General features: G+C 42.1%; 3 protein-coding genes, 1 long non-coding RNA gene and 1 pseudogene across 14 annotated transcripts; 2 read left to right on the forward strand and 3 right to left on the reverse strand.

Annotated features, from left to right (window-relative positions):
• Positions 1 to 203483: 203483 nt before the first annotated feature.
• Positions 203484 to 204357, reverse strand: LOC103160116. The gene is made up of 3 exons (XR_003481102.2): positions 204292 to 204357; positions 204058 to 204168; positions 203484 to 203859 (listed from the first exon to the last, which is right to left on the reverse strand). It is a non-coding gene; the product is annotated as an uncharacterized LOC103160116 (long non-coding RNA).
• Positions 204358 to 204498: 141 nt separating this feature from the next.
• Positions 204499 to 223043, forward strand: Nrbf2 (nuclear receptor binding factor 2). The gene is made up of 4 exons (XM_027395125.2): positions 204499 to 204711; positions 214138 to 214222; positions 219916 to 219956; positions 221821 to 223043. Exons 1-4 carry the CDS (start codon positions 204682 to 204684, stop codon positions 222241 to 222243), a joined length of 579 nt encoding a protein of 192 aa, XP_027250926.1. The 5' UTR covers positions 204499 to 204681; the 3' UTR covers positions 222244 to 223043.
• Positions 223044 to 227758: 4715 nt separating this feature from the next.
• Jmjd1c (jumonji domain containing 1C) lies at positions 227759 to 393497 on the reverse strand. 10 transcript variants are annotated; one of them, XM_027395050.2, is made up of 26 exons: positions 393352 to 393497; positions 330324 to 330488; positions 303258 to 303371; positions 274793 to 274898; positions 272931 to 273055; positions 272156 to 272299; positions 271871 to 272063; positions 269954 to 271626; positions 266083 to 266255; positions 263534 to 265713; positions 258574 to 258775; positions 256185 to 256399; positions 255127 to 255279; positions 252860 to 252949; positions 252129 to 252256; positions 251610 to 251820; positions 250982 to 251196; positions 250136 to 250414; positions 246653 to 246821; positions 245102 to 245192; positions 244160 to 244290; positions 240175 to 240297; positions 236804 to 236943; positions 234236 to 234412; positions 229091 to 229222; positions 227759 to 228642 (listed from the first exon to the last, which is right to left on the reverse strand). In XM_027395050.2, exons 4-26 carry the CDS (start codon positions 274797 to 274799, stop codon positions 228553 to 228555), a joined length of 7041 nt encoding a protein of 2346 aa, XP_027250851.1. In that variant the 5' UTR covers positions 274800 to 274898; positions 303258 to 303371; positions 330324 to 330488; positions 393352 to 393497; the 3' UTR covers positions 227759 to 228552. The 10 variants fall into 10 exon arrangements, with proteins under 10 accessions (XP_027250851.1, XP_027250848.1, XP_027250847.1 ...); XM_027395047.1 differs by lacking the exon at positions 393352 to 393497 and adding an exon at positions 359216 to 359395 and having other exon boundaries at positions 272152 to 272220; XM_027395046.1 differs by lacking the exon at positions 393352 to 393497 and adding an exon at positions 359216 to 359395.
• Reep3 (receptor accessory protein 3) lies at positions 393046 to 471767 on the forward strand. Of its 2 annotated transcripts, none has more exons than XM_027395053.2 (8): positions 393046 to 393398; positions 420489 to 420561; positions 443762 to 443838; positions 446377 to 446497; positions 447079 to 447192; positions 459315 to 459459; positions 466100 to 466245; positions 467636 to 471767. In XM_027395053.2, the coding sequence occupies exons 1-8, from the start codon at positions 393073 to 393075 to the stop codon at positions 467690 to 467692; spliced, it is 1059 nt and encodes a 352-aa protein (XP_027250854.1). In that variant the 5' UTR covers positions 393046 to 393072; the 3' UTR covers positions 467693 to 471767. The 2 variants fall into 2 exon arrangements, with proteins under 2 accessions (XP_027250854.1, XP_027250855.1); XM_027395054.2 differs by lacking the exon at positions 393046 to 393398 and adding an exon at positions 393502 to 393664.
• LOC100750557 lies at positions 408224 to 408827 on the reverse strand (annotated as a pseudogene).
• Positions 471768 to 547404: the final 75637 nt, after the last annotated feature.

Consider the following 547404-nt stretch of genomic DNA (forward strand, 5'->3'; position numbering starts at 1 on the left):
TTTTATTCTCGATTCAAAATGATCACCAAGTTCGGAAGTCAGCCAGAAAGATCAAAAATACTTAATGAGGTTTACAAGAAAATTATTCAAATTAAGTGTCAGTCCCAAAGTCGAAGTTTGTTTCTTATTCCGTTGCTGCATGAGATAAGAGAGGCCAAGTCTGTTCTTTTTCACAATTTCAACTCAAGGAAGCAGCTTCTGTTGTTCAGAGCTGGAGTTTCCATGATTCAATGATGAAATAGTTCAGACGAGAGGCAGTCATTCTATGTAACACCACAGAACCCAGTCCTGGCTTCAGATCTTTGCAGGAGCTGGGTTCCATGCACTTGAATTTTTATTTCCATTAGCACAAGGCAAAGAAACAGTGAAATGAGAACAAGATTTTTTTTCCTGAAAGCTATCATAGCGTCACAAAAAAAATTTAGTAAAAATTGATCAAAACCTGTATATCTCACCGATAGGAAAGCTAACCACACTCTTCAAAAACCTCCCTCTATGTTAGTAAGCTATTTCAACGGAATTCCTGAACCAACAGAAAAAGCTCTTGAACTTGGTGTCCTGCCAGGTGTGACAAGTGACCAATTTGATGACTATCCTTTCTCTGCTCTGAGGATGGCAAACGATTAATATCTCAGCTGACAATTTTAAAGAGGTTTTTAATTTTTTCTCTGTCTTTTTTTTTTTTTTTGCTGGTTTTAAGCTTTTTTTTTTTTCTTTTAAGAAATCGATGACTAATTCCATCAAAGTATTGAAGAGGAGCAATCCCAAGAGTTTGTTCATATCCGCACTGTGAGTGACACATCTGGAAACTTTCAGCTATATGAAAGCTGCTGCTCTTCTAACAATGTTTTTCTATGTAGCTGGCGTGAGAAGGCTTCCACAGTAGTTGGGTGAGAGAGTCAACAGTATCACACGAGAGAGCCAAGGTGGCTGATATTCACATCTGCTTATGAAATCAGCTAAGAAGTGTTTCAAATACCTCATGAACTTAAAAAAAAAAATTGGAAGCTTCTAATTTGGGTTATTTCTAGTCTTAAACTGCTTCCACAGTTTTACATGATGCCCTTACTAACTGAAGGTGTGTGTGGGGGGGTTGTTTTTCTAACTGTGTGCAGAAGTTAGAAACAATTTTCACTTTCATTTCTAACCATGAAAACCGAAAGAATGTCACAGCCATATCCACTCTTATCAAGATCTTTATCAGCATGGTTATGTTTTTTTAGGTGAGTCAAAATTAGACCCATCACTGATACTGGATTCAGGTGAAAAGTTATCAATAAAAGTAAGCAGGGGCTAGAGAGATGCTATGACCAGCGAAGTGCCTGCCGAACAAGTGTGCTCACCTGAGTTCAAAGCCAACACCTATGTTTAAAAAAGACGGGGCCAGGTATAGTGGTGCATGACCCCAAAACTCAGGAGGCAGAAGGTGACATAAATCTATGAGTTGGAGGCCAGCCTGGTCTTCAGAGTGAGTTCCAGGACAGCCTGGTCTACAGAGTGAATTCCAGGACAACAAGGGCTACAAAGAGGGGCCCTATCTCAAACAAACAAAAACAACAAAAAAGCTGGGCTCTGAGGCTGGAGAGATGACTCAGCAGTTTAGAACCCCAGCTGCTCTTGCAGAGGACTTGGGTTCCATTCCCAGCACCCACATGGCAGCTCACAACCATCTGGAACTCCAGTTTCAGGGACTCTGTCTCCTGAACCCTGCAGTAACCAAGATCACATGCAGTACCCACATATACATGTAGGCAAAACACTCACGCATATAAAGGAAATGTTTTTAAAAAATGTGAAGCTTGGCATTGCAGTCATGAGCACCTGTTATGTAGTGAGAAGCAGAGAATAAGCTAAGGACCTAGGTCTTGGTCTAGCCAGTATAGCCAACGTGGGAAGCTCCTGATTTAGTGAGAGAGCTTGTCTCAAAACACAAGGCAGGCCTGGCAAGATGGCTGATCTCGTAAAGGAGCTTGTCACCAAGCCTGAGGACCTGATTTGATCCCCAAGACGCACATGATAGAGGGAAGAAGCAATCCCCCCCTCAAGTTGTCCTCTGACCACCATGTAACACTTTTGCACCTCCCATACATACATATAAACAAATAAATAAATGTAACAAACAGTTTTCATTAAAAAATAAGATGGAAAGCGATTTCGGACCATGCCTGTTCTTGACCTCTGACCTCTACATTCACGCTTTCAAACCTGCACACACACACAAAGAACAACCAAGCTTTTTCAACATTGCAGTTCTTTCATTTTTGTGCAATGATGTTTTTAAAGTAAACACCATGTCCTTAAATCCTAGTTAAAGTGGAACTTACTAGCCTAGTGGGCACGGAGAATGGGTTTCCAAATTAAAACCAAAGAGCACGCTCTGAAGTGGTTTTGCCCTTTGTATATCGGGATTGCAGTCTTCCTTTAACAGTGTGAAGTCACCCTGCTCTGAGCTCACCATGACAGACAGGCAAATGTCAGCAGGTGTAATTCCAGAAACCCTGAAATACCTCTGGTTCAGTTACTGCAGGACATTTAAACTCTCGGTAGGTATTCAAATTAAGTACTCCGGAGTCTCAGTAATGGATATTTGAGAAAAGATTATTGAACCAGACACGGGAACACATCAGACCTTACAAGTTAGAACTCACAAGCTGGCACACACTTGTGCTTTGCAGAATCTAAACCTCATGATGGGGAGGTTAATCTAGGAGACAAAGGGGTGTCACAAGCACTTAGAAGATAGAATTCCAAATTATCAGACCAAAGAATTCCAGATTATCAGGCCAAGGACCAGATTTTCTTCTGTGTACCTTTGTTTACCTCTGCATTTCCAAAGGTGTCTAGTATTTCACAGACACTGGGTAAGGATTTGTCCAACAAAGTAACGACTCAGCAGACTCGCCACTCATAGCTTAGCTTCTCATAATTTCACTGTTTTTCGTCTACCTCTTAATCTGTGGTTCTTGGTCTTTCCCTGTGCCGTCTTGGGCCTCTTCCACCTAGGCTTCCTGGATGACTCAAGACTGACCTCCTGACATTTTGAATCTGACATTTACTTTTCCTTCGAAGTAATGATTCATGACCACTCTGCCTTGAGCTTTGTTTGTGCTCTGTGTTTCCCTGGGCAAACGGGAAGAGCTTGAGGATGAGCCTTTTCACTACTAGCCCTGACACAGAACAAGTCATGTGATCTCCTTGGATGAAGAGGGATTGGATAACCCAAGTTTTGGATCATGAGTGTGTTATCTTTTTACTATTTAGGAATGTTCAAAGTCCTGGGGAATCTCAGAGAATGGAAAACACTTTCCATAGTGCTTAAATATAGCATGTCTCAAAATCCTTTTGACTAAGGAGCTTCACCTTGCCCCTTCCCCTAACATAAAACTGTCTGTTGATACCTTGTGGAATTAGGAAAACAAGCAATCAAGATGTTTTATGGATTTTCAGAGACTGGAGCCTGACTCAGAACTTAGGTTCTCAGATCTGTACTAAGGGACAGGGCAAGGCCTGTTCATCAACAAGTCAATGATAGAAGATGAAGAGAAAGATGGTTCTAGGTCATTCTCTAAAAGAATACTACTAGCACACCCTTTGTCAGCTTCATCTTGTCAGTTCTATTTTATGGTCCGGACGCTTATTAAGTCAGCAATTAATAAGAAGACTAAATGAAGTCAAAGCCTCCACCTTCCTTGTATAGGGGACTGAAAGTTATTTGGGGGGAGGGGTGGAGAGCCATCGGAAAGCTTTTTATCTTTTAATGACAACAAGTAGTTGTGTTCCTTCTTGGGCCGGTCTCCACCGGGTTCATGAATAGTGGCACCACCTCTTAAAGGGAAGATTGATCTTTTGATCTACAACTTCATAGACTCCACCAGGGGCAAGTCCTGCTCTCCTTGCCACCCCTCCCCCACCCTGTATTTGTCTGTCATTGCAAAGGCTCAGAAGCCCAGCCTAGAGAGCAAGGCTGCTGTCTAATTCGAAGAAATGAAAGGGAGATGTAGCCCCCCCCACCTGGATGGTAAATTACTGTGAGGGAGGTGGAATAAACTCACAACAAATGAAACTAACTCTTAATTAAGCAGGAGGAGAAGATCTAAAGCTGTTCTTCAAGACGTGTGCAGGTTCCACATGGTCGGGGGCTGTCGGGCTGCCATGGAGATGGGATTTAAGTATAGAACTTGAAGGGCTTCAGCCTGTGTGAGTCTCCTCCTCCCAGCCCCACCTTGCAGTTTGGTGTAAGAAAGCAAGCAAGGAAGCTATAAACCAAATGCGATCTGTGATGCAAGCATTCAGAGAACACGGGTACATTTTTAGAGTCATTTAGGAGAACTTATTTTTATTTTAGAATCTATACATGTTGAGTAATTCTGCTATGAATCAGCTTGGAGAAGGCTGCTAGGAAGACCCAGGCCTTCTGCCAGCCTCCATGGCACAGGTGGGAGGGGAAGCTCCATCATGGGACTGATTCCACTAAAGGGAAAAGTGCTCTGGGCTTCTCAGCAGGAAACCCTTTCTGGGCCCAGACTTTCACTCTGTTCTTGGCAAAGCAAGCCCCACCCAAAAAGTAAATCAGCTAACCCATCGTCTAAATTTCCATTTTAGGACCACTATAGGATTCAGAAATTATCTCCAGAAGATAGTTGAGAAGGCACTGCCTAGGAAGGACCTCTCCATCCAATGCTTTCCTGTCCTGTGACATCTCTCCTTCTGCTGCATCCCCACTGGCCTAGTTATTACTGTTCAAACATTCCTGGCATGGATCCAACTTAGCATTCCCCCTCCCCACACTGGAATATTCTTCCTTGGATTTGCCCATGGCTTTCTTCTTTCTCGGATGTCTTTTGCTCAGAGAAGAAGTCCTTCCCATCCTGTTTCAACAGCAACATCTTTACATGGCAGCCTTTGCCTCCATTTTGGCCTTTTCTCTATAATGTTGCTGTCCACCAAAACTTTTGCTCATCTGTTTTACTTGGGTTCTTCTTCTGCCTGTGGTGTGTTGGTCCAAGGTGGTCGAGCTTTTGTATTTCTTACTTTCTGCTATAATGTCAGTATTAAAGTATGCTTAGCATGGTGCATAGCCATGGTAAGCATGCTGGAAGTTTTCTTTAAGGGAAGGACAGGGGAGGGAAGAGGCTTGGATGGAGAGATGGGTTGGGCTAGACGGAGGGGATGGATAAATTAATGGCAGGATGGATAGCCTAGCTACCTACCATCTCCCAGAGAACAGGGACCTGAGACAAGAGGTTTGATGAGTTTTGACTCTGGTCTTAGTGAGGATTCTAGGGAGCTGATCTGAAATCAGAGAATTCTGATCGCAGACTTGGCAAGCAGTGAAATTCAAGTGCTAGGAACACTCATTTCTCAAGCCTCCACAATGACAGTGTCTTTAAAGCACTCTCCACAGCCCTTCTTCCCAAGGTCTGTTGGCTTCCTTTCAAAACCGGAACGTCATTATCTGTCATGTATGCCGTTACCATAACACTCTTGTTCCTCAAGATACATTTAAGGAGGGAGAGTCTATAAAAACAAATGTACATCCTTTTTTTTTTCTTAAATTCTCCAACTCCTTCCCCAAGTCAGTGATTCAACATTGGCTATGGCGCATCCACCCTCCTCTAACGTCACAAAATTCATCGTCACAAGATGAGTTTCGTCTTGGGATTCTCTCTCTGACCTCCTATACCATCGTGGTTGTCAGGCCCTGGCAATGTTCCTCCCCATGCCTCTCACATGGTTTCTCTCTTCTGTCCTGATGGCCACAGCCCTGAGCAGGTCTTCATTAGCTCTCACCCAGCTATTGCAATAGTTGCCCGACAAGTTTCCTATCTCCAGTTTCTTCATCCTCCAACTCATTCACTGAACACCTGCCACAGTAAGGTCCCCCAAAGAAGACAGAGAGATCACTCTCACTAATCCCATTGGAATGCCAATGGCTTCTTGGTACTGGCAAGTTGGGTCATTTAATCCTCTTTCCAGGCTTGTCACCCATCTGTTGGTTCCCTGAAGCACCTTGCACCACAGCTTGGTCTACCACATGCACCCAAAGCCTGCTTGCCTTGGGAATGAAGCATGTGGTCTGTCCTCCTCACATCCTCCCCACTCTATTAGGCTTTTCCAGTCTAACTGTGTCCTGCCTCCCACACAAGACTACTGAAATTCCACAGAGGGACCTCCAGTCTCCTGTGCTGACTGAACCATTCATCAGATGTGGCTCCAGACTGGGAGAGCTCAACCCTTACTTCTCCCCATGGGCCCTAAGTCAGAAATGCCCTTTTCCTATGCTTATCTTCTGCTCGCTGGACTAGAGCAAATGTTCTCATATCCGTGGTTTCAGGGAAAGAGACTCTGCTTTATCCCCAGAGCCCTTTATGTGACAGCTTTCATGGCAGATGCCCACCCCTCTTCAGAGATGTTGATAACAGTACAACTCCCGGTCCTCTGGGGATCGCTATCATCCTTTCAAGGTCACTTTGTTGGCTGCAGCTGCTGAGCCATCCCGATGCACTCTTGCCCCTCCTCTCCCCCATGGTCAGAAGGCCTCCCTGTCCTCAAGAGGACCACTTGTTACTCAGAGCTGAGTGAGCCCGAGTAACCCTAGCCGGAATGGAAAACAAATGTTGCACAACTTCCTCCAAGATGAATTTTAAAGAGGAAATCACCAGGGTGAGAAGAACAGACTTGATTTACCAGTTAAGGCTGTTGTCCTGGGCAATAACGCATTCCTCAATCTCTCCAGTGCCCTGTGGCACACACCTGGACAGCCTAGGAGTCTCATACTGTGGGCAGGTAATTTGTAAAACATACGATGTGAGAGTAAGGCAGGCAGGAAGGGAGGGGGGAGAGAAGGGAGGGAAGGATGGACGGAGGGAGAGAGGAGGGAGACAGGGACTCAGTTTGATCTTGCGTGGACACTGACATAAGCAGGAAGCCATCTACATTGTGCTGCTGTGGCACTTGTGAGAGGTGTCATTCATACTGCTCTCACTGAGATCGTCTAGCTGTTCTGAACACACCTGTTTCCCACTGATACAGATGCCGGCTTTCCACCAGTTCATTGCCTTTTTCCCTCAGGGCTTCTTTGAGCAGTGGTTCAACTTTCTTGATGTTGTGACCCTTTAATACAATTCCTCACGTTATGAGGACCCCAACCATAAAATTACTTTTTGTGGCTACTTCATAACTGTGTTTTTTTTTCTGCTGCTATGAATTGTAGTGTAAACATCTGATACTCCTGATGGTCTTAGGCAACCCCTGTGAAAGGGTCCTTTAAACCCCAAAGGGGTCATGACCCATAGGTTGAGAAACATTGTCTTTGAGAAAGCCAAACACGCTCTATCTGTATCCTTGGTACTAGGCTAAGTATTTAACATGTGGTAGATACACAAGACCTTGGTGTTGGTAATAGGTATGTAAAGTTATGTTTCCCAAAGTTAGCACTTCACCTGTCACCTTTGTGCTTTTCATTCTAGCCAAGTTCTCAGCCACCGAATGGGTATTTTCTGCTGCTTTCATTTGATCTATACTTTTTTTTTAATGCTATTCTTTGTGGTAATGCCTGTGATGTCACAGAGATAGAAACAGCTTATGCTTTTCCTGGTGCATATTAAAACAAGAGGTGTTCATCTAGGTACCACCCGTGGTGAGCAGAGTCCTCTTGGAATCATTCTTTATACTTTGTTCTCCAAATTGCCACAGTGAAGCACGTGGATTCTGCAATGAAGGTCTTCTAGTGGGATTTCCCTATGCTCTCACCTAGAGTTCTCCTAGAGAAAAATATCTATCTTCTTCTCTAAAAGTATCCATTTAGCACCTGTCTGATTAGTGGAATACTCATTTGTATGTGAGAAAAGGGAAGATGGTGTATGGTCATCCCAGATATCACAGTAAAGTGGATTCTAAATGGGGGATGAATTTGGATCCTGTTGGTCATTGATGGTAGATTTCTTCAAGCCCTACTTTGCTCTCCTTCCTCATGTGTCCATGCCCCGTGTCTGCCCCAGATCTGGGTAGTCAGTCTGGGAAATGACTCACAGAGCTCTGCAGAAAGATAATGAAGTGAGCAAGCAATCAGTCACTAAGTGAAAATATTCATACATTTATTCAGTAAGGGTACAGGAAAAGACACTGCCTCGCAAATGTATGTGAAACTACGTATTGTTGGTCATTAACCCTTTTAAATAAGAGCAATTGATAAGAGCAGTTAATAAGACAGTAATGCCTAGGAAGGGCCAGGGTTCACTGAAACTGGTAACCTCATTCTCTGATTGTGACTCTGAATGGGCAAAAAAAAAAAAAAAAAAAAAAAAAAAAAAAAAAAAAAAAAAAAAAAAAATCTTCTAAATTTTGCACAAGTTAGCAAAGCAAATTAAGGTTCAAATATGTAGCATGGCTTTCATCCAGTAGTCAGTCTGCCTTCAGAGATCCAATCCATGGAAATAACCCTGGGCTTAGCAAATATTCCATTCCTGAAAATGTTTGCTATAGTCTTACTTACAGTGATGAAAATCCAGGACCAATGAGGACATTTGGTAAACACAATCCACTAATGTCCTTTCCAACAGAGACTTCCCTGATCTGCAGCAGGTACTGGAGTTAGAGACATAAGGAAGAGAGGCCAATTAGGGCTTGAAGGATTCTACCACCCATTGCCAGCATGACCAAAATAATTCCCCATTCCACAGGAAGACATCATATGATATAGCAAAATGCTTCAAGTAGAGTAGGGCGTAAAACTTTGTAATTACAGTAAGGATGTAAAACTCTGTGCATACATTAACGAGAGGATTTTCAAGGAAGCCATTGACTCTCTGGCAAGACCATACAGCTTCCAGACAGAGAGCATGAACTCTCAGATCAGATCATCCAATTTGCAACTCCATTGTGCTGTGCGCTTCCTATCTTAAGGCAAGTTGCTTCATTTATTTGAGACTCCGTTTTCCTCATCTGTAAGATGTACCAGCAATCTCACGGCGCTGTTGTGAGGCATACAAAGAAAGATTTATGAAAAACATTCAGCGCTGGGCTGGCACACAGTAGTGCTGACTACATCTTTACTCATCCTGTGCGGATCTGTCAGTCATTGACTGCGTGCAGCCGCCTCCCAGGAGGGGAAATCATGGGACTGCATCATCTCTTCAGTTTTCTCTAGCAGGTATATTAGATCCTTGGGAGGAGGGCCGTCCATACTTCTGCCTGGCTGGCCATGCTGTCATTTCTCATCCACGCTATCCTCAGCACCTACTAATTAATCACTTGCCCTAGCTCTTCTCCTCCTTTCCATTCCAAACGAAGGAGTTGGTCATGTCCTGCAAACTATTTTCAGCACCTTCATCAGATCCCACAACTTATAAGATCACGCCCAAGGTCTTTGTTTAAGAGTTTTGAAAATCTAGCCTCAGATGCACAAGATGACTCAGTGGGTAAACCTCTTGCCACCAACCCTGGCAACCTGAGTGGCATTTCTGGGACCTACGTGATGGGCAGAGAAAAGCAACAACTGCAAGCTGTCCTCCAACCTCCTCTACACCCGCTGTAGCATGTGCTCATCTGCACATGTACGCACATTCACAAATGAATAAATATAATAAAAAAAATCCCTGCAAAAAAAAAATATCTAGGCTGGACTTGCCTTCCGGTATCATGAAATGCCATTTTCCATCTTTGCTCTTGCTGTTCCTAGTGCTCTGCGATCTCAAATCCCAACAGAACAGTCTGTCAAAACCCTGGCTTCCATCCAGCATAACACAATACTGTTTTCTAACTCCAGCCTCCTCTGTCGTGGTGACTGATGGATGCCACAGCTGGGGATGCCTCCATCAGTGGTCGAGTAGGCTTCATTTTCTTGCTTCTTTGGGAAAAGGTCATCTCCCATCTCCAAGTCTTACTTTTGTGGTGTTTTACCTCCTTTTTTTTTTTTTTTTTAGACAGGGTTTCTCTGTGTAGCTTTGGAGCCTATCCTGGCACTCCCTCTGGAGACAAGGCTGGCCTCGAACTCACAGAGATCAGCCTGCCTCTGCCTCCCAAGTGCTGGAATTAAAGGCGTGTGCCACCAACGCCCGGCCAGCTGTTTTACCTCCTTTTAAGGTGGTTACTTTCTTACGCTTTCTCTTCCTCCTGTGGTCACCACACCTTGAGTTGAACTGCTAGATTTCAGGATCTGTGTCTCAGTCACCACCATAGTCTATTGCCCGGCATAATAGCAAACAAATAGGAGATGCTTACAGATGTCTGTGAAGCATGTTTGAGTGTTTATTCATCAACCTTGATCCTAATGACTCCCCTAGCCAACCTGAGTTGCATTTATTTGTACAGAGTGAGTCTGGTCTGATCCATGCTGACTCCTTGTTCTTCTTGAAGATTTCCAAGGTTATCATGGTAGTTTAAATGAAAATGGCCCCATGGGCTCATAGGGAGTGGCCATTAGGAGATGTGGCTTTGTTGGAATAGGTATGGCCTTATTGGAGGAATTAAGTCACTGTAGAGGTGGGCTTTGAGGTCTCACATATGCTCAAGCCACACCCAGTGTCTCAGACCACTTCCTGTTTCCTGCATGATCAAGAAGTAGCTCCTTCTCCATTCTCAGCTCCTTCTCCAGCACCCATGTCTGCCTTTATGCTGGCATGTCCTGCCATGATGATGACGAACTAAACTGCACGCCAGCTCCAATGAAATGTTTTCCTGTATAAGACTTTCTGTGGTTTTGTTGTCTCTTCATAACAATAGAAACCCTAACTAATTTAAACCTTAACTAATATAAACCCAGTCATGTAAACCCTACACATTTTCTCACAGGAGGGAACTGAATGCTTGGGGGAAAGAACTTGAAGGATCCTATCAGGTTGAATGTGTGAACAGTATATCGACTTGAGTTTGAGGAGGATGGATAGCCTTGGAGAGTCCCACTATAGACGGGTAAATGGGAAGAGACCCGAAAGACTCATGAGTTTTGGTTTAAATGATAGACTATCCAGAAGACTTGGAAGTTGACATGCCTTAGCTATAATTTCAACTCTACTGGGACATCTCAAAAGCTCTCTATGTTTGGGTTCCCTCATCTACAATGCGAGGATAGTAACTGCATCTAACTCAAGGAGTTGCTATGAAGAGCAAATGAATGAAAATGCATGCAGTCTTTACCATAGTGCCTGGTGCATAGTAACTGGAAAGTAAGTGGTACCCTTAAGATACGAGGCAGAATCAATGTACAGTGTGGTTTGAAGCTTTTCTTCTGGCCTTTCTGACCCACGATGAAATAGGTTTATAGGAATCTTCACCCTTGCATTAACCATAGCCTCAGGTTATGACCCATCAAGCTAGCTTCAACACCACACTGTGAGATTAAAACTAAAGTAAGCAGACAAAGTCCAGCACTTCATAAAGCCAGGCTAGGTGGTGTACTCAGGAAGTGGGGGCAGAAATTCAAGGGCATCCTCAGCTACTTTGCAAACTCAAGGACAGCCTGAGCTAGGAAACTGTCTCAGGTTGGGGGTGGGGGAGGAAGGGAGAGAGGAAAAGAAAGTAGAATCATCCTTTGGGGATAAGTTGTAAACTGGAAAACTATGGCCAGAAGGCTAGAGAGATGGCTCAGTCAGTAAAATGCTTGGCTCCAAAGCATGAGGACCTGAGTTCAATTCCTAGCCTCCATGTAAAAGCTTGCTGTGATATGTCTGCTTGTAATCCCAGCACTGGGGAGGCAGAGACAGATGGAGATATAGGTACAAAGCTCAGCAGTTGGCAAAAACGGGATCATTTTTTGTGTTGCCTGTTCGATATAGGAACTCACCATGTAGCTAAGGCTCATCTCCTATTCCCATTAGCCCTGGCTGGTACTGCCACACCTAGCTAAACTGCCTCTTTTAACTCTTACTCACAGCATTATTATTGTCTTGCAGAGGAGAAACTAAACAATGACATGACTAACAATGACACAGCTGACTGTCCCCCATTCTGAGGCAACCACAGAGCTCTCGAACTTCCCATTTTACCACTAGGTCTCTTTGCTGCTACTAGTGAGGCCTCAAGTCAGCAGAATCCTAGGTGGTGCTTCATAGCCTAGGGGTAAGCACCAAATACTTATTGAAGAACAGTCTCCAGTTGTAGACCTAGCCCCCAAACTTTATGAAGCAAAGGCCACACGTGGCTGCTGGCTGAGGGCCTGACCACAATACCAAGGAATGTAACCCTATTCAAAAACAGGGTCATCACTCACTTACACAATCAGTTGAGTTTAGACCAGGATGACTGGTGTTCTTGTGGGAAGAGGAGAACAGATGTCGTTCAGATACCTGGGAGAAGACAAGAATGCCATATGATGGAAATGTTGTCAGTAGAAGCCAAGGACTGCTGAAGATCGCTGGCAACTTCCAGAAGCAAGGAACAAGAAAGGGAGGTGTGCTACTTTTCACACTGATGTAACAAAATACTTGGCAGAGCAAGTGGAGGAAGGAAGGGTTTGTGTTGGCTCAGTGTAAGAGACTGAGTCTGTCAGGATGGGGAAGGTACAGCAGCGGGACTGTGACATGCCTGTTCACATTGCACCCAGTCGGGAAACGAAGGAACATTGGCATTCGGCCTGCTTGCTCTTTTGCAGTTGGAAACCTCAGTCTATAGGATTTCTTTCTTCCATTAAAACCCTCTAGAAACACCATGGCAGGCACCCCAGAGGTGTGTCTCCTAGGTGGTTCTAAATCCCAACAAGTTGACAATCCAAGTTGACCACTGCAGAAGGAATTCTGCCCCACATCTTTCAGGGCAAGCACAGCTCAGGCAGTAACTTGGTATTCAAGTCTAGCCTTCAGAAACCAGTGAGACAAAAATAAGTAAGTAAATGCTAAGCCACACTGTTCTGTCCCCTGTGAGAGCAGCCCTTTGGAGAGGAATCACGGTTGGAGCTGAGAATGGGCAATGACCTACAAAAAGAACCCCCCTTCTGTGGGTTCACCACTTCAGTTCTCTGTGGTCCCTGTGATATTTGACCACAGCTATGACATTACCACAGCAGGTGTCCACCCATAGCAAGGGCTGCCCTTCCATGTCGTGGCTCTCAGACTTACACCATTGCTCAGTTACTGACCCCTCAGCCTTCAGGGGCCCCTCTGGATCTGTAACCACATGGCCTTCCTGCACTGCATGAGGAATGATGATGTCACGAGACTGGACTAGTATAGCCAGCCCACCTTGTCAGTGGCAGCATTTTGAAGCTTGGGGATCTGCTGGGCCCACATGCTAAGCCCAAATGGACTTCTGCGTGCTGTCTTGTCAGCCTGTGAGGAAGGAGTAAATGAATCATCCAGTGACTCAAAAAAAATTAATAGGTTTGGTGACTTGTGCTAGCACAATTACCACCATGTCCTAACTTTCCAGCAATAGCATCTTGGTGACTCTGCAAATACATGGCAGTCAGGCTTTCTATTTCTTGTCCCCTCTTCCTTAGACACACTGCTGGATGGCTGAGTTTCCATTTTTTTTTTTTTTTGGTCCAGTTTGTAGTTTGTAATTTCATGTCTTCATGAAAAAAAAAAAAAACCATACAGGATCCATTTAACCATTTATAAAAGGTTCAGAATAGGCAAGCTTCTGTGTTCATTGAGTGGAGAGAAAGGTCATCTGTTGAGGGTATAAAGGTTCAGGGAGGGTGGGAGAGGGTAGCTGAGGGGGAAGGCTGCTCACACAGATGCAGCTCTTCTGTATGGTTTGAGACTGGTCCACTTCTCAGGATCTATGTCAGAGTCCATGACTTGTTTTTAAAGATCACACTTAACTCTCAAGAATTCCCGTACCAGAGAATCCTGTTTCCTTCACCTGCACTTCATCCTAACACAGCTCCTTCAAGGATCTCATTTGGTGATGAATAAAACTTCCACGGAGCACAGGTGTAGGGAATCCCCATACGCTAGAGGGCTGAGGTAAGGGGTGCACGTATCTAGCTTGAGGCTATCCTAAGCTGCGCAGGGAACCCCAGTCTTCAAAAAACAATTCATTTTTTTTCCTGAAAAACTATTCTAACAAAATAGATCTTCTATGTCACAGGAGAAGACTCGAGGCCTATCTGACCACAAGCTGGACTTTTTGAATATTCATAATTTGTATCTTACATAATGTGCTCTCTCCCCCAATGCACCTGCTCGCTTTGAGTGAATTTATTAAGCGGATCCCTTGCGTGAGCAAAGGCACGGGCTCTGAAAGCCAAGCAGCAAGCAAATGCCTGTCTTCCCATCTGCTCCCATTCTGCTGCTGACTGCCAGAGCTGTTTACCTCCAGAGTGTCTGAAGAAGCTGTGAACAAACAGAAGGCAAGACAGTTTCCGAGGTACCGATCAGAGTGGATTACATCACATGGAAAAACAACCCAGACTCAAAGAATTGCATCTGTGGGAGAATCCTGCTTGTTCCAAGTGTCACTTTGCACACACTTGGCAGCTAGGATCTATATGATTATTGTGGTTCATCTGAGGCTTCCCATTCTCTCTGAGATGCCGGTGTTTGTGAAATAGCTTCTCTACTTGGGTAAACATTTTCTTATCACTACACAACTGAGACTCCTTATCAGGTTTTAAGACACACTATACTTTCAGGGTTTAAAAACTAGTAATGGAGACATGACAGTGTAAATCATTCTAGGACAAAGAAGATGGTGGAAAGTAGGTAGAGGGTCTGAGGTCAAGGCCCAGACCTGAAGGAGGGAGGGAGGGCAGGAGGGAGGGAGGACTTATTCTTGGAGAATGGATGAAGCTGGGCATGGTGGCATACACCAGTAATCCTTGCACTCATGGTGCTGAAGGGTCACCATGAGTTCCAGGCCAGCCTGGGCTACATAACAAGACCTGTCTCAACAACAAGAGAGAGACAGAGACAGATAGACAGAGAGAAACCAATGAAAGCCCAATGAAAGATGGATTTTCAAAAGCAGAGATGAGGAAGAGAGAAGGTGCCATCCTTTAGAAATAAGGAAGGGTGAGGAGAAGGGCAGAACAGAGAGATGTTGGATGAATACAGCATTGAACACTGCAGCCAGAGTTTCAGGTAGGAGACAGCAGGAGGTGTTAAGATGGGGAGAATAACTCAGACATTGAAAGGTTAGTAGGAATGAAGGGATATTGTTACAGCTCTCTCTCTCTCTCTCTCTCTCTCTCTCTCTCTCTCTCTCTCTCTGTGTGTGTGTGTGTGTGTGTGTGTGTGTGTGTGTGTGTCACAATGCACATGTGTCACAAACAGAGGACAATTTGTGAGAGTCAGCTCTCTCCTTCCACTATGTGGGATCCGGTGATCAAACTCGGGTTATCAGGTTTATTCTCTGTGAGGGGGAAAGGGAGCTGGAAATAGTCTGATGGTTCCCTGTTAGTGCCATTGAACTGCACACATAAAAAAAAGATTAAAATGGCAAACTTAGAGTCATGTACATTTTATAAATGCCCATGCTTTGTTTTTAGGAAGGTCTTGACTACTAGAAGAACACAGGCCACTCAAGCACTCTAGCTCGGCAAGTGACATGCTCACGACCATGGGAATGAATACACTATTATAGAAATATAAAACAGACATGGATCAAAGAACACTGCAGCTGGAAGAGAGGTTAGAGAGAATGAGAAACCGGAGACAGGGTCACTAGATGAGAGGCCATGCTGGCGGTCCCAGAACAGCCTGAATGGTGCAGTGCCTGGCCGAAGGCTGCTGAGGACTGGAAGACCATTGTCAGAACTGAGACTTAACTTTAACTAGTCTTTTTCAGAACTGAGACTTAACTTTAACTAGTCTTTTTCTGTACTGCCAGCTCCCAAATAATGACTCCGAGACTTATTAATTATGAAAGCTTGGCCTTAGCTTAGGCTTCTTCTCACCTAGCTCTTATAACTTAAATTAACCCATTTATATGAATCTATGTTTTGCTGCATGGTGTTACGTCATCTTTGTACTTCCCATCCTGCTTCCTCCACATCTGGCTAGCAATTCTGCCTTTCTTCTTCCCTGAGTTCACTCTCTGCCCGGAAGTTCCGCCTATCCTCTCCTGCCTAGCTTTTGGCCATTCAGCTTTTTATTATACTAATCACAACAACACATCTTCACACAGTTCATGACTATCCCACAACACTTAGGCATTGTTTAGAGATACCTGGAATACACAGGGGCCCGGAGAGTCAAGGTGAGGATGCATTCACTCCTGAGACCTTTCACACTGCCCATAGAGCCACCTCTTTCATGCTCACTGTGGTTCTACACCCAATTACATAACCTTAAGATGGTTCAGCCACACTCAGGAAACAAACTAGAGAGAGATACTTTAAGTCCCAGCCTCTGCAAGCCTCACTTCCCTGGGAAACAAACCAGAGAGAGATTCTGCAAGTCCCAGCATCTGTAAGACTCACTTCCCTGATCTCTCCCCCAACAAAGCCCCAGTCTGGAGTTCTCACCTCACTCTTGTTCAGTCTCTTTTGCCTGGAAGACATTTTGTGGGGAATTTTGATTCATCCCATGAGGCCCACCCACAATGTTGTCGCATTGCCCACTTCTACAGTTGCCTGGAAAAGGGTTCCCTGCCTCTCCCGGGCTCCCCCTGAACCCGGATCTCTGCAATGAGTACTGTGTCTGATAGTCATTTGCTATCGTCTCTCTCCCCAGTTGGAACTGAACCCTGCCACCAGGCTCCCACCCTGCCTCCTGGCCCACCTCACACCTGTTGACTTGATTCTCTTTTCTCAAACCCATTCCAAACATGATCCTTCCTGATTTATGCACAGAATTAGAGATTCATCCCTGATTTATGCACAGAGGTTTATGCACAGAGATTCATCCCCGAGCAAAGTTGTCGATTGATACAAAGGAGAGAGAAGCTGAGGGGACTGTTTCCAAGACCCAAAATACCTGGATATTAATTTGATGGATACACCTAGGTCTCCATGTAACTGCTTCTCAAAGAGTGGGGTATGGGGATAGGCCCCATAGACTTGAGGCAAAGTGGAATGTGGAGCTAGGGGCTGAACTCTGGTCCTATTTATATGTTTGTCATCTAACTTATGATGACAATAGCTTCATCTTTTCTCCTTTTTCCCAGGGTGTCTCTCTTTCTCTCTCTCTCTCTCTCTCTCTCTCTCTCTCTCTCTCTCTCTCTCTCTCTCTCTCTCTCTCTCTCTCTCACACACACACACACACACACCTGCATCCTGATGGTGACCTCATGGGAACCCTGGCTTCAGAAGTATCTGCCCCCTGTCCCCAGGAATGGCTGCCAACTGCTTCCTGGAAATGAATTTTCTGTAGGCCCTACCACCCCAGTATAAAGGATGAAAACCTCCAGGCCCCACTGTCCGAGCTAAGGTTGTGTCCTCAGGCATGCCATCAGGACACCATGACAGCTGTGTACCCTTTCAGAAGGCTTGTGAGATAAGGTAAGAGGCTATTGAGGACTTTCATTGAACATTCCTACCCCCCCACCCAGGGGACCCAGGGGTGTCTTTTCTGCAATATTAACCTTAACCTGGAAGATACTCAATGTCCCTTGTCTGAGGCTGTCTTGGATCAGGGTGGAGTTCTAATACCACAAAGAGCCCAGCTTCAGTCCTGTTTGCTCTTGGGGACCTAGCTAATCCTGGAGGCAACCTGGAACTATCTCCAAAGGCCTCATGGGAAAAGAAAACAAGAGGAGGGAGGGATGAAGAGAGCAAGAGGAAACATCAAAGTAAGCGTGCCAGCCAGCAAGTATGAGGTGCTAACTCTCCATCATGTCTACTTCCTACTCTAAGGGGCTCCCTCCCTCCATGTGCAGAAGAGCAATTCTTACTGCTTCCCTCTTAAGAAAGAGAGCAGGCCCGTTTCTAGGCACCAAATGGACAGGACCTTGGCACCTAGACAGCTGTCACCTCTGAATTTATGCATTAACACACACACAGAGCATCCTTTCAAACCATGATGATAGATTAGCTCCACATACAGCTGTCGCAAAATGTATGCATTAATGCATAGATTGATCATCCATTTTACGCAGGGCCTGTGCTGGAGGAAACAAGTCATTAAAAAATGCATAGAATTCTCCACCCCTGCTTCTCACCGTTTTGAAGGTCTTGTGACACATGTGCACAGTGTTCTCTAACATGTTGTTGACAACAACAACAACAACAACAACAACAACAAAAACTGGAAATGGCTTAGGTATCCCTCTCAAGAGGAAAAGCCAATAAAATGGAGCACACTCATCCCAGGGGAAGTAACAGGAATTCAACAGGACTAACTAGAATTTATGTATGCTTTCCCCTGCAGATCCCAAACATTTATTGAGCAAAGAAGTCAAAATACAGAACGATACATGTAGTGACATAAAATTTATGCAAAAGCATACCTCATGGAAACTGCTGTATGGGCTAGCAGGACGGCTCAATGGGTATAGGCACTTGCTGCTAGACCTGATGGCCCGTGTTCAGTCTCCAGAAACCACACAGTAGAAGGAGAGAACTACCTTCTGAAATTTGTTCCCTAGCTCCCACATGTATGCATTCACGTGCATACAATAACATGTACATTCTCTCTCTCTCTCTCTCTCTCTCTCTCTCCTCTCTCTCTCTCTCACACACACACACAATAAATAAATAAATAGTAATAAACATTTAGAAGAAAGCAATGTGCAATGTGTAGTGCAAATACATATTGTATCAGCATGTAAAAGCATGTTTTGTGCAGGTGTATGTGTGATTGTGTGTGTACATGTTACTGTTTGTGTAGATGTACATGTGTGAATGCCCATGTGGGTGAGGTTCTGTGTGTGTAGAGGCCACTGGACAACCCAAGGGTGCCCTTCCCAGGTTCCATCTGCCTTGTTTATTGAGACCATTTCACTGGCCTAGAACTCACCATGTTGCTAATCTGGCCAACCAATGAGATCCAGGAATCTACTTGTCTTGAATAGCCAGCCCATCTTCATGCTTGTGCAGCCAGCAATTTACAGACTGACTTCCACTTTCCATCTCCCCAAGGCCCCCAAAGCACATTTTCTGAATGCTGCTCACCAGGCCTCTCTGGGAGATGAGAAGGAACAGAGATAGATCTATCAAAGATAGCTTCATTATTATTTTTTTATATAATTGATCTGGTTCTTTTTTAAACATTTGTGTACTGCTGGCACAATGAAGCTTCAGTAAAAACACTTGTTATTAGGAAGGCATGCTCAAAATACACGAGAAGGTCAGTCATGAGTGACTGGCAATCAAGAAGACCATAGAGACATTCCTGCAAGGTAGACAAGACTGATTGCTCAACAAACAGCATCTTCACCAGTGGCTGGGAGCGCAGACCAGGAAGAGCTCTCTGGGCAGCAGGATCTCTGAGGAGATAAGAATTTAGGACTTCCTTGAAAAACTTTGGGGAGAGGAGCGTGGGAAAAAGTGGAGTCTCCGAAAGATGATCAATATGGCTGCAGGTGTGCAATGCAAGAATTCATATTATGAGTGTGAGGGGGGTTTCTCTTTATTCCTCATGCTTGTTGAGCTCTGGGACATGGAAGAAAATTCTGCTATTCAAAGTAAGCTTAAGGAAGATGAGGTTAGGAAAGGGGAGGGAGAGGTGCCTAGGTCTGGACCTCGAGCCAGATGAACAAATGATCAGGAACTCAAGGAATGTCTGGGGATCCCCAGACTTGTTTGTTTCCTCTAGTGGACTGTGAATTCTCAGGGCTGGGATGCATGCCTCCCAAGGAAACCAATTTGTAGACTAGGGCATGGCTATCTAATAGTTACTTGGCGAATACTTGTCAAGGGAAGTTTGAATGAATGAATGTCATCACACGAAGTTCAAAGAGCAAAGACTTTAGAGAAGTCTAGTGCTGGGCTGAGGGTAAGACTCAGTTGTAGAGTGCTCGCCTAGCACTCAGGGGATGCAGATGTATTCCCTAGAACGACAAAAATAAAATAAATAAATAAATAAATAAATACATACATGTTACTTGGATGTCTTAGCTTTGATGAACATTTGCTCCATCCTCACTTTCTCCTGGTGGGGATAACTCCAAAGTGTGTGCTTTACCTGTCTTGTGCCCCATCAGTCTCCTCCTCTCTACTTCCCTATCTCTAAACCCCAGTGTCTTTTTTCAGGCTGGACTTGGAGAAAGGATAGCACTTTACTAACGAAGCCATTTCCCTAGCCCAAGAGGGAACTGTCAGTCCCCGAGTCAATGTTGAGAGTGAAGCCAGTGAAACATTTCAGTCACTGAAAGCATGGCATCCTTGTAGTCTGTGTTTCCTGTAAAAGGAGCTCTGACATGACAGAGGCCTATAATTCTGTCGGCAGCAGCCACATGGTTCACTCTATTAGTACAAGTCAGAATAAATCGCTTCTCCATTTGGAAGACAATCCTCAACAGGAGAGAACTGCCTGCTTGATTAGGAAGATCCGTCAAGTGCCTGCAACAGGAAAATCCTTTTCTCTTGAGCCCCACAACCTGGGCAGTTATGAGTCTGATTTAATGGGCCCCCTGTTCTGCAATATTAATTACAACCCCATCAAAGAAGGCAACTGACGCAAGACAAAGTAGGTAAACTTTACACACAGGAATCTGGAGCTAGCTGGACTCTTTCCCCAAGAAACAAAAAGCCCAGAAGTCACACACGGGGGTCTCTAGACAGTGGAGAGGCTGTTTAGAAAAAATGCTACACACAGGACCTGCTTCTATCCTCCAAGGTTACCTCTAAGAACAGTCCTCCTTCATTTACGTCTGGCCAGCCTCATCTGGACGACACACAGTGCATGGCCCATCAGTTTCCAGTCTTGGTTCTAAAGAAGACCCAGCATGTACACACTTCCTAGATTCCTAGCTTGAGGTGTGCTTTCAGGCTCTGTGACCAAGGAAAGCTGGAGTCCAAGAGCTTGCCTCACTTGTCCAGGATATCACAAGCAGGCAAGATCAATCTTCGAACCCCATCCTGCTCCTATATCACTTTGTCCCAGGATCCTACTTCCTTCTGCCTTTGTTTACCTCAGGGACCAAATACCAAGCTCTCTCCCCTGGAAGGTGAGCTGTCTGAGGCCAGACTCTACATGACTAACTGTAGCTGAAAGCAAAAAGTACATAGAACTGTTTTTACTGTTACACAGACTGAGAATGGCCTCTCTCGGTGTCCTGGACACAGCTGCCAATAAGCAATAAGCTGTGTGTTTCTGGACCTTGGAAGTCTCTGTAAACTGAGAGGGTAGGGTGCCAATCTTCTTGCAAAAGGTGTGTCTGTGGCCCAGAGTTACTAGAACTCTGTTGGCAATGCAGGATCTCAGACTCTGGCTCATGCCTGCTCCATCAGAACCTGCATTTTAACATCTCCTGGGAGCACTGTATGTAATGGAAGTTTAGGGGCCATGGGACTAGTTCTCAGGTTTCAGTATGTATCAGAATCACCCGAGATGCTGTAGGATGTAGTAGGATGCAACTTTTCTAGGCCAGGCTTTGGGTCACCCAAAGCAGAACTCTCTGGAAGCAGGAGTTGGGACTCAGAGGTTTTAATGAACTCCCCAGTGTCTCACTTTGAGAAAGAAAACCTCTAAAGTCCTGGAACACTCTCAACATTCCCTCCCACACTGAGTATTTGTTCCCAGGGCCTAGATGCTTGCTAGAACTCCGGTGAATCCACTCTCAGAGAGCAAAAAGGGAGGGAGGTGTGATTTATGGCTTTCAGGTGTGAGTTCTCCTACCACAGTCCATGCCAATCAGCAAGTGTGGTGTCATGTTGGAACTAAGATCTACACAGAGTGAGGATGACTCTCTATATAAACCTCAGCCTGCCAACCTTGCTTATTCTCTGTGTCCTAAATCTCAGTGTTCCAACCTTGGCTCCTTTTTTTTAAAGATTTATTTATTTTATGTGCATTGGTGTTTTGCCTGCATGTTTGTCTGTGTGAGGGTTTTTGTGTGTGCCAGATCCCCTGGAACTGGACTTACAGACAGTTGTGAGCTGCCATGTGGGTAATGGGAATTGAACCTAGGTCCTCTGGGAGAGCAGCCAATGCTGTTAACTGCTAAGACATCTCTCCAGGCCGGCCCTCTACTTTGGCTGTTGTGGCCTGCCAGTCATGTACTTAGAAACTGTATGTGCTTAGTCAAACTGCCTAACATCTTTAAGCAATTTTACTTTATGTGTACAAGTAAATATATAGAAGCATGAGACACTATACATACACATATCTATGATATATAGTATGTGGTCAATACTAAAAACAGTAAATACACATATAAATATATCATAACATATTGCATTTATGTGTCCTATACATATCCCCATCAAGGAACAGGGAGTCTAGGCCTGCATTCAGTGATACTGACATAATTTAATGACAGGTGATAGGTACATGAGTGTTCAATTCATTATTTGCTTTGCTTTTTCACTGGCCATTGGCTTTTGTGGTATTGATTTTGAACATGCCCTTGACTGTGCTAGACAAGTACTCTACCATTAAGCTACATCCCCAGGCCCTATTTGTCTTTTAATTATACCTCTATGGCATAGTACCCTTTGAATGTAATATTTATCTCACTCTAAAAGTGGATAACCAAACCCAAATGAAACTAATTAATATAAAATGTGTCATTTCATGATTTTCCCAGTCGACCCCATGATACAACCTTGAAAAAGGAGGTCATAGGCCACTAGGAACTTAGCCAAGAAGGTAGGTCTATTAGGATGTCAACTGGATATTTTATTTTACTAAGATTTCTAGCCTTGAAGAGATGTGAAGAGATCCCACTCAACCAAGGAGAACATTGGCTTCTCCTTCCCGAAGACCCAACTCTAGCATGGGTACATCCATGCTAATTGAACTAGTCCTATAAATCTTTGGGCAAGCTTGGAAATGGGATGGAAGGAAGCTCAATGCAGCTCAGAAAAGACCCAGGCAATTCCCCTCCTTCCTTTTGAATGCTTTAACTTAGGGGCTTTCCAACAACTAATAAGGTATTCATCTTTCTACCTGGAACCTGCTCAATATGGCAGTACCTCTCTGACTTTTCCAAGAGATGCCTGGCTTTATAAAGCTTTTAGGGCACAGTGGGGACAGAAGATCCACCTAGGGCCAGTGACATCATAGGCCCCTCTGTGCTTCAGGTTCATCAGGAACCAGCAGATGAGCCCAGTGACCTCCACCAAGCCCCCTGGGGCTTTGGCACTCACTGTTTTGGGCTGTAGGATGGTACCCTGCCACTTCAGTAGGAACAAAGAAACCCACCCAATCAAATCGTATTACTTTTGGTTTCTCGTGCTGTTCCTGCTTTGTTCTTTGCAAAGTATTATGTAGAAAATAACTCTGGGGAATGGTGATAGTATTTAGCCAGATAAATAAAATGATTAAGTCTTGCTTGCTGTGTGCCAGGTATGACACTAAGTACTTCACAATATATTGATTCAGCTGAAGAAGATACTGTCGTTGTCGTAATCACAGATGGGTAAACTAAGGCGTGGAGCAATTAAACAAAGAGGTTTGCCCAAGGTGATAAAACTTTGTAGCAAAGATGGGCTCATGAACTCAAGATTTTTGGCTTTAGAATCCATGTTCTGAACACTTTGTGGTGCCGCTGTTTGGACCAAGTGCTGTGCATTTCCGTACCCTTTCTTTGAAGACAGGATACAGCTGCGCATCCTGTTCTAAAAAATTTGGAAGCGTCTCAGAACCCAACCTGCTGAATGAAGTCTCCATTTAGAATCTGTCATGCTTCAGATTGTAGGATGGACTCTGGTTTTGGCCCAAACAGTACCTACAGCTTTGACTTTAAATTTATTTTTCTATTGATTCTTAACAGATGAGCAGTGGGAAGGTTTTAAAACCCAGGACAGATCAATGTGGTGGAGAAAAATCTCACTTCCCAGAAGTAGGAACCCAAGCTTCTGGTCATTCCACCTCTGACCTAGTAAGCCATTCGTCTCCCCTACAGGTGTAATTATCCCTGGACCTCAGACTCCTCCCCTGTAGATAAACACAGCTGACTATGGTGGTCCTTCATCTCTCTATAGCAGTCTTTGAGGCGCTGTGCATGTCTCGAGTATACGTGTTGTTGGTGATGATGAGATAAGACAAATGACAAGCAAGTTTCGACTGTGCTCTGAAGGCAGACACCAGACATGTAAATTCCCATCCCAGGAATGTAAGAGGAAGCTCAGGGACAGCCCTCCTGTTGCAAGGAACACTAATCAATGCAGAAAAAGATGAGAAGCCACCTTTCTATCTGCCACTGCCTGTCAAAGGCTCATCCTTCTGTGTAGTGTTGCCAAACTTCACCCTCAAACTAGAAGACACAGACAACGGGGTACCCCTGACACACGTCATCCTTCTTAGCCTCTGCTTTTTGTATGCGATGATAGAAATAAACCTTTAAAATAGTCAACACAAAATGTGGAAGACCTCCAAAGTTTGTGACTCACAGATTATCAATCTGTCCGAAAACGTGACAAGCTCCTTTGCTCTACCACAGTGTCAGGCTCCTGATAGATTTTTTTTGGCTGATTAATAATAAGCTTGATAATGCAAAGTGCTTACTGCTACTGATAAAGACTCAGAAGGTTGGGTTTATTCTCTGGGTTTAGCTGCACTTTTTATTCATCATCAGACAAGACATTTAGGGCTCCTCTGAGATTAGCACAGAACCTCATAACATCCACATTCCAAACCTCCCTTTCTCTAAGAAACCCGTGAGAGGGATCCTACACACAACTACCAACACATTTAGGAAAGCCTGAACCAAAGTCTTGGTTTTTGGTCAATGTTTTGGTTTTTGTTTGTTTGCTTGCTTGTTTGCCTGATTGGTTGGTGGATTATCCCCCAGCCCTCTCACGCAGGCAGCTTTATAACCTCAAGAGGTCAGTGTCAATAGAATAGATAAGTAAATTAAGTTTTTAAAATGTGTTTAATTAAATTAAGGGGCAAGTCCTGGCCGTGTTCAAACCACTGATCACTGTAACTCATGAAGATTTCCAAAGGATGGTGTTGACAGCACCTATCTGCTTCCTACTCCAGACACCCTATGTCTTCTCAAATCAACACGAGGCTGCCTAAAGGCTTTCAGAAAGACTAACAGAGCACACTCCAGGGGCGGGGCAGAGGTGGGGGTGCTTGCAGGTCTTGTGAGTCCGGTAAACTGAAGCTTTCTTTATGCTAACTGGGGTGTTGGGAGATGGACTTGTTATTGACTCAGGAAGTCACAGCACAGTGGTCACAGCAGACAACTCAAAAGAACCCAGTGTTCTAACTTTCAGAGACACTAGATCTTTGGCATTGCACTCAGCTGGGCAGACCTGCCTCGTGCAAGTTTGTGTCTCTGTAATCATGACACTGGGTTAGAATGGCCAATTCCTTTTCAGTACGGCTGTTCCTTGAACAGTGGCAAAGTTACATATCAGATCTGAAGCATGAGTTAGTTTTGGAATGAGGTATGGTAGGATCTACTTAATTATTACGGAGGAAAATTACTGGTGCAGGGGTGTCTCAACCTAAGGCTTATAGGAGGTATGTGCTCCACGATAGCTATCAATGCTACCCAACACAAAATGGTAAATTTACCTTAACATATTATAAGGGTTTCAGGTGGAAGCGTGGTTGTAATTTTTGTTGTTGTTACTCAATTGTGCAGTTCTTGAATGTGGACTTTGTAAATGACAATCTCAGGTTACAATGTTGAAACGGTGTACACACTTGTAAGAGACCTACCAAAATCTTGAAGGAGGCGACCCTTAAATTCAGTTTTGATATGTAGAAGATTTACCTGACCACTGTATTCACCACAATGGGCTTTTTTTTTTTTTTTTGCATTTGTTTTCAACCCATTTCCCAAATCACATAAATTCTACATTGGTTTATTCTTCCTTTATGTGTTTTTCTTCCTTTACAAGCTGTTCTGAGATCTGTCTTTATACCTAGGAACACATCAAAAGCCCCCCCCCCCAGCTACCTGGCTTAAAGACATAAAGGGTAAGGAGCAGGGACATGATAGATTGTCCTACATGAGCACTGTCCCTGAAGTGACCACCATCTCTCTATGGCTATGGGGCATCTGCAACATGGTTAATATGATTGAGGGATCAAATATCAAATTTTACCTCCTGCTCATGAATGCCAATGAAAAATGGCAATGAAGGACTTACACAGTGAATGGCGCCATTTTGAAAAGCATTACTCGATTACAGTGAAATGCTCAGTTGTTGTTATTTAATCCCTTTTCAGTTCCAAAATGAACTTACATTCCCAAATGATTTCTATACACGGAGACTTCAAACTTCAAATCCAGTTTCCATGTAGCTCGTGTGGTTTAAGGTGGGATTGCGTGAGCTCCCCCCCCCATGCAAATTTGGCCAATCACAATGTGCTAGCAATAGCAAATTTATTCTTCAGTTGGGGTCTAGAGATCGTCATATCCCTGCTGGGAAGGCTTAGTTCTCTCAGGCTTGTGAACTCCCCACCCAGCACCCACACAGCTCCAGACTTCTAAAAGAACAGTCCTTTGTCTCCATGCCTTGAGTGTCAAGGAGGCAAAAGATTTGGCTACACGGCAATTAATCAAGTGGCCCACTTCCACCTTTGATCTGGAAGAAAACAGTCAAGACACCATTGGAGAGGAGAAAGTGGACACTGTGACAGCCCTGGAGGTGGATGGACACAGGGACACACTGCTGGAGAGGAGTCAAGAAAAGAGGAGAGACACAGCAGTCACATCTGCCACATGTATTTCAAAGAGAGACTCCGGCTGGCACTCTTCAGCCCCTCTCCTGTGAAAACAAGGATGCCTTGTGGCACCGGGGCAAGTCCTGGCCATGTTCAAGCCACCGATCGTCATAATTCGTGAAGACTTCTGAAGGATGGTGTTGACAGCACCTCTCTGCTTCCCACTGCAGACACCCCATGTCTGATTTCTTCTCAAATCAACACGAGGCTGCCTAAAGGGGTTCAGAAAGATCCCGACTAACAGAGCACAGTCCTGGTGAGGGTGGGGGTGGGAGTAGGGGAGTCTGCAGGTCCTGTGGAGTCCCGGCAAACTGAAGCTTTCCTTATGCCAGCTGGAAAACAGGACAGACTAACACAGAGGCAGGGTCTGGGGGTCACTGTGACTAAATACAGTAACTTGACAGCAAAATGCTTGCGAGGTCTTTAAATTCAGCTGAGAAGACCCGAGAGAGGAATGAAAAGAAATGGTGTCATTCCATTCAACTAAAGAGAAATGAAGTATTTTTTTTTGTCTCTACTTCTTTTTCTGTAATACTTTCATATACCTTTTCCTTGCCTACTTCTAAGTCTGTGGCCTCTTTTTCATTAATTGTTGTTACAAACATGAGTGTGTGTGTGTGTGTGTGCTCGCGCACATGTGCACTCGAGAATACCACGTTATAGTCGGCAGACTCTGACATCTGGGCTAAGAAAAACTGGACTTGTTTTGTATAGAACCCAAGAGGGTCATTCTCATTAAAAACATAACAAGCTGGGGACAGGGAGCACATTTTAATTCCAGCACCTGAGAGACCTCTAAAGGCAGGTAGATCTCTGTGAGTTCAAGTCTAGCCTGGTCTATCTATCTAGTGAGTTCCAGGCCAGCTGGGGCTGCACAATGAGACCCATTCTCAAAAAAACATAAATACCTAAATACACGAATGCCACCTGCTCAGTCTGTATGACGTTACTGGTATGTATGTTTTCAGTGCTGACCATTTGGTATGGACAACCAATCAGTGTGCTTTTCCCCGGGGAGGACTGGAGAATGGAAAAATTCTCAAACAAGGGTTACGTTGGCACTTGTTTTATCTTCCTTTCCCAAAAGAAAAGAGCTATAATGTGTTCCCATCTTACATTTTAAAAACATGTCAGGGACACACTGAGCTGATCGATATGCAAAATTATGAATATTCTACTCAATAATTAAGCATGCCTTCTTTTCTTGGGCCTTTTAATAACAGCATTTCCTGCACAATACATTTCAATCCAGTTCTTTGATATTTAAAAAAAAAAGTGGAGATTCGAGATTCCTCTAATTGATTCATAGAAAAAGTTTCTTTACCCAAAGGAACTGAGGAAAGTTAAACTGGGAGTCATTTGATTTTACTGATTGTTTTTCTTTAAATGAGGTTAAGAGGGAAATGATCTGAAGACTCAACAAATTGATCTGTGGTTTCTATAGCAAACAAATGTACTGATTTCACTGTACTATACACACACATAGTCCAGCACACTTACTCTTCACAGTTCTCACTTTGGCTGGATCAGAGGCCAGACTATCATGTTATAGTTTTGGTTTCAGTTTTGAGTTTGTTTTTTTGTGATCCAGGGTCTCACTGTGCAGCCCTGGCTGGCCTGGAACTCACTAGGTAGACCAGTCTGGTCTTGATCTACCAGCTTCTGTCTCTCAAGTGCTGGAATTAAAAGGCATGCGCCCTGCTCCCAGCTCGGTATGTTTTCAATGAGGAGACTGACCCTCCTGGATTCTGTACAGAGCATGCCCAGTCTTCCTTTGCCCTGATGCAGAGTCTACCTATAACCGTGATGGGTGATTAGGTTTGGTCTCAGTCAGTCCATCCACCCCAAACCCTCCAGGAAGCTCTTTGAAAACCACAGGACCCGATTCCATGCTTGATTTTGCACTAAGATCTTTCAATGGTCTAAACCAGAAAGCACTTAAGAGCTAGTGTTCCCAGCTCCCGGCGCAGTGCCACGCCTGAGGAGGCTTCAGAGAGCATGCCATGCTCATTAACACTGTGCCAGCTTGCCATCTCTTCCTCCAAGGGATCACCTTGCTTCAGACAGCAGAATGCAGACAAAAGCAGCAGTGCCCTGACCACTCAGTATCCTAGGAGAATGAATGCTTGCTTGCAAATGGAGAAGACATCGGTGAGCCCTAACAGAGCCCATGTTCCAGAAACTTGCAAGGTCCCCTGGCATCTTGAAGAGAAAACCTTGGCCTCATGCCAGAATTGATCATGCCTATGTGGGTGCAAGCATGGAAGAAAATCCAAGATCTCTCTAGTTACCCCAAATTACCCACGAATCAATATATAACTCGTTGTGTGACTAACTAGATTGGTCGGGAAAGGCTTCCAGTTCAGAAGACTCAAGGATTCATTCATTCTCCCTCCGTAATTTACGAGTGAAGTGCCCTTTTAGCTTCACTGGTAACTTGTATACACTGAGGAAAAGATGCTGTCCCTCTCTGAATAGCTGTCAGTGCCATACACCTACTGAAGTGCCAAGAAACAAAGGAACTTTAAAAGAAAAAAGTCACGAAGACTCACTGTGTCCGCTTGACCAGGATGTCACACACAGCACCAAGAAAGAATGCCTCCCATCAGAGGCCCGCCCACGGCCTTCACAGCAGACATGAGTGTGTGTTTGTAGGTAGGGAGAGGGTAGAGAGTGGGGGATGTGCCCTCTACTCTCTACACCTATGAGCCTCTCTTTACAGCATCCTGGCTTGCTGGCTCCAGGCTTTCAAACTGGGGCAGTAGGGGGCTAATAAGGGGATGTATCTCTGTGGCATAACTGTAGCTCCTTGTAGATGCTTATCCATTTTGTGCTTCGGGGTTATTGTGACATAGAAAAGGAGGCAAGGCAGCTCTACCACGTATGGGAGAAGATGAAGGGAACCCTGTGAGAAGCAGAAATGGGGAGGCATAGAAATCTTTACAGTTGATGAATACAATTTGCATTAGAAACATAACTTTTCTCGTACGTGTGCCCTAACAACTGTAAACATGTATCCCTCCCTGGTACTTGCCTCCCGTGAGGTAAACCTGTCCCCCCTTTTCAGCTGAGGAAGGGTAAGCTTTCTTCTCAGTTGAACAGGTGGCAATAGAGAATGGCAACTTTGACTACAGCCCCACTTTTCACCCACTCATGCCATCACCAGGGAAAGGCCCATGCAGACACCATCTAACCCAATGGATGTCTACAGAAAAGGGGGAAATCTCTTCCGTGTTAATCTCATAATTACTCACTGTCTTACCTTAGGTACCCATGTCCCTTTTCACTGGAGCAGAGATAGAGACCTCCTCAAGGGACCTGTATCTCTCAGAAAGTCAAATAATCAACAGTGATCACCACAGATCAAAAGGACAAGCCAAGCTAGACTAAGACTAATCATGTCTTCTTTTTAATAAGGTTATTGGTCTGCTCATACTTGAGGCATGGTGTATCTGATTTTCAATAGCATACTGTCTTTGCTGGTTAGTTTGTTTTTGGTCAATTTGACACAAGCTAAGGTTATCTGGGAAGAGGGAATGTCATTCGAGGGACTGTCTCCATCAGACTGACCTGTGAGTGAGCTTGTGGTGCCTTTTCTTGATTAATGATTGATGATAAAGGACCCAGACCACTGTGAGGATGCCATCTGTAGGTGCTATTAGAATGGAGGCTGTGCAAGCCATGAGGAGTAAGTTAGTAAGCAGCACCCCTCCATGACCTTTATTTTTGTCCCTACCTACAGGTTCTTTCCTTGAGTTCCTACCCTGAATTCCCTCAATGACGGACCATAAGGTGTAATGTGAAATAAACCCCCTCCTCCCCAAGTTGCTCTTGGCCGTGGTGTTTATCATAGCAGTAGAAAGCAAACTGAGACACCATATTTAGTCAGATCTCTCAGGATATTCTGGTAAATCAAGTGGAGAGACATAAGGATGGGTTAGGCAGGATACTGTTGAGTGTGCTGGATGGCGTCAGTCTCATTTGCTGGCCAGCATTTTTACCAATGATCCAGGTCATCTGAAATCCAAGGCCTAGATCATCTAGACTCCAGGACCCATCCTAGAGCCTGTGAGTGGGAACCAGGAGTATTTGTTTTTTTATGAAATTGCCGACAACATACTTAAGATACTGAAAGGCTTGAAAGAATATGCACCCTTGAAATCAGAGCAAACAATAAGCAGAATTCAGGCAAAGAAAGATTAACTCAGTTGTTCACAGCTCACAGTAAAATCGGAATTATCTCTCAAAGAAAATAACCAAGTTATTTCTTACTCCCCTCAAGAATAAGACTGTAATGAGGTGGGTGGAGAACTAGAATAGTCTCCACGTGTAGTGGGACTGGAGACGACCACAACCCATCAGTGAGGAGGGGAGCAGAGTTTACAACAGTAGGCCATCATGCATGCAAGTCTGGAAAATGCAGGGACTCCGCCCAGGCACCAGGCTCCAAAGAGGCCTGCAGCATGAGGGTGCCACCACACGGTCTCACTGACATTGTTTATCCCTCAAGAGCAACACAAGCCAAGGGTTGAAAACCCAAGAAAGGGGCTGGGAAGAAGGCTGAGAGGGTACAAAGAAATTGAGTTAGATTCTAAGAACCCATGTTTAAAAGCCAGGTGTCAGGTGTTGGATACAAGCCAATTGAGAGCGTGTACTGCCCTAGCAAAGGAGCCAAGTTCAATTCCTAAAACCCACATTACACAAGTCACAACTTCCCATAACTCCAGCTACAGGGAAATCTGATGGGGGAGGTCCTTCTATGTATGTTTGTCTTACTGTTGGCCAATAGGAGAACAAGATAGGTGGGACTAGGAGTAGAGGAGAATTGTGGGAAATGTAGTAAAGAGAAGTCTTGTGATCCAGGTAGGAAGTGACATAGCAGGCAGACTCAGAATATAAGCAGGGACAAGCAGGAAATCGCTCTCTTCCTCCTCCTCCACCTCTCTTTCCTGGGGGGTTGCCATGTGATCCCGGGAAGAGGACACATTCCGCCTGTATCCTGGATAAGATAAGTCTTTATAAAATATATAGATTAATGATAATGGTCGATACTTAAGACAGAGCTAGCACATAAGAAATCCTAGGCATTGGCCAGAAGCATTGTACCTAATATTAATCTCTGTGTGTTATTTTGGGTGCCCACGTAGCAGCAGGGCTTGGGCAGCTTGGCAGAAAGATTTATCATTACAGAGATCCAACTCCTCTGGTCTCTGTAGATACCTGCACTCATGAGAGTATACTCACACATGTGGAGGCAGACACACAGACACACACACAGACACACACACACAGACACACACACACACACACACACACACACACACACACACACACACACACCATTAGAAATAAAATACATCTTTAAAAAAGTCAGCCAGGCATGACAGCTCATGTTATAATCCCACTGATGAGGAGATATGACAGGAGGATACCTAGGTTTATTGACCAGCTAGCACAGACTAATCAGCAGGCTCTAGACCAGTGAGAGACCCCATCTCAAATCAAGGCAGTTGGGGCCAGAGAGATGGTTCAATGGTTAAGGGTACTTACTGATCTTCAAGAAGACCCAGGTTCAAGTACCAGCACCCACTTGGTGTCTCACAAAAATTTATAACTCTAGTCCCAGGAGATTTGATGCCCTCTTCTGGTCTCCAATGGTACATACATGATACAGAGACATACATACCACTAAAACACCCATATACATAAAATAATAATAATAAAATGGAAAAAATGGACAATGACTGAAGCATGTACCCAAGTTTATCTCTGGTATGTACATGGGCACATTCTCTCTCTCTCTCTCTCTCTCTCTCTCTCTCTCTCTCTCTCTCTCTCTCTCTCTCTCTCAGACCCACATACAGGAATATGAACATATAGGGTCACTCAAAAAATGGGAACTCTTAAATATACTGTGGGAGTATGCTCAGTGAGTACATTTTTGTGCCCTTTGGATTTTGTCTCACTTACGTCTATAAAACATTTAAAATAAAAATAAACAGATTGAAAGAAAAAATGGGAACACTTTTTATATTTTTTATTTTTTTATATATTTGAATTACAAACAAGATTGAATTACATGACAATCCCAGTTATAAATGGAAACTCTTGATAGACACTTTAAATGAATTGAAACTGTGACATCAGGCCTAGGAAAGTATGCCCTTCTGATTGCTTTTATTTTCTTCCCCAGTCTCAAGGTCCTGAAGAGCAGTTTATCCTAAATTCCCATGATGCTTTGAGTACTAAGAAGAAGCATAGATTTAATTTTTTGATGGCCAAAGAATTTGTTCTCAAAAGGCCTGTAGACTGCAGCCCCCACATAGATATAAGGCTATGGGCACTACTCCGTTTTCTCGAATGTTTTTATTGAGATTTAACACTGAAGATCATTAGAGAAAGATTGTCCCTCCTAATGCTTGAAAAATATATGATATCACTGATTGTGAAGCCTCTGGTTTCATCTTATAGCTTATGATCCAGGTAAGTGCCCTACAATTATATTTTCACTAACCCAGCTGCTGGCCTAAAGCTCACTGTCTGACATGTTAGCTGAAAAAAAAAAAAAAAAAAAAAAAACCAGATGTGGGTACATTCACTGTCTATGTATTTACTAATATTACTAATGTTACTAATATTCACTATCTCAAACCCCACCCAAGCCATCCCCCAACCCCAGCACAAATCCTAAGTGTAAATATTGCTTAACGTAAGGGCTGCCAGCTGCATAGATGAGGCATGCTAAAAGAGTTCTAAGACCACAGATATACTTACAAGCATGTCCAGCTTTTGGGCCCTGGACAAACCAAAACAACTCCTGATGGCCTTCTTCCCTCAAAACTTACAGAATGGCTTTCTTGATAAGTGGTGACACTTGTCAGTCATAGTTGTAACAAAGCCAAAACATCTGGAGACATCTCCTAAACTGACACCTTCCACTGGGCAACTCTGAAGTCACTTAAATTATTGTCATAAAAAGCAGCCACAAATACAAATAGAGGAGATGAAGACATCTCAACCTGACACAGATACGGCTAATGCAGAGAAGGCAGAATAAATGAGCCTATGAAGGAAGCTAATTTCAGACCCCTATCAAAGCATCACCCAGTAACACTGCTGCAAAAAAAAAAAAAAAAAAAATAAGTACCTAACCCAGAAACAGTGGAATTCAGCAGATGGATTTTGACAGGACCTGCATAATTAAAGTTTCCATTGCAGACCTCCTGTTCTGAAACCCGTTTTGTCAGCCAATGCTAAAGAATGTTTTTTTGGCTTGGGAACAGAAAATCCAAATAGTCCCAGAGAAGCTGCTTGTCTGCCTGGCTGCCCTTAAGACTGTAGCTTTCACAGAACAGCTCTTTCCCTTGGAGATGGATCTTGACATTGTCATTGTCGTGTTAATTGGCTGCTTCAAACACTACTCACCTTTGGGGAGACTGGTATAAAACTTTTTCTGAGATGCAAAGTAAAAAAGTTAACCTTGGCAGGTGAGCTTCTGGTAACTTAAAAAAAAAAAAAAAAAAAAAAAAAAAAAAAAAACAAGATCAAAATGCCTTCCATCCCCACTGAACGCTGACTGCCACGCCCCTCTCCTAGCATGCTTTCTCTGCTAGGCGTAAGATCACATCACACACACAGGCTTGAACACTTGATACAATAATAAGAGGGAAGGAGTATACTGAATAATCTAAAACATCTTCAGAAACATATAGCACTAAGCTGATTTGTGGAACGTCCCTTGGTATATAATTCCAGAAAACTGCTTTCTGTGCAATCTATCTCTCTGACAGGAACTGGGGACACATGCAAAAATGCAAAGCCCTTATGGATGGATGAAAGATGCAACTCCCTAACTAATCTCCTGCCTACAAAAAAAAAAAAAAAAAAAAGCAAACAACATTCTTGCAGTGGGATTTTGATCTCTAGGCCTGAAGGTAAGGTGTCAGGCTGCCAATTCTGAGTCATTGCTAGGTCTGGATATGACCCTGGCAGAGCCCAGAGAGGGAGAGACTGGTTTCTGGTTTCTGTAGCTTCCAATCGTACGATCCTGTCTCACCAACTATTAGGCTCGAAGATATTTTTTGGCAGACAGGCCTGCTTGGTTCAAATCTACTATCTAGAACCTAGCCTTTGTTTTGTTTAAAAGAAGTCAACAGCAAAATTGCAAAGAATTAACAAAGGAAGGAAAGATTTTTATAACTACCTGAATATTGACTGTACTGCAGTCTCTTGTTGGTGTGAAGCCCTCCGAGCATTTGTTCGGAGGAGTCACCAACATGTTCTAGCTGCTTGCAAGGACCTAGTACAGGCAAGCTTTCAGTGTGTCTCTTTGGTTTAGAAATCAGGCTGTGTTGGGCCACTAGTGTTGTGAAACAATGTTGTACCTTAGAAAGGAGCTGTGTGTGCCTGATCTGTAAAAGACTCGAAAATGGGTTCCTTACCAGGAACAAAGAAATTGGCAAAATCAAGATTGCCTCAAGTGGCCATAGAAGCTTACCTTGGGAGCCATGCAACGAAGGTGCCTTGGATGGTTCTAAGATGGCTGCCACTGGGACACCTCAGAGCTGAGTGTGCTTTGTAGCACATTGGCCACTGGAAGAACTCAGGAGAGCAGCAACAGAGGAGTCTGAGTGGAATCGGAAAAACAACAACCCACAAATGTCTGGCATATTGGCTACTTTGAAGGCAGTTAAGGAACAGTAGGCATGGGAATGACAGTCTTCCTCCTTTCTACTCTAAAGGTTACAAATTCCCCATGAGCACAATGTCTGCCCAGAACCAGGTAGGAAAGAGGATTCTGATCATCAGAACTCTGTGTTGAGAGAGCAACACAGAGAAGAATGTGTGCAAACAAACCCTACTGAAATAAAACTTTTAACTTTCACTAGTTCCCGGATTGCTTTCCTACAGCTAATGGCGCCTTCATCCTTCCGTGTTGCCTCACTTACACAACTGGCAATCTTTGTTTAAATGATAAGCTCTCAGATTTCTTTTTTAAAATTATGTGTGTGTGTGTGTGTGCGTGCGCGCGCGTGCGTGCATGCGTGAGTGAGTGTAAGTGTCTGCAAAGGCCAGAATCGTGTGTTGGATCTCCTGGAGCTGGAGTTACAGGAGGTTATGAATAGCTTGTCAAGGGTGTTGGGAACTGAACTCTCATCTTCTGCAAAAGTAGTACACAGTCCTAACTGGGGAGCTCTCCAGCACTCTCAGACTTCTTTGATTCATTTTTTCCTATATATTAAAACCTTCACATCCATTTACAAACATTCCCATCAAGGAATGTTCACATCCTTTACGCAGGTCGTCGGCCTTTTGCCCATTTGGTTCTCAGACACAGACACTACTAAGAGAGCAGGAAACGTGTTCCCTCTTTATAAGAGCCTCAGAATTTGGGAAAGATACAGAAGCCTGTTGATCCAGACCGCAGCTGGTGGGGAGGATATATCACACACTGGATGGAGAACAGCATAACTGATGTGGAAACAGAAGTACAGAGCCCTTCCCTGACACTGCTTCGCTATATAGCTACAAGAAGCCAGTAGTTTTTAAGAGTTGGTTCAGTTTTTAAAGAAGATGCTACTACACACATGCACATTGTGCATATCTAACATATGTGCTCACAGATGTCAAACACACATGTGAAGTCGGGTAAAACAACTGTAGATATAGCCCTATTCTGAAGCTAACCCTATCTCCTTGGGTGACCAAGGAGAGCACAGAGGTTAGAGTCGCACTGACTGGAGGAACTAAAGGCGTCCAGGAGAGGCTGTACTCCTGACAGTCAGTCTCCTGCTCCAGTGGTCTCCCCACAGCATTGGCAAAATGCCAAGATACCCAACCACAATAACAGGAGCCCCATGTTCATAGCTCCTTTGCTTACCAACCAGGCATGTCAGCCTCCCAGATGTGGCTTCCACCCCAACTCCACACTGCTCCTAACTGAAAAGCAAGGGCCTTTCAAGCCTCTTCAGCCACACCACAGCGATTTACCATGGAGTAGCCAAGGAAGGGCTGTCAGAGTCCAGGTGGTGACATGCTGTGCGTGTAAGACATAGCAGGGACTGTTGGAAGCCATTGGGGATGGAAAATATATTAAGAAGGAAGTGCAATGGGTCTTGACAACCCTGATAGAAGGTATGGACTGGCTCAGCCTTCTAAAAAATGATGGATGCATTATGACAACTGAAGGTTTTGTCTTTCTCTATGTAGTGTATATGATCTCACTACAGGGGACACTCCTTGAAGGCAGGGGTAATGACTGCCATGCTCAACATAACATTGCCAGTGGAGAGCAGAGTACCCAGCATGCAGAAGTCCCCTAAAATATGTGCTGATTGGAGGAACACCGAGATACAACAGCTGTTACGCATGCCATGTGTGTGTACACTCTCGGTCAGTGGCCAACACTTCCATTTGGGGAAGGGATGACAGCCCCACCAGGCTCAGCCCTTTTCGGTTTTCCCCACTAGTTCTAACATAGTATGAGGGGGTTGGCAGGATCAAGACACAACAATGGACTGAGAATGAAGATGCTTCTCTGGCTGGCCCAGCCTCTGACTCACACATGACCAAGGACAAATCATTTAACCTGCCCTGGCCTTGTTTGTACTGTATGCAAAATAGTCATAGAACAATGCAAGCCTCCACCCTCCCTCCCAGCAGTATTCTGAGAATGGGAGAGATGCTATCTTGCAAGTGATTAGAGCACCTAAGAACTGGGCTCCCGGCACAGAAGTGGTGTTGTTCTCAGGCTGAGGGACAGCTGCAGTTTTCCAGTATAAAAGGTGATATTGTGAGGCCCTGTTGGCAAGGAGAGGAAGCTGTTGTTACCTGTTGACACATGGTGATGCAACATGCAAGTGGGCAGGTCTCTTAAAAGATGAATGGACTCCTCTCCCTCACATCTCCATGATCCCCAGTGGACAGGGTGATTCCCACCCCACCCCCTTTCTTGCCAACTTTCCCCCAGCTGCCAGGACATCTGGAGAAAAAAGAAAACTGATCCAAGACATATTTTTTCCAAATTGAATCACAGAAGCCCGGAGCCTGCTGCTCTTTAAGGAGTCACCCAGTTCACTTACCTCAATGGTGAAGCTGTTTCTGAGCCCTAAATATATATCATGAGGTTTACAAAGACGAGTCAAAGCTATGACCATGTTTTCTGAGTAGACCTTTGCTGGACATGAGCAACAAGACAGAATGAAAAGGTCACTTCCCTGGAGGAGTCATGCTCAGGCAGGGCAGTTGTAGACATAAAAATTTAAAATGCCTTTGCAGAGCTCATATGCAGGCTGAGAAATGCCAACTAGTCGCTATAGAAAAAGGTGATGGCAGTGACTTAATGCACCCACCACCTTACCTGGGAGAGCAGAGGAGAGAATGCCACCTTACCTGGGAGAGCAGAGGAGAGACTGCCTATGTAATTCTGGCTGGGGATTTGGGGAGAGATTTTCACAACAGGGAACACCTAAAGTTCGGAGGGCAAGTTTCACAGGGGTGAGAACAGAACAGAGCGTGCATAGTATTTGCTCCTTTTCCTGTTGTTATGACAAAATACCCAGCAAAAGCTACTTAAGGATGGAATGGTTTATTTTGGCTCATGATTCTAGGGCGTAGTCCATCATGATGTGGATTGGATGGTGGCAGGAGCCGGAGGCAGCGGACCACATTGCATCCACTGTTGAAACGTAGAGACATGAACACTGGTGCTCTGCAGTCCTTGACTCTGATGGTGCCCCCCAGGTTTAGGATGGGTGCTCCCACCTCTGTTAACCTAATTTAGGAAATCCCTCCTGGACATGCCCAGTGGTTTATCTCTCCAGTGATTCTAAATCCTGTCAGGTTGACAGTGTCGATCAACCAATGCATATCCAGAGAAACCTAAAACAGGGAGACAGGATCACAAAGAAGGCATCTGAGAGACAACTTGGAAAGAAAAATTGAAGGCTTGATGAGAGGTTGGGGCTTCATAGAGCAATAGACACAACATTGGGTTGCCAGGAAGACACAACCTATTCTTTGAGATCTGAGAGATGTGCGGGACAAATGGGATAGGCCTCCATCTCAAGACAGAGACGGTGAGGGCCTGGACCAGCTCCTGTAAATTGTTATAATGGTCTGGGGGAGGGAAGGCAGGGCCAAATCAACCATATATACTGACGAGAATCTTGATTCAGTCCCCAAGAGGACTGTAGTTGAACTAGCCTCAAGCTACATGCTCAGTCCTTCTGGAACTCTCCAGCAACAGGACCTGTGGCCTATTTTTTGAACCAAATGGTGAGGGCTTTTTTATGCATATATGTATTTGAATATATGTATATATTTACTTTCTTAAATATAACACCTCCAGTCCATCTAATATTACTTGTATGTACGTCTTTCAGGGCTGACCATTTGGTACTGGACAACCAATTGGAGTGCTCTTCCCTGGGGAGGACCACCCTGAATTATAAGTTTCAACACAACTTCCTCCAAAGCAAAAACTGCTTTCTTTTCAGACTGTGACATTATAAAGAAACTGTGATCATGGGGACGGTGGGGACCAGCAGCAGGAATGGAAGAAGACATAGGGAAAAGATGGATCCAATGAAGATAGAAGAAAATCTTTAAAAAGAAAAGATGGGATCAGAATGAACGTGTGTCAATCATGGCACCTCATTCTGGGCCTTCCCCAGTTCTGAGGCTTAGAAAGAAAAGCCCTCATCTCCATCCCACAGACACACAGCTGTGAGTGGCAGCTCTGTAGACCTTTTGAGAGCAGAGACCTCTGAAAGCATCATCACAATCTCTCTAGCCTAGAATTGCCAATGATTTCAGTTTCCACGCTGTTTAAAATGTCTTAGAAACCAATAGTCCTACACAAGCCATATAATAAGATTTCCAGATATATCGATTCATTCAATATACAACCGAGTTTATTATGTACCTACCATGAATAGAGCTAATAAAAATCCCTTACTTCATGGAGTTTGTAATCCAGTAGAGGAAGGTAGACAGTAGCAAGTACTTCAACTTTTGAGAAACATAATTTCTGATTCTGCCATGACGGTATAGTGTAAGCTCCATGAGAGAACCAGGCTTTGTCCATCAATCCTCAAGGAATTGAAAGGTGGGAAGGAATTTTCCAAGCAAAGAGTTGAGGAAAGCGTCTTCTAGATAGAACAAAAGCTATGGGAAGATCTCCAATGGCCTTGCTAGACGGACAGAGATCTCAAAGACAGATGTGGTTCCTGGATCCTAAAGAGCAGAAGGGAAGAGAACACAGGTGAGTCTTCCATCTACCAGAGCAAGGGTCCAGAATATGGGAACAAAAGCACCTTTGAGTGACAGATGTTGGCAATAAGATACCCCTTCCAGTGCCAAAATCATCTTTGCCTACTGGGACACATCTTGATTAGATGGCTTACACCAAGAACAAACAGCTTTGTAGAACCAGATGCTTGGGGGGAAAGGGGAGTTGGGTTTCTGTTGCTGGCTTTGTAATTCACCTCTCAGGTCAGGACACTCTGACATAGACTCTAACTCCACCCCTACACCCCCAAAAAATCAGTGGAAGGTCAGACTGACTCTGTAGTCAGCTCCTCAGAAGGTAAGAACTGTATGTTCACCCGCCTCCTTATTTGTGGAAATGAAATGAAGTTTCCAAGATCCCCCTCCTTCTGGAAATGAGCCAGATATAAGTAAAAAGTGGTCCTGACTGTTGTGTGTATGACACCAATATTTGTGGGTGACATCAGTTCTAAGCACCAAACTCTTTCTCTTCCTATAAAACACAGGTTAAGTGTTACCTTTCCTGTGAAACCTGTCATCTGCGCCACGATATGCTATGCCCCACAACGCTCTCTTTCCTCAGGCGGGCACATGTCTTATAGTCATTTCTCCTAATGAAATGTTTCTCTTCCTGATGTTTATCATGAATGGAGAGAAATGAATGAAGGTAAACACATTATTTAAAATGTAGCCAAACCAGGTGTGGTTGCAAAGACCTGTCATCCAGGTACTTACTTGGAAGGCTAAACAAGAGCTGATAAATTCAAGGTATAGCAGCAAGACTCAGCCTCCAAAAAGCGACTACAGTAAAACAAAGTATAAAATAAGAAACTAAAATGTACCTGAAAGGATGGGTCTCTCTATGAGTACCCACTCATACACTATAATGCTGTTCTATTTTGGACATCATGGTTTTTTTAGCATAAGAATTCATGTCAGGTTTGTAGCCTTTCTTTCTGGAAGAGAGGAGGGCAGGGCTGGGCAAAGAGTTCTTTGTTCTTAAAGTAGACATGCCAATGTCTAGATTCAAATGGAATCAAACATGAGGTAACTAGCCAGCATTGAGGCTTAGTTGGTCTAGTGCATGCCTGGCAAGCACAAGGTTCTGGGTTCGGTACCCAACATTGCATAAAACCTGTAATTTCAGAACTGGGGAAATGGAAGCAGGAAGAACAGAAAGTTAAGGCCAGCTTTGGCTATACATAAAGTTCAAGATCAGCCTGGGTTATACAAGATTCTAAAAAAAACATAAAGCAAAAGACACAGATGACACAGAAGTGTGCAAACGAATGTCAAGCCTCCACTTTCCTTCTGTTAATTATTCAGCAAGGAGCCCAGGACTCAACCCAGGGCAGAGAACCTCACAGCCACAGAAACATCATCACACGTGGTCACTAGAGAAGGAGGTGCCTGGTACTCTAATGTCACTTGAGGCCATCAGTCCGTAGGGAGGTCCTAATCTATAGAGGGGCCATAACCAACTGTGCTTCCAACCTGCTGATGTCAAAGAGGGCTCTTAATCTCCCTTTTCACATGCATAAGCAGGCAGACACTGCATGTCCATGAGTTTGTTCCTAAGCAGCAGGGTCTCGGAAGGTGCTGGGTTTGTGTTTTAACGGCTCCAGTCTAAAGGTCAGGCAACACAAAAGGAAGCCAGTCAGCCACTGCTGCAGGTAATGGAGCGTGTAAAAAGCTCTTGTGGGCCACAGAGACAAGCCCCATCTCTGTGTCTCCACAGCGCATGTGTGGAAAGAGCGTTCTTCTATTTTCTCTTCTCTGTTTATTTTAGAAATCAGCCATGGAGATAAGGACCATCCTTCTAGAAATAATATTACTGTTGGCGATAGTCTATGGGCAAAAGTGGAGCTTTTGCTCCAGAAAAGAGTCAGGGAGAGTCATGTGTCGATTCTCAGAATGACTTTGACAATCATAGGAAAGATCAGAACAGACCTGTGAGGAGAGGCAGGGCTTCAGAACCCTGGAAATCCCCAACTGATGATTCCAGTTTGGAGACTTGGCAGATCCTAAAGTGGGGACAATGCTTTTCTAATTCATTGTGACAACTTGCTGCAGCTATATGAATGTCCTTCTTCCATCTGTCTATCCATCCAACCTATAAGCATAAAGGTAAAATGGGAATAATAGAGCTAATTAAAAGTAGCCAAATTTGTATTCATTTATCATTTGTTTTCCAGGAACTTAACACATTGACTCATGGTTTTTTTCCCCTTTAGGGCAGGGGAGATGGCTTAGTAGATCAAGTGCTTGATACCTATGCCTGAGTTTGAATTCCATCACCCACATAAAGCCTGGCATCTCCCTGGGCAACTTTAACCCCAACACTGGGAGCAGAGACTGGTAGATCACAGGAGCTCCGTCCCCAGAGCCAGTATAGCCAAATGTCGAACTCCAGCTCAGTGATACCCTATCTCAATAATAATGTAGAAAACTACAGAGGATCATATGGTGGCACTGACCTCTGACCGCTGCAGATACACACACACACACACACACACACACACACACACACACACCTGTGTACACAGACATATGCATATAATGCACACATAAACAAACAAATGACCAATTGTTCCTTGAATGCTCATAACAATCCTATTTCAATATTTTGGCCCAACGGGCAAAAACTTGAGAATTTAAAGTGGTTCGGGAAGGCTTCCTGGGAAGTTAGAAAGCAATAAGGGTGGAGGTTGGTTCCTCAAAAAATCTAAACCTAGCTCTAGTACAGGACCTAGCTCAGCCACTTTTGGGTGTTCCCCCTAAGGACTCTAAGTGAACACATCACAGTGACCTTACACACCAGTGCTTACCGCAGCTCTGTTCACAGAGGCCAGGTTAGAGAAATAACCTAGGTGTCCCATAAATGAAGAATGGAAGGGAATGTAGAATATGGGGTCTAAGGAAACGCCTTAATTAGTAAAGTGTTGCTTTGAAAGCATAATGACCTGAGCTAGAGTCAGCACCCATGGGAAATAGCCCAGTGCTGTAACCAGTGCAGCAGAAATGCACCTATTTTAGACAGACTCTGGCTGTCAAACTAGTAGAACAATGGGCTCAAGAAACTTCTCTCAGAAACTCTGCTATTGGGAATGAGACATAACTAACCTTACAGAGACAATAGTGAGTCAATGGGTCAATGACACACCTTGACAGGGAATGCTTGAGGACCCCAAAGATGGACTAGAGGGGTCATTGGGTCTCTTTGTCTCTCCTCCCAGTGGGTCCACAGTGAATAAATCTTTTTCTGCTTTTTATTACTAACTTAACTGTTTTAATTGGCTTTTCAAGGATGGTTAGACACAACTGGCTTCTTGAGGCACAGGCTGTGACTCTAAATTCTGTAACAGTGTGGTGACACACACGTGTAATACCAGTGCTGGGAGAGTGGAGACAGGTAGATTGCTGGGAATCTCTGGCCATCCAGCCTACTATAATCAGTGAACTTCAGGTCCCAGTAAGAAATTCTGCCCCACCTCCCCCCTCAAACAAAGGAGGATGGTTCCAGAGAAATGACCCCCAAGGTTGAACTCTGACCTCCACACACATGTACATATGTACACCCTCCACACATGAACATGCTCACATACATACACCAAAAGAAGAAAAATGTGATATGTGTGCATACCATGTATAATGTATATATTAGAAAAAAAGCAGTGTTTCATCAACTGGGCTTGTTAAACTGTCTTCTAAATATTTGTGTTTAAACACATAGGTTAGTGCTTCTCCCAAAATTGTTCAATTTTGCCCAGTTGTAGTGGGCAGCAGTCAATGCAGAGACTCATAACTTGTCAAAGTGCTGAGACTAAGTGACTGTGGGAGCTCTGTCTCAAATGGGAAATCTATATCAACTTCTCTAAGACACAGGGGACATCATAAAAGAAGGCACAGAATGGATGGAAGATCTGAGGGGGTGGGAACAATGCTATGAAATGCAGTTTTCTGGGCATGACATGGGCATTGTATTCATGTGCTCACAAGAGCTACAGGTACCAACACATGCCCTGTACAAGATCAAGCCAGTGTGTGTGTGTGTGTGTGTGTGTGTGTGTGTGTGTGTGTGTGATTGTGCACAGGTGCCACGATGCAGCTGTGAAGACCAGAAGACAACGTTCAGGAGCTGATTGGCACCTTCCACTCTGCAGGTTCCAGGAATTAAATTCAGGTTGTCAGACTAGACAGAATTCACCCTTACCCATTAATCCAAGAAAAAGAATTTTAAAGACCTGAAATTAATCTCCAGTATTGTGGCACTTCACTTTGAAGATAAGCAGAAATGATATTTCTATGAAAATGTTACTTAAGTCCTTTTCATAATGATTTTGCATTCCTTCTAATTAAGTTAGTTCAGTGTGTATTGGGGGTGGGATCGAAAGTATGCTAGAGGACCAGGGAAGAATGTTCAAGAGTTTATTATAATCCCATAAAGAGTCTTTTTTTTATTTGAATTAGAAACAAGATTGATTTACATGACAATCCCAATTCCCTTCTCCCTCCCTTCCTCCCCTACCACCACCCCCCAGCTAAAACCCTACCTATCACATACCCCTTGGAGAATCTTAAAAGTGATCTGCCCTATTGGAACATAGAGTACCACTGACCACATGTTTACAGTATCAGGCGGTGTGCTGCCCACACTACTCACTTTCCTTTAACTCTATGAAGCATGTTCTTATTTTCCAGGTAATTCTGAAAAAAAAAAAAAAAACAAAAACATAGTATTGAGAAGATCACTGACTTCCCCAAGTTTATGTAGCCATAGGCATCATATTAGGATCTGAACTTAATCCTCTTCAGTGAAGAATACCTCTAAGCGAACTGTATTGTGTGATCGGGTCCAGAACACCAATCCAAGTTACAGAGAAGCTGGTAGCTCAGCCTTCAAATGAGCATGAAAGATTACCATGTGTCCTAGTTTCCTTTCTGTTGCTGTAACAAAACACTGCAGCCAAAAGCAATGTAGGGGACAAAGGGTTTGGCATACACTACCAGGTCACTGTCCGTCATTGAGAGAAGTCAGGACAGGGATTCAAGCAAGAACTTGAAACAGAAACCATAGAGGAATCCTACTTGCCGGCTCACTCTCAGACTCACGCTTAGCTAACGTTCTTATAAAGTCCAGGACCACCTGCCCTGGGAATGGTGTTACCCACAGTGGGCCCTCCTATATCAATTAACAACTAAGACAATACCCAACAGTCATCCCTACAGGCTAGTTTGATTTGGGCAGTCCCTCAATTGAGATTCCCATCTCAGGTGACTCGAGGTTGTGTTAAGTTGATAATTAAAGCTGATTAGAACACCACATTAGTTACTTTTCTGCTGCTGTGGTAAAATGCCAGGGCTAAAAACAACTTGCAAAAGAAAGACTTTATTCTGCTTTATAATTCTGGAAGAAGATTCCACTCACAGCAAGGAATGCACGGCATGGTGCCAGCAGAAGGAAGGTGGCTGATCAAATCTTCATCCAGACAGGAAACAGAGACAGAACATGAAGTGGGGTCAGGTTATAAGCCTGCCCCCAGTGATGTACTTCCTCCAGCAAGGCTCCACCTCCTATGGATTCTATAATCTTCCCAAACAGTGCCACCTACAGGGAACCAAGTGTTCAAACACATAAGCCTATGTGGGACATTCCTCGTTCAAACCACAACAGACACCATAGAACAGTTTTCTAAACTATTCCTTTTCTTCTCAAGGGGCAGATGAAGCGAAGAAGAAAGAGAAGACAGAGGAGGAGGATGACAAGGGGTGGTGGTGACAAGGATGATGATGAGGGTGACATGTAATATGAGGAGCAAGGAGAGGAGAAAGAAGAGAGACAAATGAGTAGAAACAATAGAAAAGATAAATTAAAACGGGCCAAGATGTTTTCTGTGAATGCATAGCATCTGAGTTGGAATCCTCAGAAAAAAGAAAAACATGACCATATGCACCTCTGTGATCCTCACCTTGTGGGCTGGTGGCTACAGGAGAATTCTTGGGTTTGCTGGGAGCCAGCTTTACCTCAGATTCAGTGAGAGAGCCTGTTTTGAGGGACTAGGGCAGATATTACTGGAAGTGACTGCTTCCTCTGACTATACTACTCTGGTACTGCCAGAACCAACTACAAAAAGAAGAAAGAGATACAGGAGACAAGGGACAACCTGGTAGACAGGATGTGTCTCCAGTGCAGCCTCTTCTCTGCACGTTGGTCTACCTTCAAGCTCAGGACCTGCCCCTGCCTCCTTCACTCACTCTACCAACAACCAGAAAACTAAGCAAAGTAAAAATGCATGTTATCCTGAGACAGATGTCAACACTTTGTTCCTGTCTCATCAAACTTCATCTGAGGATGATATTATAACCATCCTGGAAGGAAATGAAAAAATTCTAAGAGGACGTTGTACCCTCCTTTGGTCTTCCAGCTATTGGAGACAATAGATCCCAAGAAATTGGAATTCCCCTAGTTGCCTCATTCTGGGGAAAGAAAGGTCTAGGGCCCTGGTACCAGCCAGTGGATACCTTGTCTCCTGGAAAGTTTTCACACAGCTCTGACAACTTTCCAGACCACCTTGCATGAGACACTGGAGTTGAGACAATAATGAGTCAATGATGAGTTCGAGTATACCCCGACCAGGATGGCTTAGATATGCATCCCTCATGCCTTCTGTTTAAATAAAAGCCTCATACCATGGTCCTGAACAAGGACTTGGGGAGGGATTGCTCCTTTCCCCAATATGGCCACATTGAATAAATCTCCTTTTCTTCATCTTCACTACTTTTGTCTATTTAATTGTCTGTTTAATTGTAATTACTTAATATTGTAATATTGTTTATTTAATTGGTAAGTGGCCCTAATAGCTCCAATAACAAGGAAAGACCTAGGTGCTACACAAGCATCAGAGAAGCACCTTGCATGAAGCCTGAGTGTTAACATGGGGTTGGTTCCTAAATTCTAGACAACATTTGGAGATAAAGAAGAATGATATTCATAAATGGAGAGCTAAAGATGAATTCATCCACATAGGCTTTTAGTTATTGATGAATATTTATGCCTCGCTTATCAGTGATTGTTGGCTATGAAGGCGTCAGATAAGGGCAGGTGGCCACCTGAGTGCCTGGGGCCTTGGATCACTAACAAGACTATCAGAAGACCCCATGTCTGATGGATCTGCAAAGATAAAGGTGCTTTGTGAACTCCATGCCAGAGCAAGGGGTAGGAGATGGAATGTTGCAAACTGGAAGAGAGAGAGGAAAGAGGGGACGATCTTTGCTACTCCCAGCAGATCCTATCAGTGAGAACAAGGAACTTTTCAAGGAGAGAGTTACGGGGGAGTGGTCAGGCCCAGGGTATGTTTGAATGTCCATTTTATAGATTTCCCTCTGAGACTGTCCACACTGCTTTGTCCTAGAGGAAGCCCTGCCAGGGCTCCATTATAAAGGGGCAGAGCTGGGAATGCATTCTCAGGGGGTCCAAGGTGTACTTCTGGTGTAGGCCCCTGACTCTTCTCCCAGATCTAGAGAGTAGGAAAACGTGTGTGTGTGTGTGTGTGTGTGTGTGTGTGTGTGTGTGTGTGTGTGAATCTTTTGGATGAAGGTTGAGTAGAGGACATGTAGAGAAACTTGGAGGAGGAGGTGTTCAGAATAAACCAAGAAATATGATGGTCCGTTGTCTTCATTGTCGTCATCGTGAGATAACTATTCTTCTATAGAAGGTGCACCATTTAAACAGGTTTCCCCATGGGGAGACTCTAAAACAAAGTAGACTATGTGTCACACCCAGGTTCTCCTCTCTCTCCCCCTCCCTTTTGTCTCTCTCTCACGTCTTTCTCTGTCTCCATCTTTTCCTCTTCGTGTCCATGTGTATCTTTCTCTCTTTCTTTACTTCACTCTCCCTCTCTCTCTTTCTCCTTTCCCTGATTATTTTCCCAACCCTTCCCTACACACTCTGTCTGAATTTCTTGACTGAGTGGAACATTTGGTGTCAAAATGGACCAATCCAGTCCAGGCCAAAGATTTAACAAGGAATGAATAAGAGGATTAGGAACCAGAAGCCTGGGTCCTACAGGCAAGTTCTCTGCAAGATGAATTTGATTTTATCACTTTTTTGTAGCTATTGTTATTGGTGCTTTGCTATCAAACATTAACAGGAAGTATCCCATTAGTAATTTGCCATAAGGTAAAATGAAGAGGGTTTAGAATGACTTTCTTTGGGGTCTTCAATGGTGTGAGGATTGGAAACATGGCCTCCCATATGACTCCTAGGCCCAGACAACGGGAAAAACACAAATGGCAGACTAACCCTAAATAAATAAAAAATAGAAGGACCTGAACAGGCCAAGTTTAGGGAACAGTGGGAAGGTGGAAAAAAGAGGGAGAGTATGGTAACTTGGCTAAACAGCTTTCTGTATTTAACACAACACAAATGTGGTAGTTTGACTGAGAAATGTCTCCATGAGCCCAGTTATTTGGACACTTGGTTCCTAGTTGGTGTCTGGGAGAGGTTATAGAGCCTTTAGGTGGTAGAGTTTTGCTGGAGGAAGTACACCCCTAGGGGTGAGATTTGAGAGCACTTCCGGTTCCCTCTGTCTGCTTCCTCTGTGTGGTTGAACATGTGATCTCTCAACTTCCTGCTCCAGCTGCCAACTGCAATGCCTCCCCAGCTATTATGGACTTCCCCGAAGGAACCATTCATTAGTCAAACTCTTTGTTCCATAAGTTGTTTCTGGTAATGGCATTTTATCTCGGCAACGGGAAAGCAATGAATAAACCATCTTTCTCTCATCATCTCCAGAGAGCAATACTGTAACACTGTCATTCTCTCACTGTCTACAAAGAGCGATCATAACACTGTTAAATAGTCAGCAATTTCTATTCACAATACGACTACGTAAATATCACGCACCACAACTCTGGGTTGAGCCAATGTCTCTTTCTTTACACACCATCAGATCTCCGGTGGTTTGTGCTAGGACTTTTTTCTAAGCTCCATACGAGTCTCTAAGTTCCCTTACAGACATGACTGCTCATCTGTGGGTTGACATCCATGTCTCTCTCTCTCCCATCCTTCCAAACCCCAGACTAACAACCCCTCAAATATATGGCTTCCTCCAGAGAGACTCATCCTTGCTTTCTTGCTCATGAGTGCCTCTGTAGTTTGCAATCTGGACCACACAACCGTGCCATTCTTTGTCTTATTTCTTCATAGTGGTTAATATTATTTCCTTGTTATTCTTGCCCCCCTAGATGATTAGGGTTGACTTTCAACTTGATGGGGTCTAGAATCAGCTAGAAAACAAAACTTTGGGCATCTTTGTGAGGGATTATCTAAAATAAATTAACCTCTAGGCATGCCCTGGGGTGGGGGTGGGGGGTTGTTACCTAGACCAAGTTAACTCTATGCACACCTGTGGGGGATTACATAGACCAGGTTAACCTCTAAGCATGCCTGTGGGGCTTTATATAGACTAGGTTAACTGAGATGAGCAGACTCACCCTGAAGGAAGCTTCTGCTGTTCCCTGAGTTTGGGCCCTGGACTTCATCGAAAGGAGGAAGCTGAGCTGAACAGAAACATTCAATCCCTTCCAGCCTCCTGAATAGAAATGGCAGGTGAGCAGCTGCCTCAAGCTCATGACACCATGAGTTCCCTGCTGTGAGGGACAATGCCCTTGAACTGTGAGCACAAATGAGTCCCTTCTCTCTGAAGTTGCTTTGGTCAAGGTATTTTATCACAGTGACAGGAAACATAACTGACATGCCCCCAAACTATAACTTCCCTCATAGCAGATCTCTGCCTCACACAGCCTCCACACCTGTCACCCTCAAAAAGCCTTTTCACAGATAGGTTCTGTTTTTCTCAGACTGCTTTAGGGATCATTAATTTTCCAGGGGTCAACTCTGGAGAAATTCTTCATGACAATGAGTCTTCTCTTAAACCTTCCTCCTCAACAGAATGGTTGTGAACACAAACTGTGCTGCCTGACCAACCCCACATCTAACCATTTCCATCTGGAAGTCTCCTGTATCTGCATCTCATCCAGGATATGCCTTTTTCTTTCTCTTTCACCCTTCCAGGTTCTTGTTTTCCTGTGGCCCAGACTGATGCAATAGTTTCCTAAATGCCTTCCTCCTTCTTACATTCCTGAACCTGTCTGAGTGACAGACTTTTCTACTGCAGTTAATTTTCATGTGGTGAAATTGGCAGTGATTCTCCATTCCTGCTTAGACCACAGTCTTTGGTGTTTCAAACCTTCTACTCTGCTTTACTTCCTCATTACATCAGCTCATTGTTTCCATTGCCCACGACTGGTAGACCCCCCATTTTCCAAGTGTGCCTCCATGCTTTGAGGCTTAATGCCTTTGCACATGCTGTCCTGTGTGCCTAGAATGCTCACTGTCACCTTTCCTTCACCACTTCCCAGGTGGAGCCCTCTCTGCTCTCACCACCTCAGCCAACTCCTTTCCGGATCTATGTTCCCGCAGCCTTCTACTCCTGTCTTTCTTGGGGGAGCTGGTGATAGCCCAACTTTTCTATTGTTATTTTTTCAGTCTGTCGTGTATCTCTGACGGTTATGAAACTCATGAAGGAGCCAAACATAATTATACATATTATATTCCACACAAGCATAGCAAAATGCACAGGTTAGGAGAAGCAAGAGTTAAATATGTATTTATTGAAAACATGAGAGAATGATATAAGGTCTTCCCCCTCACCGCCTCTCTCTCTCTCTCTCTCTCTCTCTCTCTCTCTCTCTCTCTCTCTCTCTCTGCAGACTACTCAGAATCCCATTCTGATACACTCTTGTGTGATGAGCCAAAGCTATGAATTCCATTCCCCTGTCTCCAGAGGTGCAGGGACAGAGTCCAGCAAAGTTCTAGCATTAAGCCTAGTACTCTCTTTCTGATGTGTGTGTGGCCTTGGCTATCACGCCATTTCCCAGACCAAAGCCTCTTCTACAGATGGGTTTGCATTGAGAAGACTGTACCTTGGAGTCACCAGCCCTGCCAGGGCTCCCCTCAACCTCACAATTCCCTGCCAGCTGCCTGGCAGCTCTGTCCATCTATAAGTGGAAAAGGAAGCCTGACTATTTTTACAGGACTGAGGGGGAGGCAGGAGGAAGCATCTCATTTCTATTTCTTCCCTTAGCCTCTAACTTTCTGACCAGAGTTTTCTATTTTCAAGACTTTGTATTACATAAACATAGGAGGACTTTTCAAAAACAAGAGACACCTCTGGTAACTTCCAGTGTCCCTTCCGGCACTCTCCACAGTCCTGTTAAACATTATGATGCCAGAGAAATGTGTCTGACTCCAATATACTTGGGGTGGCCAACTTTGGGTTAAAAGATTCATTTGACTCTGGGTACCCAAGGTGTCTTCAGTAGTCATTAGTTGAGAACGTCACTGTCATTGTCATCTTAGGCTATCTCCAACAGAACCAGATGTGTTTTCATTGAACAAAGCCAGGAATAACTCATTGGGAAGTTCTTATATGTGTCTCATCCCACAATAACTTGAATAATTCAGACAAAAGTGGACTGTAGGACCCAGCAAGATGGCTCAGTGGGTAAGAGAACATACTGCTTTTTGCAGAGGACCTGAGTTTGGTTACCAGCACCCATGTCAGGCAGCTCACTGGGATCTGTAACTCCAGCTCTTATAGGCTGATGTCTCTGGCCTCCAGGGGCACCAGCACACTCACACACACACACACACACACACACACACACACACACACACACACACACACTTACAAATAATCAAATAAACCCTAGATTTTAAAAAGTGAATTATGAACATGATCAATGTCTTGATGTATAGACTATGTAGTCTGAACTCATTGTGAATAGCTGATTAAGACCTGCCTCCCCTATTAAGGAGATGTGGCAGAAGGCAGATAGACACACAGGTGCAAGCACCAGTGGGGACTATGTCATTTTCAAATGGTCCAACATAAACATACCTTTCAGATTGTTACAAAGCTGGACAGTATTCATAGTGCAGTATCCAACAGTTGGGCTGGGCCTACACCCTGGAGGTCTGAGATCTGAGATTAGAGAGTTTATCTTAATGCAATGATGAATCAGAAGAAATTATAAGAAAACAATGATTATTTTTCTTTTTCCCACCTTTGTCCCACATGCCTGTATCCCCAGGGAGAGAATTTCTGGACCTAGTATGATAATAATATCCATCAGTTGCACTAGATGGCTTGGAACTGTTCTAGATTCTAGTCTATCAAGAGTGGGAGCAGATGGCACAAGACCCAATCTGCCTTCAGACATTGCATCCATGAGCAGAAGCAAGCACTTTGGCCGAATTCCAATTGGTGGATTCAATGAAGAACAGCACGAGCCTCAGATTCTCCATTGTTTGAACAAAGACAATGGCATGAGATGTTTTCTAATCCCCTATCCAGCTCTGATATTTAATGATCCTCGGTGTAAGACTGCATTCAGTTCAACTGATCAGCCTCATTTCTCCCATTTAGTATGGGTGAACCAAGGGCCAGTGTTACATTGCATCATCCCGGGTACAGTAATAAGTGAATGACATTACACAATGCCTGCTTTTATTAATGAGAGCACTCTTCCAGCAATAATGCAATACTCTTGAGCTCATTCTGGCCTTCACTGTTAGTGCCCAGCCCAGTTGCATTGTCGGGATCTACAAAACATGATATAGACTTTGGAAGTTGTAGCAGTTGAGGAGGGCACTTCAGAGAATGACACAAGCTAACAGCCTTGTTGATGCCCACAGTGGAAGCTTAGTGAGTGCTGAGTGACTAAGAGTGAGTAATGCAGAGAGACTAGGAGACTTATTGACTGCCTGGAGCAGGCACCTTTGAACTTCACTGTTTTCCTGAGGACCAAGTCTCAGTGTGGGTGACAAGGAAGGAGTTCAAGTTTAGGAACACTTTGGGAGTTCCCAGAAGTCAAGGGCTCTCAAACAGGGACATTCCATCTGCTAATTACATGGCATGTGTTTTCCTTCATTAATCAGATACAAACTCTACCCTAAGAGGTTTGTCACAGGGAAAATCTTGATCCAGATTTATACACCTAATCTTTTGCTTTGCCGGCTAAGACACTAGTTCCCTCGTGCTGGATGCAGTAAAAAGAGAAACAAGTCCTAAAGTATCTCAGCACTTTTCTCCTTGAGTCTTCCCAGCTCTCCTTGCATCCCTCTCTTGGAAATACTGGTCCTGAGAACACACTGTGAATACCACCCTGGCAGAGAGCGCCTACTTGTAGCTCTGAAAAGAGAGAAGAGCCAACAGAATAATATTCTTTGAAGATGCAAAAGTCCCATCTCCTTCAACCTGACCTCGGAAGGGGTTGAGCTTGGTATTTTTTCCTAGCAGTTTATGCCACAGGTCTTTGGAAGACATATGTCACCAACAACCATCCTGCGCTTGCTACTTTCATCACATAGACAATTACCCCGATTCACCTGCATAAGAGACTTCTCTGACCTACTTCACTGGGACTGGCACACTATCGCTTGCTGGGAGCACCCATTCTTTCCTTTAGTCCCTGAGTTCCAGTGTAAGAGCCCTGGATGAGGCCAGGGGACAGAAGCAAAACCACTGACCATACAGACATGGTTTGAGAGAAAGAAACTTTGATAATAAGCCACTTGGTAAATGGAGGAGACTTCAGGCTAGCATAGATCGCCTGTTCCTTTTGCCCTACCAAGCTTTGAATCACCACCTTTGTGGTGTCAGAGGACCAGCTAGTTAGCATTGATGAAGTGTGACAACCAGCACAGCTCCATCCTCTGAGGGCCTCACTGATGTCTCCCTGCTCATTTCCATCTTTTGTGGCTGTTCCTCAGTTCTTGTCACCTCTGCTTCACTGCTTTCTTTCTCGGCACACTGAAGGGGATGATGGCCTTCGCACTGTAGGAGTGAGCGGGCACTTAGTCTCAGACAAGCCTGGAAGACTTTTACCGCGGAGGCAGCTCAGAGCTGCCGTCTCCCACGGAGTCAGCCCTTTGTCTGTGAAGTGTCTCACATCATTTGCAATTTGGAAAGTCATTAACACTGAAACTTCTGCTTCAAGGTCTTCATGGACTACAGGAAGAGATAGTTGAGGGCTGGTGTGATGGATGGGTTGGCGGATAGAGGCACTTGCCACCAAGCCCGATGACACCAGAGCTCTTTAACTGACACCCACACAGCAGAAGAGAAATGATTCTCACCGAACTGCTCTTTGACCTCTATAGTGCACCATGGCACATTTGCAACACACATATACACACAAACTAAATAAATATAAAAAAGAAACAAAACAAAAAAATAACAATAAAAGAGATACTTCTTGGGCCAGTGAGTTGGCTCAGTGGGTAAGTCTTTGCCATTTGCTGCAAACCACAAAGCTAGAAGGGCCTTAGCCTTTGACATTAAAGTCCCAAGCAAGTGACACAGACCTACAGGAGTTAAGAGTTTGCCCGGCTGGGTTCGTCTTGCTTTGATTCGGTATTTCCTCACTGTTCCCCTATTCCTCCATTATGGAATGGAAATGCATAATCTGTGCCATTGTATGCTGGAAATATATAATTTGCTTTTTTTTTTAAACAAGGGATTACAACTACAACTAAGAGATTGCCTTGAGTCTCAGAAAAGATTTGAACTTTGGGCTTTAAAACGTGGTGAGACTATATAAGATTCAGGATTTTTAAAGTTGGAGTAAGGAGCCTGCAGGGGCCAGGGAGTAGAATGTGGTGGCTTGAATGAGAAATGTCCCCCATAGGATCAGGTATTTGACAACCTGGTCCCCAGTTGGTGATGCTGTTTGGAGAGGTATTGGGGAGGTTCAGTCTTGCTGGAGAAAGCACATCACTAGGGGTCATATATGTATCATTGGAATGTTATCCCAGTCAGCTAATTAACCTTCTCATTTCTTTTTTTTTGCTGTTCTTGATTTTTAAAAACTTTACTTACTATTTTTGTGTGTGTCTCTTATTACTGCTCTAAAATGATTTTTTTTTTGTTGGTTTGTGTTTGTTTGTTTGTTTGTTTGACCAGTGTCTATGTGTACCCTGTACATACCTAGCACTCATGGAGGACAGGCATAAGTTGTCCTGGAACTGGAATTACAGACAGTTGTGAGCCACCATGTGGGAGCTGGGGCCTGAACGTGAACCTTCAGCAAGAGCATCAGTGCTCTTAACCTCAGGCCCATCCCTCCACCCTCCCCCCCATCATTTAAATTTAACCTGAGAAATCTCAGCCTTGTGAGCATGGTGTAAGAATGCATCTACTTAACTGAGTCAGTTGTAGACATAAGCTTAAATCAGGAAGGAGCATCCTATCCCCATGGAATCAGACACTACCTGATCTACCTGTTTCTCACACAACCTCTGCCCCCACAGGCAGTCAGAGCCTTCTTTGTCTAATGAATATGAAGGCCCCTAAGCTTGATTGGAGAATTGTCGAGGGAACTTTCCCAGATTTCTGGGGAAATACAGGTTTCCCCAGAAGCCTCTCCTGGACGGAATACTGACTCTGAGGAGGAAGAATCCACTCTTTGTAGAGCTTTCCTGGAGTTTCTCAGCCAGCAGCTGGTTTGGAGTCTACTGAGCAGTGGCATGAAAGGATCAGAGAGAAGAGCCCTGGTGAAACAAGATGGCAGAGAATTGTAGATGTATGCAATTCACATTTTATCTCAAAAGCAGTTTTCCAAGATGCAAGGGAGAGAGTCTCAAAGGTGGGAAGGCATCATAGTGTATTTTAAGATGATATTCAACAAATGCTACGATAGATTTTTTTAAGCATGCAAATTGTCACGCCTTGGAATGACAATGGTCTTTAAACTTTGAACTACTCACTAAAGGCCTACTTCACATACAGAAGTACTCTTTTGGGTGGTAATGGAGACCATGGAGTAGTCTGTATTGTCCATTCTCGGACACACTTTAAAAAACACCTGTTCAAAAATGGGAATCAGTCTACCACAAGATCCAGCAATTCCACTCCTAGGCATATACCCAAAAGAAGCACATTCATATAACAAAGACATCTGTTCAACGATGTTCATAGCAGCACTATTTGTAATAGCCAGAAACTGGAAGCAGCCTAGATGCCCCTCAACCGAAGAATGGATAGAGAAAATGTGGTACATTTACACAATGGAGTACTACTCAGCAGAAAAAAAAAAAATGGAATCTTGAAATTTGCAGGAAAATGGATGGAACTTGAAGAAACCATTCTGAGCGAGGTAACAAAAAGACAAACATGATATGTACTCACTCATATGTGGATTTTAGACATAGAGTAAGGGATTACCAGCCCACAATCCACACTGTCATAGAAACTAGTAAACAAGGAGAACCCTAAAAGAGACAAACATTGTCCCCTGGAGAAGGGGAAAGGGTCAAGATCCCCTGAGCAAATTGAGAGCATGGGAATAGTGGGTAGGGAGCTATGAGAATGAGAAGGGAAGAAGAGGAAGGATGCAGAGGTCATGAGGGAGCAGAAAGGTTGAGTCAGGGGAAGATTAGAAGAAAGGATATGCGATAGGTAGGGTTTTAGTTGGGGGGGTGGTAGTGGAGGACAGGAGGGAGAAGGGAACTGTGATCGTCATGTAATTCAATCTTGTTTGTAATTCAAAGAAAAAAAACACTGGTTTAAAAATGAAACATGGCAGGAATCTGGAGAGACAGTTTAGCAGTTAAAAAGGCATATGTCTCTTACAGGGGACCTGAATTTGGTTCCTAACACTCATGTCAGGCAGCTCACAACTGCCTGTAGCTCCAGCTCCAAAGGATCTGGTGCTCTCTTTGACTTCCAGGGACATAAATATGTGCTCATGCATGCGCGCGCGCACGCGCACACACACACACACACACACACACACACACACACACACACACACACACACACGTACAATTTAAAAATAAAACTAAAGCACACAGACAAAATAAAGCAATTTAGTATTTATTTTTTTAAATTGCGTGTGTGAGAGACAAAGAGAAAATGCCACACATGTACAGGGTGTCAGTAACCCAGAAGCTAAGTTTCAGATGTTTCGAATCATCTGATGATGTCAATGCTAAGAACTAAACCCAGGTCCTCTGGAAGAGCAGCAAACTTGCTTAACCACACTGAGCATCTGTCCAGCGAGAGGGGACACCGTCACCATAGCAACTAACATCCCAAGAGCTGAACCTGAGTGATTCTGGAGACAGCAAGGCTGCCTTTCTTGTGGCTCAGCAGAAAGACTTGCTTCTCTCATTAGACATGGCAGCCCTTCCATGGCCACCTCCCATGTCTCTTGTTTACTGAAGACTGCCCTGCCCCGTGGATTGTGCATACTGACTTCCCATCTCTCCAGCCCTGGTGAGATTTGAATGGATAGAATACCTGTCAAATGAATAGTAGCTAGAAGATAGCAGTCCCTCCTCATTTATTTCTTTCTACTCTGTCCTCTATTAGGAAAACCTAACTCTCGTTGAAATGGACAAAGAATGCCAAATGCATATGAAATATGAGCAATCCTGGGACTTGCTGACCACCTCAGTGATTATGAAAACTGTGAACTATTTTAAAAAGCAGATTTTTCACTGTTCTTCATTAAGATCTGATTACCTGGCCCATTAGCATTTGGCTCTTTTATTCTGATGACTGTGGAATGCTGTCAATGTGACCATTAGTGGGTAAAGAAAGTTGACGTGGTTATCTTGATTAACTCATCAATAATCATTTGGAATAATTTTTCTTCATTGCAGCAGTGGATCATCTGCATGCCCTGTAATAATTGTGTACAGCGAGGTGCAGGAAATTAGCATAAACGCTGTCTACCCTGGAGAGAGAGTTTCTGCTTCGACCACCGCTGAAAGTTTTCGAAGATGCGTTTGACGGCTTTATCAAACTCCCAATAATGCTGTTACACAAGCATCCATTCACGTCTGAGGTCCACACTTACCCATAAGAGCAGACAGTAACGTGACAGTATTCCTGAACCCTCCCTCCTTACCACTTTAGTTTCTGATAAGAGAGAAACACAACAGCAACTCCCTGTACATAACAAAGGGCACACCTGTATTCTGCTCTTCTTCCTCGGGCAAGAGGAAATGAAATAACACTTTCCAATCCCATTCCCCTAGCTGAGGAGCTATGTGCAATTGGTGGCTGCTGGGAGGGTCTGTTTTCTTCAAGAATGCGGCCCCTGAGGAGCTACCTCTGCTCCAGGAGATGGCCCCATGTCATGCCATGCACATTCAGATAGCACTAAAAAGACTTGGTGCTCTTAAAAAACGACCACAAAAGAATGAAATTGGGAGGAAAAGTGGTGAGGAGATAGGGGAGGAATTGGAGAAGAGGATCTGAAGAGTTGATCCAAGCTTACTAATAATATGCATTATGAAATTCTCAGTAATAAAAAGAATGGGGTTGGGATTTTCCAGTGTATTTCCCAAAGTTTAGAATTTGAGTCTCCGGTGATGCTAGGACAACATAGAGATGCGGAGCCTTAGTTCTTAAAGGATCTTTAGATCTAACTCACACTGTAGAACTGGAAGACCATTGTGTGCTTTAGCAAAGTCTTATCCCCCAGATTTCTCTGTGAAGATATCACAGATGTAAGGAGTATAAAAGGAAGGTGACTGGGGAGACAAACTTCCAAATTATTCTTTCCTCTGAACTGTAGGCAGTGACAATCTCTCCTTTGACACACTAGGGGACAGTTTGGTCCTAGTTGGGCTATAAATCCATCTGGACAATAAATCCAGCTTTGGTCTTATCCCATCAAGACTTCTGGGTCTGAATCAATAACAACAAGTGAAATCCATTTGCATCTGCTTCCTACTTGTCCTCTCAGTCAGAGTTTACCTGAGTTAGTTGAAGTAAACGGTCCCACACCACCAGTTCAGATCCTGTATTGACAGACTAAGTTCTGTGACCAGACTAAACCCTGGAGCTTCAACTGGGCATTTCACTGATTGCTGTCCCATCTTAAAACAGCAAGATGATGCAAGTGATTGACAGAAAATTCGACATCCCATAGCAATTGGTGTTGATTCAGAAAATTTCATTTGTACCTAGGAACTCAGGTCCAACAACAGACATATAATGAGCTACACATATGACTTAAGCTTTCCTGGTTTTCATACCTTAAAAGTTTCAAAAAGAAGTAGGGGAAATTAACTTTAATATATTTCATTTACCTCAGTGTGTCCAAAATATAACTTCAACACATAATCAGCATTTTTTGAAATTACAAATTCCTTTGCATGTCAAATTAAAATTTAGTTTAAAAATTACCATGATAACTTATACTCTTTAAATTACACCCTCAAAATCTAGCACGGATAGATAAATACCTCGATTTTATATCCTCAGAATTATTTTCTGATTTCTTTTCTCTGATTTAAATTCCATAAAATGTATAGTTAAAAATCAATTTGGGGGGACTGAAGAGACGGCTTAGCAGGCAAAGTGTTCATTGAGCAAGTGTGAGGACTTGAGTTCAAACCCCCACCCCCAAACTACCTAAAAGTGGGTGTGGTATCTCGCCATGGGAACCCCAGGGCTCCTACAGAGAGATTAAAGGTGGGACAGGAGAATGCACAGAAGCTTATGGAGCAATCAGCTTGACAAACAGCAAACAACAGAGACTTTGCCTCAGAGTGGAAGGTGGAGACTGACTCCTAAAGTTGTCATCTGATCTCCACATGCATGGCATGGCATGCTCGGACCCACACACACCAACCTGTGCACACCACACATCACACACATCCATGCACATGGAAACATAACAGAATCTTATACCCAAGCTATTTCCAACACACAAAGTTTCCCCCACAATGAATTACACAAGCCTTAAATATTTTCACCCACCTTCACAAATAAGTTCTCTATAGAAACAAAATCTGCTTTGGCTTTAAAGCAAACCAATGCCAACTTCAAAACCACTCCAGATTAGATAAACTCATTTTCTCCTATACTCATTCAAGACCATTAGCACCAAATTTAAGGTATTTAATGAAATGAAAAACAATGCTAAATTTATCAACATCAGAAGACTTTAAATTTTTCCTTGTATTTTTGGTGGCAACATTCTGACAACATTCTGTATATTTATTTGTATTGTAAAAATGTTTAAATATCATTATTTTTTGTATCATCAAAGTTGTTCTACCTGTCTAACCAAACCACAAATAAGCTATTTCCTGAAGCTTCAAATTTGGCTCATTTATATGCATTGTGATATTATCAAGAGAAAGTAAATCACACTTCCATTATTTGTCTCTAATACTAAATATGCAACATGCATTCTTTTTGTTCTCGGAAAAAAAAATCAAGGTTAACAGTACAGCACAGCAAGTCTGCAAATCTCCTCCCCAATGTGACCAGTGAGTCTTCCCAAAGGACACACCATCAATAAATTCACTGTCTTAAATTTCTTTCAACAGTTGTGTAAATTGCCTCAGACTCACAGCATTAGAACACATATATCAAAAGGTTTTTAACAACTCCATCATAACTTTACTGCAGAATATGTACCAGCAAATTGAGCAAAAGCATTTTTAACACATATCATGTAAGGGAGACTATGTCGTTTACCTCTAAATTCCAATAAATTCAGATCTCAGCTTGGCACCACTGAATCATCTGGTTTTAATGAAATTCAGTCTGTGTTTTTGAAAAACATAAAAGATGCAAAAAAATGCACACATTGATTTTAACTTTAAGCCATAAGTCTACATTTCTTTATAAATATGGAAGTCCTTTGGGAGAAAAACATAATGAAAGTAATTAAGATTTTTTTTAATTTACATGTTTGTGTGTGTGTTGTATGCTTGTGTGTGTGTGTGTGTGTGTGTGTGTGTGTTTGTGTGTGTCTCGTGTTGTGTACATGCACATGTAAGAGGCTAGAAGGCGTTGGATCCCTGGAGCCAGAGTTACAGGTGGTTGTGAGCAGCCCAATGTGGGTGCTGGCTATAAAGCCTGACTCTTTGCAAGAGCATCGAGTATTCTTTTGATAGTGTCTCATATGATGCAAGGCATGTAAGCTAAAAGAAATTCTTGAGTGTTGAGTTTTCAAGGGTTCATTCAATTGTTTGCTTTTTGTGTTATTGAAAATTCACACCTGGGCAATTTTTGGTGAATTGATTTCTTGCATTTAATTGTGATTTGTCAAATCTATAACTGTGATATAATTTTTCTTCTATCGTCTACTTGAACGGTGTACGTGTGTGTATAAGAAACCAAGCAGCTTTATAACGAGCCAAAATTATAGCTCTGCTCTTCTCTAAAATTGTTTAAAATAGTTTATTAGGTATTTAGCCATGCATGGTGGTGCTTCCCTGTGAACCCAAGCACCCGGATTACAGATGAGCATGATGAGGAATTTGAGACCGCTGCAGCTACATAGTGAAAGCATGTCTTAGAAAACAAACAAGCAAATAAGTAAATCATAAATAAAACACTCTATTGAACATTCAATTGAATTGTCAGGTGACTCTCCATCAATTCGTTTTTTTGCTCTTATTTATTTGTTTGTTTATCTATTTGCTGTTAGAAAGAAATATTTACGGAGCTAGAGAGATGACTCTGCAGTTAAGAGCACTGGCTGCTCTTGCGGAGGATCCTGGTTCAATTCCCAGCACCCCCAAGGTGACTCACAAGCAGTTGTAATTCCAGTCCCAGGAAACCCGATGCTCTCTTCTGACCTCCACAGGCACCAGGCATGCATGTGATACACAGATACACATACATCACATCGATGCACATAAAATAATACAGTGCTTTGCTTTTTGTTTTTTAAGAACCCTTTCAAATTGTACTTGGTGGCTCATACCTGCAGTCCCAGCACTTTAGAACCTGATGTAAGAGAATTGCCACAAGTCACATCCCAGCCTGGGCCACAGATTGAGGTTTCAAGAAAAGGAGTAAGAGAAAAAAAAACCTTAAAGATTATTACACACACACATACACACACACACACACACACACACACACAGAGAGAGAGAGAGAGAGAGAGAGAGCCAACTATTATTGCCATGCACTGTGAAATGGCAGCACAGATCCGCAGTCTCTTCTTTTTCCCTTCTTGCTAATTCTATATTTTCATTCATGTTTTTTGTCAGTAGGGTTTGTCCAAAATCGTGACAAGTATGCTTTGTGACAGAGAATTACAGTATCAGGTGTAGTTCCCAATATTTTGTCCTCTTCTAAGCTCATTTTGCCCAGTCAAAGCAAAACGTGAAAAAAAAAAAAAGGTGGGGGAAAAAATGTGAAAGCCAAATATGGTAGTACACCCCTTAATCCCAGCACTGGAGAAGACTGAGGTAGGGGGATTGAGTGTTTGAGACCAGCCTCAGCTACACAGACAGCTCCAGGATAGCCTCAGCTACCTAAAAGACCCTGTCTCAATAAATAAATAAATAAATAAATAAGTAAAATAAAATAAAAGCCCAAAGACATTATGAAAAGTAGCCATAACTCCATGTAAGTGTCTGTTCCCTTTCTGGTGTGACTTCTGTCTTGGGAAGACACCTCTTGCTGGTCACTGGGGTGCTAGGTATTGGAGAAGCTGTCTGTCTCATGGAAGATCTTTTTCTGTTTGTCTTCATTGTCTGCTTGCCTTTTGGGAGACAGTCTCACTTTGTAGCCTAGAACTCAGTTTGTGTACAAAACTGGCCTCAAAGTTGTAGCAATCCACCTGCCCCCTACATCCCAAGGACCAGGATTAAAGGAACTTGTAGACCAGGCTGGCTCTGTAGACCAGAACTCACAGAGATCCACCTGCCTCTACTTCCCAAATGCTGGGATTAAAGGCGTGCAACACCGCCACCACCACCACACCTCAGCTTTCTTAGACAAAGAGGGTTGCCTCTGTGAAGAAAGGAAGGATCACATGGCTTGAAAACATGACGCCATCCCTCAGGAGGTCCCAGGCCAGTCAGGAAGGACAAAGAACACATATGTGACCTTTAAAAAAAACATAACCTGTAAAGATACACAGAATACCACAGAGGAGACTGGATTCTCACATGCTAGGAGATGAGCTAAAGGTGGGGTCAGATCCATACCAAGATCATGTACTAAGCCTTACTCATGTGAGTTTTTATATAGAGGAGCATTCAGGAAACCAAATGGAATAAATAATTCCTGAAGTCCCTCCCTCCCAGAGGCCCGATAAGCGATTCTACCAAGTAAAGACCTTGACTGCCACTGTTAAAAAAAGGTGTTCACAGAGAGGGTTTGTGTATTTGGCTGTCAGGTTACCACCAATTTTATTATTGGGTTGTTAATGAGTTAATTAGTCACTACACTGGTTCTGAGGTCACAGAACCCAGCAGCCATGTAGAAACCCCTTGTCAGACACGAGGGTGGCTGAGAAGATGGAAAACTGTGCCATAGGGAGTTGGGGATGGAGCTGAAAAAGGAGGAAGGATGGTCCCGGAGCTGGAGCACATGGAAGAGGCAAGCAGCCAACAATGCCTGTTGAAAGCCCTGGAGAACATGGCCATCAGCTGGTGGCCAAGCAGGCAGGAAGGGCAAAGCATGTCCCAGCCTGTTGGAGGCATCTAGAGTTCACAGGGCCACCGGTTCTCCACCCCAATTAAAGGCTTCTACTGCTTGCCTTGCTCTTGTGGTTTCTCCAGACAGAAGTGGCTTTGTTATGGGGGAGCACAGGGGGCGGAAGCAGCTGTGAGTGTGTGGACTTCCTGGTTGCAGCCGGTCTCCTCTGAATGCCTCGCTGGGACCCCTCTGTCTGCAGCCTTTTATCTGCCGTGTTTCATCTGATTCTCACTGAGTATATTCTGTAATTCGCTTTGTCAACTGCTGCCCCCCAGGAACTGTTCCCTTGATCTCTCCCTCTTCAATCCCCCTTTTTGTTCTGTCCCAAACATAGTTTGAAATTAATGTTTTTTGGCTCACAAGTTTATCAAAGCTCAAAAGTCAAACGGCCTAAGATGCTTAGCACTAAAGAGAACAGTCTCTGACTCGCCGTCCACCCACCCAGACATAACCATCTCATCTCTGAGGGAATTTGTTCTTTTCTAACTCAACTTAAAACCTTACATAATTTAAATAACACATGATTACCTCTTGATTCATCAATTTTAGACATTACAGATGGATGATAATCATCATAGATTTGTAAAATGAACTTTCAGTTCATGGACACAACACGCAGCAATCAAATTCAGCATGCCCATTAAACTTAAATACTTTACCTTTTCTCTGTATTGGGAGCATTCAAAATCCTTTTCCTAGCTATTCTGAAATAATATACAGAAGGCAGCTAACTACAGTCACTCTATTGTACTATATAAAATATTAAAATCTGTCCCTCTTGTCTAGCTGTAGGTATGTACCCCCAAACCAGACTCTCTTTACCCAACATGCCAAGTTTCCAGAAGCTAAATCGTGTATGTTTACATCTATACAATGATATCTCTGATATCACATGACTGAGACCACATGAGTTTCATAACTCTGTCCCTGACTTACTTCACTCAATGTCCTAACTAGCTCATCTGTGTTGTTACTGACTTCTTATGGCCCAGAAAGACTTGTTCAAATATCCTTTACCTTCAATCAGCTATTCACAGCATAAAGTTGGAGTTAATCTGCTTTTAGTGTTTTTGTTACTTGGGTGTGTTCTAGTGGTTTAGTATGCAAATGAAGTATAGTCATGCTTGACATGTCCTAGAGTAAATAATGTCTGTCTCTCCATTTTATTAATATGAAAATATGAATGATTTCATAGGTTTGTGGGCAGGGACCATGCTGGCTTCCCTTTACCTTTCAGTGACATATAGTCAAAGTCAGTACTTCCTGGATGAAGCTTGAGGGTTGAGTCCTTTTCATTCAGAACCCCAGAAAACTACAGGTTCTTGTATTTTTGGTTATGAGCCTAGCCTTTGACTGAGCCATCTCTCCAGCCTGAAAACTACAGGTCCTATGAAGCACAAAAATTAGCCCAGATACAGGACCAACACTGAGCCATACCTACCCTTAACTGGTGTTGTATAATATTCCCAGCTTGGTTTATCTTCCTTGATCTTGTGCTGCCACTTATCCAGGGCCCTCGCCCAAAGCTTATTGTATTATATTTTACTCACAATTTGAAAAAAATACAGTTGTCTTCTAGTCTCAGGTTAGAAGTAGCAGCAAAATATAAAGAGGTGTTCCTACTGACAAACATCAGAGCGTCAGGAAAAGGAATGTTCAACTTGACCTCAAGGCAAGAACAACTCAATCATAACTGCTTTTTTATCCACCGTGGAAACTAAGGCACAGGGGTTGCAGATACAGCTCGGGAGTTGAGAGCTTACTGCTTTTGCAAAAGACCAGAGTTCCATTCCCAGCACCAAGGTAGGGAAATTCCCAGCAGCCTGTAACTCCAACTGCACGGGAACTGATGCCCTCTTCTGGCCTGCAAGGGCACTTGCACATAGACATACACAAACAAAAATAGAAATCAATCTTTAAGAAAACAAGTGCACTATTTTTTTTTTGTTTGTTTGTTTTACTCACTCAACAAGACATGGTAGGCACGTTTCTTCAAATCTATAACTTAGAGTGAAGTCTTAATACTTGAGAGAGTTGACCGGGGTTATCTAGTATGTGTATGACAGTTCACTTTCTTGTTATTTGTTGCTGAGGTTTTGAGACATGATCTGTGTAGCTAGGGCTGATCTTGAAATCAGGATCCTCCTGCCTCCACCTCCTGAGAGCCGAGAGTTACATCACAAGCCCAGCTTGCAATACTTCAGTCTTGATGTCAGATTAATAAGGGAAAGCAAATTCCACTAGGTGTTAACTCAGGTGGAGTTTCGAAGCTCTCTGGCCTAGGAAAGCCCTTATTTCTTTTAGAATATGTTCTCAAGAACTGTATCAGAAAGCGTATGAAAAATAAACTTGATTTACAGCGAAAGGATTTGTCTCACTTCGCTTTAGCAAACCCAGTCATACAACTCATTGAGAAAGGTTTCTCCAGAGTTTTATTTTCTTCCGGATCTCGAACTGCAACACTCAATGTGAGGTAGTCAGAACAGAGTTCCAGTTACGGAAGCTCTGATCTTATCCAAACAAACAACCAACAAGAAAACACCGAGAACCTGAATGTAAAAAAGGAGGTGGTTCCATTGACCTAAGAGCTGCAGCCTCTTGGTCCTTGAGAAAGATTTCATGTGTGGTCCCAGAGAAAGATTTCATGTGAGAAATGTCATCCAGGGTCATATGCCAAAAACAAAAGCAAATCTCTTTATGTTTTTTTCCTTCTTGTTGTTCACATAAAAAGCAAGCAAACAAACAAATAAAAACCTATGTGCACATGATTATTTAATTGTGCTTTTTCTGTCTAGGTCAGTGGTCCTCAACCTTCTTAACCCTGCGACCCTTTAATACAGTTCCTCATGCTGTGGTGACACCAACCATACAATTATTTCATTGCTACTTCATAACTGTCATTTTTCTACTGTTATGAATAATAATGTAAATATCTGTGTTTTCTGATAATGGTAGGCGACGCCTGTAAAAGAGTCATTTGACCCCCAAAGGGGCCATGACCCACAGATTGAGAACCACAGGTCTAAACTAAGTCCATGCTACAGACAACATGGCTGCTTTTCTGAGCTTTGCCCCTCTGTGTAGTACTTTAGCACACAGCTAATAATAAGCTACCATAATGCTCCTTCTTCACTGTGACCACTGAGATCTCTCCACCATGTTTATATTTTACCTCCGTCTGAGACTGGTCCATGAGGTGATTAGACTGGTACTTGTGATGATCCATCTTCAGAGACAACTTGATGGGACTTAGAGTTACCATGGAAATGCACTTCTTGGTGTGCCTATGAGGATGTCTCCTAAGAGATTGAAAGAAAGAGCAAAGATCCAGCCTGAATGGGGGCTGCGCCATCTCATCCCAACATAAAGGAGAAAGTGAGATGGGTATAAACACCTCCCTCTGCTTCCTCATTGCAGATGCACTGTGATGAGCTGCCTCACACTCCCTCTGTCACAAGCTCCCATTATGGTGGACTGTGCTCTCAAACTGTGAGCCAAAAAGAGACGAGAGAGGCCCTGAGTCCCAGCACTCAGGAGGCAGAGGCGGGCAGATCTCTGTGGGCCAGCCTGGTTTACATAGTGAGATCCAGGACCACCAGTACTGCATAGAGAGATCCTGTCTCAAAAATCAAATTAAATAGATGATAAAATAAAATGTTGGGTCAGGTATTTTTATCACAGTATTGTCAGGTATTTTGTCATAGTAAGAAAAAAGTATTTAACACAATACTCTTTCTTTTTTAATTGAAAATGGATTTTTACAGGATATATTCTGAATATGACTTCCCTTCCTCCAATTGCTTCTATATCTTGCCTAACTCTCCACTCACACAAATCTACAGCCTTCCCCCACCCCCTCTTCTTCTCCCCCTCCCTCCCTCTCCCCCTCCTCTCTTTCTCTAGTAAGGATACAAACAGGAATCCACAATGCCTGGCTTCACGTTTTATTATTATTTGATTATTATACTGTGTATTTTTGAGCAGTAAGCCATTTTAAATCAATATTAGGGCAAAATAGAGTGTAAAATAATTAAATTAACATTTCAAATAGGTTACATGCTACTAACACCAGAAGCTTCTTCACAAGTCTAATAGTTATCTGATATTTTTTGGATGAAAACATTGAGAAGTGAGATTTTCCTGAGATCTATATTCCATTCCTCTAAAGATAGCTGACACACAGAGAGAATATCTGTGCATTCCAAACACCTCACTCCCTCTAACCCTCAAACTGTCCTCTGATATCCTGGGTATGAAACATCTATCACAGAGACAAAGTGCTACGAAAACTGCTTCACTCCCTGATCTATCGATCAAGAATTTGTCAGGAATGAATAGATTTGGCTTTGTAGCATGATACATAGCAAATAATGGACTCAACGAGTAGAATTCACTCTGCTTCTTAAGGCAGCAAATCCACTGGATGTCATCTCTATGTTGGCACAGAAAGCCCAACACTGTCAGCCCTCTCCATGTTCCCATCTTTCTTCACAGTCTTGTGCTTGTTGTCTAGTGGTCCAAAGCAACTGCATATATGCAACCTGGTCAGGAAGAAAGGGAAGGGCAGTGATTTAAAAAATGTCTGCTGGTCGAGTGTGCCTCCTTGAACAATAAAACAATAGTATTCCCTATGTGTCTCACTGAGTATTCCCTCTCCCTCCACTTCTTTGGGGAGAAGGAGGTTGTTTACTTTGTCTTTAGGTCAGACACATTACCACCCAGAATATAACCAGTCCAAATTAGGGGAGACGGGGTTAATTAAGCTCACAGCTCCCATCACTTTGAGGAAATCCCTGCAATGGGATCTTCAGATAGCTGGTCACATTGCATCCACAAGAACAGAGAGAAATGAGTGTGTAAATGCTTGCTTCCTTTCTTGGGCTCCATTTCTCTACTTTTACACAGTCCAGGATCTCCTTTCTAGGGAATAGTGCCACCAACAGTAGGCTGGGTCTTCTCAAATCAATTAATTCAACTAAGCCAATCACTTGAAGACAAGCTCATAAACCAAACCAGTGTAGACAATCCCTAACTGAAACTCTCTTGCCAGGGTATTCTTGGTTGGGCCAAGTTGACAGTTAAAGGTACCCATCACGTTGCATGAGTAAAGAAAACCAATACATCAGGAAAATTCAAAGAAAATTAGCCTTGGTAGACATGATAGAAAGAATCCTATTTTATGTTCCATTCAAACAATACCTCTTAAAAGATGTTAGGTCTCCATTTTACGTTAGGTCTAGATCTGGTTTCTCATGTATAATTGTATTTGTTGTATTGACTTTTTGTGTGGTGACATATCTCCAGATGTTTCACTAACTGGATCTCTGATGGTGGTCTTGACATTTCTGTTGTCTAAAAAAATTCAGGATTTATGATTGTATCTAAGCCTTCTTATACACAAAGTCAAATATAATTAAAAGTTGTATCAAATGATGGGAATCAAATAGGTAAAGAATATTTAGCGACAAGCAGGATTATTTTTGAGGAACATGAAACTACAGGGACTTGTGGAAGGATAAATAACTGACATAATAAAATATTTGCAGTTGTTTATTTTATCCCATGCAAGGGGAATTGTTTTCCCAACAAGATGTGAATATCTGTTACACACATATTAAATATAATCCTTGCAATTACAGTGGGGGAGGAAACCTTCTGACACTCTGTGGATTAAATTAAACCCATTACCTCTATTGAAACCCCCATTTAGCTGGCAGAGAGGCTGTAACTCTCAGAACTGGAATCGGGGAATGGTCTGGAGCAGTCATTGTACTGTTGTCATGTATAAGTACGACTGCCCAATAACAGAAAATAAATTAACAGAATGTGCAAAAAATTGACTAACATCTTCAAAAAACGGCCAGAACTGGACAGGTAAAAGTAAGTCTGACAGAAGATGATTGCAATTCATGACTGGACTTAACATCTTACGTGTTGGTGGTGTGTAGTTTAGGGGAGAACTCAACATCCTTTTCTGTGAAGTAAGCACCAATTTTGTGCTTTTTCTATGTCATGCCAGTCATCAACATTATGGGAGTCTCTCCATTCTGCAAGGTCAACCAGAGATCCTTCATAAAACCCTATGCCCACACATCTCTCTTTCCCCATAATTGGATCAATCGTGCCTTGGGTCATATCTTTGTTTCATTTCTGTTGCCTCAAGAGAATACCATGACACAAGAAACTTAAGGGAGAAAGGTTCTGTTTTCACTTACAGTTCCAGAGGGATACAGTCCATCATGATGGGGGAAGCATGGCGGCTGGAGCATGAGGCTAGCCCATCACATTGCATCAGCAATCCTAAAGAACACCAGAAACAGGAAGTGGAGCCAGGCTATGCCATCCCAGGCTTATCCCCAGTGATGTCCTTCCTTCCATGAGGCTCCACCTTCTGAAGGTCCCTTAACTTTCCCAAACAGTGCTACCAGCTAGGGATCAAATGCTCAAACACATGAGCCCGTGGGAGACATTTCACATTCAATCCACAACACCTAGTAGTTTGAAGAGATCTAGGAACCCCAGGATACATAGCCGCCCTCCTTATTTTACCATGAAGCTTCAGATGTCTGTGAAAGTTACATTCCTATCTCTTCTTCGAGGTCAGAATTACAGAGCCAGTCCTTGGCTACTTCCTAAATTTCATTTCTGTTCCAATATCTGTCTGAACACCAGCCATATGCAAGAAAGCTGCCACTCTAGTGTCCTCTTGATGACCATTTTTTCCCCACTGAGAAAGAACCCTTTTCTATTATCCTTAATAGAAATCTTTTTTCTATCATCAAATGTTCTAGTAGATATTACAGATGTCAAGTAAATAAACACAGACAAGGTTTCCCATTTTTCATTTCCTATTTGTGTGCTAGTCTTCCTTTTGGCAGAGAATAGCATCGTAAAGACAGGAGCTTCTCTCTTCCACCCTTGCTACCTCACTCACTAGGGCTATGACTGTGCCCCGTGCAGACAGCTCCATAAATAGATTTTGGTTTCTGGGCATGTAGCTGAGCAGTAGAATACTTGCCTAGCATGTACAAAGTCCTGAGTTCAACTCCTGGCGCGCACACACACACACACACACACACACACACACACACACAAGTTTATGGTTAAGAGTATCAAAGCCAGTTAATAGCTTTGACAAAATAGAAACCTTAAAGTCTGATTCTCATATTTTTAAAAAAAATAATTTTGAAGTTGAGCTTAATTGTATTCATAAATCTTATGGCCAAACACAAAACTCATAAAATGATGTTCAATCTCAGCACTTGAAAAGCAGAAAGAGATGGATCCTTAGGGCTAGCTGGCCAACCACACTGGTGAGTTCCAGGCCCTGTGAGGGAATGCTGTCCCCAGGTTGATGGTATGTGAGGAGTGATGCCTGAAGTTGACCTCGGGCCCCCACGTATATGAGCACACATGACACATAGCCTAGGCTATACAGTTTTGATAATCTTTCAGGCAAGGTAGTATTGAAAACATTCTGGAAGATTGTAATAAGGGGGAAAAAGACACAGGGCTGGGCATAGGGGGTTACAATGAGTGGTAAGGACCTGTAGTTACCAGAAGCAACAGGTGGAGATGGAGACAAATAAGCTATCCAGAGACCTGGATTTATTTCATCGGTATCCCTGAGCAAATGTATACAGTCATAATTATGTTCTAGAGTTTAAAGCATTTGCTCCTTGGGACTAATGACTCAGTGGTTAAGAGCACATACTGCTGTTCTAGAGGCCTGAGTTCAGATCCCAGCATCCAGGACAGGAATCACAGCCACTTGAACTCTAGCTCCAAGACATCTGATACAGCTGGTCTCCATGAGGACCTGTCTGTACACATGTCCACATACCTGCATATGTACACGTAACTGAAAATAAAGTAAGTCTGTTTCTAAAGGCCATTTGGTCTAGCTGGTTAATTTTCCATGTTTAATTCATACGAGAATTTGGATCTGTGAAGAGCAAATAATGGCCATCTTCAGAGATAGGCATTTTTGCTCTCTACAACATTTTAATATATGGAGTTTCCTCAGCCAGGTCCTTAACTACAGTACAAATCTGCCTGCGTATAAACTCACAATCTGAAGCTCGTGAATTCATTTTCATTGTAGTCCACTGTTATTTTCTCATCCACTGAATTACTTGTGTACAGCAAATGTGGACTGCTGCTAGATATTTCAACAAGCTTGGCTTGGATAGAGAAGGTAGTGGATGCTGATGAGTGTAAGAATCCTTCTGGGCCAGCCTCAGGGCTGCTGAAGCTTCAACTCATCTGAGTCAACTCCAGCTGCTTAGCGTTTTAGGGCAGGAAACTGGGTTGGCCATACCAAACCAGCAGAGACTTCATTTGGAAGCTGAAAGCAAAAATACACCTGAACACAAAGAACTGGGGAAGATGAATACAGCCCATCTTCTTTCTTGTTGTGACTCTTTGATGTCTGACAGTCCGTTCAATTTAATATAACCCCTCGGGAGGCACACTCTCTTCCTAAGCAAGAAATCACAAACTCCATAAAAGATAGCTTAGGTCTGGAAGGGAAAGGACAGGTGTGCCTCAGACTAGAACAAGACCCTGCACCGATCACCCATGAATGTTATACACTGCCACTGCAAAGGAGGAAGCTGTGGAGCATTTCTGGGAAGTCCACACTTAACTGTTCCAAGATGTTCCAGGGCTGAGGATCAAACCCGAGGGGCATAGAAGGGCATGCTAGCCAGGGCTGACTAAAACCCAGGAAGCAGGATCCTGATTGTCTCATTCCTGGCTTTTGTTTCTAGCCCTTAGCACAATGGTTCTCAGCCTTCCTCATGCTGCGACCCTTTAACACAGTTCCTCATGTTGTGGTGACCACCTCTCCCCATCGATAAAGTTATTTTCATTGCTACTTCATAACTGAAACTTTGCTACTGTCGTGAATTGCAATGTAAATATCTGATATGCAGAATGTCTTTAGTGGCCCCTGTGAAAGGGTTGTTGAACTCCCCAAAGGTGTCTCGACAGTGGTTGAGAACCACTGTCCTAGCATCTCATGTCTGACTTCTCCTGCACCACTCTGTTCTCTTTTTCTTGCTCCTTCCTTACGTCAGTTCACCTTGCAATGAGCTGCTCACTGTCCACTACCCAGAGTCCTCAAACTTCATACTTCCTTCCTCTCCAGCTCATGACTTCCTTCCTCTCCGGTTCATGACTTCCTTCCTCTCCAGTTCTTGACTTCCTTCCTCTCCGGTTCTTGACTTCCTTCCTCTCCAGCTCATGGCTTCCTTCCTCTCCGGTTCATGGCTTCCTTCCTCACCAGCTCATGACTTCCTTCCTCTCCAGTTCATGGCTTCCTTCCTCTCCAGCTCATGACTTCCTTCCTCTCTGGTTCATGGCTTCCTTCCTCTCTGGCTCATGACTTCCTTCCTCTCCGGTTCATGGCTTCCTTCCTCTCCAGCTCATGGCTTCCTTCCTCTCCGGTTCATGGCTTCCTTCCTCGCCAGCTCATGACTTCCTTCCTCTCCGGTTCATGGCTTCCTTCCTCTCCAGCTCATGGCTTCCTTCCTCTCCGGTTCATGGCTTCCTTCCTCGCCAGCTCATGACTTCCTTCCTCTCCGGTTCATGGCTTCCTTCCTCTCCAGCTCATGACTTCCTTCCTCTCCGGTTCATGGCTTCCTTCCTCGCCAGCTCATGACTTCCTTCCTCTCCGGTTCATGGCTTCCTTCCTCTCCAGCTCATGGGTTCATGGCTTCCTTCCTCTCTGGTTCATGGCTTCCTTCCTCTCTGGTTCATGACTTCCTTCCTCTCCGGTTCATGGCTTCCTTCCTCTCTGGTTCATGGCTTCCTTCCTCTCCGGTTCATGGCTTCCTTCCTCGCCAGCTCATGACTTCCTTCCTCTCCAGTTCTTGACTTCCTTCCTCTCCAGCTCATGGCTTCCTTCCTCTCCAGCTCATGGCTTCCTTCCTCTCTGGTTCATGGCTTCCTTCCTCTCTGGTTCATGACTTCCTTCCTCTCCGGTTCATGGCTTCCTTCCTCTCTGGTTCATGGCTTCCTTCCTCTCCGGTTCATGGCTTCCTTCCTCGCCAGCTCATGACTTCCTTCCTCTCCGGTTCATGGCTTCCTTCCTCGCCAGCTCATGACTTCCTTCCTCTCCGGTTCATGGCTTCCTTCCTCGCCAGCTCATGACTTCCTTCCTCTCCGGTTCATGGCTTCCTTCCTTGCCAGCTCATGGCCTCCCACCTCCCTGGCTTCCCATGCAGATTCCCGCCTGTGGTTGTGGACTGGCCTCAGGGTGTGTGGTGAGCATGGAAGCAGAGACACACATCCTCATCTCTCTTCTAACTTCACCCAGAACTAAGCGGCTCTGTTGCTTCTTTTGCTGCACTTTTGTTTACAGTTTCCAGGATGGGGCAGGGAGCGGGGTAGAAAAGAAAAGTTCTTGCCCTGTAAAAGCCTGAAAACCACTGTGTTCCCTCACGGAGAGCCCAGCTTCATGTTTATCATCTGGCCAAGGGCTGGGCCAATCTTGTTCCAGAACTACTCCTTGTACCCACAGGTTCTCAGTGCATTTCTTTTCTGTTCCAGGTGGTACAACCAATTCTTCCTTCTCCCACCTCCTTTTTACAACATTCTTTACTCATGCATGTGCCTTGCCTTCTAGTAGCTTTCATCTCTACGCGTCTTGTCTGCCCAGATAGAGCAGAGGCTTAGGAGAGGGGGTCCCAGCTTTGTCCCACAGAGGCATTCAGCACTTGGACCTGAGACTCCTCCCTCTCTCCCTTGCCAGTGCACTCCTCCACCCTAGTGCCACACTCACCCTGGAGCCTGTCTTCTCCCTTTGTAGCTAGTTCCCTTCTTCTGCCACTTTCCACCACTCCTAACAGCTCAGGTCTGCTCCAGGGCTCTCCTCTCATCTGCCACATATCTAGCCAGCACCAGGTGAAGCAGCATGTGATTAGCCCTGTCTGGCTTGTTCTCCAGCCATCTTGGGGGCTACTGTTTTCCTCCCCTGACCAAGCCACAGCTCATGGAAATGACAGGCTGAGCCACAGCCCTTCTGGACAAAAGCAGGAGGCTGGGTTTCTTTTTGCTCAGTTACATGCATAGGTCATTGGGTGAATGTCTTCCAAGAGCATTTCCTCTTTGTATTTTGCCAACTCCGCCCTCATATTCATCTGCTCCAAATAATGGTTATTAATGTCGTGGGTCTGTTTCAAACAGTATGGCTTTACAAAGGAAGCTGAAGCTCTATTGACCCCACTTCCATCTTGACCAGACTGTTGTAGCCGTGAATAATAGAAAGAGCTTCATCCCAGGCAAGCCCACAGTGTGAGTGTTTATGAGAACACGGAGAGCCACACCAAAAACCAGGACGGCACCAAATGCTTGTGAAACCTCTCAAACTGGAAGTGTAGTCAGAGACCAAGATGCCAGCATTTGAGAACCTCAGAAGTGAGTCAGGTCTTCAAGCCAGGTCAAAGATCAGCCCCGTTCCCTCCTCCCCCTCTCTGCATCTGCCTTTCCGTGTTTCCTCTTGCTTTCCTGGCTCTTGCTGCATCTGGTGGTCTGGCCTGTCAATTTGATTGGATTGGAAAGCTCCTGGGAGATTAGAAATGCACACTGCTGGGTGTGTCTGTAAGGTTCTACTAAGGGGCAGAAGACCTGCCTGAGTTGAAGGATGGCTAGCAGGGGGCAGCAGGAGCAAGCACAGGCTCACAAACTCTCTCTCTCTCTCTCTCTCTCTCTCTCTCTCTCTCTCTCTCTCTCTGTGTGTGTGTGTGTGTGTGTGTGTGCGTGCGTGTGCTCGTCTGTCTCTGTCTCTCTTTCTCCCCCACCCACCCATCCCTTCCTCTCTGTTTCTATCTCTCCAATCAGTGGTCCTTGCTCCCTCTCCTCTGTGCTGGGAGCTGCTCTGCTTTATTTTGCCATCTCATCCCATCACCCCCGGGCGATGAGCTGACAGACACCTCTGAAACCGTGAGTCAAAACTGAACCCTTCCTTCCTTCCTTAAACTATTTGCACCAGGTATTTTGTCACAGCACTGAAAATGTCTGCTCAACATGGCCATCATTGCAGGATGCCCCGTCTTTCTACAGCTTGCATCCTTCAGAACCTCTCACATCAGTACCGGCAGCAATCCACATCACGGTCTTGCACTCTTAGCTTAAGGGGGCCTAGGGGAGCTGGTCAGAGGTAGGGTTCTTGCCTGGCATTCTTGAGGCCCTGGGTTTCATCCCCAACAAGGTGGGGCAAGGAAGGAAAGAAGGGAGGGAGGAAGTGCTGTAAACAGGCTTCAGCAGGAGGTTTGCTATGAGTTTAAGGCCAATCTGTCTGCCCAGTGAGTACTAGGGATACTTAGGAGAACTCTGTCTCAAAAAAAGAGAAAAGAAAAAGAAAAAAGGGAAGGGAGGGAAGGAGAGGAGAAGGGAGGAGGGGAGAGAGGAGGAGAGGAGAACAGAGGTGAGGAGAGGAGAGGGGAGGAGAGGGGAGGAGAGGAGAGGAGAGGTGAGGAGAGAGAGGAGAGGAGAGGAGGAGAGGGGGGAGGGTAGGAGAGGGGAGGAGAGGGGAGGGGGAGAGGAGGAGAGGGGAGAGGAGGGGAGGGGAGGGGAGGGAGGGAGGGGGGGAGGGGAGGGGAGGGGAGGGGAGAGACCTAAATCTTCAGAGAAACCATCTGGCTCAGCTTTCCCTTCCATTGAGGTGTCCAATACGGAATAAGGAGGACCAAAGTACAAACAGAACAAGGTAGGGGACACTGTGGGGGACCCAAGGAAAGACTCTAACTAAGGGAGTGTGACAGAAGCCCAAGGACTGGTCTCTATAGTGATATTGATTACCATTTACAGCACATTTAAAACGAGCCATTAGCTCTGTCTGATTTAACATCTGCTTTGCCAATATGTTGTTCTCACAAAAATTGCCCCTGATTTCAAAGTTCACTAACAAAGAGAAATCTGCAATCCGGAGCCTACCTAGTTGAGTACATGCTGTTAGTCTCTACCCTGGGCTGGGTAGATGGTTCAGCAGTTACAGGCATGCATTGGTTTCCCAGAACACCTAAGGCAGCTCACTATAGCCCATCACTACAGATACAGGGCTCCCCTTGCAGACTCCATGGGCCTCTGCATACATGCACACAATACCACATACAGATACAGACACAGATAAATAAATAACAAAATAAACCTTTTTTAAAAAAATCTTCCACATTTAAACAAATTCAAAGTATTTGTCCAAGTTGGACTACTCTCTTAAACTAATGAGGGCGTATTCTCTTTGTATTTCAAGCCCATTAAAAAAAATGCAATTTCCCCCAGGTTCTCTCAAAGGAACTTCCTGCTTCTATGGTCTTCAAACCTTCCCCAGTGAGTACCCTTACATCGTGGGATTTCTCACTGTTGGACAGGATAATGTCTGTTCTTACATAAAGAATATGTTTAGAAATAAGATCCATGTCTTAAAATTAGCACAACTATTTTTTTAAGTTGAAAACTTCCAGGAAACAGATTTTAAAAAAAAAGTCTGCCAGGTTTCAATGTTGTCAGTCTTGTTTTCATTAAAATGAGTAAGTTAGTAAAAAATTATTACTGAATTATAACATTACTGGCATATGAGTCTCCATTTTGTAATTTTTAAACATAGATTGCGCCCATAAAGTGAAGACTAAAAATAATGAGAATTCCCACCAGACCTCTAGCAAAATCATAGTCAAGTTGTAAATGCAGAAACTTGAAACTTAATTAACTCTGCAGCAAGGAATTATGAGGGCATGACTAGCATTTTATGGACTAAAAGTGAACAGCACCGAAACTAAGCTAAATATTTCTAAGACTACTTTTACCTTCAGTGATAATAAATTATTGAATTTTCTGCCAAAGGAGAGAGTTATAGAACCCACAAGACTCAGATTTAACACAAAACTAATCAGTATTATTGGACGTTAATGATTTTTGAGTCTTTGAGATGGATTTTATAGTCACCGACAATGATTCTGTCTCACTCACACTGAATCACATAGAAAGGAGGAATTTTGAAAATTGGCATTTCCCACACGATTTATTACCTATGACTACAGGCAAACACTGGTCCCTCTGGTATCTCTCAACTTCTCCTTCACCATTTCTTCTTGAGAGCAGCACTCCCTTGACAAGACTGTGTGTGAACACAAAACTCTGCTGGAGGGAATATGTTCTTCAGATCCACTCTGCTAGCGCTCTCTTCCTGGACCTGTAGGTAGGCTTTGATATTTATAGTATTGCCTTTGCTTGCGTTCTCCCTAATGACCAGCCTGATGCAATGGTACATGGCTGCATCACTATTTTTAGCAGGCAGGCAAATCTTTTCTTCTGAGTCTGAATATAGAGATAACACATCACCCAAGAATTAATTGCTCCCTCTTCCCTGCCACAGACAATGGGTACCTCTGATCTAACATAAGTCACATTAGTTGGCTCATTCTATGGTATTATGATTTGATTGTGAAATGTCTCCCCCACCAACTCCTGTGTGTGCACACTTTGTCCCTACCTGCTGGTATTGCTTTTGGAGACTGTAGAAACTTCAGAGTGGGAGGCATGACTGTTGAAAGGCCATCTATCCATCGAGAGTTATAGCCTGGCTGTGCTTCAGCCTGATTTCTCTCCAAGATCCCGAAAGATGCCTGTTCCACAAACTCCTGGCACTGTGAAGCCCCACTGAATCTTCCACAAACATGGTGGACTGAAACTCACCTAAGTATTCTAGGTATATTGTTGCAGTGACAAACAGAAAGGAAGAAAGGAAGGAAGGAAGGAAGAAAGGAAGGAAGGAAGGAAGGAAGGAAGAAAGAAAGAAAGAAAGAAAGAAAGAAAGAAAGAAAGAAAGAAAGAAAGAAAGAAAGAAAGGGATACAGAGAATTGTTACCAGGAGTGGGGTCTTTGATGCCATACACTTGGCCATGCAATTCTTAGACTTTGGAAATGGTTGTGGAGTCAGTTTGGAAGGATTTGGAGCTGCAAAATAGAGAAACCCTAGAATGTGTTGAGCAGAATTTCATGGGTCATTTGTCTGGGCATTCTCAAGTTCAAAATGCTGACAGGGCAGAGTGGTGCACAATAGAGATGGTTCTCATGAGGTTTCAGGCAAAAAAAAAAAAAAAAAAAGCAGCGATTGTGTCGGATAACTGTCATCTTTGTTATATTCTGGAAAACAATCAGGTTGTATTCTTCTTGTCTCTTAACAATATTGAGTGAGGCTGAATTCAAAATAAATTAACAAATTTGTTTAGCAGTGGAAATTTCTAAACAGCACAAGTGGGCTGTGGTTCACTTACTGATCACTTCCTTTAGCCAGATTTATAGAGTGAAGAGAAGAAAGTGGAGCAAAAGATGTCAGAAACTGTGTTCACCATGCATTGAAGCTGTGGACAGAGCAGGTGCAGATACCACTGATAACTATTGTTAATGAGGTAAATGGTACCACAGAGAAAAATGGCACTTTGCAAAGGTACCTCGAGGCTGAGAGGCTGGACTTTTTAGCATCTGTTAAAACAATGAGGACTCTTGCAGTTGGGCTGTTGTATTTTGTGTTGTGGACATGAGCCTACCGAGACCAGGAACAGACATCATGTTTTGAATGTGAACACAGCCCCCTCAGGCTCATGCATTTGAACAGTTGGTTCCCTGGATAGTGGTGCTGTTTTGGGAAGCTGTAGACATTTTAGGACAGTGACCCAGTTCGCAGAAATGGGACTTGAGGTAGACCTCCAACGTGATACCTACTTCTGGTTCCAGTCGGAGCTCTCTGTACACTGTCCACAAAGATGGATGGAGTTTCCACTACCACAGACTCTGCCACTATGGAGTCTGCCTTGTCTTTCCCACCATGACGGGCTGTTCTATTTGAAACCACAGTTTAAAGAAACCCACCCTCCCTCTCTTAGGCTATTCTGTTAGGTGTTTCATCACAGTGTAAAGTAACTAATACAGACAAACAATCAAACCATAAATTCCAACTAGACATCACTCCTTGGGCAAAGAGAGATTCCCAGCGTCTTCTCTCTCCAAACATCTTCACACAGTATCTTACTGTGTCAAGGGATGTCCCGTGGGTGTCACAATACCCCATCCTCCAAAATCCCAAGAAACATGTGGCCAAGAGAAGATGACATAACTAACTTGGCCTTAAGAGGGTTACATAACTCATTCCTCTTTACTTATGAATCTGATCGTGTGATCTAAGTCTCCTTCCTAAATATAAATTACACAGCTTGCCTGTCACTGGAGAGAAGGGGTCAGGAAGTGAGGAGAAGAGGACCCAGGAGAAATGAAGACAGAGACGTGAAAGGAGAAAGCTGGTTTTGGTCCATCTATGACAGGAAGCACATTAAATAGTTTATACGCTTTATCTAATTTAGTCCTATCAACAGCCCTAAAAGGAAAAAAAAACTTAGTGGGTTATATATCAGCTGGGAAAATAGCAACTGTTAAGTAACTGCTCATAGTTACCCTGGGAAGCAAAGGTAAATACTCAGAAACTGTTAGATTAAATAAGTGACGCTTATCAGTGACCAAGGTGCAGCCCATGGTACTTCAGTGGGAGGGAGTCAAGGACTAGAGAAAGATATAAGCAGTTTTGGTCTCATCCACAGCATTACACACACTTACACACACTCACACATATACTCACACACACATTTACATACTCACACTTACACACACTCACACACACTTACCCACACTCACACACATACACACTCACTCACACATACACTCACACACACTTACACACACTCACACATACACACCCCCACACACACACTCACACACTTACCCACACTCACACACACACTTACCCACACTCACACACATACACACTCACTCACACATACACTCGCACACTCAAACACACTCTTACCCACATTCACACACACTTACACACACACACACACACACACACACACACACACACACACACACCAGCCTCTACATGTTCCATATACTGAGACAAGGGCAAGAAAATTACTGGAATTCTAATGGGAGCTGTGCAGACAAAGGCAGCACAACACATCTCAGTGAAATTTCTTAGAGCTTTGAATCTGCCCAAGAGGAGATGCGGCCTGTTCATGGAGACACCATGTATAGAAAACAAGATCCAACAAAGACTGAATCCATCCTTCTGTTGCATACAGAAGCACCTCAAATTCAAAGACAGACATTATCTTATTTTTTTTTGTTTGAAACAGAAACAAGATTGTTTTGCATGTCAATCCCAGTTCCCACTCCCTCCCCTCCTCCCCTACCACCCCCCCCCAATAAAACCCTAACTATCATATGTCCTTTCTGCTCCTCAGGGAGAGTGAGGCCTTCCATAGGGACAGACATTACCTTAGAGTAAAAGGTCGGGATAAGATTTTCCAATCGAATGGACTCAAGAAACAAACTGTTCTAGCTATTCTAGTATCTAACAAATTAGACTTCGATCTAAAATCAATCAAAAGAGATGAAGAGGGTCATTTCATATTAATCAAAGGAAAAATACATCAGGAAGAAATCTCAATTCTGAACTTCAATGCCCCAAATTCATAGGCACCCACATTCATAAAAGAAACATTATTAAAGCTGAAATCACACATAAGACCTCACACATTTATGGTGGGAGACTTCAACAATCTACTCTCACCACTGGACAGTACCGCCAGACAGAAACTTAACAAAGAGAAAAAGGAACTAACAGAAGTTTTGACCCTATTGAGATTAGCAGACATCTATAGAACATTCCATCCAACCACAAAAGAATAAACCTTCTTTTCAGCACCTCATGGAACCTTCTCCAAAATCAACCACATACTTGCCAATATAGCAAGCATCAACAGGTACAAAGAATTGTGTGGGGTAACATCAGGGAATTTAGTTCAATTTCATTGGTCTATCAGTCTGTTTTCTGCCAATACCAAGCTGGTTTCATTACTATATCTCTACAATACAGGTTGAAGTCAGTGATGCTGAAGCCTCCTCAAGTTCCTTTATTGTATAGGGTTGTTTTGGCTATCCAGGGTCTTTCGTTTTTCCATATAAAGTTGAGTATTGTTCTTCAAGGTCTGTGAAGAATTGTGCTGGGATATTGATAGAGATTGCATTGAATCTGTAGATTGCTTTTGGTAGGATTGCCATTTTTACTATGTTTATCCTTACTTTCACTATCCTTATTCCCCCTTACTTGCTTTCATTCTTTCCCTCCTTCCTTTCTTCTTTCTGTTGACACATATAATTTAACAGATTTATGGAATACAGTATGATATTTCAAAGCATGTATACACTTGGATTTGAATCTCTATTGTAATTAAACAACATAACCAAAATAAATAGATATATAGATAGATTAAAAAGAAAAAGAAAAAGAAGATCCAGAAAGCTTAGAGACCTCAGTTTTGCTACAACATTCCAGACCCAAGGTTCCTGACAAACTTTCACTAACATGCTCTGCATGCCTGCAGTTAGGGAAGCTCTACAAATTCAGATTCTCCTGATTATTTTTTTTTTAATTTGTGTCTGTGTGGTGTATGCACATGAAGGGTACAGTGGCATTTATGTCCAGCGCACATGAGAACAGGAATGCTTCTACATGCAGATACCTTTCCTCTTCGAATTCTCCTCCTTGTTTGTCTGTTTATTTGAGGCAGGGTCTCTCACCAAACCAGATACTTACCATCTCAGTCATCTGGGTTGACCAATGAGACCCCAGGGCCCTCTTAGCTCCAGTCCCCACCTCAGTCCTCTGTGCTGGAATGGACAGGTGCATGTTATTGTGTCCAGCTCAAATGAGGATGCTGGGGATTCAAACTCAGGTTCTCATGCTTACACAGCAAGCTCTATCCACTGAGCCATCTCCCCAGGCCCAGCTCAGTTGCTTACACACTCAGGAAACATCAAAAAATGGTTTTCAACCAACAGATTTTGAAACCATGAACTAGAAACCTCTTTGTCACAATTGTTGCAAGACCTCATATCTCAGCTACCCTGGACCTACGAGACCAAATGACCCAAGATCAGAAGCCAGAACTTAGAACTGTCAGCACGCTCAGCATCTCATAGTTGCTATTTAAAGGCAGCGTGCTCCCAGATTGCACAAAGAATCTCATTTGTGCAACGATAACCTTCCATTCAAAACCCATTATTGGTTCAAACTTTTTATTCCATTGTCTGACTTTGTAGAAGAAGCCAGGGACCTGAAATTTCAAGCTTCCTTAAAAATTGTACTCATTAAACAGTATGTTAATCGTGGATCAGGGATTGAACATTATACAGCCCATTAAGCCATTTGTATGTTCCTGGAAGACCATAGATAATATAAAAATACAAATGATCCAGTGGTTTAAATAATTGGCTATAATGGACTGCAAAATTAATTAGGAATGACCATATTGCTTACCCAGTTGACCTAAGTCATTAGCCGATGTAACATGTAGGGTAAAAATAAAATGTAATCTGGTTTCCACCATGTTCCAAGAGCACCCATGGTGGTCTCTGGCTCTGGTTGCCAGCATAGAGGATGCTGATGGAAGGATACAGGAGACCATTGAGGCTGTCTGGAGAAGAGCTCATGATAAATCCATCATAAGAACATAATTTGTTGGATTTGTTACAGAGCAGGGAGAAAACCTTTCACCTTTTTTAGTTAAATGAATCATTCTGTTCCATCATGGTATTCCTTGACTAAACTAAACCAGCGTTCTTCCTGTGCTTCTGTAGATTAACCATAAGAGATCTGGAGCAAAATAAAGGAGCGTTGGACAAGAGGAGAGTGGAAGTAAATTTCTGGTTCAAAATTCTGGAAATGGCTACCTTTGGGGAGAACCACAGCACAAAATAGCATATTAAGAGGGACCCATTGCACTTCTGCAACTGTTCATGTCCAGCACTATGGACAACAGGATATCTACCATGTCACCTAAGGAGACAGAAAGCAGAGAGGGTGTGGGAACATGCTAGTGGGAAAGACAGAAAACAAGGGTGTTGTGGAAACATGGGAGCGCGCGCGCGCGCGCGCGCACACACACACACACACACACACACACACACACACACACACACACACACACACCTACCTGACTAGAGCACAGCCAGAGCCATAGGGAATCCTTGTATCATCTTGTCTCTTGCTCTGGGCCATCCCAGCAACAGGCAAAGCATTTGAAGAGACAAGCTTGGGACGGAGGCAGAATTATCTCCCATTGTGTGGACTTTTTATAGGGGAACCAAAAGGACCCCCAGCCAAGGCACTCACCCCTGGGCAGCTTCCTGCTCAGAGGTTCACACACTCCACAACATTTTTACAGCCTTATCACCTCCTGCCTGTCGGTACAGACCTCCAGACCTCTATGGTTAACTAGTGGCTAATTCCACCCTCTGATCTCCAGGAAAGCTTTATTTGTTAGAGCACAAACAAAATATCACCACAGTGCCATGATCAACTGTGTTGTTCCCTGATCTTCCTCACTGTGGAATCCAGTGCTTCCACACTCAAAGTGATCTCCAGGGGCAAATGGGCTCCCTGAAGTGGACACAAAGACCTGGGCAGCTGCTAGGAGAGGGCAGAGCTGAGATTCCCAGCCAGCATTGAGGGCCATTGAATGGCTTACAGAGAAGCCCAAAAGGAGCATAGGACAACACAGGTGTTCTGCCTTAACAGTGTTGTTCTTTGAATGAGAAATATACACCCTAAATCGCATGTACTTGAGCACTTGGTCCCATGCTGGTGCTGTTTTGGAAGCTTATGGAACTTTCAGGAAGCAAAGCTTCCTTGGAGGAAGTGAATTGCTGGGGGTAGGCCTTATGGGTATTAGCCTGCCCCTATCCCCATGCTTTGTCTAACTATTGCCCCTGCTGTCATGCCTTTCCTGACATGATGGCTGAATCCCCTCATGAGCTGAAATAAATCCACCCTCCTTGGGTTAGTTTCTGTCAGGAATTCTGTGACAGTAACAAGAATGTAACTCATAAAAGATCTAAGACATTGTGTTAGCCTAGACTGGCCCATCTCTGACCATGTCTAACCCATGCCTGTCACTAAGGCCTGACATGGGCAGACCAGATGTGCCTGCCATGATGAGCTTATGGTTCGTTAGCATGGCAGCTGCCCTTTCCCCACCAGGGACTGGGGCCCAGGTGACCTGCATCTATGTGTTGGGCCTGCCAGGGCCCTCCTTCCTCCTTTTGTTCCAGTATCTCAACTGTGATAGGTGCAGGCCCTACCCATGAGTTCTCTGGCGTGGAGTAGTGTTTCTCTTGTACTTTCTTTTTGAGTCTGGAGAGCCCCTTTATCAGTTCAGATGACATTTTGTGGAACCCAATAGAAAACCAAGAATAAAGTGGCTTAAATGCCAAAAGATTGGTCTCTTCATGTTATGGAAGTCAAAAAGCAAGTTGTCTGATACTGGCAAGTCAAGTTGGGTTTTTTACTTTTTAAGATTTATTTTATCATGTATTTTGGTATATGAGTGCCCTGTCTTCATGCACAACAGAAGGAATCTGATCCCATTGCATATGGTTGTGAGCCACCATGTGGTTGCTAGGAATTGATCTTAGCACCTCTAGAAAAACAGTCAAGTGCTCTTAACCACTGAGCCATCTCTCCAACCCCACAAGTTGGCTTCTTAACATCTTGAGGAACTCATGTTCTTCCCATCTTTTCTGTCCTGAAGAGATAAGGATATGTGTTTTGTTCCAAAATATTATGCTTCTGAGGTCTACCTATCACATATTCTAGACAGCAGGAAGAAAGAAGTGTCTCCAGAATTCCTGCACGGATTCCATTCATTTCAATGTCTGGCATGAAAGTACGTTTCATATATAGTTACAAAGAAGATGAGAGCATACAGTCATAATATTGGCTACCTCATCACTGCCAATAGAATAGAGACTGTGTAGAATATAAGCAAGGTTTAACTTTATGTTTATATAGGCAGACCAGGGCTGACTTAGCAGACTGTATGGGACTTCCACATCATGAGTGTTAGTGGCTACTTCTGTTCTGATTCAACTACAGTCCAATTAGCCAGAAGAGGAGTACTTCCTGAAAGCCCCATGTGCCACCCTGTCTGCAACCATTCTGTGACTCCTAGCTGCAAGGGAGGCTGAGAAATAAACTCTAAGTGATCATGTGCTCAGACAAACTTAGAACTCCCATTCTAAATGAGGAACAAATTCACCCTGGAAAGAAGATATCAATTTCTGTCGACAGTTATAAGAGATGGAGAGAATAAAGATTGGGTAAGACCTGAATAGTACTTACTATGACCCCCTTTGCCATTGGGCCAGCTACTAGATGTGAAAATTGGTCTTGTCTAAGATATGCCCTCACTGACCCTGATTCCTGAGTTAGATCTCCTGAATTTAATGCATTTGGATTGGACCACACTTTGCAAGTCCCTTGGGATAGGATTGTAGCATCAGTCTAAAGCTGCCTAATCAGTGAACTACCTAACCTTCCCTAACCTTGTCTGAGAAGTCCAAAATATTTTGTGTTCTAGGATTAGCCAGTTTTAACAAAGAAGTGAAGAAACAACCCTACTCATTTCTGTTAAGGAAACGGGTTTGGTCCCATGGAAATGCCTCCTTAGTCTTTCCATGGAACCAGACAGACAGATATGCATTTAGAAACAGAAGCATGTAGTTGTAGGAAGTCAGTGTTGACTGAAGTGAAGCTGTGGCTTTTGCCCAAGCGTTGAGCATTTCTTATGTGTCTTCTACATGATAACTTAGGAAAGAACCAATTAAAATGGTTTTTATTAGGAGTCTACTGTCATTAAATGAAATAGTAGCCAATAAATATTTTCAAAAAGAGTGCTGTGGTAATTGTTATTTTGTAAAGTTTAAAAACACTTTATAGATGCGTAGGGGCTCTAGACATGTCTGTCTGCTCATCCTGAGTGAGGTCAGCCAATCTCAGCACACCAGTATGGAGAAAGATTATGCCTAATGCCACATTCATCCCATGGAAGACGGTCACTAAATATCCTCCAAATCCGGATTTATAAAAAGGAAAAAGTTCAGTGCAATGTTCATTAAGTACAATGTCCAAGTGTCTTCTTTGTAGACTTAAAAGGCCTCATTTAAATTTCCCACTTTAAGAAAATAAACTGAATATTTTTCAAAGTTCTGTAGCTAGTATAGTATCTAGTACCTTGAGCAATGTCAGTTATTTTTCTTTAAAATATAGAAAGCCTATATTGGAAACTTTACCTACATAGTCCATTTAGTTTTACAACTTAATTGTGTGTAGTAAAACTTTACTGCCACATTTAACAGGTATTAACCTAATTCTTTTTAAACAAAAGCAATATTTGACTGGAAATGAACCCTAAGTCAAGAAAACAACAAGGAACTCCCTTAAAATATTTCCTTAGTATTTACTTTTCAAGAATGGTCAACTAGCTAATGTGTGAGCTTCCTTAATGTCTTATTTGTGTTATCTCAATATTTTTAGTAAAACAAATTTGTTACTATGGTGTTCAATTTTAGCATCACCACGATACATTTGTATCAGAGAGGTTAAACCAACTGTGAGCTTTCCCATAATAAATTTTATTCTACTGAATTTACACATTGGTAAAAATAATGTTTAAACTCAGGAAATAGCTGGAAAACATGAGTATTTTAGATTTATCTCTTACTATTCTCTAAACTATTTGTCACTTTCCTGGATAATAAAATGGAACAACAAACAAATCCATCCAATGCTGGAAATACATCATGACTTTTTATTTTAATATTCTTTGGAATAAAATCTTTCAGAATCTACACCTTATGTGATGTGTTTCTGTACCAAATAAAATATCTTTAAAGTTCTTCATAAAAAATTCACAAGATACCATTATATCCTTAAAATATGTTTCACATGGTCTATTTACAACTCATAGCTTCAGAAGGTGCTAGCATACATATGCATGAGCAATAATAAAGACTTCTTGGGTGATTATCTGAAATTCAATTTGACTCCACAACTATTTATTGACTAGTGTATAATCAGATAACAAGTTTATAATGAATGAGATCCATACTTCGCAAGACACCACAGCAGCCTCATCATCATTGGAGCCCACTCTAACATATACAGATACACACACGCTGAGCTTTACGATGCAAAGCCATAAAACATACCCCTCTGCCTCAAGAAATTTATGTTATTAATACTTTAAATAACACCAATGCACCCTATATTTTCAATCCATAAAATACACTAGTGTCTATCATTTCGTTTAACACCCTCACTAGCCTCATACTGGTGTCTGAGAACAGGTGAGACCATTTCCATTTCATAGACAAAGTATAGCCAGCCTGGAAACTTGGATACTTAACAGGTTTATGAGACTACACTGGATGCCAAGAATACATCTAAGGATTTTTTCAATTCTAATAAACTTCCCCAAAACACTTATTTAGGAAGTCTAGACATGTTTATAAGTTCTATAATATAGCCATACAGTGTGGTAGAAGCAAAGGGTTAATCCAAAGCCAATGATCAATACACAGAACATTAACGAAGCTATAGGGAGAGAGTTCTGTCTGGACCTCATAGGCTAAACTTGGGAAGGATGGGTAAGATACAGAAAGCAGGAAAGAGCCAGGAATCCATGGCTGACAGGGTGCTATTCGAACTACCATCCACCCTGGAACATAAGCTGAGGGAAATTTATGTTTTGCTTCTTTTTCAATGTTTACTTCGTAGTAACCAACACAGCTCCTGAACCTTGAAAGGGGATTAATCAATACCCCAGCCTCTTCCTATACAGCCCCTCAAAGAATGTTTAGTAAATGGAGAGATGGATGAATGAAGCAGAGTAACAGAATGGGCAGATTGTCTTCTGTAACATTCAAAGATTTGTAAGTCCTACTGAGTTTTTGAATGAGTCTTCTCATTAATTGGCTCAAGCACGCATGTATTCTTTTGCATCAGTGGGTCTCCACTAGGGATTATTTTGCCCTCCCCCCCCCACCGCAAGAAACATCTAGAGACATGTTGTCGTTACCTCATTGGGGAGTCCTAAAGGTATCAGTTAGAAGACCCTAAAAGGATGCCAGGTGTCCTTCAGTGCAGATGAATGCATTGCTGACAACTCACAAGAGTTAACCGAAATGTAACCAGTGTGGGGTAGAGAAACTGTGCTTCATAAGTTTGTAGTTCATTTTGTTTTGGTCTTGATTCTTTGGAACAGGCTCTCAAGTGGGCCAGGACAGCTTAGATTCACCACGTAGTGATCTTAGAGGTCTTAAACTCCTCAGCCCCCTGCCTGCCTCCAGCTCCCAAATGCTAGGATTACAGGTGTGCACCACCATGCCTGGCTGTGCTTTGCAAGTTCCTGTAAATATTTTGGTTCAGTGATGGGGATAAATATGTCAAAGGAGTAAGCAAAAGGTGAATTATTGCAGATAGCAATAAATAATAATTATCAATTTTGGCAAGTCCCGTGAAAGAACAAACGGCATGCTGTTGGGAAATCCTGAGTGCTTCGTTCCTTCTAGACAGGAAAGGACAATTCATCTTGTCCAGAAGACAACATTTTGGAAAATCTCAGGCAAGTTCATTAGATATACCAGATACCCAAGATTAATGAGTGCCTTTCCAGGTTGAAAATAATTCAGGGCCTGGGGCAATTGTTCTGCTGTTTACCATCTAAAATATGGCATCTCCCCTTCCACATTGTCAACACAGAGAACTAACAAATAGTCCGTCAGTGCCTGACACTCAATAGGCTCCCGCTAGCTTCAAAACATAAAACCAAATTTCTTTATTAAACGTAGAGCCATTTGGTCTCCACATGAGGGCTGGTGTACAGTTTCTTTCACAGGAAAGTCAGCCATGCTTCTTGCAATTGTGAGAGGCTGCAAATTGGAGGTCTTCGCATCTCTACTGGAATAGCCACATGATACAGACTAGACCAATGAAGCTCCCTCTTCTGGGCCCTCAGAAAGTTCGAGCAACAGTTCCCTTCACTGAAGGACCCTGAAGCCCTTGCTTTGTCTTCCTGTTGCTGCAGTCTCAGGCTGCTGAGATAGTTGTTCTCAATTAACCTCATCATTCATCTGTCCTCACCTCCTGCGAGGAAGCCCGGTGTGCTTTTTTAATGACTCATTTTCCCCTCTTGAGTTGGCCAGACTTACCATATGTGTTCACAACCAAAGAATTACACCTGATATCATTTGATGCTTTGCTTGAGAAATGGACGCAAGCTCATAGAAGGAAATAAAAAAGGACCCGCGCTCCCTCTTCCCCACCCTCCTCCTGCCTAGCGTTTCTTCTTGCTTCTCACATTGACAAGTGAGTATTCATTAGGAGTTATTAAGTGGGTAACTTCTGACTCAGCCTCTGGAGTACACTTCAACACTCACACCTCATAGTGTTCGGGGGCTGGCAGACACCTCTCCCACACTGAATAGCACTGCATCTAACCAGTATCCCAGGAGGGGAGGTATATAACTCCCATGGCTTGCATGGTAAGGGACCTGACGCCTCCACCTCACTTTGCTTTTGATGTCCGTATGTGAGAGAAGTCAGCTGCTGTGTCATGAGGACCTTATGGGGAGTCGGTCTCCTAAGTGAAGAATCCAGCCCCTTGTCAACTGTCTGGGCTTGCCATCTTGGAATAGGATCCTCACATCAGTCTCACCGATGACTGTCAATGTGGCAACATCTTCACTATAATGTCGTCAGAAGCTCTGCTGCAGCCACGAAGCTCAGCTAACCTCCAAATCCCCAACCCACACCATGTGCGATGATACAAACTTGTTTGTAGTCACTTAAGATTTTGGTAATCTGTCAGACAGCAAGAGATCACTAATACAATAATCAATTCCATCCTGGATAAACACAAACCCCATGTTTACTTGAGCTGTCAAAATGAAAGAGGAGAAGAGGATTTTATTTGGTTTTTTTTTTTGAAGAAACCGTTTCTGTAAACAAAACTACTTTAAGATATAATGACTCAATTTCACTGAAGACAACCGCAAAGCCCCGCTGAAATAAACACATGTATAATGTACCTGTTGCAACTCTTTTCATTCCCAGTTTTAAACTGTGTGTGTACAATTAAAGAATGCCAGTACCCATATACATTGTGAAATAGTCACCACAACCAGTTAATCCAATACATCCGTCAACTCACAAAGCTGCCATCTTGTGTAGGAGTCTGTGGGAAGCAAGGGGGAGGTGTTGGGAGAAAGAAGGAGTCAGGAGAGGCATCTACTCTCTCCAGGCTGAGGACATATCTCAGTGGGTAAAATCAGTAGTCCTGCAAGTCTAACCTCAGAACCCACATTAAAAAACCAAATTTATTAGCATGCTCTATAAACCCACTCCTTCTACACAGAGACTGCAAGCTCTCGGGCTACCTACCTAAAGTATGCTACACAGTACAAAAACAAGAGAGACTCTGCTCCAACAAATTGGAAGGTGAGAATAGACTCCTGAAAATTGTTCTTTCTCCACCACATTCATACTAGGACATACGCACACATGTGAATGAATGCATGCCATGTATACACACAACAAAGAAATATACATCTACCCTCTCAAGTATAGGATGGAGTGTTAACAGTAACTTTTAGAGCTTGCTCTCTTTGTATAACTGAAACTTGGTACCTTTGACCAGCATCTTTTCTTCCCCTATCCCCCAAAAGATGTTCAGGTAGAGTTATGTGAGAAACGGAAGAACATTCAAGGCCAAAAGATGACAGTGTTTAAAAAGCGCCCAGAGGCATCAAAGGTCTCTCGACCTAGAGTCATCTGTGCGTCTCCTGAATGTGTGGTTGTATTCCTTTCATTAGATCGGCTTCTGGGACACCTGTCAAGCAACTGAACTTGATAAACAAGTTGTTTAAATTTATCCTTAGTTTTATTTTCCCCCATCTTTATCCCCCCCCCCGTGCCCTTTTCCCTATTTATTTTTGTTACATTTCCTTATATAACTTTAAAACCTGAGGTTAAACAAACATCTAGCATCTAGAAGACTCCAAGCTCCTACCACAGTGAGTTCTACTACTTATCTTGTCCACAGCCTGGCTCTCTCTTTGTTCTTTTCTGTTTCTACCTCTAGGCATGGAATCTGAGACTTCAACATAGGCCATCACTCACTCAGTCCCATTCCTGCTCTAAGTCGACAAATCCTTATGCCTTTAGTGTTCAAGCTCATGAATTGAGACACAGGGTAGGATCTAATTATTGACTAGTGAGAGGAGCAGTTGTTTATATTAAATCTCACCTTAGAAACAAAAGCAACAGTGGAGATGCACAACCCTTGAGAAGAGGGGAGCCGGGCCTAGAAAGCACCCCAGCGGAAACTACCCCAGATCTCCTGAAGCTGTATGTGAGGTCCAGAATTTGCACGTGGTCAGTGGGATTTAATGCCAAATGAATTAGTCCCAGCATTAGACCCTAAGGTTCAAAGCAAATACTGGGAGGTTCTGCATCCGGGGACTGGTGTTCTGTTATTAACTGGTATTCTGTAGCATTCTGTTCATGTTTTTAGGGTGTGCATTACCATAACGACTGAGTGCTTTCCAGGGAGAATTTTTAGGGAAAGGTGAACAGAAGCAGGGAGGTCACCACAAGAGCTGAAAGGGGGTTTCCTTCCACACTCACAACCTTTTCCTTCTCCTACGCCTCCCTCCTTCACCAATAAAATAATGAGACCTTGTCAAGCATTTGTTTCAAGGCCTCCCCCCCAGAATCCTTAGCAACATTCAATCTGGTTCTCCAGAGTGTTGCCACATGTCCTGTTGGGTTCTCCTGTGAAAACACACACACACACACACACACACACACACACACCAACATGCAATAGAATGACTCTCTTGAGACCTGGTTCTGCCTTTCAGTAGGCTTTGTCCTCCAAAAGGAAACGGTGTACCATGAATCCAAGCCAAACCTTGACTTCATCCTGCTGTCCATTGAATTCTGGCCCTTCCCACTCCCTAATGGGAAGGTTGGAAGGTTATTTTTATCTGACTGTCACTGTCCTCTTCTACAACAGAGAGAGATTGAGTTTCTACTTCATGCAAATGACACAAGAATCCAACAAGTTGAATCAGAGTGAGCATATTAAAGAATTCCTGGAATATAGTAAATGCTCAATAAATACTAGCCATTATTTCAACATAACACACTTCCCCAGTCTTCTTGGCTCCAGGAATAGAAAATAAGATTCCTCTGAAACCAGATCCCTCTTAGATACCACAAGGAGGAGAGAGGGCAGAAGGTGACATGTCTGGCCAGACATGCAACGCCTAATGGAAATTCACATGGAGAGGGAGGGGTACGTTCTCTCAGTAGATTGAACTTTCATGACTGCACGGAGCATGCGTCAGTCATTTGTCACCAAATGCAGAGACAAATTCTTTCTCACATCCCAGTGACACTTGGGGGTAAGCTAATAACACCAAGTGAACCGTCAAAGAGTTGGTGAGTCTGTTGTTTTAGTCTCTCTGACAATCACCAAGGCTATGGAAGTATGTTCTTTGCCTTCTTGAAAGCTTAATCTACTACAGAAAATATTTGCAAATGAAATGCTATACCAAAGAGATGCAATCATGATCAAATGTGCATTGCACATGTATGTGTGTGAGTGAAGCTAGGCTGCCTGGGCAAGAAGCCCCACCGAGCCACCTGTCTCTACCTCCTCAGCACTGGGATCACAAGCATGATAAACCACATGTGATATTCAAAAACGTTTTACATTAAGTAATTGTTTGCTTTGTACACCTCTGTGTTTGTGCCTGAGTGCATGTATTCGTGTATTTGCGAACGTGTGTGTGTGTGTGTGTGTGTGTGTGTGTGTGTACTCTGTGTACCTTTGGCAGTTAGCCCTATCCTGTCCCAGAGAGCAAACTAAGGTTGTCATGCTTGGTAGCAAGTGCCTTTACTACCTGAGCCATCTCACCGGCCCAGTCATCCAACTCTATGTTGCTGATTCTGGGGGATTTAATCCAGGTGCTCACGCTCACAAAGCAAGTGTTTTACAGACTGAGTCTCCACAGCCCAGAAGTGAGTTTCTAATGGCAGAAGTTTACTCATTGATTCCAAAACAATGTGATGGGGGGTCTTTGAGAACTCCTCAAACCACGCTACAGAGGTGAGCAGGTGTGGCCCACAATCAGATGAGACTGCCACCTGAAGTTTCTTCTGCGGTGTGGCGTGGCCCTGCTGATCAATGCCACTGACTCATGTTTGCACAACTGACAGAGACTATCTCAGACTCGGAAGCATCAACACCCAAAACCCAAAAGTCAAGATTTCAGATAAGCAGTCTTGAAACTTGGAAGAGGTCATGCTGGCATAATTAAAAGCCTGAATTCTTTCAGACTCTGGGTAGCTAATGAATTGCCTCATCTGGAACTCGTCACTACAAGAACCTATATAAAGCAAACATAGAATTGGGTTCAAGAAGGTTGAAGAGTGGTGTTATTTGGGACAACATTGGTATGGTTTTGTTTTTCTTTTGTGAGTTACTGTTTATAAGTGGATTAAGGCAACAGGAACTAAGGGAAATAGGTCTGTTAAGTCCTAGCCCTCTCACCACCATTTAGAACTAAAGTAGACCAATCATTGAACCCTAAGAAAAGGACTTGCTATTTAACCCAGGGTTCCCTCAAACTCAGCATTGTCCTGCTTCAGCTCCCCACCCACCCTGAGTGCAGAGAGTTTGAATCGGAGAGTTTAAATTCCATAGGAATCTACCAAGCATCGGCTGCTAAGATATGATCCCTCCTTGGTACACAGCCCTACTTTCTGCAGGTCTTGCTCTCTTACATCAAGTGTCCTTGGTAACATTGGAGAAGGCCTAAGGTAGAGAAATCCCTATGTCCTTACACTCTCTCTTAGCACAATTCACATGCCAAGCCTCAAAATAATAAAGACCTCTTTCTTCCTCCTGCAGACACAGCAGCAGGATGACTAGAGAGTTGTGGGGAAAGGCCAGGTATGGCTATCACCTGTACCTAGGAGGTAGAGGCATGAGCTGCTGGAGTACAAGGTCATTCTCAGCTCAAGATAGAGGAAAGGAGGAAGGGGGAGAGAGAGCGAGGGAGAGAGAGAGAGAGAGAGAGAGAGAGAGAGAGAGAGAGAGAGAGGGAGAGAGGGAGGGAGGGAGAGAGAGAAAAGGGAAAGGGAGAGAGGGAGAGAGGGAGGGAGGGTGAAATTGCCCCTAGCAACTCTTTTCACCCTTGCATTCAGCAACTCAGCAGTCTTGGCTGGATAACTTCAGTTCCAAGTGAGGTGGGTGCCTCCTGCAGGTGTTTCCTGGGTAGTGAAAGGGACAGGGTTAAAGAGGCCCTGTTTGCCTTAGTCCATTTGCCCCAATCCACTGATAAATGGCTCCGAATGAGGTGGACATGTTGGCCAGCACAGGAATGGGTGGAGAAAGATTGCCATGAGTTTGAGACCCTTATGGGTTTTATATATAGTAAGTCCCAGGCTAATCTTAGCCAACAATAGCAAGATTTTGTCCCAGACAGACAAACAAAACAAAACTATTCTTGTTCATCTCTTCTCCAAACCTCCAGGTTTAGGTATGTGGTTATAAGCTGTATAGACAGACTTACCCAGAAAGCTTGTTAAGAGTTGGCTCACACACACACACACACACACACACACACACACACACACCCTGCCCCTGCCCACACAACAAAAACACGCCAAGATTTCCTTTGGTTAGGTCTATGGGAGCCTAAGGATGAACATTTTTAATAAGCTATCAGGCAATGCCAGCACTGCTGCTCCAGGAACCACATTTAAGGACATGTGGCAATGAGTAGAGATGCCCTTCACAGGCAATGCAGCACCTGAGACAGACTATATCTATGCTGTCTTCAGGTAGCCTCTCACACACAGGAGTGGGGAGAATCCCCAAAATGGTTTACATTGTGTGGGGCAGGATTGAGGCCTGGGTTCAGGGTCTTCATGTTTTCCTAGAGGAGGACTTTGGGATGCTCACCACCTCCACCCCTCTCCTGCCTCCCTTCCTCTTGATCATCCTCTCCAGGACCCCTTCCTCCACCTCCAGGCTGCCAGCTTCACTGTCACTCTTGCTCGGGTCCCTGTCAGGCAGCAGCTGCTTCTAGTCCCAGTCAAACTGTCCATCAAGGAGTGACGAGGCCTGTCAGTTTCCCTTTGCAGACCACCCCAGTAAGGTTCAAGCCTTGTTCTGGGGAAAGGATCTCCCTACTTTGGGTTCTCTCTCCCCCTCCCTCTCCCTCCCTCCCTCCTCCCCCCCCCCCCATACACACACACACCCTGAGCATCCTTCAAAGAGGGCATCTGGACTTCAAAGACCAAGCCCAGACCAAAAGAGCGCAAAGACACAAGGGAGCCCCAAGACTCAGGCAAAGCTGGGTTAAAAAAAAAAAAAAGAGTCATCACAGGACAAGGAGTCAGTTTGCTTTTCAAACTAGACACAATTCCCCTCATGGGTTTTTCATTGACTCATTGAAACTCACATTCCGGGTAGGATGAAAATGAGTAAGTATGCAGAACCTGTTTGGGATCCCAGCTATCCCTGAAAGGAGGAATTCTCTGGGAGACCACCCCCCCACCACCACACTGATCAAGAGAGAAGTAAAAGAAGCATGAAGCTCGCACATACACTCACACACAGAATCTTTTTCACTTTCCCCAAATGAGTCACTCGCCCTGTTCTGGAAACCCACCTTCTTACTTAGAAGTCACCTGCATGATAATCTAGGCAGGCTCGGCCAGCTGCAGGAGGCTGGGTGACATTTCCTAGCTCCTCCTGGTCCCTTCCCCACCCAGACAACCTCATTTCCTCATCTGGCAACACTAAGTTACCCTAACTTCTATTCCGGGAGCCCTTTAGGAAAATTTGCTGGTTGCCCATCTTTCTATACATTTCCATGGAAACCATTATCTTTAAATTTCAGAACCAAAGCCTTTGTTGCCAGGTTCTTTTTTCTAAATAATTAACAACAATAGTAGAGGTATCATAACAACTTAAAGACCCATATTATCCTTCCCCATCCTTGTGGCTATTGCAGGAGAAAAAAAAAAAAAAAAAACCTCCGGTATTTTACTTAGATAAGAAGCAATTGATGGTAAAATATCAGCTGCCCCATCCTCCTTAGAGTTATTTTTAGGCAGTTATGTTGACAGAAATATGCATGTGAATACCCTGAATTAAAAAAAAAAAAAAAAACACCTTAAAGGCAATATTGTGAGCAAGTTGTAACTCTGCGTGTGCTTTAACTGTAAACAACACCTCTAGGGGACACTTTGAAAAGACTTGTTCTAAATGTGGGTTTATTTTATATTTATTTATTTATTTATTTATTTATTTATTTTATTGTATGACTGCGTTGATTTCCCAGGTTTATAAAACTCAATTACATTCCCACAAAAGAAACCGAGGTGACATCCTTGCCTCTCCCCACAAAGCCTCAGCAGCAAGCCATTACCATTTTTGACTAATCCGAGGGAAGCCGCCCGCTGGAACTGCCTCCTTTCTGTGGGCTCCAGGCAGAACCTTCCAAATGATGATTAATCACTGAATACATGGCAGAATTGACAATGGCACAATGACAAAGAGAACTCGGAGACCAGGGGCTCAACCGTGGGTGCTTGCAGCCTAGCCCCGTGGGTGGAGAGACACTGAAGATGGATGGGCCTGACACTTGAGTGTCTTGTCTTTTACAAGGGTGGTCACTTCGACCCAACTCAACCAACCAGGCTGTGCTCCTGCATGGCAAGGACAGACTTCCTGTGGCTGTCAGGAGCAAGGAGAAAAAGTCTCAAAAAACAACAACAACAAAAAAAAAATTAAGCAAAGGGGTTCCAATTGGCACTTTAACCTAAATGGCAGCGGGGATAAGAGACCCTGCAGATGGCAGCTTCCTCCATTGTTGTGGAAGGCCTTGGGAAGGAAGTTTTCACTGATTATCGCTTCAGATTACCCTAATGCTGTCCTTACTAATTTGAAAAATGATGAATCACTGAGTTCAAACAGGGCTCCGAAGAGTCAATTACACTCCGCAGCAATATCGAAAGCTCATATCTTCGACACTAAGGAATAAAACACGTTCTGCCTAATAACAAAACAGAAATGAGGTCTAATGCCCCATCTCAGTTGACCAAGTCATTAGCAATAAGAATGTTTCACTAATTTTTCAATATTTCTTTCTGGGAATGTGTACTCCCTTGCCCCCAAGGAATTCCACTAGCCAAAGTTTATTAACACAAGAAAAGATTTATAAGAAATGAAAAACCTGGTACGCATCGGCTGAATGCCCTTCGGATACCATCAGTTTCCCGGACCTTTTATGAATAAATGAAAAGGGCAGTTAGTGGTCAGACTCGTTATCTCCCCGACACCCTCAGCATCCTCAGCATCTCTCTTCACCCTCAGCACATTCATCATCGCCCTCTCGTCCTTCACCCTCTACCTCACCACGCCGAACCCTCTCGTCTTCACCCTCACCACGCCGAACCCTCTCGTCTTCACCCTCAAGACGCCGAATCCTCTCGTCTTCACCCTCACCACGCCGAACCCTCTCGTCTTCACCCTCACCACGACGAACCCACTCGTCTTCACCCTCTACCTCACCAGGCCGAATCTCCCTTTCCACTTACTTCTCTGCACAGCAGCCTGACCCGAGTCTACTCCATCCTTCTCCTCTGGATCTTCTTGTCTTCCATCTTAGCATCTTCTAGCAGCCCCCTCCAGAGGCTGTGACCACCCTTCTTGTCCATCAGAGAGAGGGAATCTGGCCTCGTGACGCCATTCCATCTCATCCTAACATGACCTGAGATGAGTTACCTCAGGGGAACGAGAGGGTGAATCTGTACTTTGGGTGCTGTCAGAGAAAAAACAAATTAATGAGATAATGTATGGGAGATGCCTGCCCTAGAAACTGTGCAACCCTTGGCTAATGTTATAACTGTTGTTATGTATTTTGACTGCAGTGCATTTTTGGATCAGGGGGACCAGTTTTCTTCCTGATGGGCGTTTTGCACAACCACTCAAACAACGTTGAATGTGCAGTGAAGCATGTATATAGAAATAATTCAACACATGTGGTCTTGATCCCTCCCCTGTCTCTATCCCCACATTTCATCTCCCTTCAGGGCTTTGTGGTCCCACCAGCCCTGCTTTGGACAGTGACTCAGAAGCCAAGAGCTACCGCCATCGACTACATCCCTGTCTGTGTATATACATCTAGCTCTGGATGCCTCTGTAAGGAGAGTGAGGAGAGTGGACCCCTGTGAGAGTGCTGGATTGGTTTCCGGGGCAAAAAGCAACTGCTCAACAAGACATTCCACCCCCTGAGGCAAGAGAACAGTGGGCTGTTCCTTTCTCCCCATGAACCATTTGGTGGCTTTTAAAGTTTTCATTGCATAAACATTCCGGCATTAATAGTGAAAATTGCTGTCTTAAGTCGATTTGTTTGTTTGTTTTTCAGCTGCCTGTAATCCATGAGGGCAGCCCGTTGTGCTCTCCTTTTGTGTAGATGTTCCCGGATCACATGCAGACGTGCTATTACACTGTTGAATAGCAGCGGCCTCGCAATTGCAATTCTGTGTTCTGCCTCCCCCACCCCACCCCGCCTCTTTCTACTTATTATAGCATATGCGTCTCCATGTTGCCACACTTTGCTATTTGAAAGGCTGCCAACAGCTTTCTTACAAGGAATAAAACCTGGAAAAGCCAAAATGTTGGTGGTACCACTTGCCATCCTCTACAGTGGGATCCTCCAGCTCCCTCCTCCACTCTCCCTGCAATCTTCCCTCTTTGCTTCAGGAGCCAGCTGAGAATCTTAGGCAGAAGAGATAAGTGAAATCTGGGACAATATGGACAAATCTCAAAGATGCCCGGGACAGCACACTAGTGCTTTTGGAAGGTGGAGAAGGTGGCCAAATGAGATCCCTGGGCCTGCTCTGTAGAGAGTCAGATTCCACCATTCTAGGGTGGTGGTGAGAAATTAGCATCCTTACCAAAGACCACAGGGGACTAGGCTAGGGCAAAGTTCTGGGAGGAATTCGTGGTTAAAACCATAGGCTCGCCAGGCAGTGGTGGCGCATGCCTTTAATCCCAGCACTGGGGAGGCAGAAGCAGGCGGATCTCTGTGAGTTCGAGACCAGCCTGGTCTACAGAGCGAGTGCCAGGATGTCCAGCCTCCAAAGCCACAGAGAAACCCTGTCTCAAAAAAACAAAACAAAACAAACAAACAAAAAAAAAACATAGGCTCTTGGCAGATGACTCTGTGATTAAGAAGGGATACTTCTTGCAGAGGACTCCGGCTCAATTCTCAGCACAGGCATGGTGCCTCACAATCATTCATAACTCAAATTTCAGGGGACCCAGTGCCCTCTTCTGGCTTCCTTGAGCATCAGACACACATGTGGTGCACAAGCATATTTGGAGACAAAACACTCATACATATAAAAATAATCTTAAAACAACACGTTAGGCTCTCGGGGGCTGGGGAGATGGCTTGGTTGGTAAAGTGCTGGCTGCAGAAGCAGGGAGACCTGTGTTCAGGCCCTCGGTATTCTAGTCAAGGAGGCAGGCATGACTCCTGCACTGGAGATGAAGGTTGGCTGGAGGAAGCAGAGTAGATGTACCCTGATCCCTGGAGCTTGCTGGCTAGCCAATTTAGCCAATCAGTGAAGGTTTGAGTGGAGACTTTGTCACGAAACTTAAGATGAAAAGTGATGGAGGTCAACAGCTGGTCTCCACGAACTCTGTACACACACGCATGTACAAATGCACCCAACCATGTATATATACCCTTCTCTCCCTCTCCCTCTCCCTCTCCCTCTCCCTCTCCCTCTCCCTCTCCCTCTCCCTCTCGCCCTCTCCCTCTCCTCTCCCTCTCCTCTCCCTCTCCCTCTCCCTCTCCCTCTCCCTCTCCCTCTCCCTCTCCCTCTCCCTCTCTCTCTCAGGGTTCCTGTTTCTACCACTTCCTCATTTTGTGGACCTTGGATTTGGACACATTGTGTTCTTTACGCCTCAGCTTCTAGCCTGCAAGATGGCTCCTCTGATACTTGTGGGGATCCAGTCAAAGAGTCCATGGAGCACCGATTAACATTCTTACTTGCCAAGTGTTGTTGCGCACACCTTTAATCCCAGCACTCGGGAGGCAGAGGCAGGCAGATCTACAAGGCAATTTTCAGCACAGTCAGGGCTACACAGAGAACCCCCATCTAAAATTAAATGAATAATAAACAAACATTCTTCCTGGAAAAAAAAAAAGCATCATTATCCTCCCTATTGCTGTTCTTGCTTTAAACATGAATAATCTTTCAGGTGCTGTGGGGACCATGTTTCTGCTTCTCTTCCCTAAATGTGAGCAAAGATTGTCTCATTCAGTCTCGAGTTCAGTCAGAGCTCTGGGTCTGACGCATAATCGGGGTTCAGACAATGTTTACTCAGTCCTGAAGGAAAGTATGCACAGGATTGACACGAAGGTTTTGTTAATCGAGTTTCTTTTTCTCTCTCTCATGGTATACATCTAGCCACGTGAAGTGATTTGCGTGAAGCGGCCGCACTCAGAGGATGATTTGCGACTGGCTGTTCCGTCCACCATGTGGGTCCCAGGACTCAAACACATCTGGCCAAGTTGTTGGCAAGTGTCTTTATCTGCTGATCCTCTCACCCTCTTCTTATCTCTGGAAAAGTGTTTATCTACCCAACAGACAAGTTGAGCACAGCAGACAAGCATTCATTTCAGGAGCCCTAATGTGGACTTCGGGTTTTCTTCTTTCTTCCTCCCACACATTTATTTCCATAGCCTCAGAAAGAAACTCAAAACACGTTCTTTTGAGTGAAAAGTATAAATCTACCCAAGAAACTGAAGCCTGAGCTCATAAATGAAGGACTTCTTATGGGAAAAAAGGAGACTCAATGCCAGCAAGGGAGGGGTTGGGGTAGATTGAGTATAGCACTTGCCTTGCTTGGTGGGAGGGCCTGGGTTTGAGCCTATAGAACATGAGAAAACAAAGCAGGGACCACAGACAGCCCCCTGAAGGCAACTAAGGAAAACACAAACATGGGTTCTTGGAGCCAAAAAAGAAGCTGATTTATTAGGTGGAAAAAACACCATAGAAACTCCTAAGTCATTAGATAAATAATAATTAAATGAAGAGAAATAAGTCTGAAATGGCGGAAGAGGAACAATTGTCTGAGGCGGTTTGGGGAGAGGGGAGTTTAATTTGGGGTAGAAGAATTTATGTAAAACTTTGCCAGTTTGAGAGTTCTTTGTTGTTTTGTTTTGCTGTTTTCCTTTGGAGGGATGGAGTTTCTGTCTTGCTTTCCTGAGCTTTTCTTCTAGCCAGCAACTGTAGGCCTACTCATATCAACCTTGTTCCAGTTCATTAGTAACTACAGAAAAAGAATAAATTATAAAGAGGAGGACATTTATTTCTGAAGAATTTTCTGGAATGAGCTATGTCTCACATCCTGCTGGAAGTTTTGTTTGTTTTGCTTTGCTTTTAGAGCTCAATATGCAAGTACTCACAAAATATGACTTTGTATAAACAAACCAAAAAAAATTGAACTTCATACTATTAGGTCAACTGAATTGAGATTTATTTACAAATGGTACCTTTAATGAGTGAGTGGTGACTATTTTCTGTGACACTTTCACTTGCTTCTCTTTGTCTTCAAAAACTATATTTCTATTCTTACTGACATTAAACTAAGTGAGTTTTTGCATTTTTCACTAGAAGGTTCAGCACGCAGAGCTCTGCATAACTCTTTAGGTCTCTTCGCATCCCTGCACAGAGATATTCTCAATAAATCCACTCTGCTCAGAGAAATAAAGCACTAGGGAAATATCTGGAGATCTACAAAGATGACAACAGCTAACAGTCTAATGCCCTCCCCGGATAATGAGATTGATGGCTGACTTATATGCCACCCGATAGCCCTCATCCAGCAGCTGGTGGAAGTAGAAGCAGACACCCACAACTAAGCACTGAACTGAACTGGAATCCAGTTGCCAAGAAGGACGAGTGATGAGCAAAGGGGTCCATACCAGGCTGGTGAAACACACAGAAACATCTGACCTGAACATCGGGGAGCTCTTGGTCCCCAGACTGATAGCTGAGATACCAGCATGGGACTGATCCAAACACCAGGAACATGGGTTTCAGTGAGGAAACCTCGGAAATCTATGGGACCTCCTGTAGTAGTTCAGTACTTATCCCTAGCATAGGTGTGGACTTTGGGAGCCCATTCCACATAGAGGGATACTCCCTGAGCCAAGACACATGGGGGTGGGCCTAGGCCCTATCCCAAAGGATACAATAGACTCTGATGACACCCTATGGAAGGCCTCACCCTCCAGGGGGAGCAGAAAGGATATGTGATAGGTAGGGTTTTAGTTGGGGGGGGAGGGGAGGGGAGGGAAAGGGAACTGGGGTTGACATGTAAAACAATCTTGTTTCTAATTCAAATTTTAAAAATCTGCAAAAAAAAAAAAATCCGCTCTGTTATATTTAAGTGTCCCCCAATGAGAGAAATGTCCCTTCGTCACCCTCTATGGAGTCTAGTGGCCCCAAGCTCACTTACAGCAAAGTTGTGACTCTAGACTGTCTGTGTGTGTGTGATCCAGGAACTGAGAGAGCCTTCTTCTAGGGTGCCCACGCTTCCGGAAGGTTCTTCTCCTCCCAATGGACAAGGAGCTGTCTGATCAATCAGGCATTTTCTTGAGGCCTGTGGGTGGACTGGGCTCAGCGATTAAAGTGGTGGCAAGTCTTTATTGATCATAACCACTAAGCAGTCTCTGCAAGATGTCCACTTACAGGCCGGGAGATCCTTCTGGAACAGCCAAGGACATAATTAGCATTTCATTTCCTCTCCCAACTGCCTGTCTATGGTGATCACAGTTGCTGAGATCCAATCAGAGCACAGAAGTGGTTTCCTGGCCGAAGGGATGAAATGGGAGGTGGTTCAACTCCTGGGCCAGCTTGGGTGCCCAGAGACAGCATGGTCCAATGACCTAAGCAACGGGCTGGAAATTCTAGACTAATTATGTCCTTTTCAGATCAGCCTTTTTGTGTACAAGGTGAAGTGCCCGCCTCCTCTGGACCTAGACCTGAGCTTGTTAGCTATATGATAGAAGAGGTAGCTACAAGGAGACAGACAGGCAATTAACACCTTTCTGAGCCTGGGTTTCCTCATCTGTGAAACACACGGGCCCTTGATAAATGCATTCCTTGCCTTCCAGGATCACTGTGAAGCTAAAATACATATTAAAAACTCCAGGAATATGTATAGTATTAAACAAATCAGTTGCTCCGGTGTTATTGTTGCTACCAGGGTAAAGTTGGGACCCAAACCCAGGTTTTCTGACCCTTATTCCAGCATGTGTGCACAGCCAGACAGCTGACTTCCTTTTGCTTTCCATGAATAGACAGCAAAGCTCATACTCCATGCAGCATGGATTCACAGCAGACACTCCTACAAGGGTTCTTCAAGCATGCCAGAGCACTGGCTTAGTCCAGAAAGGCCCTCAAGCTAGCACTTCTTGGGGACATTTTGTTCATTCTTAGATTGAACTCAAGAAAATGTGGTACAATCTTTTTATTTAAAGCAAATGTGGAAATTAGCCATCTCCCAAGTTCTAGAATGTATAGAAAGTTTCCGTTGGCGGGTGAGACACAGAATGGCAAGCCTGCTTCTCCCCGCACTGAATTACACTTAACCCTCCCTCATTATATCCCTAGTTAATTCTTCAGTAATTGGGGGAGCTATGGTCTTTTCGAATGTCACAGTTTTACCGCAGTGTATTTACTTCTGGGTGGATTAGCATGAATACGTCGATTGTATTGGATTGCCAATTTTGTGGGAGTGATTTGAAAGCCTGCAGAATAAACTGTTATTTCACTCAGGGAAATGGGAAGGGGGAAGTGCAGCATTTCATGTTTCACTCCCTTTGGTTCATATTTGCATGAAGCCTTCATAACCAAAGGCAGCTGGAATCCTGGGTATAATGATAACGTTAGGAGTGAGGGGTTTGGACCTGGCTGGAATGTGGAGCTTGTGTGGGAGGTGATTTTTCCATGTAGATGTGAAGGTGAAGAAATATTTATTAGTAGAAATTACATATGGAGATTAGAAAAATAGGCTTTTTTTTTTTAAGGCACCTGTTCACAGTGTAAGCCAAAAGTCCTCAACTGGCTCAGTATCCATTGTAAGGACAGCTTCGACCACACCCATTTGCAAATGTCATTCATTCTGTGGGATACATGCTTATCACTCATTATCCAAGAAGAAACTCCTGGTTGATACTCCTGGTTGGGGTAATGATGCAATTATATTGGCTATATTAGCTAAGTGTAAACTAGCAAAATGAGTCTCTCTCTCTCTCTCTCTCTCTCTCTCTCTCTCTCTCTCTCTCTCTCTCTTCTCTCTCTCTCTCCTAAAGTCACCAGAATCTGGAGAGATAGTGACTGAAGCCAGTAAAGAGCTGGGCTTTCCCACACAGGTCTGCCAGTCACCTGCCAGTGACACTGATGGAGCCACCCAAAGATTGCTCCCATCTCACAGTTCTCCAGCCCTCACCCATTATATTCTCTGCTTATTTTGCTTCTGAACAAATTTCTAATGAAACCGGGGACAACTGTGAAAGGTTTTATGTTAAACACTCCTACTATGTACAACTGTATAGACAAAGGGACACAGGCACCAAACTGGTGTCCCTGCAAAATGGAAATGTCCCAGTGCCAAAATGGAGGCCACACTCACCATACAGCACAGCAGGTGAAATTCGACCATCTGCTGGTAAGGCCTAGCTTTTAATCAATCACCCCAAAAGGCTTGATGCCACTGCTAGGTGGGCCATGGACTGACAAGGTCTTGAGTAAAGCAATGCAATTAACAAGATGCCCAGCTGCTTTCTGTTCTGTTTTGTTTTGTTGTCTGCTAGTGTCTCAGGCAGTCCACACTGGCCTGCAACTCCCTGTATAGAAACGAACTTCTGGTTCTCCTGCTTCCACCATCCAAGCATGAGGATTATAAATTTGATGGGTTAGTTTAATGTGATAGTAAATATGGGTTAGTTTAAGTGATAAGAGCTAGTTAGGAGCAAGCCTAAACTATCAGCTAAGCTTTCCTGGTTTACGCTGCCTGGTTTACACAGCGCTGGGGCTCAAACCCACAGCTTTCTCAACAACAAGCAAACACTCTATCAAATGAACTACATCCTCAACCCTAAGAGAAGAAAAGAAAAGATAAGAAGGCATAATTCAGTGTTGTGGAATGATTTTTCTGTACACTGTGAGTATGTGTCACTCTGATTGCTTTAATAAAAGGCTGAATGGCCAATACTAGGCAGGATTTTTAGGACAGAGAGAATTCTGGGAAGAAGAAGGGCGAAGAGGGCAGCTAGACTCGGAACAAGTAGGACACCAAAATGGGATAGAGATTAAAGCCACGTGGTAGAATATATACCAATAAAAATATGGGTTAGAAGCCAGGCGTTGGTGGCACACGCCTTTAATCCCAGCACTCAGGAGGCAGAGGCAGGTGGATCTTTGTGAGTTCGAGACCAGCCTGGTCTACAAAAGCTAGTTCCAGGACAGCCTCCAAAGCCACAGAGAAACCCTGTCTTGAAAAAGAAAAAAAAATATGGGTTAGTTTAAGTGATAAGAGCTAGTTAGGAACAAGCCTAAGCTATCGGCTAAGCTTTCCTAATTAATAAGAAATCTCCATGTAGTTATTTGGAAGCTGGCAGGCAGTACAGAAAGATAATTCAGTGTTAGAGCAATTGACTGACAGGCTCTTGTGAAGAAGGGATGGATGAGGGGGAGGGGAAGAGGAAGAGGATGGACGAGGCAGAGGAAAGAGAAGGAAGGAGTAGGCAAGGGAGAAAGCACATAATACAAGTGTACTAGGGTGAAAGAAACACCCGAATGAGGAGCAATTCCAGAGGTGGATCGGAGGCTAAGAGCGCTAGCTGCTATTCCAGAGGACCCAGGTTTGATTCCCAGCACCCCCACAGTGGCTATAACCATCTATAACTCCAGTTCCAAGGATTTGACATTCTGCTTCAGGCCTTTTCAGGCACTAGGTACACATGTGATCCACAGACATACATGCAGATAAAACACCCATACACATAAAATAAAGTGTGTGTGTCTGTCTCTCTGTCTCTGTCTCTGTCTCTGTCTCTGTGTGTGTGTGTGTGTGTGTGTGTATGTATGTGTGTGTGTTGGACTAGAAAACTACAAACTTAGTTTAAAGTCTCAAAGCTTCAAAGGGGTTTAGAGAGCTGGAGTTGCATGTCACTTATCTCTCTGTTCCTCAGTGTTCCAATCCGAAAACTGGGTAGATCAGACAAGACCTATGAACCTCATCACACAGAGACAACAATAAACTATGAAGGGCAAAATCAAAATCACCTAGTGCCTTATTACTTTGAGGTGACTGAATTTATAGTCACCTATATTTACATATAAAGTCACATCTATTATATATATAATATATATACATATATATAATATATATACATATATATATATATATGTTTATGGTTTATTTGTTTGTTTCAAGACAGGGTTTCTTTGTGTAGCCCTGGCTGTCTTGGAACTCACTCTGTAGAACAGGCTGACCTCAAACTCACAGAGGTTCACCTGCCTCTGCCTCCTGAGTTCTGGGATTAAAGGTGTGTGCTACCACCACCCAGTGATTTAATATACATTTATTTGCAAATATATCTAAATGAACCCATGTCAAATAGGTTGAAATTAAATACTGAAAGTATTAATAAGAAAATATGAAAACTTTCCCCAAAAAATCTAACTCTAAATTATTTTTCTTGTTACCAGAGTGTGTGTGTGCTGTATGTGTATTTTGTGTGGTGTGTGTGTGTGTTGTATGTGTATTTTGTGTGGTGTGTGTGGTGTGGTGTGTGTGTGTGTGTGTGTGTGTGTGTGTGTAGTATGTATATTTTGTGTGGTGTGTGTGTGTGTGTGTGTGTGTGTGTCTGTCTGTCTGTCTGTCTGTCTGTCTGTCTGTGTGTAGGAAGGCACATGTGAATGACTGGATACCCTGGACCTGGAGTTACAGACAACTATATGCTTCTCAGCTTGGGTACTGGGAACCAAACTCAGGTCCACTGCAAGCAGTAGGTTCACTTAGCTGAGGAGCCATCTCTCCAGGCCCTGAGCCCTGTTTCTTCCACTACTGCTATAACTCTAAATACTAATAATGCTAAGATGACATCCCTGGCCATCAGAAAGCAAGCACATGGCCTCAAAGGAGTCACAAAATCCACTTTAAACCACCCCTTCATGTCCAGATGAGAAAGCTGAGGCCAGAAAGTGACTGGTCCTACATTATAAAATCACCGGAAGGTATGGCTCGTACAGAGGTCTCTTGACCCTATTTCAACACTATTTGCACCCTTCCATTGCTGCTAGGGTTTTCAGCAAACAAACAAAACAAGCTTGGAACAAATTTTGTTCCCGAGTTTCATTAACAAGAAAACAATTTAACCAACTTCGCCTGTTGAATAGAGTCCTTGCCTTCCTATTCTAACTAACCCCACAGCCGATTCCTGGTAGGCTACATGGAGAGCTGCCATGAAGGGTACGGATGAGTCATGAGTGATAAACTGCACGTAGAGGAGAGGTACCTGCCCGCACATTTGTGTTCTTCTCCTCCCCCCAACAGTAGACAAGCCACACAATCCAGTTTTCCCTTAACTCACTAAGTCTGCTTGATTTCACCAAATGAAGGACCCCACACAGATCTTTAAGAAACCGACTGCCAGGAAAGAATGTCAGATACTTCATAAATATTTGTTGACTGGCTGAGCTTGCTCTGATCGAAGGCACCAGCTTTCCCGGCGTTCTCACTTATGAGGAGATGGGGAAATAGCACCCACCCACGCCTATCTCACGGAGAGGCCCAGAAAATAAAAGACACAATGGAGATCAGCTCCTTGGAGGGAAGTACAGTGTGTCTCATTAATATTAACCATGAAGACGCAGCACCTGATCCCTAAGAAGCCACTCTTGGCCATTGAGAAATGCACTGAGCTGATTTTTTAATCTAAATATGGCTTCATCCCCCAAGTCACTCCACCTAAACTTTACAACTCTACCAAAACTCCCCACCCAGTCGATTTCCTGAGGTCAGACCTGGCCCCAGTTAAGGTCGCTTCTGGAGTGGCTAGTCTGTTTACTTTTTGTTTTCTGGTTATATTTTCCTTCCCTCAGAGGATACAGCACATTCCCTAAGACATAGTGGGGAAAGAATCTTTCTTGTCTTTGACTGAGAAAAAAAAATAAACCTTCTAGAAGATTCTGATATGCAACTGACCTCTGGATGACAATGCACGGCTTTGGTTCAGCAGAAGACACTGAATAGAACTGTCTAGACTTCCTTCTGTAGTTAAAGAGGAACAACAGAAATCTCTCTCTCTCTCTCTCTCTCTCTCTCTCTCTCTCTCTCTCTCTCTCTCTCTCTCTCTCAGGTTTTAACTCTTTTCAATCCTCGCCTCCAACCCACTCGGCTCCCATACTTTCAACCCTGAATTTATTTCGTATTTCATAATGTATCTTGTTGGGAGAGATGTTGGGAGATGTTGGGCCTCAGCCCCCACAGGGTCTCCATGAGTTGCTTGTCAGCCAATAACCACTGGTGCATCCTGTTTTCTAGTCCTGGATTACAGCCCTGGCCATACCCCACTGGCATAAAAAAAATGAGCTCTTACACCTGGGGTTTTTCCACTGTGCTGTAAGTCTGTATATAAGGCTGTTCCCTCCCTGCAAAAAAAGACAGACGTGCACACATTCTCCTAGCACAAATGACTGGACGTCTCTGCTTTTAACTAAATCTCCAGACTTTCACCTAATACTCAGACTTAGTTGTGGCAAGGGCGTCACAAATGGAGGTTCCATTAGAGTTAGTCATGGTGCGGGAGCCACAGTATCTTTTGTGTGTGTGTGTGTGTGTGTGTGTGATGGGGGCTGACAGGGTTTCTCTACGTAGTCCTGGAATTTGCTCTGGAGACCAGACTGGCCTTGAACTCAGAGATCCACCTGCCTCTGCCTTCCAGTGCTGGGATTAAAAGCGTATGTCACCATGCCAGGCACTGATGGTTTCTTTTCTAGTTAATTTTTTGGTTTATGTTTTATGTATGTGTGTGAGCATGTATCCCACAGTGCACACTAGTGGAAGGCAGAGAACAGCTTTCCAGGACTCAGCTTTCTCCTTCCACAAGGTGGGTGGGCTTCAGCATCTTCACCTACTGAGCAATCTCACCGGGCCTCTGGGTATATCTTAGTACCATTTTATAAATCAGGCAAAGTACTTCTCACTTAATCAATACATGATAATAATAAATACCTGAACAATCTAATGAACAAATGTGGAATTTGGTTTTGTTAATTTTTTTGATTGTCCTTTACTATGCTAATCACTTGTTAGGACAGGGTCAATTTTGGTGGTTCTCAGTCTTGACCAAGCGTCACAAACACAAGGGGGAGTTCAAATACTGCTGCCCCCCCCCCCGGGGAGCCTCTTACTCAGTATGCCTGGAGTATGGCCCAGTAATTTACATTTCTAACAAGTTCCCAGGTGATGCTGGTCCAAAAACTACCCTTGAGAACCTCAAATGTATCCTGCCAATGGCTGCAAAGAATCCAGCCTGCTTTCTAAAGGCCACTCAGCACGAACCTCCCACTTTTCTCAAGCATGTCCTTAGTCAATGGTCTGGTTAGCTCATAAGTTTCTTAAGCCACACCGCAGTCACCTATGACACTGATGGATATCTCTGTCTGCGCAGACGAGTCTTTCTATCAAGGAGTCAGTCTAGTCTAGAACTTTATTGTTATACTATTATTCTCTGCCTGTACAGATCCTTGATGGCATAGGCTCATGTCTTACTTCCAACCTAAAAGATAAGCACCACCAACTATATTTTACTCGCCATCACGGTTCCTTGCTTCAGATAAATAAATAAAATCAAGTTTGGAATGGGAATGTGTCCCAAATGTAAGTACAGCCACCAGCTCACTTTATTGATAAAGAAGTTAAAATGCATCCAGTTTTGACTTTTCCAATGTCCCACAGGCAAGCCGAGAAAGATGACCAGTACTCAAACCCTGTCCCTTTTGTTTCTACCCTTTCCATAATGATTCTTTGACAATGTAAAGCTATTGAAGCATCTAATTCATCTCTCCCCCACCCCAAGCCTGTCTCTATGGAAATCTGCCTGTACTTAACAATTACTCCATGATTAACTGTGCAGATTTAGTTGGTTTTGTTTGCTTTGGTTTTGGTGCATTCCCATCAACTATCACCATAATAGTCTGATTGTCCTTAATATACTAAATACCTTAATATACTAAATACCTTCGGTGCACCTCCTTCATCTTCCCGCCTTCATCCTCAGGGTAAGTGTAGTGCTTAACTCTAGAATTACAAACTGAGACATAGAATTTATTTCCCTCTACCACTAGATTAGAATTTCCGAGACCTGTTTTTGTTTGTTGGTTGGTTTGTTTGTTTTGTTTTTCTGAATCCCCAGTGAGCTTCATGAGAGAAAAATCTATGCACCTCACTGTGTGTATGTTGCTACAACTGAACCCAGAGCCTGGCACTTGCATCTTAGTGACTGTCTCCAATCCAGTGTGAGGTAAGAACTCAGGAAATGTATGTTGAGAGAGTAGAAGGATGAAAACCCCTTTCAGTGTTCTTGCTCCTATCACTGCTACTGAACTCCTTGCTCCACTGCAGTTTCCTTCCACAACAATTTGCAATTGTCCTGGAATTCTGAGCATGCTTCCTTACACATCCAAACCTATATTGTTCCTGCCTCGAGATGTGTTACGTGTCCACATTCCCCAACTGTGTTCACACAAAGGCCCCCATAGAAGCAAGCCCTTGTTGAAAAAGTGCTTTCCAGTTATTCACAGGGACTTGTCCCAGCCATAATTGTGACTCATCATCTCACCGTTCCCATACAACCAACGGAGGGGAAGCACACAGCCAAGTCACATCCAAGGTCAGAGCTAAACGAAGACAGGAGTCGGGCATGAAACTGGTGACCCTGGCTAGCTAGCTATGCCCGAGGCTCCCGGTCTCTTCCAAGATTTCTACACTGCTCTAAACACAGACCTCTTTGCCAGATGTTTACTCCATCTTTCAAGTGGAAGCAAGTCCCTTCAATTAAGCTCATCAGGGGAAACCCACTCCAGTTCTCTGAAGAAGGAACAGCCCAACCAGTTTGCCTAAAATAAAAATTGACGTGGTGATTGTCTGGATTCTGAAGCCGTTCTGACAGCATCTGCTAGTTGGCTAAAGTCCTACCAGTAATGACCTGGAATATAAAAACAAAGGCCCTTCTCATTCTGTTTCCCAACCACAGAGAGCTGTCTAAGGCCTCGGTGAGAAAGGCCATGTCAGGATATTTATCTCAGTCTTGAGTTGACTTTTTCCCACTTAAGTATGTTATCAAGTTCTTACCAGTACATGGTAGAGAACTGTCCCACGCACGAGCATACGCTTGCACAAACACACACACACACACACACACACACACCGTATTTCCATGTCTCCATAAGAGCCCCAGGAAACAAGCCAGTATTTGCACCACTGAACAAGTCGCCCTGATATCTCACCGTTTTCACTCAGTGGAAGAAATGAGCCACCGAAGAAGACAAAATAGATTTTTAAATTGTGCTTGGAATTTAGGTGCTAACTTGTCTTTGCTCCCAATTTCATAATCAGATTTCAAGTCTATACTAGCACTGTAATGGCGCCACATCTGTGTAGTTCCTTTGAAATTTTCATAGTCTCATTAATTAAAGGACTGAGGAACACAACAGGTGAGAGGGGAAAAAAAAGGTCATTCGAGAACAAAACTGTTGGGGAACGGGTTGCTTAATTGGCTCTACCTTCCAGGTATTCCTCCAGTGTGGAAAGGCATTCCAGACTGGCTGGTATGGATCTGATCTTAAAGGCTGCCGTAACACCCTTTCCAAGTTCTCTAGAATGTGAGACAGAAAACCTCAAACCCCAGAGTCTATCTCTAAGACAGATTTCCTGGTTCAACTGGGAACCACTAATGAGTAATCAGGACAAGCCAACTTGTAGACAGTAGCTGTTCTGTCAAACTCACCACAAGGGAACCCAGGGCATATGAAGTGAGTTGCCTGGCAGGCAAGAGAGGATAACAGAAAAATCTCAGTTCTTTGCCGGTCTCCTGCTTGTATTTCTGCCCCCAAACCACACCCGCCACACACACTTCCAAAATAGGAGAGGAATGTTGAAATTGCAGCCCGGGTCACTCCAAGTTAGTTTTTAAAAATTACAATCAAGGTCTGAAGAGATGGCTCAGAAATTAAGAGCACTTCCTGCTTGGGTCAGAGTTCAATTCCCAGCACCTATGTCAGGTGGCCAACTCCTATAACTCCTACTACAGGAGATCTGATGCCCTCTTCAGGCCTCCAAGAGTACCCATGCAAATGTGGAATACTTCCCGCCCCTTCTCTCTCTCTCCCTCTCTCTCTCTCTCTCTCTCTCTCTCTCTCTCTCTCTCACACACACACACACACACACACACTTTTTTAACCTAAAAAAGAATTACAACCAAACCAACATCTTACAGGGTGGTATGATGATGAATCTTGATTATCAGTCTGACAGAAATTATAATCACCATGGAAACAAATCTCCAGGGCATGTCTGTGAAAGGGTTTTTTTTTTTGTTTGTTTGTTTGTTTGTGTTGCTTTGTTTTGTTTTTAGATTGAGTTAGGAAGACCAACCCTAAATATAGACAGCACCATCCCATGGACTGGGATTCCTGACAGAACAAAAAGGACGGTGGGAGCTGGGTAGCAGCTCTACCTCCTGACTGTGGATGCCACTTAATGCTCCTACTGCTGTGACTTCCCCACAACCGGTAAGCTGAAGTAAACTCTTAGTTCCTTAAGTTGCTTCTTGTCAGGTGCCTGTCACAGAAGTGACAAAAATCACTGGTGTGACAGGTGGAGAGTGGATCAGGACACATCTTTAGTTCAATTTCCCCCCTCCCCTCTGAAGTCAAGGACAGGGCTTAAACTGAGGAGACTAAGACATTTTCAAAAGAAAGGCATACAATGCTAGCATGTTTGTAATACAGTCCAACTTTGCTTTCCTACTTTTGGAGACATTGTGGTAATGGGACAGAGATTGTTGTCACCTTAAGTCAGTATTAAAACCTCAGAACACAATGGCACATGGTAAATGACACCAAGGCCTCTGTGGTGGCAGTCGGGTGTGCCAGGAACTATGGAAAATGGAAACATAAGGAACCTTGGCATAACGGGGATTACCAAGCCACAGTCTAAGATTCAGGGGTGCCAAAACCAAGATCCTTCAAAAGAAGCTGAACTCTGTACTGTCCTCATGCTGGCATGTCATTCCGGGTTCTATCTGTTTGTCTGCTTAAGAAACACTGATCCTATGAACACAATGTGGACCAAGATACAAACAAGCAAGTCAGCCGAAACAATAATGAACCAGGGCTGGGCCTGAAGCTGAAGCCGGAGCTCTGTTGATAGACACCGCCCCCCAACATGCTGAAAGTCCTGGGTTCAGTCACCACAGTGGAATAAACTAGGTGTAGAGGTGAACTAATACAATCTCAGCATTCTGGAGGTGGAAGGAAGAGAGTCAGAAGTTCAAGGTCACCATCAGCTATATAGAAAATTCGAGACCAACCTGGTATACATGAGACCCCCCCATCTCAAAGAACCAAATCAATAAACCAAAGATGCTTTGCGTAGCTAGGTGTGGTGGCAGATGCCTTTAATCCTAGTGCTCTGGAGGCAGAGGCAGGCAGATTTCTGTGAGTTTGAGGCCAGCTTGGTCTACAAAGAGGGTTCTACGACAGCCAGGGCTGCATAGAGAGACCCTGTCTCCAGCAAATAATAAATGAGTAAAAATAAAAAAATTAAAGGTGTGTGACACTATCAGCACTTAAAATACTGTGTACAAGCTCTGCCCTCCTCCCTGAGGTGATTCTCTTTGCCTCCTCCTTCCCTGCAGCTCCCTGACTCAACCTTCAGCCTCATGCCCCCACCCAGCTCCCACCCTGCAACTAGTAAAGGTGCTTCCTGCCAAAGCTGATGACCTGAGTGTGAGCCTCAGAACACACAGAGTGGAATGGGACAGTCAGCTCCTGCAAGTTTTCTTCTGCCCTCCATGCATGGGCCATAGCATACGTTTTCATGCTTCCCCCAACCCACATGCAATAAATAAATAAATAATAAATAAATAAATAGGTGTAATTTTTAAGGAAAATCTCCTTAGACATATATTCACTTCATTCTTTGTGTATCTGAAGATATTGAGACCTCAAAAGTTTCAGTGTTCTGGGATAGTCAGAAATCTCCCACCAGACAGAAATTGGGTCTCATCCCCAAGCCTCTAGTTTCACCATGGATTCATTTGCCAATCTAACAATGTTGTTTGAATGACTGGAGCCTCACAGAATCTCCTCTTGGATGGCACATCACCATAGCTCCCTCCAGGTCACTTAGAAGGTAAAGGGACCCCACTGTTCCTCTGTGACTGGCAGTCTGCTGTGGCATATAAATTAGCATCTGTATAGCACGATTCAGCACCAAGTACCCTCGCCCTTGAAATTCATCCAGAAGGTGATGTCATCTCACTCTCAGGAAGGAACAGCTCCATGGACAGACTCTTACAAGGAAGACTTGTGTAGCTCGTCGAAGTCACTGGCTCTCATGGTCTGAGGTAGACTCCATCCCAGATACCAGCCTAAAGAAACAAGTTATACCCCAACTGCCCTCACAATGCCCACATCAGAGCATGGTGTTGTAGAAAAAGCAAGGCACAGAGACCACAGTATGCTCGCTCTAGTTTTCATTTTCTTATCTCTGAGAATTTGTCTTAGAGTTTTAGCTTCTCCTACCTTTACCACAGGTGGTGGAATCTGATTTGAGATGTTGTGATCTCTCTCTCTCTCTCTCTCTCTCTCTCTCTCTCTCTCTCTCTCTGTCTCTGCATCTTTACAGATTTTCATATCCTATTGACTTAAATGGGTAAACAGTCAAGAATACATCCTATCCTGATAAAAGCTAATTGCTTTCCGTTGTCCCTGCTGCTGCTCTTTTGTGTTTATATTGTTTTACATTCTAAAATATAAGATATATTTCTAATTTTTTAGAAATTCTTTTGCTATCTACCTCTCTCCTTTGACAATTTGGTAAACACATACATCTAAGATTGTTTTCGACAATCTATTAAACAACAATAGCCAAAGGGAAGGAAGCACTTGCAATTCCTTAGCTTTTGTCTCCACAGGAAACCCTTTAGACTTCTTTTTTTTTTTTTTAAGTCTTTGGCTTTCTCTCCCCTCAAAGCAAACATCCTAGGAAAAGGAAGAGATTATAGCAGACGCCAGAAAGTCCACACACGGCACCTCTGCCCATCTCTCTATATTGCCACATCTTGTGACGGTTCTGTGACAATGAGTTGAAGATTGATGCTTTTCATGGATAATGAAGCCCGGGGCCACCTTTAAGGCATACAGATCAGTTGCCGCTCCTTCTCTGCATGGGCTGAGAGATGGGAGAAAAATCAGCAGATTTCTGGGTGTTAATGTTCAACCAGTACAGTGTCGGGTAGAAAGCACAGGGCCGACAAGAGTGTCTTGACAGGCTCGCCCTTCCAGCCTATTGAAGTAGGCCTGTACTTGCCGTGTAAGTCCCCTTGTCTAATTAGCTACTGAGCTGGTCCCTGACAGAGACTTCCTCGGGAAAAGTCTTGTCACCAGGCATGATGAAGTGGGGCTTGATTGTGCTACAAGATGTCCTGTAGATGCAGGCCAGGCTGCTGGGACTAATCATCCACTCTGCAGATTCCAGCACGGGACCTTTGCAGACGTCAGCATCAGTGAGCTCCAGCTGCTGGAAGAATACAAGGACCGGCTTTGTTTACATTTATTTTTAAGGACTGGGCACCATAGCCAGCACTCTGGACATGCTTGAGAATGGGGAACTGTCTTCAAGTTAAGACTCCTTATGGCATCCTCCTAAGGGGGAGAACACCAGGATTCACCATCTGCCCATGACCAGATAGATCTGTGGCCATATGACAACTTGTTATATGATTGGTTTCTCTCTACTCAACTAATTCTTCCCTCTGCCTAGTCACATCACTAGCTGTGTCTCTGGAAAACTTACTGAGGCTGAGTTGGTTTCCTTGTGTATAGTGTTGTGAGTGAGAGACTTACAAAGTGCCCAGAATATATATATAGTATGTGTCCATTTGTGTTAGCTATAGCTAACATTACTGGCTATGATAACATCATGGTGTTCAAATCCATCTTTCTCAAAGTCACTGTGATACAAAAATACAAGAATAGGGTTTGTATGCTCTGTTAATTGGGTGGCTAGCCAGGGGTTCAGAGACAGTACATCAGCAATAGAAGGTTCTAGGAGCAAGGGTTCCAATACAGTGTTGCTAGGTGGGTCCAAGAGTTGCTAGTGTCTTTCCTCAACCCATCGATGAGCATCATCATACTTCTGGGGTGACAAAAGTTGTGCCAAGCAGTACTTTCAAAGAGGAAGGTGTATGTCCATTACCTGTAGAATAAATATTATGTCACCAGCATGCAATTGTAATTAACCCCGGAAAGTATTATTGCCTGTCAAAATGAAGTTGGTTTTTTTTTTTTTTTTTTTAGTTCAGAAAACACAAGCTAATAAGAATACTTGACGGTTGGAAAAATGGTTTAGTTGATGAATGTACTGGCTGTACAAACATGAGGGCTTGATTTCAAACCCAAGAACACACTGAAAGCCAGAGCATCTCAAATCATTGTATCACTGTGAGGGCAAGAGAAGTAGACACAGAAGATGCCTAGGAGTTTGAGGGCCATTCGAACTGGCCTGGCATGCAGAATGGGAAAACAATACAGTCTACCTCCATCATATTATGACATGTACACACCTGTTTCACATGCAAGAGTACATATAAGTATATAGAGAAGGGGAGTGTTAAAAACAGTTAAGTGTCAGAGATACAGTAGAGCACTCCTATGATCCTAGCTCTCGGGAGACTGAGGCGGGAGGATCTCGAATATTAGCATTTGCGTGGGGACAAGATCAAACACTGCCCAGTCCACCTGCACTTTCATTTCATGCAAGGAACCTGAAACACAGAGCTGATCTGGAGGCAGAACCTGCGCAGGTCCCCTGCACCCCAGATGTGCGCCTTTTGTCGCCTTTTGTCACCAAGATGACTGTCTTTCAATATTGCAAAGTGCTCAGCCACCCATGGAACTTGTCAGGGTTCCACTTAATGTCTTCCTCCACTTGGCCCTGTCTGATGAAAGCTTCCTGAACTTGAGGCCATAGGGGAGACTACACTTCGTTTCATAGATTAATTTAACGATTTAAATAGATGTGCGTGTTCTAAAAGAATTATGTAAACATTGTGGAGGGAAGGAATCAAATTTTATGTGAGAAAAACAAGGTACAGAATGGTATATATAATGTATATGTGTGTGTGCACTGCACCGTACATGGAATAAAGCTCTGGGATTATATGTTCCAACCAATGAAAGTACTCTAAACAGCCTTATTTAGAAGGGAGAAGGATAGAGGACCCCCGGGGCCAATGAAAGTGAAAGAACGCTGTAAACTTTGTTTTACTTAGCTTTGATGCTGTTTGAATTTTTTTTTTCTTTTTCGAGACAGGGTTTCTCTGTGTAGCTTTGGAGCCTATCCTGGCACTCACTCGCTCTAAGACCAGGCTGGCCTCGAACTCACAGAAATCTGCCTGCCTCTGCCTCCCAAGTGCTGGGATTAAAGGCGTGTGCCACCAACACCTGGCGCCGTTTGGATTTTTTTAGTGACAATGTTTTAATATATTTGCTGTGTGTGTACACCCCATGATGTGTTCTGGGGCACACATGCAGTATGGAGGGCAGATGATAACTTTCAGAGTCAGCTCTCCTCTCCGACCTGTGTGCGGGTTCCAGGCTTACCCAGCATACCTCTAGGAACCTCTGCCCATCTCACTGGCCCAGCAAGCACTGCTTTACAGTGATGTTACTTCATTAAATATAAGCCTCTCATCTACTTCAATTTATTAGCCATGGTCCTTGGTCACCCTAAGTATCTCCTTTTTGCAAAACCTGTTGAAACCAGGATGGCTGGGTCTTTTAGCATGCCTGTGCAGCCCTAACTCCAGGGAGGCTGAAGTAGGAAGAGCTGTGGAGTCCAGGAGTTTGAGACCAGCCTGAGCAGCACACACCAGGAGGCCTCTCAAAACAAATGAACAAACAAACAGCAACAAAGAAACTTTAGGCATCTAAAGTTACCAAATTCAATCGAGGTAGGCCCAAGCTGCATTATGGCTCAATACCAATATATAAATCTTTATCATCCCTCATGTCATCGATACAGATGCTATTGTAGACTAATGACTAAAACAGTCTACACAAGATACAAAACTAGACATATATCAGTACACTAGGGGCTGTCACAAAGTTTATATATGAGCATACATAAAATAAAAACTCATTTCTGTGTAGATCAATTCTACACTTAAAAGTAGTTATAGAATTTTGATCTTCAAGAGCACTGGCTGCTCTTACAGAGGGCCCAGGTCTGGTTCCCCATATCCACGTGGCAGCTCCCTCTGTAACTCCAGTTTCAGGACATCTGACACCTTCTTCTTGCCTCCATGAGTACTGAGCATGTACATGGTGCACCTATGTACATGCAGGCAAATACTCATACGCAGAATAATATACATATAATTTTATCATGCTGGGCGTTGGTGGCGCACGCCTTTAATCCCAGCACTTGGGAGGCAGAGGCAGGCGAATCTCTGTAAGTTCAAGGCCAGCCTGGTCTCCAGAGCCAGTGCCAGGATAGGCTTCAAAGCTACACAGAGAAACCCTTTCTCGAAAACCCAAAATAATAATAATAATAAGAATAAGAATAATAAGAATAATAAGAATTTTATCACTTTAATTCTTGGCAACTTTAGTCTCCCAACCATGTATGATTGCCAATGGGAGAAAGAAGAATCAGGGCATGTGAGCACCTCCTACTGATCTTGTCTTCTACTATTCCTATTCCTTAGAGAATGGTCATTATTTCCCATTAAGAAACTCTTAGCTGAGCACTGTGGTACAAGCCCTTATCCCAGCACTTGGAAGGAAGAAGATCGGGAGTCATCTTTGGCTACATGAGTAGCCTGGGCTACACGAGATATTCTCTTAAAAGAAAAAAAAAATAAATGCAAGGGTTTAGTGGGTCAAAGCACATTCCACCCAGCCTGACAACCTGAGCTCAATTCCAGGAACCTTCATAGTGGAAGGAGAGAACAGACTCCTTCGAAGTATCCTCTGACCTAAAAACACACATATGCACATGCACACACATGCACACATGCACAGGCACACACATGTACCACACATACACACACACAATCCCGTGCACACATACACAAACATGTACCTACCCACACAAAATAAAGATACATGAGAAAATATTAAATCTCAAATAATAAATACGTTTATTAGGCCTTACGTTAGACAATTGAAAATGTAAAGTTCTCCAATTTTAGTTCCAACTTTTCTCAAAACAAAGAGGCAATAAAGACAAGTCCAAACTGCTGTGGTACTTACATAGGGAAATCATCAGAGAACATGGCTGAGCCGTCGCTTGCACTAACAATGACTAGGTAGCCGTCATTTTTAAAAACAATGTCACAAAAGCTATTTCGAGACTGTCATGCTCAAGAATAATTAGTTTCCATCACAGCAACAGATTATCTGTTCGTGTTGTCCAGCGGGTCATTACGATGAACAACCAATACAGATAAATGATATCTAATCTCTCCCGCTCTTCTAGCAAGCTGATGGATGCTTATAAGATCTCCGATATTATAAGGTAGAAAAATTATGCTGACATTTAGAAGCAAACGCACAGAAAGATAAAACTAAGTACAACACATGCCCCACACTACTGGGGAAGAAAAGAACTATCTAAAGACAAATAGAACTGAGAACAGAATGGCAATTAGACTAAGGGAGAATTATAGGCAGGCAACAGCCAATATACCTCGTGGGTGGCAGGCAGGTCAATTAATTATTTGAGAAGAAGGGGGGACCCAGGCATTTCCGTAAGACACATTAGTAAAAGGAATATTGACTTAAGCATCTTTGAAATTCTATGACCTAAAAGAAGACAAAAGGGTTTCCCTGGCATTGATCGGCTCCCGAAATCAGGCTGACTTTAATGAGAAATGACTGGGCCACAAATGATACCAAGGACGTGCAATTACTTACAGCTCACATGTACTGGGACCAGTGGATTACAGATCTCCCATGTGGCTCCATGTTGTGTTTATCAGCGAGTACCGAAAGCACCCATGTGACCTGTCCTAAATCTGAAGCAGTGATCTGAGTTCATCCCACTAGTATCCATCACTTAGAGAAAAATCTGTGACCAAGGACAAATCACTGCAAGGAAAACAAGGGTGCCTGGAGGTTTCTGTTTCTGCCATCTGGAGAATGGTGCTGTTCAAGCTCTTTGTGACTCACAGTCAGCTTCAGGTGAGGCTTTCCACTCTCAGCAGAAATGAGGGATATTTTAGATCTCACTGAGTTCCGCAGGCAATAGACCTCTTCCTAGAAAAATCCACTCACCATTCTAGTTTCCTGGGCTGCAAAGATGGCTCAGCAGTTAAGAGCACTTGTTTATCTTGTAGAGGACTCAAGTTCCGTTCCCAGCACCCACACAGGAGGCTTACAACGCCCCTAACTCCGTCTGCCTGGGATCTGATGTCCTCTGCTAGCCTCCATGCACACATGTCCATAACCACTCACAGACTCAGAAAAAGAAAATCTTTAAAAAAAAAAAAAAGGGGGGGGGAGGAGGCTGAAGAGATGGCTCAGAGGTTAAGAGCACCGACTGCTCTTCCAGAGGTCCTGAGTTCAATTCCCAGCAACCACATGGTGGCTCACAACCATCTGTTATGAGATCTGGTGCCCTCTTCTGGTGTGCAGATATACATGGAAGCAGAATGTTGTATACATAATAAATAAATAAAATCTTTTTTAAAAAAAAGTAGAGAAATTTCCACTCACCACCATTTTTTCCTACCAACTTCAATAATGCTGAAATCCTTCTAATGTCCAGAAATAAATTTTAGACTCCTTCCATTAACTAGCAAACACTCCAAGAATATGAATGGTTCCTCTGCAAATGAAATGATGATCAGGGGGATAAGAAGGAACTTTTATAAGAAAGCAAGGGAATCCAAATAATGAATGCAGTTTCATTATTATGAATGCAGTTTAGGTATTATGAGAGTCATTGCTAAGATGTTAGTTTTGATAACTGGGTCATGGCTGCATAAGAGGCAATCATTCCAAAGAGAAAACAGTGATATTGGGAATGGACTATTTCAGCTTTACAACCATTGTATAAATCAAAAAATTATTTCAAAATAAAAAGTTAGTTAAAAAAAAAGAAGAACTCCCAGGAATCAGTCCCCTCCACCCTATTCACAATTAGGGATTAATGGTATCCAGATGTAGTGAGACATACTTGGTCCCAGCATTTGAGACACCGAGGCAGGAGGACCAGAGGTCCACTGCCAGCTTGAGCTGCACAGTACAACTCTGTCACAAAACTAATTAAACTAATGGTTAAACAGTAGAGTCGTTCCTTAGTTTCCTTTCTGCTGATGTAATAAAACATCTAAAAACAACTAAAAGCAGCTTGGGTTGGGGGAGGGGTGTTTATTTTTGTTTACAATTCCTAGTCACAGTCTGTCAATGTCACGATAAATCTTTCCGCCAAAAGCCGCCTGAGCCCCACCGCCACGTGTGAGCTTTACGCCAGCCGCCCGCCTGAGTTAGGCCCAAATGAATACACAGAAACTTGTATTAGGTTCAAAGCTGCTTGGCCAATGACTAGGATTCCTCATCTGTTAGCTCAGTCTTAATTATCATAAATCTATATATTTTATAAGACTTATCAGACCCCTTATTGGCGTCCCTCCTTGCCGGTGGATCACATCCTGCTGCTGGAGGAGGCGAAGGGGAAAGAGGACACATCCTGTTTCTCCTTCTTTAAATATGAGTCTCCTTGCTATGTCACTTCCTGCCTGGATCAGCACTTCTCTATTACGTTTCCCAGAATCCTCTTTGACTCCTAGTCCCGTCTAACTTGCTGTCTCATTGACCAAACAGTATTTTATTTAACAATCAATAAGATAAACATACACAGTACATTCCACATCAGAGAGGAATGGTCACATCACACCCACAGTAGAGTAGAGAGAAACAAATCCCTGCATGTGTAGAGCTAGGCTGGCTTCCTCTACTTTTATACAGGCCACTATTCAAGCCAGGGAATAGTACCACTCACTTTCAAGCTGGGTCTTCTCATAGCCATTAAAGCAATCAAGGCAATCCCTACAGACATGCCCAATGACCAACCAGGTGCAGACAATCATTTATTAAGACATTTCCTGCAGGGGATTCTATAGTGTGTCAAGGTAACAATCAAAACTAACCATCCCAACAACTTATTTCTTTGTTCACTCCAGCACCAAGAAGAGTACTATTACCCCAGGGTTGGTATTAGTGAAAGAGTGGCAATAGTATTTCGTTGCACTATCCCCAACTGCCATGAGCTTTTAGCCTCTGAAGAACTCAATGAGGTAGTACTCTTTAATATACTCCCAGCTAGAGAGTAGCCAGGCAAGCAAGGGTAACAGGTGCTCAGGGGAACCTCCGTGGTTGACAAAACAGATTATGAAATCCAGTTATTTCCATTTCACAGCCTTCTTTTTGGTCCTGCTTTGGAAACATGGGGGAATTCTAAGAACTAATTTAGGATAGAAGGGGTTGATCATTGGTGCTTTTTACACTCACCATGTGTGCTTTTATTTAATGCTACCGTTATCTCTAAAAGCAGAGGCTTTAGGGGAAGCAACAAAAGTTGTCTGTTTACAATTTTAAGCCACTAGAGGGCAAATATTAATTTTCAACCATAAACTGAGGACATCCATGCAAGACTCTTTGAATGTCCTGTTTGTATGTGCACATGTGTGTGCATTGTGTATATGCACCTGTAGAGTGGGTGTGGATGTCTGTGCACATGTGTGGAGCCAGAAGAAGACATCCAATGTCTTTCTATCACTCTCTACCTTATTCCCTTGATACAGGGTCTCTCAGTGAACATGGCGCCAGACTGAGAGCCAGTATGCCCCAGTGCTTTCTCTTTCTCCTCCCATGATGCTCCCTTTGAGTGTGGCCTTTTTACCCGGTGTGGTGTGGATTTGAACTCCTGTCCTCATGTTTGCACAGCAAGCACAAAACTTGTCCCCAGACTCTGAAAATGCCTTTATTAACACTAAGGAAAATATTTCCCTTTTTCTCTCTCGCTCTCATGATCTCAGAGCAATTTTAGAATTCACATTAAAAATAAATTTCTTTTAAAGTTTGCCACAAGAAAAACACATAATTTTATGGGCATTCTTTGTAAGAATGTTATGAGACCTTGATTTAAAAGTGATTCAACTCACAGATAGCTAGGTCCTAAGCCCTATGGAAGAAGCAGGCACTATTATTAATGTGCTAAACGGACCCAGTATAAAGTTCTCTTCTTTATACTCATAGATTAGGGCATCCTTCAACCTTAACCCAGGGAAGCTTCTTTTTGCAGTGGGTAGTAATTAATACAGCAGCCAACAACTGGTCAACAAGCAGAGAACAAGAAACTGGAATGCTTGGCTCTACATCGTCACCACCACCACCTCAGCACTCTGGAGCCATCTTGAAAGAAGGGTGCAAAAGATTACAAGAGCCAGAGAAAGTGGGTGCCGTTAGTGAAACAATATTTGTCAAAAATGGCAGCGCTTTTGCACACATGAACTCTCGGTGGTTGTGAGTGAATGCTTAAGACTTGCACAACATCCAGGCAGTCAGAATCCCAACATGGGTGGAGGAGGGACTCATTAAGTCCCGCCCCTAACTGAAGAGACAATGGTAGTTGATGGCCACGGGAAGATGGAGACTAAATTTTCTTCAGGGATTCGGGCCCTGGGAAGCTACCTATGTTCTAATACAGTGGTTCTCAACATTGGATTGTGACCCCTTTGGGAAGCCAAATGGCCCTTTTACAGGGGTTGCATATCAGATATCCTGCATAACAGATATTTACATTAAGATTCAGAACAGTAGCCATTACATTATGAAATAGCAATGAAAATAAATTTATGGTTGGGGGTCAGCACAGCATAAGGAACTGAATTAAAGGGTCGTGGCATTAGGAAGGTTGAGAACTACTGCAATTATCCCACAGTCATGCACATATATGAAACACTAAATGGACTTGGTAAACATTAAATGAAAAAGAGTGAGAGGGTAAATGGGATCCAAATATATTATATGCATGTATGAAGATAAATAAAATATTTGATAAGAAGTACTTGACAAAATACCATCAATATTAATGAGGGTTTCAACAAATGATTGAATTCTATTTTCCTAGTCCTTGTCTGAAATTCTGACATCACTGCCCATTTCCTTAAGTGAATTCATTTCACATAGTTGTGTACACAGATCAGTTTATAGCTGCTTTCTCACACAAACTGCCTTTTGTATCTTCCCATCTTCCTCTGTTAACCTCCATAATTAGCAGCATTGTTTCCTCAGGCCTGTGGTTATTAAGCAGTATTCTAATGCTAAATATTTATTTCTCCTGTGTTTGCTATGACACTGAATGAAGCTTCCTCTCTAGTGTAAGTAACTCTACAATGACGGACCGACCCTTTTACTCCTGCAGGCTTACTTCATTTAGGATTCCTCCCCGAATGTTTGAGTATTTTGTTTTCCAGAGAATGGGCATTGCTGGAGTAAGGTTTCTCGATAGTTCAATATTGTGAAAGAGATCCCCACACTGAGCTGTTGAGCCTGGAAAAGAGTGAGGCTGAACACAGATTAACAACACCTGCTTCCCAGGACTTACACTTTCAACATGCTTTTGCAAACTGCAAATCAAAACTACCTGGAGATTTCATCTTATACCAATCAGAATGGCCAAGATAAATAAATGACAGTTCATACTGTCGAGGATGTGGTGTAAGGGGAACATCCATCCCATGGTGGCAGCACAAACTGGTAGAGCCACTATGGAAATCAGTGTGGCAGTTCCTTGGGAAGATGGGAATCGATCAACCTCAAGATCCAGCTCGACCACTCTTGGGCATCTACCTAAAGGACTCTGCATCCTAGTACAGACGTACTCACTCATTCATGTTCAACCGCTGCTCCATTCCTAATAGCCAAAAATTGCAAACAGCCTAGGTATCCATCAACTGATTAGGAAAATGAATGGTATGGTATGAAATGGTATGAAAATATGGTATGTTTACACAATTAACTGTTATTCAGCTGTTAAAACATTATGAAATACTGGGCAACAGTGGCACACACCTTGAATCCCTGCCCTTGGGAGGAAGAGGCAGGCGAATCTCTGTAAGCTCAAGGCTGGCCTGGTTTACAGAGCGGATTCCAGAACAGCCAGGGCTACACAGGGAAACCCTGTCTCGGAAAAAAAAGAAAGGAAGGAAGGATGAAATTTGTAGGTGAATAGGTGGAGCTAGAAAATAGATTCCGAGTGAGATAACCCAGACCCAAGAAATCTACAAATATTATATGTTTTCTTTTCTGTGTGGATGTTAGCTTTTAAGCCTTAGACATTCTACAATCTACATAACCACAGAGGGTAGAGGAATTGAGGAAGGGATTAGACAGGAGGGGAGAAAATTAAAATGAGTGAGATGTGAGTTCTTCAGGCTGTAACCTATGACATCCTCGGGGACACTGGTCCTGGCAGAAGTATCAACAATTTCAGTACATTCAAGAGCAACCCATGAGCTCCACTAATGTGTTACTTTTCTTACACGTATGTGTATATGGTGTGTGGGTGTGTGTGTATGTGTGTTTGTGTGTGTGTGTGTGTGTGTGTGTGTGTGTGTGTATGCGTGTGTACATTGCATGTGAATGAGGGGGCACATGTATGTTTGTTGCTGCTGCCGATGCTGCAGCTGCTGCTGGATGTGTGTGAAGAGGCCCAAGAACACTGACATGGCTTCTGAGAACCCAAACTCCAATTCTCACAGCGGCACTGAGATGCGCTATCCACTGAGCCATCTCTCAGCACCAGCGCATGTTACTTTAACCGATGAAATAAAATCTGTCAAGTGGGGAAAGAGCTGCCTGCCATTCCATCCTTTACATGAAATATCGACCTGACTGGTCGCAGACCCATGGATGGCATCGTGATATCTGCAAACCCCACTGAGTTCATCAAGCATTGAATGGGGGCAATAATGGCTCTCCTGTAATGAGGCTGTGGACTCTGTTCTTGGCGTGACTCACTCTGAGTTTATTTAGAAATTGAGGGTGGCTCCCCGTGTTCAGACAAATTGGACAGTTTGCCACATCACCGCCATTACCACCTCCGACATCGGGCTTCCTTCCAAAACATGCAGTGAAGCGCTTCCAAAAGCACAAGCCACACCATTCTGAGTCATGAGGAGCAAACAGCGCTCAAGCCCACAGCCTGGGTTCTCTCCCCAACCCTCAGAGTAACATTCATGACTTAAATTTACCCCAGAAAAAAACTTCTTGTTTGTTCTACATTTATTTATTATGGTGCACGCCTGCATGAACACGTGTGCACACTCAAGTGGGTACCACAGTATGCGTGTTGTCTCTTTCCACCATCTGGGTCCCGGGGACCAAACTCAAGTCATCATCAAGATCAAGCTTAGCAGCAAGCTCCCACTGAGACATCTCATTAGCCCATTTCACAAGTGCTCACACGTGCACGAGAGAGAGAGAGAGAGAATCAGCTTTTTCTTATATCTGTTTCCAAACACAATAGTAAATAGCAGAGATACCACTGTCATGGGATAAACACTGTGGTTTGGGGATGATCCCCTAAATGAAATGAGCCTTCTCTGTTACAGGTTCCTCCATATACACATCCTATACGTTAAATATCAATGTTCAAGCCTTGACCCCATCTCTCTGTGTCTTTATAAGGCCCTCTTTACCTACTTAGCTAGCCAGCTTTCTCAAAACTTGGAAGGATCCATGATGTCCTGCAGTAGATGAATGGATAATAAACTATAGCACATCCACACTAGAATGCTATTCCGTATTTTTGAAAAGCAAAAATTGCCAGGTTTGGTAGTACATATTGCAGTCTAAGCACTAAAGGAGCTAAGGCAAAAAGATCATGAGTTTGAGGCCAGACTGGTGCCCTATCTCATCACCACCACCCTCCAAAACAAGAGCTACCAAATAACGAAAAGATATGAAAAGCAGTGAGTACATTGCTAAGTGAAAAAAAAAAAAAGCCCATCAGAAAAGGCTACAGGGCACATGATTCTAGCTACATGACATGCTGGACAGGTCAGAGCTCTAGAGGAGAAACAGGGCCTATCAAAGGTGACGGGGAAAGGATGATCCAGTGGGTACAGAGGATTTCAGGGCAGTTGGACTACTAAGAATGATACTCCAATGATGGGCTTGTGACTCTGAACACTGGTCCAAGCCACCGAGCATATGACAGCAAGGGGAATCTGAGGTATACTAGACACCAGGTGACGAGATCGTGCCTGTGTAGATTCATTAATGGTAACAAATACCATCACTCTGATATGGAATATGAATAATGGGTGTACTGGTTGGGTTTGTGTCAACTTGACACAAGCTAGAGTCATCAGAGAGGAAGGAGCCTCAGTTGAGGAAATGCTTCCATGAGATCCAGCTATAAGGCATCTTCTCAATTAGTGATCTATGGGGGGAGGGGCCTCTCCATAGTAGATGATGTCATCCCTGGGCAGCTGGTTCTGGATTCTGTAGGAAAATAGGCTGAGTTAGCTAGGGAAAGCAAACCAGTAAGCAGCACTCCTCCATGGACTCTGCATCAGCTCCTGCCTCCAGGATCCTGCCCTGTTTGAGTTCCTGACTTCCTTCAATGAACAGTCCTGAGGAAGTGTAAGCCAAATAAACTCTTTCCTCCCCAATGTGCTTTTTTGTCATAGTGTTTTTTCAGAGCAATAGAAACCCTAACTAAGACAACTGGGGAGGCTGTGGGCTGGAAGAAGATACAGAGGAAACCCCTTTACCCAATATTGCCATGACCTAAAACTTCTTTAAAAACCTAAGTTTGGGCTGGAGAGATGGCTTAGAGGTTAAGAGCACTGACTGCTCTTCCAGAGGTTCTGAGTTCAATTCCCAGCAACCACATGGTGGCTCACAACCATCTGTTATGAGATCTGGTGCCCTCTTCTGGTGTGCAGATATACATGGAAGCAGAATGTTGTATACATAATAAATAAATAAAATTTAAAAAAGATTTTTTAAAAAACCTAAGTTTATTAGGGTTTGTTGCACAAATGGCTCTGTCAGTAAAGTGCTTGTCTTATAAACATGAAGACTTGAGTTTGATCTCTACAACTCAGGCAAAAACATCCAAGTGTGGTGATGTATGTTTGTAATCCCAAAGTAGGGGAGGTAGAGACAGAGGGATCCCTACGGCTTACTAGCCTGGCATGACAGTGAGCTGCAGGCCGGAGAAAGACCCTGCCTCAAAAAGCAAGTGGACTTCATCTGAGAAATGACACCTGAGGTTGACTTCTGGCCTGTATATGCAAGCATGCACGTGTGCATATGCACCTGCCTGCACAAGTCTCTCTCTCTCTCTTTCTCTCTCTCTCTCTCTCTCTCTCTCTCTCTCTCTCTCTCTCTCTCTCTCACACACACACACACACACACACACAAACACACACAAAAAAAAACCACATACACACTTATCCAAAAAAACAGCAACATCACATCCCCACTGTCTTCATCGGGTTGGTTCATTTCCATCAAGATGTAGTCAGCATCACCTCTTAAGTAAATTGTCTCTGTCTACTTTGCTGCCTCATCTTAACCTTGGGCCACTTGAGAACAAGGATCTAATGTCATTTCTCCTCGGAGCCTTATCTCCAAGTACAAGCACATAGCAGAGGCTCCAAAAAATGTTGAGATGGCTCAGTTGGTAAAGGCAAGGATCGGCAAGCCAGTCTTTGGTCCCCATGACCCTCATTGTGGTAGAGAAGTTTGTTCTATGACCTCCACTTGCATGTTATAGTATGATAGATACACCACACACACACACACACACAGAGAGAGAGAGAGAGAGAGAGAGAGAGAGAGAGATGTAAAAAGACTTCAAAAGTGTTGGTAACATGAATGTGTGAGCAAGGAAGTCCTTTCCAATCCACCCTGGTTTGGTGAAGAGACTATTTAGTTGGCTTCTACACTTAACCAATATGGAGAGGTGCATTCAAAATGAACAGAAAGCCATCTGGTACCATTCTACCATATTCCAGAAGTCTGCAGGATTGTTTCAGCGATAAACTAAGTGTTAAAAAGCCAGGCATTCTATAACTCCAAACAGAGTTTGAAGGAAAATAGCCCCTCTGCAAATCCTGCTTTCAACTCACACCCCATAATGATTAAAGACAAGGACAAAAAAATAAAAAAATAAAAAAAAGCTCTTGTTCAGACCAGGTGAACAGCTCTGTCAAGAGCTCCTTCCTCCCTGCTCTCTGCCCACACACACACAAGGGCACAAAGTACCAGGTTATAGAGAAAGCCTCACTGTGGTTGCAGTCATAGAGAAAAAAGAAACTCCCCTGGCTCCAATTTACAGTCACAAAACAAAACCCGACTTTATGGGCATAAAGAGCATATACATAGAGGAGAATAAAAACCCAAGAGTTCCTTTGGCAAGCAGGCACCCGCCTAATGCAGGGTTTGAAATGAGTAATTTGTAGCAAGGAGGCGGTGCTACCATGCAAGGCATGGGCTACAGCTTGCCTCCCTCCCCTCTAGGTAAGAGTTCTGGAAATGCCTCCTATTTAAACCTGTCTAGCACACACGGGGACTCCTGAGACAGACCTACAAGGATGAATCTAGTCCTGCTAGATAGAGAAGAGGCTAGCCATGTGCAGTGGAGAATCAGGAGGCTCATTCCTGGTCACTCCTTTGCTATGTATTGTCCTTTTCTGACTAAAATCTCCCATCACCTCAAACCCTTAAGGACACAGTCGGTGAAAAGGTTTGGGGGTAACACTAGAGGTCATCTTTTCACCCTGTAACAATGGTAGCTTTCTTAAGGCTTCAAACTAATGCAAAGTGTGTAACAGAGAGCCCCACACACAGAAGGCTCCTCTTTGCACCAAGTCCTAACATGGTCTTATAGTGTACTACATTGCAATGCATTTTATATCAGAAAGAGTTACCTGGCAGTGGTGGCACACGCCTTTAATCCCAGCACTCAGGAGGCAGAGGCAGGCAGATCTCCAAGATGGAGGCCAGCCAGGTCTACAGAGTGAGTTCTAGGACAGAGTAAGAAACCCTGTCACAAAAGCCAAAAAAAACCAAAAAGTTCATTTCTTACATATAAATGCTTCAATATAAAAATATAAAGCAGGGCTGGAAGGATGTTTTGGTAGGTAAAATGCTTGACACACAAGCCTGATGGCCTGAGTTCGGTCCCAGAACCTATATAAAGTTGAAAGGAGAGAACTAATACCTGGACTTCCTCATCTGAACTCCACAGGCATAGTGAGAGTGGTTCTAGGGACTGGGGGAAAGCTGCAAGAGTCAAGATGTTGTACCACTATGACAGCCTCCAAAATGGCTTGTAAGTTTTGATAGAGGGGACTGTGATATAAACACACAGAAATATGAATGTGGAAGAAGGCACCATTCTGAAGAAAAGAAGGTGTTCTAGTTCCATTCCTGTTGCCATGACAAATACCCTGACTAAAAGCAGTAGAAGAGAAGGAAGGACATATGGACAATGGTCAGGTTACTGTCTATCGTCTCAGGGACACGAGGCAGGAACTTCAACAGCTTTCACATTACATCCACAATCCAGAGCAAAGAGAATAAACCTCAATCTCTACTTAATTGCCCCTTATGCCTCCTTCACTCTCATTCAGTTCAGAGCCCTGCCTAGAGAATGGTGCCACCCACAGTGGAATGGGTCAATCGATAATCTAGACAGTGCCCCACATACATACCCACAAGTTAACCTGCTATAGTCATTCCCCATTGAGATCGTCTTCCCAGGTGATTCTAGGTTGCATCAAGTTGACTGTCAAAACCAACCAACATAGGGGGCTGGTAAGATGGCTTAGGGGCTAAGAGCACTCACTGCTCTGAGGACCCAGATTCAATTCCCAATACCCACATGACAGCTCACGCCTATCTGTAACTCCACTTCCAAGGTATCCACTGCCTTCTCTGGCCTTTGTGAACACTATACATAAGCATACATACAAGTAAAGTGCCCACACACATTAAAATGAATTCTTAAAAACTTAAAAAGAAAAATCCTAACTCACTTGTAAGGTTTTCTTCTATAACCAGTTAAGCAGCTGGATTGACTGAGTATGAAGAGGCGGAAGTGGGGTAGGGCATTGAAAATATAGAACCCAGACCTGGAGGCCGGTTGATCTCAATATGCTAGCTTCTGGTCATCCAACAGAAATAAGAGGCCCTAGAGGTATGATACGTAGGGTCTTCTAGAACAACTTCTAGATAAACTAACATTCCTTTCTTCTTGGGACTTTGTTATCAAACTATCTAATCTGTTTTAAAGGGTGGGGATAGCCACTGTTTCTCAGAGCTGTCAGCTCTAAGCCAAGCCTTCATAATTCCATACAAAATTATTCATATTTTTTTCAAAAGAAAAGGCGATGAGAAATGAGACAATATATTAGAGGAAATCAAATAAATTTACAATAAAAGATCATTAGGAAATGAAATCTTGTCAGCCTAGATAAATGGGCCTGATTATTACATTTAAGTCAAACTAAATTACTGTCCATGTATCTATTAGAGCATTTATAAGTGTCGAAAATGGAGATGTTAGGGTACCAACTGTAGGTGTAAAAACCAAAGTGATTTTGATGAGTTTAAGCAGCCTTCTACCGTGAAGGAAAAGGAACTTTAAAAACCAAAGAAAAGTATGGAATTCCTTTTCATAAATAGTTTAGAAGGTTAAAAATCAGTGGCATTTACATAATTAAACATGACAATCAGATGACTTTAGCTTCAAATAACCAATTATGATATTTTAAAATATGGTGATATCTTAGATTCCTTTCTGGAGAGTTAGAAGGAAACTATTGAAATAAAAAATCAATTTATATAGGTAAACTCACTGCTTCCCCCTCCTTCTTTCTTTCCATCTATCGTCTGATTTCCAGCGTGGGGTACACAAAGATAAAAAGAGATAGGGTTGTAGCCCAGTGGTAGAGTGCTTGCCTCACATCTGCAAGGTCCTAGGTTCAGTGCCCAAACATGCAATTGACATGATTCCATAAGGTCAAACTTGATAATAATTTTTTTAATGATTCCTTAGAAAGGAAAGGGAAAATGGGTTACCCATACAACGGAATACTTCACACTTATTTCAAATGATACGTGTGTGTGTGTGTGTGTGTGTGTGTGTGTGTGTGTGTGTGTGTTTACAAAAATAGTATATCCAACTTTATGCAGTTAGGGCCTGAAAATGTGATTCAACCACCAATATAATCTGGTGGACAATAAGCTGTGTAAGTCTGTGAATGGTATCTTCTCTAATAAGATACAAAGAAAGAGAGAGAAAAATCTCTTTCTCTCTTCTTATACGGATGCTAGAATGTGAGGTGCAAGCCTTGGATCTATGGCAGCTATACTGTCCACACGAGAGCCAAGATCAGCACAGAGACAGGATGGACAGAATGAGCCTAGGTCTTAAACAGCATCACAGAACCACACAAACAACTCCACAACCAGACATAGTTCACCATGTTTTTCTGGGTTTCCAGACACCCAGAGAAAATTGAGTACTTTCTGTACTTTCTTGATGCCTTAACAAGTACACGGATCTCTTGCACACTAAACAGGAAAGCAGGCTTCTCAAGTAATCTGTGAGTATGAAAGAAAGATTGATGGACATTGAATGCTCCCTTCATGGGAAGATGTAAGATGTTGTCCTGTAGGCACTGGGTCACATTCTAGAAAAGTCCCTGAGGTGAAGGATCTTACACCATCTCTAGAGTCTTTGCCAAAGCCTTGTCACTACTCTTGATACTGGTCACTGGATAAGTCTGCCATCTCTCTTAAAAACTGTTGAGTTTTTTTTTTTTTTTGTCACCTGTTTGATAAAGACCAGTGGAATAGGAGGGGGACAAGAAAGACTGTTGAGGCATGGGTACCATCAAAACACACCATATACATGCATGAAAATGCCTAAATGAAGCCCATTATTATGTATGATTAATGTCTTATATGATAATACATCATAAAAGTATTTCTAAAGGCTACACAGAAACCGAATGATGGTAACCAAGACTGTAGGACAGCTTTTTGCTTAGGGTTTTTGTTTTCTCTTATAATGACAGATTTTAAGTACCAAACCTTTCGACCTACAAATACTATGGGAAGATCATCACTTCTGGCTCCCAGTGGCTCTGGGTCTCCCTGATGAGCTTTGCCTTCCATGTGGAACATCAGCAGCAGCATTGCCAAATTTCCTTCCCACCCTTCACCACAGTTGTTGCTTTTTTCCTTTCCTTTGTGGTGTTACTTGTCCCCCAGAGCACCCAGTAACACAGGGTTACTGTCTATAGCACTGTTTCAATAAAATGCTTGGAAGTAAACACTTTAACACTTCATGTTAGGCATCCTTGTTTCAAAATTGCCCTGGCAATCTCTGTCATTAATCATCCTTTCTCTTTGGACCCTGACCTTCCAATAGGCCCTCTTTCTCCCCAAGAGCACTCCATGGTTCCCCACGGAGTTCCACCAGGTCCCCTCAGGCCCCCATTTCCTTGGAAACTCAAGAATCCTCCTCGCCTATTGAGCACAACAAATCACCCTGCTTTGTTTCAACCTCTTCCTATAGAACAGAGGGAACCATTTTTTCAAACCAAAGATACCCATGAGGCTATTTTCTTATGAGAGTGAGAATCTTATGTTCTCTGAGATGATATGATACCCACTGGTGTCATAGCAGGTAGAATAGATGCAACCCATTCTTATTTTTCATCAGCAAATGTTTTCCTTTGCAGTGCTGCAGTCAATGCGACAGAATGTCAAAATGAGTCAGTGCCTGCCTCTGTCCAATGAGGCTTAATGGCCAAAGTGCCGTTCCAAATTGAGCACTAGACCATGGAAGCAGGATTCACCAAAGGCACAGTGGAAAGGTTGTGGAGCCCTGCCACTTTGCCTCACCCTAGGGTACAGAAGGGTTTCTGGTGTGAGGAGCATGGAGGGCTCATGCAGAAAGCTGCTGGTGTGCTGTTCATTCTCTTCCCAGTAAGGGAAAGGATGGAATGGGCAGTGCTTCTGCCAAGCCAGGTGAGAAAGGAGACAGGGAGAACAGAGATGGAGCTGAAGAACCATGGCTACAGGGCAGAAGTGTGGCAGCCACTGGGATGCATAGGGCAGAGGGATTCATCCTGCTGCTGAGCCCAGTCCTGCAAGCTGGTGCTGAACCCAGTATTGCATCTTTCTCCTGAGCCCAGTCCTGCATCCTGCTCCTGAGCCCAGTCCTGCACCCTGGTGCTGAGCCCAGTCCTGCATCCTAGAGTCTGCTCTCAGTTGTCAAAATCTAACAGCATTACTGAATTCACAAAGGCCTTCCAATAAGAAGGGGAAAGGAGTTCCCCGAATTCTACCCCACACCACTGAGAAGCAGAGAGCCCATGGAGAACTTTCTTCCAGTGCATTTAGGATGTTTGAAATGAAACAGACCATTTAAGTGCCACAACTCACAACTTTCCGGATGTTATGTAATGTGTAAGACGATAATCAATCTTATGGGCTAAGTATATAGGTCAGTGATAGAGCACATGCTTAACATTCATAAGACACTGAGTTCAATGCCTAGAACTGAAGATAGGCAGACACAGAAAGAAGGAAAGAAAGAAAGAAAGAAAGAAAGAAAGAAAGAAAGAAAGAAAGAGAAAGAAAGGAGGAGGAGAGGAGGGAGGGAGGAGAGAGGGAGAGGAGGGGGGAGGAGGGAAGAAAGAGAAAGAGGGGAGAGAAAGGGAGAGAAGAATGGAGGAGGGAGTAAGGAAGGAGGGAAGCAGGAAGAAGAGAGGGGAAGGAAGGACAGAGGGAAGGAGGGAGAGACAAGGAAGGGAAATAAAAACAGAAGAAGAGTGGAGAACGGAAAGAGGAAGGAGAGAGGGAAAGAAGGAAGAGGAAAGGAGTGGGGGTCCAGATGCAGAAGCTGCATTGTCATCTGCAATCTTGTGTGCCCTCAAGAGAAATCTTTTAAAGAATTGTCACTCTTCTCAAAAACATAATAAGAAACAGAAGCACAAGAAAGATTTCCTGATTCATTCTGTAAGGACAGTACCAAAGAGAGAAATCTTAAAAGAAAAAAACTAAAGGCCCCAAATAACTTACAATTATAGATGTGAAAACTTTAACAAAATGCTCAGAAATGGGATCCAGCAATGCACTATAGTCAAGGAATGCAAGGATGGTTCAACACAAGAAAATCAATCAATTAACATACCATGTTAACAGAAACAGGAAGAACAAAATGTGATCATCCCAGTAGCCAGAAAAAGCATTCATTGAGATTATAGTGCACTTTCATGAATTTGGGGTAGTGGGGTGAGCTCTGTGGGATACAACATAATCAGGGATAAAGAATAATAAAGGGGATTTTCTAAGCAAAAAAAAAAATAGCTTAGTGAAAATCCATAGCTACCATCATACTTAAAGATAAGAGACAAACATGTCTCTTGGAGATCAGATAAGACAATGATGTCATTCTTAATCTTTCATATGTTATACTGGAAACTGGTGATATGTCTCAGTGGTAGAGCCTTGGTCTAGAATGCAGAAAGACTTGGGTTCAAACCCTAGAGTCACCAAAAAGAAAAAAATAGTTGTTGGAAGTTTTTAGACAAGGATAAGCTGATTAAACAAACAAACAAATGACAGCAGTATTATAGAGGGAAAGTGTCTATATTTGTCCGAGATGTATTATTTGTAGAAAAAAATCTCAAGAAATGTAAAACACTGCTAATAAATAAAATCAACAAAGTTGAAGAACACAAGATAAAAGCAGAATTGTTGTATTTTATATGTAACAAGAACAATCTCAATATAAAATTAGTGAAACTGTTTCGCTTACAACAGAATCCGAAAGAATGTTTACTTAAGAATAAACTTGACTTGCAAGAGAATATCATGAAAAGAAATTTAAGTGATCTGATAGTGTGAAGACATAAAGACTCATAAAAATGGCCTACTTTAAAAAAAAATGGCCTACAAGTTCAATGCAGGGCCCAATGCAGAAAACAAGCAGCTGCCAGGCTCCAATACAGAAAAACAGGCAGCTGCCTTTTCCCAAAACCAGATATGTTTATCATAAAAAGTGTGGAGATGTAAGGATTTCCAGTGACTAGAACAACCTTGGGAAAACATTAAGAAAATTGTCAGTGCTGCACTCCCAGTGTCAACACTTGCTGCAGATATGTAGCAAGGGGAGCAGCAGGCTGCGACAGTCCTGATCACTTAGATCACTGTTGTCTCACTGAGAGCAGATATAAACAGATACATCTGCACTCACCAAATGTCCATGCAGACACTAACTCAAGGCAGGAAGAATGTTCCTTGCAAAGGCTAGTGTTGAGAGTCTTAACCTCATTACATGTAAAATTAACTTCAAATGTGTCATAGACTCAAATATAAGGGCCAAAACACAGGTGGAAAATCACAGTGTAAGTCTGGGATTTTGGATTAAGAGAAATTTCTTAAACATTACACACACACACACACACACACACACACACACACACACACACACACACAGATTCCTGATTTGATCAAAATCTTAAGTTGTGTGTCAAAAGGCATCACCAAGAAAACAAAAAAGGCAATTTAAATCACCTCTCTGACAAGGGTTTGGTACACAGTGTGTTACAGCTCTGAGGGGCGAGGTATCCTGGCAGTTGGAGCCAAGGAATACCACAAAGCCACACCACACAACAAACCTCACCCAAGAAACTTATTGGGAAAGACACAAGAGAGTGGCTGCCTCTGCTGGAATGAGAAACATCAGTGAACTGAGCAGGAGACAGTCTGGTATAGGATTTCCTGAGGGAGGAGATTTCCAGAGTGGGGATTGGTAAAATTTCAAGCTAAGCCCAGGGATTGGTGGGATTTTATGTTCAAAGATTAGTGGGTTTTGATAGGTTTTCAAACCCAAAAGTGGGATGGAACCTTTAATCCTACACACAAACATATGAAGAACTCTGAGAACTCAATGACAAAAGAAAAGTTGAATCAAATCCAAAGAACAGACTTTCTGAGTCAGTTGTCTGTTGACATATGAGGAAAGCATGGACTGGGTGATTAATTTATAAAGAATAAAGGTTGACTCAGTTCATGGCTCTGGGGTAGGTCCCAGGGCTGCATGTGGTGATGGTCCTCTTAACAGCAATAACTCTTGCAGATGGTGCAGGGTAGGACATCACCATGCACACAAGAAGGGTGCTTGGAAGACATGGAACCCACACTGGCTTTCAAAACTGGTCTGTTCTAGAGATAATCTATTAGTTCATTAATCCAGGAATAAATCCATGACATCATGCGTTTTCATGACCCAACCACCTCAAGGGTCCTTCTCAATGCCTCCCAGTGGGGATTACATTTCATCACACATTTTGGTAACATTCAAACCTCAGAAGCCTGGAATAGGCATTCTTCCAAGGAAGAGATACAAATGGCCACAAGGCACATGGAGAGGTATTCAATGGCATTAGTCATTAGGGAAATGCAACTGAAAACCACAGTGAGATCCTACTGTGGATCCTACACCCACCAGGAAGGCTGTAATTCCAAACACAGCACAATATTACTAACATTGGGTTCCAAATGGAGAAGCAGGGGCTCTTGTCCATTGCAAAGGAAATGTAAGTAGTTCAGTTAATATATGCAATTACTATCTGACCCAGTAACTCTATCTCTATCATGTACCTGAGAGAACTAAAGCAGATGCTCAATGTTAATGGCAACACTATTTATAGTAGCCAAGAGACAGAAAATTCTACAATGATCCATCAGTTGATGACTGAATAAGCAAAATGTGGTGTGTCCACATGATGAAATATTTCTTGGCTATGAAAAAGAAATGGAGAACTGGGTGGGCCTGGCAAGATGGTTCAGTAGTTAAAGGTGCTTTCTCTGCAAGCCTGACTAACCTGAAATCAATTCCTACACCTACAAAAAGGTAGAAAAAAGCCAATCCACAAAGTGGTCCTGTGACCTCCACACATGAACTATTACAAGTCTGTTTTCATATGTATATCATGCATACAAATGACAATCATTGGCACAATAATAATAATAACAATTGTAGGGGAAGCTGTAGCCACGCCTACTTAGGGGCTGGCTACAGGTGTGCCTGACCTAGCTTTCGAGTGCGTGGTCAGGGTGACGTAGTGTGATTGCATTTTCTCTTGCGGTTTCAATTTTGGGCTTGCCGGCTGGCTAGGTCGCTCTGTAAGTAAGGCTTTTCCCTATTAAATACCCTTATATTTCTACCTGACTCCATATTGGTAATTTCCCACTATAAACAATATTTTAAAAAGAAATGAACATGCTAAACATGAATGAACCTTGAAAACATGAGTGACAGAACCCAGAGGCAAGAAGATAAGTACCATATGCCTCTAATTAAATTGAATATTTGGAATGGGCACACTACCATGAATATAGCATGAGAATTGGGATTCTTCTGGGGAAGTAGAAAATAAAATTGGAAGTCATGTTCACAGGTACAAGATTTCCTTTGGGAAGACAGAAATTGTTTGTAATTACTGTTATTGGTTCCACAGTCTTGGGAAGATACTAAAGACTATTGGACATATTCAAATAATAAATTTTCTGTTGCATGAATTATGTGTCTGTAAAAAGAAAAACTTCAAAATCCACACGTGGTGCACACTTGTCAACACAGCACTCAGGAGATGAGGCAGGAAGATCATGAGTTCAAAGCCAATCGGAGCTAAATATTAAGGCCTTGTTTCAAACAACAACAACAAAACAAAACAAAAATCAGAAGAGCAGTTTTCATTTATTTTTCTGTTTCCCTAGTCAAAACTTCACAAACTTTGTGTAAATAAACAAAAGTAACTCCTGATGGTTATGTTGCAGTCCTGGACATTGTCTTCTAGATTTTCTTCCTCCACAGATTAAAATCTCATATAGTCTCATAGGGGTGGATGTACAAATAAATATTATTAGATGTCTGTATGTCTTTGAATGTCTGAGTTCCCACTGTTCTATTGTGTCTTCCTAACTGTGATCTTAATATCAAATTTTCCAGTGAACCCAATTCCATGAATACTGACTTCATTGTGGTAAAGAAGGTAGAAGTCGTTGCATGCCTTCCTCAGGAACGATGCAGACTTCCCACACCAATTCCCTCAGGAAAAGAGATACAACCTGCAGCAAGCGGGTATAATCCAGACTCGGCAATCCACAGTTGCATCCTCTAATTCTACAATTCAGTCTGCAACCATTTCATTCATTCTATTTCTATTTCTTCCCACTCTCCACTCTTTTTTCCCTCCCACCCAACTTGTCCCCTGCCCCCACCACACAGCTCCCTTTCCCACATTCATGCTTTTTTGGTTTGTGGCTCTCTGGTCCCCCCACTACATGAGCCCATGAAGATCCAACAGTCTTAAAGATTTGTTTTATTTTTAATTACATGGATTTGTGTGTGAAAGAGAGATTGTGTGGGTATGTTCACCTGAGTGCAGGTGCCTGCAGAAGCCCAAAGAAAGCTTGGATATTCTAAAGCTGGAGTTACCAGTGGTTTGTTAGCCACCTGGCATGGGCGGAACCAAACTCAGGTCCTTGACAAAAGAACCACTGAGTGAGCAACTTTGTCTCCAGCCCCAAGCTCCAAGTGAATTTTAGTACACTTGGCCATGGCTGACTTCTTTCTGCACTGGTCAGTCCCATCATGGCCTAACCTATGGCCTTATTCTTAGTGCCCACCCCCACTCCTGTCTCAGACATTGCAGAAGCAACATCATTATCTGTAGTGTGCTAACAGCACTTAGAAGCCGAATGACATTCAATTAAAATGATATTAGCAGCTCAGGAGTGATTTTGTTTAATTTACTCCTACTCAGATGTAAAAACATTAGCGACTTTTTTAATTGGACCTCATAATGTCTACCTCCTACTCAAACTCGATGGAATTAAAGACTTTGGTGCCTAAATACCGCTTAATTTACTCCAACCCGCCTGTAATGACATTAAAGATGCTTTAGGGTGGATATAGTTTCCAATCAATTTTATTCAAAAGAAATCTGAGCTCACAGGTACTATTATTAAGCATATAATAAAATCACACAAGAAATATATCTTTACAGCTGGGGATCGGGTTGTTTCCAGCAATATTAAAAAGTGATCATTTTCATTTTAATGCAAAGATATTAAAAAGTAATATCTTAAATACAAGATTTTGTAAAGTTTCCCATTGTTTAAGCAAATATGTGATTCCCAGCCTGTTAAAGTGTACTGTTACATATACATCCAAAGTGAATTTTATTCAATTACAATATAGGCTTGACTTATGCTTGATATATAATTAGAACTTAAATATGGATTAGAGAAAAGCACTTTTTCTTGTAATCCTAATTTTAATTTTTTTCCCTAAATTGCATGAAAGGATGGCATATTTTAAGTCTATTTTTAAACATGGCAGAATTTGGGGTCCCTCTACGTTTAGGATAAAGTAGTTATTCAAAAAAGAGTTCATGAGAGGTAGACCCCAAATCATCATCAATAATAGCATCAAAGGGGCTGGAAAGATGATCCAGTGATTAAGAGCACACATTGCTCTTCTAGAGGACCTGAATTCAATTCCTAGTACCCATATAGTGGCTCACAACCATCTGTAACTCCACTTCCCAAGATTTGACACTGTCTTCTGGCCACTGCACACATAAGATGTACAAACATGCCTGCAGCCAAAACATCCATACACATAAATTTTAAATTTAAAAAATTACAGTTGGTAATGTTACAATGCTCTACTGTATTTCAGACAACTCTGAATTCTTGGAATATATTAACTCATTTAATATTTTAATTAACGAATATTAAGTAATCATCCTCCTTTATAGATGACAAAAAAGATGAATGGATGGGAGAATGGTATAGGGATGGATGGATGGGTGGATTCATGGGTGGATGGATGATACGCAGATGTGTACTACTATGATAGTTCTTTGAGTTTTCTTGATACCCAGAATTCACATGTGGTGGTATGCATCTGTAATCCCTGCCTTCCTGTGATGAGATGGGAGGCAGAAACAAGTGAATCATCCAGAAGCTCACAGGCCAGCTAGCGAGGGTATGCAGTGTGGTAGAAAGACGAAACTCACTCTCGAAAGCTGTCCTCTGACCTCAACACATGCATTGTAACATTTGTACAAACCTACTCTCTATCTCACACACACCATAATAATAAAGTAATTGTCATTTATTTAAAAAAACAAACAAAAAAAGAAAAAACGTATGAGTAAAACAAAAAAACAGTGCAGTGAGCACACCCTTAGGAGTATTTATTTGTCTGTAGGATATTTCAGACTGGAAATACAGTTTCCTGCCCTGGGACATTTCTAATTTTCTAAAGACATTTTTTAAGGGACAGTGGGGCTGGCAAGATGATTCAGAGAGTAAAAGCAATTTCCTGATGCCAAACTGGGTAACCTGGGCTTTATCTTTGGATCCTGTGGTGGAAGAAGAGAAAAAATGACTCCTGAAAGTTGTCTTCAGACTGTCACATGGACGTCATGGCATGTGCTTCATACTTAGACACACAAAAAATAATAAAAATTTCTTTAACATCTTCAATGGGGCTGTAAAGAGTTGGGGGAGAGGGGCCCCTCTGGAACTCAGTGGTGGGGAATTTGCCTAGCATGTGAAACACACTAAGTTTGATTCCCAGCACAGAAAGGGAGGGAGGGAAGGAGGAGCAGAGAGGGGGAGGAAAAAATAAACAAAGAAAAAAAGAAGAAATGTTACTTAGTGTCCCCAAGAGTGCAGCCTCAGCTGTTGGGCAGATACCAATACTTGTCAAGACAGTGACAAAGCCGCCCCAACACTTGCTCTTACACCTGGTGGTTTGATCTTGGGCAAGATTTTGTTTCTCTCGGTCTTATTTTCTTTATCTCAGAGAGAACAATAAAGCCCATTGTCTTCCCAAGTGTACTGCTTCCTTAGTATTTCCTGGCTGGGGAATGCCATTCAGCTTCTCTGTAACTGTTTGGTCCAGACCCCAGGGCCTCACCCTGGATCTCTTTCCCTCTTCTATTCTCCCTGCATCCAATGAGTCATCACAGGTCTGTCTGTTGCATCTCCTAAATATTCCTCAAAGCACATTGGCAGCAGTGAGGCACTGCAGAGTATATCTGATCAGAGGCAGCTGCCCACGCCCTCATGCTCCCAGGGTTTACACAGTCCCAGCTTTTGCCAGAGCTGTTCAGGACATCAGGGATGCAAGGATGACAGCTAGCTCTCAAGGAGCTTCCTAGGAAGGAGAAAGGGGCAATAAAATCCTAAGTCATAGCAGGGTGTGGAAGTTGCAGCACAACTTGACTATGACTATGTGTTGTGGTTTAAATGACAGACGTCCCCCCATATTCTAAAACATTTGAATGCTTGGTCCCCAGTCCTGTTTGGGTAGATTTAGGTGGATGGGTTGTCTGGAGGAAGAAAGTCACTGGGAGTAGGCTCCCATGTTTCAAAAGTTTCATGCTATTTCTATTTCATTCTCTGCTTCCTGCTTATGGTTTAAGACGGGAGCTCATTTGAAGCAGAAACAGACACCCATAGCTAAGCACTGAACTACACTACTGGAATTCAGTTGTGGAGAGGGAGAAGGGTTGAGCAAACGAGCTGAGACAGGAACGGAGAGACCTGCAGAAACAGTGGACCTGACCTACTGATAGAATGGAGACCCTAGTCATAAAGCTGGGAAAACAGCATTGGACCAAACCAAACCCTCTGAATGTGAGTACCAGCTAGGAGCCCAAGACACTCTATGGCTCCTCTAACAGCAGAGCCAGTCTATCCCTAGAGCACAAATGGACTTTGGGAGCCCATTTCCTATGGAGAGATACTATTGCAGCCCAGATACAGCAAGGAGGGTCTAGACCCTCCCTCAAACAATATGACAGACTTTGTAGGTCCTTGGTAGAGGGCCTCACTATCCCTGGAGAGGAGACCGGGGCGGGGGGGGGGGAAGGGGAGTTGGGTTGGGTTGGGTGGGGATCATGGGAGGAGGGGAGGGTGAGGGAATGGGGGGATGGATATGTAAATATGAGTAATTAAAAATAATAATAGTAAAAAAAAAAAGAGGAGCTAGCAGCTTGCTGCTTCAGCTGCCGTGGCTGCCCACTGCCACACTTCTGTGCCACGAGGGTGATGAGCTCTTATCACTCTAGAATGGTGAGCCCAAGATAACCCCTTCTGTACGCCATTGCCTTGCTCATGGTGTTTTTATCACAGCAATAGAAAAAAAACCACACACCATACCTTAGACAATACCAATTACCTCCAACTGCAGAGACTGCACTGTATATGGCTGTATTTATTTAGTTTATTGTTATTGTTGGTTGTTGTCAAATAACAAGATGTCCAGGTGTAAGCAGTCCAATTCTGCTAGTACCGCTCAAGCTTCTAAAATCATCCTTACTTCTTTCTTGCCTCACCAGAGACTTTAGTCCTGTGGTCAAAAGAAGAGCTGCAGTGGCCGGGCATTGGTGGCGCATGCCTTTAATCCCAGCACTCGGGAGGCAGAGGCAGGTGGATCTCTGTGAGTTCGAGGACAGCCTGGTCTCCAGAGCGAGTGCCAGGATAGGCTCCAAAGCTACACAGAGAAATCCTGTCTCGAAAAAAAACCAAAAAAAAAAAAAAAAAAGCTGCAGTGCCTCCAAGGACAACATCCACAATCCCGGCAGGGGGAAGGTTGGAATAAAAACCTCCCAAATGCCTTTTCTATAACTTCCCCATATCTTCCTTTTCTAACAAAATAATAGACTTGCCAGCTGTGGTGGCACACGCCTTTAATCCCAGTACCTGGTAGGCAGATCTCTGAGTCCACATCCAGATTGGTCTACACAGCAATTTCCAGGCCGGCCAGCCAATATTTCATAGCAAGACTCTGTCTCAAAAAAAAAAAAAAATAGCTGTAGAACTGTTTCAGATGCTTATAGTTTAAACAAGCCTGAACTAGCCCTTCCCCAGGTTTTATTTATTGCTTACTAAATTATCAGCCGGGCCCTTGGGTGAGTCAATATAATCACAGTAAAAAAATAATAATAATAACTCTAGAATTTCAACAATTTTATGAAATTATGATATTTCTGCAACGTTTAACTTTATATGTTTGTTTGGCTGGTTTTTAAGCGTTATGTGTGTGTTTGGATGAGTTTATGGGCACCATGTGGGTGAAGGAGCCCTAGGAGTCCAGAAGGTGGTTCAAATCACGGAGTTACAGGGAGCTATGAGTCATCGTGTGGGTGCTGGGAACTGAACCCGGGACCTCTTCAAGAGCTACAAACGCTCCTAACCACTGAGTCATCTCACTAGCCGTCCCCCCTCCACAGTCTTTCAAACACTATTTCTTTCCATACCGAGGTTGTCTTCTTCGTACTATCTGGGTCTCTTTTAAATAAACAGCTCATTTTATTTCAACACCAGACACTAGATACAGAGTTCCTTAATAAGAAGGACGGAGGAAGCAAGCAAAAGCCTACATAGAATGCTGGTAGTCTTGACTATCGTGACGGAAGCAGTGATGATTAATATCATCTTGATGGCATCTGGAGTCACCTAATGAAAAGCCTTGGGGCATGTCCATGAAAGGGTTCCTAGACTGGGTTAACTGAAATAGGAAGACACACTCTAAGTGTGGAAGATAGTAATCCGTAAGCAGAGGCTCGGGACTGATAGAAAGGAGACGGTGAGATGACCACCAGCAACCTGTCTACAGACACATCTGACCATGTCTCCCATCCCCTGCCACCATGGCTTACTTATATCCTTGCACTGTGGGCCTTAACTCCTTAAGTGGCTTTTGTCAAGCATTTTGTGGCAGCAGTGAGACAAGTCACCAATACAGGTGCTCGCTGGGTGGTGCACATCTGTAATTCCAGAGCTTGGAAGGTAGAAACAGGAGAATCAGAAGTTCAAGGTTCATAGAATATTGGAGGCCAGACCCCGGGATCTGTGAGCTCCTGTAGAGAAGGGGTAGGGGCATGGAGAGAAAGGAGATTGAGAGAGAAAGGAGGAAGGAAGAAAAAGATGATATTCTCTTGCGAACAAGAAGTACCGTCAACCAGGACATGAATTTGATCTTAGACTTCTGGCTTCAGAAATGTGGAAAAGCAATGCCTGCTAGACAAGCCACGTGGTCTCTGGTACTTCATTATGCAACCCAAACCAACCTGGCTTCCAGACTTCAGGTGAGACCCATGCTTGTGAAGGCTGTGATGGTACCATTGACAGCCACTGTTCCTACCGTGAGTGTACAAATCTTCATCAGCCAAGGGTTCACCTTGTCGGAGGAACCCTAAGCAAGCTCTGTCTCCCAGACACACTCCAGCACAGGAATCCTGAAGGCCTAGGCTCCCAAAGGACCTCACAAAGTTTTCAGACACTGACAGTCACATTTCACCTTTAACACCCTCCCTAGAAACCAGACCAAGTGGCCAGAGGACCATGTACCCTGCTTTGTGTTTGCTCTGATAGGGCTTTGGACCTCCTCATCATACACTGCCATACAGAGAGCTCTTCCATAGTAAGTCCCCAGGAGTAAGCAAACACAAAGCAAGGAATGGGGTGTTTTTCTTCTTAGAAGAGTCCTTGAGACTTATGAAAAGAATCTTCCAGCAGGAAGTTCTTCAGCTCATCTTACTTGAGTCAAGTCTCTCGTCCTATTTTCCTTAAAGATCTTTTAAGCTCAGTATTTATTTGGGGAAATGTGAAGAGGAGGCAGTAATACGCAAGAGATGAACAAGTTCATAGCCCAAAAACAGTTCTGTTTTTGAAAAGTCCATGACCAGATTCACCCAAAGACTGCCCAAGGGCCCTGATGAGGCTGACCCCCCTTCAGAATCAGAAGAGAGTGACTGCCTTGTCAAATTTCCCCCACAGCCTGACCCACAGGCTTTCACAGAGAGAAGAGAGCTCTAGGAGCTCTGGACCACCCTCTGAATGTTCAATTGTTCCTGTACTATCAATGGAAGACTGTGCTGCATCAGAGACCTGGTTTGGGCGAGGACCTGCTTTATTATGAGAGACTCAATTCCAACTCAAACTGTAGACTTTGGATCTTTTCTAGTGCTTTATGGAAATAGAAATTTTGCTTTCCCTAATCTGTTTTCATTTAAAATGCTTAAAGACGAAGTGTTTTGTTACACGGCTGGTAAATAAATTTTCCTCATGTCATACAAAAACAACTATATTTTATGATTAGCCTTGGCAATAAGTTAGTAATTTATTTCTCTACAAATAATGCCAGTTCTGGTGGTGAAACACTTGTCATCATCTGGTTAAGAATTCCCTGATAAATTGGAAGCAGCCACTCTAGGGGGAATCCTGCTGCCCTCCCACCTCCCAGATTTTCATATGACCCTATAGGATCTGGAACTGAAAGCCAAAGTCTCAGTGAGAGAATTTAAAGAGCCAGAGTGTACGGTCCTTCTCACCTGCGCCCAAAGGATGTAATAGCGGCCACCAATGGATGGGAGAGCTGAAGTCACCCACAATGGGGCATGTCAAGCCGGAAGTAAGGTCTCCTGACTTCTTGACCTTTGCTATGGCTACCCACTTCAGTTGCTTTTCCGATGAGCAAAGCTGTCGTGTTGATCTATGTGATAAACTTAGTATGTGTCTTATAGGTCTTCGGCTTCTGTGAGGGGCCATGAAAAGCGGTATTTTCATAGTTCCCCATTGAAGTTAGGGCAGTTCTGTGGCCTTTGGCCTCCCACTGTGGGTCTTTAGGGTCCTCCCACGACTGCCTTCCTTTCTTTTCATCTCCTTCCCTCTTGAAAGAGGAGGGCCCATCTTTGAAGACCACACTGGCACTGTCCTCCAGAGGGCCTCCCCAAGCCGCCGAGGGCTGGAGAGAGCAGCTGAGGACGGAAGACTCTCTCCATGACATCCAGCGGCGTGGCTGGGGAGGCAATCATACACATTTGCCTATTTATAATTCCTGAGATAAAGCAGTCCACCAGCGGGTCCTTTCTGGACTGTTCCACTGGTCATCATGGAAATGGGTATGGCATAAAGTATGAGGCAAACCGTCTGCATAGGGATGAATATTTTTAACATAGCTAAAAGTTTTTCTGGTGAAAATCCTGCTTACTTTCCATCTATTCCTGACCCTAGCTAGCTGGCTTCTCTGCCTTTCTCTCAGTTCCCTGTAGGCTTGTGTTCCTCTCTTCACACTCATTTGCTATTATAGCTGCCTTGGTACCTCTTATTAGACTCTTAAGGAAACATTTATAATCCCAGCACTCAAGAGGGTCAGATGGCAGGAAAATGAGTTCCAGGCTATCCTGGGCTACATAGTGATACATTAGTGGTTTTGTTTGGTTTTGTTTAGGACTCTTTGCCAGTTTGCTTATAAAGCCTGTTAACTGTACTTACTGCTAGAGTGGCTAATGTCTTCCTGGAGGGATTGTAGTAAGTGCTGGGAACAAACTAGTGACCCAGAACTTTGAAACTGGTTAACCATGGAAGATGTTGCCTATTTTAAGATAAATATTTGAAAATTGACTTATAATTCAGAGAAACGGTCAATTTTCTAAAATAAAGTATTATTTGAATTATTCCTTTTGAGGGAAAAAGTTTATTTAAAAAGCAGAAGCAAAGGAAGAGCTAACTTTAACTTAAGTCCTTTGTCAGAACAGGCTGCAAAGCCAGGCATGCTAGCTCCAACCTGTAATCCCCAACCCCAAAAGGCCAGCATGGGCTACATACAATTGGGACAGTCTCAAAGAAACACAAACAAAATAAAACAAAAAACAAGTTACATAAGTAGATTCTGGGCTTGATCCTAAGCTCAAAGAACCAAATCAATAAGCAGAGATAGGGTTGGGAGTGTGGCTTTGTTGGTAGACAGCTTGCCTAACACGCACAAAGCTGAGTTAGATTGTGCTAGCACATACATGGGGCATAATGCCATATACCGTTCATCCCAACACTTGGGAAGATAGAGGCGGGAAGATCAGAAGCCCAAGGTTATTCTTGGCTACCTAATGAATTTGAGTTGAGGCCAGCCTGAGCTGAGACAGGCCAGACTCTGTCTCAAAAAAAAAGGAAAGAAGAAAGAAAGAAAAAAAGAAAGAAAGAAAGAAAGAAAGAAAGAAAGAAAGAAAGAAAGAAAGAAAATGTAGTATTGTTATACAATCCACTCTGCATCCACAGGTTCCGTACCATAAACTGCAAGTATTCAGAAAAACAGTTACACCTACTCGAACACACACGGACATTTTGTCTGTGTCAGTATCCCATAAGCAATAAAGTGTGGCAACTACATGGCATTTATGCTGTGTGAGGAATTTTAGGTAATTTAGAGGGGATTTGAGCATGGGGGCATGTGTGGGTTGTATACAAATAGCATACCATTTTATGCAAGGGACTTGAGCAGTCTCAGATTTGGGTATGCCTAGGGAAGAGGATTCTAAAGCCAACTCCCAGCAGATCCTGAGGTCTGACTGCGTTTGTGTTCGTGTGTGTGTGTGTGTGTGTGTGTGTGTGTGTGTGTGTGTTTTATCATTGATCTTCAACAAGCTCACCCAGTCTGTTCATGCAAAGTGGAATCCACTGTCCAAGCACAGAGAGACTCCAGTTTCTATGGGAAATGAGATGCTTAGGGGGAAGAGAAGAACTCTGAGAGGCTTGTCTGCTTCCTAATTCTGAGGAAGGGGGATGAGACAGATTTCCATGTCAAACTTAACCATAATACAAGTTTATTTTACTTTCAACTGCGAATATTTTGGAACCTCTCCATGAAATTTAACTTCCAAGGCAGGAAGCCTACACTCCTGCCCTCTCACCCTGGTTGTGCTAGTGTACTTGGGCCACTGGTGAGGCAGGTGATGGCAGTGCCAGGTCAGGATCACTTTTGAGGCCTGAAGCCGGAACCACTAACCTTCAGTGACTTTCTGTGCTGATGGATCTTGATAGACCAGGTGAAAATAATTCTGAAGCTTCAAGGGCATTGGTGGAGGGTCAACAGAGTCACTGGACAGGCAGTGTTCTTTCTCAGTTCCCTGCTGTGCACCACACTGAATCCCCAGCACGGCCTGGAAGGAAGTTTTGTATTCTCAAAGCTATGACCATTCAGCAGCCAGGGATATAAACACTGCTGCACTGGGGTTCCATGAGGGATCTAAATGGGCTCATGTCCATCAAGGGCAGGTTTGGCTGCCAAGTGAGTTCACGTCAAGTCAGGTTTGGTTACGAAATGAGTTACAAAAGAAATTTTGTGGGCTGTGGAGACAGTTCAGCAAGTAAAGTGCTTGCCATGCAAACTTGGGTACCTGAGTCTGAGCTCCCAAGAAGCCACGTCAAAACGGCTGGGTGTGGTGGCTCACACTGGCAATTCCAGGGCTAGGGAGGGAGGTAAAGATGGGTGGATCCCTGGCCCCAGGACCAGGGAGAGACTCTGCCTCCAAAAACAAATGTGGACAGCTCCTAAGGGATAATGACACCAAAGTTTACTCTTTGGTCTCTATACACAGGCAAACACACACACACACACACACACACACACACACACACACTTACTTAAAGAAAAAGAAAGGAATACTTTGGGTATTTTGAAATTACAATTTAAGGAGAAGGAGCATCTTTTCCAACATCTGTCTCCTGTTGAGAAAGTTCTTTAGACAGACAATGCTTACACATTTTCAAAAAAAAAAAAAAAAAAAAACCTTTCTCATACTTTCAAATATGTGGATCTGTGTAGATATGTGCACATGAATGTAGGTGCCTGGAAAGACCACAGGCCTTTAAGCTGGAATTACGGGTGGTGGTGAGCTGCTCGGTCTTCTAGAAGAATACTGCTGGCTCTTCACTACTGTGCATCCCTGTGGCGCTCACATGTCTTTGCTCTTAAACGAATTCCTTTTTCATTACACTAAGATGTAAATGGCTAATACCTAATTCATATATATTTACATTTCACCCATGATAACAACATTCTCAGGTGGAAATTAGGCATTAGCTAATAATTAATTTGATCTCAGAATTTGGCAGGAAGTTGTATGCTAATTAAGTGGGAAAAATTAAGCCTTTCAATTAAAGTGAACAATTTTCACCCAATGAGTTGTTCCTTGCTTTGCAGCTTTGTCGTTGTTCATTTGTTCTGAGACGGGGCTTCATTCATGCAGCCCAGGATGGCCTCAGACCCAAGATCCTCCAGCTTCAGCCTCCTGAGTATGAGATAATAAGCCTGCACCACCACACCTGACTTTTGCCATCATATTCCTTGTACGCTAATTATTCTGTTCCTCCTTCTCCTTTATTCCCTCATCATCCCATCCCTCCCCATCGTGCCCCTTCCCTCCCTTCCCCAAGATGAAGAAAATGACTTGCCAGAGATGGTGGAGATGAGAAGCAGCAGGCCTGAATCATCCAGAACTTCATTCTGTTAGACCCTGTCTTTAAAACACCATTGAAAATAAGAGAGAGTGAGCCAGTGACATGGCTCAGCCAGTAAAGGTGCTTGCTGCCAAACCTGACAACCTGAGAACTGGAACTCCTGAGGTAGAATCCGAAAATTGTCCTCAGACCTCCACATGTGCACGCGCATGCGCACGCTCGTGCACACACACACACACACACACACAACATGAACAAGCAAATTATTCTTTTCAAAAAAGAAGGAAGGAGGGAGGGAAGGAAAGAATGAAGGAAAATAAATGAGGGAGGGAGGGAGAGAAGGAGAGAGGGAGGGAGTGAGGGAGGGAGGGAAAAGGAAGTGAGAGCCTTTGCTTTCTCCAAGTTAGTAAGACACAAGTATGCAATGAGAGGAAAGAACCCGTGGGAACAGAAAACAATGTACACATTCTTTTATTTTATTTTATTAGTTCAAATTAGGAACAAGCTTGCTTCAGATGTCAATCCCTTCTCCCTCTCCCTCCCCTCCCCCCAACATCCCACCTGCCCCTAGCCATCCCCCCTCCACTCCCCAGGCAGGGTAAGGCCCTCAAAGGGGGCTCCCCAAAGTCTACCACATCATCCTGGGCCAGGCCTAGGCCCTTCCTCATCAATGTACACATTCTTTACCAGAATGATCTCATCTTGTCTGATGACAGCCAACAGCTCCTTGTACTGAGAGATGGCCTAGTCTGTAGAGAGATTGCCTGGTAACCACAAGGACCCAAGTTCAAGCCTCAAAACCCATGTCAAAAAGCTGGGCGTGGTGGTACACAGATGCAGAGCCAGCCCTGGGGAGGTGGAGATAAGTGGATCCCTGAGGCTCATTGGCCAGCCAGTCTAGCCTAATCCAGATCAAAACCAAGGTAGATCCAAGGAGATGACTCAGTGGATGAAGGCGCTTGCTGTGAAAGACGGATGCCCTGAGTTCGATCCCCCAAAGCCCATGTAAAATGCTTGAGTATGCTTGAGACCTGCTATAAGGAGACGAGAGCTGTCCTCCAACCTCCACACATGCGCCATGGCGTTCAAGCCTGCATGTCTGAGCACACACATGCATGCACACACACATACACACACAAAATAAGTAAATACTGTGGGCCATGAGGTCTTATTATTGTCCCTCTACCTTTCAATGGTCTCCATGAGGTCCTGCCCTCTGAGTCCCCAGACCGAAGCTGCTTAAATCAACTTTGTTTTAACATTCCTGAGGTGAAAGTTTGAAGAGCTGTGAAAGTGATAAGAAATCAAGTCTGGGAACGGTCATTGCACCCACCACCTAGCTAACAGTGGGCACTCAGTAACTGTTAATGAACGAATTCTCCTGTCATTTTGTCCAAGTCCGTGACTCCAGTCTCACTCTTGCTCCAGTATACACGGAATTCCTTAAAACAAATGTCTGCATCCAAGGGTGGGAGGAAGGTTAATTTACTTTTAAGAATGAATCGGAGAGTTGTTCCAAAAAAAAAAAAAAAAAAAAAAAAAAAAAAAAAAAGCCACAGCTTTGAGAGAGATACAGCGTGTACACAGCACACTGGAAGTCGACACCTGTTGTCTGTTCTCACTGCTAGGAATTCCTTACTACTTTTGCTATAGTTTACATGCCGTACAGTACCCTCATCTCTCTTTGATGCCCAGGGAAGAATGCTGCAGTATCGCTTTGCTGGGGTACCTACCTCCCTCTTGGCAAGCACACCCCTCTTTATGTTATGCTTAACAAAAGGTGTTCACGAAATCTCAGTTGGCGCTGAGATGACGCATCTTTTTCAGCTAAACAACATCCCAGTTACGGATGCCAAACAGGAAGGGCACATCTGTGCAAAACAAGTCTTAAGCTGGAAGGATGAATAATGGTGCTGTGTGGGTCGTGTGCTTTCTATATGGCAAGCTCCGGCCAGGCCTCTCTCCGTGAGCAGCTATCTGATAACAATGGAGGAGGGTTTGTGTTCTCACTGCCTCCCACACACCTTTGTACTGGGAGCTCCACAGGGGAAGGGAGGTCGGTGGTAAAGATTCCTCTGTCATTAGAACTCCGGTATCGATTCAGAATCGAGACTCTTTCGATGAGAGATTTCTTGTTTCAAAGCCTGTAGTGTTCAGCATGGGGTAAACTGCAGAAATGAGAGTTCTCTTCAGGGATGCCAGTGTGATTTTTGCTTTCACTTTCAAATCCCCAATAGAAAGTATTAGATAATAAGATAGATATTTAAAGACTGGCTTGATTTGGGTTTAATTAAAGTTTTTTATAATTATAAAACAATTCCATTTTATTTATACAAATCACTCCTGTGAGTTTTCTCACCTTTATTTGGCAATGCCAGTCATTTAAAAATATGAAGGTTTGTGTCTGGTTCCATTGGTGTGTGTGTGTGTGTGTGTGTGTGTGTGTGTGTGTGAGAGAGAGAGAGAGAGAGAGAGAGAGAGAGAGAGAAGAAAAGAGAGAGAGGAGAGAGTTTACTCCTCTGTAAAATAATAAAATTTGAGTAGCTGAGAAGCCAGCAAATTAGCATACCTCCTTACAGTTTTTGATTCATGGTCACATTTATAAGTGACTTTCTTTAGTTTACAGATTCTTCTATGCTACTGTCATAAAGATCGCTGGGATAATCGCCCTCCTCCTCCCCATACGGAATCCCATTAACAGTTTGGCTGCTGTGATTATGGTTCCTGCTTCATCCATCATGAGAAGTGTTTGCAACTGAGGAAGACGCTAACAGTATTAGCCCTGGAACCTCCCACCTCCTCCCCCCAGCCCCAAACTCAATTAAACCCCAAGACACATACAAAAAAGATGCCGCCTATTTCCATAACGCAATGATGGAATGATAAATCAACATGAATCATGAGTGTTGCAACACGTCACTGAAATGATGTTTGACCTCTCCACAGGCTGGACCCATCCACCCGCGAACAGCAATGATTTCAAACTGGGAGCCACTTCCCACCCTGAGGACAGGGTCAAGCCCGTCAGCTACAAGTGACAGGTAGGGCTAATCTTCCCTTCCGGATGCAGATACCACTTTCCTTTCTTCTTGGATCTGGTGCCTCCTACTTTTAAAATAATCTCGCCTTCAAGAAGACTTCCTTTCCCAAGAACCCAAGAGTCAAATCGCTGATTTTCCTTCAGCCATTTTTTTTAATATGATGGAAACATCTATTGAATATTTTCTGGGTATGTTATCTCAGACCCTGATAATGTAGCTAGTTTCAATCCCTTTCAGCTCACATTTCCATTGAAATAGCAGTTTCCAAAGAAAGGTAAAGTGAGCCCCATGTGTAGTTTGTTCTTAAGACAGGGTCTTGATATATAACAGTAGCTGGTTTATAACACATAGCAGTCCTCCTGCCTAAGCTTTCTGGGTGCCAGGATAACAGCATATGATCATGTCCAGCTTTCAAAGATATTCTTTTTTTAAATAATTTATTTATTTTTATTTTATGAGCATTGATCAGTGCTTTGCCTGCATGTATGTCTGTATAAGAGTTTCCGTTCCTTTGGAATTGGAGTTACAGACAGTTGTTAGCTGCCATGTGGGTGCTGGGAATTGAACCCCAGTCCTCTGGAAGAACAGCCAATGTTTGTAACCACTGAAAAATCTCTCCAGCCCCCTCAAAGCCATTCTCAACCCCTGTGGGAAGCATTCCCCCATTAACACAGGACATAGCCATAAAGTGTATTACCAGGTTCAGCTTCCTAGTTCTGCCTATGTTGCTCTGTTTGAACATTTCAAGTTGTTAATCTGGGGAGATATTTTATGAATGACACTTCTGCAGGGCATTGTCCCTGCTGTGGTTGCAGACTGTGCATTTGGGTGTCACTCCTACACACCTCCCCCTATCTTTGTCTTTTCTCAAAGGTCCTCTGTTACCAAACCCCTCTAAGTAGTTTGAGCACAGGCTTATTATATCAGCCTTCCGGAGGTGGAGACAGCAAGGTTACAAGTTCAAAATCAGCCTTGGCTATAGAGTGAGTCCTGGACAAGGCAGGACTACATAGGAATACTGTCTCAGAAACAAACACAAAACCCAAGTAGTTTCAATGCAGCTGCTTTGGCCCTGGGCTTCAAATGAAGTCTTCTCAGGAGGCAGCATCCAGAAAAAAAAGCTTGACATTTGTATCACCCTTTTTCAGTGCATAGTCATCAAACAGGGGAGTGTATTTCTCTTCCTCCAAGAACATTCTTTAGCATGCCTTGGAGCTTGTACACACTGTTCATTCTCTCTAAATAACTCCGATCCCCACTGCATGTGTCTGACCGGGAGACCTTTTCACACCTGAGGTCTCTACTCAACAGATGAGCTCCTGGGACGTCTTCCCGGATACTCCCAGATTTGTACTGTGCCTCCACATCACTTTTTCAGGCTCCCTTCTAGAGCCCACCCCTGCTAACACTTGTTTGTACTTCCATCCATTAGTAGGTTGTCAGTGTGTGGAAACCAGGAACGTGTCACTGTATCCTGTACCCCATGACCCAACATGTACCTGTCATGAGACAAGGCCTATTCAAAATAAATAAAGTGATGACGGATGAGGGAATAATGAACGTCTCAATACAATCTAAGAGACAAGCAACTAGGAGGATAATTGTGTTTAGATAATCAATGTTCCTCCATCAAGTCACAATTAAACTGTCTTGTATTGAACTTATTACTCTGCTCAATTGCTTCCCCAAACGCACACCCCCCCCCTTCAACCATTCCAATGACCAGGACAGATAGGTGATTGAACTCCAATTGGTCCCTTCTGAGTTAGCTGATTAAATTAGCAATAGTAAAAAAGAACAAGTGATGACCAATTCCCTGTTTAAGTAGGACAAAGGGAGATACTTACACATGAAAGCCAGCCCGTGGTGAGCTTCAATTATACATTGTCGTGTTGGTCATCTGTGACGCTCAATGACATGGAAGTTGGAGATGATAGAAATATGATGTGCTATTTAAATTAGGATCTTACTCAGCCTTATGCTAACTGTACATTGTTTCCCCCACGACTAGCTGATTAAATAACTTAGCTAATGTTTTAACACACATCATTATACCCAAAAATATTAGAATAAACTATGAATCATTCTGTCAACTTGTATTTCAATAGGATAATGTATATCTTTCATGGTTATTAATACTTATTGTCTTTTGGTAAATTAAAAAATCAAGCTTAACAAAGGTTAAAAATATCTGATGATACATAGATGATTATAGAAGTAATATATATTAATGAGTTTTTGTAAGACTGACTCTTATTTTTAGTTAATCACTCACAGAATTATGTCAAACATACATCAAGATTTCAGCTCCTTTTTCATCCAACCTTCCGGTATTTCATTATGATCGTTACCTGATTAATGGATGCAATAATATATATGGCATAGTATGATATGTTCACATTAAATTTTAATCAAATATTACTAAATTCAGAAAACATTAAGTAAATCATGACAGATGAGGCAATATCGCCCGCCTGTCATACTGATGGCGCTGAAACTTCAGTGCGGAGAGTAACGGATGAAGCCCAAGAAGTGGATTTTATGAGGAAATCTAAGGATCTTAACTTCCACAGTTGTGTTTTTTAATTGCTTCAAAGCCACCAAGAGCAGAGATCCATCAAGTGGAGCTCACAATGCCCTCCTGTCTCAAGAGCTGGCGAGAAGCAAGAGTCTGTTCATCTGCTGGGATTGCTTCTTACATGCTTCTCAGATAAAAGTTCTTAATTATTCCACTTGTGTGAGGCAGTTAAAATAATCAAGTCATAGAAGTAGAACAGTAGCTACCAGGGAAGCGGGCCATTGATCTATGGGCACAGTTTCCATTCCGTACAGCGGAAAAGCTCTCAAAAGTGCACTGCTGAATTACAGACCTGCACACTTAAGGAAGGCTACCATAGCCAGGAAGGCAAGGCACACCTGTTATCCCAGCAGTTTGGAGACTACAGCAGGAAAAAGTTCTCAAGTCTGAAGCTATCTGGGCTGCCTAGTAACTTTTGTCTCAAAATAAAAAGGGGTGAGGGGAGGGATGTTGGCAAAATGGCTCAACTGGTAAGATTCTGGCCACCATGCCTGACAATCGGAGTTCAGCCCTCAGGTCCCACATGGTAGAAGAGAAGCCATTCCTGCAAGTTGTCCTCTGACCTCCCCACACACATGCTGTGGCATGTCCCCATACACTACACAAAATAAATAAATGGATGAATAGATAGATAGATAGATAGATAGATAGATAGATAGATAGATAGATAGATAGATAGACAGACAGAAGTTATAATAATGTTAAGTTATGTGCATTTCAACAAATTCTTTTCCAAAATAGCTTTTGTATTTTAAATAGAACTTAGCACCAAATACAGGTTCTTTCCATTTTGCCAAGGAAAGAAGAATTGAGCTATCATTTGCTGATTGATGAGCACAAGTGACAGACCTCCTGTGCATGTAGAGCACAGGACTAATGGCAGAAGCCTCAGCCTTGGATGTGGAATGAGATCCTACTTGAGTTCACAGAAGCTTGAAGCAACCTTGAGCTGTCCATTGCATCACGTTCTATGGACACAGTAAAGCAGGAGGCATGAGGATGCTCACTCAGCCTCATAACAAAATCGCAAGCAAGGCATCCTTCCTCTGGGCTGGTGGGGTATAGGAAGAGACCGATCGTTGGTGTGTGGAAAACGTAGTATCGACTTCTATAAAAGCTGCACTTCTCTTACTTATGGCAAAGACATTCTCTCTCCCCATGTCTCATTCTCCACATTTTCCTGGACTCCCAGAGGAAAACACTCCTACCCCCCCCCTTGCTACCAAACAGGACTATATGACCCACGCCTGTGGGTCTCAGGCAATGAAAAGCTATTCTTCCTGAAGGGAGAGCTCTGGCAAGCTCATATGGAGGCAGTGAGGCCATGAACATGAGTCTGTGAGTCACGCTTGGAAGGGGCCTTCTAGAGACCACTCAGCCCACAGCAGGCTTTGTGCAGGTCAGAAGTGAGCTACTGAGTGTTAAGCCATGGGGACTTGGAAGGTTTCTGTCGCTTCATGATTGCCCACCTGGCTTATCTAATACACTGGCTGGTGGTTGGCTGGGATTCAGCAATACTGGTGCTGAAATGCTAGTCTATAAGATAATTTACAGGCTCTCTTCCCTCCCCCTCCCCCCACCTCTCATAGCCCAGACTGGCTTGAAACCCACTAGGCATCCAAGGATGAACTTGAGCTTGAGCTTCTGACCCTCAAGCCTCTACCTCCCAGGTGCTGGGGTTTAGATGTGGGCCATTACACCTGGCCATTTGTTTTTCTTGCCTCCAGGTAAATGGGAAAGAACCTTGTGGTAGAAAAAAAAAAAACTAAAATAATTGGCTCATTCTCACATTGACACAGGGTGATGTTCTCAAGCAAGTGTGTTTCATCCTACAACATCAAGATGCTCTATAGCAGATTTCCTCTCTCCAGCCCCCCCCCTCTCTCTCTGTGTGTGTGTGTGTGTGTGTGTGTGTGTGTGTGTGTATAGGCCCAAGGTTGATGTCAAGAATCTTCTTCTACTCTTATTGGCAGAGTCTTTCAATTAAACTCAGAGCTCACTGAATTATAGGCCGGAATTACAGAAGAGCTAGCACACTATCTGACATTTTCATGGGTTCTGGGAATCTGACATCTGACCCTCTTTGCTTACACAGTGAGCACTCTAGCCACTGAGCCATCTCTACAGCCCACTGCAGATTTCCTAAAACATAGTACTCAAAAAAATCTTAGGCATTTCATGAATAGGATTTTTTTTTCATTGCCCTGTTATTTGAGAGTGAATGATATTTTAAGTGGGTTCATGTTTATTGGAGAACATGTTGGAATCATATCAAACCTCTGATCTCATGGATACTATTTCTTAGAGCAATGCTAAAGGAAACATTGATTTTTTTAAAATGGGCATTTTTTTTGGAAACTAGCAAATATCCCACAGGCTAGTCTATGGGTGGGTATGGCAGAAATCAGGAAGCTAAGCAAAAGTTTAGCACACAAGGTCCTCGACCATGGCAGGGAGCCTCTATAGAGCTAGTATCGATGCTGCAAGGTTGCAGCCTCCCTCTCTGAAGCCCAGGGAAAGGTCTCCTGGCCCTGGCCTGACTTTTCCCATACCACAAAGCCAAGTAGTCACACTGTACTTGCCTAGGGCTTCCTCCAGAGACCAAGCAGCTATCAGTGAGACTACAGAAGTTGCCAGACGGCACTAGGAACAGTGCCTGATAATCCATCTCATCTCTGTCTTCTCTTCTTAGATCCCCAGGTCCCATCATCATGAGCTGACCTGATTGTTTGATCCATCCCATAAGGGAAACTTCTGCTTTGGGCTGACAGGAGGAAGAGGTGGAGGCCCAGAACCCTGGGCAAGGGCTGAGTCTCTCCTGCCCAGACATTGCTGTTATGTTTAGCCTGGTCCCCTGCCAGAGTTTCGGGTGCAGTCTGAGCACCTGGGTTCTCTGGTGAAATGTGGTAAAAATGCAAAGATAGGTAGATTGATCTGGCCTCCCACATGTTTAGGTGTTAACACAAACTGAAATGTGTGAGTAACTTGCCCTGGTCAGACCTCCAAAGACTGCTTTAGTGTTGGTATCACTGACACTGTATTCTGCTGTGTTTAGCTAAAGGTGTCATCTTGTTTGTCTCATTGTTTTCCCCAGCTTCTACCTTAGTTTGACCCATGAGAAGTCATAATGCATTCTGGTACTTATCTTCTATAAAAAGGAGTTGCAGCTCACTCACCATCACGGCCATATCGCCTTGTCCCTTAACAAAAAATTTGTCCTGTGGCAGTGGCTGAGGCTCAGCTCTGTCCCCCTTCTGCCCATAGCAATTCCAGGGCTCTTCATTCTATAGACTTCTTCTAGGAAACGAGCAGAAGAAGGAGAAGGAGGAAGGAATTCTGAGAATACAGCATTGCCCTCCCTTCCAGACCAGAGCATGGAAGACTGGCCCAGTCACCTGGGTATCCAGGGTAGGATGTGGGGAAGTAAAAGAGAATGTCCAGCATGAGTGCAGGGAACAATTGGCTGATATTACACATAGAGAGCATCTATGAACCCATGAGTCTACCAGGAAGAGGAGGAGGAAGAGGAAAAGGAAGGGGAGAGACGGGAGGAGGGGAAAGACAGGACCATGGAGGAGGGGTAGGAAGACAGGAAGAAGAGTAGAAAGAAATGAGGGACAAGGGGAGGAAGTGGGAGGGGGGGACAGAAGGAACTAGAATAGTTCTCTTAAAGGGATTTTTTTTCAAAGAATGAGCAAACACTACTGATTTGTCGTTCTACTTGGGAGCACAGAATCCTTACAATTAGAGCTCTATGAGCAAGGCAATTTTGAATTTTCAAGTGAGTTGAACACAAAGGTGGAGAATATGCAGGCCACATTGTTGGGGGTGGAGGGGCATAAGAAGTAAGATAAAAGAACAAGTGGAGGCAGTTTTGTCTAGTGATGAAATGCCCCCTGCCCCGGGATTGGCCTAGCCTCTCCTAAGTTAGTGTTAGGGCCTGCCAGGGCAGCAAAAATTTCCAACCAGGCCCTGGGGGACTCTCCCAGCACCTTGAGAGGTTAGTGGGGGCTGTTGGGCATGTGGGTTGGACATCCCATTGTGTCAGCCTGTGTGGCAGAGGCTCTCAAGAGAGGGGAGCCAGAAGGACATGGCTTGCCAGAATGCCTCAAGAGCCCCAGCTTCTCCCTTTGAATCTCACCTCCCAGGAGAACTGGCTCCTACCTGGACTAGGGGATCACAGGCCACCTGACAGTCTGTCTTAATAAGGACCATAACATCTAACCCAGGTCACAGAGGCCCTGGCAGACCTACCATGGGCTTCCCTAGCCTGAGAGGCCCTCTGAAAATAGACTAATTCTGACTGAGCTTTGCCAATTCAGGTCTGTCTGCCAGAAGACATCATCAGCTCCATTCCTAGGGGACGAAGGTCTCCTGACTGACACATACGTGCTGCCTGTGTGAAGCGGGCACCCGCACTGACTTCTGCTTTGACTGTTATGTTTCAGAGACTGGGTGTTTTGACCCACGGGGTTATCTGAGTGATGGATGATAATGGAAGGGCTACTGTCATTGTAGCAAGCTCCATCTCCTTTGGTTCGAAAACACAATGTGCTTGTAGATAGTGCATCCTTGCAACCCGAACTTTGGCATGCACTGAAACCAGAGGCTAGAGATTCAGGGCCGCACTCCCTTATTTATTGCCCAGTGCACGGTCTGAGACCCTGCAAAGAGACATTTGTCTGTGAGTTTGGTAAGGAGTGGTGGGAAAGGAAGAACGTGCAGGCACACAAGCACATAGGGGAATCCCTTTTGTTTCCCCACAGCTTCTTCAAAGGAATCAGCATCTCTGACTCCCTTTGAGGACGTCCCTGTGTGGGTGGCTCTGTGGGTCTCCCTGCAATAACAAAAAAAAAAAAAAAAAAAAAAAGCAAAAAACCGAGGAACCTTGGATTGGTTCTTCCCTCAAAATGCAGAGTCTGGGTTTTAAAAAAAGATACAGATACAAAGCATGCCCAGAGAGACGTCAGCACAGAGTGGAGTGTGGGCTGAGGAATGCTGCCTCCTCGGGAGGTGACAGTCAAAAGCGCTGGCTCATCGTGGGTGTCAAAGGCCGTGTGCTGCAGGTAAATAGCGATGAGACGCTTCCCTCCCACTCAGATTCCACACTGGGAGCTTGGGTACTGCGGGAGCCTCATCCACTACCGGCTCCATTCATACACAGCCCTGGCTCTTTTCAAGGAAGCCCACAGGCTTCTTAGAGTGTCAGGCATCAGCCCAGAGCAGTTCCAGGGACAGACACAGGAAAACTGTCACTTCTCACTCCTGGTGCTGGCATTTATGTCTTCTTTTGTTCTTGGTGAAATGTCAGTTTTCCAACAGCCATTGCTGTTTCAAGCTACTGTGACTACATATTTATTATAAGCAAACTTGGTAGAAACCAACCCCACCTGCACAGATGCCAGCCCCTCCCCCCCCAAAAAAAAACCTTGCATAAAAGAGGATCTTTCCGCACAACTAAAGTGATCTCATGTGGACAAAGAATGAAACCACCTAAAATTCCATGAATAAATAGACCATAGGAACCTACCAACTATGTTAGGACAATGAATGTCAAAAGTGACGTTTATAGCAAACAGTGTAGGATGGTATAGCTAAAGCTATGATGAACGTTCAAAGGCTGTGGGCTTCAGAGGAGCAAGAAGGCACGGAGGGAGTTGTGAGAAAGCCTGGTCAGAGAAGGGATGAATGACACACAGACACACTACGGTTTGTAAGAGGCTATTGCCTTGTAACTTACCTTTTAAACACACTGCGGGGGTCTGAGGAGATGTCTCCACATATAAAGCGCTTGCTCCGAAAGTGTGAGGGTCTGGGATCGGAACCCAGCATCCCCACAAAGATCCTGCATTGAAGGCACATGTCTCTGACCCCAGCTCTGCACATGGTGAATAGTAGGGGCAGGTGGGCCCCAGGGGATTGTTGGGCAGCTGGTCTAACAGAAATGTTGAACTCCAGTTCAGTGAGAGACTATCCTCATAAGTTAAGGCCACCAAGATGGCTCAGTGGTAAAGGTGCCAGCCACTAAGGCTGATAAACTGCTTTCAATCCCCCAGACACTATGGGGTGGAAGAGGAGGACTGAGACCCCAAAAGCCATCCTTTGGCTCCCAGATACACGTGTGAATGGGCCCACGCAATGCATCCACTAATCCACACACACAAATAAATAAATAAAACTTCCATTAAAAAATTTTTAAAAAATACACATGGCAGGGATTGGTGAGACAGTTCAGTGGTTTAGAGCACTTGCTGCTTGTGCAGAGGAACAGGGTTTGGTTCCCATCACCCACAGACAGATCGCAGCTGTCTCTAACTCCAGTTCCAGGGGATCCAATACCCTCTCTGGCCTCCAAGGGCCCTGAACACACACACGGTGAACATACAAACAAACAGACACATGTGCACACACATGAATAAACTTGCAACAGAATGAATAAATGAGCTAGGTGACAAGTGACAGAGGGAGACATGCAGCGTGAGCCTCTGATTTCCAGGTTGCCCGTGCTCAGGTAAGCACACCTGCACACACACCTACACACACCTGCACACAGGCACATACGCATACAAAATAAAGATATGTTCTAGCCACATAGTGCAAAGGATGCTTCCACAAAGCAAAACCTGCCTTGGCTCTGAGAAGTGGTTCATCCCCCCAGAGCCATTTAGGATAGATACTACCTTTGCAATCGTGGGTGTTGGTCTCAGCCAGTGGCACCTGTGTAGCCTTGCCTGGAAGACTTCTTTTCTAGTTACTTTTTGTAGTGAGGTACAATAGCCCTTATCCCACTTCCACAAGAGCATTTTAACACAACGTAAGTTTATGACATGGCAGAGAGGCGGGTTCCCTGCAAAGGAGAGGCAGAAGAAGCAGTGCACACTCAGGCACTGCAATCTCATAAAACTAGCTGTGGTTTGCAGGTATTGGTCTACCACCAGCCAGAGTGCAAGCGGAGTAAAAATCTCTGGCAGGAGCTAGCTGCATTCTGGATGAAGCTTTTTGCAGGCTGGTGAATTCAGCGCAGTGCCAGACTTCTGTGTAGGAAGACCAGCAAACACCTACGTGGCATAATTTGAGGTGTATAACAAGGCCCTACTGGCCATAAAATTGCTCTTTGCAAAACCTACAGCAGTCGGGCATCCTCAGCTGCTGCTCTTAGTCCAACGATGGCTACACACCAAAGCAAACACACACCAGGGCCCCTGCCTTCAAGACCTGGCAAAGTAATTAGAGGCAGAAGTAAGAAAGCCTTGTCAGTGGTGAGACCGTGGAAAATAAGGGCTTTGAGGACGGCATGGCTTGGAAGGGAGGAAGCATGGGTTAGAAGGGAGAAGGGGGAGTCACAAAGCCCAGTGACAGCCTTAAGAGTGGCTTGGTCCCTGAAAGTGCCTGCTACACAAGCATGAGAACCTGAGTGTCGGCCCCTCAAGCCCTCCTCCTGACCTGCCTCCTGATGAGAAAATACCAAAGGCTGCTGAATCACGAGGGACGGAAACTACCATGCTCCCCTGTGCTCCTTAGCTCCGGCAATGTGTCACCTGCTATTATATCAAAAGTTCTTGTCCCACCAAACCCACATCCAGTTGTTGTGAAATCATGCAAGAACTGCTCCAGATAAATAAAGCCCTTCATGCAGAAAGAACATTGTCCTGGAAATGGTCGATAATTTGCAGTTTTGTTAAGTGGGTGGGAGACGGTGTCGGCACTATTTGGTCTAGGATGCCAAGCAAGCTCTTTTAGGAGGAGCTGCCTGAGCTGGGTCTGTTTCCATACACCCATAGTTCTAGCACTAGGGAGACTGAGGCAGGAGAGTTATGAATTACAGGGTAGCCTGGGATATATAGAAAGACTCCATTTAAAAAAAGAAATAAAGCGCCAGGAGCACGCCTTTAATCCCAGCACTTGGGAGGCAGAGGCAGGTGGATCTCTGTGAGTTCGAGGCCAGCCTGGTCTACAGAGCTAGTTCCAGGACAACCTCCAAAGCTACACAGAGAAACCCTGTCTCGAAAAACCAAAAAGGAAAAAAAAAGAAAAATAAATAAATAAAGATGCCGTTTATAAAGCAAACCCCAAAACTGTTGCCTGTCTGGGAAACCAAAAACAAAGTCCTTTGAAGATGTGTACCTTCGCTTACATTTGCTTCTGAAAGCCATGATGCCATCACGGGAGATGGCTCACACAAATATGGAATGAGGAGAGCAAGAAAGAACGCTTCAGGTGTGTGCTGGGTTTGGAGGTGGAAAGTGGGTTCTCTGAATATGTATGCTGTGGATATGTGGATATCTTTGCATGCATGTATATTGTAAGTACTCTTGTGCACCTGTGTGTATGTGACATATACGTTTATGAATAAATATGTATGCAGGTGTCTCCTAGCTCAATACAGTCAAAGGGCTAGAAAACAAAAACAAAGACAAAAACAAAAAACAACCCAGTAACACCCAGATCCTGGATTCTCCACAGATGGGGTAGGACAGGTGTAGACCTGGCTGTACCTGAAAGTGAGGAACATGTTCAAGACAACAAGGAGGACACTGAGCCAACTCAAATAGGCTGTTCTTGGCCAAAGCAACTGAAATAGAGAATTTCACATACTAACCATGAATCCTAAACACTGAAAGCTAGGTGTGGTGAACAGAAAGGTGGCTTTCTGTTAGTTTGAAGGAATCTTGGGCTACACAGTGAGTTCTAGGCCAGTCTAGGCTACAAAATAAGAGCCTCTCTCAAAACAACATAAAATACAAAACTAGATAAATGATGATGAAAAGGACAGACTAGAAGTTTTGCCCATAGTTGAAGGCAGAGGGCCAAACAGCAGTGTTTTGTTCAGAGTGAACACCACTTCCAAATAAAGAACTTCAAAAAGAAAGGCTTTCGGCTTAGATAGTGAGCACTTGTAATTCTTGCAACTTGGAAGCCTGGGTCTAGAGGATCATCAGTTCCAAGCCAGCCCAAGACCCTGCCTTAAAAACCAAAAAGAATGGAAGGCAGAGGCGGGAGGATCACTGCAAGTTCCAGTCCAGCCTAGTGAGACCCTGATTCTAAGAAATGGGATGGGAAAGCCGGACGCTGGTGGTGCACGCCTTTAATCCCAGCACTTGAGAGTCAGAGGCAGGCGGATCTCTGTGAGTTCGAGGCCAGCCTGGTCTCCTGAGCGAGTGCCAGGATAGGCTCCAAAGCTACACAGAGAAAACCTGTCTTGAAAAAAAAAAAAAAGAAAAAGAAAAAGAAAAAGAAAAAAGAAAAAGAAAAAGAAAAAGAAATGGGATGGGAACAAGGGGAGAAAACTAGCACTTCACAGCCCCAGGAAATAATTCATTCCATGCTTTGTCCTTCAATTACAGCTGGAGATTATTTGTCTCACTCACTTACTTGAGTGTAAATCTCAAGCTATTGAAAGTGACATTTTCCAATGTGAAAACTTCTTCCGGGTCAATGGAATCTTCCACAGGGTTGTGGAGCTTGGTAGAAGAGTTCAATAGATCATCTTGTCAAAAGCCAAAACTCTGCTAGCTTGATAGACACTAACCCTGTCCACATCCATCACAGTGTCAATCTTCGATGCTATCTTTTATGTAATTGTCACAACAAAACCAGATTCAGTTTTCAATAATATCAAGGTTTCTCTCATTGGCTCCTAATGCTCTTTTCTTTCTTCTTAATTTAACCCCAACCACTTACAAAACGTTTCCTGGAGCTGTGTTTGTGGCCCAGCTGTTAAGTGCATCTCTAGCAAGAATAAAGCCCTGGATTTGATCCCCAGCACCAAGTAAAACCAGGTGTGGTAGTGTGTACTTGTCATTTTAGCACTCTGGAGGTGGAGTCAGGAGAGTCCAGAGTTCAAGGTCACCCTTGACCACATATTCAACGTTATCTTGGGACATAAGAGACCTAGGAGAGGACAGAGGGAGAGAGGGGGGAGGAAGGGACAGAGAAGAAAGGAAGGGAGGGAAGAGAAGGGAGATCAAACCTAAGATGAATGTTTTTACATTTGTCTGTACATAGTTCAACAGATCATCCCAAGGCTAAAGGAGTGTATACAGCTGTTCTTACAAACCTAATGTCTACTTTGCCTGCTGGCCAGAGAACAGAGCTCTCCATGAATGATGGTCACTGGAGACACCTAGAGGACATATTGAGGAACTGCTTGGGAACCGGACTTGAAGGCACTCCGTTGATACAGGATTCAGGATACACATATAAGGTGTGTTGGTTCAGAACACCTGGTGGGAGGCGAGGCAGGCCATTACCTACCCCAAAATCACTTGCTCGGCAAACATTAACCCTGGGAGAGTGTACTTTGTGGCTGGCCTGTTATAAGAGGAGGCATGTTGTTGGCTAATCAAAGACACCAGGAAAACCTGCTCTGGAGCTGATGCTAATCAAAGCAGCCAAGAAAAACCAAAACGTCCCTTGTTGAGTGTGAAGCTATTTCCTCTGCTCTTTGATGATTTTCTACGTGCTCAGTACTCCTTGCATTTAGAAATTAAGTGGAGTTTGTTTTTTTTTCCAAGTATTTTGTTTTTTGACAATTTCACATGTGATCTTTTTATACAATTTCACCCCTCCCAGTTCTTCCCATGTCTCCTCCCTCTAGAACTCCTGACCTCTTCTTCTATACTTATTGGGGGTTTTGTTGTTTTTCTGAGTCAGGGCTTCTCTGTGTAGTTTTAGCTGTCCTGGATCTCACTCTGAAGACCTGGCTGGCCTGGAACTCACAGAGATCTGCCTGTGTCTGCCTCCCGAGTGGTGGGATTAAAGGCGTGTACCACCACCTGGCTGGCTTTCTTATCATTGTCACATATATATGCACACACACACACACACACACACACACACACACACACACACACACCCTACTGGGTTCAGTTAGTGTTGCTCATATGTACATGTGTTTCAGAATGACCACTTGGACTGGATAACTTACCATGTAGCTCATCCCTGGAGAAAAGTGATGCTCAGGAGCCACTAATTGCCTGCAGCTTTTCATCTAGGCATGGGTGTCCTACTTTGCTTTCCTGTTGCTGTGATAAAACATTCCAACCAAAGGCAACTTGGGAGGAAAGGATTTATTCATATCATGGCTCACTATCATCGAGGATACTGAGTGCAGAATTTGAAGGGAAGACCATGGAGGAACACTGCTTACTGGCTTATTTCAAGTTCAGCTGCCTCTCTTATGCAGCCCAGGCCCACCTGCCCAGAGATGGCATTACCCACAGTGGGCTGGACCCTCCTATATCAGTTAGCAATTAAGAAAATGCCCACAGTCAGGCCCACAGGTCAATCTGATGGAGGTAATTCCTCTTTGCTCTTCCCAGATGTATCTAGGTTTGTGTAAGTGGACAAAAAAAAAACTCTGATAGTGAGGTTTTGTGAAATTTCCTCCGTCCACATTGGCATGTCAATTGTTGTGGCCATGATGCAAGTCTTGGTCATGCAAACACATTATTGAGATTTCATGGGTGCACATCCCTGTCACGTCTAGAAGACACTATCTCACAGCAGGTGTCCTCTGATGCTTTACTGTTATTTTAAAGACACTGAGAAATCCCCCCTTCAACTGTCAGCAGTCTCTATTAGACAGAATAGACTGCCTGTCTTATCTCTTTGCCCTGTCAACTACTCATTATGCTTTTCAATTAACAGCAAGCTGATGAGGACAGTAGCTCATTCCTGCTTTAGAGCCTTGACTCTCACAGTCTGGTGAGTGGGGGTGGGGACTGCAGTTACAGTGAGGGTACCAATGGATTATGACACACAGACAACTATAAGAAAAACAACTGGCTATATCCCGAAAGTCCTCAGGCCAAAAAAAGTCTTAGTATCTCAGTAATGTTTATTACAGCATCATCACCATCTATGTCTAGTCGTCTTTTATTCTGGAATGTAACCAGAGTCTTCCTCTAGAAGTGCTACAGTCTTAGAGGAAATTTTCCTTTTCCTTTGCTATAGAGAGTTCCTATTATATACTGATAAAGGTAATACTTGAGGACTTAAGGTACTTGACCTTTTATTGTAACAAACCATTTGAAATTTTTGGCCTAATTCTTTTCTTCTCTTTATTGGGGTGGGGAATCATCGTGGCAGGAAGGAGTCTCTTCCCAGTGTCTGGAAGTTTTTACAAATAACAAACTCAAGTCTGAGGTTGCATTTTCTTTTTTATGTCCAGACAGGGTGTGGTTGGAAGCAGACTTGGAACTGGGAGGGAAAATGTGTATTTAGTAGTTTTTTTTGGTTTTTTTATTTCTCTTTCAAGGAGGAAGACAATGAACGGGCCTGTGAATTTCTCTGAGGTCAGAATGAACATCCAGTATAGATGGGATTGAAAGCATTGCTATTGAATGCCTATGTGGTACAGGCAGAAGTAGGTGAATGAGTGTGATCCCATGCATGTCTCAGAGCGAGTCTCCAGTGGCATGTTTCATTTCAGTTGTGTAAAGTAAGCATGATCAAATGATCAGGGACGGTTAATCAATTGCAGATAATGTTAAAAGATGCTTTTAGATTAGAGTGGAACCAAGTGACCACTTCTGTAATATTTAAGAACTGGATCAGAAGGTGAGTAAAGGTGGAAGAAACAAATGCCTAACCCAAAATAACTGTGCTGTTGCAGTTTCTGCACTGTAGGGGCTGGAGCTGAACTCTGGCTCTCACCACTAAGCCATCTCTCCAGCCCCCACTAAGGGAATTTTCATAACGCTCAAGACAGCAACTGAAACAGCAACTTTGAATTTTTTTTTTCGAGACAGGGTTTCTCTGTGTAGCTTTGGAGCCTATCCTGGCACTTGCTCTGGAGACCAGGCTGGCCTCGAACTCACAGAGATCCGCCTGCCTCTGCCTCCCAAGTGCTAGGATTAAAGGCATGCGCCACCAACTCCCAGTGCAACTTTGAATTTTGAAGTATTGTTTTGGATATAGTGTTGTACTCATCTGTGTTATGTGTGTTCATTCTTGTGGAGAAGGTGTCCTGGGTGGCCTTGGTTTGGGGGCTTTTTGATTTTGTTTAGTCTTATGTCAACTTGACTCAAGCCAGAGTCATCTAAACCGAGGGAACCCCAGGGGAGAAAATGCCCCCATGTCTGGGCAGATGGCCAAGCAGGCTGAGAAAGCCTGAGGGAGTAAGCCAGGAAGTAGCCTTCCTCCATGGTCTCTGCTTCAGTTTCAGCCTCCAGGTTCCGGCCCTGACTTCCCTTCATTAAAGATTCATAAGCTAAAATAAATACTTTCCTCCAAAATTTTAATAATGGTGTTTTACCACGGCAATAGAAAAGTTAATTGAGACAGAAGGCATCCTTCTCAATCATGCACAACTACCACTTACTATAACTATTAATGATATGAAATTTTTACCTCCATGTATGTCTGTGCACAACATGGTGCCAGAAGAGGGCACCAGGTCCCTAGGACTAGGGTTATAAACAGTTGTGAACTGCCATGTAGGTATTAGGAATTAAACCCAGGTCCTCTGGAAGAGCAGCCAGCTCTCTTCACTGCTGAGCCATCTCTCCAGCCTCTCCACCTTATTTTTTGAGACATGGTTTCTCCCTGGAGCTCACTGGTTGGTGAGTTAGTCCCAGGCATTCTCCTGCCTCTGCTTTTCAGCACTAGTGCAGGCTGCCATGTCTGACTTTTTCATGTGAGTCATAGAGAGCTAAACACAGGCTCATGCTAGTGCGGCAAGTAATTTACTGCCTGGGCCATCTTCCTAGCCTCTAAACATTTCTGCATAGGTTTGTATATGTTGCCTGTGTTCATGCATGTCTGTGTGTAGACACATGTATTGACAGTGTGTGTGTCTGCCTGTGTCTGTGTGTCTGTCTGTGTCTGTGTGTGTCTGTGTGTGTCTGTATGTCTGTGTCTGTGTGTGTGTCTGTGTGTCTGTGCCTGTCTGTGTGTGTCTGTGTGTCTGTGTTGTCTGTGTGTCTGTCTGTGCCTGTGTGTATCTGTGTCTGTGTGTGTCTAGAGAACAACCCTAAAAACAACTTTATGAAGATGATAGAGACCCTCAAAGAGGTAATGAGAAAATCCCTTAAAGAAATAGAAGAAAAAACAAACAAAAAAATTCAAGAAATGGAGGAAAAGACAAACCAAAAATTGCAAGAAATAAACAAATCTCTTAAAGAAAACAAGGAAAGCCAAGAAAAACAAGTGAAGGAAACAATTCAAACAGTGCAAGCCTTGAAAGCTGAAATGGAGACAATAAAAAAAACAGTCTGAGGGAGTGCTGGAAATAGAAAAGCTGGGTACACGATCAGGAACCACTGATTTAAGTATAACCAACAGACTACAAGAGATGGAAGAGAGAATCTCAGGTGTTGAACATACACTAGGAGAAATAGATTTATTGACAAAAGAAAAAAAACTTTTTTTTTTTTGGTTTTTTGAGACAAGGCTTCTCTGTGGCTTTAGAGGCTGTCCTGGAACTAGCTCTTGTAGACTAGGCTGGTCTTGAACCCACAGAGATCTGCCTGCCTCTGCCTCCCAAGTACTGGGATTAAAGGCGTGCGCCACCAACTCCTGGCTATTGAGTTGGATTTCTTCACCTGCTTCTATACCTACTATTCTTGGGTTTGGCCTTTTCATGGTGTCCCATATTTCCTGGATATTTTGTATTAAGCATTTGTTGGACTTAAGATTTTCTTTTGTTGCCGGGCATTGGTGGCACATGCCTTTAATCCCAGTACTCGGGAGGCAGAGCCAGGTAGATCTCTGTGAGTTCAAGGCCAGCCTGTTCTCCAGAGTGAGTGCCAGGATAGGCTCCAAAGCTACACAGAGAAACCCTGTCTCAAAAAACCAAAAAAAAAAAAAAAAGGAAAAGAAAAGAAATCCAATTTAAGGTGCAGAAAACATTTTCAACAAAAGCATAGAAGAAAACTTTCCCAGCCTAAAGAAAGGCATACCAATTAAAGTACAAGAAGCCTACAGAACACCAAATAGAGTGGACCACAAAAAAAAGTTCCCTCATCACATAATAATCAAAACGCCAAACATACAGAATAAAGAAAGAATATTAAGAGCAGCAAAGGAGAAAGGTCAAGTAACATATAAAGGCAAACCTATCAGAATTACACCTGACTTCTCCATGGAAACTCTGAAAGCCAGAAGGTCATGGATAGATATTCTACCAACACTAAGAGACCAAGGATGTCAGTCCAGACTACTATAGCCAGCAAAGATTTCAATCACTATAGATGGAGAAAACAAGATATTCCATGACAAAACTAGATTTGAACAATACATAGCTACTAATCCAACCCTACAGAAAGTTCTGGAAGGAAAACTCCAACCCAAGGAAGTTAACTACACTCTCAAAAACATAGGCAATAGATAATCCCACTTTACCAACAGCCAAAAGGAAAAGGAGGTGGGGAATCCACACACAATACCACCAACAACAACAAATCCAAAACAAACAAGAATTAACAATCAATGGTCATTAATATCCTTCAATATTAATGGTCTTAACTTGCCTATAAAAAGACACAGGCTAACAGAATAGATACAAAGACAGAATCCATCCTTCTGCTGCATACAAGAAATACACCTTATCTTCAAAGACAGACAGTACCTCAGAGTTAAGGGTTGAAAAAAGATTTTCCAATCAAATGAACCTAAAGAAAAAGCTAGTGTAGCAATCGTAATATCTAACAAATTAGACTTCAAACTAAAATCAATCAGAAGATATGAAGAAGAGCATTTCATACTTATCACAGGAAAAGTCCATCAAGATGAAGTCTCAATTCTGAACATCTATGCCCCAAATACAAAGGCTCCAACATTCCTCAAAGAAAGATTACTAAAGCTCAAATCACACATAAAACCTCACACACTTATAGTGGAAGATTTCAACACCCCACTCTCATCACTAGACAAGACCACCAGACAGAAACTTGACAAAGAAACAAAGGAACTGGCAGAAGTTATGACCCAATTAGGTTTAACAGACATCTCTAGAGCATTCCATCCAAACACAAAAGAATACACCTTCTCGGTGCCACATGGGACCTTCTCTAAAATCAACCACATACTTGGCAACATAGCAAACCTCAACAGGTACAAAAAAAAAAATGGAATAACCCCCTGTATCTTATCAGACCACCGTGCTTTAAAGTTAGAATTCAACAACAACACAAATTGCAGAAACCCTACAAACTCATGGAAACTGAATGATGAGCAATTGCACCATTCCTGGGTCAAGGAAAAAAATAAAGAAATAAGTTAAAGACTCCCTAGAATTCAATGAGAATGAAGACACAACACACTCAAACTTTTGGGACACTTTGAAAGCAGTGCTAAGAGGAAAGTTCATAGCACTAAGTGCTCACATGAAGAAATTGGAGAATAGTCACACTATAGAATTAACAGCACTACTGAAAGCACTAGAGCAAAAAGAAGAGAACTCACCCTGGAGGAGTAGACGCCAAGAAATAATCAAATTGAGGGCTGAAATCAATAAAGTTGAAACAAAGAAAACAATACAAAGAGTCAATGTAACAAAGAATTGGTTCTTCGTGAAAATCAACTAGACAAACCTTTATCCAAACTAACCAAAAGGCATAAAGAGAACATGCAAATAAACAAAATCAGAAATGAAAAGGGAGACTTAACTGTAGGGGAACCTGTAGCCACGCCTGCTTAGGGGCTGGCTACAGGTCTGCCTGACAGAAGTTGGCACTGTCTTGGTTAGGATTGGTTAGGAGTGGAATATTCCTGTGATAGGCCTGACCACGTTCTTCTTTAGAGGGTTATAGACTTTGGGACTTCAGGTTAGGAAAACAGAGGAATGCTTTAAGCATGGCTTAATGGGCCATATTAGTAGGAACATGGAGGCCAGTGGTGCTGAGAGTGATTTGAACTGTGAGGGCCTGGCTCAAAAGGTTTAGTCCATTATTGTCATGGCAGGAAGCATGGCAGCATGCAGGCAGACATGGTGCTAGAAACGGAACTGAGAGTTCTACATAGGGATTGGCAGGCAGCAGAAAAGAAAATGCCACAAGGGTCTGGCTTGAGCATCGGAGACACCAAAGCCCACCACCCCCAGTGGCACACTTCCTCCAACGATGCCACACCTACTCCGACAAGGCCATATTTCCTAGTAGTGCCACACCCTACGAGCCCCTGGGGGCCATTTCTTTCAAACCACCGCGGCCTATAAATAGAAGACACACATCTGTACTCTCAACACTCCTGGGGAAAGCTGGAAGGCGGAGACAGGAAAATGTCCCAGAGACTTAGAAGCTTGAGAGTCAGCTTGGCTGGAGTGTGCAGCCCATCAGTAGTAACAAGAGAGAGGCTGCCTCAGGAAGGAGATCAGCAAGAACTGTGGCCTATGACCCACACTCATATATACATACACTAAATAATTAGATAGTTAAAAATGTTTGTCTATTTATTTGTTGTTTTGTTTACTTACTCTCTTTTAAAGATTTATTTATTTAGTATGTGTACAGTGTTCTACCTGCATGTGTGCCTTCAGGCCAGAAGAGGGCACCAGATCTCACTACAGATGGTTGTGAGCCACCACGTGGTTTCTGGGAATTGAACTCAGGACCTCTGGAAGAGCTTGCCGGTGCTCTAAACCTCTGAGCCATCTCACCAGCCCCGAAATAAATAAAATTAAAAATTAAACAAATTAAAGTAAAAAGCTGAAGCCCCAGCACACCCTGGATCAATCAATGATGCTACTTTTTTTTTATTTGTGGCCTTTTTTTTTTAATGCAAACAGCAAGAGGCTTTATTGTAGTTGTTTAACGATCTAACCCCATGTTAACTCGGGCAATTTTTGCCTTCTTTTGTTTTACTATTTTTCCAGAATTGGTTTTACTGCATAGATCAAACTTGCCTTGAACTCATGATCCTCCAACCTCTTCTGTCTACCCTGGGGCCTCTGTGATGTCTCTGGGCATAGCTAAGGCCACACTGACCACTCTGACACCAACATGCACTAAAGAAGAACCTGCATGGACATCAGAGCTGGACAGGGTCCAAACACAGCATTGCCACCAACAAGCTGTAGGACCCAGAGCAACTTTTCTCTACCTTAATTTCCCATCCTTTTTTTTTGTTGTTGTTTTGTTTTTTTTTGTTTTGTTTTGTTTTGTTTTGTTTTTTTTGTTTTTCGAGACAGGGTTTCTCTGTGGCTTTGGAGGCTGTCCTGGAACTAGCTCTTGTAGACCAGGTTGGTCTCGAACTCACAGAGATCCAACTGCCTCTGCCTCTGGGGTCCTGGGATTAGAAGTGCGCCCCACCATGCATGGCCAGCCTTATATTCCAATCTTAAACTAAGTATGATAGAAATAATTTTCCCCTACTGGGGTTCTGAGAGTTAACTTGAATATGTGTTCAGTGTGGTACCCGACATGTAGTAACCCCAGGCCTAAGGGCCAGCTGATGAGGACTCCCCTATGCTCACTTCTTTTCAGATCACTTGCAACAAGTGGAGCTGCCCAGTGTGATCCTCATGTCGATATCCAGTTTTAGATGCCAGGCTCTATGCGTGGTGCCCTTAATGAGTCTCCTGGTGAGTGTTTATTGTCAACTTGATACAATTCAGTCACCTGGAAAGAGGGAAACTCAAGAAGTGCCTCCATCAGACTGACCTGCAGTCCTGTCTGTGAGGATTGTCTTGACTGATGTGGGAGGATTCGGCAGTCCACTGTGGGCAGCACCATCCCTAGGCAGGTGAGACAGGGCTGAATAAGAAAGACAGCAGAGAGCAAGCCAGTGAGCAGTACTCTTCTGTGGCTCCTGCCTTGATCTCTTGTCCTGACTTCCCTCAGTGACAAACTCAAGAATATGGTGAAATACGTTCTTTCCTCCCAAGTTGCTTTTGGTCATGATGTTTGTCACAGCCACAGATAAGCAAATTAGAATGCTAAGCATCAATCCTGCCAACATCAGCCCAGCCGGAGGCTAAAACACAGCAGAAGCCCATGGCTGGCCTCAGACACCCTCTGGGATGTATATTTATGCTGTACAACATATTACTTGGTATATGTAATAGTTGTAGGATGACTAAACTGAACTACTTAACACAAACTCACATTTCTGTGGTGAGAACATTAAAATCTCTTAGCGAATTTTGCTGCCTTTTTTTCTGTTGTTTTGGTACAGTTTTGCTAGGTTTCTAAGGCTAGCCTTGAACTCACAACAGTTCTCCTGCCTGATCCTCCTGGGTACTGAAACTGGCACATACCACCAAGTCTGGCATTTTGTCCATTTTATTATATTCCATAAGAATTTTTATATCATGATCTATTTAGTCATTTATTTCTCCCCCCTCTCTCTCTCTTTCTCTCTCTCTCTCCCTCTCTCTTTCTCTCTCTTTCTCTCTCTCTCTCTGTTCAAACACAAGATGTAGCCCAGATGTTGTTGAACTCTTGATCCTCCTGCCTCAATATTCAAAATGTTAGAATTAAGGTGTGTGTCACTACAAAGTGCAAGCGTGTTGGAGCCTAAAGTCACTCCTAACCTGCTGGGATTCTGAGTACCCTGCCCACTGAGTCTGACTTTGGATCCGTTCCCCTTCAAATCCATCATCATCGAGTCTGGAGGCCTTGTGAACATAGCCTGCTGGAGGAGGAGGCGGTGCTCATCTGTCCTCTGGAGCTAACCCCACCACTGTTTGCAGAGGCCTTCCCAGAAGAAATGTTGAGGCTCGGGGGATGATGGTGAAAGCCTGGTCCTGCCCATGCCTCCTTCTGGGGGTGAAGAACCCCCACTAGAGACCTTGCAGGCTGTGTTGAATGGTTCCGCTTGCGCAGAATGTTCACCGCAGGGACTTGACTCTTTTTGAAGACTCTTTCCTTGAGATCCAGTCACGAAACGAATCAGACGTATAGCCTTGGTCACAAAACCTTGGTCGGCAGCAGAGGGATCTGACTCTGAGCAGACTTCCGAGAAACTTCGTCCCACAGTCCCTTCGAGCTCTACTGGAGGAGGCAGCCTGCAGTCCCAAGAACCTGCCTGGTCTTAGAATGCCATGGGATTAGTGACTCAACTCAATAACACCTTGCTGGCTTTGAGCCACCACTCCCAGTTCACGTCATTCAGGTGCTGTGAGAACCACATTTCCGTGTCTATTCTGGAGACCCTGATAAACCACTGCTGCCAAGGCTGAGCCAGTTAAGCCATGAATTGTGCCCTGCACCTCTAGAGAGCTTCAGGAATTTGGAGCCTAGAGGGTTAATGGGGAGACACTTTCCCACTCTCTCTCTCTAAGCTGAAGCAGGAACTGAGGGAGATTAGGCCGAACCCTCAGTTCCGGATTTGTACTGCCTCTTTGGTTCATCTGAGGTCCACAGATTGATTACTCTTGGGGCCCAGCGATATCTGGGAGGTGTCAGAAGAATATGATGAACTGTGTTCCTCCGTTCACACCAGGTTCTATAGGAGAGTTTGTTACCTGTTGTTATGTTTTTGTTTAAGAAGAAGAAAAGAGAGAAGCGGATGAGACATATTAACTAGTGTATCATATGGGCCCGGCAGAGTAAGGAGACTAAGAGAGAAGAGGAACAGGGGTAATGGCTGACCGCCATGGCCGGTCACCCTAGAGAGGCAGAGAGAGCCCGTAGGTGGGAGAAGAGAGAGCGAAGCAGAAGAGAGAGATAGAGAGTAAAGAGTAAAGAGAGCCAGCAGCAGGGAAGTTGGACTTTTAAAGGGAAGACTGCCATGCACTCTGAGGTTCCCTGCATGCCCAGAGTCCTCAGCAGGCGTAAGGCCTGGCGGGTGACATGGTGATGTTGTCAGGGGGCAGGGTTTGTCTCTTAAAGAGATATTGCTAATCAGTATTAAAGCCTGAACCTTTCACCTGTGACCTCAGAACTAGAAGGACTGATGCAAGAAAGATCTCATTTTCAAAACTAGCCTGGGGTGTGTAGTGAAATACCATCTGCAAGCATCTCTAAATGAAGGGAGGGGACTGGGGAGGGGACAGAAACAAGGGGATCCTTGTTATAAAGAATATATCTTGTTGTAGACTGTAGTCGCCATGTATGCAGTAACCTGAACCCATTCTTCTGTCTAAATGAAAGTTTGTGCCCTCTGAACAGCACCTTCCTAACCCTTCCCACAAACAACCACCCTTGTGACCACGTCTCTATTCCTTCCTTGCTATTTCTCAACGCTTCTCAGAGCCAATAGCCTTTACTCATAGCCACATTTGGGACACTAAAATAAACTCACAAATGATAGTTCGCCTATACCACTCAAAATTTTAAAATACATATGCATGTGTATATGCACAGATACATATGTATATAATACATACATTATATTACCACCTGTAATAACAGGGGGAAACGAGAGACATAGTCATAGAAGATGCATTTCAACAGGCCCAGGACTGGGCATGACTATCCCTGAAGGCAGAATGATGCTGTCTGATGTTTCCTTCCATACACTGAATCACCATGAATGAGACTCACACCTACCCACTGATTATCGGCATGCCACAAGCAGCTCCGATGCCAGTAGGAAGCGTGGCCCTTGATGACAGGGCTACCTAAATAGTGAATAGCTCTTGAGTGACGCTTCAAACAAAACAACAACAACAAAGGCCTTTCATCAATCCACATGACCACTGCACCACCTCCAGAAATGTCAGTGGATGTTCAAGCTCAGCAGAGAGTGCTTAGCCACTTAGTTGTCTGTGGCTCTATGGAAGGATTCTTGGGTGAATGACAATGGGCTTCGTTTTGTTTTTATTGATAAGGAACAGACATTTCTTTCTCACAATTCTGGAGGTTGGGAAGGCCGACAAGATCAAGGTGCCAGCACATTCAGTCTCTGGTGACAATCCATTTTCATCAGTTTTGACATTAGCAATTGTGCAATTGCTGGCACCAGCTCCTGTATTGGTAAATGGGGGAATTGGAGGTTTTGTTTGTTTTCTTGCTTGCTTTAGTGAGGATCAAGGTTCTTGTTTGGAACTTAGTCCACTTGAGATACCTTTCAGGAATCCAGGTACCTTCAAATAGGTTACAGGTGCCAGGCAGGTGATGCAGGTCTGTAATTCCAGGAGAATTATCAGTGGATTCAAGGTCAGCCTGATCAACATAGTGAGACCTGTTTCAAAAACAGGGGGGAGGGGGGCAAACAAACAAAAGGTCGTCTGAAATTTAGCCCTGAGAAATTGAGTTTTTTTTTTTTTATAGCATTTTTGAGATTTACTTATTCTTATGTGTATGAGTGTTAATGCCTGTCTGTACACCATGTGTTTGCAATGCCCGTAGAGGCTAGAAGAGGGCATTAGATCTCCCTGGTTCTGGGAACCGAGCTCAGGTCCTCTGAAAGAACAGCAAGGGCTCTTAATGCCTAAGCAAACTCTGTAGCCCCTTAGTTTGGTTTGAAGGAATGGAAAGTAGTGATGTGACCGGGAGCTAGGGAGGCAGAAGGGGAGACGAGAAAGAGTTGATGAGAACGGTGTGTCCCATTAGGGTGGCTTTGCATTAGGACCCAGATGGGAGAAAAGGAAGAGCTAACCATGGGAGCCAAGTCCCTGAAGTGAAGCAGAAAGCAACCCTGCTGACCTGCTACCCAATGGTGAGATAAGGCTGAGCGCATTTCTCCCTGTGGCAAGGTGTGCCCTATCTTTACAATCAGAATCTCAGCAGGGAGAGCACTAGGTCCCAGGGTTCATGAGCTTTTAGGGTCTGGTTTAAGGCAGCTCTTTCAATGTGGAGCAGAAAGGGGACTAGACTAGAAATACACAAAGATTATGAAAGAACAGCTGGAATCTAGGATTGCCGTGACTGCGGGGGGGGGGGGGGGGGGGGACAGCTGTGGGCATGCTGGCACAGTTGGTAGAGAAAGAGAGGGCAATTCCCAAGTGATTAGCTCAAGTTTCTTCTGTTTTCCTGGTTAACAAACAAGGGCAAGAACTGAGTGAGAAGAGCTGAGTGGTACACAGGAAATCTCGAGAGGCCAGACTGGGAGACACCACTGTTTTGAAGAGCAGACAAGACTAGAAGAACATGCAGAGAAAGTGCAATAGGGATGTGGGTGTCCTCCAACTCACCAGCTAAATGAAGGTCAAAGGCAACTCCTCTCCCAGAGAGGAAGTGTTGTCAACTTGCTGCAGGGCTGAGAGTAGAGTTTCTATTAGTATTTCTCTGGGCCAACAGGGTATTTGGCTCCCATTGAAGGCAAGCATTGAAAACACTGAGATTAAAGAAATTGAGTTTTTTTTTTTTAATTTTAAATATAGTTATAGTTTCACTAATCTCACTGATATTAATGTTGATACTCATTTTCAACCAACACATAATCACCTTCTTAAATGAAATCACTTTAATATGTTTCTCTGAAGTCTCTTTGTCTGTTTACCAAAGTTTATCTAATAATTTATGTGACTTAAAAAACATGGTATGCTACCCTTTATATTTGTTAAAGGAATTCATGTGGAAAATAGTTTCTCATTGAAAACCCAAATCAACAGTTGTAAATGGGCTTATTTTGTATTGCAGAGGCTGGCCATTGCTAGATGGAAGTCAGGGTAGCATAAATAGCAAACTTATATAGAAATATGATGAATCTTCCATGGTTGGATAGAAATGGTATCAGAAATGATACATTATCTGAAAGATAAATCAAAATAATTTTATTTGAATATTTTATTGACTTGATAGTCAATGTTATATTCTGTTTAATAAGTCTTTTGTTTTTTAATGTTATATACTGCAGTAGTTAGCTTTGCAGTTCTTTGTAGATATATAGATATTAGATCAAAAACATGACAAGTGCCTTGAGATCCACATGCCTGTTTTGACATGATTTGAAGCTTTTCAGTGTGTTGATGGAGGTGGCAAGTTTTAAAAATCAGGCCAGGATTGCTTAAACATCTTCTTGGCCAAACATAACTGTTAATAAATTTGAGAGCATTCATTCCAAATAAAGCTACTGCTTTTGGATAAATCAAGTGTATAGTACTTGTTTTGTATAAATAGATTACATTTAGGAGCCAAGTTTAATGGCTGGAGAATCTCTAAGTCAAGATCAGCCTGGATATCAAGTGAGATGCCCCAAACCAACCAAATGGAAAGGTCTGGTGGCAGAGCCCCTGCCTTGTCTACTGGCTCTGAAGGAACCAGCTTCCCATTTCGGCAGCCATGACAGTAACACATGCTTGCCATGACCTTGCCTTTGTCACTTAGAGGTCAGATGCCTGCCTTGTGGCAAGGAACCAATCAGAAGTTAGTTGGTGGTGGTATGCTTTACGGCTCTGGGTGAGCTTTACGAACAAGCACACAGCAATGACACCCAGAGCATAGCAACCACCCTGGGAGGGCCTATGGGCCATAACAACCAGTTGACCAATCAACAAAAGGCAAACCCTCCAAGCCTGGAGGCATACCAATCCTGAGCCTGTGCGTACCCCTAGACACTCCCCTTATGCTGCCCTATAAGATCTCTGTGCAGTGGGTTTGCAGTATCTTTGCTAGCTATCCGCCATTGTGGGTGGGTGAAAGACCTGAGCTTACATGGGGTTAGCTCGTTAAACAACAATAAAGCCTCATGCAGTTTGCATCAAGCTTTCGATTCAGCCTGGTGATTGGGGTGGCCATGGTCCTGGGCTAAGATCCTGGAAGCCTGAGCTTTCCAGGGGGGTCTTACAGCTCCAGCACCACAAAGCAATACAAGCATATATTTTGCTTTTGTGGTGTTGTCTTGTTCTTATATAAAAACTGTATGAAATGTACATTAGCACAAGCATGTTGACATGATTCATTTAGTAGATCTGTTACATGAAAACTATATTTGTCTTAAAATGGTCTCACTGTAGCTCAAGTGCAGTGAATTACAAGTATGAACTGCTGTACATAGCTGGCTAGTCTTAGAAGAGCTCATGAAGGCAGGACCTTGATTCTCTTGACAGGCACTAGCATATTTGCAGTGCAGCTTTGGTTCACTGCCATTAAAAATGTTACACAAACTGATTTTTATTCAGAAATCCCAAATGGGCTATTGAATCACCACCTCTGGGGACCTTATTTCAAAGGTCACATTATGGAATGCTATTAGCCCTTTAGATTCACTATAAAGCTGTATTCAAATTCAAGGTTAGAACAATGCTGACAAGTTTATCACTAAGATTAAGTCATTAGGTCCACTTAACAGAATCAGATTTTACCCAGCACAGTTACTGTATCTATATCCTGAGGCTGTTTGGAAGATGTAACAGAGGTGAAGGGAAACCATGTCCAGTTCTTCACAGATGCATGTCACACTGGAGTGTTATTTTTAAATGTAAATGTTAGCTAGCAAGCAAAGAATGTTAGCTAAGACATTTTTCAAGACATTAACTGTGTAAATGAGAAGCATCAAAGTAATTCAGTGCCATGTTAGAAGATGGGAGAAGTCTTTTTCTCTGTATATTGCTTAAAAAACTGTAGCAGATGAACATTATTTAACTGAAACCAATCTAAACAAGCATATGCCTAGTGTTACCTTATATGCTTGACAGTTTTTAGTATACAACCCTTTGTTTTCTGGTAAGAGTAACTATATACTTAAAAGTTTTATAATTTTACCAGGAGGTTGAGATTATACAATTTAAAGTACACACATTTGGAAATTCTGGGCTTTGTGTGTAACAATATATTTGAATAAACTTGGTATTTTATTGAAAAAAAAAAAACAACACTGAGATTAGAGACTACAAGTGTGCCTTGGCATCTCTGTGACTTCCAACATGGGGAGCCACTGCAAACCTTGAAATTCTGTTTTCTGACCTCTATTCTTCTCAAAAATCCAGGTAGTTTTGAGAGAGGGTCTTGCTATGGATCTCAGAATGGACTGGAACTCATTATGTTGCCTAAGCTAGCCTTGAATTTGTAATCTTCTTGCCTCTGCCTGTTAAATTCAGGGATTGCAGCAGTGGGCCATGATATCTGTCCCAAAGACAAAGTTTTAAGCAGAAGTCAACAATATTTATCACTTTTTCAGATATGTGGCTGATTCCAGTCACAGCTAAAGCAAAAGATGGTATTTTGGGGTTCTAAACCCCCACTCCCTTAAAATGTACACTTTTTTGGAGAGGCGGCTTTTAACACAGACATGAAGGTAAAAGGTCACATGGGTAGACCTTCCTCCAATAGGACAGTCCTAAGAGGAGGAAAAGTGGACACAGATAAGAAAAGAGGAAGACAACATGAAGACACAGTGACAACAACCCCACGTGCAGTCAAGGAGAGGGGTCTCACAAGAAACACCCTATTCACACCTTCCCTGACTTCTGGCATCCAGAATTTGTGAGGAATAAATTCCTGTATGTGATCTCATTTAGCCTGTGGTACTTCAATACAGACCACTGTGGTAGCAAATAAATTGGTCCCTTTTGGAGCTGGCTGACGTCAGAAAGGAGGCAGGGAAGCAGGTTCTCAAGAAGACTCCATACTACGTGTTACGTCTCTCCAGTCACTAACCTGTGTGTCTGGACTCTCAGGAATGATTCAGCCACAGAAATGGAAGGCGGGTAGGGGAGGGTGTTAGCATTCAGGCTCACCTGGCCCACTCCTTGGAGACCTAGCAGAGTGCTTCACCATGCGCCCATGCCTAGTACACAGGCCTAGTACATGGCCTGCTGTGTGGTCCAGATGCACCAGTGCTGTGCCCCTCCCTTTAAAAGGAGAAACCCTGCCTGCTTTCTCTTATTCCTCTTCCTTGCTGTAACCATCTAAGACTTCAGTTGGATCTGGATCCATCCGATTTACCTGAGAGCGGGAGTGTGGATTGAGAAAAGGCAGGTAAAGATGCTTAAGAAAAAGACAGACACGGGATAGAGTCAGGAGGGCAATCCAATAAATACTGGATGCCCCAAGTTTATTCTTCAACATTCTTAAGTTCCCCCACCAAAATGGAATCATGGCAAAAGACTTTTTTATCATGTATAAGGAACAAACTGACTTTCTTCCCTTAATCCTCCAGACATTCGGTAAACACACCTTAGACTCAATTTCCCATTATCAGGCCTTGAGGGTCAAGAGTAACCACATCTCAGACCAAGTCTGTTGTTATTTAGATAAAGACATCCACTACCAGGTTCAAAACATCCCACAGTAGATACACCTTAGACCTTTAGGTCTTAGGACTTTAACCTTGGAAAACTAAGGACAGTTTTGAACTCCCTGACCTCGAGTCAAGATGAAGCAGAGCCGTCTTTATGGGCCCCGACATTTCCTCTTCTCTCCCTCCCCTCTATCCCTCTGTATCCCTCTCTCTCTTCCCACGAGGCTACTCTGTGCTCCCTTTCTCTCTAACCCTCCCCCCATAAACCCTCCACGTGAATACTGTCTGCATGGTGTGTCTGTTTCTCACCTGCTGTGGGTCCCCTTGGCTACAACCCACCAAGGTCTCTCTTGTGCCATATCTAACAGAGGGTGCTGAGTGTCATGGTTTCTGTCTACAATCCCAGTATTCAGGAGTATGGGGCAACAGAACCCTGAGTTTGAGGCCAGCCTGGTCTACATAGTGAAACCCTGTCTCAACAAACAGCCAAGTGTAGGGGTGTAAGCCAGTATGCAGGAGGCAAAGTTTGGAGGATTGCCACAAATTGAAGGTCAGCCTTGTAAGAACATACACCTGGATGACCCCTCCCCCCCAACAACAGGCGGGGCACGCACAGGAAAACATGCTAAGTCATCACCACGTCACCCGCCATGCATTACGGCCTTCGTGAGGATTCTGAGCATGCTTGAAACCCCAGTGTGCATGCGCAGCCTTCCCTTTAAAAGGTCCAGCCTCCCACTTTCTTTTTCTTTGGCTCCTCTTGGGTTGGCTGACAACCCAACTCCGTCCTCACCCCTCTTCTGGTAAATAAACTCCACGTGGGTTGCTCATCCATAGCTTCCTTTCTTTGTATCAGCACCATGACCAAGGCAACTTTTTTTTATAAAAGATTTTATTTATTTATTATGTACACAACATTCTGCTTCCATGTATATCTACACACTAGAAGAGGGCACCAGATCTCATAACGGACAGTTGTGAGCCACCATGTGGTTGCTGGGATTGAACTCAGGACCTCTGGAAGAACAGTCAATGCTCTTAACCTCTGAGCCATCTCTCTAGCCCCCAAGTCAACTTTTTAAAAAAGCATTTAATTGGGGGCTTGTTTATAGTTTCAGATGGTGAATCCATGACGATCATGGCAGGGAGCATAACCGAAAGCAGACATCATGCTAGAGTAGTACCTGAGAGTTCACATGACCCACAAATTGCTTTGAAGTTTCAAAACCTAACTAGCCCCACCCAGTCTTTTGCTGGCTTGCTCTCTTTCTGCCTGCAACTTTAATATACAATACAGTTATTTAATGTAAATATATTAAATTATTTATTCATTATATTTAATTAGTACATTAAATTAATTATGAATTTGTCCAGAGTTCCTGCACTGAGCTCTTGAAAGCTTTGGACCTTAGCACTTTTACTTATACCTGCTTATGCTAATGAGGGGATTAGCATGGGGCCCCTTCACAGCCAGAGGATGGGGCTGCTAATGAGAAAAACCAAGTTACAGCGAGTTGGAACCTTCATCCCTTATCTACCACTTCGAAGGAAAGAGGAGAGGGGAGACTCTTGGAGCTCTATAAAGACACATTCTGCTTTCTCTCCCCCATCTTTCTCCTTCTCCTTTTTGGTCTTATCTTTCTCCTCCCTCCCCATTGTCTTCTTTGGTAATGCTGGTGCTGGCACTCAGGAAGTAGCATGCATTCTGCCAGTGAGCTCTGCCTCAAGCCCTAAAGCTCTATAAAGGCTCTTGGGTCAGACTGATCTTCCAGGTCAGTGAACACCTGAGGATTATAGGTGCAGATGCTCTGTGTCCTCCCCCACACCTTGGCCCTGTGCATCCCCTTATGGGTTTCATCAGTGGCATTTCATAACACAACAATGAACAAGTCTTCCTGAGTCCTGTGTGCACAACAAATTATCAAATCAGAATCAATTTATAGTCAGTTCCAAGCATGGGCCATAGCCTGTTGTGTGGACCTGCTGTCTCAAGCCAGGCAGTCTCGGAGGCCTGGGCCCTTCCCCTAAGGAATCTCACTGTTGTCAGGACTGAATTAAACTATAGGACAACCAGTTGGTATCTGCTGGAGAATTACTCAGAGCCTGAGGGAAAGCCCTCACATATCTGATCATGAAGTACTCAGTCTTGAGTGTGAATTGAGAGTGTGAGGATTAATCTTCATTGTTATCTTGACTAGACGTGGGCTCACCTGGGAGAAACACTTCTGGGTGCATTTGTAAGGGCCTTTCCAATGAGTTTTAACTGTGGAAGATATATCCTGAATGTAGGCAGCACCACCAATCAATGGTCTGAATAAAAAAAAAGAGAAAGGGAGAAAACAAGCTAACATCCAGAATTCACTTCTCCTTTTGCTTTCTGACTGTGGACACAATGTCACCATTGTTCTCATGCCTTCCCTGATATAAAGGACAGTACTTCAAACTGTGAGCTAAAATAAATTCTCCCCCCACCCCTTAAATTGTTTTGTTAATTATTTTGTTACAACGTAAGAAAATAGCTGATACAAAGAGGACAACAACTGTGGCTCGTGCTTTGTGGTGAATGAGAAAGATAAGTCCTTGCTCTTGGACAACTGCTGGGTGAAAACAGACAGTGGGGGTGGGGGGGGGGAACAGGCATAGGAGTCCCGCCAGGCGGGCTGGAGAGATGGCTCAGTGGTTAAGAGCACTGACTGTTCTTCCAGGGGTCCTGAGTTCAATTCCTGGCAACCACATGGTGGCTCACAACCACCTTGAATGAGATCTGGTGCCTCTGCTGGCATGCGGGCAGAAGACTATATACATAATAAATAAATAAAATTAAAAAAAAAAAAAGTCCTGCCAGGCATTGGTGGCACCCATCTTGAATCCCAGCACTCGGGAGGCAGAGGCAAGTAGATCTCTGTGAGTTTAAAGCCAGTCTGGTCTACAGAGCCAGTTCTGGGACAAGCTCCAAAACAATAGAGAAACCCTGCCTCAAACAAACAAACAAATGAACAAAGAGTTCCCCTTACGCATCTATAGTGATGTTTCCCAAAGTTTCAATGGTATATACCAGTGGTCAACCAAAGTTTGAAAATACCATACGGAGAATTCCAGAAATGAGTATTTCATATGTTTTATTTTACTTGCCTTTCTGAGAAACATGCTGAAATCCTGAACCACCCCTTAGCATCCCACCCAGTACGTGGTTCACACCCTTGACCAACATTTTCACTCTCAGTTTGCTACTTACCTATGAGCTACTTAGTAGCCACCCTAGCTGTCAGATCTGCAGTTGGAGTACTTATATTCCAGTAGAGCTTATGTAGTAACCTAATGCTATGTCACAATGACCATGGCATTCCTTTCCTTCACTCCGTCTCCTTGCATGGGCAGTGTGTGTGTGTGTGTGTGTGTGTGTGTGTGTGTGTGTGTGTGTGACATTATATATATCTCACATTACATTTCTCAATATGTATGTATTGAGAAATACATCACTTTATGTATGTATCACACTAGCAGAAAGGTGAGTGTGATACCATTCAAAGGAAGAGAAAACATATATAACTTTTTATTACATAATCTTCTTACAATTACTCAATCTCTTATGCCTCACATAAACTTTATCATAGATGTGTAAGTAGAGGAAAAATATACACAGAGATCAGTACTGAGCATGGTTCTGAGACATAGGAGTCTCAGATAACAGGGGACTTACCATAACTCCAAAATCATGAGGTGTTGGGTCTAGAACACAGAGAAGTGATTGTTGTGAGACAATTTGGGTTCTGACAAATAAAGTTTGCTTGGATTCAGAGGGAGGAGCTAGCCAATAGTTAACCATAGACGGGTGGGGTGGGGTGGGGGGTGTGGCTCGAGCCTCTAATCCCAGCACTCAGGAGGTGGATACAGGATCTTGGCCTTTTTGGACAGAGAAAGGAGACAGGTAGGAAGCAACTGGTGGCTGCTCCTGGTTCTCTGATCTTCCAGATTTTTACCCTGATATGTGACTCCTGAGTTTTTATTGATTAAGATTATTAGATAAATGCTTCAAGTGATTATGTTTTGATCTGCAAATAAGGCCACATCAGGAAATGAAAAGAATGAAGTAAACCTCTCTGCTGCCCTGCCTGGTGGTCTTTTATGGATTCTGTGGTGGGAGTTTGGTGGAGACTGAGGTGTTCTTCATCAAGACTGGTCATGTTTTTAGAATATTCTCAGCTGAACCAATGAAGAGTCATCACACCCTCTAGATGCTCCCTCAGACCAATGAGAGCAGTGGTCATATGTTACATCCAGTCAGGGGGCTGCATGACTACCTGAATGATCAAACACAGGCCAGGCCTTTACTTCTTGCAGGGAATTAACTTCCATCTCAGTTCAATTCCCAGTACTGCAGAGAGAAAGAGAGGGCAGAGAGACAGACAGGCAGACAGAAAGACAGACACACACACACACACACACACACACACACACACACACACACACAGAAAGAGAGAGAGAGAGCACAAGTAAGGGGTGTAAGAAGGGGTGCACACTTTAGGACTGACAGCATGCTCAATAGACTGGGAATAAACTGAGGCTGATACTTAGGTTTCTGAGTCAAGCAAACATGAATGGGTGGGGAGTTGGTGCCATGCCCCGAGATGGGGAACAAAGAAACAGATGGTGGGGCAGAGGAAGCTCAATTTTTAATATATTGACTTTTAGAGCCCTGAGTCATGAAATTAAAGATATTCATAGTTTTATCAGCTAGCTATTTTGATCCTTGGCTTAGAGATTAAAAATCAACACCTTATTGAAGTTAAGTAAAGGCTGGTTGGTGCCTAGTGGTGCCGACTTACCATTCTTAGCCATTTGGGAGGCTGGGGCAAGAGGACATCAAATTCAAGGATAGTCTGAACAATTTAGAGAGACCCTGTCTCAAAAGAAAATTAAGGGGGTTAGAGAGATGGCTGAAGGGGTAAGAACACTGGCTGCTTTTCCTGGGGATGCAAGTTCAATTCCAGCACACACATGGCAGCTAACTGTAACTCCAGGTGCCTTCTTTGACCTCCACGGCACACACATTGTGTTTATACATACATGTAGGAAAAATATTCATATGCATAAAGTAAAATAAATCTTAAAAATATTTTAAAGAAGATGAAGAAAAATAAAAAGAGGGTTGGGGATACTGCTCTGAGTGGCTGCCTAGCTCTGTGCGGCCCCAGTAACACTAAAATAAATATAAGAACCCAAAGAGAAGTGACATGGGTCATCCACTCCCAGATATATTAATTTGAAGCTACCATCTTTACTTTAAAAAGGGGTGTAGGCCAGCAATTGAAGTTGGGACAAGAACTCAAACAGGGCAGGAGCCTGGAGGCAGGAGTCACAGAGGGTTGCTGCTTACTGGCTTGCTTCCCCCTGGCCTGCTCAGCCTGCTTTCTTATAGAACCCAGGAACATCAGCCCAGGGATGGCCTCACCCACCATAAGCTGGACCCTCCCCCATCTATTACTAATTGAGAAAATGCCTTACAGCCGGATTCATGAAGTCACTTCCTCAACTGAGGCTCCTTCTGCGCTGATGACTCTAACTTGTGTCAAGTTGACACACACAAGCAGCCATTACAGTGTTTATCATGCAACATTAAAGAAACAAACAAACAAAAAGCAATGTAACATTCCAGTCTGGCCAATCACCTAGCTGATGGACTGCATGCAAGAAAGGCTGGACCACCCATCAGGAAGGTACATCCACTTTATGCTAAAAGATAAAAGGAGTAATTATACCTTTAATGAGATAATGTACTTTTCCATCCCAGAAGTCCTGTCATCTGCATTTGCTTAGATAGCTGCAGCCATGCTGCAACTTTGCAAGTTGATAGTCTGCTTTTCTGGATGACAAAATGGTACCATTTCCTCTTTCCTCTGTTCAAGCAAGCTTTCCCAACACTTGGGGCTTCACTCTTCCTCTAGAGCTCTCTTCCCTTGCCCTCCAAGCCAGCTTAACTCGGACCACGTGGCTTTTTCTCTCTCTCTGTTCCGTCGTCTTCTTCCTTCCTTGATTCACTTTGTCAACGAGACTAAGAGGAGGTCCTGATTTCCCCCTGAGGGAAAGGGAGGACCCCTGAGAATTTCTGGCAATGTGTCTGTCTTTCCTCACTTGTACTCTGTGCTGGAATGTGCACAGGGCAGAATCTCATAATCAAACACATTGGTAAATCTCCAGGGAACCCTGTGAATATGTACACCTGGGCAATAGGAGCTTATAAATAGCATCACCACAGCTGAGGATCCCACATTGTGCTCAATGTTCATCTCCTTAACTGGATATTGGGTCAGTAGATGAGCCCAGAGCTGGGTCTTTTTACCTAAAAATGCTGATTATAAAGGACTCAAGGATAGTCACTCTATTGTAGATCGAATTAATGAAAAATAAATTAAAGGTTCCATATGTGGAATTTTGATGGGAGCCAGCCATTATTGAATCCCGGCTTGTTTGTGACTTGTTCAATTTGTGCACTGATATCATTCTGAAGGGCACATAATTTGCTAAAGGGAATATCAAGAGATGTCAAAGAAATACACCTACCCCTAATACTCTAATTATTATACGTTTACAAAATTATTTTCCTATAAAATTCAGCCAACAATTATTATTTCACTGAATGGGATAATTGCTCTGTAATCATGAGAAATTCAAAGTGAAGGGACCAGCTCCCCATTTCGGCAGCCATAACAGCCGAACACATATTTGTTTGACCTTTCCTTGGCCACTAAGAGGTCAGATGCCTGCCTTGTGGCAAGGAACCAATCAGAAGTTAGCTGGTGGCGCTATACTTTATGGCTCTGGGTGTGCTTTACTGACAAGCGCACAGCATTGACGCCCAGAGCATAGCAACCACCCTGGGAGGACCTATGGGCCATAACAACCAGTTGGCCAATCAACACATGGCAAGCCCTCCAAGCCTGGAGGCACACCAATCCTGAGACTGTGCATACCCCTAGACACTCCCCTTACGCCGCCCTTTAAGATCTATATGTAGCCGCTTCGAGCTGTCTTTTGTAGCCATCCGCCATGGTGGATGGACAAAAGACCCGAGCTAACATGGGGTTAGCTCATTAAACAACAATAAAGCCTCATGCAGTTTGCATCAAGCTTTCGACTCAGCCTGGTGATTGGGGTGGCCGCCGTCCTGGGCTAAGATCCTGAAAGCCTGAGCTTTCCGAAGGTCTTACACTGTAATCATGAGAAACTCAAAGGAGTTCTGAAAAATCGCTTTAATGTTATGATTTTAAAAAATTCAATCACTCCAATTCCCTTGCTTCCCTTCCCCAAATGTGGGTTGGTACGTGTATGAGAGAGCCAAGCAGGGGAGGAGGAGAGGGAGAACTGAGCATGGAAAAACCTGAGTCTCCCAAAGCCAGTTCTGGCCAGCATCCATGTATGTGTGAACACTCTTGGCCATGACCCTGATGTCCTCACAGCCGAGGTTGCATCATCCTTCCCACTGATGTTCCTGCAACAAATGTCAGCAGCAGATGACAGAAACATGGCATGGAAGAGGCACACAGTACCAGCCATCCCTCTCCCCCACCCTGCCGCTTTATTTTTGGGGTTTTTGAATCACATGCCTTCCTAGTTCCCGAATCATGTACCCAAATCCTTGAAGGATTTTTTTTTTCTCATTCCCTAGAAAGTGGAGGAAATACTTTAAAAGACCATCTCAGAAGTGAAGCATACAAGCCGGGGGTAGTAACAAGGGCCTATTAATGCTAGTGCTTGGGGGACAGAGGCAGGGGGATCAGGAGTTCAAAGTCTTCCTTGGCTATACAATGAGTTTGAGGTTAGGTTGGCTTACAAAAGATCCTGTCTCAAAAATAAAAATATATTTTAAAAAAGAGATGAAAGAAGAGGAGGGGAGTTTAGTGAAAGATGCTGGGTAAAAGCTGTCAGGAAAATCCCATCAGTGGTACATGCCCCTAATGCCAGCACTCAAGAGGCTGGGGTAGTAGGCTTTTAGTTCAAGGCTGTGGTGGTTTGACTGAAAACAGCCCCATAGGTTCATAGGGAGTGGCAGTATTGGGAGGTGTGGCCTCGTTGGAGGAGGTGTGTCGCTGAGGGTTGAGGGGCGGGGCTTTGAGGTTTCAGATGCTTGAGCCAGACCCCGTCTCACGGTCTCTTCCTGATGCCATCAGGTCCCGATGTAGAACTCTCAGCTACCTCTGCAACGCCATGTCTGCCTGCATGCCACCATGCTTTTCACCATGACAATAAGGAACTAAACCTCTGAACTGTAAGCCAGCCCCGGTTAAATGTTTCCCTTTGTAAGAGTTGTAGTGACCATGGTGTCTCTTCACAGCAATGGAACACGATTAAAACAAAGGTCAATTTAGGCTACATAAACTGTCTCAAAGAAACAACAGGGGGTGAGGATTTGTCTCCATGGTAGGATACTTGACATAGGATTTGCCAAGTTCCAAGTTACATCCTTACAACTATCCCCCTCTCCTCAAAGAATCAATTCATTGCAAAAAATCTTAACTTTTTTTCTATAATGTTCCATCCCTGAGGCCTTCAACTGGATTCTCAGGACTGTACAACAGCTGCCTTCTGTGCCAGTGTTGTCTAGAAAGAACGCCAGCCAGGAACTTGGAACACAGAAGGCACTGAATTGATTAAGAGTGTACTTAAGAGTCATGATAACTATGGAAAAATACTTTCTTTGTTTTGGATTTTTATCTGAGAATTATATCTTCCATAGTCATAAGATAGAGAAATATGATTATACATTTAGATATTTGCCTATAATTTTTTTGTTTGTTTTCAAGACAGGGTTTTTCTGTGTAGCTTTGGAGTCTATCCTGGCACTCCCTCTGGAGACCAGGCTGGCCTCGAACTCACAGAGATCCGCCTGCCTCTGCCTCCTGAGTGCTGGGATTAAAGGCATGCACCACCAACTCCCGGCTATTTGCCTATAATTTTTAAATTTAAAAATATGAAAGTGATTAACCCCAGCACTTGGAAGGCAGAGATCTCTGTGAAGTCAAGGCCAGCCTGGTCTACAGAGCCAGTTCCAGGACAGCCAAGGCTGTTACATAGAGAAACCCTGTCTCGGAAAAAAAAAAAAGTGAAATGTCTATAACACACAATCTAGGATCCTCAGTATCTGTGCTCTGAAGCTCACAGTTAATTTTAATGGACACAGATGTATATATGTAGAGGGTATGCGTTTCCTGATTCTGACCCTTATTACCAACCCACAACTAGCCCATTCTCAAGTCTTCTCTTTCCTCTCAGATTATAAATCCTCCCACTGACTTTTCACATCCTTGGTAATATAAATTATCTATTTTTTATGACATACGTTAATGCAAATTATACATAATGTATACACAGAAAAATACTTTTTAAAATGAAGCCAGAAGTCAATGCTCTTAGAAAACCTGAAAACATGGCTAGGGATGTGGTTCTGATGGATGAGTGTTTAGCATGCAGAATGCAGGGAACCCTAAATTTGATCACTAGCATCACAAAAGACATGTGCGGTGGCATGATTACTTGGGAGCTGGAGGCAGGATCAGAAGTTCAAGATCATTCTTGGTTCCAAGTTCCTGGCTGGTATTCTATCTATGCAACCAAGCCTAGGGTACACTTAGATCCTGCCTTAAAAACAAAATGAAAGCCTAGAACAATGATAAACTGAAATCTTAGCACTTGGGTGCCAGAGGCAGAAGATTGACAGTTTGAGGCCACCCTGAACTACATAACAAGACAGTGTTTCAAGAAAAGAAAACAAACAGGAAAATTTCAGAGCAATTAAGGGATTTCTAACTACGACTCCTTACCATTCCATTTCTAAGTGTTTTCTCATTTTTTAAGGACTATCATCTTCCAATATCTCATGATTCTCATTATGCCTGCCAAGTGTGTGATCAGTTGGCTTGAGATAGTCCAGATCTATTAACATTTTGTACCCAAAGACCAGGTAGAACTGGGAAGTTGAAGTGTAACTGAGGGTGATACTCATAAAGGCTGAAGCCAGACATGTCCTCTAATCCTAGTACTCAGAAGGCTGAAGGAGTAGGACTGTCCTAAATTTGGGACTACTTAGTAAGACTTCAGATAAGAAAACAAATGCACAAAACTATAATGGCTGCAGAGGTGTGTGTGTGTGTGTGTGTGTGTGTGTGTGTGTGTGTGTGTGTGTGTGTCATGTGAGTACATTCACCAGTGCATGCTTGAGCTAAATGTGGGTATCAGATGTCTTTCCCGGTTGCTTTCAGTTTTTGTTTTTGTTTTCTTGGGAGATGAACTGGCTGCCTATTGAGTTCTGGGGATCTGCCTGTTGATCTCCCTCCCAGTGCTGGGGTTTTGAATGTACGCCACTAAATCCAGATCCTCAAATCTTTTGTGGTGGACACTTTACAGGATGATGCATCTCCCCAGACCTTGAAGGGGGTTTGATTAGGGTACCTCGGTGTTCCAAAAAGCATGGAACAAAATGAAAGTGAAAGGGAGCCTACATGGTGGTACACATCAATGGTCTTGGGTACCCAGGAGGCTGAGGCAGGAAAATCACTTGAGCTCTGGAGTTTGAAGACAGCATGGGCAACATAATGACAGCTAAACTCAAGCTTAAAAAAAAAAAAAAGTACAAAAAAACATTAGCTGAAAGGGACTTCCCATGTGCATGATCCAAAGTCAACAGGTGAATTGTCTAAGGATGGGAACCAGGAAGCCCTATGGGACACCACCAGATATGAAGTCGAAAGACACATATGATTTCTGAGTGACTGGTTCTGCTTCTTTGTTTGAGAAACATTAAGCCAGATCCAAGTTGATGGAATCAGACCTATCTACCCTTGACTGACTTTCCCAGGTTTCAGTTTATTGAGTAAAAGTAAAAAAGTCTACTTTCCTTGGCTTCCCCTCTGTTGAACTTTGTGGAACACAATGTTGAGCTGCTGTTTAACTTGGCTTTGATCATCCTGGCCTTTGCTGGAGCAACTGGACCACTTGGCTCAGAATCTAAGGAGGTGTAGCCTGCTGGCTTTAGCACGGGCCTCTACCCCCACCTCCTGCATGCTGGGTCATGCCCAGTCTGGTTTGTAAATAGTTCTTGGCACATATCCTAGAGGAGAACACAGCCACTAACAATAGCAACTCTCTTTTTAGCTTGAATATCAGGGCTGTGTGCTTGTAAAAACCAAAAATAACCTAAGTGATCACACTGGGTTACCCTTACAGTCTAGTCCCACTATTGCCAGCATCACCACGTTATTTCGGCAGATATTCAGCCACTGCTGGTAGAAAGAGAATCAGGTCTATGGCCAGCCAGACCTAGATTTAAGACCTAGCTAGGCTGTTTAATTTTATGACGTCAGGCCAGGCCTAATCTGAGCCTGCTGGGAATTGAATGAGTGGACACATAAGTCAGTGCCTAGGAACCTACAAAGCACACTACGTAGTTAAGCCATCCATGTCAGGAAATGAAGACAATAGGAAAGGTTTGGGAAATTTCTTTAAGTCTCCAAGAAGCACTTGAAAGAGTCTGGAGGGAGATAGGGGCTGTTCTCTACTCAACACACCAACACATGTGTGGTCTTGGAAAGCAACTAAGACTATAATTTATTTCAGTCTAATGACCATCTTTCCTTTTTGTTCATGGTGAATTTAGAAATAATGGATCAGAACTTTTTACATCAAGGAGTAGCCGAGCAGGTGAATGAGCCCTCCTAGCTATTAAGTACAGGAAAGACCATCCTTGCTCATGCATCAGTTAGACTAGCACTGTTTTTCAATGAAGATTAAGTTGTTTTTGCCACCTAGTGTGACGTCTGTGCCCCGACTAAGTCCTAGTATTGGGCAAAAGCCTGGAAATGTAGTTAAAAGCAGAGATGTCCGGCCGCTTGTGCTATGTGCGTCTTTCCATCTTTATTCATCTGCTGTTTTCCAGGGAGAGAGCAGCCTTATATACACTTACAACACAGTGGAAAAACCCCAGGTGTAAGAGCTCGTGGAAGTGTAGTGGTGTGAGGCCCGGGCTGTAAGCCAGGACTAGAATACAGGATGCACCTGTGGTTATTGGCTGGCTGACAAGCAACTCACAGAGATCCCATGGGGGCTGGGACCCAACATCTCCCCCCTTCTTTATATATAAATTAGCACTTGTTAGGTAACCAGGACGTTGACGCCAACCTTACCCATCAATGGAGAAATCACCCAGGCTGCATGACTTTCCTGTCTTAGGTTGGCTGGCAACCCCTTGGTCTCACCCGTCATTGGCTGCCTAATTTTTCTGTAGGCTCAACCATAGTTGAGCTGAATGATTCTCTGTGGTCATCAAGTGACAAAATGAGCCTAGGCTTGTCTATCCCTGAGGCACCTCAGCCAAATGAAGCATATGATCACAAGTCCTATGGCTACAAGGCCCAGAGATAAGGACCCAGCCTATTCTTTGACTAAATGGCCTGCCATCTGCAATCCCCTAAAGAGGATCTCTCCAGAAGATGGAGGAACTCAGATCCCATTTATCCTAATAATTTGATTGGTCAATTGATGAATATAATTTGTTGATTTAAACTTCCTACCCAGACTAAGTTATTTATGGAGCTCTGAGTGCTAAGAGCCTCTGTTACTTCCCCTGCCAGTTTATCCACCATGCTGGCTGTAGTTACAGACTGTGAGATGGCAAATCCCAGATACAGTGGCTGCTGTAGCAGCAATAGCTGTAATCACCAACAGTGATGCCAAAGTCCTTTTGTCCATCAACTTGCAAGATTACTCGCCTGTTGAGAAACTGGAACTCTGGAACCCACTGCCTTCTTTCTTTCACTGACTGTAGATTTGATGACATTAAGGGTCAGGAACACTGGTTTATCGTGTTTCACTGAACTGGCTTGGGCAGGCTCCCACTATCTCAGGTCCAGTTTTTCTCTGTTCCATGCATCTCACCAAATGTTCTGGCAGCCGTCTCACTTTATTCTTTTCCTGCAAGAAAACACAAACATGCCCTCGACCCCAAATTAGGGCAGGATGGGGTCTTCTCCACTGTCTAATGTATTATGTGGAGACTGGGGACATTATTCTCCCCCTTTTTAATCTTTTGAAGTTACATTTTCATGGAGTTATGAGCACGCTCCACAACTCCTCATCCCTGAGGATTACAAGGAACACCTGTTTTCTAATCAATTTTCTATTGAGTATAAAATAGATGAAATGCTTTATTAGAATATCCAGATCCATTTCCGTTCTTTATCACTTTTGGGACTCTTATGTATGTGAAACATTTTAAATAATGACTTATCATATGTTTAGAAACCTGAATACCTATCAACTGCCATGTGCACATATTTTAACTTGCCAAATTCTGTAATATGAGTAACATCCATTTGCCATAAATGATTAGGAAGTGGCTTCGAAGGTTCACTCCTAAGTTAGCCACAGGTAGATACTGTGGGCATATTTGCATTGTTTGATGATTTGGCGAGCAGTCTCTCTTTACAAGCCCTCCAATACTGGCCTTTTTCCTCTACAGATTTATGTAACTGGAAAACTAACCACCCTCCCTTTTCAGAAGTTCCCACCAAACTCACCAACTTGGTTGAGTCTCTGATGTTTTCTCACCAGCCAACTTGGGATGATTGTCAGCAGCTCCTCCAAACCCTTTTTACTAGTGAGGAAAGGGAAAGAATCCTTCTAGAGGCCCAAAAGAACATTCCGGGAGCAGACAGGACTCCCTCTAGGCTGGACAATGTCATCAACGAGGGATTCCCCCTAGACCGTCCAAACTGGGACTTCAACACGGCAGAAGGTATGGAGCGACTGACAGTCTATCGCCAGGCTCTAGTGGAGGGCCTCCTCGGGGCTGCATGGTGCCCCACAAATTTGGCCAAGGTAAGAGAGGTAACTCAGGGGCCCACTGAAGCCCCCTCCCTCTTCCTCGAAAGACTAATGGAAGACTATCACTGTTATACCCCTTTCGATCCTACTCCCAGGATCAAAGGGCATCCTTGGCTATGGCCTTCATAGGACAGGCAGCTCCAGATATCAAAAGAAAATTAGAGAGACTTGAAGGGTTACAGGACTTAACACTGCGAGACCTAGTTAAGGAGGCAGAGAAAGTATATTACAGGAGGGAAACGGAGGAAGAAAAGGAAGAAAGGAAACAGAGGGAGCAGGAGGGGTGTGAAAACAAGAGAAAAAAAGACAGGAAAGAAACCTCACTAGGATCTTGGAAAAGTTAGGCCAGGCAAACTGAGGCAGCCAGGGAACCTGGGCAACTGACCCCCGCTAGGAAAGGACCAATGTGCATATTGCAAAGAAGGACGACACTGGGCTCGAGACTGCCCAAAGAAAAAGAGACCTTCCAAAAAGGTCCTCGCCTTAGAAGAGGAAGACTAGGGATGACGGGACTCGCACTCCCTCCCCGAGCCTAAGGTAACTCTTAAGGTGGAGGGGAATCCCGTCGAGTTCCTAGTAGACACGGGGGCTCAACATTCGGTACTACTCAATACTAGTGGACCCCTGGCCTACAAAAAATCATGGGTTATTGGGGCCCCTGGACAGAAACAATACTCATGGACTATCCGAAAAACAGTTGATTTGGGAACGGGCCGGGTAACCCACTCATTCCTAGTCATCCCTGAATGCCCTGCCCCATTACTGGGGAGGGACCTGTTAATTAAACTAGGAGCCCAGATTGCTTTCAAACCAGATGGGCTGGAGGTCACCTATTCAAGGGGCGTCACTGCCCTAACACTCAGAATGTTTGAGACGCCCCCAGGTCAGCCTTCTGACATCCAGCAATGGTTACAAGAGTTCCCTGATGCCTGGGCAGAGACTGCAGGGATGCGATTGGCCCTAAACCAACCACGGGTTGTCATAGAACTCCAGACAACTGTCACTTCCATACAGGTACAGCAGTACCCCTTGAGTCAGGAGGCACTACAAGGTATTAGGCCATATATCCAGTGCCTCCTCCAACAGGGCATTCTCATCCCTTGCCAGTCATCATGGAACACTCCCCTATTGCCCGACAAAAAGCCAGGGACAAGAGATTATCGGCCAGTCCAAGCCTGATTCCCTATTTCCTCTTCTGTTGGGACTCTGTCTGACCTGGTGCCCTTCCTGACCACATCCAAAGCAACCTCTAGAAGGCTCTGTGCCTTTCTTCCTCCTTATTCCTTGCTTTGTCTGTAGGAATAACATACATATTTTGAACTGAAGTTCCTGCAAGGTAGCCACCATGGCTAATTCCTGAGTATAAGTTGGTCTGATATCTAAACAAATCTTAATGAATTCGTATATGTCAGCCTTCTTCCTGTGAGGTCTTGGCGAGGCTTAGCATTCTCATAAACTAGCTGTTTCACAATCAAAGGTCCAACACCCGTGTCTCTAGCTTTTTGGGGGATAATGTCCGAATTGGCCTAGAGACATTCTGAAATAACTCCCTAGGTCCCTGCCTGCTTTTTGTTTTGTTTTGTTTTTCGTTTTTCGAGACAGGGTTTCTCTGTGTAGTTTTGGAGCCTATCCTGGCACTCGCTCTGGAGACTAGGCTGGCCTTGAACTCAGAGATCCACCTGCCTCTGCCTCCCTAGCTGGTATTAAAGGCGTGGGCCACCAACACTTGACTCAACCTTTTTTTTTTTTTTATTATGTATACAACATTCTGCTTCCATGTATATCTGCACATCAGAAGAGGGCACCAGATCTCATAACGGATGGTTGTGAGCCACCATGTCGTTGCTGGGAATTGAACTCAGGACCTTTGGAAGAGCATTCGGTGCTCTTAACCTCCAAGCCATCTCTCCAGCCCCCTTTCAAACTTTTAAACTATAAAATTTTCTGTACTTGCTTTTTGCTTTACTTCAGCTCTCCTAGCTATTAAAATGTACCTAAGTAAATATACAATTGTCTGACACTGATAATTCTCTGTCTCATATCTCTACATACATTTTTACTCTTAAGGTTAAATTACTTCTCTTTATCATCTAGCTAATATTCCTGGTCGTTACCATTTATAACCAACTCATTTAAATGAAAGCACACATTTATAAACAATATTTGGGAATGTGGGCGTCATTCTTTCCAAACTACTTCCTGCTGATTGGGGACGCTGAAATACCACGAGGATCCTAACAAGACCTGGAAATCCTGACTGTAGTGGTCTGACTGCATCTTCCCAGGTGTCTTCAGTGTTGGATCACCTGGCCATTGCTTCAGGGGTTCTGGATTCACCAAAGCATGTTAGTCTGAAAGGAACCTACAACTTTTCATTTTCTGTGGAAACAAAAGCAGAAATATTTTTCCCAAGTAACCTGTCCTTAAATTTAGAAGTCAAAGCATTTTAAAAATATGTAAGTTAGATTAATTCAGCAGCATTTATATTCAAATATCTGTTAGCAGCTCTTGCTCTTTCCCTAGCAATTGAACAATTCAAAGACAGCAAATCACATATAGTATCAGGACTTTCTATGTATTTTTTTTTTTCCGAGACAGGGTTTCTCTGTGTAGCTTTGGAGCCTATCCTGGCACTGGCTCTGGAGACCAGGCTGGCCTTGAACTCACAGAGATCCGCCTGCCTCTGCCTCCTGAGTGCTGGGATTAAAGGCGTGTGCCACCAACGCCCGGCCTCTCTGTGTATTTTTACTTTTCATTTTCTCTTTAAAACTTTACTTTTCATTTTCTTTTTAAAAATTCTCTGTATTTTTTTTTACTTTTTATTTTCTTTTTAAAACTTTATTTTTCATTTTCTATTAGTTTTACTTTTCATAACAATTCCATTAACTACAGTTTTCTTTTTGAGACAGCGCTTCTCTATTTCCAATCCAACTATCTCAGGAGTTGAGGCACCCTTCCAGTACCTTTACCAACCCAACTCTCTTAGGAGTTGAGGCACCAATCCACCCTCATAAACCTTACTTGCTGGCCAGCCTTTTGAGGGCCATCTCAGTAGAACCTCCACTTGTGGCGTCTTGCCGAGAAGGCCCCGTATCGAGTGAAAGCCTGGAGATTTAAAAGCAGAGATGTCTGGCTGCTTATGCTATTCGCGTCTTTCCATCTTTATTCATCTGCTGTTTTCCAAGGAGAGAGCAGCCTTATATACACTTACAGCACAGTGGGGAAAACTCAGGTGTAAGAGCTCGTGGAAAAAGAGCTCGTGTTTTCCCAGGTGTAGTGGGGCGAGGCCAGGGCTGTAAACTAGGACTAGAACACAGGATGTCCCTGTGGTTCTTGGTTGACAAGCAACTCACAGAGACCCTGTCGGGGCTGGAACCCAACAACCTAGACTTTTTATTTTATTCTTTTAAGTCCTATCACCACTTTCTCCTCTTCTTTCCTTCCCTCTCTTTTAAGGCAGGATCTTGTGTAGCCCAGGCTGGCCTCTAACTTGCTATATAGCCAAAGATAAACTTAAAACACTTGATCCTCTTGCCTCCACCTCCTTAGTGGTGTGATCTACCAGGCCTGGGGCAAAGGTGCTCTACCTGCTTATTTGTGATGGTGCTATTCATCTCTAGGCCTGGGCATCCTCTGCTGTCTCCATGATGGCCCTACATTGCTCTTCCACACTGTCTTAATCACAATGTTAACCTCTCTCTCTCTCTCTCTCTCTCTCTCTCTCTCTCTCTCTAGTAGGTCCTCACACTAGCTAGCAAGAATGAATTTGTAGCTACTTCACAAAGAGCCCAATGTGTTGTGTCTTACTTTCAGAAATTAGACTAGTTGTAGGGCAGCTTTTCAGCTTCACTGTGACACATCCTCAAAACCTTTATGGTGAGACTGTGATTGAACTTTGTCGATGGAGGAGTTAGGTCTCTTGCCTCCTGAGCTACACCAGCCTTTCTGCCCCCTCTCTTTCATTTGTAATGGTCTCATGACTGACTAACAGCAGGCAGGAAGGTTATTTTCAGATGGTCACCTTCATTTCTCTACTGTAACCCTTGCTTACGCATGGTGGAGGAGTACTCTGAGGGTTCTGTGCTGTATGCTTTTCTCTTCCTTCCTATCTTTCCATCTGGGTTTTAGCACTACCTGGGAAACTCCCTAACTATGTTGCTTTTGCTCTACAAAATCAAGGGAAGAGAGCTCCCTGCTGGGCTCTTTGATGTTTCCACAATGGCTTACTAGTAGTTTCATTCTGCCTTTTGGGAGCATCTAGATGTTTTACCCAACTCACTGAAAGTACTCTTCATAGACCACTACCCACCCCCTAATACCACTGAGGACATACTGGTGGCTTCTGCATGGACATGTTGGCTCCTCACGACTGTGTTGGCTGCTCTTGACATTGATGTGTCCTAGACTCAACTCTGTGTCCTGGTCTACAGTCTGTGAGTAAGTATATTGGACGCCTCCTATACTATGCTCATGGAAGTTTTCGAATACTGACAATATGCTGACCTCTTCCCCAAGTTTCTGTTCTGGGTCCAGGAGATAGTAGAGATAGAAGTTGAGATTGGAAGAATCTTCAGAATCAAGGTTAACAATTCAAGGTTCCATTTCATTTAGGAATATACTCTGTTGAGAGATGCTTGTCAATAGTACAGTGTGAACATTTTTAGAGGTAAGAAGAGCACTGCTACATGCCCAGTAGATACCCTCCTCTACCATTACTTTGTACACCCTTAGTATTTCTGCAGACGATTCCTAGAACGGGGACTACTGAGTCAACAGTAGGCACACTGTACATGTTGACAGCAATGAACAGGTTGTATGCATAGGTGTCTGTATATATTATAGTGACTTACACAAAGTTAGGGTATAGGACTCAGGCAAAGCAAAAAAATTAATGATAATCCAGTAAAACAAGGGGACAGTTTCTTTCCTTTTTTTAAATATTTATTTATTATGTATACAGTCAGTGTTCTGCCTGCATGCCAGAAGAGGACACCAGATCTCACTGTAGATGGTTGTGAACCACCATGTGGTTGCTGGGAATTGAACTCAGGTCCTCTGGAAGAGCAGCCAGTGCTCTTTACCTCTGAGCTATCTCTCCTGCCCCTGGGACAGTTTCTTAATACTAAGAATCCCTCACAGTGTGTAGTATAAGACTGCATTACCTTGATGTTGAAGAAAAGCAATATTGTGTGTGCGACTAGAGTGGCTATGATCTAACGAATCTCTGAAAGTAAGGCTTGTGGTACACCCTGGAAAGCATCAGGAACCCTTCTAGTGTGGTAAGCCCCTGAGGAATGAATCACTCAGGGCTGGAGTTTGTCACGTGGACTGCATTTTCTGGGGGAAGCTTTGTAAAACCAGCTCTCTCAAAATTCTCTAGCCCCAAGCAGCAAACGAGACTGATTTGTTCAGTAATAGGCATGTTCCACTATGTTCACAGCTGGAATGGTCCAGGGATTATGATAACCTTCAAGTTTGTAGCCTGAGAATGAACGGGCATTCTCTGTAGATGAGTCTGGACAGCTCTCAGGTCTTTGAAGATTTACAGTTCTGGCCAGCCACTCACAGCATGTCCTCACAGCCTGTGACAGGTGAATTGGTGGACATGATGATCATGATCAAGGTTTGGAGACTTTTTTTTCTCTCTGATGTAGATAAAGGTGCCTGCAAGCATCATACTATGCTCCCTCCTTGTCCAGCTGCTGGTTTGTTCTAGAGTTATTCACCACGTTCACGGGGCAGCTGGCCATTGAGGAGTGAACAACGCAGTTACACAGATTCAATGCTCTTTACTATTATTTATTTTAACAAATTCTGCTTCACAGTTTTATCATCTAGGGAGAGTCTGAAATACTTTTCTACGCCACAGTTGATGAAATAGTGTAACAAAAAGCAATATCCGGGAGAAAGGTTTATTTGGTTGACAATTCCGGCTTGCAATCCATCACTGCGAGATGAGCCAGGAACTTGAAGGCAGGTCTGTTGGCTATTCCAGACAGTGCATTCATGCAGTTATTTGCTTTTTCTCTTTGCAGCATCTGGTACTGTAAAATCTCCAGATAAGCCCTGTTTCCTTCGTCCAAGTGTGTCTTGGTTATTCTCTCTCTCGGCTCCTCTCCATCTTTCCCCGCCCCCATCTACCTGTCAGGGGATTCTGGAACAAAAAGAACAACACAGTGATTTAGTACATAGTTGGAGAAGAACCGTTATAATTGGTTGTTTGCACTCCCTCTTGTTTTAGCCTGGGGTCATTTCTCTGTCAAGCCCCCCAAGGTGGAGCGGAGGAGGTAGGGTGGCACCTGCTTTTTACACACAGCATCCAGGAGGCTGAGGTACAAGGACTGACACTCACATGTTCAAGGTCTGGGTCACATACAGACTCTTTTCTCAAATGGTAAAACGTGGGGGAACCTGGAGCACGCCATAAACTTGGATCAAATTTAATTCTTGAAAAAGTCAATAGCTAAAAAAAAAAAAAAAGATAAACTAGCTAGAACAGACACGGGAAAGGAGGGGGTGGAGGTGAGAGAAAGAGGATCTGAGAAAGCCTGCCGGAAGTTAGGAAGATCAACACTAACTACTATACCCTGAGCCAGCTCGCTGTCCACGTGACCCGAGGGCGGCGGTCCAGAGCCTACTCTCGCGAGGTGAGGGGGCTCGCGTCAGTTAGCCGATGCCCCGCCCCTAGCCCCGCCCACTTTCCCTGTTTTTTTCTTTCATTCTCACCCGGAGCCCCGCCCCCGCGCCGGCGCGTGACGTTGGGACGCGGTGCGCGGTGACGCAGGGGCGGCCCCGCGGCGCGGCGCGGCGCGGCGTCGGAGGCGGAAGTGGCGCGGCAGTCGCTCTTGGGTTCTCACTGCCGGCTCCGGGTACCGTGAGTTGCCTCCCGCCAGCCGCCGCGTCTGTTGCCCCCGCTGCCCCTCCATGTGCCCAGGCGCCGCCGTTCCGCCTCGGGCCGCCGCTCACCCCGGGGTCTATGGAAGTGATGGAAGGACCCCTCAACCTTGTGAGTGGTCGCGGGCTGTGTGGAAGGACGGGTAGGATGAGGGGCAGCGCGGGCTGAGGGACAACCGGGAATTGAAGGGGGGGCACCGCGAGCTGAGGGGGACCTCGACCCCCCGTGCTCAGGCCTCTCCCTCGGGGCCCGTCGCTTCTGCCCTGCTGGGACCGTGTCCCGGCGCCACGTAGCCGCCTTGCAGGCCGCGGGCGAGCAAAGTCGGGGTGTCCGGGCCGCACCTCTCACAGCGCCCCCATCTCCCGGCTGCCCTCAGAGCTGCGCCAACGGAGGCTCCTTCGAAACAGCTGGAGAGGGACCACAGCCCGCTCCCCGCAGCCCGGTCCCATTGCTCCGGACCTCTCCAAAGGACCGGAGACGTTCGTCTTGCTCAGAAAAAAAAAAAAAAAAAGCGCAGGGAACCAGGTCCTTATTGGTTTAGGCAAAGGACACCTCCACCCCCGCCCCAACAACCCCACAAAACTCCAAACCTGCCATTGTTGTTTTGCCATTGGTTGTTTTGTTGCTGTTTTTATTTTGTTGTTGTTGTTATTGTGTTTGTTTTTCCCAGAGTGGTTTTACAGGGCATCTTTGGGTCTCCTGGGAAAGGTTCACGTAATTTAGATGCAGTCGTCCGATTTCTTAGCGTTGCAGACTAGAACTTGGAAGTCCCAAGTTTGTAGGTGGTTTGTGATGTGGTGGAGTTGGGAACAGGACCGCGGAGGATTGATTTCTCCCTCTGGAACTCAGCCCTGCTGGCTTTGGAAGAGCCCGGTTCGTGCCGTGCAGAGAAACCAGAGCCTGTGGTTTGAGAGTATAGATTCCTGGAGCCAGAAATCTGCTGGGATTTGAACTCGGGCTTAGTCACCTAATGGAGAACCTTTAGCAAAAGTTTTCACCTCGTTTCCCTTTTCAAGTTTCTTGTGAGGATTAGACACAGATAAAAAGGCACGGGGAGCTGTGCTTTTTAGGTAGAACGTTGGAGGACGTAGCCGCTGTTAATAACGAGGCCGTAAGCCCTTCACCTAATGACTTTTGGACTTGTCGAGCTTGAATGCCTGAGAGTGACCACCTGGCTGGAGCCAGGTTAGCAGCCCTGAAGAGCCTATCCCAGAGTTACTAAGTTAGACTCTGTCTAAGTTGTTTACACTTAAGAATGAAGAGGAGAGAGAGAGAATTATTGATTTTGAAAGCCAAGGGACTACCTTGCACCTCTTTTGTTTTAAGAGAACTTGAGTGCTCACTGTAGTTTGCGATGAAGCGTGGGTGATGGAATATTATTAGGTCGAAGCCAGCTGTTTACAGAGTGCTTCAAAGTTCGAGTGCCCTTGCAGAGCGACCACTGGTTCAGTTCCAGGTAATCTCACTTTATTTGGCAACAGGGTGTAGCATGACCCTCGCTAACTACTGCACTGGTGTGTCCTGGCTTAAGAGAGGACTGAAACTGTGGCTTCAGTAGTAGGTGGGACACCAAGTGCTCAGTCTCAGAAAAATGAGGTGCTTTTATTTAGTTTGAGCTATGCTAGCTTCAAGCTCACTCTGTTTCCTAGGCTGTTCTTAAGCACTGGGTTATCCTGCTTTGACTTTCTAAATGTTGGTATTTCAGGCCGGTGGGTAAATAAGGAGGCTAGCACAATTTCATTATCCGGTCCCAAAATTAATGTGACAAACTTCAGAAATGTGGCAGCTTGAATTTTGAAGCCATTTGAGATTTTGAAGATTTCTGACATCCAGCCTAGCTGTTTATGGAAAGACTGGATGTTTACTTAGTTGAAGCGTGTTGCAAAGTAGCAGTGGTAAGCCCCTGTTAGAGAGCTGTGGAAGAACTGGGTTTGTGTCTGTGTGCGTTTCACATGTGTGGAAATCCAGGTTAACTTGGGAGTGTCAGTTCTCCACCATGCAGGTTTGGGCATTAAACTCATGTAACCAGAATGGTGGCAAGTGTCTTTATCCCCCGAGCCCTAGATACATTCTCTCTCTCTCTCTCTCTCTCTCTCTCTCTCTCTCTCTCTCTCTAATTCTGTGACTTTATGAGTATCTTTGAAAATTCCAGTAAACTATCCAAGTTTATCATTGGAGTGTACTCCAGATTCGTAATATTCATAATGTAAGGACTTAACTGCTGTGCATGGGTTCAGAATCCTGTGTCCTGAGAGCATCCTTGGAGTTTAGTGAGAACCATTTGAGAGATTTACTGGTGAACAAGCCTAAAGTGAGGGAATTAAATGATGGCTTAGGTCAGTGCCTCTAGCAATGCTTCCTTCCATCTTAGTGTTCTTGTCTTTTTCATTGGTCACCACTGCCTCTGCTGAAGAGTTTTATTGTTAGTGTTAGAACAAGGCTAATTTCCTCACCATAAATTTTCAGGACATGGAAGGGACTAGTTTGAATTACTGCTACATTTTAATATGTAGCTATTACAGATGTGCTAGCTATCTGATTTTCAGAGTTGGTCAAGAGAAATTTTATTTCCTTTGAAGGAAAATTAGTCTTTCAATTCTGGATAAATTTGTTCTATCTAGTTTTTTTTTTGTGGGGGGGTTCGAAGACAGGGTTTCTCTGTGGCTTTAGAGGCTGCCCTGGAACCAGCTCTTGTAGACCGGGCTGATCTCCAACTCACAGAGATCTGTCTGCCTCTGCCTCCCAAGTGCTGGCTGGGACTAAAGGGGTGCACCACCACTGCCTGGCTCTATCTAGTTTTTTTTTTTTTTTTTTCTTTTTTTTCCTTTGTGTTATTTGCTTTTTTGAGGTAGGATCCTAAGACCAGGCCACAATGTAGTTCAGACTAGCTTCAAACTTGTGATCCTCCTGCCTCAGTTCCCTAAGTGCTGTGATGACAAGCCTGCACCATCACACGCAGCTTATTAATTTTTAATATGGAAAAAATTGTAACTTATAAAACCACTTAGTGTGTATTAGGTATTTCTTTCCATGAATTAAATTTTGGCATTTGTCTGGTAGCAAATGATCGTCAAAACTTCCGTGAGACAATTTCTAGTGCTGCCAACTTTAGGTAGTGATGTCAGATCTTAGTACACATGACTTCTTCATGATTTGCTTGCCTGGGCTGCTGCAGGCCATGCTCACGTGACCACACAACCACGCTTGCTTTGTTGTTTTGCTTTTTATATGCTCATCCTTTAGTCACTCCTGTTTCTCTCTGTTGAGGCTTAAGCGTGCTGGGAGTGTTTGTTGAAAGACTGAGCTTCCTTCTGGAGTGTTTAGTTCTAATTTTGCCTGAAGTGGTTAGTGCTTTCAGGTCTCTCATACAAGGGAAAGATTCATATCATGGGCTAAGGAATGGCTGCCTTTAATGTAGCTGAAGTCTTTGGAACTTCAATGGTAGGGCTTCATTATTTCTCTTATCTTGCCTTAATAGCTAGATGAGCTATTCTAGCAGTTTTATAGATTATGACATTGAAATGCAGAATAAATTGAGATAATGGGGTTTGAAAGCCAGAATCTAAACTAAATCATTTAGCTTTGTGTTAGGGCATTATTTACCCATCTGCTTTACCTGTGATCTGCATGAGAAATCCTTACAGATTGATAAGTCTGTTTTGTGTGTAGTACTGCCAAGCTGCTATATCATGGAATATATCTTGGGTGCCTCACATTTCATGCAAAATAAAGCCAAACTAACTTTTTGCTATATACGAAGTGCTGTAATACAGTTGGATGATACACACGCACCCACTCGCACCACATATGTGTCTAGTGCACTTGGGCCAGAAGAGTTCATTGGATCCCTGGGAAGTGGAGTTTCAGACTTTATTGAGCCACCATGTGGGCTCTGGAATCAACTTAGGTCTTCTGGAAGAGTAACCAGTGCTCTTACTGCTTAGCCATTTCTCTAACCTCTAGATTTTTTCTTAATACTATCAGAATTCACCAAATTGATTTTATAGCCTGTTTTTGGGCTACATCCTGCAATTTGAAAGGTCCTATACTAGATTCTCACTGTCTACACAGCAGGTGATAACAGTTTTGGAAAAATTAAGAACAAGCCCAACTAGAAACCAATGGAAGGAAAAAGCTTCTCAACAAAGTAGTACAAAGTAGTACAAGTTGGTCTTCAGAGTTGAAATGAGGTCCTTAGTTCACTGGAGCAGGTGCTCAGTTTAGCTGATCTGTGGATTAGACAGATGGTTGACTCTTGATACTTATTTGTGGGAGACTCTGGTGAACTGGGGCAGGCATAAGGATAGTGTTTCCCCTTTGCTCCCAGTTGAAGACCATACCAGTCAGGAATATAGTATTCCCTGCCTTCTTTCTAATATTTGGGTCAGAAATTAATAAATTGAAAGATATAGGAGATACTGGCAAGATTTGTCTGTGTCCTGAAACTTGCTATGTAGACCAGGCTGGCCTCTAGGTGACAGAGCTCTGCCTGTCTCTGCCTTCCAAATGGTGGCACTAACAGGCAAGCATCACTGTTCTAAGAAAGGTGACTTTGAACTTGCATTTTTAAAGCAGCCTGGAGAAGTAAAAAGTCCTTGAGTAAATTCATTCACTTAGTAACCTAATTGTAGTTGCAAGAATTTTTGTTGGTTTTAGATGATAGAAGCTCACGTCTATTAGCTTAAGCCAAAAGAGGTATTGCCAAAGAAAGGGCAGGAAGAGCACTGTACAGTGTCTGAGAGCCTGTGGAGTCTGGAACTCAGGAGTAGGATTCCTTTGATAGGCTTTGGTCTGGTTCACTTTCTTCAGGCCTGTGTTTCTGCCTGGCCACTCTCAGAATGTCCTGTAGTTAAAACCACTTAAAGATTTATTGCTGTACTTGCCTTCTGACTCCAGGTTTGAAAATCCAGGGTTTGGGATTCTTTTTAAGTGACCAGAAAGCCAGGCAATATAAGAATGTGCCACACTTGGCATAGGAGTCACAGTAGCTGGGGGAAAGTAGTGTACAGAAAGAGGTAGACTGTGTTTTGATTTTCTAGTTTTTATTTTGAATTACTAAAGAAACACATTTGTGGATTTATTTTAATGGCTGTAATTATACCAACAACAGTATTTAAACAAATCAGTTTTTAAGTGAGAATCCTAAAGATTCCTTTAAAAAATAACTATCAAAATAGGTTTCTATAGTATTGTTTATCTTTTTATTACCATTTATTTGGAGACAGGGTCTCATGTAGCTCAGGCTAGTCTCAAACTTATATTATGTTGCTAGGGATGACTTTGAACTCCTCATCTTTCACCACTTCCCAAGGCCTAGGATTATGGGTGTGCACCACCTGGCAAACATGAATGCTGAGACAGTGTCTTTACAGGCTGACCTCCAGCTTGTGATCCTGCTTTTTAGCTTCCTTAGGTTTGGGATTAGAGGTGTGAGCCGTCATCTGTGACATCGCAGATTGCACTTTGTCCTTGCTTCTTCCTTCCTTCCTTCCTTCCTTCCTTCCTTCCTTCCTTCCTTCCTTCCTCCTCCCTTCTCTCTCCCTCCCTGTCTCTCTCTCTCTCTCTCTCTGTGGGTGTTTTTTTTGGGGGGGAGGTTGTTTTGTTTCTTGTTTTGTCTTGTTTCTCTGTAGAGAGATTCCTGGCTTTCCTGGAACTGGCTCTGAGGAACAGAATGGCCTCAAACTCAGAAGTCAGCCTGCATCTGCTTCCCAAGTGCTGAGATTAAAAGTGTGCACCACCACACCTGGCTTGTCCCTGTTTTTTGTGGGTCTTATTTTTTGGTTTTGTTTTTGTTGTTGTTTTTTGTTTTTTGTTTTGTTTTTGGTTTTCTACTCACTTTGTAGACCAGGTTGGCCTCAAATTCACAGAGATCTGCCTGCCTCTTCCAAGTGCCAGGATTAAAGGCCTTCGCCACCCGAACCCCACCCCACTGAGCAACACAATAGAGCCAACCAATCCTGTTGGCAGAGGTGTGGGTAAGCCAGCCCTGAGGTTGTGAGCATGGGAGAGCTGTCTTCACTACTCACTTATCATGTGGTGACATGGACTGCAGGAGGCAGGTGGACAAGCTGCACTTGGAGAGTGGCCCCTACACCACATCTGGGCAACACAATGGAACTGGCTCTGAAGGTGCAGGTGTGAGATAGTGCCTGACCCTGAGGACATGAAAGCAGGAGAACTGGCCCCACCCTTTGGTCATCACCACAAAGGGTGAACTTGCCAAGGCATTGCAGGAGAGCTCACCCTAGTGGTGAAAATGGGAGAGCTGGCAGGCTGACCAACCCTGCAACTACCCAGACCCAGAACCAGGGTTATGGGTTGGCCCATCCCAATATCTACCCCATCTGTGATGAGCACGTGAAGGGACCTGTCCAGCAGACCAAAAACTGCAGGATAAATGAGGAGTTCCAGTGAGGGCCCAGCAGAATGTAGCAGAAACCAAATGCCTCAAAGCAGACTGCAAGTAAAGATGTAAAGGGTTTACCATATGACCCACTGTATCACACTGCAGCTTCTTCTTAAATTTTATCTCAGGAGCTGGCTGGTGGCTGCAAGGACAGAGGGTGGATATGCAGGGACAGGAAATGATGTGAAAGACACAACAAATAAAAAGAAAGATAAAAAAAAAAAAGATGTGCCCTTTCATCTGAGAGTGGTGGTACGCATTTATATTCCCAGTATGTGGGAGGAGGTAGAGGCGAGAGGAGGAAGGTTTAAAGGCCAGGCAAGGGATCCTATTTAAAAAATCTGCCCCACCCCAAATGTTTTATCTGTATACTAGAAAATAGGTGTAGGTGTTCAGAACATACTTTTTGCTCAGTCGAAGCCTCCATAGTTAAAATTAACCTATTATTTTAAGATCCTATTCATAAACTGAGATGTAGAGAAAAGTTTGCATAATTACTATTTGAAGAATAAAAGCTCTCTGAAACAATGGGCAGGGATGATCTATCTTGCCTTTAAAAACAGTTTGTTTCTTCTTTACACAAATAGAAGTAGGGGAAATACAAGCAGAAGAGCTGTTTTCTATTTCTGTCCTCACCTTTGCTTTGTCTTGAGTATCACTCAACAGACATGCTTGAGTGTATCTGTAATCTCAGCTGCAAAAGTGATTTTTGTTTGTTTGTTTGTTTGAGACAGAGTTTCTCTGTAACTTTGGAGCCTATCCTGGCACTCGCTCTGGAGACCAGGCTGGCCTCGAACTCACAGAGGTCCGCCTGCCTCTGCCTCCCGAGTGCTGGGATTAAAGGTATTAAACACCATGAATTGAGAATGGTCCCCATATTTACACAGAAGGACTAGGAGGTGTGGTCTTATTGGAGTGGGTATGGCATTGTTGAGGGAGGTGCCTGGGGGGGGGGTAATGCTTTGATATTTCAAAAGCGCACACCAGGCCCAGTCAGCCTCTTTGCCTGCTGCCTGTGGATCAGGATGGCAAGTTCCTAGCTATTGCCCTAGCACCGTGACTGCCTGCTTCCCCACTGTGATGATCATGGACTAACCCTCTGAAACTGCAAGCTAGTCCTTGATGCTTTCTTTTATAATAGTTGCCCTATATAGCTATATAGTAACTAAGACAATGGCCAAAATCAGCGTAGAGAAGAAAGTTTATTTGAATTAACAGTTTGTAGTCCATCATCCAGGGAAGTCAGGGCAGGAACTCAAGACTGAAGCAGAGGCCATGGAAGAATGCTCCTTACTTGGTTGCTCCTGTGGCTTGCTCTGCCCTGCTTTCTTTACTAACCCGAGACCTCCTGCCCAGTGGTGACCCTGCCCATTGTGTGCTGGGCCCTTCCACATCAGTCATAGGCAACTCTGATGAGGGCATGTTCTCAGTTGAGATTCTCTCTTCCAGATACCATGCTTGTGTTAAGTTGATTAAAAAAAACAAACAAACAAACAAAAAAAAAAACAACTAACCATCACAGCCACGACACATGCTTGCATGCATGTCTTTTTGTTTGCGAAAAGGTCCCATTCAGTTCTCTTCCTTTACTCCTGAGTGTTGTAATCACATGTATGTACCTGCCCAAGACCTCTTTTCTTTCTTTTTTTAAAAGAAGCTTTGCTAAGTCATCTTCAGGCTTGTTAAGAGAGGAAAGACCATGCTGTTTAGAAGACTGCCCCATATGTGCCTGACTGCATTCTCTTCCCCCTTCTATTGCTCTGTGTTCTTCCCTCCTATCTAAATGTTATATATAATCTTAACATAAGTTACTGGCCTTGTTATGTAAGAGAAGGGAACAAGCTGACAAAGCTGTAAGTGAAATAATGTATATTCAAACTCTGTTGTTGTTGCTGTTGTTTGTGATCTAACAGCCTCATCAGTGCTAGCCAGGTGCTTTATCCTGAGCTGTGTCTGTCTCCAGCCTTTGGAGGATTTATTTACTTGTTTGTTTGTTTAATTGCCATTCTGGACAGGTATTTTACCACTGACTATACGATGTGTGGCTCCATGTCTGGCTGGAGGCTTAGGGAAACTTTAAATATCCATGTAAGAAGGGCAGCACTGTTTAATATCTAAGCCCTTTGCTTTTTTAGAACCTCTAAGTTTGCCTTTCTTTTTTGATGAATTGTACATGAAGAAATACTAATGTTAAATATTAGTATTAAAATCCCTCAACTACATATTTTTTTAATTTTAGGATAAGTAGTAATTTTAATGTTTAGAGGAAAGAACGAACAGCTATAAGAGAAGCGTGAATTTTTCACGATACATTTCATGGTTAAAGTCTTTGGGGGGGGGTTATTTTCGAGACAGGGTTTCTCTGTGGCTTTGGAGCCTGTCCTGGAACTAGGTCTTGTAGACCAGGTTGGTCTCGAACTCACAGAGATCTGCCTGCCTCTGCCTACCAAGTGCTGGGACTAAAGGTGTGCGCCACCATTGCCCGGCAAGGTTAAAGTCTTTAGACTATACAGACTATTGAAAATACCTATAAAATGTCTCTTTGAAATAAATATCAAGAAAGTACATGTTTTGAGTAATACCTGGGATTGTAACTCTTTTGGTTACTCTGAGCAGAGGAATAATAATAGAGGTCACTTAGCAGTTAAAACCTGATAACTGGAGAGGGTTATGTATCAGATGATAGGTTCTAGGCGAGGCTCCTTGCATAACATTGACTGATTGTTAAAAAAAAAAAAAAATGATTTGTGCCGGGTGGTGGCGGCGCACATCTTTAATCCCAGCACTCGGGAGGCAGAGGCAGGTGGGTCTCTGTGTGTTCGAGACCAGCCTGGTCTACACAGCGAGTTCCAGGACAGCCTCCAAAGCCACAGAGAAACCCTATCTCAAAAAATAAATAAATAAATAAAATAAATAAATAAATATTTTTTTTGTTTTTATTTATTTATTTTTTAAGACAGGGTTTCTCTGTGTAACAACAACCCTGGTTGTCCTGGAACTCATCCTATAGATCAGGCTGGCCTTGAACTCAGAGATGCTCCTGCCTCTGCTTGCCCACCACCCAGCTAAAAGACTGTTTTTTAAAAGTCTTGTTGTATAATTTGGAATAACTCAGAATGTTTGTCTTCTAGGCTCACCAACAGAGCCGACGAGCAGACCGTTTGTTAGCTGCTGGGAAATACGAAGAAGCTATTTCTTGTCACAAAAAGGCTTCAGGTAAGGATTTTTCTTAATAAATATTAAATAGAGCTGTTGGCAGACAGATGCTGGGAGTATTGCCATGAGTTGGAGGCCAGCCTAGACTGCCAAGTGAAATCCTGCTGCAAAACAAACAAACAAACAAAACTAAAAACAAGAATGCTTTGTTATTGGTACTTGTCATTTAGCTGTAACATAGATAGATAGATAGACAGACAGACAGACAGACAGACAGACAGACTGTAGCTACTACTGCTGTCATTTAGTTATTGGCTCTCTGGGGCTAGAGAGCTTAGTGTAAGTACACCCTTGGCATCCATTGGTTTCTTATCACAGCCCCAAATTTCTGAGTTAGCCTCATAAATAGATCCAAGGGCCTTGTTTTCCATGAGAATGAGTGTCGTGTCTGTGGCTTCTGGAACAAGCTCTGCAGTCTTTCTGCTAGGAAGCACTGATCCTTCCCTATGATGAGAGCAGGATTCTTTCCTGGCAGGGAAAAGAATGTTATTTTACTGTTGAAATACAGAGTCACAGTGGGCACTTCTTTGGATAAATCTTCAGTATGTTGTGCCTGTAAGTAATTATCAGGAGAGAAAAAAATATTTTTTGAGTCAGAATTTTGCTTATTTAGCCCTTGATGGCCTAGTACTCATTATATAGCCCAGGTTGCTTCCCAGACTTAAGCACTCCTTCTGCCTCAGCCTCCTAAAAGGCTTGATTAGTTGCCATTAGTGAGTGGCTCACACCTATAATTTTCACACTTTGGTGAGAGGGGAGAACATTATAAAATTAGACACCAACCATGGCTCTATAGCCAGTCTCTTCCCTAAAAAAACAACAAGAACGGGTTGTGCAATTGATGTGTGCCCATGTGTCTGTTGTAGGTCTCGAGTACATTACTAGGCACCTCACAATATTTTGAGTATTTTTATGTTTAGTGCAGTTTTCCACGTAACCAGTGGTCTTTAAATCTCTCCTCAGCCATACTGTTATATCAACTGGATTGTTGATTTGTAGTAACTCCCGTGATAGTGCACCATGTTTAAGAAAACTGTGATGTGGATGAGAGCCCCGGTTCATTAACCATGGTGAATTAGGTTACTTGTGTGTGTCAACGGTTAAAGTGGAGTGAATCATTGTACATGGTACACTAAGTGCAGAATATGCTAAAGAGAGAAACAAAATCACCCCTAAGCTCTTTTGTCTTTGAAGACTTAAGGACTATGTGGGACTAGGCAATGTAGTTCACTGGTAGAGAACTTGCAGATAAGTAAGTAGGTTTGGGAGGTGATTCTTACTATTTACTTAGCCTCTACTTTAAATATTAGACTTGTGCTATTATTAGAGGAAGTAATTGCCTATATTAGGATTTTTCTGAACACAATAGGACTGATAGACATAAGAACTTACAGAGACTGACAATGGAAAAAACCTGTCCAGATTCAAAGAGAAAATCCTAGCCCTGAGAAAAGGAAGTGAACAAGCCCCACTCCCAACCAAGAAGCTAATTTTGGGTGATATCTGCTGGGGAAGGGAAAATACATTTTCTCCAGTAGAGTGTCGCTAGGACTATCAGGCACACTCCAGGGCAGGCCCATGCCCAGGAGTAGCTGGCCAACATAAAACAATCCTTGTGTTTTTTTGGAGTGGGGGATGAACATTTTTACTATATTTTGATATTGTTTGGTCTTACTGGGTTTTGTTTATTTTTATTTTCTTTTTCTTTGAGAGTAAGAACATGAAGTTGGGTGGGTAGGAAGGTGGAAAGGATCTGGGAGGAGTTGGGAGGGGGAAAGGATATGATCAAAATATATTGTGTGAGAAAACAATTTTTGAGATAGTCCTTTCATATATTTCAGTATTAGAAGATTATCAAAGTGATTTTGTGGAGAAAGCATGGCCGTGCACTCGATTTCTCTCTTTTTTTAAATTTTAAAATAATACCTGCCTGTTCATGTGTCACACATTTGTGCACATGCTCATACAGGTGAGAGGACGTTGGATCCCCTGGGATTGGAGTAACAGCCCTATGTGGGTGCTGGGAACCAGGGCTGGGTCCTTTTAAGGAGCAAGGTGCTCTTAATGGCCCAGCCATCTCTCCAGTCCCCTTTTCTGTGTAGCTTTGGAGCCTGTTCTGGAGCTTGATTTGTAGAGCAGACTGGCCTAGACTCACAGAGATCCTCCTGCCCCTGCCTCCTGAGTGCTGGGATTAGTCATGAGCCACCATTGTCCAGCCCCCTTTTCTTTTAAAGTAACTTTCCCCCTCCTTTTTTGTCTCAGTTGTAAGACTTTATTGTGGGAAATCTCTAAAGTGGTAGTGTGGTCCTTGCTGAATATTTTGCTCTTTTGGAGTATCTGTAGGTGTCCTGTCATATTATATTCACTTTCAGGGCTCTGCTAAAGTCAGCATATCCAGTTGTTTTAAACTTGGTTTTGTGAAAGCTATTCTGATTGTTAAGACGGATGGCTTAAAACCAACTGTAGTTCAGAGGAGATAAGTGTACGAAGAAAATATGAGAGGGATGTCCAAGAAAATTCCGTGGTGTATCCAAGCAACAGCAGAGCACTGGATAGAATGTCACAACAGACTTGCAAACAGATGAATAGAAGGAAAAGAAATAGAATACAGCTTGACAGACTCAGGACAGGAATAAAGGGCCAGGAAAAGTTGAGGAGAAATGTATAAGCCTGGCCAGTATAACTAGAAAAAAGATGATAGATAGATCATTTTTTTTCCTGAAAAGAAACATCTAATTTGAATTTCAAGGTTGGTAAAACCTAGCAGACAGGAAATTCTAAGTCATGAAAACAAAAAACAAAAACATTCAAGTATTTGGATTAAGACCAGACAGCAGTGTTGTAATAACTATAAAAAGAAATTAATGTAAAGATCAGAGATTCCAAAGTTTACACTGAGTGAGAGCTTGAACCATTATTAGTAATACTTGTTATTTTATTCTGATTATTCCAGAAAGACTATAAAATACCTTACAGAGGAACATATAGCAGAATGCAGAAGCTAAAAACAAGTAGATGAGGAAAGCCATGAAAAGCTAAAACGGGAAAGGACTGTAAGTGTAATTCATAAATGAATTTTGAGTTCCTGAGTATTGTAGAACTTGCTCTTGGTTTTGTATTAGTCAGGGTTACAGTTTTGTCTGAAACCTCCTGAGCCTGGCCATCTTTCTCTGCATTGTGATCAGCATTCTGGTTGCTGTGTTCTCACCAAAATTGCCCATTAAGCTTCGAATACAGCCTTTAATCTGCCTTTGTTAGCCTTCCTTCTCCATGCTTCCAACCTTTTGTAGATCAGTACCACTGACCTGAACAATGTAATCAGGCAGAGTCACAACAATGACCTCACTTCTTGGTTCTAGTTTTCTGCATTCTTTCCATTGTTGTGACAAATATCTGAGAAAATTTATTATCTATTTTATTTGTGTGCGTGGTGTGTGTGTTGAGGGGGGGCGGGTGTGCACATGTGCTATAGTGCATGTTGGGAGGTTGGAGGGCAACTTCTCAGGAGTGGGATCCAGGGATCAAACTCAGGTGTTAGGCTTGTGTTACAAGTGCCTTCAGTTGCTGTGCCCTCTTGACAGCTCTAGAAAATCAACTTTGACAAAGGAAAGACAGCATGAGCAAGTAAAGGGGCTTGCCACCAAGTCTGGTGACTTGAATTTAGTTTCTGGAGCCCACATGGTAAAAGGAGAGAGCCGAGTCCCATAAGTTGTCCTCTCACCTTGCGCACATGTGCCGTGACATGGAAGTGAGACCTTTATCACCTGAGCTTTCAGGAGCTTTTAAGATCTACCATGGACCTGTAAATACCGTTATCTCAGAGTACTCTGCGTCTGGGAGGTGGGGTCCGCCCATAAATTTTAAATCTTGACAATGGTAGAATCTGACTTTAAAAAGATGCTCAAATCCCAGCACTCAGGGAGCTGAGTCAGAAGTTTTGTTGAGTTTGAAGGCAGCCTGGGCTACATCATGAGACTAAATTTTTTAAAAAATTATTTTTATTTAAAGTAAATAATTTTATTTATTCATTATATGGGTGTTTTGCATATATATGCCGTGTTTATCCCAGAAGAGGGCATTGGATCCCCTGGGATTGGGGTTACAGTTGTGGGCCAACATGTGGATGCTGGGAGTCAAACCTGAGTCCTCTGGGTGAACAGCCAGTGCTCTTTTTTTTTTTTTTCCCCACGGTAAGAATACTAATTTTTATTTGTCAATTTAAATACTAAAATGCACTTTAGGTCTAATATATATTTGGAAATTATCATCAACTTAAAGGTATTTCATAAGAAACTTAGACAATTTCTAAATACTCAGAAATTTCCTAAGTCTTCATATTCTTTATTCCTAGTTATTTCCCCCCCCCATTTTTTATTTGAATTAGAAACAAGATTGTTTTACATGACAATCCCAGTTCCCTTGCCCTCCCCCTCCCCTACTACCCACCCACCCTACCTATCACAGATCCTTTCTGCTCCCCCTGGATGGTGAGGCATTCCATAGGGTATCATCAGAGTCTATGGTATCCTTTGGGATAGGGCCTAGGCCCATCCCCGTGTGTCTTGGCTCAGGGAGTATTCCTCTATGTGGAATGGGCTCCCAAAGTCCACACCAACAGCCAGTGCTCTTAACCATTGAGCCATCTCTTCAGCCCCTAAGGCCCTACTTTAAACAACGATACATCCAAATCATGTCAGCTTTCTTTGTTAGCCCAAAGAGAAGATGTAAGGTTCTCAGCATTGCCTACTAAAATCCAACAGATTAAGAGTTTTGATCAAGATTAAAGAGGTCTGACTGTCTTCATAAATGGTATTATTCTGTCCTCAATAACTTGCAGAGTATGTGTTATATTATACTCTCATATTCTAAGTGTTTTTTTTTTTTCTCCTCCAGACAGGGTTTCTCTGTGTAGCTTTGGATCCTATCCTAGCACTCGCTCTGGAGACCAGGCTGGCCTTGAACTCACAGAGATATGCCTGCAGAGTGCTGGGATTAAAGGCGTGTGCCACCAACGCCTGGCTCTAAGTGTTTTGTTGTTGTTGTTTAGACAGTCTGTGTAGCTTATGCTGGTTTTGAACTTGTGATCCTCCCATATCAACCTCCCAAATGCTAGAATTGCATTTGCCACAGTGGTCTGACTTAGGGCTCTTAAGTACCTAACTAGTGGTAGGCTGTTGGTATAGTGTTGGTATAGCTCAGAAACAGTTGATAAAAATGGTTCTCACAGGAGACCACAGTGATGTGGTGCAGATTTTCAAATGGACACTCATGGGAATCTGTTGATACTTTTGTTGAGCACAAGGCCTTCGTAAATTCTTTTACTTAATTTTGATTCTCTACAAACAGCTTTTCTAATTAAATCTTCAGTTCCTTCATCATAAAATCTACAAATCTTTTTGTTCTGCATTGTTGGGTACAGGTTTGTGCTAGGCAGGCATTCTGCCATGGCTAGGTGTCCCCAGTCTGCTCAACTTAGAGGTTTCAAAGCCTCCAATTTTAATGATAGGTTAGGAAATATTTATTTACCAGTGACATTGTTTTGGGAGAATTTAATACTATTTTCAAACTTGCCTTCTTAGCACAATTGCTTAGAAGACCAAGTTCTGTATTGTGAGGAGTAAACACTTCCATTGTTAGCCTAAAAATTACAAAATAATGATGCTCATTAATTTGCTATTTTTTTTTTAAACCAGCTTATCTCTCTGAAGCCATGAAGTTGACACAGTCTGAGCAGGTGAGACATGCTAATAGTATTTACAGAAATGTTTTGGGGGGGGCTGGAGAGCTGGCTCAGCAGTTCAGAGAACTCAAGTACAGTTGGTTCCCAGTACTTGTGCCAGGAGGCTTACAAACACCTTCTGAGCTCAGGGAGAGGGTGCTCTCTTCTGGCCTCCATCGGCACTGCACTCCTCCCCCCATTTTCTTTCTTTTTTTTTTCCATGAGATCCGGGTCTCACTATCTAGTCCTTTCTGGCCTGGAACACACTATGTAGAGCAGGGTAGCCTTGAAATCCGAGACTCACCCACCTCTGTCTTCCCAGTGCTGGCTTTAAAGGTATGTGCTACCATGCCAAGCTGAAAAATAAAATCTTTTTTTAAAGATTTCTAGTGGAGATTTGAATCGTTTTGTACCTTTCTCAAAAGTTTTGTACCTTTCTCAAAACACTGAAAAAATGTGCCAGATGTATTTTAGGAAGGAAATTAAAACTAAGTGAGCTGCCAAGGGCCTTGCAGCCATGCTTTCCTGTTTCCTGTTGTTAACTTACAGGTCTCAGGTGTTTTCTTTACAGCCCATGAGGACCTTTCCTAATGCCTCTTGGCTTTTGACACTGGCTCACACTGAGGAAGCAGGAATGGCCCAGGGAAACCAGATGGACAACACTTTGCTTGGCAAAGGCAATTTAAATCTGAATAATCTCCCATTTGTTTCTTGAATACTTAGAAGTTTCCTGGACTTTGAGATCTGTTTCAAGATGACTTTATATTGTCTTAATGTGTGCTTAAGTCTTAAAAATACCTTCATTCTGTGGCTGGAGAGGTGGCTGAGCAGTTACAACACTGGCTGCTCTCCAGAGGATATGAGTTTGGTTCCCATCACCCACATGGCAGTTTGTAGTTAGCAAAAGAAGCCCAGAGTGATGAATGCATATTATTTACTTGGGCACAGCCATGACAAAGACCATAGCTTCAGACCCATGGGAAGTTGGCAAAACTGTTCCCCATATGGGTCTGTCCCAGAACTGACAAAGCCTTCTTCCTCTGGTGCAACTATGGGTGTTGGTGTGTGCAAAAATTAGCTACTGCAGCTTTGTCCTCCCAGTTATTTACAGAGACCAGCCAGCCCCTGCCCCTGTGCTGTACACAGTAACAAGCACAATGAGACCCAGGTTGCAGTGGTAGTAGGCACGGCTCCGTCAGTTCTTCTGGACATGTGTCTGTGTCTGTCCTTTATTGTCTGGCCATCCTAGTCAGGATTCCATGTGGGTCAAGTCTCTGTCTCCAGTTCCAAAGGATCTAACCTCTTCTTACCTCCATGTATATATACTCATGTACATATACAAAATTAAATATATTTTTAAAAATCTTAATCCAAAGTTTTTCATTTTTTCCAGTGACCTAGGGGCAAGCCTGGGTCTTTACATGCTATTGACCGTTAGTCCACTGAGTTACACCCTAGCTGTAAAGACGGTTTCTTGACTATATTATGATAGGTGCCTAAGAGGGTTGGACTGAACTAAGGACTCAGTTCCTGTAACCTGTAGTACCCGCAGAGTAAAACCACTTGGCTCAGACTGAACTGAGCTGCAGCTGATAGTGTCCCACAGTGTGCATCAAGCTTTCCAGATACCCTGTGCACTGGAAGGCTACAGACGAAGGGAATACAGTCCATCATGGTAGGGAAGGCATGACACTTGCTTGGAACTCAGCCCACAGTGAAAGCCTGGGACTTGCCTTGTTAATCTCTGTGGATCAGGAAGCAGAAACTGGCTATGAACCTCAAGGCCCACCACAGCCACTCAAGCCAGTGTTCAGGCACATAAGTCTGTGACCTTTCTAACGCCTAGTTCTGTACACTGACATTTTCTTCTGTGTCACAGGCTCACTTATCACTGGAACTGCAACGGGACAGCCACATGAAACAGCTTCTCCTCATCCAGGAGAGGTGGAAGAGGGCAAAACGCGAGGAGCGGTTGAAAGCACAGCATAGCACAGACAGGGACGGAACCCCCCACCTGCAGGCATCTCACAGGCCCTCTGAGGACATGGAGGGCCAGAACCCTCTGCTTTCTCAAACATACATCCCTTCCATAGAGAAGCGCCTCCCTGAGGGTCAGGGAGTCTTTGACAGGGATCCGGACACACTGCTATATTTACTTCAGCAAAAGAATGAGCCAACAGAACCGTGCATTGGAAGCAAAGCCCCCAAAGACGATAAAACAATTATAGAGGAGCAGGCAACCAGAATTGCGGATTTGAAGAGGCACGTGGAGTTCCTGGTGAGCTCTCTGAGGACATTCTGAAAGGATTCATGAATGATTAAAATGGAAGGCCATTGGAGAGGCTGGTGACAGTTAATCCAGAAAAGAAACAAAGGGAAAGCAACGCCCCAGGGGAATCCCAGAAATGCTCCTTCATCTGGTCTACTGTGAGAGAAGAGGCCATGCCAGGACCTGGGAAAGTCACTGTGAAACATCACTTATCTTACAACTACAGCTCATGATTCCGACTTGGCAGACACTGAACTCTTGGATGGAGGTTCGCTTTCTTATGATACAAACCAAATGGCTACCTGGAATAATTTTTCAAACAGTTATTTTTCTTATCTTCAGGGTTAAATGTATAAAAGTATGTCACGTGTAATTAATCTATAATGCCATAAATGATAATGCAAAAGCTAAATATGGTGGCCTGAAAGGCTCGCTTGTATTTGGAACATGCTTTCTATCATGCATTGACTGTATGCATTTTATGCACATTTTGTTTGTTGAGATACGGTGTGTAAGAGACACCTTCCAGATGGAACTGTATGTGCCACGGTTTGCACTACTCGTAACATAATGATAACCTCAAGACTATCAGGAGAAATATTTAAATTTCCATTTTATGAAGAAAGGAACCAAATTATTAGTTATGCTTTTTAAAAAAATTACCAGTTTACATAATTAATCAGGGTGCATTTTAAGTTCTAACTTTGTGTTATATGATGCATCATTTGAAAATACTGAGGAACTCTCCTTTGTTCTGAATGATGCATGTGTGAAAGTAATGCTAGTTAGCAGTATTTGATTGTAAGAAATCAATAAAGTAATTGTGTTTCATACCCTTGTTGAGTATGGCTGGTGGTTAACAAGGCATTCCATGGCTTCTCCCTGTGTTCCTGCCTTTTCTTCCCAGCTATGACTAAACAGTTCATGCTGGTGTCAGGCTTGTGGTCTCCCCTCACTCCCCCTTCACAGAGAGCTTGCCTAGCACAGGGCAAGAAGGGAAAGCTTTGTTTTGTATGCTGTGAGTACGTCCTGCTTCTTCTTCTCCCCCTTCCCATCACTCTGATTTGCTGTTTTCTTAGACCTTTTCCTGTCCTTTGATGAAGCTCTTGTGTACACTGCTTGGTTTTGTATTGGAGCCTGTGCTCCAAGTGTCTGTGTTGTCACCATGCTCAACTCTGTTAAAGAGGTATGCCACTCTTAAATCCCTCAGTACCTCCCCCTCAGTTTCCTTTTTATAAAATGGGTTTGTCCACCTGGCCTATTCTAGCAAAGTAATCCAAAGTGGGATGGAGTACTAACCTCAAGTTGGCAAGCAGAAGTCAAACCTGGTCTTGTGTTTTGACCCAAGGTGGACACTCACTTGTGGAATCCAACACCACATACAATACAGGTAAGTGCCAGAACTGAAGATCAAAGGACATCTGATTGACTAATTTCTACCAGAAAATTGGGTGAGTGGAGAACCCACACACATCGGTGTCAAAATGAGATCCTGAATGCAGAGAAAAACCAGTTGGCCTTTACTTAGATGTCTGGTGAAAGAAATGGTCGTTCTTTTCAGAAAGCTAAAGTATGTGCATGCCCTGTGCAAAAAGGCCAACATCAGGTGTCTCCCTCAGCCTCCCTCCACCTGTCTTTGGAGACCAGGCCTCTGACTGAAGCTGGAGCTAACCAGATGAGCTAGCTTGGCTGACCCTGAGCTCTTGAGCCCTTCTTGTCTGCTTCCCTCAGCAGGGATTATAGGCCCTTGCTGCCATGCCTGGTGTTTTACTCAAGTGCTCGAGCTTGCACACTGAGCACCTTTCAGACTCATGGTGGCCTTTTGTGGGTAGTTACTAGCAGACGTATTTTAATGGTTAAGTTGAATGCTGCTAGGAAGGGTGAGGCACAGTGTGCCTCTGCTTTCAAGACTAGAGGTTAACTAGATCATTCTAGAGTAGTGGTTCTCAGCCTCCCTAATGCTGAGACCTTTTAATATAGTTCCTCATGTTGTGGTGACCCCCATCCCCAGCTATAAAATTATCACGTTGCTACTTCATGGCTAATTTGGTTACTGTTTGTAAATGACCCCTAAAGGGGTCATAACCCACAGGTTGAGAACCACTGTTCTAGGTGGTTGAGGGTGAAGGATGATCACTTGTCATAATCCCTGTCAGTGTAATTGGTGATGTCAGGAAGTGACTAGTAGCACTAGGGGTTGTTTCAGTTCTTTCCTTTAGAAACCACGGATGATCAGTAGTGCCATCTGGTGGACAGAGAAACTAATTTTGTGTCTTCTAGCATGCTATGTAAAGGGTCTGACTGAGGCCTTGGCAATCTTAGGGTAGGATTCAGGGCCTTGTATGTTATGCTAGCTCTCTACCACTTACTGTACCCAAGTCTTGCTTGCCTAGCCTAGAACAGATATGGAAACCCAATTATAAAAGTTTAAGAAAGAATGGGGACTGGTGAGATGGCTCAATGGGTAAAGGCATTAATCCCAGCCTGACATTGTTCCTCCGGACCCAAGACCGAAGCAATTTGTACAAACTGCCCTCTGACTACACACAAAAATTAGATACATGGAATTTTTAAAAAGAAATGTGATGCACCAGGAACTGAAGGCTTATTATCCCCTTTGATCTTTGTTTATGTACATGGGTATTTTGTCTGCATATATGTCTGCACCACATGTTACCTGAAGCTCATGGAGACCAGAAGAGGGTGTTGGATCCCCTGGACCTAGAGTTATAAAAGGTGTGTGAACCACCATTGTGGGTGCTGGGAAGTAAAACCTGGGTCTTTTGGAAGAAAAACCTAATCACTGAGTCATTTATCTTTCTGGCCACTGACCTGGACCTTTTTTGGGGGGGGGGCGGGGGCGAGACAGGGTCTTTCTCTGTAGCACTAGCTGTCCTGGAACTCACTTTGTAGACCAGGTTAGCTAGATCCGCCTGCCCTTGCTTCCTGAGATGGGACTAAAGGTATGTGCCACCACTGCCTGGCAACCTGGACTTTCAAGTCTTGCCGCCTCAGTTGACTCTCAAGGTGGCTGGAGGATGAGGTAGGGGTGTGTGTGTGTGTTTTCTGGTTCAGAGGGTATGGGTGCTTATTGCCATACTTCTTCCTAGTTTGATCCCTGTAACTCATGGTAGAAGGAGAAAACCAATTCCCATCACTTGCCCTCTTGACTTCCACCCAATGTAGTGTAGCCTCCATTGGCCCCCAAACTGAGCCCTTACACAACACACACACAAAAGCAAACCTCTATTCTTCCCTGCATCTAGGATGGCTTGTGGATGAGGGCTGATTTCTTTTTTGTGATACAGGAGTCAAAACATGCTACGTCAGTGCCTAGTAGTACCACAGAACTGAGATCTGACTGAACAGCTGAAGTCAGCTGAGAAAACCTCCCTGGCCAAGACTAGAAATTCAACTTTCTACACAGCTAGTGACTTGGTGACAATTTTCCTTTTGCTTCAGTCACCTAAGGGCATGAGATCTATGTTGGTAGGGTATATGCTCAGCATGAAGCCCAGTACGCCTTAGGCTCCAGCCCTAGCACCACAGAAACCTAGTATGGATGCACATGCCTACAGCCCTCAGCACTCAGAGAAGGGACACAAACGCAGAAAAACTACTAGTTCAGTGTCAGCCTCATCAGCTCAGGGAGTTGGGAGGCCAGTCTGGACTTAAGAATGTATCTCAATGGACTGGGCACCAGAGTACTCTGAATACTATTCACTTCATTCTGATAGCTTTAAGGGACACTCATCTAATTGTAAAATCATCAATGTCCTAACTCTTGCAAGTTAGTCACCTTCTAAATCTTACATGACATGAGCAACTCACATGGCTTTATATCCTATCTGGCCTGTGATACCCAATGCATAGTAGAGTGAACTAATTAACTATACAATGGTGGCTAATTTGCATTCCTTTCCCTTCTTCATAGCTGGGCTGGCATCCAGAAGCAGCAGGCTGCATCTATACCTGCATATTGCATACACTCATCAAATAGGTTTTGACAGGGTTTCTTTGTGGTTTAGATGTTGTCCTGGAACTCACTCTGCAGACCAGGCTGGCCTCAAACTCACAGAGATCCGCCTCCCTCCCTCCCCAGTGATGGGATTAAAGGCGTGCACCACCAACGCCCAGCCTTAAGCCTGTATTTCCTAACAAAAGGTTGTTGTGTTACAACCTCAGAATACATGGCAGCAAAGAAATGGATATGCATATTCATTAGTCAAGAAAAGTACCCATATGGAGGTCTAACTAAGGGTAATGACTACCATATGAATGCAGGTTCATTTTTACAAAAGCCCCCAGGCCCTGATGTCTCTACATATTTAGTTAATTCATTTTCTCTTTTGAAGATACTTATGTGCACACGTGCATGCATGCGCACGTTTGCCAAAGCCAGCAAAGTTCGCTCGATGTCCTCCTTTACTGCTCCCTGACACTCCTTTGAGGCAGGGCTGCTACCTGAACATGTTGATTTCTTTTGCATCTATGTTTGTGTAAGTGCAGGTACACATGGAGTCCAGAAGAGTGTAAAATCCCCTGGAGCTAGAGTTATTCATGGTTGTGAGCCATCTATGTGGATCCTGGGAACCAAACTTGGATTCTCTGCAAGAGCAGTATGTGCTCTTAACCTCTGAGCCACCTCCCCAGTCCCTGGAGACCAGCAGCCTAAAGTGATCCTGTCTTCACCCCCTAGGAGGCATTTGTTTATAGGGCCACCCCACTATTTACATGATGTTGAGATGATGTGAACCCTAGTTACCATGATTGTGGAGCAGGCTTCTTAAAATACTGAGCTAGGTCTCCAGCTTGTAATCTAGAGAATCTCTATAATCACTTTAGATAGGAAATGGACGCAGTAAGACGTTTGTATATATGAAGAACAACAGAGCCAACCAAAAGGACGGGTGCAATGTGGTAATTATTGCTCAAGGTGCTGGGGAGATAGTTCTGTTGGTCAAGTTGCTAGACAAGCATGAGGACCTGAGGGCAATCCCTATATAAATCTCACTCATAAAAAGCTAAGTGGTAGGGCAGTCTATAATCTCAGTGCTTTGGAAACAAGAGATGGATGCTTTAGAGGGAAGGACTGAAAAAAAAAAAAAAACCCACAAACCATATGGAGTTGTGGCATTTGGGAAAATGATATAAAGCACAAAGCTCACATGTAAAGTAGTCTTCAGTACATTTTCTTCCTGGCAAGTAGATTCCATTTCAATGGTTCCTGTGCCAGGTATGGGTAACTAATGTGAAGTGGGTTGTATCCTAACAGCCCACATGAAGCTAAATGATGATGGACACAAACCATGTTAAATCTAAGCAAACTGCAAGGAAGCCAACTTGGGCTACTCCTTTTTTTCTTCTCAATACCCATAGATATCAATGGAAAACTACATATTCCAGCAGCAAAGGCTAGCCTCAAGCAACTAGCTGGGACAGTGATCAACTATGGAAACACAACAAACTTGGCAGGGCCACACAGTGAGTTGCAGAGTTCCTTTATCCCAGCGGGGTCACACCAGAGAGGAGAATTGGAACATCAGGCTTCTTGATAAAGTCTTTTTAATGGAAAATGTAAAACCCCTTTCAACTGTAATGTACAAAGCCATATGTAACACTTGCACTTTAACAAAAGCAAGCCAATGTTTTAAAAAAATACATCCTTAAATGTATATATGTATATATTTACATAGCATATTAAGTTTAATATTTAGCTTTAAAACTTCACATAAATTTTACCAAAATGAGACAATTTTAAATAAATTACACCTTTTGAAAATGTTTAATTGTACAGTCAATAGCTTCAACAAAATATTGAAGTGTCTGAGTTTAGTATCTATATACTTTCTATTTTACACATTTTACAATTATTTGGCAGTAATTTTCTGATTATGACATGACTGCTGTGCAATCCAGCAATTTTCCAAACGCAGGCAACAGCTGGTGTTTATGTCCTATTCTCACAGTAACTGTCTCAATGTAGTGAAAAATATCAGTTATTTTATTAAACTGTACAAGAGCACATTTACACTTGATCAACAATATAGCATAGATTTTTTTTTGTTTTTTTTTTTACCAAAAATAAATACATCATTTTAAATCTGGCATCTTCACAAACATCATATACATTATGATACAGGAGCAGCTATATAGTGCTGCTTTTAAATTTAGCTTGTTTTATAGCTAGCATTGAATCACAGGGGCAGTGACATAATGCTATACTGGTATGGTTGTCAGTAGCAAGTAATTACTGCAAAGAGAATTTCTTGGCACTGATGGTTTAATGGAGCTCAAGTCAGGCCCTATTGTCACTCAAGGGGTATCCCAGTTCCAACCGCACTAAGTGTCCTCCATATCCTCTACTTCATCTTCATGAATCTTCAAAGCTCTCACCATTTCTTTGACTGCATGATACAAGATATTCTTAACCTGAAAGAGATGGTATTTGTAACCAATTGAGCTGGAAAGAAATTCACAAAGGACAGCTGCTAGATTAAAAACAAAAGTACATATGTATTCCAAGACAGGATTTCACTGTAGCGCAAGTGAGCCTCAAACTCTACAGCAATACACTTGCTGCAGCCTCCCAAGTGCTGGGACTACAAGGCATGCACTACATGCCTGCTTAAAAAGAAAAGTGATTAATTTTAAGGGAACCAAGGAGTATCAAATTTAAGACAAGAAACATAAAGGCTCCAAGTGCCAGATTTCAGCACCAGTCAGTCAATGAGTTCAGTTAAAACCAATGCTGATGTTGACTGTGGTTATCTTAGTGTGCCAAGCAGGCAGTAGCTGCTTAAGCTGGAGTGTATACAGACTGTTGTCTGAATATAAAAAGCCAAAAAACAAAACTGGATCTCCTTGGAACATTCCTTACCTGTAGCTTATCATCATAATTGATTTCTTCTTTCAAAAGTCTCAGTTCCTGTGTTAAATGAAATGACTGTACAAGATGTTCTGGGGAGACAAAGTCTTCTGTTACCTGAATACAGCTGTGAAAATTTTGTACCTATTCCAAAAGAAAAAACGTGAAATACAAATCTTAGAATAGAAGGTCACAGTGGGAGAAAAGAAAAGTCAAGTAGTCTAAAATGAATAAATACAAAGGACAATTCTGCTAGAGAATTTTCCCAAAACATCAAATGGATTTCAGAGCTTAAGACCACACTTTAATGAGAAAGTTATGTCACCAAACAGCTTCATGTGAAGTGACTTTGTAAATGAAGTATTTTTAAATGATAAAAACAAATGACTTTTCCAGGAATCCTTTGGAGAGGCTAATATGATCCTAAATTATCAATATTGTCTAGATGGTCTTTCAAAATGTATTATGTTAAAACCTAAGGAGAGGCTATAAGAAGCACTCAATCTGTGTGGTTGCTATTCCTTAGTCATGTCAACATTAATTCTTAGATCAAAGAATAAAAGAAAAAAGGAAATGCAACTTAGTTCATTTGCTAGGCACTGGGGTCAGAAATTTCATTTTGGAACTGATCTAGATTTTGTTGTTGTTGTTATTTGTGCCTTTGTTTCAAATTAGCCAATTAAAGAGACCCTCTAATCTCATGTGACTTTAGTCTAAGTTTTTCAAAAGTTTCTCTTGGTTGACTAAATAGTTTTCTTCAGTCAGCATTATGCCATTTGTTTTAGCAGTCACACCTTCTGCATGTCCTTGTTCCTAACAACTGCTTTCTCTAAATGCTCTGTGTAACAAGAGAAGGCCCAAGTGGATCTAATCTGAATTTTTTGTTTAGTCTTTATTTGTCTTCAAAAGAGATTTTTAAATGCCATAAAAATTCCTGGGAAAGAAGGAATAACTGAAAAACTAAGCACTTACATTGACTCTAATTTTTAAGTTTGCAAAACAAATTTAATTGGGAAGAGTGAGATGAAGCTGATAGTAAGTGGGAAATGGAGACTGTGGGAAAGAATCTAATTGATGACAGGGTGATGGGATTCCAGAGGGGCTAGAATTCCTCCTCTGGACATATGACCACCTGAACAGCTGCTGAAGTCTGCAGGGTTGTTTAACTCAAGCACTGTGCCTCTATTGACAAGTTGGTAGCACCATAAAGTAAGCGCTCTGTTTCTGTGCTCATTAGGCTTCTGGTTCCTCTGGAGTAACAGTGGGAGCCTCACATGTGCAGCGTGTCTGTACAGTCTCACTGGGTCTTCCTATTGTCTGTAGAACAGATGCTCTATTCAGAACAGTGGACTATGGATGAGATGCTCAGCTCCTGTCCCAAGACAAATCAGCCAATAAATGGCAAGTCAACAGGAGCCCAACTCCTGTGATGTCTTGTCTAACAGATGCTTTACACTGCTATATTAACTCTCTCATACCAGCCTTGTGATTCCCATGTCTTATCTGGGCATGCTGTGGGGTGAGTCAGTCAGTCCTTCAGGAGTCTTAGCATGTTACCTTTTGATATGTTTAGCTCTAGCATGACCTAAAGTCTCCAAAATTCTGACTTAGATCCTTTGTTCCATGTCTTGATCTTTTTATTCTCTTCATCCATTATCCTTGTGGTTTCCCTTTAGATATTTTATCCATGGTGTTTCCTGGAGTTCTTTGCATTGCAAGTCCAAGTTCAGGGCTTCCTTGGGAACATTTCTGTCGATGCATTCTCTCCTTGGAACAGGCCATCCTTTTGCTTCTGTGCATGTGTTTAACACTCTAGTTTGAGAACTGGGCATCTGAACATTACCATGTGAGCCTTGGGAATCAATCTCTCTTTCCTTAAGGTTTGGTGTTATGGGTAACTGAGGACTGCAGTCATTCTTTAGTCACATGGCAGAGTTTCTGAGAATGCTGTATTTCTTGCTGGGCATGGTCAGGAAGTCTCTGTCCCATTTTTTTCAGTGGTCAGCTGTATGCTGACAAAGATTTCCTTAAAGAGACTTTCTTCTTAAAATGGCCTCCTGGCTCTTCTGAGCTGTGTTACCTCCCAGACCTTGGAAAGGCTATGTCAGCTTTGCCAATTCATGGCGCTTTAGAATGTTTTCTGACTGCCAACTTTTATTATTGCTTACAGGATGCATGTGTTTCTAAACAACCCCTATCTGATAAACTTGGCTGAAATCTTGAGAGTTAAAAAACAAAGGATCCAGTTTTAAAGCAGAACACAAGCGCTTCCCATTCCATCTACATCTTTTCTTTTGATATTTGAGTCGCTAATCATAAGGAGGGAGGTTAGAAAACAGAGCTTTATGTTTATAGTCTGAATGTTATTTTTTTAAAAAAAGGGTTAATCATCATTTGGTTGTTTGTGAAAATGTTAGGTGAGGTTTTGCCACACATTTCTTTGGGTCACTCAAATGCAGACAATTTGTAATTCTCCCCATCTCCCCAGACAGGGTTTCTCTGTCGAGCTCTGGCTGTCTTGGAACTCACTCTGTAAACCAGGCTGGTCTCAAACTCAGAGAGAGCCCTGTACCTCTGCCTCACAAGTACTGGGATTAAAGGCATGCACCTTGATCGCCCAACCCAGCTGAAAATGACGTCACTTACTATAAATGCTAAAAGTCTAGTAAGCTAAGAATCTTAGGGTAAACTTATTAATATGTTCATTTTTCTTTCCCTTCTGTTTCTTATCCTGTGGTACTGGGGTTGGCATGGGGTGTTGAGCCTCACAATCTAGGCCATTGCTCTGCTACTAAGTTCTAGCCCCAGCTCTATCTTAGTTTTAAAGGCCATTCAGAACACTATGGTGGACAGAAAGGTTTAGTAGCTCTGTCTAGAGATGGATATAATTTCACAAATTTGTAAGGTTTAAAAACACAAGATTCATAAGTTACAATTTTAGAGTGAGCTGTAGAATGTGAAGGGAACTGTGGCCATCACACTTCTAGTTGCTAAGATAAACTCTGCACTGCCCTGTACTGTTTAAATGACATTGTCTTCTAGTATCTGTCCTACTCACTGCTGAGAGGCCAGAACAGTATGCTGCTTCTTTCTTAGCAGTGCTGGCCTTGAGATGCAGTGGTACATGTTTCAAATAGTTGGACATCTCACAGTGTAGTCCCTAGACGGTAACATCAGGATTGGTTATTGGAACTGTGAAAGTTCATTTCCTCCCCAACCTGCCATCCAAGGAATCAGAAAAATGAGGGCTGGAATATAGCACCTGTAAGAAAGCATGCTGGGAACTGGTCAGATCACTGCACATCTGAAGCCCGCCCCGTCCAAACAACAAAATGCCATTTCAACTCTGTGATTTCCTTTATACCCCATACCCACTCCTTATAAAAACAACAACCTCAAAGTCCCCAGGTCTAGAGAGGAAGCAGAGAAAATAAGCTGTACATAATACCACTGCGAGGAAAGGCACAACCTTCTTAGAGAACAGTGGGAGTTTCCTAAAGTTAGTCACCCATTTATCATCTGACCGGATAAATGCCTCCAGCCATTATTTACCTATATGTAAATGTTTACATTTATTTATTGCCAAAACTAGAAACAACCCAAATGAATTCCAGATAAGACTGAAAAATATTTCCTATGCTGCCACAGCTCACTAGCAACAAAAAACAGATCACTTGCTCTATACTCTATGGATGAACCTGAAACGAATTATAAAGAAAAGCTAAAATTGAGCTGGGTGGTGGTGGTTCAATCCCAGCACTTGGGAAGCAGAGGCAGGCAGATCTCTTGTCAGTTCAAGGCCAGTCTGTTCTACAGAGCTACTTCCAGGACAAGCAATGCTACAAAGAGAAACCCTATCTCAACCAAAAAGAAAGAAAGAAATGCCAGGCTTAAGGTACCTACTCTTAAAGATGTGAGTTCAGTTCCTAGCACCCATGTCAGTGGCTACTTTACTACAGGCCAGTAACCTGTAATGCCAGCTCCAGGAGGACCTGATGATGCCTCTGGCCTGTGGGTACCTATACTCAAATATCCACAATTTAAAACAGAACAATACACACTGTACGATTTCATTACTGCTATTTGTTTATCTACCCAAAGAGGGTCTGATTTTACTCCATGCAGGAACAGAACTTGAAACAATCCTCCTTTCACTTCCAGCTTTACAAATGTGAACATCACAGCTGGTATGAGTGCAATGAAACGGCATTCTCATAGAAGCAAAAGGTAGAGGCAGAAGGAGCACAAGTTCTAGGACATACTCAGAAGCTACACACTAAGTTCCAGGGTAGCCTAGGCTACATGAAACCACATCCCTAAAAAAGGAGAGGGGAGGGGGGGAACAGCTGGAAAGAAGGCCAGGCAATTAAGAGCACCTGTTGTGTTGCTCTTCCAGAACCTGATTTTAGCTCCCAGCACCCCCAGCTGTGGCTCACTCTAGCTCGTGCCTCCATAGGCACCTGTACTCACTGGCTTATACCAATACACAAAATACACACATACATATAATTTAAAAGTTGTACCATAACTATGAATGAAAACTTAACTCTGAAATGAGGTGTGGTGACACACACCTATAATCCCATCACTAGAGAGCCATAGGGACCAACACCACTGCCAGTTCAGGAAGAGCCTGGTCTGCAAGTTGAGACCCAATTTTAAACACCCCTAGAACTTGGAAGGCTGACAGCATGTCTTAAATGACTGAAAACAGCAACAACCACCCTGACATTTAGCAAGCTAGACATGTAAACAAGGACCTGCAAGTCCTATTCTCTGTTACCAAACACAACATAGATAGTTTTCTAAAGTCATTTACATTTGAGTACAAGTTTGCTATGTTCTGATAAGGCTAGCACAAATAAATGACATAAAAGGTTCCTAATCCCAATTTACAAGTGACTGTAATGAACATCTCTGAAATGAACACGGGACCATAAGAAACACAATCATCCAGTACACTTTCTAGGAAGTTACTGTAGAGAAGTATTTAATTACTCTAGATTTCAAACATTGTAAGTACCACTGTAATGGAAATACAATGTGCTGGTCATCTTCCTATGTAACACCTTTTATTTTTACCTATACACAGAATAATTTATTTTCCAAAGTTACTTCTTCACAGTACAGAGGTGTTAGAATTACATAAATATGTACCTGATGAAGTGTTCCTGCTGGCAAAACAATGGCATCACCAAGGAACTGAATCAAAGTGCAGGCTCTCACTCCATACTCCTCAAGCAGTCTCTGGCGGAGCTTCCTATTCACATACCAGCTTTGGTCCCGTATTGGATCATGCTCTGGCAGAACTTCAAGGCCTTGTTCTTTTGAAATCTAGTAGAGGTTAAAAGAAAAATATGCATTGGTCTTCTGCTTGCTCGCATACTTTCATAAAGCAATGACTGAGGACTGGGGAGGGGATTCAGTGGTTAAGAGCACTGGCTACTTTTGCAGAGAATGTGGGTTTGGTTCCCAATATCCACATGGCAGTTGACAGCATCTGCAACTCCATTTCCAGAGGAGCCAGTGCTTTCTTTTGGTGTCCTCAGGCACTGCATGCACAAGGGACACAGACATAAATGCAGGGAAAATACCTGTACATATAAAATAACAAATCTCAAACATCGTCAACAACTGTTTCAAGGCTTAGCCCAGCACTGCAGAGGCAGAAATGGCTGGCTCTCTCTGGGTTAGAGGCCTGTCTGTTCCATACAGCGAGTTCCAGGCCACTCAGAGCTAGAGTAAGAATCTATCTTTAAACACCCTGCAATTATTTATAAAAAGCCAAAGGGTATTAAAACACCATCACTGTTAGTGTGCACTGTCCCTTCTCACTACTTCTTTGTACTGTGAGGCTCTTGTCTATTTCGTTTTCTTCCTTACATTTGTTTCCTAATCATGTAGATGAAGAAAAACCACTTGTCTGTTTTTCTCTCTAAAGCCAAACCAATCATCCACATGGATTTCATAACCCCTTAAGGATACCTAACCCCTCAAGGATCTATTTCAAGGAACTATTATAAGTTAATAAAAAGCTGGATTAAAAAGGCACACTTATTAAATTTTACATTAAAACATTTTTAGGCATTCCAAGGGTGGTAATTTGCAAGGACTCTTCACTTTGCCTAGCATAGATCACCGGAATATTATTTCAATCCTTTCAAAAGGATGAACAAAATAAGCAACAACAGTGACTCCTTAAAGTCGTCAAACCACTGAGTTTTATTTTATCATTACTCTTAGTCAAGGATATAAACTACTATTTGGTCAATTAGAAATTAACCCAAGAATTAAAGGTGTTAAGAAACAAAAATTTAGTATATTCAAACAAATACTATAGACCAAATATGGTGAAGTAGAATCGCTGTTGAGGTTGGGAGTCAGGGCATCAAACTCAGAAAATGATGACCCTTTCTTTAGTTAATCTCATGTTTATCATCTATCCAGACGGTTCTGATGCTCTTGACTTGGTCAGGGAAGCTTCTTTTATAATAGGTGAAGGTTGATGTGGAAACTAAAAGCAAACTGTGCCTATGTGGATGGGACAACCACATCAACCTCCAAAACCCTATAGGGAACACTGCTGAAGCAAAAGCAGAATGAATGTAAAAGCTGGAGGACGGGGAGGAGAGCTGTGACACATGGAATGTCATCTTCTGAAAGGAACACGCTGTTAAACACATGAACTCACTCACAGCAGCTGTGATTACCTGCACAAGATTAAACCATTTAATTTCCAAGATCTGGGGTGGGGATGAGAACTTCAAGGGCTACACCCCTAGCAAGGAGCTATTGACAGCTGATGGCTTCTCAGACAGTCATTTTTCTTTAGCAGTGGTCACTAGTAGGATGCCACGGCCTATTGGATAACTCATACATATAGGTAGCATGAACTAGAGTGTCTTATAAAAGAGCCAGGTGATGGCCCACACCTTTAATCCCAGTACTTGGGAGGCAGGCAGAGTTCAAGGCCAGCCTGGTCTACAGAGTGAGTTCCAAAATCACCAGGGCTACACAGAGAAATCCTGTCTTGAACACCCCTGCCCCCTCGCCAAACAAACACACACAAAAGAAAGGAAGTTAAGAAGGGAGATGTGTGGTAGAAAGGGAGGGGCTAGAAATGACCAAGATACATTATATACATGCATGAAATTTTCAAAGTATTTAAAAAGCCCAAAACTACCAGGCAATTCCTAACAGCTCCTTTTACCAGTATTATGGTATCTATGTGTGTCTCTTGGGTAGGGTAGTGCTTCACTGTAGGGACCAAGAAAGCATTAACAGCCAAGAACAGGTTGCCATTCAAAACCCTCAAAATAAAATGGAAAATAAATGGGCTTTAATAACAAGAGAAAGCAGCTCTAAAAAATTGTTTATTTACTTGTTTTTTTTTTTTTTTACAATTCATCTGTATGGGTATTTTCCCTGCATCTGTGTGTGGTGCACTCAAAGGCCAGAAGAGGTCTTTGGCTCGTTATAAGCTGCCGTGTGGATGCTGGGAATAAATCTGGGTCCTCTGCAAGATCAAATGATCTTAACTGCTGAGCCAATGCTCTAGCTCAATATAAAGGAGCTTTTGAAATTCAATATAACACTAAAAAGGACTAAAAGTATAAAAGTATTTACATTATCTTACACTGCAGAATGCCCCGCCCCCCAAAAGGTAGAAAAATAATTAGTTCACATTCAAGGTAGAGGTAGGATTCTCTGAAACTTCAATTATACCTTTTGAAGAAATTCCCTTATCTTGTCAAGATCTTTTCCAGCATAAATATGCCACAGAGCACCAGGCATTTCACTTGAATCCTTTAATCTTTTCCTTAAAATATCATCCAATTCTTCTTCTTCAAATTTCTTAAGTATTCCTGAAACACAGGCAATTATTTTCAATTGGTCAGTTCAGACCACCAAAGAGCTGGATCTTCTAAGGCTGATTATCAGAGCAGGAGAGAGACCTTTCATCTTGCCTCTTTTTGGGGGGAAGGAAAGGTCCCATATGCAACCCAAACTAGTATGGAACTTGCTATGCAACAAAGTCTGGATTGCAACTCATGATCCTCTTGTCCCAGCTTCTCTACAAAGATATGTGATCTCACTGCAGAATTACATACCCAACACTGAGTTTCTGACTCCTGTGTCCACAGGAAGAAAAACAGTGATTTCCCATGTGTTTGCTTCAGAGACAGAGAATATCTACTTTAGAGCTAGAAATTCAGTTTCAAACTAAACAACATCCTCCCTGTCTCAAGAGTGGTCTGAACATCATAAACTCAAGGCATATCTTAACCTACAAAGTTAAACTTTTGACATTTATTATTTGGCTTTTCTAACTAGTAAAGCCAACAGGAACCATTGCCTTGATTATATGTTTGAGCTAAAAGGTTCAGTGAAGTAAGTAAAAGGGCTTAGTTATATGAGTGCATTTGCTTAATATTGGTTACTAATGAGAACCATTCTGGTTAATTTCAATAGAACCTTTGCCCTTATGATAGTTACTTTGTCATCTCTTCATAAAGCTATGGTTCTAAGGAAACATCAGGCAATCAAATTTTGGCACACTGGAAATCACCGTATCTACATAAGGAAATTTAGAAGAACATAAATAAAACTATCAATTCTAGGCATTTCAAGTAAGAAAATTACAGCAAAAATTTTCATGTTGATTTAAAAAGAATTTTATTTTAACATGTGTGTTTGTTTGCATATATATATATATGTGTACCACATGTGTGCCTATTGCCTCAGAAGTTCAAAAGAGGACATCAAATCTGCTGGAACTAGAGTTACAGACAGTTGTGAGCTGCCAAGTGGGTGCTGGGAACTGAACTTGGGTCTTCTGGAAGAGTAGCCAGTACTCTTAACCATTGAGCAATCTTTCCAGTCTGTTTTCTGTGTTTCAAATACTGTCGACTCCAAAGGATATATCAGATATTTCCTAACATCTGTGATGGCAAAATCTTCATAATAATATTCAAATCTGGCTGCAAAGCTTTCTTTTTTTGTTTTGTTTTTTTGAGACAGGGTTTCTCTGTAGCTTTGAAGTCTGTCCTGGAACTCGCTCTGTGGACCAGGCTGGCCACCACTGCCCAGCACAAAGGTTTCCTAATTTAAACAATTATTAGTGGATTAATAGGGTCATGTTCTTTTCTTGGGGGAGATGGGACAAAAAGTCAGGAGTTGATGGGGTTCTGGAAGGTCTTAATAAAAGGATGTAAATGATGTTTCCTAACATCTATGACAGCACAATACAATATTCAAATCTCACTGCAAATATTTCTTAATTCAAATATCAGACGTGTAATAGAGTAACAATAGGTTCATTCTGGGGTTTTAAAATTCAGGACTTCATGGAGTTCCAGAAGGTATTAATAAATCTACACAAATTGAAGATATTTAATAAATGCTATGAATATAAAGGCACCAAGAGAATAGTTGAGTTTTTGATGTTAGGTGTGACAAAGTTTTCCCCGAATTAATGAAAAAGATAACAAAACAAAGGACAATACTATAAGTATGTTCAAGCAGGCTACTATTGCTTGAGATGTTTATGAATGTAATTCTAAAATATTTCTCTGTAAACATCAGTAAAAAATGTTTAAAAATAAAGTTTTCTCAAAAGAGCAAAGATGCTAGAATAGGGGGATAGGGAATAAGGATGAGTAAGAGGGTTGCCATGCTTTGTGCCTTGAGTGAATAGTACTACAAACAGCAGATGTTAAGTTCCTCAAAGTGAAAAAAGTGCTAAAGGGACATTTCAATACAGTAGAAGAGCCAAAGAGATGGTTCCACAGCTAAAAGTACTTGCTGCTCTAGCGGAGGACCTAGGTTTGGTTCGAGTCCCAGCACCCACATGGCTAATCTAATCTCCAGTTCCAGTGGATCCTATGCACTATTCCGGCCTAGGTGGGTACTTGTATGCACGACATGGTACACATACATAAAGGCAAGCAAAAAACACCTATATACAAATAAGTAAGAGTAGAGGGTCATAAAAAAGAGGCAACTAAGCAATGTCACATAGAAAGCTTACGTAATCTGCACTAAAGTTACTTATACTTCTGTGCTAGAGCTACAACTTAAATGTGTCAATGACTCTCCAGTTCTATACAGAACTGCTTTGGGAGTACTTCATTATAGTCAGAAATGACCATTAAGGACCTAAGTAATCTAAGCCTTACAGTGCTGAGAAAGCTGAGATCTTATGTTCTAACTGCCAAATATATATAAAAATACAATGTGTATGAGAATGACTCCTTATCTCCAACAGTTTAGTCACTCAGTTGTAGATTATTCTGAGATACAGACAGAATTAAAGCAAAGTAGAAAAGGTACATCTATAACTGTAGCATAGTCTATTCACGAGGTGTCAGATTTAGGTGAATGTTCCAAATAGCCAAGTCCAAACTGTGAAGAGAAAGTTAATACCGTCACCCAACACAATGGTCCAGAAAGAACTATACAAGTATGTTTCAGTAAAAGCCAGAGACAGAGGGTGTCAAACAGGGCAAAGGAATTGTTCTGAGGGTAGGAGTAACAGAATGACTGAAGTTATAGAGGTGGCTTGCTTCTCAGAAGAAAGAATAGTTGAGTCTGCTGTTATTCTTATTTAACTGCAGCATCATCAATCAGAACTAAATACCTACTTGAAGAGAAGTTGTGGAGAAAAAAATTTTAAGAGGTGTGACTTTACATTTAAGAGGGAAGAATAGGTAACAGCAGAGATTTAGAGAAACTAGAGAATGAAAAGTAAAATCTAGGAACATAGAAAAATGGTCTCAGAAAAAACGTTTTTTCTTTGGAATCCAAGGGTGTGTTAGAATCACAAATGGTATCTCACAGACACCCTCAAAACCTGGTAGCTATTAAGCACAAGATTACAAGTGATTTGAACAAAATGCATTCATAAATACAATACGCAGTAAAAACAAAGGCACAAATAAAAACATTTACTTTTAAAATTGCTATTTCTTCTCTTCTACATGATAAACAAGAAAAGTAATTTTCAGGTGACAAAGGTTAAAACACATCCCCAACCCCCAATCTATTGTGTTAGCCCTGTAACCTAAGTAGCAACAGTGGCTGTTCTTTAAGTTTACCTGCTTTTGAAAGGACACCATTTCCTTTTGCTATTCCGACATAGACAAGAATATTAACAACATCAGAAGCTTCTACGTGAAGATTTGTGGTTCCTATGTCATGATCCTTAGCAGCAGCAACACCTGTGTGAGAGATGAGGCCTTTATTCCAGAGTACTATATACACCTATAATCCCCATGAAACAACTGAATTATAACTTTTGTTTTTACCCAGAGTACTGTACACATCTATAATCCCCATAAACAATTGACTTATAACTTTTGTTTTAGTTGCCTTGTTATAAATACTTGCCCCCAAAATCCAGCTGCTAAAAACTATCAATAGAAATGCCACATATAAAACAATTCAATAAAAATACATAGAGATGTTATAAGGAATTAAGTATTTACTTGAATATACTGGCTGTTAATTGCTGTATTATTACTGGACATTAAAAAAGATTTCAAGAGCATTATTAAAAGAACAGGTTTACTAATGGGTAAAAAAACCACTAGACAATTTGCTTTTAGATTAAAATCTGTTAAACTGCCATAAAATCCCAACTTAAAGAAAAATGGTTAAGGATGATGAACACTTTGTCTGAGTCATTTTAGATTCCTCTATTGAGAATTGTCTATTTATTCTATACCCCACTTTTTAATTGGATTAGTTGGTGATTTGGAGACTAGCTTTTTGAGTTCCTTGTAAATTTTGGAGATCAGCCCTCTGTCTGTTGTGGGGTTGGTGAATATCTTTTCCCAATCCGTGGGCTGTCGTTTTGTCTTGTTGACTGTGTCCTTTGCCTTACAGAAGCTTCTCAGTTTCAGGAGGTCACATTTATTAATTGTGGATCTCAGTGTCTGTGCTACTGGTGTTATGTTCAGGAAGCTGTCTCCTGTACCTCCCACTTTCTGTTCTAAGAGGTTCAGTGTGGCTGGATTTACGATGAGGTCTTTTTTGATTCATGTGGACTTAAGTTTTGTGCATGGTGATAGAAATGGATCTATCTGCAGTCTTCTATATGCCAGCATCCAGTTATGCCAGCACCATTTGTGAAGATGCTTTCTTTATTCATTCCATTGTATAGCTTTGGCTTCTTTTGTCAAAAACCAGGAGTTCACAGGTGTGCGAGTTAATATTAGGGTTTTCAATCCGATTCCATTGGTCTACCTGTATATGTTTGTGTCAGTACCAAGCTGTTTTCAGGACTGTAGCACTATAATAGAGCTTGAAATCAGGGATGGTGATGCCTCTGGAAGTTCTTTTATTGTCCTGGTTCTTTGGTTTTTCCATATAAAGTTGAGAATTGTTTTTTTTCCAAGTTCTGGAAAGAATTGTGCTGGGATTTTGATGGAGATTGCATTGAATCTGAAGATTGCTTTGGCAAGACTGCCATTTTTACTATGATGATCCTACCTATCCAAGAACATGGGGGATCCTTTCATTTTCTGGTATCTTCTTTAATTTATTTCTTTAAAGACTCAAAATTCTTACGATACAGACAGGTCTTTCACTTTTTTTTTGGTTAGCGTTATGCTGTTTGTGGCAATTGTAAAGGGTGATGTTTCTTGGATTTCTTTCTCAGCACATTTATCATCCATATATAGTAGGGCTACAGATTTTTTTTGTTGTTGTTAATCTTGTATCCTGCCACTTTGCTGAAGGTGTTTATGAGCTGTAGGAGTTCCCTGGTAGAGTTTTTTGGTTCACTTATGAGAACTATCATATCATCTGCAAACAGTGAAAGCCTGACTTCCTTTCCAATTTGTATCCCCTTGATCTCCTTTTGTTGTCTTCTTGCTCTAGCTAGAACTTCAAGGACAATATTGAAGAGATATGGAGAGAGTGGACAGCCTTGTCTTGTTCCTGATTTTAGAGGAATAGCCTTGAGTTTCTCTCCATTTAGTTTGATGTTGGATGTTGGTTTGCTGTATATTGCTTTTATTATGTTTAGGAATGTTCCTGTTATCACTGATCTTGTCAAGACCTTCATCATGAAGGGGTTTTGGATTTTGTTAAAGGTTTTTCAGTCTCTAGTGAGATGATCATGTGGTTTTCTATTTGTTTATATGGAAGATTATATTGATGGATTTTCATATGTTGAACCATCCCTGCATCACTGGGATGAAGCCTACTTGATCATGGTGGATGATATTTCTGATGTGTTCTTGAATTTGATTTGTCAGTATTTCATTTCATTTATTTGTTTGTTTATTTACTTATTTATTTGTTTTTCAAGACAGGGTTTCTCTGTGTAGCTTTGTAGCCTATCCTGGCACTCACTCTGCAGACCAGGCTGGCCTCAAACTCACAGAGATCCGCCTGCCTCTGCCTTCCGAGTGCTAGGATTAAAGGTGTGCGCCACCAACGCCGGCCGATTTGTCAGTATTTTATTGAGTATTTTTGCATCAATGTTCATGAGGGATACTGGTCTGTAGTTCTCTTTCTTAGTTGTATCTTTGTGTGGCTTGGGTACCAAAGTAACTGTAGCCTCGTAAAAAGAATTTGTCAATGAGCCTTCTGCTTCTATTGTGTGGAACAATTTGAGGAGTATTGGTATTAGCACTGCTTTGAATTTCTGGTAGAATTCTGCACTGAAGCCATCTGGCCCTGGGCTTTTTTTGGTTGGGAGACTTTTGATGACTGCTTTTATTTCCTTAGAGTTTATAGGTCTACTTACACCTGTCAGAATGGCAAAAATCAAAAACACCAAATACAGTTTATGCTGGAGAGGTCGTGGAGAAAGGGGAACACTACATCCACTTTGGAAATCTGTGTGGCAATTCCTCAGGAAAATGGGAATCAGTCTACCCACAAGATCCAGCAATTCCACTCTTAGGCATATACCCAAAGGATGCACATTCATACAACAAGGGCATCTGTTCAACTATGTTCATAGCAGCATTATTTGTAATAGCCAGAACCTGGAAGCAACCTAGATGTCCCTCAACTGAAGAATGGATAGAAAAAAATGTGGTACATTTACACAGTGGAGCTATAAAGATGACACCAACTAACAATCTAAGCAACAGAGGAGAGGCTACCTTAAATGCCCTCTCCTGATAATGAGATTGATGACTAATTCATATGCCATCATATAGCCTTTATCCAGCAGCTGGTGGAAGTAGAAGCAGACAGCCACAGCTAAATCTTCAACTGAACTGAAATCCAGATGCAGAGGAGGACTGTTGAGCAAAGGGGTCCAGACCAGGCTGGTGAAACCCACAGAAACAGCTGACCTGAACAAGGGAAAACTCTTGGTCCCCAGACTGATAGCTGGGAAACCAGCATGGGACTGATCCAGACCCCCTAAATGTGGGTGTCAGTGAGGAGACCTTGGAAATCTATGGGGACTCTTGTAGTGCATCAGTACTTATTGGTAACACAGGAATGGACTTTAGGAGACCATCCCACACATGGAGGGAGACTTCCTGAGCCTAGACAAAAGGGGGTTGGCGAGGCCCTATCCCAAAGAATATGACAGACTTTGAAGACCCCCCCTCCCATGGAAGGCCGTGCCCTTCCTGGGGAGCAGAAAGGGTATGGGATGGGTAGAGCATTAGTGGGGGGGGGGGCTGGGGAGAGAGGGAGGGAGGGAGAGAGACCCGGGATTGACATGTAAAATAATTTTCTATCTAATAAAAAAAAGGGGGGGGGAGAATATTGCTGGATTGCAGAAGAGCTAAGGACCTGCCATGTGGAAGGCAGGAACTCAGGGATTCTCTTGGGCTCTACAACTAACCTCCAAGGCAGGGTGATTATTCAGAATTTATAGTAGCCAGACATCACTGTTGGTGGTTAAAGTGTGGTCAATATATTTTCTCCATCCTCTCAAATGTAACCTTTCTGTTTTGTTTTCTTTCTTAAGCTATGGATTTTATAACAGCAAAGAAAAATGAGAAATAATGCCCAATTCTCCCTCTTGAAAATAAGATTTACCTTCCTTGTTAAAAAGAAAAAAAGAAAGAAAGAAAAAGCAAAAGAGAAATGGAAACATATACTTACCATAGGCACTGCATAACCTGGGTCCTAGATCAGGGCGTACAAAGAACCCTGGCAAATGGGAGGCCAAATTGAACTTCCCTTCTGGGTTGCAATATTCTGGCAATGGCAGACTTCTTAAAAAGTCTTCATATCTAAAGATAACAACACAGCTTTCTTTTGAATACAGATTTGGGTTTAAAGTATTTTGAAGTACAAAATTCTTTTTGGGGGGAGGTGGAGCAGGGTAACAGAGTTTTTCTGTGTAGCTCTTGCTATCCTGGAACTCACTCTGTAGACAAGGCTGGTATTCAACTTAAGAGATCCACCTGCCTCAGCCTCCCTAAGTGCTAGGATTAAAGGCATGAGCACCACAGTCCAGCAGGAAGTACAAAATTCTTCATTTGTGAAGACTGGAATATCCTTCCCTTAAACTATACAGTACTATTGTAGAATCAAAACCTTCAGAGTCTAAACTAGATTACTGTACAAGGCAGGCATAGAGTATACATGATACTAATATATCAGTTATACTTTTCTTTTTTCAGTTTTTGGAGACAGGGTTTCTCTGAGTAGCTTTGGAGCCTATCCTGGCACTGGCTCTGGAGACCAGGCTGGCCTCGAACTCACAGAGATCCGCCTGCCTCTGCCTCCTGAGTGCTGGGATTAAAGGCATGCACCACCAACTCCCGGCTATTTGCCTATGCCCAGCTCATTTATACTTTTCTAAACACAACAAATTATGTAAATGCTCCAGCAAGAGGGAGGCCTACAAAAGGATACTATAGAACCCTAACACAAGTATTTCTTCAGGATGAAGTCTTCCCCCTTGATAAGGTTGCAGAGACTTAGTTTTGCTTTTTAGTTATCTATTTTTATTGAGAAAAACAAACAAAAAAACTTTAATGCCTATATTAGTAGTTACTTATGCTGGGAACAAGCCCAGTTCAATTTCCCAAGTCATACCTTGCTGGCATCATGGTCTTAAAGTCTTCTCCAGATGGGCAGTCTTTCAACTTTAAAACCACTGTTTCTCCACTTTTGTTTTTCTGCCGTTCTATAAAAATTAGGATTTAGTTACTTCAAATATTGATAGATTTTAGTTTGCTGAGAGAAAAAGTTTTAAAAGATTTTAGTTCACAGAGAGAAAAAGTTTCCCACAGGCTTTGGCCCATTACAAGGAAGTTGGCCCCAGCCCCGGGCACATCCTATGGTTTAGACGGGGGCAATTGCCAAGACAACCCTCTCTGGGTCACACCTGGCTGGCCAACAGACAATCAAGGACCTTCCAGGGTACGTTCTATGGTTTTTCCTTTGTAAAAAAGCAGGTCACACCTGGGTGACCACTCTAACATGAGATCATACTTTGTAATCAATCACTTTGTGCCCCTTGCCTGTATGCTGATCTGTGGTTTTTACCAGTAAGGAGCCTGTAACCCTTGCTGGTGTGTGCAGCTTTCCCGATATTGCTGACACCCGAATGCACATTCGTTCAATAAACTCTCTTGCTTTTGCAGCTCTTGGTCTGGTTTCTGATTCTTGGAGACTCCTCAGGATCCTGAGGCCCTTGGGGGTGTGGAGGTCTTTCAATATAACTTAGGCCTTTGCATTCATGAAAGAAATGTGAACAGTTAGACTTCTGCACACAGAAGGTTCATGGATTCTGATTGGGTGTGTGTGCATGTGTGTGTGTGTCCAAGGAAGTTTGAAGATTTTGAATCTCCTGGACCTAAAGTTACAGGGAGCTGTGAGTTACCCAAAGTGACCAAACTGAAGCCCTCTGCAAGGGCTGCAGAGCCATCTCTCCAGCCTCAAGATTTAAATATGCAATACATGGCATTAACTACTTTAAGAAATTGCTCTTCCTAATCATTTATATTTGATAATATTAGTCTCACACATTTATAGTTTTTAATTTTCAAAGTGTTTAACATAAACCATATAATTTAATTTCTATAACTGAGGAAGTCCTTATCAGGAAATACAGCTTAAATTATGTCAAAGTGAAAGGAAATTAGGTCTAGAGTTAGGATTATGAATCATTATTTTCTTTCTTCCTTTCTCCCCCCCCCCCTTCCTTTCTTTTGTTTGTCGAGACAGGGTTTCTCTGTGTAGCTTTGGAGCCTATCCTGGCACTGGCTCTGGAGACCAGGCTGGACTCGAACTCACAGAGATCTGCTTGCCTCTAGAGCCTCCTGAGTGCTGGGATTAAAGGCGTGTGCCTTTATTTTATTTCTAAGTTCTTTAATTTTTGTCTCTTATAGATAGGGTCTTATTTATTTAGCTCAACTGGCTTCAAATTCACTAATTAGTGGAGGATGACCCAGAACTCTAGATCTTTCTGTCTCTGCTGAGGACACATTAAGTCTAACTACCTGTAGGCGTCTATTTTTTTTTTTTTTTAAATAAACTGAAGAACAATGTAAATATGGATGCTTCATGGGTGAAGAATTTAAGTTGTGTTAGCAATTCATCATCTTAGGGTTATGAGTAAGACATCAGTGAAAAATAACATACTTGAAATTTCTTCAAAACCATCCCAGAACTCCTTAACGTTGGCATTTGAAACAATGCTGTCTTTGCAGTTCAAGAGATCAGCTTGGTGGTCTCCAAAATCCAGACTAATTGATTCTGCCTTCCACAGGCTAATGTTCATTTTCTTATGCACACCGGAAACCACTGCAGGCTTATGAATAAACACAAATAGATAACAGTTAAAAGGCGCCTAGACATTCCAAAGCTTAAGTGTACATGCAAGAGGAAGGGACTATTAAGTTTTAGCCAAATAGGAAAATTTTTGAATATTGTGAATAAAGAAAGCTACTTAGTTCTGGACTTGGAAAGATGCATGCATGTAAATGAAAACAATAATGGAAGAACACCATGGCAAAAATGGTGCCATTTACTTATTTATTTGGTTTCTATTTTATTTTGATATGGGATTTTTGCAATGTAACACAAGCTGTCCTCCATCTTCAGTTTCCTAACTGCAGGGACTATAACATGTGACAGCATACTCAACAAAATGGCATTTTTGTATTGAAATTTCAATGGATAGTAACTGAAAAAAAAGTCTGAAGACTGCATTCATGGATAGCAGAAATATTTTCAGAGACTGCTTTATCTACAGGCAAACTTTTTATAGACACTATGTAATCTTTGTAAGTATGCAATACATGCATTAACATTTGAAATTAAAAAGTCAAGATCAAAACGCTTTGTACACTTAATTTACAACATTTAAAACACATTCTTTTTCACTTCTACAAGGGTCCTGATAACAACAGAGCACAGGCATGATACCATACTTTAAGCCTAATGACTAATATAAATGAATCATGCCTTTCAGATCCCAGGAATCCAAATTTTACAACATTGTTTAACTGAAAAACCAGTAACTAAAGATTTATGACTTCTCAAAATTCTAATAAATTATATAAAAATACCTCTGATTAATTGTTCAACTGATAAATTATTCAGTTTTTATTCTAAATGATAATATAGTTCTGCAATAGAGAATTTATGAAATTATGACTTAAAGAATCTCTAAATAGATATTAACTAAGACATTTAAAAGTTATCATAAAACAAACGCCTCAAGTTAGAATTTTCAATTACAAAAGATAAAAACAAAAAACAAAAGAAAAAAAACCCCACCATGAGCCAGATCTCTCTAAATCTGGTCTACACAATGAGTTCCAGGCCAGTTGAGGGATACATAGTGGGACTGTCACAAAACAAAGGGCTGCAAAGATGTCTCTGCAGTTGAGAGCACTGGCTGCTCTTGTAGAGGCCCTGGGTTTCATTTCCAGCACCCACACAGTGGTTCACAAACATCTGCAGCTCTAGTTCCAAGGGATCCAATATCCATCTAACCTTCACAGGCACCAGCCAGGTAAATGGTACACAGATACACATGCAAGAAAAACACCCACATGTGTATAATAAAATGTAAAACAAGACAAACCCTCAATGGAATCTAGCTGAATGCTCCATTAAATGTTCCTTCAATAAGTTATTAATATGTTCAACTCCTAACATAGGTCCAGATATTAGGTATTTACTACTGGCAATTCATCACTACAGTTCCTATATAAAAGTAATCTCACTAAGCCTTTTACCAATCTTTAAAAAGCCAGCTAACTGGTATATTAAAGTAATTCCAAGTAAAATTCTAAAGCTACTGTCATCATCTTACTGAAATATCTCAAGACTTCCCAATCAGACCACTCACCTCTAATATTTTTTCCTAAAAGTAACTGCTGTATGGTCAATTATTTTAAATTGCCAATTGCAGCTTTCACTTACAATGTATGTTAAAATTCCTTGATAATTAAGGGTCTTTCATTGTGTATTCTGTAAGGTGGTAAATTTCTTTATCACTCTATTCTTGGTTCAGAACAAGCTAACCTACTTACAGAGTTCTACAATAACTCGTATATGTCAAGGAATGCCTTAACTAGCAAAAAATTCACTCAATTTCTAAGTAATTCACAATAGTTTGTTTGAATTAGTACCTTGGCTTAGCCAGACTATCTTCTTTTTCACAGCACCTTTCAAAAAGTCCTTAAAAATCTTTAACACATTCATAAAAATGTTCATGTGACTGTTTCTTATCAAACAGTCCCAACATAAAATGAAGTGTTCAAAATTTCAGTTCAGCAATGGTAGCAGATCCACATAGGCTCAAAGATACATGACACCATTCTTGTGTGTATGCAAAACCTAGATGGTGTTCTGTGGTGTTGTGTTGGAATGAATGATCATTTTTCACCACAGGGCACAGGTGACTTTAGTAAAATGGTTCTTACTCATCTTCACAAGGCTACTCAGTTTTAAGTCATGAATTAGATGCTCAGTAACTGCATATTAAAATAGGCTGGTGAGATGGTTTAGCTGGTGAAAGTGCTTATAGGCAAGCCTAATGCCCTAAGTTCAATCCCTAGAAGCCACAATGGTAGAGAGAACTGACTCCTAAAAGTTGTCCATTAACTTTCACATGCACACAGACATACACATAATACAGGAGCATGGTACTAATGTGTTCCAAGGAAGAGGAAACAAATTAAGTAATACCCTAAGGCAGGTAATTAAGTCTGCTCCAAATTTTTTATTATTTAGATACTTAATATCTGAATCACATATAAAGCATTAAGTCAGAACTTTGATCATAAGGAAAACCAATTTTACCTGGGCAGAAAGAAATTGTAATCAAGATTTGACAAAATGGAGGCTGGCCACGATGGCACTTGCCTTTTATCCCAGGATTTGGGAGGCAGAAGCAGGCGGATCTCTGTGAGTTCAACGTCAACTTTGTCTAACAAGTGAACTGCAGGATAGCCAAAGCTACATAAAAGGACCCTGACCCAAAAATCCAAAACCAAAAGAAAGATTTGATGAATTAAGCCAGGGTATGCATTCAGTAGAAAATTATAAGCTTTGGGTTTTATCACAAGCCAATAAAAAGTTAAAAAATTAACTATCTTTAAAATTTTCATAAGCAGCCGGGCATTGGTGGCAAACACCTTTAATCCTAACACTCGGGAGGCAGAGGCAGGTGGGTCTCTGTGAGTTCGTGACCAGCCTGGTCTACAAGAGCTGGTTCTAGGAGAGCCTCCAAAGCCACAGAGAAAACGTGTGTGTGTGTGTGTGTGTGTGTGTGTGTGTGTGTGTGTGTGTGTGTGTGGGGCGCGGCGGTGGGGGGTGGGTGGGTGGTGTTCATCAGTTCAATACAATTGCTTTTCATATTAACATATTAGTAAAATATCAGAAAAAAAGAATTAAACTTTGTAAATCTATTACTAGTGCATGTCTACTCACTAAACCTATCTGTCAAATAATCTGCTTCCTTGTATAGTTATATACATCTGGACAAAACCAGAAATCCTGAAATAATAATTTTGGCAATCTGTTAATTTTGGGGCTCTTTCTTTTCCCCACAGGAGAATTAAGTTTTCTAATCAGGCCCATGGAGAGTGTTAACCACTGTAACATACTTACCTGTCCTTGTTTCCAGCACTCTTTGAAAAGCTTCCAGTTATTACTATTCTTGTAATCCTTAAGCCATAAAATATGCTGGTCACAGATCCAAGAATGTGGTATATCACTGTATAATTTATTGCTTTCATTCACGGCAGATTTTCGGCTTTCTTTAGGTTCTTCATTAGGCTCTGATTTTACATTTATCTTGGCTGTTTTATTTGGTGGAATTTTGTTTTCAACAACTGAAGCAATGATGTCATCAAGGATGTTAGGCATACTCCGTCCACTTTTGCCACTCTATTAAGAAAAACAAACAATTTCTGAAAACAATGAAGACCCTCCCTAAGTTTGGTAATGCAAGAAGCAACTTGCTCTACAGGATTCAGGAGCAGTCATCCTATTTTACACATTGGTGTGTATTAGGCAGAAGGAATAGGGTTAAGACCCCTCCATATATTTTAAAGGCAATTGTAACATTTTATCTCCTTTGGTAATTTATTTTTCCTTTTAATTGACAAGTAATTAAACAAAACTTGCTTTGCAAGTATTTTTCAGATATTTCCATATAGGTTTGCTTTCTCCCACTACAAGCGTACGTAACTCTCAGGCTTCAAACAGTAATCTTGGAGCTCTCCTGGACTCAAACTTCTATCTGAGAAAAAATGGAAAACTCCAGCTTTGAAGTTAGAATTGGAATAAGACCAGTCCTTGCTGTTTATTTCATCTGCATCTGTTTCATTAGAACCATAGCTAACCATCAAATCTATACAAATTTAAAACCAGAGGCTAGCTAAGTGGAGGGCACTTGTACAGCATGTGCAAAAACCCCAAATCTAACAAACAAACATTAGCTGACAGACTCACCGAGGCTCCCATTGAGTACACTGGAGCAAAGGCAATTCCAGCATCAGTAGAGCCCACTCGAAGCTTGCCAGCTGTGGTGGTTAGCAAATCTCGGAGGGTTGAGCCCTGTTCATTGTTCTGAGAGGCTGGAGGTGATGTGCTGCCATTTGGAGAATCAGAGGCATCTTGTTCTCCTTCTTCTTTGATTTCCTTTTCAAGAGCAAATTCTTTGTTTTCTGAAATATAATTCAACAAATAGTACATATTTAATAGTAAAGTATAGAAAAATAGGTATTTTACAATGAGGAATAAAAACCCACGGTGGCACCAATGCAGTCACCTGACCACAAACTGGATGAGTTAAATCCCTCAAAGCCATCTGACTACCTTGGGATGAAAAGGCTTTCCTCAGTTATCTCAGATTTGTAGTAGAGTGTCTACCTGTTGTGAATGAATACGTCATTCACAGATGAGTACAGAACTAATTTTGATATCACCAAACTTAGGGAGGGCTGGCTCCTAATAAAAGAGAACAAATACTTTCTTGATCCTAAGCTATAGAGGCACCAAAGCAAATTATTTACAGGCCATGTACAATAACTACACTGGTATACTTCAGCCCTTTAATACAAACACGAATAGTGCTTACCTTGTTTTTCCTCTCTGGCTTTTTGCTCAGCAAGATCAGCTAGCCAGTGCAGTGGTGACTGGGACTCTGGAGGGGTCAACCTGCTGTCTGTGCTTACACTTCCAGGGCTGCTACTACCATTGCTCTGAGATTTCTGAGGGGTGCTCTGCTGCTGAGATTCAGGTATGCACCGGGAAGTTTTACTACTGTGGTTAAGAACATTCTGTATAACCTGTAAGGGAAAGACAGTCGAGTTTTTAAACACTATTTCCTCAATTACTCAGTTAAAACCAGTTGTCGTAAAACATATATACAATTAATATAGAAACAAAAACCTGGAGTAGAGCTTTTTTTTTTTTTTTCCTTTTGAGATATCCCCACAGTTCTTGGCGAGCCTAGAATTCACAGAAATTCTGCCCCAGCTTAGTAGATGCTGTGATTACAAGCATGGCTGCCATGCCAGGCCATTAACTGAGTTTCAAAACCCAAAGTTGTGTCATTTACTAAAGGCTATATACGAACAGAGACTTTTCTACTTACTTGAGACACACCATTCACTGTAGGAAAATTTCCGACTTGTATGTTCTGTTTGTTAGTACAGTGACAATGGGATTTAATACCATATTTTTCCCTAAGAATGTGCATGGCATCAAGAAGATCTGTCAACACTGTAAAACAAAACAGCAGTTAGTAAAGATGACCACTTGTTGTTATAGGTAGACGCCTTCCTTAGTGTGTTTGAGGACCTGTGAACAGCAGAGTGCTTCTGATTTCTCACCAGTTATTACTCAGTACTACCGCTCCAGATTTCACACAACTACCACCAACCAAATTTACGTTAATGTCATATTGTCTGATTATTAAGCTATTGGTATGCTCAAAACTTGTAGGAAGCTTCACTACAATCCAAACTTTATCATTATTCAATTTCCCTTTTCCATAGTGTCTGTGTAGTTTATTATAGTGGGTCTGAGAAGAAAGACTTTTTCCCATCTTTATTAAATATAAGAGTTGCTATAATTTTGAACAAGACAATTCAATTGGTTAAGCTATACTTTTCTAAAAAGTATACTTTTTTTGGGGGGGGGGGTTGACCCTAAAACCTGCTGTGTATGTTAACTAAGGTTGTCCTGAAACTCATAGCACCCCCATCCTCTCAGATGCTTAGGTTACAGGCATTTATTACTATGTCCAGTTAACATAACTAACGGTCCTCTTCTATCTAGACCATCTAGGACTTATAATACAAAGTAAAACATAGTTAGACTTACCAGAACCAGGTATAATTTGAGTTGGCATTAAATGCTTGTGATCGTGAGGCTGTCCTTTTACACACTTCATCCAAGCATACAACTCTTTATCTGTAAGATAATACACCTTGATTCAAGGAAATTCTTTAAGTATAAAAGTGATGGTTGTATAGTTACATGAAATTGCAGTGGCAATCTTCTATTATGTTTTGTTCTATTTTTAAAAAGTCAGAAAAGACATGGCCGAGCGTTGGTGGCTCACACCTTTAATCCCAGCACTTGGGAGGGAGAGGCAGGCAGATCTCTGTGAGTTTGAGGCCAGCCTAGTCTACAGTGTGAGTTCCAGGACAGGCTCCAACGCTACATAGAGAAACCCTGTCTCAAAACAAACAAAAAGACTATTTTCTGCTACTATTACTATAGAGGGTCACTTCTAATTTCTGTCTGATTCTTAGTTATTTTCTCTGTAGACCAGGCTGGCCTTGAACTCATAGAAATCTGCCTGCCTCTGCCTTCCCGAGTGCTTAGATTAAAGGCGTGCACCACCAACACCCGACTTAGAAGAGGTTGCACATTATATTAGACTACTTATACTGACACAAGTTTAAGGATACTGCTACCGTATTTTGCTATTGTTCAATCAACACTGATATGAGGCCTGGGATCAACCCTTGTCTAACATGTATAGGGCTACAGATGAAATAACTGCCAACATGCACGCAAACTGCAAAACAAAACAAGATGACACTCTATAGAGCCGGTATTAATTGCTATTGTTGATCTCAAACTAGGCTCCCTACATTCAGCAGCAATGTGAGGTATAGCGTGGGACATTCCATATGCCTCAGAGAGCCTTATGAATTTATTGACATAGGCAGCTACTTATGGTGTGGCTCTAAGAGCTTCAAAACAAAACAAAAAAATCCTACTAAGCTCAAGAAATTCAGCATAAATCCAGAACTGCTTCATGAAAATCCTAGATTAAAAAAAAGCTTTTAAAGGAAAAACAAAAGTCTATGGAACTAGGAAACAACAACAAAACCACGTGCCCTACCTCTAAACTATACCGCAGACCCTAAGAAATGGATTTCTTCACTTCGTTACACCACTTTACTCATATCTACTTTCATATCCCAGGAAAATACAGCTCAAGATTCTCAGAAGTGCCTTTATATACTCAGGTCTTATGGGTAGTAAACAATGTTAAAAAAGGGTTGAAGAAGTATGGAAATTCTACCAATGGAAAAAGACACTTGCCAGCTAAGCCATGGTTCTTCCTAACACCCAAGCCTAACACTGTAATGACACAGCATCTAACCTTTCCACAGTTTTTAAAACCCTACACTTCACCCCAACTTTCTCCATCACTGGTGGATACCACCATTGGAGCCACTTATTAAAGTCTTAGGTAAATCTATTTTTAAAAATGGAAAACAGGGTCTTGTTATAGACCCCCAGCTGAACTTGAACATAAGTCAATCCTGCCTCAATTTCAAGAACATGTACGACCACGCCTGTAAAATGGTATTCTCTTTTTTCAGTGGTGGGGACCCCACAGCCATGTACAGGTTAGGCAAGTATACTAACAATAAGCTTAAATACTAGGCTTGCGGCAAGCCTTTAACACTTTTGATGCATAAATAATTTCCTTTTAAAACTGTATCTTCAGCTTGTGTCTAAAAATTAAACACAACAGTCTCAAAGTCTGTGACAGAAATATTTCTTCATCCTATGGATGTGGTAGCACATGCCTTTAACTCCAGCACTCAGTAGGCAGAGGCAGGTGGAGCTGAGTTCAGTGCTAACTTGGTCTACAGAAAAGAGTTCAGGACAGCAAGGTTTACATTAAGAAACATTATCTCAAAGCATCAAAAACATACAAAAAGATATATGGGGTAAAGGACACAAATGACAGTATATCCTTAAAAATTTGTTTGAACATTAGACTGATATGTAGAAGTATTCAATTCTGACTTAACACAAATGATTACTCAATTAAAAGATTCTAGAAAGATAGCAGAAACTGTGAACTAGAATCTGAAATCAAAAAGGCTTCAGCTAAATTTGAATTTAGCGACTTGAAATTCTGCCTCAGAGTGGATCCACCCAGGGGATCCACTCTGAGATCCACAAGATGGAACTTCATTCCAAATGCAGACACCAATAAGGCAAGGTAATTCCTCTTCCTTACCCAAATGTTATGAATGTCCACAATGGAACATATTCACAATTAACAACATGAGTAATACAGAGTATGTCCACTTAATCCCATCAAGCTATGGGCTAACCTCTAGAACTCTTCCTCTCCTTGGCCTTGTAACAATCCAAGCAAGCCACGAATCCACACTTGCGGCACACCCAGTGGACATTAAACAGTGTTGCTTCACATGCGTCACACATCTCCCGAACACCCCGCACTGCTCTTTTCCAGGCAATTTTGGCTGAAATACAGCAAAAATAAAGACATGACAATAAATCAAGAATGCCAAAGGCTATTTTAATATAAAAACAAGAGTAGATTCTTATTTCTCTATGACAAAGCTTCTCAATATGCAGCTGGCATATTCTCAGGCTAGCCACAAACTGTCCTCCTACGTCCACTTCATGGAATATGGGGATTATGCTCCCAAAGCAGATTTCTGGATAATTCTTTAGGAGAGCCACAAAGAATTCTAAGTAAATATTAAAATGGCTGGCTTGTACCTGAAACAGGGTTTCTACCATGTGTGTAGTGGCCTCCATCATTAGATAGAGAGCAGTCATAGACAGCGCTCTTCAGTTATGACCCAGAAATAAAATGTTTCTAACTATTGCCATATGTACTCTGGCAAACAATCCACTGATTTTAGGGAAGAAAAGACAGAAAAAAAGTGAACACTGAGAACATATGTCACACTGGTGCTTATTGATGCTAAGTGCTTTACATTCAAGTAAATATAATCAATGTAAGTAGTTGTAAACAAATATATACATGAGGTAGTTAATTCTTCCATTTTACAAGCCTGACATTTGATGACATTATCTGCAAGAAGTTACAGTTTAACAAGAACATTCGATTCAAATACAAAAAACAGTGATAGATTATGCACATACACACACAACGATACTGTACAATCTTTCATGTAAAGACATTTTGTCGAACTAGTTCATGTTGTATCACAATTATGAAAACATTGTTGTGATTTCATGAATAATCCATTCAATATCAAGCACCTAGGAGGTGGCATTATCAGAGCTCAGATACCAATAAAATTAGGTAAGATGAGGGGCTTACAGATTAAACATAATACAGAAAGAATATGTTAAAAAGAAATTTGTAGAGTGCATATTATATTAATATCCTTACCATCCTTTTTCACCCAGGACAAAGCTGTCTTTTCAGATGTTACTAACTGGCAGAACTTATCACCTATTATATCCAAGATATATTTAGAGGTTTCGATATCTACTTCATCATCTTCATAATTTTCATGTGTCCATAAACTCATGGCTTCATCATCATATTGTTCAGGAGAAGAGAAACCATCTATCCTGACCACTCCATTCTTACTAAATGACAATCTGAAACAGTAAAACATAAAACCATTAGATAACAAAGATTAGAAATAATTTTTATGCTCCTACTATATTATGAACATATTATAATTTAAACCATGGAATAGGATAGTTTCTCAACTTACTTAAGTTATTAATCAATTTACATGCCTCAGGCATTACCTAGTAGCACTGATGTTATGTTATTTCAGTCAGTAAGGGTTGGGATCCAAAGCTCATTAGTACAGCAATGACCCAGCATGCACAAGGTCCTGACTTCCAACCTTCAAGAGGACAATACCAACCACCTATTATTAGGTAACTATAGCCACCTGTCAACTATTGGGAGTAGTATATGAATAAGTATAATATGAGTACGTGTTATATGAATAAGAGAGCCAATGTGTTTCCCCAATGTTATCAAAGCAGTATTGTTACTTTCTCTTTCCCACCTACCCAATGCTTCACACTGTAACCCAGCCTGGCCTTGAACTGCACCAATTCTCCTGTGTAAGCTTTCTGAGTTCTGGAATTATAAGCATGTACCACAATGCCTGAGGTGTAATTTTACAACTATCCTTCTTAATCTAAAACTGATGAAGTTAAAATGTCTTTAATCACCTTGGGATTTTTATCGTAGTACCCAACTTTTAATTTTCATGAGATGTTTAGTTTTTGTGGCAGGGTCTCACAGCCAAGACTAGTGTAAAACTTGCTATAGGACCTTGAACTTCTAAAACCCCGTTTCCCTTCACTTTTAAAACCAAGATACGGGCTAGAGAAATGGCTCAGAGGTTAAGAGCACTGACTGCTCTTCCAGAGGTCCTGAGTTCAATTCCCAGAAACCACATGGTGGCTCACAACAATCTATAATGAGATCTGGTGCCCTCTTCTGGCCTGCAGACACACATGCAGACAGAACATTGTATACATAATAAATAAGATCTTAAAACAAATAAATAAATAAAACCAAGATAATCCTTGATAAGCAGCATTGATTTTAGGTTATTTGAATTATCCTTAATCAGCTTTGTTTTCATCAGAACATTTCTTTTCATCAAACCCAAAGTTTTCTCATCTTCCTCAGAACTACTCCCTTAATACCACTGGAATGTCTTCCACACTTGCACGAGCACTATTTTCTATAACTTTAACTTCTTCCTATAAGTGGCATGCTTTGCCGTTAGGGACTGTTGGTATTAGACTTGGGAGGGAGGGAGGGAGGGAGGGAGGAAGGAAGGAAGGAAGGAAGGAAGGAAGGAAGGAAGGAAGGAAGGAAGGCAGGCAGGCAGGCAGGCAGGCAGGCAGGCTGGCTTTTGTTTTGGTTTCTTTTCTTTTTGAGATAGGGTCTCTCTCTACATAGCCCAGGCTGGCCTGAAACTCACAGAGATCAGCCTGCCTCTGATATATGTGTGGAACTATAGTAAGGACTATGTGCACACTACCTTATCTCTTTAACCTCCTTAAGTACTCACACATTTCCAAACCAAACAGCTTCGCTGTAATCCTTGACAGGGTATAAACTTCACAGAGGCATCAAGGACCAAAGATGGTATTCAAGAACAAGAATAACAGATTCTAGAATTCGAGTTTTCACTGGTGGGGTTACCTAGCTTTTCTGTTTGTTAATTCAGTCAATGAATGGGTTTTTAAAACTTAAAGTACTTACCAATATTTACTTTAAATTAATAATTAAATATCTGTAAATTTTATTTTACCATAAAACTTGTGAGCTAGGACAGTATACCTTAGCTAATATTTAAGTGTGTATTTAACAAAAGTATGGCCATTGCTATGTAACAAGACAATGGACATGTTTTCTTAGCCAAGATGGTTTACCTGCACTCACACAGAACAATGTTTACTTAAGTAATGTGTTAAATTGTTTTGGCAAAAGCAAATACCTTTTTAAGACATTGAAAAAAAAAACTGGCTAAGTTCTTGCCATTTTTAGAAAAAAGAAAAGGTAATATTTTTGATTAAGGAAAAATTAATCTTTCAGAAGGAAGATCTGGGAACATAAGTAATTGAGTGGTGATCTGAAAAGGCTGCTTGCCAGCAGCTATCCCAGCACAGCATGAGTTAGTATTGTTTAGACTGTGTCAGAAACAAGACACACTCTGAAAGGGGCCTCTCAGAATACCAGTACAATTTCCAATACTCAATAACCTTACCCTGACACTTCCTGTATTTTGACTTACCTTCTAAAGTAGTAAAATCTACAAAATACTGGTGAGTGAGCTGATTCTTCTCCTTTTTTACTACGAATAAGTCTACATTCTCGGCACTTTTGTAAATTGGGCCCTATCTCACAGCAAGAGTCATCTTGCAAAAAGGATTCTCCAGTTTGCTTTAGCTTCTTGACTTTTCGCCAGTCTTTCAATACAGAACGAGGAATGCCAGCTGTAACATTAGAAGGAAATTATTAGCAGGGTTATACTTTACAGAAAAAAAGGAACACTCTTTGGGATTAAGCCCTAGTTGATTAAACTATATTCCAGTTACATGATGGACAACTGCAGTCTACATACAGCACCCCTTGTTTATCTGCTTACCCATTCTAACTGGACAGACAGGGAAGGAAAGCTGAAATGATATCTCCAAACACTGCATATTCATATAAATACAACACCAAACATGAGAACCATTCACACTACGTACACATTTAGCTTAAAATAAATGTGTAGCCAAATATGGAGGTATATATGCCGTCAATTCCATCACTTCAGAAGCTGAGGTGGAAAGATGACACATGTTCAAGGCCAGCCTGGGATATCTAGAGTGAGTGACTCAAAAACCACTACAATCATTAAAAAAGTGTTGCTTGTGGCAACATCATCATATCTGATATCAATATATTGATGGGAACAGAATCTTTTACAAAAGTAAAAGTGTTTTGAAGAAAGGGAGAAAAGACAATATGAATTGGGCTATTTTTGCTAATGGAAATAATGAAAAACAAAATGAACACACAAAGCAAAAACACTGCTCCCCATTAGGAGTACCTCTAAAGTGCAGGTGTGAAGGCAATCTTTGCAAATACAGTGAGATTCCTTCACAAGTGTAAAGGGAAAAACAAAATCTTTCAAATGGACTATAGTCTAGTATTTTAAGATGAAATACAGAATTACCACATTCAGTACCACTGTTCCTGTTTATTAACATGAAGTAACAAGTAAAGGACCATTAGCTAAAGCAATCAGAGTCATCTGTATAACAGGAGCAACCTGTAGACCAGGAGAATTCATGAAGTACACACACAATTGCAATTCTACCTATAAAAATCTAAAAGATATCCATTATTGCCTCCAGCTTAACTCTGTCTTTCTTATCACATGTACCACAGGCATTTGATGTACAGGCCACTTTTTGTAACTGAAAAATATTTCCTATCCTTTTTTTCAAATACATTCTGCTTGTATCAGAGACAGACACAACTATTCCTTTGAAACCATATATTTCTTCAGAAACTTAAGAGCACATTTCCTGTCTGGAATTCCTAATATCTATTTATTGATAGGGTAAACAGTGTAATTACAAAAAAAGATCACTCTCACATAGGTAGTAACGTTTGAAGCTGGATTAAAGTACTAAGGTGTTTTTAAGATTGATGCCTGTTTCTTATGTTTTCCTCTTTTTAGTCTTTATCTTGGGGCTAGAAACCATTAAATTTATCTCAGTATAGACATGTTCATGTACATGGCACAAGGCAGTTAATGACTTATTAACTGTGTATTAACTTATTAAAGGTGTTTCCAGGGATTCAAATACGGCTGTCTAGTCAAGAACCTTGGCTGCTCTTTCAGAGAACTACGGTTCAATCCTCAGCACACATGGAAGCTCACAACCATCAATTCCTGTTCCAGGAGATCCAATGCTATTCTCTGGCCCCCACAGGAACCAAACATACACAGAGTGCACAAATATTCAGGGAGATAAACACCCATACACATAAAATAAAAATAAATAAAATTTTCTTAAAGACATTTTTCCTCCAGTGTGTAAGAGAGGTATTTCCTGTGGACTTTATTAAGGGGTATCAGAATGAACAATAGAGGTATCACACCACTAGTAAGACTTATAGTTGGCACACTTTCTTTAATCATTTACTTACTGCATAAAGTAAATGCAGTCTGTTTCTTTACTTTTTTATTTTAAACTAGAAATTAACTTTAACTAATATACTTTTAACTCTAGATGATGGGAACAGTTTAGAAAGTGAAACCTCATAATATTGATTGAAAAAGTTTAAACAGTACAGTGAAGTTTTTAAAAAAAAAGACATTTGAAAACAATTCACAGCCAGGCATTGGTGGCTCATAATCCCAGCACTTGGGAGGCAGAGGCAGGAGGATCTCTGTGAGTTCCAGGCCAGCCTGGTCTACAGAGAGAGTTCCAGGACAACCTCCAAAGCAATACAGAGAAACACTGTCATGAAAAAGAAAGAAAGAAAGAAAGAAAGAAAGAAAGAAAGAAAGAAAGAAAGAAAGAAAGAGAACAATTCATAATTATATGATACTAAACAGGCAAACTGAATTTTTTAAAAAAAAAAAAAAGAATGAATTTGCCGGGCGTTGGTGGCACACGCCTTTAATCCCAGTACTCAGGAGGCAGAGGCAGGTGGATCTCTGTGAGTTCGAGGCCAGCCCAGTCTCCAGAGCGAGTGCCAGCATAGGCTCCAAAGCTACACAAAGAAACCCTGTCTCGAAAAACCAAAAAAAACAGAGAGAGAGAGAGAGAGAGAGAGAGAGAGAGAGAGAGAGAGAGAGAGAAATGAATTTATAAAGGCTTTTTTGATACTGTAATTCTTCTGTAATAGACCAAACAAGACAATACTAAACTTTTTTAGGGAATTTAACAATAGTATTTTCTTAAAATAAAACATCACCCTTCAATTCTAGATGTCTTATTGACGATATATCTAAAATGTGCTAGTTTGAGATTAAGACACTCTGTTAACAAAAGTCATCTAACAACCCTGCTTCCTTTGTACAGTTAGAACCTTTAAGACCTTTGTTTTTATCAACAAACTCACCTGCCCAGTGAAGACCGGGGAAGAAGAAAGTGAGACACAAATACACGCTAACCTTCGATTTCTCAGATGCCAACACAATAGATGCATTTTTGATTAATTCAGATCACAGGTTAGTCACAGGTTGTATACATCAATAAATATATTGTAAACATGCACAGATCTGTTGACAATTTCAGCTCATAAAGTAAATTTATGTAAAAATAATTTGGGAAAGGCAGCCAATTTCTAATTAAAATGAAAGGCAAAAGATACGAAGATATGCCAAAGCACTAAGTAAAGCAAAATCTATTGCAGCTGCCTATAGAATATACTAAGAAACATTCTATATGTATGGGCAGGTAAAATATATTATGAAACGTAATCATAAGTTAATTATAGTTAAGTTAATTATAAAGTATACATGTATGATACTGTTAGACTTATATGAAATCCTCTAACATGTAAGCCTAATTCTTTCTTTTAAGCTGACCACGACTAATGGACAATTTCATTAAACAATGGGGAGAAAAATGTCATATTTCATCCAAGAAGTATATATTCAGATTATAAAATTCTTACACTTGTAATTCAATCTTGTTTGTAATTCAAATATATAAAAAATAAAATCAAAAAAATTCTTACACTTGTGAAAACATCCTACGTTAAGTAATTATTCTACAAGGGCCAGAAGTAAATCAACCTACCCTTATTTTAAAAATTACATTAATAGTTAATATAACTTTCAAACAAATGAGTTAAAGTACCTGGTCTAAAACTAGAAATTTATCACCAAGCATTACAACCTGTCCACTATTTTAGAATATCACTTGGAAACATGCATACTCAGTATTGATATGAAAAGAGAATATGCATGCAATTTAAAAATACTTTTATGAATTTACCTTCAAAAATATTTTTTAATTGTTGGAAGCTATTTTCTGGAAGTTTAAAAATTAGAATACCCAACATCAAAAAAATATATGGATTAACGCAATTGCCGACCACTTGTGAATTAGTTTAGAGGGTAATAAAAAGAGCCATGAGGGCTGGAAAGACGGCTCAGCCGTTAAGGCTAGGCTCACAACTAAAAACATAAGAGTTCGAGAGCACCCACGGCTGTCTCTCCAGCCCCCCCCCCAAAAAAAAAGCCATGAGAAAGAAAAAACATTGTTATATATGATATTCAAATCAATGCCAGGTGTCCTTTGATGTCAATCCCTCTCTGCCTTCTGACTATATTTGCACTGCAGTTTGTCAGGATCTGTTTCTAGTAGAACTCCTTTTCTATGATTCCATCCATCCTCCTGTTTTTCTCTACTTTGGTCCCACATAGTCATGAGGGAAAAGCTCACTCTGAAAAGGCACAAGTAAGAGGCTCCAAGCACCCAAGCACTTATGGGTGTACTACTTGCGTATCCACACTGTCACAAATGTTTTGTACATGTGGGTGATTATACAGATACAGTAAAACTATTACATGCTTTCTACATTATGCAACAAATCTACAAAGAAATAAATAAACTGAGAAAAAGTACTTCAAAAGACATAGAGAAACATTTTATAATGACTATTACTGATAAGTATTCTTTACTATTTCCAGCTATAGCCACAAAGGAAAATGAAACTCTGGCCAGTTTTGAAGTGTTTATTTATTGTGGAAGTACTTATTGGAATAATCACAGGCAATCACACATTTCTATTTTTAACTTTACCCATTGCTATCAATGGGAATTTCCATACGCTTACAACTTTGCTTCGTGATAAGGATGAGATAGAACCATATTCACACTACCACTAAGTAGTGTGTCTACAGTTAAGTATCAATTATTTACTGAGTCATGCCATAGTTAAATAGTTTATTATCACGAGTACATTTTTGTAGTGTAAAAATCAAAGCTATATTTTGACATTTCTAGGAAAAGATCAAACATTATGAGCAATTCCTACATTACACATTGAGTTGCATATATCACCTACAACAAATGCCAGTGAAAACATCTCCTAAAAATGAAGACCTAAGTCCTCTCTTCCTTTTGCAGAGACATACAGAAAATGCAGAAATGAATTTTAAAAACAAGACCTATGGAACCACATCATTAACTGCTAGGACATCAGTCCATTTTCTTTGCAATAAAGAAATTACTCACCACTATTGCTGTTCTGCAACTTCAGTTTACTTTTTTCTTTGGCACTCCTGCTGAGAACTCCATTGGGTTTCAAGTCTTCTTCAATCTCTCCTTTCCTTTTCTGTAGATCATTCTGCTTCTTTTTATAAGTTGGCTTAGGCTGCCGTTTAGTCCTTTGCTCTGACTTGCTCTCACTTTCATCTGAGTCTCCACTTTCAGAGCCAGATTCGTAAGTTCTTTTGGCTTTTCTCCTACTGGCTTTATCATCTCTTCCATACTTATCTCCTGTGACTCTGTTGTCTACACTATTTTGTATGTCATTAGATGTAGAGGCTATTAAATTGACAGAACATGGCTTAATAATTTCTGATACAGAATTCCCTGAATTTTCCATTTTGTTAGTATTTTTATCTTCTTCTGAATGTCTAGTGAGCCAGGCCTTCTTCAGTTTAGTGTGGTAGTTGGGCTGACTGGTCTGGGCTGCTGGCCCATTTCCTACAGAGATTGCTTTGTTACTTGCACCACAAATCGTGGTGCTATCCAGGGGAAGAGAGGCTGCTGCTGTCTGACTTCGCACAGAATTAAGTTCAGCCTCACTGACATTACTATTTTTATACTGAGCTGCAGCCAATGCTGCCTTGTGCTTTTTTAAATGAATAAAATCAGTTGTGCCTAAGAAGCCAGAGCTAGGCTGAACACCACTTCCTGTCTTACTGCAGGCTATAGTAACTGGCCCTGTGGTGCTGACTTTGCATTCCTTTGTTTGTGCCACTGCCTGACTAACACTTTTTGAAGTAGTACATTCTAAGGATGTGGAGGCCAAAATGGTATTTGATAAAGAATACATTACTTCTGAACAACCCAAGATGGAAACACTAGTGGTAGTGGCAGCAGATGTAAATACATCTGTCTTGGTATTACAGACTACATTTACAGCAGACATGACTGAAATGGGAACACTGCTCTGGGAGACAGCTTCGAATTTTTTTTCAGATTTCACATGAGCATTTTCTAAATTCACATTTGGTAGAATGACTCTTCCAGTCTCTCCAGCTTCTGGTTTGAGGTAATCTGTTTTACTTGCCCCAGATGAAGATCTCTCACAAACTCGATCTTTGGAAGCTAATGGTACAGATGGCACACTATCAACTTTTGTACTAGAAGGTGGACGGACAATGACAGATGCCACAGCAGCCTGTGACTTTCCATTGCTCTTTTCCACAGGCCACTCAGTTTTCTCCTTGCTGAGGTTGTTGTTAGACTTCCACATTTCTGATAAACCCTGATCAGAAGAACTCTTAAAATTTGCCTGGGATTCTTTTGGCTCAGGAATTAGAGTTGGAGGCTTCTGGGATTCTTGAACTTTGCTGCCAGCATTTACGGGCAACACTGGGGTCAGAGTTGGAGGGGAAAGGCTACTATAGCTACTTTCCTTTCTTTCCAAACTGTGATGGATTGGTGGGTGGAATACTGGTGCCCTATGCAAAGCAGGCATACTGCGGAGTGCATTTGTAGAAGAGACGGTCAAATGGGTAGGACTTCTACAATCGCTTCTGAAAGTTGTTACTGAGTGAGATGCAATCTGATGGGGAAGATGATCTGGTATCTTGCCTACTAAACTTTCACTTTCTGGTTGGTGTTTAATCAAAGGTGGAGGCTTTGAAAGAGATGATATAAATGAAAGAGACTGCGAGTTGGCTGCTGCAGAATGATTATTGTTCTGTTTTTCAGTGTAAATATTTGAAACTTCTTTGGATGGGTAGGATCTTGGTGGCTCATTGACGACACTATTAGATAATGTAGTGAAATAGTTACTTTGGGGCAAACTCTGAGGCACTGAGTGCTTCATCTTATAAAGCTCTGATACGGAGCGTTCTACGTCTTTATCTTGTTTGATGGCATGGCTTTTAGGACTAGAAGATGATGGTGCTACCCTGGAGTAATTCTCTCTTTCGACCTCAGGTCCCTTGATTTTGGTTGTAAATGGGGCAACATCAATACTCTCTTGAAGAATCCGACGATGTTCCTCCTTGTATTTGTTCAGTCTCTCTCCAGTCTCCAGGGGTGGCCTTGGACCCACGAAATGCCTATGCAAGTGACAATCCTTTCCTCCCTGTGACCTATTAAGATCCAGGTCATTTTTCACTGATGTAGACGCATTACACCGTAATGGTTCTATGAAAGCTTTCCTCTCCAATTCTCTACAAAGAAAATACACAAAGATTTCTGTAATCACATTTCATACAAAACACAAGATGGTTTTAATGAAAGGTTATTCTATTATGAAAGCAAACAGCTTTGTTCAGTCTCTAAAATTGGAAGAGTACCAGTATGAAAACAACAGAGTAACATATAGTGGCTTGCACCTATGATTTTACTACTTGGAAGGCCTTGAGGCAGGAGGATTACAAGAGTTTGGTGGAAGACTAACTCGACAGGCCAAAACACAATGAAAATTATCTCTTCAAAGTCTAGTTATGATACCAATTAAAAAAAAATTTAAAAAGTGAATTAAGACAAATCATGGAAGATAATGGTATTCTGTAATTTTTAAACACTAATGAACTTACTCTTTGTGGTGATCTACTAAAGTTTTTGCCACTGGTGGACTGGAATGCACTGTAATTTTATGAGGTCGATGAGGCTCTGCACTGGAAGGTCTGACAGGAATGTGACTAAGTAATCCAATACCATCTGCTGAGGTCACAGGAGTGGGTTGATGTAACCAAGGACTGGGAGAACTCTATTAAATAACAAAAACAAAAAGCCTAGACTTTAGTTATTTAAAAAAAAAAAAGGTAATTCTTGAGCTGAATATGGTGTCTGTCATGTACTTAACCCTAGTACTTACTTCCATAGCAAGACTTCTGACCATCATATTTTTAAAATAAATCTGGTGAGACATATTCAACTCTTTAACCAACATTAATCATATTCTGTATGTGTGATTACTTTCCATATTCTATTGAAAACTAATTAACATTAAAATAGTAACTTCTAGAAATATTCCTGCACTAAAAGCAGATCTTAAGTACCATCAGTTGACTATAAGAAATGTCCACAGACTTAATTTTATGACTGTCTATGATCCTAACACTAGAAAAACTTGTTACTCAAATTTGAATTCGTTATAGCAAAACCAGAATGTTAACCCTAAAATGTTATTCCACTAGAAGTAGAAATTATAATCAAGTGCATCTGTCAATTTTTCCTACAGAATAATTAACTTTGTAAGAGTTTATGCACACCTTCGAGATTATCATATTCAAGGTCCATGTGTTCTACTGTATTCTATAAGCCAGATACGAGGCTACTATAGTTGGAGGTATAGCAGTATAACACAATTATGTTTTCCACAGCAATTATGTTACCTGTCTGGTGAAGTTAGTATTTGTATGGTGACAGTGACATACATGTTGTAACACATACATCTGATTACACATTAAAAAAACTTCTCTATACTGTGACTCAATATAACTCAAGAGTGTGCTTTGCAAATCTGTCATCAGGGTAAGTTATATAACAGGAAAATTCAAGCCACGTTTACTTTGACTAAAAGGAATAAATCTTATAACTCACAACAGAAATATAAGATAGCATGTATCACAAAGACAGCTTAATGTAAGTTATAGTTCTAAACCTCACAAGAGAATAATGCATAACAATGCACAGAAAGAACATTTAAATATGGAAGGACACAGAAGGCCATAGTTACGTAAGACTCAGAAGTCGAGTCACAGTAATTTTTGACAATGATGAAAGCATTTGCCTTATCAAGTACCATTTAAAATTATGCCCTAATCTAGTAGCTTCTGCTTACATTGCCTAACCACCCTGATCACAAACATGAGGTTAAGAGATCTTTCTTTTGCTTAGAATGTTAATTTTTGTTTTCATCTTTGTATTATAATTTTATATAAATAAATAAAAATGACCAGCATAAATTATTTTATGGTTTTATAGTTTGTTAAGTCCTTAGATCTGTTTTTCAGAGTCTCAAATTTATGGAAGAAGATTCAAATCCATTTGTCACCTGGACTCTGTTTCTCTAGCCTATCTTTGTGCAGGTTCAACTATATTTATGACACACACAAGAATGAAGTGTGGGGCTGGAGAGATGGCTCAGAGTTAAGAGCACTGGCTGCTCTTCCGGAGGTCCTGAGTTCAATTCCCAGCAACCACATGGTGGCTCACAACCATCTGTTTGAGATCTGGTGCCCTCTTCTGGTGTGCAGATATACATGGAAGCAGAATGTTGCATACATAATAAATAAATAAAATCTTTAAAAAAAAAAAAAAGAGTGAAGTATGAGTGCAATGGGGCACATGGGTCACCAGGCTTGCTTTCAATTCTGGTGAAGTGAAAAATGTGATTAGTGATCTTCCTTGATTTAGATTATGTAACATTTTAATAGGATTAAATCGATGCAAGATCATTGGCACATGAACAAAGATGCATATAGAATCAGAACCCCATCTCAGAAACAAAATCAAGAGAGATATAATTGTAATTATGGAAGCACAATTCTAGAACTAAAATGTTACCAATACTAAATATGCCAGTGTTAAGGCAGAGCAAAACTCTAACAATCACTGTTAATCATAGGAAGGCAAACCAAAGGAAAGTTACTGAGAATAAATTACAGAAGTATCTTTCAAAATTATTAGATTGCCAACTGCTTAGTTGGTGGCCCTCACTCTCATCATCAACCATTATAACTTGGGATTCATGACCTTGGTGACCTCATTATTGTCACCTAAAATTACAACAGCTTTTCTAATAAACTTTTGGCACCATGACAACCATACTTGTTTCTACTGTCATTTCTAATGCAATACTAAATATACACAATATTATTCCTGAAATAAATGAGAAATGTAGCAGCACTGGCTTCCAAATGGGCACTCCCAGCATATTAAAGATCTTGCCCACAACATGGCATGGAAAGTGTTAAGTACATCTCATCTTCGTGGCAGCACTGCTCTTAAAAGCTAAGTCTCAAATGTCCACTGACAAAGAATAGATAAAGAAAACGTGGCAGGCTCAGTGGTAGAGCCCTTGACTAGCATGGATAAGGCCCCAGCAAAAATGAATGAATGAATTTGTGTTTGCCCACCTATGTATACATGTAATAAAGCAGAATGCAGCCCTTAAAAAGGCCATCTATCTGTCTGGTATCAATATGCATGAACCTAAAGGGCATACTAACAAAGATAGATAAGAAAAACACTAAGTGAATTTAGTTACATTAAGTGTCTGGGAATAGTAAAAAACATAGAAACTGAAAGTAAACATGTAGTTTCCAAAAGCTGAGGCGAAGGAAATTAAAAGTGTAATGTTTATAGTTTCGTTTTATAAGATAAAGTAGTTTGAGCATTCTATACTGCTCAAAGACACTTGACCCTAGGCTGCAAGGTTTCTCAGCAGGAAACCTGCCTTCATGCCTGGCTGCCTGAGTTAAATGCCCAGAAGCCACATGGCAGAAAGACAGCCAACACCCACAATAAATTGTCTTGTGAACTCTACTTAAAAGCTGTGGCTCACCAGCTCACCACATACATGGACAGACGGATAGACAAATAACATAAATGAATGTAAAAGACTGAAAAACTTGACATCACTTACTGAATTGAGAGCTTGAAAGTGATAAAAATGATAAACTCAATGCTGCTTTTACTACAAGGTGGTATTTAAAACAGACCTGAGGGAAGACTTAAAGAACACGCAGGGCAGCACAAAGGCCTAGGCTGCTTCATGGTAAGAGCTTAACATTAATAGCTATTCCTTTTGTTTGTGTGGCACTACTATCAGTGCAGTTATTTGCTCATGAAAGTACATGGCACAAAATAGTGTGAGTCCTATCCCAGCACCTTCTCCAATGTTGTATACTGGCAGTTTTGCCAAATAGTAGGAATCTAACTTTGAATCATCTTAATGCACACAAGAAACTTTGCTGTTTTTTGCCCCACCCCCCAAGACAGGGTTTCTCTGTGGCTTTGGAGGCTGTCCTGAAACTAGCTCTTGTAGACCAGGTTGGTCTCGAATTCACATAGATCCTCCTGCCTCTGCCTCCCGAATGCTGGGACTAAAGGCGTGCACCACCTCCGCCTGGCTGCACACAAGAAACTTGAAGAGTCACACTTTGAAATATCCCTTTTGGGATAATATGATATCATTAAAAGGAAAATTTCCTAATATGTATTTTTTTAAAAAAATAAAAAACACTTAACTATTACACATAAATTTTAAGACTATACTTTCAACTACCAACACATATATATCAAAAATCAAAGTCTAATAGATCAATAAAAGTAACAACTGGTGAGGTTATTAACAGTCTGCAAAGATAACCAATGAAAAATCTGTAATAGATTTAAAGTACCTATAGAGGTTAATTAACAAATGCATGTTGTTCTGGAGCAAACAACAGTGTCACTTACCCTCCTTAATGAAGCTTCAGCATTAACTGCATTTTCTGGGTGAACCCACTTAGAAGAAGGTAGACCAAGTCCTGAGTATGCGTGCGTTCCATTTGGATATTGCCAAATAATTGGATAAAGTCCAAGCTGATTATATGAAGCAGAAGGATGGGCTTGTCCGAGAAGATGAGGTGACTGGTGTAACAACTGTTGCTGCTGCTGGTGTGCTAGTGCTAAGTGGCTCAGGCTGCTGGCATGAGCACTCTCTAGGCGTGGGTGGCCACCAAGTAAGGAGGCAGTAGGCACTCCAGGTAACACAGTGGGAAGTAAATGAGGGTGATGGACAGAATGGTGTGGACCACTAGTAAGAGGATGAGTGTTAAGGGTGGGCAATGGAGTTTGACTAGAAGACCCAGCTAGTAAGTGGGACCCTGGCGTTAAGGCAGGGTGATGGGTACCTGGGTTTAAACAGGTTCTATGGGATGAGGAATGAAGAGTGAAAGGATGCTGGCTCAAAAAAGGTGAAATGTGATTAGCTCCTGTTTCTGATGCAATAAGAGCAGGATCCCTATAAACTGTGAAGTGCTCATTTTTATCAATGATTAGAGGGCTCTTCGTAGTTTCCAGTGCACTACCCCGAGTAGGAACAGGGTGGAAACTACATCTGGATAACTCATGTTCTATTTTACTTGCCAATCTTCTCTCACCAACAGCTTGACTATTCACATAAGCAGCCTTAGACTTTACAGAATCAGGAGAAGGGGTGATCTTGGGTTTAACAACTTCAGGAGAAGAATTCAATTTTGTCTTCTGGGTATCTAATGAAGTAGTTAGTTTAGATTTTATAGTTTCTGGGGGTGGACTTCTCTTATGCAGGTGATCCTCTGTGACAGAAACTGTACTTAATGAAGACATGTAGGAGACATAGTGATTTCTCTCTTTATCCACATCTCGGTGATCACTTCCTGAAGAAGTATTTGTAACACTTGATTGAGTTAAATCCACTTTGACTACATCGTTGACCCAGCTTTGGTCAGAATCTTGCTTAACTGTTTCTAGGTATTTAGCATTTGAATGTTTAGAATCACTAACATTAGGTTCCGTGTTCTCAAGTGTCTGGAGGCCAAAAGTATTTGAATTTTCCTGAGCCACCCTCTCTGAATGAGTGTCATTTTTGATATCCAAAACACATTTGGGTGTCGGTGTTCTAGATACTAACTTTTCCTTTGGTAATAATTCTGCTATGTGTTTATTTTCCATATTGCATTCTTGATGAACTGAATCATTAGGATCATGGTCAGCAACTGTAGCCTGTTCTGATGAATGGAGAGTCATTTTTTCTTGAAGGTGGCTGTCCACGGACTTCGGCTTCTGCCCTTCTTCATGGTTATCTTCCTGTATTTGATCCCAGGGAGGTTGGGAATCTATTAAGGTTTCTTCTCCTGCTTTCTCAACAAGCTGGGATTTTCCCTCTTCTCCATTTACCTTTGAAGTGATTTTATTTTTCAGCTCATATTCTGGTGTTTGCTCAGAGGAATTATCACTTATTCTCTTACTTGACTTTTCTGAGTCACTGCTCTCAGAAACATCTGAAGCATTGTCAGTCCGAAACCTTTTCATGTGAAGCTTCTTTTCATCCTCCTCAGGTTTCCTTCTTTTACTCACCACATGTTTGTTTTTACCTTTAGGATTTTCTGTAAGATGAGAAAGATGACAGTTTTATTTTTCATTATCTATAAGTATATTTTAATGTGTTTTTATTTATGCGCATACCCTTAAGAAACAGGCCAGGCCTGATGGCATGCCTTTAATACTAGCACACATGACACAGAGCTCTCTAGAGTTTGAGACCAGCCTGGTCAGGGAATTCCAAGACAGCCAGGGATGTGCAGTTGAGACCCTGTCTGTTTCTATCTCAAAATCCATTTTGGATCCTACCTCCTCGAGATAAGTAATCATACTTTTCCTCCTTCATCCTCTCTTCATCGGGTATACTGCTATCTGAGCCCTTCCTCTTATTTGGGCGAACATTTCGTTGTTGCTGTTGCTGGTGTGTGTTCTGTTTTGGGACAGCAGCTTGAGAATTCATTGCTGGTCTGGGACTATTTGCTTGAGCACGTGTATAATGACCCTAAAAATAAATCAACAATTATATTACTATTTGATTTCGAATAGTCTAAGAAAAAGTATTTTATAAAACTGCATTACTAATAACATACATACGTGAACAGCGTTGATATTATGACTGGCACGAGACCTTCGTCGTGATGTAATGCCAATATTTTCACCTTTTAACAAAGAGTGAACGACATCATCTAGAAAGGTCATTTGAACCATAGAAGGATCGACATTCTGTGGTTCTAGTACCTAATCCATGACACAAAACAAACATTAAATCTAACAAACTGACCAGCATAATATTAGTACAATTTCTTTACTTAGTTGAACCATTTACAAATCAATTTGAGAATTTAAGTTTGTAAGATGCCACCTGGTTAGATAATCAATTTCAATTACAGTAGATAAAAATCACCTTTTCCCTATACATTCACTATAATTCTTAAAAGGAAATCTCAACAATGAAATGTGATGTGAGAACTATGTTTTGAAAATGTACAAAAAACTACTTGGGAAATATGTATTATTGGGGAGAAGAAAAAAACTGAAGTTTTAGGAAAGTTAAGTTTTAATTTGGAAAAAAAGGGCTAATTAATTAGGGACCAATTTTTCTCAGTACTGAAATAAATGTGACATCACCATCAATTTCTGATCTAAAGTGGCTTCTATGTAACATCGGATACATTTAAACTTATTAGGGCTATAAGATGAGAAACCCTATATAGTATTTACTAACCTGCAAAAAATATCTTTTCCAAAAGACTGCTTGAGAGGCTGGGATTCACGGTTAGAAGTAACATGCACTTAACACACGAAATGTGTGTTTAATATGTGCAAAGCCCTGGGTTTGATCCCCAGCACCAAAACTGTAATTATTTACCTGATCATTCATAACGATCATGGTGCGGGTGAAGAGGTCATGATGAGTAATTATGCCAGTAAACCACTGGGTGGCAGAATCTTGTCTATATACTCTCACTCTGTATCCATTTAAAGAATAAGGACCTTAAAAAACAAACAACAACAAAAAAAACAAAAACAAAACACAAGGGATATCTTAGGTGAAGACATTTCCCATTTAGGTATACATAGGAATTACCTTTTAAAAGCAACAATGTTCTGTGACAGATGACTTAAAACTTGTTAAGTTTTAAAAATGTCTTAGAAGACAAGTATCTTTTATCTCAGAACATGAATCATTATAGACACTGCTACACACAGAATAGTTTTACAATCATAAACACAATGTAAAGCCATAGTGGTCTAAAATACAGTAAGGATGTAAATCCAGTTAACCAGTTTTTAGAAAATGAGCTTATGTCTGAAATGGGAAAACAATTTGTAATTTGATTAATGGGACAGCCAGGAGAAACTAAATTGTAAAGCCCACACCAAACACAATCTGGAGCCAGCCTCACGTATTTTTGCCAACAATAAATAGGGATTATTAATACTTTACTCTTTTCTCCCTAAGTATGCAAGTAAACAAAAAGTCATTTTTAAAAATTAACTTGCTTATATGATCAAACGATAAAGTATGGAGGGAAAGTAGAAATGGACAGAAACATCATCTACCCACAAGTGAACTTTTCTGAATCTCTGGATTTTAAAGAATATTTTTAAAAATCTCTTTAAACAGCAATATTAAACACATGGAATTTGGAACCTCCCTATCTGCATCTGATAATAAGAAACCCCACCCACCCCGGATAACAATAGTATGGTCACTTCATTTAAAAATAAAACATTGTATTAAAACATTAGAATTAAAGGTGATGACTACTGGACAAAACTTGATTAGCAGAGGTCTGATAGTCATTGGTTAGGAAACAGATGAATGAAGTCCAGTTTATTTACTTAGTTTTAAGTTTAAAGTCTCCATGGGGAAAACATAAAGAGCACTTTATGCTAACAAGGGTTTAATACTCAGATGATCTGCTGTTGTCCATATGCACATAAAACAAAAGTTGTATCTTCAAGAGTACTGCTTATTAATACTTGATTACATGAATTTTTGTTTGTGAGACAGGGTCGCACTGTAGGGTGCTGGCTGTCCTGGAACTGAATATGTAGTCCAAGCTGTCCTCAAACTTACTCCACAGTGATGGAATTAAAGACTGGCATGAATTTCAAAGACTTAGATAATTATGGGAACTTAACAACAAATTTTATTCTTTACATTCAACAGCATATCAACAGTTCAAGACATATGTATTAGTTTCAATCCAGTTTCATGACAACCTTATATTTGCCATATGATTTTACTGCTATTAAAACAAATTACTAGGAATTATAAAGTAGCTGTGACTTGAAAATCACATGTTAATAGACAACTCTGTAGCTTACTAAACAAAGGAAACAAAACTGAAGCTCTATTGTGGTAAATGCTGTAGAAGGTAGACAAACATCTTATCAGATACCAACAGCATTCTTCAAAGGAGTTGAGTTATAACTTTGGGCAGCACTCCACTGCAAATAGTGCTTCTTTTTCCAGGAAGAACACACCTTGAACATTCCACATTAGGGAAATTTCCCTGTCAACAAAACAACCGTGTAGCTCTAATTCCATGTACAATTAATCAGGGAAATTATGAACTTTATCAAAATGTTTATGGTTTGCCAATTATTCTCTGGCAGACTACAGGCAATTAAAACTATTACATTGCACAAAACTGAGTAATCAAAAAAAAAAAAAAAAGCTGGCTTAGTTTCAAAAATGATGTGTAACTTCAAAACAGATACCTTGCATAAAAATCTCCTGAACCTTTTGTTCCTTCACCCAGACTTTCACTTCTGCATGCAGCTGTGGGTTGTCCCTGAGTACCGGCTTTAGACTGTCAATGTCATCCTGAAATTATAAATAAAAAGAAAACAGCCTGTTACACTTTGTTAACAATAGTGCTATAACTTACTGTCTTCTATGTTCTAAGCATATTATCAAATTCCTTAATATAAAAAGCATAAATTCATAAGCTAGCTTCCTTAGCAACTGTAACAATACAGCACAAGTATGTAAGATTTGATCCTTCAGCTGGGCGGTGGTGGCGCACGCCTTTAATCCCAGCACTTGAGAGGCAGAGGCACGAAGACCTCTATGAGTTCGAGGCCAGAGAAACCCTGTCTCAAAAGAACAAAAAAAGAAAAGAAAAGAAAAGAAAAGAAAAGAAAAGAAAAGAAAAGAAAAGGAAAGGAAAGGAAAGGAAAAGAACATAACACTTCCTTGGGGCTGGAGAGATGGCTCAGAGGTTAAGAGCACCCACTGCTCTTCCAGAGGTCCTGAGTTCAATTCCCAGCAACCACATGGTGGCTCACAACCATCCGTTATGAGATCTGGTGCCCTCTTCATGGAAGCAGAATGTTGCATCCACAATAAATAAATAAATAAATAAATAAAATAAAAAAGATTTGATCCTTGACAATTATCACCATATATAAAAGTGGCACAAAACAACCAAAATTGGTTCTGTGAATCTCTTCATTAAGACTATCTGAAGTTCAAATTTCTGTCTCCCAATTCCCTTATTTACAATGCAGTTACTAACATCTGTCATTTATCTTGATAGGCTTTTAAAAGTAATGATACTATTTTTCCTAAAATATTCAATTCTTGTAGTAATGGTGTACATGCAATTCCAAAACCCAAGAAGAGGCAAGGGGTAAAAAGTTTAAAGCTAGCCAGAGCTATCTAAGAGATACCCAGTCTCAGAAGCAAGCAAAAAGTCAAGACACAGTGTGACTCACACAATTATAGCAGTTAGAAGGCTGAGGCAGGACAGCTCCAAGGTACAGGCCAATCTGGTCTGCAAGCGACTATGAGGAAAGGAAGCAGAAAGGGAAGAAAAAGGAAAAGGAAAAACTGGAGAGGTGGCTTTGCATTTCAGAAGAACTTGTTGTAGAAGACCCAGGTTTGTCTCCTTGGACCCACAGTGAGTAACTAAAGTCCCAAGGGATTCAAAATCCTCTTCTGATAGACAGCAGACACATACACCACACAATGAAGTAATTTTTAAAAAACGTACAATACCTTTCATACCTTTAAAGACACGAACTATAATTACCCGCATAGTAGATTTTTTATTTTTGCTAATACATATTTTTTTTCTAAAAGCAAGTTATTTGGGTACCACCCCCTCATTGGTGACCACCCCCTTTCTATAAAAGTTCAATTGCATTAACTGAGAAAGGAAAAAATTTGCTTCCTATGGGAGCCCCATACAACTGTCTGGATCTTGGGATTGTATAAAACAGAGAACGTGAACTGAGGAGGAATATACATCCATTGTTCTCTATTTCTGATTATGAAAATGATGTGAGCAGCTGTTTCAAGCTCCTGGCACTTTGGCTTCCCTGCCATGAAATGTGAGCAGAAATAAGCCCCTTTTCCTTTAAGTTAGTTTTGCTAGGGCATATATATATACCACAGCAACAAGAAAAGGAACTAAGACAGAAACAGAAAACTATGGAAGTGGGAAAGTGAACACATCACAGTGCTAGAGCACTTTCCGAGCATGCCAACTTCAACCCTGCTGCCGTGGCTCACCACTGTAATCTAAGTACCAAAGAAATGGAGGCAGGAAAACTGCAGCGTGTTGTGGATTTTAGCTTAAGATGTGTTGCATTCATTTATGCTGTGGAACATTTGATTAACAATGCAAAGATGTATCACATTCTTTTACGATGCATTTGTCTAACTCTAAAAGCTGTCATACTGTGCCTGTCTAAAACACCTGATTGGTCTAATAAAGAGCTGAGTGCTAATAGTAAGGCAGGAGAGAGAACTAGATGGAGCTGGCAGGCAAAGAATAAACAAGGCAAAGAAAAAAAGGAAGAGGATGCCAGGGTCAGCCACCCACCCAGCCAGCAATGGAGTAAGAAGTAAAGAAATACATATAGAATAGAGGAAGTTAAACGCCCAGATAATTTAAGAAAAGCTGACTAGAAACAGTAAGAGTAAATCTCCATGTATTTATTTGGAGGCTGGGTGGTGGGACCCCAAAGAGCAGAGTTTAAAAACAAACAACCCAACTACATCAATGAGTTCTAAGACTGCCTGGTTTATAGTGAGCTTCAGGCAAGCCTGGGATTGAGTGAGACTGACAAAAAACAACATTATCTATACAGGGTATTTAGCAGTGTAAGAATCACTAATCCCTAGAACTCGAGAGGTCGAGACAAGTGGAATCCCTTTTGATTCCAAGGACAGAGTGTTGTAGTACAACCTTTGAGATTAAAATTAACTGCCTACATCGTACAAAGCAAACTCGGACACTGAAACATCTGCTTCCCATTTTGTGTGTATGTGAGTATGTATATATGTGAATGTGTTTTGCATGTATGTATGTACCACATGTGAGACTGGTGCTGGCAGATACCAGAAGAGGGCACTGGGTCACATAGGACAGGCCATATAACTAGTTTGTGAGATACCATGTAGGTACTGGGAATTAAACCTAAGTCCTCTGAAAGAGCAGCCATTGCTCTAAACTGCTGAGCCATCTCTGCAGCCCCGATTCCCATTTTTATTAGATTTTTACATGCACACAACATACTGTTGAAGAAACTGTAGTGTTCATTTGTGTTTTTTTTAAATTTTTTAACCAAGGTTCACAACAGAAAGGCCTGATACTATAACCTTTATTTAATAACTAAAAGGGGATCAAACTACAGTATTCTATGTTTTCAATGAATATTTTGAATGATTATCTTAGCTAACTTTGATATTCTGGCTTGGATAAGAGATTCTGATTTACAGCTCTCTCCAAAGTGTTAACACAACAATCAGTGTTTGTTCAATGGAATTCCAGTCATGCTGAATGCTTTGAAGCTAGCTACTCCGTGTGGAATATTAGAAACTGCATCACTGCCTTAAACTCTACTTATATACAATGAACACTTCCACTCTTAAACACTGCAATACTGATGCTGGGGAAAAGTGATACTAAGTAACACAAAACCAAACTTTAAGCTCATTGTAAAATCGAAAAGACAAACTTCACACCATAATGAAAAGGAAGTGTAACAATTGAACAAAAAGGTAATGATAAAAATGCAAATCCTTTATGATTTTCTATCACAGGCCAGTATTTTTATCTAGAAAATAAGGTTATTTTCCCACAGGAAAGTTGCTTTAGCAATGGCTTTTGAAAACATTTGTCTTGCTAGGCCTAGTCATGCATGCAGTTAGTCCCAGCACATGAGAGGCGGAGGCAAGTGGATCTCTGGGAATTTGAGGCCAGTCTAGTCTATACTGAATTCCAGGTCAATGAGAGGCAGGCCCTATTTCAAAAAGCAAGCAAGCAAGCAAGTGAGCGAGCAATGGAGCAAATAACAACCCACTGTATCTTGGCTGAAAACATCACTTTCATTTACACCATTATTTTTCCAATTCAAACCACACTCAAAACCAAAGTCCTGTCTGCACGGTTTATTTTGTGATCACAGTTTTATGCAACAGATGCCATGCCTTTATTATGGCAATTCATCCTCAACATATATTGTAGCATCAAATAATGTCTCCATTTTACAAATGTCACAGAGTTATGAGCTGAGTCATCTGGCTCCCAAGGCCAAGTTTCAGTTGTCAGAGTACTACCCACCCTATTTTTTGTCTTGGGGTAGTACATCAGGACTGACAATATAGACAAAGTGCTCTATCACTAAACTATTACACTAACCCTACTGTGTTGTGTGGTATTTTGTTTGTGTTGTGACAAATAAAACTTGCCTGGAGATCAAAGGGCAGGGCTAGCCACTAGTTAACCATAGAGGCCAGGTGATGGGGACTCACACCTTTTACTATCAACACTTGGGAGGCTCACGCCTTTAATATCAGCACTCAGAAGGCGGGGAAAGTAAGTGATAAGGTGGGGCAGAGACAGGATCTCAGCTTTGGGACAAAGGAAGAAGACAGGTAGGAAGCAACTGACTGCTGCTTCCATTTCTCTGATCTTTCAGGTTTTTACCCCAATATCTGATTTCTGGTTTTTATTGGTAAGATAAGATTTATGAATCATCTGGTGTCCAACTTTTGGGGCACAAATTCATGAAATATTGACTTATTATAAAATACCATCAGAAGAAACTTTAAACCATTTACCTAAAAAAAAAAAAGTCAAATCTAAAGTTATTATTACACACAACAATGACCTAGTTTAGAAATGTTGTTGATCAAACCCTTAAAAATCCTTTGTGTGTCATTAACACTTTTCTTATGATAAAAACTACTTATTTTTAAAAACTCCATTAAACCCAGAGTTGAAGTCTTGCTTAGAAGAATGGATTCCAACTCCAGTATCAAAACAGAACAAAACAAAACATCAAAAGACCGACAAGTTATGGCTACAGTGACGGTTCCTCAGGTTAGGTGAACCCAAGCTATTCCCAGCGCCCCCATCTAATATCTTACAATGGCCTGTAACTCAAGCACCAGGGGTTTTGAAGGCCTCTTCTGGCCTCCAAAGACATGTACATGTGTACACACAATAATAAATATCAAGATAAACCATATATACCCACAGTGAAGAACAAAACCAATAAACAAAAAGTTCTCAGTTAAAAGAACTATAAGAAGCCTGGCGTTAGTGGTGCACACCTTTAATCCCAGCACTTGGGAGGCAGAGGCAGGCGGATCTCTGTGAGTTCGAGGCCAGCCTGGTCTCCAGAGCGAGTGCCAGGATAGGCTTTGGAGAAACCCTGTCTAGAAAAACAAACAAACAAACAAACAAAACCTGTAAGAATTTATTAATATAGTAACAATTATACTGGGTACTATTGATATAAAGTTCTTACAAAACCACACTGCTAGTCACAAAATTTTTAATTTTTGTAACATTTTAAAAATAAACATTAAGTAATAAAATTCAAAACTAAGCTAAAGGAATACTATTTTCTTTACTAATCAACAGATGTTTTTTAAATATGAATCATGTATATTTGATGATAAGCTTTTAGGGGGAGTTAAACCCAGAGCCTCACAACATTTTAAGCACGCATCTACAACTAAAATACATCCTCATTCTTTCAAGGATAAAGTTACTTGAAACAAGACAATACATACACCCCCCACACACACAACAGGGTTTCTCTGTGTAGCTTTGGAGCCTATCCTGAACTCACTATGTAGACCAGGCTGGCCTCGAACTCACAGAGATCCGGCTGCCTTTGCCTCCTGGGCTCTGGGATTAAAGGCGTGCGCCACCAACGCCCGGCCAATGTATACACACTTTTAAATAAATGACTTTTAACTTGCAAAACCCTAGGCAAATTTTCATAGTTGATATGGTATGTTAAATAGGATATTAGAGGTTAGGTACCTTATTTCACTAATATTACAACTTAACAAAAAAGGTGGGGTGAGGTGTTTACATGTCGTGTAAGGCCCTGGCTTCTGATCATGATCACAAGCGCACACACAAGCACACGCACACACCATCAATATATATTTTTTTTAAAAAATGTAACCAATCTCTTGATTATCAACAGAAAGCTTACTTGAAGTATCCTGGTCCGACAACCCATCACTTTCGTAAAACTTTCGTCTATATTGCTTCCCTGAGAAAGGGCTCTATGATACTTGGTTGGGCTTTGCCAATGACTCAACTGTAACTCACAGCAAACCATGTACACTAAAAGCTTAGCATCCTCGACTGCTGATATTGTCACTCTAAATTCACCCTAGATGACTACTTTTGTCTCAACACAAAGTAAAAGCTGCCTCTTATACTGTGATTCGTGGCATAAACCAATTTTCAGTCTTGCCCACCATTTAAAAATGGTCTAAAAACAAAATAAGAACTGTAGAGACAGATTGGTCAGATTGGACAGATGGTAAAGGTGTTTGCCATCAACCCTGAGAACCTGAACCAACACAGCAGAAGCAGCAGCTCTCCTAAATTGTTCTCTGACTTCCACAAGCTGGCTTGGCATGAGAAGTGTGTCCCCTGTCATAACCTAAGAACTCTCACCCAAAGGACTGTATCTAGGGCCTCCCTCATACAGCTAAGTATGTTCTGAGACCGAGCACCATTCCAGCCAGTTAATCTCAATTAACCCTAGCAATAACTGTGATAATCATTTTATTCCCCAGAAAAAACATAATCACAAATTAAGTCATTTCCCCCAAATTGTCCACTTGCAAAGTAAATAAGCAAGAATCTGTATCAAGGTACTTTCTACGTTTCCTTCAATGATTTATGTACTTGTAGAATGAAAATTGTGAAAGCTCACTGCTGGGTTTCAATAAATTATCAGTAACATGTTTTTATAAAATGAGGAAAATTCTGTCAATTTAACAATAAAATTTATAATTTACCATGACCCTAAACAATTTTAGGACCAATATACGAATTTTATTAAACTACAACAACTAAATAGCCTTACTTCCCTGTTCGGTAATATCTTCCTTCAAAGATATCAGCAATGATGGGTGTGGTGGTGCTGCCTTTATTTCCAGCACTTAGAGGAGGCAGAGGCACCCAGATCTCGGACTTGGAGGCTGGCCTACTTACATAGAGTTCCAGAGTAGCCAGGCCTACAGAGTGAGACCTGTTTTGAAAATAAAGGAAGTAGTCTGCCAGGCAAGAAGAACAAATAATCCATGGGGGTTTTGTTTTGCTGTTTCAGTTTTTTTTTTTTAAAGTTAATCTTCAAAATGAAAGCCTTTGATAAGAAAATTGTGAAGAAGTGTAATACTTTTGCATTTTGACAATTTGCCAAGTATTATTAGCAATAAGGCCTTCTGTTCTAGGATACCAAGGCAAGCCATAATATTAAAAAACAAAGTTAAACCAGATGTAATCCTGCAATGCAAGCCTTTAATCCCAGTACTCTGGGGAGGCAGATGTTTGATGCTACCTTAGTCTACATGGTTGAGTTCTAGGACAGTCAAGGCTATATAAAAGAGAAATCCTGTCTTTTTTTCCTTTTTAAAAAGACATTTAAAGAAAAATGTGTTTCTTTCTAAAAGACAAGAACAATAATATTCTTTTTGATAGCTTAAATAATACTGGTGAACTTTTTAAAAAAGGCCACTGGATGGGGATGGCATACACCTTTAAGTCCAGCACTAGGGAGGCAGGGGCAGGAGGATCTTTGAGTTCAAAGCCAGCCTGGTCTACAGATCAAGTCTAGGACACTCAAGAGTTACAGGGACACCCTGAGTGTGTATAAGGCAGTAGGGTGTGTCTAGAAGGCAATTTTCTTTCAAGCCATTTATTAGCAAGTATTGTACACAGCTGAGTCACCTACTTACAACATCTGTTGACCAGAATTTACTATCTGCAGCTTCCTCAAACTAGGCCTGTTGAATGCTTTTTAAAGTCATAACTGAAAATATTCTTACAGAACAAAAAAAAAAAAAATCCATGACAGGGTTCAACCTCAGTGAAATTATAAATCTGCATAGAGTCTTCTAACAGTGCATGATGGTGTGTTAGCTAGTTTATGTCAACCTGACAAAAGCTAGAGTCATCTGAAAGGAGGGAACCTCAATTGAAAAAATACTTCAATAAGATGCAGCGTTTTTTTAAAATTAGTTATTGATGAGGGAGGGTCCAAGTCACATGAAGCAAGCCAGTAAGAAGGACCCCTCCATAGCCTCTGTATCAGCTCCTGCCTCCAGGAACCTGCCCTGTCTGAATTCCTGTCCTGACTTCCTTTGATGATGGAAGTGAAAGCCAAATAAAACCTTTTCTCAAGTTTCTTTGATCATGGTATTTTGTTGCAACAACAGAAAGGAAATACTATATGTAAAATTCTGCCTAAGATTTTCTGATTATTACAGAACAAATTTGAAAGTTCTAATACACTTTTCACATAAAATGAACATTCATTTAAAACATTTTAAATATAAAACATAATGAATATAATTTCTAAATTAATCCAACACTACAAATTCCCAGAGTTTTTTTTTTTTTTACTTTTTCTTCATATTTCTATGGAAAGTATAAATGTACATACACCTGAGAACTATTGTACCATTTCTTTTAAGAATGAGAACAGTAGCTGCAGAGATGACTCAGTGATTACAATCACTTGCTACACCCACATGGTAGCTCACAACTGCCCATAACTCCAGTTCCAGGGAATCTGGTACCTTCTGGTCTGTGTGAGCATTAGACATGCACGTGGTACATATGCATGTATACATGGAGGCAAAATACTTATACAAAAAAGAAAAAAATAAATCTTAAAAAGAAAATGCAGTTCAAACTGGCATGATAAGCAATTCCTGGAGTTAGTCTTTTATAACATATTTAAATCTGTTTGCCTTGCTGATACCCATATAGAACAATTATAAATATATGAGGTATGTGTTGTTATAAAAATACCAATAACAAAGGGCTAAACATACCTCTAATACCAGTACTTTGGAGACGCACGAAGAGGATCACTAAGAGGCCATGCTGGGATAAATGTAAGTTCCAGCCCAACACGAATGAACGAACAAAAGAACGAATGAATGAAGGAACACACACACACACACACACACACACACACACACACACCCATAGGCAACCTAAAACTAGTTTTAAAGTAACAATAAAACACTTCAATAGCACAGTATTATTAAGGATGGCAGTATGCGTGAGTATTTAAAATTTCTTTAGAATGGGAGATGAATATTGGTCATGAAATGATTCACTGTTAACAGGTATATGGGAGTTGAATTTACTATTCTATGGATGTAAGAGATGGCTTAGCGAATAAGAGCACTGGCTGCTCTTCCAGGTCCTGAGTTCAATCCCAGCACCTACATGGTGGCTCACAACTGTCTGCAACTATACTTCCATAGGATATGATGCCCTCTTAATCTGTACATGCTGACAAAACACTGATATGCATACATAGAACAATTTATCACAAAGAAAATTAAGTCTTCATTGTAGCCTGTTATGCCCTACCTGAATACCCTTACAACTGTTAACACTCTCTTAATTTCTAGTGTTCTATTCTGTGAATGCTTACTTTATGTCCTTTCTATTTTCTATTCCAGGTGAAGATCTCTGGCTTCTTTTGGGCTTTATTCATTTACTTTACATGGACCTGTCTTTAAAAACTCTTTATTATACTTACTCATGTGTGCCTGCATGTAGATGACAGAGGGCAACTTATAGGAGTCATTTTTCTCCTGGGGATCAAACTCCAACCATTATTGGCAGCTTTGCCATTACCTGCTGAGCCATCTCACCAGATCTCTTCTAATCAACTTATCTCAATTCCACCCACCTTCACTCTTCTCCTCATCATCAGGAACACTAAAGAAAGCAACCAAGAAGTACTAGTAAAACTGAAGAAACACCAAATGGACTTATATTTGAGACAAGAAAAAAAGGAGTCAAGAAAAGTACAAAAATAGGTCTAAGAAAAGGAAGTTAAGGGGGTTCCTGCTTGTAACCTCAATTTCCTCTGTGTAGTAGGAGAAAGGTCATATACTAGTAGAAAAGAAGGAAGTTCAGTACAGTGATGATAATTTGGAGTAACTGTGCAAGGAAATACAAGTTCACAAAAGCATACAAAAGAATGTCAGAAGAAATCAAGGGCTCATCTGAAAGTGGAGACAGTATAGTGGCACTGAAATGGGATATGATTGATGTTTTCCTTCAGAGTTCAACACTGCACAATGCAAATGTAACATGGGCACCGTCCCACATGTGACACTTGAATTGAAGCCGGCATGGTTTGCAATATGGGCAATACTGGTAAGAGAAAAAAGATAGCCAGGTGGTGGTGGCACACATCTTTAATCCCAGCACTTGGGAGGCAGAGGCAGGCAAATCTCTGTGAGTTCGAGGCCAACCTGGTCTACAAAGCTACACAGAGAAACCATGTCTCGGAAAAAACAAAACAAAACAAACGACAATAACAAAAAAACCAAAAAAGCACTCATACACATTAAAAACAAAAAACAACAACAACAAAAGAATGGTTGAGATTACATATAGGACAGAAGAATCTTGGCTGGGGAAAAAAAGAACAAAATCAAGAAAACTAGGAGAATATAGAATTTAATAATTATGTGATCCATTATTTTTGAGCAGGAGTAAAATGTTTCACTAGCTGTGTATGAAATCTTGGGTTTATTTTGAGCTTCTCTCAAACTTCTAAGGGCTTCGTGAAAACATATATAACATAGATTGATATTTATACACAAAGGCAACCCCCAGCTTTCTATAGTACCAGGAACTTAAACCCATTAGACAGGCTAGGCAAGCACTGTACTTTTTCATTTCCTGAACCCACATTCCTATGGTCTGATATAAATACCACATATATTATTTTTACCACAAAAATTTCAGAACACGATGTATGCTTTTGGATACATTAACACATAGAAAATAGCACTAATATAATAGAAACACTACACTGTAGATTTTAAAATTATACAAATTAACACATGGTGCTGAAGGTCTATGTACCATGGTTGGTATAGAAAAACCTTAGTATGAAAGGAGCCCTAAGCTTGATAACAGCACCACAAAATGACATAAATATAAAAAGTATTATAACACCAGTAGTAGTCATTAAATTGAACCAGCTATACTACTGTATACCTTACCCAGCATTCTGATAGGTGAGATCTCTGCTACACTATTATGCAATGCTTCCCAACACTAGCAACATGTCAGACACATGCTACAAACTAATAAGGTTGCTCATACACGTGTGATAAACATTAAGAGAACTTTCTTCCAACACTAGGCTTAGTAAGTACTGGAAGGTACTACAAGTTGAAGACTATAGTACCCAATTGGGAAGTTCCACAATTAACAGTCTTCAGCATCTTGTGTAATAGGGGAGCCACAAGCAGTATGCAAGACACTTAATTTACTGTGGATTTGTGAGAAAAAAGATAAAAGTCATCTTTCTGTAGAGCTTTACCTATTGTGATTTTGATGACATACTATATGTGATTAAGACAGACTATATAATATCTTAATTGTGGGATTTTTATACATGAAGAAATGTTACAAATCTACATTTTGATTTATTGTTTGGATTACAGTAATCTGCATTAACAACAACAAAAGGCAACTCCCTGAGTGGCAAAAAAAATGCACACTATTAACTATGAAGCAGACTTATGTGTAGTACTGATTCCTAATAGAAAGCATCTGGACATAGTTAATTCAAAACAAAGCGAAATTACTGTTTCACACCAAGTATTGATCACTGAACTATTTAAGGACAAATGTGATAGAAGCATATTACTCAGTTAGGTTTAGCAAACAGGAAATCAGTGAGTAAAGTAAGCATCTGGTATGGAATTGAACTGAACAGCTAATAAGGACAATTAGGCAGCAAGGAGAAACAAACAGCTGAGATCCAAGATGCAGAAAAGCAAAAGCATTAGGATCTGGGGATGGAGCTCAGCAGCAGTGTCTGTCTGACAAGTAAATACAAGGCCCAGGGCATGATCCTAGGGGGCAAAAAAAGGAAAGATACTTCCTCACATCTAGAATTCTGTTCACATTTAGAATGCTGGAAGCACCTAATAGGCCATATAAATATTTTATTGTCAGCTGATAATTTCAAAACCAGCCAGACAATACTGCTTTGAAGGCTTCCATTTTCTAAACTATCTCGAAACTACAGTAAGAAAATGCTGCCTGGTATGGCAGCATGAACCTTTAATCCCAGCATTTGGGGGGGGGGGGGCACGGCAGATCTCTGTGAGTTCAAGGCCAGCCTGGTCTACAAATTGAGTTTCAGGACTCAAAAATGTCTCAAAAACCAGAACAAAACAGACAAACAAAACTTACAGTCTAAGGAGGCTGTGGACTGGAGAACACTGCAAAGGAGGAAGAAAGAGGGTTTGGCAATTAAGAGAAAGGCATTTACTACAGAGCCACAGGAAACTGCCCTTCAAAGCAGAATCATTAAATATCAATAGCACCAATGTCAATTTTGTGTAAACCTAGCTACACTATGGTGTCCAGGTTTTGGCTCAAATGTCAGACTACACGGTTCTACTTTTTGGATTTAATCAAAAATTCAGATTTTGAGTAACAGATTACTCACCACAATCAATTCAAGGTCTAAGACTGAGATCTTCCACTGCCTTTGGACTCAAGGTTAGCCTACTAGGTGGATTCTAGACTTTTAGTATCCCCAAATTTCACTGGCCAATTTCCCCTTCCCACGCCCTCACTCTGAGGTTCTGTTCCTAGGAGAAACCTAAAATACTATCCCGTATTGGGAGACATTCCTGTCTTTCAAATTTTCTCTCCCATCTAACTGTATTTTTGGTGCTGTGAAAAATCAAACAGAGAGCTTAAGCATTAGATCAAGTGCTTACCACCAAACCACATCTCCAGTCCCCCATCTAATTTCTAGTACAATCCTATTTCTTTTCTCAGACACATATCTGGTAGTTTACAAACACTATAAATAAACTCCTAATTTAGAACTTGCAGTATAATTCTGTAATTAGATCTGTACTGTACCCTTTCCCCTACCTTGAAATAGAATTCAGTATCTGGTCAATCTTTAACTTAAAATTACAGTGAATAGCCAGCAAACAGGTGAATGGCTACATGTTATATAGCTCAGCAACCACCAGATTACTCCTTCACTCAAACGTCAAACATTTATTTTCTGCAAAGGTTTAATCTATTGCTTCATAATTCAAACAGGAGTCATGAAACTAAGATTTCTCTGCAACATTCATAAAATTTCAGTGACAAAACAGCAACAGTTATGTCAGTTATTTTGGACAGACAACCATTTGAACAAATTATGTAGCTATAAGGAAAAGGGATTAATATCCTAATTAATTAAATCCTAACTAACTAAAATATATGAAATTAACATAAGGACAGATATAGACCAAGGGAATAGAACAGAAAGTACAGAGATACACTACAAATGATTAGCTCATTTTAATTGTAATTAATAATCGCTGTAATAGACAACCTTTCCAACAAGTAATGCTGGGTAAATAGGATATTTGGAACCATTTCTTAAAAAGGATCAAACACTTGAATTAAGGGCTATAAATAAGACTCTGAAGAATACATTCAGGAAAATCCTCCTAACACTGAATTTGGCAATAATGTCTTGGATGTGACACCAAAAGCACATCCAACAAAGAACAGACCACTCAGACATCATTAAATGAAAACATTCGTACATCACAGCATGTTATCAAGAGAAAAAAGAAAACCAACATAATGGTGAGAAAAGCTGCAAGCCATGTACTTAAATAAAAACTGTTAAGTACCTGAATATCTAATGTTCCTGACTCAAAGGGTTTTTTTTTCTTTTTAGTGAGCAAAGTACATTAAAGAATGTTCTCAAACGGTGAGAAGCTATCTGTCAGTAATTATGGGGAAATGCAGATGAAAACCACATTAAGGTATGGCTTTATTTATTCGAATGGCCGCCACACAAAATGAAAGAATATAACAAGCACTGATGATTCAAAGAAACCAGAACCATGTGTATTTTTGATAGACAAAATGAAATAGTGAAACCAGCATGGAAAGGAGCTAGCTATTTCTCAAACAGTTTGGTTATAGAGGGTGTGTGTGTGTGCATGTGTGTGTTGTTGTTCTCTTTTGAAGAAGTGAGTAACATTTTTGGCACAGTTGCACTCTGTAGCAGCTCAGGCTAACCTAGAACTGAATGTACAGCCCAGCAGATTTCAAACTTGCAAACCTCCTGCTTCAATCTTGCAAGTTCTGGAATTACAGGCAAGTGCTGGCTGGGATCACAGGTGTGCATGACTATGGCTGGCTCCAAGAAGTTTAAAACATAAAATCTCCATAGATTTCCACAACTCCACATTTTAATAACTATATATGCGTGTATGTGTATATATAAATGTATATATAATTAAATATATATGTATATCCAAAACTAAAAAGGAACAAATTATTCACAGTAGCATTATTCACCATGGTCAAAAGAAAAAAACCCAAATATCCTTTAAAATTAAAAATAAAATGTGGTATGAGCAATGAAAAATTCAGACACAAAAACAATTAAAGTCCAGCATTTGCTATAACATGGGTAAAAACTGAAGATATCTCAATAACTGAAATAAGTCATTAAAAAGAGATATTGTATAGTTTCTCTTATGTGCAATGTCTAGTATGAGCAAATTCACAAAGAAAGTAGAACACAGGTTACCAAAAGCTGAAGGTGATGAAATTAGAAAATAGAGAATTACTCATAATTAACATAGGTTCTGTTAGCGATGATGAAAAGGTTGTGAGACTGAGCAGTGGTGAGGTCTGCATAATACTGTTAAGGTACTTGAGTACCACCGAATTTCGTAGTTAAATGGTTAAAAGTGAAAGCGTTACTTTTTGTTTCCTTTGACCAAATGCAATGAGGACTAAGAGGCTGAAACCAGTAGGAGGCTGATTCAATTAGAGTTGCTTTAAAAAGATCTTTTTTGGGGACTGGGGAGATGGTTCAGTGGTTAAAGAACACTGACCAGTCTTCCAGAGGACCCAGGTTCAATTCCCAGCAACCACACGACAGCTTCTAACTGTCTGTAACTCCAGTTCCAGGGTATCCAACACCCTCATATGGAAATGCATGGAGGCAAAAACACCAATGCACATGAAAAAAAAAATCTCTTTTCAGCTGAGGGTGGTACTGCACACCAGTACTCAGAAGGCAGACAGAAAACAGGTTGTTTTCTGTGAGCTTTGAGGCTAGCTAGCCTAGTCTACAAAGATGAGTTCCAGACTACAAAGAAAGACCTTGTCTCAAATAAAACCCCTTCTCGTCACCACCATACCTTCAAGGGGGATAAAAGTTAAAGCTTATATAAGTGGACCATTAGATATTATGTATGCTGCCTGTTCATTTGATTTCCTGCATTTAACAACCTCTAATGTCCTACTTGGTTAGCTAAGATACAGTCCTCTTAATGTGGTAGAATATTATATAAGCTGTGTGACATTTGTTTAGCTCTGTGAAGCTCTGTTACTTTGCCTGTCTAAAAACCTGGCAGTCCTAATAAACAGCTGAAGGGTCAATAGCGAGGCAGGAGCAAGGATAGGCAGGGCTGGCAGGCAGACAGTATAAATAGAAGGAGAAACCAGGAAAAGAGAAAAAAGAAGCAAGGAGAGAAGGACCTCAGGGGCCAACCACGAAGCCAGACAGTAAGAAAGATAAAAGCCCAGAGGGGAAAAGTAGATAGGTTAATTAAAGGTAAGAAAAGCTGGCTAGAAACAAGCCAAACTAAGGTTGGGCATTCATAACTAAGAATAAGTGGAAAGTCTAGGGATATTGTACTGGTAAAAACTAGGTAGAGAAAAAAACAAAACAAAACAAAAAAACCAAAACTTAGCTGTGTAGTTAGGAAAGAAATCAACTATAAGGAAAACAAGAGAATGGTGTAAATACAAGATAATTCCCTTGTGACTGCTCACTATGGTACAGTAAAAATAACTGTTCTACATCAAAGCCTTAGGGGAAAGCTTCTGTTTTTGTTTCTGCTAGCTGTGTGAACCTTCAGATCACTGTCAAACTCCCTAACCCTCATTGTTCCCTTTCTATTTCTCTCTCCTTTCCCCAGGTGATGAGGATGGAATCCATAGAATCTTAATAGGCTAACATAAATATTACACAAAAATGTATTGGAAATTATTGTATTCTTAAAAATATAAATTAACATCACAAATTAATTGTGATTTTAAGTAATAAGGCTTTAGTAAAACTTTGCATTAGGGAAAAAGCACAAATAAATATTATCATCCTACTGTGACTGGGGGAAAAAAAACCCAGAAAATTCTTTCTCAAACACTAAGTAGTGATGGTGTCGAATTTTTAGAATCCAAAGCCTAAATGCATAATTTCACATGCTTTAAATTCTTAACAGCAGCCAAAATAAATAAAGGGGTGTGTGATCACCTTAATATATTTAAGATCAGGAGGGAACTACTATAGTGACTAGTTTTCCAGCTAGTACTGCAGAACAGCTCGTCACACTCTGGGCTATTTCCAAGTAAAGCAACCTGTCCCAGGCCTCCATGGATGTATGTTCAACACACCATGTTTGTTTGGTTTTTGTGTTGGTTTTGTTTTGTCTTTCCAGACACAGTTTCTCTGTACTGCTTTGGAGGTTGTCCTGGCACTCCCTCTGGAGACCAGGCTGGCGTCGAACTCACAGAGATCTGCCTGCCTCTGCCTCCCGAGTGCTGGGATTAAAGGTGTGCGCCACCAACACCCGGCCACACCATGTTTTTACAGTCTTCACAAGTAAACTTTTAATGACAGCATGTATGCATTGGAATTGCTGGTTTTGAAATAAACTGAATTTTAGGGTTAATGTCTCTTAAGAGACTAAAATAATCATAGTTTCAATTAATTTATGAGGCCCTAATAAGCATGCTTCGTAATTACAACTGAAATTAGCATTTCATAAAATTAGGTAGGCAGATGATATAAAAACAGCATACCAAAATTAATGTTAAAACAAACACACACACTATTTAGGTAAGGAAGCACAATGATTCATTTTAGTAACTGGTTCTCTTGTTTTTGAGGTCCATTTTTTATTATCCAGGCTTCAGCTTGGCTCTAGTATTACAAGCTGTCACTCTTGAGTAGAAATGGGACAAAGCCAAGAACTACATAAGAGTTGCTTCCTGCTTTGGCTTCATCTAAACCACCCCCAGGCCAAGCCTACCCAAGGATGCTAATCTTACCAAGCCAATAATCCATCAGTAGCCATTTCACAGCTATTGTTATGATCTGGTACTTCTTTTTTTGTTTGTTTGTTTGTTTTCCGAGACAGGGTTTCTCTGTGTAGCTTTGGAGCCTATCCTGGCACTCGCTCTGGAGACCAGGCTGGCCTCAAACTCACAGAGATCCGCCTGTCTCTGCCTCCAGAGTGCTGGGATTAAAGGCGTGCGCCACCAACGCCTGGCGATCTGGTACTTCTTATATCCTTGGCACAATAAACATGCTATAACCTCAATGTTCTGATTCAGCTTACTTCATTTTAGATAGGAACTTCTAAATTTCATTCAAATGGTAACACTGAATGAAAAAGAGAAATAAGGTAAGGACATGCCTTACCCTAGATATGGTGGAGAAGAAAGTTTATATTATAGACATATGGGAGAGGCAGGGACATCTGGGAGAGTCCAAAGTGAACATGACCAGACTGAGCTGGACCATGTGGGAAGAGGGGCAGCGGGAAGGAGAAGGGAAAGAGGGAAACCAGGTACAGCAGCCAGGAAGCCAAAGGTACAAGAGGGTGGAGTAACCAAAAAGTCTGGATCACACAGGAAAGAGCCTCTGGAGGAAGGACAGCCAAGCACCTAGGCTGGAGAGTTCAGGGTAGAGGATGGGGTATGCTGAGATCCATACTTTGTAACAGGTATGTTTGGGGGAACCTGACAACCAGTTCCACTTTGATATGTTAAAATAAGCACCTCAGTCATTTGTTCAGGGTTTGAAATTTAACAAACATGAATGCACACTGGAAATGGAAAATAAAAGGGAGATTGCTTGTGAAAATTTAGAGAATGTACTTAATTCCTGCCAAAATATAATTTAGAAACAGACACAGAAAAACAGGATTAAAAAGCTCAATAAGTGCTATTTAATCCAAACAGTACTGGTTCTCTAGTTTGGGAGGATTTTTCACTTGTATCTAGTACTCCATAACTCAAAAGTTCCTTCTTGAGATAAGCCCAGTTTTAGATAAGATGCTTCTTCTCTCAGACTAAGCCAACTATGGTTTTTAGCTTGACTGCTTCATTGTTGGTCAGAAATGGCTGTTTTTCACCTTGAACAAGCTGAAAGAAGTGGTAGGAAGGAACTTCAAAGGTCCCTAAGTACTACTTCATCCAGTGTTTAAAGGATTTCCCCAGGCCAAGATATTTCCTTCACAAAGTCTCCCCACATACTGAATGAAACAGGAGGGGGAAGGTCCACTGTCTGCCCAACATGTACAAACAGGCTTGTTTTTTGAGTCAGAGCATTGTTGAGTACCCGATAGACCCCTAACATACTACGGAAAGATAACAAGTATTATTAGCAGCAAATAGAGCTTGATTTCCTACCACCACCATGGGGAAGGGGGGGTGTTAATCATCATGAAATCCTACCTAAACATGCCTCTGAGCGACAAAAACCACGGTAGAAAATATGTTCTATAATTTTTTGGGTGGAGAAACAGGTTCCAGGGAAGACAAATAAAATCTTAAAATATGAACAGAGGTGAAGGAATGCCCACCAAGTGTGTGGATGGCAGGAAAGTTACAAACAACTACTCAAATGGCTTAAACACACTATATGGCTACCTTTTTAAGCAAGTGAGAAGCTGTTTAACAGGTCATTTCATTTTATTCTTTCTAACAACCCTGGTGTATATAATTGCCTGTATTTTGTAGATGTGAAAACTGTTAATGTAAAAATTTTTAACTCCCCAAGTCAAGATTTTAAATCATGACTGACAAGAAAGACATAGAAATCACTGTGGTTAATCACTATGCCTACATTCAATTTCTAGGGTAAAACATGTTAAATAATCAATTAGCTCCTTTTGATGTTGCAATAGCCAGCATACCACTGTTTTTATATTTGCTGGTTAAGTGTACTTAAAAATCTTTTCCCTCTTTTATCTGATCCTAACCTTTTTCTAGCAAGGCTGGTGTATCCTGATGTTTTCTAAATCTACTTCCTTATCACTGATTACACTGTCAATCAATCTTGACACAATTTTTTACTTTCATCCTTAATTTTATTCCCTTCCTGAGACTTTAAACCTTTAAATCATTTTAGTCTCTACTGGCTTCATATTCTTGAAGTCCTCCCAAGGCATTTTTGGCACTTTTAATTAAATCTACTTCAAGGAATTTCTTTTTATTTAGGGAGACAGGGTCTTCCTCACTGTCCAGGCAGGCCTCAACTTCACAGCTGTGGTGGTGCAAATTTCCACTCCAGAACTCTGGAAGCTAAGGTGGGAAGATTCTGAGTTGAAAACCAGCCCGAGTTACCTAACAAGGATTTACCAAACACAAAGGGGGAGTTTGATAGAAATATATCTTTTAATACCAACTCCCAACTTTGTCATTACCTTAAAATAAATTACACACACTTACTTTCATCAGGTCAAATCTTTGTTTCCCCTATAAATGTTTACAGTGCTTAAAAAACAAACAACAAAAACCTCAAAAGCTGCAATTCTCAACCTATGAGTCCTAACCCCCTTGGGGCTGAACAACCCTTTAACAGATGTTAAAGGCCTAAGCATGGCACTTTCTTAGCCCTCTAAAGTAACAGTAACAACATTTGTTACATAAGGCCATCCACATATCAGATATTTACATTAGAATTCAAAACAGCAACAAAATTACAGTTAATGGAGTAGCACCAAAAATAATTTTATGGTTGGGAGTCACCACAATATGAGGGGTCAAGCATTAGGAAAGTTGAGAACTACTGCTCTAAAGTATACTTCTGTACTATGGATTGGACTGACAATTCTTTTTTTTAATTTGAAGAAGCAACGCTGGGCATGATGGTGAACACCTTTGATCCCAGCACTCGGGCAGAGGAAGGCAGATCTCTTGAGTTTGAAGCCACAAACATCAGAACAAGTTCCAGGACAGGGGAGAGGGCAAGATGGCTGAGAGGGTAAAGGAGCTTGTGGCCAACACCTGTGACCTGAATTCAATCCCCCATCCACATGGAAAAAGGTGAGAACTGACTCCTTCAAGTAGTCCTCTGACTGCCACACACGCTGTGTCACACAAGCCCCTGTCCATACAAAGTAAAGAAAGAAATGTTTAAAAAAATAAAATAAAATAAAGTTCTAGGACAGCCAGAGATACACAGAGAAACCCTGTCTTGAAAAAAAAAAATAACAAAAAAATAATAAACAAGTGAACAAAAATAAGTTTGAAAAAGTATGGCACTTTCTTAACCCTCTAAAGTAACAGTAACAACATTTGTTTACTTTCTTTGGTAAACTAACAATATCAAAGAATGTTGAATACATCTGCTTAGAAACAAAATTAGGTTTCATTGTGCACCATTTTTATTATTTAAACAAAAAAAAAAGTATAGCATATGCCTAGTTTTAACCAAACCATCACCTAGTCCCCTTCTCCCCCCGGCTAACCGGAGACTATACTTTACCTTATTTATCTCCTGATAAGGAACCGACCAGTGACGGAAATTCATAAGCAACAACTGTGTGTCTGTTTGCTAACTTATCCTAGTCAATTGTTTGAGCTATTTATAGTAAGCCAGTTGTGCTGGGTGACAATTACCTTAAGAATCTCCTGAAATCTCAGCCAATATAATCAGTGGTGGGAAAATAATAAGTTGAAATAGGCCCAAACTGGGTTGGAGTAGAGTAGTAGAGTGCTGGCCTAGAACGTACAAGAATCTAAGATAAACAATTTTAATTACTGAAGGAATAGAGAAATTACAAGTATACAGGTAGACTCTCGACTGATGGCTCAGCAGTTAAGGAAACCTACTGCTCTTTCAGAAGCCTTAGATTTCATTCCCAGTACCCACTTCAGTCCTAGGGAATCTGATTCTTTCTCCCAGCCTTTCCGGGTACTAGGCATGCATGTGGCACAGACATACACGTAAGCAAAACACTCATACACATAAAAAAAGATTAAAAAGGAGAGGGGCTGGAGGAGGGAAGGGAGGAGAGTAGGGAAACTGCAGTTAGGATATAAAGTATAAGAGAAGAATAAAACAAACAAAACCCACCTGCATTCCAGTGTGGAAAATGCATAACAATCATAAAAAAGCAGAAGCAAAAAAAGTCTTGAGGGGAAAAAAGATAAAATAATACTCATCAGGCCAACATGATGGCTCAATGGGTAAAAGACACTTGTCACCACTCCTGACAACTTGAGTTAGAATTCCAGGACTCTCGTGATTGGAGAGAATCAACTCCTCTTCCTTCCACACAAGACATGGCTTATGTGCATCCACACAAATCATAAATACAAAGTAAATAACTACTCCTCTAAGTCTGTAAGCATTCTCTAGCTCAGGAGCTAAAGAAGTACTCTGGTTACCCAAGCCACCCTACAGCATTACTCTATCTACATACTATGTACAAGGATTCAGTGTTTATACACGACAAAGAGAAGAGTGATGACACCAGAATTTCATTCCTAACTTTTAGTTCAATATGATCCAGGGCTTCAAATTTAATCATTAAATTCTAAGATGACTATACCTTATGTTAGGGGAAACACCTGAGTATTATAATACATATTCGAAACAACATACAAAAAACGGGTTATAAATTTGGAGAAGCAAATTCTTCATAAAAATCTAGGAATTTTAACTAATGTCCTTCATCTAATTTTCTCTCATTACAATTGAAAGCAGAGGATTATCCTGAATATTAAAAGAACTCCTGGAAGTATCAACATCCCCCATGTCAAATAGCATTACAAAGCTATAGTAACAAAAGCAGCATAGTACTGACACACAAAAAAATAGACTTGTTGATCAATGGAATCAAAATGAAAAGCCAGATATAAATCCAAACACTTATAGACACCCTTTTTCAATAAATAAACAAATAAATAAATAAGCCAGAAATATACACTGGAAAAAAAAAAGAGCATCTTCTCAAAATAATGCAGGACAAACCGATGACTCAATGTAGAAAAATTCATATTAAATTCAGACTTCTCACCATGCATAAAATTCAACTCCAAGTGGTTATCAAAGACCTCAACATAAAACCACATACACTGAACCTGATAGGAGATAAAGTTGGGAATAGTCTTGAAATCCATGGCACAGATACTGAGATCAACAATTAATACATGGGACCTCATGAAACTGAGAAGCTTCTGTAAGGCAAAAGACACTATCATTCGGGCAAATGTCAACCTACAGAATAGGGAAAGAGTTTTACCAACTATACATCCAATAAAGGCTAGTATCCAAAATATATAAAGAACCCAAAAAACTAGCTATCAAATATAATTTAAAATGGGATATAGATCTAAACAGAGAATTCTCAAAAAAGGAAATTCAAATGGCTGAGAAACACTTAAAAAATATTCAGCATCTTTAGTCATCAGGGAAATGCAAATGAAGACTACTTTAAGATTTCACCTTATACCTGTCAGAATGGCTAAGATCAGAAACACAACTGACAGTTCGTGCTGGCAAGGATGTATAAAGTAAAGGCAGCACTCATTCATTTCTAGCCAGACTGGAAACTTGTATAGCCATTGTTCAGCAGTTCCTGAGAAAGATGAGAATCAATTTATCTCAAGGTCCAGGTATACCATTCTTGGGCATGCACCCAAAGGATGCTTCATTCTACCAGACACTTGTTCAAGCATATTCATAATAGCCAGAAATTGGAAACAAACTAGATGCCCCTCAACAGAAGACTGGATTTAAAAAATGTGGTGTATTTACACAATGGAGTATTTCTCAGATGACAACAATGAAATCTGCAGATAAGTGGATGGAACCAGGGGGAAAACAAAAACAAAAACATCCTGAGGGAGGTAACCTAGACCCAGAAAAACAAATATGGCATGTATTTGTTTATATGTGGACATTAGCTGGTAAGTCAACAATAACCAAGTATAGTGATTATTTATGATTTAATAAAGCTTGCCTGAGGATTCAGAAAGCAAAGTCAGCCACAAGCTATAGAGGTCAGGCAGTGGTGGCACACACGTTTAATCCCAGGACTCAGGAGACAAAGGCAGATGGGTCTCTCTGAGTTCAAGGCCACCCAGGCTTACACAAGACTGACTAAGTCTAAAAGAGTAACAGAGATCACACCTTTAATACCAGGACTCATGAGAGGTATTTAAGACAAGAACAGATCCAACATGAGGCAATCATTCTCCAGCCACACTGAGGAGAGACAGCAGTTTGAAACTTGATGGATCAGCCCTTTCAGCCTGAACTAGAGGTGAGAGTTATCGGTCGGGTGCTTTGTTTTTCTGATCTTCATCTTGAACCCCAATATCTGTCTCTGGTCATCTATTTTTCCTGTTACAAACAAGCTATAATCCATAGAACCACAGGAGGTTAAATACAGAGTAAGAGACTACGGGGGACAGATAGCTCTCCCCAGGAAAGGGAAATAGTTAGGAATGGGGGGGGGGGACCTGGAATGGGAAGAACAAGTAGGCAGGGGGAAGGAAGAGTTAGACGAGGAAGGAAATACTGAGAGAGAGAACTAAAAATAATGACCATTTGAAGGATAGTATGGAAACCTAGTAAAAGCAAATACTTTCCAAATATATGGCATACAAAGGTTATCTAAATGAAATCAAATAATGAGGGAGTCAGAGCCCTAACTGGCTATCTCGTCACCAAATGAAGCTTCCAGTACAGGGACTGTGTTACATCTAACAGAATTGTTGGCCAATGGGGTCCTATAGGAAACCGCAACCAACCCAGGCTGTTGTCAAGACCATAGGTTGCTCTCCACAAACTGATAGCAAGACCCCATTGCTGAAGACAAAACCTACACGTGGAGAAGTCATGCTGGTACCTACATTGAGCCTTCAGGCCTACATTTTAGTGTAGCTGCCATAGAAAGGTACTCTGCATGACACCAAAATAGGAACATTAAACCAACCCAGCCACAAACTCTTTGATCTACGATAGTGCCCTGCCTGTAAGATATGCTGTGCACTGGTGGCACAAACCTGGGAGTAACCAACCAACATCTATTTGCCTTAAGGCCCACTACATGAGATGAAACCCATACGCTTGTAATAACTGCTTGTGTGACTAAGAACCTTAAACTACACAGTCCAGGAAACTAGGATACACCCAAATACTACTATTTAAAAATAAAAAAGCAATAATAATTCCTAATGACATTCTGCTGTACTCATAGATGAATGCCCTATTTGGTCATCACCAGGGTAGCTTCTTTCTGCTGCCAATGGGTACAAATATAGAGACCCACAGCCATACAATATGCAGAATGAGAGACCTTGAACATTTGGCTCTAAATGAGATGTCTCCATCAAATCTCTCCCCTCAGGGAGCAACATGGTGGAAGATGAGGCAGTTATATTTTATTTTAATATTATCCTTTAATATTATTAATATTTTCTAATGAGACAGAAATCCAGATGGGAGGAGAGAAACTAGAAGAGTAGAGAAGGTGAAACTGCCATAAAGATATATTGTGTGAGAAAAAAAAAAAAAAGCAAACCTATTTTCAATTAAAAAAAAAAGGCAGAATTGTGATCCCTAGAAAATACTGGACTATCAAAGCAGATCAAACCATATTCAACTGATGAGTCATACAACTTTCAGGCAAGAACTAATCTCTTCTCTATCCTGTATGAAGCAACCAACCTGAAAACTGCAGGTGTGTGCATGGCTACTCGCCAAATGCAGGAAAAGCCAATTTCAAAATCATGCTGAAAGCTGAATGTTCTGACTTTATCATTTAAACTCTGATCAAAAGTACAATCAAACTTGATGGGGAAAATACCAACTTCTGTATTTCCAAGTGGGGCAAAATCAACTATAATACAACCAAAAAGTTTCAAATAAAAAAGCACTGACATCCTCATCACCTTGCCCTCAACAAAAAAGCAGTCAGAGCAATGGAGTTCTCTATTTGTTTTCCTGGTCCCCTTCCCCCACCTCTGCTTCAAAAACTATCAACTGCAACTAGGCATGACCAGGAAAACTAAGAGGAGGAAACAATTCCTTTGTGTGCACAGGAAAAACAAAATCAACAATGCCAAAAGACCTAATGAAATGCATTTAATTGCACTGTCTGAAGTACTGTTCAATTTTTCTCTCTAGTCAAAATGCTTTCCAAAATACTTAAACATCCAATTTCATGTCACCTGAAAACTCACTAGAGTAAATAACTTAATATATGTAATCTGTTATTAGATACACTAAAATCATACACTGAAAAAGGTAGAATGTGCCGGGTGGTGGTGATGTACATGTTTAATTCCAGCACTTGGAAGGCAGAAGCAGAGGCAGAGGCAGGAGGATCTCTAAGAGTCAAAGCCAGCCCGTTCTACAGAGCAGTACTAGGATAGCTAGGGCTGTTATACAGAGAAACTATATCTCAAAAAACCAAAAGGAGAGGGTAGGGGAGGGGAACTCAAGTATTCCTAACTCCTTTGACTTGAGAGGTCAAGAAAGTAACATACAACAATATTTAAGAGGCTGAGAAATTTAAAGTACTACTTGGTTGATGGCTTACAAAAAAACACCCTGGAATTAAGTCTCTTTGATTAAAGAAACTCTGGCATTTTTTCTTTTCTCCAAATGTGTCTATATTTCACACATTACTTTGAATAATTATGAAAAATGGTGTTAAACCATATTAGACCTCTGTCACATGTCTATTCAGCATACTGAAAACATACAAACTGGAGGAAGCATGCTGATACTTCCAACAAGATTTAAAACAGAAAACTAAACCAAATACAACAACTTTTGTAATCAGGGAAAGCTGCACAAAACCTAGAGCATCAGCAGTGGGAAGACTAAAACACGAGGTTCATAGATTATAGGACATTCTGGGTTACACAGTCAATCCTGTCTCAAAAATATAAAATAAAATAAAAGCAAAACACCAGCTTGTAAATAACCACTTTCTTATAAAACTAACAAACTCTAAAAGTCAAGTGCTCTTGAGGTTAACATCTGTTTTTCTGAAACGTAAATTATTAAATGTAAAACAAGGGGCAACTTTAGTTAGTGGCCTCAATTCGCAAGAGATACCAAACTTGTCTAGGACAAAGGTTGATCTGCATATCTGTTAGAAAAGCAGTCTAAATCACTTCTGAAACAGCACACAATTCAACAAACTACATAAAGTTTTAGATCCTGTGCTTTTGTTATTAAAAAGAAAACAAAGACCAGAATCTGAAAAAAGTTTCTAAATGTTGGGGACCAGGGCGGGGCAACCCACCAGTGTTAGCACATTCTTTTTAACAAGCATGTTGGCTTTAGGTCACTGAGACGGTAGGTATTGTTAAAAGTCGTTATGTATAGCCAGATCAATGGTGGCGCAAGCCTTTAATCCCAGCACTGAACCATACTACTGGAATGCAGTTGTGGAGAGGGAGGAGGAATGAGCAAAGGAGCCAAGAAGGGACTGGAGAGACCTGCAGAAAACAGTGGACCTGACCTAGTGAAAGCATGGAGACCCTAATCACAAAGCTTCGGAAACAGCATTGGACTGAACCAAGCCCTCTGAAAATGGGTGCCAGCTAGGATGCCAGGGCAGTCTATGGGATCTCTAACAGTGGAGACAGTCTTCAACCCTAGAGCACAAATGGACTTTGAGAGCCCATTCCCTATGGAGGGATACTGTTGCAGCCCAGATACAGCAAGGAGGGCCTGGGCCCTCCCCCAAACGATAAGACAGTACCTGGAAGGCAGAGGCAGAAGAATTTCTGTGAGTACCAGGACAGCCAAGGCTGTCGCACAGAGAAACCCTGTTTCAAAAAACCAAAAGCAGTATGCATGTAACTATTATACTTCCAAGCTAAATTTCCATGGTGCTAATAAAGCAAGCAGGAGAAAACACTATGAATTGGAGATACCCTTTATCTCACCTCTAAGCACATTTAAATGATTTTTAGAAATGAAACAAATGAGATTAAGGCCTATAGTAAGTAGACAGCACTCACAAAAGCAAAATAAAATCCAAGGGAAATGTTCCAACATTTCTATTACTAAATTGGGATTTGCTGTGAATTTTAGCTATAAATGCAAGTCAAGAATAAAAACTCACAGTACCAAACAACAAAATAAAATAACTACACTATGTAAAGAACAAAGAAATAACAATAAAAGACAAACATAAATCTTTGTAAGATTGAAATTAGGAAACAATATTTACAGAAAAGGAACTGCTATCTCATTTTTACAAATTTAAAAGAACTACTCCAATTCCCTTACAACTTCAACACGACTTATTGTTCAGTAACTGAAACACTTGTTCTTCCAATAGAAACAACAGCTCTAGACTTCATTTTCTGAATTGCAGTAACTAGTCTGAAATGAAACAGCAATTAACTTTCCACTATTTACCAAGGAAAAAAACTAAGGTAGTTTCCTCATTTTTCTTTAATACAGTTATAATACTACTTAAAACACTTAATTAGGAAAGCATTTGCAACTAATGTATGTATATGTATACTTATAATACTGAAGCTAAAGTCCAATTATGAAAGTGTAAACATTTTTTAATTTAAAAATTTTAATAATCTAGAAGATTAAAAAACTAGATTATTCTCTTTTACTTTGTTAAAAGACAAAGGATTTAATTTTTACCTATCTTTGAATGTGCAAGTCTCTGTGTATATATTCCACTTGCCTACACCAGCAAAGGTCAAAAGAGGGCATCAGACTTCCTAGAGCTGGAGTTACAGGTAGTTGTGACCTGCCTGATGTTGGTGCTAATAACTGCAGTTATCCATTGACATGTCTCTCCACTGCCTGTCCCCCAATACACTTTTCTGCTTTCTGAGACAGTTTTCCTATGTTTCCCAGGCTGTTCCTTAAAGAGATCCTCCTATGTCAGCCTCCTAAGTGGTCGGGTTATAGGTATGTACCACTTTGTATAGTTAACACTTGTGACGTTTCCTCATATAATTTACAACAAATTGTCTACTGGGAAAAATATCTTCTAAAACTGCATTTACTTAAGCTATTAAATTATTCAATTATAACAATTTAAAATTTCAAGAAAAAAAGGAGCTGGTGTATAGTTCAATGGGAAAGCAAGCCCTGGGCTTGGTAACAAATAATACAAAACCAAACAACCCCTCAAATAATAAAATGAGACAGGCTCTTCTCTTTCTCTTTTTCTTCTCAACCCCACTCCCCTTTCCTCCAATAAAAATTCCCACCTTAAAAAGCAAAAAGATACATGCACATAACAAATACTGATCTCAAATACATTTATAGATCCAGCCTCACCTTCAGAGTTGTAGAAGAACAGAAGTAATACTAGTGTCTAGCCAGTTCTTTTCTAATATTCAGAATGTCAAAAGATTGCTGGGTTCATTCCTGTAATCCTAGCAACATCAAGAACCTTCCTGATTCACAGGAAGGTCTCAGCACATATTAACTGATAAATTACTTAGAGTCAAAATATATTGAATGCACTTGCTTCCTTGTGTACATAATATGTTAAATAAAACCATGTTTAAGAATACTAAATATAAGTGACATTTAATGAACAAGTAACTTTTGAAAGCAGTGTACAGTTTCTTACCTGGTATGGCTGAAAGGCACAATCTTCTGTTAAAAAATCCAGTTGTTTATCTATAAGGAATTCTACTGCAGTGATCGAACTAGGTATACTATTTTCAACCAATGGTTTGAAGGTCTGTCAAGAGAGAGAAAAAAAATAGTAATTTTCTCGTATCCTTAAAGTGTGGTACAAAAGGGTACGTATGAATACTGTTTAAATATCATTGTCACAACTGCATATAATCTAATGCTTTTACTTAAACCATAGGCTAATTTATATTCATTAAAAAGGAATTAAATACAACCATAATACATAAGCTAAAAATTACATTGTATTAAGCCGTTATGTATTTTTAAAAAGAGGCTACCAAATATAAATGTACATGTTCCTGCTTAACACTAAAACTGAAACTGCTTCTAAAGAAGACAAACACATTTACCCCCCTTTCTCTAAACCATCAAGAGAGAAGTTATCATCTAATTTTAATACAGTGCAGGAAGCATCTGATCTAACCCCACCCCTGCCATGCTCCAAGAACAAATACAAAATAACAGACCCAATTACTTCAGTGAGAGAGCAGAGAGGGCTGCAGGAAGGTCAATAAGAAAGACCACACAGTCTACCCAGCAGCAAAATCTCCCATCTCTGGTCTGTTAAAAGTGAGTCTGAGACCACAATGCAGTAAGAAATGTGGGAAAGTTAGAGGAAGGAAATAAGAACACTATGTTTGTCTTCTTAAATGACTATCACCACATTCTCATTCTTAGTAAAGTCAGCTTCAATAAAAATGGAATGTACCCATGTATACTCCTGTTTGTTCTAAAAACTTAAAAATGAAAACAAAATTTCTACAATCTTAAAAAACAAAAAACTGGCTTTCCTATAAAAGAATCAAAATCTGAAAAATGTAATTAGCCAACTGGGCTTCTAAACACACAGAGAGACAGACAGACAGACAGACAGACAGACAGACAGACAGACAGACAGGACAGACAGACACACTTCATTACAAAGCAACCTGAGTTACCATTTGGACACAAAACAGCTTTTTTTCACAAACAATAAATGTCTCCAAGATTCCTAAAGCTGCTGGGGTTTGTTTTTTTACCTTCTCTTGTAATTGTAATTATCAAGTCTTAAATACAAAATACTCTGGGGGGAAAAAGTAAAGATTTTTAATTTTAAAAGATTCTTAAAGAATTAATTTCTACATTTAAGAAATTCCTAACAGGACTTAAGTGGATTCACTGTAACCTATAACCTTTTGGATAAATACATGAGAATAAACAAATATTTTAAACATACCTTATTTCTGCTCCGTTTTAAATACAATGAATTTAAAAGCAATTAATTTTCTTTAATGGAATATTGAAAAATTTGAAAACAAGGGTAACAGCATGTGCTAATTTAGAAGCATGCACAAGAAGCCCTGTATCTCTAGAACAAAAAAAAAAAACATATAAACACACAAAATCCCTCTTGCATACTGCACTTATTTTTAACATTTTTGATAATGAAATCTATTACAATAACTTTCTACTAAGTCCACTCTATAGCCTTTCAAGTGCTAAATATCAAAGTATTGTGTGGGGGAAATAACATTTCAAAATAGACAATTCCCACATTACTTGGATATCTATCACTTCCCACTGACATCAATTTTCTCTATTTCTTGGGCCTAGATTCCTAAAATTACTATTTCATAAAATCCTATCATTATTTATAAGAGAATTTACTCACTTTTTATATGAAATGTTAACATGAAAAGCTATTAATTTACCTTATTTCTACAAAGAAACATTTTCATGTTATACTTCTATTATTTTAGCTTTGGTAAATGAACAAACACTGGCTCCTTCTCAAGAGGACTTTCAATCTTTGGACATTATCTGTTTCTTTTACAAACACTTCAGGCCAAAAACATAAAGGTTAACCAAAAGAAAAAAGAAAGAAAGAAAGAAAGAAAGAAAGAAAGAAAGAAAGAAAGAAAGAAAGAAAGAAAGAAAACCATACACAAAAGTTTATTATCCAAGTGGCTAAAGAAACAATTCAATTTAGTAGGATTTGACACAAGTAAACTTAGTCCTAAGAACCTCTTTCTTAAGCAAATGATACAGGTGTTTTGCATTTCCTGAGATCCAGACATTTTATAATATCAAAAACATTCCTGAGAAGATCTTCTCAACAGCTCTCCTTTTCAAGGTGGACCAGAGGTTTACACATAAAATTAAGCAAGTTAACATAATTTAAATTACTTTCAGTTAACTTGGAAAGGGTTTAATTTCTAGATAAAATAATTCCTTGAACTTTAAGGTATTTAACTGAAAACCTTTGGTTAAAATTTGACTAGCAAAATGACCAGTAAGAAAGCAAAAAAAAAAAAAAAAAAAAAGTCTGATGATACCATGTACAATTACATTTAAATATACCCTCAACAAGTAGAGACACTTTACAGTGCTTATTAAAGAAACAAAATATATTAAATTACCAACTGTGCCAGTGTAAAGCTTACATTACTAATATAAATACAAATATGAAAAATACAGTTAAAATATACTATTTCTTAAAGTGGCAAATCAATTATGTAACCATAATTTCTGTATCTAAGACATCAAAGACTAAACATGTTCATATTAAAATGGAAACAAATGTATTTTGTAGTGTTAATAATGAATCCATAGTAAGGTTCTCTGCTGAAGGTGCACTGTAATGTACAGAAACTAGAACTCATGCATAACTAACTCAAGACTCTGAAGACATTCTATGGGAACTTCCTCAGCCTAAGGGGAAGCAAACCTAGTAGAATATGGTCTTAATCACAAAGGGCTTGAATCTTTGAAAACCCAAATGAAAGACACTAACGTAAAATTGAACATTTAGTTAAAAGAAAACACTTTTCCATTTTATTAGTAGATTAACAGTCCTCTTAATGTCATCTGTTAGTGTTAATCAAACTTTAAAAATAGTCTAAAGCCAAAATAAATCCTGCTGAGAGCCTGTATTTCTAGAAAGGCCTACCACGCTATAGGAAGAATGCTCCAACAACTGTATCCTGTTTGGGGCTCCATGCTGCACCACATTCCATTCACATGAGGAAGAGGCCAACAGATGAGCCCTCCCCGAAATATATTTTTAAATAAATCATCTACAGTTCTCAAATACAACTCAGCTGCTCAGACAAAACATGTTAAAGCTCACCCATCTAGTACTTAACAGGAAATTCATGGGGTTTATGTCTGCATCCAGAGTTTCTAACAATCTCCGGTTAACATTTAACAATTCCTTTTTCAAGTTAAAAAAAAAAAATCAAGCTCATTAACTACAAAAATACAAGTCTAAATCTTAACAAAGGAAAATACTGAAACTAAAAATAATCTAGGCCACACTTGTAAGTCAAGGTTTATCCTTAAAGAAAAAAAAAAAGTCTGGAGTGCCTTGAAATAACAAAGTCCAAATTCCCACCTAAGTAGGTCTACTGAAAACATGATACTGTTAGAAAACAAGCTGGGGGTGGGGAAGGGAATATATACCACCACCAACAACACCCCCCATAAAAGGAAAACACAAAAACCCTCACAAAACAAATACTCCTACTTCCCTTAAAACATTGTGTCTAATTTAAACAAGCCTGCCCAAATACTCGAAACAATTAGAACTCTAGTTTTTAAATTAGTTTTTTAGTGTTACTAAATTATCGGCAACAAAGTAAACCTCTTTCTAAATAGTTTTAGGAACTAAGAACGCTGAGCCTAGAACTATAAAAGGCAATGACCTCAATTCCTAAGGCTAAGAAGCAAAACCAAATGTAATAAAGACAAAAGAAAAAGGAAGCAGAAAAATACAAACCGTACTTAGTTCTTGAGAATTTTAAAGTATCTTTAAATCTCAGCGATCCAAGCCAAGGCTTTAAAGGTCAGTAAATATAGCTGACATTTCATTCTGTTCTTGAGCGGTATTTTTTTTTTAATCAAGCATAAATACTTCTTTAGTCTTCAAAAACAATCATAGGCAAATGGCTTTCAAACCAAGCATTTCTGAGCTCACTTGCAGCGCCGTCATTGTATAGGAAGAAAAGCCAAGACCACAAAACGAAGCAGAGGCTGTAACCTAACAAGGCTCCGAGCAGCAAATGACGATCTTCTGTCTGCCCGGCTCAGCCCTGGCAGTGATGAGGATTACAACTTGCTCTTTGTCATCAGCACTGTGGTGTTAACGACGAAGAAATCCTGCAACTGAAGCACTACCGCATCCTCCGATCTGGGTCAGGATAATTTCTCCCCGAGGTCACTTACATAACCAGTAAGATACTCCAAATAAAGAGAACAGCCATCCATTAGCTAGAGGAAGCTTTCCCACTGTACTGTCTGCATGGAAACACACTGCAGTCGCTTCCAACAGCACAGACACCCAAATGAGAACGAGTACTTGGCTTAGGGCACAGTGAGAGAAGGGAAGAGGCGGTGCTCTGTAAACTGTAACTAATCCCCCGTCACAGGTGCTGATGGAGTCACTTCCAGCACGAGTCACATTACTGGTGATTACTCATTTGGCTGTGGCCATAGAGACTGGCTCATAATTTTAACAACAGACAAAGACAGACTAGTGGCGAGACGAAGAGCTCAAGTTTACTGTCTCCTTCGTAAAGCAAATACAAAGTTTTTGTTTTCCAGAATTACCAAGGTGAGAAGGCTAATAAAACTAAAAAACTTAAAAAAAATACATCAAGCTGGCAAAAATTTAAAAAAAAAAATATATCATTAAGCTACTTTTAAAAACTGGTTGGGGTTTTTAAAAATCTGCTGTGACATTATACAGACTGAGCAGATTATACTCACAAATATATCTATATCATATACATATACTCATGCAATAACAATCAATGAAAAACAGGGCATGAATTTGAAATATAGCAATAATGTTTGTATGATGGATAAATATGAGAGGGTTCCGAGAAAGGACCAGGAAAACAGAATGCTGTAATTATAATCTCAAAATTAAAAAAACTTACTTTGTCATAAAGTGTTAAAAAAAAAACTCGAGAAAAGTCCATTTTTAAAATTGTGAAGCTGAAGCCGGGTGTAGTGGCGCACACCTTTAATGCCAGCACTTGGGAGGCAGAGGCAGGTGGATGGATCTCTGTGAGTTTGAGGGCAGTCTAGTCTACATAGCGAGTTCCAGGACAGCCAGAGCTGCACAGTGAGACCCTGACTTGAACTCCCCTTCCCAAAACAGGGAGGGGTGGGGAAGGACGATTTTGCAGGGCATTGGTGGCACATGCCTTTAATCCCAGCACGCAGGAGGCAGAGGCAAGACAGATATCTGTGGGTTGGAGGCCAGCCTGGTCTACAGAATGAGTTCCAGGACAGCTTCCAAAGCTATTCATGTTATGATAAAGCTCGTGGGAGACCTTGTATGGGGAACCTTGGTGGATTCCATGGCGGGTGAGGGTGACCAAGGGGGTGGGGGGCGCAAATATGCCAGGCAGATGAAGCTTAAGTGACAAGTTTTATTAGAAAGGGGAGGGAGGGAGAAGGAAAGGGAAAAGACACAGAGACAGAGAGGAAGACAGGAAACAGAAGAGGGAGACAGGAAAAGTTCTGTCTACCCCGGGGGAAACACGGGAAAGAGAGTCTAAGTGGGCAGGGGTCCTTTGCACCTGGGCTGACCAGGGTACCTCCTGAATGCATTCTGCAAGGTGACAGGGGTAGGTCAGCATAATGCCTGAATCCTGACAACACAGAGGAACTCTGTCTCAAAAACCAAAACAACAACAAAAAACTGAGAAGCTAAGTGTAATGGTGTATGCATGAATCATTCCCTTCCTTGAAAAGTAGACATTCAATGATCAGGAGTTCTAGATCATCTCTAACTACCAAGAAGTTTAAGGAAAGCCTGGCCTGGAACCTGCCTCTCTAGAAACAGAAAAAAGAAAGGAAAAGAAAAGAAAAGAAAAGAAAAGAAAGAAGAGGGGAGGGGAGGGGAAGGGAGAAGAGAGGAGGGGAGGCCAAGCACTGAATGTGGTGGTGCAGGCCTTGTAATACTAATACACATGGAGGCAAGGAGACTGCTGTGAGTTCAAGGCCAGCAAGGACTAGCAGAATGCTGTCTCAAAAGAAACCAAAACAACAATCTTAGAAAATAAACAGGTGTAATAAAGCAAAATAAAAGGACATAAGCAACCATCTCAGAAGCACTCTATTCAAAGGGAAAGCTGGCTCATAACTCTAGGGTTATGCTGTACAATATTAAGTGAAGTAAGAGTGTGTCTATGGAACATCTAAATATAGTTCTCTGAAGTGAGGTTTGCTATCTGTACAAAAGAAATACATGCTAAAATATATCATAAATCCACACTGAGTATAGTCAAAATGATACTCTGGTTATACTAATTAATATTTTAATATCCTATGTGTTGCTTTTCAATTTAAAATTACACGTGTCACTCACTTATTTCTGCTAGACCAAGACATTTGATTATGAAACATTAACTTCAGCTACTCAACAACCCAAGGACCAGAGATGCAAAACCTGACTTGTGACTACATGCTAAACACTAGGTCATATCTACTAATCTGTCAGTATAATCAAATTTTAAATCTTTACAACATAAAATAAAATACTAGCTCCTGACATGGAGAGACCTCAGAGTTAATATTTACCTGAAATGTTTTCAGTTCCATTTAAGAATGACATGAAGAACATACTATAAACACATGTAATAAAAAGGTGAAAATAAAGCTTGACTGGGTGTGGTGGATCATGATTGTGAGGCTGATACAAGAGGTCTGGCATAAACTCAGGGCCAGCCTGGGCTAGACTGAAACCTTATCCCTAAAACCAAGAATGGGCATGGAGTGAAGATGAAGTGACAGGCATTAATTATTCTAAGTATGGGAATAAATATGGTTTTATTTTATAGATCGTGGGTGGTGCTAAAATAAAATGCTTTAATTTATAGGCAACGGGTGGTACTAAATGTTACTTTAGCAAAAACTATTTTAAATAATGCTGTCAAGTGAAGATTAAAAATCATAATATGTAATCCTAATAACTCATTCCCATGACATAGAAAATACATAGGAATGGAAAAACAGATCATATGTTACATAGGACAACCAATGGACACATATAACAATCTTTCTGAGCCCTAAACACAGAGCCAAATGTTTCATATAGCTAAGGATTTAAGTATCAAATTCTAAGTACCTTCTTATGCTACATTTCCACAATTTACAACACACAATAGTCTAAGGTTAGTATTTCACAGGATTAATCTTGTAATAATAATGTACTATATACTCAGATTTGATTACATACACAACAGACTTTTCAAATGTTTTCAAGTACTATCAGACTCCAACAGAAGCAATAGCACAAAGAACCACAGTATCAAACCAACTGCCACAGTCATCCACCAGTGTTTAAGATAAAATCAAAATGACTAACATGATTACTGAGGAACCAAACAGTCATCTTAAATACACTTCAAACTATATCAACGCTGAAATAAAGTAAAAAGGTATCTCAAGAACTTAGCTAGACAATTCCTGATGTAAAACGAAGATTCACAGAGATACATACAAGCAGCTGGTGACGTGCAACAGGATACTTTTACAGGTTGAAATGGCATTTGACATGTTTGTAAATACATTAGTATGTCTGTTCTTGCAACAAACTTCTAACACTCATAAAAACAGTGAAGTGGTCAGGCAGTGGTGGTGCACACCTTTAATCCCAGCACTCAGGGAGGCCGAGGCAATTGGATCTCTGAGTTTGAGGATAGCCTGGTCTACAGAGAGCATTCTAGGATGGCCAGGACTACACAGAGAAACCCTGTCTTGGAAAAACAAAAACAAAAAACAAAACCCAGTGAAGTGATGATACAGAAAGTTGCTAGGTTTTACCAAGTCTCCTTGATTCTCTTATTCTTAAAAGCTTATCAGGAATAGGAAACTCAGGTCAGACAGAGGAAGTGAAGAGTTCATCAATCCCACTCTCTGGTAAAGGATAAGAAGTCTTTTCTAGCTGCTAGAGGAAGAGGAAACTACTCCAGTTACTGCCCAGAAATACACTTCTCTGACTTCCTTCCCTTTTAGCTGGTTTCCAGGTTACAAGCTGAATAAATCAACAGAGGTGAGAAAGTAAACAGAGGCCAAAGGGAAGGCAACACTGGCTTTCCAAAGAAAATTTGTTCCTTCCAATAATGTAAGAAGGCTGTAAATGCAATTAAGGGTTAAAGGGCATTTTAGTTTTAAATTTTACCTTGGCCTATAAATGTAAATCCTACACCTTTATACGTATGGAAACGTGAAATCCTCAGAATTTCTCCAACAATAAAGACAAGGAAAACCCCAAGAACAACAAAAACTTCTGTCAGGGCAAGAATCAAGGGGGAATAAACCTCTTCTGTGTTCAATGGCCTAGTATTACAGTCCTATTTCAAAGGCAGAAGCAAACAGATCTCTATGAGCTCAAGGCCGGCCTGATTTACATACACACTGAATTCCAGGACAGTAAGCTATACAGTGAGACCCTGTCCCTAAAACTAACAAAACCAAAAACACCAAACAAAGACATACGAATAGGAAAAAAAAAATAGAAGAACAATCACAGTTAAAAGGACCCCAAATAGACATGGTCTTATAACTAGATTCTGGCAACATTTTTCAGTACGGTGTACTTTTTTCTATATTATCTATGGAAATATAGAAATGCAAACTTAGCTCAGCTGTTGAAAAAGCACTTGTCAAGAAAGCAAGAGATAATGAGTTCAGATCTCTACAACCCATGTAAAGGGTAGGTGGGCTTGGCGGTTCCCCTGTAATCCTGGCTCAGATGTTGGAGATAGGTTCCTGAGAGAAGTCTAATGGCCATATTGGCAAAACTTTGGGTTTGACTGAAACCCTAATTCAAAGAATAAAGCAATCAAGGAAGACTTCCTACATCAACCCCAGACCTCTAAACACACGTGCATGTGAACACACACACACACACACACACACACACACACACACTAAAAAAACAAACAAACAAAAAAAACAAAACAAAAGAAGCTCATTCACCCTCCTCTTAAGTAGAAGCACACTCCATCAAGCAATCTATGTGGGGTTTTGTGCACTTAGCTCTGGTGAAAAAAAGATTAACTGAAGACAAGCTATTTTCCTAGCACAATTTATGGTGTTTTCGGGAGGCACAACATTAGTGATTATAACATACAATTTTAACTGTTAAAAATTAACTTGTAGAATCAGTACCTCTATCTCATTCTCACTATGTATTTGGTAAGAACATTTTGCAGATATCTTGTCAAAGGGTTACACTAATAATTTTTTGAAATTCTTTATTACAGCTGATTTCGCTATTAAAAAATATTTTCTTTCTAGATTTTTGTTTCTGTTTAAGATGCTAGAAAATTCAAACCTAGTACCTCATACTTTTCTTACTGAACCCTATCCCCAACCCCTTCTAGGCTTTCTTATACTAGTGAGAGACACCCTGGAATTCTAGAATTATTTAAGAGTTTCTCACCTCAGACTTCTCTTTCAGAATTATCTGATTAATTCTTCTGCCTCCTAATAGTGAATCTTTACTAACTTCCCTTCACTACTATGCTGCAGGCTGTGGTGGTAAGAATCCTAGTACTCTGGAGGTGGAGTGATTTTTACATTGTAAGAGAATATGAAGTAACTATATTGTTTTTATGGTTGCTGGCATGGGGTGGCAGAGAGCAAAGTATTCTGCCAATCTGTTGTATTAGACTTTAACCTTTGAACTTTAAATGGAAGAATATGATATTAAGATACCGGAAGCCTGACTTTAACAAATTCTTTATCAACACATCCCACAGAGGACAAATCAATTCACTATAGGCTTAATGATAGTTCTACAGGTATTGACTACCAGCAGTGTTAATCTGGGGTGTGCATCCTTCATCAATCTTATAACCATCTTCAAGCAAACAAATGATAAGGGCTGGGCATGGAAGCAGATACCTGTGAACATCCCAGCCCCTGGAAGGCTGGGACAGGAGGGCACAGGAACACTGACTTCATATAGACTGGACTCCAGGCCAGACTGGGCTATAGTGGCAACCTACTCAAAAATCTAAGCCAGAACAACTGGAACAAAGATTAACCCCTAAATTTAATAAAGAAAAGCTTGAGGACAAAATGGTGTACACCTTTAATCCCAGCACATGGGAGGCAAAGGCAAGTGAATCTCCACCAGTTATAGGCCATTCTAGTCTACATATCAAGTTCCAGGCCAACCAACATTACATTGTGAGAGCCTGTCTAAAAAACAAAAAGGAAAAGAAAAACTTATGTCCTACATTTATATTTCACAAAAGTAGCTACCTATGTATAAGGTAAGAGAATCTTAGATTTTCAGAAACTCTTATGGAAGAAATTTAGAGGGTCTGAAAACAGGAAGCCAATACATGTATGTGAAGGAGACGGAATGAAACAAATTAAATTTTAAAACCATTAATAGTCATACAAAGGTGGGGTGTGGTGGCCCATGTCGTTAATTCCAGTACTGGAGGCTGAGTTTGAGCCAAGTCTCCATAGTGAGTTTTAGATCAGCCAGGGCTACACTGAAAGACCCCATATCAAAAGTTAAAGAAAAACAAAAAAACAGGATCTAGATTAAAAAAAAAAAAAACTTATCAATTTGTCACTAAATAAAATATCCCACTTTTGGGCTGGGCAGTGGTGACACACACCTTTAATTTCAGCACTCCTGAGGCAGAAGACAGATCTCTGTGAGTTTAAGGCCAGCCTGGTTCCAGGACAGCCAGAGCTACACAGAGAAACCCTGTCTTGAAAAAAAAATAACAAAAAAATCCCACTTTTCATGTAGATGGGGAGTTGGTTATAAAATATTTTAAGATTCTACTCTTCAAATTACTTAATAGGAGCAGAAAAGACTGCTTGCATGTTCATATGTTACATTGGTATCAGAATACAAAGTAGCACAATCCTATTTCAAAATGTATTAATAAATAAAGGCTAACACAAAATCACAGGGAAAGTTTGCAGGATGAGACCTCCGATCCACAGATCTTTTATCTCTTAGTGATGAAAAACCAATTATAATTTGTGGGGATAAATCTACACAAATCAATACAACCATACAAATAAAACATATGTTAAAATGGTAGTAATTAGTGGGCTCAAGAAGAGATAGCTCAGCAGTTAAGAGCACTGGATGTTCTTCCAGAGGACATGGTTCAATTCCCAGGGTCCCATGGCAGCTCACAACTCCTGTTCCAGGGAATCCAACCCCCTCACAAAGGCATACGTGTGGGCAAAACACCAATGTACATAAAATGCAAATAAATAGTTTTTAAATATTAATCAAATAAAGTAAAAGTTAATCTGAAATAAATAGCCATGATTCTTAAAAGAGGACATTTGTCATTTGACATTATGTTTACATATGACTAATTTCATTGCCCCTTTTCAGTCTAAAATTATCAGTAAAGTGTATTTTCCAAATTTCCCCAATCATTTCATTGTACATCCCACAAGCTTGGATTAAGACAACTACTTATTTACCAGTTTACTTCCTTTCCACTTGCTAATCATTTCTTTTCCCATCTTGTTGCTGGTCAAAAACACTGACATTAGCAACAATTTTCAAAGCTGAATGTTTCGGTGAGAAAAGACAACTCATACTATGACACACACAGTAGCTGTCTAATTTTAAAAAAGGAGTAAGTTTAAGATGACACTGATTGCTTCAGTATTTAGATCTAAACATAGTAAAATAACAACTTATCACAATTTCAAATGTACCTTTAAGAATGTATCATTTATGCCAATATTTTGACAACATGAAATTCCAAGTCCTGATATACTAAGTAGCAGAAAAGAGAACTACTTTATATAACTATGTAGACACTTGGGTACTGAACTGCTTCTTTCAATTACAAGACAGTAATGATTCAATTAAAGTATCCTTTACTTTCCTCTAATGTACTGTACATTAGGAAATGTGTTACAAAGAAAGCACAGAGAAAATAAATATACAAGTTGAATCTCAATAAATGCTCACAGAAAATGATTTATTTCTTTTACAAATGCCACAAAGCAATAAGGTCTTAGTAACTAGGCCTATCCTCATTCCCTTTCTTTTTCACCTTAACTCAGGTTGACTTGAATTAGCAAGCACAATAGGCAGGCATCATACTCCTGGCAAGCTTCCTGCTTCAGCCTTGCATGTCCTGGGATTACAGGCACAATCACCATGCCTGCCTTCCAAAGCACTTTCAGTTAACTATATTCCCTAGTAAAGAGATTTAATAAGTAGGTTTCCAGAGCTAACTGGAATAGGGGGAAGTTGAGATTCATGATGCACACAATTTATATCTGTGTGAATGAGAAAAATTTCACAATTAGATATTTCAGAGATTATAATAAACTTATTCCATACCCCTAGTTTTCTTCAAAGTTTCAGATGGCCTATGAAACAGACTGGGAAAAAAACTTTAGGATTCCTGTGGATTTAGAGTACTTTATACCTTTTTATCCATTGTCTGTTCATTAAGAATTTGAAGGATTCCAAGCACTAACACTTGACCACCTGCTTTCTCAGATTTATCGAAAGAGATTCTCACTATTAGCTTCCATTAGGGCAAACTTTAATTTTGTAGAGTAGTTATTTTGTCACAGAAACATGAACATTACCTTAAATTCATAAATTTTAGTGTAAAAATCAAAAAACCAAAACCATTATCTGTGTCCACTGAGCTCCCTCCAGCCCCCACCCCTGTTGCTTGCTATTTTGCTTATACTGGTCTCAAAAGCCTAAGTGTTGCTTCCATCTCCACCTCTCCCCTTCCATTTGCTGAGGATGGGGTCCAAACCCACAGCCTCAAGCTTACAAAGCAGGAAATAAGCATTTTTCTTCAGTAAAGCAAAACAGTATGTAGAAGTAATTTTTAAGAGTGTTTGTAGAGTCAACTTTAAAAAGTGCTTGTGGGTTTTTGCTCTGCTACTTCCTTTGCCAAAAATAAGTTTTCTTTACCTTCATGCAGTGACTATTAGACTGAGCTGCTTGTGTTTTTATTTATTACTCTTATTAGTTGATAAGAATCCTGACAGGTTACCCTGCTACCAGAACATGATGCTAAAAGTATACCGTTAGCCAAGGCCTACAACAGTTGTTTTTCGAAACAGTACTCCTGTCTAGTAGCATTGACCATAACAAAGAACTATTAATAGTCAAAAAATGCAAATTCCTGGGCATGCAACAGACTTACAGACACAGAACCTGTGAGGCACAGACACCTACGCTTTAACAACTTATTTAACAACACCAACTCTTTGAGAATTTGATAAATGCTATCTATCCCTTCCCCAGAAATATATAAGTTAACATTTTGAGCCACAATTTCCAAGATTATATGGAAAACCTTCAAGTAATGCATATTTCTAAGCCTTTCCTCAATTTCAGGTGAGTATGGGGAGCCCAGGAACGCTTATTTTTAAAAAGTTCCTTGGCTGTATCCCAGACTCTGTGAGCTTTGGAAAGCACTGCTTCAGAAGGCTCAACACGGTGAAAGATCCTTACTCCACTAACAGCTCTGACAACCCCCACTCTTTTAGTAGACAGAGTATCGCCTTACTAATCTTTTAAACTAAATTTTTAAAAATTTTATTACTTAAAGACACTTGGCCTAGGGCACATCTCAGGGCAGATCAGCACAGTCCAGGACTTAAGATATTCTCTTGGCAGATGTTACCTTGCTCAGTTAATTTCCTAGTAAGCACAACAATCTTTAAATACCTTACCAATAAGCATACATTAAAAAGCAAGCCACTCTCAGTGTGGAGCTCTGACTCATGAAGAGGTCCTGTAACAAATGTGAAAATCCTAAGGCAAAAGGAGAAACTCTGATACCAGGTACAAAGATGCCCTCTCATAGACATCTCTCCCTCCTACACTACCAAGCAGCAGAAACAGTAGGTTGGAGAAGTGGCAATGCTTCTTCCCCAAATTACATGGCAAAAGAAAACCTAAAACCAATTTGTAAACACTATGAATGCAAAGGTAGTTTCCCCTTGAAGCTTGAAACAGATGAGGGCTTAATCATCTCTGATCCCTATTTTCTATGCATCCAAACTGGAACAAAGAGGAAGTTTTTCAAGAAAATACCTGAAGAGCCAGAAGTGTAGTTAATCATTCAAGAAAAGATTTCAAGGCTGATTTAAACTGCCTGTGAACCTGTGAAGCTACAAAAAAAAAAAAAAAAAAAAAAAAAAACCCTCAGGTCACATGAACTATGAACCCAGAATAAGCTGGCTCAAGATGGTGGCCAAAGGAGAAGCCCTAAAACTACAATGTTTAATCTTGTATTATCAACTACAGCACATTTTCCCCATTTTTTCATCTTTATTGAAATATAGTTGATACTAATTTTATAAATTCAAGGTGTATAATGTGACTTTACATACTGTAAAGTGACTGATACAAAGCTGGTTAAACATCACCCCTTGATCTAGTTAGTTTTTGTATATGATGAAAAAAATTTAAATCTTCTCTTAGGAAATTTCAAATATAGATGATAGATGATAGTATTGTTAATTATGGTCATCAGGCTGTATCACATTCACTGAAAGTCTAAACTTGTGTTTTTTGTGGTTTTGTTTGTTTGTTTTCGAGACAGGGTTTCTCTGTATTGCTTTGGAATCTGTCCTGGAACTAGCTCTGTAGACCAGGCTGGCCTCAAACTCACAGAGATCTGCCTGCCTCTGCCTCTCAAGTGGAGTTCTGGGATTAAAGGCGTGTGCCACCAAAGCCCAGCGAAAGTCTAAGCTTTTTACTAGGATCTGTCTACTCCTATTCCCCGGCAATCTCCATTCTATACTCTTTCTTTTGTTGTTGAATTTATGTATATGTTTTCTTTTTGGGGGGGTCACATGTGTGCAGGTGCCCAAATGGCCAGAAGTGGGCACCAGATCCCCCTGAGTAGTTGTTACTGGAGGTTGTGAGCTGCCCAATGTGGTTGACTGCTGAGCACAGGTCCTTTAGCAAGGACAAGAGTTCATAACTGCAGAGCCATCTTTCCTATCCTTTTGGCTCTGTTTCTATGAGTTCAACATTTTTAAATTCCACATATGTGAAATAATAAAGTATTTATCTTTCTCTGTAAAGTTTATCTCACTTAGCATAATTTTTTGCTGTGCTAAGGATTAAACCATGGGCTTCCAGGCCACTAAGTACTCACTCAACTCTACCATTAAGCAACATCTCTAGTCCTCTTTTTTTTTGGGGGGGGGGGTAATATGACAAATCCTTATACATCCCAAGTTGCCCTCAGAATTGCTATGTACCCAAAGGTTTGTTGTTGTTTTCATTATTTAAGGATACTTTATTAGTTTCTGCATCAATCCCACAGAGATAAGATCTTACATATTTAACAGTATATTACTCCTCTACAAATGAAAGGTCAATGACTCCATTTTTGCACATTCCCAACTCAACATGATAAACTAAGATACATTTTTCCAAAGTTGACAGCACAGCTAGTTCCAAATATATATATTTATCTGTATGTATATGCATATAAATATGAAAAAACAGTAACAGTGAATTGTGAATCAATAGCATCAACAGTTTCCAGGTGCTTTAGTCATCTGGACAAAATTTTAGACAGCCATCATTTTAAGAGTAATGCATCCTGAGATGCCTGCAAAATACACTTGACATAATTTGAGTTAATTATGCACTTCATTAACTTATGAATTATTAGAGTTTTAATAATACTCTTATCAACAAAGGCAGTTTTCAAATACTAGAGCAATACCAGTTAGTAAACATTTTACTACTCACCGTTATTTGGTATTGTATGTCTGAAAATAAAATCTATCGCTATTTGGTTCTACATGGAAATCTACCTAAGTCACAACTTAGGTGTGGTACTGAAGAACTCCAAAGCCACTTATTCTTTTTTGAGACAAGGTCTCATGGTATGGCTCTGGTGCACTGAGACCAGGCTAGCCTGAACACACACAGAGATCCACTTGTTAGGATTAAAGGCATGTACCACCATGCCCAGAAGCTTGGTGTTTCTTAAATGCACTCAGAAATATGAACAAGTTGAGCAAAATTATCTAATAAAAACTCTGTTTTATACTAATGCTTTGGTTATCTCAACTAATTTATTAAGTGGTTGGTTCTTCACCCACTGGATTTACTGGCTGACATAGAGCTACTACTCTTTTGTACTGTCTAGGATCTCAAGAATATCTTCCACAGATATTAAGCACAGAATCAAAACTCAGAATTCAAAATACAGAATGCATATTGCTGTCACATTATTGTAAAGTTAAGAAAAAGTAGAGTCATCTTAAGTAGGACACTATCTGAAACTGTTCTTGTATACTTAAATTTAACATTATTAATCCTCAAACGTCCTGTTTAGGTTCCAAAAGACTACTACTTAAGTATGGGGCAATACCCCACCCCCACAGGCTCACATTAGAACAAGAGGTGGTCAAACCTGTTAGGCAGCTTCAGATGGAAAAAAAGGATTAGGAAGCAATTCACTCAACAAATATTAACTGAAACATCCAGCTTGTTAAACGTTGGCACAAAGATTAAATTTGATGCAAAGATGAAGTTAACCAGAAACTCTGTAAAAGTTAAAACTTCTTTGGTATAAACTGTCACACCTTCACTCCATAAGAGGCACTGAACTTTAGGACTCATATGTCTCAGGCTGGTGTGAATGTTAAAGATAGTATGCTTCAATCATGTGAAATAGCATGACGACATACTCAGAACATTTTAAGTGAAAATAAAACTTCATTAATTGACCCCCCCAGGATATTAGGATATAAACAGTGATCTACACTATAAAGATCCATCTATAAAACTTCGATGTTTTGAACTGTTAAAAGGACTAGGGATGTATCAAATGGCTTTCATTATGCTTTAATGTACTGGAAATTTTTTATCCATCTTATTCTACACCACAGATTTAAAAACAAAAACTCTTAAGGGGCTGGAGAAAGGTTTCAACCCATACTGCTTTTATAGAAGGTCCCAACTTTAATTTCCAACACCCAGTTCAGGTGGTTTATAACTGTCTCTAACTCTAGTGTCAGGGTATCTGACACCCTCTACTGGTCTTCTTGGACACAGCACTCACGCCCCCCCCCCCCCCCAGTATAGAAGACTTGCTAGATCAGTGGTTCTCAACCTTCCTAAAGCTGCAACCCCTTAATACAGTTCCTCGTGTTGTTTGTGGTAACCCCTGTACTGGCTGGTTTTGTGTGTCTTGACACAAGCTAGTCATCAGAGAGGATGGACCCTTAGTGGAAGAAATACCTCCAGGAGATCCAGCTATAAGGCATTTTCTCATTTAGTGATCAATGGAGGAGGGCCTAGACCATTGTGGGTGGTGCCATTGCTGGGCTGGTGGTCCTGATTTCTATAAGAAAGCAAGCTGAGCAAGTCAGTGAGCAGCTCCCCTCCATGGCATCTGCAGCAGCTCCTGCCTTCAGGATCCTGTCCTGACTTCCTTCAGTGAAGAACAGCAATGTGGAAGTGCAAACCCTTTCTTCCCCTACTTGACTTCTGCACATGGAAATGGAACCTGGGTCCTAAGGAAGAGTAGCCAGTGTTCTCAACTACTGAACCATCTCTCCAGCCTCCATTTACTTTTTAATAATGCTCCAATCCACTCTACAGACCAGGGAAAACAAATTAAGATGAATGAAAACTCCTAAAGATATAGTAACCATAGCAAACAACCCATGTTACATGTCAGAAATGGAAAGAGAATGATCATGCCACTTGCAGATTGCTATGTTGTCCTTAAAATGTCCACTTACTGATATTAACACTATTGTCTCAAGTATCCTCTACCTAAGAAAGAAGAAAGGAAAAGCATTGGTGCTCACTGTTCAGCACTTTAACTCCAGAGTAAACAGGTATTGATTACAGGCCCCTTCCTCTGCTGAGTTCTCATGTATACATTTAACTCTGGTCCTTGCACAACTAGCAGGGAAGGTTGAACTAAACACTAAGTACAGTAATCACCTTGTGTTGTTTCCTCCTCCTTTTCTGTGTGGTGTGTGTGTGGTGTGGGTGTGGTGTGTGTGTGTGTGTGTGTGTGTGTGTGTGTGTGTGTGTGTGTGTGTGTGTGTGTGTGTGTGTGTGTGTGTGTGTGTGTGGTGTATATGTGTAAAGGATCGCATACCCATGTGCTTACCTTTGTGATGCTAGATGTCTTTCTCACTCTCCACTTTTTCCTTTTCAGAAAGGTAAGGTAGGCCGACATGTGTTTGCATGTATGCACACACGAAAATGAAAGCCAGAGGTTCTTCCTTGATTACTCTCTACCCTATATATAGAAGTACCTGAACTTAAGCACAGAGTCAAATTCATCAAGTTTAACTAAACAGCTTTCTCTGGGGATTGACACAGCTGAGATTACAAGTGATCTGCAAAGCATGCCAACTATTTACATGGAAGCTGGGTATCCGAGCTTTACCCAGGAAGCAGCTCCTCAGTTCATCCTTTCTTCTTTGGTCAAGAGAGCACTTTAGGAAAGTGTTAGTGCTGGATAATAAAGGGCCCACTTACAGTGCACGAGCCGTCCCCTGTCCTGCGTCCATGCTTAGTTTGCTGTAGTTGTCATCTTGGTATGTGTATAGTGGTGTCCATTTTAAATTAATTTTAATTTACATTCTTTACAGTGTATATGATCTTTTCACACACTTGTTTATCACATGCATATCACTTTTAATCAATTATTCCTTGTGACTTTTTTTTTCTTTATTTTTGTGACTAACCCTGAACTTCTTTTCTTCCTGACACCACCTGCCAAGTGAAAGGATCACAGCAAGTATCATGCAGTTTTTGTGGTGCTAGGGATCAAACCCAAGATTTCATGAATGGGGGCAAGCACTCAACCACCCTGAGCTATATGTTTAGACCCCTTTTTTATTTTATTCTCTGGAATTTATTCCCACCCTTCCAACTGATACTAAAATACACACCTAAGTCACTCCATCCAATGTTTCATGCATGTGTGCTCCACGTTAAAAGGTATTAAATCACTTTCACACAACACATAAGTTTCAAGTGTGTCCAGCCTTTCATCCTTGTCTAGCTCCATATAATAATTATATACATTAAATCACTAAGTACTATCTATTCCTTCACATTCATTCTTTTTTAGTGTTGCTCAAGATGTTTTCCTACATCTATTAAATTTCAACTCTTTCTTTTCAGGGTTTATGACAAACAGCCTTTTTTTCCATGGATTTTCAGATTACTACACGAAATTATTTTCTGCCTCTGCACCCATTATACCTTGTTTAGACTTTTAATGTACCACAATAAAATAACTACATATATATATATATATATATATATATAATATATATTATATATATGGGATGTATCTCTTAATATTCATCTAAGAAATACTATCAAATGTTTGTAGTACAGTTCTAAAGCTGAGTGTTCTCAAGGGAAAACAGCTCTACTAGCTTCCAGGGAAGGAATAACATGCTATTAAAAATTAGAATGAAAGACCTAAATTTAAACAACTCTAGAACAATGTACCAAATAACGTGGCATACAGCTGGGCAGCAGAAACTGAAGAGGCATTTCTCTAAGACATTTAAAAAAAAAATACGTAAAAACATGTTCCATGTTATTTCAGAGGAGCACAAAACACTGTGGTTGGCTATGGTGGCTTATCCCTATAATTCCAGGAAAGGCAGACCAGACCTTCACAGCCATTCTAGGCTATACAGATGAATGTTATTCTTATTTGAGACAGGGTCTCACTATGTAGCTCTTGCTGTCCAGGAACTCTATGCAAACCACTTTGGGCAAGAACCCACAAAGATCAGCCTGACTGAAGCACCACAAGCTCTGGCTACAAACATTTTTGAGGCTGACATACATTACTTGACACTCTGTTTCAAAGAAAATAAGTGATTTTTGTTCCTTTTTTTTTTTTTAAGAGGAGGAAAGAAAAGAAAATAAGAGAAAAGACCACCTGATTAAGGAAGAGAAGAATGAAGAGGGAAAACTGGGGGAGTTGCCCCAACAGAGGCAAGTTAGTTTGTATTTCTAATTCCAGCACTTAACACACCAAGGTAGGACTCAAATTCAAGTATAGCCTTGGTTACATAGCAAGAACCAGTCTCAAAACATCAAAACTAACACATATTAAAATAAGATTAACCAGTACTACTTGAGATTATTTGGAGTGGAAAGAGTAACACATGATTGGTCCAAATGCAAATCAGTACAACCCCAAGGAACAGTATGAAACTTCTCAAGAAGTAAAAGTGGAATATATCATATGATCCAGAAATCTCATTACTGAACTTAGCAGGTTAAGGTAGTATTTTTGTTCCCAAGTTTGATTCAGAATAGTCACAAGAGCCAAGAAAAGGTATTAGCCTCTGTCTGTCTATCTGTGATGAGTGGAAAAAGATATAATGTGTAAGTATAGTAGAATACTATTCCACCACCACCACCAAAAAAAGAGTAACTGAAGATTAGCCATTTGCTATATCATGAGCAGAACTAGAGTCATTATGATTATGGTAAGCTAAACAAGTCAGGCACAGAAAGAAGTCCGACACAATCTTAATCTAGTATGAAATCTAGGAAAAGCTGATCTCACAGACGTTAAGGATAAAAATGGTAATTATAGAAGTCTGAGAAGGTATTGTGTGGAAAGTTTACAAAAACTTCAGATGACTGAGCTCTGGCACAGTAAGGTGACTATAGATGACAATAATGTCATGTATTTTTATTTTGTTTTGTTTTTCTGCCAGGTTTTCTCTGTGTAACCCTGGCTGTCCTAGAACTTGCTCTGTAGACCAGATCCACCTGCCTGTCTCTCCTGAATTCTGGGACTAAATAAAGGCATGTGCCACCACACCCAGATGCATTGTTTTTAAAAAGCTAGAAAGATTTTTGAAAGTTCTCACCACATGAAATATAGCTTCTGATTTGAACACTACAGTGTACAGAAGTACTGAGAAATCACATGGTATGTCATAGACATACCTAACATGAACTGTGGAAAGATTAAAAAGTTGTCAAAAGCATTTAAAAGGCTGGAACCACAATAACAAAGTGTAAGCGGGATCCCAGATGGCTCCATGGTAAAGGCACTTGTCCCCAAGCCTAAGGACCCAAGTTTAACTCTCAGGACCACATGGTGGAAGGAGGGAGATGACTCCTGCATATTGTCCTCTGACCTCTCCATGTGTGCCATGGCAAACCCATGTTCATATACACACAAATAATAAATAAATATAAAAGTATTTTAAAAAGTATAAGCTTCATTATCACGAATTCAGTTTTGCTATCTTTTTTATGAGTCTCACCGGAAAGCCAGCTGATAAGAGGTACCTCAAAATATAAATTTGATTTTCACAACATTTATTGACTAAGTTCCTTACAAACATGCACACAGCATTATATTTTAATTCTAAACAACAGGGAAATTTTTGAATATTTATGCAAAAAAACATTACAATCAATTCTGATTATTCACAATAGTCTGTAAAACCATCCCAAACATGAGATTATTAAATATTAATTAAGCCATTTCCCTGAGAGAAAACAAAAGATAAGTTCATATTAATCCAGAGTCACAAATTTGCTAATGAATACAAACCATTTTTAAAACTTCTATTTTAAATTTTATGTAAATGAGTGCTCTATTGACTTTATAACAGAAGAGGGCACCAGAAATCATTAAAGATGGTTATGATCCACCATGTGGTTGCTGGGAATTGAACTCAGAACCTCTGGAAAAGCAGTTCTTAACCACTGAGCCCCAATATATAGCATTTTTATATATTTCTCTTATAACACTTTCTTTTTCTCTGAAGGGACATGAGAGGTCTTAAGACAGTCTCAACATGCAGTGCTGGCTGGCCTGCAACTCAGGTACACCTGCTTCTACTTCTGAAGCTGGGATTAAAGGCATCCATCACTATACTCAACCAAAATCTTAAGAGTTTCATACACCCAAATTGGCCTGGAATTCCTTATGTAGCTGAGGATGATCTGGACCCTCCAATGCCCCCTACTTCACCCTTCTGCGTGGTGAAATTACAGGCATGCACCACCATACTGATTTATGTGGTACTGGGGATTAAACCCAGAGCCTTGTGTACTATAGGCAAGTACTCTACTAACTGAGCACTGCCTTCTCCTTCTCCCTGCCCCCTAGACAGCGTTTCTCTGTATTGCTTTGGAGCCTGTTCTGGAACTTGCTCTGTAGACCAGGCTGGCTTTGACACTTCACCTTTTTTAAAAAAAGATTTACTTACTTATCATGTATAGTTATCTGCCTGCATGTATACCTGCAGGCCAAAAGAAGTTGCAAGATCTCATTACAGATGGTTGTGAGCCACCATGTGGTTGCTGGGAAATGAACTCAGGACCTTTGTTAGAGCAGATAGTGCTCTTAATCGCTGAGCCATCTCCACCTTTCTTGATTATATATTATTTAATAGTTTAGTAAAACTATTAAAAATTGTTGACATTTTAATGAAAAAAAAAAAAACCATAGTAACTCATGCCTAAGTGAAACTCTGTAAGACAAACATTTCCCCCAAAAGTATATCACTGTTACCTTTTTTAACTTAAAAATACTGGGCCATTGGCCTATGGTTATATATTCCTACATGCCAAAAAAGAAGGAAAATAAAAAAGATAAAATAAAAAACAGAACTGTAAACCTGAACAGGAAGGTGTTCAGTTTATAGACTTGCTAGGTAAAATCAGGATGAAAGAACTTCAACTACAGCTTCAGCTACGTAGGAAAGTAAGATTACCAGGAGAAAAGAGAAAAGGAACAAGCAACAAAAAAAGGCTGAAAAGGAAAATTACATTGAAGATGGGCAGGGTGATCACGACTGTAATCTCAGCACTTAGGACAAGACACTAGGAAGAGGAACATCACCAGTTCCAGGCCAGCAGGGGAGAGAAAGTCAGTCACTTAAGAAAAGCAAACCCAAGGACTTTTGTATCAGATATTTGAAAAGTAATATTCTATTATAGCTTTACTTTCCATGAGTTAACCTGGAACTCGCTATGTAGACTATAGCAAGCTGAACTTGCAATCCCCTGCTTCAGTATTCAATGCTAATATTACAAAAAGGCAAAGGACAAATATTTTCTTAAGACTCCAAATGAGTTCCCCCAAAAAAGTTTATACATATTTCCAGCTTTTGAAAGCTTTTTAAATGTGAATAGTTAGCTATTGCCTTTGCCACTGTCAGAAATTCAAACAAAATAATTCATAAGGATACCAAAAGGCACTGGTAACAGAAGTTTGGGCATAAGGCTGTCTCTGTTTTTCAGACAGACATTCCCAGACTGCTGACTACATCTGAGAGAATGAGAATTTAGGATTCACAGCCAGATCTTTTCTTTTTTTTTTCTTTTTTTTTTTTTAAAGAAAAAGAACTCAGCTGCCATACTTTGAAATAGGAATGCTTTCAAGAAGAAATAAAAATAGCATATTTTAATCAATCATTTGTATTGGTAAACTGATATTTTTTTCTAGATTGGCAGGAATACGAAATGTCAACTGCTTTTGACTAAGATGCAAAATGAACTTATTATTTGTACCATTGCAACAAACACACCAACTATGATATCAGTCTATACAGTAAGACCACTGAGTGCTTGGAAGGGCAGACTGGAGCCAGAAATCATATATAGCAATTCCTTAGTCACTTTAATCTGTTCAACAACAACAAAACTAAAACCTATCTCCAGGATTTGAGCATATACTTTACCAACAAACATTAAAATATATAAATCTGTGTATTTCTTTAGTTACATCTTCTACAGCATATAAAGGTTTTATCAAGATTCCTTTAAAGGATCCATTTAATGGAAATAATCCATCCAAGGACCAGTCCTGAGACTTTTAGTACCATTACCTCTGAAATCATGCTTCTAACCATGCTGGAAAATAAGTTCACATTGGCTATGATCAGATTCAAGTGCATTTTAATAATTATTTTACCTTTTAGCGTATATGTACATATTTGCATACTTTATTTATTTATCTATTGGTTTTTCGGGTGAATCTCTGAGTCCAAGGCCAGCCTGGTTCCAGGACAGCCAAGGCTACACAAAGAAATCCTGTCTCGAAAAACCATAAACAAAACTGTTTTAGTTTCTGACTTGAATGTTACATTGTGACTTTGGTTCGGGGTTTAGGTTAGAATTCCCAGTAATTTTTGAAAAGACTCGAAAAATATTTCTTCCATTTGGTATTATGTATCTATTCAAAAGTGTCATTCTCAGTCTTCACAATCACATCATCAGAATATCAATCACAATTTTGAAAATGTTGAGGATGCTCTCTGCCTGGCAGTATCAAATATTTGGCCACTATTTTAACGGTAATGTAAAAAATTAACATCTATCATTAGTATGTACATTTATACTCTTCTTTAATAAAATGTTAAAATTGTAATTAAACCAAAGAATTGTTTCAATGGCAATTTATGTCTTATTATCACTAAATATTTTATTTGTAAATTTTTAATGCTTATCTAATCTAAGGTCAGGTAAAAGTTTCTCACCATCCAATCAATGACAATTTCAGAAGCAGCTGTATCAAAATTATAAACAAAAAGACTAGTGGAACTGGATAACCCATATAGACAAAGGCATGAATGACGAATGAATGGATTATTATAACAGAATTGTGTCATCTGTGAGCAGTATCTCAGAATGGCTCACCATAGTGTCAATAAAATTCATACTGAATAATTCTTACCCTCTACTACATAGGACATTTAGGTAGAGGAAAGGAATTTAAGCAAATGAAACTTTGCTTCTTTTTGTCTTTAATTCTTTTATCATAAACTAAGGCTATCTTTATAGTGCTAACTTTTTCATACATACAGTGATGCAGTTTCAGGTAATGAATACTGCATATGGGCGATTTTTAACTAGATAATATACAGACTAGGATTATAGCAAAGTAGCTGAAATGTTGCCATTAAGAGTAACAAGAAAGAACTGAGAACAGCACCAGTACAAATGGTATGTAAAAATCATTAGGTGTTACAACAATAAGTAGTCAGGTAATAACATGCTTCACACATACCTCCATGGAGGCTGGGACTATGACTTGGTGGTAAAGCATTTACCTAAAATATGTAAGATCCTAACTTTAATCCCTAATCCACACTGGAGTATATGGGATGCACTAATTTTAGATTTTTGGATCATTATAGCTTCTGCAGTTTGGTCTTCAAACTTGGGACTGGTTATATGTGAGAGGAAGTGATAGTCTAACTATTAACATTATACTACTACTGAAGTAAAATATTACCTAAGCATTGGAGTAAATATCAACAACTGCATAGGGAGTTCACTTCTAGATTTATCGATTTTCTTGATACTGTGGCAAGATACTTAATGAAACCACTTAAGGCGGGGTGTGTTGTGGCTCCTGGTTTGAGGGTATAATCCTCTGTGACTGCATAGGAAGGTGGAGCAGCTATGACACTGGATACACAGCCACGAAGCAGGAAAACTGATGGATGCTCTGTTCAACCATTTATCTCCTCTCCCCTTTTTATTCACTCCTGGACACTGGCCACATAACAGTGATGTCCACAGCCAGGGTAGGTCTTCCCTTCTCTGTCACACCCTTCTGAATACTCCCTCACTTGTGGACAAGCTCAGGTGTATCTCCCAGGTGAGTCCAAACGGATAACGATGGTCGTCACTCATCACAACTATCATATTTATTAGAATGAGGATGCACTGTAGTCAAGCATTCTACCTCATTTTTCAAAGCTTAAAAAACACCTAGATTAGGTAATTATATTTATTTTACTAGAAGGTCTTGCCTGGCGGTGGTTCTGAGTTCAAGGGCAGCCTGGTCTGCAGCATACATTCCAGGACAGCCAGGGCTACATCATAGATAACTAGGGAATAACCAACTGTCATTACTGCATTTTATCATAATTAAACCGATTAGCAGACTAATAGCTAAAGTCAGAACTTTAGTCTTCCCTTACATTATACCAGAACCCTGAAAGAACCCTTAGCAGAGACAGGTTCTTTCCTAAGAGAAAAGAAGGCAGGGAGCCTGTCACCAAAAGAAGAAAGAAGAAAAGAGAAAGGAGAGAACGGGATTAAGAGGATTAAAGAGTATTTCCCAGGACTGAAGAAAGTTAAGCTTCAATACTGGATTCAAACAAACATCACAATCAAATTCACAGACTCCTGTGTTTCAGTGCTTGGCCTATAGAGTGGCACTATTAGGAAGTGTGGCCTTGTTGAAATAGGTGTGGCCTTGCTGGATGAAGTGTGTCCCTGTGGGTGGGCTTTGAATACTCCTTTGCTTATGCTATGCCCAGTGTGGGACAGCTGCTTCAGTTGCCTGCAGATCAAGATGCAAAACTCTCAACTCCTTCTCCTGTACCATGTCGGTCTATATACCACCATGCTCCCCGCCATAATAATAATGAACTAAACCTCTGAAACTGTAAGTGAGCCACCACAATTAAATGTTTTCCTTTATAAGAGTTGCAGTGGTCATAGTGTCTCTTCACAGCAATAAAAATCAAAGACATCTTTTAACTAATGAGAACTTTATGAAAATATTTTCTTAAGCAAACCATTTTCTGATTCAAACTAATTTGACCCACCACCTAAACATGTATCACTTATAATGTGGACTGATTAACAAGACAAGAAGAATCGTGATGCTGAATGCTTTGGAAATTCAAGCATCTCTCTTTCACTTTAAAGTTTCTTTCAACAAAGCTGTTCCACAACATACAGAAAACAACAGGATGACTATTTCTCAAGTAGTCTATAACCAAATTGGGTAGAACAAACTATTTATGAACTAAATATGCTGAAAAATATTAATCAAACTGACACAGAAAATTGTTAATTACAATAGTGCTTTGAAACTTCTGCTAGATCACAAATGTTCATAAATATTAAACTATAACTGGCAAGACATATCTCAAATTACATTCAATGCTTATTCATCTTAAACGAACAACTGAAAACACTTAATAAAACAAAAACAGATCTTACCAGTGCAGGCCACTGAATTTGTCTGCTCTTTGATCCCTGAGTCTGGCTAGGGTCGTTCCTTTTGGCCCAGATTAAGTGGTATTCCACCAAGAAAGTTGAAAAATCTTCATAAACTTTAACCCACTCTCGTTTATCCCATTCAAGGTCATCAAATTCCACATACACCTATGGAAAAAAAAACATAATTTTATGAGCAATATGCAGTAATGATACTAGCCCATGAAACGGAACCAGAAAAGACATTTTAGCATTACTTTTTAGGTTGTGGGCACAGAGTAGTCCCAAACATGTGATCCTCCCGTTTTTTGCCTCCCAACTGCTGAAAGTCTGTAATGTTCTGTCAGAACAAGTGCCTACATTATGACAAGGAAATAAATCATAAAGGACTACATGGTGAGAAACGTAATTTTAATATGCTGATCAACATCTATTAGCCAGCATATATGAAATATACACTAAATAATCATGTGTAACTTATCATTCTAATGGTGGAACTTGGAAAGTATTTTCCAAAGTAAATGGGTAGCTAGAGGTACAGTTCAGTAGTATAGCATATATGATTAAATACAAAAAGCCTAATACCACATCATTAAAAGAAGAAAATGTAAACAGAAAATACATTAGGCTTTGCAAACCATATGGTCTTTGTCATAACTCCTATCTCTGAGGTGAGGTACTAACACAACCACAACCAACATATAAACTGAATTTGGCATAAAACAATACTCACAAAAGTTAGAAGAAAATGGTTCACAATGTGCAATTCAATCAACACAATAAACCATATTAAAATAGAGCAAGGAAAAATTTTTAATGATACAGAAAATACATCTGGGAAAATGTAATACTCTTTCATGGGAAAACAGCAACAACAAAACCTTAGTAGACCATGGTGGCACATACAATGATCTCTGCATACTATAGTCTGAGGCAGGGCAGCTGCAAGCTAGGGAGTTATAAGGTCATTCCATTTCCTTGGTGGAGATATATATGTTCACTGCTATTGCTGTTTTTGTCTCATTAACTATACTACAAGAGCCTCTGGGGCAAAAATTAGTATGTTTTCTTTTTTGTTTCTTTGTTTTAAATTTTAATGCCTAGACTGTTGCACCTGCAAAGTAAAGCAGCCACTAAACTTTCTGTGTAAAGTATATCACAAAGTATATTTAGCAGAAAAATGTAAGTATGTGTATGATTAAATACAACTGCTCTTTTTTGCTGATTAATCATTGTGTTCATGATTATCGAAGAAAAGAAAAAGAAGATTCCATTCTATATAAACATACTGCATATAAAAACTAGTCACTATGATGCTAGGAATTGGGGAAAACTTGAGCTGGGTTAGGGGTACTGCTTGAACAACCATGCCTATTAATGTGATTACAAAATTCAAAAGAAAATACTTTGAAATTGTTTCATAATGAACATACTGTAAGTACATCCCAAAATATTAGAACAATGAATTCTAATAACTGACCCCTTGGTAACTGAGGTGCTTATATTCCACTTTAATAATCTTTTTGTTACTTTTGGAGACAAGGTCTCATAATTTAACCTCACCGGCCTTGAAACTCATGACAATCCCCCTCCTCAGGCCCCCCAGGTTCTGAGATTAAAGGCATAAGCTACCACACCCTGCTAAATTTAGTGATTCTTAGCCATAGTGTAAATAACTGCAAGTTGATTATATCTAATTGGTATGACACAGACCTCACATTGTTTTATTTACATTAAAATAAAAATGAACTGCATGACTTTGAGAAATGTGTCTTGAAGTTTATTCAAAACCAAGCAGCAACCTAATTCCAATGCTGCTTAACCACAAAGAATACTTCATACTAAAAATAAAGGTGCTGGCATCATGGAGGAAGCCTTAAGCCCAGCACTGGGAGGCAGAGGCAAGTAGATCTTTGTGAGTTAAGGGCCAACCTGGCCTACACAGAGTTCCAAGCCAGGGATACATAATGAGACCCTTATCTCAAACATACAGTGATCAATGTTTCAGACTACATTAACATTCATATATTTATAATTATCATATTCAGGATCTTCTTTTAAAAACAGGCAACAGAGGAAGCCAAGTCAGTCATGAAATGTTAAGGAACAAACACCCTACTTTATCTAATCCCTTTACTAGTAGTTTCAATGTACTATATCATCATTACTACCACCACCACCACCGAGTTTATCCTCACAGCTTTCTCTGGTTTACTATTAGAATCCCAAGACAAATATTCTATAAAAAAAAAATGAAGGTGTTGCTATGAGATTTATCTATGCATTGGTCTACAGAATTTTGTAACAAGAAATCAAAGGGCTTCCTACAAACGGATCCTCAAAATATTCGAATCAAGCTAGAGATGTAGCCTAGTCATGCACATTTGTCTATCATGTCCAAGAACCTGATCTCTAGCACTGCAAAAGGCAAGAACAGTGGACAGATACATGCACAACAGGGTAATTTGGCATCTCAACATTTGACCTTTTTTGTTCTCAACCAAAACATTAAAAGAACTGAGGCTCAAATGAAGTCCAAATGGTATCTGCAACCTCCAAGCCATAATTCTCATAGAAAACAGTATATATTGTTATATAAGGGTATGATAACTACAATGGGTTTGTAATGGTTCTTTCAAATCACCTTTTTATTTTTTAAAGATTTATTTATTTATTATGCATAGTGTTCTGCCCGCATGTAAGCATGCATGACAGAAGAGGGCACCAGATCTCATTATAGATGGTTGTGAGCCACCATGTGGTTGCTGAGAATTGAACGATAGAAAAGCAGCCAGTGCTCTTAACCTCTGAGCCATTTCTCTAGCACCTTAAAATCACCTTTATTAACCTTGGATGGAACATAGGAGAGGAATGACAAAAAAAAAAAAAACAAAAAAAAAACATGTCAACCTTATAATAAGCTTTAAAAAACAAAAAAGATAAGGGCTTCCTGTATAAGACATTGCTGGCACTTGCTACTCAAGCTATTCTCATGAGTGTTGGGGTTAAAGGCATGCATCACCATGTCTGGCTCAATACAGTCTGGGGGTTTTTTGGTTTGGTTTGGTTTCTTGAGACAGGGTCTAGCAGTCCTGGCTGTTCTAGAACTCACTTTGTAGAGCAACCAGGCTGCCCTCAAATTCATTGAGATCGGCCTGCCTCTGCCTCCTGAGTGCTGGGATTAAAGACAGCATTATATAGCATGAGTGGCTATACTAAATACTGTTGGACTGCCAAAAGTCACAACTAATAGGATATACTTACTACCTTGGAAGATCATGACAGCAAATTAAAAAACAAATCAAAAAGCTGTCCCCTTCTGGTGGTCTGATTTTAACCAATCCCTTTCTAAAACTGGGGGCTGGGGGGGATGGCTTAGCAGTTAAAAGGCCTGGCTCCTCATAGAGAGGACCCAGGTTTGATTCCCAACGTCCAAGTGGCAGCACAACAACAGTCTGCAACTCCAGTTCCAGGGATCACACACCCTCCTCTGTACTCCATGGGTACAACAAGAACAAAACTCCTGTGTACAAGTGGTGCATGGAAATACAGGCTGGCAAAACACTTGCAGCCATAAAATAAAGCAATTTAAAATATTTTTATGTTGATCATGGAATCTTTTGGCTAATACCAAGTATAAAAGTATGAGCTAATTTAAAATAGAAGGAAAAATACATAGTCTTTGTTCAAAGCATCACTCAATTTACACCTTTTGGTTTATAAGTATTGATTAGCTGTATGTATAAACCCTAACAGACATCAATTGTTAACATGTAAAGAATGCTTCGAAGCTGGGTGAGTCAGTGGGCCAGTCTAATAGAGACTGATATCTGAACAAGTGACAATTTACATTAGAAGCTAGACCTTTGAGAACGGTGTTAACTTCTGAAGCCTTGGGTTGGAATAATATATTTAACTGGGTATGTTCCAGGCCATTTTAATCACTAAGCTGCTGTGTGATAACTAATATTGACTGCCAAGTTGACAGGCTAGGAGACAACTCTCTTGATCTAACTGCTAATGAATTTCCAGATTAGACTAATTTAGGTGGGAAGACCCACACTAAATGTAGACAGTACCTACCATTCCTGTCTGTCTGATTCCTGACTGAGGATGCAGTGTGACCTGCTACCTCACTCTACTGCTACTAATCCCTCATCCCATGGTGGACTGTACTATAAGGCAGAACAAACCCTTCCTTCCTTTATAGCTGCTTTTGTCAAGCATTTTATTGCAACAATGAGAAATGTAATCAAAGTACATAAAAATAAGTAGAAAACAAGGAGTAATCTAACATAAAAGGGATCAGCTAACAAAGAATGTTTACAACATGTATGTTGAAAATTACAAAATGATAATGGAAAAAACTCAAGGCTCAACTAATAAATGAAACTACTACATTCATGAATTCAGAGTGTTAGTTTTGTTATTAAAATCCATTCTCCCCAAATTGATTCACAGATTCAGGATAATCCCAATCACAATCCCAACAGTATTTTCTTTATGTAGATTCTAAAATATACACAAGATAGCACAAAGAAATAGAAAAGCCAAAACAATTTCAAAAAAGAAATTGTATTTCCAAAACTACCAAGCTGAATACTGGGTCGGCAAGATGGCCCACTGGATTAAGGTGCTTACCAAGCAAGCCTGGCAATCTGAGTTCAATCCCTGGAAACCATGTGAAGGCGGAAGGAATGAACCAACTGCAGAAATTGCCCCCTGGCATCCTATTACACACACACACAAAGACAGAAAACAACACTGCTGTATACAAGAGTATTGCCAAAAGAGATAGAAGGCTAAGTCAATAAAAGAATGACACAAAATAAATTCATAAGAAATGAGAATTGGTCTTTTATAAAAGTGTAATGTCATTTCACAGGAGAATTGGTAAGTTTCCTTAAAAACAGTGCAGAGATAATTGAACACCCATATCTCCCCCCAAAGAAATATTTAACTACAATGCATACTTCACATCCTATAGGCTCAAATTGGTCAGACTTAAGGATATAAATAAAGCAAAAAAATTTTTAAAGCCAAAATTTTGTGGCCCTTGGGTAGCAAAATGATTCTTGGAAATAATACTAAGAACATAATCTATAAGAAAAATATTATCAGCAGGGCATTGGTGGCACACGCCTTTAATTCCAGCACTCAGGAGGCAGAGGCAGGCCTCTATGAGTTCGAGGCCAGCCTGGTCTCCAGAGCGAGTGCCAGGATAGGCTCCAAAGCTACACAGAGAAACCCTGTCTTGAGAAAAAGAAAAAAAAAAAAAAAAAAAAAAGGAAAGAAAGAAAAAGAAAAAAGAAAAATATTATCAAAACTAATTTTTGCTTTGTGAAGTCAGTTTAACAAAATAAAAAAGCCACAAATGAGAAAAAAATTACAAATAATTTACCTGACAAAGTATTTGTATCTTAAAACAAAAACTTTCAAATCTCTCAAAAGAAAAGGAAGCACAGAAACACAGAAAAATTTAAACAGCGGCTTTTAGTGATGAAGAGCCACAGAACTCGAGCCTGTAGAACCTCAGATATTGAAGAAAGTAAAATAATGACAACCTACACATCCATGAACGCATGTACCAAATCAAAAGAGACAAGATATATTGTGTGAAAAGACAATTAACAGAAGCAAGAACAAAAATTAAATGGCAATAAATCTGGTGTTCCAGGAGTTTCAGGTATAAAACCTACTTTTTTTCAAGTTCAAAGTTGTTTTATTTATAATGAAATCCTAGAAAACAGCCCAGTTCTTCAGAGAAACTAATGACACTCCACCCCCACACTGAGATAAAATCTTGCTACTTAGCCCTGGTAGGCTTGTACTTAACAATGTAGCTCAGTTTGGACTTGAATTTCCCAGAATCTTCTGACTCAGGTCCCTGAGTGCTGAACTAAAGGTGTGGGCCATCATGCCAGCTATTTCAACAATTTCAAATTCATGACCAATTAATTTTCTAAAATCTACCTACAATAAGTCAGCATTTAACTTTTCCCAGGACGGACATTTTGTGTGCTTTCTTTTCATTTGTTCAAAGGTCCACAAATTCCAACTAGTTGACATGCCTCTCAAATTAGCTTTGTTGAAAGGCTTCCACCTCATGTTTTCCTACTGTGATTATATTATTAAAGAAATCAAGTCTTTAGTTCCATAGTCTTCATTTATCTGTATTTTGTTGACTATTCAATGTGCTTTGTTGAATCGTGTCTCTCTGTCCTCTAACTTATTGGAACTGTTAAATGTAGTCTTACTCAAATTCAGGATTAATAGAGAAAACTACCAAATAAAAAGAGCAACGTATACTAATCACATGAGTTTGTCACAGTGGCACACACTTGTAGTTCCATCAGTCTTAACACATGGGAAGGTGAGGCAGGTGGATGGCAAGTTCAAGACTACCCACTCAAAAAGTCACATATCATTATTACGTATTTGTGCCAATGATAATTGCTATCTAAATTCAATACTTCCCTCAAATCTACAAAATGGCAATATTCTAAGTATATCATTCCTTCCTCACCTACTATATGGACTGTATTTACTAAGTGAAAATTCCCCTTATCAAATGTCTGGTTTCCATAAAGCTGTATATGAAAGATGAATTCTTGATTTTCCTCTGTTTCTGAACAGACTTGATATCCCAACGTCTTAGAATACAGAATTACAAGTGGGTTCTCATTTGCTGAGACAATGATTCAGTATGTATCCCTGGCTGGCCTAGAACTTTTATGCAGACTACTATGCTGCCCTGGAACTCAAAGAGTTTTGCCTCCCTTTTGCCTAAATGCTGAGATTAAAAGGCATGTCCCAGCATGCTTCCACGCCATATTTTGTTTCTAAGAAAAGGATAACTATGAACTCTGGGTATGTTATGAAATGATAAATCATCTTAAAAAAACAAAAGTTTACAGCACAAGCACACACATATCTATTTAGAGAGTATACCTTACCTACTTGCTGTACCATATTTTAACTTAACAATGTTTTAGCCATCATAGCATAATATTCTTTATTTACAATTATACCTCTGTAATATATACCATTTGGCACATGAGCCACATTCTGAAAAGAAATTTGGAGGGAGAGGTGGCCCTGGCTGCCTAGGACTTGATATTTAGACCAGGCCTCAAACTAACAGGGATCTACCTGTCTCTGCCTGAGTGCTAGGACTAAAAGCTAAAAACCAGAAAAGTTATGCCATTTGTCAAATAGTATTACATAATTAATATATGGAAAAGCCAAAACTCAAGCTGGAGTCAACTTTTATAATGCCACGTATTACGTTCAAAAGGAAACATTAGTCAATAATATGTTGAAGAAACAAAAATGCAGAAATTATGCCTGAATTATATGTGAACAATTATAATAACAAGTGGGAGAATAACTACCTATAGAAATATGTACTCTACAGTAAGAGCTCTGCCAATATTTGACTATCTATGGAAGGAGGAAAATGTAAATAAGAATGCTTACAAATTAATAAATATTCTAGTTTATTTGAATCAGTTCGATTTCATCAAAGAAAGGAAACCAAATAAACCCGTTGACTGAATGAATATAAGAGGATGAATTAAGGAGAAACAAGACTATCACCATGAGGGAAGATGATGTAGAATTAACAGATGCAGAGAGAATAAGTAACTACTCACACCGCCTGCTTTGCATCCATCTTCTCCACCAAGGAGAATTGAGCAGAAAACTGGAAAAGGTAGGAGAAACACAGTTAAAAAGTAAATGAATTCAAAATGAGAAAAAGAGGCAGTAAGAGAATACCTAGCCAATTTTCAAATTAGTATTTGCCTACAGAAGTGAAATACTTACAAGCCTGAATGAGGCAGGTACTTCTAATGTTTCAATTGATAAAGGAATTGAAAACTATTCTAATATGGCCTGGTTCTTGGAAAGACAAAATAAGTTTGGGGGGGGGGTAGAAAGGGGTAGAGAGACAGATAACTATTGAGTTTGAGTTTTGAAGGCTTATAACAATCTATGACCATCAAACCACATTAGACATCTAAAAACTAGAAAATGGAAAATACTCAGTAATTAAGAGCATTTAATTGCTCTTAGAGGACCGAGGTTCAGTTCCTGGCACCCATTTGATAGCTCTCAACTGCCTGGAATTCTAATTCCAGAGGATCTAATGCCCTCTTTTTACCTCTACAGGCACTAAATATGCAAACATACATAGATGCAGACAGAACACTCATACACATAAAACTATGGTAAATCTTTTTTAATTAAAAAAAAAACTTATTTCCAAGGCAGCTTCAAATTTCTTTTCTTTTTCTTTTTTTTGGGGGGGTGGGGGGTTGCATTAGTGCTGGAGAAATGGCTTAATGGCTAAGAGTGTGATTTTGGAAAAGGTCCTAGCTCAGTCCAGAGTACCCACATCAGGCAGCTCACAACTCCAAGGAATCCAATGCCATTTTCTAGAGTCTACAAGAAGGTTCTTCTAGATAATGTTCTCAAGCTGTATGTGGGTGGCCACCCACATGGGGATTGTGTATCAAATATTTACAATTCGTAACAGTAGCAAAATTACAACTAGCAATGAAATAATTTTATGGTTGGGATCACAACATGAGGAACTATACTGAAGGACCGCAGCATTAGGAAGGTTAAAACCACCGAATCTAGACTCTAAACAGACAGAAACGAGTGTGAACACACACAAGAAAGAAACCTTTTTGAAAAGGTTTATATTGAACTAATCTTATTGTACTAGAATTAATGTTAAATTTTCATTATCAATTAAAATCCTTTGTTTTAGGTGAGTAATGTATGTAATAGCTACATTTTTAAAGACAAATTATGAAAAGACTAAAAATATATTTAAGAGCAAATATCAAGGCGGTATCATATTAACAAAACACCACCACTACAGATATCAGCTGTAACTCCCAAGAGTTACAGGCAAGCAAATTGAGACAGGTTTTCTCTGCTTAGCCCTGGCTGTCCTGGAACTTACTCTATAGACCATGCTGGCCTCAAAGATTCACCTGCCTCTGCCTCCCGAATGACCCAGCACTCACTTGAAGGTATGAGCCACCACTGCCCAGGTAATTTCCGAGTCTTTTGTCAAGATGAAAGTAGACATCTCTGGGAAATCTGAAGAGTTTTCAAGATAAAAAACACCACCACCACCACTACAGATACCAGCTATATAACACCCAAGAAAATGGCCTGACCTTTAAGTAAATGAGGACTATAATTCACAACATTCTCAGCTCGCGATGTGCTTTTTACTACGAATTGTAAGTAGTCAGATCTACCTGGTTATTTCATGGAAGAAAGCAAAGTGACTACATCAAAAAGATATTAAAAGAAATAAGCACCTAATACTGTCAGTGAGATCAGAGAAAAATACCATAATCAACAAGAGAGTCACTATCAAAAATTAACTAAAATGGACTTTAAACTATGATAGATATAATGAAAACTGGAACAGGTTTAGAAAAGGCTCACTAACCAAGGCAAGTTTCAGAAAAGGGTGGGGTGGGGGCCACAGAACAAATTTAATAAACACCTTCCAGAACTAAAAATCAGAACTGTGCACATTGAAAGGAAACGTCAGAGTTAGGTACAATATATAAAAAATCTATGTAGGTCTAGACACTAAATGTGAAAAATTTTAGGCATGACTGAAGACTGCAAAGGTGCTTGCCTGACAATTGGCCCCATGGCCTTATAAATTTTAGGTCAAGTATTCTGAAACTAGCTTTATCTCAGAGAAGGAAGGAGTAGGGAGGATGGAGAAGAAAAAGAAGAGGGAAGCAGAGAGGAGCAGGAAGACATGAAGGCATGCTTGCCATGGAACATTTCAAAAGCAGCACCAAATTCTAGAAGGTGACATTTAAAGTTTTGAAAACTATAAGGAAATTTCATTTTTTAAATCTCCAATCTAGAATTCCACATCGCATAAATCCCAAGTCAAATTCAAAGACAGAAAAGTAATCATAAAGCTCAAGGCGACTACAAGTTATGGTGATACACAAGGCCAGCTTTGGCAACACAGTAAAACAACTCAAAAAAAATTTTTTTTACACCATAAACTCAATTTGTTGAAATCTTGTTGTATTAACAAGATAAAACAAATTAACTTTTTAAATACTGTCTGCTCAAAATAATACTGTTTGTGATGTTTGTCTTTCATCTAATTGTTGGGTTTAGGGAATTTCTAATAGTTCCACTTCTTCTTGTAAGGCATCTATTAGATGTTACAAACATTACAACCACTGCATCAACTAACCATTTTATTTTATATTTTAAAAGATTCTTTTCATGTCATCTGCATGATGTTTTGCCCAAATATATGTATTGTATCGCATGTGTGCCTGTAACCCAAAGAGGCCAGAAGAGGGTAGCAGATCTCCTAGAACTGTAGTTGCACACAGCAGTGAGCAGCCACATGGGTGCTGAGAACCCAATCTGGGTCCTCTCCAAGAACAACCAGTGCTCTTAACAAACCAGTAAGTCATCTCCAGCCCTACAACTATCCATTTTAATAGTTTAGTAGTGATCTATTGCAAGAATACATAAAAACGTTTGTAATTCCATACTTTTATTTTTCAATTTTTAATGAATACTGACATTTTCTACTTTTTACTTTAAAAATCTGTTAGACCGGTGGCACATTCATTTAATCCCAACACTTAGGAGGCAGAGGCAGGTGGATCTCTGAATTCAAGGCCATCCTAGTATACAGTTTTCCAGGTTCTAGGATAGCCAGGGTTACAAGGAGAAAACCCTGTCTCAAAAGAAATAATTGAACCTACAAATTTTCCTATATCTTGCTATCTTTGCTGTTTCAGATTACAATGACAAAAAAAAAAAAACAGTAAAAAATGTCAAGCAACTCCAAGTTGAACAAAAAGAATGACTTCAACATCAGAAATACCTGTAAAACAACAGAGTAAACAATGCAAAATGCCACTTACTTCAGAATGAATTTTTTTTTTCAGAGAATAACTTGGTGTCAACAAAAACGCAAAACCAAAACAATAGTCTCTGGTAGATAATGAAAACCCCAAGAAAAACTAGCCTTTCTGTTAAACATATTCTACGTAAAAGCAACTATTTGACAAATTCTGGTATCATTATCTACTTTTTGTTTGTACTGTTGTGTTGGGAATTAAACCTAAAGTTTCCTAAATCACATAACCCTCCTCATCTAGTAAAATGTTACATGGAATTTTCATAAACACTAATATGAAAGATTGATAATAGAATAATTATCACAGTAATTATTATGTTTAATTTATGTAAGAAAATATAAAATTCATTTTCACTTGTAAGCAATATGTTATCACCTTTCATTCGTTTCCATGAGTATTTAGCAAACTATTATACATGTTCAATCTTTTCAATTTTAGTTGGCATATCTTCTAATTCCTGATATTGAATATGACTTTAAGTATTTACTGCTGAAAGGTGATATGTAATGTATACCAATACTGCAAATTTTAATACTCTGTAAGAATTACTTCAGTATATAAGCCTAAAGACACAAAGATGGCTACAAATCCATACAGCAAAACATACATGACTATACTCCTCAAATGTTGCTTAAATACAATCTTTCTTGCCATAATTAACACAATGAAAAGCAACGGCAATGCCCTATGGAAAATCAACACCTGCAGGAAAAGATGCAGTTTGGCAAGTGCTGGGCCTGTCCATTCATCACTTAGTTCTCAGACATTAAAGCACTCCTCCTCCCCCTTCCTGGGCACTCAGTGGATAGAGTTTAAGAACACAGAGCTTACAGTGTTCTTGCTGAGCTCTCACAACTACACAGCTGAACCTATTACTTGGCCTAAAAAACACTGTCTTTCAGAGAACAAGTTTTAATGTGGATTCAAGTCCTAGACAGAATATCTGTTCTGTGGTTAAAAAAAAAAATTAATCCCCGTCAAAAAGTTGCCATTTTAAAAAACTCAACTAATGAAGGCGCCTAAAACTAACACTAAAGTATGAGAAACCTGAAATAATGTCTACACTGTGCAAGGTAAATTCAACATATACATGTAACCTTAACAATTTCACAGTCAAAACATCAAAATATTATTCACGCAACAATATTTTTGTAAATACTTTGAACAATGATTTCTTAAGTTAGTGGATTTAAATCCGTTATGGGTGGCTATTTCATTTTAATCTCTATCTTACAGTGTATTGTTAATATTTTACAAAGCTTTAGACATTATGAAAAAGTTTGAACATTTTTTGGCATGTTCCTAAACCATAAAAGGCCTGTCAAAAAACAAGGGGAAACTGTCTAGCTGGTTGATCATGCTGTGCTGGCAATTTCTCAAACATCTGCTAAAGGTCAGATTTCCATGGCATGGAACCAATCAATGGAACTACACAATTCTCCTAGCACTCTAAGAAGCTAAACAAAGACCACTATTTTACATACGTAACAGAGCATACTTGGCTTTGTAATAAATTACAGCAAAGTCTAATGCTTTCTTATCAGAAAATTCACACATTTAAAGAACACTGCTGAAACCCTATTTGTATTTTAAGTTAAAATTATGTTTACTGCGTTTTAAGTATGAATAATACAAAAACTCTACCTTTGCATTTTGTAAAAACTGACTTTTAGTTTTATATTACAAAAAGTACAATATGTCCTAATGAAATTAAGACAATTTTAACAATATAGTTGTTTTTACAAGTTTGAATACATGTTAATAGGTTGCTTAATTTAGTGAAGTTCATTCTGCAGCTCATTCACATTTGTTGAATTTCTAGAAAGCAGTATTGGTAAATAAAGCTAAACTTGTGATAGTAACACTCAGGGATGGTGAAACAGCTCAGTGGTTAAGAGTGCTTACTGCTCCTGGTTCCTAAAACCTACTATCAGATGGATCACAACCCCCTATAACTCAGGTTCAAGTGATCTGATGCCCTAGACTCTGGCCTCCATGGGCTCCTGCAAGCATATGACATGCACACACACAGTTTCGCTTCAAAGAATAAAGAGAGGAAGAAGGTAAACAACAAATAGAGCATTTATTACATATTATCTAATAAGAAATTTGTAAGCTATAACTGTATGGATAAATCCTAAGAACACTGAAAGTCTGAGATAAATGACACATATCATTCATTCACTTATATGAAATGTCCAGAAAAGACATATCCAGAAGTAAAACAAAGAAGGTTGCCAGAGTCTCGAAGTGGCAAAGGAGGGGAAGGAGAAGGAGAGGGAACAATCTGGAGAAGGGGGAGAGTCAAGGAGAAGAAAGGAAAATAGGTAAGGGTGGTCTCTCTTTCCCTCAATCCCTCCCTCCCTCTCTCCTCCCCTCCCTCCCTCCCTCCCTCCCTCCCTCTTCCTGGTTTTGAGACAGGGTCTCTCTGTATATAGCTTTGGAGATTGTCCTGAAACTCATTCTGTAGACCAGGCTGGCCTCAAACTCACAGAGATCCAACTTTGGCTGCCCTCTCTCCAGTGCTACAATTAAAGGCATGCACCACCACCACCACCACCACCACCACCACCACCACCACCACCACCACCACCACCACCACCTGGCATAGGGAGTTTAAGTACCACAAAATGCAATATTCTAAAATTAGACAATGGCCATGATTGTCTAATGGTCCACAAGCTATGAGACTTTCACTATATTGTACCTGTTAGAATACTGAATGTATGCTATATAAGATCTATAACAATATTTTTATTTTAATTTTGATCCCCTGGCAATGAAGCTACACACAGATGCAGGCCAAACCTGGGGTATTAATTTAAAACATACCATAACTAGTGTTTCAGAAGGGTTATAGATATGGAAAACAGGAATCCAAGCAAGAGAAAAAAAAAAAAAGGCTTCTGCCAGGTGTGGTGGCATGTGTTCTTAGTCCCAGCAGGTGGAGCCTGATCTACAAATTGAGTTCCAGGGCAGCCAAGGAAGTCTGTTACACAGAGAAACAATGCTGTCATACCAAAGCAACATTATTTTATTAGAAGAAAGGGCCCTTATTCAGTTTTCCAGGATCTTGGAAGATAGGAGACATAATTCTGGAAATGAGTTGGGGTAATCTCTTACAGCACTCCTTAGCTAGCAACAAAGACAGTATGAGGTTCTGTCCCTTTCTGACTCACTCTCTCTCAACAGCTAAACAAACTATATTGTCTTACATTGTCACTGACAGACCAAGAGAACAGCACTGCCATAGCCAATTTCTTGAGTCATCTACTTATGAACTTCCCATGACAACAAAAACTTTCTCCTGTTTAACTACTGCTACTTAGAATTTTGATTAAACACATCCAAACTCAATCTCTATCTGAAATATCTCTAAACTCTCCAAGAATAGTAACCAAATGTTAACACTTTAACATATCACCTAACTAGCATTAAAGACAAGGTAGAAAAAAAGAGAAAGGTAGTTCAGATGCAAGTTATTGTAACACAATTAAAAACACAAGGCTCCAAATGGATATAAGCATTGGTTTTTATATTTACAGCTTTAGACTAATCCCCAAATAGAAATTCACAGGTACTGAATATCTAAAATGCCTCACAAAACACCATGGACACCTGTTAAGCTTTCATAATAATTATTAAGAAGACAAGCTAAATGCTTTTCTCACATAGGAATCTCACTGCAAAAAAGGTGACATGAGGCTGTTTACAAGCATTTATTCCTCTTCCAGAGGACCCAGGGTTCCCAGCACCTACATGTCAGCTCATAACCATCTATATCTCCAGTCCCAGGGGTTCCAACACCTCTTCTGTTCTCTGCAAGTGCACATACATACACGAAGACAAACCATATACATAAAAACAAATATTTTTAAAAGGTGATATGCTGGGGCTGGAGAGATGGCTGAGAGGTTAAGAGCACCGACTGCTCTTCCAGAGGTCCTGAGATCAATTCCCAGCAACCACATGGTGGCTCACAACCTCCGTTATGAGATCTGGGGCCCTCTCTTCTGATGTGCAGACATACATGGAAGCCGAATGTTGTATACATAATAAATAAATAAAATTTTTTTAAAAAAGGTGATATGCTTTTACTAACATATGGCTATGTTAGATTACATCCTATCAAAGGTTAAAAACACAATAAAAATTATTTTTCTACTTATATAGCTCTCAAGCAAAGGTTTAACTTTCTCAAGCATACAAAATATGAAAAACAGTGATATTCTGATTGCAACAGGAGATATAATTAATTTAACTGTATCACTTATAAAGCACAATGGTACTTTTCCTATTTTCATATTAATTACAAAAATAATTAAAACTTATCTCACACTTATCTTGTGGCAAGATATATAACAAACAGAAACCTGCCTTTATAATACTTCCTAATACACTTGTTTATATTATCTCTCAAAAAACTTCAGTTAGAATATATTAGCTGACTGACCATCACCAAGTCAAAGTCCTATGAGCCAACTGAAGCTCAGACATACCATCCACCAGATTCTTGCTAAATCTTTTAATTACATGCACTTTCTTTGAATACTGGGCCATTAAGTTAATCATTATTCCTCAACCATCTATCTACTAAAGCCCCCACCCACTCACCCATGTATCCACAAGCAGATTAAGTAAAGAAAATATAAGACATTGTGGTAAATGTGTAACAGCATTTCCTTGAATTCTTTTAACAGTCTTTTAGGCAAAAATTTTTTTTTTTTTTTTCCGAGACAGGGTTTCTCTGTGGCTTTGGAGGCTGTCCTGGAACTAGCTCTTGTAGACCAGGCTGGTCTACTGAATTAGAACTGCCCTTACCAGCAACAATGTAAAGTTTCTGGGAATGCACTGACTCTAGAAGAGGCACAAAAGAAAAATCTTAATGAAATGACAGTTCACATGCCTGTCAAGACTTCAAGAATCACTACAAGAAAAACTTTTTTTCTAAGACAAGAGATCATCTCAGATGAGAATCCATATGCAATTCAGTGACTTCCTGAGTCCTTCTAAGAGACAGGTACAGACAGGAGCTATGGTGATTTGAATGATATGTCACCCACAGTGTCATGCACTTCTTGAATGTTTGATCTTCAGTTGGTGAAGCTTAGGGAGATGTGGCCTTGTTAGAAGTGTGGCTCTGGGGGAGAGCTTTGTTCCCTTTTACTGCTTCCTGCTCATGGTTCCCAGTTCCAACTGTCATGCCACTGTGAACTCTTATCCCTCTGGAACTACACACCCAAATACACACTTTTTTGTGCGTGAACTGCCTTGTTCATGGTGTTTTATCACAATAGAAAAGTAACATCTAGGAGCCATACACAGTGAGCTAGGAATAAAGGAATAAACCTTACAACCTTTTTCCCCTTCTGGTATTGGTACTGGTGATTGATCCCTATACATGTACACTCTACCATTGTGTTATATATGTTATATGATATATATGTGTGTGTGTGTGTGTTATATATATTATATTTTGTATATATTATATATATAATATATTATATACAGACCCTCCTCCCCCTTCCTTCTCACCTTACATCTTTAAGTCTTCCTCCTAATCATTTCATTTTGTATTCTCTTATGTCTGTACTCTCTATTTCACATAATTGTCTCCCCATTTTAACCCAATTTTCCTTTTCTAATCATCAGTCACAAAAATCACACAGTAGAAAGTTGATAAATTAAAGAGTTAATGTCAGCATATCCTGGTAATAAATAAGACAGATCACTCACCCTTTTTTATAGCCCCACCCAACTCCTTTGTTTTCATCATATTCATTCACCTCAAAATACTGTTTTTCCATAGCTACCATCACCTTAATCTTAATATTCTACTCTGTTCATTCCTTCTCTTTACATTTTTAGTGTTGGTGTTTCTAAATTTTGTTTTATTAAATAATTTTATTATGACAATTTCATGCATACATGCATAATGTATTTTGATTATATCCACCCCCACTCCCACCTCATCACTCCCAACACATCCCTTTCCTATCTTCTTGTCCCGTTTCCTCTTTTTCATATTTTTAAGAGGGTGAATTCACTTAGTCCAGTTAGTGCTACCTGAATGTAAGTGAGTACAGGCAACTAACCAGAGCTACAGTCCAAATTTTAAATACTGAATAAAGTATATCCAAAATTTATATATTCCAGAATACTTTTGTATAACAGTATCTATTATTAAGCAGTGGTTTGAATGCACATATGTGTGATAATAAATGTGCACAGTGATTGACTGATTATTGCAGCTAGTGAGATCCTCCACAGGAGCATAGGGTGGTTACATGAGAAAGAAACAAGCAAGCAAAAATAGTGTCTAATGATCCAAGGGACTTGTCTTATTCAGAGCTAGATTGCTAGCAAACAAGTAAAAAAGTAAAATAACCTCAGTCGCCAGGGAAAAATAATCAATTTGGGGGCTTGCTATATAATTTCCTCCTAATTTACCCTCACACTGAGCATAAAACAATTGCCAGTTCCTTAGTAAAACTAACACACAGAAAATATACAACATAATTTCAACTATATCACATACATAAAATATATAATGTATATCCACTTGCATTTGTTCTTTTGAACTCTCAATCCTCTTCATCTTCCCAAGAGTTGATGGCAGGCATGTGCTACCACTCCATGCTGTCCTTTTGGATTTAATGAAAAGGAACAAGTATGTATGTATGTATGTATGTGTGTGTACACACACACACACACACACACACACACACACACACACACACACACACACGTATCCATATATATTCTCCCTCTGAAACTACTAATAACCCAGTAGCATGTTATGCACATGGTGTACATCAATAGGTGCCTTATAATTTAAAATGTAACCTGCAGAGAATGAAGACAGGACTTTAAACACTAAGATGGCAAGTCTGGCAAGATGGTTTGGACAGTAAAGGCACTTGCAGCCAAGATTGACAATCTGATTCTCAGAACACACACTGGAGAAGATCTAGCTCCAAAATGGAGTCCTCTGAACTCCACACACATGGCAGGGCACACAAAATAAATAGATGAGTAAAAAGAAAATAATGGCACAAAAATTTGAGGTGCCAAACATAGTCCTGGCTGGACTTCCAGTCAACAGGTACAACTCTTACCTGTCTTTATGTGCTTGGCCATTAAGCCAACCTATTGGCAAAGGTATGCTTGTCTAACCACCCTTTTCTTTAATATCTACAGCACATAGTGCAATTATATATTATAATGGAAAAAAATAGTCTTTAATTTGGGGGTGGTTCCCACTCCTGCCACAAATATATCCTACCATCTCCGACATAACTTCTTTAACTTTGACAATTTAATTCCACCATCAACTACCAAGAACTTGGGGTAGACTATCTGAGGAATAAAAGCTCAGTCCTCATCACATACACTATTAATACAATTTTTGTAGAAAGACTAAAATTGTGCAAATGCTTTGTGCAAACTATCAATTATATTTTAAAAGAGTGGAATGTAATCTTCATGTATAGGAAACTTTTATAAAATTGATATTCCAATTCAAACTAGGGATGGGGGTTACCCCTACAGGATTGCCCTCACTTTAGACACCATGGGGAAGTATAGGGTTACTCAAACTTCTCTGCAACCAATTATTAGCTATAAAAATCAGAAATTCCACAATCATCTCTCTTCTCTGGTTTAGTAATTTAATGAACAATTCACAAAACAAAGGAAAGTAATTACTATTGCTATTGCATTTTTAAAAATACAATATAGTAACCATCAAATTAAAGCAATACACCCTCCACATTATGCCTGTCCTTTCAATACACTGGGTTTTTCAACATGGAGCTTTCCCATGCCCATCCATCATCTAGGAGTTTGTAATAGCAGCTTTCTCACAGGTCAAGACTATGGTTATTAAGGATGAATTATCTGTAGCCCCTCTCCCATTCTTCAGGAGTTAGGAAGCAAGGATGGGAGGGAGTTCAACTTTTTAATCAAGGTGTGGTTCATCTGGTGATCAATCCTTATGCTGAAGGGATCTACAAGTCTACCAAGGGTTGTCTTCTCACAGAACAAGATTCTCCTATAACCATTTTATCTCAAGAAATTCCCAAAGCATTCAGTATTCTGCATTAGGAACACAACAGCTGGGCGTTGGTGGCGCATGCCTTTAATCCCAGCACTCAGGAGGCAGAGGCAGATGGATCAATGTGAGTCCGAGGCCAGCCTGGCCTCCAGAGCGAGTGCCAGGATAGCTCCAAAGCTACACAGAGAAACCCTGTCTCGAAACCCCCCCAAAAAGAAACACAAACAACAAATATACATTAATTATGCCACAACTGTGTATACATTAGCTGAGTACATTATCTCTTCACTCAAAGTAATATTGACGAATTTATTTCTTAAACTTTGGATGAGTCTATTATGTTGACTAATTAGCACTTGGTTTTTATATATTTAAACACCTTTACTAAGACTCAATATATAAAAGCAATTGAGTCTTCTGATTTCATTCATTCATGATTACAAAATTCACTGAGTATATTAGGTTTTGTTATTAATGTATCTAAAATAATTAAAAATAAGTATCAGAAAATTCCAAGGCTTTTTTTTTCACTTTAAATCAACAAACAACTACTATTTGCTGTGCATGTAGCAGCTCCCAAGCAGATAAACTCATTTCGTAAGGCAATTCAATTCTAGTGTATAACACAAGAAGAATATTTATTATTATGGGGGGGAAAAGTCCAAAGCAAACAGAGCAAAATAAAAGAAAATACTGAGAAGGGCAATGGTGAATTTTAGATAAGGTTCCCAGAGTCAGGCACAAGTGGCAAATCCGTTGATATTTCAATAGACTTAAAGAAAGTGAGGAGACATGCAGAAATCTTAAGACCATTCAACATAGACACACAAGTGTTAGGGTTACAAAGCAAGACCATACTAAGCATATTCAAATATCAAATAAGGCCACTACATAAGGGCCAATAACAGAAGACAACATCAAAATGGAATACTGAGAAGTTGCAATGCTGCCCAGGCTACTACAATGCTTCCACACTAAGTAGCTTAGAAGCCTTTGGAGACTTTGATCACAGGAAGGACATGCACTGACTGATTGCTATAGACCCTACATACGTTTATGAGTAAGGAAGACTAGTCAGGCAGTTAGGTACCCACCAACTAGAAACTAAATAACCAGCTACTAGAACTAGTTAGAAAGATAATGGATGACTTAGGCAAAATATAATGGTGATATGAATTAGTATAGTAACAAAGGATATATGATATGGTGGGATTCTGGATAAATTCTGAAAGTGGAACCAAAATGACTTAGCTAACAATGTGGACAAATTATAAGCAAAAGAATAAAGGATATCTATCTATCTGTAAGGAACGTAGAAATCTATAGGATGGGAAAGATGCAAAGCAGGTTAAATTGCACCAGGAGCTCAAGTGTGGACCTGCTAAATTGGACATGATTCATTTGTTTTAGGCAAAAGTATCTAATTGAATGTTCCACATGGTTCATTCCATATCTTGCCAGAACATTCATAACATGTAGTTGTTTTTATATTTAGCACTACTACATGTGAAAAGAATAAAATGTACAATTATTCATTTAGACAAAGAAACTCCAGACACATACATTTAAAATTAATAAAGATGGTTTCTTAAAAGAAAAGACAAAGAGATGCTGGCCAGTAGTGGTGCACGCCTTTGATACCATCACTTGGGAGGCAGAGGCAGGAGGATCTCTGAGGATTTGAGAACAGGTTGAGCTACAGATTGAGTTCCAAGACAGCCAGGGCTACACATAGAAACCCTGTCTCAAAGAAAGAAAGGAAGAAAGGAAGAAAGGAAGAAAGGAAGAAAGGAAGGAAGGAAGAAAGAAGGGAGGGAGGGAGGGGGGGAGGGAGGGAGGGAGGCAGGCAGACAGGCAGAAGGAAAGGGTCTATAAATGCTTGCTTGGCTTATATAAAACCCAAAATTCAATTCCCAGTAGTGCAAATAACTGAAGAGAAAAAGATAATTCTAGACACACATTTTCACATTGTTTTTGGTATTTATTCAATACAGTAAGCAGATCTTAAACCAATTCTTGGGTCTTCCATCCCAAATCTAATATCAAAGTATCTGGATGTAATGCACGTCGGCGGCAGTGGGGCGGGGGGGGGGGGGCGGGGTCGGGGGTCGGGACAGGACACACGGACATTCAGCATTGGTTGTTGTTGTTGTTTGAGAAAGGGTTTCTCTGTGTAACAGCTCTGCTGGCCTGGAACTCAGTTTCCTGAGTGCTGGAATTAAAGGCATGTGTCACCACTGAGAGCTTATTTAATATTTTAAATGAGAGCTTATTTAGTATTTTAAATGTTTTTGTGTACAAATGTATGTGTCGATGTGAGTTTGTATGCTGGGGTGCAGTGTCCACAGAAAGCAGAAGAGGACATCAAGATTCCCTGAAACTGGAGTAACAAGCAGTTGCAAGTCACCTGACATTAGTACTGGGAATCTAACTGTGTTTTCTTCAAGGAAAGTGCTCTTAACCACTAAGCCATCTCTCCTGGCCCTGCCACAGACTCACTTTCAGTATATCACTGCCATGTTCTTCATACACATAAAACAGCTTAGCCCTACCTACTAAGAGGCAGCAATGAATATAAGAAACAAGTTGTTGATCACTGTCTTCAATCACATGTATCATGTCTTCCAGGTTCTGCTGAGCTTTCCCCAACTTGTATTTCAAAAGGCTTAGTAGTTGTCCTAAAAATAAGTAGATGGCTATATACTTAATCATTTTACAATTATTTATTTTTTTGTTTATTTTGGAGGCTGGGTCTCACTATGTAGTTCTAGCTGTCCTGGAATTCACTATGTAGACCAGGCTTGCCTTGAACTCAAGAGATCCACCTGCCTTTGCCTGAATGCTGGGATTAAAGGCATGCATCACTCTGTCTTTATTCAGATTGGTCATGCAGAATAAACTGGCTTATCTTAAAAGAATTCAATTTAGCATTATGATTAGATATATTAAAAGCTAAATCAACAAAACATTTAGAATACAACAGAACGGTTCTCTAAGGCCTGTAAAGTATTATCAGTATGAATTTTAACAAGCCAAATTATTGGAGGGTATGATCCAGCATTAACACTAAAAAGATAACAGTTTGACACCTCCAAAATGTCTCTCAAATCCCTCAGGGAGCATTGTGCTGTGTGAATGCTAAGGCTCTATCTATGGGTTAAAACAAAAGAAAAAAAAATCCTATGCTAAATATCCTCAAAGCCATCTTATATAAAATGGCAGTGCATAACTACATCCATGCACTCACACTGCTTCCTTCTCCGCTATTCCTCTGAACTTGAAGATGGAGCAGATGTTTCAGGCTAAGTAGCATCTTTCACAAGATAGAATTAGTCATGTAGACCTCCTCCTAGATTAGAGAAATCCTAACGTCTATTCTAGGAATGCTGGCTGTTTCTACTACAATGCTAACATTCTCTGGCATGTGATAGCAGTCATTTGCATTCCATATAAATAATTTCTGTAACAATACATCAGCACAGCAAATAAAAGAACTTTGAGATGATGGTAAAGAAGTCAAATTCAAACATCCAACACTTGATGTGATACCAATGTAAACAGTTCCACTTAATAGATACTAACATCACAGGCTTTTGGAAGCAAAAAAAAAAAAATCATTAAGGAGGTAAGATATAAACAAAATAATTATTAAGACATATTATTCATTCTGTTCTCTGTGGTTAAGTTTTTCACAAGATACCAATAGTTTATTATCACTGCCAATAGATAAGAAAATGTGTACTTGTGCTGTTTGTTTTTTACTCGTATTACTCTTTGGGCTCTTTACTCTTTTGGGGGGCCTACCACCCAGCTCCCAAATAAATAAATCACACACAGAGGCTTATTCTTTCTTATAAATGCCTGGCCTTAGCTTGGTATTTCCTTAACTTAATGAACCCTTCTACCTTTTGCCTCTGGGTTTTTCCTTTTCTTACTTGTATCTTTCACTCTTACTCCAAGGCTGGCTAGGTGGCTGGCCCCTGAAGTCCTCCTCTCCTTGCTCTGTCTTACTTCTTCATCTTTCTTCCCAAACTTCTCTTCCTCTTTATTCTCTGTCTGCCATCACCTCCTATCCTTTTCTCAAACTGCCTCGCTATTGGCCGGTCGGCTCTTTATTAGACCATCAGGTGTTTTAGACAGGCAAAGTAACACAGCTTCACAGAGTTAAAAATACAGCAAAAAAGAATGAAATGCATCTTTGCATCATTAAAACAAATATTCTACAGCATAAACAAATGTAACACACCTGAATATAAATTTCTACAACATACTTCTAAGTTCTTAATGCTTTAAAAGCAGGGCTAAAAAAATAATAAATAAATGAATAAATTTTAAAAAGGCAGGGCTAAAACACTAAATATCAATAGGCATAGTCCATACACTCCAAAGGAAGCCTCAATATTTTTAAGAGATAATGAAAACTTACATATACGTAAAGTTTTGCAGGTAGACTACCATTAGTATACTACTATTGATAGTCTGCCTACTGATAATTACACCATTTTAACACGATACTTTTTAAATTTCAGACACAACATGTAAAAAGTGAATCTTGGAGTCAAACACAAGTATTGCATACAATGTTGGGCATGGTGGTTCATGACTTTAAGCCAAACACTGGAGAGGCAGACATATCTCTGCAAGTTCAAGACCAGCCTGGTCTATATAGTAAGTTCCAGGCCCCCAGGGCTACTTAGTGAGACCCCTTCTCAAAAAACAAAGACCAAAGCAAAAACCAAAAAACCATAGTAGTTATAGACAGACTAGTGGATACTATGATGAATGCTGAGGAAAAGAAAGGTTTGGACCCAGTAGTAACACAAACTGAAGGTCTCTCCCAATTTGGGGAAAGAGGTGTACAGCAACAAATAAATGACTAATAGTCAAGGAGACTTGCAAATGACTTCAATTGAAGTCTCAAAAAGCAACTGATTTCACGAAACAATAATGAATTAAAGTCTACACAACATTCACTAGTTCTAAATGCAGGGTAAGGGTAGCACATTAAGACTGAAAAATGACCGATGCCTAAATGGTGCGTCTACACCTACATAAAGAAGAACAAGGTAGATTCACAAAACATTTTTTTAAAAGCAAAACTAAGCAGGCATGGGACCACCACACTTACTAAATTAAAAGAAAAGTGAACTTTATTTAAGGAAAAATAATAATCCAAAAGGACTTGAATTGTGGTATTACAGAATCTAGGAACAAAGGTTAAGAAAGAATGTAAGAAGTTGAGCACCTTGGTTCACAGCTGTCATCCAAGAACCAGAAGCTTGGCCATGAAGTCAAGGACAGCCTGTGCTACATGAGCTCGAGGCCAGCCTAATCTACAGAATAAGAAGATCCTGTGTCCAGGATGGAGAAATGGCTTGGTGTTAAGAGCGTGTGTTGCTCTTGCAAAACACAGGCTGAATTCTCAGCACCCATGTGGTGGCTCACAAACAATTTATAATTCCAGTTCCAGGGGATCCAAGACCCTCCTCTGAATTCTGCAGCACCAGACACACATGGTGCACACACATAGGCAAGGGAGACACTTATAAAAATAAAATAGTAACTAAATCTAAACAAATAAATGACTAACAGTCAAGGAGAGCTTGCAAATGACTTCAATTGAAGTCTCAAAAAGCAACTGACCTTGTCTCAATATAACAACCCCCCCACACACACACACAAATTAAAAGATTTGTTTTGTTTTTATTTTGCAGTTTTTGAGAGTAAAAAACAAAACAACCAGACATCTTGCCAGGTATTGTGACACACCTCTCATCCCAACACTCTATAGTTAGAGGGCAAGTGCATCTCTGTGAGTTCCAAGCCAGCCTTGTTTACATAGTGTGTTCCAGGAGAGTCAAACTTATACAGTTTGACCATGTCTCAAAATACAAAAATAAAAAACTTTAAAATATCAACCATTTTCACAGCATTATCACTTACTTAACCATATGAATTTAGTAGACTAATAAATTACTATCTGTGAAGCTCAACAAACATTACAAGATCCCAGAACTAAATGTTCTGTCCAGTTCATAAAATGAAAGCTGTGACTACAAATTGAACACTAAGCTTCATTCACAGCAGGTTTATAGGACTACAAACACCCAAAGTGCACATTCAGAAACTTCCTAGTAAGAGGTTAGAACTGCTAACTCTACTGTTTACCCTGAGCCCTAAGAAACTACATTAATTTAAAGCAGAAGAGATGAAGATGTCCTCTTAATTGTTAGGCTTTCCTACCTCCTGCAAGTGCAGACTATATCATACTCTGAATGACGTGACAGATGCGTTCTACTCTCAAAGATTAATGCTAGGTTCTACACTATTTTATCTGTGCTGGGGATTAATAGGTCCAGGACCTGACACATATGAAGCACAATCTCTACCACTTAGCTAAAACCAAGTCCCTAAAATATTTCTAACATAATTCTGAATCTGGTGATTGAATAGTTAATAACATATTAGATGATAAACCTAAACATGATCAGATTCATCATTGTTAAAGTATTAAGTTATAGACAAAATTTAAGATTATAACTTATATGGATTTGATTCTCTATAAACCAAACATGAATATTTTAGTCATGTGTGCTTAGACAATAGTTCCAAAGACCAATATCAGAATCAAAACTCACACACACACAAAAAGGCACATACAATAAATCAAACCTAAGGAAACAAGGCAACCTAAAATCTATGGTGGCTCCTCCATATAATCCAAGTGCCAGGAAATTGGGGGCATGAGAACTCAATTGAGTTCTAAAACAGCCTGGTTTACAGTAAGCGCCAGGCAAGGTGAGATTCAGTAAGATTCTGCCAAAATCCAACAGTGTCTATACAGGGCATTTAATATAGGAGCATAAGAATCACTAAATGGTTTAACTCAGGAGGCAGAGACAGGGGAATCTTTTTTAGTACAAGGACAGCCTGGTCTATACAGAGTTCCAGAATAGCCTCCCCTCCATGCCCCCCACAAAAACATAGTAATGAACATACCAATTAACACCAAATACACTCCTCACATGGATTCTCATATGGAGAAACTAAAGAATTAGTGTACTCAGGTTACTTTTTTACTACATAACTCATGTTACTCTCACAAAAGCTTCACATAAACATAAGACAATAACCTAACTCACAGCAACATTAATGACCCTAACATTGATGAGCTGTCAAGCTACCAATCACTAACAAAAAATTCAGTAACACATTTGTATCACCTAACCAAAGCTCAACATGTTGTGTGCAGACAGCACATGTGTGCACTGTGAATGGAAACCAAAGGACAATCCCAGCCGATGTTCCTTAAGTGTTAACCACCTTTTGTTTTTTAAAGTATTTACTTTTTAGGAAACATTTGCTTCTACACAGGAGAATTTGTATGGTGGTCACAAGACAACTGATAAGAGTGGGTCCTCTCCTTCTATCATGGGATCCAAAGACCAAACTCGCATTGTCAGACTGGCACAGCAAGGGCTTGTACATTCCCTGGCCCATCCAGAGCTCTCACTGGTCCCCTTTTCTACTTTTTTTTCTCTGGCCGGGAACTTGTGGAGCCAGCCAGCCTGCCTGCCAGCCAGCCAATAAACCCTGGAGAGTCTGTCTGTCTCTGCCTCCTCAGAGCTGGAATTTCAAGTGCACCCCACCACACTTGGTTTTCCTTAGGTATATTCTGAGGGAACCAAACTTCCAGTCTTCACATCTGGCTGCCTTAATTGCATTTTAAAGACTTTATTATCACCCTAGGTCAATAATACCCTTTTTAATGAAATATAGATCCAAGAAAGCACATTCCTATTCCTTTCCAAACGTACCTGCTAAAACAGACACACTACCATAACTGCATTCTTTCCTTCATTTCAGATTAACAGGTCAAAAAGTTAAGAAACATTATGATCATCTAGTTATTTGAATTATTTCAAGTCATTTGAACTATACACTACTTTCACTCAAAAAAAAAATTAAATTAGTGACTAAAACCTCAAGTGCATAAAGAAATGTATACTACATCATTTCAAGACCTAATATCATAGGCTACACCTCAAAACACCAAGAGAGGTATAGTGGCACAGGCCTGCCTAAAATTCCAGCTGCTTGGAAGGCTGAGGCATGAAGCACTGAGTCCAGACATTCCAGACCAGCACAGACAATTAGGCAATATTTCATCTTTAAAAAAAGAAAAACAATTCTGTCATCCCCCAAAAATACTATATAGAGGTGACAGTGTTTATAGAAGACAGTTCTGCTCCCTTAGTAATTATAATAGGTACACCATAATGGAGGCCAACCATAAGCATTTTTAATACAGCTGAAAGTGCAATTATGTAACACTAGTGCTAAAATGTTCTAAATTTCAAATGTTCTAAGTTACAAATAATATGCAAGGGACACAGGGAAACATATAAAATGACATGTGGACATATTAATTGTATGAACCAATAATGAGGAAATAAAGCTTAATGTATGCAACCAACACTCAGGACACAGAAAGGCAGTCTGAAACTCCCTTCTCTCCTTTCCTGTCAACTGCTCAATCCACCAATAATTTAATTCTCACTGCATATGTAGTAGGGGATCTTGGTTGTAGCCCCAGCTGGCCTTGAACCTTCTGCATCACACTCTGAAGTGTTTGAATTACAAGCATTCAAGCCATGACTGGCTGACAATTTTTACTTTTAAATAAACAACTTAGTATCTTGCTATCTGCAAAACAAGGCATATGCTTATTCCCTCTGTGACACTATTTCCAATAGACCTTTTAATGTTTCAGAGCTCGACTGTCTCCAATATTATCTAATCTAAAACCATTTCCTAATTTTCATGTACCTAAGAATGTAGTATGGCACAAAATTCTGCTCAATGTTTGCTTTAGTGTCTAAACCACTACCCAAATATCCTCCAGGTAAAACTCAGTTTTAATATCAGAAGAAAGAGACATTAAGATGAGTAAAGTTTTTTCTCTTTTCACACAAAGAACGACCAAGCGGAGTTTTGTAAACTGGCTCTATTGTTACTTCCTTTTGCTAAGTAACTATTAGCAAAGTAAACTCAATTCACACGAGAAAGTTAAATAAGCCATGTCACGTGTAACTATGGCAGTAACTGTAGGTAGGAATGATTTGCAAGAATATATTCAAGGCTTCCAACAGCTGTATCAAAATGGTAAATACTTCGAATGTTACAGTGGATTTGAAACGAAATCTAAATACAAAGGTAAGGTTTTTTTTAACTTGTAGGAGAAAATAAATCATCCAAGTCACTATGAACTTCACAAATTCTGTATTAACTAAACAAAGCAGGGAAGCTTAGTCAATTCCCTGTCTCCACTCTTCCCCATTCCCTTAATCTCATTCCCTTATGAGAATGCACTTGTAACCAACAGAGCGTTTCCTGGTACAAAGTCATGCAAACGCATCCATTTACACTCCTGAAAGAACACTGACAGCGTCCTATGGAAGTGGCAAAGGTGGGGGCGGAGGGCTATTTAGAAGTGCAAAATGCCCTTCCGAACCTTAATTTACTGTCTCTCTCGCCTTTGTGAAGCCCTGTGAAACTCAGGTAGGGGAACCCTAAAGCACTGTGCGTTTCGAACAAAACAAAAACAAAGTACGAAATTATGGAGAACGGCTTCGACTACCCCTCATACCAAAAATATTCCCACCGTTTCTGGTTACAAAGCGAAATGCGGGACGGATTGGAGGCGGGCAAAGCGCACGGACTTGGGGCCCCGCGACGCCCGCCGTCCTTGGCGGCCCGGGCCGCCCCACCTGCCGCCCGCTCGCCCCGCGCCCCCAGGCTGCGCTGTCCGCCAGCCCCGCGCAGAGGGGCGTGCCGCCGGGCCGCCCGCTAGCTGGCCCGCTCGCCCGCCCGCCCGCTCGCTCGCTCGCTCTTACCGCCAGGTCCGGGTGGCCGCTGTCGCGGTGGGACACGGCTCGGATGACCCCCGCCCGCCAGCCGCTCCCGCAGCCGCTCTGCCCGCGCTCGGGACGCGCGTCCTCGCCGGCCGCCACGCACAGGAACCGCTTCCCCACCAGCTCGGGCCGCGTCTCCACCGCCATGGCCGCCTCTGCGCCGGGAACGAGCGCGGCCCGCTCCTACCGGCCGCCCATGCCGAGGAGCCGACCGCAGGCGAGGCGGCCCGCGAGCGAGAGCGCCCCGGCACGCTCGGCGACCCGGAGCCGCGCCGCCCCCGTCCTGCCGCGCGCCCCACAGGCAAACTGACAGGAATGCGCGCGCGGCCGGCGCAAGCGGCGCGCCGCGGCCAGTACCCCTCCGCCCGCGCCGCGGCGCGTGTCCTTCCGCGGCGGGGATGGGGTGGGGGCGGGGGCGGGGTCGGCGGGCGCCGCCAAGTAGTGCCGCCCCGCCGGCTGCGCTGCGGCACCGCGCGGCAGCTGCCGAGGGACAGCGGGCCAAGGCCAAGCCGCTTCCGCTGCTCCTTCCCCGCCCCCTCCGAGGGGCGACTGCCGGGGAAGGGCTCGGCTCCCACGCGCGGTCGCAAAGCCAACTCCGGGCGGCCCGCAGGTCAGCAGCGCCGTCCATGAGAACACACAGCGCCGCCGTCGCCGTCGTCAGGGAGCCCGAATCCCCGCGCGGGCCACGGCGAGCCGCGCCGCCCACCCCACCGTGCCCGCTCGGCGGCCCGCGCCTCTAAAGCAGCATGCCTCCCGGCGGCGGCGGCGATTCTAATCCCGCGTTAGAGCTGTTCGGAGATTTACACCTCGCACTGCCTTTTTACAGGAACGCCAGACACTCCAGCGCGGGCTGTTACCGACGTCCTTAAATTTCACAAACTGTCTCTGCGCCAACCCCAGTACTCCGCGTACTAGAACACAGTCGGGTAATAAAACGGAAAGCTCCAGAGTCAGTTACTGGAAAAAGACCGTGGAAAGAAAAGAATCTTAGCCAATCACACTTGAAGAAAATAAATGATGTTTACTTCCCGTCCAATCACAACAGGACTTTATAACCCAGACAAAGACAGCTAGGGATTCCTCTTCTGATCGCTCCTCAATTCTCACAATCAAGGCTCCCTTTCAGACACCAGTGAGTTTGATGACGGGTATGCTTTACAGGCTTTATTTTAAAGCTGGTGTGTGGAATTGCTAATCTAAATCCGATCTGCCATTTTTCAGAGATTATCAACTTCAAAAATTTATCTAATCCAATAAAAATCTCTTCCTAAACTTCTACTCCCCCCCCAAAATGCTTTCTGTAAAGCCTTATAGTAGCACTCTGCGTGTTTATAATAAACACAAAGGACTCTTCTATCTATAGAACATTCTAAATAAGCTGTTAAAAGCAGGCAAACAGCCACTGCCTATTTAAGAGATGGAAAACTACAATGCTGAGGTGAATTGAGCAGTCTAATTTTACTTGTCTAAGGAAAAAAACAAAATTGTAACACATTAACTCAGGATTTCTTCCCACACAAGGTTAATAAACCTAATAAAATAAGTCAGTGAAAAGAGTACAGACTATGTACAGACTTCTAAAAGGAGTCTCATATTCAAATACTAAACCTTCAGTGATCTATCTGCTTTGTAACCTGGGACACAAGGTGATAATATAAGGAAACTGGAGCTGGGGACAGAAGGTGTCACCGGGTGGCAAAACACTTGTCTAGCTAATGCAAAGAAAGCCCTGGGATGGGGCCCCAGCGTGGGTGGAGAGTTTTATTTTTAAAGAAAACTGATCCCTCTCAATGATATCCTAATACAGGGAAAGCAGTCCAATAAAAAGCATGTAAATACAACAAAACCACACCGGGGGCAGAAACAAAGCTTTCACAGGCCATGTGTGGGGATCACAGCTGGTTTTCTTACTGAGTAATATGGGCTGACTCTGAACTCATCCTCTTGCTTTTCTTTCTAGACAGGGTTTCTCTGTGTAGACAAGGCTGTCCTGGAACTCATTCTGTAGACCAACCAGGCTGGCCTCGATGGGCCTTCTGAGATCCATCTGTCTCTGCCTCTGGAGTGCTGAGATGAAAGGTGTGTGCCACCACTGCTAGGCTCCTTTAGCTTTTCTCAAGTGCTGAGGTTACAAGTGTGTACCACCACATCCAGCTTTAATGTATTTCTAGAATTATATCCCAGACTGTCCCCTACAACCCCAAGACTACAGTCAATATCTAGGTTTTCATGCTAAGCTGGAGCTATTTTGCATTTGGAGAGACTTGAAAAAGATCTTTTTTCAAAAGATGAGTAAAACCTTGAAGTTTTTTTGGTGGGGGTTGTTTTGTTTGCTTGTTTTTGTTTTTCAGGTTTTCAATTTGTTTTGTTAAGGTGTATCTGCATTGTTTAATTTCTACTGGCAAATTCTAACTATAAACAATATGGAATTGAAAGAAATTTTAACATCAGATTTGAAACCTTAGTATGTAAATTAATATTGACCGTTGGTTTAGCAGGTGGAGGTTTACAAACCTACCTAGCAGCAAAGCCTCCAGGCATGCCTGTGGGGGGTTATCTAGAGTAGACTGAGGTAACTGGACCTATCTGAACTGTGGGCAGCAGGATCCCGAAGGCTGGGGTCTTAGTTCTAACCTACTGAGTACTGTCATTCATCACCCTCCACACCTGCCTGATGTCCCTGCCACTCTTTGTCACCATGCCTTCCCCACATCATTGGATGTGTAGGAGTGAACTAACACACACACACACACACCCTTTCTCCATTACACTGCTGCATTCTGGGTATTTTGTCATACCAATAGAAAAAACAAGGAATAAACTTATAATACTGTATGTTTCATTTGTGAGTTGCCATATTTTATTTCATAAGGATGCTCAGGCCAAGCAAGATGGTCATATCTTTAATCCTATCGCCTGGCAGGCAAAGGCAGGCTAATCTCTGAGTTCAAGGCCCGCCTGGTCTACTGAGTGAGCTCCAGGACAGCCAGGGTTACAGAGACCCTATCTCAAAAAAGCAAAAATAAAAGATGTTCATAAAATACCACTATCAATCATGTAAAGAAAATTAGGTGCCAGAATTTTTTACTATGCTAGTTAAAAAGAGTAGCAGAAGTATTTAAAAATAACCACGTATACTTAAAAGAAGCTGATCTTTAAAACTTTCCATCATTTATGGAGATATGCCCATCCCTTAAATATGTCTGCACATACACAAGTCATGCAAGCCTCACACACCAAACACAAGTGTTAATCCACATTAAAGACACACTAGGAGAATGTGTCTGTTTTTTTAAATAGTCACAAAAATTTACTCAGCCATGGTGGCTTGCTTGTGGTCCCAAAACAGAAGGTGGAAGCAGTAGTTTCAGGGACTCAAGTTCATCTTTATACACGTAGCAGTCTGAAGCCAGCTTGGGCTCAAACAAAACAAAACAACAAAACCCTACTTGGTTAATTTTAAAAACTAAAATGAATGAAGGAAATTGAATTGCTGAAATGACAGGAGTCATAATTATCTACTCAATTATCAGTGATTGGTAGGTCATGATGGATCAATAATCAAAATACTTTTACTTTTTCATTTTATATAATCAGCAAGAGGATAAATTATCTGCTTTCATACACACTAAGGTCTATTACATTTTGGGAGGAAGGTGGCTAGGTAGGCAAGTATTTTACCATTAAACATACCTGGGAGTCTACCTAACTAACATCAAATAAAAACATGTTTGGCCTTTGTCTCCCCTTATGTTTAGGGGAGTTTAGGACTGTGGAACACCTGCTGTGTCAGGTACTAGGCTAAGCACTTTACACATGTAATCTTAAGGATGAAGAAAATGAAGCTTAGAGAAGCTTCCTTCGTTTGCCTAAGACTACATATCAAGGAACTAATCTTTTGTTTTGTTTTGTTTTGTTTTGTTTGGAGACAGGGTATCTCTGTGTAGCCCTGGCTGTCCTGAAACTCACTGTGTCCTGGAACTCACTGATATCCTCCTGCCTCTGCCTTCCATGTGCTGGGTTTGAAGGGGTGTGCCACCACTGCTGGGCTAAGGAACTAATTTTAAAACCAGGTTTGTAAAGTCAAAGGGACTCTGCTCTTAACTAAAAAGACACTTTAAAGAAATGTAAAGGTCAGCTACCAAGCTGATTATTCTTTATTAACATGGCCTATTCATGTTATAGGCCATGTTCAACATTTATTTAGCGTTTACTATGTATCTCACATCCTGAAAGCTTCTGTAGACAGGGGGCCCTTTGTCTGAGAAGCTCAAAGCCTATCAGACAACAGAAATGCTTTGGTCTGCTGACTTAAGGATTTACCAACAAGAGATGGAGAGATATGGCTCAGAGGTTAAGGCACTGGGTGCTCTTCTAGAGGAGTCAGTTCAATTCTCAGCACCCACACAGTTGTTCACAATTGTCTGTAACCCCAGCTCTAGAGGTCTGGCTTCCATGACCACCGAGGATGTACATGGTGTACAGACATACTCAAAAGAAAAACAATTGTATATGTAAAATAATTTTAAAGGCAAAAAAACAAGAGGTAGCAACAGAACGTCGTACAAAATACATTTCATTGTTTGGAAACCAAAACAACCAATCAGAGAGATCCCAGGCTAGGAAAGGTCAAGAAACTTCTGGAAGGTCATAAATAAACAAATGAAATGTGCAATTGAAAAAAAATACATTTCATGCATTTTTCACATCTTCCACATCTGTTGTAAATTGGAACTGTTTTATTAGCTGTCAAATAAAAAGAGTTGACTCATTCATAGTCATTCAAACACAACTAGAAACTATGTTCAGTATGAAAGAGAACCAACAATTTCAACTAAACTGTTCAGAGTAGAAAACCAAAAATAAATCACAAACTGACAGTGTAATGTTTATCACAAAACCTTAAATGGTTTGTATTTAGCTAACTTCCTAAGCATTTACTTAAAATGAATTAATCATACTTACAATGTTTCTTCTTTAAAAAATCCATCTAGTCCCAAACTAAGACAAACTGCTCAGCTACAGATTTTCAAAACTTGTCCTATTCATCCTAACACTTAGGACAACTGTATCTAAGCACTGGTGTGACTGATCATTTTATACCTGTCTCATCTGATAAGTACAAGTTTCACAACAGTAAGGACAGGGGGACTGTGGGACAGTCTGTCTTCATCATGTTTATTTATCCGTGTTCCCAGCATCTATAAACCCTTGCTTCGAGAAGACCATATTATAGAATGGACTAATGGATGAATACAGTAGAGTGTGTCTTTTCTCCTTTTGTTTTTTTCTTCTTTGGAGACAAGGTCTCCTATGTAGCCCAGTCTGGCATGAACTTGGGAGTCCCTATGCTTCAGCCTCCTAAATACTGGGTTTGGTGTACTGCACTGCCACACACAGCTATCTTTTCTTACTCCAACCAAAGAGAAGGGAACTTAGAATTTCTAAGTCAAGAGTAGTGAATCAGAGTTCCTGTTCTGCCTACACACTCTTTTGTTGCCTTCATACTAATGCCATGCAATAGCACCCCATTTCACCAGGCTTCTGTGTTGACTATCTTCAAGCACACGCTTAAGTAGAAAAGCAAAGCTGTTCCAAGACAATCTTGGACATTAAGAACGAACATTAAGATTTACAATTCCCAAGCAAAGCTTTCATTTAATTACCAAACTCTAAAGCAATCCTGGGTGCCTATACAAAACACCTGCCTATTGTTAGTCTTCCAAAGAGTCTCATCTCTGATGAGGCCAACATACAAGTCTGCTGTCTTCTTGCTGGCAGGGGAAGGAGACAGGAGGGCCTGGAATAAAAAGGAAAAGGAGGAATAACCAGCTAACACTCTACCAAACCTTCTAACTGTGTGTTCTCTATTGATGATCACTACTTTCTATTTACAGTTTGTCTACATTGGAAACCACTGCTTAACTATCTCCTTGTTTAGATTTGACTTTTAGTCATAAAGCCCCCAAAATTTTAGAATATGTAAAATAACAAAGCAAAATTCCTACTCTGCTCAATGAGAAACCCCAAGAAACAAAGAAATGGAAAGTGGTCTTCTACTCCACAGTAAGCAATTCTTCAGGGTGTCTTCCAGCAAGTTCTCTGCCCACCACGCTCCCACTCAACCCACAAGCTCCACCTGAGCCAACCATGTAAGTAACAGACCTAACCTTAGTTCTGTCCACACTTGGTGGAAATTCATTGAGTTGAGAACTTACAGTAAACTATAAATGAGGTGCCGAAGACACAGCCCAGCAGTTAAAAGGATCCAGGTTTAGTTCCCAGCTCATACACTGCGGCTCACATCCATCAGCAACTCCAGTTCCAAGAATTCAACACCCTCTTCTGGCCTCCAAGAACACCAGTCATGCACATGGTGCACATACATATATGCAGGCAAAATACTCATAAAATATTTATGTATTTGGTGTTCTGACTGCATGTACGCCTACACTGCGGGCCAAAAGAAGGCACCAGGTCCCACTACAGATGGTTGTGAGCCACCATGTGGTTGCTGGAAATTGAACTCAGGACCTCTGGAAAGCAGCCAGTACTCTTCCTGAACCCTAATCATAACCCTAACCTCTAAGCCATCTCTCCAGTCCCTCATAAAATCTTTAAAAAGAATTTCTACAATACTCAAAAATCTCAACACATCAACTCTACTCCATCAATGTTCTTCTCAAGATGACATGGGATTTCACATTCCGAAGGCCCTTTGTGATCAGGATCACAGAGCCCTGAGATATACTGCTCAAATTAATGGCACCTGCTTTGAGGAAACAAAGACAAAACAAAACCTAGTGGTGAAATATGGTCATCTTCAGGCATTCCTTCATTTGGTTCACCCTCAAAAAGCCACATGATTCTATATAATGAGATCTGTAACCTCCTGCAAAACACAACTATGAAATAGAAACAAATTACTCCATATAAGGGACAGCACTGTCTACTGGCTCCTCGTGGGCTTCACTAGCACAGATAATGTATTCATTCAACTAAAGGAAGTGGAGAAGGTACCCTCAGTTCCAGAGCCTGTACTTACAGGAGCCAGGACCTACCTGCCTGCCTGCCTGCCTGACAGTCCTGGGGCCACTTTAAACTGATTTGGCACATAAAGACTACTGGACCTCAAAAACATATTTTTCTTCTTTTTTTTTTTGTTTTTTTTGGCTATTGACTTTAAATTTAATCAACATATTTGTTAACATTCAGCTACTGGGGAGCACATTATAATGTTACTTAATATTTAAATAAGCAGTATCATTTTTAAGAAAATATGTCTCCAAGGCCTGGGTGGTGGTGGTACACGCCTTTAATCCCGGCACTCGAGAGGCAGAGGCAGGCGGATCTCTGTGAGTTCAAAGCCAGCCTGGTCTATAGAGCGAGTGCCAGGATAGGCTCCAACGCTACACAGAGAAACCCTGTCTCGAAAAACCAAAGGAAAAAAAGAAAAGAAAAGATGTCTCCAATTAGGAAAAACTAGTCATTTCATTCCAAAGTCACTTGAAAAAAATACTTAAGATGTATTAAGGTATGGAGGCAGAGATAGGTGGATCCCAAGTACAGCAAACTAAAAATAAGATTACCATGATATGGTAAAATGAAAGAGTGGAAATCAAGGAAATCTGGACCACATCTGTCACCAACAATTGAAAACTTGCTCTTTGAGGTCATAATTTCTAAAACACACAGGCTGAGGAAATCTGCAACATTCCTGAAGTTTACTTCTAAGGCTTTTGGGCCCTTCAGCAATTAGCAAAGCATACCCCTGTCTCATGCCAAATCCAAACCTGAACAAAGTAATCCTGTCAACTGTCAAAGTCACTGGGACTCAGGTAACACTTTCCCAGCTCATTTTTCTCAAGTGGCTCTCAGAAGACAGAGCAATCCTTACTGCACTCATAGTGACAACACAGATCCACGCTTCATAACTAAGCAGGCTCTTTTCATAGACTGTAAAAATATACTTATTATTTATTGGGAGTGCCAGCCGATAAGCAGGTCTTTTATTAATAATACCTATTAACTGTACAACTGGTGGGAGTGTGGCAATTCCAAACATTCTTATAGCATTGTTTGTCAGTCATGTTCATCTACCCTTCTGCTACGCAGACCCACCCCCTACTTTCAAGTCACCATTTTACTGCCTCAAGTTTCCTCACAGGAGAGCAAACATTCCATTGCTGTCTTTCTGAGTTCACCGAACACAGTGCTCTCCCGTTCACCATCCTTCTGCAAATAACCTGGCTTCATTATTCTTTATAGACAAATACTAATGTTGGCAAGTATATCTCATTTTCTTTGTCCATTCTTCTGCTACCAGGAACCTAGGCTGATTCCACATGACAACTGTGACAAGAGAGAAAATAAGCCTGGACATGCAGGTATCTCATCTGTGTGCCTATTTCCTTTTGCTAGGATACATATCTGGTCATGGGAGAGCTGTACCCTATGGTGGCTCTATCTTTAACTTCTGAAGACGCTCCATGCTATTTGTTGTGTGGCTATACTCTACATTTCTACCTGCAGTGTACAAAGGTTCTTTTCTGCATGTGCTTTTCAGCATCTGATAGATTTTGTGTCATCCCGATAAACAGCCATCAGAACTGAGAAGAGGTACTTACTATGACATCGGAACTGTGATTTGCATTTCCCTAACTGCCAAATGCATGGAGTGGCTTTACTGCACACTTATTGCCTGCAGGGTCTATTCAGACATCTTCCCATTTTGTCCTTAAGTTACTGCTTTTTGAGTCCTTCCATCTTCTAGGTATCAATTCTGTTAGAGGAATCTGGCAAACACCGAAGACTGTCCCTTCACTTTTGATGACATTTTCTTTACTGGGCAGAAGCACTGCAGTCTGATGTAATCCCATTTGAACAATGGATTCTATAAACAGCACTGAAGAGCTTCTTTGCTCTCCAAGTTCGGGGGTAAAACTATTCCATTAAAACAAGCAAACAAAGGCAGAGTGGTAGCGACACATGCCCTTAATCCCAGCACTCAGGTGGCAGAGGCAGGCGGATCTCTGTGAGTTCAAGGCCAGCTTGGTCTACAGAGAGAGTGCCAGGATAGCCAGGGCTACACAGACAAACCCTGTCTTGAAAAAAACAAAACAAACAAAAATAAGCTAACAAAATCAGAACTATCTTAAATGAACAGTCTCTGACAAGTAAAAAGTTACATTTGGAATCTCTAATTTAGCTTGACCTTACTTCTTTTTTGCATATATATTAGCTAAAAAACCCTTTGCCACAACTATTCCTACTGCAAAAAAAAAAAAAAAAAGTGTAATGAAATGGATACTTTCACTTGTTTGTATATGTAAATATACACAGTTCAATTTTTTGTTACATCCATCTTTAAAACATTATACAGTCAAGTACCTTTATATCGGAACCTTGAATCCTACCTAAAAATACTGTAGGCATATTCTTCTGGTCACATTACACTTTCAAATTTTATGTTTAAAAATTTGAAAATCGTTAATGTATGCATCCCTTCTTAGGAAAGAAACACAAAACCAATCTAATACCTTCCATAAAATTAACAAGAACTGAAAAAAAAAAAAATTAACAAGAACTGGGGGATGGAGCAACAGTGGGGGACACACAACAGTGGGGGGCAAGCAGACACTGTGTGATACACAAACTTGGTAACACACTTCAGGGAAGCAACATGACGGTATCTCCTGAAGAAGCCTAAACCTGAAATCTTACCCTTTGACTCTAATCCCACTGCTTGAACACCAAAACGGCTAAGGACACAAAGAGCAGAACAGTGAGCTGCGCTCAGGAGCTGAGGAGAAGGGCAATGAGAGCCTGCCTGGGAAGGAAGGCAGTGTGAAGAAGGGAGCTTTGGGAAAGGACTTAGTCATTTGAATCCTGAAGAAAATGTATCAGATAAGTGGGAGGAAAAGGAAAAGCATTTTTTGAAAGAGAAGGACAGAGAGGAGGGAGAGAGAGCAAGAGCCAGGGAAGGGGAAGGAAAGGGAGAGAAAGAGACTGACTGACTTTGTAGCTTGGGCTTGTCTGAAATTCAGATTCTCCTGCCCTTGCCTCTCCTATGTTGGAATTACAAATATATCAAACCAGACCCAGTTGAAAACAGTTTCTCATTTGTGACAGAGTCTGCTACAGGGCCCCTACTGTCCTGAAACTCACTCTGTAGATCAGGCTTCAGAGATTCTCACTCATGCCTCTGCCTCCTCATTGCTCGGATTGAGAAGTGTGCGCCACCAAGCCCAGCCTGAAAACAATTTTTTACTGTAGCAAAATGCAAAAAGATGACTGGTGATGATGGGGTCAGAAATACAATGCAGCCAGGCTGTCCTCTACTGATCTAAAGGAACATGAAGAGGGAAGGATAAGAAAACTAGGAAGAATTAAATGAACTAATGACAGCATATGTAACAAACGTTAGTAAAACTTGGAACCTTGCTGGGTCTGATGTGAGGATGCTGGAAATGTCCTATAAAAGTGATGGCTATACTTGTATGAAATAAGCAAACATAACTGTGAATATTTGTAATGTGTCCATAGTTCTAAACATTGTTCTTTCCTTTGCTATACTTGCTATTGTAATAAAAATGTATCAGTATCACTTACAAGGAACTTGGGATGTTATCTTCACCTCTAAGGTTTGGCTAACTCTAACACTAGTTCTATCAAGCACACAAGAGCACTCTCTGATCACACCTTTGTTTTAGGTGGAGAACTGAATTTTGGTTTATTTTTACCACCCCCCACCTAAAGACAAACTTCCCTGAGAGCAGTGAAACAGTCATTCTTCTTCATTTTCATCACCGAAAATTTTGTCAGGGAGTTCATGCAGTTGTTGTCAAAGACCCTGAAACCATTAGTTTTAATGCTTGACATAAAAATATTTATTAAATCCTTCAAATTATGAATAATATCTACTGCTGAGAGGAACTACTATCCTGGAAGGGAATAATAGGGGTCACCGACAACTGAAGGAGAAGCAGACTACAGAGGGGAAAGAGACACAGCCTCCATAAACCCAACACTGGTCTAGGACGACAGAGAGAGAGGGCTCAGTTCCCACCACCACAAACCTGAACATTACCCAAAGTACGTAACGGTACTACATCACCAGGAGGAAACAAAGCCTAGGAGACCTTTGCTGAACTACAGATGTGCAAGCAAGTTCATGAAACACGAAAGAGGCTTCATCAGAACATTCTAGCACATCAACACCCACTGATGAGGAAATGGAGGCAACCAGACCCACAAAACAACAAACCTGCAAAGCCTCACGACTTCAGATGAGACTCACAACCTAAGAAACAGCAACAGCCATGCCCATTTGTCAGAATAAATACCATTTACCTTCATTCCTCATGTCCACAAGCATGGCTGAAACCCAAGCAAACCATCAAGACAAATCAGATGTCAGGGAAAAACACACTCCACAGACAGACCCAGAGACAAGTCACAGCAGGTACAGAATCATACGTACAATCAAATAAAATAGGAAGTCAAGTGTCGAAAATAAATACGACAACAAGAATGGAAACATCAAAACTGAAAGCCCAATTTGCTATTCGCTTACCCTGAAATAAGTTCAGAGGAAAAGTGGGATAGGGTTTTTATTCTTTCTTGTTATTTATGTCAGAATATGAACTGATGATCTACCATCTTCCAAAGCTTATGTCTATTTCTCAACCTCAATATTTTTTTTCTTAGTGCTTACTACTAAATAGTGTTATCTTGCTGACTTCTATGGAAATAAACACGGTGATAATATATATATTCAGATTTTTTGTACATATTCCTGGACACTAAGAACTTCTGGAACTTGAAAGATAAGGCTTTGGAATGCTGTCCTCTCATAGCATGGCTGTTGCCCTCGTGAACTCTCATGAGATGAGATTACTATCAGGGACCTACCCAAGTCCACCAAAGTGGACTCCTTTCCACTAAGGAGTAGGGAGAGTCCCCTGAGACCCCTCCTCCCCAAGGATTTACATACAGTTAACAACTGGTTAGAAGGTGGGGTTCAGGAAGCTCTGCCACCCCCACCCCCCAGGCCTTGCCCAAAACCAAGGATTTGTAGACAGTTGAGAGGCTCACAAGGCTACCCAGGATTTACAGGCGGTTAATGCTACCTGGGAGAGGGGCTCATCAGACTCCACCCCATCCAAGGATTTATGGATGGCTAACTGAGGAGCTAAAGACAATTAAGGATGGGGGGAGCTTATAAGGCCCCACTGTTGTCTCCTCATGATCATATAGATGGTTAACAGATGCTGGGAGGGAGAGGAAAACAAGGTCCCCCAGGATTTACTGGCATTTAACTGTTACTAGGAGATTTGTTTTCTTCTATTCCCATTCCCAAAAGCCCATACTCCACACTCCACTTGAGTGGAATCCTTCCTTATTTGTCATTAATGCCCTATATGGAGTGAGCAGACATATGTTCAGTCTCATCAAAGCTCCTAACACACAATCATTTTAACAAAAGTTCAGGCTCTCAGAAGATGGGTAAGAATAACGAAGACATTGTTGAAATTAATTAACTTGATCTTACACTTAAAAGTTTAAGACCATCCTCCAATGGCATTTACACGGGCAATTAAAAATGTGTGCATCTCTGTGCTTGGTGGTGCACGGCTTTAATCCGGCACTCAGAAGGCAAGAAGCAGAAGCAGGTGGATCTCTATAGTGTGAGGCCAGCCTGGTCTACAAAGCAAATCCCAAGCTAGCTAGGGCTACAGTGGGACTTTGTCTCAAAAAGAGTCCACATCTACCCAGTGGTGATGGAATACACCTTTAATCCCAGCTCTTTCGAGGCAGAGGCAGGCAGATCTCTTAGGCCAGCCTGGTCTACAGAGTGAGTTCCGGACAGCCAGGTCTACATGATGAAAGCCTGTCTCAAAAGACCAATAAAATTAAAGCAGAATCCACATCTCTCCACCTACAAACATCAAGCCCATTTACTATCCCCTTCATTGTATGTCCCCACACAGTTCCCTTTCTCTTGATTTATATTAGAATCACATTACTTGAAAGCATTTCCCCCAGGTAACTTATGCGACTCACACTTTATTTTCTGCAGATCCTGAATTCAGGATTACCCTAACATGTGGCTGATTGACCTTACACAAAGCAGCACCTCTCTTGTTAGTTTTGGCTTCGCTGTGCCCATCACCTGTTGACCTATGGGCAAGAAACTCCACTAAACACAAGACATCTTTCCTGTTATGGTAGCCATGATAGAGACAAACAAAATGAGGCTACAGGCTAACTTGCTAAAGGCCATAAAATTTCCTAAATGCTTACCAAGGACTCAAATTCATGGCTGGTATCGTAAGGAGAGATATAATAGCCTCTATTTTATCTCTGATGCCAAAGTCATCTACTACAAATATATAATAAAATGAGATGGACATTTTGAGGAGAATAAAAGTCTTAAGTAATCCCATGAAGAACAGAAGCATTAATTAATAAAATATTAAACAACTGCCAGGTAAAGTTAGGGACCTATCAAAACAAAAAGAAATAGGTGTGCTCATAATGTCTATGACCCAGCTGTGAGCTTTCCTTGGAGCAGATGAAAAGGACAAATATAGTACACAGACTAACAGCTCTGAACAAGGGGGGTAGGGGACAATTTTGTCCCATTGTACAATACTGGGTACTACGTAGACAATTTTGGTGTCAAGTGTTGTGGGAATTCTTTCCATCAATAGCTTTTGGAGACTGGCATTAGGGCGTGGCCTGGTGCTATGTGAGGACTGAAAAGCTAGATGAGAGAGCCTGCCTGCTCGCTCTTGCTCTCTGGCTCTGGCTTGAGAGAGCCTTCCTCCTCACTCTTGCTCTGGCTCTGGCTCCTGCTTGGCGCAGTGGGAGACCCAAGCTGTGGAGAAGCAGTTAGAGATCATCCGTGGCTTCAGCCTCACTCTGTATCTGTCCTTTTTCATTGCACCCATTAATAAATCGGTTTGTATTACCTCTGTGAGCTCACTCATTACCTAAGCCTTCAGGAAAAGGGCTGACTGGAGGTGGACAGGGTGCTAGTGAACATCACACAGTGTCGAGGACAGTCTCTGTCCGAATGCCAGTAGTGCTAGAGAAACCTGGTGTGAGTGAAGTTGGATTCCCAAGCATGTCAAGAGGGAGGAGGGATCCAAAGATGCTCATCAGACTTACAGTAACAGACTAGGAAGGTAGAAAATGCAAAAACTTACAATGTGAAGGACCCAAAATACCAGCAAGGGCAAAGTGGGCCCTGTGTTGTTCCTGCCAAAGGACTGACATTTCACCAGAGGACATTGCTGCTGCGTGCACAGGCTGGAAAATCAAAGTGCATCAATGAGGTAACTGGCTACCTAGGAGGACAGTGATGGGCCAACCTCCAAAGTCTTCTATGCCAGGCCAGACTTTCTGTATTACAAGCCAAGAAACAGTGCCATGAAGGATATCGAGGGAGGAAGCTCTGCTTCAGAAAGGAAACAAATCCAAAAGGACAAGCAGCTGAGCTGAATTAGGGCAGAAGCAGAAGACAGAGAGACCTTGGCAGCCAATTACTGTTGCCCTGGGGCAAGGCTCTGGCTGTTTCCAACCTAACACCGGGACACTGTTAAGAGTAAAGCAGGATCTAGATAGAATATTTCACATTTATCATCCCATGTATTCCATGCTTGACATTTATAAGAAAGGTTTACTATTCCAGTATGTAGAACATGCAGAAACTGAGACAGAGGTAAAAAGTGTGTGAGGTCACACAATGGCAGAAGAGCTGGGATTCACTCCAGAATGATAGATCTTACTCCTAATCTATGCTTTTAGGAACCAACTGTGAGTTTTATGAGAAAGACAAGATAGGAATGATGTTGGCTACATGGTCCCAGGACTCTACACCCGCCCAGGACAAGCTACAGGAACCTTTGCTTTGAGGAAATAGCCCTGCTTCCACACAGCACAGTGGCAGCCTACCAGAGCGCATCACCGCCAGCCTCCAGCCACCACAGCTTTCGCCTCCATCCCACTTTCCTTGTCCTCAGTCATTTTAGCTGTTGCCTCCTTCCCACTTGATCGGACTCACAGTAATTTCAGGGCATACAGATTTTAATATTCTACATGACACTTTAATGTAGGGTAAAGAGTACTAAGATACCCAACAAAGACCAACAATGCTGGAGTCCGCACCAGAGTCTTGAACTTCTTTCTCTCTGTTCTTGCATAGTCACTTGGGCTATTCACTTAATAGTGAACTGATCAGGATTAACGGGAAAGGAAGAAAGGAAAAGCATCCAGGCTTCTCTTTACCCTTTCCTCTGACACTTACACAGGTGGAGTTAAATGCTGGGGGTGGGTGGGGATGGGGCTTTTTAATGTTGTTCAGGCTGGTCTCAACTTCACTATCCTTCTGCCTCAGCCTTCTGAATACTGGGATTACAGGTGTATGCCACCAGGCCCAGCACTTTTACCTATCTTCACCAAAAGAGTCCTGTTATTGCAGATAAAGATCTGGTTTACAGTACAAAGTCAAGAAGTCTATTCTGTCACTGCTCTATTTCAGTCACCAGGGAACCCTTCAGATTTGTTCCCAGATAACTCCAGTTACAACCAGCCTCCAGGGACAAGGAAGTTGGGGCTCCAGACTCTGAAGACAAATAAGGCGACTTCAAGAAAGCTCAAGGCATGAATCAGTTGCCAGAGCCCTCCTGTAAGAGTCCCAAGAGAAAGTTTCATCGCCAAGTTCAGAAACAGCTATTTGTCAAAGACAGAATCCATTCTAAATGGCAGTGAGGGGAACCCAAACTAGCAGAAATCCCGTCCTTATGGAGATTCTTTTAAGCCACATATAAAATAATCTTTACATTTTCTTTTGGACGCTGAGTCCAGAGGTTCCTTCTGATACAAACCAACCAGGATCAAATGAGCCATGGTCAGAAAAAACAGTAACCTATAGTGAAGATAGGAATGGAATGGGTTAAATAAATAATCCTTTAAAATGTAACAAAAGGAAAACTGGAAAAAAAAATGCAACAAAAGGAAGGCAGAGAGATGGCTCAATGGTTGAGAGCGTTGGCTATTCTTCCAGAGGGTCTAGGTAGGTTCAATTCCTAGCATCTACATGGCAGCTCACCACCAATTTTCACTCCGGCTCCAGGAGATCTGATATCCTAGTCTAGCCTCTGTGGGCATTACACCACTCTAGTGCACAAGACACACATTTAGGCAAAACACCCATACACATACAATAATCATTTTTTTAACGTAAGTAAAAGGAAAAATACAAATTTCAGGTGCTACATTAAATATGAGGAAGAAGACAGCAAGTAAAGCAACTCAGAAAGCCCAACACAGTTTGCTTGAAGATGCAATAGTCAGAAGACCCTCACTGTTGGGCTAATGGTCACATTTTCAGGTGTACATAAAAGCTAGCTTTAGGGAGGAAAAAAAGAAGCCAATGCTCTCAATTTTCTTTTTTTAACTTCACTCTTCCTCCATCATATTCTCTTTGTGGTCTGGAGACATGAAGCAATACATTTGCTGTTGTTTTGTTGGAGACATGGTGTCTCAATCTGGCTTGGAACTCACAAGACAGCGTTTCTACAGAGTGAGCTCCAGGACAGCCAGGGCTAAATGCTGTCTTGAAAAGCAAACAAACAAGAATTATATTTACAGAGAAAAGTAAAAACAGGTTCATTTAAAAAAATAAGTAAATAAGCCAGGCAATGATAGTACATGCCTTTAATCCTAGTACTTGGGAGGCAGAGGCAGAGGCAGAGGCAGGTGAATCTCTGAGTTCGAGGCCAGCCTGGTCTACAGGGAAGAGTTCCAGGCCACACAGAGAAATTCTGTCCTGTCGGGGAAATTGGGGCCTGTCGGGGAGATAGCAGATAGGGATATAAATAAAATAAATAAAACTATCAGGCATTTGTTCTCCCTTCCTATATGAAGTGATCTTAAGCTGGGCAAGGTGACAGATGCCTGGAATCTCAGCACTAGAGAGATGAGGCAAGAGGATCAGGAAATCAACACTATCTTCTGTTACAAGGTTTGTAAGACCAGCCGGGGTTACAAGAGATTGTCTCAAAGAAAAGAAAATGGCTTTGTGTTCCTACAGCCACGCCCTTCCTGCCTGATACCATGTCTTCCCATGATGGTGGTCAGAACCCCAGTGAGAACTTGGGTCACAGTGAAGAGCAAGTCCTGAGCTTCAGAAGACTTCTGTTAAAGACCACGATGTCCCCCACCGCACAGCTGGTGGCAGTATGTGGGAAGGTTGTGGAGGAAGTCAGTGTCTGGGGTGGGCCTTCCTGTTCTGATTCTACATCTTGTTCCTGCCACCTGGCCTTACTTGCTTGTTGCCACGCTCTTATCATAATGGATTCTACCCTACATAAACTAGAAGCTAAAATAAACCCTTTGCTCCTTGGTGGTGGAGGGGGATCTGCCTCAGGCTAGAAAAAGAGAAAAATCTCCCTACCCCAAACAATTTTAGCCTGTGGTGGTGGCACCTGTCTTTAATCCCAGCACTCAGGGTGATCTTTGTGAGTTTGAGGTCAATCTGGTCTACAGAGCAAGTTCCAAGACAGGCTCCAAAGCTACACAGACAAACCCTGTCTCGAAAACAAAACAAAACAAAACAACAATAACAAAAATTTAGTAATAAGTATGAAGAAGAATTTTTTTTAATTTATGTGCATTTGTGTTTTGCCTGTATGAGGCTGTCTGATGGGTACCCTGGAACTGGCATTACATACAGTTGTGAACTGCCATGTGGGTGCTGGGAATTGAACCCAGATCCTCTGGAAGAACAGCCAGTGCTCTTAATTGCTGAGCCCTCTCTCCAGCCCAAAGAAGAAATTATTTTAATAAAGAAAAACCTCACTATTTTGGATCAAAGAAACTAACTAACAGACACTGTGTGCCTCTTAAATACAGAACCAGAACAAGTGGGTATGGTAGCACACACCTTTAATTCCAGGGGGTGGGAAGGGAGGCCTGCAAGGAGCAGGTGGATGTTGAGTTAACTTCTAACACCACCTACACTAAATTATGATGGTGGGGCACACCTGTAAGGGTGGGATTCTGGATAGATGCAAAAGGAACAGTTTGAGGCCAGCCTGGGACACAAGAGCCCCAAGACAAAATAAGAAGGTGGACAACAGGAGAAGAGACAGGAAGTGACATATGAACTAAGAATAAAAGTGACCCATGTCAACGACTCTGAAAACACCAATAAAGTGATTCACACCTGCACACCAGGCTTCCCACGACAGAAATTCTCATGTTTGCCTTAACAAAAGATATAAAAACTACTAGCTAACATATCTTCGAGGCCTCAAGCGATTAAATTAAATATCTCAATTCAATAAAGATAACCTTGCATGCACAAGAGCTAGGCTAGCATGAAGGGTAATGCACAAATTTACAAAGTAATTGAGGAAACCAGACAATCAAATCTGAAGTTACAACCGAGTTTGGCAATAATAAAGAGCACACACATTTTGTTCAGGCCCTGTACTAAACACACTAGAACAGTAATTCATGAAGGAGCTAACTAACCCTTGATTACAAAGCATGTGTCCATCATCAGCATCGAAAGGTGGCCTAGCACAATTCAGGTCTTGCTCCAAAATCCTTATACTCAACTAAGCAACACTGCTTTAACCATTTTGCAAAGTATATATTTGCTACTGCTGCTGTTGCTGTTAGTTTTTGAGACTGGATCACTCTATGTAGCCCTGGCTGTCTTGGAGCTCACTCTGCACACCAGGAACTCAGAGGTCAAGCTGCCTCTGCCGGGATTAAAGGCCTGTGGCCCAGCTCTCAAGTACAATGTTAACAGTGGAATTTGAAAGAAAGCACACTGTAAGGAGACAGGCGAAGTCTCCATAATGGAAATGCCACAAGTACACAGGCACAGTGAAACATGAAGAGCTGTTCCTCAAACGTGCCAACAAAATGATCCGACACACAGTGAGGCTTTCATCTGATGGAAACTCAAAATGAAGCTACAGGAAATAGGGCTGGGGCAGGTGGAAGTGCCAAGGCCTGTGTAAAAGAACAGCGGTGACCATTCCTCAACCTCTGATCTCTCCTCCTTAGAGAAGAGGCTCAGACAGGCCTCAGATATGCAGGGAAATCCCCTGCTTAGTAAGTATTAAGCAGGATTTTATGTTAGCTACTAGTGAAATAAAGGATGTCAGCACCTTATCCTTCCTAAAGAATGCAAACTATATTCCTGTATATTTCTTTAATTCACTAAGCCATTGCTTTAAACTGCATGGCAACACCTTGGAAAGTTACTGAGGTTGAGCGGGGGTTGTCTGGCCCCACAGATAAGACTGATACATACACCCACTGAGGTGCTCTGTCTGCTTCCTACAATTGCCACACCCTCTGACTAAAAATTCTAAAGTAACACACACAAGCCTCTGTTCTACATTTAATTAATAAGGCCTTCTAACAAAGTAAGTATTTTTCTGAGGCAAAAAAAAATAGCCATGAACCCATGGTTAGATTGAGCACACCAAACAACACCCCTAATGGCCAACAGGGAAATGGTCATAACTCACAATTTATCATGCTGTCACACACAGCCAGTAAACTGTTTAGGTATCAATTCGACAATCAAAGAGATTTCTATGCCAATTATATGTTAGTACAAAATGCTGTGTGTACACTACATGACGGTTCCTAAACAAAATAATAGTAAAATATCCACATGCTTCACTATTCACAATAGCTAAGCTGCACAGGCCCGTAAGCCAATGAATGAAAAAACGTCACAAATGTATACACCCAAGTATTTAGCCATAAAGGATGGGACCTCCTCATTTACAGCAAACCAGATGGAACTGAAGCATATCATCTTCAATGAAACAAAAAAGAAAGATGCTCTTTCATGGACGGCATCTTTACAAGGCAGACTTCAATACAGAACTGGAATCAGTAGAAGCGGGGACGAACGGAGAAGGGAAAATGGCTGCGGGCAGCTGACCTGGTCCACACCCGGTATGCCTGTGTGGAACTACATAAACCCTGCTGGTGAGTAGGATATGCTAATGAAAACCTGAATTTTTAAAAGATGTTATTCAGATTCCCTCAAACGCTTAAGCTACTATAATTTATTTTTTATAACTTACTTGCTATTAAAAATTAAAATAATATTTCCTTCTATTTGCAAGTTTTTGAAAGCCAGAAAATCTCATCTATATTCTAACGAAGCTACTCAAAATTCTGTTTGTATTCTTCCAAGTTACTGTGTGTCACCTCAGACGTGAAACTTCCAAAGCACACAAGAATCCATGAGAATCACTACTGCTCCTTGGGCTCAAACACGAGCGTAACGGTAGAAAGAAGTCTTTCACATATACTTGAGCTGCACATTCCTTACAGATCACTGATGACAAGATTGGAAGAAATCCCCAACACCAAAAATCAAGAAAAACGTATCACAGAACTCCCATGGTGCATAAATTATTCAGAATAACGGCTGCACAGTCTAGTCTACTGCATGGCACTGGTGACAGGAAAGAGGAAGCTGATTCTGTCATCGCCATTCCCTATCTAGCATTCTCAGAGGATCCCATCTGGGGCAGATCCACACAGAAACTGCAGGGCCAGTGGCGTGGCATACCTCTTGCTTCACTCTGATCTCCCCTTGAGATAACCACCTCCTCTCAAGCCAGAAATATCTTCTGTTTCCGGATATCTCAATTTTGCCTGCCATTCTCTCTCCACTGATAATAACGTCTGTGTTCTTTCTTTCTGCTGGTTGGAAAGCCACAGTAGCCTCCAGAAATAATTTACCCTAGGGCACAGAAGAGACTTTCTGGTCCAGGGGAGGTAGCTTGCTGAGCATCAGGTCTTTACACTTCTGGCTCTGAGCCACTGGGAGCATCAAACACCATTGAGCTTAAGCCTGACTCCTCCTCAACAAATATTTGAGTATGCAATACCACGCTAGCCCTACTACTAGCACCTGGTGTACAAATCGTAGGTGTCAGTCATCTTAACTAGCTGAAACAATTTCCTCTGGCCAGGCCACTGGCAATCAGCTCCCTTCCCAGCCCAAAACATAAGTCAAATGTGTAAGATAGCCTTATTAACGACAAAGGTATTTTTTGATGAATTGTATCAAATGAAAACACATTTTAATAGCCTCAATAGCAAAAGTGTAATGAGAAAATAAGTTTAAAAAACTGAAGGAAGCCTTTAGTCCCAGCACTTAGGAGGCAAAGGCAGGCAGGTCTCTGTGAATTCCAGATCGGCCTGGTCTACAAGAGCTAGTTCTAGGACAGCCTCCAAAGCTACAGAGAACCCCTGTCTTGAAAAACCCAAAATAAATAAATAAATAAATAACTGAAGGAAACACTTCAAGTACACTAAAAGGCGTACCATGTAGCCAAATGCTTGGAGGGAAAAAAAATTAGAATCTCAGCATCCCATGCCTTGTTCATCAGACACTAATGCATTTGAACTTTCAGGCTACTATTTTATGAAAATATTTAAAAAGCAAATTTAGAAATGAATTTAAAATGGAAGGGGATGTTAAAATACTTTCAAAGACAAACTATTATTGAACTACACCACTTGTTTTAGGGGAAGCCCTCTCCTAATAGTACTCCTAAATAGTACCACATTTTCATCCAATTTCCACTCTGCTAACAAAATCACCTGCTAACACACTTTCGGCCATAAGGAGCTGGAGGGAAGAACAGAAGGAGACAAAAGCCCACTGGCATTCAAAATGTAGTTAAAGTCACACAATACTGTGTATGTGTGAGTAGGGGCAGCATGCATGCCGAGGACAGAGGACAATTTTTAGGAGTTCATTCTCTTTTTACCATGGGTTCCCAGAATCAAACTCAGGTCACTTGCACACCAAACACCCATGGAGCCTTCTCACCAGGATAAGTTTATCTTCTGTCTAAAATCAAACAGGAAGCCAATGAGATGGCTTAGCGAGTAAAGGCATTTAGCACCAAGCCTGACTACCCAGGTTTGATCCTGGGATCCAGATGGTAGGAAGAGAGAATGGGTTTCCGGGCTGTCCTCTGACATACACTGGGGCACAGCGGCATGCATGCACATAAGGTAAATGAAAGGAAAGGAAATAAAGAGCAAATAGTGCTGACTGATACCTTCCGAGGGAAATGTTTTACTCCCTGTGCTGAAATAACACACCAATGGCTACCAAGGAAACATTTTACTCATTTGTGTACACTCACTTTGCTACAGACATGAACTGTCAAATGTGTTGTAAAAATGTGGACTGCATAAAGACACATAAGGTCAGAACCACTGTTGTAAGTTTACCACGGTGCAAATTTCAGCCCTGCCAACTCCACACACCCAGGTAAGTTGTCCCCAAAACACCAGCAGCTCATTACTGCATGTCAGTATCCCACTGACTACTGAAGGTGAAGCCTGTTCCCACCACCCTGTGCACAGTCAAAACAGAGCGGCTGTTTTTAACACAGGATGCTTTTAACATAAGGATGTAAGCGTTCACAACCTGCCAGCCCTTCAGGGATCCCTCCACTCCACCCACAACTGCCCCAGTTTACACCATTCTTTGATTAACTTTGTTTTGGAGTTCAAGGAAAGAGAATCACATTTTGGAAATAAACACATCAAAGTCTGGGATGGATGTGCAGCTCAGTGGTAGCGGCAGGGGCTGGAGAAGCGCTCCATGACACCACAGGCTACCATCACTGGCTACCACAGGCTACCAACAGCTTATGAACAATGGCCTAAGGAGTTGTTTTCAGAAACTTCTACTCAGGGGACAATAGGATTCTTGACTTCACCACAGAAAAGAATTTCAGGATGAAATCAAGGGAAGCCGATATTTTCCAGGCTAACAGGCTAACAGAAAGAAAAAGACGTATCACAGCCATGGGTGGATGTGAGTTTCTCAAAGGATCAAAGGAGAGTCACATTTAAATGTCTTTAACAGTGGCCATCCGTAGAATCTGGTGGCTCTCAAGTCACATCTCAAAACTGTTAAGAAACCTTTCACGTTTTTTTCGACCAATGAGATCATAGGATGGTTCCCGGGGTGCTGTGAGTAGGAGTATAAATAGCCTGATAAGGCAAAGCCAGGGTCATGAGTGCTGAACAAGATGCCCCTACTGTAAATGGAGTTCTTAATTCCTAGAAGACTGTAGGTTTACAGCTGGGAAAGGAGAAGAGGTCATAAAGGCTTGGGCCTTAAGCATAGCTCATGGCTGTTTTAACATTCTGATTTGAAATGTCTCTATATAGACAACCTCCACAGCAAATGCTGATTAAGTGCACTGGAATTCTCAGCTGGGGAGAGAGATCAAACTATAAGGAAAGGGGCTCCTTCTGCTTTCCTTCCCACCTCTTAATTTTCCCCTATCTTTCTATCTGACTTCAACTGACCTCTTGTCTAGCATGTGCAAGACCCTGCCTGAGTTTGATCCTATGCACTGCAATAAAATAAATAAATAAAAACTTTAAGTCAAGGTTCAAGTCCAAATTCTGCAAGATAATTCAGAGAACAAGACAATAATTACTACACACAGATTATGTATCAGGCAATATGCCAAGAGCTAAAAGGCATTATTATCTTCAGAGAACTCAGAATCACTCGGTGAAGGAAGTAGTGCCATTACATGCATTTTGCAAATGGGACTGGGTCTGAAAAGCTAAATGAACAAACCCAGCACCTAGATGACAGCGATCTGAAGACAGGGGGCCCGAGAAATGAATATGGGCCTTCACCAGCCAAGCTCCAAAACCCACACCCAGCTCTAATCTTTCAGAAATCTGCATGAGCTAACCATTGAGCTGTCTTATGACCCAGGACTAGAATGGGGCTCTGTTCAGACTTGGGGTTTTTAGTTCAACTTAGGTCAATTCAGTATAGATGGCAAACTGTGCTCTAATTGCAATCTTTGGTTTAAAAAAGGGAAAGCATTAATAATTAAAGGTCTTTGACAAAAAGGCATGTTTGTAATACAGGGCTGAGAGGGCAAAAACAATTAGGAGACCTTTTCTGTGAACAGTCTAGAAGACAATGGACCAGATGACCTCAGTGATGTGCAATGGATCCATCAGCAGAGTAGTGCCAGACACTGCTGCAACAGAAATGTCTTCACCCACCCTCCAATCCCCCGTTCAACCCCTCTGCTGCCTTCCACATCCCACACTCCAATCCACAACTGCTCTTCACTGTCACAGAGGGCCTAAGCAATTTTAACTCTCAGCAACTCCCATCAAGATGAGCTGAATAAGGGCATCGAGCAAGGTGACCCGTGACTTGGTGCAAAACCTGAGCAGTTCTTTCGCCCATTTGTTCAGCTTCTCCCAATTTTAGTCTAACTCTCTATTTGTTGACCAACTTGCCCTCTGTCAAGCAAGCAGCAGAGCTATACTCCTTCAACCTTCTCAACTCTCCAGCTGAGCCTTCTCTGAAATCTAGATCATTCTGAAATTGATTAAGGGGATGTCCACCGGCTAAGTCCTGTTTCCCCAGCCTGCCTCCTGGTAAGCCCTACTTGAACTGCTACAAACCACACTCTGCCGAGACAACATTAAACTGGTCACCCAAAGACGGCTGATTTCAGGCTTCTTCACTTTTTGGTTGATTCAAATAAATTGCAGCCTGAGAGCAAAAACTATGGAATCATAAACGACCTGCTTCTGTGCCTTCTCAAGTATAAATGGCCACTCAAAATCCTAAGGCTGGGTGTATATGGGTACTGAGACCAAAACAGTGAAACAGGACAGACAACATTCCTGCACTAACAATTCACAGCATAATGGGAGGACAAACAGACCGACACTAAAGACAGGAGCCAATGGTAAGTCCTATGGAGTAAGACAATCCATGTGAGGCTAGGTGAGATTGGGTAATAGATGACAGAGGTGCTTTGGAATCTGGACAACACTAAGGCAGTCTGAGGAACAGTGTTCAGTCATTGAGTCTCCAGCTGAACCTGCCAGGTGCTCGTTCTGAAATAGGGAACAGCAAAGGCCCCAGGGAAGGAAATAATACGATGCCATGTTCACAGAAACAGGAAAAGGCCAGAGAAGAGATAGTTAACACCTCAATTTGGGAAACATAAAAAGATCAGTGCATACAGGATTCTGTGGGCCAAGATGGAATCTAACACAAAGCATGGAGAAGCCACTAGTAGGGGACAGGGCATATACAGCAATGTCTTCTCACTTATGTACCAGAAATCCCACACTGTTTGCTGTGCAGGCAGCAAGGAGGTGGTGGCTGAGAAGTCGCACTGATTCAGAAAGGTAAAACTTAATGACAGAGAACGAGAGAGATGATGTCACATCGTGATACATAAATTAGTTTTTTCCATCCATGGTTTCTGGCCCCAAGGCAGACCACAGAAACTCTAATCTTTCCTTCTCCTTTCTGCCTTTAGCTGCTCATAAAATCCTCTCACCTACACCAGCCCACAGTGGACTGTAATACCTTCCTGTCTACAGAGGCCCCACCATCCCCCCTGAGAAGAAATAGTGCACAGCCAGGCAAGAAGATTAAAGCAGACAGTCTCTGGAGCAGGCAGTCTACTGCCAGGGACCCGGCTCTGTGTGAGCGTATCTTGACATGTCTGTCCACACTTCAAGCAGGACTATGCAAAGAAGTTTCCAAAAGGGACAGCACTGGAGAGTCTCCAGATACTAGGACACAGGAAGGATCCTCAGCTGGCACACCCCCAGAAGGGCCTAGAAGCTGCTGCCCTTTCCTATACCTTGCCTTTCTTCTCCTATCTTTGTAACACCCTTACAGTCAACTGATAAAAAGAACATGAGACAATTACTGAGCAGTGGGAAAACCTGGAAGAGTCTGGGGGCTCAGGTCAATGGTACACAAGCCACAAGGGCAGGCACAAGGCCCTGGGCTCAATCCTCAGCCAAAAACAGGCCGGGGTGGGGGGGTGAGGGCAGAGAGAGAGGATGTAAGAAAGAGAGAAGGGAGGAAGGGGCATGAGTAGCTGAACTGGCACCTGGAAAGGGTGAAGGGAAGCGTCTTCAACACTGAGCCTGTGACCTGTGCAATCTGTTGATGCAAACTGACCCAGTTCTGGCTTGTGTTTGCTGCAGAGTGGACTGCCTCTAGCCTTTGCATCCTTCCTCCTCCACTCTCTCTAGAGCTCTTATCTTCCTGTGGGAGACCCTAATGACTGATCACCTTTTTGAAGGAGATGAGGTTTGTTCCTTCAAAAAGAGCAATTTCTCCCTGCCGTTTTAATTTCTTCCTGGCAGTAGTCATTGGCTGCACATATGTTCTTTTCTCTATAGTGAAAGTATGCGTCTCCCAAATTCCATGGTCTCCCCATCGCAAAAGCTGCCTGGAATATGTGCAATGGATTGTTACCAGTCTAAAAACATCTCGTGTCTCCATGACAGTGTACCACTTACAAAGAGACTTCACACGTTTCCTTGTTAAATTCTCTTAGTAATTTCTAAATACTCCCCTATGCTGAGAATACATCAGACCTGTGCTGGACCTGGAATCATAAGCCCAGCCTCCCAGGCTAACCCAGGTAGTGGGTGACTCCAAAGCTGGGCCTTCCTTACTGAGGAAGCCTTTCAGGACCCAACTCACATACCAGGCATCAACCTAACCCCCATCACCATAGCACCAATCTATAACGGAATACATCTCTCCTTAATCTTTCAAAGAATAACTGACTTTCTCCATTTCTACTGGGCTTCCTGATTTTATTATTCCTCTTCTCTAGACCTCTTCTTGTAAATACCAGATGAACATTACACAACTGACAAAGGCTTTTACTTTCATCTACAGAATGAGGAACTGAACTGACACCTAGAGACCTACTGTGACTACGGCCAAACAAGGCAAGTTGGGGTGTGTACAGCACATCCTGCTGTCAAGAAGCTTTAACATCTGCTAGAATGAATGGTGTTATGTTTGGATCTGGAATGTTCTTGCAAGGCTCATGTGCTGGAGCTTAGTCTCCAGCTGTTGGTACTAGTGAGAGGAGGTAAAAACTTGGAGGGAGGGGGGCACATGGCTTTGAAGGATACTGTGACCCTGGCTTACCTCTTCCCCTCCTCCCAGCTCTAGAGAGCCTGGGTCCAGGCAGGAAGCTCTCCCTCAGGCAAGCACAGAAAAACAACTAGCCAAGTGACCCTGGATGAGACCTCTGAACTGCCCTTTGAGGTGACTTTTCAAGTATTTTGTCACAGTGACAGCTGGCAGAACCCAGATGGCAGCCAATCAAGGTGTTGACAGTATATTTTTATTCTTTTTTGTTTTGTGTTCTGGGAGTTAAGACGGGGTCTTAGACATGCTCAGTGTGGAGGCTACTACTAGACTATCTCCCTATTCTAAGAATATGATATAATACATGTCACATACCATAAACATTCGCATGAGTAGCTGAAGCAAAACAAAACAAAGAAATGCTCCAAATATCCAAAACATCAATGAGTGAAATTAAAAATATACTGGCATATACTCAAAAACTGGTAATACTAATAGTTTTTGATTTTTAGAAGAAATCAAGGAACCAGCTTAGAAGTAAAAATAAGTCTCAGAAACCTATGTTAAGTAAAGAAAACAAGAAGGCGTGTCGAAGGTGTGAGAAAGATCAAGGGCCTCTCCAGTGAGTCTCAGAGTGGGAAAGTAGGAAAGTAAATACAAACTCTCAGGGTAGGGAGAATAGGTTCAGGAAGCATCACAGGTGATTTAAATAGAAGTCTTTTACATATAAGTTTGAGATACAGCAAGTACAGTCCGCTTTTAAAATGCAAAGGATAGGGGCAAGATGTTGGAGATACATAATCTGAAACAAAAAGTCCAGATCATGTCTCAATAGAGAAATGCACAGTTAAAGGCTTGGCATCCACAGAACTGTAAAAATGTAGGCAAGTTGTCCCCTGAGATAGTTAAATTCATCTACTACAGACAACTTGGGAGCATCAGCAATACAGTCATTTGAGGGTAAAGCGGCAGCTGAGAAACTTTTTATCCGGTTTCCTTAATAACCAAGACACTGAGTGAGGCAGGGCACAATGGTCCAGTCTTTAATCCCATCCAAGAGATAGAGGCAGGAAGATCTCTCTGACTTAGAGGCCAGCCTGGTCTACATAGTAAGTTCCAGGCTAGCCACAGATACACAGTGAGACCCCGTCTTAAAAAAAGAAATATTGTCATACAAGCTGACAACGTTTATTGACATGTGAGCACTTGCAGGGGTCTACCCTTCATTCAACTCTTCTCTTCTTTTACCACCATTGTTTGCCTGTGTATCTGTGCTGTGTGTTCAGGTTCATGCCACAACATGCTAGTGAGGATCCGAGGACCACTTGTAAGAGTCAATTCTCTCCTCCCAAGTGTGCCCTGGGGATCAAGATCAAACTCAGCTTGCCAGTCTTGGGGGCAAACATCTCTACCCGCCGAGTCATCTCACCAGCCCAATCAACGTCCCTTCATAGCAAGGATTTGCTAATATGGTCAACATCACGTAGGGGCAAAGTGAGAAACATGAATGAGAAGCAACTATTTTTTTTAAGGCTAGGATTTAGGAAGAAAGCTTGAGTCTGACCTGTGAAAAACTCCAGGACAGCAAGAAAAATGAAGAGGAATGAAAAGACATATTAATATAGCTAAAGAGTGGTGCATCGGCACCAGCGATGGACCCACAGACACTGGCTTTACTCACATTCCACAGCACACAAAATAGGTCCTTACTGACCTTGTACCTCCTACAGAGTTTAACACATATGAATCACGGCCGGACAAAAAAAAGTTTTACTGTGTGACAAATCTCCTCAGTGCCTCTCCAGCCCTCACAACTGTGAGGCCACTTCTTCTGCTGTGCCCAATTCTGCCTTTTCAGGTCACGTGCTTGAAGTCTTAGCGTACAGGCTCTTCAGGAAGTGTTTCTTTCATAAGAATGTGGGGTGAGGTTTCCTGGACTCCGCTGCTTCCTCTGTCAGCCCTGTCTAAACTTACTATAATTTCTCTACCCCCCCCCATACCGAAGGACATCTTGATCACATATGAATTGTGACAAATGTGAATAAAGCCGCTACAGACACAAGCATGTTTCCCTGTGACATGTCAACACTGGAGGGCCTGAGACCACTGGACTGAACAGTTAAGAACATGTCTGATTTGGGAAAAACTGTCTTTCACTCTGGCCTTGCCACTGTGCACTTATCACTGGACTGCCTCCCTAGTCAGTGCACCTCATCCCCACCTTGTCAACCTGTGACAGATGGGGGTTGGGCCCTTTTCACATGCTCATTTGTCACAGGTATTTCCTCCAGGGCAAGGCATCTCTTAAGATCTTTGGCCTATTTTGCAATATTGCTGAAAAGCAATGTTGACGGAGGTATCTCTATCTTGCTCCTGCCCCTAGCAAAAAAGCATTTGGTTCTTCACCATGAACTATGATCACTTACAGTTTTGTTGACATTCTTCACCAAGCAACGAAGCCCCTCTTTATTCCTGTTTGGTTAACATTTTTCATAATGAATTGATTGGTCTTGGACTTGTCAAGTGCTTGTATTGATATCACCATACTGTTTTCCTTTCTTAGCCTACTGATGTGATAAAACTATTTTAAGTGATTTTCTACCATCAACTGGGCATTTCACACCTGGGATGCCCCACTTTGTCATGGAGTATAATTTCTCGTACATTGCTGGGCTCCATATGCTAGTTATCTTCTTAAAGATTTTTGAATCTCTGTTCATGAAATGGCTATCTCTTGTTTTCCTTATGTTTATCTGGCAGGTAGCTGTCCATTAAATCACTTTATACCTAAGAATGGTCCTCAAGCTATTAGCAAGAAGGAGGTAGGGGGATTTCAGAGTCTAAGAAATCAATTGTGTTTTGGTTATTTTGTTTGTTTTAAAAAGATAGATATAAAAAAAAAAGTCTCTCTGCATCATCCGAAAGAGACAGCACTTAATTTGTTCCTTGAGTATGTAGAACTTATGTAAAAATTAGTTTTTCTGAAGGAAACTGGATGATGACTGAAGACTGAACAAAAAGACTAGATTTTTCACTAGTTCACTTTTCAATTTCACTTGGTATGTTTCAAACTACAACAAAACAACATCAACAAACATTTTTAAATTTTCTGCTTGAATACTAAACGATCACAGGATGGAATTATCAAGTATTTTAGCTTTCTGAAACTTAGATCAAAAACCCCACAGTTTTCTGAACTCACAAGTTTGCATTTTAAAATAAGGAACTATGATTCAATCTACTGTGCTTTAAATGAATGCTGAAAGTACCTCAAGTATATGTCTCTGCCACTTAACATAGTATTGTTTTCTAACCAAGAAGAGGGAGAAAGCTCTTTGGTCTTAATCCAGGTTTCAGGTGAAGCTATTTCCTAAATATAAAGACCTGAAACAACGCCAGCTCCCAGAGGGGCTTCCGAGGCTTTGAGAGCTAGCCATTTTGCTTTCCCCATTGTGAGCTGGTCAGCACCTCTTATCGAGATACCTGTACCGATGACTTCACTCTAATCTAATCTGTCTATTCTAATGAGATCTTATCGTACTTTCAGCATCATATCTTTATGACTCAATTTCCATGCAGGATGCCAAACTCTACCTCTGCAGTAACCATAACACCCAAATGAGACTGGCTCAGAAAGGGGCAGGCAAGTGTTCATCTGCAACATATAGAACAAGATTCAAGTTTCTTCCCCCAAATTAGTCCAGGCCTACTACTATTTCTAAATCAGTATTAAGGTAATGTGGTAATTTGAGACTCTTCACCAATGAAAGTATTTTCAATTATTTAAAAACACTCTCCTATTAGAAATGGGAAGGTGACCTAGTATTCAGTCTCATTAGCATATTCATTAATAATTACATGACTAGATACTATCTCTGTACCCTGTAATTCTGCTCTATAGCCCGGGATCTCTCTGCCTGAGGTACTTTCCTACTCCGTTGATTTGCTAATAAATGAGCCCCTTTAACATGCAAAAGATTTACATTCCACCATTTCCTAGGACCACAAAGTGAAGACGTTGGCAGTGAAAGCAAGTCTTTTAAAGGAGTTTTAAAACGCTTCACATTTGATCACCATCATTAACATCTTCATTCAAAACAAAACACACAGTGACTCACCGTTCACCTCACTGCCGGTAAAAGAAACAGGTCTCCTGAGACAATGTCCTCTGTCCTACATACATTGCCTCCCATCAAACCTGAACTCAGTATTCACGGAAGAAAATCGACCTTGCATAGCACAAGGAAGGAAGCACTCCACACAAGACAGACACCCCAACAGGGATAAAGTGTACAAAATCAAAACAACAGCTTTACATTTTTTCCTATCTTCAAAATGGGATGATGCCAAGCACGGCAGATAAGACCACATTATAAAAGCCACTCCGAGCTAGAGAGATGGCTAAGTGGGTTAAAAGGGCTTGATACTCACCCTTGAAGACCAGAGTCCCAAGTCCCAATCCCTGCGCCCCACCCCTCGCCCATGACTGCACCCCCATAAGGCAGACTTATTTACCCCTATTCTTATAACTCCAGTGTGGCAAGGGGCAAAGGGGTTTGCAGGGTACCAGCCTAGCTGAAAACAAACTCTCCAAGTTCACAGTGACCCTGCCTCAAAGGATAAGACAAAGAACAGAGAAGGCCTGATACCCTCAGGCCTTCCCTTGGTGCAAGCAGGGCAGCACACGCTCGCACACACCCATGAAGCAGGGCAGAAGATACTGTATTTGCTTTTCTCATATAGTACCAAAGCCTCGTCTTACACAATGAAGCATGGCCATGCTATTAGCAGAACTTAAGTATGTGAGGTTCAATGACAGAAACAGCCACCTCTAAAAGCTGGGCACTTCCCACAAGAGGCTCCTCCTTAGATACACTGACTCTTATTTAGGTCAGTAGTTCTCAACCATATTAGCTTCTACATGGCCCTTCTGCGAAACACTTTCCAATTTCTACTCTACCACTCTGAAAGGAATTGGATAACCTTCCTACAGGCAATTTCAAACAAACCCATCTATCCTCAATAATAAATGGAAAGGGGAAATGAAAATAGGTTACAAAAAAAAGGCATGTCAACATATGAGGGCTGAAACAAAATAATTAGTAACTGGACATGGCAGCATTGCAAACCTGCTTATGATGCAATGTTCCAAAACTTTAAGCAATTTCTAATCAAGCTGTGAACAGAACAAGCCTTCCTTTGATTTATACAACAGGAATGTAAAGAAACAGATGCAAGGAAACTCAGTCTTGGTTAAAATTATGACTTTATAAAGTGGAAATTTCAGATAGTTACAAATAATACAGGCATGTCAAGCATGATATTCCTAAGCCATGAAGGACAGAGGAACATCCTTTGTTCAGCATGTCCGACACATAGCAAAAAGTATAGCATCCCAGCCCCCATCCACATGTTAGTGGTTAATCCCAGTCACAAACCACTAAGGGGGTGGAGGGGAGAAGCCTGCTAATTTCCCCCTAGAGAGCAACCTCCCTGGACCATCTAGCTCCCACCCAATTTAGGTCTGAATCACAGTATTGGAGTTCAGTTCTATTACCTATGAACTATGTGATCACTGGCTAATGAGTGAAGTTCTCTAAACCTCCGTTTCCATGGTGTCAAAGAGAATCAACACTCCAGGGCTGTCTGGAGTGTCGGGATGACTCAACAACTCTCTAGCAGCACAGGGTAGGTGGTTTACAACCCGTGGCTTTTTGAAATAGGAACAAGGGGGCTGTGTCCTGCAAACAATAACAAAAGGCATCAATGCAGAAAAGAAACTAAATGAGTAAGAGTGAGAGACATCCAGAAATTTAAGGGATATGGTATAAGGGGGGGTGGGCAATGTCAGGAAAATCAAGGTCAGAAAGGTATAGAATAAAACATTCAAAACAAAAAACCAAATTCAGTCAAAGGCATGAAAACAGGGCTTGTTTCAGAGAAGAGAGTCAGGGAAAGACATACTGAGGGTCAGAAATGAAGGACCAGTGCCCATGTAAGGATGTGAAGGGCACTGAGTGTCCCAGAAAACTGGGGCTTAGATGGCAAACATGACTCCCCGATAACGCTGAATAATGGCCAAACTAAATAATTCAGAACCAACACAATCATCATTGCAGCCCCGGAAATAAAAGCATATATTCTTAATGTAAGTAAGCAAAAAGAACCGAAGTGCAGAAAGCAGCTTGAGTTCTTTTCTTCCTGGTTCTGGGGGATGGAATCCGGCAGGCCTCAGCCTCCAGGGTGCTGGGATCACAAGGCCATCACCGATGATCAAGCCTCGCCTGTTCCTTTCTTTAATAACCAGAACTCTTCCTAGTTTATAGGCCTCGTGAACTAAAAGGAACTCGTGATAACCTATCCCTGTCCCTTGATACCACTCCAGGCAAATCCAAGCCTTTCCTAAACACATTAATTAGCAATACCTTACATCACCCTTGAAAAGCAGGAGGTAAGCTGGAGTATTATTAGCCTCTTTTTATTATGGGGAAACTGGGGAACAAAAAGATTAAATTACAGTATGTCACAAAATGAGCCATCATATTTTCTAGTACTTTAATTAAAGGCACCAAGCCCACATTACAGACTTCCCAGCTTTAGCAGAACTTTTACGACTGCTTCATCCAAGGGACTAAGAGAAAAACACCTACAGCAACTTAAAGGTCATTTTCCCAATTTGGTACTTGTCACCCAAAACTCGGGAGTTTAAAATTTCAGACAGTGTAAGCAGTAATCTACCCCTCCCCTCCCCCCACACACACCGGAAAGGGGGAAAAGAAAAAAATTAAGGACACTTGTAAACAGCACCACGGGTCGGAAATCCTGGGTCCACATTTTACTCGGGCTTATGTGGCAGGCAAAACAGGAGTTGGCTGATGCCGACGGAAAAGGTGCCCCAGGGGGCCCAGCGCGGCCTCGCCACCACCGCACGTCCATCACTCCAAACATGACCCCAAATGCTCTCCCTTGGTCCCTGCATTGCACCACGAGCCTCGCGGTCCCGACCCAGGCCTGCGCTAGGCCCCGGGCTGCCAGGGCTTCCGTGAGCACCGGAGCCGCACCTAGCCAGCCACTTCCCCATCCCGGTTCCCCCGCGCCCGGCCTCGGATCCCACGCGTTCTCTCACCGCCCGACCGGCGTCCCTCGACGCAGGGAAGCGAGGTCGCCGCGCAGGTCGGTGGAGCGCAGCGCCCGTCGGGGTCCCGGAGCCGCCGCCTATCAGCGGAGCGCAGGGGCGGGGCTGGCGGGGCCGCGGGGCCGCGGGCGGGGGCGGGCGGGGGACCGGGCTCCGGGCGCTCCGGACGCCGCGCGCACACACCGGGCCGGCTCCCGAGGGCTCCAGCGCGGCCCCGGGGAGCGCGAGCGGGGGAGCGCGCGGCCTGCGGTCAGCGGCCGGCGGCCGGAAAGATGGTGTCCTGGATGATCTCCCGAGCCGTGGTGTAAGTGCGGGAGTGTGGGGGAGAAGGCGCTCCGGGGCCCGGTGGCGGGGCCGAGCACGACGGGCCGCGGCCTGCTCACCCGTGTCCGAGGCGCTGCGGGGCTCCGGGGCGGCGGCGCTGGGAGCTGGGCGCCGGCGGGCGGCTGGCTCTGCTCGGTGGAACGGCTCCCCGGCGCGCGGCGGGCTGTGCTCGGCTTCTCCTCCGCTCCTCGGGCTCGTCGGCTGCGCGCCGGGCGCTGCTCGGCTCCTCCTCGGCTCCTCCGCTGCCCGGCGGTGCGCGCGGCGAGTTCTGCTCGGCTCCGCGGCGCGCTCCCGGCTGCGGGCTCCCGCTCCCGTGGCCCGCGCTGCGCGGCACCGCCCTGCGCAGGCTCCGCCGACGCTGAGCGCGGGAGGCCGGCGGGGCTCCGGATGCGCCCTAGCCTCTTTGTCACCAGGTCTACCGCGTTGCGGTGTCTGTGTCCCCCCCGGCGGTCGTGCGCCCCGGCGGTCACGTGTAGGAGGAGGAGAGATCGGTGTTAGTGCCCTGACTGCGGAGCCTTGCTCAGGGGGCCCCGGGTAGACAGCTAACCCGGGAAGGAGCCTGGGCTTAAAGGGTCGGCCAAACCCTGACTCGGGCCCTGTTTGGGAAGAAATATTTGCGATGGAGAAGGCGCAGGTGCCTGTCCCCTTTGTTCACATCATCTTTTCACTTTATTGTGATACCAGCAAGAACTGCGGGTCGGAAAGGGGGGGTGGCGGGGTGGTAAAGTTGTGTTGTTTAATCTGCAAAGGTATTTGAGTACGAGTTAAACCGGTTCTTTTCCCATCTTCCACCTTAGCCCTGCCCACACTAAAAGAAAGTCACCAAATAAACTGCGGTAATTTAGGTTGAGCCTGGGGACGGGGATTCATTATTCATGTAGGAGTAATGTCATCCGAGTACCTTAATGAAATGTTTATATGAGGTGACAGGCCTCGCTGATTAGCTTATAATTTGAAGGGAGAAAATAACATTACTTGGGCTTTTTTTTTTTTTAACTACGGAGGAGCTATATTTTCTAACTTGGTTTTATTTCATTGGAAGTGAACTAGGTAACCTAATTTGCAATGCATTCAGAATCTGTCATTTTATAAAACGCCTCAAGCTTTTAAAGTCTCCGAACTTGTTGTGTTCATCTTAAAACCCAAAATAAATAAAGTTATACCGCAGATGCCTTCAATTTTTTTTTTTTTTTAGCCTTTTCCAGGACAATTTTTGGGTTTCTACATAATCCAGGCATATGTTTTGCTAAGAAAGTTTAGTTTGCTTTACTAGACTACCAGAAAGAAGTCTCTCAGCTATTTTGACCCAGCTATGAAATTAAATATCCCGTTAAAAAGCTGTATTTGTTTTTTGATCTCTTTGACCATTTGCACTGATGGAAAATTGTGGAACACCTTGTTGAGTTTGCATTCACGGAAGGTTTTTTATTTTTTGTTATTGAAAAGGAATATTTTCCTAGTGCTGCCTCCAACACAAAGGTCAGTACCTTGTAGGTGATCTGAATGGCGCAGACATTTCACATTCACAGATATCTAGTGTGCAGGTCAGAATGTCAAGTCTTCTGAGGGCTATACCCAGTGTAATACCTGGTGTTAGACAAGGAAGAGATTATATGTGGTTGGGGAATCATCAAAGTAGGCAAGAGAGATTACATTCAAAATAGCCCTTAAAGAAAAAAACTCATCTAGACAGCCAAAGAGGAAGAAGGAAAAAGATTTCTGATAGGTGGATTGTTGTAAACCAGAGCCCGGGTAGATTACAGACTGATCGAAAGGGGGCAGGGAGAGAAAGCGCCACCATTGTGTGAAGAGTTGGGAATCCCAGTGAGTCTGAGTAGAGTAGACACAGTGAAGGAGGGGACCTTACTGAAGAAAGAATGCTCTCCTGCATTGTCAACCAGTGGGACTTAAGGTCTGGGGTGAACGGGAAGCAGGAAAATATGATGAAGAAGAAAAAGATTCTTAAAAGAGGAGTTAATCAAGAGTGAAGAAATGTATTTCCTGAGCTCTGCACCCAGCGCAGTGGAAGCACACTTGTCAGAGAGCACAAGTATTCTGTGTGCTTCCCTCTGCTCTCCGAGTTTGCCTCTAAACATGAAAAAAAATGGTCCTGTTATCCACACAGACCTAAGCACATGTTCCAAACCATGCAGTAGAGTGTATTTATGTACAGTTTTCTTAGCATGAGCCTACAGTGGCACCAGTAAGGGACAAAGGATTTATTTATTTATTGTTTGAGGGTGTTCTTTGGAGTATGCGCCAAAGGACAACCTGCAGGAGTAAGTTCTTTTCCTTCTGCCATGTGAATCCCAGTGATTGAACTAAGGACTTAGGCTTGGCAGCAGTTATGTCCTCTTGCTGGTTGTATATATATATGTGTGAGTGTCTGTGTGTATGCTTGTGTACTGTGTGAATGCCTGACACCCTCAGAGGCCAGAAGTTGTTGGATTCCCTGGAACGGGAGTTACTGGCAGTTGCAAGCTGCCATGTGGGTACTACAAACCCAGCTTGAGTCCCATGCAAGAGCAGCAAAGTGCTCTTAGTGGCTGAGCCACCTCTCCAACCTTATGCCAGGTTTCCTTACCCTTGATACTGTTGATGTTTTGGATTAAATACATCCTTATTATAATGGTGCTGTGCATTGTGGGGTATTTAGCAGAATTCCAGGCCTCTACTCACTAGATCCAGTGTCATCACACACACACCCTTCCCCAGTCCTAAGAAACATCACTAGATAGTGCCCTATGTATGCCACCTCAATGCAGAATTGCCACTGCCTGAGAGCCTCCAAACTAGGTGAAAATGCAAGGAAAACTATGAGAGGGAACCTGTGAAGGCCAGTGTGGTCACCTGTGACTATTTAATTGTGGATTAATTAAGTAAAACTCCAAAATTCAGGTCCTCAATCTTGATAGCCACATTTTCAAGTACTCAGTGGCCGCCTTACTGGGCAGTGCAAAAATAGAACTTTCTCTTATTACAGAAAGTCCTATTAACTATAGAAAATATGGTCGCTTGCATAGCACATCCATCCAAAACTGGCTAGGTTGTTTCCTATTTGCTGTTCTGTGTGTCCTTATAGAAGACACTGGAATTCTTATAATAATGGGAAATTCACTAGGATAGAGCTTTCCTCTGAATTCTTTGTGGAAAACATGATTGCTAACCAAGCTGTCTTTTCTTTTTCTTTATGCTATTTCAGTAGTCATTTCTATTGCAGTCATTTAGAGACTTCTTCAGGAGTAATAAAACTACTGAATTCTTTAAAAATCATATTGTAATATTCTGAGTATCGCTCCATTATCTTCTGAGTTTCTGATGACACAGCAGAGCTGTGGAGTTATGATTCATGAGACTGGAAGGGCAGCTCAGAGACAGATCTTTCTTCTTTTTTGGGGTTTGTATATTGCTTGGCTTTAGTGAGTGTGTTATTTGTTTGTTTGAGTGTCTTTCCCTGTAACTCAGTCTGGCCTTGAACTTAAGATCTTCAGCCTCCTGAGCGATGGGGTTACAGTTGTGAGCCACCACAATTGGAAGCAGTCAAGTGTTTGTCTGACTAGTCCAGGCTCTGGGTCTGATCCCCAGCACCATACACACATGAGAAGATATTAGGATTATATGTTAGTTTCTTTTTTATTGCTATGATAAGACACCATGACCAAGCAGTTTATAAAGGAGAGCATTGAGTTGAGTTTATGGTTCTAGAGGGTTAGAGTCCATGATGGTTGAGCAAAGGCATGGCAGCAGGACCAGCTGAGAGCTCGTATCTCTAACCTTAAGGAGGACGCAGAGTGTACTAGGGATGACAGGATGCTTGTGAGACACCCAAGGCATTGCCTCCTAGTCCTTCCCAAACAGTTCCACCAACTGGGTACCAAGTATTCAAGCATATGAGCCTGGGGGGGGGGGGCATTCTCATCCAAACTACCATGGAATAGAAACTCAAAGCCAGGCAGTGGTAGCACACACCTTTAATTCCAACACTAGGGAAGCAGAGGCAGGTGGATTTCTATGGGTTCAAGGCCAGCCTGGTAAACAGAACTAGTTCCAGGACAGCCAGGGCTACACAGAGAAACCATGTCTCACACACACACACACACACACACACACACACACACACACACACACACACACAAGTTGAAGGTTACTATTATGTTGCCAGTGTCGGCAACATGGCAAAACCAGAGCTTGCAAGGAAATAAGTGAAAGTCACAGGAAGAATCTAGATACAGGTTTGTGCTGACCAGTAATTGAGAAAGTAATTTCAGGAAGTGTTCAGATAGCCTCATACAGAGGGTGTTGATGTTTTCAGGTAATGGAAATACCGGTCTTAGGAAGTAATTATTTGCATACATAAGTAAAAATCAATCATTCTGCTGTGGACAGCTTTATTAACCTTTTATCGTGTCACAGTTCTGGGAAGTATGGCCTGCTGGCACTGATAACAGCAGAGCACCACAAACTAGGTCACTCACAAGTCTGAGATCAGGGTGACAACAGACCGGCTCCTGAGGGCTGAGGGAGAGTGTGTGTGGAGCCTCTGCTTTCTGGTGGTTTGCTAGCCATCTCTGATCTCTTCATCTTCACACAGATGTATGATGGTGTGCCAGTCCAAACTGACACTGGATCATCTCCTGCTCCGATGACTTCCTTTTAAATTGATTGTCCCCATAAAGACCCTGTCTCCAGGGGGCGGAGGGAAGGAGGGGGAGGGAGAGGTAACTGGGATTGTCATGTAAAACAATCTTGTTTCTAATTCAAATAAAAAAAATCTGCTTTAAAAAAAAGACCCTGTCTCCAAATAAGGTCACCTTCTAAAGTAGGGCTTTGGTCCCCAACATGTGTACAGTGACCTTCAGACATGGAGAGGGTTACAGACAGAGGCACAAGAGCAATCTTAGGGACTGGATTAAAGGGAAACGAACAAAATCGCTGTCTCAATATGATTTTAGTCTGTGGACGGAAGGCTGCTGATTATCTGCTGTGAAATCACAGAGCTAGAACTGACAGTGGGTGTCAGGAAGCTGTAAGGGACAAGTGTGTGCATTCTCATCTTCCACCTTGTTGATACAGGGCCTCCATTGTTGCTGTTCCACACTATGTACCCCAGGCTAGCTGGTCCAAGAGCTTCCAGGCAGTTAATTCTGTTTCCACCCCACATCTCATTGTCAGAGTGCTAGAATTTCAGGCGCCCAACACCAACCATATCCAGCATGCTTCTTTTTTCTTTTCTTCTTCTTCTTCTTCTTCTTTTTCTTCTTCTTCTTCTTCTTCTTCTTCTTCTTCTTCTTCTTCTTCTTCTTCTTCTTCTTCTTCTTCTTCTTCTTCTTCTTCTTCTAGTGGATATGGTTGTTTCACCTGTATGCATATCTGTTTACAATATTCTTGTGCCTAGTGCCCACAGAGGCCAAAAGAGGACATCAGATCCCCTGGAAATGGAGTTACAGCTAGCCATGAACCACCATGACACAAGCAGCTTTTTATGTGGGTACCAGGGATCAAACTCAGGTCATTAGGCTTGCTTGCACAGGAGGCACTTCACCCACTGAACCAACTTGACAGCCCATAAAAGACAATTTTATAACCTCTAAAATCGTTCACCGTGAACTGCCCGCCTTGTGAGAGAAGAATGTGTGGTCCTCCACTGAGACCAGAAGGCAATGGAGAACCCCACATGAAAATCTTGACTGCACTGTTTGTGTGCTTCCTCTGGAGAAGCATGTGTAAATTGCTTGGAGAAAGATATGTATGTATGTATGTATATGCATATATATATACATATATATTTTTTAAACTACAGAAATATTTAAATAAATGAATATATTAATCTTTATTATAAGAATCTCATCATTGATTAATAAACATCATTGTTGACATTTAAAATGGCATGTGTCTTATGCTAAAGGTATTGATAACGGGACACTTTTCATCTTCAAATTTTATCCAATCTTTTTGGGGGATGGGGGTCTCTCTATGTAGTCCTGGCTCTCCTAGAACTTGCTGTGTAGACCCAGGTTGGCCTTAAACTCAGAGATGGCCTTGCCTCTGCCTTTCTTCTGGTGGCAGACTTTCCCAGGCTTTAGGGCTTCCAGAATTGGAATGCGCTTTCCCCAAAACTATAAAGTTAAGTTAAGTGGCTCTTGTGCTTGGAAAAGGCCCACAGGCTGTTTAAACAGTAGGCCCAAAGAGTCACACCCACAGCACTACAGACTACGGGCTGAGCTTTTGGGATACGTTCATGACCCAAGCTGTAACAGAACCTGGTAGACTGCGTCGTTTTCAGAGAAGTCCAGGAATCGGTATCACTGAAGAAAAGGAAGATTCACCCTGCCATTCTTACAGTGACAGGCATTGGACTTAAGGAAACTCAGAAAAGACAAAAGCTACCGTAGGCTCGTGTGGAGCTCTAATGGGACAGAGACAGAAGTCAGAGACAGTGGGGGTGCTCGTCTGGCAGACCACACACTGGAACCATACAGGAAAGATTAGTATGCCGTAAGAAACAATGGAAAAGTCAGCCAGCCAGAGTTGTACATGCCTGCCAATCCAAGTTCTTGAGAGGATGACAAGAGGATCCTGTAAGCCAAGGAATTGAAGGACAACACAGCAATACCCAGTCTCAAAGCAAGATCAACCAGGAAAATGAAGTGTACAGAATTTAACAGATGTTGTCATGGTGGCTTAGTTACCTCTCAAAAAAGACCTGGGCTACACGAGACCTGGTCCCCAAACATAAATAAATAAGTTTACATTCATTCATCATTCCTAACAATAATTTTTGTCTCTGCCAACCTAGTTTTCTTGGTTCCTATCTAACTTAATGTAGGGAAGGAAGTTGTATTGGAAAAGCATGGTTTTGTGGCATGTAAATACACATCACGTAATGATCTTGTTAGGAACTCTTTTAAGTCTAAGACAAATGAGTGATGTCTCCTAGAAGACCAGTGTAGGCAGATGTACAAAAGGATGGGCTCGCTCCTTTTCAGGGAAATGTAAATGGAGACCATATTGAAATTTTGCTTAACACCTACTAGATTGCAAAAATTAAGCACTCTGAAAATACCAAGTGTTGGCAAGGATGCGTGGAAGAGCCATGTCTTCCATAGAATGCCAGTAAGAGCTGAGGATGCTGGGACTGGATTTAAAAGATGCTGGTCCTAACTGGCAGTGTTGATAGCTTACTCTATAGCCCAGCAATGCCATAGCTGGTTTCATACCCTAAAAGGAATTAAATACATACATCAAGAGACATCTGCAAAGGTGCTTACGGGAATGTCCGTAAGCAAAAATCCTCGGAAGGTAACATTTTATATAGATATATAAATAGATATATAGATATATAGATATAGGAGGAATGAGTAAATGCTGGTATGCATATGTACATGATGGAGTGTTGTGCTGACTGTAAAATGAATGTGGTGAGCATTGCTGTTGCAGTATTCAGAGAATTACAGTGCTGTGTATGGAACAACCCAGATTGGACTGAATCGCTTGACACCCTCTTTAAATGTCTCCACGTGCTGGGCTGTGATGGTCCACGCCTATAGTCCCAGCACTTGGGAGGCAGAGGCAGGCAGATCTCTGTGATTTAAGACCATCCTGATCTACAAGAGCTAGTTCCAGGACAGCCTCCAAAGCCACAGAAAACCCTGTCGGGTGGGGGGGCGGGTCTCCACATAGACAAGACTATGATAGTTAAATTGCATGTGTGTGCCAAGTCTTTTCTTTCTTTCTTTTTTTTTTTTTTCTCAGAAAAATGAATGTCCGGCATAAGCTTTAGGATAGGGGTTAGCTGTGAAGGCAACAAGGGATGTAGAGGTTGGTATTTTGGCATTCTGCTCCTAAGTTTGACAGATTCGTGGGATTCACTTTATCACTTTATCATGCTATATAACATATAGTCTTTCCTTTGTGTCGGCCTTTACATTGGAAACGTGTTTAACACTTGGAGTGAGTTAAGAGCTACCTGCAATAACTGAAGGGGCGTGCTGAGACAAGCAGGGAGCAGATACCATGGGAAGGCGGAGAGGCTGGGCCTGTCCCAACCCATATGTTCTTGCTGGTGTAAGGGCCGGTTCTAGTGCTACGCCAGGCCACAGATGGAGGCAGGGAAGGAGCCGCACCTGTCATCATGAGTCTTCGAACAGAAGGCCAGGACCTTTGAGAAATTGCCGAGCAGGCTGTCTCTTGCCCTTTTTCTCAAAGCTGGTGTAAGTCCAGTGAAGAATGGCCAACTTCATATTTTATCCAAAGGGTTTTTTGAGGTTCTAGAAGTAAATACATAGCTAGCTAGTTAAATGCTCTTTTTCCAGGGTTGTCAGGTGAGAGTTGAATGTTTACCTTTTTTAAATATTGTGGAGGGGTGTGTGTGTCTGTGTGTGTGTCTGTGTGTGTCTGTGTGTGTGTGTGTGTGTGTGTGTGTGTGTCTGTGTGTGTGTGTGTGTCTGTGTGTGTGTGTGTGTGTGTGTGTGTGTGTGTGTGTCTGTGTGTGTGTGTGTGTGTCTGTGTGTGTGTGTGTGTGTCTGTGTGTGTGTGTGTGTGTGTGTGTGTGTGTGTCTGTGTGTGTGTGTGTCTGTGTGTCTGTGTGTGTGTGTGTGTGTGTGTGTGTGTGTGTGTGTGTGTGTGTGTGTCGCAGCATTGGTGTAGAGGCCAGAGGATTTCGGTCTTTGCCTTCCACCTTGTTTGAGACAGGGTCTCTTGTTTGCCTCTGTGTATACCAGCCTAGCAGATCTTTGGGCTTCTGGGGCTTCACTATCAGCCTCCCATCTTCCTGGAGTTGTATTGGGAATACAGGCGGGGGATCCAAATTCAAGTCCTCGCCCATGCATGGAAGTGCTTCGTCCACTGCACTGTTTCTCCAGCCTCAGGAGTTACTCTCCTGCTCTTTGATATGGAGCAGATACTGTAAAAAGTAACTAACTCAACATTTAATAGCGTGTGAATTAATGTGGCCAACCCTGGAGATAATGTGGATACCGAAATGTAGACTAAAGTCCTTCATTCAATGGCTGAGTTTTGTGTTTTAATGCTATTGCTGGTCCGTTTTGATTGGCTGGCTAGTCAAAAATCTTACAATGCTAGAGACTACCCAGTGCTTCCATAAAAGTAACTAACTTGAGTTGGAGATTAGAGATCTTACCTCGCATGCATTAAGTCCTAAGTCCAGTCCCCATCTCTGCAAGCAGAGAGAGTGAGACAGACAGGAAAAAAGAGGGGGAGGGGGAAGTCACAAAGCACATGGGTTTTATAGCAATTCCACAGGATTTGAAGGGAAAGAATTAGCAGTGGGTTCTGGATGGCTCTAAACTATCAGTGGAGGAAGGCATCGGATACTAACAGGAATCCTGATTTATGGTTAGTTATTCCTTGGCCATCCTGAGCTCTCTATCTGAAAGAAGGGGAACATGAAGAAATAAGATATGTGTTTGGGGGGGTGGGGGGGGTCACTATTGCTGTAGAGGCGATCTGGCTAAGACATCTGTCACTTTCTGGTGGCCAGGGTTTATTTGGCTTCTAAGCCTGGTCCCTTGGTCTTGGTCTTGTTCATTCCCAGTGCTGTGCTCACTTGGTCAGTAAGTGACATACGCACAGAGCATCAGAGGATCCAGAACTGGATATGAGACATAGGCTTGTAGATTTGCAGCTCTGACTGTAAAGATACATAATTTGAGGGTGCTAGATGGGAATTTTAAAGTCACTTCACCTCCACCCCCCCAGCCCCCCAGCCCCCATAAAGTAAGGCAGAGGTCACTCAGAAGTGAAAACACATTGCAAATGTAGCTTTTTCAGCTTGGAGAGTGTTTACCGCCATATGGGCTTGGAATGACCTAGTTTCCCTCTAGCACTGGTCGGATTCTTATTTTGCTATGGTTTATCCCTCTTTATGTGTAGCTAACATTTTAGTCTAGGAAACCAAGTCTAAAACTTTCTGGTAAACAGACAAGATTTTCCGACCTTGAACTGGGGTGTGGTCACACATGCTTGCCATCCTGGCACTTGAGCAGAGGAGGCAGGAGAATCAGGAGTTCCAGGCCAGACTGGACTCTATGAGACCCTGTCTCAAAAGATTTCCTAACCTTATTCACCCTCTAAAAATAAATTCTGTAAGACGAGATTGTTTCAAATTACAGCTTGGGGCCAGAAAAGCAGCTCTAGCATTATTTAATTTGAGAAATGTCATTAGCAGAATAATGACTTTGACATCTTAAGACATCTTTAAGTTGTTTTCAGTGTTGCCTTGCTCCTATAGGAGAGTATCTATTTGTTTCTTTTGTTGTTGTTCTTGTTGTTTGTTTTGAGACTGGGTTTATCTGTGTAATCTTGACTGTCCTGGAACTTGTCATGTAGACCAGGCTAGCCTCAAATTCAGAGCTCTGCCTGCCTCCTTCTATGGGTGTTGGCAGTATTCATTTTCACACAGATGTTGAGTGCCTCCTTGGAATACAAGTGTGCCTTGACACCTGCTACTCTGGAGCCTAAGGCGAGAGGATCACTTGAGCCCTCACCTTCCAAACCAACCTGGGCAAACTAATGTCACAAAGAAGGGAGGGGGAGGCACAGATGGACACACACACACACACACACACACACACACACACACACACACACACACACACATCATTAGAGCTCATGGGTACTGTAGATTATTTGGAAGCTTGTAAAAACCCTTTTCCTAGACCCCGTTCCCAAAGTCTGAGCGGCTCCAGGATGGGCTTGGCATCCTTATTTCCAAGGGCTCCTCCATGCAGGGAACATGCAGTCCCGCTTTTAAACCCTTATGCTGGATTTCTTTGGCAGTAATAGTGCCAGAAACTAACACAGAATAGAGCTGCCAGATATCCCTATTTTAAAACATGGAAGTAAAAATGATGAAATGGTGTTAGTTTGTTTAGTGATAATAAAAGAAAGGATCTGAGCTCTCAGCGTCTCCAAATCTTCCAAGAAATGGTCAGTGGGCTACAAGGAAGTCATCCTCCTAAGCCATTGAAATGGTGAAGGTGCTTGCCATCATGACTAGTGACCTGAGTTCCATCCTCATTTCCGGGACCCATATGGTAGGAGAGAACAAACACCTTTGATTCTCCCCTCCCCCAACACACACACACACACACACACACACACACACACACACACACACACACACTAAAAAATTCTGGAAAGAGGTAATCCCCTCTCAAAGTTGACTTTTTAGTATTAATTGTTATGGTGGAAGCTTCACCCCAGCCCCTGGCATCCATATATACCCAAAGAGTCTGGAATGTTATGGTGGAGGTGCCACCTACACCCCCTCCCCTATCTCTCTCCAAACCCTGCTGCATCTCAGAAAGCCCACCAAATGGGGGCCTCTTCCCTAGAGATACTCACGACCTCTCCCACAGGGTATTTAAACCATCCCCCAGAAAACAGACTAGAGGTTTTTCCAGCCTCCAGCCATCCGGGAGCACTGTATCCATTAAACGTGGGCGTTTTCTAATTCGGTTTGATTTGGTCAGATTTGGATTGCTGCATTGGCAGAGAGGCTTATCTGGGTGTAGAAAGTTTTTATTAATTGCAAATGTATTTGAAGCAAAGAATGTGGGAAGTGGGATAACTGAAGGTTCTTACAGCATTCTCTCAGTACATCATGAATTTGAACCTAGAAATGGATATCGCCTCTTTAGCCAGCAGCATGAGAACAGTCTAGCAAACGGTCAAAGTCCCAATTTGTGTGGTGGCAGCTCATATCTGTTGGATGGCCGCATGCCCACCTGCCGAAGTAACATTTATGCCACATCTCCAAAGGGTCATTTGTAAGGCTTCTGGGTGTGGAGCCTCATGCTTGTTGATCTACAGAGAGATTCAACAAAATCATTTCTGCCAGTTAAAGTGTCCACAATATAAAACTAAGTGGCAAAGCTCGAGAGATGGCTGGGTGGTTAAGAGCACTCATTGCTCTTATAGAAGACCCAGGTTTGATCCCCCATCACCTACATGGTGACTCACAACTGACTAACTCCAGCCCCAAGGGACCTGACACCTTCTTCCAGGCTCTGCAGTGTCACCACACATAGACGCAGACGTACGCTTAATTAAAAATTAAAAAGGAAAAACTTAGCCGGGCTGTGGTGGCTCACGCCTTTAATCCCAGCACTGGGGAGGCAGAGGCATGTAGATTTCTGTGAGTTTGAGGCCAGCCTGATCTACAAGAGCAAGTTCCAGGACAGCCTCCAAAGCTACACAGAGAAACCCTGTCTCAAAAAACAAAAAAAGCAGAAAAGAAAAAAGCTTTAAAGAAATAAGCTCTTACAAGGTTTGAATACTTGGTAGGGGAGAATACACTCACAGGTTGGGAGTTTTCTCAGTAACAAATAGGAACACACATAGTTTGCCATGATGCGAGTTTCAGCCAATGATATTGGGAGCGGGAGTTCCTTTTTCAAATCCTATTTTTGTGTAGCTGGTATGTGTGTATGCAGCCCTAATAGAAAGTGCTGGACTATGTCTAACTTGTCTTACATGTCCTTTCCCTAGAGTCTAAGAAAGACTATGTGGTATTTAAAACATGTTGTCGTAGAAACTAATAAAAGAAAAGCAGGAAAAGGTAAATCTTTAGAGGGAAACTGGCAAGGAAAACACTCTGGAAAGAATTGTTTTAATGAAGCAAAGAAACTTTAAAGAAGTTAAATGTAGATTCCCTGCTCAAAGTATTGATGAATTGGAAATGGAGAGATGACCATTAATCCAAAAACTATAAGAAACGTACCCCAACACTTTGAGATTCTGAGACATTGTCTCCCTTCCCTTTGTGTATGTGTTAGAGATTAATTCACTGAAGCAAAGACCACTTGACTTATGTGGTTCTCCTCCACACCTTAAAAAAAGAAAAACGAAAAAAGAAACGGATCTCTGGTGGGCAAAGGACTTTCATCTGTCACCATGTAGTATTTAGCACACTTTAGATTAATCTCTCTAGCTGTCTTATTTTTGAAATAGGACAGAATCAGCTATCTGAAACAAATGGATGTTTGCTATTGAAACTGCTTGTAGTTATGATGGGTACTTCTTCCCAGTGTTGTGTTCCTGTCAAAAGATAAAACACTGTTTGGATTGTGTTTTCCTTTAGTCTAGGGGTGGAATGACTCGTTTCCAATAGGGTGGCTAAGGAAGTGAGAAACTGACTTGAACAAAGACTTACAGGAAGTAGGGGCCTTGGCTGCTCAAGAGCTCAGCTTTGCTGGAATAGAATCTCAGTAAGATGCCTGCCAAGGCTGGCTGGGACAGCTGTGGGGCACCGTGTGGCTAGAGCAGAGTAATGGTGTCACACCAGAGACATGGGCAGTTGTTGAAAGCATAGGGATTTGTGCTGGTAGGGAGCCAGGTTTTGAGAAGGGAGAGGCAAGTGACATGATCTCATCTTGTGTTTTAAAAGATCTCTGTGCTGTGGGGGACAGCCTGGGGACAAAGGTGGAAGCTGGGAGGTCAGTAAACAGGCTCTTTTTTTTTCTTTTTTTTAATAAACTAGCAAACAGAGAGGAATGCTGCCTAGGACCAGGGTGGCAGCAGTGGTTTAACTTGGGATTCATTTTCTTTTTTTTAGAATTCGAAATTGAGAGGACAGTTTGACAGGTTTGCTGTGGATGTTCAGAATAAATAAATTGGATGAGGTCATAACATAGGGAATTAATCAACTTCAAGGAAAAAAAGTGCTCAAAGTTTTATCTTAAATATGAAAAATGTGTAAGTCAAAGGCTACCCAAACAGTCTTGCAGCAAGTGACAATAGTAGGCTGGTGATACATTTGATCAGATTATACCACTGGGAGACCCAATATGAGAATTATTATAAGTCTGCAGGAGTTAAGACAGTGTGGCATCAGGACAGGAACAGACAAGGAGATAAATGGGTAACAAAAGTGTAGAGCGTGGAGCACTGCAGAAAGATGGCTGTTTATAATGACACCTTGTATTAATTACATATCTTTGTCTCTCTGATCATAGCCTCCATTTCAGACCACACACAGTCAGTTCCACTGTGGTTGCAAAAATTAAACAGTAAAGTGTCTAGAATATCAAAATACATCTTTTATGACTTTAAGATTGGGAAAAGCACTCTTAAACGGAGCCAACAGCATTCATTCATTCAAAGGGAAAGGCTGATAATGATAACTTGAAGTGGACTAAAATTATTTATTTCTACCAGTGATAAAGAGATACTCTGGAGAGTGGAAAAGAAACCAGAAAGGGGGGGGGGGCAGGGGACAAAATATTAGTAGTATATAAAAGCAAAAAAAAAAAATGGGGTTGATGGAATGGCTCAGTAGTCAAGGTACTTTCCACCAAGCCCAACCACCTGAGTTCAGTCCTCGGTTACCCAGATAGTAGGAGGAGAGGAACAACTGCAGTTGTCCTCTGACCTCCACCGTGGCACATACCCACTCATGAGCCCATGTGTGCACACATAAAACCTAATAAAAAAAAAAACCTAATAAAAGCTCCTATCTTTAAAAAAAAGGAAGCTATGTCTCATATTCAGAATATATAAAGACACGTGGACAGGGTATTTTGCATCAAGAGTGGTGTGCACGAAGATAGCCAAGGGACACAAAAAGCGTGTGCTTTTCTAAGATGGTGGCAGTGCTGTAAAAGCTAAACGTTTTCTTAGTCTCGGTGTCTTTACAAAGGGAGCCAGAGCACCCTGGGTCTTTACTTGCTGCTACACTTTTGGCAGCGAATGGCAACTATGGTTGTGCCTATGTGCCCGCTGCTTCAAAGGCCGTATGACTGAGGAGAGTAAAAGTCTAGTCTTGAACATGAGGTTACTATTTTTTATGTAAATTAACCCACTTATTAGCGGCTAGGCAGGTCTCAGGCAGCAGCACTTCTGCTGGTCTTTCAGTTCCTTCAACCTTCTGATGGCAGAAGACGGCAGAAGTAGTGTCGTAGGTCCAGGCCCCACCAGCCACTGTTTTCATGCAGGAACCACAGTGCCAGATGCCAACAGCTTGTCTCTTCATCCTGGTCTTGCCATAGAAGGAGGAGCAAGTGTGCTTGGTGTGCTGGCTGATTTCAATTTTCTTCACCGTTTTCCGGAGGGAGGCAGCATAGCGGCCCCCATATTCCCGATGCTACCGACCTTCTTGCTGCGTTTAGCCATGTCGCCGGAACCTAAGCCCAAACCTGGAGAGCGAGATTACTGTTTTAAGAAAAGCATCTAAGGCTATACAGACGTGCAGTCTCAGCTCTCGGGACCCATCAACAGGTGGGGGCTGCATAGTGAGCTCTTGTCTCCAAAAAGAAAGGAAAAAGAAAGCGTCCAACATTTAGGCACCTTCATGCAAAGCTTAGTAAGAGTCGGGCTTCAATTTGTGGCAGTATGGGAGATAGAATAGGAGAACACTAAGGAAAGTAGCAACCCCCATTTTAAAAGAAATACCAAAGGGCCAGCTGGAGGGCTCAGCCTGGGGGGAGGGGCTTACTGGGCAAGCCTGGCAACCTGAAAAGCCTTGTAAAGGTGGAAGGAGAGTACAGACTCCAGAATCACCCTCTGACCCCCACAGATAGGCCGTGACGCTCGTGCACCCACTCACACGTATCAGGCCCACAACAATAATAATTACAAATATATCCCCGGAGGGGAAACAGGTTGCAGTTTATTTGGAGTTTTGTAATGGAGAGGTAGGTAGAACCACCCTGGCTATCAATTATCAATTGCCATCAGAGGACAATGTTCATGAGGTGGCCCGGACCCAGGTTACCCAGGCTGTGTTCAGCAGGGTTGAACATGATAAGCTCAGGAAAGCACCTGTGTCTCAAATGCTCCAGTGAGCAATCAGCGCTCTCCTGAGATGACCCCTGCTGTTGCTAAGCACTCGATTCTGTTTCTGGAGTAGGTGGCAACATTATGTAATGCCGAACCATATTTCAGGCCTCTTCATATATTTGGAGAAAGAGTTAAAGCTTCTGGAGTTCCTATTTGGAACTACTAAATCTTCACAATCAAATAGAAATCAAGATTGTTCAAAATCGGCCTTAAAAAATAACTGCTTGTGCATTTAAAGAAATACACTCTTACGCGTGAAGATATTGGGGTTGGGTTTGTTTTGTTTTGTTTTGTTTTTTATTATTTTACCATAGACATGAGAGACATTAGGCACTCTATCATACCCAAGTGGTGGTCTTTTGGATGCATATCTACAGTTTGCATCAGATGTGGGATTTTCTGAACTGCTCTCAGCTACCTCCAGCCCTGGAAGTGCCAAGTGAGAGAGTGACTCACACACTGTTCTGGTTGTCTCTTTTAGAACAGGGCTTCTGAAAAATGTAAACACACAGATCTGCTTAAAAGCCCATCTCCAGCAGCCTAGAAAACAAAAGCAGAGCTGTGACTGATGGACCTTTCCGAAAACAAGCAAAAATAACAGATCTTGCTGAGTTTGTGTTTTATTTTGTTTTGAGTCGGGGTCTTGTGTATTCCAGGCTAGCTCCAGACTCCCTGTGTTGTCCAGGGTGACTTTACACTCATGATTATCCCGCCTTGAACTCCTCCATGCTGTGAGTGCTGGGATTCCAGGCATACACTGCCAGGAATAGAATCCATGCTTCGTGCATGCTAGACAAGCACTCTACCCACTGAGCTACACCATACCCCTAGTTTAAAAAAAAAAATGCCTTTAATAACATTTAAATAAATGTACTAGTGATATTTTTCTGTCGGCTTAATGGCTGCACATGAATCTACTGATACTTTATCAATCATCACCTATAGCCCCATGGGCTCCTGGCCCTGTGGCTGTGATACGTAGGTTTAAATTAAGTCTCTATCATTCTGCTTATCAATAAGACTCAGAGTCAAAGGCTGGGGTGAAAACCTGCTAGCTCAAAGAGGCTGAGCAGCAACTACTTGACCTTGCTTTATGGCTTCAACACCACAGCAGACACATCTCCAACACTACATAAAATTGAATGTGATGGTACATGCCTGCAGTCCTAGCAGGAGAGATGGGGCAAGATAATTAGGAGTTCAGGGCCAGCCTGGGCTACATGAGATCCTGCCTCAAAACACAAAAACTTCAAATAAAAATATTTGCATGTGGGTGTGAGTGACCTTTCATGAATATGTGGACCCCAGAGCAGGACTCCTAGAGTCTTCCTTTATGGTTCCTCAATTTATTGCTTTGAGACAGGGTCTCTCCCTGAACCGGAATTTTGCCAATTTGACTAGACTGGCTGGCCAGAGGATGTCCCTATAGCTAGAGTTACAGATAGTTGTGAATCAGCCAGTGTGGGCATTGGGATTCAAACTCAGTTCCTCAGCAAGAGCAGTATATCTTCACACAACCAACACACACACAACACACATTAACATCTAACAATAATCAGTGATAATATTAAAGAATAAGAAGCCATGAATTTGAAAGCAAGAGGGGAAGACATTGAAGAGTTTTAAGAGTTTGGGAGGAAATGGTGTCATTTTGAATACATTGGAAAAAATAAAATAAGCCTGGTGATGGTGGCATATGCCTTTAATCTCAGCACTCAGGAGGCAGAACAGGAGGATATTTGTGAGTTCTAGGCCAGCCTGGACTACAGAGCAAGTTCCAGGACAGGCCCCAAAGCTACAGAGAACCCCTGTCTCGAAACCCAAAAATAAATAAATGAATGCATAAATGAATGAGTGAATAAATAATATATCCCAGAGACTGATGGCCTGTGCTTCTGAGATTGCCGAAGGAAGTGCTTATGGGTCCTTCTGTTAGATGGTTGGCTCAAGAAAATGTCAAGAGCATTTTAAAATGCCTTTACAGCGTCTGGTCACCATGTTCTGACTGTTTATTTTGGTAACATAATTTGTACTATGGTCTATCTGCGAGTGAGGTTACCAAGCCTTTCAGCCTCATTAATGAAAGACAATTTGAGAGGAAGGGTGCTCTCAACATGAAGAGAGGGATTGTCTAGCCATAGGGAGCAGCATGGGGGAAATTACCGCATCCGAGATACTGCAGGCACTAGAATGATCTAAGTAGATGAAGGACAGTTTAAGAAACACAAAAATAGCTGGGCAGTGGTGGCACAAGCCTTTAATCCCAGCACTCAGGAGGCAGGAGTTCTCTGTGAGTTCAGACTAGCCTGGTCTACAGATCGAGTTCCAGGACAGCCAGAGCTGTTACACAGAGAAACCCTGTCTCAAAAACCTAGAAAAAAAAAAAAATAGAAGAAGAAGAAAACAAACTGCTAAGCTCACTTCAGCTTGGCGAACTCCTAGCAGAGATTTCTGGGGTGGCTGGAGGGGACCGAAGCTTAGGTGGCTCGGTAGGAATGAGTGTTTTATAAAAAGGGAGGTGTTGGCAGAAGTTTTAGACTTGACTTCATTCTGGGAAACTGGAGACACTGCTCGCAAACCACGAATCCCTGCATATGGCTTGTCTTACTAGGCTCCTTTTTATTTGCATAGTCGGGTATATTTTAGGAAAGGAAATTTTCTCAACATTTTCAGAACTGTTTTGTATGTGACTTTTTTTTTCTTCTTCTTCTTCTTCATCAGAAGCTGTGTTTTGTTTTGGTTTTTTCGGTTTTTTGTTTTTTAAGTCTTAGGTTACAACTCAACTCTTAAATTCTCTGTAAATCAGGGAAGCTAATGGTAAGTGTGGTTTTACAGATCCTGTGCTTAAGAAGCTAAATTAAGCCTGCAGTTCCTGAGGGAAGAGTTACTCAGGAGTCAGGAGTCGGCCAGAGGATGAGTAATCATGACCACTTTCGAGTCTAGCTACCTAACGTGTTGGATGGGGATCGGGGAATCTGATGTGTAATGGTTAAGGTTTAGGATGGCCTCTTCAGCACCATGTGTACACCACTTTAAAAATGGGCTTCGGGTCTCTTTAGGACACTTTTCTATTAGCAGATCACAACTGGGATGACTTAGGTCTATCTTCCCAATGTAATCCTTGCCTCATAGGGAGAAGTGAGCTAGCTATACAAAGTGTGAAGTAATACACACTTTGGTCTGGGTTTTGTTTTGGGGTATAGGAGAGCAAAGGTGTCGATGAGAAAAGTCTTGTGTTTATTATGTTTCAGGGTCCTTGCTGAGTGAGTCCTCTTTTTTTTTTTTTTTTTTCTTTTGGTTTTTCGAGACAGGGTTTCTCTGTGGCTTTGGAGGCTGTCCTGGAACTAGCTCTTTGTAGACCAGGCTGGTCTCGAACTCACAGAGATCTGCCTGCCTCTGCCTCCCGAGTGCTGGGATTAAAGGCGTGCGCCACCAACACCCAGCTAAGTGAGTCATTCTTAAACTCTTTAATCCTCAGTCTCCCAGAGCCTTGCTTCTGTCATTTGTAGAATAACACAACAACACTTATATTACTTACATTTTTTTTTCACTTGAGACAAGGTCTCTTGTGCATAGCCTAGGCTGGGCCTAGAACTTAATAAATAGCTAAGGATGACCTTGAAGTTCTGATCCTCTTGCCTCTTCTCCCAGTCCTGGGTTTGTGGGTGTGTACCACTACCCCGCTCCATCCCCATTTGTGTCATGCTGGAGATTGAACCCAGGGCTTCATGCATGCTAACAGGCTCTCTACCCACTAAGCTACAGTTCTCAGAAGCATTTTCTATGGGCTGGGGTTACTGCACAGTAGACCCTTGCAGCAGGAGTGAGAGCATGACTGGGGATGGGGGCTAGGTTGGGCAGTAATGGGTGTAAGGAGTGATGTACTCTGTGTGTTGTTTTTTTTGTTTTTTTTGTTTTGTTTTTCTTTTTCCCTCTAGCTTTCTCTTTCCTTTTAGAGTAGAAATTTGAAGCTCTGCATAAAATTAGACTTTAGCTCTAACAACATGAAAATTCCAAGTTTAATAGCTCTTGATAATGTGCACAGAGTCTCCCAGAAGAATGGTACTGTCTCTTTTTGTCCTTGACAGGTTTAAACTTGAACCTTTCATTCTAGAAGTCAGGATTTAGGGGATGTTTTCCCGCACAGACTCGACTTCTGTCCTTTGCCGTTTTTCTTTTAGGCTGTAGCCTCTTCGCTGCAGTTGAGTAGAAACTCTGCTAGTGGAGATTTTTATCAGCAAACCTCTGTAAGGACAGAAGTCACGCATTGCTTTGACAGGGTTCAATGCATTCACTGGCAGCTTAAACAATGGCACAGTGACTCACCAGGGAAGTTCACCACTGGACTGTGACAAGCATATTGTATGTCACTTGACCTTGAACTGGCTGTTGATCGTTCTTAGGAAAGCATAAATTGATTGTTTTCAAAAATTTATAAGTTGTGGGCTGAGAACGTAGCTCAGTTGGTAGAGTGTTTGCCTAGTGCGCACAGAGCCCTGGTCCAACCTCAGCCCTATATAAAATAGGGCATGGTGTCAAAAACCTATAATTCCAGCACTTGGGAGCTGGGGGTACAACAAGCAGGAAGACCACAGTCTCTGGCATTTTATAAAGAAGAGGGCCTTCTGGTGACGCTGATATGATTAAGCTGAAGTTATATACTCAGGATTCCATTATGGAAGCTGTGTTCTGTTTCTTATGTGTTCAAGTGCCTGGAGGAAGGGGTGCATGGTGTGTAGTGTATGTGGAGGCCAAAAGACTGTCCTTCCTTGGGACATCATCCACCCTGCTGCTGCTGCTGCTGCTGCTGCTGCTGGTGGTGGTGGTGGTGGTGGTGGTGGTGGTTTGTTAAAACAGGGTCTCTCACTGGCTTGGAATTTGCAAAGTAGGCTAGGAGGGCTGGCCCTTGAACACTGGGAATCCACAAGCACACCGCCACACCCATCTTTTCAATGGGTTCAGGAAGTTAAGGGTATATCCTCGGGCTTGTGAGGCAGTGTGACACAGGTGCTTTACTTATGTTCTGTTCTCTGGGTTACTGAGCACCTGAAATCAGTTCGAGCCTAACCACACTGACGGCCACATCATCACTGAATGTGCTCTGCTGTGCTCTTTTGGATGACTTGAAAAATCTTTTTGCCAAATGGATATGCTGGATAAAAATATAAGGACTGAGCAGAGAATAGCAAATCAAAGAAATTTTATGAATAAAAATACAAATATGCCAGTCCAGTGGGCCACCATAATTGATATAACTAAACAACAGGTTTGATTCTTAGTTTCCTGGAAATCTGTGAAATAGAAAGGCAGAGTGTAACCTTATTAAATAGAAATAAGAACATTAATTAAAAAAAAAAAAGTGCTGAGCACTGTGGTGTAGTACTGAATTCCAAAGCAAACCTCACACATGAAATTTTATATGCAAGGGTACAAGCACAGTGCACAGCAGTTTCTATGCTTCAAGAGAAACTAAAAATGTAATATAACTTTTTCTTCCAAATGGGATAAGTAACCTAGGGAGGTAACCTGGTGATCAGACTTGATCTACTTTTGGGATGACCATTCCTGGAGGAATAAAGATTTTAGAACAAGGCAATAGGGTCACAGGCAGCTCTATGTAGCTTCAGCCCCTTGGTGTGAGGCTGGGAAGCCATGCTGACACCACAGAACTGAATGTGGTAAATGACAAGTGGCCTGTCTTTACCACAGGAATGGTGCTGGAGGAAGAACAGCTATGGGTTGGCCATGCCTGCTCCAGCCTGTCTGTTGGAGGAGGAACCTCTGCCGTTTGTCATCCCTGCTCCAGCCTACTTGTGTTCAGGCATCTGGGCATCTCTGGAATGGCTAAGCACTCTTTGATAGTAGTGTAGGATGTTGCACTCTGTGTTGCCTTCTTGAGGGTGGTGTGCTGATTGTGTTAACTCCTTCAGACAAACCTGGTGCTTCTGCCATCTAGCCTTCTGATTTTTGATCCTCTAGTTGGTTTTGTTTATTTGATATTACTTCTCCTATTTTAGTTACTTTCTACTTTCATTGAGGTTTCCTTTTTTTTGTTTATTTTTGTCCTTTAATGAGATACCATGTGTTTGTTTGTTTGATTCTGAAAGGAGTGAAATAAGAATTTGCTAAGTAACGTTTTACATTGAAAATACTAGCTTTATCAGACTATGTGTTGTATTTGTTTTATCAGTCTGTGGCTTAAATTATTTTATAGTGTTAGAGAAGTGATTTGTAATATAAGGATCTTAGAGGGATGTAATGATGAAGGTAACTGTCATCTATGATATTTATTGGTCTCATTTCTTAGGCATGACTGTATGACTGTTTAATACATATGTTTATCCTACTCTTCAAATTATTTTAGATTTTTTTTAATATGTGTGAGTATTTTCCTGCCTGATGTATGTATACCACATGCATGCCTGGTACCCACAGAAGTCAGAAGAGGGTGTCAGATCCCCTAGAACTGGTGCCATGTGGGTGCTGGAAACTAAACCTGGGTCCTCTTGCAAGAGTAGCCAATGCTCATAACCACTGAACCATCTCTCCAGTCCAGGTTATCTTGTTTTAAAAACTATTTCTTTGGGGGCTGGAAAGTTGGGTTGTCCAGTTAAGAGCACTTGTTGCTCTTGCAGAGGACCAGGTTTCAGTTTCCAGCATCCACACAGCAACTCACAATCAAGTCTAATTGCACTCCCAAGGGAATCTGACATCCTCTTCTGACCTCTCAGGGCACCTGGCATGCACGTGGTGGACAAACATATACACAGGCAAAACACTCACACACATAAAATCAATCTAAAAAATTTATCCCTGTTTATTTGGCTGGTTTGGTTGTTTTGTTGTGTTTTTTGAGACTGATAGCCCAGACTGGCTTCAAATTTTCAGTAATCCTCCTGCCTCAGCCTCCCAAGTGCTAGGATAAAGTGTGCACCATGGATAGCTAAGAATAATAGTCCTTTCAACTGGCTGTGTTTTCATATATTCCTGGTAAGTTAAAACATTAGCATTCCCTTCTAAGCAGTGAGAGCGTGTGTGTGTGTGTGTGTGTGTGTGTGTGTGTGTGTGTGTGTGTGTGTGTGTGCTGTCTATGTGTGTATATGGTGTGTGTGTATATACTGTCTATGTGTGTATACGGTGTCAAAGATATTTACTCTTTCCCAAGTTTCAAATGAGAAGAGATGTTACAGATCTTCTACTTGTTTGATTTTTATTTTCTATTCAATGTAGAGATTTTTAAAAGTTGGGCAAATTAGTCACCTTTAATTCCAGCACTTAGGCAAGAGGATAGATATCTGACTTAATGACCATAATTTGGATGTACTATATGTCTATGTGTGTATATGGTGTGTGTGTGTGTATATACTGTCTATGTGTGTATATGGTGTGTGTGTGTGTGTGTGTGTGTGTGTGTGTGTGTGTATACTGTCTATGTGTGTATATGGAGTATGTGTGTGTGTACTGTCTATGTGTGTATATGGTGTGTGTGTGTATGTGTGTGTGTGTGTGTGTATACTGTCTATGTGTGTATATGGAGTATGTGTGTGTGTACTGTCTATGTGTGTATATGGTGTGTGTGTGTGTGTGTGTGTGTGTGTGTGTGTGTGTGTGTGTGTGTTATAACCATGCCCAGTTTTCAATTCATACAATTCAGGAGCCATTTTGCCTTACTGAAGGTATAGGCTATCTTGAATTTTTTTTGTCTAAGTTCTCTCTGTTTAGGTGGAAATAAGATGAAGAGGAAATGAGTAACTGTTTCTGTCTGTATAGCTTTAAAAGAGAAATTCAAATTTCTAGGTGAATTTTATCTGGAGTAAATATTCCCTTTATAAAACTTAAGTTGAGCTTGTAGGTGGCCTGCTAAAACTCACTGTTTCGTTTTATAACTGCATGCCTTGGCTCCATGCCCGACCTCCCAGGTTACAAACATTAACAGTAGACCCCACTCAAGGACATTAACACCTCCCTCAAAAACAACCCTAGAAAACATTACTAATAAGTTACCCAGCAGTGTTCACATTGGACAGTAATAACCTGCCAGGTTAACAGAGGCTCAGTCTTTAAACCCATCCACTACTTATAAAGATATTTACTCTTTCCCAAGTTTCAAATGAGAAGAGATGTTACAGATCTTCTACTTGTTTGATTTTTATTTTCTATTCAATGTAGAGATTTTTAAAAGTTGGGCAAATTACTCACCTTTAATTCCAGCACTTAGGCAAGAGGATAGATATCTGACTTAAAGGCCAGCCCAGTTTCCATAAGGAGACCCTCAAGCAAAATGAAATGCAGAGTATCAACTAGCACCAAATTCTTGCTATATTTGAGAGAAGTATCTTTTTTGGCTGCTAATTATATACTAAATAATACATTAAGCCAACTAAAACTATCATACCGAATACAGGATGTCTAAGCCTAAGATTTCTGTAAAATTCATAATGACCATAATTTGGATGTACTATATAAAAAGGTGAGAGTTTGGGGGGAATTGCATGTCTTAATTAAGCAAGAATAAGACACAAGGAAAAGAAAGAGGCTGGGAAGAAAAGGTTAGGGAAAAGTGGACCCCAAACAGGAAGCTATGCTCAAGATCAAGTAGAAGTACCAGAGGCCAAGTGAGGGTCCACGCTGGAACAGATGGTTTATAGGAGGCGGTGATTTTCAAATTATATTTTGAAGAGTCCCCTCAGGGGCTGGTCAGCACGGGACTGAGGCAGCCAGTGACATCCTTGAGCACAGTGGTGCAGCCAGTCCATTGGAAACTAACCCCAGCACACAGGAGCAGGCTGGGACTGGCCAGAATGTCAGCTGGATAGCGTGAGATTGTTGTTGTTGTTGTTTTACTGTGTGTGTCTGTGTCACAGTCAGAGTGTGGAAGTGAGAGGGCAACTTGTTGAAGTCATTTCCCTCCTACCATTTGTGGTTCTGGGATTGAATTCAGGTCATCGTGCTTGATGACAAGTGCCTCTATCTATTAACCTATCTTTCTGGCTCTGAATATGAGATTGAAAATTAGACAGGAAAATAGGTGCATCCACTCTCACCAAGGAAAAGCCAACAGGCCCGGGAACAGATTGGACCATCTAAGCTGACAGACACATAGAGAGAGAAACCAAGACTACTGCACTGAGCTCCAGTCTGGTGACAATGGATTACCTGGCAGTGTGAAAGATAATGCCTTGATGGTGTGCAAGATCTAAAGAGAAATACCAAGTGGGTTAAATGTGTGTATGTGACTATGTGAAATACAACCGTGGCTGGTAATTTACCGATGATGCCTGGTATGCGTAGTGAGGAGCAGCATGTGGCCACCCTGGGGATCGAGTTCTGTTTTACACTTGTGTAGTTGTTTCATTCAACTTGGTAGGAGCTTTGTTGTTAGACTGAAAGCCCTGGGCCCTGTGACACAGCTAAAAATCTCAGAACCAGAGACAAGAGTCAGTATGTCTGGTAGGCGACAATCACAGAGTTCTGTTGCTGGGTGAGGTAGAGATCCTCAGGGGTGTGGCTTCCAGTTGCTGAAGATAAAATCCCCAGCAGGAGAGAACTTGCCATTTCTCTTCTGACCTGGGGATGTAAAGCCACAAACCAAAACCTAAGGAAACCACCAGGAAAGCACCGGCTCAAAATAAATACATATAAAAGCTGTAAGCTCGATAAAAATAGAAATGTAAATATTTACTCAGTGAAAGAAAGATTTATCAACCGGCCTATAGCTCAATGACTGAGCGCTTGCAAAAGACCTCAGGTTCAACCCACAGTATCACAAGAGAAAAAGGAAAGGCAGGCCAGAGAGATTGAGCCATCTCTGCTCTTGCAGAAGACCTAAATTCTCAGCACCCTCGTCAAGTGGCTCACAACTTCTTAACTCCTGCTCCAGAGGACCCGATGCCTTGTGCCCTTTTCTGACTTGAGTGCGCACCTCCATTTATAGACACCCACACACATACATGCACATACTTAAATATAAAATAAGTCTCTAAAAAGAAAGAAGAGGTTGATATCTGTCTCGGCCAGACATAGTAGTACCCCTGTGTAATACCAGCCCTTGGGAGTTAGAGGAAGAGGCTCCAGATAGCAAGCTCAAGGCCTGCTTGGGCCACATAGCAAGACCTCCGTTTGTTGTTGGAGACAGGGTTACCCTAGCTGTAACTCCCTCTGTAGACCAGGCTAGCCTGGAACTGAGAGATCCACCTGCCTCTGACTCCTGAGTGCTGGGATTAAAAGCATGCACTGCAGCTGCTGCCACCACCAACCACACAGCTAAGATCTCCTCCATCTCAAGAAACAAAACAAAACAAAATTTTACAGTGGGCAGAATAACAGAACAGCATACTGAGCAAGGTTAACATACTGATGATTTCTGTAGATAATATGTGCCCTTGATAAAATATGGTAACGATGGTACCTGGCCTCCGTGGTCTCCTCCACAAAACCCATATTTTTGGCTAGTCATGAGAAGAACATCAAATTTGAACAGAGAAATACACTTGACCAATACTCAAAACTGTCATAGTGACCTTAGCATCGAGGAAAGTATGAAATGTACAGGCCAAAGAGAGCTATGAAGACATGCAGTACTCTGTGTTATACTGGGTTGGGAGTCTGGAGCAGAGGACATATGCTAGGTGAGGACAAAGGAAGCCTGGGCCAAGGTGACAGTGTGTGTTCCCAATGTAAGATAATGAGAGCTGTTCATGGGATAAATGGAAATCGTTTGTGTACTTTCTAACTTTTAAAAGTTTGGGAGTTTTTTGGGGTTTTGTTTGTTTGGTTGTTTTTTGCAAAAAGCAAAGTTTTCATTGCCATGAAGCTACTACCTAAAGTATTAACATTGTCTTTTTTTTTTTTTAACGGATATGTTTTACTTTGCTTCTCAGGGTAGACTTGCTTTATGTGTGACTTTGTAGACATATGAATTCACCATCATCACAAGTTTCCTGAGTTAAGTCTAGAGCTGTTAGAAGCATTCCCTGTGTTGAATTAATCAATTTTTTTCCTTCCAGACTGGTGTTTGGAATGCTCTACCCGGCATACTATTCATACAAAGCTGTGAAGACGAAAAATGTCAAGGAATATGTAAGTAAAGTTTCGGTGCTTCTCATTTGACATGTCAACAGTATACAAACCTTGGGTAACTGCTACTGTTATTACTGAGTTAGACAGATGTTCTAAAAGGTTAGACGGATGGTCAAAAGGCGATTCGAGTTTAGTCATGAACATAATCATCTTTACAAGCTAACCTTGAAAACACCTGACAATAGCACTTCAAGTAGCCTTCTCTGACACTGGGACTGGAAGGAGTGCAGTTCCCAAGAGGAGTGATGGGCTGGCTGCTCCTGACGGTCTGAGTCACAGTGGACTGAGGTCTGGGTACCTGCTTGTTTGTCCAGCTTTTGAGGACAGGTTGTAGTTTTCTCGTCTTGTGTGACTTTACAGAATGCACAAGCCTCTTCTTTCTGGGTCTCCTGTCACTTTTGACTAAACACATGCCTGCCCCATCCCTATTAACAATGGCAGACTTGAAGCAAACTTTATTTATGATGTTTTGGGGTGTGTGTGTGTGTGTGTGTGTGTGTGTGCCTGTGTATGTGTGCCTGTGTATGTGTGCCTGTGTATGTGTGTTCACATGCATGGAGATACACCTTAGTGTACATACGTGTGGAGAACAGTGGTAGATGTAGGTAGGATGTATTCCCTTTTCATTCTTAGGGACAGGGTCTCTCTGGGAACTTGTAGCTAACTGGCTCAGTTAGGCTAGGGAGCCAAAGAGCCCAGGAATTCCATCCTAGTCTCCCCATCTGAGGGTTACAAGCATGTGCTACAGTGCCCAGCATTTTATATTGTTTGGGGACTCTAGACTCGGGTCCTCAGGTCCTCATACTTGCCAGCCAGCACTTCCTCATGAGCCCTGGTGTAGCTTTCTATTTTATTGGAGTACTTTGCCAGAGAATGGCAAATGTGTGCCTTGAGCAGTTAGTCAAAAGAAATAAGCAGACAGTGGTGAGATAACTCCCATCAATAACTGGGTCTGCTCTTTTTCTGAGTGACACTCAGGAGCCAGAATATCCATTTCAAAATGAGCAATCTGGTTGCATTTAGTACTTCCATAGTGCTGTGCAGACAACAGACACCATCTCCTCCAAGCACTCTCAATCTGAAGTGAAACCCAGGCTCATTAGGTTCCACTCCTCCCCCAGCCCTTCCTCCCTGGAGACATTCCCGTAACGGAATCCTGTAAGAAGTGACCTTTTGTGTTTGGCTTCTTTCGCCAGCCATAATGTGTTTTAGGTTCATCCATGTTTTCACATGTTTCAGTGTTTCATTCCTCTTGATGGCTGGAACAGTGCTCCATTGTATCGGTAAACCAAACAATGGGTTGTTTGTCTGCTCGTCCGCTGACAGACATCTGAATTGTTCTGCTTCTGTCTTTTGACTGTTATGAATAATGCTGGCACAAACACGCCTGGGTGAGCATCTGTTTCAGTGCCTGTTTGGGGCTCTTGGAGGTGTATAACTGTGGTTCTTTCTAAAGGACCTTAGTTGGTAAGCCTGTCATCCAACTCTTCCAGCGATCAAAAAGATCAGAAACCCAGCCTTGATTCTTGAGAGTCTGTCTTCAGGTATTTGAGGTTGCATAGAGCCACTACGGCAATTAGCCTATTGAACTTTTACAGTCGTTTTTCTCTTTCATATAAGGCAAGGTTTTGTAATGAAGGGTATGTGTGCATAGACCCACACACCCCAGTTATAATGGTGAAATACATTTATGAGAGGTAAAGAAGTTACTTGGGTGCTTTCTGGAGTTCTTAAATCCTTTTATGATACACATCTCTTGGATCTAGGATTGGGAAAGTAGTCTTAATACATGGAAGCATATTAAGTCATACTAATTGAAATTCATTTTATACATGGCTTGAAGGGACATATTTCAATATATACTGTAATAAATATTTCAAGTGCAGTGGTATAGTGCCGACGTATGTTAGTTTTTAAAACAACACTTGCTTTTCATTTACAGCATTTCTCCAGCTGCCTGTGGTGAAGAACCTGCCTGGTTATGTTGGTTTTGTGTTTTGTGGTGCTGGGGATGAAGAATTTTGTTTTGTTTCTCCTAGAAGTCATTTGCCATCACTTCTGTAAAAATAAAATGTAAATGAAGCACTCGTAAAGCAAAGAGGCAGAACCCCTCAGAGACACGGGAAATACACCACCAGTGTTCTTACTTTTTTCCACAGACACGAAATACTATCAACTTGGTGCTTTTCGTGAAATGCTGTCAACTTAGGGCTTTTGCCAAATATAACAGACCACAGCCTTGCACAGTCCCCTAGACAACACTGCTGTACTATGAGATTCTTCACTTGGAATTCACGTTCCAATGGTAAAAAAAAAATATAAGTGACCAATAATCTATAAAATGCCATGAAAATATGAGTCCTGGAGTATACTGCTGACCAGAGTTTAATAAATGCAAAACTCCATTTGCAGTGTCTATTTCTTGGGATCTTTTTCTTACTCTAGTAACTGGAGTTCAAGAACTAGGTGGAATGTCTTCCAGCTGGGGACATATGTCACCTCTAAAGCATTCCAGGGCCGAGAGCAGAAGTATATGGCTGCAGTTCTAGCACTTGAGAGGATGAGGCAGGAGAATCACTGAGGATTTGAGGTTATCCTGGACCACAGAATGAAGAGACCCTGTCCCAAATAGAAAATAGATAGGTAGGGAGACAAATAGATGCTCTGTCCCAGAGAGATTGACAAGTAGGCAGGTAGATAGATAGACAGACAGACGCAGGCAGGCAGGCAGATATGCAAGCAAGCTAAATGAGCAGCAATAAGAAAATAAAAGTATTAAGTATAAATAAATTACCTATATATGTCCATGAATGCTGAAAAAAAGAAAAACAGTTATTAAGAGGTAGGTCTAGTTATTTTTCTTAAAAAAAAGATTAGTCTACTTTCACTATACATCAGTTTTGCTTTCTTTTGTTTTTTTTTTTTTTTTTGCTACTTCTTTTTTTCTTTTTTAGTCATAGTCTCAAGTAGCCTAGGCTGGCCACCAACTCACTATGTAGCTAGCTGAGGCTGGCCCTGAAGCTGATCCTCCTGACTTTACATTCCAAGTGCTGGGACCAAAGGCATGTGCCACCACACCCAGCGAGACTTGAAGACATAAATTGATGTGTTTTATTCCCTTACACTCAGGTTTTTATTACTGAATTATTTGAAAATGTAAGACAATTAATGATAACATGCTTCTGAGATTTTAATTCTCCCTCATGTGCTAAAAATAACCTGCATAAGAGAATCCATTAACATTCTTATTCAAATTGAAGAACTAAAACATATACACTATAGTGTGTTTAAATATGTGCTTAGTGTGTTTCCTTAAAAGTTTTTGTTTTGGTGTTTTTTAGCAGGTTAGTACCCTTCTTTTGCAGTTTTGGGAATTGAGTCCAAGGCCTTGCTCATTCTAGGCAAGAAATCTACACCCCTAACCCCTAACCCCTAACCCTTACACAGTCGTTTCCTTTTTTTTTTTTTTTTTTTTTTTTTTTTTGGTTGTTTTTCGAGACAGGATTTAGCTTTGGAGCCTATCCTGGCACTCACTCTGTAGACCAGGCTGGCCTTGAACTCACAGAAATCCGCCTGACTCTGCCTCCCGAGTGCTGGGACTAAAGGTGTGTGCCACCAACGCCCAGCTACACAGTTATTTCTAAAGGTTAATTCGTTACTAACAGTTTTTCGTTATTTGCTTGTAATTTTTGTCTGTTTTAGGTTTTGAGACAGGGTTTCTCTATGTAGCTCTGGCTGTCCTGGAACTCGATTGGTAGACCAGGCTAGCCTCAAGCTCAGAGATCTGCCTGCCTCTGCACCCCTGGGTGCTTTTGGATTGTGCCACCACTGTCAAGCTATTTTCTTATAGTTTTGCTGTGATACTAGAACAACAATAATAACAAACGGTTTTTCTAACCATCTTTTTTGGGAAGTCCACAGTAATGAATAATTTAAGACAATCTAGGGAAATAGAGACGTGTTGGGTCTGGTTTGATTATTGCTTTGTAATTAACTCTGCTTTGAAAATACAATGAGTGCTAAAATCAAAACTGAACAGGCACTGAACCAGGAGGGAATATAAGAAGATTGAAAACCTCCCAGTCACCCACTTATCTTACAGCCAGACTTCGAGAAAGCAAGTTTGAGGTGTGTGTGTGTGTGTGTGTGTGTGTGTGTGTGTGTGTGTGTGTGTGTGTGTGTGTGTGTTCTTGGAACAATGCATGTACAGTTAATTATTTCCCACAAATTTCAGAATACCTTTGCCTATTACCATGCCTAGTTGCTGTTCTTCCCAGTTACCACACAATTCCAGATGTAAAGCCACAAACTATTTATTTTCAAACACCCCTAGAGTTCAGAAATATAGAATGTGTCCACCTGGCTATGTTCCCTCAGGAGACTAGTCTGATGGAAGAGCTACATCATTCAGAGTTGGAAGCTGCCCACATTCCTTGGCTTCAGGCTCAATCCCTGTGTCTCTCCAGCCAGCAGCTCAGGACTGAGACCTTTGGATGCTGCCAGCACTGGGCTTTTGGCCTTCTGCCTCCGTCTTCCTATTGTAAGGTCCTTTGTGAGTGACTGGGCCCACCCCTCAAGGTTGTCTTAGTTCCATCTGCCTCCTTGTTTTCTCTTTATCATATAACCTAACATACTTACTTTCTGGGAATTAAAACATGAACCTATTCCCGGGAGAATAAGCAGGGTTCTGCCAACCCCAGTAATACCCCCACTCATCCTTAGTATCAGCTCACTTGTGAGGGCCCATGTAAGGTAGCATTGGTACCACACTAAAACACTTAGGTTGCTAATGTTCTGTTCATTCTGTTCCACAATGTTCCCTTTATTTTGCTGTTGTTATTGTTGTTGTTGTTGTTTTTGAGATGGTCTCTCTGTGTAGCTCTGGCTTCCTGGAACTTTCTGTGTACACCCAGCTGGCCTCAAACTCATAGAGATCCACCCACCTCTGCCTCCCAAGTGCTGGGATTAAAGGCATGCACACCACACCCAGCCACTACAGTCCTCCTGTTAAAAACATAAGACTATGGGGCTGGAGAGACAGCTTAGAGGTTAGAGCACTTGCTCTTGCAAGAGGACTTCAGTTCTGTTCCCAACAGCCTTCTGGTAGCTCACAACCTTAATTCCAGTACCAGGGGTACTGTGAACTTCATACTTCTTGTGAACGCCCAGAGTATCAGGCATGCATATGATGTACATACATACAGACAAAACATTCACACACATTAAATAATGTATATAATAAATCCTTTTAATTTTTTAAAGCATAGATGATATTCTAGCTTCACAGAAACATTGAGGCAGTTCTCATTGTCAGCCAGTGACTATTCTAGTGGTTGGTTGCACTTTGGTGACCACAGCAATTTGGCAGTGAGGGCAAGGGCAGTGAGGCAGGACCCCTGAATTCTCAAATCAACTGTGAATTGAGAGGTTAAAAAAATTAAACAAAGAGCTGGGCAGTGGTAGATCATGCCTTTATCCCAGCACTCAGGAGGCAGAAGCAGGCAGATCTTTGAGTTTAGGGCCAGCCTGGTCTACAAAGCAATTCCAGAACAGCTAGAGCTATACAGAGAAACCGTCTCAAAAACAACAGGAAAAAATTAAAACTGAAAGTTCCGTAAAAATTTTTAAAAGTCTTAACAGTCCTTTCAGTATTTCCTTATGGGGTTGTTGGGGGATTCATACAATGTTCTTGTGTTCACCTGAATTTTACCAAGCATAGCTGTCTATCCTGTTTAAATTGTGAGTCCTGGCCAATTCACTTTGGGTTTTGTGTGGCAGTTTCTTGGTGATGATCACCTTATTTACATTTCCCTGTTACAATCTCAACACCTCTTTATGTTGCCTGGTGCTGAATCCCTTAATGTCTGTCTCCAACTGGAATAAGCACCACAGAGAAGGGTTCATTTACTTTAATTGTGTATTCGGTACCTAGAACAGTAGCTGGTATACAGTAATTAGTCAGAACTTTTGAATAAATGAATTTGTGTGACAGAAAAGCTGGCCTCTCAGTGCCTGCAAAATGCTACATTGTGCTTACAAGAACTTGTGTGTTTCTGGATGAACAGATCTGGTTCCTCAGCTTGAATTCTGCTGGGCTAGGGCATGTGCAAGCCCCTTCTCAACACTTATCCCCAAACCCAGTGTCTTTATGATATTTAGTCCTGACCTAAATTCGGCCGACATCTACTTCAAAAGCGTTTTCTAAAAGCAAACATTTTGGGCTCATTTACTTCTTCCCACCCTAACTACTACCATTCCCCCCGAAGCCTGCAAATGGCAGGTTGCACCTGATAAAACAGATGCCCTGTGCAAATCAAAACAAATGGAGAGCACTGTGTATTTTGGCAGCGTTCCTTTCTTCCTTTGCCTATTTTTAAAGCAGAGCTTTCCTGGGATATAATTTCCTGTATGGTGTGGCTGATATGGCCTACTTAGACACTCGAAGTCTTGCAGTAATTGAAATGCAAGCTTACCGGAGATTTAATACGGTTTTTGCAAAGTTTTCCAGGCTCATACATCTTAAGACTCGAAAATAAGGGTGTTTACTTCCAAATCGTGTGTAATTGCTGTAGCTTTTCTAGGAAACCAGGGTTCTTATTCTTAGAATGTTGGAGAGAACAGCAATGAAGAGACTGGCTGAACAGCCCTTGAGAGACTTACTGTGGTGTGGACAGGAACAAAGGAGTGATGCTCCTGTAGGAGATGACTCTAAAGTTGTGTGGAGTTTTTGATAGTGACCTCATTTTTTAGGTGATAGAAATGAACATAAAGACTGAGGGGCCGGCGCCAGAGTTCTTGTAGCTCAATGACAGCTTGTTGCCTAGTAGCTTTAGGGTAGAGATTAAAGGGGGAAACATACTCAAGGGCTCTCTTCACTCATTGTGTTCCCAGCGCTCTGCCTGGTAAAGCTGGCACAGAACAATCCCACTGACCTACTCAAGTGTGCAAGGTGCCTTGTGAGGCAAACTCAGTTGTTCGTTTGAGGGAAAGGATGTACGAGAGTAGTAAAATGTTCCCCTGAGTGGACAAAGCTCTGGATTTGATCCTAATCCTGAAAATAACAGTAATAGTTCTCATTTGATTCAAAGATTGGAGTATTGGAAGCTTAAAGACCAACCTAGTGATTAGAGCAGACTTTTTCTTTTCTTTTCTTTTTTTAAGAGAAAATTAGTTTTATCAGCCATGTGCTTATCTGTTTGTTTGTATTTTGAGGTACACTTTGGCGGGGGAAGAGAGGCATAGTCTCCTAGAATGTTGTCCAAGCTGGCATCTAACTCTCATCCTCCTGCCTCAATTTCCTGAGTAGCACGAACAATAGGCATGTACCACCAGGCCCAGCCTGGTCTACTTTTAGTTCTTACTTTTAGTCAACTGGAAGTGACAAGAAGGCTCAGAATGGAAAGGCCCTCATTGCCAAGCCTGACAACCTGGAAGCCCCACTGTGGAGGGAGAGCAACAACTCCTACCAGGTCTCCTCAGCCTTTCACATGTCCGAGCGTGCGCGTGCCCATGAGTAAATGATTCCTTTCTTTTCTTAATACGATTTTTCATAGAGATGGGAATTAAATGTGCATATTCTAACATCTTTACCCAGATTTTCAAATCGGCTTGGTGATCAGGTCGTTGCCCTTGAATTAGTCTGTGACAACAGCAGTTCTCAGCCTATTGATGTCAACCCTTTCACAGGGGTCAAATATCAGACATCCTGCATATCAGATATTTACATTATGATTCGTAACAGTAGCAAAATTACAGTTAGGAAGTAGTAGTGAAAATAATTTTGTGGTTGGGGGGGTCACCATAACATGAAGAACTGTATTAAAGGGTCGAAACATTAGACGGTTGAGAACCACTGCTCTATGGTATCAAGTAGGACACATCATTTGCATTCACTTATAAGTATCACTTGTTAGAAAATGGGTCTAAAGTAACACATACTGTTTTTCCAGTATGCCAATTTAGTATTAGCTGCTTGAATGAATATCTTTAGTTGTAAGTCTAGTTATGGGGGGGGGTTGTTTTTTTTTTGTTTTGTTTTGCTTTTTTGATACAGAGTCTCACTGTATAGTCCTGGAGCTCACTTATGTAGATCAGACTGGCCTCGAAACTCACAGAGGCATGCCTGTCTTTGCCTCCCAAATGCTAGGACTAAAGGTGTGTAAACACAGCTTTCTATTTGTTTACTGTTGCAGTGCTGAAGCTCAAACCCATGATCTCACACATGCTAGACAAACACGATGCCACTGATGTATACCCCAGTCCATGAACTACGATTTTGGTTTGTTTTGTTGGTTTTTCTAGACAGAGTTTTCTCTGTGTAGCCTTAGTTGTCATGGAATTCACTATGTAAGACCAGACTGGCCTCAGACTCAAAGATCCACCTGCCTCTGCTGCCTGAGTACGGGATTAAAGGCGTGCAACACAACCACCCTTTTATAAATAAATCAGTGTCAACAAATGGGACAACCCAATATCCTTGAAGGAATTAAATCTATTTAAATTATGTGACAGTTATTCTTTGCAAACCTGATTTTTGATGTGTTGGGTTTACTTATGTATAGTGTGTATCAATATGTATATTGATCTGTATATATGAAGATGTGTGTGTGTGTAGCTTCTCTGTAGATGTCATTGATACTGTCATAATCAAGAGTCTTATACTCTGTTGCTGCTATTGATGCATAACATACTGCCATTATTGGTTTTTTATATAAATATAAATATATTTTTGTATAAATATATAAGACTCATATATATATATGAGTCTTATACTGGTGACCACTGCTAAGTGTGAAGAAGATTCTGTAACTGGAGCTGGAGAGTTGGTGCTGAGGTTAAGAACACTTAACTGCTCTTGCAGAGGACCCAAGATAGTTTCTCCTACAGTTTTAGAATGCCAATTAATGAAACTCTTGGCCTCTGTGAAGTCAAGTGAGCTTTCCCACGCTCCTAGAGCTGCAGCCTGTCCCTAGCTCCCAAAGAAAATGCTTGGGAAACCTCGACAGATCAGCCCCTGCAGTCACACTACACCTAGACGCTGGGCCAGATTTCCACTTATGTGCCGGCAGGGCATTACCAACTGTAGTGTCAGTGGAAATGAACTTTAAAGCAGAGGCAGAAACAGTTGTTTCCATTAAAGGAAATGTTGCTAAGAAGTTGGAGAGAGGCCTAGCCACCTCCACCCTAATCCCTAGTGATGGGATACTTTAAAATCACAAAAGCTCTAACAACCAAAAAACTTCTGCCTCCACCCTCACTGCAGGGAGAAATATATTCAAAGGCAGCCAGTGTTCTGCCTGCCCCATCTCTGTTCAGAAACCATAGCTTCCCCACCAGAAGACAGTGGATAAGACTCAGAGAGAGAGAGAGAGAGAGAGAGAAAGAGAGAGAGAAGAGAACAAGTGTGGAGTAGACCAATTAAAAAACAGAAATGGTAATAAACATCACAGTGTTTTTTGTTTTATCAGCATGATAGCTTTGAAGCACCACTTTTTAAAAAGAGGAAGACGAATGAAATGTTGACTAACAAAGTAAAACATGTCAGGAATTAAAAGGTGTGTGTGCCTCGTGGTACACACCTGTAATCCCAGCCCTCACTCAGGAGGCCAGAGCCGGAGGATCAGAAATTTGAGTAAGGAAGGCCTGGACTCAATGGCAAGCTTCTATCTCTAAATAAATAAATAAATGAACAAACAAAAAGACCCTGTAAGAAAAGCAGGATGTTGTTAAACAGTAAAACAAAAGAATAAAACCCAGGGAATTAATATTTGTAATATTAATTAGAATTGCATAAGCTTAGTAAAACAAACTTCAGACCCTGGGTGTAATGGAACATGCTTGAGTGATCATTGGGAGACAGAGGCAGGAGAATCATGAGTTCAAGACCAGCTTCGGCTACATAGTTAGACTTTATCTCAAAACAACAACAACAACAACAACGAAAACACTTGCAAGACAGAAAATGGGGCCGGGTGTTGGTGGCGCACACCTTTAATCCCAGCACTCGGAAGGCAGAGGCAGGTGGATCTCTGTGAGTTCGAGGCCAGCCTGGTCTCCAGAGGGAGTACCAGGATAGGCTCCAAAGCTCCACAGAGAAACCCTGTCTCGAAAAACCAAAAAAAAAAAAAAAAAAAAAAAAGAAGAAGGAAGGAAGATGGGGAAAAGATTAGGAGAGGTTTGGCAAACAAGAAATTAAATGAGGGTAGGAGAGGTAGCTCAGAAGTTAAGAGCACTTGCTGATCTGACAGAGGACTCAGGTTTGGTTCCTGTCACCCTTGCAGCTGCTCACAACAACCTGTAACTCCAGTTCCAGGGGACCTGAGGCCCTGACTAGCCTCTGTGGACACTGTATGTATGGGAGAGCACATACATACAGGGGAAAACACATAAACCCATAAAATGAAAATAAATGTCTATTTTTAGTGGCATAATTACTAATTGTATCATATGTACCTGACTTTTGTGCTTTTCAGCTAAAGGTCACATTATTTATGCAGTAAAAATGTTTTTCTACATAAATACCAGAAACTGTCTTTTGAATGCTAAGACGTTGGCTTCCTTCTGTAGTTTTAGACATATTGATTCTGTAGCTATGGTTGCAGTTAATCATATTGCCCTGACATTGCAAAAAGTCATTTAAAAACACAAAAGCTAAGCCAGGCGTTGGTGGCTCATGCCTTTAATCCCAGCACTCGGGAGGCAGAGGCAGGCGGATCCTTGTGAGTTCGTGACCAGCCTGGTCTACAAGAGGTGGTTCCAGGACAGCCTCCAAAGCTACACAGAGAAACCCTGTCTCAAAAACAAAAACAAAAAACAAAAAACCCACAAAAGCTAGAGCTGTTCCTGAAGATGTTCACCAAGAGTAATCAAGTCCTTCCTACAACTTGGTACAGCTTGAAGGACACACGAGGAGCATCATGGGAACAGGAATGTCAGGAGAGGAAATCCCTTGGAACAGCTGTTCAGAAATCTCAAATGTACCAAAATATGTTTTCCCTGGAATTGTGTCCTTCTTTCTGCAATCAGAATGGTTAAGTAAAACCAAAGAAATCACTTTAAAAAAAAAAAAAAAAAGGAACAAATAAAACCAACCTAGTTACCCACCCACCCGACTCTGCAAGTAAAGAGGGAGAAGCTACTCACAAGCCACAGATAAAGACTGAGTTGAGAAATCTGTTTCGCAGAACCACGGTGCCTTCCAGAGGTTTCCAGGAGGTCTCTTTCAAATGAAGATCTGATGTGGGCAGGTTTTATTTATTTGGTGACAAGGAGGACCCATATAGCCCAGACTAGTCTGAAACGTGGCTGAGGATGACCTCTCACTTTGCCTGAGTGCTGAACTCCTTAGTGCTGAGGTGACAGGCATAGGCCTACACACCTGGTTTATGTATGCAGTCCTATATGCCGAACCCAGGACCTCACACATATTAGGCAAGCACAGGACCAACTTAATTCTGCCCGCAGCCCCAGACTTTCTCCCTGAAAAGGGGCCTTCATCGATTGTCCACATCCAAATAGTTCCGGACTACTTGGATGTCTCTTAGCTGGAGAGACAGCAGAATATTCTTAATGGACTTGGGATAGAGAAACCTGAGTGGCTGCCCTTCTGTCATTGTGCAAAGCTCTCATCTGCTGATGGCTACCACAAACAGTCCCCCTGAGAGCTGGCCTGGCAGCCAAAGGCTCCTCTACTTTTTTGAGCCTTATGATAGTGTTGGTCATTTATTTTAGTTTATTTTGAGACAGAATCTAACTTTGTAGGTCAAGCTGTGTACATAGTAAGCTATGTAGCCCAGGTTAGCCTCAAACTCAGAGATATACTCCTGCCCTCAGGCTTCAGACTCTGGGACTATAGGTGTGAATCACCATGCCTGCCTTTTTTTTTTTTTGTGATGGTATCCATAAATAATGCTCTGAAAGTCAGATTGTGTTTTAAATGATTGCATTAATTATCTCACACAACGATGCTGCCCTTTTCTCCAAAGCTAAAGCCTTTCTGTCAGTGTTCCAGAGAGTGCTGCCCTTTGCTCTAGTTGGTATTCTGAGAACTGCGTGGAGTAGCCTCCCACGGTCGTGCTGTTAGGCTTCAGCGACTGTATGCATCCCCTTGGGATCTTATTAAAATGCAAATGCTAGTGTAGTAGGTCTGGCCTGGGCTTGAGATTCTGTGTTTCCAGCCAGCTCTCAAGTAAAGCCAGGGCTCTGTTCTTTGTGGCCTGAACTCTGACCCACATCCAAAGCATATGTGGATTGTGCTTTTTAAATGCCTGGCTACCCTCTCTCTCTCTGCATATTGTGCTGAGGAAGGTGTGTGTGTGTGTGTGTGTGTGTGTGTGTGTGTGTGTGTGTGTGTGTGTTGTGTGTGTGTAGACAGATAGACACAGACAGAGAGATTGTAGCATGTGAAGGTCAGAGGATTTCTCTGGGTTCATTCTTTCCACCTTGTTCCTGAGGTGGGGTCTCTCGTTTGTGTCACTGAGCTGTGTGTGAACTGGTGTGGCTGGAAGCTTCTAACATAGTCTCCCGTCTCTGACTCCTAACTCGAAGTAGAAGTGCTGGAGTTGCAGCTGTATCTGGCTTTTCTCATGGGTTCCAGGATTGAGCCCAGGTCCTCAGGGTTGCATGACAGCACTTTTGCCATCGGCACTATATCACAAGCCCCACCCACTCTGGAGATCCTTTAAAAAAAAAAATAGTGTATTTAAATTTATTTTATGTTCATTGGTGTGAAGGTGTAAGATCCCTTGGAACTGGTGTTATGGACAGTTGTGAGCTGCCATGTGGTTGGTGGGAATTGAACCCCGGTCCTCTGGAAGAGCAACCAGTGCTCTTAACCACTGAGCCATCTCTGCACTCACCCACCCCCCTCTGGAGATTGTAATCCACTATTAATTTTTTAAATGTTATATGTAAATATGCGTGTTTTGTCTCACAGGCAGAATCTAGATTTAACTCTGCAGGGTGTGTGTGTGTGTGTGTGTGTGTGTGTGTGTGTGTGTGTGATGAAAACAGAAGGAGTTTTTGAGGAAGGAAGTTGGGGAGAGGAAGCAAAAAAGGTAATGAGTGAATATGAACGATTCACAATATACATGTGTATGAAAATGTCATCCTGTTATCATACATCTCAATGAAAAATGTTTGTTTTACAAATGTGTCAATTGATTAACAACTTGGAATATAATAAGCATTTTAACCACACAGTTAACCACACAGTTCAAGTGCAATCAAATTTCCCCCTGGTTTCCATGTTTTGAGGCTGGCCTGTGGGTACACTTATTGCCTCTAGAGCCATGGTTCTCAATCTATGGGTCGTGACCCCCCTTTGACAAATTTCTGTCATCACCCAAGTTTTATATTACAATTCATAACAGTAGTAAAATTACAGTTATGAAGTAGCAATGAAAATAACTTTATGGTTGGGGAGTCACTACAACACGGAGAACTATATTAAAGGGCCACAGCATTAGAAAGGTTGAGAGCCACTGCTCTAGAGTCTTGACCCTGCCCCAGAGTGGACCTTGGTTCTCTCTGAGATAGAAATGCCTGTAGAGTAGAACCACCCCCAGGGGTGACTCAAATTAGGAGAGTAGTAGCTCAAGATGTTAGAATGCCAAGGAAGAGAGGAACATGGGGTAACAGCCTATGTGGGAGCAAGGCTCACTGATGGGATGGCCAGATGGCCCACTCCACTGCTCTTGTGGGGTTGGATGCTTCCCATTTAAAACCCCGAGAAATTCTACACAGTGCTCAAAAGAACGGTGTCTCTTGTCCTATAAATACGTATTATTCCAAATAAGTCAAGAAGACTTTAAACAAAGAATAAAAAGGGTGGGGCCGGGAGAGGTGGGGCGGCATGAGTTCCCAGCCAGCAAGAAGGAAAGAGTTATCTTGGGGCTGAGAAGTCACCCTTTCCTTCCCATGTGCTACTGGGAGCAGGTTCCTGAAGCAGTTCCGAATTTCGAATCTTGTTTTCAACACTTTTTAAATTGATTGTCATCTAGTTTTGAAACATTTCTGCACTTTTCCTTCACTTGAGTTTCTCAGACTCTGAGGAGCTGGGGGATGAAACACACAGGGCTCCTGTAACTCATTGGCCCTGGGGAGGCCACTGTACGTCTGTGTCTGTCTTGGTTCAGTTGGGCACCAGATACGTCTGTATTACATGCAGCTTCATCCTTCAAAACATCAGGGGCTTCTGTAATGCTTGGGGTGGCAATGACCAGAAACCACAGGTTACTCTTGCTGCCTTGAACTCTGAAACAGGAGTCAAGGTGAGTGACAGCAATTCAAGCCCTCAGTCTAAGACAGGACAGGCAGAGATCCACCACCAAACAGAGGAAGCCCAGATCACCCCTAACCTTATCTTTATTTCTAATTATTATTTATTTTTGGTTTTGGGGGGCAGGGTTTCTCCATGTAGCCTTGGCCATCCCCAGAACTCGCTCTGGAGACCAGGCCGGCCTCGAACTCACAGAGATCTGCCTGCCTCTGTCTCCTGAGTGCTGAAATTTTAAAGTCATATGCCACCATTGCCCAGCAACCCTAACCTTTTTAAACCCACATTCTGTCTGTTCAAAACTGATGTTCAGGGCTGGCAAGATAGCTCAACAGGGTAAGTAGCCTTGCAGGTGACCTAAGTTCTGTCACAGGAGCCCATGTCAACAGGCAAAGAAAGAACAGACAGGCTCCACATGTTCAGACTCTACCCACATGAAATCTAACTGCACTAGCTTATTTCCAGCCATGCCTCTAACTTGGAACAGCTCTGCGAAAAATCCCACAGCAGAGCCATCTGGGTTGAATAAGGGAGGGAGTTTCTTCTATTTGATTTCTCACATTTTGTTCCTCTTTGTTTTAAAGGGGGAGAAAATTGTTGTGAAATAACCAAATTATTGCATAATTGTTCATGAAACAGAAGAAATCTTTTTCAACTCCATACTGTTTTCTGAGGAATCCTGATCCTAGAATTTCTCCATCCCTTCTGAAATGTGGTGTACATAGTGCTCTGGAAGAATTGACTCAACTGAGTAACTAACAATGGCCAGAAAATAAAGTTCTCTTTGGGTGGTCTGAAATTCAGCACTGTTTATTTCTTTTTAGATTCAGCAACGTTTTTTTCCCCCTCCATTCTTTTTTTCCCATTGGAGCACATTTTAGCATTTATACTCTGGGTTTACTTAGTGGTTATAATTGAAATCATTAGGCATAAGTAGGGGTTTTGGATGTGTTTTGGGTTTTTTTTTGGGGGGGGAGCAGTTCAAGGCAGGGTTTTTCTGTGGCTTTGGAGGCTGTCCTGGAACTAGCTCTTGTAGACCAGGCTGGTCTGGAACTCACAGAGATCCCCCTGCCTCTGCCTCCTGAATGCTGGGACTAAAGGCGTGTGCCACCACCACTAACCGACTTGTTGGGTGTGTTTTTTAAGACCAGCGTTTTATGATTCAATGAATCTGTAGTTTAAAAAGGCTAGGAAGTTTCTTAATGTTTTGATAATATGGAAAATGACAAAATAATTACTTTTGTATGCTGAAAACTGCCACTTGCAGCAAAGTTACTTATTTTAGCCTTATCAATTAAGACCTTACTTTCTTTTTATTATTATGATGATGATGATTATCGTGTCCAGACATGATATATATGCCTCAGTGAGCATATGGCAATCAAAGGACAACTTTATAGAGCCAGTCGTCGTCTTCCACTTTTATGTGGATTCCAATGCTGGAATTCAGGTCATAAACCATGCACTGCAAGGCAAGTACTTTACCCACTAGACCTTCCTTTCCTACTGGATATCAGACATGAAATTTTGTGAAAGTGGCTAGGCCAGGCAGTGGTTGCACAGCCCTTTAATTTCAGCATAGGAGAGACAGGGGATCTCAGTGAGTTCTGGGCCAGCCTGGTCTACAAAGCAAAACCCTGTCTTGAAAAACCAAAAGAGGAAAAATAAATAAATAAATAAATAAATAAATAAATAAATAAATAAATAAAAACCAAAAGAGGGAGGGAGGGAGGGAGGGAGGGAGGGAGGGAGGGAGGGAGGGAGGGAGGGAGGGAGGGAGTAGGAGAAGCCAGACCTGGTGGGTCCTATGTTATTAGTGTTCAGGATGGCTGCCATTACTCCTTGGCTACTTAGTTAACTTCCATGCCAGCCTGGCCTATAGACCGTGTCCCAGAAAATAGAAATTGTTAAGTAGGATTGTTCCGTGCCTGCTTTCCCAGGCAGAGGGTACTGGGAGCATGATGAGGAGGACAGGTTTTATCCCTCCCATTGAGTGAAATGACTGAGGCAGCCGGTGTTATATAAGCCAACCACAATGCACAGATTTATGTATGACCTTTGACCTTTATGGGAAGGGAGGACAATACCTAGGAAAGCCTTTTCCCTAAGAAGTAAGTTTCATTCAGACAAAACAATGAATAATACATAGTATATAAGGATCTTAGTAGTTATACATGGGTTAAACTGCCTATCCTAATTATATATCTTCTTACACTCATACCCTACCATGAAGGCTTCTTAGGAGCAGGAAAACCTTGCCATAATAGTTTATGACTCTTTTATGTCAAAGGCTTTGTGCACAATAGACCTTAAGTAATATTTGTCAAATTAACTTATCAACTCGGTTTTTCTAATCACACACTGTAAGTTAGTACAGTTGTATCATTTAATATATTACCATTGTTGCTATTATAATACCACTCTAGTAATGACATAAGAAGAAGTTATATAAAGAAACGATTTAAGGAAAACATTTCTCTTTTTATTAATTTTTATTTTATGTGCATTGGTGTTTTGCCATGGGTGTTGGGGGTCTCAGGAGCTGGAGTTACAGACAGCTGTGAGCTGTCATGTGGGTGCTGGGAATTGAACCAGGGTTCTCTGGAAGAGCAGTCAGTGCCCTTAACCGCTGAGCCATTTCTCCAGCCCCCAGGAAACCATTTCTTAATTACTGTGCCCTTACCATTATCCATGGCTCTTAAAACCCATAGCATGTGCTTGCAAACTAGAAGGTGATCTCCACCCCACCCCCATGCTTGTGGGTCTGTGTCTCACTGTTCCTGCTATCAGTCTCTGCAGTGGGACTCGGGGAGGGAGGTTCAAAACAGTTACAACACTTACAGTTGCTGTGTGTGTTTATCCAGGCATTGTCATATTTTTTTTTCCTAAGGATGTAGAGCATAAAAACTTCTTTTGTTGAGAAACGTTAAAAGATCCGTGAAATGCACCCACTTTTCTTTTGGCATCAGGATAATGTAAATGAGTTCCCATTAAATGGAGCATGGTCTTCTGATAGTACATTTTGCTTCTGGGTATGTTCATTTTACAGTACTGCTCAGGCTTTAAATGTCCTCTAATTCCTCTGGGAGAGTGGAGCTAAGAACTCCCATCACATGACTGTCTGGATTTTTGAAATGCTAAGGCTTATCAAAACCTTATGGATTTGGAGCAATAATAAAGCAAGTGCTGGCTCGCTGACAAGGAACGTCTGCCGGTGCACTGTGTAACCGGAATGTCACTTTAGGTACTGTGGTTTCATGTCACAGATGATTCCCTAATCTTTAAAAGAACATGCCTAATTAGGGGGTTTGTTTCCTTGGCAAATGACTTTCTTTTGGTATCTGAACGATTCTGAGGTTCTGTTGGGGCTGAGGATGGGGCTCAGGATTGGGATGCTTGCCTTCCTCAGTTCCTTTCTACTTTTTAAAAAGGATTTTAGAGACAGAGTCTCTCTCGGAACCCATAACTGACCAGTTCAACCAGGCTAGCTGGCCAACCCAGGAAACTGATTGTCTCTGCTCTCCTAGCTCTGGGATTACAGACCTGTGTGTCTGTGTGTCTGTGTGTCTCTGCTTCCCCAGCTCTGGGATTGCGGACTCAAATGACCACGTGTGTGTGTGTGTGTGTGTGTGTGTGTGTGTGTGTGTGTTTTCTTGGGGGTTTGGTTTTGTTTTTTGGTTTGTTAGTTTTGCCTAGTGAAGATGATGGGAGGGGAGGGTAATGCTGCTAAAGTAACATACAGGTACAATACAAGATGAGAGTTAGCAAACTCAGTCAGAAGCCACACACAGCTCCAGGGGATCACAGTCATAATTTAGGATTGTTTCCTCTGGCTGTTTGAGCATGCTGTGTGAGCATGTCACTCTTCCTACCCTCCAGTTGCTTCCCAAATACTTAGTCTCTGAGATCTCAGACAGCGCCCCTGAAAACAGTTCTCATCTCCATCACTTCAGCTATTGCACCAGCTACTACTAGCCAAGTATTAGGTGTGGCCCAGCTAGCCCATAATAGCTCCCTGGTGGCTGCTCAGCTAGTTCCATTGGTACAGTGGCCCCAGCCTCTGAGTCCCCACAGATTAGAATGGGAGCCAGATGCTTTGACCATAACATGCCGCAAAGAATGCGGTGACAGAAGGAATATGGGGACTTGTATGTCCTGTGCTGGCCCATCGTGAAGCAAAGCCTTTATTTCACCAAGGAATCTTCCTCCTACAGCTGTTAAGAATTCGGCTCACCTTCCACACACAGCCTCCAAGGCTACTCTGCCCCCTGCTAACTAACTAGCAGGAAGAAGAGAAGGCCTGTCAGTAGACACCCACTCTTGCAGCTCACACTCTGCGGGTGAGAACTGGATACTCAGCCCCCACACCTGCAAGGGGATCTGAGGAGCCCGGCACTCAGCCACTGTGCCTTCATAAACCTCTCCTTCATTGCCCTAGACGTGCACCTATGGTCTAACGCTCCACACGAGTGAAGGCATTGTTGGTCAGTATCTGAACCAGCCTTTCCTAGGCAGCACCTTTTGGTACTCATGAAAACAACTTTTCTAAACCAGGTGGTGGTGGTGCAAGCCCTTAATCTCAGCACTCAGAAGGCAGAGGCAGCTGGATCCCTGAGTTCAAGACCAGCCTGGTCTATATAGAGAGCAAGGTCCAGGACAGCCAGGGCTACACAGACAAACTCTGCCTTATTCTTCTCAAAGCCAGCACACCACTCCTAGCAAAGGACCTGCCCTCTGGCCTCGAGCAGGGGAAGTACTTACCTCCTTCAGCCCTCTTACCTATTTCCCTACATCAAGACTTCTTCCCCACACAGCAAATTTTCACTTCCTTTTCCCTTTGTCCTAGCAAGAGGATGCACACTTCCTTCTTCTTCCTTGGAGGCTTTCTTCTGCTTACCTTCCTTAGATTACTCCTGTCTTTCTCGTCTGATTTTAGTATTCTCATAGTTTCAATATCTTTGTCGTCTCATTAAAATATTAAAAAACTTGTGGGCTGAAACTGTTGGCTATGTGTCTTTTATTGTTTTCTTATTTCTTTCTTTTTTTTTTTTTCTTGACATTTGGGACAGGGTTTCTCTTTATAGCCTGGGCTGGGCTGTCCTGGAACTCACTCTGTGGACCAACCAGGCTGGCCTCAAACTCAGAGATGTGTCTGCCTCTGCCTTCCGACTGCTGGGATTAAAGGTATTCTCCACCTCTACCACCACCACCCTGGCTCTTATCCTTTTTTTTTTTTTTTTTTAAGATTTCACTTATTTATTTGTGTGCCTATGTGTGTACTTGTTCCTCTTTGTGCCACAGAGCACATGTGACAGCCAGGACAACATGCAGGAAGGAGACACTTCTCTACCATATGAATACCAGGGATCCAACTCAGGTCATCAGGCTTGATGGCAAGCTCCTGAGCCATGTCACCAGCCCATATTTGTGTCTTTTCCTATGACAAATAGGTAGTAAGATTGGATACAGTTGTATCGGTTCATGTCATAGCTAATGATGGCACTTCAGTCCTTAAGAATTAACTACATTATGTTTTATATGAAAGAAAAGTCAAATGGTGTGTGTGTGTGTTCGACTTAATGCTTATGGGTGTACATATTGCCTTGTTGGAGAATTTGTTTCTTAGTTTGTTTCTTTTGTGGTTGATAAGTGGGATATGTAGAAGTGGTTATAGAGCTGGTAACATACAACTATGACTTCAGCACTTGAAAGGCCGTAGCAGGAGGGTCAGCTGTTCAAGACCCTGCCGAGAAGAGGAGGGAGGAGGGAAGGATTTGCATTGTGTTAAATATGAGTAACCTAGAGACAACTTAATTATGCAAGAGGGTATATATTGGTTACTGGTAAATATTAAGCCACTGGATAGTTGAGACTTTGGTGGCTGCAGGCTTTGTATTTGCAGGGCTTGAGGGAGAATCTCTACAGACACAGAAGGGCCTGTATATATGTGTAGGACAGTCAAGGTGATGGTTTTCCGAGAAATCACCAATATTAATTCTAATGCTGCATTTTATTATTGGTATTTTCATCTGATATGAAAACTATTTAGGTCTTTGTCTTCACATGTCCTTGGTTACAATTTTATGAGCTGCTTTTTTTTATTATTTTTTTTTAACCTTGACTTCTGGTGTTTTCTCTGGGAAAAACTTTAAACAGAAGCTGGGTGGCCTTGAGGCACAGTTTTTCTACAGGCTTTGCTGAGTCATCGTTTCGTGTAAAATCCTAACCAGATCCCATATTGTTAAAATAAGGCAGCACATTTCCAAGGTTACCCTCTCCTTCTCTGTGGTTGCTCCCATGAACAACAGCACTACCTCATCAGGTGACATTTATTTTTTTATTATTATTATTTTTAATTACTCATATTTACATATCCATCCCCCATCAAGTGACATTGAATTATCACCTAAGTTTGATTACCTTTACTGCCCATATTTCAGATAAGAAGGAAACCCGTTACATTCAAGAGCAGATTGTCAAGGAATTTATTCACAAAGGACAAGTACAAACCATAGGATTTTCTTTATATAAAATTATAGCCAATGCCAGACGTGTAACCTCAGGCAGGAGAATTGTCACATGTTTGAAGCCAACCTGGGCTACAAAGTGAGACCAAAGGGGGAAAAACAACAATAAAACACTATTCAGTACCACAGGGGGAAGTCTAGAATATACTGTTGATGTCATAGTTTGCTGTTTGGTGTGATGGTTTAGTTTAACTACAAAGAAATGCCTCTCTTCCTCTTTAAAAAAAAAAAAATTACATGCCAGGAAGTGGTGGTGCACGCCTTTGATCTCAGGAGGCAGAGACAGGCAGATCTCTGTGAGTTTAAGGCCATCCTGGTCTACAGAGTGAGTTCCAGGGACAAGCTCCATCACTACAGAAAAACCCTGTCTTGAAAAGCAAGAAATAGCAGGGCGATGGTGGTGCACGCCTTTAGTCCCAGCACTCGGGAGGCAGAGACAGGCAGATCTCTGTGAGTTCCAGACTAGCCTGGTCTACAGAGCAAGTACCAGGACAGCCTCCAGAGCCACAGAGAAACCCTGTTTGGGGGGGGAGGGGGAGAAAAGAAAAGAAGGAAGAGCAAAAACAATTACATTAGAGCTGGAGAGGTGACCCAGTGGATAAAAGCATTTACTGCTCTTGGAGAGGACCCAGCTCAGTTCTGACACCCCTGTGGCAGCTCAAAAACCACCTACCTACCTGTGCCTCCAGTTCCAGGGGCACTGTTGTAGTTTTTGTAGTGTGCACATCCTCTACCGATAGCTACATCCCTAGCCTTGAGTCACAGTTTGATGTTGTGTGTGAACTAGCCAAAACAAGCATTTATCTCAAAACTAAGTAGTTAGTTAATAAGGACATATTAGACCAGCGATGCCCTGTGGCACATATGAAAATGCCACAGTGGGACCCATTAAAGTGCTAACTTTAAAAATATTTTTTGCCTAGCACAGTATCCTAGCTGCTTATCGGGACACTGGTGTGGGTGAGAAGAAGCAGTGGGTGTTCCTGGGCTCCTCCCGTTTTCCATCTGTAGATGGTCCAGCTGGCTAGCCCATCCCACAGTCGGGCAGCCTGGATCCACACTGCTGCAAAGCGACCTTGGGACAAAGCCCTTTACCTTTCTGCCACTATTCCTTTACCTGTGGCAGAAGCAATTGCATTTCCCAACTCATAATGTTGTTAGAGGGGTTGAAGGCGTTGTTGCTATATTATGTACTTAACCGTCCCAAGTCCAGTGGTTGGTGTAGGGTTGTGTATTTGCTTATATTGCTGAGCAGGGCAACAAACAAGCAAACCAAAAAGAAAAGAAAAAATGGAACCTACTTGAAAGAAAGTGTATCTGCTTGCCTTGAAGAAAGGGTATAAATTGGAGAGAGGGAGTGAGTTTAAGAGCTAATCTGGCCTCTTCTATGAAAGGATGTAGTCCCCAAAGACAGCAGAGAGTGGGGAACTAACTAGGATGCCCTCGTTTAGCAGGCAGGAAGGAGTGAAGGAAGACACTAACCTCAGGTTCTCAAACAGAGTGACTGGTTTTATGGATTTGTCATTTAAGCAAGTAAACTGTCCCATGATAGTTCCTTGGTCTGTGAACATTTTCTGTACATCAGAAAATAACAATGTGCAGTTTGTTTATTTGAGGTGAGGTCTAACTGACCTGGAGCTTGATATGTAGACCAGATTATCCTTGAAGTCACAGAGATTCACCCTTCTCTACCTCCCAGGCGCTAGGATTAAAGACATGCATCATCACACCAGATAAATGAAAAAATATAATATACCCTTTTTTGTATTAATTTATTTTTTAAGATTTATTTTTATTTCATGTGCATGTATGTCCATGTGAGGGTGTCAGATCCCCCTGGAACTGGAGTTACAGACAGTTGTGGGTGCTGGGAATTGAACTGTATCCTCTGGAAGAGCAGCCAGTACTCTTAACCACTGAGCCATCTCTCCAGCCCTGATAAATTCAAAATTCTGAAGACCAATGAGCATTATATATGCCACCATGTCTTGTACTCTTTTATTTGTGTGTGTATTGAATGGTTCTTTGACTCTGGTTACTGAGTTACATTCCACCAGACCTCAGAGATTTGTTGTTGACTCTTGTATCTGAAAACACTTGATGTAGTTATCCCACAAACTCATACATAATCCTCTGCGTTGAACTCCAGTGTAGTATATATCCAGAGATGTATTTTTTTATAAAATTACTCAGAACAAATAATTTCTTTTTTAAGCCATGGTCCCACTCTGTAACCCAGGCTGATACGCAGTTCACTCACTGTGTAGCACAGACTAGCCTTTAAACTTGTAGGGAATCTTCCTGCCCGGGCATCGCAGATGCTGAGATTGAGGTGCGAGGCCCCAGGCCCTGCAGTTGTCTTAGCCAATTGTTTCATGAGTTCTTTTATGACTTCCAGGTCCGCTGGATGATGTACTGGATCGTCTTTGCCCTCTATACTGTGATTGAAACGGTGGCTGATCAGACACTTGTATGGTAAGGTCCACCACTCCGAGAGACTCAGGCTGTCCTGAGTTCTTAGCCCGCTCTTGCTTCTTTCTCATCGTGAGAAACAGATCAAGCAATTTAATTACCCAGCATCGTTTTCTTCCTCTGTCTTCCCCGTGACAAGTGCGCTTTCTGCGGAGCCCGCCCTCGTGAAGGCAGCTCTCTGTGCTAATCCCTGCCCACCTCCCACTCCCACCAGCGTCTTAAAATAGAGAACCTGGCTGTCATCATCCGCTTTCCACACTCATGACTTCAGACTGTTTTTCTCGGTGGTTTCCGAAATGACTCCTCTCCAATCCGCAGCATCTGGTGGTGGCCCTCCCTCCTTTCCTTCCCAGCCCCAGAGCTCTGAGGCAGGCACGCATGGACGTCAGCAGCCACGTGGACACCCGCCCACTCGACAGCAGCTCCCTGGCGGCTCTAGCAGAGCAACACGAGGCGTAATTACAACATGTTCATCCCCTCATTGAGTTCACAGTTTGTAGAGGACCCACACTGAAGGACTCGGATCTCCTCGGGTGGTATTTCAGAGTACCTTTCCATCCAGCCGTGCCATTAGAGAAGTAAATGGAAACCCGAGATCTTGTCGGGGTTTCCAGTTCCCATGCCCCATAGACTGCAGCTGAAATTAATCCAGTTGTCCTTTGTTTACCTGAGCTACTAAATGAAGCCAGATCGATATATAGGTAGGTAGGTAGGTAGGTAGGTAGGTAGGTAGGTAGGTAGATAGGTGATTGATTGATCGATCGATCGACCAGACTGTGGTACCTACCTACAGGCACCCGGCTGTCCCTTTCTATTCCTTCTTCTGCCTTCTTTATACCCTTCCCGGTCTCATATTCTCATAGAACATTATATCATATCATCACATAGATTTGTAGGAAAAATATACACTATCAGACTTCACTATTATTATTATTATTATTATTATTATTATTATTATTATTATTATTTTGGCAAGATCTCACCGTGTAACTCTAGCTATTCTGGAATTGGCTTATGGACCAGGCTTGCCTGGAACTCGAAGAGATTCACCTGCATCTGCCTCCCAGCGCTGGGATTAAAAGTCTGCACCCAGCTTCTCTTAGCTTTTAACCGACAAAACCAAGATTCTTAACCATTTGAGGGGTCTCGAGTTTCAAATGCCTTCCTTCCTTCCCTTCCCTATTTATTCATCTGTTTCCAGGCATGATCTCCGGTAGCCAAGGCCGACCTTGAACTCCTGATACTCCAGCCTCTACCTTCTAAGTGCTAGGATTACAGGCATGAACCACCTGTTTTGTTTTGTTTTGTTTTCTGCATTGCTGGTGATCAGACCATCATATATTAGAATGCAGACCCCCTTTACCAACTGAGCTACATTCCCAATTCCCACAGTTCTTTTTTCTTTTTTTTCTAATTTCAAGTGTAGTTTATTTGCTGAAAATGTTAAAGATGTTGGATGTTCAAAGTTGAGCTGACAGGTGGTTCGTTCTAAAAAGGCGCTTGCCACACAAACCTTACAACCAGAGTTCAATATGGGTCTCGTAGTGGACGGTGAGCACTGCTGGTGTTAGCATCCACCCATGCCTCCTCCACACTTGCATGGACACACACAACCGTCATGGTTTTGTTTTTCAATACTGGGAGTTCATGCACTCTATAAAGTTGCACTGTGGCGGAGATGATTTGCTTACTACACAGTAGTGACTCCTCACTGCTCCCCTGCCTATCTGCCTTACCATAGAAACTCAAGACTTGGGGCTTGCTGTATCGTGGTACCCAGTGGTCATCTCACACCGTATGAGTTAGCGTTTGGTGTGGTAGCAGGCAGCCCTGTGAAGCACAGTGGGTAAGAAGAACAGACCTCCTTGTCTTGCTTAAGTGGCCTCAGGGCAGGGATTTGGCTGCCCCTTTGCTGGGCTCAGCTCCATGTCTTCATTCAGAACCAAGGCTTCGGAAGGAAGGATTCCCATGGCAGAAGCTTTAGCAAAAGGTTGGGAGGAGCTGGATAAGAGTGTCAGAGAGCAATTAAGACTTATGTGTCTCTGTCACATTCACAGTCAAATCACACGCATGGGCCAGGGTTGGAGAAGTAACTCCACCCATAGGAAAGACCATGTCGGACATGGGTCCTTGACTAATTTCCAGGCTGCTTCTATGCTAATTCTTCATACGCTTTGGAATTTGGAAGAAGAACTGAGGTGCACGTAGGACAGATGAAGTTGTCCCCTGCTGTCTGCAGGTGTGTCCCATACTTCTGGGACAGTCCCTAGCTGCCCTGACCATTCCTTTTGAGCCATTGTAGTCAGTTCAGGTGCTGTCCTGTGCAAGGTGTCTGTCCACAAGGATGCTTGCAGTCCTTGGCCAGCTCATCTGTGTTTTAATGGTATGAACTCATCAATAAGTCCCATTGTGATTGTTTCCCTCGGCAGCAAACTCCACATGTGGAAACAGATACGATGATTTTGTGATTTCCCTGCTTTTTGTTGTTTTGCTTCTTACCATATTTCTTTCTGATTATTTCTTTGTTTTGTTTCCTGTTAGGTTTCCATTGTACTACGAGCTGAAGATTGCCTTTGTCATTTGGCTGCTGTCACCCTATACCAAAGGGGCGAGTTTAATATATAGAAAGTTCCTTCATCCACTTCTCTCTTCAAAGGAAAGGGTAAAGTATATCAGTTATTTCCAAACCCTACCCAGTGTTATGAAAAGAGGCTTAACAGTAGTTCTAAATAAAACTAGCAGGGCATGGTGGTGTACACCCCAGAAGGCAGAGGCAGACAGAGTGATAAGTTGTAGGCTAGCCTGGCTTACATATCCAGTTCCAGGCCAGCCAGGGTTAGATAGTAAGACTCCCATCTCAAAAAACAGACAAAAAGCCTGAATAAACAAACATCTATGTATGTGTTCTTATTTCTGTTTGCCAGTTTTTGTTTTTAAGACGGGAACTCGTAGTGTGGTCCTGGATGACCTGGAACCCCTATGTAGACCAGGGTAGCCTCAAACTTACAAAGCTCTTCTCCAGAGGAAGATTTAAGGCATGCATTACCACACCCAGCTTAAATTTTTTTTTTTTTTTTTTTTTTTTTTTACTTGGGGCCTTATGTAGCCCAGACTGGCTTTGAATTTACTATGTCACTGAAAATGACCTTGAACTTTTGCTCTTTCTGCTCCTCCCTCCCGCCCTACTGGGATTACAGGGCTATGCTACCACATCTGAGTTTACTGTTAACTGTTTGCCCCCAGGAAATTGATGATTATATTGTACAAGCAAAGGAAAAAGGCTATGAGACGATGGTGAACTTCGGACGGCAAGGTTTGAATTTAGCGGCTGCAGCGGCTGTCACGGCAGCAGTGAAGGTAAGGTTTCTTTGTCATCTTTGGTTTTCCCATCAGCCCATACAGAAAGGTGGCCACTTTTATTTTAGATGTTATAAAACTGTGACAGAACTCTGTTTTATATTTATTTTTGAACTTGAATAAACAAGTAGGTAAATTTAATATTTTTAATGCTTCATTTTCTATGCTACTTAGGAGTTCACAGCTCTTAATTTATTATGAAATTAGAGGAAGCTAATAAATAGAATGTAACAGCAAATGTCATTTTGTGGTACAGTTTCCCCCCTTTTAATCTTGAAATAGTTTTGATAAATTACCTTAAGTAAAGATGACCATTCTTTTCTCTGTGTCTTTGCTCTCTCTTTCTCTCTCTCTCTTTCTCTCTCTCTGTGGCACTGCCTTGCTAGGATTTCTGGCTTCCTTCTGCACTTCTACTTCAACCAATTTGAGGTAACTGGTTATTCAAAATAAAGCATGTAAAAAGTTTGTTCTGAGTCGCTAATGTCATAGCTATTCTCTCCAGCCGAGTTACTGATTGAACCAGCCTTCTCTGGAGACTGGCGCTATGGCTCTTGGGCTCCTTTGCATGTAATAATTGGTGTGGTTTATTTTCAATAGCATAGTACAACTGATTTTAGTGTGTGGTGTATGAGAAAAAAACAAAAAACAAAAACAAAACTGTGTCACAACCAGAAGGTGCTGGCTGACTTTTGAAGTCACCATAAGCAGTTTGCTACTTTGTGTGTGCCTTAGTTGCTTTGTGTATAAAACAAGGGTGATGTATCTCTGAGAGTATGTGATAGCACTGTGCTTGCTCATATTGGAACCTGGAATCCTTAATTTCATTCTGATGGTTTACTAATATGAAGTGAAATGTGGATGATTAGTATTCTACTTTGGAGGCAGGCTCTTTTGTTTGTTGTTGGTTTAAGATTTATTTATGTCTCTGTGTGTGTGTGTGTGTGTGTGTGTGTGTGTGTGTCCGTGTGTGTCCGTGTGTGTCCGTGTGTATCTATGAGGATATAATGCGTGTACGTGCATGTGCCCAAGGAGTCAAGAAGCATTGGGTTCCCTGGAGCTAGAGTTACAGACAGTTGTGAACCTCCTAATGTGGATTCTGGGAACTGAAACTGGGTCCTCTGTAAGAGCAGCAAGTGCTCTTAACTTCTGAGCCAACTCTCCAGCAGGCTCTTCTTAACTGAACTGTGCTATGCAAAGACACACTTCAGGTAAGCAGTGATTTTACAGAACTGCAATGGTGAAAGAGGGTTGCGGGAGAGCACTTTAACTTTGCAGAGACCTTTGGCTCACCTTCCAAAGTTGACATAATCAAAAAGTGAGAACTCAGATGTTCTTCCTGGTAGTATTATAGTGAGGGCTAAGTAGAAATTCGTTAATAGGACATAGGTAGATAATTATACTGATAATGGCTATTGATTTTTGTGTAGTAGTGTACTACAGTGTTTACTACTATACAGTTTCCCTTTTACCAGACGTGTAAGGGCTTTTCTTTCATTACATGGGTGAATAAACTCTAAAACAGTATCATTTTGAGCTTATTGGAGTTTACTTGCTTTTTGTCTCTTGCCTAATGAGAATGCATTACTGATCACACATCCACCATAAAGACCACCCAGGAAATCCATCCTTCACAACTAGACATTGTGAAAGGGGGACTGATGCGGTTATCAAAGAAAAGAAAAATCATGCAATGTGTTGCAGTGTTGAGGGCAATGAACCTCCAGATCAAAGGGCCCGTACATCACCGAGCACCACAGGGCAAAAACTGACCAACTCCAATCAAGGCATTGAGTCCCCCACCAAACCCCAACAAGGACAGAATTCTTAAAGATTTCAGAGACTAAAAGCACATCGTGTTCCAATGATAACTCTGGCCCAAGTCCTATACTGGTCAAGCCTGTCAATGAGTCGTAAACTTAAAATAATTGAAAAAGAATAAATTTCAAACCCATTAAATGTACCAAGTTCACGCCTTTATCGGGGCAGATATGTTCTGTGAAAGCGAAAGGGGGTGGGGAGAGGGGGAACCCATGGGATGTGGGAAATAGGTTATTCCTGCATTGAAGGGAGATGACAAAATTCCCTAGAAGGACTGAGTAGACAGCCAGCAGTGGGTCCTGTGGATGGAAGATGCTAACAGAGATGCTTTACAAGAGAATAGAATAGAATCAGCTTGATGCTGTGCAGGGGTGACACTTATCCCAGCTGTGCATATGGTGTGACCCATCAAAGAACTCCCTGGGTGCAGTGTGTACCTGTGTAGCCACAGCCCTGAGCACCATGACAAATGTACTGGGGACTATGCACAGAGTAGGACAACTAAGCAAATGAAAACCCAAAAGGCATTTATTAACTCTGGGGGGAAAAAAAATTCTATGAGAAGCAAAATACAATAATGGAACTTGGCCCAGCCCAGCAGTAAGAAAAACAAGAAGAATTTTAACAACAGTCACGGTGCTATGTTGAGAAATGGGATTGGGGGAAGGGACTGAGGTAGAGGAGAAAACTCTCCCTCTTGTAACTCTCCCCTTGTAAGTTGGAGGGTTTAGAGTGATTGCATCTAGAGGGGTGTGACCACAAGTGGCTTGCTGCTTCCCGATTAAGCTCACCATTGTTTGACTTTGCAAGCCACGTGAATGAATACATTGTACTTACACCTCAAAGACATTTCAGAACTTGCCTTATTTTTTGCAGATTTTTTTTATTTGAATTAGGAACAAGATTGTTTTACATATCAATCCCAGTTCCCTCTCCCTCCTGTCCTCCCCTACCACCACCTCCCAACTAAAACCCTACCTATCACATGTCCTTTCTGCTCCCCCTGGAGGGTGAGGCCTTCCATAGGGTGTCATCAGAGTCTATCGTATCCTTTGGGATAGGACCAAGGCCCACTCCAGTGTGTCTTGGCTCAGGGAGTATTCCTCTATGTGGAAGGGGTTCCCAAAGTCAATACTTATGCTAGGGATAAGTACTGAACTACTACAGGAGGTCCCATAAACTTCTGAAGTCTCCTCACTGACACCCATGTTCCTGAGGTCTGAATCAGTCCCATGCTGGTATCCCAGCTATCAGTCCCCGTTGTTCGGGTCAGCTGTTTCTGTGGGTTTCAGCAGCCTGGTCTGGACCCCTTTGCTCATCACTTGTCCTTCTCTGCAACTAGATTCCAGTTCAGTTCAGTGATTAGTTGTGGGTGTCTGCTTCTACTTCCACCAGCTGCTGGATGAAGGCTCTAGGATGGCATATAAGGTAGTCATCAATATCATTATTAGGGGAGGACATTTAAGGTAGCCTCTCCTCTGTTACTTAGATTGTTAGCTGGTGTCATCTTTGTAGATAGATCTACAGACATTTCCCTAGTGCCTGATTTCTCTGTAAACCTAAAATGTCTCCCTCTATTACAAACTTGCTTTATTTAAAAAGCATCATTTAACAGGATCCTGTGTAGAAAACTACAAATTCAACCTCAACTTTAAATGTTCATTAAAAACACGTTTGAGGACGCTGTTTTAGTAAATATAGAAAGAAATCCCCGTTGTTCCCCATTTGACACTGAGAAATATTTCTGATGTGTTTTCTCGCTTGTATGTATGTGTGCCATGTATATGCCTGGTGTCCCAGAGGCCAGAAGCAGGTGTTAGATACCCTGAAATGAGAGTTAACAATTATTGTGAACTATTTCTTATATGGGTACTGGAAACTGAACCCATATCTTTTTATAAGAACAGCAAGTATTCTTAACCACTGAGTCAGTCATCTCTCCAACTCCTAATACGTATTATATATTAGAACAACTTGTAGGGTAGTTACTACATCTTGACTTATATTTGCTAAGCCTATTACTGCTTCATGGAGAGTCAGCAACCCTCACAATGCCATTTTGTCCTTATTCCCTCATTTTATCTCAGATTTTGCCTTCATCAGTTTTTACCATCCTATATATCGCACACTTAAATCTCTCCATTTAACACCTAGTCTAAGATAGGCGCTGACGCAGTCTAGGGTAATTTGGGTCAGTGGCCTCATAGACCACTTACTATCTGACTATAGTCAGTGTCTCTGTATTAACCCTTCTTTTGCTTGCTAAGACCCTCTGTTACTAAATAACATCTCAAAGGAAGACTTTTCTATAAAAATGCTGCAAAAGATAATCCTGCATCTACTTCCTCCTTTGTGATTCGTGGATTTCACTTCTATATTTAACCACTCAAAATCAACCCTCCACTCCCCAGGCAGCAAACAGACACTATAAAATCACCAAAGTCACTACTACAAGACAAGCTCACCGCTGAAGCTCACTGCCCCACTTGCTCACATTGTTCTTTAGCCAAGAAAAAAGATATGATGTCATGTTCTCATGACTCCAGGAGTGCTAGACACTCAAATCTTGGTTCTGTTGTGTCTATTAGAAATAGTCAATAACTGTGTTGAGTACTATGTAATGTTAGCTCTGTTGGCCTCAAGGTTTTTTTTTAAGTGGCTGAAATTAGTTTCATCTCTGGAGACATTTTAAAAAAAAAAACTACTGTCACAAAAGAACTTACAGGCGTTTCATATTCAAATAAATTAGAATCAAACTAAGAAATAGGTCAAGATTAAAGAGAAACTGAAAGAAAAACAATAACACAATTTGTGTGTTGTTTAATATACATATTAACATATACATATGTATATGTACATATCATGTATAGTTTGTTAGAAATATCTTTCAGGCTAAAAATTCTTGCACTTTTTATGTGATATTTAGATAGTGGTGATTTCCTGCCTAGGATCCCCAGGTTGAATCACCTGAGCGTGTCAGAGATGAAAACAGGAATCTAATCAGAACATTTATTACACCGTAAAGCAATTTTCTGAAAATGCTACTCAGTCCTCTGGCCTCATTACCAGGCGTCTGCTCACAAGGTCAGTGTACAAGTTTACTTTGGCTGAGCCAAGCACAAATACATGAAGGACCTTCAAGGATTCTGCTGAGGATGCTCAGCGTCCCGTCCCTGCTTCCACGTGGGAGAGGCAGGTGGCATTGATGTAGCTGACCGCCATCCATGCGATGAAGGGCGGGTGAAGAGCAGAGCTGTTGGCCCCTTTGGCCACCTGGGGATTCACTCTTGAGAGCAGCCTCTTCTCATTATATCTCTTTAATAGACCCCCCAATTTTTTTTTAGAGAAATTGGAGAGCTCTGCAGATGAAATCGATGAAATCTAATTGACTTTTTAAGCCACCATGATTAGCTTTAAAATTCCTGACCCTTTGCTGTCTGTTTTAATGACTTTCTGTTTGTGAAGGGATTTTGAATATTCAGTTATTGAGTCCCATCCTATGTTTTGTGGAGAAAAGAAAAATTCAGCCGATATTTCTACAGTCCACAGAGCAGATTAGTGAATCCTAGAACACTTGAATTATTCTCAGTTTCCTGTTTTCAAGTTTGGGTTCCACCCCGTATCAGCCACAAGACTGTAGGCAAACTGTCTACACTGATGTAAAAATTAAACACTTTGCTGTCTGTAAAGCGAGGGGTTGACATCCGATATCTAAAAACCTGCTGCATTTCCAGAATGTCAGCTCTCATCTGGAAGTGGTTTATGCTCCCACCTACACCACCACGGAACATTTTAGGTCATCACAACTGACAAGGAGCCGCTTCTGAAACCCAAGCAGAGGCCACAGGTGCAGCTTGCTGTCCTGCAGGGCAGAAACACTGCAAAGACTTTGCAACTCAGAAGAGCAATGGCATGGAGGCCGAGACGCCCTGCTTCAAAGGTGTAATGAATCTGGGGGAGGGACAGACTAAAAAAACATACACATGTGTATAAGAAGTTTAGGAAATGGTTACAGGTCATCTTGATTTTCTAGTTCCTTTTCAAATTTTGTCTCTGTATAGTAATTATTCTCCAATAAATACGAATCTCTCTAATATTCAAAACACTAAGATTCACCTAATTTGCATATACCTCGGTTCGTCCTGGACTTCATCAGTTTTATTACTGACTATCCAGAAGGAAGGTTTACCCAACATTGAGAACTATACTTAGCATCTGAAACCAGGCATTGGTGACACACGCCTTTAATCCCAGCCCTCGGGAGGCAGAGGCAGGCGGATCTCTGTGATTTCGAGGCCAGCCTGGTCTACAAGAGCTAGTTCTGGGACAGCCTCCAAAGCCACAGAGAAACCCTGTCTCGACAACAACAACAAAAAGCTTAGCATCTGTTAAATATAATACGCATCACAGATGATGAGAAAGTAGAGATGAATGGCTATAATAATTGAAGAATTACAATGGAAAAGCATAGATTATATAATTATATAATAAGATCACATCACTATATGGCTGGCCTAGAACTCAAGACCCACCGCCTCAGCATGGCAAGTCCTGGGATTACAAGCGTGAGCTACCATAGCCAGCTGTACATATAGTGCTGACATGAGTGAGATCTAAAGTATACAGATACTTTTGTTGGTGGAGACCCCTGCTTCCTGATTGACCGGAGTGCTTGCTTGCTGTATTTACTCCACACTGAGTAGCCTCAACTTTCTTATCCTTTTGTTTAATATTGTACAAGCCAAATAGAAGAAGAGGGTTACACATTTAATTGAAGCAAAACAGAAATACTTTTTAGTGATAAATGAGCAGGCTTTCCTACTTGCCCTCAAAACAGAAACTGGGCTGGAGAGGTGGCTTGGCAATTGAGAGCACATACTGCTCTTGCAAGAGAACCAGACTTCAGTTACCAGCACCATGCTGGGTGGCTGGCTCACAACCCTGCCTGCAACTCCAGCTACAGCCTCTGGCTTCTGCAGACACCAACACTCACATGCATGTACCAACAACCCCCAGGGACATGACCCCCAACACATGCACAATTTTAAAAAGTAAAAATAAATCTTATTTTTAAAGATAGCAAAGAAACCATTTTTTTTTCTTTTATCTTTGTTTCACTTTTGAGGCAAGGTCACATTATGTGACCCTGACTGGCCTACCTTTGTCTCCCCAGTGCTGTGATTAAGAGCCTCACCACTCACAGCGACTGTTATCTTTTGATGATAGGAGTGCAGCATTAGATACGACAACCTTAGTGACAAATGGAGCAGAAATTGTTATTGTGTAGCATGTTATTATAATCACGTCCTCATCAAACCAGCTTGAGGAGGACAGACAAGGGCAAAGGTGTATGAAAATGCCGTAACAAAACCCACCAATTGGCCTGCTAATTTTAAAACTAATCTTTAAAAAGTTTTTTTTTTAACTTTATTAAGTAAACTCACTGATTCATAATATTAAAGAAATATTTGAAAGGAAAGAAAATAAGTCACCCATCTATACCTAAACATTATACTGTTTTCATTTTTGTATATTTTGCCTCGTACTGCAGGCTTGCAACCACTTCATGGGTATGATTGGGATTCAGGGGCGGGCCGTGTTCCCACTTCACATCGAAAGGCAAACGTAAATCCTGTACTATGGGCTTTTGTGCTGAAGGTGTGAAACTAGAGTGAACAAGTTGCCCTTTGGATATGTTTATTTTGTAATTATACCTCTCCTCTGAAGTAGTTACATTGGATAATTACAATATAGTGAACTGTTTTCAACTTCACAGTGCTGCCTTTATTCTCTGTTCTCAGTTTAGATGTGTTTTACTTTCTTTAAAAATATATATTATATATAGTGGGAAATCCAGTTTCCCAAGGTAGTAAGAATGTTGAAGTGTCAAAAGGCCTCAAAACAAACAAACAAAAACAGGTTATGCCCCCCCCCAGCTTTTTCTTCTCTTTTTCCCCCACTACCCTGTTTCTTCTCCCGGGGTAGCCCCAAGCATCACCAGCTGGCCTCAGAATCACTTTGTTGCTGAGGACAGCTTCAAGCTTCTGACCCTGCTGCCCTGGCATCCTGCCTGCTGGGATGCTAGGCATGCATCGCCAGGCCCTGGTTATTTCATGTTGGGAATGGAGCCTGGGACTTCCTGCTTGCTCGTGCTAAGCAAGCACGCTACCAGCTGAGCTACATTCTTAGCACCACTTTTTCACAGTCCATCACTGAGGGAAGTCGGCAGGAACCTGAGGTAGGAAGCAGAGGCCATAGAGGGGTGCTGCTTATGGCTTGCTCCCACGTTTTGCTCAGCCTGCTTTCTTATATAACTTAGGACCACCCACCCAGGATAGCACCACCCACAGTGTACTGGTCCTTCCCACATCTTTTTTTTTTTTTTTTTTTTTTGGAGGGTTTTCGAGACAGGGTTTCTCTGTAGCTTTGGAGGCTGTCCCGGAACTAGTGCCTGTAGACCAGGCTGGTCTCAAACTCAAAAGAGATCCACCTGCCTCTGCCTCCCGAGTGCTGGGATTCAAGTCGTGCGCCGCCACCGCCCGGCACCCACATCAAGAAAAGGCACTACAGACCTGCTTGCAGTAGATACCATTGAGGCGAGGCTTCTCTTCCTGGATAACTCTGGCTTGTGTAAGGCTGGAGGAAAGAAAAGCTAGCCATAAAAAGCATATTTAGTTTACATGTTAATCATCTGCTCAAGGTAAGTCCATTCTAGATGGTCTAGTAGGGCAGAAACCTAAGACTCACCCCGTCTTCTGGTTTCTTAAAACCCTACTCCTATAGCAAACATTCATGTACAGCAGTGGAAGTCACAACAGCATTCTAGCTCATTTGTGAGGTTAAGTCTTCTCTTAATTGCACCAACTAAAAGCATAGCAGCTTGCAATTGACTAACCAAGTCAATACTCAGGGGCGCATTAGCTTGTTAAAACCAGCCCTAGAAACTGTATTCAAGAGACTGGAGAGGTGGCTCAGCCGTTGAGACCACTGGCTGATGTATTTCAGAGCATCCCAGGTTGGTCCCCAGCACCCATATGGTGCTTACAACCAACTGTAACTCTGGTTCCAGGTGATTTGACACATCGTCTTCCAGCCATATGGTATACAGGCATACACTCAGATAAAACACTCATATAAATGAAATAAATAAATGGATGCTAGAAATTGTACTCCAGTCAGGCAGAGGGTAACACAGTATGCCAATCAGCTTCCCCGGGAAATATTTATTTAGACTCCAAAGCCATCGATGGTGGATGCTGTCGTTTGGACCCTGTGGCAAACAAGGTAATGGAACAGTCCATTCAACTCATGACACCAGCAAGGATGGGTTCCCCCAGATGGCCTTCAGGGGCAGACCAAGTGGCTTCCTTTCATTAGACACCACCTCTTGTAGGCTTGCCAATAGCTCTACAGGCTGGGGACATACGTCTCCGAAGGAACATTTAACCCCCAAGTCATAATATATGGACTTGCATGCCGTTTGTGTGTGGCTATGGGTGGATAGAACAGTCCAGGAGTATTGAGAGGGTTTACAGAAAAGGGGCAAAGTAAAGAAAAGACAGACAGTTCTGAGGAAATGGGGTTTCCTTCAGATAGATGAGCACAGCACTTCCTTGACCTTCCTCCCTGGAGTGTCTTGTCCCCATCTTTGTTATAAGGAAATGCTGTCTGGTCAACAGAAAATAAATGGATTGAACTAAGTTTGCCGGGAGTCTTTTTACATTTATTGCTGTGTGTGCATGATAGAGGAGAGGCGTGTGTGTGTGTGTGTGTGTGTGTGTGTGTGTGTGTGTGTGTGTGTGTGTGTGTGTGTGTGTGTGGAGAGGACACCTCTTTGGGGTTCATTCCCTCCTTCCACTCTTACGTGGGTACTGAGGAACAAACTGAAGTTATCAGATTTACATGGAGAGGACCTTTACCCCAAAACAATTTTTATATACTTCTTTATTTGTGATACCCGGGCTGGCCTGGAACTCACTCTGTAGACCAGGCTGGCCTCCCGAGTGCTGAGATTAAAGGTGTGTGCCACCTGATACCAGGCTCCAAAAATAATTTCTTGTTTGTTTGTTTAGTTGGTTTGGTTTTTCAAGACAGGGTTTCTTTGTGTAGCCCTGGCTGTCCTGGAACTCACTCTGTCAACCAGGCAGGCCTCAAACTCACAGAGATCCATCTGCCTCTGCCTCTGCCTCTGCCTCTGCCTCTGCCTCTGCCTCCCAAGTGCTGGGATTAAAGGTATGCACCATCATACCAGGCTCCAAAAATAGTTTTTAGATGTGTGAAATCCATCTATTTTAATTGGGAAATGGACTTTAAACATTCTTTTGGGGGGGTCAAGACAGGGTTTCTCTGTGGCTTTGGAGGCTGTCCTGGAACTAACTCTTATAGACCAGGCTGGTCTTGAACTCACAGAAATCCACCTGCCTCTGCCTCCCAAGTCCTAGACTAAAGGCGTGCACTGACGCCACCACCACCCAGCACTAAATATTCTTTTTTTCTTAGATATATTTCTTATTTTATGTGGGAGTGTTTTGCCCTTATGTATGTATATATACCATCTGCACGCTTAGTGCCCAAGGAGGGAGGATGAGGGTATCAGATCCCCTAGAATTGGAATTGCAGATGATAGTCTGTGTGGGTACTGGGACTTGAACCCTGGTCCTCTACAAGAGCAATGACTACTCTTGGCCAATGGGCTTTCTCTCCAGCCCCAAATTTAAACATTCTTACACAATTCAAAACATATGGTAGAAATACAAAACTTACCTAGGGAGTAGAAACAGCGTGTGGTTTGATATAGTATGATATCAGTAACCTAGAGTACTGAATCACGACTTGTGAATTGAAGAGCTGTTTCTTCAGGGTAAAATACAAGTGAAAAGAAACGCCCAAATGTTTGTAACACCTTTAACTTTGAAATTTAGAGATGAACCATTATGGATGAGTTTCCATGGTAACCTTATAAGGAGGCAATCAGAAATTCACATGTGTGAGAAGACATAATCAGTGAAAATGCCTTGAGACAAGTATTTTTAGTCTAGCTATAAATAAAACAATGAATCATCCGTATGTTATGCAGATTTAAAGTGGATAAATTTAGAATTTTTTTTTCCATTTTACAAAGCTTCATAGTTTAAGGAAGTATGTCTTAGAAGTTCAGATAAATGTCCGCATAAAAGCTGTGTGGTGCTGGAGATGCTCTCTGCACTGGCTGCCATGTTTCCACAGCAGTCACAGGCAGGCACTGACATCTTAGATGTGGCTAGTGAAATGTAAGGAACTTCATTTTCAGCCTTTCTGTGGTGTTGCACCCTTTAAACCCAGCACTCAGGAGGCAGAGGCAGGCAGATCTCTATGGAGCCCAGGCTGGTCTACAGAGTGAGTTCCTGGACAATCAGACTACACAGAGAAACCCTGTCTTGAAAAACAATGGAACTGTGTTTTCCTTCTAATTAATTTACATTTAAATATTTGTTTGTGCCTGATGTATTGTTAAGACAATAGGAGCTGGAGAGCCAGCTCAAGGGTTCACAGTGTTTATTGCTCTTGCAAAGGACCTGGTTGACTTCCCAATGCTCACATGATGGCTCATTGCTTCTGCCTCCAGTCCCAGGGGTCAGACAGCCTCTTCTTGCCTCCAAGGGTGCTGCACCCCTGTAGTACACATATATAATAAAGATGAAATGAAATATACTGTGGTGAACATGCCTTGCCAGATTGTTCATTGTCTGAAGATTGTTGCATATCCAAAATTCTTTGGCTCCACCTCGTTCTAGTTAGAGCTATTACCATTCCTGACTTAGGTTTGCTTGTTTTAAAACACCATCTCTCCTTGAAGAGCTTCTCCGAGTCATAAATGCTAAGCCCCAAAAGTCTAGTTTTACTGTTACTAACCCAGAGTACTGAACCATAGCTCAGAATTATGGGTGCTGTTTTCTCTGAAGTTAATCTCATATACTAAAGAGATAAAAAATAAAAACACATCTCAGACTTTAGTATAATGTTGAAATGCCTGGAATAAAATATATTGATGTAATGGCATACTCTGAAATGCATAAAAAAGCAAACTGGATCCGTGTTGCTATAGATGTCATGAAGCAGATGTAAACAGTGTGTGGCATTCTCGGGAGACGTCAGCCTCTCCAAATCCTTTTTTATTCTTAAGATGTTCAGGGATGTTATTTATATGACAAGATGTTACTGTGTTTCATAATAAAATGTGTTAACATGTTGTGTGACAAATATAAGAATATTAAGTATTTGAAAGTATCTATTTTCTGGGGTCTTATCATATCTCTGTTAAATAGAGCCAGGGAGCCATAACGGAGCGTTTGAGAAGTTTCAGCATGCATGATTTGACAACTATCCAAGGTGATGAGCCTGTGGGACAGAGACCCTACCAGACTTTGCCAGAAGCAAAGAGGAAAAGCAAACAAGCCAGTGAGCCAGCAGGTATGCTTATTTGTTATAATAATATACAAGGGCTTTTCACAAATGGGCTAGAGGTCATAGTACTAGAGACAGAACTCACTTTGTCTTTGATATCATTATTGTTAAGGCAGAGTCTTGTGTAACCTATGCTGGCCTCAAACTTTCTATATGGGTGAGGCTGTCTTCAACGCCTTGATCCTTCCGCCTCTACCTCCCCAGTGCTAGGACTATAGGTGGAAGCGATCCAGCAGCAAAAGTTAACTTATTTTAAGCATGTATTTGGGAGCTTATTATTTTGTGTGTTGTCTTTCTGTTTTCCAGACAGGGTGTCATAGCCCAGGCTTGCTAAGGATGACCATGAACTTTCTGGCCCTCTTGCATCAGGCCTCCCAAGTGTGGGGCTCAGGTGTGCAGCACCACACCTGGTATAATATAATCCTAGGGATAGAATCCAGAGATTTATGCAAGCACGGTACCAGTTGAACCATATCCCCAGCCCAAGCATTTTTTTTTTTTTTGAATTTTAGTTTTACCCAAAGCACCTTCTTTCCAAATTTTCTTTAAGTCAGACTACTTGCCTTTCGCTGCCTACAGAAATCGTGAAAGTAGCAGGCATGGTGGTGTACACTTTTCCTCTCAGCACTTGGGAGGCAGAGGCAGGTGGATCTCTGTGAGCTCGAGTCTGGCCTGGTCTACAGAGCAAGTTCCATGACAGCCAAGGCTACACAGAGAAACCTGGAAAAAACAAATAAACAAACAAACAAATAGTGGAAGAAAGAAAGAAAGAAAGAAAGAAAGAAAGAAAGAAAGAAAGAAAGGTCATGCAGCTAAAAACAGAGTTGTGTGAGTTTTTAGAAGCTGTGGACATGGCTCGCAGCTCAGCCCGACTTTAGTTCTGACTGGTCACCAGCATTCTCTGTTCAGACTGGGGATTGACATTTAAGGAGTTTCATGGGTAAACAAACGCTCTGGGTGCTGTGAAAGAGTAAGGACATTGACTCCTAGGTGAGACATGTTAAGCAGATGACAAGTGATGACTCAAAATCAAAATAAGATTAGTCCAGTGGGAAATGTGTTGAGGTTGCACACTAATTCACAGCTAGCTTGCAGGCGTATTCTGCAGAAATGATGAGCCTGTCGTAGTTGCTGTGTTTCGGGCCTTTAATGAACTGGTGTGGTCTTGGAAGCAAGTACACAAACCAGCAGAGTCACTTTGTCATTCTGTCACATCTACAGCAGTCTTCATTCATGTCCAGGACGAAAACTAAGACACTGAAGACTTTTTTTTTTAATTTATTTTAGAAAAAATTATATTTAAAAAAAATTGATGTGCATTGCCAATTTGCCTGCATGTATGTCTGTGTGAGGGTGTCAGGTCCCATGGAACTGGAGCTACAGACAGTTGTGAGCTGCCGTGTGAGTGCTGGGAATCGAACCCATGTCCTCTGCAGGACAGTCTTTGTTACAAAGTAAGTTCTCTTAAGAGGGTGGCTGAAAATCATCATTTATTTGATGATCCTAATAGGTACTTTTGTTTGGTTGGTTTTGGTTTTTCAAGACAGGGTTTCTCTGTGTAACAGCCCTGGCTTTCCTGGAACTCTCTTTGTAGACCAGGCTGGCTTTGAACTCACAGAGATCCTCCTACCTCTGCCTCCCAAGTGCTGGGATTAAAGGCATGGGCTACTACCACCAGTCTGCTAATTTTTAAAATAAAGTAACAGCCCCTCCTTTTTTCCTTTTGTCTTTTTTAAAGACCAAGTTTTATAATGTAGCCCAGGCTGGCTTTGAATTCTTGGCAATTCTCTTGCTTCAGCTTCCCAAATGTTAGCTTCCGAACCTAGCCGTAGTAGCTCCTATTTAGAAGTGAAGGCTGGAGCTCGAGAGATGACATTGGTTAAGAGTGCACACTGCTCTTAAAAAGAACCCAAGTTCAATTCCCAGTGTTTATTCACAGCTGTCTTAACTCCAACTCCTCTGCCCCCCTTTGGGACCTGAACTCCATGCACAGTTATGTGTGTGTATACGTGCACGAATTAAGGATGATAAAAGTAAATCTTCCACTGTCCTTGATAAATGAATAATACTTAAAATGGTGGCCAGTGTCTGAAAGGTTAAGCTCAAACTAACCATTGATTAAAATAACGCTTTAAAGAATGAAGACCTGGCTGGGAGGTGGTGGTGCACGCCTTTAGTCCCAGCACTCAGGAGGCAGAGGCAGGAGGATCTCTGTGAATTCAAGACCAACCTGGTCTACAGGAGCTAGTTCCAGGACAGCCTCCAAAGCCACAGAGAAACCCTGTCTCAAAAAACCAAAAAAAAAAAAAAAAAAGAATGAAGACCTGAGGCTGTGCTATGGCTCAGTTGGTAGAGTGCTAGCTTAGCATACAGGAATCCTTGGGTTCCATCACCAGCAGTTCATAAATAGGGCTTGGTGGAAGCAGGAAAGATCAGGAGTTCAAGGCCATTCTCAACTGCCTAGCAATTTTTGGTCAGCCTGGAAAAAGAGAGTGAGGAAATTACTATATAGGAAGGAAAAACACATCCCACATCCTGAAGAAGAAAAGAGGCCATCAGAAATGTTCTCATTATCTGGGCAGAGTGGTGCACACCTTTAATCCCAGCACTCCGGAGACAGAGACAGGCAGATCTCTTGAGTTCACCATCAGCCTGGTCTCACTCTGTAAAGTGAGTTCCAGAATAGCTAGAGCTGCAAACAGATACCCTGTCAGAAGACAGAGGAAAGTGTGTGTGTGTGTGTGTGTGTGTGTGTGTGTGTGTGTGTGTGTGTGTGTGTGTGAGAGAGAGAGAGAGAGAGAGAGAGAGAGAGAGAGAGAGAGAGAGAGAGGAAAAACCAACAAGAAAGTTCCCCCTTGTTAATTATAAAACCCCCAGTTTCCTAAAACAATCACAGTCCCCTCAGAATGTGAGGTAACTGGGCTCAGCAAAGTAGTTCTGTTCAGGGTCCCATGCAGCTGTGCTCAAACAGCAGCTGGGGCTCAAGCCACACACCCAAAGAAGAGCTTGCACGTGTCCCTGTCAGAGCTTGGAAAAGTCAAGCAGCAGGTGTTAATCTGTGTGTCCTCTCTGTGTGGACTCTCTCAGAGCAACTGGAGTCACCTGGCAGCTGCAGTTCCATAGCCAGTGTCCCACAAGACGCTGGCAGAAATCCCACTCAGTGCTTTAGTGACACTGTTGGTGGTGATTTGTTGAGGCGGCTACAAAAGCCTGGAAAGGTTGTATGTGTGGGGGGGAGTGGGTGGGAGGGATACTAATGAACCAGCCTCTTGGACTTTCTGTGAGCTTAAAATGAACTGATCATTTTGGATGACAATCTGCCAGCCAAGCATTCAGAGAAGTGAAGCTGTCCCAGTGTCTGTACATACTGGAGAATCCAGAGGGTGTTAGAAAGGTTAACACTGTCTAGTTCTGTGTGCTGGGGCTTTGTCTGTATGACTCTGTGTGTTGTTGTTCAGTTGGGAGGTGGTGGTGTTTGCTTGTTTGTTTAGTTTTAATCCATTACTCAAATACTCAAAATCAGAAATAACAAAATGGTCTTATTTTGATTTTTGTGTTTTGTTGGTTTTTGCTTTGTTTTGGTTTTTTTGAAAAGGGGTTTTTTTTCTGTAGCCCTGGCTGTCCTAGAACTAGTTCTGTAGACCAGGCTGGTCTCAAACTCACAGAGATCCACCAGCCTCTGCCTCCCCAATGCTGGGATTAAAGGTGTGCGCCACAACCCCCTGGCTAATACTCTTATTTTGAAAAACTTAAGCAATACAGTGGAAAACTCTAGACATGGCAACCTCTAAATTTTTTTCTGCTTTATTTTCTTCATTATACAAGAATGGTTTTTTAAACAAATACTTGACAGCTTCAATGAGGAAAATTTTAAATTACGAAAAAGCTTGCTTCCCGAGCCATATAATAATGGTCCGGTGGCTGTCAGTGTCAACAAGGACCAGCTGGGTGAGTAGAGGAGCTTGCCACCCAAGCATGATGGCTTAGTTACATGTTTAGGACCCAAGTGGTGGAAGGCAGAAACCACCTCCTGCAGACTGACCTTGAACAGCATGTCTGTACATGACTTTCACACTTAATAAGTAAGTGTAACTTTTTTTAGAGGAAACAGGGGACTAGAGAGATGATTCATTGTTAAGAGCAAATACACCTCTTTCTGAGAACTCCAGTTTAGTTCCCAGGACCCATGTTAGTCAGTTCACGGCCTCTTGTAACTAACTCCTGCTCCAATGAATCTGGTACCCTCCACCGGCCTCTCTGGATACCTTACTTCATACACATACCCACACAGAGACACACAACACATAATAAAAATTAAAATAATCCTTTAAAAATAACATAAATTCCTTCAAAATACCCCCTGACACCTCTTCAAAGAGAGAGAATGTGGCTTCATTTTACCCTAAATGAGGAACAGCTCCCTGGCTTCCTTGGGTTTCCTCCCAACAGCCTCTACTGCCCCAGCCCTCCACGTTCACGCTCCCTTCTGCCTGGAATGAGCTACTTTTGACTACTACAGGAAAACAAAGGATTCTGGCCAAAATAATGCCTGATTCTGCTTCCAAATCTTTCTTGATTTCAAGCCTAGATGTTTGGCAGCCTAAAATTGTTCTTGCCTAATATATAATTAAAGTCATTTATGTTATTATGGGAGTAAAAAGCATATTAGCAACTGTTCACAGTTTGAATTGTAAATCTCAAATTATTTGTGTCCTGTTCGAGCTGACTAATAGACATTTATCCACATCATTTTTTCCTGACAGAAAAGTTCATCCCTGCTTCCTCCTGGACCTTATCTTTATTAGAGAGGGGTTTAAACTTCTTAGGGCCACATAACTGCACACACATCCCCACTCCCCTGTCTTCACTACTTTAGACTGGCCCCTTGGCTGGCTTTTGCCCAGAGCCATGGGTTTTGGTTCTCAGAATCTTCGTCATCATCCTCCAGGGCTTGTTAGAGATGCTCATCTCCGCCCCACCCCGGGCCTGCTGAATCACAAGCTTCCAGGGGTGGAGCCCCACTATATGTACTGACAAGTTATCCAGATGAGACAAGCTAGTGTCTGAGGACCTTCCCTTAGTGATGGGGTTCTCTTACTCCTGGATTCTTGCATAGCAAACAAAAATAAGTATTGATAGGTCCACATAACAGCCTATTAGCTGGCCCCGAGGTCCCTGGCTGATATTGGCGCTGAATATTTCCTCTGACATCTGTCTGGTGGCCTATGGTTTCTGTCAACCGAAACCTCCCGGGCTTGACCAGCACTGCAACTGATCCCCAGTGACTTCACCTTTCCAATTGTAGCCCCTTTGAATCTTTCTTGGAATCCCCTGTAACTCCCAATGTGACAAGTGGGGGAGACGCTTGGGTCTTAATTAAAGTCAAAGGCACAAGTGACAGCCTAAAACACATTTGGGTTTTATACAATTTGTGTGAGGGTAAAAAATTTCACAGTGTATCTGATAATTTTCTTGATTTTTTTTCTTGTCGTCTGTTTCCATTTTAGCAGGGTGTAGGTATTAACTTCACTGTTAGGAAATTTTTAGGAGACCGGGGGTGGGGGGGCATTGGTGTTGTTTGGCTTTGTTCTTATTGTTGTTGTTTGGGCTTGGCTAATTTGTTTGTTTGGTTTGTTTCTCAGAGACAGGCTCTATCTATGTAACTCTTGACTGTCCTGGAACTCATTCTGTAGACCAGACTAGCTTCAAACTCAGAGATCCGCCTGCCTCTGTCCTCCAAGTGCTGGCATTAAAGCTATGTGGTGTGTGCCACCACCACCAGGTTGAGTTTCAGCTCTTTAAGTCTTAGATATTATCATTGTGCACCTAGAGGTCAAAGGACAACTTTGGAATCATTCTCTCATTTTACCCTTTTCCGTGTCTTCTTGGACTCAGGCTGAGTCACCCTACCAGTCCTGTTTTGACATGAGGGTCTTACCTTTAACTCAGGCAGACCTTAAACACACATCAGCCCTTCTCTGCTTCCTGAGTTAATGCTACCGGTGTGTGTCTTGCCAGACTGTGTGGTGTGTGTTCCTCTATCACTCTCACTGCAGTTCTTTGAGTCAGGGTCTCTCCCTCAACCTGGGACGCATGTGCCTTTGCTACACTGACAGCCTGGAAACCCCAGAGATTCTCTTGTCTCTGTCTGTGCACACCTCACAGGCATACACACACAGCACTGGAGTTTCAAGAGTCCGGAGGACCATGCCCAGATTCTACTTGAATCCTAGAATCTGAACTCAGCTCCTTATGCTTGTACAAGTGCTCTTACCCACTGAGCTGTCTCCCCGGCCCTCTGGCTTATTTTTTAAATAGAAATATTCAGAGTAAAAATGGGCTACTGACCATGGTGCCATCACTGTGAATTCCAGTCCAGCCCAAGTTACAGAACAAGACTCATCTCAAAAAATGAATAAGGTAAATGAGTAAAACCCGATCAGGGAGAAGTTCATGGAGGAAATGAGTCTTATGATCTTTATCTACAATAGCGCACAAAGCAAAAGTTCACTGAGAAGGTCCAGGAGCACTTTCCAGATGAGCAGGAAGGGAGACCCCCAGATAGACCCTCACACCAGCCATATGAAGAGGCAGGCTAACCCCAGTGTCCTCTGTCAAAACATGCTGTTCTTGACCATTTGTTCAGCCTACGGAATTCCACTGAGAGATGGAAATGAACAAACAGATGAAGAAGCAGAGGGGCCGTTCTCGGATGATGAGATGGTGACTCACAAGGGACTACGCCGAACCCAGAGCATGAAGTCTGTCAAGACCATCAAAGGCCGAAAAGAGGTCAGTGTGCATTGGGTAACTGTTTTCGTAATCTGTGTGAGGGATTTCCTTCTACTTTGTCATTACCTATGTTAAACCACCAGTGAGTAAAGGATTCAAATGAGAGGGCAGCATTGTAGTTAAAATTCTTTATTAAAAGTAGGGGTTGCCAGTCATTGGTGGTGGTGCATGCCTTTGATTCCAGCACTTGGGAGGCAGAGGCAGGCAGATCTCTGTGAGTTCGAGGCCAGCCTGGTCGACAAGAGCTAGTTCCAGGACAGCCTCCAAAGCTACACAGAGAAACGCTGTCTCGAAAAACTAAAACAGACAAACAAAAAAGCAAGTGTGTCAGGGATCTCTCGGGATATTTTCCCCCCTGTAAATTTTGAAATAGAAAAGTCCTTATTTTGTTCTCTTCATAGAAAGCGGCATTCCCACCTAGCAAAATCCATAGTTACTGTGAATATCTGTTGCTGCCCCTATACATAAGCAAGGAAGGCTGCTAACAGAATTAACTGCATAGTTTTGCTTTCAACAAGCCATACATGATGATTAAATAGTAGACATTTACCTGTAGTCACACGGCGTCATTGTGCTAAGGCTCACTGACTGACATTGTACTCAGCAAAATGTAAATAAGTCAGTGTTTTCATCTGTGATTGGGAATGTCCTGCGTATGCATATTGCGTATGCATACACCCATCGTGTCACCAGCTACGTTGTTTCTGTGGGTTTTCTTAGTAAGGTTGTAACTTGCAACGGTGTTGCTTTGATGGTTGGTTGGTTAGTTGATTAGCTGGTTGGTTGGTTGACTCAGGTGCTGTACTGGCATTTTGACCAAGGACCCCATGAAGGCATTGCAATCACTCTATTTCTGAGCTACATTCCCAGCGCATTTTCTTTTGAGAAAAGGTCTCAATAAGTTGCCCAGCCTGGCCCAGAGCTCATTCTGTGGCCCAGGTAGATCTTGAACTTACAGTCCTCCTGCCTGGCCTCCCCCCAAAAATGATTTTTTTTTTATGTCAGAAGAGTAAAACAATTACTATGACTATGAACTATTAAAACCTACCTAGTTTTAAAAAGTAATCAGTCTGTTTAGTTTTGCATGTTTTAGTTTATTAGTTTTAACTAGTAGAAGAAGTAACATTTCCTTACGGCATTTTAATACACAGTTGTTTTTTTGTTATCTTTTGTTTTATTTTATTTTGGGGTTTTGTGTTGGTGGTGGTGGTGGAGGTCTTTTGCTGGTGGGTTTGTTCCCTGACAGGGTTTCTCTATGTAATAGTCCTGACTGTCCTGGAACTCACTTTGTAGACCACACTGGCCTCGAACTCACCAACTTCCTCCTGCCTCTGCCACCACTACACTGCTGGGTGACCTATTATTAATACTAATACTTTTCTTTCTTCAGGTGCGGTATGGCTCGCTAAAATACAAAGTGAAGAAGAGACCACAGGTGTATTTTTAGTGTCTACACCTCACCTATCTCAAGACAAATAATCCTAGCAAATCAATTTCATTTTCTAACGTGATGTACTCCGGACTTAACACTTTTAATCTTCCAATTGTGGCAATGACAGGATTTACTTTAATAACTTTAAATAGTTTGTGTTTCTTTAACAATTACTTTTAGACATGAACTGCTAAATGTAGTTATGTGAGGTTTATTAATGTACACGTATATTACAATGGTTACAGAGAATCATGTTATCTGACTTCTGCAACAACATTGAGTGTCTGGGATCTAAGGATAAAACATAGATCCAGGGTATACTTGAAAAGTCTCTGTTTCAGGGTACACCTTGCCCTTCTGGTGTTGCCTGGTGTTTACACCCATCCGTGCCACCCACATCTGTCACGGGAGAGTAGTGACAGTCACTGAGCAGCCAGTGTCTTGACATACTGTAAAGTGGTGGCATGTCCTTTACATAAGCCTTAGAAGCTTTCCACCATGAGCTAAAAGATTTTGAAACAGATATTTGAAAACCAGGTGTCCACATAGCACTTTCCTGGCTGGTTTTGCACACTTGAAAATTGTTTACTTTATTTTGCGACTGTACATTTACTTTAAATTTTATCGATGCTGTCTTTTTTTGTTGTCTGTGATATTCTGACACGTCAAAACTATGCCTTGAAATGCATCATCTCCTTTTCCTGTGCGTTTGTTTCATTTGATTTATAGTAGGGACACATGGCTAATTGTTAAATTTTTACTTTGTGTTTTGTTTTTTGAGATGAGGTCTCTTGTAGCCCAAGGGTGGTATTGAACTCCCGATCTTCTTCCTGCTTCTACTTCACAGTTGCTAGGATCACAGGTGTATAGTATCACACCTGACTAATTTAACTGTTTTTTAATCATATTCTTGACAAATAAGAAGTTATTAACATTAACTAGTTTCTATAGTTGAATTTGATGTGTTTTTATCAATAATAGCTTTTATAGAACAGAGTCAAGACTGGTGTAGCAGTTAGTGTTTGTTTTTGTTTTTGTTTTTTTGTTTTTGGTTGTTTTGGGGAGATTAGAGACAGGGTTTCTTTGTGTAGCCTTGGTTCTCCTGTAACTTGCTCTGTACACCAGGCTGGCCTCGAACTCACAGAGATCCACCTGACTCTGCCTCCCACGTGCTGGGATTAAAGGCTGGTGCCCACCAGTGCCCGACTGAGCTTTTCAGACTCATGAAACTACCCAGTGAACACACCCCATTCTCAAGCGTGGCAGAGGCAGATGCTGGCTTACAGACTTGGCAGTCACTAGAGTCATTTGAATCTTTTTCTGACTGTTTATTCCCTGAAGCTAAGTGTCAAGGTGAAGCACAAACATAGTTGATGCTACACGGCACAGGCTCCCGGAAATAGACCTCCTTTCTAATCTCAGAGATTCAGAGGGCTTGAACTCGGAGTCCCTTTTCCGCTTGCCCTACTAACTGCATTATTGTATATTTGGGTTGATGGATAACCAAAATTTCAATAATCTGACCATGTTTACTTGGGGGTGTCTGTCATTCATGTGTGATCTCTTGCTGTCACTCTGAATATTTCCTAAACTGACTCACATTCTTAATGCTTAACACCAAATGAAAACTCAGTTTTTTCCCAAATTTAATCTTACATCTCCATCTACTTTGCTTTGACTCACGGCCTCGTTGTTACTAGAAGGATTCTTTAACTTCTATTCAATCACCCGTAAAATCACATAGTAAATTACTGGTAAGAGGGTTATTTATTTTGCCTGGACCTGCCCTGCTCTGTACAAATGCCATGCTGCATGCTTGGTTTCCCAGACAGAGGCAATGTGGCCTGATAAGGCCATCGGATAAGTAAGTTGCTCTGTCTCCATGGGGACTGGGTGGCACCATTTTATCTTTTAAAAGTCCAGTCTCGGTATTAAACCTGCCCTTTGGAGCTGATAGACAGACACCATGCTTGACATACGCAAGTTCAATCCCAGAATCAAAGGGGAAAAAATTAAACTTATCCATCCTTTAAAGGGTTCGGATACTATGTTTGTTCCCTCTTTTGCTTTTGTTTTGTTTTGTTTTATGAGACAGAGTCTCACTCTAGCCTGGCTATCCTGGAACTTCCTGTGTAGGCCAGGCTGGCCTCAAGCTCACAAAGATTCACCTGCCTCTGCCTCCCAGGTGCTGACATTAAAGGGTGTTTGCCACCACGCCCAACTAATTTTGTTTTGAGACCAAGTCTCACTCTAACCAGACTGAAACTCACTATGTCACCCAGGCTAGCCTCAAATGTACGGACGCTCTTAGTGCTTCAGCCTTCTAAGGGCTGAGATTACAGGTGTGTACCACCATACCCTACTTCATGGTCTTTTTAAATTGGGGAAATTATTACCTTGTAGAATCAAAATACTCTGAGCAAGGATACCAGCTGGCTCAGAACTAATGCTGGCCATCCTATTCACTACCCTGCTCATTCCCAGCCCCTCCCTGAGCAGATCTTTGCCATTGATACGCTCAGTGCACTTGATGCCGTCTGTCGCGCCTCTCATGCTTTGGTTCTGTCTCCACAGTCACAGGGTCACCACAGCACACCCTTTGCTTTGAGCTTTGTATACTGAGCGATGGGACTTTCTTTTGTTTTGTGTTGTTTCTTTAAGTTGGAGCAGGTCATGTTGTTTGCTTCTCTGCCTTTGAGTCTGCTGATTTTTTTTTTTAAGAGATATAAATTTACTCATAGACCATAGTGCCTTGATTTAACCCCACTGCCGATTGGAGCACCGGCATGCAATGCACAAACCTGTTTCTCTGCCGTTTGGCATTTATCAAAAAATTACAGCCTAGTAGTATGTTATCTGACTATCTAGTCATTCGGTGGGATCGCTAATACTTAACGATTCCCCATACTTAACTATTGTTTAAGCACAAGAGTTGATATGGTCTCTCTATATGTCTCTCTCTTTTCTTCTTCCTTGCTGTCATTTAAGGGAATCGAAAGTGCAGCTGGAGAGATAGCTCAGTGTTTTCAGAATGCATACTGCTTCTTCCAGAGGATGCAGGTTCAGTTCTTAGTAGGTAGTTCACAACTGCCCGCAACTCCAGATCCAGGATATAGGATACCCTCTTCTGATTTCCAGGGGGACCTAAATGCATATGAGCATACCGACACACGGATATACATACAAACACATAATTTAAAATTTTTAAAAAATGTGAAAAACAAAAAGGAATCAGAAATAAGCTGATGGCTAAATGAGCAATTATATAAAGACACTTCACTTCCCTGCCCCAGATCCCATCCACACATATCACTGTGTGTTTTAAATGGTTAAAAAAAAAAAAAAAAAAAAAAAAAGAGATCCTGCCACCACTGCTGGTAAGAAACACTTCACTAACATGGATGGGAGCAGGACTAACTACTTGTGTGTTTTCAGGGATCTTATTCCATGTGTTACCACCAAAGACTTCCACAGTGTTATAACACATGTAAATACTCTAAAATTGTCAAACATTGGTTAAATGTATCATCTTTCTTTTCTGTGCTTTTGGGGACATGCCTGAACCTTTATGGTATTATACTAGAATGTCTTATATTAACTATGTTTTTTTTTATTGGAATAGGCTAATTTTTCATTTAGTGTCTTCCATTAGGAAAAGGAGATCTCAATAGATCTAAATATAGAAATCTAAGTACAGATTCCAAAGCTGTTTCCGCTGTCCTCTCCTTTTTGGGTTGATTTATTTGTGAAACAGGTAAATTTTGAAAAGATTGTTGCTTTGTGGTTTGTAGTATTTCTTAAGAAACATACCCTAAGATTAAAGTTTTCTGAAAAGAAAGTATCTTTTTTCCCTAAGTACTTTTAAGACATAGTCTTGTAGGGGTGTTCTGCATATTGAATATTGTATGTTAACCCTTGACTCTGACTTAACAGTTTTTCTTCTAATATTTTTTAACTCTGTGTACTTTAATACTTTAAGCAAAAATAACTTTATAAATCACTTTGTTAAAACTAGCCTCAAGCCCCGTACGTGGGTGACTCTGCAAGTGTATTTTGGGAATTTTTACAATAAAGTAAACTCATTACATTACTGGCAGTTGGGTATTTCTTTATGTGTCGGTGGCATACATGTGTTGAACTCCATGAGTGTTCTTTATTATTCAGCATGACTTGATTCAGTAACAGACAGCATATATGTCCTTCAGATTGCTGCTGGCAGAACAAATTATGACTATTGTTACTTTCTGTGAAACTCGTCAAAGGCTGGTGGAGTCTGGATACTGAACAGAGAGGCAGGGAAAGCAGCACAGGAACTCTGTCACAATGGATTGACTGGCTGTCTCCAGCATAGAGTCTCACAGAAAATTCAGATTTATGTATCCTGGAAGTGTTCTGGAGTTCCGTCTGTTTGAGAGTCTGTTTATCTGCTTCACATTTAAGATAAATCCTGTCTTAAAAGCGCCCCTGAATTGCTTCATTATTATATGCAGTATATATTAAAGTGTTTTCAGATCATATTGAAAATGGAGTTGCAGTTTTTAGCTTTATTATGGGGCATATGCTTGCTATGACCAAACAAGGCTATAAATTAAAATAGAACTCAAAAGAACACAGAGAACTTGTGAAGTGCTTCTATGGTGTCCCCCACCCCCCTTGGGGTTTTATTTTCCCTTGAAGTAGTTAACTAACTGTTCTTACAAAGATGTATGGAGCAAAACCACCTCAGAGACATGTTGTTCCTGGAAAATACCCTGCTGTTTTACCTGCTCATCAATATACACTAGTCTTGAAGCCTCCTCTGAATGTCCTAGAGCAGGTAAATTCCTTTTTAAGGTGCAACAGGCCTTTAATCTCATCACTAGAGGCAGAGGTTGGGTGATGTCTGAGTTCAAAGCCAGTCTGGTTTACCCAGTAAGTTCCAAGCCAGCAAGGGCTACATAGAGAAACCCTGTCTAAATAAATAAATTGTTTTTTAAAAGACAACTCTAGCCAGGCAGTGGTGTTGCATGTCTTTAAGTTCAGCAGTTGGGAGGCAGGGCAGGTGGATCTCTGTAAATTCAAGGACAGCCTGGTCTACAGAGCTAGTTCCAGGACGCCAGGGCTCCACAGAGAAACCCTGTCTGAAGATAGATAGACAGACAGACAGACAGACAATTCTTCAAGTTGGAATTTTAAGCACATGATTGAGAATTTTACCTGTTCTGTAGGTTACTAAAGAACTGTGCTCAACAACAGGAGCTACAGGCACCGGGCATGCAATGTGGTGTGCATAGGTACAGGCAGGCAAACATTCCTACACATAAGTTTTTAAAAACAGAGTAGGAAAATTGCCATATCCTTATTTACCCAAGGGTGCCATGTTAAGAAAGGGAAGAAAGCCAAGCATGGTGATGCACACTTTTAATCCCAGCACTGAAGAAGCAGAAGCAGGCTGATATCTGAGAAATGGAGGCCAGCCAAGACTGCATAGTGTGACCCTCAAAGTATGATGTTTTGCTGTTATACGCTAATCAAGTTATCATCACTTTATACATCTAGTAACGTGCTTCAGTCGACCATTTTGTGCCATAGTATGTTTATGTTTCAAAGCAGCCTATCTAAGAAAATAGAACAACAATTTAAGGGAATTAATTCTTTTGAATTCACTGTTATCAAGTCAATGTCTGCATTATTCTGGATTTTCTTGTAGTTCCTTGAATAATTCATTTGATTCTCTTGGAACACATTTTTGTTTTGTTTTTTGTTTATTTTTATTTTGGGTTTTTTGGTTTGGGGAGGGTTGTTTTGTTTTGTTTTGTGTGTGATAGGGTTTTTCTGTATAATAGTCCCGACTGTCCTGGAACTTAATTGTAGACCAGGCTGGTCTTGAGCTCACAGAAATCCGCCTGCCTCTGTCTCCCCAGTGCTGGGATTAAAGGCGTGCGCCACCACTGCCCAGCTGAAACAAGAAATATTTGGTTCATTTCTTGCCTTTACCTCTTAATATCCAACACAGTTGTGAGTCCTTTGGCTTTCTGAAACATGTTCTGAATCTTAGTGTGTGTGTGTGTGTGTGTGTGTGTGTGTGTGTGTGTATGTGTATGAGAGAGAGAGAGAGAGAGAGAGAGAGAGAGAGAGAGAGAGAGAGAGAACAGCTAGTGAGTGTCCTCTCTACTGTATGGGTGCTGGGAATAGAACTCAGGTCCTTAGGCTCAGGGACAACCACATTTACTCACTGAGCCACATCTGGCCTAAGAGCAGAAGAACCATCACTGTTTTCAGTAACTTTGGAGGTTTTCACCATGACGTCAAGTCCTCTGTGAGTCCCGTATGTTTTCAACTAGTTCCTTGGGGGAATGCTAACAGAGCAGGCTGGAGGAATCGAGGGTGAAGATCAGAGATAGATCTTGGACACCAGGGTGGGGAAACAGAGTTTATTTTTTCCCAATTACCAAGGTTTAGAGAAAATGTGTAGCACAAATAATAAGAACCCAGAGACAGATATTGGGCTTCAAACTGAAGATCAGAAAAGCAAAGCAGCCAGCTACTAGAGAGTTCTTACCTCTACCAAGACTGAGGTAATCCTGTCCTCAGTGTGACTGCAGATTGAATAAAGACCAAGACCCTGAGCTCCTGTCTTATATACCTCTCTAGTGCTGGGGTTAAAGGTGAGCACCACCACCACCCAGCTTCTATGGCTAACTAGTGTGGCTGCTGGGATTAAAGGTGTGTGCCACCAGTGCCTGGCCTCTATGGCTGTGGCTAGCTTTGCACTCTGATCTTCAGGCAAGCTTCAATAGATCATAAAATATCACATGAGTGAGGATTGGGTTAATCAGCAATGCCACACCTGATTTAAGTTACTCGGAATTTGAGAGATACAAAAGGTCATGGTTCCGCCAGGAATCAGGAGTAGATAACCTGGATTAGTCAGAGTTCACCAGAAGAACACTACCTAATATTGGAAAAGGAAAGTGATAGTTTGATTGATTTTAAATAATTGGTTCATTCGATTCTGAAGGCTGGCAAAACCAAATGTTGCAAGGCAGCCCAGGAGGCTGGAGGGCAATGGAAGAGTTAATTTTTTGGAGTACAGGTGTATGGTGCTGACCACAAGCAAGTACATCTCTATGAGCTCCAGGTCAATCTAGTCTACCTAGCAAATTCAAGGCCAGCCAGGGATACATAGTGAGATGCTGCCTCAAGATAGATAGATAGATAGATAGATAGATAGATAGATAGATAGGAAGTAATAGGGAGTGGAGGGGTGGACAGAAAGAGAAAAGACACTTTACTAGTGTTAATGGGTACAATGACCTAGCCAAGTTGACATATATAAGTAGCCATCACAATATCCTTATAATTAAATTTAAAAAGATAACTCTACCTCAAAATAAAGCCATTTCACTGTTTCTGTAAGTAGAAACTAGAAGTCTTAGCTCTTGTTATCTTACAAAAGGGGGGATGCTGTAGCTCACGTGGAAAAAGGACTACATCCCAGCTTCTGATGCCCCTTTGTTTCTTGCAGTCAGTCAGCCGCACCATCCCTCCTTCACAAATCCATCAACCAACTCAGAAAGTAACCTCCAGGCCCTATGGTTGTGGACTTTGGACTTTGGTTCATTTCATTACTTACTTTGGGGAATCACACAACACTGGGGAAAAAAAAGTTAACCTAGACATGATTTTATAAATATTATAGAAGTTTCAGATATTTGTCAGAAGATTAAGTGGAGTCAGCTGTTACTTTCAATCATTGATTTGTCTCTTAGCTTCAGTGAGGAGAGAGAAGATGCTTTTAAACTGAATAGGAAAAATAATTTACCGTCAATTATTGGCTAAGACCAAACAGGAAACGTTTGATGAGAGGATGTGGCTACTGAGAGGACCATCCTCTTCAGGAAGTGCTTTCCTTCCTCCAGGCCCTCCCACCAGCGTTTGTTCCTGGCCTCGCTCCCTTCAAACCACACCTTGTAAACCCTTTTATGGGCTCCGTTCCCGACACCAAGAATTCCTGGTGTTCCTCCATACCCGGTTTCAGCTAATAAAACACACACACAAACGATCCAACGCGGTTTCACACAGGGGATTAACTTTATTCAGTCTTTAAATTGAAACTACAGTTGGGACATACAGCAGGCGACAGTTTCCATATGCTATGTTCTAAGAAAGTAGAGCTATGTTATTTATAGTTTACAGCATGCTGTATAAAATTCAAGCTTGCAAGGAGGCTCCCAGGAAGGGAAATTAGACAAAGACGACAAGACAAAGAACCCCGAGAAGACGCCTGTAAACCCACACCAAAGTTGGATATTTACCATTAAGCGATGTGCGGAGGTATTGTGTTTACTTTAGAATAACTTAAAAGTTAAGAAGGCTGCTAAAGAGTGAGAAGGAGGCTAGTGTAACGGGGGAAATGTGCTTCAGAAAAGCAAAGCTGAATTGTCAGTAAGAGTTGATCTTCCCCAAGTGCAGAGTAAGGTCACATGACAGCGGGTTGATCTTTGACCCAACTGTCTCCAAGCACCTCTGACAGCAGCGAGGAATAATTGCTTCCTCATTTAGATTAGACAATGTGCTCTCTGCAAGCGGCCCTCCTCTAAATAGATTGGAAAGAGTAATTGAAGCAAGTTATACTGGGAAGCGAGTGACCGATTCCTCCTGGTGTGAGCGCTGGAGAGCCTCGGTAACCCCTTCAGTAAGGCCTTCATCCTGTTCCTATTTAGGGAACCCGCAGGGCAGCGGTGCTGAGTGCCTGCAGCTAGCTGCCTTTATTGTTTAGACTTGGGGGGAAGGTCACATGCCCTCTTTGACAGAGAGGTTTATGGACTGTCTAATTAGCTACACCCTCCACCCGACAGACAGTTGGCCACCTTCCAAGAACGAGGGTTTGGTAGCCACTGCTGAAGGAGAAAACAAGGTTATTTACCCCTGTGACTGTGGTTCTTGGCACAGGCTCACCCTTTACACTTGCCTTTGTTTCAACTTGCATTTGGAATTCTGAGTAGGGCGTTGAGGGAAATGCGGCTATATATTTAGTGCTGCACAACACCCAGGCTGGCCTCAGACCCTTCTCACTGTTCCAAGGCCTCGTGCAAAAAGAAGGGTAACAGAACCGTTCTTGCACATGCCCACCCGCAAGCTCAGAAAAGGAAGTTAAATTCGCAACATCTATAAAATAACGACAGTTGTACGTTGGGGCAGTTGGAAGTCCCAACGGTAAAACGTGATTGGGTTTAGCTATTACTGGAGTGCCCGGAATATATTTGGCTTATCCTGTTCTGTCGGGTCTGCGGGATGGTAGATTAAGCCGATAGAAATGCTTTGGGCTGATTCAAACCAGATGCTCCGGGCGCAGCCCAGTGTTAGGCAAGGCTGCCCCCTCGGCACTCCGCCAACGCAGCCAAACCCGCCTGTTCTCCACCAGATACCTCAGCCATAAAAAGCTTTCAAGTCCCTATTGTTATTCCAGGCACATTCCAGGGGGATAGAGTCACAAGGCTCAACAGGACTTTCTCCCGGTTTGAACTACCAGTTCAGGGTGGACCAGATCCCCAACTTCAAATGTGGAATCCACTTCTGGTCAAAAGGCGCTTTAGGGCAAGCTCCAGGTGTAGCCCTCCTCCCCTCCACCCACCCATATGGAACTTTCTGGCGCACAGCTGGAGTCCCAGTGCCAGCTCCAGGGGTCCGTAGATGAAGATACTGGATTTATCTTATAGGAATAAATTTCCTGTGCTGCTTTGAGAAGCTCAGAGAGTTGCTAGGGGGCTGGGCTGGAAACGTCTGCGATATCCCAATTAGGTCAAGCGTGCGGGAGAGTCAGTAGGCCCACGCCGGAAGCTGGACTTGAGATTCCCGGGGTTTTAAAGTCAGTTCACAGGGAAAAGTCCCAGCCCCTCCCACGCGTCAACCCAGACTCGCCCGTCGCCTGCCCAAGACTGGGAGCGCGCACAGCTGGCGGCCTGAGAGCTACATCTGGAGTGCTAACCCCCGCACCCAGATGTTCCAGGGCCGGGGGCGGGGCTCCCGGAGAGGCGGTCCCTCCCTCTCGCAGCAGGGTTCCAGATGCCTGAGACGCTTTGCATCCCACCTCCAGGAGCAATCTGAACCCGCCCGGGCCCTGGGGTGGGAAGTAACTGGAGCTGCCCTGGGGAGGTTGGGGGTGATGGCGCCGTGCCAGTAAGCTGCCATGGAGACCAGCCCACTGCGTGGGATTTAACAACCCTAGTTCCCCAGGAGGTGATGGCAGAGGGAGGGGTCAGCAGGGACGCTTGGGAAAGGCGGGGGGGGGGGGAGAGGGCGGGGGAAGGACACGCTGTTGATGGGTTGAGGCCAAAGGAGTCCCTCCTCCTCTTGCACCCTTGTTCCTGCTTAAACGCAGCCCTTTCTGGTCCCGGGCGTCGTTTGCTCCTGCAGGACCTCCAGCACCCAAAGGGGAAGGAGCTACAAGTACCTTCTCCATTTTCTCCAAAACCTGAGCGTGTCTGGAGAAGTATGCCCTGGGAGGGCAGCCGCGCCTCTGTGACGTTTGCAAAGCAGTTTTGGCGATCTGCTCAACAACTGTGCTTGCCAAAGATTCTGCGCTGTTCCAGAAAGCCTGCGTGTATCGGATGCAACGATATGAACAAATCGTTTCCATTCAATTTGCTTAAGCTGCCCATCATAAAGTTGCCCTCAGATTTTTATTTAAGGGTGTCATAACGTCCCTGGTCATTGCGCAAATGTGACAATCAGCGCAGTTGCGAGTTGGGGAGTGGATGCCGTAAAAGTAAAAATGAAATCACCACCAAGAGGAAAATGATGATAAAAGGTGGCCCTTTTTAGTTCAGACAGGCTATTGCGGTCTTAAAACAAGGCCTTTCCTCAACCCCACCCCTTCAAGTAAAAGAGCATAAATAGACACTTTCATCTGACCTATTCACCAACTGATACCGAGCAAACTTTAGTGTGTCCTCTCCTAAGCCTTCCTGGCTTCTCTGAGAATAAGAAACCAGAATGCTGAGTACCCGGACTAAGTAAGTATTGCAATACTTGACTAATGCTTCCTTTTCATCATTTCTGATATGTAGTTGGTGAGGGGATGTGGCTCAGTTGTAGCGTGCCTGCCTAGGATCCACAAAGCCCTGAGTTCTATGCCCAGCACTGGATAACTCCGACTTGGTGGCACAAGCCCACCAAGTAGACTCAGCACATCCTAGACAGAGGCAGAAGGATCAGTTCAAGTTATCCTTAGCTACACAGAGAGTTCCTGACCATCTTGGACTTAGAGGGGCTCAGGGAGTGGGAGAAGAAAACACTTTTGACTGCACTTAAGTTTCATAAAAATTATTTAGTATTGTGTGTCTAAGATGTGTGTGGAGTTAAAGCCCTAACTTTCCTCTCTTGTTGACATTATAGCTTAAGAGGTCTTTTGTTGCTCTGGGCAGTCCTGGCCGGCTTGGATTTGTTCTGTGGACCAGGCTGACCTCAAACTCAGAGATCTGCCTCCTAAATACTGGGATATGTGCTATCACCCACCGCCAGCTATAACCTGAGTTTTTTTTATATCTTTCCTATACGATTGGTGTTTTCATACGTTCCCAGACCATCTCACTTTCAGCACCAAGCGTAATAGTTACTGTATAGCTATTTCCAATCTAGCGTGTATTAACTAAATTCCGTTTAGGCTGAAATATCCCTAACTTTGAACAAAAAAAAAAAAAAAAAAGGAGCTAGATTTTTCAGGAGGTCACCCCTTTATTACAGCTGAACAAAGGATGCTTCTTGTTTTTTAGTCCTGATAGCTTTTCTTGGCCAGCGTCGTCTGTAACACAGTTGAACACTGGCTGTACAAAAGAAATAAAATAAACACCAGCACTTTTCCTAAACCTTGGTACCAGACCATCCCTGGATCCTGGTGAAGGGACCAGCCCCCCATTTCGGCAGCCATAACATCTGAACTCGTGCTTGCCTGACCTTGCCTTAGTCACTAGGAGGTTAGATGCCTGCCTCATGACAAGGAACCAATCAGAAGTTAGCTGGTGGCACTATGCTTTACGACCCTGGGTGTATTTTATGGACAAGTGCACAGCAATGATGCACAGAGCATAGCAACCACCCTGGGAGGGCCTATGGGCCATAACAACCACTTGGCCAATCAACACAGGCAAGCCCTCCAAGCCTGGAGGCACACCAATCGTGAACCTCTGAGTACCCCTAGACACCCCCTTACGCTGCCCTACAAGATCTCTCTCTGCAGCCGGTTAGAGCTGTCTTCTGCGAGCGAGCCATCCGTCATGGCGGGTGCATGAAAGACCCGAGCTAACATGGGGTTAGCTCATTAAATTACAATAAAGCCTCATGCAGTTTGCAGCAAGCTCTCGAATCTGCCTGGTGATTGGGGTGACCGAGGTCGTGGCCTGGGACCCTGGATACCTGAGTTTTCCGGGGGTCTAACACTGAGGAAAGGGGCCAGATAATCTCAGGAAGATCCTCTAGCTGTTTGTTGCTGTGGCTTGGCATAACAGTAGCTCAGAAGGGAGACGTTCAGAATTTAGCACTGTGCCCACTGAGTGCCTGGCTACTCTTGAATCACTGATGGCTGAGCTGGTTTGCAACTTTTTGACATCATTTGCAACAGCCAAGTTCATGTTTAAATTCAACCAGAATAAAATTAACTTGAACTCTGGCATAGCAGGCTGTCCCCACTCTTCTAATCCATCCCCCCCCCACCCCCTACCCCACCTCCACGCTTCTTCTAAGAACTTAATCACTGTAGCCCAGGCTGGCTTTGAACTTTCTATCTAGATTGAACTTTTGCTCTTTCTACCTCTACCTCAGGAACTCTGTGAGTACAGGCGAATGTGGTGCTAGGAATCCAGATCCTTCTATAAGTTAAGTAAGAGTGATTAACCTATAAAATGGAAAAAATGATAACACAGGAAGCAATCTGGTAACTAAACTACAACCTCAAGCCTACACTGGAGCGTTGAGGTTAGTCAACAAATGAGACCTTTAAAAAAAAAATCTATTCCAGGCATGCTGAAGTATGCCTTTAATCCCATTACTAGGGAGGCAGCGGCAGTCCAATTGCTATTTTTCTGAGGCCAGCCTGGTCTATATAGTGAGTTCCAGGACAGCCAATGCTACATGGTGAAACCCTGTTTATTTTGTTGTTTCTAAAAACACACCTTTAATCCGGTAACGGGCAGATCTTTGTGAGTTCAAGGTCTCCAGTTCTAGGCCAGCCCAGGGCTACACAAGGAGACCCTGTCTCTAAACACACAAGCAAATCTTTCTGCAGTCTTCATTTAGCTATGGAACCATCCTACATCCATTCAAAAATATTCACTGAGGGCTTCATACAAGTGGTGGTGGGTGACAAGCCGGTGTCCATCGAACTGTTTAAGGTAGAACCCTCTACATCAAGTTCAAGTTACTCCCCACATATTAGGTCAGCCTCTAAATTGGGACCAATATCATATTCTCAATATCTAGTAAGTTCTAATTCTCTACTCACCCCCACCCCACGCACATGGTATCCCTTTGTTCGTAAAGTTGATTCTAGTTCCGCTATTGTGAAACAGAGTGAGAAGCTCTACTGAGCCTGTATGGTCAGAGCAATGAGAGAGAAGAGAATAAAGAGGATGGAATGTAGCAAGAGGCACTGTCGCCACCAGCTGCTGTTGTGGAGTCACACAAGAGGTCATCCAGCAGCCATGGGATTTCCCTAGAAGGATTACAAGGAGGAAATGAAACTCAGACCAGTGGAAAGAGATAGAAGGGTGTGTGTCTCCGACTGCCTCTCTAATGCCTCCATTTGCCATTGGTGAAGTTTGACCCCAGAGAGAACAAACGTCCCTGAACTCGGTGCCATCACTCTCTTGCTGTGGCATGATCCCTTGCCCTAGATACAACGCCTCATCTAGCTTTAGATGAGATGGAGCGCTTTCAGGGTGGGGTGACCATTAACTTCAGAAGATGAACAACAACTTGGCACTCATCAGGCTCTGACTAGAGAGAGCGAGGGTACCCAAGATCTTGTCTCCCTGTTAACAAAATAATCAGAGCATGATTTTCCTTCAGTGCTCTAAAATGATCTCAGCGGACTGGGAGCCTCTGCTCACTAAGGCGAGAGGGATCTTTGTCGACTCAGATCTCTCTCTTGTTCCACAGAACTCCAGGATGAGATCTCAGCCTTGGTTGTGGCTGTAAGGCTCTATGATCTCCTGCTTACCTCTCAGTCCTCTAACTAAATAAATTCCTCCAAGTCTATAAGATGGTGACTCAAGTCAAGCTCATGGTTAACATTTACATTTTTAACAAAAACATTGATAACATCTGTTATCTGTGGCAACAACTGACAGACATATTCTTTTGCGGAATTTAGGAGATACAAAAAGAAAACAGAAAAAAGGTAGTAAAAATCAGCAATCATGGAGGAACAAATCTAGTACTGACACTTTAAAGAGGGTATCCTGCTAATAATTTTTCCTGTGAATTTCTGCACATTTATATAAATTCCCAAAGATGGGTTGGTGAGATGTCTGAGTGGGTAAAGAAGTTTTCTGCCAAGTTTGAGGACATGAGTTCAATCCCAGGATCCATAGTGGAAAGAAAGAAACAGTTCCTAAAAGTTCTTCTTTGCCCTCCACACCCAAGACATGGCATACTTGGGTACACACACACACACACACACACACAGACATTTTTCATGTAATAAATTCTTAGATAAGTAAAATTATGCCTTTTCACTTGAGTTTATGTTTAATACAAAGTACATGTCATGACTCAACATGACTCAATCTGACTTCATGGTTCATTTGACCTCCCCCCCATCTTCATCTTTTTCTTCTCCTCCTCCTTCCTCTTCTTTTTCGTCTTCTCCTTTGCCTTGGAAGGCCGGGAGCTTACTATATAGAGCAGGCTGGTCTTGAACTCACAGAGATTCCCTGTCTCTGCCCCTCCCCTAAGTGCTATGATTAAAGATGTTTCCACCGTGATTGGAAGGCGGCACATTTTTTAAATTTTTTTGTGTGTATGAATATCTTGCCTGTGTGTGTGCTCATGTATTCTAGGTTACGGCAGGGTTCAGATGCCCCTAGAACTGGAGTTATAAGTGGTTCAGGGCCACCATGTGGGTGCTAGAACCAAACTCTGGTCCTCTGTAAAAGCAACAAGTGCTCTTAACCACAGAGCCTAGCTCCTGCAAATAATTCTTTTTTTTTTTTTTTTTAATTTTGGTTTTTCAAGGCAGGGTTTCTCTGTGGCTTTGGAGGCTGTCCTGGAACTAGCTCTTGTAGACCAGGCTGGTCTTGAACTCAACAAAATGTCAAACTATGGGATACTTGCCCCCAAGAGGATCTCATGGTATCTATTTGGATTTTTTTCTTTTCCTTTTCCTTTTTCTTTTTCTTTCTTTCTTTCTTTTTCTTTTTTTTCTTTTTTTTTTTTTTTTTGGTGTATTTGTTTGTTTGGGCAAGGGATGAAGGTTCCACTGTCAGATGTCAGAAGTCAGCTTGCAGGCATTGTTCTTTCCACCCTGTGTTCCCAGATCGTCAGACAAGTGCCTTCTCCTGCTAAGCCGTTCCTCCAGTCTCCCTGTTTTTGAAACAGGGTCTCATGTAGTCCAGGGTGAACAGCACTTGAATATCTATCTATCTCTAGCATGAACAAGGGCTTAGATTTGGTCCCCAGCACAGAGGCAGGAGAGGGTGAACAGGCAAGTCATCAATATGTCTGAAACATAAACAAAACATAAAACCCAGGCTAGTTGTCTTGGCACCGGTCTTTATCTGAGCACTCAGGAGGCAGAGGGAGGCAAGCTCTTCCTGAGTCAGAGGTCAGCCTGGTCTACATATCAAGTTCCAGGCCAGCCAGAACTACATAATGAGACTCTACATAATGACATTGCTGCATTCAGCCATTGCTTTCTTCTTCCCTGACCACACAATTTTCAATTCCTCTCCCAGGCTGACTTTATCTCAGCAGGCTTTGGTACTTGGCTGCCCTTAGAGAATTCTTGCTTACCCCAACTTCCGTAGTGGCCCCTACCTTCAGTATCCTGTTCTCTAACTTGTTAGAAGAAGGGGAGTTGTGCCTGAGCCACCCCAGTGCATGCTGGACATCAGCCAAATATAAGGCACACCGACTAGGCTCTTGTGTCTGTGTCTGGGAACAGCTGATCATTTTTCTAGCCACAAGAGGTGAAAGGGCTTTCTTCTATCCTGTAGCTTCCCTCTACCTGATCCCAGAGGCCCCACCTGCTAGTCCTGAAGTTCCTAGTTTCCCGAGTGGGTGTTCTCATCACCTCCCTACATAGATTGCATGCCCAGAAAGGGAAAGTGTAGACGCCAAATGCCTCCTTTGTTGGGGCTGTGATGGTGGAAAGACTATAGAGGAACTCAATTTAGGTAGTTTCTAGATAATTCTCATTATACTGATAAACAGTATCCAATGTTGCCTGTAACAGTACAGTTTCAAAGCACTTCTTATCTGCTATCTTGTCCTCATGTTACAACTGGATGGTTTAGTTCCAAGAAAACAGACTCTAAGGCAGAGTCTGCAAGAACTTTCTCAGAAGCAGCGTCTAGAAGACAGGAAGGGAACAAGACTGGGCAGAGTAGGTACTTGGACCCCAATGCAGTTCTATCCAAAGGCTCAGCCTTCTGCCAAGAAGGAGCCTTGGGCTAAGATAGCTCTTCACAGTCTTCCTAAAGGGAGGCAAGAGGCCTGTCCTTTGTACCCCAATGCTGGCAGCTGTATCTGAGTGGCCTCCTGGGAAGACTTGGTCTTGGGTCAACTGCTCAAAGCTGCAAGGCCCAGGCAGATGGAGGGGTCCAGGGGGCAGGCCTGCTCTTGACCAAGGTCAAGTTCTGCCTTTCATGGCAGTTCACATAAAGGAATAGGGGCTCAGAGCACACAACAGATGTACACAGAGCTGGAGAGATGGCTCAGTGGTTAAGAGCACTGCCTGCTCTTCCAGGGGACCAGCTTCATGCCCCACCACCCACATGGTGATTCACAACAATCTGTAACTCCAGTTCCAGTGGATTTGACACCCTCATAGAGACATACATGCAGGCAAAACACCAATGCACATAGAAAGGAAGGAAGGAAGGAAGGAAGGAAGGAAGGAAGGAAGGAAAGAAAGAAATCCTGTCTTGAATCCCCCTACCCCAAAAGTTACATGTCTCACTCCAATTACTTGGAGTAATATATTTTTAGCTGGGAGAGACCTCAGAAAACGACCAGCCCCTCTTATTTTCAGATATATTAAGTAGCTTTTTGATTTGTTCAAAGAAACAAGGCTGGTGTACTACTCTGGCCCCATTTTCTTAGCTATTAAAATGAAATGAACTGTACAATTACAGGTTTTAAGAATCATAGAAAGGAGCTGGACAGTGGTGGCACATGCCTTTAATCCCAGCACTCAGGAGGCAGAGGCAGAGGCAGGTTGATCTCTGTGAGTTCGAGGCCAGCCTGGTCTACAAAGCAAGTTCCAGCACAGCCAGGGCTGTTACACAGAGAAAGCCTGTGTCATAAAACCAAAACCAAAACAAAAGAATCACACAAAAGATATAAAATAAAATTTAATAGACAGGAATGTCATGAGCCATTTAGACACTGTGGCCTGCAGATGGCTTGTGGGTAAAGGCTCTTATGGCACACACCTTATAAAAAGGGAAATGAAAGCTGTCCTCTGCTCTTCATGTGTGTACGGCATACAAAACCACACACACTCATAGTATCAATAAAGACAGATGAAAATATTCACTACATTGAACAATTCCTTCACAAACACTTCATTGTTTGGCCTTTTATTTGTTTGTTTTGGAAACAGGATCTCACTATGTAGCCTCAGCTGGCCTGGAACTCTCTCTGTAGACCAGGCTGGCTTCAAGCTCAAAGAAAGCCACCTGCCTCTGCCTGCCTAGAGCTGGACTTAAGGGTATGTGCCACCATGTGGGGCCAAGATTCCTCAACTATTGCCAACAGGAGGATCACATTTTACATCTTGCAGTGCTTGCACAAAAAATAAGGAGTTTATAATCTAAATTTTGTTTATTTTGGGTTCCTGTTAGAAATGAACCAATATGGGGGAGGGTGTCATAAGACTTTCTGGCACATTGTGATTAGACGTTAATTTTTTTTATTAGACATTAGGTCCTAGGAGGCTTTGGCTGTGAATATTCTGGTGTTTGGAATTCGTGATCACATAACTTTCTGTTCTCCAATGAATAAGGCTGCAGAATTCAGCCTCTTTGGTGCAAGGGAAATACCAGAGTTCCTTCCCCTGAACTCCAGAACTGTCTGTGGAAGGAAAATAACAGATCCAAAACATGTCTTGTGCTTTATCCTGTAGGCTGAGTTCAGAAAGCACCATCAATAGCTAAATGATTCTTCATCTACAAACTATCTCAAAGTTTGTTCTTATTACAGTCTTCACATGGAGACTGGGAATTCCCTGGCTTGTTTGTTTAAATCTGGTTTTTCTAGAGGCAGGGGAGATGGCTCAGCAGTTCAGAGCCCACACTGCTCCCACCTGCCCTGCTCCAGGAAGATCTAATGACTCTGGTCTCCTTAGGAACCTGCACACACATCCCACCCCCATACATACACATAATTAAACATAAAATAAGTCTGTTGTTTTTTGTTGTTGTTGTTTTTTGTTTTTTTATTTTTTGAGACAGGGTTTCTCTGTGTAGCTTTGGAGCCTGTCCTGGCACTCGCTCTGGAGACTAGGCTGGCCTCGAACTCACATCGATCTGCTTGCCTCTGCCTCCCGAGTGCTGGGATTAAAGGCGTGTGCCACCAACACCCGGCATAAAATAAGTCTTTAAAAAACAAATAATTTCTCTCCTGGAAAACTCACAGGGAAGTTTCTTCTTTTAAAAGAAACTATTTGTGGTGGCGCATGCCTTTAATCCCAGCAGTCAGGAGGCAGAGGTAGGCAGAACACTGTGAGTTCGAGAGCCAGCCTGGTCCACAGAGCAAGTTCCAGGATAGGCTCTAGAATCTACACAGAGAAACCCTGTCTCGAAAAACCAATAAGTATACAAGTGAATGAATATTGGAATGAATAAATAAATAAACAAATGAAAGAATTTATCAGGTTGGTGTGGGGACACACTCCTTTAATCCCAGTACTTGGCAGGCAGAGCTCTGAGTTTGAGGCCAGGATATTCTACTTAGAGAGTTCCAGAGCAACCATAGTGAGAGTCTGTCTCCCTAAAAGAAATGTTATTGGTGTGTGTGTGTGTGTGTGTGTGTGTGTGTGTGTGTGTGATGTGTATGGGGTCCATTTGCCAAGGTATTCATTGTTAGTATTAAGGCATCTGTACTGGCCTGTCCTTGGGGTTCTGATAGGATACGCCCTCAGCTGCAGCCACTAAGAGCACCACCTGTGCACAAAAGGGCCCTGCCCACCTCCTGTCTTTTTCTCTCTTCCTCCCTCTCTCCCTCCCTCTCCCCTTTCTCTTTCTCTTCCACCACTCTTGTTCCCAAGGACCAGTCTCTGATCCCTTTTCTACCCCTTCTCTCTCCTCTTCCAATAAACCTCTTATGTGAGTCCTATTGTATAGTGTGACTTATCTCCGAGACATTTTTTAAATTACAACACTCATGTGAAGGTCAGAGGACAACTTAAAAGGAGTTGGTACTCACCTTCTACCACGTGGGTTTAGGAGATCAAACTCAGTTAATCCCAGTACTAGAGAGGCAGAGGCAGGAGCGTTTCTGTGAGATAGAGGCCAGCCTGGTCTACAGAGCAAGTTCTAGGATAGCTAAGGCTACAGAGAAACCATGTCTTGAAAAACCTGAAAAACAGAGAGAGAGAGAGAGAGAGAGAGAGAGAGAGAGAGAGAGAGAGGAAACTCAGGTCATCAGGCTTGTCAGCAAACAGCCCTACCAACTGAATCATCTTGCCAGCCTTGAGTAAGTTGATTTTCCATTCTTTTGATATCCCCAAACAGGGACGACTAGCAATAATGTTGTTCATAGAAACAGTATTGCTGTCTTTAAGGATGAATTAACTATGTGTTGTTACCCAGTAAATCATCCCAAAAATAGTAACATTCATTCATCTTCATTTGTTTTTTTTTACTTAAAAAAAAAAACTTTTTATTTTTAAGGCAGCATCTCATGTATCCCAGCCTGCCCTCAATATACTACTATATAGCCAAGGATCACCTTGAACTTCTGATTCTTTTGCCTCTACTTCCCTGTGAGGAATCGTTTATACTTTGCAGTTTTTCTGTGTTGGGAACTAACTCTGCAGTGTGGATGGGTGGCTCTGGCCAGGCTCAGGTCGTAATATGCTTGGAGCTGAAGCTGTAGGTAGGATGATGAATGCTGGGAGAGCCATTGCGAAGGGTCTTCTTCATACTGTGGTCAAAATGTCTCTGGTCCTCTCCACAATCACTTTTTTTTTTTTTTTTTTGGTTTTATTTTTTGTTTTTCCAGACAGGGTTTCTTTGTCTGACAGCCATGGCTATTCTGAAACTTGATTTGTAGGTCAGGTTGGCTTTAAACTCACAGAGATCTGCCTGCCTCTGTCTTTAGAGTTGCTGGGACTGAAGGGGTGTGCCACCACGCCCGGGCCACACATTGCTTTGCAGAATTGTTTGAACGTCTTCCTAATATGGTTCCTGCTTTGGCCAGCAACCACTGGTTAGAAGCTGACAAGCCAGTAGGACATAAACCCTATAAGTCAGTCCATCTATGCCTGTCAGTAACTCTGGGATGCTTTGAAGCAGCTTCAGCCCTGATATAATGTGGAAAAAGACTCTACACGACATAGATGGAGATGATGCTCACTGGGGACAATCTCGCATGAGGAGTAGGCTGATGTGTGAATTTTAGTCATTCAAATGTCTGGGAAGCAAAGGCACTGCTTTGTGGGTGATCTGACAGCTTCCCCCTAGCACAGGAAGACAAGCCAGACAGGGACTCATTATGAAAACTCCAAGCTCTCCGGGTATTTAAACAGCACCCAGAGCCTCCATCAGAGAAGGCGAGGGGTGGATCTGGCTGCTCCCTGCAGCCAGGCGGAGCCACCCTCAGAATTCCAAGACAAGTGTTTCCAAGAGGCCCTGGAGTTTGCAAGCAAGTAGACAGCCAGAAACAGGAAATACCAGCCTTGCTGTCTGTGCCTCAAACACTCGTGTGTGAGGACTCTTATCCTGCAGACACCTTAACTCTTCTGGAGCCACCAGGGCAAGGATAAGGATTCCAGCGTGTGCCCAGAGTCTACACCCTCAAAGTGGCTGAGCCCTCAGCCCCCAATTCTGATTCTAATAGCCAGCTTCAGCTGGATGGCTGACAGCTAGGGGCTGGGGATATGGCCCAGGTGGTAGAGTGCTTGCTTGTCTAGTATGAGTGCAGCCTTGAGTTCAATCCCCAGCACACTGTAAACAGGAATTTGAGAGACGTAGCAAGGAAGCTCACACGTTCAAGGTCACTAGGAGTTACATATCAGATTTTAAGCCAAAGCTAGCCTGGGTTACATGAGACCCTATCTCAAAAAGGCGGAGGAAAAGAAGGAGAAGGAGGAAAAGGAAGAAGGAAGAGAAGGAGAAGAAAAAGAGAAAAGAAAAGGGAAATCTAGCCCTCTCATATACTAATACTCTATTTTTCTAAATCTTGACCTGAAGAATGCCTTTGATGTCCTCTTTCCCTGAACACAGAAACAGAATTCAGCAGCAGCATGTTTTCTCCGTCTGACTCCAAGGTTTAGCTCACATTCTTGTGCCTTCATTATTGCTATCACTAGCATCTTTTTTTCTAATTGAGCTCTACAGTTTCTCCCACTCCCCTACCCTTCTCCTCTCTCCCACTCCACCCTCCTTGCCTCTCCTACTCCCAATTTACTCAGGAGATCTTGCCCTTTTCCCTTTCCTAGGCAGATCCATGTGGGTCTCTTCCAGAGTCCACTTTTTTGACCTAGGTTCTCTGGGCTTGTAGCACTAGCATCTTAATCTGTACCAATGGTCTTTACCTGAGTGATGGATACAAGAATCTTCTAGCTCAGGACCTAGTGTTCTCCACTTGGAGTTTTCTCCGCTCCATCTCGCATCCCATCATGCAATTCAGTATCTCAAGAAACCATCGGGGCTGGAGCGATTCTTCAGAAGTAAAGAGTACTGGCCGCTCTCCCAAAGGACTGGGGATCAATGCCCAGCATCTACATGGAGGTCATGATTGTCTGCAACTCCAGTTAGTTCCAGGGACCTGACCTCCAAGGCCACCAGGTGCGCACATGGTACATATACATACATACATGCATGCATGCATACATATATACATACATACATGGAAATACTTATACATATAAAATAAAAATAAGTAAATACTCTTTAGAGAGAGAGAAAGAGAGAGAGAAAAAGAAAGAAGGAAAGAAAGAAAAACAGCAAACACCACCATGTCACTGGGCCCTTGAGGTGTAATTACCAGAGAGAATGAGCCTCCCTCCCTGTTTTAACCAAAACAGCCTAAACAAAGTGCTTAGATATTGGTATAGCGTTTTAACCCGAATTTTATTCGTCTGCTTATTTTTGGAGACAGAGCCTTTACTATGAAGTCCTGGGTGGCCTGGAATTTGCAATATAGACCAGGCTATCATCCAACTCACAAGGATTTACCTGTCTTTGATGCTCTCCAGGTTGTGTGCTATCAGACTCAGCTTAAGAGATAGGTTCTTTCTGAAGGTTCCGAAGCTGGGTCCAGCTCACTCACTTTGCTAATAAGGAAACTCCACTTCAGTAGAATAAATTTAAATCAAATTCACACTAAATGATTCAAGGTTTGTTCTTACGTTTTTTTTTCCCCCTCTTAATTCTGAATTTCTCACCTTGAGTGTCAAGAAAGGTCATTAAAGTTGTTAAGGAGAACTGACCCAAATCCAGGAATGAATCAGGGCTGTCGAAAAGAACATCTTTTCCCGTTTGTATTCTCCCGGATTTATTCACTGACCTACATAGCGATGTGTCATGGAGTTGACTTTTTAAATAGCCCTTTAATTTTTAATGTGTCCTCCAAGCTAACATCGTGAGACATATCACAAGCCAGTCATGATGCTATGCCTTAAAATTATATCAACCCTCAAAGCTAACCAGAATCACACAAGGGTCCTCCATCCCAGCTTCAAGGTGCTCTGCGATGGAATGTAGAGCTGCTTCCGGGCAGGTTGTGAAATCCCAGAACAAACTAATTAAAAAGGAGACCTCCCAATGAACTTGATTTCACTTTAATCTCACAGGCTTTATTTAACACACTCTTGGAAGGAAAAGCAAGACTTCAGCTCAGCAACACTCAACCTTCAACAGGTTTGAGTGTTACTGGACAATGGGGTAAAAGGGAGCTGTCTCATTTACTGATCTTTGGCCTTAATTCATTCTATTGCAAGATTTTAAAGAACCAGCTTACCAAAGGGCCAGGTCTCTTTTTTTTCTCTAGAACAGCTGTTTGCCTACTGTGTGATCTACACACAGCAAGCACTTGTTACAGACCATCTCTGAGTTTCATTGTCTTCTTCAAGAGTTGTCATCAACCTCATGACATTGTTTTGAGACTAATTGAGATAATGGATGTGAACGAACACTGTCTTTGTATATATATTTGTAAGACAGGGTCTTACTTCTGGATAGCCCTGGCTGTACTTGAATTCCCTAAGTACCCCCAGGCTGGTCTTAAAAACTTCATAGATCTCTTCCTACCTCTGTCTCCTAAGTGCTGGGATTAAAGTAGTGCACCACTACACCTTTCTTCTTTTAACCACAAACAACCCAAAACAGGCTCTCCTGTACCCCTGATTAGCCTCAAACTGGCTATGAACTCAAGGATGACCTTGAACTTCTGATCCTCTTGCTTCTACCTTCCCCAGCACTGGGATCATAGGATTGATTGTACCACAACGCCTGGCTTTTTGTGGTGCTGGGTAGTAAACCAAGGGTTCCATGACTTACCTACAACCACAGTAAGGGAGGGGAGACCTCAGCTAGCTGGCTGTGTGGATGCAGCTGACCAATTTCTAATGTTAATTTGATATGAGCTAGAGTCATTTGGAAAGAGGGAACGTCAATTGAGGAGAAATCTCAAATAGACTGGCCTTTGGACAAGGCTGTGTTACATTACCTTGATTTACGACTGATGTGGGGGGCGCCTATCTCACTATGGGCGGTGCCACTCCTGGACGGGTGCTCCTGGGTTTTTGCAAGAAAGCAGGCTGAGAAAAATCACGAGGAGCAAGTCGGTGAGCAGCACTCCTCCATGGCTTCTGCATCAGCTGCTGCCTCCACGATTCAGTGATGGATTGTGACATGGAACTGTAAGCTGAAACACAAGCACAAGCCATACTACTTATGCGGCAGTCAGAGGACAACCTTTGGGAGTCAGTTTTCTCCTTGTACCATGTGGGTCCTGGGATATCCATCTCAGACTTGACAGCAAGTTCCTTTACCTGTTGAGCCATCCTGCCAAACGGACAAATCCATTTTGCACACCACATCCACTCCTGCTTCAAGGACACGAATCCTTAGGAACAGAGAGACCTCATGTGTTGTTCATCTCTTGAAGGATTAGATGTGTAGGGCAGGAGCATTAGAAGACTCCTTCAAGCCATCCTAAGCACCAATTACGTGCTCAGTATATAGCTGATAGCTTAGGACATCTGTCACGTGATCCATAAAGTGTGATCTAAAAGACCAGGTTTGGATGATGGAAAAGGTGTGACAGGGTGGAGATGAGGGCATGATAGGCTTGCAATAAATATTTATTGAATGAATCAATGAATATAGTAAAATAAACAATCACTTTCTATTCAGTGATGGTGGCACACCTTTGTTTCCCAGCACCTGAAAGCTGGAGGTGGGAGCTCAAGGTCGTCCTAGGCTATGTAGTAAGTTAGGACCACTTCAGACCTTGTCTCAAACAAAGAAATAAGATAAAATAAACTGAAATTATCTCTCTCCTTGAAAATTTGGTTTCATTAACTCAAAAGGTGTAAAGCAGTTGGAATTTATAGAACTGAACAGAGACCAAACAGCTTTACATTTTTGCACAGGTTAAATAGTGGAGGGAAAGAGTGAGATTTCACTTGTAACTGAATATCTGCCTTGTGCACTGTGACCTTGATCTGACCACAGGTACAGCTGCACGCTGCTTCTTACTGCTAAGTGGATGACATCATCGTGGTACTCACCCTCTTTTTTAAATCTCCAGCCACGCTGTTAATCAAGCTCAAGCCCGTAAAGAGAGCTGGTGTCATCTTGCCCTCTGCTGCCTTCCTGCTCGGAAGGCTCCCCCCTTGGCCTCTGGTCACATCCATTTGGCAGGAAGTCCCCTGATCTGATGGCTAAGGACAATGACAGTCTCTCTCCTTGGTAGGCTTGATTCAGCCTTCTACAGAAATACAATATAAATGGAACTGAAGTGTGGTCCTGTAGATAAAATCGCTCCTGATCTTTCAAACGGTTTCCCAGATCACGTCTGAGGGGTGCAGTGGGCAGACAAGAAAGCTAGCATCATATGAGATCAGTGAATGGATCAATGTCTTTACTCAGGGGACAGAATGTGCCTTCCTTCCTTTCCCTCCTTAGTGACATACAGGGTGTCCTGGAGTTTAAGTCCATTGTTTTCTGCCCTTCAGATAGTTTTGTCTACACATACAAAGATACAAAGATTGCCTGGTAGATATATAATATTACTAATTATGCCCTGTGAAGTGGTTTGGACTCTGTGGGAGAGGGTTCCACATAATACAAAGTCTGTAGGATGAAAACACAATTTGCTCACCCTAAAAACAAATAAACCAAAAACCCTCATCTGCTTCCTTAAGTGACATCGGGTAAAGCACAATAGGTGATTGTGATCAATGAATGAATTGTAGCTGAGCGATGCTATGAGGTAGACCTTTGTATGAGTGACTCGCATCTATTATCTCATTGAAGACCCTATTAGAGCATGCTAATTATTGAAATATATGTAGAGAGAATGTAGTTGGTGGGCTGCTGTGAAGAGCTTTGTTGTTGGTTTCATGAACATATTTAACAAGGTTGTGTGCATTCAGCCTCCCTTTCTTTTGCTCTTAAGATTGGATGTCATCCCAGCAGAGGAGAAAGGGAGCTTACAAATCGAGTTTTCTGTTTCATTCTCTAATCATACCTTTATTTGAGGAAGGAATTAAAGTTCAGAAAGCTTAAGGTCACTTAGTTGGTGAATGTTAAAAGCTAATCAATATTTAAAATTTGTTGTATTCATCACTGTGTGTGTGTGTGTGTGTGTGTGTGTGTGATGAGTGTGTGCAGACATGCACGCCATGATGCACACGTGGAGGTCAGAGGACCACTCTGCAGAGTCAGTTTTCTCCTTCCACCTTTTTGTGTGTTCTAGAGATGGAACTCAGGTCATCAGGCTTGCTCTGCAAATATTTCGCCCACAAAGCCGTCTTGCTGGCCGCAGCATCAAAACTTTAAAGTTATTCCTCTATCTCCTGTTCTTAATTTTTAATGTATAGCTGCTGTTTGAAACCTCTGACCTAGAATCGACCACTATTTATTATACTAAGATCTGAGCTCGTTCCTTAACCATTGCCTCAAGAGTCAACTGACTGAATAATATGGGGATCCTAATGGCCCTTCAATTGAGAAGGCTCCATAATGCTTCCTTGTTGTAATGGCATTATTCAGCCTTGGAAGGTTTTCTTTGTTACTATTTTCAAACTAAACATGTAGTATGTCCAGTGGCTGAATTCATCCTTGAGTCCTTAGTAATGATAAAAATAAGAGAGTTTTTGTCAAAACAGTGCATTTTGGAGGGCAGGTTTTGAGGAAGGGTTTCTCTGGGGCTTTGGAGGCTATCTTGGAACTAGCTCTTGTAGACCAGGCTAGTCTCAAACTCACAGAGATCCTCCTGCCTCTACCTCCTGAGTGCTGGGATTAAAGTCGTGTGCCACCACTGCCTGGCTAAAGCAGTGCATTTTTTATGATCGAATGTGTGTGTGTGTGTGTGTGTGTGTGTGTGTGTGTGTGTGTGTGTGTGTGTGTTAGATCAGAGGACAACTTGAAGTAGTCAGTTCTCTCCTACAATGTGGGTCCTAGAGTTGCAACTGAGGTCATCATTTTGCAAGCGGGTATCTCAACCAGCCAAGCCATCTCTCTGGCCCCAGCACCCGGGTAGTAATTTTAAATGTGACAGGAAAATGAAGAGCATTGTGCAGTCTGCAAAAGGTTGCAGTCTAAGGACTGAATTTTAGTGCTCCCTTTGAATTCTAATGAGTTGGTTTACTTAGAAATGTGTTTCAAAACTAAAACAATGATGCTTTTTTTTTTTCCTTTTTTAATTCCTCCCAAGTCCTTCAACCATCCTTAAATGTCAGGTGGTGACGCAGTGAAATGACACCCAGAGGCTTTCATGAATTCGTTGCCAGAAAATTCAGTAATAAAACTTAAATTTATATTCCCCAACACCAGAAATCTCTTATCACCAAAGGACTCTGAAAGTCATGGAGAGAGAGAGATACCCACTTCTGGGTCAGGACACCACGGAGACACAACTCTTTGGATGGCTGATTAATGGAATTATCTCCAATTCCACAGTCATAACATGGAAACAGTCTTGGTTGGGTCTTATTTATTCATTCTACCATCTGCTATCAGGCACTAGAGAAAAGCATTTATATTATATATTCACCACTGAACTTGCGATGCACTGTACCTCTATTTGCCATGTTTATTTGGGCTGATTCGGCTGCCTAGGAAAGCCCATTCTTTGGTCAGACAGTGGTCACCGGGCCTTGGTCACTGACAGAGGCCAGGCCAAGAGTCACCCAGGGCCATCTCCTTACTCTAGAGAATGGATTATAGGGGAAAGATCCCCCAACCCTGCTCCAGGTGTGGACTATCTGCCAGAAGACGGCATTTGGGATGATCGTGGTATTGACCAATCAGTTCTGGAAAGTCATAACTAGGACTCAGTGTCCCTCAGGCAAAGGAAAAGAGTGTCCATACTGGAGTGTATCCGGTGATGCTTATAGTCTTTGTGCTTCTTTGTCACCTGTGACATCTTATTTATAACTGTACCGAAAATGCTGTAACTCTGTGGGCAATCCCCTCCTTAGAGAAATAAAGCTATCATGTCACTCCTGTGTTCTTACGCACTCTTTTGGTTCTTGGTTCTCCACACTTACTTGCCCATGTTGGGACCTGCTCCACTGATTTCAAAATGCTGCCAAGGGACACACTGTAAGTGACTCTTCACGGGTCAAAATGCTATAAAGGCTGAGCACTGACGTGACCCAGCGGGCTCTTTAGTGCTCATCATTACAAGCCTCATGAACCTGTAGTAGGCTCCAAGGAGAAAGCTAAAGAAAACGTCGGCCCAGAAAACGTTTCCAGAAGATGACCATCATTTTGTTACACTCAAAAAGTTTATTGAAGGTCAAGGTGGAGGAGAGGAAGGCTTGAACAAGACCTCTGAGCAGGATTTCTTGTCCCTTCCAGTTCCAGGCACTTTGGGAGCTGCTGCAGGATGCATTGCTATATATAAAGGTGTGAGCTAGGTTCTCTGAGAATCAGTACGACCTTGGCAGAAGCTTCACACAGAGGATGGATTCTCGTTTTGTTGTTTGCTTACTTGCTTGTTTCTTCATCACATCAGCTACCCTGGTGTTCCCACACTGCTTTCACCACTTCTTGGTGTCTCAGCTAAAAATGCCAGGGGCGCTGATGGTGGTAGTGGTGCATACCTTTTATTCCGGCTCTTGGCCCAGCTATTCTACATATTAAGTTCTGGGCCAGCCAGAGCTACATAGTGAGACTCTCTCTCTCAAAAACCAATAATGACAAAAAAAACCCACAAAAACCAAACAAAGCAAAGCAAAGATACACCAAAGGAATAGGGGCTGGAGAGATGGCTCAGTGGTTAAGAACACTGGCTGCTTTTCCAGAAGACCAAGGTTCAGTTCCTAGCATGAGCATGGTAGCTCACAACTGTCTGTAACTCCAGTCTCAGAGGAGCCCCTTATGGCCTCCTCTGGCACCAGGCACACATATGGGACATAGATAAACATGCAGGCAAAACACCTAAACATAACTAAATTAAAAAACAAAGAATTGGTGGTGCAAACCTTTAATCCTGTCACTTGGGAGATAGAGGCAGGCTGATACTTGTGACGAAGGCCATCTTGTCTACATAGCAAGCTCCAGGCCAGCCAGGGCTACATAATAAGATCTTGTCTAAGAAACAAAAAAAAAAAAAAAAAAAAAAAAAAAAGCCAGGAGTGATGGCCAATTTCAAAGATTTTTAAAGCTCGGCGGGATGGGCTCCAGGAGGAGATCGGAAGAGCGTCGTGCAAGGAAAGGCTCCAAAGCTCCGTGGACGCCGAATAAAAAAAAAAAAAAAAAAAAAAAAAAAGAGAAATCAATCAAAGCCTGTTGTCACCTCTCACCTGTTGTGATTCTATCTGGAAATTCACCATCCACCAGATGCTGAGTATCAACGACACTTATCAATGCTGTCCTTCCAGGCTGATCTGGATTTCCACCTTGCCCTGATGCTGTCTGGTTATCCTCATGTATGAGTGGTCCCTCTCTTCTTCCATCTTTTGACAAATGACTCAGTAGACCCAGGCACTGGACATTTCCAGTGCTCCTCTTCTCTGTGCTAGGAATATGCTCTATCTTTAAAACATTTCTTTCTCTGTCTGCTCAAAGGCCTAAAAATAATGTCCCAACTGGTGTCAGTGAATACGCAGTAATCAGGCTGTCATCTCGGACACTACTTCCCCATGGAAAGGGATCAGAAGTTCCTAGGAAGATGGCCAATTCTGAGTCCAGATTGAGACATGATATGTTCAGAATAGCTTGCCACATCAGATATAAACTATATAAAGGCTTACAAGGACCACATCAGAAGGACTCAGTGGCCAATTTGAAGCACCTCCTACTGGCAAAAGATGAGTTGATTGGAGCAACAACAAGAATAATAACCAGAACAGATTGAAATACATAAGATATGCATGCATGCATATATATACACATATGTATACACATATATATACACACACATGTATATTATTTTATGTGTGCATGCAGGAGTTTGTGGAGGTCAGAGACCCATTAGGTCCTTTGGAACTGGAGTTACAGAGGATTATGAGCTACCACGTGGATACAAACTCCAGTCCTCTGCAAGGGTAGCAAGTTCCCTTAACCACTGAGACATCTTTCCAGCCCTCATAAGATCATTTCATAATGTTACTGAAAAGCCAACCAATTGGTCAATATATATGAGATTAGTAGCCTTTAAGAAAAACAATTTTTTGAAAAAGTAAGCATGCATCTTGCCTTTGCTTTGTGAACTGCACTTCTGGGAGCTGTCTAGGAAATAAGGGAGCTGACTCCGTTTGTCTCATAAATGAAGGAGTAATAGAATAATGCGATCACCATGTTTCATACTGAATCGAAGTGTCTAGGCATCTGCCAACATGATTAAAGAGACAGACTGTGCCTCAGATGGAAATCTCTAAGACAAATCAAACACCTCTATCAAGATAAACAAACCTGGCACTGGAGAGATGACAGCTCAGTGGTTAAGAACACTGGCTGCCCTTGTAAAGGAACTGGGTTCAATTCCCAGCACCACATGGCAGCTCACAACCATCTTTAATTCCAGCTGCAGAGGATCCAAGGCCTCTGGCCTCCTCGGCCACTTGTATTCATGTGCACACATCCACACAAAGACACACAACTGTACTTAACTAAACATAAGAAAAAGAATCTTTAAAAATGAAACAAAACCCCTAGAAGTCAAAGAATGTCTTAGGGCCTCATGACTACATTTAGGAAAAGTCCAATTTGTATCTACTGGGGAAAAAAATGACCTAATTTCAGGGATACACGATAAACTATTCATGAATGAAGCAGTATAACATATATGGCTTGCTTATAAATTGTTAGGGGGAGGAAAAGAAGTCAGGAGAATATAAATGAGATGACATAGGAATTTTAAAGAATATAATAGTACTAATTCTTTGAAAATTTCATACAATATATTTTTATTATATTTGTCCCTCCAATCCTTCCCCCAAATCTACCACCTTCTCCCTCTCCTCTAATTCATATCTGTTTTTGAGAACATTTTTTTTTATTTTTAGTGTATAGATGTTTTGCTGTATGTATGTCTGTATATTGTGTGATCCCTGGAACTAGAGGTACAAACAGCTGTGAGCTGCCATGTGGGTGCTGGGAATTGAACCTGGGTCCTCTGTAAGAACAGCCAGTGCTATTAACCACTGAGCCATTTTTCCAGGTCCTTCCTTCCTTCTTTCTTTCTTTCTTTCTTTCTTTCTTTCTTTCTTTCTTTCTTTCTTTCTTTCTTTCGTAACTATTCTGGTCTTCCTGGATGCTCCCTGAGCCTTAGAGATTAGGGGTTGTGCTGTACATGCATCAGTTGGGGGTGGGAAGCCTGTGGTCAATTGTTGGCTGCATTTTGACCATTTGTGGATTTCTGTAACCATATTCATGTGTTTGGGATTCTCAAAACTGGATGAAGATCAAAAGGAGTCATTAATATTTTCCATTATAAAAAAAGTACTTTTACTAATTTTCTTTTTTAAAAGATATAAGTCTCTGGCTTCTAGTGAGAAACTCATTCTACCATCAAATTAGTCATGGGGAAAAAAAAACAAAAACATACAAAGATCTAAAACGTTCTACATCGCAAAACAAAAACCAAAAAAAAAAAAAAAAAAAAAAAAAAAAAAAAAAAAAAAAAATTCCCAGACCCCATAGATTGGCTCACAGTCATCCAGTTCCAGATGATCTGACCACATAGGTACATACTGCCCAGGTATACATGCAGGCAAAATGCTCATATGCATACATAAAAAATAAATTAAAAAAAAACAAATTCCCATAGGGTTCCTAAAACATGGGACAGGGGCAGAGATTAAAGATTACATCACCACTGGGGGTTCATGAACTCTATTTTCTCATCTGATTTTGCCAAGAACTTTCCTTGTGGTCTTTAACAAGATCAGACTTTTCTGCCTTAATTTGGTCCTTCTCCAAACATGGTCAGATCCACATTATCCAGACCGCAGAGTTCCAGCCAACCAGGGCTCTGCCATTTGCATGAAGAGGACTCACTGCCCTTTATTAGAAAAACAATTCAGCTATAGGTACTTATCAACACAATGGATGAGATGGCAAACTGAAAATGACAGCCTTAACAGAAGGGGAAAAAAGTCACATTATGTAAGAGATTGATATTTAACATAGTAGGACTGCTTTTTGTTTTGGGATCTTCTATATAACAAGTGTGTGTGTGTGTGTGTGTGTGTAATTATATCTATACATATATACCTAATTTCCTTTCTATTTGTTTGAAACATGGTAATGAGTTGCTGTATGTGATGGTAAATGCCTTTGATGCCAGAATATAAGAAGCAGAGGCCAGAGGATCACCACAAGAGCTAAGCCTTCCTGGTCTACATAACAAGTTCAAGTCCAGTCAAGCCAAAAGAGTGAGAACCCTGTCTCAAAGGGGAGGGGGAAAATCAAGGAACGGAGGGATAAAAGAAGAGGAGCTCAACAGTTACTGTTTAGTGCCCACTAAATTTCAGATCACTGTACCTCCATTGAACAATTCATAAATGTCTGTCACTGTATCCCCAAGAGATCAGATATCCTCTCCTGGCATCTTTAGGTACCCACATACACACATGCACACATACTCACACAGATACACAAACAAAATAGTATTTTGTAATAGTATTTTGTAGATACAATCTGTTTTCTACACTGGTTCTAATGTATAGTTTATGTTAATTTCCTGTAGGAAAGGCTACACTTTCTCAGATTTTGAGATTTTTTGACGCCAATATCCACAGACAGGCTTGCAATGGAATGAAAAGATAAAGACCCCCTGATGCTGAGACGCCATGCAGACTAGTTTTACTTGTCTGCCGTGCTCCAGAAGTAAATGAAGTGGGAGTAAATGGAATTGATTTCCCCTTTTACCCATCTGGCACCAATTGTTTACAGCTCTGAGGATATTCTGTATGCCAAAGATGTTGAAGGTCATTCTGGGATTCTAGTTGCTTACATAACAACTGGAAAATCCCTTTCTGCTCACCGATAGTGGTCCCTTCTCTACGCGGTTCCCTCCCCCTCTTATGTTTGGACAGACACACTTTCCTAAACACAAGCATATGCCTGCTCTAATCCTCTTCCATATTTGCAAATTATTTTGCCCTTGACTTATCTGGTTTACATTTAGATAGCTTCCCTTAGTGTAAACTTTAAGGTGGCATGGCTATTGGAAACATTTTTTAAATGCAAGAAAAGTCTAAGCCAGGGAATGACATGGCAGCTATAAAATACTTAATAAAGAGGAAGGAGAAAGAGAGGAGAGGAAGGAAGGCAGAGTGTATATGCCAGAAAGTTTGAAAACAACCACAGCTCTTAAAAATGAATGATGAACCAGCAGATAAAATTCTCTCTTCTAGAAATTTCACTTGAAATGCTAATACCCAAACAAAATGGACATTGGGAATCTTGGGTTGGCAAACAATAGAACAGGAAGAAAGCACAATGTTTTTTGTTTTTTGTTTTTGTTACTGTTTTTTGCTTCCTTTTCTTTTCTTTTCTTTCTTTCTTTCCTTCTTTTTTCCTTCTTCTTTTTTTTTTTTTTTTTTTTTTGATTTTTTTGAGACAGGGTTTCACTGTGTGGCCTTGGCTGTCCTGGAACTAGCTTTGTGGCTAGTTTCAAACTCACAGAGATTGGCCTATCTCTCCCTCCTGAGTGCTGAGATTAAAGTTGTGTGGCACCACCACCTTCAACAGCTTTATTTATATGGAGTGGTGGACTCTATCCATATGGCAGTTGTTAGCAGCTCTTTCTCCTAGGCTCAGCATAAATGGGAGAGAATTAAGCCAGGATTATAAACAAGGGGTTAGAGTCTAAACAACGGGGGGTGAGCTCTTCTCCATCCCTGTTGTCTCCAATCCTTGTAGCTACCTTCCTACAAACTGTTGTTCTCAAAGCTACTGTGTTCTAGCATTCCTCCCCAAGACTGGTTGACAGGATCTCAAAACCAGCCCAGTGTCCATGCTTCCAAGTCTTCCTCACTGAAGACAGTCTCCACATAGCCTTGCTCTGCCTCTAGGGTCCGAGGACCGGTTGTCTGGCCATGAGCTGCTACAGGCATTCACCTAGGACCCAAACCCAGGGTAGATCTCAAACTCACCCTGGGCCCTGGAAAGTCTAAAATCAGGTCCCAAAGTCTAGACTGCAAGAGAATCCCCTAAGAGACCTTATTACGAACCAAAATCCTGGGTTTTAAGAGATTCTGTTTTGTGTGGGATATTGGATATGGTGTCTATGTGTGTAGTGTTTTTTTGTGGCATATGTGCAAATGTATGTACACATATATGAGGAGGCCAGAGGTCAATGCCATGTGTCTTCCACTACCATTCTCCATCTTACTCTTTGAGATAGGTTCTCATTGAACCTGGAGCTCACTGATATAACTAGGCTGACTAGCTAGAGAGTACTAGGGATCTGCCTGTCTCCACCTACTCAGTGCTTGGGATGTCACCATACTTGGCTTCTCTCTGAGTGCCTGGGATTTGAACTCATGTCCTCGTACTTGCACTACAAGCACTTAACTGAAGGAGCCATCTGCCCAGCCCTGACTGTCAGGGATTCTGATCTATAAACTCTTCGGTCAGACCTAGGAATGCATATTTCTATGAAACCCTCAGTTGTATCTGTTTCCTGTGATGCAAGGACCATAGGCTGTGCAGAACAGGTAGAGGTGGTGTCAGATATCAGTCGACACATTCAATATTCCCCGAGAAAAAGGTGTCACTTGGTACGTAAACAAAGCCAACTAAAACAAACTTTATGACAGGTTGGTCTTGGCCACATGAGGACTTTCTCGGGACTCTGCCACTTGCTTTCCTATTTGCTTTCAGCTCCCTGAAGCTCCTTGCTCACAAACTCCAGCCTTGGCACAGGAACCTCAGTGCATGATTTACACCTCCTGTGGTTGTAGCCTTAGCTTTGCCTCTCGAGGGCTGTTTCTTTCTAGCCTTACATTGTTCTAGGAAATCATCCAAAGTTCCAGATCACTGAGAATGGGGTGTGGCCGAAATTATTTCCATATCCAGTTTCTTTCCCCTTCCAGGCACAAGTGACACAGAACTCCTCCACCTCCAGCGGTTGGCAGGAGTTAAGGGATTCATCCTGACTGGTGAAAGAGGAGCTGAAGTGGTCCAAGTGGGATTTCCCAGGGCCTCCCTCTCCTTCCACCACCCCTTCCTGGCCTTGTGTTTCTGTCAAGGCAACTGTGACCTGATAGAGATTTCAGTAGCCCAGCCCTTCCATAGCTGGGTGGAGCAGATTTTTGATTCAATGGAGCACCTTGTATGAGCAATAAACAAAAGCTGTGTTGTTTTGTCCTGTGAACAAGAACTTCCAGAAAGAAGCTGTGTACCCAAAGATTGATAGACTGATTAGAATGGCAGTGATGCAGCGAGCTTGCAATGCTGTAGGTCCAGACCTTATCTCACGTTAGCTTTTGCTTCTTGGACACCTATCCCTTGCCTACCTATATTTTGGAATTTACGTCTTGTAACTAACAGACAAAAACAGTTGGGGCCAGGCAGGGTGGCATATGCCTTTAATCCTAGCACTGGGGAGGCAGAGGCAGAGGCAGGCAGATCTCTGTGAGTTCAAGGCCAGCCTGCTCTTTAAAGAGAGTTCCAGGACAGTCTCCAAATCTACAGAGAAACCCTGTCTCAAACAAACAAACAAACAAACAAAAAACAAAACAAAACAAAACAAAAAAAAAACATGGAGGCTGGAGAGATGGCTCAGTGGTTAAGAGCAGTGGCTGCTCTTCCAGAGGACCTGGGTTCTATTCCCAGCACCCGTAAGGCAGCTCACACCTGTCTGTAACACCAGTTAGTTCCAGGGGACCTGGTATTCTTACGCCAATGCATATTAAATAAAGTATTAAAAAACAAAACAAAAACAAAATACAAAACAAAACAAAAACAAAAAACAACACCAAGAACAAAAAGCTGTTGGAAAGCTACACTCAACCTTGCTCCTCCCATTCCAAATCTTGCCCCTGAGAAAGCCTGCCAAGACCATGCCTACAGGCTGTTTAAGGCACGCTTTCCTCACCCCCCTCCTGCCCCCTCCCACAAACACATGGTTCTCCCTGGTGATTTTTTCCCCTGCCCCCACCGCCTAGGAACCATTTTTAATCATTAAACCTAGACTTTTAATTCAGTCTAATACAATTCATTGCATTGGCAGAGAGAGTTAATATCAGTAATATCGGGGTAGAGAAACATTTGGAATTTAACAGACCGCTAGCCCAAAAGCTAAGAATCTCATCAGAGAGAATATAATGCCTATAGGAGATCCACCATTTTTGTTTTGTTTTGAAACAAGATCTCATTGTGTAGCCTTGGCTAGCCTAGAGCTTTGTATGTAGACCAGGCTGGCCTCAAAGTCACAAAGATATACCTCCTAAGGCTTCCCAAGCCCAGGGACTAAAGGTATGTACCACCATGCTCTGTTTGAGACTTGCTTTTTTTCCCCCATGTGCATTAGTGTTTTGCCTCAATGTATGTCTGTGTGAGGGTGTTGGGTCTCCTGGAACTGGAGTTACAATAGTTGTGAGCTGCCATGTGTGTACTGGGAACTGAACCTGGGTACTTGGGAAGAGCGGTCAGTACTCGTAACAACTGAGCCATCTCTCCAGCTCAGAAAGCCACCATCTTGCTGTAACCACCTCTCCGATGTAGTCACTGTGTTGGTTTGAAAGAAAATGGCCTCCAAAGGGAGTGGCACTATTGGAAAGTGTGGCCTTATTAGAGGAAGTGTGTCACTGTGGAGGCGGGCTTTGAGGGCTCATATTTGTTCAAGTCACAGTGCTAGGGAAGCTGAGATAGGAGGATTGCTGTGGCTTGCCAACCAGTCAGCTTATTCCTAATTATAGTCAGCCCCGGGCCCTGTAAAATACCAGGTCTCACCCTGGACCCAGGATGCTGGCACAAGTCTTTAATCCTAGCACTCAGGAGGCAAAGGCAAGTGGATCTCTGAGTTCAAGGCCAACCTGACATTTTTATAGTGAGTACCAGGTCAACCAGAGTCACATAGTGTGATCCTGCTCAAAAAAAAAAAAAAAAAAAAAAAAAAGGAAGAAGAAAGAAAAAAAAGAAAAAGTGGGTGAGGTCTGAGGAATACTATCCAAGACCTCTGGCCTCTACACACCACACACACACACACACACACACACACACACACACACACACACGTGCACATGTTCTCGAGTATAAAGTGTTAGACCCCCGGAAAACTCAGATATCCAGGGTCCCAGGCCACGACCTCGGTCACCCCAATCACCAGGCAGATTCGAGAGCTTGCTGCAAACTGCATGAGGCTTTATTGTAATTTAACGAGCTAATCCCATGTTAGCTCGGGTCTTTCACCAACCCGCCATGGCAGATGGCTAGAAAAGACAGCTCCTTGGGGCTCCCAAGAGATCTTGTAAGGCAGTGTAAGGGGAGTGTCTAGGGGTATGCACAGGTTCAGGATTGGTGTGCCTCCAGGCTTGGAGGGCTTGCCCTGTGTTGATTGGCCAAGTGGTTGTTATGGCCCATAGGCCCTCCCAGGGTGGTTGCTATGCTCTGTGCGTCATTGCTGTGCGCTTGTCTGTAAAGTACACCCAGGGTCATAAAGCATAGCGCCACCAGCTAGCTTCTGATTGGTTCCTTGTCACAAGGCAGGCATCTGATTTTCTAGTGTCTAGGACAAGGTCAGACAAGCAAGTGTTCGGCTGTTATGCCAAAAGGGGAGCTGGTCCCTTCAAAAGTATTATACAACTTTATGTTAATAGAAATGGACTTGTTTTTTTTTTTTTATTTGTTTGTGTGTGTCAACACACACACACAACAAAAATATACCCATTATCTCAAAGGCTGTAAAATGGTTTATTCTGAAGCCAAATTTAAATGACCGTGGCCCAGGAAACACAGAACTAGGTTGCCTCGGGTTCCATGTTCCCACATGAAAGCAGTTTCCTGAGGTTTTGCAGTGGCAGAACAAAGAAAGTCATAAATTAAGGCAATTTAAAAATTTTATTGGTGGGTATCTTAGTGTTTCTATTGTTGTGAAGGGACACCATGACCCCCACACCCAGCATTCTACATGGTACTGTCATGTTTATATGACAAGCACTTTACCAACTGAGCAACCTCTCTCTCTCTCTCTCTCTCTCTCTCTCTCTCTCTCTCTCTCTCCTCTCTCTCTTGTCTTTTTGAGACAAGTTTTCTCTGTGTAACAGCCTTGACTGTCCTGGAACTAGCTTTGTAGACCAGGATGGCTTCATACTCACAGAGATCTGCCTGTCTCTGCCTCCTGAATGCTGGGATCAAAGGCATGCATCACCACCAGGCTGTCTGAACTATGTCTATCCCAAGTGATACTGTACTTTGATGGTTTCTCCAAAGTGACCAGGGTCTTTCATTGATATCCGATGACTGCATTAGAGCATTCAACTTCCTTGTGATGCAGACAGTGTAACAAGTCAACTCCATGTAGGGGTAATGGTTGCACGAACATCTTTACTGAAGTAACTATATCTTTAGTCTGAAATAAACATTCAGGGAATCTCTTGACCAAGTAGACTGTGGGCATTGTGACCCTGACTAGCATGTAACCCATGGGTTCTCATTAATCTCTTTTAAAAATTAAATGTAATGTAATTGAGTATATTTGGGTGTTTTCCACAGATGTATGTCTGTATGCCATGTGTGTGATAGTGCCCACAGAGGCCAGAAGGGGACATCAGATTCGCTGGGACTGGAGTTACAGACAGTTGTGTGCTGGTACTGGGAATCAAAGCCATGTCCTCCGGAAGAGCAGCCAGAGTTCTTAACTGCTGAGCCATCTCTCAGCCCTGATTACCATTTAATAAATCTCAAATCTGAGATTTAAGATTGACCGCTTTAATGGGTGCTGAATCTAATCTGGACTGAGTTCTCTGTTACTTCTCCGTGTTTGCAGTTGTGTGACATAAAGCCTCTCATAGGCCTCGAAAGTTCCAACTGGTATCGGATTCTGATGAAGTATATCAAAAGGGTGAAGTCACATTTTTCCACTGAATTTTTCTGTATTTCTCATGGAAGCTGGGGGCAGTCATAGTCCCAGAGAGTCTGTTAAGTCTGGCTGCAGTGGATTTGTATCTGACTGTTCTCCTTAAACACTCTTATTGCCAGACAAGGCAAGTTGCTTTGTCTAGACTGTCCTTGTTTTTTACCTCTGCTTACTTTCAACTGTGCAGCTGGCAGAATGGCCCTGAACAGATTCTTCCGAAGTGGCTGTGCCTGGTTCCTGGCCCACAAAAAGATGCAAACTGGCAATTTTCTTTGGTCATGCATTCCCTTCTCTACCCTTCCCCCTTCTAAATTCTTTGCTGCTTTTAGAAGCTGTAAGTGTGTGTGTGAGTGTGTGTGTGTGTGTGTGTGTGTGTGTGTGTGTGTGCGTGCGCGCGAGCGAGCACACGCGTGCTTGCATGTGTGCTTGCATGTGTATGTGCATGTGTGTGCCTGTTTGTGTGCTCACATGTATGTGCATGTGTGTGCATATGTGTGCCTGTCTCTGTGTCTGTGCTCATGTGTGCTCACATATGTGTGTCTGTGTGTGTGTGCTTGTGTGTCTTCATTTGCACAAATCTGGTTGACTTTCTGGGCTGTGGTCCAGATGAGTCTAGTGTTGTTTACTGCCTCTCAGAGTCTTCTTGGGAGGCTAGTGTTTTAATTAAGACCATATTGATCTCAGATACTAAAAACTGCCATCTGACCCAAAATCTCTCTGCACTTGAAGCCTTCTCACCAGACTTCCCACTGAGCATTACTCCCTTAAAAGGATGGCAAGCTACTTTGAACATATGTGGAGTGGGGGAGAGAGGAAGAAGTGATGGAGAAGAAAGAGAGAGAGAGAGAGAGAGAGAGAGAGAGAGAGAGAACCAAGCAATTTGCTTTTTTTTTTTGTTTTTTTTGGTTTTTCAAGACAGGGTTTCTCTGTGTAGCTTTGGAGTCTATCCTGGCACTCGTTCTGGAGACCAGGCTGGCCTCGAACTCACAGAGATCCACCTGCCTCTGCCTCCCGAGTGCTGTGATTAAAGGCATGTGCCACCAACGTCCAGCGCAATCTGCTCTTTTTAATTGTGGTGGCTTGAATGATAATGGCCCTCACAGGCTCATATATTTGAATGCTTGGGCTCTAGCTGGTGGAACTGTTTGGCAAGGATTAGGAGGTGTGGTCTTGCTGGAAGCGGTGTGTCTGAGTCACTGAGGGTAGGCTATGAGTTTCAAAAGCCCACGCCATTCTCAGTCCTTTTTCTGCTTCCTGCTTGTGGATGGGATTTAAGTTCTCAGGTTCTGCTCCAGTGCTGCGCTTGTCTTCCTGATTTTACGTTTTCCACCATGTTGGTCATGGGCTCTAACCCTCTGGAACTGTGATTTCAAAAATTTTTAAACAAATTGCTTTGGTCATGATGTTTTGTCTTAGCAATAGAAAGGTAGCTATTAGTCTTCTCAGTATGTATACCTTCCTGGCCTTTTGATATAGATTTTCTTTTTTTCCCTGTGAGACAAGGTTTCTCTGTATAGCCCTGGCTGCCCTGGAACTGGCTATATAGACCAGGCTGGTCTTGACCTCAGAGATCCACCTGCCTCTGCTTTCCAAGTGCTTGGATTAAAGGCCTGTGTCACCACTGGCCAGTGGACATAAAGTATAGACTGAGGTACACTTTGGCTACCATTTTTCATTTTTCTACCTTTTAGTTAATTTACCTTTCCAAGAAAATTTTTATATCAGTAATGTGCATCTGAAATCAAGGACAAAGCTGGAGTGTAGCTCAATTGGCAAATTGCTCACTGTCTTAGTTAGGGTTTCTATGCTGTGCTGAAAATGCCATGTCCAAAGAGTAAGTTGGGAGGAAAGGGTTTAGTAGGGTTACACCTCAGCATTGCTGTTCATCACCGAAGGAAGTCAGGATAGGAACTCAAACAGAGCAGGGTCCTGCAGGCAGGAGCTAATGGCAGAGGCAACGAAGGAGAGCTGTTTACTGGATTGCTTCCCCAGGCTTGCTCAATCTACTTTCTTATAGAGCCCAGGGCCACCAGCCCAGGGATGGGATCACCCACCATGGGCTGGGCCCTCCTGCATTGATCACTAAATGAGAAAATGCCTTACAGCTGGATCTCGTGGAGGCATTTCCTCAGCTGAGGCTCCTTCCTCTGATGACTCTAGCTTGTGTCAAGTTGACACACAAAACCACCCAGTACAGTTGCTCGACACACACAAACTCCTGTGCTTGAGCCTCAGCACCACATAAACTGGAAGTGGTGGTACACAGTTGTAACTGCAGACAGCAGGTCATAAGTTCAAGGTCATCTTCTGCTATACAGTAGATTTGAGGTTAGCCTGGGCTATGTAAGACTCTGTCTTGAAAACAAATAAACACTCAAGTGTGGGGTAGAACACTGAATTTTGAATGCAGCAATTATTTCAATTAGTCACTTTAATTTGATAATACCTATCTGCCAAGTCCCTCTTCTGTGATAGGTCAGGATTGCCTTCACAAATACCCTTTCCTTTTTAATATTTTAAAGTAATTGTTTTGAATATCAGTAATCAAAGTGGGAAAATACACAAATAATCAGACTAAACTGGGGAGGGAGAGGAAAAACCATTGCCTTGGTTTAGCTTCCCTAGCCCAGAGGGAGACTCTAAAACGAGGATTTAGGTAGAAGTAGTTTTTCCTCTCATGTGTATATGCATGATACTTATGTGTGTAGTGTATGTACACATGCATGTTGTATATAAGCATGTGTTTGGTTGTCTTTTACTCTTTGCTCTCTTATTGGGGGGCCTGCCACCCAGTTCCCAAATAAATACATGGGGGCTTATCCTTTCTTATGAATGCCTAACCTTAGCTTGGCTTGTTTCTAGCCAGCTTTTCTTAAATTAACCTGTCTACCTCTTGCCTCTGGACTTTCACCTTTTTCTATTTCTGTATATCTTTTCTTTCCTTCTTATCCTGTGTCTGGATGTGTGGCTGGCCCCTTCTTTTCTTGCTCCTTCAATCCTCTCTTCCCAGATTTCTCCTCCTATTTATTCTGTGTCTGCCAGCCCTCCCTTTCCTTTCTCCTGCCTAGCTATTGACCGTTCAGCTCTTTATTAATCAGGTGTTTTAGACAGTCACAGAATCACAGTTTCGCAGAGTCAAACAAATACAACATAAAAGAACACAACACATGTCTGCATCATTAGAACAAATATTCCACAGCATAAATGAATGGAAGACATCTTAAGATAATATTCCACAGCATAGGCCTGTGTTCCTGCTCATATGAGCACATGTGACCATCACTTTCTGCATTATGCTTTCGAGACAGTTTTTCCCTGAACCTAGGATAGACGGGCAAGCATCACATCCCAGTGATCCTCTTGTTTCCACCCGGCACCTGGGGTTACAGGCAAGCACATGACCATGCCCAGCTTTAAACGTGAGTACTGGGGATCTGAACTCAGGTCTTTATGCTTGTGTATCAAGCACCCATATCCCCTGATTTATCATCCCAACCTTCAAGTAATTTTAACTGGGGCACTACCCTAGGGAGTTAAAATAGGAAGGAGGAATGTCAAATAGACAGAAGTGTTATGCTAAGTTTGTGAGACCCCAAAAATGACCACCTAGGAGACAGCTCACTGATGCAAACACATAAGGTTTAATGTTAAGTTACAAGCCTCGGCAGGAACCCTGTCCAGCAAAGTGGCACAGCAGCTGCAGGTAAAGGGTGCCTGGCCTCAATTGCAAGGGGCTTTTAATGGGGAAAAAATGCAAGCAGGGTGGTACGTGCCTTGGCTGTTCAGGATTGGGTAAGAGTAGGTGACCTTTGGATTCATTGACGTGGGGGCTAGGGGAATTTCAAAAGTGTTACTAACAGTTGCCCACAAGGACAGTTGTGACGAGAAGATGTTATTTATCAAAATTAGTCATTGCCTGACCACCCGGAGGGGGGTCACTCTGTCCGGGGTGGGCACAGTTTGGGTGCTCCTTGGAATTGTTTATGGTTCCTTGGCTGGAGCTGAATCAGCCTTGTGCCACGCAGGGAATTTCTCAAGGAGGCTTTTTCTGAGGATGGAGTTAACGCCATCCTCTCCAGTTTACCTTGCTCTTATAAGAAGATCAGGAAGCCACAAAAGAATTGCCATATAGCGTGACATCCTGTTGTAGGAAACTAGCTGAGTCCTGCTGGGGAACTCTGCCAGATGATATAGAACATTCCTTGGGAGTGTCTCACCTCACTAGGTGCTGTAGCATTTATCCCTGAACTTGGCTGAGGCTGTATTAGGGAAGTTAATTCTTGGCCACTGCTTGCCTGCGCTGCACAGCCTGCCTTGACTATTAGGCCAAAGGAAAACCCTCAGCAGACAGTTCCTCTGAGGAAGCAGCTATTGGCTATAGAGATATGGGAAGCCTGACAGCATCAGACAACTATCAAAGGCAGTCAGTCACTCACTTTTGACAGTAATGGTATCCATGAAAATTAAAGCAATGGTGAAATACTGTTTTTTTGACATATTTTAATAAACTTCTTACATAATAGAGAGTAGAAATGACCCACACACACAGAGGGGAGAGTTCTTGAAAAGTGGCTCTTGTGTGTTGCTAGTAAGAGTCAAAGTTGGTACAATCTTTCTGGAAGGGCACTTTGGGATAGAATCAAAAGTTTTCAAATATGCTTCTTTTTAATTCATAAACTCTGCTTCTAAGAACAAGTTTGAAGTGGACGATCAGATGATCACTTAGTTCTGCTTCTAAAGAGAAAGAACCTGACACATATAAATGTCTAATAAGAAGCCCGTGGCTAGTCCTTTTCCATCTGTCCATCCACGCTCTGTCTGACTGTGTTAGTTCTTTTCCCCTGTAGTGACTAAAATTCCTGACAAAACAGCTGGTGGAAAAAGAGGATTGGGTCTGTGGCTGTTCAGGCTGGTATTCTTCAGGGCCGTGGTGGTTGGAGCATATAGGAGAACTGTTATTCCTGTATTCTTCAGGGTCGTGGTGGCTGGAGCATGTGGTAGAGCCCGTTATTCCTTTCTTGGTAGATGGGAAGCAGAGAGTGCACACAAGAGGTGGTCACTGTAAGCAAGCTATAGCTCCCTGGGTGCATCCCCAGTGACTTACTTCCTCCAATATGGCCTCTCCTTCTGCCTTTCACAGCCATCATCTGATGAATCTAATCCCTGGGTCACAACTGTGGGAATCTAACTGTCTCTAGAAATGCCTTCCCTGGTCCACCCAAGGATGCTCTACTCACCTCCAGGTGAGTCTTCTTCCCTCTCCTCCCCTCCTTTTCCTTTTTAAAAAAGAACAATTTTATTTTTTTATCATGTACGTGTATATGCATCTGTGGAGGCCAGAAGAGAGTCTTGGGTCCCCTGAAACTGGAGTTAAAGGCAGTAGTGAGTGGACCAATGTGGGTGCTAGGACTTGAACTCTGAACTGCTGCAAGGGCAGCAACTGCTTTAACCTCTGAGCTATCTCTCCAGTTGAACATCTCCTCATATCCTTTCCTTCTTTCCCTCTTTTCCTCTCCCCCTTCTTCCTTTCTTTAATTTTGAGACAAAATCTTGTTGGTAGCCTAGACTGGCCTTGAACTTGTGCTACAGCCCAGGTGATACAGTCCAGACTGGCCTTGAACTCAAGGTAGTTCTTCCTCAGTTTTCCAAGTGTTAAGGTTTAAAGTATATGCTATCTTGCCTTGCTCTTTCTTAATTTTGTTTTGTTTTTGCTTTCTGAGGTAGGGTAACAGCTCTGGGTGTCCTGGAACTCTCTTTGTAGACCAGGCTGGCCTCAAACTCATAGAGATCCGCCTGCCTCTGCCTCCTAAGGGCTGGGGTTAAAGATGTATACCACCACCTTCTGGCTTCTTCTTCTTTTTATTAATTTAATGTTTTTGAGAGGGAGGACATTGAAACAGGTCTTTCACAGCAGTTCTTAACCAGTAGGTAGAGACCCCTGGGGCAGGCAGTGTCGAACAACCCTTTCACAGGGATCACCTATCAGATACCCTGCATATCAGACTTCTACATTATAATAGCAAAATTACAGTAGCAATGAAATAATTTTATGATGGGGGGGGTCACCACAACATGAAGAACTGTATTAAGGGGTTGCTGCAGTAGGAAGGTTGAGAACCACTGCGACAGAAGATGAAGGGGACTGACTGTTGAATTCAGTGGTTACCCAGGGCCCCCCAAAATTTAAGAATTAGATTAAGGACCACAGATCTCTGGCATTGCTTAGCCGCTTATCCGAACAGAGAATCAGGAGAGAGCAAAACAGCCTAAGGGGGGTCTCTTAAAGTCTCTCTGGACAATGGGATCCACTTACCTATTTATGCCTTTTTGTCTCTGATGGCGAAAACCGTTTCTGTGTTGGTGTTCTGTGTCTTCCCTTTCACAATCCTGTGAGCTCTTTTGTTTGGGTTATTCCTCTTCAGCTTTGGTCTGAAATAGCCTGGGAAGGGAACTTTGTGTCTTGAAATGATCTGACTTAGCATTGCCTTTTCATGTCTTGAAGTCATTTTTAGCATAATATATTAATCAAAGTTGTCTCATGTATTTCCTCTATGTCTCTTTTTACATGGCTTTTTGTTGTTGTTGTTGTTCTTTTTGTATACCTCTTTTACAAAGAGCCAAATGAAAGTCCCACATTAGAAAATAATTTGGACCAATGATAATCATAGAAATGTTTGGACGATATGGGATTGATTTTTAAGCTTTCTGAACTAAAACTAAGATTAATTCAGATTTTATGTTGCAGCTCAAGGCATTGACAGCGATATTCATCTGCCTATAATTTTCAGGAAGGAGGAACATTTCTTACAACTCCAGTTTTGCATTCGGAGCACAAAGGGCTTGTCCACAGTGATGGCGTTACAGTGATGGCGTTACGTGAAGCAGAGATGAAGCTTCCTATGCTCCTCCTCTGTCCTTTGCATTGGGCTTTGTTGTACTAATTGCACGAATGTGTTTCTATAAAATAACAGGAGACACTTTAAGGCAGCATGGCTATTCACAGTGCTGCTTATTCAGTGCACATTGTTCTTTGCAGGCCCATTTCCCTGTCGATTTCAGTTGGATTAGGGGTGTGCTTTGGGCTTAGTGCTGGCTGGTTTTATGTCAATCAACTAAAGTCATCTGAGAGGAGGGAACCTCAATTAAGAAAATGCCTCCATAAGAGGGGACTGTAGGCAAGCCTGTAGAGCATTTTCTTAACTAGTGATTGATGGGGGAGGGCCCAGCCCAATGTGGGTGGGGCCATCCATGAGCTGGTGGTCCTGGGTTCTATAAGTAAGCCGGTGGACAAGGGACAAGCCAGTAAGCAGTGCCCTCCGTGGTCTTTGCATCAGCTCCTGCCTCCGGCTTCCTGCTTTGAGTTCCTGTCCTGACTTCCTTTGATGATGGTCTACAATGTGGAAGCCTAAGCCAAATAAACCCTTTCCTCCTCAACTTTTTTTTTTTTTTTTTTTTGGCCATAGTGTTTATCGAAACAATAGAGCCCCTAAGATGGGGCTTTAGGTTTGTTTACAAAACTGCTGATAGAATGGAATTCCTCACTGTGAGGTTGCAGCATCGTGACTGACACATCTCAGCAGAAGTGTCACACAACCGATAAAGGTTTTAAAATCAAGCTTCCACAGCACAAAGCTAAAACCAGGACTGACCAATAAGGGAGAAACTGTAGCAGGTGAGGAGGTGCAGCACTCATTTCCAAAACAGAGTCCTCCATGAACAAAAGGAGGCGGGGGAGGGGAAGACGACGACAACAGGGACATGAACACAACATTGATGTAGGACTGCTCGTGTGTGTGTGTGTGTGTGTGTGTGTGTGTGTGTGTGTGTGTGTGTGTGTGTGTGTGTGTGTGTGTGTGTTGGGGGCGGGGACTCCCATGCGTGCTCAGTTTAAGAAGCAAAGATGGCTGGCAGTTGTGGTGGTGCCTGCCTTTTGGGAGGCAGAGGCAGGCAGATCTCTGTGGGTTTGAGGCCAGCCTAAGAACTAGTTCCAGGACAGCCATGCTACACAAAGACACCCCGTCTCAAAAAAAAAAAAAAAAAAAAAAAGAAAGAAACTGAGAAGTCGGGGGAACCAGACCAGAGCCATGACAGGTTTCTAATAGCTCCTGCCAAGGACCAGGCCTTAGCTTCCGTTTATTGGAACCCCCTGGAGCTGAGCAAGCAGCTGTTGGGAAAGCTGCAACCCAGGGGCAACCAATCAGAGGGTACCCCACAGCTTTGTGCAAGCTTAAGAGAACTAAAGATAGATTCTCCCACCCTGCAGCTGAAAAGCCCCTAACCACGGAGCCACCAACCAATCTTAGAACAACCCGAAAACTTTTTGTTTAAATCCACCAATCAGTCCCCCAGACTAAGCTCTCCCCGGAACTTTCCTAACTTGGTTTAAAAAGAAGCCTGCCGGCTTCTCTCGTGGTCGACATGTGCCATCCCAACATGTTGGAATTAATAAAGTACTCTGGCTTATTGTATTCTTCACTGGTGGTCTTTTATGGGAACTTCTTTCCGACCCTAACAGAAACAAAAAAAGAAACAAAGATGGCCAACAGGAGTGCTTACGGACTGCTTAGCTTGCATCAAAAGACGGTGGACCCACATGCTTCTGGAAGCGCCTTGCTTCTTTTGCCAAAAGGGTTGTAGCTGCAGCCAGATAAAAGACCCTTTAAAGGTGCATTGTGTGTGAGTGTGCCCCTAAGGCGGACTGCGAGCTTCACTCAGCTGCTGAAGTCATCTTCTTTCACTTTTCAGGTTATTGACAAGGCTCATAGAGACAACCTGCAAGTTTATCTGCATCCTTCCAGTGGTCCAGCTCTGGCAGGGAGGTGATGAGAGACAAGGTGGAAAAACAGTGACTTGGCCAGTTTTTTTCCACACTCCGAGTGTCTCTGCTTTTTGAAACTTTCCACATAAGACCTCGTTTTTCAATGGCCTGTGAGATGGCTCAGTGGGTAAAGGAGCCTGATGCCAGGCCTGGCGACCCGAGTTCCATCCCAGGCCCACACAGCAGCAGCAGCAGCAGCAGCAGCAGCAGAAGAAGAAGAAGAAGAAGAAGAAGAAGAAGAAGAAGAAGAAGAAGAAGAAGAAGAAGAAGAAGAAGAAGAAAAGACTGCTGCGTGTTATCCTTCAACCTCCATCCACAGCCATGGTGCGGTTTTTGAAGAAGAAGAAGAAGAAGAAGAAGAAAAGACTGCTGCGTGTTATCCTTCAACCTCCATCCACAGCCATGGTGCGGTTTTGCCCCTAACTCCACAGGTATTTTTTTTTTTTTGTAAAGTAATACATAAACTTTTTTAAAGCTAATAATCTGTCCAATAGGCAAGCTTTCTGCCACTGAACCACATCCTCAGGTCTACTCCGTATTTGCCTTTTTTTTCTTTTCTTTCTTTTTTCCAATAATTTAAAAATTATTTTCTAATTAAAAAATTTCATACCATGTATTTTGATCATGTTTTCAACTCCTCTCAGGTCCTCCCCACCTCCCTACCCACCCACCCAACTTTATTTTCCTTCTCTCTCTCTCTCAAAAAAAAGCAAAAACCCCTGAAAACCTGCAAAACCACAAAAATGAAAATCAAAACAGGCAAAAGACCAAAAAAAAAAAAAAAAGTCCAAATAAAGCAATAAGCAATATGAAACAAAAAGTTTGTTTCGTATTGACCAACTGCTTTGATGCATGGGGCCTACCCTGAAATATGGCTAAGAAAACCCATCGAGACTCCACTGGAGGAAACTGATTTTTCCCTTTGCCAGCAGGTACTGATTGCAGTTAGCTCCTTGGGTAGGGGCAGGAGCCTGTGTCCACTTCCCCTCCCAATGCTGGGACACGAACTTGAACCTGTGCAGGTCTAATGCAAGCTGCCGCAGTCTCCTTGAGTTCATATGTGTATTGGTCTTTTTGTGTCTGAAAAACACGGTTTCCTTGGGGTCATCCACCACCTCTGGCTCTTACAGTCTTTCTGCATCCACTTCTGCATCAATCCCTAGGCCTTGAGGGGAGGCTTTGATGAACATATCCCTTATTAGGGCTGAGCAGAAAAAAGTCTCTCTCTCTCACTGTCCAGTTGTGGGTCTCTGAGTTATTCCCATCTACTGCAAGAAGAAGCTTCTCTGGTGAGGGCTGAGTGAGACACTAGTCTATGCTATAGCAATCTCATTAGGGGTCATTTTATTGCTATGTTCCTTCAGCAGAATAACAGTGTTAGGCATCCCCCTAGGCTCTCACATTCTCAGCCACTGTACCAGTTTCAGATATGGTTTCTATCATATGGTGTGGGCCACTAGTTTTCCTTTTCCTTTACCCTGTGTTTACTGTGAAAAAAACAATGTTGTCTCCCCTCCCAGGAGAAGGATGGAGTTTTGGGGTGTTGTGCTGAGCACCATGCAGAGAAAGCACAAAACTTAAAATTTGCAGTATTCCCTTCTTGGCTTACTGCTTTTTCCATACAGCTCCAGTGTATATGACATTTAAAGTCTATTTGCAATCAATAAAGAGTAGTGTGTGTTTGAGGCTAGTGTGGCGATGGCTGCGTTTGAAAGTGGGACTCATCCATGCATAGTCAGAGCCTGTCTTTAAAAAAAAAAAAAAAAAAAAAAAAAAAAAACGAGAATCTGCCTCTGTTGGTTCTATCTGCTTTCTCACTCAAGTATTTACAAATCCACAATTTGAGATTTCTGACGTGACAATGAGTATTGTTCGAAGTTTTATTCTGTGTGAAAGAGAGAGAATGACAGTTAAAGACAGCCTGGAACACTTGTTTATTGGAAAAGATTTTTCAGGGCTGGAGACGTCCCTTAGTTGGTGGAGTGCTTTGCTTAGCGTGCACGAAGTCCTGAGTTCCATTTTCAGCACTGATATAGCAGATACGGTGGCTCTGGCTGGTGATCTCAGCATTTGGGGAGGCAGACACAGGAGAATGAGGAGCTTGAGGTGGTTCTTGGCTACTTGGTGGCTTAGAGGTTGGCCTGGGTTGCAGTGAGACCCTGTCTGAAAAACAAACAAAACAGACTCTGTGTGTGTGTGTGTGTGTGTGTGTGTGACAGAGAGAGAGAGGGGGGTATTTTTAATGAAATGATTTGGCAGAGTTAAACCTCTGGGATATGAAACCATCAATATTTATTTATTTATTTGGCTTTGAAAATTCTGCCTGAATCCCTGTTCTTGAAGTCTCACAGTTAATGCAAAATCACCTCAGAAGCTATTGTGCACATGGGTCAGCTAGCAAAGAAAGGCGGGGCAGGGTGATTTTGCCTAAGGAGATGAACTTGCACAACCAATCCCTTTTGGGGAGTGCACTTCCTGCATCCTTGCAATGGCCACGTCCCCAAGGCACTGAGGAAAATCAGAGGGGATATTGCAACACATCACCCATGGGAATGGATGTGTAAGTGGGTATAAAATTGAAGACATCTGTAAGAACAATGAAGACAACTGAAGGACTATTACCCCAAAGAAGTAAAATACCCAGGCCCTTCTTTGCGAATTGTCCTCTGTGGCTGTTCTCACCACCTGAGTGAGTCAGATTAACCCAACAAGGAGAACTGTAGATTCTTCTCATTTTAACACTTATTACAGCACAGATTTTCCTCATCTAGTGTCAGGTTGGTTGACTCTTAAGCTGTGCGTGTAGGCTCCTTTTCCTCTTGTTAGAGGTGATTATGAATAGTGATGAGGAGTTTGAATGTGCCAGGTGGTGACAGCGGCACACATCTTTAATCCCAGTTTGGAAGATTCCGAGAAGTCCATCTCTTTCTCTTTACTTTCAGGAACAAGATTCTCGACAGTCGTGGTAGTGCACACCTTTAAAGCCAGCACATGGGAAGGCAGAGGCAGGCAGATCTCTGAGTTCAAGGCCAGACTTTGTATGGTCTACAAAGCTACACAGAGAAACCCTGTCTGGAAAAATCAAAAGAAAAAAAAAAAGAAGTTTGAATAAGGTGGGCGGTGGTGTTGTACGTCTTAAATCCCAGAACTTGGGAGGCAGAGGCAGGCAGATTGAAGCTAGCCTGGACTACAGAGTGAGTTTCAGTATTTGAGAAAATAGTTTAGTGTAACTATGAAAAAAAAAGGGGGGGATGAAATTGAAGTCATAAATATTTATCTTAATTTTGTGTGTATGAGTATTTGCCTGCATGTATGTATGTGTACTATGCATGTGTCTCATGCCCAAAGAGGTTGGAAGACAGCCTTAGATCCCCTGGAACTGGAGTTACAGAAAGTTGTGAGCTACCGTATAGGTGTATAGGTGCTGGGAACTGAACCCAGGTCCTCTGCAAGTGCAGCAAGTGTTCTTAACTGCTGAACCTTCTCTCCAGCCCAAGATTGAAGTGTCTTAGCAAAAGAAAGTCTTAGTCAATGTTCTATTGCTGATAATAGACACCACAAAAGAAAGCATTTAACGGGGGCTGGCTTACAGTTCAGAGGTTTAGTCCATTGTCGTCATGATGGGGAGCATGGGGTCTTGCAAGCTGATGTGGTGCTGGAGAGGTAGCTGAGAGTTCTACATCCAGATCTGCAGGCAGCAGGGAAAGAGAGACACTGGAACTGGCCTGAGCATTTGAAGTCCAGCCAGGTGATGGTGGCACATGCCTTTAATCCTGGAACTCTTGGGCAGAAGCAGAAGCAGGTAGATCTCTATGAGTTCAAGGCCAGCCTAGTCTACAATGTGAGTTCTAGGAGAGCCAGGGCTACACAGAGAAACCCTGTCTCAGGAAAAAAAAAGGAAATCCCAAAGCCCAAACCCAGTGACACACTTCCTCCAACAAGGTCACACCTACTCCAACAAGGCCACAGCTCCTAATCCCTGTCAAGTAGTGCCACTCCCTAATGACCAAGCAGTCAAATATATGAGCCTATAGGGGTCATCCCTATTCAAACCATGGCACCCATATACAGGTCTTATATGTGTCTACTTTTGTACCAGTGGTCATGAACAAATCATATCAGTATCTAAAGAGAATCTTGTTCTTTTACTTCTCTATGTAACAACCATGGCTATCCTAGAACCCACTCTATAGACCAGGCTGGCCTTGAACTCACAGAGATCTGTCTGCCTCTGCCTCCCCTTGTGCTGGCTTTAAAGGTGTGCACTACCATGACCCGAGAGAATCTTGTTCTTGAAAGTAAAGAGAAAGAGATGGAATTCACCTGATGCTTCCAAACTATAATTCTGCCATGTTTAACCTTAGTAAAAAAATTCATGAGAGGCAAAATGATGCCTTGTAGAGCAGTTTCTTAGCTTTTCACCAACTGTATGATGTTTACGATGATACAAAGGGATATAAGGAATTCAACATAAACATATTTATGGTTTGAACATAAATATAACTTCAGTCCTTGAAATATTCCAACTTGAACTACATGTGTGTGTGGGGGGATTAGTTTCAGGCTCTTCATAGTTGGTTTCTTCGACCATCCAGGCTTAGTGTGTTTTCTCAAACGCCAATAAGGAATCCAGGAAAACAGCATTTTTGAAACTGGTGTGTGTGTGTAGGTAGGTAGGTAGGTAGGTGAATAAAACCAAGAAAGCCAGGTCCTACCTAGATGCCTGGGAAGATGCATACTGTCTTACTTTCCCTGTTGTTATAAAAAAAATACTGGACAAAGGAATTGGAGGGGGGAATACTGTTGGAATTAAGGAAGGGAGTGTTTGCTTTGGTTCACAGTTTTTAGAAACGGCCCATCATGGGCTGGGGTGGGGGGCAGAGGGGGTCATGGCAGCAGAAAGATTGAGGCAACTGGTCATGTGGCATCTGTAGACAGGAAGAACGATAAATGCTGGTGCTGTATTAACTTTCTTATATATGGTCTGAGGCTCCAGCCCATGGATTAGTGCCACCCTTACTTAGAGTGGATTGTTCCATCTCAGCTAACCCAATCCAGATGTTCCCTTACAGACATAAGGAGGTGACTCTAGATCCTGTGATGCTGATCTCCACGGTTAGCCATCACACACCAGCTAGATAGATACCAAACACTGCTCAGAACTGGCGGCCTTGCGGATGAAGGGGAAGGAGGCAAGCAGGGACTGAACCGAAGTGGATTGGCTGATAGAGGAATAGGGCAGGCAAGAAGGATTTAGGTCCTTTTTATATTCTATACTGCTAGGAGGTGGTTTCCATTACCATTATGGAGCACAGCAGGAGCCTGACTGCTCTTTCAAGAAGAAGAAGAAAAAAAAAGAGTCCCTGAGCTGAAGGAAACCAGATTGGAGCAGTGTGACTCAGGGACACATATGTCAAGAACATTTTGAACTAAAAATGGCTGGGTGAGCCTGGCATAAAATTGATTTGTACTTGGACCTCATGAGTCAAGTGTGGATGAAACTCTGATCTCTTCCCTTCCATGTGGGGTTATCTGAGGACACTCATTTCTCCCATAGCTATCTTCTGCTAGGACCTACTCGTGACCAGCAGCAGGATGGTGAGAATAGAAGCACCAAGTGAATATAAACCTCATCCCTGATTGATGGCCATTACCTAGCCTAGCCTATGTCCAGCCCTGGTTCCGATCATTGGGAACCCAGTGTTTCTCGGTAACACCCCTGCCCTTGGTTGGTTGACTCCCACCATCTAGATTCATAGAAGTTCCTCTCCTCTGGTTAACATCATTTTTTATTAAATCAATTATTATAGTGTCTCGTGTGTGTGTGTATGCATGCATGTGTGTGTATGAGAGGGGGGGGGTGGTCACTGGGGAGGGCACACATGCTGTATGATGTTACATGCTATGCTTAGTCTGTGCAAGCCAGAGAAAAACTTCTAGAGTCATTTCCTTCCTTTCACCATAGGTTGTGGTAGCTGAACTCAGGTTGCCAAGCTTGGAAGCAAGCACCTTTACCTGCTGAGCCATCTGGCCAGACCTAACATTATTTTTGTGACAGCTATCCATATGGTATGATTAGTCTGGCTCATTTGTTTTCTCAGCCACTAAGTATCCTATTGTTTGCACAGTCACTTTTTAATCTGATTTTTTTGTTTTGTTTTGTTTTTGAGACAGTGTTTCTCTATTGCTTTGAAGCCTGTCCTGGAACAAGCTCTGTAGACCAAGCTGGCCTCGAACTCACAGAGTTTGGAGCCTGTCCTGGAACTCACTCTGTAGACCAGGCTGCAGGCTGGCCTCGAACTCACAGAGTTTGGAGCCTGTCCTGGAACTCACTCTGTAGGCCAGGCTGCAGGCTGGCCTCGAACTCACAGAGATCCACCTGCCTGTGCCTCCCAAGTGCTAGGATTAAAGGCGTGTAGCACCACCACAGCCCAATTTTTCTTTAGTAATTATGACTTCTACTACTAATGTAGAAAGTTCCTGGTGCGGCAGGTTCTTATCAATTTCTGGCCTTGCCAGACTTGCTAATGCTTGCTAATCAAATGTGTGTAAAATACGTTCTTGTGATTTTCATCTTTATTCGCCTGTGATCATAGAGCCTGAAGGTTGGCCATGCAGGTTTCCTGTTCTATGGTCTGTCTGCTCATATCCTTGTCGGTTTTATTTTTAAAATGAAAGTAGAGTAGACACAAAGAGAGTTGGCATGAATCTTAAGGAGACAGTTCAGCAAATATTTATAAATTATTGTAATTATATAGGTGTGTGTCCTTCAATGTATTTTTAAAATATAGTAGACTTAATAAATGTTTCCTGGGGCTGGAACGGATCAGTCTACAGACTGCTTGCCTAGCATGCACAGATCCCTGGGTGTGATTCCTTGGCACTCTTGTAATCTCAGAGTTTAGGTAGTAGAGGCAAGAGAATGGAAAATCAATGTCACCCTTGGCTATATCACAAGTATGCGATTAGCTTGAGCTAATAGCAGACCTTGTTTCAAGTTAGTCAATCAATCAATAGACCTTTTCCTAATGGTTTCTAATTGTGAGTTTTGTTGAGGAAGTCTCTCTACATCCTAACAATGGGAACACATTTTCTTTTATTCTGGACATGTAAAGTTTTAGTTCTTTATTAGTCCTAATAATAAAGACATTTTTTGTTTTGTTTATAGAGACAGTCTTGTGTGACCCAAATACCTCTTAAACTCTGGATGCCCCTGCCTCTATCTCCCAAATGCTAGTATTGTAAGCATGGACCACCATACACTGAAAAGTTTTAGCTGTTTACTTCGCATGAATGTGAGATTGTTTGGGGCATACAGGTGCAGAGAGTCTGAAGCAGTGTTCTATTTCATTCCTTACAGATAGCCATTCATTCAAGCACTGTTCAAGCACATTCGTCCTTACCTCTGACCTGCCAATCATCCACCTCCTTTTTGTGTGGTCCTGGTGACAGAGTCCAGGGCCTTGTTCATGTTGGGCAAGAATTCTACCCCTGCCTATGTGTGCGGATCTAATTTCCGGATACTTAATGAAGTCCCTGGTTTACTTTGTCCTTGCTTCTCATGTGATGAAGAAAAGGTGATAGTATCTCTGTATCATTTCTTTCAAGCTTCATGGCTGAGACACTTGTCACAAAAGCCAAATGAATGGGAAACAAGCATTCATTTAACACGTTTTCCACACGCTGGAGCCTTTGGAGGAGACTGGGAGAAACAGCAAAATTTTCCCATTAAAAAAGTTTTGTTTTTTTTTTTTAGGTTTATTTCTTTAATGTGTACGACTGTTTTGTCTGCATTTATGTGTGTGCACCATGTGCATGTCTGTGGAGATCAGAAGAGGGCATTGGATCCAGAGAGTTCTGATCCGTGTGGTTGCTGGACACCAGAACTGGGTCCTCTGCAACGAGCATCCATCCAGTGCTCTTAATCACTGAGCTACCTCTCTGGCTGTAAGCCTCTTTTTTTTTTTTTAAATAACTTGTTTATTTTTATTTTATGTGTATTGATGTTTTACCAGCACTTATATCTATGTGAGGGTGTTGGATCCCCTGGAACTGGAATTACAGACAGGTGTGAGCTGCCATGTGGGTGCTGAGAATTGAACCCAGGTCCTCTGGGAGAGCCTTCAGGGCTCTTAACAACTGAGCCATCTCTCCAGCACCCAAGCCTCTGTCTTTTAATGCTCAGTAGGTTTGACATAGTTTTGTAAAAGTACGATGAGACAAAGGGGGTACAGTCTCATGCTCCAAACTAAGAGAAATGTAGCAGACCTGTGTGTTTGGACTTTTGTTGGTGGCTGAGTCTTGAGAGAGAAGGCTGTTCCTTACCTTTGGGTACAAAAACGTCACCCCTGAAATGAACGGTTCTGCCCCACCTGGTTATGGGACTGAGGGTCTGGCTCTTGGCTGCTGTGGTGATATTTTGTTTATGCTATAACCAATGAAGCTTGCCTGAAGGTCAGAGTGCAGAGCTAGCCATACTAGTTAGCAATAGAGGCCAGGCAGTGGTGGCACACACCTTTTATCCCAGCACTCTGGAGACACAGATAGATGGATCTTTGTTAGCTCAAGGCCATCCTGGGCTACACGAAATTGGTCCAGTCTAAAAGAGAAGCAAGAGCTCACACAAAGGTGATCCTAGCATCACAAGCATCACAAGCCTTTAATCCCAGCACTAAGGAGGTGGAGACAGAAAGGGATATGGCTGAGCAGAAAGAGAATATAAGGTGGGAGGAGACAGGAGCTCAGTGCAGTCTGAGCAGCAGTTAGTCTGAAGCAGTCTGAGGAGGCAGTCAGGAGGCAGTCTGGGGAGGCTGTCTGAGGACAGGATTGCCTCTTCGGTCTGAAGTAGAGGTAAGAGCTAGTGGCTGGCTGTTCTGCTTCTGTGGTCTTTCAGCTCCCCTCCCATCAATATCTGACTCTGGGTTTTTATTAGTAAGAATGACTAGAACTCTTGCTACAGGCCACATTAAAACATATGAATTTGAATGGCTTCCTAGTGTCCCTGTGAATTCAGGAAACCCTGATTTCCTCTTTCTAATTTCACTGTTCTTCCAACACCCAACTCCCCTGCCCCATAGACCAACAAGGCAGGTTGTAGAATTCATCACCCAAGAAGAACGTGTCCAGTCTTTGATTTGTCTTTATGTTTGAAGACTCAACTGGATTGTGATTTTCTCCCCATTAAGACATTCTCTAATTTTGTCAAATATCTAAGCTCTGGAGAAAACCAGCTGTCACCGACTTCCCCGAAATGTCTTGTTTGTTCAGCCTTTCTAGAACAGAGATTTCAGTTGGCCTCCTTCTGCGTGTCACGATGCCTCTTCCTCTTTCAGAATGGATGATTCTGGGGACTGATATGGTGACAATCAGCATGTCAAAACATGAACAACATCTTACCAGAGTCCTTGCGAAGGAGTTTAGGCCTGTAGTGGCGTTATACTAACATGCCTCCTAGTGAGAATGTTATTTATTCACATTGCTGAAAACTTAATTTTTGTTTTCTTTATATAATGAGCTGTCCTTCTCCTTCCTTTCCTCTCACACTCCCTTTCTTTCTTTTAAAGTTTTTATTTTATAGCCAGGTGGTGGTGGCACATATCCTTAATCCCAGCACTGGGGAGGCAGAGGCAGGCAGATCTCTGTGAGTTCAAGGCCAGCCTGGTCTATGGAACGAGTTCCAGGACAGGCTCTGAAACTACAGAGAAACCTATCTCAATAAAACAAACAAACAAACAAAACATTATGTGCTTTGGTGTTTTGCCTGCATGTAATTTATGTGGGAGAGTGTCAGATCCCCTGGAACTGGAGTTACAGACAGTTGTAAGCTGCCATGTGGGTGCTGGGAATTGAACCCATGTCCTCTGGAAGAGCACTGAGTGCTCTTAACCATTGAGCCATATCTTCAGCTCCCCTCTCTTTCTTTCTTATTTCATCAGGATATCATGTAACTCAGTCTGACCTCAACTTTACTGTATAGCAAAGGATGACCTTGAACTTCTGATCTGTGTGCTACTATGTTTTGCTGGGGATAGAACCAAGGGCTCCCCCCACACACACGCCCCCCCCACACAGGGTTTCTCTGTGTAGCTTTGAAGGTTGTCCTGGAACTCACTCTGAAGACCAGGCTGGCCTTGAACTCAGAGTTCTTCCTGCTTCTGCCTCCTGAGTGCTGGGATTAAAGGCGTGCGCCACCAATGCCCGGCTAACCAAGGGCTTTCTTTGTGCACATTAGACAATTGAACTACATCCCCAGCCCTGCTTAGCAAAATAGATTTGATGAAATGATTGCAAAGTTAGAAAGGATCTTACAGAGCTACTCAGATCTCCATTTGTCGTTGTGTATATGTTTGTGGTATGTGTGTATGCTTGCACCCTTGTGTGTCCATGTTGAGTGTCTTCCTGCTATGGGATTCCCTCCTGGGTCCTGTTGCCACTTCAGAGCCCCCAAATAACAGAGACTCTGTTAGTTACAATGCTGCTGTCCAATATCTAGGATTTCTTATTGGCTAGCTGTGTCTTAAGTATTAACCCATAACTACTAACACACACACACACACACACACACACACACACACACACACACACACACACACACACATTTCTACAAGGTCTACCGAGAACACCAGACTCATGCTGCGTTCTCTGCTCCCTGAAATCACATGACGACTCCTACTACATTTCCCAGAATCCTCCTTCTCTCCTAGTCCCACCTATCTTGTTTTCCTATTGGACAACAGTGTTTTATTCCCCCATCATCTTCCCCTGTCACTCTCCACCTTACTTTTTGAACCTGCTGACTCCGGAATATCTAGACTGGCTGTCCAGCAAGCCTAGGGATCTGACTGTCTCCATCTCTGTCCCCTGCCCTACAGGTCTGGATTAAAATAAAATACAAGATGGCTTATTTGTCTAGAACAGAGAAAGAAAGACAGCAAGTGATTGAAGTTTAGAGATTACTGTCCATGTGTTCTGAGATTCCTTTGGGCAATTTACCAGAAGTATATTTAATAATGTTTCCAAGATCACTTGAATCTGACCTAGAACATTCTATAACTCCCATTGACCATAAAACTAAACCGAAGCTTTGTGTTGAATCTGTATATGCATATGTCATGCATGCTGTCTCGAGTTCTAAGAGTGATCAGTGAATTATGAATCCATGTAACACAGAAAACAAAGGCCTCTGTACTTATAATTTATGTCACAATTAAAGACTGAAATCACTTTTATCATATGCAATAGTAAAATGATACTTACTGTCTGTTACATGCCAGAGTAATCCTTGGTTTTTTATTAGAAATGTGTGACTCTTCAGAGTCAAGCATCCTACCTAATGGGACCAGATATTTACATTTGATCACCTTTACCTCCCACCAAAGTTTCCAAAAACTGAGTCTTCATGGCCTAAGGCAGAAGATAAAAAACCAATCAATCAACCAACTGAACAAACAAACAAAAAACCCCAAAACAAGCTGGGCAATGGTGGTGCACACCTTTAATCCCAGCGCAAAGTGAGTTCCAGGACAGCCAGGACTGATATACAGAGAAACCCTGTCTTGAAAAACCAAAAAACAGACAAACAAACAAAAAAACAAAACAGCAATAGGGCCATTCCCCAGTGATAGAGCTTAGAATCCTAGAACATCTCCCTAAAGATAACAGTCCTGTCCTTTTGAGAGCCTTCCTAGCAAAAGTAAGAAGGCACATAGCCAGGTAGAGATGAGTTCTGGTTATTCCCCAGCATTCTGGTTTTAAAGTCATCATACAGTTACAGCTTGCTCCGTGTGTCTATGTGCACCAATGCCAATTTCTTCTTAGGTACAATTTTAACCCTTTACAAATCATCTAGTAAAACATAATAACACATTTGGAAATTTGATTTCTGGAATAGTGCATATGGGATTATCTGAATTGGTCACTTTAGTTTCCACTTACAGTGACTGTCTGATGGAGCTGGATATGGCTCAGTTGGTTGAATGCTTGCTTAGCGACCACAAATCCTTGGGTTCTAGCCCTAGCACCCCATGAACTTTCAAGTGCATGGTGGTGTACACGTTTAGTCCACGGACTCAGGAGATGGAACAGGAGGATACTGAGGACAGCCTGAGCTACAGGATATCCCGTCTCAAAGAAAAAGCACAGCTGTTGCTCAGTAACTGTGAGTACCTGCACAAGACTGGGTTTGCCCATCAACACTTCACCATGAAGATGGGGGGCTCTCTAGGTCTTGAGATACAGGCAGTTAATGGTTGCTGGAGGAGGGACATTTTAGTCAATGGTGTAGCTACTGGCAGGTCACTCATGCTCCTGTAACTAACTTCCCTCGTGCTCCTGTGAGTAACCCTAATGAAACCCATTGGGTCACAGGTAAAAGTAGTTTCTGATAAGCCTGATGACCTCAGCACAACCCTGATACCACATGGTGAAAGGAGGCAACTGTTTCCTGCAAATTGTTCTGTGACCTCACTGGGGCACATATAGCATAGTTATAAATAACTACTATATATTATAATATATATATATATATATATTATATATATATATAGCTAGTTAGTTATTTAGTTAGGCAGTTAGATTTTTTTTTATTCTGGAGCATGATCATGATCACGGCCCAAGAATGTGCATTCAGATTATCCCAAAGACCATGTTCCAAGATGAAAATGGTTTCATGAAGTTGTTATAGTTACAGAACAATAAAAAGTACTCAATCAAATCACTTTTCAAATACATTGATGAGGACATCAGGTGTCCCAAGTTACATTTCTGTTGCTCTGATGAAAATTCTCCCCAACAGCAACACAGAAGAGGAAAGGGGTTCATTTGGATTTATTTAGCTGGGCCATGGTCCATTATTGCAAGGAAGGCAAGTCAGGAACATGGCATCATATCCACAGTCAAAAGCAGAGATAGGATGGATACACACATAGTTTGATTGCTTGCTTGATGGTTCTCTTACACTATTTGGAATCCCTGGCCTAGGGAATGATGCCACCTACAATGGGCTGGGTCTTCTACATCAATTAACAATCAAGACAACCACACACAAACATGTCCAAAGGCAACTCAGATCTAGATAATTCCTAATGAAGACTCCCTTGTCATGCAATGCTAAGCTGTGTCAAGTTGACAGTTAGTTGGGTTAGGGTAAATCAGGGAGTTCTCTGCCGGCAGTTTTAGGTACTGCCTAATGGCATCCTTAGATTTTGGGTGTGAAAGTTAAAGAGTCTGTTATCACATTCCAAAATAAATTGTCTAATAGTCAGGAAGATTAGGTTTGACAAAGAAGTGGGCAACAAGTGGCTGTTAAGGGAACTAAAGATAAGCTCCAGGTGATTTGTTTCCTGATCTTCAACATTCCTACTGTCCACAGACATAAATTCTAATCGGTCAGTCAGCCTTGGAGAATCGTTAACAAAGGTGTGGCTCTGTGTGGAAACTTCAGTTAACAGTGGGAATGTTTATTCCAGTATCATTTTATAGTGATGGCTAAGGAAGGTCATGGTGTTGCAATCTAGGGGACTGGCCAGAAGAATGGGTAAGTGATGTAATCCAACTATTAAAAGCACAAGACTACATGAACACGTTGCAGTAGGGGTAGACATTTACAGTATATTAGAGGGGGAAATGCGGTTTTAAAGAAAAATGGACACACACACACACACACACACACACACACACACACACACACACACACACACACACACTGTATTTAACAGAAGTAAGTGTACACCAAGTAATCAGGTGAGGTTGGCATTGGATGTGGAGCCCTAAGGCAAAAAGGACAGGGTGGAGAATAGAAGCACAAAGCATGGGTTAATGGTCTCAGGGTATGTGAAGTCAAGGATACAATTAATTCAGTCCTTTGCACTTGAGGTTAAAGCTTCAAAGTCCAGGGGCCAAAGAGATAACTCAATAGTTACAGGAGCTTATTCCTCTTGCATAAGACCTGGATTTAGTTTCCAGTACATAATGGCAGCTCACTACTGCCTCTAACCCCAATTCCAGGGTATCTGATGCCCTCTTCTGGCCTCTATAGTCTCCTGTATGCACATGGAGTTCAAGGCCTCCTGTACGCACAGTCTACAGGGTAAGCCAGGGCTCCATGGAGAAATCCTGTCTTGAAAATCAAAACAAACAAAGTCAATATGGGTGCTGGAGAGATATCTCAACAGCTAAGAGCCTTGGATGTTCTTCCAGAGGACCCAGGTTAGATTGCCTGCACCAATATGGTTTGCATTCCAGTTCCAAGGAATCCAATGTCATCTTCTGGCTTCCTCCGGCACCAGACACGTATGTGGCACATAAACAATACGTGCCGACAAACACCTATACTCATTAAATAAATTAAAAATATTTAAAAGGGTCAATGTAGAAAATATAGGCTGAGAGTAGTGTCCTCTTTAAGTTTAAACTAATTAATCCATTACTGGAGAGATGATGGCTCAGTGGTTAAGAGCACCGACTGCTCCTCCAGAGGACCCGGGTTCAATTCCCAGCACCTACATGGCAGTCTTAAATCCAAGACCAGTCTGAGCTACTTGGAACCCTGCCTCAAAATAAGTAAATAAAAGTTTAAAAGGAGTAGTAGTAGTAGTAGTAGTAGTAGTAGTAGTAGTAGAAGAAGAAGAAGAAGAAGAAGAAGAAGAAGAAAGAAAAGAGTCCACAGGAAAACCACATGTGATGATAACAAAAGGTTAAATGTTCTTGGTGTTGGACACTCACCAGCCTCATCATCTTGTCGTCTCTCTTTCTTCAGCCAGATTGTCTTTGGCTCTGCTTTCTCTGGCTTGAGTCTATAGTCGGTACTGGCTGCTTCCTTTGGCTGCTGTCTTGGCAGGCACACTGTTGATATTCCCTTTAAAGAAGCAGAGGGTTCTTGCTTTGGCCACACACAATGTAACCCTCCTCCTGTCTGTTTCTTTCTCCTTTTTTCTTCTTTTCTCCTCCTCTTCCTCCTTCCTCTCCACTTCTCTTCCCCCCCACACACAGGAGCTATTCCTACTTTGAATAAAGATAACCCTACAATTAGTGGTTTCGGACTGAAATTTAATACAGAAGTCAAGGGATGGTGAAAATATGATGTCAATGAGAGTGTTCCAGAGAATTCCAAGAAGTTATTTGTTCCATAAATAGATGGCTAGAGCCAAACTTCTTCCTTTTTAAAAAAAAATCATTTTCTCCATTCTCACACTCCAAATCTAAGGATTTATATTACCAAATATGGTGAGTTTAGTCTTTTATCTAGAAAAATACTTCTGATGGTGTCCACCGGCCTATGACCAGAAGAAGAATGAGTTCCAAACTTGATGTAACTTTTTGTGAGACTTTAGTGGTTGTGGGGGTTTTGTTTCACTGTTAGTGGCTTTCTGGGGTAAGCTAATTTCAATAGAGATTCGAGATAAAGTTTGTGTCTTAGAATAAAAGGAATCCAAGGCATTTCATTGCTGTTTTCCTTATCTGATGTGGAAGGAGAATCAGGCTTTCTATCTATTTCCATTTTCATTGTTTCTTGAAACAGAGACTTGCTAAGTAGCTCAGGCTGGTCTTGAACCTGAAATCCTTCAGAGTAGCTGGAATTTCAAGTATGTGCCCCTATATTTACCAAGATTCTATTTATTTTAATTTAGAGGCGGGATCTTGTGTGTGGAAGGCTGTCTTGGGACTCACTGTGTAGCCAAGTATGATTTTGAAATTCTGGTGCTCCTGCCTCTGACTCCTGAGTGTTGGGATTACAAATACACACACCCCCATAGCAAGTTTTATGCAGTGCTAGGGGTCCAACCCAGGGCTTTGTACAAGTTAGGCAAGCTCTCTTCTCTTCTCTTCTCTTCTCTTCTCTTCTCTTCTCTTCTCTTCTCTTCTCTTCTCTTCTCTTCTCTTCTCTTCTCTTCTCTTCTTTTCTCTTCTCTCTCTTCTCTCTCTCTCTTTCTGAGACAGAGTATCTTTGTGTAGACCTGGCTGTCCTGGAACTTGCTCTATAGATGAGGCTGGCCTTCAACTTAGAGATCCACCTGCCTCTGCCTCTGGAGTGCTCTGGGATTCCAGGTGTGTTCCACCACTGCCTGGCCTAGGCAAACTTTCTATCAACTTTGCTACACACCTTCAGCCCATTTTTAATGACTAATAATATTAGGATGCATGCTACTAGTAGCATTACTATCAAGTATCAGTAGTTCAGAGTAATATATATTATGTTGGTCAGGCATTGGTGGTGCACACCTTTAATCCCAGCTCTTGGGAGGCAGAGGCAGGTGGATCTCTGTAAATTCGAGGCCAGCCTGGTCTACAGGGTGAGTGCCAGGATAGGCTCCAAAGCTACACAGAAAAACCCTGTCTTGAAAAACAAAAACAAAAAACAAAACCAACCAAACAAACAAACAAACTAATATATATGTTATGCTGAGTTTTTCACTTTATTGGAAAGAATATTCAGGTTATCTGTTTCCTTTAGTTGGTGGCAGTCATCGCGTATAGTGAATTGTGGCTGGATACAGGATGAGCCACATGTGTGGGATCTATGTGGCTGCTGCATTCAATCCTGATCCCTGATGGGGCCAGTGGTCCACTATGTGGCCTTGGGGAATTTATTTAATTCTTTACACTTTACAGAGTCCTTATGAGAATTGAGTGAGGTGATTTTTGTAAAACAATTACTTTAGAGTAGATTTTATTTAATAAGCAAATAGAAAGCGCTATGAGTTTGCTTTATAAAAATAAAAGTGATGGGCTCAATTTGCAAAGTGCTTGTCTCACAAGCATGAGGACCTGGGTCTAACCTCAGGCCCCAGATGGGTAGTGGTGGCACACACCTTTAATCCCAGCACTTGGGAGACAGAAGCAGATGGATCTGTGTGAGTTTAAGGCCAGCCTAGTCTACAAAGAGAGTTCCAGGAGAGTTAGGGTTACACACAGAGAAACCCTGTCTGGGGGGGGGGGACCTGACTAACCAACCTCAGGGCTTAAGTTAAAAAACAAAAACAAAACTGAAAGGTGCCAGGCCTGGTGATGCATACTTGGAACAGCAGTCCCAGGGAAGTGGAAACAAGCCGATCCCTGGAGCTTGGTGTCCAACCAGCTTAGCTTACTTGATGAGTTCCAGGCCAGTGAGAGACCCTGCCTCAAAAACCAAAGTGAATGGTGTCTGAGGAATGACAGCAGATGCTGTCCCCTGACCTACACACACACACACTGCATGGGCACCTGCAAGCACACACAAAACAAACATTAATAAAGCAGTACATGCCCACCGTTTGCACTAGGCTGGCCTCAGACTCACAGAGATCCGTAGGCCTCTGCCTCCCAAGTACTAGGAGTAAAAACATGTTCTGCCACACTCAGCATCTCTGAGGACTGTGGAGGTTCACTTTCAATTTCTTCCTCCTCTGTGTGTGTGCTGACTGCCCACTGACTTCATTTCTGATTTCCATTCTCACACCCTAGGGAATGACTGTTCCTGGGAAATGAAGAGACCAACTCATCAGAATCATGACTAAAGTCATACAGGATGATGTGAAGATCTCTCTGATGGACCATGTGCATGGCATTTAGTTTTGGATTGATGACACACTTAGCCCGATCAGAGGCAGTCTTCTCCTCCTCTACTCATCATTCATGTTCTGAGTAACCGAGGATAGTACCCAAGGGGTCTCTAAAGAGGGATTTCCACCCAGCTTTTATTTTTTAAAGTGTCTTTTCTAGGAGTAGCTCAGCCTTTTGCCCTTTTCTCCCCATTTTCCACAAATGTTTACATGAAATAGCATTTACTATGGGGCAGCACAGGGCGTGTTGGACAAAGGTGAGAGGAACATAGATACTGCCTGGAGTGTGCCGACCACAGAGAATGGCCATGAACCTTGCTCACCTCTGGACTAACAAGGCCTGTGCAGTCCCTTTAAACCTGATCTGTCTTTCCTGCACAAAAGAAGGTGTACACAGCTGTAGCTGTGATGTTTGAAGTGAGGCAGAGCTGTTTGAAGGAGGTGAAATCAACACTGGATCAGCACTCCTCCATCCCTCCTCCCCCGAAATGCCCAATAAGTAAACCAGACAAGCAAGCAAGCAAAACAGCCATTCCATTTAGATTACTTTTCTTAGCCCAAGCGCTAAGAAGGTGAGTGTAAGAAAAAAAAATCTTGCAGCTGGGGATGTAGCTCAGTTGGTACAGTGCTTGCCTAGCATGCTTGCAGCCCCGGGTTCAATCCCTGCAATGCACCTTACTACAATGATGCTTGTCTGTCTTCCTAGAAATCAGAAAGTGTGGACAGGAGAACCACAAGTTCAAAGTCATCCTCTGCTATAGAATAAATTTGAGGCCAGATTAGGCTATATGAGTCTCTGTCTTAGGGAGAGACAGAGACAGATTAAAGATAACCAAGGATATAATAATTGTATGCATCCTCATAAAATTTCAGAGTCCATAAAGATTTTTTTTTGTTGTTTGAGACAGGGCCTCACTGTATAGCTCTGGCTGTCCCTGAACTAGCTCTGTAGATCAGGCTGGCTTCAAACTCATAGAGATCCCCCTACCTCTGCCTCCCAAGTGCTGGGACTAAAGGTGTGCAGCACCACAACCTGGCTGAATCCCAATTTGTAAAGACAAGTAAAAGCAAAGTGACTTGACAAAAGTGACAATGCAAATTAGGCCTTTTCAATATGGATGAGACTATCATTTAACATTATTATTACTTATTATTATTATTATTATTATTATTATTATTGCTAGTACTACTGGGATGGCAATTCTATACTCCCTTGTTGCCTACTATCTTGGTCATTTCTGCCATAATATGTCCTGTGGGTATTGAAACACAGTATGTGATTTATAACCAACCAACCAACTATCCTAGCCTAAGGTAATTGAAGGAAAATGAGAAAAGCAATTGAGAAATGGCTTCAGGCATTCCATGCTCCAGAGCCCAGTAGTGATGGCACACACCTTTAAGCCCAGCACTCAGGAGGCAGAGGCAGGTGTTGTCTCTGTCAGTTCGAGGCCAGCCTAGTCTACAAAGCAAGTTTCAGGAGATTTAGGGCTACATAGAGAAACCCTGTCTTGGAAAACAACAACAACAAAAATGTCAACAGAATGTACCTTCTCTGGCCTGGGTCTGTTCTACTTGGTTTATTCTCTTAGGTTTGAGAAATGGTCACACAAGTTCTAGGCTCTGTGTCCTTCAGGAGTCACATCCAAAAGGAAAGACTTATTATGTGTTTCCCAGAAGCAAACTCACAGAAACCTGCTGCCTCAGATTGAAAATGTATCACAGGCGTCAGCAGAAGTATAACACACTGATAGGCTTTGATGTGGATCAGGGGTAGTGAAAACTGATATATAGATGACCTAAAAAACAAGTTAATAATTATATATATTTCTAAGTGTGTGTGTGTGTGTGTGTGCGCGCATACATGCCAGGTCAACTTTGGGTTTCAGTCCTTAAGATACCATCTACCTTGTTTTAGGAGACAGGATATTTTACCTTCACTTGGAACTCACCAATTTGGCTAGGATGGCCAGCCAGTGAAACCCAGGAATCTCCTGTCTCCACCTCTCAATCTCCACTGGGATTACAAGTGTGTGCCAGCAAGTCCAGCTTTTTTTTTTCTTTTTTCTGCAGTTCTGGGGATTGATCTCATGTCTCTATGCTTGCATATCAAGCACTTTACTGACCACACCTCCTTTCAAATTTTTTCTAAGGAACACTATGTGACCCTAATTCTGTCGGGCTATCCTCAGAACTTTATCAATAGTAACCCACTCAGTTATCTCCCGCCAACAAGTTAAGAAGTGTTGAATCTGTAGAAATGAGGAAACCCCTAGTAAGATTAAGTAGTGTGCACAAGTCACACAGCTTATATCTAGTAGAGGGTAAAGCCACAATTCCAACCCAGGCAGCCCTGCTCATGAAAACCTGGCTTCCTGCTGCCTGAGATGATGGTACACTCTTTCCAAAGCTATTACTTACAGAGAGCTTGCTGGCAGGACCCGAGCTAAGTGGCAGTCCAGCTCAGAGTGGGTAATAATTGGCTTCTCCACCCCATCTTGGGCTTGCTTTTTGAAGAGTGTTTTGGACTCTCTTAGCTCTGTTCTCATGCACGATGTATTTGCTAATTCCTGGAACCGAAAAGACTTGCCAATCAGCTTCTTGGAGACGGATGACTTCTTAAATGTCAAATGAAACATTGAGTTGTTAAATTGTGCTGTTTTAAAATGTCAGGAAAAACCATTATTTTTTGCAGGCAGCACTTCAGTGTGGTCTGATTTTTGAGTCTGTGAAATAACTCTCATCTTGAAGGAAAAAAAAACTTTTCTTTCACTTATTTTGAAAAACAAAAATGCTGTTGTTTTGTTCAGGGAAGAGTCCAGGTGACACCACTGGCCTCTGGGCCCTGCTTAGGAGGGAATGTTTTAATTTTTCCTTGTCTCTTCCAAGGTCTTTCTTCGTGTAGTCTAGGCTTCCAAGGAACTCCAAGGAGGGCCTCCACCCTGCTCCTTCTAGCTCCTTTCTCCCTCTCACTGCAGTAGCATAGTTGGGTCATGTGTCCTTCAGAATCCACTGAATTTCACTTAAAATATTTTAAGCTACTTTCTTGCAGAGCCTGATGGGGCTTTGTGGAATAGAGGCAGTACCACAAGAGAGTGTGGCAACTGTAACTGAGAGTGAAGCAGCCCGCCTGGCCTCAGGCTGTCTTCATCTCCACGTTGTCCAGTGATTAGGAGCTGAGTTAAGTCACCACAAAGTTGCCTGAGGTTTGAGTAGCGTGTGTGGAAGTGAAAAGAGGGGAGAGCTAGCTAGTTTTCTTGGAGACAGAAGAATGGGAGAGGAAGGGTTCAGACTTCTGTGTATCTGCGGAACTTCTAGCGTTTCAAAGCAACTTTTGGGACAGTCAACTTTTCCTTTTCTTCATGACCCAGCTTGATCAACTCAAAATTGTTAGGTTGACTTCTTAAACTGTCTTTGTCTCTGAAATTACATGGTAAGGCTTTAACCATGTAATTTACATGGGACAAAAAGTTAATTGGGGGAGGGGGAGTAACTGTCTTGGCAGTGCAGCAGCCTGCCATCTTGTGTCTTAGGAAGACTTAATTTACATGTTTTAGACTGTCACATCCATGTAGCACTCAGAACAGGGCAAACACAGCCTAGAAACAAAAGCACCAAGCAGCATGTTAAAGGGCCCCCTTTAACACAAAACTATCTAGGTGAGTGATGTTGAGCATATCAACATCTTTCTGGTCCTTTCCCCCCAATCTTGTTAAATGAAGAGATAATTCAGAATGCCTACTCCATTTGTTTGTATACACTAAGATTTTTAAAATGCTGGTAATTACTTTCTGGGTTTTGTGCTCTTAGAAATTTAGATACAATCTTGCCCTTAAGTAACAGTTTCATTTGCTTATTTATTTATTTATTTATTTATTTATTTATTTATTTATTTATTTGAGACAGGGTTTTCCTGTAGCTTTGGAGCCTGTCTTGGAACTCCCTCTGTAAACCAGGCTGATCTCAAACTTACAGAAATCCACCTGCCTCTGGTTCCCAGGTGATGGGATTAAAGGTGTGTGCCACCACCACCCTACTGACTTATTTTTATTTGTGTGTGTGTGTGTGTGTGTGTGTGTGTGTGTGTGTGTGTGTGTGTGTGTGTTGTGTATGCATGGGTACCCTTGGAGGCCAGAGAGGGTGGTTAAATCCCCTGCCCCTGGCAGTTTTGAGTCACCTGACATGGGTGCTGGGGATCAAATTTGGGTCTTTGGAAAAGCAGTGCTTTTAACTGCTAAGTCATCTCTCCAGCCACCCAGGTTAAGAGTGGAAACAAGTAAATCACAAGGAAATTTGAATCTTGCCTTCTATCCATTCCTTGCAGGACAGCAGCATTGAGAACTTGGTGTAAGCGGCTTGGCTCTTAACACAGCTCAGCTGGGAAGGGGTATTAAGAACGATGGCTCAAGAAACATCATTGGACTGACGCAAAGCATGAGCTGGCTTTGGAGGACCTTCTCAGGGAGGGCAAGGCAACAGAAGCGCTTATTCACCCCTGGAGGAGAGGTATGGAAAGTCAGGGAGGGGAGGTTTGTTTTGGATCCGTGCACAGGACCGGGAAGCAGTGAGGGAAAGCAGGCTGGCCTGGGAGTCAAGAACTGACTTCTAGTCTGACTTGACAAATATTCGGTCCAGGGCCAGGTACATACCCTGTCTGGTCTTCTTCATCTACAAAATGGGGAAACAGGACTTCTCAGAGCTCTGACAGCTCTAGGTAGGTTCTTTCCAAAGGTGCATACCCGAGCCAGAAGCTTCATCCTCAAAACAAGTCATCTTCAAAACAAGTCCCAAACAACCACAGCCCTTTCCCTCTCTGTAGTCCCCATCTCTCCTGGGTCTGTGTCGCCGCCCTTGCCTTACAAACACCTCCCTGTGTGCAGTCTTCCCTCAGTCTGACCTGTATTATAAGAATATGTTCTCTTCTTTTCTCTTGTGGGTGTTTGGAAAAGAGGGACCTAATCATTCATTTTAGAGTCTCTTAAAATGTATAGAGAAGCCAGGAGTTGGTGGCACATGCCTTCAATCCCAGCACTCGGGGAGGCAGAGGCAGGCGGATCTCTGTGAGTTCAAAACCAGCCTGGTCTACAAGAGCTAGTTCCAGGACAGCCTCCAAAGCCACAGAGAAACCCTGTCTCGAAACACCGCCCCCCCCCAAAAAAAAGATATAGAGAAGACTGAGGTAGCTCAGAGGTAGAGGACATACATCTGGTCCTGAGTTCAATCCCTAGCACTGGAGGAAAACCCGAGGCCTTCCTTTCTGCTTAGGAGGCTTGCAAAGCCAGAGGATTGCAAGTCTGTGATTGCATAATATTTCTAGTAGCACATTTTCTACGTTAATTGTTTAGTAATTTCCTATGTAACGTGTATGCTACTGTGCAAATGTAAGGCTCCTTGCTCATGTATTCAATTACTGGATAGTAATTATGTTTTTCACTAAGAGAGCAGCAATTTATAGACAGTCATGACTGTATGTGCATATGATTACAGACACATACAGTCGCTCTCGTATCAGTATATATTTTAGCTATTTAGAGAACAGACCGAACTTTTAATGCTCATTTTTCATTTTTATGCCAGAGCCCTGACTGTAACTCTTCCCTGGTCTTTTCTATAGCCCGTTCATTGTGAGGCTCTTGTGCAGAATTTTACAGCTGAACGGATTCTTCAAGGTCATCAGTGATCTGACTGTTTATTTTACAGTTAAAAACAAAAACAACAAACTAAGACCAGAGAGGTTAAGGTGTCAATGTCAAGTGATAACTGATGGATCTCCATTCCTGGTTCATTAATCACTTGCTTGCTACAGCATAATAATATTTATAGGCATAGAACATGAAACATGTATGTCTATGTAAATATAACCAGAGAAATATTTATGTTCAGCTTACATTCTATTATAGAAAGACAGACTTAGGTATAAATTTCCCTCTTGAATGTCTTGGAGAAATGTATCTTTATGGATATTATTCATGGGTCAGAGTAAGCAACACAGGGTAGGTAGAGGATATGGGTCCTCTCTCTTTAGAAGCCTACTTCATGCTGTGCCAAGCAGATAGAGTTCAGGTACTGGTTAATAATTTATAGTATGCATTCATCTGCATTCCTCTTTGACTAAAATATTAATTCCCCATTGATCATCATTATTTGCTTTTCATACAGGCAGTATACAATGTGCGGTGAGTCTGATGAAAGGCACACTTCCTAGACTCGCCATGGCCCCGTGCTTTGCCAGTAATTTACTGACTTTATTTACTTGTGGTAATGAGCACATCACATGGAGTGTGCCAGCTGTGGGAATTGTCCTGAGAGCCTTTATTTCTAGGGCAGGACAATGCAAAAGGAACAGCTGTTTTCTATTGTTATTTCCAGCAAGTGCCTACATTTTTATTATGTCTTTTATGAAATGATGAGGGAGAATATATAGTATTTAAAAAAATAACTCAGCCAGTTGTTATCAATAAAATAAGCATATTTAAAATTGTCTTGAGAGACAGTGTGTATGTATGTTTATGTGTGCCTGTGTATGTATACGTACATGTTATTTAAAAAAAAAACTACAGGTTCTGAAAAGATGGATCATGAAAAAATTGGTTTAATGGCTTAGAAAATATATGGTCTATATGGCTTATAAAAATAATTAATCAATAGCAGAGCAGTGGTGGTGTACGACTTTAATCCCAGCACTCAAGATACAAAGGCCAAAAAAAAAAAAGAGAGAAAAAAAAGAAACAGAAACAAAGGCATGTGGATCTCTGTAGATGGAGTTTTTTCTGTGTCCCAGCAGCCACTCCCAAATAACCACAAGAGAGTTAATATAAATTATAAATGCTCAACTGATAGCTCAGGCTTATTACTAACTAGCGCTTACAACTTAAATTAACTCATTTCTATTACTCTATATATTGTCATGTGGCTCTTGGCTTTACCTGTTCTCCAGCAAGTCTTGCTCTCTCCGTGTCTCCTGGCCACTCTTTTGCCTATGTCTTTCTTCTTCCCATCATTCTCAGTTTGGCTTTCCTGCCTATGTTTATCCTGTTCATCTACTGGCCAGTTTATTTATTAAACCAATCATAGCAACATATAGTCACATAGTGTAAAGGAATATTCCACAGATCTCTGTGAGTTTGAGGCCAGCCTGGTCTACAGAGAGCTAGTTCCAGGATAACTAGAGCTACACAATGAAGCCCTGTCTCAAAAACATGAAAATAAAACAAAGCAAGAATTTCATCAATAATATGAGATGAAAGAAATCTAGCACATGAGCACCCAATGCTCTTCATAAGAGAGAAAGCCTTTTCATATCTGAATTTGTAAAGGTTAATTTGCAAGTACATCTTACTATGAAATTCGGCATTAAATTCTTACTCTTCTGAGAGTATCTCATTTCCCAAATTGTGGGCATTTCCACTGAACTGTGAAGCCATGAGAAAGTCCTGACTAAGGGGAACCGGCCTTTTTCTTGCTTCCTCCTTGGGATGCCTGTTCCTTTTCTGTTTGTGCTGCGTTTCATCTTGGGGACTGATCACTTTGTCGGTCACACTGGTGAACTCTATAAGCTGGCTTTTTCTTTTTCTGTCATTTCTGACTTCCTTTTTTTCTCTAAAAATAATTATAAAGAAAAACCCTTTTAGAAAAATTTTCAGTTGGGCTGGGCAGGGGTGGCACATGCCTTTAATCCCAGCACTCAGGAGGCAGAGGCAGTGGCAGGTGGATATCTGTGAGTTCAAGGCCAGCCTAGTCTACAAAACAGTTCCAGGACAGCCAGGGCTACACAAAGAAACCCAGCCTCAAGACAAAAACAAAAAAATGAAAACAATTTAAATCATGTGTATAATGTATGTGCTGTGTGGGTATGTGCACAAAAATACAGGTGCCCGTAGAGACCACAATAGGGTGTTAGATCACCTAGATCTGGAGTTTCAGGTGGCTAGGAGCTACCTAATATGAGAGCTGGAAACTGAACTTGGGTCCTCTTGCAAGGGCAATCAGCACTTCTAACCATTGAGATCTCTCTCTCCCTTCCTTTCTTCCTTCCTCCTTCCCTCCCTACCTGCCTCCCTCCCTCTTCTCTTCCTTTTAATAAGAGTACTCCTTTCATCTTCTCCTATAACCTCCTTGAAATATTCTGTTAATTGAGATAAACTAAGGAAGTGAACAAGCTCTCAGCATGCCCAAGCCTGTGGGCAGAGCCAAATGACCATCCCATTCTTACAGCTTCTTCCAGATGAGACAGTAGATGGTAAGGGCAGGATACTTGGTTACTCAAGATCAGTGGATTCCAATGACAGCAGCTTGTACTTAGCTGGTGACCCAGGTTTTCCTAAATCTCACTGAGAGAGATCTATTTGAATCATCGTCTGTGTGATGCCTGTGTGTCGGGGTGAGGATGAGACAGCACTTAGCATTTCTGTTTCACTCATTTATGTATGTATGTATGTATGTATGTATGTATGTATGTATTTATTTATTTATTTATTTGAGACAGGGTTTCTCAGTGTAGCCCTAGCTGTTTCAGAACTTACTTTGTAGACCAGGTTGGCCTTGAACTCACAGAGATCCACCTGCCTCTGCCTTCTGAGAGTTGGGATTAAAGGCATGTGCCAGCACCGCCCAGCTTTGTGTTCCACTCTTGAATGGCACAATTGTACTACTTGGCAAGTCACCATTTTAACATATCAATTCTTCATGTTTATATAATCAGTCACAAGCAAGTCAGAAAACCCTTTGTGTCTACCAGAGAAGAAATTCAGTACAGGAATTATGCGCATGGTGATGGAGCTGCCCGGAGGCAAAGGCTTGGCCATGAAGAGAGATGGGAGAGAAGCAAGGCCCCCGAACCCCAAAGTTCCCTGCTTTCTTCTCTCTCCATCTCCTCTACATTCTCAAGCCAGCTGGCTAGTCACAAAGGGTGGTCATGGACACTTGAGGTGAAGACAGGGCAAACTTTTGAGATCAGCAGCCCCTTGAGGGAGGTGAAGATTGGCATGGGATGGAGAGTAGGGTAGTGAAGGGTGTGGAAAGGAGTGGATTACAAACCACCAGACTCAGGATACATAAGGCTCAGGATACATCTTGTACAGTGAGCCCTCTTCACCCGTTACTGGCAAAACCCAAGGGCAGGTTGGGAGAGCAAGGGCAGCGACATCAGGGATAGGCTCATTAGAGGTTCACTTGGGCTTCTGTGCAGTGTCTGCTTAAACTTGCCTCCCTTTGGGACTTTCTGGTTTCCTTCCTCTTCAGCTCCTCCCTACCCCTCACCCCCACTTCCCTGCTTAAGTTTTTCCTCCTGTCATTAGTCAGAACGCTGTGGGTTTACTAGGGGAAAGCCTCAATGCTTCTTCAGCTGGCTCTCAGCCTCCCCAGGCTTAAAATCATTAAGTCAGGGATTATTTCTATGCAAGAGTCTCTTAAGCCTCAAACTTCCACAGAGGAAGTGATCCTTGAGCACGGTGCTCAGGACTCAGAGCACTGCTAGGCTTTGTCACATGTGGCCAAGGGTTTGAATTATTAGCTTAGTGACTTTGTAGTTATAGATTTCTTGAGGTTAATGATTCTACCCTGTGGTACTCAGAACACAGTGTCCCTGCATATTGGTATTACAGGTTATGACTGAGAGCTAGAAGCCCTTGAATTGATAAAGATAAAGCTCTATTTCTTGTAGGCCTGAGGTGAGTTGATATTCAGTCCTTCAGCCTTATTTTTGTGTTCTCTGGCTTGTTCATCTGTATCGCAGGCCATGGGAGGACAGAAACAGCATCTTACATTTCTAGGTAAGCATCTAAGGTGTCATCTTACACAGATACAATGTGATCAGCACATGTTTAGTGGAGACAGCTCCCGCTGAGAAACTGGAAACAAGGAATATACAATGTGACCAAGCATAAAAAATTTGTTTGGAGCCCGGGCAGTGGTGGCTTACGACTTTAATCCCAGCAATCGGGAAGCAGAGGCAGGCAGATCTCTGTGAGTTGGAGACCAGTCTGGTCTACAAGAGCTAGTTCCAGGACAGCCTCCAAAGCCACTGAGAAACCCTGTCTCAACAAAAACCAAAAAAAAAAAAAAATTGTTTGGGGGTGGGTGCGTGGCTGGAGAGATGATGGCTTAGTGGTTGAGCACTTGCTGTTCTTCCAGAGGGCCTGAGTTGGGTTCCTAACCTCCCTATCAGATAGCTCACAACTACCTGTAACTCCAGCTCCATGGGGTCTGATGGTCTGATGCTCTCTTCTGGCCTTTGTGGGGATCTGCCCACAGGGAACATACAGCACACCTAAATACACACACACACACACACACACACACACACACACACACACACACACACACACACACACTCGAAATCAACCCCCTTAGGGATCTACTTACCAGAGATTGCAAATACAGGCGACCATCAGTATTAACTAAGTAAGGTGAAATTAACCTGATTAAGTCAGATGGGGATATTTAGACTGTAGAGACCCTGAAAAACATTGGAGAAGAATTTCTATGTCCTCTCCAAAGAGGACAGCTGATGATGTTCTGAAATTGCATCTTAACTGATTTTTGTTATATGAGAGGGTGGCCCCAGTTAGGTTAGAATCTATGGGTGTTTATGTGGTAGTCCTCCAGGTCTGTGACTTGGGTAGCCAGATGAGAGACTCTGCCTAACTGTCAACATGTTAAAAAGAATCCACTTCAAACTTCTAGGTATTAAAGGACTCAACAGTTCTCTTCAAGGCACTTTCTAAGAAGTTCTGAGGGACATGCCATGGGTTGGGACCTCTAACTTAGTCTAACGTCTTTTCCAATTTCCACTTTAGCAGGCAGTTTCTCCGTTGTACTATTTACTTGAAGAGGTAACCTCAGGGCAAACAAGAGACACCTTATCTGTCCCTGCACTTTGGCTTTCTGTTGACAAAAGTCCTTACTGGGTCTGGTCTTTCAGATTAGTGTCAACAGTGGTCAATAGGACATGAGTGATGATAGATAGGTAACCAACCACTTGTCTCCCCCACAAAGTGTGCTTATGCATAGAGGCCACAAAGATAATTAATGGCTACTCCAGTGTTTAGACATGGTTAGCCTAGATAGAGTACCACACTGTTGTCAAGGTGGAGCCTACATTCTCCAGGCAAAAGAACCAGTTAATTCCAGATGTAGAAATCCCTGTGTGCTGGTGGGGTGTAATAGTGCATGCTGAGACACTTGAGTTTCAGGAGACCTCCTTCAATTTGCAGTTGATTTGATCTTGAGGGGAGCTAATAGAGGTAGTAAATGAGTCATTTTTCAGAACCGATAGGACTAGAATTGGTTCTTGGCTCAGAAAGACGTGAGTCACTTCAGTCACTAATGTGATACAGGGTGACTCACTTCCCTGTGTGATGTCATGTTTGTTCCTTATAAGACTTGACCCCCTTATTGTTTTATAGTATTAAGATTTCTTTTTTTTTAAAGGAAAATATTGTGGATGAAGATGAAGTATTCCCAGTAATAGCAAAATCAGACTAATGAAGACTCCTGATTTTGTTACAATGAGCTTCAAGGAGTAAATAAGTATTAAATGCCCATATTGTTGTTCTTGTTTATTAGGTTTGTTAATTTCCTAATAGCCTGGTTATTAGCCAACATCTGATTGAAAGCACATTTTATGTAAAAGAAAAAAGTTGCTTCTACAGTGATTCAATCTTTGGGAAGAAATATTTAAAACTCAACTTCATTTGAAAAAAAAAAAGTGAACAATAGGAGGTTGGAGAGATGGCTCAGCAGATAAAAATGCTTATTCTTGGAGAAGTTGGGGGTTTAGTTCTCAGCACCCACATGCTGGCTCAGAACCTCCTGTTGACTTTAGTTCCAAGGAATCTGATGCTTTCTTCTGATCTTGTGCAAGCACTAGACATGGCCCACTTGTGGTGCACATTTGTACATGAAGGCAAAACACTCACACTTTTTTTTTTTTTCTCGAGACAGAGTTTCTCTGTGTAACCCTGGCTGTCCTGGAACTAGCTTTGTAGACCAGGCTGGCCTTGAACTCACAGAGATCTGCCTGCCTCTACCTCCGGAGTACTGGGATTAAGGCGTGTGCCACCACTGCCCATCCAAAAAATGTTTTTAAAGATACAGTAATTCATATACAGAAAATGAACCCAAACCAGAATATTTGTCAGCAAAACATCAGCATTTTCAAAATACGTAACGACATGTAAGAATATGGTACAAACACTTTGTTATGCTGTGCCAGACCAGAGTGAAGTTCCCTGTGTGCCTGCTGTCAGAGTTGAATATAGGAGCTCAGGGAAAAGCATATGTGTCTCCCAAGGCAGACCAAACACAGTTATTCTTAGCAGATACGTATCCTGGGAAGGGCAGAGTTGTGTAAGTTAAGGTGGCTTTGATGATGAACAGCAGAAGTCCCTTTGATCTAACTTGAGCTGAAAAGAGGACATGGGGTGGCTGAACCAAAGCAACTTCCAGATAACTAGGCTCTGAGCACTTGGATGCTCTCAAATGAGGTACTTCTGATTCTTCCAAGACACCAACCAACTTGCTTGTCTGTTGGTTCGAGCTTCTGGTCCCCAGGAAAATGCTCATTCACTAAGAACAATCCACTTGGTGCTGGAGAAAAGGATGACTCAGCAGTTAAGAATGTTTGCTACTTGGGGCTGGAGAAATGGCTCAGTGGTTAAGAGCACTGGCTGGTCTTCCAGAGGTCCTGAGTTCAATTCCCAGCACCCGCATGGTGGCTCACAACCACCTGTAATGAGATTTGGTGCCCTCTTCTGGCCTGTAGCCATACAGAACACTGTATATATAATCAATCTTTTTAAAAAAATTACTTGCTACTCTTCCAGAGGACCCAAGTTCAGTTCCCAGCTCCTACCTCAGGCAGTTTACAACTAACTGTCCAGCTGCAGGAAATCCAACTCCTTTGGTCTCCACAGGCTCTTGCACACAAGTGTACATAGTCTATATACACACACAACTAAAAGTCAAATAAATCTTGAGAAAGAGAGAGAGAGAGAGAGAGAGAGAGAGAGAGAGAGAGAGAGAGAGAAGCCCTGGCATGATGGTACACACCTTTAATCCCAGAACTAAGAAGGCTGAAATAGGAAAGCAGTTCTCTGTGAGTTCCAGGGCAGCCTGGTCTACACAGTGAGTCCCAGGATAGCCAGGGCTATGTAGAGAGATCCTGTCTCAAAAACCTAAAACAACAACAACAACGACAACAAAATGCAATCAACTAACCAAATAAACAAATAGAGAAATCAGTTTATTAAGAAAGATCTTAATAAGGGGCCGGAAGAGATGGCTCAGCAGTTAACAGTACATATGGCTTTTTCAGCTCAGTTGTCAACATCCGTATCAGATGGCTCACAACATCCTTTAACTCCAGCTTCAGGAGATCTGTTGCCCTTCTTGTGGCCTCCTCAGGTACCCAAAACTATGTGTACATATGCACATGCCTAATTAAAAATAAAATAAGATTGGGAGAAAAGAAAGATCCATTCATTGGCTGCCTGTGGCTGGTGGTTCTCTCAAGTTAGGTGAGAAGCAATCTGTCACAGCCTGTCAATCTATTTGGTTTATTCTCCAGCTTTCTCTTATATTCCTAGTCACAGTGCTGTTTATTATCTATTTCTCAGAGGAATACTCAAACGTTTGTTGGATAACCAGTGTCTGAGGTATCCCAGGCTGGTCTTAAACTCACTGTGCAGCTGAAGATGACCTTGAACTTCTGACCCTCCTACCTCCACTTCCCAAAGGCTGAGGTCTCAGGCATATGCTACTGTGCCCACCTGGTTGGAATGCTCCTCCAAGTTCAATGTTTCCAGGGCTCGTCTGTCAAAGATGTAAAGATGCAGGTTCTGACTCAGTAGGATGGAGATGCTGCCAGAGGTCTGTGTCTGTAAGATACTGGACCATGCCTATAATGCTGGTCCGTAAAGCCTACCTTCAGTACGGAGGCTGGGTAAGCTGCTTTTGGATGTTCAGCCTGTATGAGTTATACTACTGCCTCTGGTGATAGGTACTAACTATCACAGTTTTCAGTCAATTAGTTATTCAATGGTTTTTCAGGATCCTGAAAAACTGGCCAATACAGTATGTATTTGGAATGTGTTGAATGAATGTAGGGACAGGTGAGTATAGATATATGAACGGAACTTATCCAGTTCAGGTGAATTTCATGATACTGGCTTGGACGACTGATTTAGAAGTCCTCTCTGATTTCATTAGATCTGAATGTTAGAGGCTTGATTTTAACTGGC

This window comes from Cricetulus griseus, assembly GCF_003668045.3.
Source record: "Cricetulus griseus strain 17A/GY chromosome 1 unlocalized genomic scaffold, alternate assembly CriGri-PICRH-1.0 chr1_0, whole genome shotgun sequence".
In the NCBI taxonomy this organism is placed as follows: Eukaryota; Metazoa; Chordata; class Mammalia; order Rodentia; family Cricetidae; genus Cricetulus; species Cricetulus griseus.

What these genes read in the sequence shown, in the direction of transcription:
- Jmjd1c (XM_027395046.1), bottom strand. Translation starts at nt 359,380, where the DNA reads ATGGCGGTGGAGACGCGGCCCGAGCTGGTGGGGAAGCGGTTCCTGTGC. An exon ending in TTAGTAGATCACCACAAAGA is followed by an intron (nt 265,714 to 266,082) that starts GTAAGTTCATTA and finishes TTTTCTTTGTAG; the next exon opens with AGAATTGGAGAGGAAAGCTT. An exon ending in GTTGCAGAACAGCAATAGTG is followed by an intron (nt 258,776 to 263,533) that starts GTGAGTAATTTC and finishes CTAATGTTACAG; the next exon opens with CTGGCATTCCTCGTTCTGTA.
- Reep3 (XM_027395053.2), top strand. Translation starts at nt 393,073, where the DNA reads ATGTGGCAGGCAAAACAGGAGTTGGCTGATGCCGACGGAAAAGGTGCC. An exon ending in CGAAAAATGTCAAGGAATAT is followed by an intron (nt 420,562 to 443,761) that starts GTAAGTAAAGTT and finishes TATGACTTCCAG; the next exon opens with GTCCGCTGGATGATGTACTG. An exon ending in GCTGATCAGACACTTGTATG is followed by an intron (nt 443,839 to 446,376) that starts GTAAGGTCCACC and finishes GTTTCCTGTTAG; the next exon opens with GTTTCCATTGTACTACGAGC.
- Nrbf2 (XM_027395125.2), top strand. Translation starts at nt 204,682, where the DNA reads ATGGAAGTGATGGAAGGACCCCTCAACCTT. An exon ending in TGGAAGGACCCCTCAACCTT is followed by an intron (nt 204,712 to 214,137) that starts GTGAGTGGTCGC and finishes TTTGTCTTCTAG; the next exon opens with GCTCACCAACAGAGCCGACG. An exon ending in TTGTCACAAAAAGGCTTCAG is followed by an intron (nt 214,223 to 219,915) that starts GTAAGGATTTTT and finishes TTTTTAAACCAG; the next exon opens with CTTATCTCTCTGAAGCCATG.